Source organism: Thunnus maccoyii, chromosome 4 (genome assembly GCF_910596095.1).
Source record: "Thunnus maccoyii chromosome 4, fThuMac1.1, whole genome shotgun sequence".
Taxonomy (NCBI): domain Eukaryota; kingdom Metazoa; phylum Chordata; class Actinopteri; order Scombriformes; family Scombridae; genus Thunnus; species Thunnus maccoyii.
The window spans coordinates 15,260,352-15,698,494 of NC_056536.1; the positions used below are offsets into that span (position 1 = coordinate 15,260,352).

Consider the following 438,143-nt stretch of genomic DNA (forward strand, 5'->3'; position numbering starts at 1 on the left):
GACCTTAATAAGTCTGCAGTTCATGACATGTTCAACCTACAGGCAACAATTCTCCTTAGCAGCACTGTAAGATTTCCCATCACATCTCCCCAAACACACGCACACATATACACTCCAACCTCGGGCCCACCTACGCTTTCTGGATCTGCAGGATCCCTTTGCTGTCAAGGCCTCGGCTTCTAAAAACTCACACACTCAGCTAACGAATCACCTCCAACCCTGCGCACTTCACTTCACATCTCTGCTCTCTGCTCGCTTCTCTGTGCTGTGCATTTCTCGGTTGCTCCGGTGTCAGCTAACCACGCTTTAACAGTCATGCTTCCCTGCTCTGGTCCCATTCCACAAACCTAATCACCTTATGGCTAACAATGACATTAGTATTTTACTGTAGAGCCATGTTTCTGAACAATGCTACACATGACACGCGTACTGACGGCATGCCTGGCGAGCTTAGCCTCTCGTGAGGGTTTTTGTGGCACAAGCAGGTAGATTGATTCAGTTTATATTGAAGATATAATGTTCAAATTAACAATTCAAACCCACCATTTGAAGCAAGTCGATATAAAAATGATCAGAGGTGATAAAAGCCTGATCGTAAAATTTAGTCTCGACCTTTCTTATTAGTTTTTGAACTTTTCTATGAGCTGAAATCTTTTTTTAATGGGTGTGAATTGGTTTCATCAGTATTCTCTCCTATCAGCCTTGTATGTCAAACTGCAGTGTGTTAATAATTCAATGGTTTTGAGTCTTTCTCACAGCGTGCACCACCCCTGGTTACCAGAAAACAAGAGTTGCCCCAGTTACTATCTGTGTGCCGGACCACACACACACAGGTAAAATACACAGATCATAGTACACACGACACTAAATGATTATCATTTGAGTCACTTGAGTGATTAGTGTATTTGAGTTTTGACAGACCCATGTGACCACAAGTTTTTTTTTTTTTACTGTGGAGCTAATCGGTAACATATTCCGATTATATCTTGACAACGTGGACAGTCTGGGTGTCTTTTCCTGCTTTTCTGTGTGTGGTATATTTACTCTTGTGACGCTTCCTGACTCACACACTGATCCTGCTTCTCCTCTGAAATAAGAAGCCTATTCGAATCAGAACGTGATTGTCATTTTGTGAGCAGCTAACGAGAAAAACGAGGAACTCTGAACTCTTTATCTCATTGTTCTTGGCTTTTCAGGAATGAGAGGTGGCCTGCTGGGTCTCCTGATGGAAACCGGCTGTCATTCTGAACGGAGGAGAAAACAACAACAAACAAACAGCTGGACCCAAAATCTGGTTAGACGATGACCAGTCGAGTCCTTGTGGACTTGTGAAAGGGTGGCGGTGCTCTCTCTGTGTGTGTGGAGGTTACTGTGCCGCTGTGTGGTCGTGCGTCTGGGTGTATCACAGTTATCTGCATTCAGTAACCTTTTGTATAGTTACCATGGCGTCATCTTAGCATCAGGACTCGGCTTGGATGCTTTCACAACACTCAGAGCTTCTCTCATTTCTACATCAATCAACTTACAGGCCCGGTTAAGCAGATATGAGGGCCTCGATGTGACGTGTTTCGATTCCCCCCCACACACTAATTACTCTGAAGTTTTATTCAAAGTAGATGTGTGCTGAATTCCTCTTTGCAATAAAAATGAACCGTCATTCACAGGAGGGCTCAGCTATAATATTATATGTCAGAGGCTTTTATTCACACACACACACACACACACACACACACACAGTTTTGACACTCACCAGGCAATGTGGCAGTAGTGGAGCTCCTCCATCCATGCTCGTCTCCAGCGAGTGCACACTGGTGTTGACATCAACAGGATCTTGTCCATTGTGTGGGTCACTTCACACTGGCAAACTGTTGACCACAAGCCTCTTCTCTCTCTCTCTCTCTCTCTCTCTCTCCCTCTCGCTTTCACTGGCTGTCTCTCTCTGCTTCAGTCAGGCAGCACAACAAGTCAAGGCATGTTCCAACACACCACCAACAGCCGGACGGGTGTATGAGCCTGCTCCTAGACCAGAGGGGGAGGAGCAGAGGATCAGAGAGGGGGGGAAACCCAGAAAGGACCCAGCATGACTCAGCCTGCTGCTTCAATCGGTTAGCATACACAGCCTTCAGTTGGAGCACTTTTACACATGAGTGAGTTATTGTTTAAAGGTACATTAAGATCGATTTATCTGTATGAAAAGGCTACATCGATTTCCTCACTAAAGCAGAGATGATGTGATGGATGACGGCAAACTGACTGAAGCAGTGTTAAAGAGAAGATTTTTTTGAATTGGACTGACATGTCAGATCATAAAACTGGAGTCCAGTTTGCCTGCAGGCGGCGACCCACAGTAGCTTTAGTATGAATTATAAGACTGAGGAAACCTGAGGGAATGCATGTGCAAAGATATGAAACACTGAAATATTAACATTTTCCTGGAGCAGTGATGTTTAATGTCGAATATGAATTTAAAAGCTATTTATTCATACAGCAAAGAAAGAATCTTTTTTTCAGATCAGAGAGATGCTCATATACAAATGTGCCTTGCACGCTATTTAGCTACTGACACATTAAACCGCATTAAATGTGCAGATTCATCACCATCCGTGAGCTGCTAATTATGCAGAGCTGCTCTGATGCTAGCTGGGATTTTTTTTTTTTTTTTTTACTAGAGGAGGGGTGACGCCAGTTCATCACTGCTGTAGTGGAAGTTGATCACTAGGCAGATTCTGGGTGCAGCGGCAGGAACCAGCTCAGCAAAACTCACCTGCTACAATATGGTTTCTGTCTGGCTGCCTGAGCATCTATCTCTAAAACGCCGTACTGTACTGTACATCACTGGTGCCGCTCTCCACTGCATCAGTCAACACACTGATGACCTTATCAGTGAAAGAGCAAAGTCACTATGATGTTACGCCTAGAAAGAACTCAAAGCACTCTTAGCTCTGCTTGGAGGTTTGTCTTTCCCCCCGCTGACAGAAAACAGACAAGCAGAGCAACTTTGTAAAAGAGCAGAACAGACGTATTTGCCTGCAGATTTAATTTATTGGAAGTAGTGATGCGGCACTGCACTGCACAGCAGCGTTTTGACAAAGTGCCAGGAGTAGTTTCACCAACTGAGTAGCTTCTTAATTTATGGAAGCATGAGCTATCTGTTTGCACAAGAGTGAAATATGGACAACCATTGAGCCGGCCCGCTCACAGGAAATTCTCCTTTGCACCTCAGTTAAATCACCACAGAAAAACTGTTAATTTATTCGTCTTCCTACCTTGGACACAAATTGCAGCTGAGGCCTCACACTTGCATCTGTGTCAATCTGGGGGGAGCGGAGGAGGGGGGGGAGAGGAACCCCTAGCCCAGCAAGTTCAAAGCTTGCTGCATTGATTACATCATCGAAACTGGAGTGCTGGAATGGGACAATGCACCATCAGAGGTGGGGGGAGGGGGAGGGTGGGGGGGGGACAACCGGCTAATCTCACCATTGCTTCCCTGTGGAGCTCCATGAGCTGTGTGTGTGTGCGTGTGTGTGTGTGTGTGTGTGTGTGTGTGTGTGTGTGTGTGTGTGTGTGTGTGTGTGTGTCTCTTTCTCTTTCTCTTCTGTCTCTAAACTCAGCTTAGTCCAGTCCACAGCAAGACGGCCTGCTCTCCCTCACATTCAGCACTGCTGTGTCACGTGACTGAAGGACTGTCTGTGTCTGAGGGAGAATGATAGTCTTGATGTGCATCGCTGTGTTTCTGTGTGTGTGTGTGTGTGTGTGTGTGTGCTGTGAGAGGCCAGCACTGCAGGAACTCAGCTGCTGCAGGACACTGCAGGATTGCTGCTCTGCTGCTGGCTCACTGGCTCTTGCTTTCTCTCTCTCTCTCTCTCCTCTCTCTATTCACTCAGGCAAATTGCTCAAGGAGGATGGTAAGAGCATGTGCTGCATACTTTTTCAGCAGGGGAAGGGGGGGAGGGGGGGTGGAGGAGAGAAAGGAGGAGGAGGAGGGGGGGGAATCATAGAGGTGCAAAGCATGCCGGTGAGGCGCTGTGCTGGGCAACTGTACCTCTGAGAGAGACTACAGTAGAGAAATTGGAGACGAGGAAGGAGGAGGAGGAGGAGGGGAGAGATGGGAGGCGGGGGGGAGGGCAGAAGTGAGGTGCAAGGAACATCAGGTGAGTGCGGCAATTTCCTTTGCTGGCAGTGCAGCACCCACCCTCAGGGAAAGTGTGAGCAGAACTGCAGATGTTCCAAGATGATGTCAGGCTCCGGATGTGGCGCGGACCTTTAGTACAGTTTGCTATCACTCTGTTCCCTCTCGCTTCGCCTTCCTGCGGTAGGGAGAAATCCAAAGGCCAGAGCGACGCTCTGGATGTCTGCCTCACAAAGCGCCAGCTGACGACGCAGGGCTGGCTTTTTCAAGGTCTTAGCACAGTTACCTGAGGTGAACTCAGAGCTGACCTCACACAGGCGAACTGACCCGGCTGGATTCATCATCCAGACCTCCCAGAGAAGTTTCAGAGTAAATTTTGAATACTGACTCACCTTCATATGAAGCTCCCAGCCCCCCACCCCCATAAACTATTTTTACATGGCCTTTGAAAAGGCTTGGAGTTGAACATAGACAATGCAATATGGAACAAAAGTAGCAACATTGACTTTTAGAGCAAGAGAGTTGCTGAGATAGTGCTGCCGCAGGGATATTACCAAATGTAAAAGCGATTCTGCTCTGAGAGACCTTTTCTTCTTTCTTGAGACAAATGAAAACATATCTAAATGCATACACAGACTTCTTTTTCTACATATTTCTCTCACACAGTTTGTGCCAAAGTCTCCAAAAAAGAATCTTGCAAGCTGCACTCTGTCCTGGTATCCTCTTTAAAGAGGGCAGAAAAGTCCCAGAAGCTAGTGCACAACTTCATGACTGCACCAAAGCTCCCCTGTCCCATGCAGGCCACTGTAGCCTCATTCTCATTTCCCAGTTTCAGCACTCAGACACTGACAACCCAAAACCACCGATACAATAGATTCTCCTTACCTTGTCCTGCATCCTCTGCAACTAACACATGCTGTTAAATATAAACCCACAACTAACAGAAAAGTAGAGAGCTGGGACTATATATACTCTCCTAAAAAGCAAAGTCAGCAAAGATAAAAGTCTCCTCCGGTGGAGGGAACTCTGTGCATCCTTCTTAGCTTTTTTGTCCTTGTGTCAAATGGCGAGTCCTCTCAACCGGCCGCTATCTGACACGCCGGCTGCTATTTCCAGCCTGTACCATTTGTTAAACATGGATGAGGGAGCAGTGGAGCCTGACTGTTAACTGACTGACTGTCTGGCTGGCTGCTGCCTGGTTATTACTGGTGCAGAGGAGGCTGAAACTGATGAGACAGAAGCAGCCAGGAGCTTCAACACTGCAGGCATGCACACCGACATACATATATCAACTACTGAAAGGCTGATTTAAAGAACTATACTAGTCTTTGCAAAGAAGAAGACATGTAAGTAGACAATATTAAAAGGTAAAGAAGACGAGAGAGGAAAGAAAGGTATACCTACAGACGAGTCTTGGACCGCATCACACGCAGGGAGGTGAGGAGGAAAACTTCTCTGCACTCACTCTGAGCCTCTTGCTTGCTGGTGATGTGCTTTCATGGCGCGGCAAAGTTGACTGCAGCATTGCCTCCTGAACAGAATGACATTGTTTGCACTCTCTCTCTCCCTCACTCCTCCTCCTCCTCCTGTACGCGCTCGCTCCCCCTCCTCTTCTTTGCACGCTTGCTGGCAGCACAAACTGCACAGCTCAGCAGTGTTCCCCCACTGCCGCAGCAGATCCTGCATGAGCTCTGCGTATCTGAGTGGGATGGGACTTTTAAAGGGGAACGCAACCTCCAGGGTCAGTGTGTGTGCACATCCTCAGTCCGCCCTCCTCTCCTCCCTGTCCTCCTCAGCACCTCCCCCCCCCCCCCCCCCCCCTTGCTCTGCTAACACCCCCGAGAATCATCAGTGTAAAGGACTCCTCACAAGAGAGACCCCCACCACGCACACGACTCTCCATCCCCCCCTTTTTTATTCATTTTCACACTACAGCAAAAGCTGCTTTGAGATATGAGTGTGCTCAAACCTCAATGAGGAACAGTTTGCTCCACTGAGAGGCCATCACCTCTGGAGTGCTTTGAAACTCGTCATAATAGTAATTTTCATCTGATAGTGCTTCATAGGAAGTCTCCAGGTATGAGGAGGCGCAGAAAGACATATTTAAGACAATTTAAATAAAAAAATTTACACGCAAGATCAGGAATTGTAACACCGTGTCGAGCTAAATTAAGAAAATCACAAAATTTGTCACCACTTTGAAATCAAAGTGATCATTTGTCACCTGGTGATACAGTAAAAAAGTGGTTGATTTATTATACGGTTAAGCAATTGTTAGAAGATTTCAACCAAGTACATCAATAAAGCACAAAACACAAGGCACAGCACAGGATTATTGCACACAGTGTCACCACATAGCGTGACAAATGAGCAATAATCATGCAATCAGGAAGTGAATGTCACTGTCAAAGAGCTGCCAGCTTCAAAACTCCCTCAAAGTTCAACAGTTCCTGTAGGTGCAAAATCCCCTTCAGTAAAGTAGGATGTCCTTAATCTGCAAACCCTGTTACCTGCCTTTCATTACCCAAGATGCATTGCTGTACTGGTGCTATTCTGCAGTGCGCTAAAAGATAGAAATATCTTGACCAACCAAATTTGTCTTTTACGCGTTGCACAACTCTGTAAGAGTGAGATCATCCATCATTTAGTCAGCCAATAAGGTTGAACTCTGCAATATCTTTACAAGAACGCACTTGGTGGTCCCAGCATTCTTTGTTGACGTTCGCAGTGCGCTGCATGGGCTTTGCATGGATAATGGTGCCTCCATTATAAATTCTGTGTGTTTCAGGCATCAGCGTCTTGGCTGCTATCTGCAGCAGTGCAGCGCTCTCTGCTTCTCACTGCAGGAGCAAGGCGTTTGTTTTTCTGTTTTTTTTTTTTTTTTTTTTTTTACATGACTTTGTTCTGCCCTGGCCCCCAGTTGAACCCTGTGAACCTCCATCCCCTGTAGCAAAACTAGGAGCTGCATGCATCTCATATTAACCCTGCATCCTTCAAGTCAAGGTCTACACTCACCTGCATTGGTATTTTATTATGATATGAAGGCTTTTCTCTCTAATAAGCTCATACCGCTGCCCTTATAAGATACGACGCTGCTGGTACAGATTGCTGAATCAGCGAAACCTGCATAATGGAGCATCTCGGACTATTTGGGGATCAGCTATGTGAGGTTGTCCATATCAATCAGTGTCAGCATGAATCATAGGTACGCATCATGCAAAAAACTGTGCCTCTCATCAGCTGAGAGCGAAGCATCCTTCCCTGCATGCAGTGCTGCTACTGCATCAGTCTGCCGAGCCTCCTCGCAGCATCTGTCCTCTCCTCTGTACTCTGTGACACCAGGGAAAATGCCCCCGCCAGCATATCCCTCACATAGCCCATGCCATTCTCAGTAATGGCATCCCCAGTGATGAATAAGCCATGAAGAGGGGCCCTTTTACATGTCCTATTAGATTACCTCGCTCTGCTTTACCTGGCTACTGTCATCTTGTCGACTCTGGCTCTCCACACTCCTTAATATTCTCTCTTGTTAGCCCAGTCAAGGGCAGAATGTGTAAATGTGTGTAAAGGCTCGTAGATCATATGAGCGTAAAGATTTGGAATTGAGTCATCTCTGCAGTTCAGTGAATGTGTGCATACGTGGCTCTCGCTCATGTTTATGATTCGCATTAATGTCTGGAAGGACTGCGTCACTATTTGCGTTTTTGCTGTTGACAGGAAATGTTTAACCAAGTAGGAGTTTGTTTTTTGGGCCTGGTGTCACAGCAGGCCATCGTCATTGACTTATTTCTTATCAAGCATGAGATGTAACAAAACTAAGGCAATGTTCATCTGAGGGTGGGGGGTTATCTGTCAAGTATGGACAGTCTTGACACGCAGATAATGGAGTCCAGTCTAACCATCAGCTGGTGAGTTTGCGTGTGTCTTTTTTTTTTTTTTCTTTTACTTTTTGCCATTCACAGCCCATTCCTCTCCTACATCGATTTGTCTGGAAAAGATAATAGACACATTGATTCACAAGCTCAGCAGCTTGCTTGGTTTACACATCAATTCAGACTAATTCTCAATAGTCCTCAGTCAAGGAGGAGAATTGCCTTGACTGACGACTGACTCCTGGGTCTTTGAAACTGTAGATTTAAAAGCCATGCTGTGAAGATTTTCTGTCTCTTTTGGGCGAACATAGCACCATTTATTTTTTGAGAATCTGACAGATGTAAAACAAAAACAGTTTTCAGCGAGCATAACCTGACATTTCATGTGAAAAATAGAGTCAGAAGGGAGATAATTGAGGCTAGCCAGCAATAAATTAACTTCACAAAAATCTGTCTTCCCCTCCTCAGTTCAGTCAGTATGGCAAAGAGATAGACTGAGTGATGGGATCCTGACTTTGAAGAAGAAGGTGCGTGGTGTATTTCACTGCACCAGTGCTTCCTTGCTGACCTCATTTTTGTAAAGCTAAGCAGATTTCTCCTAAGGCCAAGTGGAGTGAAAAAGACCCACTGTCAATGACAAAACAGGTCAAATGTGGCTGTGCTGGAGAACACAGAAACACTGTTTTCCATTTTATTTAAGAATCTTTTATGACATTATTAACCGTGATATTAAAGATGCTGCTTTGAAAGGCAGGGCTCGATATGTGAAACATATGAAGCGCGAGCAGTCGTCAGTTTCTCCCTCAGTAGGAGAGAGATCATAGTAAATGGATTATGATGCATTGACATTACGGTGAATGGCTGAACTTCTGACACCTGGCTGCTCGGTTGTGGTGAATGAGCAGCAGCTCTGTCAGCTGTCAGTGTCAGCAGCGGCGGTGTTGTAGCAAAGCATAACGTAATGCACACATCAGCCTGAACGTGAGGAGACTGCAGCCTTAATTAGGCCTTCACAAACCTATAATATCAGTTTCAAGCATTTGTATGTAATATACGAATATAAACAGTAAAATATAGATCTATACATTATGTTTTTGTCTGGATTTCTCTTCAGCATTTTGTGTATTTAAAATATCTGCATTAAATGTGTATAGTCTATAGCCAGTAAAGTACATATTTCCTTGTATAAAGAAAAAACGACTTTAGACTATATGTTTTATCTTATCTGTGGCTGTAGTGTATGTAGATGTCCATTAAAATGTAAACCAGCCAGATGAAAATAGTAGGCTTCACAGTTAAATTGCACTTCTTTACTCAGAACAAATTGAAGGCAGCGGGCAGTTTACACTGAGAAAAATACAAAATGATCATCTTGAAAACACTCAAGGACCTCACTTGGATGAAAAATATGCTTTACAGAGAGCTACCACAGTCCATCACTGTAATGCTGCTCTGTTTTTTTATGAAAACTAACTAATCAAATATTAATATTTGTGTGGTAGAAGGGCAGGTTGAATAGAATATCTGTTTAAAAGGGATTCTAGTCCAGTGAATATAGTCTCCGGTGTTGTTTGTGTGCCATTTTCATCTGCAGAGACGGCAAGCTGCTTGTTATTTTGGTCTTTTTCCCTGTTGCATTGTGTTCTGCATTCCAGGTTCTTGGAGGAGTGTTGGATATCCTCCACAACAACTGGTGTCATCTGGAGATGTGTGTTGACTCCTGGCCTACATTCAGCACTGCCATTTGTTACCGTCAAAACCAGGTATAGCACACAGGGGCATGGATAACTTATAGGCTTCTCTCCAGCGTGTCCTGTTGATGTCTGTGTCTGCCTGTGAAGCATTTCAGCAGCAGCAGCAGCAGCAGCAGCAGCAGCAGCAGCTCGGGGGTGATTCCTGACATGTGCACTGTCTTTACCAGGAACCCGGAAACTCTGAGACGTCTGCAGGTTGATGAGAGAGTCGTAAACTGGAGGAAGGGACTCATATTCAGAGGTGACTTCCTTTTCTTAACAGATGTATTAGAGTATTTGTTCAGATGCACCATGCAGATATTTTACCAGTAATGTGTTGCCTATAATTTCTGATTTTCTCATATTTTTTCTATTTTTTTTTTTTTTACAGTGCATGTCTAATTATATGTCTATTTGTATGAATGTAACTGCCAAGTATCATTTATTATTAGTGCCTGATTATAAGTATTTGGAAATTTAACATCTTTCATTCACTGAAGTGATGAGCAAAATACTTGAACTAAAATGTGGAAAATACTGAATTCTTATATTTAATCATGCATTTTCCAGACATATTTGAGCTTGCTAATGATAGATGTATCGTCACTTATAAAAAACGTCCACGTGCAGACATTTTTTCTAGCCTGTCTGTCCAATAATGGCTTAATTTACTGTATGCGTCAAGTGAATGTAACACATTAGGCATAGTTTTAATATCAGTGCCAATACAATGATATATTCTAAGCAATTATTGTCTACTATAAGTCTTGCACTTGCACTTTTAAGCAACTACAGGATGTCATTTTTGCTATTCAGGCAGTTCTGTAATATGTCATTTTGTTTGCTAATGAAATGTTGCTTTTGTGTCTCTGCAAGGTGTACCAGGCTCACACTGTCATGTCATTAAAGAACTCGCCTCTCTCAGTGGACTCGATATCACAGAATATGGGGGTTATAATACCTTCATCCACCACAGCCCAAAAATGTGGACTGGCATCAGTGAGTTTCTGAAATATATTCACAACTTCAAACCGAAGCAGTTACATTGGTTTTTTTTTTGCAACGTATTAGTCTGATTAGAAAATATAATTTATATTTCATTGATTTATGTTCATAATTGCTGTTCACATTTTCTCTGCTGACCAGGAAGCTGTTACAGCTGCCAATTTCCACTCTGGATGAGTCCCATGCTGAGCTCGTGGACAGACACTTGGCTTACGGAGGAAGCCAGGAGAGCCTCAACCACGTGAGAGCCTGTATCCGCCATCTGCCAAACCACTGTGTGACGGATGAGAAGGGCCGGCCCGTGTCCTGGATGCTGTCTGACGAGCTGTGTGAGCTGAGGATGGCTTACACCCTCCCGGAGTACAGACGGACCGGTCACCTCCTGGCTCTATCACTGGCTCTGATGCGCAGGATGAGCTCCGCGGGTCTGCCCGTCTACTGTCACGTCAACCGTCAGAACCAGGCCACCATCAACTCTGTGACCGCACTCGGCTTCCTTGCTTGTCCCAGTATGGAGAAGATGTCAGTGCTGCTCATATGCAAGGACAAAGTCTGAGTAAGCGAAACTAATGACAATAAAGTATGTTGGATGATTGAAACCACACTGGAAAAATTAAGTTTTATTGTAAAAGTGGAAAATATAACAATTCGTCTCCTCTTTCTATCATTTCTGTTACCTTACATAACTCAGAGGATGCAGCGCTTTAGACGGTTTAGTCCATTTCTGACAGCAAACTGCAAGTAGAACAAACTTAAAAATAACATTTTCTTTGGCTTCAGGGTGGATTTGATGAATATGCTAGTTGGGCTGCTTTGTTTTATTCACAGTGAAAATTGTACAAATGTCCCTCGATGTGAAATAATTATGTAAAGACAACACAAATCTGTCTTCAGTTTAACCCCCTGGCATGTCCTCTTTCTTGAGGAAAAGACCCCTTAATCTGCGGATCACCCAAATAGGCTCTCATCCACCTGGGACCCCTCCCTGGAGGTGTGCTGTTCCACTGCTGATTGCCTCTCTGTGTTTTAGCAGCAATGCACCATTCAAGTCTGCAGGCAACTTGACAAATGAGCAGCGATCTGAGCGGAGGGGATGCTGCACCACACATCCTGTCCCATCCACATCCCCTGTCCCGCAGTGGTGCACCTCTCTTAACTGATGCCCTTTCCTCACTCTAAACCAGCGAGAGCTCTTCCCAAGGTCACACGAGTACAGTACACGCTAAATACACACCTGCTGACACATGTACATACAAAGACAAAAGAGTAAGTGAACTCAACACAAGCCTGTACAATTCTAGTGCAGCTTCTTTTACAGAAACGATGATCTTTATTGTAACTTTAGACCAAGTTGTACAAATTACAGTATTATGGCATTTTAAGGCTTAAAATAATATCTGATTTTATGGGGTTTCATTTAGGGATATTATAAGTTATCACAACTGCATTCCCATAAACTTAGCGGTAATGGTTTCTTAAAAAATACCATCCTGGCAAAAACCCCCAGAAACATTACAAAAATGAAACAGAAATTGAAAACATGGTGTAAAATATTTTCTCACTGGGCCCTGCCAACACTGTGCAGTGCTGTTTTATTATAAATAACTAGCCAGAGGTCCCAGAGTCAATGATTTTCAAAACCAGTGTCCATGCTCTCTACTCTAATAACTGGTAAAGATTATTGTTATCATTCTGAAGGATTACTGCTGTACAAAGCTGGGCTGTATGGGTCTTATATTGCAAGCCATCTACTGAAATATGAGCTGTCTTCTCACCTACAGCGTGAATCTATTTGAGTGCTCAACCTCCGATACAAAGAGGTGTAGGACGATTCAAAAAAAGGCAGGGAGGAGAGTTTTATGGAAGCTGCATCGGTTGCAGATCTTTACTCATCTGCAGGCATGTTTGTGAGTCAGCTCAGAGATGTGAAAACTCAGAACATGAAGTACCTCACGGCTGAACTAGTTCAGTGGATTTTATCAGTGTGTTGCCTGCAACTGCAACCGCCACTTGAGGACAGCATCCACCCACCAGTCCTCCCCAGAAACTGCATCTCGGAGCAAGCGAAGAGCCGGGTGTCTGACGCAGCATGCGATCATTCACCTTGGCTGCGCGTGCTGCTTGGACTTGCCTTGGTGCAGCTGTCCACACATGCCCCCCTTCACCCCCATCTCCCCCACCCCACCCCACCATCCCCCATCCATAGAGGCAGTGCACTCTGCCAGCCATGGAGTGGGACGTACTATCGATCCTGCTGAAATGATGGTTTCTAAAAGGGAGGCAGTAAGCATGTCTGCTCTCCCCTCCTCCATCGTGGAGGGGCCCTGAGATATCACCAAGCTCAGCACATTGCACCATCAGCGCATGGGAAAATGGGATTTTCACTGGGAGACGAGCTGAGGGGAAGGTAATTCAAGTCGCCGAGCTATGTTCCCCACCAAGGATGTAAAATGAGCTGTATTACCTTCAGACGCCTCACACAGTGGACAAATAAGGTCATTTCAAATGTCCTATTAATTCCTGTCCTAATCACAGAGAAACCAAATGCCAAATGTGAAAATATGCTCAAGTGCTGAAGTTAAGAAGCAAGTAAAGAGGAGGAGGATGTTTGTTGCGGCTTTTAGCTCTTGTTCTTTGTGAGCACATGCGCCACAGATGTTGCGTGATTTTTCAAGGGATTACATGGTTTTCTGAAGGAGTGATAAATTAATGAAGTAGAGTTTAATGCAGACCTGACCTAATGTGAAGCTTGAACCTGGAACAGCGGGTGTCTACACCAGAGGAGCCACTAGATGGCAACAGTGTCCTAGTATTTCACAAACTAGTGAAATTTGGTGCATGTGTATGCTCTGACTAAGGCAGAGCTGCAGATTTGGTGGAAAGTCTGAACAGGATTTTAACAAAATAGGGGTTAATAATCATTTACGGGGGTCAAATTGTGGGAAAAACTGCTTTTTCCCCCATTCTTTTTGTGAATAGATGTTACTGTAAAAGAGCTCCTGTTTTTGAAGAAATCTGTCTGAAAGATTGGAAATGACCACCTTAGATGTCCTGCACATGAAGGTCATGTGTGGGGTGCATCATCCTTGTCAGTCCAAATCTCCTGTCAGTGTCCATACTTGACGTTCCCCTGGGGTCAGGGTGTCAGTCAGTGGACTATGATTCTGATTTACTGAGCATCACTGAATGATGTTGAGGATCTCCACCTGTCTTAACGTCATTCTCTGCCTCTTAAAGCGTGTCAGCCAGGGGACTGGGTGGCCTGAGGGTCAAGACGAACAACAAAGTGTGCCAGTGTTTCAGTGTGTGAGCGTTCACGGTTCACCAGTCCTCTTGGTAACACTGTGCTCCTGCTGGAGCTGGTCATATGGGGTGAATGTGTGCTTAACAGGCTGGAGCATGAACGATCAATTATAGTGACTTTCATCATCACACATCACATGCATGCCCTTAGGACAGACCACAATGGCATAATCCCATCCTGACATACATTTTGGCAGGACACAAGTACATAACCAAGAATAATGCTTATTTTTTTTAGCCATTACATAACAAGCATTACAGAGATATAAGCTCAAAGCAGAGTTTCATATGTCCACTATGAATTAACTTCTTGTCTTTATGTCAAACTAACAAGGAAGTGAAAGGCGGTTGTGCGATGTCTTACCTCACTTGAACAGCATATGAGGGTCAGGCTAGTGTAGCCTGCAGTTTAGGCTCCACATTAGGATCCTGGTGGTGATACCCTGGACTGAAGTTAGCTTCATATTGGTTCTTCCTCCTCAATAACCATGTAAACATGTTAAAATCTCAGTCATGGATGAGCTGATGAGTGTTTATTTCAATACGACAATAGAACCACAATGGATATATGATTTTAGCTCTATTTTTTATTTTTATTCTCGACCATTTTAATTGACTGTAAGCGTTAGCATATTTGTATTCAACTTTAATATTGTTAATAATTAAGTCAATCTATATTCATCTAATAGCCTACTTGATATTTCAGTATTTAATTTGATATTTTTATGTTACTATAACTACATCTTCAGAAAGTAATAGGATCTTTTCCACAATGAATTAGAGCTGTGAAACCAAATTTATCTCTCTCCCTCTGATTGATAGAATATCTATAAAATGGCCTTATTCAGGGAAGTACATATTAAAATGTATATTGCAATTTTTTTTAGTAATTCAATGATTAATAATTCATTACAATTATCAACTCTCGTTGCCACTATACGGGGTTTAGCATAATGAATAAAATATTGAAATATACATTGAAAAGAAAAAACACTCTAATCAGAAGTGGCTAAAATATAAAATAAATGAATGTGTAATCATAGTAAAGTTTGTTTGTAAGGGAAGCACAAGAAATGTTGAAGCTATATTTATAGTAAAAATCATTTTCAAAAGGAAATTGTAAAAAGTTTTTTAAAAATTTGTTTGCGTGACTGCACGTGTACATATTTAATGAACACATTTACAACCACAGGCGCTTGAAACCAACGTGAGGCTTGCTTCACTCGGGCTGCAGCTCGTCAGTAGGGAGGTCCTAATCTAACACAGCAGCTGGGAGCATTTTACCACGTGACGCGAGAGATGTTAGAGAGCAGCCATCATCATTTTCACCTAATTCATGTTCAGCCCGAAATGGTAAAAGGTAAGCCGACACGGAAACTGAAAACAGCGATGAAGTAGGCGAAGACTTGGGAGCCTAAACCCGGTCACATCCGCTCAGCTGCTTCACCGCCTCACAACTTCACCCAGGTGTGTTTGATATGTTTTTCATCCCCCCTTGTTTTACTGTTCATATGTTTGCTGCCGAAGCGCTTGTTTCGGTGTCACGTTTACACATCTGTTATCTAAAACAACACTTATTTTAAAGGTTGTCGCTTCCCAAACGTCCGGCTCAACAGGAGCAGAGAGTTGTTGTTGTTGTGTGTCTGTCTTCGCCCCTCATTAACCGACATTAGCCGTGTGTCGCTGCTGCTGCTGCTGCTGGGTGCTAACACGGTTTTGAGCAGCTCGTTGTGTAACAAACGTTTCGAACGCGATCGAGCTTCACGTGAATACAAACAAACTGTCGGGTTCTTGCAGCTTGTTTCACGCGCTGCCTCCCTCTCTGTGTGTGAGGCAGCGCGCGGACGGGTCATCGAGCCCGGGAGCACACGGCCGCCCGGCCCGCCACAGCTTATGTGGAGATTAGGCTGCTTTTACATTAGCTAGCATGACAGGCTATTGTGGGTTAACTGTCCAGTAAGGCCTACACTTCTTTAGCCAGTTTGTTAGGTTCAACTCCCCTGAACTAATGTACTCCAATACAACAGCACAACGTTTTACTTCCATAAACATTACAATAAGTTCAGTTTTTGTTTAAACTGTTATAAAGGGGTGTTGATTTAACTTTGTGGGCATTCTGGGGGATGTAGTTAAAGGTACTATTTACTTGTATTACGTTATACTGAGGTGTGGTTCTAATACTTTATCCTCCCCATTTATATAATGGAGAACAAACCAAAACAGCCCCCTAAATGACAAAGTTTAATCAACTAGAACTCCACATTATCCTTATAGAATTTAATGCAGGGCTGTTGTATTAAACTGCATTATTTTTTAGCTATAGTTGTATCTACAGTAAGTGTAACCTACTGAAATGTACCAACAAAAAAGCAACTGGACAGATAAAACTACAAGAAATGTATACTAAATCCTTGTTCAAGGCTACAACACTGCTTCAGTCTTTACATTCGCTTCAGTTTTTACACGTCATAGACTATTCAGTGACATGTTTCTACATAGTATAGGCTATTCAAGCTTTGTATCCACACACAATGGGTGACTTTGTCTTTGGTAAACCTTGAGCTTTATGTACTCAACAGGTCAACAAACAAGCTAGCGCTTAAGTTTAGGTGGGCCTGGTCTAAATTAGGCCTTACAATTGAGACAAGTGTTTCCTTGGCTCAGCAAATCCAGCGAGCCCGTCCTCTTGCATTTTAATCAGCTTCAAACCAGTCCAGGGGCCCAGGAACCCCCAACCAGCCCAGGCCAGGATCCCAGCCCGAATACATCCCTCCACAAGCCACCTTTTATTCTACTAATGGGGTATGTTTGTTTAGAAGTCCAAGGTAAATGTGGGAAGACCTTTTTATTGTTCTTTTAGTTTTGATTTTGCTTGTGCATGTTGTGTGCGTTGTACAGTGGCCCTTTGCCATGGGGGGAGGGAACGGTAAAGTCCTGGCTCAAAGAGTGTGCAAATTAACATGTTTCGCTCTGCCTGAATGCTGGACAGGCATTGAAAAAGAGATTGTTTACATTCGGATGCGGGCCACCCGCTGCTTGCTTTTTCATCCCTCCTGTTTTCCAATCACTGAAGAGACATGACCCATTTAAATGGTTGTTTACTTGCATTAGAAGAAGAGCCAAGGCACTTCTCAATGAACTCTTGTCTACAATTCAATTAGAGTGGCCTTCCCAGCAGCGCAGTTTCCTACATTACACAATGCTCTCTGCGGCCTCGCTGCAACACAGGCAGAAATACGAAGACCAAAGAGGGCACACCTGCGCCCAAAAATGTCACATTATGTCTTTTAGATATTGATACTTAATTAATGGCTTGATTATTAATCAGAAGTAGGCTTAAGTTGGTATTCAGATGTGTTTAAAGTTTCAAATGTAAAAATCAGGGCTCCTCTGTAATATAAGTGTATAAGTGCCCATCACAGCTGTGGTCTGTTGTAATGGAGTCGGTGAAGCACAGCAGGTATTCATCAGGCTTTTATTGTCAAGTTTCTACATTCCTAAAAGCTGTTCCTGCTGCAGAAGAGCTGTAGTCTAGCAGCGTCTCCCTCAAACACGACAGAAAGGCTTTTTATTTTTTTAAGCCAGACGTTTTATTACTGCTTTTCCTGTTGCCCTCTGACTAGACAACCATATAATAGGAAATGGCTGGAGTTTTTCCCCCCTCTTTTTTTTTTTTTCCCTATTTTTGGAGATTGTGGGAATATTTCACTTTCAGAGTAGCTGAGTAACATGTCAGCCCACAGGCCTGATCCGCTTTTTCTGCTGCCTTGGTGTTGCTTTTGCAGAACCAAAACTCTTGTTTTAAATATCATAATGTCACAGAACTCAAGTTTCCTGTTTTTATTTTATTGTAATTCAGTATTTGAGGCACTTGACCCAATATGTTTAATAATGGTTGTGTGGCAGCATATCAGAAAAATTACATGATTCAGTGTTTTTTGCTGAAGACTCTGAGGCAGCGAAAAGTCCAAAGTTGTCCTCTCTGTAAGGCTGTCGAGCGCTTTGTCCTGCATTTGCCTGATAAGTGGAAGAAATTGGTAAATGTTATCACAAATTCTCGGATTGACTCCACTTTATCAAGAGAAGTTGAAGGAGTAGTGCGTAAAATTGAGGACAACTAGTCGAATCAAATTTTGAATGTCTTTTCATGTTGTTTGTGTGCCATAATTACAAATGAGTCAGAAGTACCACATAATAAAATAGGTGTTTACCAGATATGCACATAAAGCTCTAAACACACAGTGTTTTATCAGCTGTGGAGGAAATGATAAGAATATTAGGATCAAGATGATGCAGGCTGTTCTTCAGTGTATCGCTGGCATGTTTTATGATCTTTTGTAGTCTACAGTTCTCTTGAGATTAGGCTACACAGGAAAAAGTGGTCACAACTATTTTTAGTTGATAACTTCACGTCTTGTGTCTGCAAGTGCATGTTAGAATTTCTAGTCATGCAAATTGAATTTGAATGTGCAAGTCACAGCTAAAAAATCAGATATGACATTTTGATCATTTTCAGGGTAAAGAGTTGGGTGTCTCAAAAACAGAATTAGTCCACATATAATGCTTTAAAGTATAAATTAAGAGTCAAATCTCATCAGTTGCACATTGGATGTTGTCTCAAATCGTGTTTTCTGATATTTTTAGGCCTCTATCAGTGTATATGTAACTTGATATTGCAGTTTTGTTACATGCTACATTTTCAGGAAAATTAGTTGAGAACCTGTTAATGAGTAAAATACCGAGACATGACCTTCTATTTTCTTATTTTCTGGCTAATCTACCAAATTCAATACCTTACAAATCATAGTGCTTCACCACATTGATCCAAAAATGTATATGTAATCCAATATCGCTGAAATCAGTCCTGTTCATTGATATAATATTACCTACAATGGTACAATACAGCCACAGATATTAAAGTGATAGCTACCGTGGTAGCAGTATGGCAAAATCTCTGACGATTGACAAATTAATAAGACATTTTTTAACATACACAGGCAAAGACGGTTCACAGCAACTTGAGCCTGTCGGTTATTAAACTGTTGAACTGCAGCTCTTCAATCTGACATGTAACTAGGTCAGTCTATTCTTTGTAAATAGTCCAATCAGTCATACATATTCTTTTCAATCTAGTAAACACTGTTGATGACTGTTATGTGGCAGAAACTTGTTGGTCTTGTCTTTCTTGGTCGGCTCAACTTAAAGTGAACTGGTTTGGAGAGAACAAGGCCATTCACTCCTGATCTACTGTGACTGCTTCAGACTTTAGATTAGGTTCAGATGGTTGTGGGCAAACACGTCACAATGATAGTAAATCTTTACTATCTTTACTAAGGCTCTAGGAAATAAGGCCACGATCAGTAGACACATGTTTCCTGCTGTTGTGTAATGATAATGTTATCAGTAATAAGTAGTTTTACATCTCAGATTTCTTGGGTTTCTCTGCATTTTCAATGAATATTGTATTACAGCTGATGTACCATTTTTGTCATCAGTAAAAGGCATGATGGCATGATAAGCATGGACTTCGCTTATTCGCACTGCTGACAATGTGCCTTATGTTTAGCTTTCTGTTTCGTAGTATTTGATGCTAATGTTTCCTGATCCAAACAGAAAGGTAGCTAATAAGATTAGTTAATCGTTAACTTGTTTGTCTTTTCTGCTTCCATCTCATTTAATCTCTCCAGGTAGGCTTCAAACAAAACCTTGACTGTGTGCAGCTAGTGACACAGGAGCTCAAACCTGCGTCTTGGATTGCATGAGCACAGTGGAGGACAGGGTCCGAGGCTGATTACTCCCCCCATTAGACTTTGAGGAGGGGGGAGGAGGAGGAGGAGGAGGAGAGGGGGAGGAGGAGGAGGAGGAGGAGGGGGAGGAAGAAGGAGCTGCTCTATAACCGACCAGAGCATGGGGCAAAAGGTCCCAGGTGGCATTAAAACCATTGATATGCGGGATCCGGCGTTCAGCCCCCTGAAGCTGGAGCTACAGGCCCTGAGTCACACCAAGCCGTCTCGGCTGGATCTGCTGCTGGACATGCCACCCGCCAGCCTGGACGTGCAGGTCCAGCACTCGTGGAACAACGACGACCGCTCCCTCAACATCTTCGTCAAGGACGACAACAAGCTGGTGTTTCACAGGCACCCCGTGGCGCAGAGCACGGACGCCATCCGGGGCCGTGTTGGCTACACACGGGGACTGCATGTTTGGGAAATCAGCTGGGCCATGCGTCAGAGGGGTACGCACGCTGTGGTCGGAGTGGCCACAAGCGATGCCCCGCTACATTCAGTGGGCTACACAGCATTGGTAGGAAGCAACGCCGAGTCCTGGGGTTGGGACCTGTGCAGGAGTAAACTCTACCACGATGGCAAGAACCACACAGGAAAAACCTACCCGGCCTTCCTCGAGCCAGATGACACCTTCATAATCCCAGACTCCCTCTTAGTAGTCTTGGACATGGACGAGGGGACTCTGGGTTACATAGTGGATGGACATTATCTAGGAGTGGCGTTTAGAGGACTTAAGGGCAGGAAGCTATACCCGGTGGTGAGCGCCGTGTGGGGACACTGTGAAATACGAATCCGGTACATAAATGGACTCGATCGTAAGTATAAGGTTTGAATTTTAAAAAATACATCTGTTAGTCTTTTCTCTCATGAGCGACATTGTTTCGCCATCTGTGATGATGTCATGAGTACAGCTCTTAAAAAGGCAGTGGCAGAATTTATTGATGCAATAAACATAGGTGTGACAGTGAAGGGTTGGTCACACTGTAGGCAGGACACTCACATTACCACAGATGGGGTTACTGCAGGGCAGAGGTATTGTCTGACTGAGCTCTTATGTAAAGCTGCACATGTGATAACGTGACGTTATTCGTATCCTTGTCGTGAAGTCCAGATTACATATAAATTAACTTAACTGTATCCCTGAATCATCTTCTCTCATGAGAATGTCTTTGTGTCCCGATCTTAGTGAGGATGTAACAGAGTAAAAATATGATGTCATTATAACCTTTTATAAACTGTACTTAGCCTTTTATGTTTTGAAACTAGGCCTCCATTATAGATGTTATTGTATATTGGTCTAAAACATCCGGTGGTCCTTAATGTTCGTGTACAGAAAAGAAACAAGCTGCTTGTTTTTCCCCCCAGACAAATGTAAAATTATGCCAATTGGATTAATCTCAATTATTCCATGGTGAAAGGGTCATGAGCTTTCAATGAGGAAAAACAGGTGCTTATCAAAACGTGTTTGTACTCCCCACATGTCCCAAGTGCTCTGTGCTCATTAGATTTTTATGTTCAGTTCAGATCACTCGGCCTACTTTAGGTCTGTGGAAAAGTAGCGCTGCAGATGCAGTGATATGCATAAAAGCCAGTTTCAGTTTAATGACATTCCTCTTACTGTGCGATGTAGAGAAGGGAAATCACTGATCTTATACGCTGATGTTGAAGGCAGTTAGTCTCACAGTATGCAATGGTTAATGACTGATTTGGATCCAGAATACAGTGTTTTATTATCTTTTTGGAACAGTTTCTACGGCTATAAAAAGTCAAACCTATTGGCAAATACCTTCATGGTTACATATTGAACTTCAGTACTGCTTGATGGCCCATCAGATTGTGTTTGGAACACTTTCAAATAAGGAAATCTGGCATTTAATGTATGGTCAGATTCTTTGTCTTGTATATTTATTCTTTGGCCAGATATTTCCTTACTTAATACCCAATTTAAAGAATTTTAGGCTGCAATTTATTTGAACAAAGTTTGGCTTAGTTTGTTACATTTACCAACAAGGGAGTGTAGGAAAAAAAATGTAAAAGTAAGGTCCCAAAAATACAGAAACTCTGGATAAAAAGATACTCAACCCAAAATGTCTTTTCACATTAAGAGAGTTCAAACTAATGCCTCAAAACTGCGCTTTTTTCTGACAAGCAGTCCAAAAAAACAACCTAAGATATTTTACTTAATAAATGATTAATAGATTATTACAGAGCCTCCAAAGTCCCAAAAGATATTTTTTATCTTTTGCACACTGGGGATCTTTTGCAACGCGATAATATGTTGCAGTACAGACATTGGTTGAATATGAAGTTCTTCCTTGTCCACTCTCAGAATGGGGGAGAGATCCACTGCAGCACCCAGATGTGTTAATACCACCTCTGGGAATGTTCGTCCATTTCATTACCTCAGAGCAGATAAGGTATCAGTTTGAACCTCCTCGTTGAATATCTTCCCTCTGATGGAGCCTGCGTAGACTTCTTTAGGCTGACATCCTGATTTAGATTTTCCATTTCCTATATTCCCATATTTAAAATGATAGAACAGCTCATATTATGAATATTATATTAAATAATGGCAGCAGGACTGGAGGCAAATTTTGTTTTGTGAGTGAATATTTTGCTTAGTTATTATACACAAAAGGGACTCCCTCTATGTGGTCACTTTATGTCAAATCATCACATCTCTGAGAGGAGTCAAGGGTGGAAGTTTATAAGTTTACAGTCTCTTGTAATGAAATTCAGCTATTGTAAACCCCTCACTCACTCCTCTCCCCCTTCTTGTCTCCCTCCAGCTGAACCCCTCTCTCTGATGGACCTGTGTAGGCGTTCGGTGAGAGTGGCGTTAGGAAGAGACCGTCTGAGTGAAATCCATAGACTGCCCCTGCCGGCTTCTCTCAAGAACTACCTGCTCTACCAATGACGGCGCTGACAGTCACAACACACCGTACACACTCCCCGTCTTTCTCATGTTTCTCTGGGATCCGTCTTGGGGTTGAACCCGTTTGACAACATTGCTCAAGCCTCTAAGACTGACTCAGCCTTATGGATGATTCAACAAGTATACTTCTTTGTCAGTGGCTGGACTCTTTTTTTTGAGTTTCTTATCCTGTTTTAATGACTCTTTGCAAATGTATTCTCTAACTTTAAAAAAAAAAAAATCAGGAATCACTGAGCACTATGCACATGCTGATCCGGACGATGCCCTGACAGTCACCATTTTGGTGTACCTCCTCCAGTTTGTAAGATGATGTGGCATAAGTGGTCGGTATCTCTGCTGTGATTATGAATTTCTATCTCTTAGGCTTTTAAATTTAAATGTTGGTCGTACTAAAACAAAACTGTGGAGATTGGACTTTAAGCATAAGTGCAGTTCCACTATCTGACCACAAGGTGGCAGCATATACACATATCGACCAATACGTCCTCTCAAATTGAGAATTATAAAATGAAATCTTACTGTGTTTTTTTTTTTTATTAGAAATTATGATGTTTAAATGGATAATGAATAAAAATTACGGTTTTCACAACACAGGCAGAAGATGCTGACCACTCCAGTGAGTCTGCACTGCAGTGTGAAGCAGCTGATGATCAGCTCTGACCACTCGCAGGCAGCACTATCAGGTTTCTCTTGCTTACCATTGAGGCATCCGACAGGAACATAATCAGCAGAAATTTTAACGAAAGGATAATGTCACTGTGATTATTTGTAGCATGCATCTGCAGGAAAATTTTCTCAATACAATCACGTTTTTTTGTTTTTTTTAAAATAATTTCTGTCACTCCTGCTTTTTGTAGTGCAGTAGTTTTCAACCACATACTGTCGAGGCCCAAGAGTGTTTGTCTCTTAAATTCAACCAATTGCTTCATCAGCTGATTTCACTGGTTTGCACCAGAAAGTGGAAACCAGCCAGTGAAACAGCTGCTGTAATGTGGCAGTTGGTTGGATTGAAAACTCGCCACTCTTTGGTCTCACTGGCACATAGCTGGGAACCATTGATGTTGTGTTTGTGTTTTATGACATGTAAAGGGGGAAAAGGGGTTTGGGAACCAGACTATGTTGGTTAACTACATATTTAAGGCACCATAATGACAAAAAAAAGACAATCCACAAAGTGCTGTACAAATGTGATAGAAGAAAGTCAGACTGCCAACATATTGTCAGATGCCATATCACAGACCTGTACTAGGATTTTTAAATGTGCTGATGTGGTCCTTATTCAGCACTCAGCTGGATGTGGACACACTGTGCCACACCTTACTTTTCCATGCTTGCAGCTTCCATTTTATTTGTATTCCTTGTTGTAGATTTGTTTGTAAGTATATATTAAAGTTTATTTCAAAGTATCTATTGTGTATTGTGCATTGCGTGGGAAACTATTATGAAACTGTTGTGAAACATCAAGCTGCAGGAAATTAACAAAGTAGTCATTGCTGCTTAAGGCATCCAATAAAATGCTGTAAACTGTATATACATAAACATTAGGTGGAGTTAATACAGTATAAGGTGATTGTTACCTCATCCATCCCCTGTAAATCAACTCTGTATATGTATTTTGTTAAGCTACTACTTAAGTCTGTTACAGTATATGTGTATTTATTTATATATATATATACACACACACACACACACACACAGTGGGGTCCAAAAGTTTGAGACCACATTGAAAATCTCTAATTTCACGTAAACCTGGAAATAATCATAGTTTGAGGATTCAGAAATGTTTAAAAACACAGTTATAATATGTAACATGAAGGACTATTTAAGATTCTGCACTATTTCTAGGTTAGCAATCAGGTCAGGTTTCCTTGTGTTGTATCTCTTCCATTGAAGCGTTCAGATGACACTCAGGCGGATTTGATCGACTCATCAGAGGATTTAAGTCACTCAACTTGCAGCCAGTGTTCACCTGTTATAAATATAGCTGTGACTCCAGTTTGCAGCAGATCATCACTTACTAAGTAGCATTGTAGTAGTGGGAAACATGGCATCAAAACTAAGTGAAGTCAAATTGTTATTCTAAACAAAGTCGGGCTTTCTCAGCATCAAATCATGGGTAGACTAAAGGTTTCAAAGTGGGCATGCATGGAAGTCTAAAACACTTTGCAGAAACTGGATCAGTTGCATCCAAAGCACGATCAGGCAGACCAAAAGTGATCACACCATCAGAAGATCAATACATCGAGCTTAGTTCCCTGACAGATAGAAAAGCAACTTAATCACAGATGCATAATTTGCTAGATCAAGAACACAAGACTCCAATCAGCAGAAGAGGGCTGTGTTGTAGAGTCTCAGAGGACGAGCAGCAGTTTCTAAACCACTTCTCAGGAGGGGAAACGAGGCCAAACGCTTGGGGTGGTCTAACATCTGGGACACAGTCTACCTCTACCTGAGCAGCGCGCGTGCGTCGCTAAACTGCTGCGGCTCGCGCGTGCGCGGTGTCCACGCAGACATGCTGCTACAACCCTGTCTTTCTACGTAGAGTCTGACTTTAATAATGGCCATCAATAATAGGATGTTTCATAACATTTTGTTATAAATTTTATTTATATTTAGACAGTAAAAGGTTAAGAAGCGTGTGCTCAATTGTGAAAAATAATAATATGTAGGGTGAAAGTGGATTTCTTTTCTGATGGGCATGATGGGATCTGGTTGGGGCTACTTCTGTGTCAGCCACATATACTCCTCACACAAGACGGGTTTTTTTTTTATTGATTATATTGATTATTCTGGCAGTTAAACCTCCGCGGTCACCGCGGACACTTTCCAAGTGAAGGAAATCCCTCCAGACGACAGCAAACGAGCCAAACACACTCCGACAAACAAACCTCCAAACTATAGGCTAACTGTCAGGAGGGAAACTGACAACAAATAAGGGGCATAACAACACCAAATCTCCGTCTGGAAGCAGGTAAAACAACAAACAGGAGTCCAGGTTTGAACTAATATCACAGAAATCGAGCAGGAAATAAGCTCAATGTGTCACCGACTCTCCGCGCTGGAGTTCCCCGCCAGAGGGGATCCCTGCCCCGGCGTGCACCGCGCAGGCTGACCCGCAGTTGTGACTATATTTTTTTCATGTTTATGACATACTCTACAGATATAGTCAGCAGAAATTTTAACGAAAGGATAATGTCACTGTGATTATTTGTAGCATGCATCTGCAGGAAAATTTTCTCAATACAATCACGTTTTTTTTTTTTTTTTTTTTAATAATTTCTGTCACTCCTGCTTTTTGTAGTGCAGTAGTCACTGAAACTATTGTGGAAAAGGTGTAACGTTGCTGGTATTTTGTCAATATGAATATCAACAGATCATTTTCACTGTCTATTTTTGCTGAGAACCGCGCGCGTGACGCGGAAAAAACTAGACAAGACCCCAAATCTCTAGATGATGCGCGCACAGACCGCATGAGACGCACGTGCGGGTTAGAAGGATACATACCGCAGGAGGTTAATGACCCCAAATACACCTCAAACCATTGCAAGAACTACTTTAAGACCAAAGAAGACCAAGGAGTCCTGACTGCCATGGGCTTTCCTCCACAGTCACCTGACCTCAACCCCAGTGAACATTTATGGGGACACTTGCACAAGACATCACAAGAAGCTCTTTGGAACATTGTCAAGTCATGCTGGGATAACAGGGCTCATCAGGTTTTGCACAAACTTGTGGAGTCCATGCCAGCTCAAGTGCATGCTGCCATTAAAGCAAAAGGGGGACAAACCAAATACTAAGGTATTATTTGTAATGAAAAAAAAACAAAACTCTAGAAACATGCAAAATAGAAGAATCTTAACTAGTGGTCTCAGATTTTTGGACCCCACTTGTATATAAATTTATATAATGACAAGTAAGAAAGATTTCCAGCTGGACACAAACCAGGGATGTTGTGATTCATGGTCCCTTGTTGCTATTCTGAGATGCAAATATTTCATTCCAGTGATTTTAAAGTCATGTCTATGAAAACGAACATGCTCACAGTTCAGAAATAAGTTAGAATTGTCTAAATATTTAACAATATTCTTACAAGGGCTGAATATGAAACAACAGTTTAACACTGAAATATAATATCAAGTGTGTCTTGTGCACTAGAAGTAATTTAATGTATTTAATATATAATATAATGTATTTAAAATTGTTCTGCCTTAATAGACCTTTTCACAGCAGATGTTTTGACTTGTCATAGTAGGGAAAGCAAAGGTGTTACTAATAACATTAATGCCGTCTCTGTTCTATTCAAGGGTCCTAGTGAGTCATGACAGTGTGACAGTGAGCCAGCATGCACGATGGCATTCAGCTGTCGTTATTTATTATCATGTACACCTGTGATTTTCTTACTGTGACATATCAAAATGACTTTCATGAAAAAGGTTCATGGGTGTGTCAAAACTAAGAGCAGAGTGAATGAAATGTAAATAAATCACAACATGTACTTGCATGCAGAGTCCTGAGAAGAAGTCTAATCAAGAAAAATAAATGAAAACACCTGTGTGTGACTCTAACGTTCAGTACATGATGTTTTGTTTCAGCCTGATCAAAGGTCTAATGAGGCAAGATACCTGAAAACACTGGTGTGAATGTGCAGGGCCTTTAACTTCTGAATGGTAAACAGGAATCTACCAGCAGTGGTAGGTTTCACTGCACACAGAAACTGAGACAAAACATTAGGATAGGTAGCGAATTTGCACATAAACACCCAGACAGGCTACATACACAGTATTTACCATGTAAAAGTCTTCAGCCACTCTGAAACTTTGCATTTCATGCCAGTTATCTGAGCAGAATGAGACTATTTAACAAAACCAAGCAAGCAGATTTTATCCACATCACACTAGATTATATGGAACATTAGTTCTAGGAAACTGAATCCTTTGACCCCGAACTTCCTGTCCATAAATAGTACTGAATCCTCTTTTAAATGTTGTTTCCAGAAGGCGACTCCTTCCCTTTGGACATTTTCAGACTGCTGGGAAATGTCCTGTTCCCTATAACATCTCCTGGGAAGTAAAATATGGAAGTGAGTGATGTGACACACACAGTATAGTAACTGTAGTAATATAGTCCATGTTTAGACCTGTTTAGTCTTCTGAAATGTGTAAATTACTTATGTTTCCTTGCAAAATGTTTCCTTCTTACTTGCAGAATCTATTTTATTTGTAGTGGAATTTTTGTGCATATATTCAATTTATTTTTAACCATTTATCATGTCTATTGCATGAAGGAAGGAAATGTAGGGTGGAAAATGTTACCAAACTACAGCTGACAGTTTTAGGTCAATAATAATTAATCAGGGATATTATGGCACATGCTGAATTGTAAGGAAAGAACTTGGTCTCACGAATGAAGAATTTAAGATGATCTCATTTGTGTATTCAAAGATGCAAAAATTTAATTTCAGTGAATGATGCTACTTAAAAAGTAGATTTTGGTGCAAGCTGAATGTTAAACAAGCAGGTTTGCACTGAAATACTATAAAACGTAAGGTAAACAAGTTACTGATATGTGCACTTGAAATAAAGTTCATTAAATGCATGTAGGCCAAGGACTGAGGGAAACCAATATTGAAGCGAGGGAGTGTTGGGAGTGGCAGCAGGGAGGGAGGGAGGGAGGATTTGAGCCTCTCTCACTGTTGCATCAGCCTCCAATTACTTTAACACTGTCACTGATACAGACACTGGGACACTTTAATCCCTGTGATGGTTTAGCTTTTTACATAAGGCACAGGATTAAGTTCAGCAAAGTTTATGTGCACGTACACACACACACACACACACACACACACACACACACACACACACACACACTGTGTACTGGAGCTGATTCAAAGAAACCCCGAGAGATGTTTGAAAGAACCAAACAACCCTAATGGGAACCAAACTGCACCTGCAACTTACTGACATCAATACTGTTACAGTTAAAAACAAGACAACACATGGAAGCTAAAAGAAGTGAGAAGATACAGCTGATGTAGAGAATAAATCATATGATTTCTGTATTTCACTTCTCCCTAGACCACAGGCTAAGCTGGGAGGAACTGTCGCGTCTCAGTACATGACGCTGCTTGTTTCACATTCAGTCACTTGGTGTCAGCATTTCCAACCTCTATATAACCACAAAGACCGGTCATGACAAACTGGTCATGACAATAGTAAAATATTGTAAATAACAGTGTTTTACTTGAAACACCTCAGAGGTCTGTTCATTTAAAAAAAGATAAATTAGACAACTCATGTTGACGAGACTGATACAAAGGAGACACAAACCTTATTATACAATATTTGACATTTAGAAACTTTGAATTAGTGCATACTGTACATGTCAGTATATATGTCAAATATAAGGATATTTCAATATAAAGGACTTGTGTGATTAGATATAAAACATGCAGACAATGCTCAGTTTATCTATTAAACTGTTGGTGAATTGGATAAAAAAAAGCTTCAAATCCACAGGGACAGCTTATACCCACATCTGTGTCAAAGATCAAAATAAGGTGAGACCTGTTTACATGTCATTCACTGAAAAAAATTACACTGACAATACAAAATGACAACAATATTGTTATGATTCCCAAAAGGGCAAAAAGCAAGTGCAGCTGAGGAGACTGAGACTCAACAGCACAGATGTTATTGCACAATGTACACAAAAACAAGGTGTTATCAAGTTGCTGGAATAACCTTTTAGATTTCCATAGGTTTACAGCTTAGATAATATGTTCAGGGTGGCAGCTGGAGTTACGTTCCAACATTTATTGCACACCGCTGATTGGTGGATGGCACATACCATAACATCACATGCTCATTATGGCCACACTGAACGGGCACGGTGTCATATTTCAGCTCCAATTAAAATCAAGGTCTTTAGATGTTGCTGATGAGGAAGATGAAGTTGTTTTTCTTGACGTTTTATCTCTCTATTTCCATTTCTTATCAGAGTAGGACCAGACTAATTACAGGTAAACATATAATTTGATGGAAAGTTTGCAGAAACTTCCATAGCAGGAAGAGATCATAAAGATTAGGTAACTGGGTTGAGATATGCATACAGATCAAAATGTGTCATGGTGACATGTGAGGGTCTCTGCAGAACATTTTATGTTCTGAACATTTTCAGACAGTGTGTGAGCACAGTTTGCACTTACACTCCTCTCATACCAGACCTTGACTGTGAAACCTGAAAAAGCCAGAAAATGGGTCATTTAACAGTAAACATTTTGATTCAGCATACTCTGAAAGTTTGATAGAAAGCAAGAACACATTATTTCAATTAGAACTCCCGTCCACCCTTGATACAATATATAACTCAGTATGACTACATATAAAATATGCAACTGGTTACTGCGCATGCTACATAACAGCAACAGCACGGGTTTGACTCCAGCCAGGGACATTTGTTCCATGTCATGCCCATCTCTCTCTGCATGTTTCCATGTCTGCCACTTCACTGCTGACTGTCCAATAAAGGCAATGATTAAAAAAAAAAAAAAAGCAACTTTATACTTCTACCTCAGAGGAAAACATTGCACCACATTTACCTGCCAGATAAATATTACTGGTTATGTTGCAGATTCAGATTTTACTCACAAGATATAACAAATAAAATATGATGCATTATAATTGATTAAACTATCCAGAATTATAAGTGAATTAAAAGCTCAACATTCAACACAAGTTAAGTAAATTTAAGTACATTGTGCAAATAATGCCTCTCTTTCACTCTTGAATCCAGGACTTTACCGTATATTTTCTGGGTGGTAGTTTTACTTAAGAAAAAGGTTTTGAGTACTTCTTTTACCAACATTCCCATTTAGAGAAACTGTGAAAATAAAGCAAGACAGTTTGCCTGGGGCCCACAAATCACTAAATCCACTCCTGTGCAAGAATATTATAGGAATCATATTTTCACTGCATTTTCAGAAGTCTGTTGGTTCTGTAAATTATACAGAAGTAAAATTTATTTTAAATAATGAAACAAATGAAGGTCAGGAAGGAAAGTTCAAAGTGTTCAAAGTGTTGTCCTGCTGTTGTTTTTGGAGCTTTGTTGCAGGCAAATGATTATGTAACCTCGTAGAAAGGCCAAAAGGCACGAGGTGCTGAGCACGTGTGCCTACGTCATGGACAACACCCCCGTCCGGCCCTCTGACGTAAATGTGAGCAGCTCTTCAGGTCCGCCCGCCGCTCGGCCCTGCTGACAGCTCCGACAAGCCGGTGCACAGACACATAAACCGTCTCTCTGTCCCTTCTCTTTGATTCAAACCCGATTTTATCAGGCACACATAAGAAGAGTATGGTGGCTGTTTGAAAAAGGAACAAAGATGGCACAGAAAGATACGCTGCTACATCTCTTCGCTGGAGGGTAAGACATTAAAGCTGCTGCTTCCAACCGGAGTAACTTATTAATAACTCTCAAACTGTTAACGTTACATGAAGATTTTACTTGAGCTTAGGTACATGTTCTTTGCAGCATAAGCCTGTAAATAACATTTAGTCGCTAATCCAACGCATTTAAGCAGGACAGAGCCGCTAGCCAACTTGCTAACGGATCCATAAACGCAAGCTAACTTAGCTCGTATTAGCACGACTATTTCCAATATAACGTTTCGCTGCTTTCTTCACTAAGTTAGCTTACTCATTTATTATGTTGAATAGCTAGCTGAAAATAATAACTAGCGTCAGTTTTAACTGTATAGTTCTCAGACTAATACTCAAGCTAACGTTGTCGTGGACAATGAACAACCACCGGCAACATCTTTCGTATCTGTGCGGAAGTTTGCTAATTTGTGTTAGCCAGCTAACGATAGTCACGGTTAGTAATTTGTCCCTGGAAGGTTGTATTCTTATTGCGGCTGACAACGTGATGTTTTAGACGATACACTGTGTTAAATCTGAAGCTGTAAATTGTATCTCAAAACAATAAGTTAGTGGTCGGACGTGTCGCAGTCCCGAGAGTCGTTAAGTTAGCCTTTTGCTATAATTATGATGTCCTTTAGTTACTGTTGCGTAACGGAAGCTGTAGTTTGCCAACAACCATAGCTCCATGCTAACCACTGATCAGCATGGAGGAATGTTTTTGGTAAAAATAAGCAGGGTTGTGATATAATAGAGAGCTGGAGTGCACTCACCTGATGTTAAGGTCACATTTTAACAACATTGGCTTAGTAAAAAATGACGCCATTTTACCCTTGAAACGTTCTGACGACCATTTAGGTAACTAAGACATTTTTAGCTCCTCATGTGCGACCACGATTTTAAAATGTAGTGTCGAAGGATAATGTGAGGGTGGTGATGTTGGCCACTTTGTTTTAAGTAAATGTAGCAGGGTTAATTATAACATTACAAGCCAGCTGAGCTTGTATGACACACTGACAGAACATGTTTAACAACCAATTCTCAATGAACAATATGTAATTTAACAGACATTCTTCTCATTTTCAGAGCAACAGACCTGCTTGTCATTTTCCATAGATTTCTTATCTTTGGGATCAGTGGTCATGGCTAGAACAACTCATCCACGCCACATTATCTCAACATGGCTACATGTGTTTGTCACATTAGGTTATGTAATATGGAAAATTTAATCCAGAGCATAATTTCTTTTTTGCATGATTTCTAACAATTGTATAGGGTTGGATAGATGACTAGTGATCAGTGAATGGACAGTTAGGTCAGGTGTTACTGCTGCTAAGGTTTTTGACTCTGTCCTCCAGACATGAGACAGGCTTAGTCTAATCTGTTCCAGACTTTTAAAGCTTGTCCCTGACAAGGTCATAGACATGGGTAATAAACGATGTACCAGTGAGAGTTGTGAAGAACTAAATGAGGGTATTATTCATGCTGAAATTGCAAAAGTGATGTCTAAAAAGTTTTAACTCAAGCAAACCACTCTTCCCAAGTACAATTAGAGCGTCTGAGACAGAAAACCCTGTGCACCACATGTGGTTGGATAACTGAGTATTTCCACTGCAGAGCAAGAGTTTGGTCTTTGACCATAATTGTTCATTGCACTTGGTCAGCAGCTCTTCAGCTGTGTTATGATGGGGGGAAAAACAATCTTTTGTCAAAGCTGATATGATTAACCTTGCAAATAATTGGACCACATTACTCTAAGCAGGTTATTCATTGTATTACAATAATCTGAATGTACACGAATTAAGCAGTGGGGGATTGTCTACTTTGTTTGCAGGATTTGAAACATCTCAAGCTCCGTTACCCTAATTTTCATGCCAATGTCAATTTGCAGATGTAGTGGTACGGTGGGAGCCATCATGACCTGCCCCCTGGAGGTGTTGAAGACACGGTTGCAGTCCTCTGGCCTCACCCTCCGGCCCGTCTTCCAGGTCCAGCTAGGCACCCTGAGCGGCACCGGTGTCATCCGACCGGGGACTGTTACACCTGGGCTGCTGCAGGTCCTGAGGTAAGGTGTTTGTTTATCTCGTTGTTAGGCAAACAGTGCTGCAGAAATACTGGGTGGGACTGTCCCCTGAGGGGTTTGTATTTTTTTACTTGCAAACATCAGGACAAAGTGTTCCCTCTTCACAGCCGGTGCACACTACTGTTTATCAAAGCTGCCATATAAGGACGGGCATAATTGTTAGCTGCTGACTTTTTTAGTTACATGGTGGCGTCCCTGGGAATACCGTTGTTTAGTTATGTCTGATGTGTTGATGAAATGCATTTTTCAAAATAACTGGTTATGTTTGAAATAGTTGTATGAAGTAAAATAGTTTAGAAAGCCTGTCATTTGTTTTCTGCCTTCGTAGTCTTAAAACGAAGGCCACTAATCCTGTCCTACATAAAGGGAGGATTAAGTACGCAGTTTCCTGCTCGTATCTAGTGTCCTTAAACAGCCATTTGGGATGACACAAAACCTGCTTTTCCACCAGGCCTCGAGATAGGTATATAACAAGTTTTTGTGGTTTCAGTCCTATTTATGAGACAGTTGGTTTGGGCAGAGTAGAAACATCCCCAGAGGGCTGACGAGGAGAGGTTTTAACCAGGGCGCTGCATCTGTGTTATATTATAGTCAGAGGACCAAGGTCTGAACTGGTGTCAACTGGAGCTGTAAAAGTGACGATTACAGTTTTATTTCCTTGAGAGAACAAATACTTTCAGTTCAGGTTTTAGACAGGTTTTTCAGTTTACCTTCACTGATCATTCAAATGAATTTTCAGAGCTGGTAGAGTGTTGTCTTTTGCATTTACAGGCTAATGTTTTCATTCTCTACATTGTGTTCAAGGAAAAAAACAAAAACAAAACCATTATCAACCTTAAACCCGTCCTCCAACCATTGAAACCTTCAATTACTGATTGGACACTACTTTGACCTGAAAAGAGGTCGTTATTGTGTTTCTAAACTCATCATTGTTTGAGAAGAGGTGTTGGGTATCAGCGAAAGAGCGATTTAATGTGTGAACACTGCTTGAGAGAGGAGGTGTGCATTACAGAAACCAACACAAATTGCAGTTGTACTCTTCCCCCAGAGGGACAGAGCTGACCGTCATGTAGAGAATGAAGGTCTGAAGGTCACTGCCAACAAACAGTTAAAAAAACTGAGTGGGGATGTGGCCGACGTGACAAGCCGAGCCCTGCAGAGGGGACTGAGTTCAGTATAGTAACTGGGAAACCAGCTCAAGTGAACAGGACTGGTGTAACACTTGGAATGATTTCAGGAGTGAGCTTTGATATTCATTTCCCTAAACAGAGCTGATGTTAATCCTACACAGGCGTAGAGACAGTTTAATATGAACATTGATGTGTATGATTAACACTCTATCATATATTTTAGGGTGCTTGATGGCTCTTTGCTTTTGTTTCAGATCAATTCTAGAAAAAGAGGGACCAAGATCACTCTTCCGTGGTCTGGGGCCAAACCTTGTTGGTGTGGCTCCCTCAAGGTACAGTGAAATCTATGTCTACATTTCACATTGTTTATGTTAAAATGTATTTCCTCATCACGTTTTCTTTAACGATGTCCTGAAACTATGAGGTCATCTCAGTGTTAATCATACTTGCCTGTTGGTTTACAAGTTAGTGATGAAACACAATGTGGTGTCCTTGTATTCAAAAACAATAAACAAAGCAGAGGCAAAGAAGCAGAATGGCAATCTCTCAGCAGTCTGTTGTTTTCGTGTATCGGGAGACCTCAGAGTTTATTATACCGTGGCCACCAACCAAGGAAAACAAAAAGGAAAAGGGCTGTGTTTATATTTTGCACTTTAATGGTTAGAAGCATTAACTGGCCATATAAACAGGAAGCTGTTGTCACGGCAACAACTTCCGAGTCCTCCCAGCCACAGAGAGTTTCGTGAGTTAGCTGTTCTGTTTGTGTAAGGCACAGCATCTGTCTACATGACATTTAAACTTTTCTTAACTCGAGACAAATAAGACCAGGAACAAAAAAACTATGACACAGAGTTTAATAGGTGTGCTAATGGTTTAAAGATACTGATAATAGCTGAGTAATATTTGCTCTTGTTTAAGTTTTTGAGGGACATGTGACTTCAACACTGACAAAAGTTCAGTCTTAAATGGTACACTGTGTTAAGTTTCAGTTACACCCTTTGTTCTATTTTTAGTGTCAACAAATGTTCAGTACTTTGCTCATGGTAATATAACATGGTAATATAACTGTAAAATGTATAATCCTATCAAATTTGCCAAAAAAACATTAACTGGACTTTGAGTCTCTGTTAAGCTGAAAAGGGCCATTGGTTACATATACTCTCCCCATGGTTAATGAATAGCCGCAGCATGATCCTTTGCTCAGTAATTCCAATGGCCAACTTGGACAGGCTCACATTCAGAGCAGCGCTGTGGGCATCTGTGGTGCCCAGTGCTTATTCAGCCCATTCTGGTGCAGTGACGGTCTGTTCCAGAAGCCGAGCAGAGAGCGCAGGCACTGGAGAACAGACTGCTCTGGATACATACTCTCTGTGAAAGACCCACACTGGCCCAAATGGAATCATTTACATAATTGCACAGCAGTCATAAAAACCACATTCACATATTGAAAATGCATTCATATTTAAGCAGTGTGTGTTAATCTTTACAGCTGCGTGTGTGTAGAGTTCTCACCAGTTTGTTCTCTGTGTTTCAGAGCCATTTACTTTGCTGCCTACTCGAAATCTAAAGAGATATTCAATGGGCTGTTCGTTCCTAATAGTGGAGTGGTGCACATGTCCTCTGCTGGTGTTGCAGGTGAGCAGTCTGCATGTTGGCCTTTGTTACATACATGTAATTGACAAAACTACATGAACAGCTGTAAAATATGCAATCCAGTTTTTTTTAGACCTTCTATATTTTTGTCTACTCTGTGGATAAATAACACAAAGCCAATATGAAACTCTTAGCCTGTGAAATGACCATCATAAGCTTTAAAAAGGTCATATTAATTGCCTGACTACATGAGATTTTGCAGATGCTAATGCTGTTGCTATGGTCCCCCGCTTTAATTCCCTTCAATGAGTATGAGTGCAACAAACTTACAGCTTTATTATGATGTCGCTCCACAGGATAAAACTGAATGTGTTTTGTCTATTGTCCTCAGCTTTCGTCACTAATTCTCTGATGAACCCCATCTGGATGGTCAAGACCAGGATGCAGCTGGAGAGAAAGTGTGTATACTCTTAATTTAATTTTCCCTGTGTGCATGTAAAGTCTCAGCTCTGGTCTGACTCTTGTGCTCTGTTTTAGTTCTGTGTAAAACAATCTGACTTATTTTAGGGTCTTTGCAGGTGGGAAGGCAGCGCATATAATGTGACCTTTTAACAGAAATTTTAACAGAGCCTGCCTTCATGGCACTGTCCTTGGGTTATGCAGTGTGTGAGACTGAGCTTGTGACTTCGCTCCATAAATACACAGTGCTGACGTAGTGAACTGCGTGCAGAAGAAGAGTCTATATTTACATTACCAAGTACGGGGCAGTAGTATCATAAGAGTTCACAGGAACAAGTCTGTTCACCCTGTCTTCAAAAAAACACCTGTCCTGCAGCACAAAATGGTGGCCTCATGATTGAGGAAGGAAAAGGATCAAATAACATGAAACAAAGTTCAGTTAAGGTTATTCTAGTCGCTCACTCGACCCAACAAGGAAATCTTAGGATGTCCCAAACTTCCATAAATGGTTAAAAGTTGACTAATCACTTGAAAGATAAATATTATGAATTAATTATTTACTGTCAGACTGTTTTTTGGAGCTATGGTAACTGGTGTGGGGCATTCATCATTTTGGCATTTTGTAGTTTGTATGACTAATGGATTTTTTTTTTAATAGAGAATCATCAAGTAACATCGTTGTTAGTTGCAGTCCTTCTCATACTGTGATTTTGACACTAATGAACATCACTTGTTAAACTTTTCAGAGCCAGAGGAGAAAAGAAGATGAACGCACTGCAGTGCGCCCGCTATGTTTACAGAACGGAAGGGATCCGGGGCTTCTACCGAGGCCTTACCGCATCCTACGCCGGCATCTCGGAGACCATGATCTGCTTCCTCATCTACGAGACACTGAAGAAAAACCTCGCCAAGAGCCAGTTCACCTCTCCGAACAGTGAAAAGGAGAAAGGAGCATCGGACTTCCTGCGTCTGATGATGGCAGCTGCTTTTTCAAAGGGTTGTGCATCCTGCATAGCCTACCCACATGGTAAACACTTGCACCAGTTGTTGTTTTTTTCCTTGCAACACAATAACCGAATGTTGAGGAGAAATAAATTAAAAACTAACTTCAACATTGTTTTGTCTCCACAGAGGTCATTCGGACAAGGCTGCGCGAGGAAGGCAGCAAGTACAAGTATTTCTTCCAGACAGGGAGGTTAATAGCAGTGGAGGAAGGCTACGCAGCTTTTTATAGAGGACTCATTCCACAGCTAATTAGACAAATCCCTAACACAGCCATCGTCCTCTCTACGTATGAACTCATTGTCCATCTGCTGGGAGACTCCAAGTGAAGACATGTTCGAAAGTTGGGTTTTCCTGACAGATGGACGCCACATGAAGCCTGAGGCACGATGGGCAAGAGACTTTTGAAAATGCAACGCATACATTTTTCAGTGTGGTGCTAAAGAGACTTTTATGGTGGAACTGATACAAGTTTTACTGTTATCCAAAGAGCTAAACACATTATTTTACTGAAAGCTTGTCGTTAGGAGTTTATAAAAAATAACGCAAGAAGTCGTGGTTCTTATTAAAACTCCAAACCTGTGAAAAAAGGTCATCTTCTTAGAGGACTAGTGTTAAGTTAACTAAATTATTTTATGTTTTGTTATTTTATGACAGTGTTTGTTTCCTTTTTATCAGTGGTAAATGTACCAAGACACGTGACTCATTTAGTTAATGAAGGGAAGTCATTCAGGTCAAGTGCTAGTGATAGTGCTGTTGCATCGTAATGACCACACAGACCATTTTGAGATTTCTGGTATACTTTCACAAATACCATGTGCTGGTTTTGAAGTTTGAATTACAGAGAAATTTATCATATTTTTCATTAATATATACATAAATATAAATATATATGCACAGGCTTATCTGTATGTTTTCTTTGTGGAAAAGATAGTCACCTTTTACATTAAGATAAGAACTTGGATGCTTATTTGACCAGTGGCTCAACAAAAATGCATCAAGAAAAGACATCAGTTGGTGGTTGACACTGACGTGATGATTCTGTTAATACAGAAAATCTGCCTTTAATGTTATAGGAAGCTTGAGATTAGATAAGGGATGTTGCACTGTACAAACATGGCTAAATAGTTGAGAAATCACATCAGAATATGTCAGTGACTAGTTGACTGGTTCTATTAAGTCCAAATATTCTGATGAATTTGTTTCATTAAGACTTTGTACCTGATGATCCCCTATAGATGTGGCTGAAAATGGACAGCCTTTTTTTTTTTTTTTTTTTTTTTTTAAGGAACTCAAACTCATTATTCTTTTGGGACTATTCTCAATTTCACCATGGAAAGGTGTAAGCTCAGTGCCTGAAATGCACAGTAATCGCTCTCCTTAACTCTCTACATAAGGAAAGTAGAAGATAAGGTAGTGAAGTTCATGTTATGACTGAACGTTGAGATGTGTTGTCTTACCGTTATTTTTCCATGTACTGTAAGTTGCTGTTCGTTTGTTTTTTTTTCAGTAATGTCTGCTTCACCTATAGTCACAGATCTGGAAACGAGTCTTCCACTGTCTCCGTATATCATGGCTATAAAAAGTATTCAACCCTACAGAGTTTTTTTTATGCTTTGTTTTACAACGGTTAATTACAGTTGAGGTAATCAGGATTTTATGACCCTGACGATAAACATGAATAATACCAAAAGGAAAAAAAGCTGCACACGTGAACCTCACTTGAATGCAAATACAAAATGCAAAGTCATTGAGCACAATGAAATCAGTATTTAGTAGAGGAACCATCATAGCCTTGGGTTTTTGTGGGTAATATGTCTGTATAAAACTGATACAGAAGTGTTATCTACAAAAACCTTTCTGGACACAGCAGTATCTCCCCATTTGTCTTTGCAAAACTGCCTGTCAAACTGCATGGGGACCTCAATCCTACCACAAATTGTGGATTTGCATTCTGGAGTGAGGTCTAGACTCTGATTCGGCCTTTTTCAAGTCTCTAACGTTGTTGTTTGGGAGACATTCCTGTGTGGCTTTGGCTTTATGTTTAGGAGTTTTGTATGGAAAAAGAAAAGTCTTCCCAGTCACAGTTCTCTTTCAAACCGAAGCAGGTTTTCAGGATTGTTCTGTATTTTACTGAATTTATCTTACTCACTGCCATCACAAGCCTTCAGGACCAGGGCCTGCTTCAGGGAAGCTTCTCTCTTCATGATGAGTAGTCGTCTACCTTGAACACAAATGAGGCACTATTGTGAGTTTCTATGCAGACATTTGGTTATAAAAAGAAAAAAGCCACCCAGGGTCACAAAAGAGCCCAGTCATCCATGACAGGAAAATAACGAAATGGAAAAAATACCCCGGGGCCATCCATTGGGTAAGTCACTCAGACCAGTATGAAACTATTGTACAGCTCAAGACATGAATCATCAAAAAATGTTTCCTTCCTGTTGTGGTTTGGGTTGACTTATCCGCATTGTGCTCTCTAACTGGGAAAAACAGACTCAACAAAAGGTTTTAAGTGGGAAGACTGCAGCAGGAGTTGTCACATGGAGCAGGGTACAAATTACGAAATACCTCATGTTGATGTTGGGTTTCTGAATGGTGTGGGTATTTGAGTCATGGCTACAATAGTGATGAAAGTCCATGTCATTTTGAAGCTGCTGGTCCCCTATCGATCCTCCATTCCTCCCACTTTCTGTGAAATGTATGTACAGCACCACTTTCTAATACACACCCCTTAAAAAGTGTGTACAAGGTATAAATATGGCTTTATTGATGCTTAATATAAAAAAGCCCTACTGCTTCAAAGATTAATTATAAGTCGATAATAAGGACAAGTTTGGGGTTGTTTGTTTCTCCTCATTAATAAAGTTTAATGGGTCTAATTCTTTTTACTACAATCCAGCAAGACTACAGACTGCAGTTATAAATGTTAATAAGTTGTTAATAAATGTTTACATTCCAGATGTTCTGCAGCTCTTTTCCAGAAGGTCAGAGATCCATTTGTCCAGTGGAGTAGTTTTCTGATAAAGAGCTAAAAGCCCAATTCTGGAAAAGAATAAACACCAGCCAGAGGGATACTTCACAACCTTGCAACCCAATATATACATATGATATCTTAATGGCTTATAACTGATATCTAAAGCAGTGGAAAATGATTTATTAACAATTAATAAAGTCATTAGTTACAACTTATAACTCCTTTATAGAAGGTGATTAGTAAGAAAGTGGTAGCATACACAGTTTTTCTATGCTGGAATAATACCTGGCAACAGATTTGCTGTGTAGCAATTTGATTAATCACACTAATTAAAGTATAGTTAAATGTTCTAATATCACAACATCCACAATAATCAAAGATGCCATTTCTACATTTCTTTAGAAGTTTGTTCGTTGGATACCTATACAGATTTAAAGTATAGGTTCACAATTTTTTCAAGTCTGTTTTAAAACAATAGTCAGATGCCCAAATGAACACTGAAAGAGGTTTTCCTCACTGTAATCATTCCTCCTGTTCATATCGACTATTAAAAGATCTCCTTCAATTGTGTTCTCAATATAAGTGATGGGGTCAAAATCCACATTGTGTCCACACAGACATTTAGTGCAAAAATGTATTTAAAGGTACAGTGTGTGGAATTTAGTGGCATCTACTGAACGGACTGAGAAAAAATGGAATATAATATTCATAAGTATGTTTTAATTAGTGTATAATCACCTGAAAACAAGAATATTTTTTTTCGTTAGCTTAGAATGAGACCTTTATATCTACATAGGGAGCGGGTCATGGTTGTCTTCCATAGAGCCCACCATGTAGCACCGCCATGTTTCTACAGTAGCCCAGGATGGACAAACAATATACTGGCTCTAGAGAGTCCTGTCAAGTGCATTATGAAGGGATCTGCTAATGGCCAGTATTATGGCAAGAAAAAAACCATTTCAGTGTTCATTTGGGCAACTGACTGTTGTTTTAAGACAGACTTTAAAAAAAAAGTGAACTTATCCTTTAAAATACACCACTCTGCCTCTGTGGGGCGCATGATTTTTAAGCTACGCCCCCGCTTACAGTAGAGACCCTCCTCCATAAAGAGAGAGTTTAATGGGTTTAAAACGCAGCGCTGCGGTTTATGGTGACCTCTGCCTGCCGCAGGGAGAACGGCTCAGCACCGAGATAAACTCCCTGGCTGTTGACGTGAGGACGGCGCCCTGACCCAACGTTATCCCGACAGTTTTATCCAGACATCATTTTAACAGTGACAGCCACCTGGACTCACCAGCTGCAGCCTCACCTGAACTCCACTCCCGACTTATCCATGAATTAGCATAACTTAAATCCTCTCGATAATGTCTTTTAACCAACTTACAGCCGCGCCGTCCGGGTCAGTTGGTTAAAGTTGCCTAGCCGTTAGCTCTCAGTTCAGGCAGCCAGCACACAAACTAGCTGATGCGTTGTGCGGTTACTGGCTTTCAACGGCTGTCAGCATCATCACCACGACAACAGCGGAACGTGTGATGGAAGGGTGAAGGGAACGATGCTGAAATTCCTCCATATCCTGTTAACGGGTGAGCTAATAACGGCTGGCTAACGCTAAGCTAGGTAGCTTATGTTTCCCCTCGATTATGCAACGTGACAAGCAATTATTTGAGCTTTAGTTAGCATCATTGCATTGGTTTGTAAGTTACATTGCATTCACCAAAGGAAAACAAAAACTAGGCTCCCTTAATGTAGCATTAATCTCATAATAATGTCTGAACTAGCTAGCTAGAATCTTGTCATTATGACAAACTTGTAGCTAACTGTTAACTGTCTTAAATTAACATCACGAGATCCGTGTTTCTTATTTATGGAGCTGTCGGTTTACTGTAAATATTGCGTAATATCGTGTAATATACACTCAGTTGCCAGTGCATTAGCTAAGATTAAATCAGTCTTAATATAACAACTCTTCAATAAAAACTCCATGAATGTTATCTTCAGTGTTTCTTTTAGAGAGGTGTGGATTCAAATGTACGATCATGTTAAGGGTTTGGAGTATGTGGTGGTGTTTAGCTGTATTGTGTTATACTGAGAGCTGTTATGCTATTTAGTCTATTGATATAGCAAACTGTTAGCTGCATTGATTTTAGGCGTCATGCATCAAGTCCTGTCGGCACTGTAATCAATAGAGCCAGAGTGTAGAAGTGGTGGAGTGTGTCAAATACTCAGGCACCATAATTGACCACAAATTGTTATTTGAGCCAAACAAAATATGTTTTTCAAAAAAAGAAAAAAAAAGAAAAAGCCAGCAGCGTCTTTTGTGTCTGAGGCAGTTGGCCAAGTTTCAGGTTGACAGAACTTTAATGACATTGTAAGTGTCCTGACATTTTCTTGTATGTTAGTTCAGCTCTCTTAATGTTGAACAAACAAAAAAAAAGAAAATCATTAAACTGGTTGATTAAAGTAAGCAGTAAATTCACTAGAGCTCATTTAAGCAATCTGCCTGACCTCCATTAAAGACAATTATTTAAAAAAGCACAGTCCAAGTCCATCCTGTCAGAGAGCTCACCTCCCTTGCATCCAGACCTCTATGTCTTGCCCTCTGGCTCCATTTTCAGACTGCCTCTAGCCAGAATCAACAGATACAAACACTCTTTTCCTACCCTCAGTTATTACTGAGGAAATGATAGTCTCAATACCTTTACATGAATTTCTTGTATTAGCACCTGAACTGTTCTGATTTGTACGAGCTTTTTATGAGCAATAAGCAGTTTCAGCAAACATTGACTAATATAACCCTAATGGAAGGATTTATTGTTGGGCTTTTGTGTTAGACTACATTAGTTTTAGCTAGTGTTAAGTGTAGTTACTAAACTGGCAACTGAGTGTTAATATTTGCCATTTATGAAATTTTGTATGGATTTTAATCTGTGTTTGCCTGACAATAATCCATGTTTTCCTCACAGGTCTGTTAGGTGTTCTGTGGGATAAAGTTACCGCTTTTGGTAAGCCTGGGATTGATATAATCTCGCTCCATCTGTAAAATCTGCAGCCATTCCTGTACCTGCAGTCGCTAAGTCATTTTTTTCTGATCCACAGAGGGGATTAGACTAGTGGGTGGGGAGAGCAAGTGTTCTGGCAGAGTTGAGTTACTCCGCCATAACAAGTGGGGGACGGTTTGCGACCATGGCTGGGACCTCCGTGAGGCTTATGTGGTGTGCCTGGATCTGGGATGTGGCTTAGCTGAAGCTGCCCTTCACAATGCAGCATTTGGTGCAGGCAGTGGAGAGATCTTCCTTCGGCATGTCCAGTGCTCTGGACATGAGTCTAGTCTGACACGCTGTGCTGTCGTCCTCCACAGTAACCCCCACTGCACCCATGAGAATGATGCAGGGGTGAAATGCTCAGGTGAGACTCCTGATTACTGCTGTGTTGATTTATACAGCTGTTATAGCTATTGACCAGTTAAACATACATGTATACTGATGCAAATACTTTTTTCAGGATACTTAATCTTTGAGTTAAGCCCCTTTCACACATACAGTTGATACCTGAAGTGTTCAGGAACATTTCCTGTGTGGGGTCATGTTTGAATGGGGGCAGGTATCGGTACTCGGGGAAATCTGTACTGCCAATTTCCCACCTCAAGACCTAGAACAACCTAGTGTTGTGAAGGAAAGCAGTAACATTGTGAGGAGGGATCGAAGCAATCGCAAGACCCCGCTGACGACGTATTTGAATCTGTGACTTGTTTACGGTTACCTTGCCAATGCTCGCACAGGTAATGTTCACAAACTTGTTGATTATTAAATACATTACAAGAACACTGACACCAAACAGCTCCTCACCCACCATGTTCCTGAAAATGATAAGAAATGCCCCCCCTCCTCCCCAAATCTTCTTCTTCTGTTGAGTTTTATGGAGGTTGGCATCCATAATTGTTTTATTACTGCCATCTGCTGGACTGTCCCTTGCCCCATCTATTCCAGCTTTGCAATGGCACGTGTGAAAAGGTGCGAGATGGAAATGTTCCTGAACGTAGCTTCATGTGTGAATAGTGAAAATCACTAGCGGTGCCTGAAAGGTTAATCTAGTAATTTACCAGGAACTATGTGTGAGAGAGGCTTTAAACACCAAATAACGTAGATACTGTTTATCCAAAACACCTGGGACACTGAGGCATGTAGCTTACAGTGATGAACCTGTCTTTATTCACAGGTACCCTTTTAATGCCCACCCTCACCCTGCTGTCACCTCACACTGTGTTCTCTCCGGGGGAGGCTGTGCGCTTCAGCTGCAGTGTTCTGCTGGGTAACCACCTCAGTGACTTCCACCTGTACAAGCATGGAGTATCCACGCCGCTGGTTACACAGAGGGTAGACCAGAGCCAGATCAGAGTGGAGCTGACACTGTCCGACATAGAGACTTTCCACCAGGGCAGTTACAGCTGTCGGTACAGGATCAAGGGCATTTCTCCTTCTCAGCTGCACAGCTCTCCACCCAGCAACTCCATCAACATCACTGTGGGTGAGTCATGATTGCATTGTGTAATCCATACTGACTCCACCGCCAACCATTCCCATAGCACATTGTTGTGTTGTGCAATCTATACTGGTTTAAGTTTGATTCTCTGCCTGACTGAACCCATTGAGTTTACGCCAATTTGATTTGATTTTAATTTCTGGTAATCGCCTTGCCTGGAATCAAGTTTGGTTGCATTTTATTGAGTCTCAACTCACAGCACGCAAACATCTTTGGTTTTGATATGAAAGTTCCTTCTTATCTTGACTTTTGATGATGAAGTGATGTTTAAAGATCTAAAAAGCTGGTAGAAAAAGCTAGGATCTTTGAGCTTACGTTATTTTGTTACACATTTGTATTTTCACTGCTACTGTGAATTCACTTTTTGTTTCATTGTAGCTGCGTACAATTGGTACTAATTTTGATCCATTTGTTTCAGTTTTGTATATCAATAATTTGTATTGGCAAGTGCACATTTTGCATATAATGGCATTTTTCACCTGATACTCTTTTTAGTTTGTTAATTCCTGATTCTCACTGGTTATTAATTAGCAAAAGTAATCACAGAGTAATCAGAGATGGCTGTAACTCTACTGGCATATTTAATAATATTTTATGATAACATATAAGGATTAGAAGGAAATTTGTAGTAATTCTGTATGACCTTGAATGACCTATTGAATTCTTGTTTTTCGCTGATCACAGTGGAACTCCTGACTCCCCAACACTGGTACAACACGTCCACCGAGGCCCCGGCTGGTTCCGTCATTAAAGGCCACAGTTTTAACATCACCTGCTCCACCCTGCAGCAGTACCCTGGGGGCTCCTTCCAGCTGCGTCTCATCCGCTCCAACGGCACAGTGCGTCAGTCTCTGCCGGCCCTCACCCCGTCTGTCACTTTCACCTTCCCCAGCGCCCAGAGCTCCAACGAGGGCTACTACTACTGCCTGTATCGGGTCCAGCTGGGCGGACGCACTTTTGTCTCCAGAGAAAGCCAGCCCCTGCCTATAGCCATCAGAGGTGAAAATTATAATATACAATATCATACTGTACCAAAATATATTAATTATGTTTTTTTACATCTTTAGTGTTCATGCTTTTTTTGTGCATCTCGCTTTTAACTTACTTGAGCTGCAAAAAAATGCTCATCAGTTAGTCGAAGCAGCGGATGAAGTTCCATCTATGAAAACCCATCCTGTATGTAACTACATATAACTCCTCTCACCCTCAGACCCAGATCCGATACTGAGTCCAATGGTGATCAGCTGGCTTGTGTCTGGCCTGACGTTTGTTGTAGCTGTCATCATCATTATTATCGTGGCCAAAGTGCTGCGTAACAAAGAGAAGAAGCCCTCTGAACTGGAGCGAGAGACCAGAACCTGTAGGTTTTTCTTTTATTTTCCACCAGGAGCCTTAAAGCTTTAGACAAAGACGTGATTTTTAGGAAGCATCCTGTTCATGTACCTGGTGTTACACATGTGTTTCCATCTACAGGTGTGGACAACACTTATGTTGCCTTATCAATTAACAAGCTATGATGGGGTACGCAGGCAACAGATAAGTAAAGGTATGGAAGGTCATGATTCTTGCACACATTACTGTACAATGCCAACAGTGTTTATCCTCTTAAAGGTTTTCATGTTTTATTGTTTTAAAACAATAAATTGAGGGAGTTTCATATTTTTTTGTATCCATCCCCTAAATTGTGCTTTTCAGTCACCTTTTTGCAGAGTCGTTGGAGTGCTCCTTTGTCTCCATGGTTAAGGGTTTGCCACGACACTGACTCACTAAAAGCTGGACCTTCCAGATATATACGTGCATTTATGTTAAAATGAACTGAAATCCCTGAACTACACACAGACATGATATCCATTTAACTAATTATGTCAAGTCAAGTCAAAATTTATTTGTATAGCCAATTTGAAACAACCACAGTTCACAAAGTGCTGAAAACCAAAATAAATAAATATAAATGTAAAAAACAAATAGAATAAAAGGAAAAACAATAAACATAATAATAATAAAAGAATTGTGGCACAATAGGAGAAGAAGTCAAGGTGTCAAGCTCAACTGGAATTGAATGCCAACAAGAATAGGTGGGTCTTCAGCAGCGATTTAAAAGTTTCTAGGTCTGAGTAGTTCTCATGTGAATAAGTAAGCTGTTCCAGAGATTAGGGGCAGCCAACACGAAGGCTTGGTCGCCTCTATTTTTGTGCCTGGATCTCAGAACAACCAAGAGCATCTGGTTGGTTGACCTCTGTGCTCTAACTGGAGTATGATGATGCAAGAGTTCTGCTAGGTAAGGAGGCACCAGCCCATTTAAAACCTTAAAAACAAGCAATAAATTCTTAAAATCAATCCTGAAACAGACAGAAAGCCAGTGGTGAAAGGCCTATACTGGTGTTATGTGAACTGCAGACGATGAATAGACGACTGTTCTACACCGACATACAAAGAATTACAATAGTCTAACCGAGAGGTAATAAAAGCATGAACAACTCTCAAAATCTTTGGGACAGAGATGGGTCTCTACCTTGGCTAAAAGTCTTAACAGAGAAAAGCTAATTTTGACACCTGAACTAATGTATCCTTCAAATTTTAAGGAGCTGTCAAAAATCACACCAAGATTCTTAACAAAAGATCGATTGTAAGAAACTAAAGGGCCAAGAGAACCATCAGTCATCTAATAGGTGAGGTCGGCCAAACATAATGATCTCAATCTTATTTTCATTAAGATTGAAAACATTTAAATCCATCCAAGTTCTGATATCCAGCAGTTCAGCAAGGGCTACGTTCAATCTTTACTTTTTGTTTTTATAGGCAGATAGATTTGTGTATCATCAGCAAAATAATTCAAAGGAATACTACACTACTACTAAAAATGGACCCCAAGGGCAGCAACAATTATGTGACTTCTAAAACCAGTTGGCTGCACCAGTGATGATTTAGGTGTCCTGTTAGAGAAAGAATACATATGCTAACATTTATCATTTAGATCAGTTTGTGTTCTGTCTTAACTTTGACATTATAGGGTCTTCTGTCAATCAGTGTCCAAAAAACAACAAAAAATCACATTAGATCTACTTTGATTCAATGTCATGAAACAATAACACATGAAAACTTCCAAGGTGGGGTGAATACTTTTTAAAGGCACTGTGTAATATTTGACTTTTTATTGTCTGTGTCCATATTCTTCATTGTGGTCGTGGGTAGTGAACTGAAGTGGAGCGTTCTGTGTTGCAGAATTACACGAGTGGACCGTCAGGAGGCTCAGACTGTGTCCTTTGTGGATTCAGGCAGCAGGAGACGTAAAAAAGAACCAGACAGCTCGGTCAGCGATCCACAAACTTGGAGAAGGCAGCAGGAGGAACCAGTTCAGTACAGTCTGGATGTTTTTACTGGACATTAACATAGACCTGTTAAAGACTGCATGGTGTACCAGATTCTGCTGGGAGACGATGGATACTGTACAGTACAGTATATACAGCACAAACAATAGCCTGGTTGAAGTCAGTCTCGGTTCAAGCTAGACTTTAGATTCAGTCAGTCTCGGCTGTGACCCCTGATGTGTGCAGTGGAAAGCTAATACTAAAAGCCTAACTGGGAAACTGTGACATGGGTTCCTCAGGTCTTTGTATATGCTGTATAAAAACACAGTTTTTATTTATTAACAGGTAACAGGAACGACGGGCTCCACTAGCTTATTGTGTACTTGCTTCCACACATCAACAATAGTTAAAGGATTACAGGATGTTTTTGTATTTTAAGTCTAACCCTAACTACTATGCATCTTATGTCATTTACCATATGTACATTACTGCACTTTAAGTGTGTAAATAGAAGCTTTCATTGATTAAAATGCTGCTGTTGTTGGAGCTTCTGGGTTCAGTGAGTTTTATGTGTCAGAAAATTAAGTTTGACGATCTACAGATATTACTGCATGTACTGAAGGTTTATAGCATCATATCAAACTATACAAGAGGAAAAAGCTTCATCATAATGGATAACACGGTTCCTTTGTTCTTGTACCACCAATCATTATTTAAACATTTATGGTTTTTTGCTCCTGAATAAATCACTTGATGCTTAAAAGGTTTACATATACAAGCTCTTTTATATTTTGTATTATGAAACAATGGTACAAAAAAAACACATCACACGGTATGGGATGAAAATGTGGTACAAATGTATGATATCTGGTGGTATGGTATTACAGCCCGTATAAACGGTGCAGTTTCATATTTTTATTCAGGATAAAATTTTTCCTCAACTGCTAACAAAACACTGATTAAACATTAATACATCCCAATTGTTCTACAAAACCACTGAGGCACTTGCGTTACAGTACTAGAATCTAATTATTCCTGACAACCATAGAAAGGAAGCTCTGTTTTCCTCAAAGTTTATATAAAGTACCAGGATTTGGTCAATCATTATATTAACAAATATACATTGAATCATAGATTGTTTGACAACCTTATTAAAAGTTCTACAACACTGAAAAATAGGAAAATTTGGGGATGCTGAAGCAATCTGTTGCAACTATACACACTTCCAAGATATGGATATGAATTCTGTTCAACGTCTTTTTAGTGTTAAAGTTAAAATCCCTTATCACAAATTTGAACAATGAATAAATCGATGATGTCCAATTTTGATGTGAAATTATAGGATATATCCTACTCATGAATTGTATGATATGGGTTAAGAACTGACCTGCGGAGGCTTGGATATAATTGGCTGAAGCTCACCATGTATATAAAACTGAGTTGACTGGTGTTTTTGTGCCAAAAATTAAAACCACAATCAACATCCTAATGTCTCTTTATAAATCTGAGACGATTAATCATGGTAATCCACATAAATTGCCCACATCGAGATCTGTGGATATTTTATATACAACTGTGGTGTTATATTTAAAAAACTGTGCTGTGATGAGCTCGGGACGGTATCTCCAAACCTCAACAGATCAGAGCTGCCCAGGTGAGAGGAAGGAACTCTTCTGTGTGTGTTTTTGACTGAAATATCCTTTTAAAAGTCTTCCATCTATTCTAGTAGTACTGCTGTGCCAAAGGTGGGCGACGATTATGTACTAAATCATAAGGAAGCAAATAAACTGCAAACATAGTGCCCAAATATAAAGCATAAACCACAATTTCAGAATGTCTAAATGAAGTCATTAACCAAAATACATTCCTTCAGTTAAAATGCATAATAAGGTAGAACAGCCCTGTAAACTGAGCCTGAACTTAAAAAGAAATCATTCTATTCCTTTCATGGATTCATTTGACTCCATATTGGAGAAAACTAAGTAGAGGAAAACTGCCACAGCCAGGAAGAACACAAACTGAACCCAGAGCGGGATGAGGCGAGACGACTCGGATGCCTTCACGGCGCCTTGACCAGATTTCGGGGGCGTCGATTTCACATAGGAGTTTCTGTAAGTGGACGGTGTGTCGTACACGTAGGGTCTGAAAAGGTAGAAGAAGAATTATAACGCTGCACCACATGATTAAAACAGTGTCCGTCACAAACTAGCATCAACCAAATGTGACCTTGTCGGGACTTAAAACTCTTTTTTGTTTAAACTAGTATAATGTTGGTTAAGTCACAGTTGGGCGCCACTGTTCATCTGGTCACTTTTATATCACACGTCACAATTAAATATTATTGTGGTGTGACTTGAAAAACATTGTAATGAGGTCGTAAGATGCAGCATCCATCCAAATAAATCCAAATAAAATTGAAATCTGATCTGAGATACTGTGTGTGTGATAGAGGTGATTCTTAAAATCTGAAATTTGCATCATAGTACATTAAAGAAAGAAAGCAAATTTGACCCTTTTACACTTGATTATATTCTTTGACTATAATACACTTACTCGTCAACAAAATCCCTTCCACTGTAATCAGGCTTTGACCTCGAGTAGCTCGAGTAGAACGTCCTGTAGAGAGTGACATAAAAAAAAAAGTACATGTGTGAAGGATTTGTGCTCTACTACCAACTGAGACGACAACAACAGTTTGTATAATTACTGTACAACTTACTCATGATCAAACTCCCTCTCAGAAGACTCCGGTCTTGACCTCATGTAAGTCCCACTAGATAGAAAATAAGAAAAAAGTAATAAATAATTCAGACTGATTTGTATTTGATCAACTGAAAGAAAAAGACTAGTGATGAATTATTAGATGTAACAGTAGAGGATTTGTAAGAGAACTGACCGATCTCCTGAACCGTCACTCCTGAACTGCAAAATAAGAAACAGAGAGGTTATAAGCAATGAAATGTTACAATAATGTTCATTTAAAAAATGTGTACAACTATAGGTCCAACTGCACTTAACATTAGTATGTTTGCATCTCTGGCCTTCTATGAGTTGCCTTCCTTAATAAGAGTATCTATTTGTATGTTGTAGAGATTGTGAAGCACTCTGAGACAAACATGACTAAAATATGTACTGTTTTGTTGTCAGAAATTGGTCATTGAAGATATAAGTTTAGTGGCTAATAGCAAATTTTTTACTGCAGCTCCCCAAGCAGGTGATCAGACTGAGGGAACAACAGTGGACATGAATGACATCACGATGATAGTTATGCACCAATATGGAATTACGGGCTGATTAGTTTTCTCTTTCGCTGCTTAATGCTCCGCTGTGTTCACCAGCTAGTCGCTAACTTCGTGTGTCTGCTGTTTGGTGCTGGGCAGGTAGTGTACAGCAGGTTTTTCAAGTTTTTACACTAAACAGCTGCCTGCTGATGAGAGTAAAACAAAAGGAAAGGAAAGCTCTACATTGGATGATCATTTTCATCATCAGGATATTTGTTGTGGTCAAGTTTTCTTTGTGTGCATCTTTCCACTCAAGTAATGCAGATAAATAGAGCAAAAGCAGTCTGGCAGTGTGTGCAGAGATACTTACAGGTGTCCTGTGAACATAGGTGACTTCCTCCTCTGAAATGAAAGCACAAACATTCAGATAAATACCAAGGCATGTGTACATTTCCATTACAGTCTTTCCTGCAATGGCAGCACAGGAGTTCATTGCCAAGACTGAATTAAACATGACTGTGTTATGTGCTGATAGTCATAGAGCTGAAGAGGTGGCTATGTTGTTGTGTTGTCAACAGGTCAAGACTGTCAGTGACAAACTGGAGCTTGTCCAAGGGTTAGCCAGTGAGCTAACATTGCGTTTATCTTTATTATCTTTAATTCTAAGTTTTTCTGAGTTTGATTCAGAATCCTGTTGTATCATCGTGATGGAAAGTTATCTTCTTTTATCTTATCATGGATGAAAATTGTAGAATGTATTATGTTATAATGGCTCAATATAACAGTCATAAATGTAGATTATTAAATACCTCCCATATATTCCCTGCCTTTAAAGGGATACTCCACAGACTTTGCACATGAAGCTCAAGTCTCATTTTCAGTTTGAGATTTACAGAAATTGAAAGTGGAGGTACTAATGAAAGATGCTATGCATTTCCCAGTGTAGGAATCAGGGAAGTGGGACATTTCTTTCCAAAAAATGACTCGAACAATTCATCGATTATCACAATAGTTGGCGATTAATTTAACAGTTGACAACTAATCAGTTAATCGAATTATCGTTGCAGATACAGTTACATCTGGGCACAGATTTTGACCATCCTTATTTTAATCTGTCTCTCTCAAGAGGCCAACAACCTCCTGAAGTCCAAAACTAAACTCCTAGTTTAGTGTAATGTATAATAAAATGAAGCTACAGTACAGAAACATGATGAAAAGTGTGAAATAAAAGTTACCCTCTTCTCTGTAGAAGGTTTTATCAGGTGATTGTTTAGGTCGTTTTCCTTTAGCCATGGCTTCTTTCAGCTTCCTCTCATACAGACTTCTGGTGGACTCTGAACACAGTGAGGGTCGCACAGTGAACAAAGATGGACACAAAACCACAGAAAAGCAAACACTACTACAGCTGTATAGAGGGAAGGCCCGTGTAGTTAGCTGGCAGGCACGTTGATTCAAAGTTAACAATTCAATCTGTGCGACTCACCGACCACTGGACCATGTTTGATCCCGTATTCGTCGAGCAGGTCGCTTATCTCCTGCGCGGACTTACTGCTCAGCGCGGACATGTTGAAAACTGGATTTATTGGTCGTTTCTATTTATGTGTTTGGCTGTTTTCTAAAGTTCTTGTTTCGGTTGAGTGGTACACAGTTTCAGTTACTGAAAATGATAACAACCATGACTCCTCCTCCTCCGATAAAGACCGGAAGCTCGTTTCGTCGCGCGGGACGATCCTCTGTGGAGTCGAGAGTCGAACGCCGTTTTTTTTTTCCTAAGATAGCGAAGTACGCACCCGCCCTACTCTGCCTCTGATTGGCTTACCCTGATATTCTTATCCTAACTTTAACCAATCTCACTCATCATGCTTAAATCTAGCCAATCCAACCATCGAAGGCCACGAGTATTAGCCAATCAGAGGCAGAGTAGGGCGGGTCATTATTTTGCCATCCTAGGAAAAAAAAGGGTGAACGGTAGCTTGGAAACATGCAGACTGAACCCCGCCCTTGTTTGTTGAACCAACCATAAAGAGCATTCGCACCCTCACTCAAATTATACGTAATTTCCGCTTCCTTTTGACAAAACATTTTATTTTTAAATTTTTTTTTATTGAAAAGGATTCATTTACAAACATGGCATAGAAACCAACTACAATACACTCCTCTTAACATACAGGGCATATTAGATAAGAAAGATAAATTATATAAAATAATAATGTAATAACGTAAATAATAATAGAAAATAAATAAATAAAAAAACTACTCAATAACAATCGTAATAATAATAAATCTGCACTCTTCCTTAGTTTTTCTAAAGGTCATCAGATATTTTCATTGATTGTCTTCAGGGCCCCTTTTAAAAACAGGAGAAAAGGAGTTTCATTTTCCTCCAACTTTTTCCTTTTATGGTTTCTTTCTTTTAATTAGGTTTGTTTCCAGAAGCGACGCAGCGCCTCCAGCAGGCTCATGATAATATTACTTAATGATAGTAAAGTTCATGTAAATGTTAATATTAATACTACTAGTGGTGGAACTTTCTTTTAAAGATGTTATAATATATTTTGAATGTAAAGACCCTGAAATTGTTTTTCATTGTTATGTGATAATTATAATAGGTAAGTTTTTTATTCACAAATGTCGTTTTTCAAAGAAATTACCAATATTTTCTCTGTTCCTTCATGATTTCACATATATTTTGAACTATCTAAAATCTCTTCAAAACAAAAAAAGTATATGTACCATCGATTATTGTAATTACATTTTTGAAAACATATAGAGTTGCCTTTATTTTATTTTAATGTATCTATTTACTGTATTTATCATTATTATTATTATTTTTTATTGTTATTGTCCTTGTTTGTCAATTTTGTATTTCCTGTTATAACACTTGATTTTTAATTAATTATTTAATTTAATTTCAGTTCACAATGGTGAACATTTGGACTTTGATGAAACTGAATGTGTTATGATAAAGTCTAAAAAAAAAATACAAGTAAAAGTTCTTCCTTCAAAATTGCACAAAAGTAAAAGTATTATCAGTTAAATTTACTCACAGTATGAAAAATAAGTAGTCATTATGCAGAATGTCATATTATTATTGACATTACATGATTCTATTATTATTACTGATGCATTAACTTGTAACCAGCATTTAAATGTTGTACCTGGTCAAAGTGGACCTCAGTGTAAACCCTATACATAGCCTACTGTTGCAGTTTTATCTGTAACTTTGCATACATTTATCATATTTTTTTGTATATAAAACCTTTATCTTACATAAAAGTGAGAACATGACTTATGTACAGTTCATACAAAAAAGGCAGCATGATTTTTAACAAAGATAGATATTTATTTAACACAAAATTGCATATTACAGATGTCAGGTCACAACTTTCAGCCTCTATCACTTTACAATGTATTTTTACAATTTAATATTGTCTCTTTTTTTTTCTTTCATCATTTGTAAGCATATAAACAAGTTTTAATGACCAAAAATTAGCTTTAGCCCTCAAAGAAGTCAACTTGGCTGAGCCAGTCGGCCTGGTCTGTGGCCAACCAGAACATCAGCAGTCCCATCAGTATCACCAGACCCATCTTCAGTGTCAGCTTCAGCATGTTGAGACACTGTGGGAACAAAGGACAAGTCAGAGAGGTAAAATAATGAACAAGGTGAATGTTCAGTAACAGTCTGTGAGTACACACCTTGTGTTTTCTGGTGCAAATCTGTGTGTTGCTGAGATCTGGTGCACTCTCTGGTAGCTGAAAGTTTGAGGGATCACAAGCTGGTTCCACTTGCGGGGTGTTGTCAGGCTCCCTCAATTCCTGCGTGGGCAAAGACAAAGCAGCAGGCCCGTTGGTAGGGGGGGTACATCTTGGGTCCCCCTCACCCGTCCCACCACGCATATATGCCATGGATTGGTGCTAGATTGGAGCAGTCAGAGAGATGATTTGCCAAACTCTTGCAAGATTTGTACACTAACCTTAGCTTTTACCTAACCCTAACTTTAAGCCTAAGCACATTTATGTGCCTTCACAGTACAAGCAGCCATTAGCCATCAGCTAACGACCCAGACGGTTGTTCTGCTAGGGAAAAAAATAGCTGTTATGCGCATGTTTTGACAGACCCCTTGTTTCTGTATGTCTCTTAGTTACTTTCTCTTGTCATGGGCGAAATGTATTTCTGTCTCTGTCCACCGTTTTATAAAATGTATAATTTTACTTAAAAGTAGCGCTAACACTAGCTGGCGGCTAATTTAGTTCATCCCACTTGATGGCCCCCGACATCGTGGCATTTTGGTGAAATTAATCAGCTTCACCAACATTCTTGTTTTTGCTCATTAAGTTTGTATTAGAAAATACTTGTGCTACGCTGTGATGTGCTCTGACACAGACATTGAGTGAACCCTTTTTCTGTTAAGAGTCTGTAATTAACAAGTTTGTAATGTGTTGTTGTATTAAAGCAGGGGTTGTTAAGCAGTGGTATTGGTCTGCCGCCCCTCCCTTTTCCATTTGTTCTAGTTACAGACCGCAGTTAAACAATGAAGTGTGTGTGTGTGTGTGTGTTTCCACGTGTGCACATATGTGTCCACATGCAAATGATCCTATTCTTACCTCAGTTGTTTCTGCAGAGTTCAGGTCCTCCTCCCCCTCTGTAGAGCTGCTGAGTGAATCTCTGTCGCTGCTGAGGATGCAGGAAGCAGACGCAGTTTTTTGGTTGTAATTATTATTCAAGAAAATCTATATTAGGAATTCTCCTTACCTTTCAGTTTCATAGTGAATGACTTCAGACAATGGATCTGTACAAAACTGCACTTTTATCTGCCTCCCTAAAAAAATGCACAAATGGAAACAGATGAATTTTGGAATAAAAACACTTTGAGAATTACTCTGTAACCTAATGAAGACTACACCTATCTCATGTACACTCACCCTCTCTTCCATTCTCCCCGTTGCTATCATCGTAAAACCTGTAGAAAGCCTTGATTCTCTCCTGTTCTTGTTCCCAGTTCCTGTCGTCTTCGTACTCGTCATCTCCTAATTGTCCCAGCTCAGAGATCCCAGAGGCTTCAAGTTCAGTGTTGAAGAAGAAGCTGTCATCCAGGGATCCCTGGTTAGAAGGGCTTGTGGTTGTAGCACCCTCTCTCTGAACTGCTGAGTAGTTGCTGACGTCTTCTGCAGGACACTGAGTCAAATCTGAAGACAGTATTTCCGCTCCGTCTGTGTCCTCTTTGGTTAGCAGGTCTTGAAAAAGAGGGGAGTCAGCTGTTAAGACGTTGAGGTCCCAGCTAACGTTGAAAGCTGCTGAATCTGGTCTGTCGTAGTAATGCCTGACGTGATGGTCCTCAGAGACGCTCCACCTGGAGAACTCTGCACTGCTCCCACTGTAAAGACGAGTGTCCTCCAGTTGCTTGTTGTTTTCGGGATCTTGTAGACTCATGTTATATGAGAATTCCTCATCACTTCTCCTCACTCGGACCTCATCGTCACTGGAGCTGTAGGAGTCACTCTCACTCGTCTCACTTCCATCATCACACCCTGTCACCGCTGCATCGCCTATCACGCGCTCCACATACTCTATTTTTTCTCCACTTGCCTCACCCTGGCCCCTGAACCTATCAGCATCCATCTCTAAATCTCTGCTGTACAGATACCCATCTCCCTCCTCATCAGTGTCCTCAGCTTTTTCCGTCCATGTTACATCTGTCACTGCTCTTTCCAGGCCGGTGCTCTGCTTTGCATTTGAACTGAGGCCGGATGCACATGATGAAGCATTTAACTGATAATTTTCTTGATTTTTGTCTCCATCTTCTACATATTCGCATGAAGAAAAGTCTGAGGGATAATCTGCAAAGCTTTCCCCTGCCTCTTGGTGCTCCTCCCCTGAGAAATCTTTCATTTTCTCCACATTTTCTTCAGTGTCAACTTCAGCAATGAGATCCTGCAGATTTTCCACTGATAAATCTGGAAACTCCAAAGTGGTTTTTGCCGGCTCATCTCTGTAAGGATTTTCAACCTCCTGCTCAAAGCACTGAGCAAGAAAATGTTGCTCTTGTTCAATTTTCATGACCTCACACTCAGAATCAGATGAATCTTGCTTCTTTTCCTCTCCCTCTTGCTCATCCTCTTCAATCTCATCACCTTTTATTATCACCTCACTGCCACGTCCAGGGACTCTCTCAAAGTAGGACACCTCCTCATCACTCTCACCTTGCTCCTCGTTTCTAACTTGAGGGTTTTCAGTACTCTCCGGAGCCAGAGGTTGTCCCTCAGCAAAGATCCTGTCCTCTTTATTACCATCATGGAACTCGTCACCACAGTGAACCGACATCAGCAAATCCCCTGGCCTCTCTCCCGTCCCCTTATCCTCTTCTTCATCATCTTCATCCCCTCCAGAGACAGAACCTTCCTCTTCGGATTCCCCATCTGAGCTTGTGTACTCCTCCTCTGGCGTTTTGTCCACGCTCATGACTCCTGCACCTTGAAAATCCTCCTTGGCATCAGACAGCTCTTCATCAACATTTTCAGCCATGCATGTATCTAAAGTTGCTTTGCTTGACAAAACTGTGTCACCAGTTGCTTCCTGGTGCAGAGCTCTGACTTCCTTTGTTGGCAAGTTTTCATGAGAGATGCCTATCTTGTCTTCATCAAACTTTTCATCAAAATTTAAATTCTCAAAGTCCAAATCTCCATCAGGGAACGATGGAACAGATGTCTCTGTAACAACATCATTATTTGCTGATTAAAAACTTATCAATAGTAAAAAAAACAAACACTGCAATTGCATGAAAAAAGAAAAAAAAAATACAGACTACATTTCTTACCTGCAAATGCATCAGAAAGAAGATCAGCAAAACTTTGTTCCATCTTTGCAAATAGACAAAGCAATAGTTCTTAGTTATATCAAGACAAACATTACTGCATTGCCACAGATAATCTCTTCTCTCGGAAAGGAAGAGCGCATGAAGTAAGTCTCATCTGTTACCGCTGCAAGTGGCTTCCTGTCAGACAGACGGCACATAAATCGCACTCTATAAGCAATACATTTGGTGAAATATATGACTCTAAACATCTACTTTATGTAAGCCTACCGTAAAACTGAAGCAGATCAAAAAGGTGATCAGGAAGTCTCTCTGAAAGGTGCAATAACAAAAAGTGATGTTCTGTGTTTTCTGTTGCTGCAGGAACGTACCTTCATGAGCTAAAGTAATGATGTCAGCTTTGATGTGGTTTTGGTTTCAGACGCACAATATAAACTCCAGCAGTCAAACAGGCAGTTCCTCTGTGCTTAAGTAACTCATGTTTTATTGGTGAGAGCAGTGCTACTTTTATGATGAGTTAGAGTCAATATAAAATATTCTGTTAGGCACTTTAATTTATTTTTGCAGCTAAAATCAAGTAAAACTACAGTTGAATCTAAAAAGTCCTTGAAGTCCTGGTGTGTTGTTGATGGTCCTGAGCGGTCTACAGTTCATGGCGGAGGAGGTAGCGGTGGTTGGGCTTCAGGTCGACTTCTACAGGAAAATGATCGCTCACTTCTAGAGCCTGTGGTGCCACCAAAAGAACAAGGTTAATGTCCATGTCACGTATAAACCTGAACTTGTAGTTTCTAAAGAAAGGTACGTTTTTGACATGTTTACCTCCTCCTCCGTGAGATGGAAACTCTCTTTAAAGTTGAACGGTTGAGCTGAACCTGGCACTATACTGGAAATAATCTCCCGTCCATGGACAATGATCCTGTTTTGGGATGAATAAAACCAAACTGTCTCTGTAAGACATAATCCTGTCTGCAGAAAAAAGTCCACATAGGGTGATATCATGTGAAAAATGTGTCATCATTATAACAGAGTATGTATACAACACTCACACTGCACAGGAATAATAAGATTAATCCCAGTAATTCAGTTTTCAGCAGTCACCGACCTGTCATATGCACAGTGTGTCTTTTCACGGACAGTAGTGTCTTGCTCATCTCCAATTAACCAGCGAAATTTAGGGTCACTTCTCAAGCGCACAGCTCTCCAGCCCTTGATGGTGACATAGTTGCAGCCGGCGTTGAGGTCCCCCAGGATCATCACGTTCTGGGTGAATCAAAAGAAGCAAAAAGGGGAAATTCAACAGATTGAAATTACTCACAAATTTCATCATAAATGGAAGAGAGAAACCATTGATGATGGTGATAAGGATGTGGTTCAACCTACATCAGTCTTCCACTTCTTGTAAATTTCTCTGAAGACAGTATAAAGTTCATCCATCTCCTTCATGGCAGTTTTGGGACATGTGTGCTGGCCAATCAGGATGAAATCCTTCACCACTGAGAAACACAAGACAGTTACAAGACATCTTTGGTGAAGACATGCTCTCGAGTGTCCCAGTCTTATCCTGGTTTTGATGCTATTCGGATATGACGTTTGCATTGATCATAAGGACATAATTCAGATATTATCCAGGTTTCTGTCAGCGTAGGTGCAGGTTTCTCCTTTACTCACCTGCACACATGACAGGGAATAATTAGAAACCTGGATAAGATGTTTTATTCCTGTTGGCATATCCAGGTTTCTCAAAATTAGAATAAGGGGTTATTCAGGTTCCTGAAACCAGGATATGATGTTTGCATGCACAGAACATGGATAACCAGGATACTAGATGTCTTTCAGCTCATCTTACATGTTGTGGGGGAGTGAAAGCGAACGATGAAAGGCTCTCTGGAGAAGACATCCGTTTCATTGGTCCCCTCTGCCTCTAGTTTAGGATACTGATACTGCTCTTTGATCTTTAGCACATTGTTCCTGGAGATGATGAGAGAAGATGAAGAGGACGTTGAGGATGACGCTGAACTGACCGTTTACAGAAACGCATTATGTTTGATATGTGTTACCTGTAAATGTAGACATACTGCTCCTTGTAGGTCTTCCTCCCCAGCCTCTCGCTTTCCACATAAGAATATGAGTTTGATTTGTCAAACCTGGTGACAAAAATCATAAATGATGTAACATTACAGTTAAAGTTGTTCATGTTATGGATGCTGTGGATGTGACAGATAATGATAATGATGATAATGACAAAAGCATGTACCTGTTAAGATCTTTAACCAAGGCTCGGATTGCTTCTCCTTTAGAGTCTCGTACCTCCTGAATGAGACACAAGTCACACCGGGAAAGAATCTTGGGAGCAAAACAAACATAAAAAGATTCATCAGCTGTCTAGTTTTTTATGGATGTTGCTGTCATGTATCATTTTGTACACGTACAACTGTGATTCTACCTTTTGTAGAATCCCCATAACCTTCTTATTGTTTGCCTTTGATTCGCCGAAGCTCTGAACATTGAAAGCGCAGATTTTCAAGGAAAGTGTGACGTTCAGCACACACAGCCCCACAACAAACAGCAGAACTGCAGTCCTCATCTTGCACAGGATTACCACTCTGTAAGTAAAAGTTTGGTCAAAAGAGTTTGGCAAGATCCCCTTTGTCATGTTGGGAAACATTGTACAAAAACCTGAAGGCACAGTACATACTTGGCAGCCTCTTACCTTCAGCGCCAGTTTCACCAGGAGACTGACCTCAGTCCAGCAAAGATCCATCTCTTCAATGACCTGCGGTCTATTTGGGGAACATGCAGGTAAACCTGGGTGAAAGACAGGGGCTGCAGATCATGTGTGGTGGATGTGCTGCGTCAGTGCCTGTTGAGAATGGAGCTCTATCTGGAACAGTTAAAACCACTGAATACAATAAACAATGGCTCCATCCCACTCAGAGAGTTCAGCTTTGAGTGTGTTTTGTCTCTAAGTTTGAGTGTAATCAGACAATAGATGACGCCGTGTGTCATGTCTGTCAGTTTCATGAACATTTGTGTAGAATTTACCATAAATCATTCAGTCAGTTTAGCACAGACGTAAACAGCTGGTAGTTACCACACAGTGCCATCACATCACTGACTGTAGAGCAGATGGTTCTCCATCACAGAATGATGCATCTGATATCTGCAGTGAAAATTATTTTAATATATTGATACCCAAATATACAAAACTGTTTTGTTTGTATTCTTGCACTGTATTATGTATAAAGATGATCTCGTATGGGACGACCTGAACAAGTAATATGGTGACAAGTGTGTAGTAATGCTCGTGAAATGTATTGCTTATGCAGTACTGATTAACATATAAATCAGTATTGGCACACTTAATGAAGACAATGTAATGCAAATGTAAAGTTTTTTTCTTGTTTTTGTTCACTTCTGCTTTTGTCATTTATTTTGTTTCTGATCTAAGTTTTATTACTCCAGTCCTTTTAATATCATTACCCTGTATAGTGGACCGAGATACAACTGAAAGTATTTCACTGCCATTATTTACAGAATGTGTTTGTTGCATATGTGACAAATGAAAACAGAGACGATTTATACGTTTATAACTGTACGGAAGTTCTTATATAAAATAGTTGAAGCAGGTCGGACACAGATGTGCTTCAAACCATTTAAACCACATTTCTCTTGAACACATTTCATTAACCAATTTGCAGTATTTTGATATGGAAGCTACACTAATTGGGGACTTGGTGTTATTTTAAACACTGTATTGCTCATCAGGAGTCTAGTGGCATGCAGGTTTATTATGTAACCGTTTAATCAATGAGCAGGATGAGCTCTCACCCAAAGGGCTCTAAATGTTGGTCATTGTTTGTCACTAATAAGTGATACTATTGTAAAAGTGAAACAGGAAATTATGTCTCTTGAGTGTCAGTTTGTGTTTCCTTGTTAAAGATGCAGCATCAAAGATACCATTAAAGAAACTGTCCACTAAAGTATCTGAAATGAAACCTAAACCAGTAAGACTCTTAACTAGTGACACAGTTTGATATAAAAGTTTTCTTCCCTCAACTGAATCTCAACTGGACAAACAGTAACATTTGTTGGTAACAATAGTTTTTATGTCTTTTAATATAAAACTCTAATGGCTCTTTGATTGTTTGCACAGACTCTAAAATAACTGCCTAATGCCTCCCAACAATGCACTAAAGTTAATCCCATCACCACAACAGCTGAAATGATTGCTTCAATGTTTTGTCTTTATTTTAAATAGATTTTTACATTTTTTAATGTCTTTTTTAATAATTCAAGGTGATGCTGTTGACTAAATAAGCAGTTTACAGTACAAAGGAAACAGCTTATTTTCCACTCATCAACTATTCTGTTGATATTATCCACTCACAACATTTTCTTGTCATCTTCAGTGTCATTAAAGTCACACGACTAGTGAGGTGCTTTGCTTTCTGCATGTTTTCATTGTTGAATCACAAACAAACATTACTGCATTTTACACACTTGGAGGTGTTCTCTTGTATTTGAACTTGCAAACATGTACAGTACATCCAGCTCAACACAACATTATCTCACATCAAACTCACTTTGAATTCCAAGTCTAAAATGATAAGAAATACAAAAATATCAACAAACTACACCCTAGCAAAACATCTTTAAAATGTAAAACAAAAGCAACAACAACTAAAAGAATATCCCTGAGCAGTGACACAATCATATTGGTCTAAAACAGCCTGAGTATCGAGGAGAGGCCATTTCCATGAGATAGCTGTCGATGCGTGTCTCTATATCTGAGTAAAGGTCCTCGACTTGTTCCCTGAAAGGTGGATGCCACAGCCACAACATGACAACTCCTGCAACAGCGAGGAGTAGAAGGAAGAACACAAACAGCCTCCACCAGGAGCCACACCGAGCCTAAACAGAGAAGGAAATGTCTGAGTGAAAGGAAATATATACAGTTTTATATAGAAATATACACAATAGTGATAAGAATCTTTATTGCTGATGTTGTGTTGCAGCTGATCAGGTGATCACTGCAGCAAAGATCTCAAAATAGAAATGTCATAAAGTAGAAAAGATAAATTGGTGCAGGAAGTTTACGATGTAAGTGCAAATGAGAGCATTTGAGTATTAGCAAGGACATCAAGTCTCACCTCCCCTTAAGCCCCCCTCCTCACACACACACACACACACACACTCACACACACACACTGCTCACCGGTCTCCTGCGGCGGTGGCTGAGCTGCCGGAGCTCTTCCCTGCACTGCGACAGCCGGGCCTGGCTGGACTGACATTCCTGCTCCATAACATGCAGCTCCGTCTGCAGCTCCTCACACTGTGAACACACACACACACACACACACCATATGGAGGGGAAATGTTTGTACAGTTGATCATATTTGGCCTCAACCCATTTAAAACACATTTACAGTGCCTGAGATTTTTAGAAATGCATTTTTCAACAAGATAAAAATGCCAAATATTTCTGTCTCTGAGACATTTTCCAGGATTGAGAACATGCAATTTTTGAAACATTCTGATTTGATACATACTTGAAATAAATCATTAATTTATTTTTAAAGCATTTTGAAAAAAAACTAGTGAGTGAAGTTAAGTTCAGATTTTTCTAAAAATATCCCTGAAATACAAACTTTTACCAAAATATAACATTTTACATTTTGGATACATTTTGATGATTTCTTGCAAAAAAAAAAAAAAGGATATTATGCATCATTCTTTGCAAAATATCTGATAATGAGAAAGTTTGTCATATTTATGCCTCATCTAGTGTGGATTCATTAATGTCTGATTATCTGTAGCACTTTATTGATTACCAGGACGCTCTGAACCAAATGAGACCATCATGGTTGTGAATGTTACAGTATACATAGGTGTATATATAGGTGTGCCTAGATCTCCTCTTTACCTCTCTCTCCTTTCGTTGGAGTTTCTCCTGAGTGTGACGGAGCTGCTCCTCCACCTGAGAGTCTCTCTTCACCGTCAGTCGTAAAGGCTCTGCTTCCTCTGACGTCAGACTGTCCTGCATCATGAAATCCTGGATCTCATTGCTGCCATCTAGGAAACAGAAAGCATTGCAAATAAATGACCCATGTTGTCTTTGTGGAATTTTAACTGCTACTCAGAGTATGAAGTGTTTCGTTTCAGCATTATTCCCAGATAAAGGACGACAGTGGCTTCACTTTGACCTTCACAAAAGATTCACAGAAAAAAAAGCATGACTAACCTCTAAGGTGCTGGATCTCCTCTCTTAAAACCTGGTTTTCCTCTTCCAGTAGGCCAATGTTGTAATGTAGCTCCTTCTTCTCGTGTCTTAGTGACCTCAGTTCCTTCTCCAGCTCAGCCTCTCTGGTCCTGGACAGCTGCACAAGACACGCATGTTTTTCACAACCATTTATATTAAAACCTCTAACCTGATCCACATTATACCACATAATACTGTACCTCATTTTGGCTGTGCAGCTGTTGCAGCTGTTCATTACTGAGGTGTTGATGCTCCCTGAGTTGTGCAGAGCTCAGCTTCAGCTCCTCATAAAGGCTCTGCCACCTCTTTGCCTCTGCTTTTGCTGTAATTAGCGCATCCTGGTGGCAAAAATACAAAGTATCTTCAAGATTCAGCTTTTTGATATGTCAGTATCACCAGAAAGCTAAAATAAGTCAGTGACAGTGATGTTGTGTCTCTCTCCTGAGTCTCCTTAGTCAAATTGAAAATAAAGTTGCTGTATATCATTTAGATTAAAAGCTAAATGTTTGACCTGCATTGTCTCTGCCTTTGTGAGCGCCTCAGTTTTCTCCTGTGTGACCTTCTGCAGGGCGACCAGAGCTTTCTCTTCATACATCAGTTTCTGCTTTTCCATCTGTAACACCAGTTTCTTCATTCCATCCTTGGGAAACTTCTGTAAGGACACAACACTGCTGAGTTAAACCCACAAATGCTTACGGGGTGAAATGGAAACCCAAACTATGGAGGCACGCTCAGTAGACACTGCTACTATCGCTGCATGACAGAGTGAAAGTGTAGAGGAGTTTGACTGTTTTAGAAAGGAATTAATGTTTTTGAGTTGTTGCAAACAAAGACTACATGATAAAAAAACACTCAGTGGTTGTTTTTTTTTACACCAACAGCTGCTGTTTCTTACCTGCAGGCAGACTTGTAGTTGCGCCTCCAGAGCCTTGATCTTGTTTCTCAGCAGGTCTTCACTGCAGCGAGCCTGTGTGGGTTAGAGAGGAAATGACTGGCTGTCACGCTGTAACCTGCAGATGGAAAATTAATGGTTCATGCACTAAAATCTGTGACAGCGTGCTCTATCACTGTCTGCACGCACTCATGCACAAAGGGAACTTGTAGCATCAGTGAGCCTCAAAAAAGACAGTTATAGTGTGGAAATAACATATACGGTGCCTAATGATAACATACCTGGTATAAAAAAGCAGCTTTTATAGATTTAAAGCATAAACAATTAAAACTAAATAAACTTCTAGATCCTCAAACCGAAATTACAAAAAAACAAAAAGAGGAAATACCAATATTTTCTCTTCATTCAATACAGCTAGCGTAGCTGAAAGAGAGCTAATGAGGATGCATAGCACCTATAATGGTTACTGACTAACACGCCCTTCCTGCATAAGAATGACAGCTTGCACTCGTCCTATGCAGTGTAGGTTAGTGCGGAAGCAGGAAGCTCCAAACCACAGACTGCATAGGCCTTCCTGAGGTAGCAGCAGCCTTCATTTACTGTGAACTCCACTGTGACGAAAACATTTTCAGTCTAATATCAACCAGAGAACTAAAGACAATAAAAACAACAACAACAACAACAACAACAACAACATAACCTTATAAAATGAGAAATATGTGAGAAATATATGCTACTTGGAAACGGTAACAGTAAAACACTGGAGGTGTGTTTGATTTAAGTAAACAGCCAGACAGGCCTGTGCACACAGAAGAAGAGTCTTACTGTCCATATTTTGCTCGAGGAGTTCATGAGGTTTGACGTTCTCTCCTGGAGGGCTGCCAGCTTCTTCTTCACTGTGTCTTCTCTCCAGAGGGCCTCCTGACAGAAAACATAGAGCAGAAGAGAGATAAAGCTACAACAACGTACAAATACTGAATGTATTTAAAAACAGTCAGCATTTTCTGTTCAGGTGTCAACTTGATATGATGCTAATGCTGCTTAATAAGTTATCAGCTCATGTAGTGGGTGAAAGGAGAGCAGTTACTTTTTATTTTTAGCTAAACGAAGCAAATCTATCGAAGTTTTGATGAATAACAGCCACTGTAACCACAAGTGCCAGACAGGTGGTTAAACAACACCAGCAAACAGAAGTCATTAAAGAGTACATAAAAATATAAAAATACTATATAAATAATACAAAAATACAAATACAGTAAAATACACACCATGAGAGGCATCAATCAGTACGTAGTTTGGTGACATCCACTAACACGAGTCACCAAAAGCTACAGGTCAAACCAGACCAAGTAAGACTGCATCAGTAAAACTACTGAGCAACAGTATTAATGCTAATGAATTCAAATATTGATTTGTATGAGGAAACGTGTTGATTTATGTGTCAAAATTACATTATCTCACTATAAACAAGGAACAAAACACAGGATGGACTTTGAAAATAATTGGTTTGTTTACCTGCAAGTAGTCGGCTATCCGCTGAATGTCCTATTATTTCAGAGATGAGAGACAAGAAAATCAGTTCAAGTTGTTAAATATTATTTTGATAATCTGTAATTAAAATCAGCACCATTGAAAAAAAGCCGCTGTTTGAAACTCACAGATTCCTTGACAGTGATAAGTCCAGAGCTGTATGGGGGAAAATATCATTTTCATTAATTCATTCAAACAAAACAATGATGTGAAATTTGACATTTAACGACAGACAATCAAAGGAGATTCAAGTCACACTCACTCTGTCTGCATGCTGGCGTCTCGCAGGATCTTTTTTTGTTGAAACTTTTCAGTTTGAATGAATGATTTGGTGCTCGTCTTTTGGGCTTTGAAAGAAAAGAAAAAAAAAACAGAATTATTTGTATGAAAAATCAAAGATAATTTCACAGTTTCATGTCAAAGCTTTCTGTAATTGGCAAGACTTTTACCATTTATACTATTCTCTCTTTTATCTGTGCTTTTCATCTTGTTCTGGTTTGATTCCCTCGTCACTGTTAGGGAGGCAGATACTTGCTTCCTTGCGTAGCCGTTCTCAGGCCTCAGTGTCACCGGTTCTAACCATAATGAAGCCTGAAGAAATGAGAGAAGAGAAAAGAAGATGCAGAATTATGAAATACAGATCTGGTGATACTCTACTACAAATAGTATCAAAAGATTTCGTATTTACCCATTTACTGGTGCCTGCTCCTTCAGTTACGCTGCTGTTTGATGTTGAAATCATCACTGGATGTCCATTAGCGGTGGGAATATTTTGGATATTTGTATGCAACGTCTCTGATTTGCTGACTGAACTGTAATGCTTCATTGGAAATGTCTTTGAAGGTTTTCTTCTCGAGGAAGAGTTTGTAGACTTTGCAGCATACGGGTCTGGACTCACTGACCTCCTCCTCAGAAATTCCTGATGCCTCTTTTCCTTCAGTTCTTTCTTTATCAGTTTTGTGTTAAATTCTCTCGTGGGGCTCCGACATGAAGTCGCATTGTTACGTCCTCGTAGGTGTTCATGTTTCTCCGCTCTGATCTCCACTTTCTGATCAAAGTCTTTCACAGAGGAGAGTGGTATTCCACTGACAACCAGGGCGTCCATGGCAGCTCATCGGGCTGTTACAGTTCCTCGAGCCTACAATGACAATGTTTCAGGAAATGGAATATGAGACATAGAGCACATAAACAATTGAGGTGGAAAATTGTTATTTGTGCTTAAAAATAGGATTTCTAAGCACTGCGGGTGGCAGAAAGATGGCTCAGATAATACATCTGAAGATAAATTATATAACAATTTTGCTCCGTTGTCTTTTTTAGGTCTCAAAATGTTGATTCATATTTACAGAAAACACTGTAAATGTTTGAAATATTCCTTCATATTTAGCTTGTATAAATAAACATTTCTTAAATACTGTCCTGATATTTTTATCTCAAGAGAATTTTACCTGCTTAAACAAAATAAAAGAAAGAAAATTAGTGAACTGTATCACCAGCTTGTGATCGGAAAGTGTGTGAGCAATATGCATAAAATAACGTAAAATGCAAATCATTGAGGCTCCCTGGTATTGGGGTTGAGGCACCGGCCATGAACTTCAACAACCCCAGTTCAAATCTAGCCGGGCATCTTTGTTGTATGTAATTCCCCGTCTCGATCTCTCCTTCATTTCCTGTCATCTCTCTACTCTCTATCTAATAGACTCGACTTATGACAAATGTAGAGTCTTAACAGTATATAAAGATGCCCCGTGTAGCTCAGAAATACATTTTCTCTGTGAACCATGTGTGTCCATTGCAGTGGAAGAAGCTGCAGTAGTAGTATCTCCAGAAATACTAGTGTAAAAGTACTAGTAGCAGTGGTAATAGTAGGCTATATGTTACACTAAATGTTGCAGTAGTTGCATTGTTGTTGTATTTTGTTAGAACTTTCCTTTAACACAGACTACTATACTTATCAAACACAGACAGACGAGGCCCTGATCACTGTTGATTGAGGCTGTGGAGGGAAAATGTACAAGATAATGCAAAGAAAGAATGTTGCTTAATAAGCAGAAACTGTGATAAAGCTTACCGACTACGCCATTTCATTCAGTGGGGGAAAACTTTTCATGAGGTGGTTAGGCAGTCATCCATTTTCTCACTCTTCTGAAATAGTGTCCGGAGGTTTTGTCTGTGTTTCACATGTAGCTGTTTCTGTTGAGCATAATTTTACAGGAAGTGAAGAGAACCACAGCGTCATATGTTCCTCTATCTCACCAGCCACTCGTACCAAACTGATGCCATACACGGGTGGGCCCCAAGATTACAGACAGACCCGGCCAATTCCCCCTGCATGCAGTCTGGGATAAAACACACCACTTGGGAGAGAGAGAGAGAGAGAGCGAGAGAGAAAGAGAGAGAGAGAAAGAGAGATGTGCAGTTTGTGTGGTTGCCTCTTAGAAATTTTAAGTTGTTTTTTTTAATAGCAGTCTCGTTTCATTATTAAAATGAGTTAATGTTAAAGATATACTAAGTGTATAAGAAACTATACAGAACATCAACAGCTTTATCATTAGCTGGTGGTGCATGTGCATGTTTGTGTGTTATTAGTGGTGGAAGAAGTATTCAGATCCTTTACTTAAGTAAAAGTATCAATACAGCAATGTAAAAATGCTCCATTTACGAAAGTAAAAGTACATAAGTATTGGCAGCAAAATGTACTTAAAGTATTTAAGTAAAAGTAGTAGTTTTGTCCTTCTGACTGATATATTATTATAAATGACATCATTAGATTATTAATACTGAAGCATCAGTGTTAGAGCAGCATGTTGCTGTTGTAGCTGCTGCAGGTGGAGCTAGTTTCAACTACTTTATATACAGTTAGCTAGTTTAGTCCAGTGGTTCCCAACCTAGGGGTTTGGCCCCTCCAAAGGGTCATCAGATAAGTCTGAGGGGTCATGAGATGATTAATGGGAGAGGAAAGAAGAAAAAATAAAGTTCCGATACACAAATCTGTAAATCAGTTTTGGACTTTTTCTCTAATCTTTGATTTTTGGTGAAATATTGGATCATTTGAACATTTATTGAAATGAAACCATGTGAGAAGTTTAGATGGAAAAATCACTATTTAGTAGAGCTGTTAACAACTCATAGAGATCTGAAAAGTGACCCCGACTACACACTGCTTTTTGTAGGATGTCAAAAGCCAAAAAGGTTGGAAACCACTGATTTCATCTTTAACAATGTGTTGTATTTTAAAAGCTTGTTATATTATCCATTCTGTTGAATCTTCATCTGAAAAGTAACTAAAGCTGTCAAATAAATGTAGTGGAGTAGAAAGTACAATATTTCCCTCTGAAATGTAGCAGAGTGGAAGTATAAAGTAGCATCACATGGAAATACTGAAGTAAAGTACAAGTATCTCTAAATTGTACCTAAGTACAGTACTTAAGTAAATGCACTCAGTTACTTTCCATCACTGGTAATTTGACATTCACAACAATTCAACAAGTGTTATTTTTGATGACAGTCTTGTGAATATTCAAGATTAATTAACCAAATCTGGATCTTAGCATAATATATAACCTCAAATGCACCCAATTAACGTGTTAATTATCTCTATTAATCCAAATTCATCATCAGCACAGTGATAAGGTTAATCTTTACGTGCAGCACCATCTAGTGGTCTTATCCTTTAACCCATCTATGACCCAACGACGCTCAAACTATTAAAAAAACTGAGCTGTAAATCTCGCGATATTTCAGGAGGATTTTTCGTGTGTCCGCCACCCTTGCTGTTCTTTGCAGAAGGGCACGAAGAGGCCGAAAGTAGGGTGCCCGCTGTAGCAACAACTTCTTCAAACATGCTGTCCAGGCTCGTCATTGTTTCAGGTAGGCAGTAGTGTAGTTTTTTTGGTGGTTAATAAACCCACTTAGCTCTGGCATTACTGAACTGTCAAGCAAGATACATTAAAGTTTAAAGTGAATGTGAAGCTGAAGGGTAAAGTGAAGGCCACACATTGAATGAGCGACATGCTAACGCTAGCTGTATGTAGCTAGTGTACATGTCTGCTCTGAAATTCATTAGTTTAGTGCATGTATATATTTGTGGCGACAGTTATTGATTGTGTAGCCTCTTCAGACATCATTAGCTAACAGCTAAGTTAGCGTTAGGTGACGATAACTAGCAGACTGAAGCTACATTAGCTAACGTTAGCGCTACACGTCTGCAAATGTCACCTTTTTGACAGCTAACTTAGCATTGACTTTGTGCACATTGTGTTTCTAGTAAGGACAAATAACACTGTCTTCACAATGCTAGTCGACCAAAAGGGTTTTTTTTATTTTAATGCCATCACAGGTAGCTCATTTTAAGCTAGAAATAGGCTATTGCTACCAGACTGGTCATTGATATTACGTTGCCATTAATGAAAAGCCTGTAACTGGGTTTTTGTTTACTTGTGTCTCAGTAAAATGAAACACACCCAGTTACCAGTTAATGAGGTACACGTGAGGAAGGAGGTGTGCAGTTTTTGCTCCCTTCATGAAGGTTATAACCGTCATTTTTTGTTGAATCATGTTTAATCAACAGATTTAAAGGAAAGGTTCACAATTTTTTCAAGTCTGTCTTATAACATCAGTCAAGTGTCCATATGAACACTGAAAGAGGTTTTCCTCGCTGTTATCATTCCTCCTGTTCATACTGGCTATTGAAAGATCCCCTTCAAATGTCCTTTCAATGTAAGTGATGGAGGCCAAAATCCACAGTGTGTCCATACAGTCATTTTGTGCAAAAATGCATTTAAAAGTTTATCTGAGACTTCGGCAGTCTGAGTTAGTCATATCAAGTGGATATCTGCCACATTTACAGTCTTTTTAGCATCAAATTCCCTCTTTGTGTTTCCTCAGACAGTGTTTCCCTGTTGAGCTGTGGTGGAAGTATAGCAACAAAAAGAGGGACTTTGATATTAAAAAGACTAACGTTCATATCAGCTTCAGATACTGTTTCAAATACATTTTTGTACAGAAAGAGGACTGTGGATTTTGTGTTCCATCACTTGTAAGTGCATTATGAAGGGATCTTCTAATGGTCAGTATGAACAGGAGGAATGATTATGCAAGAAAAACATGTTTCACTATTCATTTGAGCACCTTGAAAAGACCTGAAAAATTGTGAACCCATCCTTTTATCAACAGATTAACAAAGAATGAAAATGAGTAGCTGGCTAGTTAGTTGCATTGTGCATCCGTGTTTATGTAATTCTGTGTTCTGTTGTTTGCAGCCAATGCCCTGAAAGGCAGCGGCCCCCTTGGAGCTGGGTAAGTGTCTAGTTGTATTCATTGTATTTGTTACTAGCATAATGACACATTTATATAACAATAATTATACATTATATGACTGCTGTGCCTCTCGGAGCTTTAGCTGACAGTGTTGTCTCCCACAGCCTGGTCCAGGCTTCTCGCTCCCTGCACACATCGTCCCAGAGCCTGGCCCCAGTGCCCCCTCTGCCAGAGAAGGGAGGCAAAGTCCGTCATGGGATCATCCCAGAGGAGCTTTTCCAGCTCCTGTACCCCAAAACTGGAGTCACAGGTCAGTAGGCTTTAACCAGAAGCAAGACTTAATCTAAGTTATTTCATTTCTGTTACAAAAAACAGTCTCCTAAGTAAAGTGCTGAATGTTTGAAAAAAAAACTCTGTTATCCATCACTGACGTAAAATAACAATTTCACCATTACAACATCACCAAAAACAGCTCTTATTCATCCTGGTTAGCGCAAACACAAATTTATAAACAGAGAAAACTTCATATGTTCTTAGTTTAATATCCAGTATGAAGCCACTAAATGTGGCAACTCAGAATTCTTCTTCTTGACTTATGGTTATGGTACAATGAAAAAAAATAAAAAAGGCTTGTTGTTCATTAGACATCAGTCTCTCAACCAAAAGTCGACATGTTCTGTCAAGAGCTTTGTGTGCGACAGTAACACTTTGTGTTTGCAGGCCTGCTGTGCATATTAATGTCTGTAGTAAGTTTAGACATAGAAATAAAGTTACAACTGTATCTTCAGTTACAACTGTGTCTCTGTCATGAATATAAATCCATTATGCTCTTGTTAGAAGCCCAGAGACAGAGCTGAGTGATTTAGGACCAGATCCCACCAGAGTTACTGTTGGTGTGTTTTTTATATGCGTTGTATCTCGCTGTATTTATAAATTGTCATCATTTCCACCAGGACCCTACATGCTGGGCACTGGCCTCCTTGTCTACATGCTTTCCAAGGAAATCTATGTTGTCAACCATGAGACCTTAGCTGCCGCCTCCATTGGCGCTGTCATCATCTATGGTGTCAAGAAATTCGGTCCAAGTGTTGCAGCTTTTGCTGACAAACTGAACGAGGTAGGCTGGTGCTCTGATATGGATTTGATTTTTATCTTTTTATTCTGGCTAATAACAAGATTCTTGAAAAAGATTGCACAGATTGGAGAAAGGTTATTGTTCAGAGTCATAGATGGATGATTTTGTGATCCAGCTGCAAGCTTTCGGTCAAAATTACTGGTCGTCTTTGTGCAAAACCTTTGCAAGCGCCCTATAATCACTGTGTGCGTGTGTGTGTGTGTGTTTACAGGACAAAGTGGCCAAGGCTCAGGAGGTGAAAGACCTGGCCATGTCCAGCCTGACTCAGGCCATCGAGGACGAGAAGAAGGAGCAATGGAGAGCAGAGGGAAGATCAATGCTCTTCGATGCTAAGAGAGTGAGCTGCTATGATATTTTTATTTTCTCATATCTTAACTGTTCATAATGTATTGCTTCATATTTACACAATAAGGCACACTTGAAGCTGATAGTTCCCCTGTAGTCTTCCACGTTCACCTCCAGGATTTGAAGAGGCTTAAAGTAATAAATTATATTTATCGACCTCTGCTGGCCACCAGCAGAAATTGCAACAACATCATGGAGTGACCAAAGAAACCTGCTACGTCAGGGGGAAGCTGTGATACTGGGAGGAAATCTTATCTACATTTAACCACACAGTCAAAATTACTACATGTTCAAGGTTCCAGTTTTATCATTAAAAAGCAGAGTTACAGTTGCTTCTCTATTAAGCTGTCGTCAGTTTGTTCGGAAAATATATATGTCTGAATTAATCCTGGACCTTATTCTGTTTAAAGGTCTTTAATAAGTGGCTTTGTTTGGAGCTGTATGTCTCCCTGGTCACTCAAAGACAAAGTTGAGAGTGTATATAAAATATTGAAAGCACAGGGTTAGGGGTTAATTCGCTGACCTTGAACTGCAACATCCCTGGTTTGCATACATCTCGGGACATTAGTTGCATGTCATTCATTACCTCTCCTGTTGTTGTTGTTGTCCAATAAAGGCATTAAACATCCCAGCATGACTTCAGTTAACTTGTTTATGTTGATTATGAAATAAACTGCTCTCATCCTCACTCAGAACAACGTGGCCATGCTGTTGGAGACCAACTACAGAGAGAGGCTACACATGGTGACCAATGAGGTGAAGAGGCGCTTGGACTACCAGGTCGCCCTGCAGGAGCTCCACCACCGGATGGCTCAGGAGCACATGATCAACTGGGTGGAGAAGAGCGTCGTTGGCAGCATCACTCCTCAGCAGGTCAGTTGTTTTTTTTCTGTCAGACTGTTGGAGCCTCCAGCTAAGTGATGTTTATCAATTTGGGCACCTGTTGACAAATTTGGTGATTTTGTAATTGAAAAGATGTAACACAGCCTCTCTAGGATATGGGACACAAAACACAATATTTTCAGCAAACATTAATGCATAGATACTTTTTATGTCACGAATTGAACAAAATAAAAACATCATTGTGGCATGTACATGTACTTGGTAACACTCCTCTGGCTGATATTTCAGCTTGCAAATTTTTTTTTGTAGCCAGCTAAGTGTCTTTCAGTTCTTGTATTTGGGATTTTCTCCAATTCTTCCTTGCAAAAGTCTTCTAGTTCTGCAATATTCTTGGGCCGTCTTGTATGCACAGCTCTTTTAAGATCCACCCACAGATTTTCAATTATGTTTAAGTCAAAAACCTTCAGCTTGTGTCTCTTGAGGTAGATTTAGTTAAAGGCTGTGATTGGACGTTTCACTGTTACAGCTTGGTATCAAACCTCAATAGTTGTTTGGTAAATGTAATGAGTACTGAAAGTTTGTTCAAATGTCTGGTTAGATGTGATGTTTGATTATTCTGTAGTCAGATAGTTCCCAATTTAAATCAAAACTTTGTTTAGGAAAAGTCGTACGGCTGCTTCTTTTGCTAAGGGGGAAAAATATTTTTGTAGAGAAATATTGTATAACATTAGTACCAAACTCTGAACCTTATTTGTTCAGTTTTTTTTCTTCCAGGAAAGGAAGTATAATTACAAAAAAAACATTTTATCTTTATTGTGGAAATGTTGAAATGACGATTAGGTTTTTTTCTGAGCCACTACTGTTCGTATTGTCTTGTAAGTAAGTCGTCGATGTTTGTGTGTTTGTTGTTTTTCAGGAGAAGGAGAGCATCGCCAAGTGCATCACAGACCTGAAGGCTCTGGCCAAGACCACTCAGGCCAAAGCTACAGCATAAACCGTCAAGTCTTCAGAGAAGGCTCTAGTCCCCAACTCATTCTCCCAAGACGAGACGCCCACTTTTCTTTACAGAATAAACTGTTTCCTCTTTAAAGATCGTCTCTGTCAATATTATGGGTGTGTACAGTATTTACACGTCAGCTGATGGTAAAATAAATGGTTCTCTTATTCAACTTCAACTGGCTGGTTTGTGTTTTTACACTTGAAGCAACGTTTTCTTCATTTCTTTGAACAGCTTGTTTAACCTTTGCCTTTATTTTTCTCAGTGACGTTAGGTTTGAATGTATGTGGAACGTACTTAACGTCACCATTTTTATGACCACGATAGATTACGCTTGCCAAAGTTGCTGAAGAGCCTCTTCTGGAGCACTTGAGACCTTTGATCACTCTAAAGGAGATACTGTGAAGCATTCCTGAACCTTTGGACTCATAATGAGCCAGAGATTTGCTGTTCTCCACCATACCTCAAACACTTATCCTCTAAATGACAAGTCAGACCCACCCTCCTCCTTCGTCACTCCCATCAGATTGTTGCACTTTGATCCTGGTGCTTTCGAGCAGGAAGTCAAGGGAATTTTCTCTGTAAGCTGTGTGAGGAACAGGTGCTTTCTGCTATGACTGGCCTCAGTAGAAAATCTGTTTGAAGGAAAGGAACAATGACACTGAAGCAGAGCTGACAGGTAATGAATAAAGAAACGACTGAGGTTATAATTTAAGGAGGTAAAATAACATCCTGAGTGGTGGAGGCGTTATATCCTGCTTAGATATGGAAATGTGTTTGCTTTTCCAGAAAGGATTGTTGACAGGAAAAGCTCCTCTTATATTCTTCGCTCAATCCAGGAGGTACGTGACAGATTGAAGTTAAGCCTTTAATGTAAAATACATAGAAGTAAAGTTTGTATTCTTTCACATCTTGTTGAATAAGGGCAGGTGTTTGATCAGCTTCAAAACTCCTTTTATACTGACCTAAGTCCAGTCTAGAGGTAAAGCCTCCAAGACGGATTAATAATTAAGTGTTTGTTAATTTAAACCTTGAATTATAATATATTATGTAAGCCATTAACTGAGCATTTCACTTTAAGTGCTTTGTAATGTTCCTCTTGGCATTTGAAGCTGTCTAAATCCTGAATTGGCTAAACTGGGTGAACAAATACTTTGTACATTATGTCAAGAGAGTATCTAAACAATCATCTGTCCTGGTATAATATGAAGAATAAGTAATGAGGTGTTACTTTGCTGAATCATATTCTTACAGGTTGGCGCGAAGTGGCTTCTGAGTGATTCTTGCCAATCCAGAGATTTCATTCTCAGACATTTTGTATTTGGAAAATGTTTGGAAACAGCGCTCCCTTCTCTTATTCCCCAGGGTCAGTCATTTTATTTTCATGTTTAGTCACTCATATCAATATGGTTAAACCTTTCAGCACAAATATAAGATTTTTACAACACTCCACACACGTTGTCAAGATAAAGCTCTATTGTGTTGTGGTAACCGCGCATCTCATTTGAGCTTGACTGTAAATCATTTATCTTAAAACCACTGTTCTGCTGCTGATTATTATATTAACATGTAGTGTCCCAGGCTGGCGACAGCCCATCAATGAGACCCATTTCTCCAGTTTGAGAAGTACTCTTTTATTATACTGCAGGGGTTTCTCACAAGAAGACCTCCCTCAGCAGAGGCGGGGTTTCCAACAGGATGACCTCAAGGGTGCTCCACTGCAGAGAAACAACATGTCCAGGCCCAGTGGCAGATCCATATACAGTATGTTCAGACATTAAAAAAACACCTCCTGTCTGATTATATTTTCATTTTAGTGATAACAACATGTGTTTCTCTCTTTTAATGACATGTTCTTTACATCAGTGCAGAGAAAGGAGTACTCTGAGTCGCTGAACAGAAATTCTGACAACTTTCAAGTCAGAGTGGAGGTAAATGAGTATGAAATCTACATTATGGAGACACACAGTACAACCTATAGCTCTCTTCATTCATGACTCTCCACATTGACCCCACAGCATCTGTTCACCTGTGAGCTGGACGGCCAGGAGATGAGGACGGTGGACGACTGTGTGGCCAAGCTGAAGAGGCTGGATGCCAAAGGTCGTTTGTGGCCCCAGCAGATGATCATGGAGGTTCAGGGAGGATATTTGATGCTCAGTGACATTGAGACCAAAGTTAGTAGTCGTTTCTAGCTAAAACACGTGAAGACAACTTTTAAATTTGGTGCTAGATACTATACCCAAACATGACGACCATATTTGATTGTTCCAGGGACTGTGAGTGAAGCATCATGTGAAAATGCACAACCACAACTGTTTTAACTATGATCTTTTCTAGAAAAGAGTTCTGCTTAGTTGTGTGTATTCACAAAAATATGAGATACTCCAAACATAATGTTCAGTGTATAGATGAAGGGAAAAATCATGAGGGTCCTTACAGAGTTCAATAAGCTTTACAGTATACAAAAAGAGATTAAATTCAAAGCAGTAAGTCTTTTAACTCCTTTATTTTTCATTATATTATCTGCATTCATTTTCATTCAGTACTGAATAAATCTGCAGCACATTTATTCTCAGTTTCATCACCATTTTTTTCAGGCTCCTCGCTCCACTTTTCTATAGACAGTACCAGTCAAAGCACTTTCCTGACTAGTACTGTACGTTGAAGCTTTGCGTATTCATGTTTAACTGTGTGTATTCTCACATTTACTTTCATAAACCCGTTTTTTGTCCCATTCAATGTGATTTTAAAGGCAGAGCTGGAGTTGCTGCCTTTGAGTAGCATCCAAAAAACCAAAGCTGTGTTGGACAGCTGCGCCTACAACTCTCTGCTGACAATAATTGTGCAGGAACGCAGCAAACGCATCCATCAGGTCTTCATGTTCCAGTGTGAGGAGACCGGGGTGAGTCGCATTTCACCAGAAACCTCAGTGATCTCTTAACTTGGACCTGCTACGACTTTCTGAAAGCCTCCAGAGAAAGAGGGGATGTGTTTGTTATATTGAGGTGTAAACTCGAGGGCAGCCTCAGTATTTCATAACAGTGATGTAGCTTTTTGCTGTGGTCATGTGGGAGTTAGATTCAAAGCATGTCTGTTTTTACCAGGCGGAGCTCATCAAGAGCGATCTGGATAAGATCATCAAAAAAGGAGGTGATCATGTGGAACCACGCAGGGAGCAGCCAGACATCAGGTACATACAGCTCAAAACTTACAAATAAAGTCCAAACAGTCATTAGGATGAGCTGAGAAATCAACCAGTAAAATGATTTAACTGCTATCCGTTTGTTTCTGTTGATGTTTACAGGAGTAATCTTGAGAATATCATAGGGCAACATACTTCAGGTTCAAGTTTCCGACAGGCTGGACCTCATCCTATGCAGCAAGAAAGGAACCTGCCACCACCGGACCACCTGGCCCCACAGTGGGGCAACAACAGAGAACCAGGTAAAGCTTGGACTGATCCATTGGAAACATATGAAAAACATCTCTCATCCTAGAAGTGACTGCTACAACAGTTTATGGATGTTTTCTCCACAAATAAGCCGAGTTCAGCAATAAACTCGGTGTTTTATATTGTGTCAACAACAAGTGCAGTCAAATCAGTATTTACATACAAAGTCTTTTCTTGGTTTCCATTTAGAAAATATGCCTCCTCCACGGGTCTTCACCCCACAAGAAGAACTACTGAACTATCCTGATCTTCATGAACTACAGAGTAGCCCAGAGCTCGCTCTGCCACCTGAGCAGACAGACACTGCGAGGAACACGGTCTGTGCTGCAATTAAACTGTCTATATTTGTAATAATTTAATTATCATGAACATTATGTTATTAATTTGTTTATTTGTTCTGAAAGCTCCCATGTGCCACTGAATATGTTTTATTATGTGTATATATAATATGTTTTGTCCCATGCTTTTCACAGGACATTTTAAACCACATTTTAAATGATATGGAGATCTTCATGGACAAAGTGTCGGCTGCATCAAACGCACCTTCACAGCAAGAGGACAAGAGCAAAAACAAAAAGCTGTTTCAGAGGAAAAAATCTAAACGAAATGGTAATATCTTGTTCCAGTTTATCTTCTGTGGGCACATGTAATAGCAGTAATTATCTGCATTATCTGAATAGCCTCCTACAGGACTACAGACATACTGATAACGTAGATTTTCGTGTCTAATTAATATTTGACATTATCTTATCTTTAACAGCTGTTAGTCTGCCACCTTTGGAGGAATATTACGCCTATCTTCAGAAAATCAAATATGGATTCAATCTGCTGGTAAACACTTAAATGTCCCTACATATTTCATATTGACCAGAGTGGTTTGTGCAGTGACTTAAAAACAGTGTTTTTTATATTACAGGGTCAGCTGGATGGGGAACTGACCAATCCCAGTGCTCCTGACTTTGTCCACATCTTCTTTAGTAGTTTAGGCTCGGTGAGCTCTTCTGAACTTATTTTTATTTTTGACTGGCTGAATCTAGATTACAGTTTTTGGCTGCTACACTAAGTGAATTCATATTTTTCAGTTGTGACAGTGAATAATTCCTCCATTTTTTCCCCACAGATCTTGCCTCAGTATCCTGCAGACCTGCCTCCCACTGTGCTCTCTCCCCTGCTGACAGAGATGGCCATGCGGTTGCTGGCTCAGGTCGTTGACCCGAATGAGGACCAAATGTGGAGGTCTCTGGGAGACTGCTGGAACGTCCCCAGGTAGGGCGGCTTTTACAATCCTCACACCTTAATCCTTTTATAAAGCTTTTAACCTTCTGGTATACAGCCCTCCTATTGTAAGTGCACCTGTCACTGTCCTGACACACCCTCACATGGGGAGTAGTGTGTCTGTTTGTTGATATGTAAAGAAAGGTCCGAGTTAATGCATGACATATGGAAAAAAAACATGGAAAACATGTAGAAAAAAATGTAGAATTTTTTTTACTGTTAAATCTGAAATTACCGCTAATTTCAGTTTTAAAATGGTAATTTGTACTTGAGAACTCAAAGTTTGACATTGGAAAACAAGGAAATGCTGTGAATGATATATTCATTTCAAATACTAATAAATAAATCAATATATAAATTTTATTAACTAATGGTTAATGAATTTGCTAATGCTTTATAGAACAGTTATAAACCATTAATAAATCAATTTACAAATATAGCGTTTGGGTTGCCAAGTTGATGTTTATCCTCCTCCAGCAGACACTTGTGAAGTTCTTCAGTGGATCAACAGCTAATTTGTGGGAAGAAGCTGCTGAGAATCTGGACTAGAATCCATTTATTTACATTTACAACTAAAGACTTTTAAAAAAACTCTTTATTAATAACATACTAACAGAAGAGAAACCCATTGATCAATGTACCCCCAACATTTATAGCTACATTAGAGAAAGGATAAACATCAGTCAAAGAATTTTTTTCACAAACCTGGCAACCCAAAAATTATTTAAAAAAAGTTCTTGCTGATCAATACAGAATTAGTAAACTATTTATTAATAATAATTAATAAGCCCTTTAAGAAGTAAGTTTTGGAGAATGCACTTATTCACTTTCTGTCAGTTTAAATATGAAGCTACAGCCAGCAGCTGGTTAGCTTAGCTTAGCAAAAAGACTGAAAACAGGGGGAAACAGCTAGCCTGGCTCTGTCCAAAGGTTAAAAAAGCAATCTGATGACTATCAGGAGGTCATTGCCAGGCAACCAGTGGACTGATTAAGTCATTCTGCCTGATCAGGAAATACTCCAGCATGAAACCCTCTAACACTGTAACATTTTTAAACTTTATTTTTTTTATTTTGATTAAACATCTATAAAAAATAATTAGTCAATCAGTGAGTTTTAGAGGTGTTATCTTTGGACAGGTTAGCTGTTGTCTCCTTGCTTCCAATCTTGTGGTAACATCGTAATGTCTTCTGACTCAGGTTGGTGCTAGATTAGAGCAGCCGGAGGGACAATTTGTGAAACTATTGTGCGATTTGTACGTTAACCCTAACCTTAACCCTCAACCCTAACTGCACTCACGACAGTTCATCCCTCCAGCTGATCCAATCTAGCATTTACCCATAATATTTATCGTCCAGACATGAGAGCGGTATCATCTAACTCTCGCCAGAAAAGTGAATAAGCGTATTTCCCAAAATCTTGAACTATTCATTTATTCCAGTTTCCAAACCTCTTATAAAGGTGCCTTGATAGAAAGTGATATTAAAGGATAAAACAATATTCAGATGTCCAAATAAACTATGAAATAGTGTTTCTTGCTGTAATCATTCCTCCTGTTCATACTGACCATTAGAAGATTCCTTCATAATGCACTTACAATGTCAGTGATGGAAGCCAAAATCCACAGTCCTCCTTCTGTGCAAAAATGTATTTAAAAGTTTGTCTGAAGCTGATATCAGCCATCACAATTAGTCAAATGAAGACGATATCTTTCAAAGTTACTGTATTCCTAGTGCCAAATTTTCCTGTTTTTGTTACAATCCTTCCACTGCAGCTCAACAGGGAAACACAGAGAGGGAATTTGATGCTAAAAAGTCACTGTAAATGTGGAAGATATCCACTTTATTTGACTCACTCAGACGTCTGAAGCTTCATATTAACTTTAGATTTAACATTCAACATTTACATACATGTTTGATCAAAATGAGGACTGTGGATTTTGTCCCCATCACTGAAAACGCATTGGAAGGGGGTCTTCTAATAGTCAGTATGAACAAGAGGAATGATTACTGCGAGGAAAACCTCTTTCAATGTTCATATGGAGAAGTGTGTGTGTGAACAAAATGTCTGTTCCTTTTCTATTTTGACTTACTTGTCAGTTTTCTGCCCTCCTGTCAATTCACAGATCAAGATGGCCAGATGATGATGTCCCACCTTACATTCCCGAGTTCTACGATGGCTGGCAGCCTCCCGCCCCGCCACGCCTGCCCTCCCCGCTCCCTTACCGGAACGGTCCAATGAGCAGGAGCAACAGCCAGCGCTTCCCGCCTGACCGACCCAACGGACAAATAAACGACAGTCAGAGTTACCCGCCCAGAGGGATGCAAGAGGTATAAAACCACGTGACACAATAACTCACCTTTAATTTAGAGATTCAACAAATGGCTGTCATTGCGACAGTAATATGTCTGGTGCTGTATTTATGTTGTAGTAATGAGATTAGAAACCCGTCACAACAACACAGCTGTTAAATTAGTTTCCCCATGTGGTAACTGTCAAGAGTTTGTGATTAAGGATCTTTTAATCGCAGTTATAATCACTGCCACCATCTGGCAATCGGTACCTTTTAATATGCAAGTTTTCAAAGCAACATGAGACAACTAACATCTCCAGTGAGGCCATTATCACAAGCCAGTGATGTATTTATTTAATTATATCATTTTGTCTCCTACAGCCTGTGGGCAACAGTCAGTGGGGGGGTGCACCACCGCTATCCCGGTAAGCATTATTACACTGCAGTGAATGTGGCTTTATGATATTTGTGGCAAACATTTCTTTAATCTGTGCTCGTTGTGTATTTATTCTGGTCATGTGCGTTGTTGTAACTAAACGTGCGTGTGCTGTTTCAGCTCCACTGAGCCACCCCTGCCGATGCGTGTCATTTATGACTTCATGGCCAGGAACAACCGAGAGCTCAGCATCATGAAGGGAGAAGTGGTTGAGGTGAGAAGACAAAAATACAAGTATCATCTTTATATTTGTCCAAGTGAGGGTTGATTGTTACATTAATCTGTTCAGTGCAACAGTACAAGTGCTTGTACTTATAAATATATATGATTTTCAATGGTTCGCTCTCAGATGTTGCACATTGGCATGTCTGGAGCAGTTAATGGTCCAGACTTTAAACCAGTCAAAAGTGAACAGGACCTGAAGTTTCTGTTGGATTCACTTGGATTTGTTCTCGAGACCTTCCCCCTCACTGATAATCTCTGATGTTTCATGATGGTTACCAGACTTTAGTCCTAAAGTCCACTTGACTTAACTGTAATGAACCAATTAGAAAAATGTAAAAGAAGCTTTTCTACTCCAAAAGAAAGAAAAACAGACTACAGATGTTACCCCCATCACAACAGCTGAGTCTTTTCAACCTTTGTAGCCAATGTGTCATTATGTCCACCAGATGTACAATTATAGGCCATAGACCATTACCAATGAAATATACATCACTGAGTGTTAATATTGGTGCTTTCTCCTTAGAGGTTAATTTATTGCCTATAATTTTAAATTTCCAGTAGATAAAGAGTTCAAATTCTGTGACAGGCAGAAAAATACAACAAAACACTAAATCAGGCAGTAAAAACAAGCTGCTTCTGAAATGCTTCCACCTGATGACAGAGTCCAGCCGACATCTGATCCGGGCTTAAATCTTCACGTTGCACTTTACACACTCAGTTTAAACCTGTTTGTATATTTACCACAGTCACAATCATAGCTGTCACACACATTGGAAATGTTGTTACTGTCAGTAGTTGAGATGTTTGCTTCTTTTCCTGGACTTTTTACAGGTGATTCAGAAATCAAAGCAGTGGTGGCTCGTACGTAACACTCGTGGCGAGGAAGGCAACGTTCCTCAGAATGTTCTGGAGCCGATGAACAGCGCAGGGCCCATAAACGATCTGGTGAGCTGTGTGACACAAACTGTAGCTCTGCTGAGAGACGTATTTAACAGATTTTTCAAGTGACATTTTATTCCTTTACCTCCACCTCACAGCGAGACACTCGTGGCCCCGTGACTCTGGACATGGCCTCCACATCCGCAGAGGTCAGAGCCTGGCTGGAGTACAGAGGTTTCTCCAAAATGTGAGTGATATGATCCACAAGGAGACAAGGGACATAAGAGATGTTTGTACTGTAAATGTGTTTGTCATGTACTGGATGATGAGGTAAAATATTGTTTTTCTTGAGCAGCACTGTCACCAGCCTCGGAGTGCTGACTGGTCAGCTGCTTCTGGGGATGACGAAGGATGAAATAAGGACTGTTTGTCCAGAAGAGGGAGGCAAAGTCTTCTTCCAGCTTCAGGCTGTTAAGACGGCCATTGCTGTAAGTATTGTACCATGTGATGTGAGCGCGTGCGCGCGCACACCCACCTGACTGCAACACATTAGTGATCTTTCACCCTGTTCCCTACAGCTTGCCAATGAGCCGCCAGGCCCGTACACCAGCCGCTACTAAAGATCAACGTCACTGCTCAACGCCTTCAGTTTCTTTTCTCTTGAATTTCATCGAGATCAACATTTGGATTTTTTTGTCTTAATTAATTATGTCATAAATTATCTTGTGTTGATGATATAAATGAAACTGCATCAAGTGCTGATTTCTTAGTGAATTACTACTAATTACTATATGTAGTAAAATTTATCACCAGCAGCAAATTGAGTTAGTTAGAAATTAATTTTAACTGTAATATAACTTATAGTTCCTCTAATTATTTCAAGTAAATTGTGTATAGTTTTATGAACTGCAGTTAAATAAAAATGTATGTAGACCTTTGTTCAATCAAACATATTTTCGTTTTTATAACTACATTCTCTCCTGCTGCATTAACTTATATCCTACATTATATTTTCTCTTAATTCATAATTCATTCTTAAATGTCATTTATTGTACAGAAATTGATGTTGAAATTGAGTCCCAAATAGAGATAAACAGTACAGTCAGAACAAGATTTACTTTAATCTGTCAAAAAAAAATGTTTCAAATGTTACAAGTAAATTAAGTGCTTTAAGTCAAATTAAAGTTTCTTCATAATATCAGTACAAACTTGCTACTTTTTTTATACAATTATGATGGAACTAAAACTGGTTTTAGAGTCGGCATGTAAATGTTTTGGGAGTATAACATGATTTAAGGACAAACAACAGTTTATAAAAAGACAAATATGGTACAGGAAAACTTTTCTCTAGTCCTGAATTTACAAGATACTGACTCAGTTGCATTTGTGACTTTTCTATAACTTCTCTAATGTTTTATACGTTGTTCTTTACTCTTTCTTGTTTCCCCATTTGGCCATCTTGTTGTTGACAGGAGTCTTCATGAATCTGTTTGACTTCATGTAGGCAGCAATCTTCTCCAGAGCCTGTGATAATATCATATTATACCAAGTCATTAAAAACAGGAACAACTCCACATACACATCATTTACTCACAGACATCAGACAGTCACAACAACGCAGAGGAAAAAAAACAAGATACTTGAGTGCAGGACTTTTCATTTCCTGTCTATAACTTCTGGTGGTAATTGTAGGATGTCCTGTGTGTCTGACAAACTGTTCTCACCTCAAAACGGTCTAAAAAATCTTTGAGGTTCTTGAAGTCATCCAGACATGTGGGATGAAACATCCTGTGTTGATCCAGCAGCTCGTACATAAGGAAGTCCACAAAAGTGATCTGTTGTAAAGAAACGTTATATAAAACAAATATGTTGAAAGCAAAATAAAAGCTCAAACTAGAACTAATCAATAGTTTTATATTTATGTCAGTCAAATGACATAAATATGTGAGTTGATTAGTCCAATTAATCAGCAATGATTTTGATGATCGAATAATCATTTCAGCAATTTCTGGAGCAAAAATTCACTGGTTTTTATGAGCAACGCTGATCACTGGGAACTTAGAATGGACACTCTTCCTAATTTACAAGCCACAAAAACAATGGATTAATCAAGAAAATAATAGGTATATTAATCGATAATGAAAATAATCATTAGTTGCAACCCTACATGTAATGAAGGGGTCGCTGGTAGCTCGCTGTGGAGGTTTATGACCTGTTTTAGCTCTTTGTTTTGGATTTCTGGCCTGTAAATTCACAGTTTGCTTCAGTCTCAGCTCGTCAGCTAATTAAACACATTTCTAGCAACATCAGGAAGCTGTTTTAAGAAAAAAGCTTTGACAAATCTACTGAACGCTACCTGCCCAGCACCAAACAACTGATGTACAGCGTTAGGGACTAAACATAATGGAGCATTTAGCAGCTAAAGACAGTTATTTTCCGCAAAACACGATTCTAAATGTGAATGCTATTGTTGCTCCTTGTGTAAATGTCTACTAACATGTTTGTCATATCAGCTTTATAAGGCCATAATATGTCAAATGTGTGTAATTTTCAGCTTTAAAAACTTTTAAAAATGGACTGTGTCCAACATGTTTGAGAGGTGAAATACCTTGTCACCAGCAAACCACTTCCTGTCGCCCAAGAAATTTGAGAACTGCTTCAGTACGCCTGGCAGCATCTCAAGGTAGCCTGGCTTTATCCTGTCCTGATGTCAGAGAAACAAGGGTGACATTAGTGGAGTTTAATAGCTTTATGATTTAATTAAAGTTAACAATTAACTTGTTACTCACTAAGTCTGTGTAGCACATCCTCACAAAGCCGTTTCTGAAGTCCATGGCCTGGTTCTCCATGATGTCGACGCGAACCTTCTCGTCCTCGGTCTCTCCGCCTGTGATCAAATGAGATCTATTGAGACTCTCAGGAAATGAAGACTTATGATACTACATCTGAAACCTGGAATTTCTGTATAATTATGGTCCCTTTATTTAAAGGAGACCATAAAACGCAACCACTGATGTTCACATAAAAATACTTAAGTGCATTTTAAAAGTAATATATGCACCATTTATTGAAGAAAAGGAGCAGAATACATTAAAAACACACTATACTTACACATATTGTGCTTACGAGCGATGTATCTCAGGATAGCGTTGCTCTGCACTATCTTTCTGTCTCCATCCTCCAAGTAGGGCAGCTATGGTGAGACATTAATCACAATTAGTTGATGTTTTAAACTTGCCCGCTTTACAATTAAATCAATATTAACATGTTAAACTCACTCACATTGGGAAAGTCCATTCCAAGGTTTGGTTTTTCATCAAACCAGCAGCTCTTATCAAAGTTGGGAGCTGTGTGAGAGAAAAGAGGGTTACATGAATGAAGAGGGTGTGTTATATGGAAGCTTGTGCTTGTTTATCTGTTGATTGAACAAGTGATATTTACCTTCACCACAGACATAAAACTTGTCTTCATACTTGGTGCCAGTGTACTCCATCAGCAGGCGGATTGGCTGAGCAAGCTGAGATAAGAGATGGGAGAGGTTGTTGATTTTACAGCTTTTAAAAAACACATTAAAAAAGGTCCGCAGTGTACATGTGGACATTGCACAGTTGTTTTCCCCTTGTGATGACTTACAGATAACTCATATTAACCCTGAATTTATTTTTTTATGAGGATTTTAAGGACAGATGTACATCATTCCAAAGTTATCATCTTATCAGAGAAATATTCTTTAGAAAACTAATAAAACTGCAACTTAGGACGATGTTCATTTGTCTGACTCTGCCTTCTGAAGCCTTACATTTGCTCTGGTTAAACAGAAGAATGCATTTTTACAAAGAACGAGCACCGCAAATATTTTCATCATCGATTAATCTTTCAGTTATTTTCTCAATAACGACTTAATCATATGACTTAATGAAATGACGATCACTGTTTCTCAAAGCCCGAGGAAACGTCCTCAAAAATGTCTTATTTTGTCCCAGCCAACATCAATAATCGATATTCAGTTTACGATTGATGAAGTTTCACAGCAAAGGGGGTGAATACATATGTACTCAACATTTTTCAGATTTTTTATTTGTAAATAAAAATCCCTCCCCGCTTCAAAATTATGGATTATTTTGTGTTGGTCCATTACCTGATACAACCCCAATGAAATCCATTTTAATTTTAGGTTGCCACATGACAAAATGTGGATAAGACCAGAGGGGGTGTATGGGGGTTTATTATGCAAGGCAGTGTAGTTAACCATTTAAAAGACTTCAACCTTTACCTTCAGTAGTAATTTAACTGTGTGTGTGCAGCGGTCTGTAATGATCGGTGACCGATTGAGAGACGGTGTTAAAATCACCTCTTTCTGCCATTTTACATAATTTGCTACTCAATGAATAAGCACATTTAAAACAGGTATCTCGCTCCTGACTTTACAGCACTTTTACCGTCGCTCATTTTGGGATTGCAGCTAAAACAGTAAAACAGCAGCACACATACGATAACCGCTAACGGTTAACGTTACATTAGCTTTAGTAGCTATATTTGAAGTCGTTACTAGCGTCTCTTTATGATGTTAACAGTTTAAACACGTGCCGCCCGGCTATTTCGCAGTTACATAACATTTCACCGAGCGACGCTCAGTAAACACTACATTTTAAATGATTGTAAAACACATTAACGTTACGCATTAAACACTTAAACACCAGTAACGTTAAGTGGTAAATACAAAGAGTTTTAAAAGCAACGGTCGGTGACTCCAGCAAAACCAGTTAACAGCCGTTAACGTACAGCGCTGCAGAAACACAGGTGCGAGTTTATTTGCAATTAACTTACCCCACGAATATCCCAATAAGCCAGTTTCATTGTCATTTTGAATCACTTTCCGAGAGCAAATGTGGCCGACGACGATTTTCACAGCGGCGACAGAGACTGAGGAGCAAGCAGGGGTCGGCTGCTCTCTTTCTGCAGCCAGTGAGGAGGGCGGTGGAGGTGAAGGGGGCGGTGGAGTTGGGCGGAGTGAACCGGGCGCACAGACACCCTGAGTCGGTTCTTTTGTTTGCACGAACACGGTATTTGACTTTCAATGCATTGCTTTATATACGGTAAAAATGAAAACAATTCACACCCAGTCTGGTCGTGTCACGTTTTTTGCCAGTCATGTTGAGGCTGCAACTTTTCCAGGACGCTGAGAAACAATGAAAGAAAGACACAGTCAGTTAATGAGCAACACTACATGTTGCTACTAGTCACTTTGATCATAAAAGTAACACTACTCTACAGAGTATATAGGCTACTACAATATAGTATAGAATTGAGTATTTATAGATTATAGATTATTATTAATTTATTTTAATAAGTTTATCCATAAGTAACACAGTGACAGAATGTATGACTATTTTGGTCATGGGTTTCATACACTTTCTGTAATAAAACATATAAAAGCAAACATCGGATTAGATGGGGGACCCTGGGGAAAAATCTTATCGGATGGGGGTCTGTGGTCTAATTTGTGTTAGTTTAGGGGTCCTTGACATGAAAAAGTTTAAGAACCACGCATTTATAGTATATAGTTTAGAGAATATTATAGATCTTAGATGAAACTGTCAGAATGGCGGGACTGAGAGAAAAAGGCACAATTACAAATCCGTCTACTATTTGGGCACCACGGACAGTGCCATGGATTTATCAATACACAGCACAGTTAGGCTACTGATATTTCAGAGCCATGGTCAGGGCCATTGATTCTAACTTGCACAAATCTCAGTCAGATAAAGGATCAATGAGTCAGGCAGACTACACTAATATATTCAACTAAACATCCCCTCTGTCCCTTCACTCTCTCTGCTACTAGGGGATCGAGGGCAGGTTAACAAGGGGGATGCATTTCAGTCATTTTGCTAACAAGGGGGATGGCATCCCTCCTCAAATTTCCAACTGGATCCAGTATAGGTTTACTGCAAGAATTACGTAGGGTTTTACTGTATAAATCTTTGACATAAACAAGTTAGGCAACAAAACATCTGAGAAATTTAAAGGAGAGATCATTGTGCAATCGCCTGCTTCCTCAAAAAGTTATAGAGATAAGGCTGAAAGTTCATTTTAACCTTGGAAATGCCAATTTGACAAAACAATACCAACTCAAAGTCCTTTTACTAGTTTTTTCTGGAGCTTTCAAATGTATCAAATGGTCTTCGTCAGCAAATGGAGCTCATTCAGTTGTCAATGGAGATCGATCTGCTAACATTGCTCTTTTTAAAACCATGTGTCGCAGTTGAAAGCTCCGGAAAGAGGTTGTCAAAATACACAAGACATTAAAAAGTACTAGTACAGTATTGAGTAACAGAAAGGCTGTTTTTGATGAAAACAGACATTATTATATGTTAATTGCAAACAAAATATTTTCATTATCAACAATCATTTTTCAATTGTTCTTGTGAGTAACATGTCAAATATAATGACAAAAGTGAGCTAAATTTGTCTACTCAGTCTTATCAATAATGAAAATAAATCTTTGTTATTCACTTTAAAATGATACAATTACAGAAGTGCATAATATTCACATTTTAGTAGCTTTAACCAACAATTAAATTCTGGGCATTTTTAAATGATTTGGAAAATTCAAATAATTATCATCAATTACCTCCTCTTAATCAGTTATTAGACCTCCTGTTTCAGCACTACCACAGACTCTTAATCCCTGCACAAAAACTCAATTCTTTAATTTTAAAAACATGAACTTACTGCTCAGTTTGACCCACATCTGAGAGTAATGAGCTGAATATGGAAACACCACACAATGCCCTCTTTGTTTCACTTCGCTCATATTTCCACAAAGCCCCTACTAATGAGCAACTACTGAACCTCATTATCTTCATAAATTATTAATATTTTGATTTTTTTCTCACTCTTTATGTCTTTATCACTTTTGTAATCTACAGTTTTAAGTTTCAGAAGACATTTCCTTTCTGAGATCTGTAAACTGAAGGGAGGCAAGCACTCCAGTGTGAACAACATTTATTTTTCATAGACACAGATGTCATTAAATAATATTTCACAAACAACACATAGAATCACGAGGGAGCACACACATTGCTTTTGAGTAGCAACAAGTCGTCCTCCTGATAACATCAGGACAAGGCAGGAGTTTCAAAAAGGTTCATCAGTTTAGTTGACTTTAAGTTCTCTGAAAAAATGTTTTACTCATGACTTTGGCACTGGTGGAAGTTTTTTTGTGATTCACGGCACCGGTTGAAGTTGTGCAAGGAGTAAAATTACATAAAACTGGAACAGATCATGCATTATTCACTGTAGTCAGCAATGTACGTATTTCAAATATATACGTGTAAAGGTCAGATGGTATCAGGAGTTAAAGTTCAGACTCAGTAGAAACAATGTCACAAAGTAAGAGTTAGTATAATCAGACGCTACAACTTAGTAGCATTACTGCACACCAGAAACGATAGTGACATGCCTTCATGCAACCCTACTGAATCACTGTAAAGACTGTAAAAGAAAAATAAACAGTAAGAATATCACAAGGAGCAGCTGTAGGAAACATGTAATTAATATAACTGCCAGTAGCAGGAATACTGAAGATCAACCAGTTATACAGCATGAGGTATTGTCCTGTGGTTAATTACAGTTTAAAATGCAAACTAACAGACAAAAACAATTCATGTAGTGTTTCTAATGGGACTAAAATATTCTTTGAAGGTTTTTGCAGTAACATGTTCACAGATTCTGCTGCAAAAGTTGGTGATTTGGTAAATAATCAGGGCCGTAGCCAGGATGTTAGAAATACCGCTGTCACCCCCCCAATACCAAAAAGAAAGTCTCTAAATAAATAATACATTCTCTTTTTATTATTTGGATTATTTATACTTCATATATTCAGTTAGCTGTTCATTTATATTTTCTGCAAGTTTTATTTAAATTGAGGAGTACTTACAAGGAAATTTATCTGGAAATCAACAACTACTAACAACTAACTAATAACTATCTCAGATCTTCCCCCTAAAATGAATACCAGGTTATATAGTTCTGCACAGGAAACTTTCTAGGACCATAAAATAAAGTGTTGCCGTTTTTTCCCCCAAAATGAAGGTCTAAATGTTGTTCTCTACTCTGTGCATTTGTTTATTTATTTTGTAGTCAAATTTAAAGTCGAGATGAAAAATGAACTCTTTGAGATCACATCCTCGGTCATATTGTGCACCTATTTAACAATATATGCCCCAAAAATAATCCATTCCTTTTGTATTCTTATATCAAAATCCAATCATGTTTTCTTCCTGTAAAGCAAAATATGACGTGTGCTTACGTAGGCTTGAACCAACCTATTTCAACCAATAATGTCATGACATCCACCCATCAATCAATCGTCAACTTCATTATGACACGCCAACTTTTCTACATTCAACGTTTCAAATTCCTCCCAATGTTATGTCCAGCCTGTCTATCCTGTTTCACTTGAAAATACGTCACGATGCAGAAGTTAGATAATCTCAAAATTACTGTTTCATCTGGACTTTAAATATGTGGAGTCTATAAAAACTGACTGTTAGATAATGACGCCTCAAAACTACGGTAACAAAACCCTCAAACTGCCAGAAAAGATACCAAGTACATGACCTCAGTGTCCTAAATGTTAGCTACGGCCCTGCAAGCAGTAACAGGCTCTTTACTTTGCAAAATTGTTCCTGATTGTCTTCTTTAATCAGTCACTGTGGGATCCAGTGTGTAAGTTGTATTGATAGGTAACATTTTGAAGGTGAGAATTGTACCAGGCTTTCTACATGAAATACAGACTTTGTACAGAGACATTGACAGAAATCTGGCCACAAACCATGAAAATATAATCATTTAAAAATAAATAGATCAAGAGACATCTTGAAATCACTGCGACAAATTTAACAAAGAATAACTCAAAGAAACTGAAGAAGGAAGTAAACACCTCATGTACACAGATTGTAGGTCCTCTCGCCACAGTGGCGACTCTCATAATCTCTTTGTAACAAAGCTTTTCTCCTTTCACAGGTGTGATATGTTCATATGCAAATCTGTACAAAGTCCCAATGTGAAAACAGGGAATGTAGTGAGAATTTTGTTGTGTTGTGTTGTGCGGCGTGTTCACTTCTCTCCCTGCACAGCCGCCATACACAGACTGCCCTCCTCCTCGATGGTCTCCAGCTCATCTGTGCGGATCGCCTGTGTGATTAAATTCAACTCCTCACACATGGTCTCGTACCGGTACGCCACACGGATGTCAGGAACGTTGGTGCGCCTGATGTCATTGCTCTCCTGTCCCTCCTTGATGTAGTTTGGGCCAAGCCAGTTGCTCTTCACCTGATCCAGAAGAGGAGTAAAGTTAAACTGTTTGCAGAATGCCTGGAACAGGTATCACTGTAGACAGTAAAATTGGATAATGTGTAATGTGTTATAATGATAATTGATAGTTAAGGTAATTGATACCTTATGAGAGAATCCGCTCATCAGCACGCTGTTTCTCGCCAGCTCACACATATCACAGGAGCTCAGCTTCCACACCTGAGCAGCGATGCTGTACTCTTCCATCAACGGCTCCTGAACAGAGCAAAAAGATATATATATAGATTAAACATACACTGCAAGCTGAATGTTTTCTAAGACACCAGAGCATTTCTGATTAAATGTTAAGCAACTAAGATGTAACTTCACTGTAAATATGTTACAGCTAGTAAACAAGGGGATGGTGGAAGTTTAAAGTGACAATTTTTATTGGGGATGTTAAAATTTTGATCATTTTAATTGGCACCAATGACAGACAACATATGTGTCTTGTAACTGAACTGTCTACATGTTTATAACATACAATGTGTCTACCAGACCATTTTTGAATACCTCTTTATAGTTTAAAGATATAAACCATATTATTTCAGTCCTGGTTGATTTGATAATACCCGAAGTTTCTGTTGGTGACAGCAAGTGTGTTTTAATAACAGGTACCGCTGAAATGACATATGCACAAAAGAAATGCAATAGAAGAAGAGTAACCTGTGTAACCTGTATCTGTTTGTGTGTATCTGCACACCCAAACAAAATGCTCCATATTTTGTCTTGACATGTGAATCCCATGTGCATGAATACGCTTTCTGAATCTGAAGTGAGAAAGGGGAAACTGCCAGTAAAAATTAAAACTATCAAACAGAGAAGCAATTATAGACATTGAGCGACTATTGCTGAAAAAATGGGGTTTCATTTAATGAAGGATTACAGCATTAATTCAAAGTCTTAAAGATAGATCCATCTTTATGTCTGTGTAAGTAAATCTTTCATTCTGCAGGTTAATAACAGCTTGCCTCATTATCTAACAGTCAGTGTTATAATCCTTTGTGTTTAAGGACCTTTTAAATGTCAAGCCCCAGTGGGACCCCTGATTAATGCTTAATCAGTCTCAGAACACATCGGCTATCTGTCTGACAACGATTTAGCCTCTGGGGGCAACGGCTAATATTTCAGGGCTTCCGGTTTATCCAGTGGATATCCGGGCCAAGACTTCCTCTTCCGTGCGCCGCCGTTGTTTACAGTCTGATTAGCAACTTGAGATGCTTCAGACGGCATTTCGGCTAATTTCTATAAACAGACATATGTATATGAATGCAGATCAATACATTTAAAAAAAGATAATAAAAAGCTAAATCTGATAGCTGATGGGTTCTGAGATTGCATTTCAGCCAATACGTTCTGCCTCTTTTACTCTCCACACGGACTGTTTACCTGCATGCAACCAAAGACCGCTCCAACGTGATTGATCAATACTATTCGGACTACAAACAGAAACCAGAACACTTCCGGTGCCAAAATCCTGTCCCGTTGCCTAGAGATTCTGCATTTATATGCAGATATCTGTTTATAGAGATTTATCAGAGGCAGGTGTGTAGGAAAGGTCAACCAAGTAAGCCAGTATACTCAAAAACACGTAGATGTAATGCCAGCATTAATTGCAATACAATTACGCAGCATCTGTGTGTACTTCACGCGCCTAATTAAAGCGATTAAGATGTAGGGCATTTCTGATTAGACATGCACCAGGTCTAATGAAATGAAAACAGTCTGTTTCCCACTTCACATGTACATGTAGATTTTCCTTTGTACAACTATTATATGGTTACAGTTATACAATATTCCTTATTTTCACTTCTTAGAGGATTAAGACCTAATTTACAGGAAATCTAAACTCTAAAATGCAGGATGCTACAAATGTTTGACTGGTTGTGTGCACTGACCTTGGTGAAGTGAAACTGCAGTGGGTCATCTGTAGACAGAGAGACCATCAGGCCTCTGGACAGGTACTCTGGTAGAGGGTTGCGATGGTAACTGAGGAACAGGCTGTTATTGCTGAGGGGAGACATGGCGATGCCTATCTGAGCCAAGTAGTACAGATACTGGAGCACAGGAGCCTGGGGGCACACGAGGCATAATGTTGTGTGTTAAAAATAAGCAGTACACCACGAGTGCATTAACACTGCAGCTCTGCTTTGCCATGAGCGTCTAAAGTAACAAAATTATTACTAAAGTACGACTCTAGATGATCAAGATGAGCTGAGGCTGGAACAACTTCTCTTAAATTCATAATTCCTCTCAAACTGTCGGAGGGATAAGCTCTCCTCTCTCTCTCTCCTCTCTGTGTGTAACGTGAAGCATCTGTTGTGATATTGAGGTCACACCTTCCTGAGCAGCAACCCGTGGGAGATGTTCTCCGACAGCATGAAACCAGACACCAGGTGATGGATCGGCCCCGCCTCGCCACAATGAGGACGTAGTACAAGTGTGTGAAACCCCCGCTGCCTGCAACCATAAAGGAGGGTGAAGCTGAATTTCAGCTTTGCTTGGAGGTCAGCAAAGTACATCAATGAACATCTAAAGTAGGTTTCCCAGTAACTCATATAAAACAGGTGACAGATAAAGGCAGAGGATGACTTCATTTGCACAAACTGTACTTGTAATAAAAGTTTTTGTTTTCTGATTTTATGTAATTGAATTCAGGTTGAGTTGGGACAACTGGCTTCAGTAAGTGTTCACAAGTGAGACTTTTTAGTCCTGTGATGACCCTGTTCATGCAATAAGGATATTCAATCCATCCCATACTCTCTAAAACTATTTACATGTCATACATTCTCTCAGTCTCTAATAACTGTTTCTTTCATAATGTATTTGGTCACTTTTTTATTTATTATGTTTTATACAGTAGCTGGTGGCTAAATGTGATGACAACTAGGAACTGAATAAGGAAAAACTGGCATGTCTAAATGTGAGATTGTATTGAAATTGTTCCTAACTGTGTGAGATGCTGAAATTTAAAGTTTTAAAGTTAAACCTTAACAACGTTAACATATTTTAAAAGTGGATTTGTGTCTGTGGGATGAACAGATGTCAATGCTTCTTTGTCATTAAATAATTAACAAAAATCTTGTTGTGCCAATGAAACTCCTCTCTTGGGGCAGCAGGCCTTTGTGTCTTTTGCATCAAGGTTAATACATGTTTAGACTTTTTTGTCATATTACAGAGGTTTAAAAACATGAAAGAGATATCAATTTCTTCACAAAACTTTATGCTTTTCATTGTTTTTTAAGACTATTCATTGAGTCTGAAAAAAATCTAATAAGAGAGTAAAAAGTAGTGCCGGCTAGTTTTAATCTCCCTGAATCACTGCTGCTCTTTCTTTCTGTATTTGCTGTAAACACAAAACATTACAATCAGAGACTGTTGGCAGTAACAAAAAGCAGATTGTGGCATACAGTTGAAGTGAGATGTGGTCACATACCTGCGCAGGTGATTCAGAACAGTCATGTTTGCATACATATAATAGAGGTAGTAGGAGTAGGGCGGGTTGTCCTCCTCGGTCCAGTTGACTGGCAGCGGACTGTCCAGGTTGAAGATATGTTGCTCTGGTTTCGACTCGTCATCCACACTGTCAAACCCCACAACCTGTGTGAGGGAAACGAGAGCAGAATCATTAAACCCTATGAGTGTTGTGGCCACATGTGAATAATCAAACGCATTACTCTGCAGCAAAGACGTCGTACGTGCTGAAGGAAGAGGTGCAACTCTGGATGGCTGCCGGGGTTGACTGTAACTTCAAACAGAGGCATGAAGATGTTCTCCAGCATCTCTTGGAAGTTGGACAGCTGTCTCTTTGTGTGGTAGACATCACTTTGAAAAGAGAACAAATACATATAAAGGGGTCAGTTATGAGATAATTAACAAATGAAAAGTCATCTACTGCTTATTTTACTCACGTATACTCAGTGGTGGAAGAAGTACTCAGATCTTTTACTCAAGAAGAAATACAGCAGTGTAACAATACTCCATTACAAGTAAAAGTCCTACATGAAAAAATATTTTTGTAATGGCACTTTTATATTCTTAATTATACACTGTTTAATGATCCACCTGTTTTATGCTTAGATGTGCATGTGCAGACTAAACCTTTCACTTGCATAAACCTTGTGTGAGAAAGTGCAGAAATATTATCAGAAGCAAACTGTGATTCGACCTGTAACTTTCAGTTCCCAGCAGACTAATGTGGAGGCAGAACTCCTCCAGGAAGAAACACTGATAAGTGATGAACAAAGGACCGACTGTTGTACAATTTAAACTGTCAAGCTTGTGTAGTCGAGGGGTTTATGCTCCAGTACTGTCTGTGGCATGCGTGGCTGTGACTATAAGTGCACATGTTTGACTTCTTTCTTGGTATCTGTCTAATCCAGACTTAGAGTCTCATATGCATACGAATGTGATTCAGGAATAAAGCTCTGAAAGACAATTCCTCTTTGTGAAATCCAGTCACAAGATAGAGGATAGAGGGGTCATGAGATGATAAATGCAAGAGGAAAGAAGAAAAAACAAAGTTCTGATACAAAAATACATAAAAAAATGTTTTCAGTTTTTGGACTTTTTCTCTAATCTTTGGTTTTTGGTGAAATATTGGATCATTTGAACATTTATTGAAATTAAACCATGTGAGAAATTTAGAAGGAAAAATTGCTATTTGGTGGAGCTGTTAACAACTCATGGACATCTGAAATGTGACCCCGACTACACACTGCTTTTTGTAAGACATCAAAAGCCAAAAAGGTTGGAAACCACTGATTTCATCTTTAACAATGTGTTGTATTTTAAAAGCTTGTTATATTATCCATTTTGTCAAATCTTCATCTGAAAAGTAACTAAAGCTGTCAAATAAATGTAGTGGAGTAGAAAGTACAATATTTCCCTCTGAAATGTAGCAGAGTAGTACTATAAAGTAGCATCACATGGAAATACTCAAGCAAAGTACCTCATAACTGTACTCAAGTACAGTACTTAAGTAAATGTACTTAGTTACTTTCCACCACTGTGTATACTACAGATACTTTCATAATGATCAGCAGTTGATGTGGCTGTTTGTAAACCTCAATGAGAGTTACTCACTGTTAGAAGTATTCTGATTCTTTACTAAAGTAAAAGTAGCAACACCACTGTGTAAAAATACCCCAAGTAAAAGTCCAACATTCAAAATTATACTTAAGTAAAAGTACTAAAGTATTATCTGCTAAATATTTAAAAAAACATAAAAGTCATTATGAAGAATGGAAAATTAGGAAAATCTGATTATGTATATTATACTTTTATAATATTATGCATCATTGTTGAATACATTAACATGGATGCAGCATTTTTATGTGACTGGTATAATAACTTAATAGTCAATGAGGTAGTTTATATTTATATAATTTATAACAATGCTGCATATTTTGTAGGTTTTATATCTAAAATTCTAATAAAGAAAGTAACTATTTACTATACTAAATAAATGTTAGCAGAGCAAAAAAATACAATATTTCTCTCTGAAATGACAAAGTATTATGTACTTTGGTATTTTCCACCACTGGAGTTACTCACAAAAGTCGCGGCACTTGCACGAGCCAGCGCACATTGTTTGAGTAGACCTGATGTTTGACAGCCCACTTGGCCAGTTTGTCCCACTCGTCTCTGGAGCGCCCATAGATTGACAGCCTCAGCTCCACGTTCTGGTACTTGCTCTCCTCCAGGTCAGCCATAACCTCCTGAGAAGCAGTGCCACAAACAGTCAGCAGAGGGCGCAGGTGCCTCACACAGTCATTCTGCAGGCATGAATGTGAATGGCAGCATTAAATGTGCAAGTGTGATTGTTTATGCATTCAGTGAGCACCTTAATAATGTGACCAAAGTATTTCCCCTCGATGTGGTTGTCCGTTTTGATGAAGATCTCTCTCAGGATGGACTCGCCAATGGGATTGTATTTGGCATTGAACTTGTCAAAGCGATGGAAAGTGTTACGGTCCTGCAAAGATAAGTTGGAACACTGTGTCACAATCTCTTATTTACTGAGCTGATGTCTAGTTGAATTACTATTTGACTTTTCAGCCTTGAAGGTACATCCAGGGCGCTCTTCACTGATCCTTTAGGGACGTAACTTACTGCATGCATGTCCAGGGTGTCCACACTCAGGTCGAAGGCTGTGAGGTTCATGCTCTCAAACACCTCCATGAGCGTCTGACCCTTTCCTCTTTCCACATGCACAATCTCTGCAGGATATTTCTTCATGGCTCTTTTGATAAAACGCAGAAGATGCTTCTGGTTCATACAGGACGAAGCGTGGATATGTGTGTCGACCTATAAAACAAAAATTAGATGGTGGACTCTGGCTCTGGATTATGGAGAATAATTTTGATCAGGCAAAGTCGGAACGGCTCTCAAGTTACCTTGCGGATATTGTAGAAGTCTCGATGTGGGACTTTCTTCTGCGCTGCCAGTTCTTTCATCTCATTCAGAAGGATGTGCATCTGGAACTTGGAGCTGAGATACTGCAGACGCCGGTAGCAGAAGGATTTTCTGTGGTGACAAGAACCAAAAACAAAAACTTTGTGAGATATTCTGAAAATTAACTTCTCTGTTTTGCTTGCATTTTTTTAACTAGATGCTTCAAACAGGACGCAAGAAACCAACATGACTGGTGTTAGACCATTTGACCTGTCAAATATCGTCATTTCAAGTTAAATCTGAAATGCATATACAGTGTTACAGTGTTCAAACATGAGGAAAACATACACTGGTCCGTTGATAATGAGGGCCATCATGACGTTCATATCAGCGATGTATTCCTGCAGGTCTGGATACGGCAGGTCCAGCTCTGTGCTCCTGTTAGCAACATGAAAACTTCAGCAGAAGACTCTCTGCTGCCAGCGAAATGTGTGAACTGAGTCTAAAAACAGACTTGGCTCAGGCATCCTTCCACATCAAGGACTGGAAGATAAAACATGCTTGCATGCAAGTGATTCATTAAAAATATCTCACTTTTCCATTATGTTCCTCGTCGTGTACACATGCATGACACCGCCCACCATCTTGCAGCCGTAACCCATATCAGGGGGCATGCTGGCAGGGTCCCGGTTCACATAGGGGTGCGTTTTAGAAACAGGTGGGTGCACTGTGGCATCTGAGAGAAGACAGTACGTTGCACTGTGAACAAGGTGGGAACGCACATGCAGCTAAGGTCTCATTTTGACAGCCTGCATGTTGTGACAGCCTGTTCAGGGGTGTGGAACAGATGGATGGTGAAATCTCTGGGTGTGACCTGTTATGTCTTAATGTGGGAGTACCACACATGACACTGGACATGACTTGTTGCCATATTAACATCAGATTATTTATCCTTTTTGAGTAAAGAGATCAATCATTAGATTAATTGATTTAACATTTAGCATATAAAATGCCAGGAAACAGAAACAAATGCCCATCACTAGTTTTCAGAGCTCAAATTCATTGAGCACAAATCAGGATCAGGATCATATTTTGTTGGTTATATATAAATGTTTCTGGTGTGCAGTATATGATTGTAGGCTACTTTGTACGTGTGTGTGTATACCTGCAATTACTGTGGTCTCTGCTGTCTCTGGGAACTCCTCCTCATAGATATCTAAGTCCAGGGGTCTCTCACTGAGCTCCTGCAGGTAACGAGCGGTGGTCCTGCAGAAGCTCTGCAGCGACAGACCCATGTACTTCTGTCTTATGAACAGGGCCTTCACCACACATTTGGCAGCATCCAGCAGATCTGTGAAGGGGACCTTGATAGAAGAACAATAGAACAAAAGGGAATAAGGAAAGAAAAGGAGAGGAGGTGTTATTTAACCATGAGAAACACAAAATAAATCCAGTGAGAAGTGTTTATATTAATAAACACTTGTTCTCGCTTTTCTACCGGTCCTCCCTGCATCACAGCAGCGACCACTCTGACTTACCCCACATTTCTCCTCTCCAGAAATAGTGACCCGTTGGTACTCTCTCTCTGGAACCAGCTCTCTCGGCAGGTCAGGAGTTTGGCTCTGCTCCTTCATGTATCTAACGGCAGATCAGTAAACAAATATTTTTTTCTATTCTGGCAGTTTGAGATAATGAGATCATCATCAGACGTCGCCTAGAGGCAGGGGACACACTCACTCCAGATCTGTGGCACTGTCAGTCTTCATGAACTCCTGTTTGGCTCGCAGCAGGATGTCGGGTTCAAACCTGAGGACAGAGAGGCTGAGCTCACTTTGGGATCATCAGAGCAGAGTCTGACTGAAAACACAGTCACATGTGTGTTAACCAACAACGTCCTTTCTCCTGCTTACTTGACATCCTGGCTGATCTGTCGCTCGAGGCGCTGACGTCTCTCCTCCAGCTGTTCGATGGGGCTGTCCTCTGGAAATTCATAGGGGGCGCTGCGCATCTCACTCTCTGCCAGGCTGCGGGAGAAAAGCTCCTTCACACAGACACACATGCAGTTCAGACAACATTATCAAAGTTTATACATCCGGCCACAAGTATGTTTACAATAAATCTTAAGTTATAATTGTGCACAGTCACTGAGCACTGACCTCGGCAATCTCCTTGTACTTCCCGTCCATGGATGTACGCAGGTCAATGGATTGCTTCAATGAGACGGGGATCCCAGGCAAGGAATGCTGGGAAGTGAGGAGGTGGCGGGCACCACGGAGATCAACTGCAGATAAAGAGGGGGAGGGAAAGCTGTAAAATGAGGGAACAAATTATGCATCTTACCAAGTATTGAGGGATTTCTCTCCTATAATAGGCTAAAACTTTTTTTGAAGAACCACACAGTATCTTCTGACATAATTCCTCATTTCAGAAACCCATTTCAGTTTGAAAAGATGCAACAGTTGTGTCCTATTAACTATTAATGAGCTTATCAACCTCGACAAAAATAGCAAATTTCTCCTCTTTTTAGCCAGCATGGAAAAAGTGGGCTGGACATAAATATGAATCAGCTAAACTGTCTCAGTGAGCTCGCTGTGTGTATTTTCTCTATGATTCTCAATTCCTTTAACATATAACTAACTCACAGCGACCCTAAACAGTCTGCACAGCTTGTTGTTCCTCTGCCATGAAGGCCTTTACACAACAGTGGAGGTCTGAGCTCAGCGGCTGTTTGTGCCTCAAGACACAATGGACCATTCAGGTGGAGAGAGCCCATCAGCAAGTACACTGGCTAATACCCTCCATTGTTGCCATTGCAAGTTTTATACAAACCCAGTTGTCATGGAAAGGCCAGAAGAGAAAACGGGGGGGAAGACGGAAAAAGACAGCTGTGCGTAGACGCTTGGAGAGAAGGTTGTTAACAGCGATAGGGAAAACAAGAGAGGCTCGCCAGTGAGAAACAGAAACAGAGAGGAGAGAGAATACCTTCACTGCTGTGACCCCATCTAGGTGTATATTTAGTAGTGTGTTGCAATGATATTAATCTCTTGAAACGACGCACCTGCCACTGAAATATTCATCATCCTGCTGAATATTTCATCCTGTGTGTGCTGGAGTGACAGCGGCTCTGTTGTCCGTCAGCATTTACCAAACACGCACAGGAAGGTCATAGAGGGTACAGTGTATGATACCTGCTGTCTGACAATAAAACTGTATTGTCTTTGTACTCTTCTGTGCTTCAGTTTTATTAAGAGTCGGATTAATTTAAGGAGATCAGAGAGGCCAATTAAATGAGCCAACAAAAAGCTTCATTTAAGGTATAAAATCAGGGAGAGACGTAAAAGCGAGAAGAGGTGATGGTGTAATCGTTGGCTAGACTACAACCACCACATGTTTATCACCTTCTGCTCAACACCGTCCAATCAACACATCCTACTCAACACGCAGGACAAGTTTGCCTGCAGCACGAGGCAGCAACGTCAAAACATACATGAGTATCTCTGGTATAATTAAAATACTTGAGCAATACTTGATACTTGAGGGGAACACAAACTTCTTAAGTGTATAAATAATCAAGTGTGTTCATGCTTTGACCTTTCGAGGGCTGAATACTCAACTTCTGAGTCTGAGTTCAAATCCAGATAACGCAAAAAATGTAATGATGGAAATGAATGTGTAAGGAGAAGAGCAAAGACCAAATGGGCTTAAATAATGAAAAAAACTTTGGAATATAAAATATCATATTTAGAAAAACATTCATATAAATAGTAATAAGTTTCTAGAATAATGGAGCCAATGTGGAGCAAGAATTTGAACAGTTTGATGAGATAGTAAACCGTTTTTGGAAAAGGAACATGAACGGTATGAAAACTAACGACAGATTGAAGGGTATGAAGACAGTGTTTGTTCACATCATAACATGTCTTTCCAATACATTTAGTCACTTTTTTACTAACATAATCAATTTGTTCTGCCCAACTCAAGTTCTTGTCAACGATGATCTAAAGAAATTTTGTAGCTGCGACTTGAGGCTTTTCATTATTCTCAACTGAGAGCTTTGATTGGTGAAAAAGATTTGAATCGCACCGAACCAATGTTAGAATGCTAGTGACATAATATGATGACAGCTGGTGGGATGTTTGCTTATGTTGTCAATCAAATGTGATCAAACTACAGATACACACAATCCTGATAAAGCAGATTATCTGTTTGTGTTAAATATGCAATATGAATGTAAGAAGCTGGAACCAGAAAAACAGCATTTTGTGCTTAAGAAATGACTCAAAACAACTACTTCTTTATCAAAATAGTCTGTCAATCGACTTGTCAACGAATCAACTAATCATTGAAGCTCTAGTCATCACTATTTAATGTTATAGAAAAACTGGTGCATTGAAATATTTCCTTCTATCTAAAGAAAGCCTGAGTCAATAAAATGAGAACACTGCACATGCTGTGATGCTAAACTCCTCCAATCGGAGCCACAAAGTCTACAAAGTTAAGCCGCAGACATATGCTCCTCTGATGGTAGGAAGGGACACGTCTGTGTAACGTTATGGCCAGCTCAGATGTTATCTCTGCATTGGTTTGCGGTATATCAATTTAATGTAATAACAATGGACAGTGGCGTGGAGGACAGTACGCGACCAGCGGCAAAGACATCCAAGCAGGCTGGGCCATAGTAAAGCCAAGCCTACAGGACCCGGAGCTAATCCCCTAATGGCTGCTATATTTGGATCAGTTGCATCTATGGTTGCGTAACAACTCATCCCCCCACAGTCGGAGAGCGAACCACTCAGAAATTAAGCCATGTTTCACTTCAACATACTGTTTACTACATAATCAGGTCGGCTCAAGCTTTTATTGATCTAAGAGGAGCAGGAGGAAAGCAGCATGAGGGACTCACAACATGAAACAGACTGTAAACTGTCCCCAGGCGCTACAGGGGGTCTAATATAAAAACATGTTGAATCTTCCACAGCTCATTGTTCCTTCCATATTGCCACAAAGCCTGAAAACGAGGTCAAATAGTATCAACTTGCCGATTGGACTTCCACTGCATGCATATTTCAGCAGCAAAGGAAGAGTATGGAGCGTCCCATCCAGTCCGACTCAAACCGGATGATGCGGTGCAAAAGGTCTGCGGCGATGAGATGACAAGTGGAAAGTCATTTGAAGCTTACAGGCCACGGGGGAATGAGAGTTCAGGGGTCAAGAAACATCCTGTGAAACTTCATCCACAGCGCTGTGTATTTTTCTCTCTCACTTTTTTAACTTCTCAGTGAAAACAAAGGATCTCTGGATGAATATACTTAAATATGCAGAGATTTTACCTCTCCCCCCTCCCTCTCTGTCTCTACCATCAAGCGAGCCTTGCATCATCAGCTGCTGTGTACCTGCTCCTGTTGACTATGCAGATTTGGTATTCAGCCCAAAAGAAATGCCAATGACTCACAGTGTCTGTGGCAAATGTCGTATACGCTCACAGCTCACGTGTGTCGGAGCTGCTGAGAAAGCAGGAAAACTGGGGAACGAAGGATATAAACAACGCTGTGTTGTAGGTGCATTTTCATTTTTAGTTTTAGTATGGCTGTGTATAGTTTGAATGTTTTTTCGAAACCTGTGCTGATACGCCAACTTTAGTTTCAGTCCCGATACAAAAACAATACTTTTTTCAGTGTCTTACTTTGAGGGATATGAATATGTTTTCCAACAAAACCACCAAAGAAATCAAAGTTCTGAAATGTAAAAATGGTGTCATACTGCATAAGAATGTTGCCTAAATAAAATAGTCTAAAACTGGCCAAATTTTAATTTAATTGACAAACTATATCAAAGATTAAAGAAACAAGATTACAAATCTTATCAGACATTTCATGCTGACTTTCACTGACTAACAATTTTCTATGCTCTGTGCTTTGGGCACATTTTGATTGATGCCAAAAAACTATCAAGGTTCATTAGGCTACATGTGCCAGAATATTTTTTGGCTTCCACAATTAAAAGATCAATAAAATCATAAGCATAAGTTCTCTTATGCTCTGGTTTTTCACAAGAATGTTTTAGACACACAATGCAGTAAAAATACAATATAACATAAATAATAGTGAGTCTCTTGTCCAAAAGACAAACACATGCATCGCTTGGATAATGCAGCAGGATCTATTGGCCCTCAGTGCTCCTCTAAAGGATGCTGACTCTTCCAGCATCTCTCACTGCCTCTGCATCAAACAGCTGACGTTTCTAAAGATGTGTAATCAAAGTCTTTCTCTGCCCAGAGATGGTTGAGTCTCTGCAGCTGTGTGAACTGTATTCCTGCAGGCTGATGCTTGGATTCTAGCAGAAACTTCCTTCCTGTGTTTCCGTCACTGCTCTCAGCTTTCTTTCTCTCACCATAAAGAAAAACTAAAAATATAAAGGCAGAATGCCCTCTAGCCTTAAAAAAAAAACAAGCATTTCCACCAGATGCCACAGTTTGCAGGTGTAGTCAGCACAATTTATAGATCCTATCCGTGCACAGTTGCATCTTCACGCCATCTCCAAAAGACATGAGAAAGCTAGTTTATGGGGCAATCAATCGACACACATTCTCCTCAGCACACTAAGGACAGCGCTGCTCAGGGCTATTACACAAAGCCGTCAAGGGACAGGCAGATAAGAGTGGCGGTGAGTGTGAAAGAGGGAAAAGGAAAAAGGGAGAGGGGGAGGGTTAGAGGAGAGAGAGGAGAGCGTTATTTGTGCTTTTGCACGGGATGAGGGTATCGGAGCGTACCTGTCTCCTCAGAGCCTGCGTTAACCAGCAGCTAGCAGGGCCGAGAGAGGAGAGAGAGACACAGAGAGAGGAGAGAGAGGCTGTCCTGGCAGGGAGATGGAGCATGCCAAACAGCAAATGGCCCAGGATGGCGTCTGCTGTCCTTTCAAGATGGGTTAAACATGATTGGAGGGAGGGAGAGAGAGAGAGAGAGAGAAGGAAACAAGAAAGAAACACTTCAAACACTCAGTCAAATGACAAAACTAGCAAAAACGCACACACATACTGTTTGCTCTCACGTAAACACACACACACACTCACAGAGTCAAACAGTCATCTCCACTGTTCCCTTAATCTGTCCCTCTCATACATACAAAGAGCTGGTCCAGCAGATCCATGAACTCCCCCTCACATCCCAGTGTGTGACCCCCCTCTGCTCTGTCTGCCTCCTGGTTCAGGCCAGCTGTCGCTGCACTAGCTGCCTCTGGAGCTGATCCTCCTCATTTAAATGCCCCTGACATCTATCTGGAACGTACCACAGGAGAGAGAGGAGGAGGGGGGGGAGACAACGTACATCACCGGCGGATGTGGATCCTCCACAGTGCAGCCTGCTGTGACTCTCTCTTACAGCACCCCCCTCCTGTCTGCTTCACCCTCCTCGCTGTGTTTTGCTGAGGGGACCATGTGTTCGGGATGTTTGTGTCGTCTGTGTGTGTGTGTGTGTGTGTGTGTGTGTGTGACTAAAATGGTGCTGTCTCAGCGGTAAGGTTTGAGATGTCATGGTCTTTTCACAAGCTGAATAGCAGCGGTCTGAGGGAGATGACTGTCTAATAAACGAGAGCTTGCCTCCATCTCCTCTCACATGAGTGAAATTAAAGGGACAGCACGTTGTCCCCATTATGGTTGCAGCAGTAATTTCTGGAACATACTTTCCCATGCTATAAACACAGAACTGTGTGTACGCTCCAAGGATGAAATAACACATTAATAACTCAGTGAACTGAACGATAAGAGTTTGTGAAATCCTTCGTTGTGTGAACATTTCCCTGCAGTCATGTCTCTCTATTATACTGTTGCACTGAATGTAAATTTGCTCTGGATAACAGCAACGGCTGCCTGCTTGAAAAGAATAAAATGTACTGAAAAATGTGAATGTTTCATTGAGGTTTTATTGGGCTGCACTTTACTCTCCGTGCATTTGAATTTTAATGAGACCTAGAAAAAAAAACTTCCATTCCTGGCAGACGATGAGACATTTATCCAATTTATCCACCAAATGAGGATTCTGACCTTTAATTAAGTCAAGAAAGATTTGACAAAATGCCATTAATGGGTGTTCAAATGATCTGAGAAAGTGTTATAAGCTTCATATACAAAGTCATGGTGATTGGATCTGTTGTTACCAAAGATTTAATTTCATTAATTTCCAACCAAAGAGTAAAAGAGGCGTTTAGCTCAATCAACATCAGTGTGTATGAAGTGTTTGTGCTGCCTATCTTATCTTCTCTTGCTCAATACTGTCTAGAGTTCAACTCAAGTTGACTGAATAAGAAATCTTTACCTTTTTGTAAGCATAACACAGAATCTTAGTTAAGTGTACTTTGTGCTGTTTTCTTACCTTTCATTTAAAGGATAAGGCGGGTGATACTCTATATTTTTGTTATTGTCAACAAATCTCATGAAAAGACCAAAACTAACAATGTGCTAGTTTGTTTCTATCTTTAAATATGTGTCATGAGTATAGTTTAATTTCTAAAAAAAAGGCAGAATAACTCCCTAAAACATCTGGGTGCTGTAGGTTTTAGTTAATATTACATTAGTTGTGGACAATTTTCAGGATTTGGTGGCTGTAAGTGAGTATTTACAGCAGCTAGATGATGTATGTTGGATTCATTCAAAAGAAAACACCTTATTTATACAACTGTATGAAAATACAATGCAAACATAAAACAGCAGCTAAAACACCCTGACAGTCAGGACAACATGCTGCATATAAAACATATAAGATTGACTCTTAAACTGAAGCCGTTTGAAAAGCACAGCTGACAAACTGGACAAAGAAACACTCGAGAGAGTCAAATACAATCTGACTACTAACAAATTACCACTCTGCCTCTCAAGGTTAAATTGTTGTGGGGTTTTTTTTTTTTTTTTTTTTATCAAGGCACTCAAAGCCAAAATTGCTTTCAAGAGCACTAATCAAATTATTGTGGTGGCCCCGAGAGGAGCACAACAAACAAGATTACTGTTCATTGATTGGTCAGTGACGCTGCATTTATTCAGACCAGGCTCCCTCTGATGGTCCAAAGCTGTATCACACACAAACACACACACACACACACACACACACACACACACACACACACAAACACATATACACACACACACACACTCACACACACACACACTCACATAAACACACACACACAAACACATATACACACACACACACACACTCACGCATACACACACACACACACACACACACACACACACACACACACACACACACACACACACTCACGCATACACACACACACACACACACACACACACACACACACACACACACACTCACATATACATGCAGCTTCATCAAATCAACAACAGCTCACCATGATGTGAAGCATTACATCAAGGACCGAATGAAACTCTAGAGGCAAGACATTAATCTAACCTGAATTCATTAATGTAATAAAAGTAGCGCTGGAAGAAGCACACAGACCTTTACCGAAGAACAAACAACAACACCTCAATTATAAAAACACTTAAAAGTCCTGCATTCACAAAAGTACAAAAGTATTTCAGCAAAATATATTTAAAGTATCAAAAGTAAAAGTACTCACCAAGCAGAAAGCCCCCTTTCAACTTAATATTATTATAAACACTATATTATATGATTGGATTATTATTGATATATGTTCACAAATAGCATTCTGAGAGATAATTTTATTTAGTATATTTATATGAAATTGTGCATTGTTATCTATAGTAGTGGATCATTTTATAAGATGATCGCGTTTTGTATGAAGCATTTTTATCTGTAAAGTAGCACAAAAAGTACAATAATTCTTTCCAAAGGGACCCAATAAACAAAAACACAACAATATTTCAGCCACTAGATATTTTCTTTAATTTAATAATATGTCAAAACAACAGTCTGAAGCATCATCATAAACTGTACCTTTCAAACAAGATTCTGGCCCTTCACAGGTCGATGTGTTGCAAACAGGCATCAGGTATCACTACAGTATATCTACTGCATCACAGCACCATCAGGTAGGAGCAACAATACAACAAAGAGGTGGTCCCAAACACAGGGCACGAGTCCACGAGACCTCTGACACGAAACTGCAGATACACATGCAGAGTAACTGACTGAAGGTTATCAGATGAAGGTGTGTTAGGCAACTGATGGGTGGGGGTCCTGACGCTCGGTAGATCATTAATTACAAATAGAGATATTACTTGTACAGATTGCGTTACAGTGAGGAGTGACGGGGGCTTAACATTTAACCTACAGGGTCTGTTTCCTGTCATTACTGTATTTGTTCTCCACACAGACCCCGACATGTGCTGACCTGTAATGATCTCAAGGCGTGACACAACCAAAGGAGGCGTGAACAAGATGTGGGCGAAGTACAATGTGTTCAGAGGTCCATCATCAGCCTGCTGTATGTTGAACCACGTTGAAATAGCAACCTAGTAATTTAATCTTTTACAGCATGTTGGTGTAGTATTACTGTACACTTTCATTTCACACATTTTAGAGTGAAATATTGTACTTTTTACTGCACTATCTACGTATGTCTATATTTATCTGCCAACTATAGTAACTTTACATTAAATAACAAGATATAAAGCACTGCTTCAGATTAAACAGTATATGAACTAGTCAAATTAGCTCCATCTCAACCAGCAACAACACTGAAAAGCTTCTTACATATTAATATAATAATAATCAATTGATATAATCTATAATAAGATGACATCAACAGGTACCGTTCTGCTGCATAATGAGTACTTTTTATTATGATATTTTCAGTGCTTTCTTTGATAGTACTTTTGTACTTTTACTTCAGACTTTCACATGTAATAGAGTATTTTCATATTGTGGTATCGCTACTGTACTTTTACTTATATGTTTTTCTACTGTTCCTTCGGTTTGATGTTTGAGCTTCACTGTGCAGAATGATGTACGTGCAGTTTGACACTAGAAAGCTGTTTTCTCTTTGCCCGAGTTAAAGCGGCGGGCCTACAAGGATGATTTGTCCAAACTAGTTGACATCACAGCTAGTTTGGAGCCAATCGAGGGCCAGTATGAAACTTAGACGAGCGTGATGTGGAGACTTGAGGTCACCAGTGCACAAACACTGAGACTTTTCAGTGGAGAAGGAGACATCTTGTGTCCAACTTTTGAAATGAACAGTATTTAGATATTCATAGATTCTGAATTTAGTAACTTTAACTTTATGTCCTCAAAACCTGTCTGGAGTAGATCTAAATAACGCTCAAGTATCAAAGAAACAACATACAGTATATATACAGTATTTTACTCTTGTTAACTATGTTTATCATGTATTTTATGTGCTCTTGTGAGTCTTTGTCTGTTTTCATATAAATATGTTTTTAAAGCTGCTACATAATTATTATAATTATAATTGAGTGTGTGTGTTTTTGCTATTACTGAATATCATAATGTCTGTTTATGTCATTTCAATTCAAAGCTTTAATCACACAGCAAATATCTGCTGCTACATAAAGTTCTTGTATTTTCACTTGTGTTGATTTTAGTGGTTCAACAAGTGAAAAACAGCACGAGGCACAGAACAGGCTAACTGGTGAGTGGGTGGCACACAAATCTCAGAACTACCTTTTTCACAGCTAGAGGAGTGATTCACCCACTGCCTCTCTCCGCCGAGTTCAGTCCACGAACCCTGTAATAATGAGCTAAATATGGACGCTAACGCTACGCCTCAGCTCTTCACACAATAAGCACACAAGAGAGCACAAGGCTGTCTGATAGACACGGAGCAGCGTATTATGTGTATAGCAGGTGCAATACCTTTAAATATGTGACTGATTAGATACTGCTGCAGCTGTCTTTTCTACTCTGCTGTGCTGATTGATTGGCAGAGAGCTTATTAGATTGGATTGATTCTCAGTTTAAACAATCTAATAGACTAAAGCTCCTCCAGCACGCTAAGTGTCAATTTATTTGTTGTTAAGCAGACAATCTATAATGTATGATGTTGTTGTTAGTGACTCCGGCAGATTCAAGAATAACCTTATTAAAGATTCATTGTGCATTTAAAGACGTGACACTGGCAATTATTCAAATAGCCCCTCCAATACAATCATGTATCTGCAGCCTGTTTTCATTGCACGTGTTACTATTTACACGGACTGCACTGTTCAATCTGCCCCCAACTAGATTAGTGCCCTTCACAAAATACAAAAGAAGATGAGTCACCTCATGTAAATGTCATCTTTGCTTACTCAGATGGTTCCCTGGATGCATTAACAACACAAAATGTGACTGTTATCTTATTGTTCGTCTGCAGAGACTTTCTAAGTGAAACCCTGGAGGCTCCAGAACAGAATCTGTGCACAAGCCGCCTTTCCTCTACATCAAGAAGAGAAAAAAAAAAGATCTTGTCGAATATAAAAGCCAAGACCAGCTCTCTTCCTTGCAGAGACTATTTATTTCCTCCATTCTGAGACGCCAGAGTGATTTTCATAATCGCTGCTGTCAGCTTCGAGCAGTAAATGAGGGTCGTCACAGAGAACATGCTGAAGTAAAGGAGAGGTTGGTGAATCACTCAGACTTCCAGCTGTTGTATTTACTGTCGGGGTTAAAAATCTGGCTACCTCGAAAGTCACTGTAACGTCACAGTGTGTCACTGTCAGTCGTACATGTCCCCCAGTGGAGACGTGAAATGGGGTGAGGGAGAGTTTTAAAGATAAATCTACAGATTATTTCAATTATTTCAAGGCGTTGTCTGCAATTCTAATATTATAAACAAATCTGCCAATAGGGGGAGGGTATATGATCTGCTTCCAATACTAATAAACTAACAAGATATCAAGAAACAAACGCACTGATATTTCTCAACAGGTCTTGTTTCTAGATATTAATATTCATGTCTAGGAAAATTCTTGAAAAGAGGGATTTATCTCACCACAGTTTTTGCACATTGAATTATTTTCTTGCTTAATGAAATATATCAACCACAAAGGCTGAATATGACACATGACATGAAGACATTGATGTTTCTGTGCTGCTGTTTAAAAATATCCCCATTTGCACGATATTATGTATGAAACTGATGAAGCAGTTGCACATTTCATAGAAAAACACGACTAGTTTGAGAGATGACACTGAATGAACAGAAGGAGGGGTGTTTTAAATGGCTGGTATTTCGTCATACGGTCATTTTTCATTCTTTGTAGTTTGGATGAAAGGCCAGTGTGTGCATACATGAGAGTGGAGGCTAATCCTCTCATTCAGCAGGGGATCAAGTCCTGAGGTACCAACCTACATATTCTCTCTGGGCCACATAGGCTACAACCATCAGGCTGAATGAAAAACAGGGAAAAGCCAGTACACCACATACACATAAAAAGTCATATTTTCAGGTGTAGCTCGCATTTTTTCACCTTATGCAATATGTGTTGAAAGGTTGTCACAAACCAAAGGGTCATCAGCTCATGTAGGAAACTGAAAACTAACAGAATATGAGTTTTCACCCGACAGCAACGAGTTATGCAACATGGGAATGTTTTCATGCAGCAGAGGCAAATTCATGTCGAAAATAAGGCTGATACAACAGATTTTATGTATGCATGCTGTGTCATTTTTAAAAATAAATCTGAAAACGAGGGATGAAAGTAAAAACTAGAAGCCAGCACGTACAAATGCTCCAGAGAGAGCATCCTCTGCTAATCAACAGGTTTGCATTTCCCCAAACTACTCCAGACAAAAAGTAATTCATCCTTTTCTGTCACTGCTGCTCTGAACACTGAAATAATCAGAAATCAAAAATAAATATTAAATTGTTCCAAAAAAAGAAGTAAGAATTCACACAAAGATACACAGTCCTGAGCCATGAGCTCAGTTTATGTTTCAGGACCAGCACCTCAGATCGACCCCCCTCTCCAGCCCCAGGTTCCCTCCACTCACCTGTGCTGGCTGTGTACTGCAGGCTGCCTCGCTTCCTGAAGGGGGAGAGGGGCTTGTTTTTGCCCCCGGCTGCGGTGGTCCCGGGGGGCAGGTTGGAGGACATGTTTCCGGGTCGAGCGGTTCAGCTTGGCGCGGATGGGAGAAGGAGAGCGGAGTGAGTCAGAGCTGCGGAGGACGGAGCGTCGGAGAGCCGCTACAAGAGTGAGAGAGGAGGAGAAGATGAAGGAGGAGAGGAGGAGGAGGAGGAGGGATGTAGCACAGATGCTTGAGTGTGTGTGTGTGTGTGCTACGTGCCTGTGAGCAGGGATTTCCAGACTGGTTGGTCCAGCGTGGGGCTGCGGAGCATCCCTCTGCAGCGAAACAGGCCCCGCCCCCCCCGAAAGACTCCCGTGCCCGAGCTGCGGCACTGATGGAGGCTGGGGGCCACGCGCAAACACGTGCAGAATACAAAAGATACACACACACACACACACACACACACACACACACACACACACACACACACACACGCACACACACACACAGAGCAGCTCTAGCCTGCGCTGTTGCCGTGACAACCACAAATCTATGTGTAGGCAAACCAATGGGGAGAAAAGTTGTGATTACCGTAGAAATGAAAGTAAAACTAAATGCTGCAAATAAATGTGCCAAAAATGTTTTGAAATAAAAATAAAAATAATGCAGTTTATGCTTTGAATGAAAATCAAGCATGTAAATAAAAAATTGTACGTTTTAAATTAATTTGATGAAAAACAAAACCATCTTCATCATCTTCTATTATCACATAGAAGAGGACAAGTAGCAAATATTAACTGACAAAAGTTGCCTTAATGAAAATGTGAACTTGAAAATGTTATGATACAACTTAAAATCAAGTGACGTTTAGGTTGCAGATTTGTAATTTGTACTTTTTGTTTCGTCTTTAGTGTATATATTACTTTTAGGGCTGCAAATAACAATTATTTTCATTATTGATCAATTGTTTGGTCAATAAAATATCTGTAAATAGTACAAAAAAAAAAAAATCATAGTTTTTCACAATTGCAATTTCCTGAAGCTCAGTGTGACGTCTTCAAATTGTTTGATTTGTCCAAAACACAAAGACATTCAGTTTACTGTCACATAAGACAAAGAAAAGTGACAAATCTTCACATCTGACAATCTGGAACCAGCCAATGTTTGACATTTATAATTTTCTGACGATTGACTGCTTGATGAATCAACTAATCATTTCAGCTGTAATTATTTTCAGTCTGTAATAAAAAAAAAACTCAGTCTAAATGCCAAAATCACCTGACAATCACCTCAGTTTCTGTCCTTTAAATATTTCTGTAGGCCTCATCTTGAATGACGAATGAAGCTTTCTCATGACATTTAATTTTTTATCATTTGATAATTGTGACTTCAACCTCTCATACGTCTGTGAGATGAGAGATAGAGACACAGCAGCCTGCGGTGAGGAGGATTGGACTGGAAAACAACTCGCTGGGTTGCAAAATCTCAGAGGGCAAAGAGGATTAAAGAGAAGAAGAAGAGAGACCAGCAAGACTTCAAATCATTGTGATCATATAAAAGAGTCAGTGAACCAAACATACTGCCAAAACAAATCTTTAGGTATAAACAAAACTAAAAGGGATATTTGTGGTACAATTAAAGGACTCAGTAATAGTCAAGATTTACATGACGTCACTGCAGGATGTGTAAAAATTCATTCATCACTCCAGAGACACACTGCAGCTGAACTATGGGCTTTACATAACAATGTTTTTATGAGCACAGAGAGGAGCTGATGCCACTATGATGGTAACCATCATCATCATCATTATCTATTCAGTCCTGATATAATCACATACAACATAAAAATGTTAGTTTCTCCTCCCGGCTAATAAAACAAAGAAATATGTATAAACACATGCAGTAAAATGAGGAACTGATTAATAATGAAGTACAGAGAGGAGCTTTGCAGCAGTGGTGTGTGGAGCCAGCGCCATCATGTGGTCATTGAGGGGAAGTGAAACTGACTGCAGCACAACAACATACTGCAGTCTGTAAATCAGTCTGTAAATCAGTCTGTAAGAGCGAGTCAAATCATTAAAATAGTAGCATAAAGCTCCCAGGGGTAAATAAAGACGTGTTTACAACAACAAAGACCAAAATCTATAAAATATTATAAACCTTGAAAAGGCACATATGATATGACCTGATAGAATCAACATTTATCCCGATAACAATGTCAGGAATTACTTATTGATTAACGTCCGGAATGATCAAACAAGACCAATAAGATCATTTCTTACCTAAAAGCAACATTAGGACTTGAAATCAGATAAATGGGCAAAATATAATAAAGAAAAAAGAAAAAGGTTTCATAGAAAACTTAAAAGTAAATATTGTTACACCTTTAAAACTCTAACACCTTTTAAAACACCCAAACCATGAAATGTATTAATAAAACAACCAAGACACTAAATGACTACTATAAAACAATCAAAATACAACATAAACACCAAATAAAGTAAAATCCCAGGCCGAGAGGCAAAGCCAGCAGTCCACAAACAAGAAGCATCTCTCTGCAACAGGAACCTGAAGCGTTTAACCCTTCCTTTCCTGGACCAGGTGCACCTCATTGTGGACTGATTAGATGTAGAAGACCTGGGCGGAGCAACAGACAGGAGAGGAAAGGGACAAAAAACCCAGGAAACACATACAGCTGTAACAATATGTATTTCTGAACATTTAACGGAAAATGTGAAAACTGTTTAATTCTGTCTCTAAACAATCTTTGTTATTACAGTATTGCCAAATAATTTCAGTATCTTTGTGCCAAAGACATTCAAGGACACACAAATAAAAAGCACAAATATAAAATAAAAACATACATTCTCACATCCATATGCACGTCCACAACCACACACATGCAAAACATCTATGACTATGTTCACAAACGTCCCAGCATTAGACGACTCAACCAGAAGCCATGAGTGACTGTTAGTCACAGCATTGAAGAAGTTGTACGATCCTGTTTCAAAAATGCTGTAAAGATTGCTGTGAAAATCTTAAAAATACATTCCCGGACCTCTCTATATGCAGACATCCACTTGTTTATTTCCAACAAAATCACATTAAAGGAAAGAAAAAGAAATGGACAGAAAAGGCTGTTTTGTTATGTGATACTGATTCGATGACAGGAAAATCTCTGGGATACATGACTGCCTCTTAATGAGGCTTTAACTACCAAAGAAGAATAATTATCTGTTTTCTCTCCCGCTGGACAGTGGCCAGTATTGATCCAATATATTGTCAAACTGATGTAACAGTGTAATGTTTGTGGAAACCAAAAATATGGTCAGTGAGTGGGACCACAGTAAATACTCGTAGTAAACAACGTTGGGGAATCCAGAGCCTGTTTTGCAGAAGAGATGAAGCTGTCATGCAACAACACCTTCTTTCCTGAGGACATTTTTGGAACAGATGGACGTGTTGGTGAACATACTGGCTGCTCTGAATTTCACTGGAGGGCTGCTGACAGTCAAAATGATGCCGTGTCAGACAGTGATGGAGGAGCGAGCAGATGAATGGAGACTAGCGGAATTTGTATCCGTGAATAAAATCGTCTTAAATCCACCCTGACTTCTTTTCACTTGTTGCCTCTAAAGTTAATCTGTCTGTGGTTAATCCCTGTTACGCTGGTGGAAAATATATGTTGACCTTGGACACACAACTTCCTCCTGTGGCAAAGACACATCTATACATGCAACCATTGATGAGAGTATTAGGAGAATTACGTTGTTTTTTTGCTGTTACAGGAAGGCTGAGTATCCCAGAATGCACTAGGCAGACAGCACAGGTCGCCAATAAATAACAGACACACGCACAGACAAATATTTAAATGAGTTGTTTTTTTGGGTTTGTGGAAGGAACCTGGAGGAAGGCGGCCAGACGAAAACAAGAAGTTGAACCCAGGACTTGACATTGAGACATTGTGAAAAGTGTATGGAAAGCCAGAAGGGCCAAAAACAAAAAGCCATCATGTCACGTCATGTGTTTTGCAGTGTTGTTAATGCTAAATATACATTTTTGCATTTGACATGGTTCAACAGAAAAATGAATATGTTTTCCACCCTAAAACTTGATTACTTTTAACGTAACTTTTGGCTTCTAGTTGCTTTTTATTCCTTTATCTCAGTACTTGTATATTTCGGTTTGTCTCATTGTCATCGACTTCTTATCTTTTTAATTTTGTCTCTTGATTTTAGCTTTAGCATTACTGAGGAAATTCACTCAAATCAAAATCTACAAACATTAATGAGTTAAAAAAAAGGTTCAGTTCATCTGTATGATGCATAACTAAAAGTAAATCACAGAAACAATATAAAGACTTGCTGTTTTCTTTGTTCATGAAAGGTCATTATTTAGATATTTACACACATGGGTTGTTCATAGTTCCTATGTAAGAAAATAAATTGGTGGTTTTATATGATGTAGGTTGGTATATATTTGGAAAATTAAGATAAAATCTTACAAAATAAAGGAAAAGACAGTAAATTATTGTATAAAAAATACCTTTTATGATCTTTGTGAAAGTGACTATGCTTTGTCATCCTGTGTAATTTCACATAGTTAGTTACTATATATGATGGAGGTGCAAGATGCTTGTGCAAGAGGATTACCGGCAAGTATCACAACATCTTGTGTGTAATTGCTACAGTATGGTGTCACCCAGGTTCTCCTTGCGTCATTCGTGGGAGTAAACCTATTTATTCTGCAGACTTGTAGAATAGCTTGTAGACTAAACCGCATGAGCTCATCAGTGGGTGGGAACTTTCTGTAATGGAGCCTGCAGTGAATTTAAAGAGTATCACCACCACACACACACACACACACACACACACACACACACACACACACACACACACACACACACACACACGTGTTGTCATAGGTCACTTTTGGGGACATTAAATAGGCTTACTTTCATTTCCTGGAGACTTACCCAAACCATAACCACTGACCCAAAAATCCATGTTTTACCAATTGGGACTTGACTTTTTTGACAATTGTAAAAGCATTCCCCAATTAACTTGTTTTGAAGTCAGAAATTTGTCCCCGAAAGCAGCCTCTGACAGGCCCACACACACACACACACACACACTGAGGAAAGTAAAAATGATCAAACACGAATGGCCTCTGCTGGTTTGTTCATGTCAGGTGATTGAATTTGAATAGATCTTTATTATCTATCTGCTCTATTATCAGCCTTCCTGTGTACCTGCCTACATAATTTGTTTGTTTATATGCTTCTTCAAGGAGGCTCTACAGTCCAATCGCACTGAAACTCCAGATATAAGCAGGAAAAACTGCTCTTTCTTGTGTATTTGTGACATTAATATGATGAGTTTAGATTCATGATAAAGTGTGTATTTCACTATGATGTGACTGAAGCATCAATAAGACTCCAGCTTGACCTACTTTGACAAATTAACGTGAAGAATCTTGCATCCTCATTCATCCTTTCTGCACCATAAAAACAATATTTAGGCTACACGTTTCCTTGCTCCCTACTGCACCCACTGCCCAAAAAGACGACCATCATGTGTTAAGCCTCCGCCTCACGGGTTGATCTGAGGCTCTGCGGGTAATCTCGTCAACAGATCAGAGACGTAGGGACTGAGCACAAAGCGGAGCTACGCCATCCACAGCCTAATGGGATTGGCCGTCATCAGTAGATGTGCTACTGCAATTAGCTTGCTTGGAAGCGCTGGGGGATTTAGGCCTCAAGCGCCCTGCCCCAGGCAATTAGCACTACATGCTTAGGCAGAGTGACGTGAGCGTGAGGCTCAGTGTCTCAGGTCAGAACTGGGCTCCGACATGATGCTGAGGGTGACACAGTGAGAAAGAGAAAGTGATCTTTGTTTCTTAATGCAGTGACTGTGGATACGGCATGTATGTCTAACTTTGCTTTCAGTTGTTTTTTATGTCTAGGGTCTAAAGTGAAACTGTGTAGATTTAGTTTTCCCCAGATGGGATTGAATTTGCTCCATTTGCACCTTTTAAAACATGACACAAAGATTTTAAATGGATTTGACATCATTTGAAGGCAGTGCTATAATCCTGAAATAGTATTTTTTTCTTTTTTTACAATCTTAACGTCACTAAATTGGATCTGTGACTGTCTGACTAGCTGAAGGATGGACAATTCTGTTAAAAATGCCTTTCAATAAACTCACAGAGAAGGTTATAAACATATGGGACCATTAAAGTAAAGTAAGAATCCAGTTACTGCCATCTTGTTTAGGCTGAACAGTCTGTGTTTATAAGATGTTATTTGATGAAAAAGCTACATGGGGTGAAATAGATACCCACAGCTGCCAGGTGTGTTTCCAAAACTGAAGCCCTATTAACAGATTGTACTACTGTTGATGCACTGCTAAAGTTGAACAAACACACCAGTGATTTCATTACACAGATAATTTGCACCATAATCACGGTGAAACTTCCAACACAAATACAAGAATCAGGATGCCAATTAAACTAATTAATGTCATAAACAGCAGATGTCCTTTGCAGTCACATAACACACAGGTTGTATTAATACCACCTCCATGTATTGAAGCAATAAAGACTTGAAGTAGTATAAATAAAATAAAATCATCCTTATTAATAAGTCAGTTAACGCAGCAGGAGCTGAAAAGCAATCAGTGGAAATCATCACAGCCAAGTGGTGACCTGCTTCTTCTACCATGTTGAAATTAAAGAGGTTTTTAAAGAGTCTGGTTAAGAGAAGGACGACAGCTTCAAAACATCGCAGACAAAAAACATTTCCAGCCCTCAGTACAGTGACAGTCATGCAGTGTAAAACTTCACAGCACCATGACACTTTTCTGAGGCAATTTATGAGCAAACAGATGTGACTCTGGCTTCATTTGTCACCTGACATTTTGCCTCTTTTAAGTCGAGGCCGCTGGTCTAAATTTTGCTATTTATATGTTGTGTTTACTTGTGTCTGATGTTTTATTTAGTATTTTATTTACATCATTTTTTGTGGCTGAAACTTCCCGCTCTGTGAAGCACATTGTGTTTCCACCTGGAATGAATAAAGTTTTGCTTTGCTTTATTATTTTCAACTGTTCTGAGTCTGGTGTTAATAATAGAGTAACATGATCTCACCCTCATTTCTGCATCAAGCACTTTTTCAAGGTCAAGCAGAGTTTAGTTTAGTTTATTTTAGTTTAGTGTATTGCAGCCAATGCTTTTATTTTTAGAAGCCTCTCTGTTCAATCAGCTGATCTGATGATGAACTTTACTGACATCAGCAGCCAAACAAACTTCAACTGTGAACTAGAGCTGAGTATCATTCAAATGTTTCCATACCAGGGCTGTCATTAATGAATTTCTTTATTATAGATTAATCTGTTGGTTATTTTCTTGATTAATCAAAAAGAATGTCAGTGAAAAATGTTGATTATTGGTTCCCAGAGCTCACAGTCACATCTTCAAAAGTCTTGTTTTGTCCAAAACCAAAAGATTCAGTTTACTGTCATAGAAGACTAAAGAAACCAGAAAATATTCACATTTGAGAAGCTGGAATCAGAGAATTTAGACATTTTCTTCTTAAAAATGACTTAAATCAATTATCAAAATATTTGTCGATTAATTTAATAGATAACAAATAATTGATTAATCGACTAATCATTGCTGCTCTACTCACCAGTGATAATACTTCAATAACAGGTTTAATTCCTGACTTTTATTACCACAACAATACTTTTGTCAATACTAAACTATACTGAGCATATACTGAACACATTTTTCTACAAAACCACAAAATAAGCCAAACTTCTGTGTCCTTCCCTCCACTGTTAAGCTCCTCTCTTAATTAAAATTATTTTAAATAACTTTAAATACACATTCATCAAAAATGATCAATCATTTCCTCACATGTGTTTTGTTTTTTCTCACATTGTACTCTTCTCTTTGTACATTATAAGCACTACTGGATGTGTTCTGTGTAGTTTTGTGTACTTTAACTCATGTGTGTACAACGTCTTAATACTGCTGCTGATCTTTCATTCTTAATGTTCACGTTTTTATTGTGTATGTTACATTTTGTGCACACACTGCAAACCAATTTCCATCTGGGTAAATAATAAAGTTAATCTAATATACTGTACCATGATCATAGCAAACATAAAAACATTGTAACATAAAAAACCTAATTACTACTGCGCATGCATGAAAGCCATCTGATACATCTGCTACACGTGCAAAATCAGCTTTCTTATTTTGGGGCCACTGACGTTACCTAATTAAATCAAACAGCACTCTGTAGGCTTCTGACACAATTTGCTGGCCGAAATACAGAGCGGCAACTTATCTTCTGACTGAATTAGTAACCTCAAGTACAGCATCTCATTATAAGTCCTCTAACACGTTGGGCGGGAACCTTACAGTCCTGAAGGCAAGGCCCACTGACCTCCCCGCATCACCCGCATGAGGCTGACTGGTTCACAGATCTACTGCTCCAATCCAACCTCGACTCTGACTGACAGAAAACATGAATAATTTTGAGATGGTTTAAAGTATGTTGAATCCAAATCAAATCGATGCAGGTTATGTAACTTGAGAAACACCTTTAGATCATGTTATTGCCGAGGCCCTGTGATGCAGTGACAGTTGCTTTATTTAGCGGGCACCACACCACCTGGGATTTAAACGTCTTAACTATAAGAAGTTTATGAGACCTTAATTCCTCCCTCCCTGCTCTGTCCATGTGACTGACGGTGTCAAGAGTCAAAAGTCCAGCAGGCAGCAAATACAATACGGAAGAAAAAACCCAGAGTCCAAAAGCACACTTTTATTCAAACTGATTTGAACCCACTCAGGTGTTGTCAAATATTCAAAAATGGTCATAATCATACATACACCGACAGACTGACAGACTCTATGATGACAGGAAATACAGAGTGAACCGTTGTACTAAATGTATCACAGGTGTAGAAGAAGAAACACACAGAGAGTGAGACCACGATATAGTGTTTATCTTCTGCATATTTACACCCCATGTTGTACAATATGAGCACACACTCACCAGACACTTTATCAAAGTCACCTGTGCAGTCTAATGCAATACAGTACAACAGTTATGCCATAAATTCTGCATTTAGTAAGTTTATACATTTTCAGTTTTTGTTGATATTGTCAGAAAGGTGATAATTCTACTTTATGTTTGTTATTGAGGCACCACCACCTACTGGGACCTTAATAATAATAAACATAAAGTGGAATTATCACCTTTTCTGACAATGTCAACAAAAACTGAAAATATAAAAGCTAAAGCTAAAATATACAATTTATGGCAGAACTGTTGTATTGGATTGTGTTAGACTGCACAAGTGTTCCTGTGAATGTATATTTTGTGTATATGTGCAATCAAATCAATAAACCCCATATTGAAGAACTGTTCATATCAGTATCACTGAGATGAAGTATGTGAGTGTGTTCCTTTTTTTCCTTTTCTTTACATCATTCACTATTGCCCTTATTAGGCTAATTGGATTGACTGGCCAATCAGGAAGAGGCACCTCCTAAATCAGGGTTTAAGCAGAGGGAATTAAAGGGTGGATCTCTGCTGGGCAGAGCTGCTGAATTGACTTGATCCTTGAGAGAGTCCCATCTGATCATCTAATCGAAAAGAGGCCAACAAAGCCAGGAAGGGTCAAGCACCTCCCTCCCAATCCCCTTCCGCTTGGAAATCACCTTTCAGCACGATTAGTGCTGCACCCAGATTCTCTGCAGCTGCTCACAGAGAACCGTCAAAATTTCCATCCTTGAGGATCTTGAGTTGCTGGAGGAAGAAAGCATGGGTGCGGGAGCAAGCGCAGAGGACAAAAAGTCCAAGGAGTTGGAAAAACAACTCCAAGAAGATGCTGATAAGGACTCTAAAACAGTCAAGCTATTACTGCTTGGTAAGTGGACTCATAAATAGTCTTGTTGCACAAAGTTTTCCTTTTTGTCTCAGGCTGCAGGTGATGCAAAAGTGCTCAGATGGCAGTATGTAGCTTCAAAAGATTCTGAAATGTATAGATCTAACTTTTAGCTTTCCATCTCTGACTGAACAAAACTTGTGTGGAGGTTCAAGACTGCAGAGTAGAACAAACATCTTATAGTCAACCAACAGACGACAGGTGTAACTGAAGGATAACATGCACAGATAAAAAAAAACAAACAAACATGACTTACTTTTGCTTTAGTCAGCTTTCCTGGAACATAAACAACTGATTCTAAATGTTAGGATGGAAATTAATTTATGTCACAGACTGTGCAACTGAGAAATTCATAACCGTGTAATCATCAGATAATGAAGGACGTCTCATTTTAATTTGTTGCATATTCCTTAAATCTGAGGTGGTGCTAAACTGCTCTGGCACATCTGTTCACTGCTTAGTTAGATGTAAGATATGGCGTGCTGAGAGGATTTACAGGCTGTGCAGGTGACTTGTTTCTAGATAAAACCCTACATTAATTTATTGGAAAGATGGGAGGACTGTTTGAGCTCAGAGCTTAGAGAGTAAAGTAAAGGCAGCAGAGATAAAGCTGCAAGGCGAGCAGTTAACAGAGTAAAGAATTCCTTTCTATAAAATGTGAAAATAAATTTTTAAAAATCAAACAGTAAAACAATAACTTTCTTAATTTGAAAATATATTAAAAACAAAACATTAGTAATAGATTTAACCTGTAAATTAAAGAGTACGGTCTTGACCTGCTCTATTTGAAAAGTGCCCTGAGATAACTTTTGTTATGATTTGGTGCTATATAAATAAAAATTTTAATTTAAATTAAAAAATTGAAATTTAACTGCTTATTAACAAATTGTTTACTACTTGCACAATATAAAATACAGCACAGACATGACCTTGCTCAGCTAAAAGTTGGATTTTTAGCATTATCAGAGCTATTTTCAAGAATTTGCAGAACTTCTATCAATCTCTAAAAGGCTTCAAACATGAAAGCATTGCAAACTTAAAAAAAAAAATTGACACATACATTAATTCAAAAAAGTGGTAGTAAAATGTGTTTATATTATCTTGGCTGCACCTTAAAAATAAGGATGACTTTTCAATTCTTATGGAAGGACATTGGTGCTTAAAAGATCTTTGGTCTAAACAAATCACAGCACAGCAGCGATATGTCAATCCGATTAGCTAACTGGTTTAGTGCAGATCTACTTGGTGAGGTCTCTGTTGATCCCTCGACTTGCACATAAAAGTATAAAATGAGTTTTATTATCACTAACGTTGTCACTAACAGTAATGTGATTGCTAACAGCGACATTTATCATAATACCAGTGAATATTTTGCTTAAAAATCTGGGAGACAATGTTAGACGAAGAGAGGATTAAGAAATAAAGCTACTCGATTGATACTGATTTTATGTAACAGATTATATTTTGTGAAATTATAGATACAAAAATGAAAAAAGAATATTATTGTCAAATGAAAATCAGATGAAAAAAATTAACTACTTTATTTTTACTGTACGTATGGTACTGTGCCCTCTTTGCACTGGAGATACATGTTGGAAATCAAGTATTTAATATATACATAATGTTACCATTTACTTTAAAAACAACACAAAAAACCCTGTAGATTACCTTATGGATGTTTTCCCCCTCACAACACTGCATTATTCTGATCTGTGTAAAACACTTTGAGACTTAACATTTACCTCCGTTAGATTAGACGAACTGACTCAGTAAAGCTGTAGAGGAACAAACCTCTGTAGGTTTTCATCTAATATTTACAGCTGATGTCAGTGATCCTTGTGTGCAGGTGTCTAAAAGGTGTCTAAATGTTTTATGTCTCTTAATAAACCTTTGTACTCTTTGAATATAAATGTAGTCAGCTATAAAGCACTAAAAAACTCTCTGCAAGTCTTCCTCCTGTAGGTCCCAAATCTCTGAAACAACAAAATGAATATTCTCAGTCTGCATTAACTGAGATGGTTCCATAGTTTAAATACATCATATAATTACAAGTGAAAAAAATATTTGTCTGCAAAATTTGCATCATTTCAATTAGTTAAACTCTGTATTTTCATGGGGTTCGTTACTGGGGCTCGTCACAAACACCTTAATCATCTGTTGTAGATCCTGCAAAAACATCAACCAAGTATCGTCCGCAGGATAAACATCAATATAGAGATTTAATGTCGCTGTAAAGCCTACAGGCACATTCAGCTAATGAGCATAAATAAAAATAATAAAGACACTCTTCACTAAAACACAGCTGATGAAAACCAAACTTCATACTGTCACTGTACCTTTATCACCTCACTGCAAATTAGCTAAATAAACCTGTTACTGATTCAGTAAGCGCTGCTGGTTTTTCTGCCTGAGAGAGCTTGATGAGGGCACAGAAGTCAAGGCTTGAAGTCTTAAAACGCTCAAGCAGTAAGTCTGTGAACGCAGCTTAATGTGGCTTCAGAGAGTACAGGACAGGCAGCTTTGGTTGCTCTGTGACGTGATAAATTCCTTCTGGCCTGAGTTAGCTTACAGTGAGCAAGAGACTCGTCCGCCTGCAATACAACATGTTTCTCCTCTTACACAGGTTGCCAGATTGTCAAAGTTTTGTCTGACAGCTTTGTGGTTTGTGAGGTGCTCAATGTACAAAAAAACCTGCTGATAATCTGACATTATTATCTTACAGAAGGTCAACAAGATAAAAAAAAAAAAGCCATGAGTGTTGTGAGTAGATTATGTTCCTATTAGCAGAGCCTTTAGCCAATTTAGAGTTCTCTATTAAAGCATTACAAGGCTTCATATAGAAATGAGAGCCAGATCACTTCAGAGCACGTCATCTTTTCACAGACCAGCTGCAAATGTGGCTCATTAACAGAAATAAATGTTACAATCTCAGCAGTTTTCCTCTCCTCTGCCACAGACAACCCTGTCTTTCTTAACTCTATCAGCTGTTGTCTGTTACAGGCTTCACTGTCACATCTACTGTAACATACTGTATATATTCTGTGTGTGTGCTGTCTAGTATACAGTATCTTTCTGTCTGTTTATGTTTTATGACTGTAAATTGTGCAGTTCCTTGTTTACATGCGTCATTATTATATGTTAAACCAATTTAAATGTGGGCAGGTGCAACAAATGAACACTCAATTCTGTAAAACTCTACATACGTACATTTATGTGGACACATGCACATACATATGAGAGTGTTCACAGTGAGGTTTGTGGATTACATCAGGCAGCAATGTCAGAGGTTTTTTTTTCTTTTCTTTTTAAATGTAACTCATTCCACAAACCAAATTGAGCTTTGCTCCCTTGTGGTGAGGGCAGATGTCTTCAAACAGCAGAAAATCACTGTGAAACTATCCACAGAACAGGCAGCATGATCTTTTCTGTTTTGGCCAGACTGCTCCTTTGACTGCATCATCAAAGCACATTCTTTGGCTGTTTATGGTTTAAAGTTTGTGTCTACTTGATGGCATGTTGGAGAGAAACGCAGGTTTTGGTGCTAGTGCTGAACTTTGTCTTCTCTTCCAGGTGCTGGTGAGTCAGGAAAGAGCACCATCGTAAAACAAATGAAGTAAGTAAACCCACAGGAGTTTAACTTATGGACTAATTAATCTAAAATTAGTGGTAAAATCTTTTTTTTGTGTGTGTGTGTCATTCACACCGTGTCAGTGGCGAGCAATCACAGTGCAACAGAAGGATTCTTTAATCTCATTGGTCAGCATACATGCAGCAGCCTAAACCTCCCCCGTCTTTGTCTGTTTCACTTGCAGTGAAGCCTTTCACAAAGGTCAACAGGGCAAACATCCGCTTACTCTGATTTGTCAGCACTTGTTTTGTGCAGTTAGTTACACTGAGCTGAGTGAGATAAGACTCTCACCACAAGGTGGCACTGTGACTTGATGATTATGTATATATCCAGGTTATTTATATTTATATATAGTGTGAACTGAATTATAGTATTTCTATTTTATTTGTATGGGAGTCAAATAGTTCCAGAAATTACCTACAGTAACTATTTTCTATATGCTATATAAATTACCCACTGGCTCAGCCAAGGAGAGGCTTAATGTAACTAAGTTTGACAAAGCTTTTTTTTAAATTTTAGTCTTTTAACTAAAACACTTTCCTCACTACTCTTTTACTTGTGTACAGGATTCTGCATCAAGGAGGTTACACAAAAGAGGAACAAATGGAGTTTAGAGCAATCATCTATGGCAACATCCTGCAGTCTGCTCTGGCTATCATCAGAGGCATGGAGATGCTGGGCGTTGATTTTGGCTCGCCTAGTGGACAGGTCTCATATTACACCAACATGTTCATTAGTCACATGCCTAATTTGTCATTTTCATCCTACTATTAACAGTTAAGATACTGTGACATTGCTGATGGATCTTTGTTCTGTGTGCATGAAACCACAGGAGGATGCACAGAAGCTGCAGAACTTGTCAGACTCCATTGAGGAAGGCACAATGCCTAATGAGCTGGCTGATGTCATCAAGAAGCTGTGGAAAGACTCTGGTGTGCAGGCCGGCTTTGACAGAGCTGCTGAGTACCAACTCAACGACTCCGCTGGCTAGTGAGTCTGCGTCTCCTACTGGGAGTGATAATGTTGTGGTGTAAAACTAAACAGGCAGCTAGTTTACAGCAGGTGCAGGGAAGAGTCTATTAGTGTTTGTGGATAAAGATGATTTCATATCTGAAGCCTGATTGCTGTACTGTTTGTTCTGACATCATCAGCTACCTCAATGAAATGGACAGAATCTGCAAGCCAGACTACCTCCCCACCGAGCAGGATGTGCTGCGATCTCGAGTCAAAACAACTGGTATCATTGAAGAACAGTTCTCCTGCAAAGAGTTGCACTTCAGGTTAGTGAACAAAAGTCTGTCTTCACTTCTTTCTTCACACTGAAGAAAAACGCCGACTGACTTTGCTCTGACTTTGTGTTGTGAACAGGATGTTCGATGTGGGCGGCCAGAGGTCAGAGAGAAAGAAGTGGATCCATTGTTTCGAGGGTGTGACCTGCATCATCTTCTGCGGAGCTCTCAGCGCATACGACATGGTGCTCGTAGAGGACGATGAAGTGGTGAGTTGGGACCCCCGTTACCTGACTGTAAAGGATTTGAAGACAGACATGTCAGCTACTAACTGACCCGGTTCCTCTCTGACCTTTTCAGAACCGCATGCACGAGTCCCTCCATCTATTCAACAGTATCTGTAACCACAGATTCTTTGCACTGACCTCCATCGTACTTTTCCTCAACAAGAAGGATCTCTTTGAGGAGAAGATCAAGAAAGTTCATCTGAGTATCTGCTTCCCAGACTATGACGGTAAGACCCTGCTTAGACTAAATACACAGTCAGAGCATGACACCACATCTGTCAGGCATGCGGTGACAGTAGATCAGTCAGCTGCCAACAAGTCATAGTTAGGATTCATTTGAAAGCCAACCAATCAGCACTAGAATGAACATAACTACAACATATTTACTTGTGACAAAATAAAAAGACAGTTTGAGCCTCAGTGTTATTCCCCTAAATTAAATTATGTGTTGCAAGTAATTATATTAGAATGTCAGTTTATCGACACAGTGATTCCCATCATGCACAGAGGGATCGATGATGATCCGGGTTTCATGAACCTTCTCATAAATCTGCTCCCATCTCCCTACATTTCATTTCCTTTTAGGCCCCAACACGTACGATGACGCCAGCAACTACATCAAGTTGCAGTTCTTGGAACTGAACATGAAGAAGGGTGTGAAAGAAATCTACTCCCACTTGACCTGTGCCACAGACACAAAGAACGTCGAGATTGTGTTCAACGCTGTGACAGACATCATCATCAAAGAAAACCTTAAAGATTGCGGTCTTTTCTAAGCAGCTCCAGAGTGAAAAGAGGTACGTGGTGACCACATCACATCTCTCCCAGGGACTTTGTTGATACAGAGTAATGGGGTCCAGATGAGGCAGACCTCTTGGCAATTCAATTTAAACCTCACACAGCGAATCATATCTGGCTGTCCTGTGTTGCCAAGCAACAACTTCTGGCCATAAGACGAGCTAACACAAACTCAAGCCACACAGAGAATTTAGTTGCTTTGTTGCTGCTAAGAATGAGGAAGATAATGAGAAGCAAAAAACGTTCCCTGTAGTGACTTGTGATTAAATGTCTCAATCAGTTCCTTTTCAAGCCGCAGGACAAGTTAGAAATAGTTTGAACCTTGCAACCTGCAGATGATGTAGCCCTTAATCTAGCAAAAATGTTAATGTTGATTTCTTATTTTCCTCTACTTTGCAGAACTCCCTTTCCTACCTTAACCCCTCACATATTGGCATTAACTGAGAAGTGTACTGATGGAGCAGAGGATCCTCAGTTTGTTGCGCTCATGCCATCGCTTCCATGCCAAGTCCTGGTCCTTGACTGCTCCTAGCACACCACCATCTTCAACAGTACATCCCTGCAACACAGCGCACGTCCAGCTGGGCTGACACAACCATCAAAGTCACCAGATCATTGTTGTGGACATACAGGTTTCTACAAGTTTTAAGATTCTTCAGATTTCTTGAGTACAGCATTCGTCCCACACCAGAAGCTTCTGGTGCAAAACAATAAATCCGGGAGAAAATATTGATATTTTGAATAGCAACATTGCAACCTTGTTGTTCTTTTTGAGTACAGTAGTCTCTGTGTCTTGATTATAAAAACTGTAAAAAGTTCCTGAGTAAATATCTCAGATATTCCCAGTGCTTGCAGTGTATCCAGATTGCAAACCAAATTGTACATGTATCTAATCTAAATAGTGTTAATGTATTCAACTCACTTAACATTTTAATGTGATGAATAAATTTCTGAAGGTCAAACATGGTAGAGAAACTTTGTACATAAGAGTAGATAATTCAATATATTTTGAAAGATAAATAATTCATAAATCTATATGAAATACAAGAGTGAGGGAAACATTAGAGGGATGATGCTTTATTATGAAAAGGGAATGAAAATCTACTGAGTTTGTCCTTTCTTATGAAATGTAGAGGCATGAAATAAAGATGCATTAACTTCACTTGTGTCTCTGTGTCTTTGCTGCAGAATCACACTCAGTCATTCACTGAATTATGTATATCGAATTAGGGGAAACGGGGCTGTCAACGCTGGGGGATTGCCGTGGGCTGTTTGTTGGAGACAATGTTGCTGTTATATAAGTTCCCTGTTCTTATCAGAGGGGAAATGGAAGCGTATGGAAGTTCATTAACAATAAACCTATTGAGAGAGCAAAACAAATTAAAGCGGTAATTAATCTGCGAGTTGAGATTTAAAGATTGTGAGTGATTCATGAGGCGGCGAGCAAGGACAGAACTAAAAGTGGAATCAGTGTGTGGAGCAGATTTATATCACTAGAGAGGATTTATATTATGAGATTTGAGCGAGAAGTAGAGCTTCCTCTGTTTACATTTTTAAAGTTGCATGTTCTCAGTTTTGGTGATTTCTATCACCAGCGAGTAAACGCCAGGACAAAGTAGAAATCCATTATCATTGTCATTCTGTTCATAACATCAGGCTTCTTCTCAGAGCGGTTCATTAGCCTTTCCATCTGTCAAAATTTTGACTGTGAAAACATGAAGTTTTATCCTTATAAGACCTGTACTTTTGAGCCTTTTATACAGAAAGTACACACATTCTGTTAAATCAGCTGGAGAAAACTGTCAGCGGCCTTTTTCTTACTGTCAACAAGTCCCATGATGAGACCAAAACTAACAATTAATTGATCCTACTAACAAGTATTTCATGTGTAGCCAATGCTTTACTTTACATAGCCTATTCCTCTGTGCCATTCAGCTCCATTGTTGTTTTCCAAAACCTATTAGAAACACATCAGTGAGCCAGCGCTCCTTCATTACGATGAACACAGACGGTGGCGTTTATTTTTCCACATACAACGTCCTGCTGCCTTCAATACGTGCAACCAATCTGCAGCTAAAAATACACACAGTCCCCAAATAGACGACATATTCCTGTTTGAAAGACGTTCGCTAAAAAACATCAGAACCCAGCTGTTTCAGGAAATTACTTACCCTTTTTAAAAGATGAAAGATTTCAATAAACATGCATGAAATGAGGATTTTAGGCTCAAAGGTTTTGTTGCATTTGATAAACTGTCCCCACATGCTCTCATGTTGACTTGTAGATTGATTATAGTTTGAATTAATTTTGTGACGACTCACGTATTTAATAAACTTGCATGGAGTTTTACTACAGAGGCAACATATAAGTCAATAAGGTCATACTGGTGAGCTGGGGCATGCTGGGCCCTCAGCTAAAACATACAGATGTGTCCCTTAAGTCTAAAAAAAATTAGTTTCCCCCATTTAAATTACCTCCTTGTACTGTTTGAGTGAGATGTTTTTATAAATCGTCATAGTGGATTTCAACTGTTCGGTGCTGCCTGTGGTAAGATTTTGGTTTGGCATTTAAAAACAGAACAAAGGGGAGACAGCTTTGTGCCATCATTTAATGACGTTAAAATGAACCAATACAAATGCAGAGATTTAAAGTGGTATGTAAATGTCAGCTACCAGGCCTTCTCCGTGCAGGAAGTGACTGATCTAACCCAAACTGAGCTCCACTACGGTATATACAGTATCCACAACAGACTTCCTCAGCTACGGCCAAAGGACACAAATACAACCTCTGGCTATATCAAACTACTATCCCACTTTGCATGTTTGTGTGTTTTTATTTATTTACTGGTATCCATAGGAATAAAAAAAAATACCTTGAAAAAAAGGGAGGCTTCTATATCGAAAGTGAATAATATTAGTCATATTTAAACTCCTATGGAAAGAAAAACAGAAAAATCAGGAAATCCCTTCACAAATTGATTTGCAGTGATGTCTCTTAAGTATAAAAATATTGTTCAATCAATACAAGGTGGTGTAGTTAAAATTAAAATAACTATGTAGACAGCTGTGTTGCTAAATAATCCCCAGACCCAACAGGTTACGTTATATACATCAAAACTGCTCACACAAAACGTTTTTCTATACATAAGTTACGGCATTCACACATTCAAAAGTGGAAATACTATATAATCGCAACTCAAAAAAATTCAAATAAAATATAACAAATGCAAATATTCAGTAAATGCAATGTGATACAGGCTTACAGCTATGAGAAGATGCAACACAAAACAAAAGTGAACTGGATTTACATGTCAGCTGTTAAACTGTGAAATGCAGAAATGGATTTGATGAACAGCCAGTCTCCTTTGGTCCTTGTGCATATGGCAGACAAATTTTATAAATGTGTCAGCTGGATTTGAGAGATACTGGAGGGGCCTTCACCTGCCGGCCCCTCAGCGATGTAAATCTCAAGATTCCCTCACTAATTATATCCTCCCAGTATGCTCTGCATCGTGAAATCTATTAAGACAAAAGTGATCATGGTAGCAAGTCCCCCAAATTGTGGAATTTATTGGTCCTGCACGCAGCATGGCCACCTGCTCAGTCCTTAGTAACACCTACTTTCCAATTCGCCCTCTGCAGACAAGATGTGCCAGCCCCGAAGTCCCGGTTCTCCTCCTGACACCTGCAAGGAAAATGATCATTAATACTTATGATGACTAACGTTATGTGGAGCTTGAAATCATTTTTAGTATCATAGGAACCCTCTGATTACTTATTTGAAGCCTCTTAGTTCAAAAGAGATCTTCTAATATTGGTGTGACATGAGTCCGCCGCTGCTCTCCATGTTTTTCATGTTTTTGCACTAAACCGCTTCCCAGCCTCGTCTTTTAAGGTCTATTTTTGAGGAATAAACAGTAATGACGCCTGGTCCATAAATACAAATATCTGAGCCACAGTTTATTTTTGTTTGTCCGTTTTCTTTTTTGAATGTGTATTCGTAGGTCTGTGTTTGCAAGAACTTTTAAATGTTTGTGTTCACATGGGAAAAGTCTGTAGGGGACATTGGTTGGGGGGGGTTGGAGGGTAAATGTGTGCTATTATGGTTATTAAAAGGTGGGTTTGGGTTTTGTTTTATTCTCTTCTTTTTACTTTTGTGCTGGGGTTCAAAATGCTCTTCTGAAGTCAGTTCAAAAAACCCTATGGCGACAGGAAATAATTAACTAATAGGAGGCATAGTAAATAAATAAAGAATAAAAAGCCCCTAAAAATGTAATTTATACAATTCATCATACGCTGTTAAAATAAAACGTACATGGACATGCTACAGTGTGTCTCAAAATGCTGTAATGATATTTACGTCATGATTACATACAGAAGCAACAAACATGGCTGAAAGTTAAAATAATGCTACTGTCGACTCTGCTGTGGAGGAGTTAGTTCCTCCAGCAGGAGTAACATTTGTAGCAGTGGTTTGGTTATAAAAGGTCAGATCGACAACAAATCATGACAATATGTAAGAAATGTAAGAAGATGGCAACACAACAAATTTATTTCAACATTTCAAGCATCTCTCAGGTGAAAGTGGATGTGCTGACCTGCAGGGCCTGGAGATTCAGTAGAGCCCGATCTCCCTCAGGTTGATCTTGATGATGACATCAGTGACCGCGTCGAACACAAACTGCACATTCTTGGTGTCTGTGGCACAAGTGAAGTGGGTGTAGATCTCCTTGGTGTCCTTTCGTTTATTTAAGTCTTCAAACTGGCACTGGATATAAGCTGCCGTCTCTTCGTACGAGTCACCGCCTACAGGACATAAAAGCTTAGTTATAGAAAGATGCTGGTTATGATTTACATGATCTCTGGAAAAAAAAGCTCTTTTTATTTTTAACATTGTGGGTTAAACAAAAGATGAGATTAATCTGTGACCACGTTTAGCTGATTTCCTGCTGTTACAAACAAACTTTTTCTCTGTTCTCTGCCAGTAAGTAAACGTGTGTGTGTGTGTGTGTGTGTGTGTGTGTGTGTGTGTGTTTATATTAGCAAGAAATAATCATTAAAAGGACAAATAATAACAACAATAATACTAATTGTGATTATTATCACAATTAAGTTATCAATGGATCTTGTTTTGATGTAAATAAATGATAACAGAATTCAATCATTAAGTAAATCAATATACTTGGCAGGTGTACGAGTAAACAAACAAACAACAACAGCCATCATTTTCTATTTTCATCTGAGTTTCTACTGGTTGTTCTCTTGAGCAGATGAATTTTACTGCAATCATTTCACATTTGGGGATTTCTCTCAGTAAATAGGGGAGTTTCTGAATGTCTGTTTTGGATTCAAAATCATTATATATTTTGTTTATATTTGGGAAATATTTCTCCCTTAAAGCTGTTTAACTTTGGACACGAGGTGAGAAAGTGTAGCTCTGTCTCTACCTGTCGTCTGTCACACTGGGAGTCTCTCCTCCGGCTCTGTCTATGTCGACCCTTTTCTATGTCTAGTCTGTGTTCACTGAGTCTGTATATTGTCAAGAATTTTCTTAATTTAGGAGTTTTTATTGTTTTGAGGTAATTTGTTAGTGTTGTTGTTTCCTTCCAATACGAAATATATTTTCCTTTTTTTTTTCTCTAACAAGTTGAAAATGATGAACGGTGACATAATCCTTTCTGATCTATAAATAGATGCAACTGTCATAATCCATCATGGACATTAGAACAGCTTGGGTTAATAAAACTGACTGGGAAAAAATGCGCTACAGTAAATTGTTTAGACTTTAGACAAAATGCTGGCAAGTTAGGCTGCATCTGGTTTACTGTGCAGAGAATGTATATGATTATAAACATGCTCGCTGTGCTGCAGAAACTAAATCCTATAGTCCTGTCCTATCTGCAAACAATATGAGCCGTAACGATCCTGAAACTCTTAGTTAATTGAAATAAATCAACAACAACAGAAAGAGAAATAATTATAAACTTCAATAAACTGCTGATACACAAACTTCCTCAAAATTTTTAAAAAAGTCTGCACACAGTATGTGACAGGTGCGTCGGAGGAAAGCAAAACTTGAATAAAAATGAGGAAACTCCCACATACTGTCTCACTGCTTGCTAGAATATTTGTTAGTTTACGACATTTTGGTCTGTTCGATAAGTTTGTCTCACCGGAGTACTCGGGGTAGCAGATAGTGAGCGGACTCTTGCTGATCTTCTCCTCAAACAGGTCCTTCTTGTTGAGGAAGAGGATGATGGAGGTGAGCGTGAACCACTTGTTGTTGCAGATGGAGTCGAAAAGCTTCATGCTCTCGTGCATCCGGTTCTGAGGAAAGAGCAGATGACAACTTACCCGTAACTTCAATCCCATTTTTCAACAGAAAAGGGAAAATCTTCTGTCTCTGATATATTTAGATGCACTAAGAGGAACAAAGCTATACTCACCATCTCCTCATCCTCGGCCAAAACGAGGTCGTAGTCGCTAAGCGCTACGCAAAAAATGATAGATGTGACTCCCTCAAAACAATGAATCCACTTCTTCCTCTCCGAGCGCTGACCCCCGACATCAAACATCCTGGAGACAGAGACATAGCAGCAGCATGAATAAATACACAGTCTCATTTTAATGTCATTTTAATTTTAGAGTTTTATGAGGATGAGCTTCCTCTTAAAAATCCAGGGCAAGAGCACAAACACACAAACACACAAACACACACACACACACACACACAGCAGGCTGGTGACCTCACTCTGTAATCTCATGTTTGTGTCTGCTGCCTCTAACTCCACCTGAGGCCCTTTGAGGCAAAATGAATCTATACTGAGCTGTTTAACCGACACACAGATGAAATGACAGAACGCTGTGTGCTTCAACACCAATTCAGTGATTACACATTTCCAGATCCCTGAACGTGTGTTTTTTTTATGGGGTTACAAAGGCAGGCCAGGGAGGCTATTACAGTTAATGTTTCACCAATATTTATAAGTACAGGAGCTAGACAGAATAATGTAAAAGGACTGAAGCAATGTAATTACATTAACTGCTACAGTGGTGGGTCATATTAGGCTGAATGCCAGTCGGCAGCATTTGGCGGTTGCGAAAGAGGTTTGAAAATCAGCACTTTGATGTGCAATTTTTCAAAGCAACATGAGACAACTAACAAAGCTGCACAGAAGTGAAATCTGCTGTGACCCCACTGCAAAAATCAATATGATAACATAAATGATAAACATTATGACAAACAAAATGAGACGAACAACAAGGACATGCACGACCCTTTTTTCTATGTTGAGCTATTGCAGACGAGGGACGGACTGTTCCTTTATATTATATTTCCCAAACAGTTTAGTCTGAAAACATCTCAAAGGCCTGGAGAAGTAAACCTGGTATTTCACAAGACAAAAAACAAACAGGAAAAGAGTAGAAAAAGTCAAAAAAATAAATATTTTGTGCAGCTTAATTTGTTGTTTCTTGTTTCCTACCGCACCTTGCAACCTCTTTGAAGGACCCAGACCCCCAGTTTGGGAAACACTGAGTTAAGTTTATAATGAGGACATCTCACTGTTGACCGATACAATAAACCAGTGCTGGCTGCGACTGCCAGTAAAGCTTAATAAGTTATTTTTATGGCACAAACAGCACACCTGAGGCCAGGGCGCCTTTATGAGGAAGTACAATACAACTATACTAACTTGAAGTAGAGATTTTTGAAGGTGAAGTGAGTTTCCACGATGCCAGTGGTCTTCACACGTGTACGCAGCACGTCCTGCTGAGTCGGGACGTAGTTCGGCTGGCAGATCCGGTCCAAGTCATTCAGGTAGCTGAGAGACAGGAAACACGGGTTTGTGAAAACGATCCCAGATCCAATGTAAATATGACAGTGTGATTTTAATAAATTCCAGGGGATTATCAGGCTTTTAATACATGAAAAAGTCACAACACAGCAAAGCGACATGTTTTTTTGGACACTTTTGTCTTGTGAAGTGGAGGGCTTGTTCTACACACAGACATCCAAGGACTCAACAGAATGATACTAAATATGGGCTCATATTTTGGTGGATGATAAACACTGGCTCCTTGTGGGTTGAGTAAAAACAGACTAACTCCACTGGTTCCTCCCGTCTAGTAGTGTGGACAAAGAGCACCAGGAGCCACGACAGCTCGGCTGTTTTCAAAACAAAGAACATGTCCTTCACACTGAGCTACTTTCTTTCAGGGTGAATGTGATATAAACGCTACAGAAACAGAAAATCAGGGGCTTTATCCGTGTCTGATGGGTAATACAAGCCTGGACTATATTTAGCTCAAATGGCTTTGTTTGCATTTTTTCACTTAACTCCATCAGACAGTTTTATCCAGTGGTTGACTATCATAACAAACTGAAACCATTTTGTCAAATGAAGTGATATCTAAGCAGCTGTAAGTGGATAGAAACATTTTCCAGCTGTCAGTTTCTCCTTCGACTTTCTCCCTTTTCAGGAATGCAATCAGCTTTACAAGCTGACACAAGACCTTGAAGAACAAGACACATCTTGCCCCTCCTTCTGTCCTCCTGTGGAAATATTACAGAAACTCTCTCTAACAGTTGTCATCCTCCCTGTGATGAGGAAAACATGATTACAAAACAATGTCTTACGGAGTACGAGCTCGAAGCCCGATGACGAAATTTCAAATTTCACTACAGGTCGTTAAAGCAGTTTCACTTCTGCCAGGAATTTTCAGAAAATGAGATAAGCAAGTTGAGTTTGAAATCTCTTATTTTTGAAGACAAAATAAACTAAGACGTTTTTTTATCTTGAATCCCTGCTTAAAGAAGAGGTTTAATCCTATTTTATCATAAACCGTGCATTAAAAGAATTACTGGTCGCTCTGATCAGTCTTCCAGTCCATACTGGCTGTAAAAAGATCCTAATGTGACAAAACCCTCAGTCCTCGTTCTGTGTAGAATCTGAAGTTCAGCTGGAGCTAATTTGAGGTTTCAGCAGTCTGAGTCATCTTAGTTACGTTTTTATTATTACAAAATTCCCTCCTTGTGTTTCCCTGGACAGTACTGTGTAGCTGCAACGAAGGGATGGCAACACAAAGGAGGAATTTTTATGAGTATTTGTTTAGTATTTTTTGGTGATTTTATGCCTTTATTAGACAGTTGACGAAGTGTGGAGAGAGAGAAGCGAGGAAAGACGAGAGACTCTTGATGGACGGACCTAAGGAGGGGTTGCTTTGATGAGTTTTTAATTAAAAATGTTACAGCAGCCTTCCTTACAGTCAAGAAGGAGAAACCATCTCATGTTATTCATCTATAAAGCTCTACTATAAAGCTTCCAAACTACCTCACATCTCTTCTCTCATTTAAATCTAGTAACTACAGTAAACGATCCAGTAATTAATTAACCTCAGACATCCTTCATGTACGCACCAATGTTGGCAGAACTGGCTTCAAGAATGAACTGCAAACTGCCCTCAAACTTGAGTCTTACACTCCTCTTAAAGCTTTATTATCTGACGTTTTTTATGATTCTGTAACTGTTTTTATTAATTCCTTGTTCCTTGTTTGTGTAGTTGTGTTGTTACTGTCTGCTGACTGTGTTCTTGTCTTATGAATGTTTCTTGTTCTCAGACTGCCTGATTAAATAAAGATTTTTAAAAAAGTGTTAATAGAACCATAATACATACATTGGAAAGAAATTAGGGAATGCTTAAATCTTCTTAAAGGTCGTTAAATTTCAACTTTAAAGTGAATTTTTTAACAGAATGAGGACTGTGGATCTTCATCACTTGCATTGGCGCAGCACTAGGAAGGGACCATTATGGACAGGAGGCAGCAACCAATAACTCTTTCAATGTACATATGGACATATGAGCATTATTTTAAGACAGATAAATTCACAGTAGTCTGTAGATTGACTCGTGTAATAAGCTTGTAGTCGGCACTTTGTTAAGTTTACGGGTGTCTGTATGTAGAGAAGTCAACAGAAACAGTCAACAAGAAGTCCTCACTATGCAGCAGAGTCGTTGAGCTGATACTCTCGCGATCGATCGAAGCACGCCTGAACTCCGGTATCGCTCCACAACCTCTGAATCACGCTGGTCAGCTCTGCCGACAGCGTCCCTTCCTCCGCCGAGCTCGCCAGGGCAAACAGCTGGCGGGCATCGTCCTGGAAACAAACACAATCATTTCTGTCATTTTGAAGAACTTCCTGTGGTGATTCATTTCTTAAAGCGTACCTAACTACCAGAATGTGGCTCTGTGGAAGTCATGTTTAATTGTGGTTAGCTTACCGCCCGCGCAGCATCTCCAAAATCTATCTTTAACCGTCCCATCGCCCTGATGATGGCCATGATGGACTGGATGGTGTTGCTGTACACCACCACCTTGTACTGTTTGCACTCCTCTTCTGAGTAGCCATCTTCATGAATGATTCTGACACAGAAAACAAAGTCCAAACAGGCTTTTAGAGTTCAGATAAATATGACGGTGTGAACAATTGCTCTCACAAATGTGGGACATATTACAAATTTGAAGATTTTTCATGCAACACTGTCATTAGTGCTGGAATTTGAGCTTCAGTGAGCATGCAGCTTGCCTAATGTGGGAAATGGGGGAGTCTATTCAGGTCCTGCCAGGCTACGACTGGCCTCTGAGGCCTTTGTTTAACATGTTGTGTAAAAGGGAGCTTCCTCCTCTGCCTGAGTGGAGCAAAATGAGGCTCCTACTCTGCTTCTACAGCATTTCCACAAAGATGAACCCTGTTTGTGATTACAGCTCTCACTGCACTATTAACCTCTGACAACAGGGCTGCGGCTGAAAGTGGGAGTGAGCGAGTGGAACTGTGTTTCGTCAAATTAAGACAAAAATAGGGTGAATGTTTCTTACAGGATGTATCGGTTTGATATCATGCCATGTGCACTGTTATCAGAAATGAGTTATAAGCTGTAACTTACTTCATCTGCTTTACTATCGTGCTTTTCCCAGATTCGCCAGCACCTGAAAAAGATGGACAGTAGTTATATGCAACCACATCAGGAATGACAGCAGCCACATAATATCTCACAGTTTCAGAATCCTCTCGACGGCAGATCAATCCAGCTTTTCATAAGGGTTGAACTTAATTTGATCTATTAATCACACATCATACAGTGTGCAGTATGTTTGCGTCAAAAAGCCCAAAAAAAGGAGCCTTGTGATGAATTTCAATGGCAGACATTTAAGTGGAGCCTGAGGGAGTTTGTACGGTCATGAAGCAATGAAGCACTCCCCTGCATACAAGCGTATTATCAGAAGTATGAGAAATAAAACTAATTTCTCATTGCCCATAGGAAGACACATGGACATCAGTGTCATGTGGAGGGATCATATTCTAGCTGCTTGCCCAACACATACAACAGTGTATAAACTACCGCAGCCCGAAGCACAGAGAGCATCGTGGGAAATGGTCTCTTTAGGAAGTGAGAGCTTTGAAATCTTTCTCAACAGTGTGCTTCTGCACAAAAGATGAACTGATGACTGGAACAAATGTTATGAAGGGTATTGCAATAATAAGTGGGAAAATGACTTCACATGAGGAACCTTTACAGTATTTCTACACTAATCAGCCAAACAGGAAACAGTTGTCATGCTTCTGGCTGAGCCAGTGTTTTTCCAGAGACAATCCCAGATATCATGCTGTTCTGGGCGTTAGAGAGCACAGAGGGCATAAAAACACCACAAATGATCCAAAGAGTCTGTCAGCAATCTGAAGCCCCCCCAAAATAACAAACACACCAACTGGCTCGCCGACCCAAACCCAACCAGCACCGAAAGACAACTCTTAGATGTAACATCGACGGCCTTTTTCAGATTTACCGTGTCTTTAAAATATCTGTATTTGTGGTTTTTTGTAGATCTGTATGACAAAAGAACAATTAAAACAACCTTCATGCCCCTCTGTGATTCTTCATCGATCAGAAAGGTTCTTCTCTTTGATATCATGACGAGTCACTACAGCAGCGACACTGGTGTGAACAATTGTGTTTATTGGAATTGAACAGTACATGTACTGTAGGGCTGCAACTAATGTCATTACTATCATTATTGATTGATCTGCAGATTATTTTCTTAATCAATTAATTGTTTTGTAGAAAACATTGAAAAATGCCTGTAAATTTCCTAAAGCCAAAGGTGACATCTTTAGATCGTTTATTTTGTCTCCCCAGTCAGATGAGTCCAAAGCCCAAAGATAATATCTACAGATTAAATAAACAAGATAAAACGTGTCAGTCAGAGAGCTTTAGAGGTGCTGGTGGGCGGATTTTTTTACTTTTGGACAGAGCCAGGCAAGTTGTTTCCCCCCACTTCCAGTCTTTATGCTGAGCTAAGCTAACCGTCTGCTGGTTCAAACAGACAGATATTATTAATTAATTAATTGACCTTGAAAATCCTAATTAACCACCGAACACTGATATGACTTAACTGTGATATTATTAGTAGCAAACAACGCGTTTCACCTGTAGCTTCTTTGGGTTTGCTTTTTTTTTTTTTTTTGAGCAACCCTGAAGAAGCTACAGGCAAAATGCGTTGTTCGCTCCTAATAAAGTCACAATAAAATCATATCAGTGTGCGGTGGTTAATTTTGATTTTCAAAAATATAATATGTTGCATATATATATGCAAACAACCAGCATCTGATTGAAAGTACTGGCTGTGCACGGGGAGTTCTGTTCACTAATTAATTGACCTTGTTTGCTGTTTAAGGTATCCTGTCAACAGATGAGCAGATCTATATCTTTTATAATAACGGCCTGTGGAGAAAATGCTTTTCAGGCTGCAGTATCATTGTTGGTCCCTTGGATAAATTTGCAGCAAGGTTGACTCGCTGTGCTGAATCTAGCTCTCTTAAAGGGGACATATGCACATTTCCAGGTCTATATTTATATTCTTGGGCTCCACTGGAATATGTTTGCATGATATACAGTTCAAAAACTCTTAAACTGAGGGGCTTTATGCAGCCCCTCAGTTCAGCCTCTATCTGAAACGAGCCGTTTTAGCTCCTGTCTCTTTAAGACCTCCTCCTGATGAACCCACTCTGTTCTGATTGGTTAGCTCTCACTTCTTTTTGTCGTTCTTTACTTGAAATGTCAACTTCTCAAATACGTTTGTACATGTTCAAGCCCGAATCCAATCCAAAATATGCCCGTTGACAACCTGAATAAACCATGGAATGACCTTAGCAACAAAGGCTACGGGGCGCACGGCCATTTGCGGGAACAAGCGAACAATCTGATGACGACGAAGTAAAGGTTTTATAGTTTAGGTTGCAGAAGAAGCGTTTAGAGTAGACTGAAGCGGCGGCTTTTACATACATTGACCACAGGTTTTGGACCTTTGAACGTGTTCAACACAGATATCCAACATCATACATTGTAACTGTATAAAAATAACAGAAAGCCACAAAATGCCCCTTTAACAGATCAACGATTGAATACACACTCAAGCCAGATGTATCAGTGCATGGATTTGGACCCAGCTCTCAGTGGTGGCGGGCTCGCTTTGCCCCTTGTGTCGACCATTCCTTCGCCCTGGAGTCAGCAATTTTTCATAGCTGGAGTTTAATTAAACAAGCGTCAAAGCGTGTGTGCACATCAAACATTTGATGTCAAACTCAGACAACCGGTGAGAAATTATTTCCATAAACATCTGGGGTGAGTTTACACTGGCAGTCGAACCTCCTTTTGCTTAATATAATCACAGTAATTATGAACGACCGCAGGATGAAGAAGTTTTACGGCACTGGAATTTGAAATATGGATGGCAGCTTTTTTTCTTAAAACAGCCCAGAATTAAAGTCTTGATGGAGGAATATTTTAAAATAAGGGCAAACTTTGTCTTAATATAGTTGTTCCCCCAAAATGTGGCGAAGCACATTCCCGATGCCAGTTAGGAATCCTTTCAGAACAGATGAATTTTGTCAAGGAGGCTTACAGTTGAGTAATATGTTCGGACGGCCGGCCAACAAGAATTAAATCCATGAATTCTTTGGTTAAGCTGTCACCAGCAAAAGAGATTTACGCCCGCTCACACAGACAGGGAGGAGAGGACAAATTGTGTTGATCCCTCTCCTCAGTTCTGTCAGTCACCAATTGTCTCATTCACGGCATTTTTTGGCTGATTATCAACCGTGGCCTCCCGCCAGCTCACAAACCAACTTTACACAGGCATTCACAGAGTCGTCCAAACCCATGTGGGACTCAGACTCCAAACCAAGCCTCATTTAATAAGAATTTCAAATGCAGATATTTTATAAATCACTATTTGTGGTCAAAAAGGAGACCATTTTCATTGGAAGGGTGCGCTGGCTCTCCAGCTTTGTGGTTCGCTATAAAGAACAGCACCCGAACTCCTCTTTGTTTTTCCCCTATAACTCTCTTGTCCCGGCACAGACAGGGAGTGGAGGGCACTGCCTGGAAAAACTGCTTCCCCTTCGACTCTGCGGTCAGAACTAGAAAATGAGTGTTTCCATACAATGAGATTTTAGCCTGCATTGTAGTTTTGCACCATCACACGAATCAGCCTGAAGTTAATCCTCAGAGATCAGTTAGTCAGTGGTGGGATTCATCTGTGTCCTCGCAACCACTTCTATGTGACTTCATGTGAAATCTATTTAAAGTTTTACTTCTGTCGGCACAATCAGGGCTCAGCTACTTAAAATATCTTGTCTTCCACACAACAATCAATGAACAGATCAGTGGAAACAGACTGATAAAAATCACTACATACTTGTGGTTACTAGCAGCTCTGAAATAGTCTGAAGTAAGCTTACTGGCATGGTTTTGTTCTGTCATATCTTCTAAATCAAGAGAAATCACTGCAAACAGAAAGGAAAACCTGCTAATAGGAAAGCAGCACATCTATTGTAGGAATAATGCCTCCATCAGGAATGTGATCCAGATCACAAACGATAAGGAAAATAAGCAGGAAAGCTGTTAAAGAAGAAATAAATCCATCCCATATCTGGAGATTTGCAAAGCGTGGAAATCATGTTAGTCTTGATCCACAACTGTGAGTCTTAATATACTGAAGTTCCTGTTATAGTGATTCCTGTTGAGATATAAATCAGCTTTAAGTGGGATTTCTGTGGAAGATTAATTTTAAATCTCTCTAGGGAATTTTAAACTTGTGTAAGATTTACAACATGGTAGTCTTCAAGATAACAAAATGTATTTCAGGGGCCTGTAACACTTTACACTCATCCCTCCATATCAAATAAAAGATGTATGACAATAATAATGCTCCTCAGTGCTTACAATCAGCTAAATCATTTCTCCATTTGACATATCATGACTGATTGATTAAATAACAAGAGTTCAGAGGTGATAAAAAACATTCCACTGTGAGGAAATAAGCCTGTCGTGGAGATTTTTCACGATCAATTATGATGATGCAACTTGTTGAGACGCCACCCCCTGCGCATCATATCCCAGCAAACATTGTTCGGACGGTGATGTCATGTCCTTGGCAAAAACAGCAACATGGACATGACACGCAAATCATGACATTCGGGTCAAATTATTATTTAGCGGACTTGTGCACATATTTGGAATACGGATATGAATGCGTAAGTGTCAATTTCTCCTTCTTATCAATATTTGGTCCAATGTTGTTTTTTTTATTCATTAATTGGTTGAGAGCAGTGTGTCTGTGTGACTCAGTGTGTTTGTGTAGAAATGATGCATCTATCTTGTATTAAATAAGATACTTGATGTGTATGATGTGTGTTTGTCTATATATCATTTATTATCAGGATTATCTTGTATGTGACACATTGTTACGATGTATAACAGACATATTTTGACGTTGTTGGGACACAAACAGGAAGGACGTCCAACTGATGACCAGGTCCAACATCTTTCAGGCACAACTTTCATTTTGGAGCTATTTTTAAACCATAACAGGACGTTATGATTGGACATTCAAATGACGGTCATTCAACATCTCAGTGTTTGCTGGGATGCTATCAGTGCATTATGTATTTCACTTCATGGTAATTCCTGAGAATGAATGATTCATTTCATGAAGTTCTTAGTAATGTTTCTGTCTAATCAGATTGTGTGAGATTATGTTACAGAACAAAATGAAAACACCTGAGTGAGGACTCCACATACTTAAAGTCAGTCGATGCACAGTTTATTTTCAACTGTGATTGATTCACCAATCTCTTAAAACTACATACAACATTTCAGCAGCACCAGATGTCTGTTTATCTTCATTATATCATTTTGTATGAAAAAGCAATGCCTCCATCACAAGGTCAAGGGCAGTGAACTTACATGACAAAACTGTATGAGTACAATCAGCTTCTACAGTTCACACTCTATCATTTTGGCTGCAGCAAATAGCTGAAGTTACGCAAGCTGTTTGGGGAATTTTTTATGATTCTTTTTGTAACTTTAACTTGCTTTTTTTTAAGATTACGGGATGAACTAGTCAAACAGTATTTTTAGTCTGTCACTCTTCTTCTGGTAAAAAGGGAGGATTGCAAGGAAGTAGACGTGTTCTTGTAACGTAATGCAACTTCCACCAATAATGGAAATTCTGGTTCCAGTCTTGACAAAATGCTAGCGGCTAGCAGACCACCAGGATTAAATGTCAGTTTTACAACTATAAAAGCTGATATGTGTCCATGAATTCACGGGGTGACAACACGTAAAGGCTGTATTTAAACACAGGGTGCTTTGAGCTAAATACTAACATCAACATGCTAACATGCTGATGCTAAGCAGGTACAATGTTTACCATGTTCACCAGCCAATCAGCACCAAACACAGACTACAGCTGAGGCTGATGGGAATATCATTAATTTTGCAGGTATTTAGTCATAAACCCAAGTAGAGCTGCAATGAAGTTAGTTAATTACTAATGATTAAGTGCCAACTATTTGATAATCGATTAATCGTTCTGAGTCATTTTGGGGCATTTCCAATTCTCTGATTCTCAAATGTGAATATTTTCTGGTTTATTTAATGTTATATGATAGTAAAATAAATATCTTTGGGTTGTGGACTGTTGGTTGGGACTAAAGAAGACATTTGTGTATATAAAGTTGGGCTTTGGGGAATAGTGATCAATATTTTTCACCATTTTCTGACATTTTGTAAACCAAACGACTGATCGATTAATTAAAAAAATAATTCACACATTAATCTATAATGAAAGTACTAATCATTAGTTGCAGCCCTAAACTGAAGTTTTGGACAAATTAAAATATTTACCAGATGATGGTCACCAAAGTTATAACAATTCATCCTGAGGCGACCACACAGTAAGCTTCTATTGCACTATTTATCAATAGTTGTTGACATATTTCAGTCTGGACCAAAGTGGTGGACTGACTGACACTGCCCTCCCTACAGCAGGAAGGAGTCTCACGTACAGTATTGTTGACTTTTTCGTTGATCGTCAGAAAATCACAGACTTTAGGTTATGGCCTCTCGAGATTAGAAGAAGCGTCTTTGTGGTTTACTCTTCGTTAGTGTAGTTTGTGTCCTTAACACAGTGGGGTCTTATAATTTCTTTTTCAGGTGCATCAGCATGCAAAAGTCACCAAATTTTCTAAAGTTTTGATAATTGTTGGTCGTTGTTGGTGCTCTGACACTTGTGATGTCACCTCACAAAGCTCACTCAGCTTTTTCTCACACAGTAGTTCTTCTGAGGATGTTCTCTAACATCACAAACTGGAGCTGGGCCAGACCAGCAGAGTGAACATTTTAATGAGGCTCTGTGGTGTCATGGGATTTTGTTCCAGAAATGTTTCATTTAACTGAACATATTGTGTAAACAAATTGGATTTAGAGTTTAACTTCTTTTAGAAAGCTGGTTCAGGACATTTCTGCTCGAGGATCCTGCTAATGTGCAGAGAGTGTAAAAATGTTGAGTGCTGCTGAACTCGGAGCATTTAATCCCCCTGGCACGTCTGTGCAGTCCACACCCGGAGTGTCAGTACCACTGTGTGTGTCTGTGTGTGTGTCAGTATACAGGTTGGCAATGCATTTACATCAGTCATTGGTCAGTGGTAGCATGAGAAAGTGCTGAAATCTGCACACTTAATGCATGACACTGATCCAAGAAGTCATTAATGTCATTTATCTGATTTAAAATTTGTTCCAGCAAAACTGAACTGCCTTAAATTTAGTTTAACAGCTAAATGCTTCAAATAAAAACACACAAATTCTAAATGTTAAAGTAAATAACTAAAGATGTGGCAGAGCAAGATAAGTGTACCTGAAAACCTGAAAACTCTCAAAAACTTAATTCGCAAAAATTTTGAATGTATTGTCAGTCATTTTTCAAAAATGCTGCTTTTCTTTGACTGATGTGATGACAAATTGTTTTTTCAACTCTTGTTGGTCAGTGAAAACAAGTTATTTGAGGACATCAAGTTGGGCTTTCATGCTATTTTCTGACATTTTAATGATTCATTGACTAAAACAGAAAATAATCATCAGATCAATCAATAATGAAACATCAGTCAGGCTGTATTGTGATGAACAATATGTTGAGGTACAATAAGAACTAGAAATACCACCTTGCAGTTGTACGTCTCCGCCAACCAGTCAAGTTGTAGTTTACTTTCATGTCTGTACAGACTCATAAATTCAGGAATTTAATAAAAGGTATTAAGTGTATTTTCCTTGTATGTGTTCACATGTTTGGCCAATAAAACTGAATCTGATAGAACATAAAGTTGTAGCCGTGACAGTATAAGATGCTTCAGATGTGGATGTTGCTGCAAAGAAACAACAAATTCAAGATGTGGATGCTGCACATACATCTTCAACCAACAAGATCTTTACAATCACCACAGTTTCAAGGTGGGAACCAAGATTAGTGTCACCAATTCATTATCTGACCAAATGTGAAATATGGTCATAATATCTCCTTCTGTGCCTGAGTTATGGTGTTGAATAATGGCCAGAAAATAAGGACATTATGATGTCACAGTGACCTTGCCCTTTGACCTTTGACCACAAAAATCTAATCAGTTCATCCTTGAGTCCAAATGGACGTTTGTGCCAGATGTAATAAAAGTCCTTGCAGGCGTTCCTTTGATACCACGTTCACGAGAATGGGACGGACAACCTGAAAGCATAATGGCTGTCGCCAGCATGGAGGCATAAAAATCACACATGTATGTGTAACAATTAAATATCCCATCAGTTAATATCCTATTGATACTGCCAACTCCAACACGGATACTGTAAAAGCATTTATGTCTATTTTCTTAGTGTTGACCCAGAACAGGGGCAGCATTTCCCTGCTGCTGTAAAGTTTAAACACTGAGGTGAAACAGGCCTGCAGGAGTTACAACGTGCTTGTTGATAAGTGACACTTGTCAACAAACAGTCTCCTCTGAACTGAGGTACTTTCTACCTTTCAACAACTCCTAAGTTGCCTTCTGCATAAGTTGCAGTTGCTTTCTCACCACCAACATCTGGTTTACTTCTGCAAGTTCTGTCAGTGGAGAAATGATGAGCCACAGCTGCATGAAACCAACAGAATGAGGAGGAGGAGGAGTGTTTTAAGACTATGTGTATGAGAAAGTTTAAAGCACACAAATCCTGGTGATGATGAATGAAACTGATTTCATGCATGTAAACAAACAAAAAAAGAGCCAATAACATAATTCCTACCGAGTAAAAGCAGTTTCACTTCTCTGGAGGACTTATCTCTGTCTTCTCGCAGGTTTTTGTCAATCATTTTACTCCTCTCCACCGCAGCTTTGTCCTCGGCGCTGATCGTGCAGCCCATTTTTGCCTTCGAACAACTTTTTTAGTGTCGGATCGAGGTTTCAGCAGCTCATGAGTTGAAGGGAAACGCCGTCAAACAGCTCTTGGGTCGGTGTGAGCTGAAGTTTCCCAGCCGGGGGAGAAGCGGAGAGAGGGGGAAAGGCGTTGGCACCGGAGGCTCGTCTGTCCCACTAAACCCCACAGTCTGATGCTGAACTCACACAGCTCCAGTCCAACACTCCTGCCTGCCCAGGTGATTCACTTCTGGGATTTATACGGAAAAATCTCCCCAAGTAGATGTTTATAAAAATGTATGTTATCTAACTTATCCGCAGTTAGAAGAACAAAAGCGTAAAAAGAAGAAAACAAACAGTTTCTGTATAAAGTTATTTGAAAAACCAGGCGCTTAGTCCAGCGTTTTGAGAGAAAATGCTCAGTAATAATCACCGGATTTTCCCCATGAGACTGGCTGCTGCGCAGTCGCGCGTTCATCCAGCTGATCCAGCTGTAAACCAAGAAAACGGTACTGGAAAAGGAAAATTGATGCGCCGCACAGGCCTGATGGGAAATGTAGTCGACTCTAAACTACCAGATATGTTATTTCTGTCTGTGTAGCTCAAATATTGCTCAAATTTGTGCACAAATCAATATATCCTCCCAAAGCCTCTGTGAACTGAGTTATTATGTAGTTTAAAACGAGATGAAGATACTTGTGCATGTTTGCTCTGCAGTAAACATTCATTTACAGTAGCAGGAGTTTGAGTGGTGTGAGAGCGTCTCCAGTGGACTCACAACACAACTGCAGGTGTGAATAAAATGCATTAAATCTACAGGGCTGTGAATGACAACATACAAAGCCATAAACGACACTTTTCTACAGTCAAGAGGTCAAATTAAATTATATATTATATATATATTATTATATATTTTTGCAGTTTTAACCCCCTTTTTTGTTCCTGCATGGTCGCCTGTAATTACAAACTATAAATTATATCGGATTAGTGGCAGCTTCAAGGTGGGTGAATCATAACTTTCAGTCGATCATAGTATGGAGCCATATGAATAAAATCAATTGCATTTAAAAACAAACAAACAAACATCAAAAACAACAAGAGATTGCTGGATTATTTTCTTTGCTGGCCCACGGTATGGATTAACCTCATCAGTATTTATGTTAGAATATAAACTCTGCAGGTTAAAATGAATGTCGGTGAACATAATTGAACAAATAATGTTAGTTTTTGTTTGGAAAGTTTAGCAGCAGGTAATTCTAGATCAACTTTATTGACTTTGCATTTTAACATTATTGTATTTTCACAAAGTGAATTGTTTCGATGCAGCTTCAACAGGTTTGGTGACCTCCTACACCTGCCAATCATGTTGAAGTAGTTTAGTGTCTTATTTGTACAATTGATACAGCTTTCTGATTGATGATGCAACCAAAGATAATATAAATATAAATCATATTATACATAAGTCATATTTAAATTAGTAATGAGTAATTTAGTACCTAAGTTGTAGATTCAGAGCACCGACTCCATGACCTGGAAAGTTATTTACAACTTGCATTGATATTAATGGCTCATTAATTAATAGTCTATATCAGAAGCCCTTGAAGGTCTCTAGTCCTCACTTTGGCATCTCTGTACTTATAACAGTGATGTATAACTTTATCCTTTTGCCTGAACAGCTCCTGCTCCTCCTGCCAACCAAACTCCTCAGCATTGTTATCAGTGCAGGTTACCAAGGCAACAGCTCAGAGAAGTCAGGATTTGGAAGTAAGTGAGAAATTCATGTGATTTAGTTCATCTCTGATCCAGCGAGTGAGAGTTTCCACCTCAGACAGCCTCCATACTCACAGATAAACATGTTTTCCTAGTTTCTTGGTACCACTGTTGCTGTTCTGGCAACCACAAGCCTCTCAAATGATACACAGCTGTCTGTTTTAGGTGTTTCTTAGGGACTGAATTAATGCAACCAGTGGCCCTCTAAAGTGACATGATCTGTCCTTGAGCACTTTCACTGGGTTTGTTGTAGCCTGTCACAAAGGTCGGGCTGTTTGAACTGTTTCTCTGCGCTGCGGGAGGCGCCCTCCACAGCTCAACATGAAAGCTATGAGTCACTCTGTCCGTTGGGGAGCAGCACAGGAGAGGGTAAGAAAATTAGGATAATCAGGGAATAGAGGATGAGCCTCAGGCGATGATGGAATCTGTGCCTAGATGTTTTTGGTAAATAAAACAAAAAACAAAACAACTGCAACTACAAATACATGTCAAAACTGAAATTTTAGTTCCAAAACACCCTTCAGATGTGCATTACATTGTGGAAATACTAAATATGCAAACAAAGGGGCATTTTCCTGGTATTAATTTGCTCAATTCAAATAGAAATAGTCTTGAAATCCTTCTCTTTGCTCAATTGTCTCAGAGAAAGAAGTACATTTAAGAATTAGATTTGAAGTAATGGCCTGGATTCATCTCTTTAGTGCACTTACTGAGAACAGTCCTCAATGTTTTTGTGCCTTCAGCGTGTGAGTTGGGGTCTTAATTACGTCGGGTCATTGTGAGGTGGGTGTTTGCTTATGGAGCGTAACAGTGTCATACACAACATCCCACCCCGATGACGAGCCTCTGCAGCCTGCCTTCCCTCCAAATGTCACTCCTCTTTGATCCTGTTCTTAGTGCTTCATTTCACCTCTGTGATGCTGCAACCCCACCCACCCCCACCCCCCGATCACACACACACAAACACACACATGTGCAAGGACACACAGAGAAGCAGAAAGAAGGAGGCAGCTAGAGGGCAGGAGAGAGAAAGAGAGAGAGAGATGATTTAGGGGATTGATCATGTCATAGATGTGGTTATTGATCAGAAATGTGTGTAACTACGACAGCAACCACCACACTCGAGTTAATCTTCTTGCTGTCTTTAATCATTTCAACTGATGGGTAACCAATACACAGGGAAATCTTAACAAGGGGAAAAAAAACAATCCAAACAGTCTTTTCAGCTCAAGAACAAAAGAGATACAGAGAGGAAAATGAGAATATTGACTTGTATTGATGATTTACAATGAACAAAAAACTGTAGTGAACAAATGTCCGGGGAATATAATCTGACATTCACCTTCAGAACAGCTTATTTCGTCTTCCTCGTAATCAACAGATGGTGGCAGAAATAGAGCCTGAAGCATTTAATCAGATTGGTCGGGGCAATTTTGCTGCTACGGTAACAGAAATCCAGCTGATTGAATGGTAGATTGATGCACTCTGAAAATAAGGGGCTTTGTAATGACCCCAAACTGTGTGAAATATCACTGAATTTATTACAACGTTGTACCACAAAGAGGAAATGATCAATTGGGCTCCACGAGGAAGATCTCAGATTATCTTGTTCCTGTACGCTAGTGTAATAAATCAAGGCAGTTTTATGTTATTTTGTCACATAAAATTGTAAAATAATGAATCATATGATACTGTATTTTGTAGTTTTCACACTACTGCTAGTAACAAATTATAAATATGTACAAATTGTACAACATTGAGGATCATGGCAGTGATTTTGTCTTGTGCTCACTGTTGTTCTTGGTTTTATTTGGGGCCCTGCCTTACTGCACCATCTTTTGATGCAAAAGACACAAATTTTAAAACAAGACGACATGACGACTCCATCTGAAAAAACAGCCAGCAACAACGTCACTTTACAAGAAAATGAAGAACATTATGTCTCCCCTTGACAAAGGGACCTTTTTTTGTTCTGACTCCCAGCAAAATATGAATCTTCCCCCGTGCGCCTTGTGTTGAGTGTCTTGTGATCATGCCAACAGTCCGGTATGAGGCAGTCCAAAATAGATGAAGGCAGCAAGAGAGAGCGAGTATAAAAAGAGACAAAAAAAATGTTTAGTAAGAGATTTGTGCCTTGTAATTTTCTTTGGAACATTTGTCACTGTTTGTGTGACTTGTGCAAACTGTTTGTATTCCACCTGAGATCAGAGAAAGTATCGCCAGTGTCTTCCATTTGTCTGCTAAATGAGGCCAAAGGCAAAGCTTGCCATGTGTAAGCATTGTCACACCTGTGCGCTGTGTAGCCACAACAAGCCTGGTTGTTTATAGCACAAACACAAGAGCACTCGCACCGCTCCCGTGTTTACCTGTAAGCAGCACAGACATCACAGGATAATGGGGACTGCTTGCAAAGTCTAAATCTATCCATATAGAGCCTTATTCCAACAAAACTGACAGTTTTAATGTGCTGTAGCCGATGTTTTTACAAAGCTTAATCCTTAACACCATCACTGTCATACAATTAAACCAGTCACAATGTTTGTCTTTGAGCAGAAGGGGGTGAAATCACGAGTCTACCAGTGTGAGATGATTTTGGTGAGGAGGTGATAATCACAAGACTAAGAACAGATAAACATGATAATAATGTTCCTGGAAAATGGTTAAAAATACACTGGTGTGTCAGCCTGTTTATTATAAATACCACCAGCGGCACCAGCTGTGAAACGATCCTATTCAACACAATGAATATTTCAAACGGAGAGATTTTTTTTTAATGGCTGTGAAAATGAATTCCTTCTTACTGAAGAAAATAACATTTTTGCATTAATTTCTTGGTTGCATGAGGAGGTGTGAGTGGAATAAATACACTTTGATACGGCTACAGTAACTGACAGGCTTTACTTTTGCCGCCTCCTCAAGTTTTTCTTCCAGCAGGCAGTTCTACATGCTAATAACACTTCGGTGGTGATGAACTAATGAAACATCTGTCTGGCCATAGAGTCAGTTTGAACAACTGATTGTCGAGGGGCTTCTTCAAGTCTTAAATAACAAAAAATGAGGGAACATTTTTCCCAAAACCTGAATCCAGGGAAGGAAAATGCAGATGAAAGTAAAATATGTTCTGAAAATTATCTCCTTATATCCGATGGAGAATATGTCTTCTTCAGTTTCGATTATTTATGATGGCTCATAGTTTTTCATAATCTGTGAAAACTGTATTCCACATAAAGGTTCAGCACATCTTTATGTTTATGTGATTTTTGTCACTTCACAACAACGGTTAAGCGTCCATCTGCTGACATCACACAGAAAACAACCTGACACTGTATGGCTCTCAAAACATGTAACGCTGCAGCATCATGACTGCTGGGGATATGAATGAGATGATGCACACCATATAATCTGCTCTTTTTCTGAAAAGCTACATAACTTAAATTCTTCAAATACCATGTTTTGCAGTTCACTGGATTTTTAGCTTAAAAGCACTGTTGTAGCATGAACAAGGAATGTATTAATTCAACTAATTTTAGAAAATATGAATAAAACTAATATATTACTTGGATTATTAGATGGCAAAAAGAGACAGTACATGAGAGGCGGCTACAGCTCTGGTACAGTTTTGCAGCAGTTCTCTGATACATGTAGCTCATTGTTCAGCTGTTGCCGCTGTATGAACTCTGAGGTTTCCTCAAGGATCTGCCCCGGGATGTGGAAGTCAGCTGGCGTGTTCTGCTGAACAGCTGATTCCTGAAGGCCTTCAGTTTCTGGCTCCTCTGGGCTCGCTCTGCTGTGAGAGTTGCAGGGATCCAGATTGCACCCAGTGCCCTGAAGGAACTGCAAAAAGTTCTCCTCAATTGAGGCCTCACGGCTGGGCAGCTGCTCCCCTTCGCCGGGCCCAGCCCGCTTGAAGAGGCAGGTCAGGTGGCGACCCAACTCCTCACGAATCTGCCGGTTCAGGCAGCCGTAGAAGAAGGGGTTGGAGGTGAAGCAGAAATAGCCAATCCATGTGACCACGTCCTCCAGCTGGGCCAGCGAGGCAGGAGAGGTAGACACCACAGCTGAGTAGAGATGGAAAGAGAAATATGGCAGCCAGCAGCAGAGGAATTGGCCTCCGACTGCCACCAGGACTACTGCGGCCTTCCCGCCGCTGAAGGTCCTCTGAGGGGTGGTGCGGGCACCAGTTCCTCCGAGGCTGGCTGCCATGGTGGAGTGGCTGCTGATGGACTCAGACCGCTGTCGCGGCGTGTCCATCCAAGTGGGAAGGGGGCCGTGCTGCATGGCTGCTACTCGGGCCACCTTGAACATATTGCAATAGACCACCAGAATGATCAACATGGGGCACAGAAAATATATGAATGTAAAGAAGACCATGAAAAGCAGACGTGTGGTCCAGCCTCCCGTCCAATGAAGGGAGCAGTGTCTCTGACCGGGAGTGAGGACTGACGGAGTCCCCAGAGTCTGGTTCCCCTGGAGCAGCCATCCCAGTAGAGGCAGCACTGACATGACAACAGCTTTAATCCAGACTCCCACCAGTACCATCACCACCACGCCCACTGTCATCTTCACCTCATGGCGCATGGGATGGATGATGTAGTAGTAGCGTTCCACGTTGATGGCACATATGGTGAGGATGGCAGCACTCACTAGACACACACTCAAGCAGAGGTAGCTCCGACACAGCGCCTCATCCACCAGGAATCGGTCTGACAGCATCCCCAGAGGCATCAACACCAGCGCTGCTAGCAGGTCCACCAGACAGAGGTGGAACACGAAGGCAAACTTACGCAGCTGCGGCGTTTTGGTGATGACAATCATCACGGCCAAGTTCCCCACCACTGCCAGCATGTCCATGATGAGCATAGCACACAGCGCTAAGGACTGGTTCAGATTGATCCCGCCTCGGATGCTTGTGATCGGCGAGGTCACGTTGGAGGCATTCGAGTGCAGTGAGAGTGGGAATGAGGAGACGCTGGAGAGAGAAGTGTTCCAGGAGGGGCTCGGTGTGACAGGGCGCTCCATGAGAGGATGGGATAAGGAGGAGAGAGTCCGCTGAATTTCACGGGCCCATCACCCATCCTCCCCTGTCGTAGGGTGTCACCGAGAAGCTCAGGCGGTGGTGTCTGCCATGGCAACTGGAGCTGAACAGGCCCTGACCCCGTAGACTTTAGCCTAGAGCTCTGCAGACGATCTCAGGAGGTTTCAGTTCCTTGAAGATAGAGTAACTTTTATCTTGTAGACTCTCCGATGTGACCTTCAACTGGAAAAATCTGAAAGAAATCGAAAGAAATATTTCTGTTTAAAGTAGGCTCCCGTTTTAAAACAGACTTTTTAGTGACTTGTACACTGAGGGAAAGCCTTTGTTTTAGTTTTCACAACATGCTCTTGCGTTTGACTAACACTAACATAGTAGTTTTTTGTAGATTGTAAGTTGTATTATATATGTAGGTCACTAAAATGATTAAACTTTACTAAAGGTAACTCATCAAAAGACAAAGCAAATGAATTCAAAACTGAGGATCTGTAAGCAATGAGATATTTCTCACTTATAAAATCAAAATGATAAAAAATCTTTCAGATGCAGAACTACAGTATGTAAAACATGGCATTATTTCTGTTGCCATGATCCTTTGGCTAGCTATAAAACCGTCAGATTTGATGTAGTCTGCATTCACTTGTAACCAGAGTCATATTTTTGCTACATATTTGACATCTGCATCCTCAGATGTGTGTTTTCAGGGCAGCCAGTGCCCCAGGGAGAAGCTTAAAGCACAGCGTGGACCATATGTCCCCGTTAACAGAGTCAAGAAGCAAACTGGATGATGAGATAAACTGCAAAACTCAGCATTACAGAGCTCCCTGCTGTCTGGAGTGATGGGAAGAAAAGATTGATAAACATTTCGCATATTATTACTCCTCATTACATGAAAAAGTTAAGCTTCCTATGATTATTTTATCAGTTGTAGGAAAATACAATTTGAACATACTGAAGAAATAACACTGAATGATTTGGACTCTGCATTACAATGATTAATATTTTGTTGTTGTAAAAAAAAAACTTCTCACTCTGAATGAAAACCATGAAGCTACATTAAATTATCAGAAAAATAAATGGTGGCAGAGCACAAGTGTTTGTGTGACCAGCGGAGTAATGAAGAGGCCCTGCGCTGTGTTTACTGTCACAACCTCACCTGGACACAACCCCGCACGTTGTAAAAGCCGTGGAACGAGCACCAAGTCTTTGGTACATTTCCATATGCTTCACGCCTACATGTGCAAGTTTTCCATTTCAAAAGTGTGACAAGCTTCATCCCTGCAAGGCGTCTGTTCTTTTCCTGCCCACGTACGCACATCGAGCGCAACAATCACCTGACAGGCGCAGGTTTAGGTAGGTGGCCTTTACTGAATAGGTCAAAGGGTTACAGTCACCTTCAGCCCAATTAAATAATCTATAAACAACGTCTCAACTATGATGTACTGTAGAAACTACCGTGGAGCAACCCTCTGGAGAATCTTAGTCTAATCAGCATTGATTTTTTGTACTTGGTGGTGCTCTGTGGTGCTCTAAAGACCACCAAAATTGAAATTCTTGCTGCAAAAGAAACACATTACTACCATAACCCCTCAGAAGTGAAGCAGTCTAGTCTCTCAATGGGCCTTTTATTTCACATTTAGAAAATCTAATAAAAAAGCATCCAAATTGGTTAATTGTGGCCAGGAAGCTGTTTTAAGATAATAAAACAAGATAATCCTTTATTAGTCCCACAGTGGGGAAATTTGCAATTTTTTGAAAGTGTCATTTTTATTAAATCTAAACCACAAATAGAACGACTCAAATAATATGAGCAGGAAATAGGGACCTAGTGGCTCACATGCAGCATTGCCTCCCATTTAAAGTAATCAAATCAGTAAGAGTTTTACAATATGTGTTTGAACCCTGTCTCTGGCTCTGTGTGAAAAATTCACACAGAGCTAGAATAAATGGTTGCGGCAGAATCTCCCCAGCTGCCGACTGGAAACCATATGACCCTATCATATGCACATGACATGGTGTTTACTGCGAGGAGAAAACTAGCCTGTTGTTCAACTGTGCCTTTCATTACAAAGCACTTTCACTGCTCAGCAGCCGGAGAGCTCGTGTTGAACAACAAACAAGTGACAAGCAAGATTTTGGATTAACACAAGTGAAACGAGGCATCTATTTTGTTCTTTTACATAAATACACAAATATAATCGGATGTGTGATATGATAAAAGAAAACACTGGTCCTAATCTCATCCTCTTGAGTCAGATTTCACCCCTGTCCTACCTTTCCAGCATCTTAACTTTCACCCCACCTCCCCCCACCCCCCCCAAAAAAACACACACACGCAGCTCCCCACACACTCTGTTAACAGAGCAGGTATGTGTGGAGATGTGTGTAATGATAAGTCGGTGACATACCTCAGTCTGGAGAGGGCTGCTTCCTCCTGTGCAGGTTCACAGTCTGCCGAAGGAAAGCCGACCTGTTTCGCTCTCTCTCCCACACACACAGCAAACACACACTGACACACCACACACACACACACCACGTCACACAGAGAGGGAGAGGAGGGGGGGTGGGGGGAGAGAGGAGAGGGACACTCCTGTGTCTCCTCCTCACCTGGCCCCTTTCATCTCGTCATCACCTCCCACCCAACCCTCCCTGTTCACAAGCTGACCGCCCCCTCCCACTACCTCCCTCCCTCCCCATCCCTTCAAACACACAACACACACCTCCCTCCTCTCAGCTCTCCTACAGCCAGGTCTTCGATCCAGGTGGGAGAGGCAGAACAGGAGCAGAAGAGAGAGATGGAGCAAAAAAAACCAAAAAAAAAACAGAGGAGAAGGCTCCTGTCTCGCAGCCTGTGATGCACAAAGGGTGGAAGGCAAACACACACTCTCTTCTACCTCTCACACACTTTCATACACACATGTAGTGGCTCTAGCACGCACCCAGGGCAACTGCAGAGCCGTGCAGAGCAGACAGGCAGGCGGCGGGTGGGCAGGCAGCACCCAGACTCACTGCTCTCCACTGGGTCTTAGTGCCTCACTGCCTCTGGGCTCCTCATGGAAGGATCCTTTTCACCCTTCCAAACTCTCTCCTCCACTAATCTCACCGCAGGTCACTTCAGGTCCTCCTAACAGGCGCTGAAGTACTCAATAATTAGGAAATCACCTTTGCCCCTGGGATCAGCATTTCTCTAATTCTCTGTCTCCTTATGCTCAGCTCACCAAGATCTCCGTCGATGCACAATCCAGCAAAAGCCCTCTCACGAGGCTGGATTACTGATTTGCAGAGAGGAAAAGAATCCCAGTGGTTAATGTTAATGAGCTGAGATTAACATTTACAAAAGCCCAGCCCACACAACATACATATTACACAAAGTCAACTATTTCCTGCCCAGAGGAATGAGTTTGTTTACTACTTGAGTGTGTGAGATGAAGGATCTAATGGATTATGCAATTCACATGTAGGTTTTAACAAAGTCTGAACTCCATTTGAGGATATTTTTAAAATATAGAGTATTCTGTTTTTTAGTATTATTTAATCTGATAATTTGATATCAAGATGTCTTTTTTAAAATACTTGAGAGCAAATAACATTTACAACAAGACAGCAACACAACCAGAATAAGAAATTATAAAGGTGAAGTCAGACCAACCAGAACCAACATGAACAGAGCAGTAGAGCTAATAGGACTTGATGTTTCAGTGTATGTGGTAAAGCAGCACTCTTGATGTTGGCAGTGGGATTGGAGTGGTGAAAGGGAGATTAGGTACATCATTGGGGTCCTCAGGTGGGCACCCTCCCTCTTTGACGTTTCATTGATAAGCCCCGACATCTCCAGAGGGCTCAACGGTGATACCTGGAGCCCTAGGCACACGCCCCTCATTTCCATATCCTCCTATCTTCAATTTGCAGCCCAGTTGTTGTCTTTCCTTTAATCCAAAGCCAATTGCTGCTTTTTCCTGCTGCATTTGACAAGGACTTGATTGCTTGTTGGAGGGAGCAACCCCTCACCCTCATTTTTCTCAATAGATTGTAGATGTAACAACAAATCCCCTGTGTCCCACTTCTACAAGGAAAATCTTGGTCTTCCAGCCATTCTGGGCAGCTTCAATCGCCAGTTCAGAGTATTTTCCTCTCATAAGCTTCTTCAACACCATCTTCCCACGGTACTGTCAGTTCCACAACATATGCCAGCTTGGCTGTTGTGGACCAGGACCATGTCTGGCCAGAGTGTTGTAGCCACAATGTCTGGGGGGAAACACAAGCTTTTTTTCCCAAGTCCACATCCATTTTCCAAACCTGAGCAGCCTGCAGAATGCTTGCATCCTTTGATGTTATATGGTGCTCTGGCAGTTGGTCTGCTGGTACAAATGGTGTGATGTGGACATTTCCTGCCGATGTTTGTGGGAAAGCATTTGTGGTGGTTCGCCCCTGTTCCAAGATCGATGCCAGCTGACTGAGAACTTGGTTATAGAGACAGAGCGCAATTAAGTCCTGCCCATCCCGGAGGGGAAAACAATTCAGCATTCAACTGAAATGCTAACTGTAAAAAGAGCCTAAATGGGAAATTATTGCATGTCTTTGTGTGTGCAAACTGTAGTCACCATATCAGCTGTGAAAAGTGTCATACCAGCCTGTTATGTGGTGGAGTTTGCTATACAGTTGTGCTATCTCTACTGTAGAGTCATGTCAGCCCTTGCATTCATGTATTGCATCTTAGCATATACAATCTAACAAGTTTCAGCATATGCTATAAACTACCTTTTCCTCTCTGGTAGACATATGGTGCTAAAATAATCCTTTGACATGCTGAAATCTAATGTTTCTAGCTAGCTACAGGCATTTTGTTAGTGTTTCAGCCCTTGGTTGCATATTATATTATTGTTTTCCCATCCGGTGGGCGTGGTCTTCAGAGTATGACACATTGTGCTCTGTCTCTATGCTGCCAAGTATAATGCCCATGGGTGAGGCTCACAGTGCATCCTGTTAAAATGTGCCTTAGTGATGCAGGTGCTTGCCAAAGGGAGCAAGTGGGGTCTTCTCCCCACCACTGCTTCAGGTTCTGGGGTGTGGGTAGGAGGTCATAAGTGGCTCTGATGACAAAACTTAGCTGAGATCCCTCCATCTCCCAGATGTCATGCCAGCTGAGTTTCCTCTTTTCCAGGCTCTCCCAGTTAGTCCATTGGCCCTGCTTGGCCATTGAGACAGCCTTGGCATGTCGCTCTGCCTCCTCCTGTCTTCTCACCACGAGCCGTCTCTTCTGCACTGATGTTTGTTGATGTTTGTCCCATTGAGGAGCTGTTGGTAAGACCCGGGACTGGCTCTCCCATGTTGGACTTAGCCAACCACATCCCTGAAGTGAAGAGCAGACTTAGCACACTGCAGGTTTCAGATGGGTTTGTCATGACCAACCTTTCCTTGGTGCATTTGAATTCTTCCACAAGACTTTCAATTGGTAATTCCAATTTGCCGTTCCTGTACAGTCCAACAGGGCTTAAGCAGTGGCTTGGACTTGCTTAAGTCCAAGCCACTGCTTGCATATGTGTGCTGATCACTCTTTCCAGCTTTTACACTTTTTTGATCGGGATTCATACATAGTTAGAGACCACATGAGTCTTTGGAGTATGCTAAATTGGAAGCACTACAGCTTGAGTTTTCCTGGCAGCAAGGTCCTGTTGATGCGAGCTATGTACATGATAGGATCCTTTTTGAGTTGTTCAAACTGCTTGGTGTCCTTGAATTTTGCATCATACCATTAGCCCAAGCTCTTCACTGCCATTTCTGAAACAGTTGGGACAGTTGTTCTGTCAATATGAAATCTTTGATTCGTGACTTGAACTTTGACATTGGAGATGCTTCTGCACTTGCTGGACTTTATCTTCATCCTCGCCCATGTGATGTTTCGATTAAGCTTTCTCAGAAGTCTTTTGGTGCAGGGTATGGTTGTCATCAGTGTTGTTTTATCATCCATATAAGCTTGTATTAGTGGTAACCACTGACCAAACTGTAGCCATCGTCCTCCCAGCAACCCATTTTGAGGCTCTGTTAATGAGTTCCATTGCCATTATCAGAAGGCCAATGGGGAGATGGTGCACTCTGCCATGATGCCTATTTCCAGTTGTTGCCAAGCTGTGGTGAAGTCTGATATTGTGAGACAAAAGGGTTTTAGCAGATTTGTTATTGTTGCAGGCACCTGAAAGAACTCAAAAGCAGTACACAGTAGGGAATGAGGAACTGATCCATCGGTGTTGGCCAGGTCAAGGAACAAGACATGCGGATCCTTTCCTTCTTTCTTAGCAGTCTGGATTTGATGCCATATGACGCTGGTATGTTTAAGGCATCATGAGAAGCCTGCTATGACAGCCTTTTGGATTGTTGTATCAATGAAGTGGTTTTGTTTCACATACTTTGCAAGTCTTTGCTCCAACACATGTTCAGAAGGTTTATTTGGCGAAACTGTTTGATGGTGGACGAATTCTTTTCTTCTGGGATCAGTGTGGGTGGTTCTGAGATGAAAGACTATGTTGATTTATCTATTTTCACAGAAAATTAACCCTCGTCAGTTTTGATAATTGATAATCATCACAGTTGTTTAATCAAGTGAAAATATTTTGTGGTTCCAGCTTCTCAAATGTGATTTACTGCTTGTTTGTGTTTTATATTATTTTACATGGAATATCTTTGTTGAGAAAGAATTACCTTGATTTTAAAGACGTTAACACTTTTTTATTTTGAGTTTTGAGAGACTAAACTATTAATCAAAAAAACAATCAATGTGTTAATCGAAAATGAAAACATTAGTTAGTTGCAGCTGAAGACGAGTCATAAAAACACAATAATGTTTTTAAATGTTTGCAATCATTCCATTAAAACGTGTCTATTGTGATACCTGAATTCAATCTGTTAAGATCTGTGTATATATATGGGAAATCTAATGAAATTAAATTTTTTGAGTAGTTACACAAACAATTTGGAAAAAGATACAATAAAATATGCCGTTACCTTCAACAATACAACACAATAACACAACATAGAAGATTTTCTACAGACTGAAAAGTTGGAGGCTGAAGCTACGGTTTGTTACACCTACCCTTCTTACAATACACAACCTAATTGGCATCAAAAACAGTAGCAGACTAAAATGTCTCAGGTTTAGTAATTATTGGATCGATCCCTGCCCTACCATTTGAATAAGAGTAGAGATATGAGGTAGTTTTACAGTAGAGTGTCATGTGATCCATTCTTGTCGAGGAACAGAAAAGGACTGAGAGTAATTTTGTGTTTTTTCCTTAAAATGTAACATAATATCTCATTCGCTCGAGTATCTCATTTTGGGATTAAAACAGGTTGTAAACAGGTTGGTCCAGTGTTTCTCTTTCTTCTCCGTGAATCATACTGTTAGTGCCAAATGAGATGATTTAATAACAATGTGCTGTGGACATAAGAAGTAACCTTTTGATGCATGGAGGCAGCTGTTGTATTTGTCAATTCATTTTTTTTCATGTTACTATATTTTACTGTGAATATCTTCTTTTTTCAATCTAAATTACATTACATGGGATTTATTTTTGGTTTTCTTGTGTCAACCGGTGCTTTGAAAATTGTTTATTCCTCCCTGAGGATTTGCATGAATGGACACATCAGTATGTGACATCTCTCTTTCATGCAGCCTTACAGTGTATTTCCTGAGGGATTCATTCATCAGTAGAAGAGCAGCTCCTCATGCCTGAGAACAAAAACCCTGATTAGTTCATGAGTCATTGCTTCTTTTTACTGATAAATCAATTGGTAAATTAAGCACATGATCATTTATTGATCCAATTACTGTGTCACTGTTCATATCAACAAAGGCTACCTGACATGAGCCTGCTTTGTCTCTCACACAGTTGTTTTGGGTGCATTTTGTAGCGAGGATAGTTTGATGATCAGGCTGCTGCTGAGAGGCTGCAGTCTCTCATATGATCTGTAGGAAAAAGACGGTATCAGATATTTTCCCTGAAATATGTTTTAGGAGTAAACCATGTTAGGGGGAGTAAGGCACAAAATGATGAATAACACCCTCAGAATTTTATGTATGATAATACAAGATGTGATGTTTGCGATACTATTGAGCCATTTTGAAGAAGGAAATGAATATAGAAGAGTCTTTGTTTGTGTTTGTTAATGCTCTGCTCCTCAGGTTCAATCTGCTCTGTGTGTGTGTGTGTGTGTGTGTGTGTGTGTGTGTGTGTGTGTGTGTGTGTGTGTGTGTGTGTGTGTGTGTGTGTGTGTCCTGTGACTGCACTCGTGTCTGAGGTGTTGAATAATTGTTGGAAATAGCAGATACCAACCTCCACTCCAACCACACCCCCCACCTTCAACCCCCCACCACATCACCATCCCCCCTATACACCCACAGGAGATAACAAAAGTACATCAGCACACACAAATACACACACTCTCATACACACGACACACATTATCAGCCATTACGAGAACTGTTCAGTGTGTTTTGCAACCACAGTGGAATGGTGATTTCTCTCAGTTTCCTTTTCTCCATTTAACTGAACTGAACTGGGCTGATTTATGCTCAATTACAACTGCTGATCTAATATTGCTCTCTGTTGTGGTCTCAGATTTCACCAGTAGGGGGAGCTCTCACATTTAACAAGCCTGAAATCTCAGAAAATATCCTTATTCTGCACATAAAGCCCACTGATTCATGATCACAGGGCAGACATTTAATGACCTTTAGTTATTTATACAGTTGCACAGCTATGTCATCATGATGTTCATTCAATGTCTGTTTCACACTGAAATGTTTGTTCTCATCCAAGTGCATTCACTGCAGGAAACAGAGCTGGAACACTAGAAATGAGTTGATCAATAGTAAAGGGAAAATCCTTCAATTTTTAAGATGAACATGTCTTAGGCAAAAGGCAGAAAAGAAAGATGGAGGTGAGGAGAAAACAACATTTGGATCTGTTTGTCTGTTGGTGCACCTTAGTTTGACGTAGGATGCAGTCAAGCTTTGTGCACACACTCATGCAGGCATATAAAAGTCAATGTTCAAGCAAGAAGAGATCAAGGATAACCTCATCTGAAAACTCCTTTTGCATTATTTCAAACAGAGCTGAATTGTTTCACTCAGACATTTTGTCAGGACTTCACTGACACACTCATGATTGTTCATACCAGCAAGTGAGTATGTATATTATTATCAAAAGCAAATTGATGGCAAAAACGATTAATGTCACATATTGTTAATATTTATATTATTGTTTTTATATATATATTTAGATGTTTGCATCATTATCTGTGATGCTTTGTAGTCAACATGTATAAAACATGTGGGTAGCCAGTATCTGACCAGAGTTAAATCAGCTTTGCTCCAGTTTTATCCTCCCACGGTACCTAAGAGAACAACATCCACCTGGGAGGTCACATCAGACTGATTACTAACACCCAATCGTACATCTCGCCAGACGGGGGAGGGCACGCACACTTATCTGAGCTGATAAAGCCCTCGGAGCAAAGTTGTGCATCCTCACATATTTCAGCTATACTGCTAATCGCAAATTCATTAATTATTATTCATACAGGTGTAGCTGCAAGGAGTTTGTAAAAGGGCAGTGACTCAAAATAGATTTCTTACAGTGTGTTGGAGAGGAGGGGCGGGGGAGGTGGTGAGGGGAGGCAGTCTGTTTAGATCTGCAGAGATGGAGAGAAAGAGTGTGACCAAATGTTGATCTAAATGCTCCACTAACTCCTTCAGAGTTATTAGAGCATGTAACATATTGTAAGAGAAACACTGTGTTCTTTCCTGCCTGGCTTCAAATATTTAGTCTGCAGCACTGATGAAACAACACCTGATCATTTCAGACCCATTAAACACCGAAAAACACATTAAAGATCATTTAAAAAAACAGGTATTCAGATACAGTAAAGATTTGAGTTTGCACAACTGAATCTACCTTTTTTTTTAGAGCTAACTTAAACAATGGGACAGCCCGCCCTCTGTAGGAAGCCACAGAGTACTGATTTCCCAGAGTCGTGCATTGGAGTCCAAACAGGCACAATTAGCACTCCCTGTTGGCTTCAGGTTGGCACTGTCACGCTCTGCACACACTGAGTCACTGATGAGTGCAGACGCTTTCAGGCCACTGTCTGCCTGGGGACACATAACAACACTGAAACTCAAAAAGAGAAGCCAAGACTGTGATAAAAGTATATAAAAAAAATGCTGATGATATGGCCTTTTGCAAACATTTGAGTCTGAGTTCTTGCTGCTGATTTTACAGTATTATTCTTCATGACTAATATAATATGCTATATGTTGTATCTGCATGTTCAGATTTAAGTTATAAGTCACGTCAATCTTTCTATTTCTTAATAACTGACTGGAAAAATACAACGCATCATCGCCTCAAGCCCACAGATGCTCGATGACTCTTTTCAGTGTTACACTTTTTATTGTGAGAACATCATGATTCCCCTTTGAGTTTCTGTTTTTTAGGTTTATCATAAAAACTCCAAACTGAATGACTTATCTGTATATGTAAGAACACCATATCATCATCATACACATAAAAGTAAATAAAGAGTCTCGAATGCTAAAACATTTGGGGACTCTCCAGAGGTGACAGCATCCATGAATAAGAATATTCAGTTAGATTTGAGCATCTAGCAGGCGGTGCAATGAAGTGAGATGTCCATGTTTGTGTCACAGATAGTCTTCAGGGATTTAGCAGTTTTGCATTGCAGCAAGATATGACCTCTTCTGTTAGGACACACAGCTCCAAACCACACAAATCGTCCTGGTGGACCAAAAACAGGTGGGGGACATAGTGACATGATTACCTGTACAGTACAATTCAATTTAATACATCAGCTCCAGCAGAAACACCACCGCTGTGAAATTTGTTGCATAATGTTCTGTTTTTGTTGGAGCTGTATCAGAGAGATTCCTGAGGCTGTAGTTTCCTGTGTTGTGTTGGATTGCATAAGATAAGGTGTTCCTGTTATTTTGTCCACCATGTGTACATACTAATGGGGAGGAATGATTCCTCTGCCTGTAAGAAAACCCTTTAACACACCTACATTTGTTTTCAAAAAATCACCCACACTGTTGTTGGTATAGCCTATTATAAAACAAAATGACACCAGAACAGTGTGGTTCCATTAAATCATTTAAGGTGTGTTACAAACACATTTTGAAAAATGAATCTATGAATCTATGAATCTATGAATAAGTTAAGAAATCCTTTATTTAAAGGATAAAAAAGCTTCCTTTTGTCAATAAATCTCACATTCAGAGCCAAACCACCAATAAACTGAGCTACTTAGAAGTATTGTGTGTATATGTAAGCCTGATGTATCATATTCCTCTGTGCCTTACACCTCCGTTGTTGTCCAAAAACTATTAAAAACATGTCAATAAGCCACACTGGTGCACTGAGCGACATGTTCCTTCATCCCGAAGAGTTTTGGGAACATTAGTCTGCTTAGAAACAGCTTCAAAGACTAATAACAGTGATCACATTTTCAGTCTCAGGAGAGTAATTCTGTGCACGGCAGACGCCACTGAGCATGTGCTGGAACGCTGTTCTGTTTACATAGCTTCATGTGCTTGTTGTGCTATATAACACAACCTCTTTGTACAACATTGTAAATTTCTCACAGAACTTTAGGACAGAGTCAAGAGGTTGTGATATATAGCATAACAAGCTAGCTATGAGATTTGTTGACAATAATAAAAATATAGAAAATCGTCAGCCATGGTCAGAAACCCATATATTTACATTAAAAGCATGTTTTACTTGGGGTGTTCAGAAATTGTCATGTTTTTAAAAAATAGTTTGACATTTTGGGAAATATTTTCTGGCTGGAAGTTATATGTAAAGCTACTGCCAGCCTAAGCTAACCAGCTGTCACTGTCTTGGAGTCACTCCGCATGGCCAAGAAGGCAGGCTGCAAGAAAAAGTCTGGCACATAACCCATGAAAAACCACAATTTATACTTAAGTTTTTATACGGATTGAACAAACAAGATGTAATGTGTTAATTAGTGAGCTTTAGAGGTGATAGTGGGCAGATTTTGTTACCTTTGGACAGAACCAGGCTAGCTGTTTCCCCCTGTTTTCTGTCTTTATGCTAGGCTAAGCTACGCTAATTAGACTTTGACCCAGCAGAGAACTTCTCCTTGTTGTTGTTGTTGTTTTTTTACATTAATGTAAAGTCTTACTGATTGTTTTTCAAGCAGTAATGACAATTCAATATTCGGCTGTTGGTATTTCAGTCTCTTGCTGTAACAACCCCTTGTGTGATGATAGCAAAACTTTGAAGTAATTCAAAATACAAACAGCAAACTCAAGATGTCACACAGCTGCAGTGCAATTTTTCATAGAAACCAGTCAGTCACTTGATTAATGGCTGCATCATCAAGTAGAACCAAGGCCAGGGATCTCAGGAGAGTTAGTCCATGTATCACAGCCCCATCCTGGGTTACTCATCTATCACAGATCTCTTCTCCACTAATGAGAAAGACATATTTGCATTTTCATTTTGGACCATCTTTCCTTGCTCACATCAGTAAGTGAGCTTGAGCTCAGCAGTATTAGATGTAACATTAGTATCCACTATAAATATTAGCACTCAGAGCTTTTCACGGAAGTGCATTTCCTCTCAGTGAGGATCTGCCCTAAATCACAGCACAGTTGAGTCCGCTTGAATCTTCATTTAGTCCACCTTTCAGTTTTTCAGTTCACCCATTTTGATATTATGGGAGTGGGCGTAATCTGCAATTTTTATTTTTCATAAAGAGGATTATTCTCGTCAGAGAAAATGTGTAGTTACATAACAAATGAGCTCATTCCTTTAAAAAAGTCCCCTGAGATTATTTTGACATTTGTGCATACTGTATTTAGTAACATGAAGCACTGTTGGACAAACAGTGGTTGTGCAACCAATGATTAAATCTATTTTAGTTAGCCAATTGATGGAATAATTTAAAATATATTACAGAATATTTACAGAGTTGATATAACATCTGGTCTCTGACCTTCGACCTGCAAACAAACACCAAACCTACAGAGATTGGGAGGTTGGGGAGTGATGATAATAAAAATCTCCCTCTGATGGCTTAAGGCTTCTGGTCATGCCTACATGTGTATATCATGAGCATATAATGTGAGCTGTTACACAGCCTGTAGACAGCTCTTTTGATTAAAATAGAGGCTCATTTGTTGTGTGAAATGGACGACAAAAATGCAGCTGAAAGGCCTTGTGTTTGAAAATTAGCAGTCCAGCAGCATCATAGCAGGGCAGAAAATGTCATGGTTATGTCACAGCCTGACTCTATGTCCCTCCACTAGTCCACCAGATGCCCTCAGGCTCTTCTGCCTAAGACTAGAGTGGGAAGGATAAGAGGTTGCAGGTTATATTTAAGGACCACTTGAGAAACTGTTTTCCTTATTGACTCTCATTGGAAATAAGTACAAAAATTAACTATAACTCAGAGCAACAGTTGTCTGTCAGTCCAATTTATGTTACATGCAGCCTTAATATGCAGACCACTTTATGTTTCTAGTTAAGGTTCCTAGGTTGGTAACGTAATACCAGTTTATTTGCTCAATGTGATATGTGCTTATTCAAGTTATATTTATGTAATTCCAAGACGGTTTAATGAATTACAGTTTAGATATTAAGAGGATTGTGAATGGTTATATTGTGGACTTTGGCTTATGGATTAAGTTCTGTTTTTGATGTGTCCTCAGTCCAGAGCAGCTATTGCCTTTTGTGTTTTTTCTTGTTTTTCTCAGCCTGCTCTTCCTTTCACACTTGCCCTGCTCCCTGTGTCCTCCCCGGCCAATCAGCACCCAGCCTGCCCTTGTGTCTTGCCACCTTTTCCCTGTTGTTTCATTAGTTCAGTTTGTATTTAAGTCCTGGTTTTCAGTTCAGTCTTGTTGGGTCCGCTGTTCAGTCTGTTCTGTTTCTTCAGTCTTGTGCTGTATTCTGTTTTGCTCAGATGAGCCAGCTTTTGTTTTGCCTGCATGGGCTTCAGAGTGAAGTTATACTTCAGCCTTGCTTTACCTACAGTATCCTGCATTTGGGTCCACCAGCTCCTGCTACTCCCAGACAGAAAAGCAGAAAATCTATCTAATATCTATTTAATGTCTAAGAAATTGTGACTAAGTTATATTTTACTCCAGAAACACGATAAAAAAACAACTTCCAGAGAACATGAACAGAAAGATTGGATTAGATGGGATTATTCTTATATTAGCTACACTAAAACAAGACTGAGAGTCTCCAGTCACGCTAGTGGCTCTGAGGCTGTACTGGTACAGCTGTGTGTTAGCATTTAGCTCATGTATTTAGCGGGTGTATTGTTTACCATGTTTGCCATTATAGTTTAGCATGTTAGTGCGCAAACATTTGTTAATTAGCACTAAACTCAAAATACAGCTGAGGAATGATGGGTGACAAAGAGTGATGGCAAATTAAAAATGTTGATCTGATGATGGCCCTGAGGGGGACAGGAACGACAACCCATCCAACAGCTGTTAAGACATTTCACTCAAAACTACTAATGTTAACCTCTTGGTGGCACTAGAAGAAAACTCAGGGGATCACCCAAGTCAGAAGAATTCATCCTCTGGGAACCATTAATGTCTGTGCAAAATTTCATAGCAATCCATCCAATAGTTTTAAAAAAATTTCCGTGTGAATATTTTCATTTCTTTCTGTGAATCATTTCTTTGAGCTTGAGGTTCCCAAGATTATGAAAAAAACAATCTTAACAAATTAATCATCCTAAAATTGACATTTAAAATCTTAAATTTCTGAAAGTAAAGAGAAATTATTTAAATTACTTCCATTGCAGTGATCTACCCTCTCTTAAAATTTAATTTATATGGTAATATCGTTTGATGCAAGGATGTTAAATGAAGTTAATCCATTTTAAAATGGCTAAAAGGCCACAGAGTGATTATTGAGATAGTTATTGTGTGGTAACCTCTCACCGGCTCACACTGTTCAACCCATTCTCTCTAGTTTGACAGCTGATGAAAAAGCATCACTCACACTAACTTTCCAACTGAACATGAGGTGACAGAAATAGTCATGACATACATATTTATAAGAACATTATAAATGCCAGAGGTCTGCAAAAGTGAAACACTGACACAAACAACTTGCTGTGTCTGTAGAACAAGTTGTGAGCTTTTGACCCAGTCAAGTCAAATCAAATCAAAGGCAGCTCAATCAGTGGCTCGGGACACAAAGTGCTGCTTCTGGTCTGTCCAACATAAACCAGCTCCTCTGATGCGTCTGAAATTAACATTATCAGGGCCGGCTGAGGATGATACAGTATGTACGGTATCTTCTTTACTCTTCATCCCTCATCTGAGTCGTTTCTCTCCACTGCAATCTTTTACATTGTCCTCTGTCCTCATTAGAGCCAGAGAGTCTGCAGTCCTGCAGGCGGGACGAGGAGGAGGAGGAAGAGGAGGAGGAGGAGGAGGAGGAGGAGGAGGAGGGGTGATGTTGTTAAATCCAGGAGATGCTGCACGGTTAATAATGCAAGCCAGCTGTCAGCATTCACAAGGGTGACAAACTGAAAATCAGCCAAGCTGCCTTCAAGCTAGTCGGGCATTCAGACTCAAAACACAGTGGTTCAACAAACTGCAACACATTTTGACTTCTGCCACAACAGCAGATGCACAAGATTTACATGTTATTAACTGCTTGTTTCCAGTCTTTGTGCTGAGCTAATCTAACTGGCTGCAAGCTGAAGCCGTATATTTTTACAGACACTCATGAGAGTGGTAATGGTCTTCTCATCTAACGCTCCGCTTGATAGCAAATGAGAGTATTTCACAAAATGTCAAACTCTTTCTTTAGCTCAATGCCGTCCATTTATATAATCAAGCAGGAGGCACACATCCACAAAATCTTTGCAGGTTCTGGGCAACAACAATCTACAGAAAAAGACACATTTCTTGCTCCAAACTCTTATTCTACATGGACACAATGTTTCAACCACAAATGGTCTTCCTCAGGTCATTTATGGAATTAAGAAATATGCTTGTACATATTATGAATTCACAAAAAAACACCAACCATCATCCATTAATAAAAGAAACAAAAAGCATTGAGAAACACTTTTTCCCCTTGTGGTTACAACCTGGAACAAGTGAGACGTATCACCTGTGTAACTACATACATGTTCCTTTTTTCACATGATCAATGACCTTCTTTCTGTCAGAATGATAATGTTATATACAATCGATCATAATGCTGAAATAAAACTGCAATATAATTTTCAATTTTTAATTGGACAGTTATATCCTTCAGGGCAACATGTGCATTATACTGTATTCAGTATTCAGTGTAGTATTTTTAAAAAACAACAAATTATTAAAAATGGAGCTTAACCAAAGACCTTTCAAATGAGATTACAGCCTTGGCATCGACAACAAAGTTAATAACACAATAATATAGTATTCAGGGACTGGAGCATAAATATAGGACGATGTATTCATTAGCAGGAGAGCAGATAAGGGAAAGGACAAATATTTTTGACAACATAAGCAAACTAAGGGACATTTTCTTTCTGTGCTTATGGCTGAAATGGATATAAAAATGAACTCAAGAGGAAATCCACTAATGAGGTTATAAAGGGGACAGATAAGAAACATGATTATTATCATTATTTTTTTTTTTTTACTGTGTGTTTGTGTAAGAGGAAGAGTATTATTTATCCTTGTCAAACAGCACACAGCTCTGTGACACTGACAGCAGAAACGGGATGGAATTGTAATAATGACCCCGCATTAAACCCTGTTTCCCAGAAAACGTCCACACACTACAGAGAGCAGAGGGCTGTGATTAATGGAGGCAACAGCAAGAGAAGCAGAGCCTTTTAAATCCCTTAAAGCTCACCACAAGGCTGTTCCCAAAGCAGAAGATTATTACAGACTGACACAAGCACGATACAAATCTGTTTAATTTACAGTGGTTCTTTCGCTCCCGTGATTCCCCAGAACACTGAGCTTTTTCCTCTTGATTGCGGTTGTTTTGGTTGCGGTGTGTAGGACGCCCCTGGACCCTGGATAGCCATTATCATGACACAGATGTCAGGCACCAAATCTGACGGGACCAGGGTTGTAGTTGCATTGTTGCTTTGCAAATGAGTCACCCGTTGCCTCCGTAGGCCAAAGAAATCTTAATTTAATCAGTGGGAAAAGTACAAAATAGTGGAACAAAAGAGGAATAAATATTCATATAAAAGTAACAACACAACAGTGTTAAAATATTCTGTTGAAAGTCAAAGTCCTGCATTCAAAAATGTACTTAAAGATGCTCTATTTGATATCTTTATATTAACAATGGATCACATGAATACATGTAATGTGAAAGGTGTCGCTGGTAGTGACAAACCCACAGAGAATGATCACCCAACTCCGACTCTGCAGTTAATCTCAGCTCTACAAAGACTTGTACTATTTTTTGACTCTTTGTTTTGGTTTTATGACCTGAAACTACTGTTCTGATTCACTCACTCCACTCTCACCAGCATCGTTTCCAGGTGCAGCAGGCAGTTGTTTTAACTTAAAAGCTCCCTAAAAGCCCACTATACCCGACCTACAAGCACTAAACAAAGTATATTTGCAAGGTGGACAGAAAAACTTCAGATGAATTCTCATGTTGCTGCTGGATGTGTAAATAAGTTCACCATATCAACTGTATAAGATACTAACTGGAACAGGAAAACAATACAGAACCCACAGAATGAGTGGCAATGATTGGTTTACGTAACCTCTGTCTGTCTTTGGTCTTCTGGATAATATCAGCACCTGCGCGCACACACACACACACACACACACACAAGCCAGACATTGTTGGAACTGTACGTACAGCTTATTAAAATATCACAGTATCAATCACACTGAATAAGAAAACATGCATAATGTTAGTATTTAATTTCATTCAACTATATCTCACATATTACCATTTCAGCTTGAATTAAAACACAAGATTACTGTTAGTCTTCTAGAGTTAAGGCCAAAGATGATTCAGTTTGTAAAGATCAATATTCACTAATGTATTTTCCTTAGCTAGAAATAGAAAGGGAGTGTGTGTTTAGTTTCAGCTGAGAATCAATTGGAGAAAAGTCAGGGTTTGAATTTTGTTCGCTTGTCTTTGTTCTTGTTGTCTTGCACACAGGTTCTCTTGAAAAAGAGATCTTAACACTGTTTAAATAAAGGACTAACAGGTTTTTTTCATGGAAGACATTTTTGCATTTCACAGTAGAAAACACAGTTGTAGATAATAAAATGAATGATGGCTGAAATCCATTTAGCTGCTTCAGTTTCGGGGTCCTGGTATTGTGCGTGCTGGCTCACTGTCACACTGTCATGACTTACTGGGACACTTGAACAGAGAAGAGATGTTGTTAATGTTATTAGTAAAACCTGTGCTTTTCCTACATTCACAAGTCAAAATGTCTGCTGGGAAAAAGGCCTATACTGGTTTATTTTTTAAATTCAGCATCACAAACTTGAATCTCTTAAATTTCATGATTTTTTTCTGTCTGTGTAACAATTTCTGACTCTTGAAAATGAACTTTGTGCCACTGGAGGCGTGCTGCACTGCCACACTGGGCTCTTTCACCTCTGATGCTCATTCACAGGCAGCATCTCTGTACCTGCTGAGTGAGTGTCCAGTCTTGGCTAGATAATGGGCACATGGGAGAGCACCTGAGGGCAAACCTGCACCTGAATAATAGATACATCCTCCAGGCCCCAAAGTGACTGACTCATTCATTCCCGCATCATATACTGCCACGGGCATCAGCAGCCTTTATATAACAACTGCAAAGGCCAGTTCCAGCTCAACACAGGTGTGTCTGTCTGTCTGTCTCGCTCTGTCCTGCTGACTTGGCTTTTTGGGCTGACGTCCCACTATTGCATCGTGGGACTGACCAAACCACACGCTGGCAGGATAGAAAAGAAAGAGGGTTGATTAGAAAAGGGGGGAGCAGAAAATCTGTTTCTAAAATCCTCTTACTCATTTTGGAGCCACTGCAGTACATTCATGCGTGAAGCATGTGTCTTATGCAATCCAGGCTGTCAGGTTTTGTTTTGGCTGGCACTGTGAAGGCCAGAGTTCAGGGGAATGAGAGGAAGCGACGAGGGAGATGACCTCATCCCAGTATCTGATAATAGTCAACGAGCTAATGATGGGAATCGAGAAGGTGTGCCCGAGCGCCTTGAGAGTGACGGCTAATTTTAGAAGCAGCAGAGAGCGTCTACGTGTCCGTTAATCGAAGAGGTGTAAATCAATTACAATAACAAAAGCACAAGCGACCAGTCTGGCCAGCGGACACACACATACTGTACGAGCAAAAATAGAGAATTGATTCCCCCTCAGCTGCCGGTGTCTTCACCTCCGCTGAAGAGGAACCTCCCCAGTGCGCTCCATTATTCACAGCCCCGAGCTGAATAAATAAAGGCACATAAAGGCCCCTGATCCAGTGATGCAACAGGACACTTGTCTCAGAAAAGCCACAGGACATTCCGTCCAACTCCTTCTCACTCTGTCACCCTCCCATCAATGAGCTCCCCTTTTAGCCCTGTATCTCCTCTCCTCCCTGCCGTGCTCCCTCAAGGCCTTGCAAACACCACTCCCCATCCTACCCACAATCCATCCATTTGCTTTATGGTTCGGAGAACAGTTCATCAGCATTTCATGCGAGGGTGCAGCAGATTTATGTTTTCAGGCTCCTTAATCTTTTTTGACTCCAGAGGTATAGCACTCAGACTCTCAATTACACTCCCTTCCTATATCATATAGCCCATTCTAATGTAATGTTTCCGTATTTAGCTCTCTGAGGTTTTAGAGAAAATGATCTGCCATTAAGTGGATTGCATTCACGTACATCGGATGAAAGCGTCCATTTTACATTCTGTTATTTGAGCAGTACATTCATAATTCATTGTACTACTGTAGCACATTTCTAATGATAATACTCTGCTTCTGGTTTTTAAAATCAAGACACATTTGCATCTCGATATGGCACCATAATCTTCTGGTAGGAAAAGATATTCAGAAGTGCATCCTGTTACTTCCCATGCATGCTCTCTCCTCTCAGCCTCATTACAGCAATCCACTCCAAAACTCAGATGCAATTTTCTGTCTCCCCTGGAGCACAATCATTGCCGTTTGACTGGAGAGCTGTAGAGAAGACCTCCTCATCCAGGCTTGATGTGCCACTAGTGGCCACAGAAACAGGCACTGAAAAGTGGAAAGTGAGGAGGAAAAAAAAAAGAAAAAGACAAGTGCTCAGTAAACAAGCCCTGCAGGTCAGCATTTTAACCTGTCCACTCTGACTTGATGGGCTCTTAGCAAAGATAACAAGAGGGACTCCGGGTTGTACTCAATCTCAGTCATTTGTGAGGGACGGGAAGTCCTCTCTGCCAAGTAACAGGCTCTGTGTTCACTGCTGCTGCTGCTGCTAATGCCTCGCCTGCCGCACCTCTCTGACACGCTCCCAAAATGGTCCTAGAGTAGGGAGTTATGAGAGACAATGAGTCAAAAACTGAACATGTAGAGAAAACACAGAGGCACATTAGGCTGAGGGCTTTAAAACAAGATGTGTAGGCTAAAAACTGCTGCGGTAATTTTTAACCAGCAGCACATACATCCTTATCATGTTCAACAAGCTAAATACCTTGTTTCTGACACAGCAAGCCAAACATTTTCAAGGCAATGAGTCACCGACTCTGCTTTCTCCAGGGGACCTCATCTTATTGGCCGAGGGCAGGGGCATGGCTCTTATTGCAAAGACAGAGGATTAGCGTTGTTTTCCCACACAGTTAATTAGTAGAGAATCATCTGTTTCCTCCGGGAACAGCCAGCATGCATCAACTCCTTTATCTTTGCCCTGAGGAATGGATTAACAGGTATTAGACATACAGACTGGGAAATGCGTGTCTTCCAATATCTCTCTCTCCATTCAGAATATCAACAAAACAAAATTATATGCTTTGTTTTGTCTGTCTTTACAGCTCAGTTGGAGATTTAATATTTCCCATATATAGCTTTAAATAGATCCGTAATGGGTCCTTGGCTTGACAGTTTCACCTGACAAAGGTAATTATGCCCAGTTATTACAGCAAGGCTTGTAACTGCATTAGTGACAGCTTTAATTAGAGAGTGAAAACAATGTGTGCCCTGCCGCCTGAGTACATCCATTGTTAATGCTCACAGCGCCTCAGTGTAGGCTGACACCTGCAGCCCTTTCTCCATGATTTAGAGTAGTGGTCCCCGCTGTCGAGGCGCACATGGCTGAAGCACGGCCTGTTGCTAAGCAATGGGAGGACAAGACGTGCAAAAGATTAGATTACAAACAGATTTGCTTTTATTGAAGCATGTGCCATCAATGTGGGCTTTTTTTCTCTTAGATATTATTGTTGAGTGACCTTGTCTCATCCCCACATTTCTGATCAAACACAAAACTGAAAGTGTTGCCATGGTAACCAAGAACAGTCCAGATGCAGGCTAAACAAAGATTACAGTGAAATGTGTTTGCTCTTTAGGCCTTTACATTTGCTGTTGGGACCATGTATCCGCATGTCTCAGCCGGAGGGAAGTAAGACTGCAAGAAGGGCAACTTGACCCCTAATGAGCTAAACACCTCACTTAGTCAGTTACTTGCGTCAGACACACTAGTATTTGACTGATATCTTTAGATCAAGAACATTGTTAACAATCTCTTTGGTACAAGCTGTTCTAGTATTTTACCTGGATGATTAACACCACACGTACTGTAAAAACTAAATTACACCTCGGCCTATTAAAGGACAGGTTCACAATATGTCTTAAAACAACAGTCAGGTGCCCATATGAACACTGAGACAGGTTTTTCTTGCTGTAATCATTGTTCCTGTTCATACTGGTTGTTCCTTCTCTAATGTGCTTTCAATGTAAATGATGGGGGACAAAATCTACATTCCTCGTTCGGTGTAGAAATGTATTCCAAAGTTTATCTGAAGCTAATATGAGGTTTCAGTAGTCAAATCAAGTTAATATCTTCCAGAGTAATAGTCTTTTTAGTGAAAATGCCCTCTTTTGTGTTCATATGGGCACCTGACTGTTGTTTTAAGACAGACTTTAAACATTGTAAACCTTTCCTTTAACACCTTCAAGTGAGAGAATGAGCCATAAATTTATCTGGAAGCTGTTTTTAATGAGTAGTTGGAGATTCATCATCATGTGGGCTCACAAACCATTCAGTATTTTACAGTTAATTTAAATTTAAAAAATAATACAATAAGAGAGTAACCACATATGGGCAAAAATAAATCGTTGTGTTCCCAGCTGCAGGTCTAATGTGTGCAGCCGGCATGGAGTCTAGTTGCATCCAATCATGTGTGTGTTGTGTAAACCAGTCAGCTTGGAGACAAGAGTGTGCATGTTTACCATGTCAGCAGAGAAGCCAGGTGAAGCGCAGAAAGAGCCTGCTGAATGTAAACATCATTTACATCAGTCTGATCAGGATTCAAAGATGAAGAGATTGAGCCGATAATCCTCACAGGCAAAGAATGAGGTCGATAGCTTTCAGAGTGCTGAATCTATTGTAACTATACGCTATCATTTGTGAAATATGATCAGGTCATCTCGGGTGAAAGAAATGGCTTCCTGGCTGCTGAAGTGCTTGTTTTAAGAGTCACTTAACAATGCTACCGCCACTTAATGATTTATACATAGTTGGGGATTTATTCCTGCTTTGACTTACAGCTTTGCAGGGAAAGGCACTGTAACATTTTAAAATATTGTAATATATGCTGACAAATGAAGAAATGGGAAAGTACATTTGATAACTGGTGTTGGTCTGTCAGTCCCTGTGCTCATGGAGAGGCACTGATTCTCCAGAAGTCGATTTGCAGAGATGGAGACATTGATCTGTGCTCGAAACCCCATCTGAGCAGGTAGACAGAGAAGAGCAAGAGGAGGCGAGGCCACCTCAGATTTGCCACGGAGCCAAAACAGTCAACGAAAGGCCGCAGGCAGTTGCCAGGCAACACTATCCCTATCACAGCAGGAAGTAGAGTGAACAGAGCATTAATCACTTTCAGCTCCATCTCACAAGAGGCACAGACCTACAATGCTCTGGTCAGACAGAGGTCTCACACTATGTTCAGTCACACTGGTTCCTACCTCAATTTCCTGGCATTTGACTCAAGGCCCAGTAAAAAAGAGACGTCTCCAGCTGGTATATTTACATAATTAATGGAACACATCTCGGAGAATTAATATCATATTAGTCCATTTTTGTCCCACTTTATTTCTTAACTCAAGTCAGAGTCCAACAAATGAGCAAGTTTACAGTTTTTTTTTGTTTTTGTTTTTTTTTACCTTGAAACAAACGAAAGCTCTGTCAGAGAATTTATCTTGTGTCAGGAGAATTTATTTGGCGCTGAATATTGTTAAAACAAATCATGAAGGGATATCTGCCTGCAGTTCAGTCTGCTTCAAATCTGTTTGTTTCACCTGCCAAAGCATATCTTTTTTAAAGCAAATCCATCTCCAACAGAGTTTCTGCAATAATATGCTGAGCTTATCTGTCTCACGCAGGTGGGATCCAGGACTTGCACCATAGAAACCAACAGATGGACTCATTGTCTGCAAAACTGATGAAATCTAAGTGACATTTGAAGTCACGGTAAGTCACAGAAGGTCACAATTTCCCATGTGGTTTGGCATTTTCTCCCAAGCATAAATCTGCTCTTGGTCAAATGAGTTTAAACTTGGTTCAGATCAGCGAAAGAGGAAACATGAATAGACAGTTAAGAGAAGGTGACACAAGATTCAATTTGAAATTCAATATTCCCAGATTCTAATTACAGGGATGCCATAGAGCTCATCACCTGGTGAGATATCTTGGCACATGTCAAATTTCTCAGATGAGAGTTGCATCCATTAATATATCATTTTGTAATCACACAATAATTCAGAAGACATAAAAATGATCTTGTGTCCCTTGTTGCTAATCTTTATTAAATGATTTCTTGTGGCATTCTGAGTAGGAGGCTACATGGGTGCAGCAGCTTATTGGCATTCACAGGCTCTCGCAGCGTTGCCAAAGCCAGGCTCGCTGCAGCAGATCTGTGAATTGAGGAAAACCCAAAAAAAATCTCAAAAAGCAGCATGTGGGTGGATTCACTTGAGTAAAAAATGACAAGGTTTCCCCAGCTCAGTTGGCACTCATAAACAGACCTAATCAAATACATAAACAGAGTCTGCACAGTGAGCAAGAATGGCAAGAGCTGGATGAGGAAGTCGTTGTTGGAAAGCTGGACAGGTTGGGACTGTCTGTACATGTAATCCAGGCTAATCAACTACTTAATACCCAAAGCAATAATATAAGGAGTTGTTTATGTCTCTTCGCCTTTAAAGGCCCTGCACACACAATGATATCACTGTCACACTTGACATTATTTAGAAACCAGAATAATCAAGCTTTCAAATTCTGCATTGTCTGTTTCAGTCACGAGGCCTAAATACATGACAATGAGAGCACAAGCAAAGTCTCCAACGCATCCAAAATCACCAATTTATCAGTCACATAATCTAACAATAAATATGTTACTCGTTCTTGGCACCAGAATAATTAATAAACAAAAGATAATCCACTTTAATGAATAGGAACCTACATGTGTGGTGACAAAATAGGAGTAGTAGCAGCATTCAGAACATGTAGTGATTGTTAACATATTCAGCTGTCAGATGGTACAGTGATGATGGGGTGTAAGAAAGAGAGAAAATGTGTGACAGCTTTGTAGGGCCACATTCAGCCACATGTAAGTGGAATATGCGTCTTAGGAGAGCATATAAGAACATCCACCATGACATGCCAAAAATCTATACATTACACATTCACATAAATTCTGGAAAATAATTTTAACATACGGTTGATTGTGAAACTGCTATGATGAATTGCTATATGCTGTCTTTATATCAGACCAGAAGATGTGCCGGTTCAGGACACATGAGAAGCATTTTAAATCATATTCACCCAAGTTTAGAGAATTACAAGAACTATTGTGTCTGTACGGGTGAGGGTTCAGGATATGAAGATTTATAATTTGACCTACAGTAATGGTGATACTATGGGAAAGGTCATGGGGTCACCTAATGTTTTTCCTCCTGGGAGCATAAAAGTGCACTACACAGTTCGTGTCAATCTGGCTATTAGGATGTTGGATAAGATCAATAACATAATCACTGATCATTGGAAGAGTAGATAATAATAGATTAATAATAATGATGATGATGATTATCTAAACTATGATATTTACTTTTTGATCTTCATCCATACCATTTTATGAACCCTCAAAACGCTTCTGCTTTCTACTATTAAATCTTCTTGGCCGGTCCGACTTTTTCATTTTAGTTTTCATGGGCTCTCTGTGCGTCTCCGCAGCGCATCTTCGGTGTGGTCACTTTCGGTAAACAGCGCCTTCTTGGTGTTTGAGTGCACTACTTCTGCCGAAAAACACGTCAACCACTGCAGCAGCAGCAGCGGCAGCAGCACAGCACGAAGACAGCAGCAGGCCCACCAAGAGCCACAGGGAGGCTTGTCAGCTACAGACTGCTCTTTCTTAATTATCTCCATGGCTGCTGATGAGACCCGACAGCAGCCGGACCTGCTCAAAATGCGCCAATTATCTGCAAAAGACAGATGCGCGGCCGCGTGTGTACAAATGTGCCGTTAAAATCGAAGAGACAGATGATTAAAACAGAGTCGCTTGTCGGTGGTTGCCAGTAGTTTTAAAGGACGTGCGTTGTCTGCTCTTTACGTAATCTTTTTTTGCGTAATTTTGCGCCGGGTATTGGATGCCGCGTGGACCTGGATTATTTTGGCGAGGATATCTGTAGTGCTCTCCCTCCTCCCTGCATCCGCTGTTGTCCTCAACACCAGACACACAGACTCAGTCAGACGGAGACTATCTGTATGCAGCAACGTTGTAAACAGACGAGGAGCTGTTTTAATGAAATCCAACATCGCTGCATCTCGGTTGAAGGTAGGTGGCTCTCTCGTCTCTCCATCTCTCGGCTCACGTTTCCATGTTGTGCTCGTTTGTTGTCGAACAGAATTGGTGCAATGCAACGTTTGCACAGCTCTTCCATAAATGGACAAGGACATCTCAGAATATGGCATAACGTAAATACTGAGATGAATTTACATTTTGAACTTCTCTTTCTTTGCTCTTCTTTATGTTGTGGTGTATTATAATTGTGTTTGTGCGTCTCAGAGAGATAAAAGAGAGCGAGGGAGAAAGAGAGAAGGAAATGGGGAGAGGAAGAAAATCAATGCATGTCTTCCAGGAGTGTGAATGCACATGGGTTAGCGTGAGTACCGGGTGTGTGCGTGTGTATTTGTTTTAAAGAAAGACGCGCATCGTGCAAAGCAGCAGGGGAAAGTTTGTAGCTACTGTACAGGCTTCATGCGTGAGAAACCTGTGAGCAAAACAGAGAGACAATAGCTTCATGTAAGATTGCATGTTTTCATGGGTGGAAAGTAACTAGGGACATTTACTCAAATACTGTACACAATACTGGTACTTTACTTGCGTATTTTAATTCTGAGACTTTATTCTTTTGCTCCACTGCATGTTAAAGGTAATATATTGCAGTCAAATGAGTTCTGCTGTTGTTGCTTCTTTATTTGCATATTAAGTTTTTATTTGGAGAACAAAGTAAAAGCTCATAAAATATTATGGATCTCTAGAGTTCAAACTACTCAACACATGTATAAAATAGTTAAACCATGAACCACTGCATTAAAATACTGGTAAAAAGGGACCCTTCTCCAAATGAATGCCATTACTTTTAATCCTAAAATCCATTGTAGCTTGTATTTGGTGATTTTTGTTTATTCTTGCCAATGCAGGTAGTATATTTAGAAGAATGCGACCTACAGATTAAAAAAATAGCACATCTGTTTATCTCAATGTATTGTAATTGAAACTATAAGAATGTGTTATGCTTGTGTTGATGTAAACAAATATTTAATAGCATCAGAAAGAGCAGCATCAGTTACATAGTGCTAGTCCCTGTGTGAAAAGATCTGTCATTCAATGTGGGAGTGATAGCAAGTTCCTGTTTTGAATTGTGATGGGGCGACCCTTTGTTTACATTTGGATCACAGACTGTCTATAAGTACATTTGCAATGCTTATGGTATTGTTGGGATTTGAATACTTGTCCTCCACTGTGTGAATGAATGTTTTCTGTTTGTTTGTGTTACAAAGCATGGTATTTACTATCTATCTGTCTATCTATCTATCTGTCTATTTATCTATCTATCTGTCTATTTATCTATCTATCTATCTATCTATCTGTACCTACTTAGGTCTGATAATATCTGTTTATCGCCCTTGTTTCTCCTTTTTTTTCAGCCTTCAATCAGCAATGCCTGGGAATCCTCCAGCTGCTCTTCCATGCTGTTTTCTGAGAATGGCATCGTAGTAAACCTCTCTGGGATTTAGATCAACTGCTAGCATGTTGCAGCCTTCCACCAGAACAGGTGACAGCCTGTTGGAAACATTACCTCATTGGAGTAGGCGTCCGAGATGGGCCCTTGGCCTCACTGTCTGCATGGCTCTCCTCTGGTTTCCAGGGGCAGCGGGATCTACCCTAAACTGCCATAAGACTTGCATCTGCGCCTCAAACATAGTGAGCTGTTCCAAGATGAATCTGACCACTGTCCCAACAGGACTGCCGCTCTATACTGCTGTGCTGGATCTCAGCTACAATGAGATAACACGGTTGCGATCAGAGTGGACACCAGTCAAGCTCCTGAAGCTCCATAACCTCCTGCTCAGCCACAATGGTCTCTACTTCCTGTCTTCAGAGGCGTTCATATATGTGAAGCACCTGCGCTACTTGGACCTGTCCTCCAACAATCTTCAGCAGCTGGACGAATTCATCTTTGAGCCTTTGGTCAACCTGGAGGTTCTCTTACTGTACAATAACCAAATTTCCCAGATTGACCGCTCAGCCTTTGTTGGCGTGGTCAACCTTCAGAAGCTCTACCTTAGCCAGAACCAAATCTCCCGCTTCCCCATGGAGCTGGTCAGGGAGAAGTCCCGCCTGGAGAAACTTAGCCTCCTGGATGTGTCCTCCAACAAGGTCAAATTATTGCCCATTGATGAGCTCCAGGTGCTGCCTGCCTGGATTAAAAATGGCCTCTACTTCCACAATAACCCTCTGCTGTGTCACTGTGACCTCTACACACTCCTGGCCCACTGGTACATTCGAAAGCTCAACTCTGTCGTCGACTTCAAAGATAAATACACATGTATTCTACCTGGCCCGCAGAAAACCCAAGTGGGTGTTTTTGATCTCAGCGGTGACATGAACTGCAGCACATTCAAGGAGGCTGATGAAGAGGCTTTTCTGGACCAAACGCTGACCCTTGGCTGTGACACCAAACAGAGAGTCACGTCAAAGACCTGGACGATGCCTGGTAACGTGATGGTGACACCTGGAAGCAACCAGACAGCCAAAGTCTTGCCAGATGGGAGTCTGCAGATTAGTCCGGTGAGGCCCGACGACTCTGGAACCTACACTTGCTTTGCAATGAGTGAGGCCTTCAATGAAACGATCTATGTGGTGCTGAAGGTTCACAACTTCACCATGCACGGGGGCGGGGAGACCCTGAACACAGCGTATACCACCTTGGTGGGTTGCCTGGCCAGTGTGGTGCTAGTGCTGATGTACCTTTACCTGACGCCGTGTCGATGCTTCTGCTGCCCCAACAAGGGTAAGAATCGGGGTGAGGACAGCATCCACTCCTCTATGCTCAGTGTCACACCTACCCATGAGGACCCAGCACTCAAGGCCGAGCTGAACAGGCACGTGGCATTCATAGACTCGAAGGACTTGCAGGGTCAGAATGGCAAGCTGAACCCCAATGGGGATGAGGATGACGATGACCTGGATGCAGAGGCCAGTTCTCTTATGAAGGGAAAGAGGAAGAAGTCAGTAGCAGAGTCCATCAGCTCCGTCTTCTCAGACACTCCAATGGTGGTCTGAAATGGCAAAGACAACGGACGCCACATGACTGGATGTAAATGGTACAACGTGAGCCATGTTTAAGTTAATGTGAACTGTGACCTTGTAGGAGAAAATGAAGGGATGTTCATCTGTAATTGCTGGCAAGTCGAAATAAGGATCTCAAAGGGAGTAAAAAATGAACTGTCTTGTTGTCAACAAGAACAATAAGCAGGACTTTTCCAGCATTTTAATCTGTAGCACTTAATATTCATACTGTGAAGGAATGGCAGTGTACTAGGACAGTGGAAACTACTGAAGTCTTACGAGAGTAAAAGGTAGATGATATGTTATTGATATCAGCACTCAGGAAGTGATACATTAAATTGCTTAAGTGTGGGAAATACATACAATGCACAGATTGAAATTAGATTTGAAAACAAAATACTTCACACGTACTTTTTCTTTTTCTTCTTTCGGCTGTTCCCGTTAGGGGTTGCCACAGCAGATCATCCATTTCCATCTCTTTCTGTCCTCTGCATCTTCCTCTGTAGCGCCAACCACCTGCATGTCTTCCCTCACCATATCCATAAACCTCCTCTTTGGCCTTCCTCTTTCCCTCTTGCCTGGCAGTTCCATCGTCGACATCCTTCTGCCAATATAACCAGCTCCTCTGCACATGTCCAAACCATCTCAATCTCGCCTCTCTCGCTTTGTCTCCAAACCATCCAACCTGAGCTGTCCCTCTAATATACTAATTTCTAATCCTGTCCACCCTCATCACTCCCAACGAAAATCTTAGCATCTTCAACTCTGCCACCTCCAGCTCTGCTTCCTGTCTTCACAGGAGCCACATCACTGGTCTCACTACCGTCTTGTAAACCTTCCCTTTCACTCTTGCTGGTACCCTTCTGTATACTCCACGTTACTTTGAACAGTTGACCCCATGTAACTCATCCACCTTCACCATCTCTACTCCTTGCATCCTCCCCATTCCACTGTCCTCCCTCTCATTCATGCACATGTATTCCATCTTGCATTCCTCTTCTCTCCAGTACATACCTCCACCTCTCCAGACTCTCCTCACCTACTCCCTACACTCAATGCAGATCGCAATGTCATCCGCAAACATCACAGACTCCTGCGTCATCTGGTCTGTTAACCTGTCCATCACTATTGCAAACAAGAAAGTGCTCAAAGCCCAATCCTTGATGTAATCCCACCTCCACTGTGAACCCATCCGTCACTCCAACCGCACACCTCACCGCTGTCACACTACCCTCATACATATCCTGCAGCATAATACTTCATACGTACAGTAGTATATATTGAAGCCATGGCTCATAATTAGATTTATTACAAAGACTAGAATAGATTGCAACTTGCGTAAACATTAGAGCATAAGTACATTTACCCTTCCTCTATCAACACAGGGACAGAGCTTTAGATAGACAGACTGCCGTCACCAGGCTATGAATACATCTGTCATTAACCTTGAGTCATCTATAAAGAAGCAGCATGCCATAAACCCACATTATACGAGATCCCAGACTGATCTGTATGAGTGGGATAAAGGAAATGTGGATTCATCAGTCATTTAGTAATTTATATTGAGAAAGAGATGGCACAAACATTAATTAAGCGGCCATTTCCATTCTAAGTTATAGCTGGTACTTAGTTGCACTCAGATACAGTTAATTAGACTGATTCTTATTCGTATTCATAGTCATGTGTATAGTAATATAAGAGAGAGCTTTGTTTTTCCTTTGCTATCTTAAAGGATCGATTTACATAGATATATGGTATAAAATAGTTGACCAGCTTGAGGCAGATCATTGTTTATAAATGAATAGTGTATCAAAATAGTTGCCTCTTAGTTATGCACATTTACAGAATAACCCAAGAGAAACTTTTGAAACCTTACACAACTAAAAACATGGAACACCTCCAACAGAAATACATTAGATGCCAGGAAGTATTTTGTCTTGACTGACTATCAACATATTGTCTCAGTTCTGTATACAGACAGGTACCATGGTCTTTACAAGGACAAATAGGCTTCTGTTAGTTGTACAAGTCCAATGTGGTGCCACTTACTGCAGATTTTGACTCCTCCTCTTGGCCAAGTTATAGTATTTGTTTTTCTCAGTCACACTACCAGGAAGTTAAATACCAAGCCAAGGCTAAAAGCTGCCAGCTTGAGTTTAATTTATTCTTTCCCGTATATAAAATGTGCACCTGACACAAAATCCTGAAATATTTTGATGTATGTTGTTCAAAAGAACATAAACCTTGGTCAACACATCCTCATAATTAAATGACCACATAGGTCAAATGTACCTGCACTCCAGAACGACCCATAGGAGCGTTTTCAGAGTGACCCACAGGAGTGTAATATGCTGCTTTCCAAAACTGTTACAAATCACTTAAAAAATAATTATGTTTTATGGTGTGACAACACTGTGTTCAGGTCTGGTTAGGTTTAGGCACAAAAACCACTTGGTTAGGGAAAGATCATGGTTTGGGTTAAAATGATCACTTGAAATGTGGTTTCTACTTCTTTAAAGTTACGCAACCTTTGCCATCATGGCAACATTAAACACCACAATAATTGTTACAGTTTTTAAAAAATGTCCGGACTCGCGTTTGGAAACGGAAGTGAACAGCGACCTCCTGCAACTAAATCCACTTTTTGACATCTAACTATCTAGCCATGCGCAAAATACGCCTCCTCCTCCTAACAATGCAAATTGTTACCCTATATTGACGTTACCTGAACTGCCTCATAATTAATACAGCCACTAGATGGTGTGAACATAACTATAGGACGTTTTTGCCAGCTGAATTTTAGACCTATACTTTTGTTTTTCTTGTGAAGAAGTACTGACCTTGGTGTATTCATACATCATAAATTATGTCGTAGATTTAAATATTAGATCTTGCATTTCGCTCAGATGGAAAATTCCCAGTGTCACACTGATTTAATATGTAGCTGTCTTGCCCTGTGGTTGGTTGATATTGATGTTTATTGTATTAGCAGGTAAACAAAGAGTCTGCCACATAATAAAACCTTCAGGCCTCCTCCAGAAGATGAAACTTATGAATAATACTGATGAGGCTCTACATTAGATTACATTACAGGAGAGAGCTGATTTTAGAGTTTGTAGCTGCTGATAGGAAACCTCATGTAACATGGGGGATATTTCAGAAGAAAGTCTCAGCATTTATAACAGAATCTATTGTGAATTGATTTAACCATGCAAGTGTATGCAGACACCTCGTGTGCTGTGCATATTTAATGAACAAGATTTAAAACAGGAGACTGTCTTGCCATAAATAATAAATAAGAAAGAGTGATTTCATTAAACTCTTTGGCATTTGTGTCATTATACAACAAGGTTAGGCCAGCATAAATGCTAATTGCATCTTTTGATGGGATGCAGCTTCCCTTTGCTTTCCATGTCTTTGTCTCTCTGAGCAGGAAAGGATAGGTGTGTTATCATGAGTCACAGCAACACAAAGCCATTCTGTCTGGCTCCCTGTACACTGACAGCCTCAATTCATCCTAGATATGTTTGCTTTGTTTGTGTACCTCTGTCATTATGAGGCTGCCCTTACTTAAGTTCAAAAGCAATCATTCATCCAGGCTATGAATGTGATGCCCTTTAACTAGTCTGTAATTTGTTTATGAGGGAAACACCTGGAGTTTTTATTGAACATTTGCTCTTCCACTGAGTCATATATTTGGAAAGTATAATGGAATAATGATAATAATTTAATGGTCAATATAGTTTAGGTTTCCAGTTCAACAAGTACCACAGTATCTGTAAGAACTGATAGTTGCAATCAAATCAATTAAACGTCAATTTAGCTCTCAAATGTTAAAATGTAATAGGTTTTCTTACGCGAAGTTGGTGAAATCAGTGGAATATTCATGGTTGCTGTGTGCACCACAGCATCTCCTGTGTGGGTGAGAAAAGGAAGTCACACTTATCAGAGAGGTGGTATATGAATCATTCCACTCTCTCACACATAGGAATACCAGGTGGAGAAATAGACAGCAGAAAAAATACCACAAGACACACTTAAATAAAGCCACATTTAGCACTAATGCAGACTGGCTGCAGTTGGCGAAGAATCTGTCCCACGTTAAGGAATCCAAGCTCTAAATTTTGCCCTTCAGAATAGATGTATATGTGCCGTTCCCTGTTTCCTCAAAGTGGGATCAATGTAAAACTCCTCGGGTATCCAGGCTAGTCATTCACAGGATCTCAAATGGCTAAAAACTAAAATCATACACGGATATTATAGCTGTTGAATAGCGCACACTGAACTACCAGACCATCAAGGAAAAGCATGTGCTTGCCCTGCAGTTACGGAGTGTCAGTTAAATCTGCCGTGGCTAACGGGTAGTTTTCTCTGGGTTGTCACTCAAAAGTTGCAGTTCTGTACAGAGAAAAACTAAGTGCTATTGCGAGGGTCCTGACATAGAGGAGAAGAGTGGCTTTGTACTCTCCAAAGCAAATCTGCCTTCCTATATATATCTATATATACAGTATATATATGTATTAAGACTCACTTTTCTGTGTTCAGTAATGATTAGTTGTGTACTGCTATGTTCTACCCGTGTACTGACTGTATTCTTGTATAATCCGATGTTGATCATTTTGCATTTCGTCTGCCGCTGTGCTACTGTTAGTTGTTTCAACATTCAAGTCTTGACATAAATGTTTATTTTTTAAGTGGGGGTGGGGTTTAGTTTTTTATCGAAAGAGGATGTATTTTACACTTGACTCTGCTAAAGAATACGGTTAAACAAACAAATAATAATATTTGAACATGTATCATAAGCTGCACAGGAAGAGTTTTGACATTATTGAACACAATACATCCTAATGGGCAGTGATTATGTAGCCGCCAGTTATTTTCAGTCAGTATTTGACTTTGCTCATAAAGCCATAGGGAATTCAAGGAGAAAGCGCAGCACTTTGTCAGATTGGTGTCTGTGTCAGGTGATGTCAAGATGATTCACGAGTGGTGCTGAGCAAGTTGGCAGTTCAGAATGATAGGAGTTGTAGATACAAGTTCTTCAACAGATTTACAGTCAAAGCAAAGACATTTCTGTCTGTAAGAAAAGTCAAGTATTTTTTTTTATAAAACACTAGGAATGTAGAAAAAAATAGATCTTTCCACCCAAACCACAGAATTCCTGAAAAACAATAAGCTTTGAATGGGTCAAAATACAAAAGGTAACTAAATCTTCTCAGGACTATTTATATTTTAAGTTCTAATGTAATATGTTATGAAAACATAATTGCATTTTAACATTTGCAGCAACAATAACGCCAAAATCTCTGGTTTTGAGATCTGTGCAGTTCACAGGTCCTTTGCTATTTGCAATAATGGCACATTAGCCGTTCCTGCAATGATCAGTCCTTACAGAATATGGAGGGGAGTGGTCTCTCATTGCCCAACATACATCTATCTCCATTCATCTAACTATGTAGTAGCAATTATGGAAACATCCTTGTGGTGGTGGGGCTGAAAGCTCACTACTTCGACAACGTGCTACTACAAGTGTCCACAGAACACGAATGGAGCTTTTAGCAGCATAAAAGCACTAAGTTTATTGACCACTGCTTCAACGATGAGCTGCTCGGTCACTGCCATAAAATCCGAAAGGTCTCGCAGCTAAAGTGGAATGGCTTTGCATGGTACGCTTAAGAGCTTCTCTGACTGCAGGATAGGTGCAACCTTGTAGGCATTAAAGATAAAGAATACAGATATATCATTTGATTTAATAAAAGATCAACATTTACACTTTGCACTGTCTCCGTTTTTATTGCTTTCTCTTGCTTTTTCCTGAAATAATCTTTTACAGAAACATGTTCTTGTCATTATTTGCCTCTAAATCTTTGTGGCTGCTATGGAGTATTGGGAGTATTTTAAGGACAAAGCTGTGACATTTTGCCAAAATTATTATGACTAATGCTCTGAACCGCTAACACTGTAAATATAGCGTCACCATTTCAGGATACTCTAGACAGAATACCATGTATTTCCTTGATTAGTAATGGACTAAATTTGGCTACATTTCATTAAAGAGGCATATGGCAAGTCTAATCTACATACATGGGGGTTGTCATGTACTGTAATGTATAAGCTCCCTGCAGACTATAACAGTTTGACAGGTTAAATAGATTTAAGATACATCTAAGATTTTTAATACCTGTCACATAACCAGAATAGCACAAAGTAGATTGATGTACAATGTGTGCTTATGTAACTTGGGTGAAAATGGCCAAAGGTTCATCATTCCGTTTTTTTCTGAGGAGCAAAGTTGGTGGCTTGATACCATCTAGTGGTAAGATTATGTAGTGTCCTGCTGTATGTAAACATGGACATTTACTGGCCACTTCTCTCATAAACTTATTAATAGATAAATAATAATACATTTTATTTATCGAGCACTTTTCAAGATGCTCAAAGACACTTGGTTATTGAATTAACAGTAAATACAAGAGCTGACAAATTTAAGTTATTAATTATGTTCAATCAATTATGTTTTTCTACAACAGTATGAATAACAAAATTTAAAAAGAGGGTAAAGTTCTTGTTTTTAAATAAATGAAGCTACGCTTGACACAGGAACTTAAGTTAGAAACATGAACATAATATAAATTTGTTTAAATTTTAAGTTTTCAAATAAAATCAATAAAATCACCTGAATGCACGTGTCAGAGGGCACCACATTGTATCACTATAGTGACATAATTCCTGTGGCTTTTTTTTTTTTTTTGATAACTTACCCAGCATTTAGATAAATGTATGATAATGTTGTGAAGCTTGTCCATATAGCAAGACATTGTAAATAAAGCAATAAGGGAGGAAGTTTAAGGGTGTCTCTGGTTGAACAAAACAACACATTCTGTCTCACTCCTTGACTGACCTGATGGCACCATCAAATGATTAAAGCTGGGACAAGCTTTAATCAGGACAAATTAGAGAAAAACCTTCAAATACACTTGTCAATTTCCCTAATTTGCCAGGAATCACATGATCCACAGGAACAATGACAAAAAAAACCCCTGACTGGATGAGTAAACTAAACTGAATAAAATTGCAGTTTTACAATCTTTAACGCTCCTCCAGTATGGACCAACACTCAAATAAGAGAAGACACAGTGGTATAAGATTTCATAAGTTTTTAATGATTTTGCCATTGAATGACTTTTCATTTTAGCAGCATAATGTGTGGATCGAGGTATTTTTATGTTCTTACGCAGGCAATCAACTCAAACATTTAATCGTGTAGAAAAATAGACATTTTGCAATAATACACACATACAGTAATGTGCAGACAAAGACTTATTCCTAATGTCTGTGCGTAAAAATGTGAAGACATAAATAAATGTGAACAAAAACACACACATACACACACACACACACACTCATACTGGCAGCAGCTGTAGTGGGCAGCAGGCCTTTTCTCCAAGTGGTCTTTTTAAGGCTGGCCTCTTGACTGTCTGTGAAGATGAGATGTAAACAACTGTCACTTATAGATGTTTTCATTGTTAAAAAATACAAAAACACACAATCATATTCTAACCAAGAACATGTGCAGTGCAATTCATGTCTGTCTACTATTAAAGGTCTAGATCGGTATAAAATCTATTGCACAGCATAGCTAGATAGTCTACTCACTCTTTAGGAGTCTGATCTTTTCTCCAGACCCCAAGAAAGCACATCCTCGATGCTCTCTCCCTTCAAAGAGAGGAGGTTTGAGCGGGAAGGGGAGGATAAACGTTGACACTTGGAGTTCATGGATAGCGAGGAGTTGAGAGGTGGTGATTCACTGCTGCCTTTGCGCTTCTGGGCAGGGGCCCTGTGGTCATAGCCCACCGCTTTCTGCTGAATCGCTGGGGACCTCCCTTTGCAGCGGGGGGAGCGGTGGGTTGGATGGTGAGGAGCCGGTAAAGGAGAACGCTTCTCCAAAACTGACAAGTGTCTCTCTGAGGGCTGTAGTGGAAGAGGAGGACATGGCTTCTTTCCGTGTGAGAAGGTACCATTGATTGGTCCTTGAGAGGAGGGAACGTGTGGCTGGCCCTTCTCATGGAGGGGGGGATCTCTAATGTATCTGGAGGATTTGTCCTCGCTGCTGTGTGACAGCTTTGTAGCTTTCTGTGCTGCGCTCACATCTTGCATTTGCTCCACCTCCTTTAGCCGAGCCTTCCCGGGTCGCCTAACAGCGTTGCGCTGTCGACTGGGCCCGAGGCTCGCAGAGGTGGTGGAAGAAGGCGGTTTGGTACTGTGAGGGTGGTGCTGATTACTTTTGGTTTCCAGTTGTCCCAGTGAGGTAGACTCAAAGTTGAGGGAGCCAGGGGAGTGGGAGTGTCTAGCTCCAGTCCTGACAGGTGAGGATGGAGATGTGACATGGTGTGACCTGAGACCTGATGATACTTCAGGCATCTTCCTGTAAATTAAAGGAAAAACATGAAGCAGATTAGATTCCTGTATTTCTTCTAAATGAAATGAAAGCAAAACATCCAAGATATTTAACTTATCCTGAAGTGGTTCTAATGGATCAGCTGCAGCTTAATTTTATTATGAGTGGCTCAACCTCACAAATGTTAGCTAACATTTATCATAGCCTGCTGAAGTTCTGAAAATCGACTCCATAAATACAGGCAGGCAAATACACTATGGTGTCTCTTAAATCTGTCGGTTGATGTAGAGTAGTAACTTTTATAAGATTAGAGTATATATTACATATTTTTTTAAAATTGTAAATTCTGTCTTTTTTATATTATTTAGGATTACTTAATTTTATGTATATTTTTGACTGTTATGCACCACAACACCACCAAGGCAAACTCCTTGTATGTGCAAACCTACTTGGCGATAAAGTTGATTCTGATTCTGACGAATATCAGATCAAATCTGACCATCTCTTATGAGATGATTAAAACTTATTTAATTGGTTTGAGAGGCAATGCAAACCAGTACACCACTATACTTCACAGAGCATGCAAAGACAGCAAATGGCAAGAAAACCTAATGTGTTTGCTGTCCAAACAAACTATCACTGAGTAGATTGTACCATGATTGATACATTTTTAAACAATACTTGATATGTAATAACTTATGAATCCCTGCAGGGAAGAAACCAGATCGAGCTGAAGAAAACTTCCCTGGAGTGGATTCAGTGCCTAGTTCAAGGACAGACACTTGCACATATTGGATGTATTCAAGCTCACTGAGCAACTCCTCTCTCTAATAAGTGACTCTAATAAGTGACATTTCTGCTAAGTATAGATCAGTGATACTCACTTCCTAAAGTGTGTGTTGACGTGGTGCTCCAACATGGCACTGAGTGCAAACCGCAGGTGGTGCAAACGCCGGTCGAAGGTGAAGATGCTGCAACCCAGTGTGTGGCATCCAAAAGTGCATAGCTGCAGAGCAGAAACAATTTAATAAATAAAGACAGACTCAGGTGTCCTTTGGAGAAATTTCTAATCCTGACTGAACTTTAAACTGAATTAATAGTCAAATCCAGCCCCCCCTCCCTTTTTTATTGAAAGAAGGAAACTGAAGTAGCCCTTTTATTACATATGAAGTGCTTTTCACTCTAAATTCATACATCACACCTGCTTAAAATGAAATTTTTCCTCTTAAAACAATAGCAATATAAATAGAAAACAATTGTTGAATAGGTCTACTGGCTGCTGCTTTGCTTCTGTCTCTTTCTGCACTCACCCCAAGAGGTTTGGGGTGCCAGGGTGTGGCAGGCAGGTCTGTGGCTTCCTCCTGCTCATCATCTTCATTCTCCTCGCTTGACAGCAGGTTCTGGTTGAAGGGGTATGGATGTTGAACCTCCACTTTCACAGTACTGTCACCTTCTTCCTCCTCTGGAAAGCTTTCTGATGGATTCCTGGACCTGCTTTGAAGGTAAAAGAATACAAAAATTAAGAAAGATGCATTATGCCAGAAAATACTGTAGATGGACACAAAAGGATCTATGTGGGAAAAAAATTACTTGGATAGAAACATCATGTGGATGATAGACTTTGAGGTTACCATTCAGAACATGTATTTTTATGTATGAATGTTTTGTTTTCTGTATGTGTGCACTTGTCCTGATGTTTGCCACTTTCAGCACCACAGTCATCTGTTGTGTCAACTCATTATGATGCAAAGTATATATTTCATACCTGAGAATGTGGCAGTTGTTGTTGAAGTTGGTTTTACTGCCCTGGTTTGCTATTTTCTCTTCAAAAGCTTCTAAATGTTGCTCCTTGTCTTTTGATTTGACAGGAAGCTGCTCAATGTCTCGACCTGCTGATGGGGTTCTCTGCTCCACTGCCAACTGATCGAAGGTTTTAGTCCTACCCAACGCTCCCTGCTGCTGGTGGATGGAATCGTTCTGTATAGAAGGTACAGCACACAAAAAAAAGATTAAATCCTCCACGTTTCTGTATCAAATAACCTGGATTCATATCTCTGTTCATAATGAGCAACTATAAAGATAGTTGTAACAATACTGGATAAAAGATCATGAAAAGGCAGAGAGTTTACATTGCATATAAGCTTCCGGCTGCACAGCTTCTTCCTTTCTTGATCCACAACTCTGCAGTGTTTGTTCAGGTCACATTCTTTCTCTATAGGAAAGAAAAGCAAACACAGTAGTCAGTCAGCAACAGCAAGACACAGACAACATGATCCATGCTGGCTGGAAGGAGATTACAGACCACCATATGATAACTTTTCCAAAAACGATAGGCAACTATTCTGCATCTGATTTAATTCTATAATGCAGATACCCTTGTATACAACATTATATACCTCGGCAAATACACTTCTAGTTCGGAGATGTGTGGCAGAAAAGCAGCAAGGGAAGAAACAACAGAAACAGACTTACTGTTAATGTTTTTGTAAATCCGGCTGTAAGTTCTCGTTCCCCGCAGAGGACTGAGAGACTCACTCGACTGCCCAGCTGTGGGCTTCTGCACAGGGGGTCTCTCTGATGGAGAAGTGGAGGAGGTAGAGGAGGAACAGTGGCCAGGGGGTAGGGGTCCCGTGTGCCATGGAGGAACCCTAGGACGAGGCGTGGAGGCGGAGTGATGCGGCAGGGGAGGGTTCTCCTGAGGGAACTTGTCCACTGAAGGTAAACTGTGGAGGAAGTTAGCGACGTAAATTTCAGAATTAACTTATGAGATTCACGCAATTGAGACCTGCAATTCAGATACAATAAATGTGGCGAAATTCAGGTTTCTGCAAGACCCAAATGACATAAAGTTACTGTTACAGCATAGCAACAAATAAAACAATGATTCAAAGAGGGCAAAGCTCTTCAAGACGAACCAAACATTAAGCTGAGTCTCTCCCAAAGTAAGTTTAAAGTATTCATTCTAAAACAGTACCTTGAAGTGTCCTTCTGGGCCTTGGTAGGCCTGTGCTGGTGGACAGGTAACGCTGCTGAGGAGGGGACACTGACTTCATGACATCTGCCATCCTTCTGCCTCTCTCTAGAGACGGGAAGACTTGTAGGAGTCCGGCCAGGGCGAGGTCGCTGCTGTGGAGCCAAAGTAGATGACTGGCCACACATCTTCATGAGAGGACCATGTCGCCTCTCGCAGTGCTTCTCAAAGGCTTGAGGCTTCACCACCTGGCTACAGTGGCTGCACACCACCAGGTAGAAATCATCATGTGCTGGACAGTGGCCATATATGTGCATATCTGTAGAGCAGAATACAAAATAGAGTCAAAGTGAAATACATTTCCTGATGTGACACTGAACTGAGTTTCATTGGTCGCCACCTTCACCTTCTTTCCTGAGGGTCATGGTCTCACAGTGGTTCCTCCCATACTTGCTGTTGTCTTCAACATTGGACCCAGCTGCATGAAAGGCAAAACAGTCAGCATGAAATATTGATATGGGGCATTCTTGCAGCCTCAGGTTCACTGACATATCTAAATAGCTTTGCATAGATAAAAAACAGAAAAAGCTCTTTCATTTCAGTTCATGCTCCAGATTGGAGAGGCTTCCGCAGGTTTCACTCATACATTTAGGTTAATTTATCCAAGAGAAAAAAAGAAAAAACCCTGCCTCTTGAAACTTCTCCTTCCATTCACATAAACTGCCAGTGGCTTCCTTGTTTTCTGGTCAAGCCACTGCTTGTGTTGGCGAGTCAACTTTGGCGTTAGCAAGCTGGACAAATCCCTCTTAAGCAGTGTTGTTGTTTGTTGTTGACATTAGCTGACAGGCTAACGGTGAATTTACATGACCATTGGTAAGCCGTTGTGTTTATATAAGATAACATAGATAGAGTTTTTAACATCACTAAACGCCTAAGAAACAATGATTTAAATGTTTCTGTTCTGTGCCAGTTGTTGTTATAAACCCAGCCTGCACTAGGACCCGGCGGGTCTTTTGTTTGGGTTGCGCTTTATGCCGCCGCTCTGTCTCTGTGTGTGCGTAACCACAAATAAATCACAGGACATTCACACTATGACGTGATGAAAACCAGGTTTGGGGCAGGGAGTGGCACTCACCGTCAGATGGTAAAATATTCACCCTATCTGCCCAACAACTCCAGTTTAATCCGACAAAATCGTCGAGATTAGGATTTCGCCGATCCAGCGCGGCCATTGCTGCTCTTGCGCGTTCGCGAGGTGGCGCCGCCAGTTCACGCGCATCACATCCGCGTCACAAGGCTCGCGCCCGCGCAATACGGGACATAATGCCTTATTAATGCGAAGTTATCTTTCATACATGCGTGGAGTGAGCTCCCAGTGTAGCAGCAGTCTGAGGACAGACAAAGAGTGAAAATGTCACTAGTTGTCCTTAAATTAAATAAATAAATTAAAAGATTTCCTTAAATCATAATAATAATAAATCATATACGCCCATTCATTTAGTGTTAATGTTACCAAGTTGTCACAGAGGTAGTGTGACCAAATTTAATGGGGGAAAAATGTAGAACTATTTGAAGAGTTAGAGCTTGGAAATAATATCTTTGTTAATTTTTCAAAAGTCTAGAATTGTTGTAAATATTTTATTATCTAAAATCTTCATACAGCCAAGAGTCTGTATGAAGAGTCATACAAATTTTATAGTGAGGATTTGTATGGCGCTCTCTATCCAGAAATACAAAGCCAAAGGCAACTGGATCTGCTGTTTTATAACTAGCAGAATAAATCTAAACACTATAGCTAATAGTGAATGTGAATGTGATTCTTGAGATGTCAGGGGCCATCAGTTGGGGGTTACGCCTTTCCTTGTTCACAGATAGAAACTCAACTGCAGATTTCCTGCTGGATGTTCAGGGTAAACATGCACCATAGAAAGTAATGATTTTTTTTTATTAGCAATTGATCGAACGGTTACTTTTTTGATTAGTCGATTAAGCTATCATATGTTGAAAGAACAGTGCAAAATAAATCACAATTTCACAAAGATGAAGGTGACTTTTTGTCCAACCAACAGGCCCAAACCTAAAAATATTCAGTTTACAATATTAAAAGAGGGAAAAGCAACAAATCTTCACATTTGAAAAGCTGGAAACAGAGAATGATTGAAGTCTTTGCTTTATAAATGACTTAACTGATTAATAGATTCAATATTTTTAATTCTTTTTTGTTAAAAGACTAAACAACTAGTCAACTAATTGTTTCATTTATAGTAAGAAAGACAGTTACAACATCTACAATTTCAACCGAGCTTAAATTAAATATACTGGGCACTTATGCAAGATAAACATTCAGATGTTTGGCGAGTTCAACAATAACAGCCAACTCATGCATAGTTTCTAGATTTTTGCCTGGAGGTTTTTTTGTTTCAGTTTTGGGGAAGTGTTAGCAGAAATGAATCAGCAGGCAGTGATGTTTTCACATCTGACTCACTGACAGACCACAGCATTGTGAGTGTAAATGAAAACTTGACTGGACTGATGAGGGTCAGGAGGTTCATTTGAAGGAGGCCTCTGTGCCTGTGTGTGAGAGATGTTTTCAGTCAGATGCTGACAATGCCTGACAGAGACAGCATGTCTGCCACCTTGTGAGTGTCAAACTGCACTGCATGTTGCCTGGCCTTGCTTTCTGAATGACTAATCAGCACAAATTAATACAACAAACTAATAATAAAACTCATACATCAGGTATTCAAAGCATGAGAGGAAGTGTGGAATGACTAATTAAGAGTCCATTTTGTAAATCCAAAACTCAGTGTGTGAGAGGTGTCAGCTCTGGTTCAGCTGTCTGGTGATCATACGTGAGCTACCAGTGAAACAATCTTGCATAAAAAATCACGCTGACCACAAATCCAGTTCTTCCTTTTAATGATACACAGTATTTCATGTCCACACAGTATATTTCTGTACTGCAGTTTCATCCATGCAACACCTCAACACAGAGGTGAAGTAGAGACTGTGAATCAAGAAAGGCTATATCAAAGTAGGAAATCATAATCATGGCAATAATAAGAAACACATAGCTTGCCTTCCCTTATAACTAAGTGGAGGTAGAAGCCAGGATAAAGCAAGATTTTAAAAAATGCAGGTAATTAGTAACAGGTTAGTTATCAGACAGAAAAATGAGTAGCAACCAACAACTAGCTAAGGCTATACAGTTGATTGTACATTGGTATTGACATACTGCAGGACCTTGCTGGGCAATCATCTTAGAAATTCCTTGATTTAAACATAATAAACATGCAAGACAAAGATAAAAAAAAGTCATATTCTTTAAGAAAAACATCTGCAAATTCTAGCAAATAATTGTAATAGTTTTAAATGTTCATAAAGAACTAACATGCTCCAAACAAATACATCCACTACCTGTGACAAAATATTCAGCTGTTATGCTAAAAAAGTGAGATTAACCTAAGTAATGAGATGAAGAGGTGCAACATAGCAATGAAAAAAAAAGAAAAAAAAAGAAAGAAATTGCTTTCACTCATTAAAGGTAATCTCATATTGGCAACTGAATTGTTTTTCCAAATGGAAATTATTTCAAATTAATTCATTTTAACTAAACTTTCTGATACCTATGTCTTAGGATTGGACTGCAATTTTATTTTGTCTACAGTCTAAACTTGTGATAATAATAATGCACTTCAAGTATTTCATATTAATTAGATATTTTGTCATTTGTACCCTCGATAGCCCTGAGTTTTTAAAATGATGTACGGCACAGAAATACAGTTGGCAGTTAACAGGGAGACTGAAGTGGTGCTGCAGTTTGATATATCACCAACAGAGCTGCACAGTCCACACCTGCAGTACCATCCGAGATAAGGGACACATAGTTTTGGATACCTGAGTTTAAATACGTTAAAAACATGCAAACTCAGTATCGATGACAATTAACATTTTTCACTGCTACAATTTCCTGTATTGATTTGTATCAGTCTGAACAACTCACGTTTTAGTATCTTTCAAAATGTATTCGAGATAATAGTCCTAAATTTTAAAATGTATACTTTGCAAAAAAGGAGCAGTCATATTTGGAAATGTATATACCTTGTAATTTACAGTCATTTTTTTTCAACAATTAGTACCAAAACAACTCATTCAACAACGCTACATGTTAGACAGTTATGAGATGAGGAAGCTGTGCAGTTACGATGGTCTCACTCCTCCCTCCACGTCTGCAGGGGGGTTGGCTGATTTGTGGAAAGGTGTTTCCTTGTAAATGAACCAGCAGTTTCCACCCCACAGGATGAGGTTAAGAAAACCAAAAATCTGCCAAAGAATAAGAGATTAGTCAAAAATGTCATGGATATCAGGCTTGTGCACACAACTTAAAGTGTGTTTGAAAAAGACTAATTGACAAACAGTATAACTTACCACTGAGGCATTTAGTCGGCCCATGTGAGGCATAGCGCCTGCGGTGCACTTGTTGGCGGAGGCCTTGCAAATATCCAGAAGACTCACAATGGTTGAAGGACTGGTGGCCCACTTCACATCGGACAAGCCTTTAGCCCAAGCAGAGGACGATGCCAACCACAGAAATGCAAAGGCCGCAGTCACCAGCAGGTCCTTAAAGCAGCACAGAAATATTATCAGTATAATATCAGTATAAACAGCGTTAGCTTCACAATCGCTCTAGGAGCTTTCTTGGACAATCAGTTGCTTGGGAACCACACCCTTCCCACTGTTTCATTTACACAAGTCTGTTAAATGCACTTTCTTTGACCTCCTGTTGGACTCCAGCATAAAGTGGACTCCTTTAAATTTTTACACACAAAGCACAAAATATAAGTATTGCCTGCATAGATTAAAAGATACGTCCAGTCAGAGAGCACATGCGATACTTCCCTGCTTCAAATACAACTTTTTGATAATAAACACAGTGTTCATTTCATCTCACGTCATTCCTAAGTTATCTATAAATGGAGACTATAGGCACAAGCAAACACCTGAGAAACATGAAGGATGCAGACAAACATACCACAATGGGGCCACGACTTGTTTCTCTGTACAAGTGCTGGTAGCCCAGATAGAGGACCAGTGTGGCAGTGCTGTAGAGAAAGGCAAACACTCCGATGCAGACGTAAAACTGTGCCGAGGATGAGTGGTCTCCAGTCAGGTAGTGAGGAATGGTAGTTTTATTGACTACACAGTCAGGAACATCATAGGGATGCTCCATCAACCTGCATAAACACAGAAAGAATCATTTTAATTGTTATAATCCCAAAGTAAACACACACTTTCTAGTATGCTGATCCCTCACTATAAAGAGGTGTGACACTGTATTTGCTTACAGACACACACACCTGAACGGGTAATTGAATTTTGTGTGTATTTCCTCACTGGTCTTCCCACTACAAGCGACGTTGATGCTGCTTGACCCACTGTAACCTCCAGTCGTAGCGAAGGCAAATATGGAGAACACCTGCAGCCGCGGACACAAGATAAAGAGAGACACGTTGGTTTAAAAGGATGTTCGGGACAGAGCGCTTATCAAACTGTTATTCACACACTTATGAAGACACTTCCCTTATTTTATGAAACACACTCTTGACAGGAAACCATTCTTAATCACAGGATGCCACCACTGTGAGTTATGTGTGTAGAGTTCACAGCAAAAGCATGTTTTTAAGATTAAAAAAACATCACACAGAAGGAGCTAATACTAGTTTACTGAGAATTATGTTTTACCTGAAAGCAGAGGCATAATTCTATTACAATACATATCTGCAGGTAAAAGCTTTGTTATTTTGGCTAGAAATGTCTTCAAGCGTCGTCTCAATCTTTACAGTTAGTAACCAAATGAACTTTTTTCTACATTATAAGGTGTCTATAGCTACATGCAAACACAAAGAATATTAGCTTTCAGTTTCTCTAATGTGTGGAGTCAAGGCTGCTGATGTGACAGATATAGACAGAGAAACACCCCTTGAGATACACTTCATACCATATTTGAAACGGTGTTAGAGCTCAAAGGAGGGCCTGCATAACTTCTCCATGCGTGCAATATGTCACAAGACAAACAGCATAATCCATTTGTAAGGTATTTTTTGCTAGCAAGAATGAACAGCTCATGTAAAACATAGCCCGCCGTAGGCCATATGGTAAAAAAAAAGAAAAGAAAAGAAAAAGATTAGGAAGAACTTACCCATTCTAGCAAACGGATAAATGCCAATGGCTCTTTCAGGGGCCCCAAGTCAAGAGTGAATCCAGAAGTCAGCACTTTCTGGTGAGAAACAAAGATGCAATGTTGAGGGAAAGAGGCAGAAGTCACGCACAAATAGGTGTGTTTGCTGAAAAATGTCCAATCATTATGCGCCATTAAAAGCTTTCTCTCCTCCGCTCAGCGCCGTTACCTGGGCGACGCTTTCCATCGTTTCTCCGGAGGTAAATACCGTGAGTATCGATTATGTGTCTCCTCTGTGGGGGTCTTTGGCCGCTCTTTCGATCCTCTTCGGGCTTGTCAAACTTTTCTCCAACTTCAGCGAGTCGTAGTAGATGACACGTGATCAGTGACGTTGTGGCGTCGCGAGGGGCGCTGCTGAGTGATAAAAGTAGGCAAACGTATTTTTATTAATGTCCGTATCATAAACATACAGTTTATGGTCAGTATAAAGTACATCAGGATCCTGGAAATAAAATGAGGATTATTTTAACACTCAAAGCCAAGGAAGCCAAGGATGTAACACTATGCAATAGAAACAAAAACCAGAAAGTGTTCAATTTATTAATTTTACTGGGAAAATTAAAATTTCACATCCATAAATCGAAGTTCTCCAGGTCATATGACAATATTTAGAAAGTATTTAGAGGCCCATCCAACTTATAACAATAAGAAATGTGCACATACAGTTAGAGTGCTCCAAGGACTTTTTTTTTTTTTTTAAAGAAATCTAATTGTATTGCCCACCTTTTCTGTTTTTCTATCCATTAATTTATTATTATTACTTTTAACCTTTGTCCTGTTGACTGTATCAACAAACTGGAAGTGAAGTCATGCCTGTTACCTTATCTTTATCTCATTATGATGCCTAATTCTGTTATTGTATCAATGTCACACATGTTGTACGTGACACTTTCTATAAATAAAGTGATGGGAAAAGAAAAATAAAGAGCAAGTAGTCTTTATTGCATATCATGTTTACTATTTGTCACATGTAACAACTGGATACTTATATTGTTGTACTGATGCACTGATATTGTAGCTGTAAACATCAGCTACAACTCAAGTAAAAGTCTTACATTCAATGTTTTTTTTTCATTATGCAGAATGGCCCCTGTCCAAGTATAAACAAAAACATGAATGAATAAAGAAATAAATAACAGGCAACTGTTGCATTATCATCAATACATCAATATGCAGAGCTAATTTAACACTGTACATATACTGTACTACATATAATTTATACCTTTAAGGGACTGAAGACTGCCTTCATCATCATAATTTGCCCTTTATAGTTTAGTATTCACAATAATCTCAATATATGCACATTAACCCACTTATACACATTATTACTCATACAGTATTTTTCCATCATTCTTTGCACTGCCATGTGCTTTTGCACTAAGTGTACCACAATCCTGTATATACAATGATAAGAATCTGACCTGTGTATAGTTTGTTGTCCAGCTCCCTCTGGCAGCCTATATTATAGCTGCATGTTTAATTTGTTTAGCTTGATATCTTTGTTGAGCTGTTTGTCTGTATCTGTATTGTCCTGTAAAGTTGTCCTCTGCAGGGTGTTTGAAGTATTAAGAGCTGCTGAAAACATACTTGCTTATATGTTTCAACATACTTGGTCAATAAAGTTGCTTCTGATTCTGATATGTATGTATAAGCTGATGTTACTGTGCAGTATTTGCTGCAGTGTTTATCACATTTAATGGATTTAAAAAAAACAGTTTGAGGTTTGAGCTTCAATGTGTAGAATGATGTACGTGCAAAGTTTGACATGAGAAGGCGGTTTTCACTTTGATTTTCTGAAAGTGGAAACTTTTTCTGTGGTTACGGAAAATGTGAGCATGTATTAAAACATGTACCTAGGTGCATGATTTGTGACATCACAACAATTGTGGAGCCAATCGTGGTCCAGTATACAACTTTCACAAGTGTAATATGGAAACTTGAAGCCTCCAGTGCATATACACTGAAAATCCACTTTTCAGTGGAGTAGGAGACATCTTGTGTACCTCAGTTCAACTTTTGAAAAAGTATTTATGATCCTGGATATTTAAATGAGGGATAAGAAGGTGTCATTTTAAGGATTTTCAAAGAGGAAACTTTTTTCTGGAAAAACCATATTAGACACAATCCAGAATATTTTGTGATGGCTTCAAACATGTCAGAAGAGGATCTTTAAATCCATGATGTGACTCAGTACTATACAAGACTGGATTACCTGTATCGGGGCCCCAAAAGCCCTGGTTTAACTGCAAGTCAATTAACTGCACATAATTTGATTAATTGCTCATTTTTACAAGAATTTGCAACACCAAGGTACAACTAAGTGGAGTCTTGCATTGTTGTCTAATATTGTTGACTTGTCTTTTAGAGGGACCCTATGTCAAAATCTAGTTTTAAGACATTAATTTTTTTAGTTTATATTGTGCTCACATAGTGCATACTCCTAAATAAAATCTTGTTCAATCAAGTTATCGTAAAATGATACACAGCAAACCTGTGGTGAGGTCATATTGAAGCCCAGGAGTACTGGTTGTTTCTGAGTCTCTGGGTAGAAAATGAAACTATGTGTCGTCTTCTGTGAGCATCGTGCTTATGTGGAGCTTTGAGGTAACAGTGAACACAGAGAGACGATCTAGTGTGGTCCAATGTTTTGGTTTTTTGTTGGGGTTTTTTTGTTGTTTTGTTTTACTGTGGGGCCCCAAGACAATTTAATCCGGTCATTGTATTACACATAATTGGCTCACTCAAGACAAAACAGCTGAAAAGAAAAAAACTTCATGCTGCTTCCAAAAGAAGTTCAACCATTTTATTCCAAACTGCAAAAAGCCTTGGTGATGACTCAGTTTACTTATATGACAGCAAAGTGTGTGTAGGAGTATTTTTTTTAATGATATCTGATTTTGTAACAAACTCTAAATATGTAACATCCACCTAGCATTAGCAGTAGCAGTGTGTAAAATGTCCACAAAGACTCTAAGAGCATAGTGAATTCACAGCAATAGTAATTATTTTTCACTAGAGGTCACCGTTTCCACACACATTACATGAGCGTTATTAAATTGACCCCATTTGTCCAAAGCAAGCCGTGCCCTTCCCATGACTCTCATCAGTGTAGCTGAACTCATTCACACACTGCCTGTCCGTGTCCTACCCTTGGTTTGGCTCATTGGAAATGCTCTTTCTTTGGGCCTGGTAAGCAGGGAAATTTTTGTACACTTGGCCCTATCCCCTAATTTGCTTTAATCTCCCTTCAGCACACTGTGCAGCCAAACAGGGAGGTTTGCGTCCCTGTTGAAAGGCACAGTTTTCATCCTTGCAGAACACATCTCGAAGGAATAAGAGTGGCTTTGTTTCCACCTTTTAATAGTTGACTGGGCTGCCGTGGGGGAGGGGCTTCAACTCCATTGTACAGTCCCCTTGTGAAAGAATGCTGCTCTACAGATCAGATTGTTTGGCTTTCTGAGTGAATCTGGGAATTCAAGAAATACACAAGCAAGAAAACACACACACACACACACACAAAGGATATTCCCGCATCCCTAAGGCACATTTGAGTGTAGCCAAATTGTGGGAAAGGTGGATTCAAGTTGAAGGTTTCTGGGATTCTGCAACCAAACTAAAACACATCTAACTTGTTCAACAGCTTTTTATCTATAGCAGTGATGAGATGACTCTTTTTTTTGTTGTTGCAGGCTTGTAAACTTGTCGGGCTCGTCTTGCCAGATCGAAGGTTTAACATGAGAGAAAGACTTAGCATAACTATCTGGTCTCATCTTTGCATCGTTTACCAGCAGACTTTCAGTTATCCTGCTAGTATGACTGGGAAACAATGTCCCGTCCCATCCCATCCAACTAGAAGTTTACAGAAGAGATGACCTGGCACACTGTGAGGGAAATCTGAAGCTGCGTATTAGTTTGTATGAATCAGAATTTGTGATCTGTAGTTTGACCCTGCTCAGTCAGCTACGAGTTTGGGGATTTTTTCCCCTGCAACACATGACCAACAGTCATGGGTTTGTTATGGCCCACTGTCTCATCACATGCACAAATTTAATCAAGAACACAAAATGACTCAGTACTACCAACAAAATGAATAAATATAATTTGAGAATGCAGCCGGCTAGACAAAAACATCTGCCCTAATTCATTTTATAGAAGTTCAGATCACATGATAAAAAGGTTAGCTGTCTTTATTGACCCTGTTCTTCTTGATTGTGACGACATAAATTAACTACTATATTCAATAAACTCTGATAATGTCTATGTAATAAGGGATTTCTTCTAAAAATATATGTACAAGGTCATGTACAAGTACAACCATGCAGATATTAGTTCATGGATAAAAAATATACAGTATATAAGTCAAATTAAACTGAAATAGGGCCATATAGTGACAATGTACAAATTATAATTGTTCAGATTGTGAACAGTCAATACAAACAGAAATTAAAATCAAACAGATTAAGTGGAATTAACAAATTTGTGCCAGACAGTTGTGTAAATGGTCTATAAGATGAATTGGGTGTTTAGAGTTTAGATTGTATTGTTCTGTGGTGAAGAGGGATGTCCATTGGAAGACATCAGCATTCTCAGAGGTCTGTGAGGTCGGTGCTGCAGCAGAGGGGGGATGAATCATAAAGTTTGATGGCCACCAGCAGCTCACAATGACCGCATCGCTCATAAACTCTACACTTCATGGAGGGGTTGAGAAATGTTGTTCAGGATATTCAGATGTTCACCAGCTTGCTCAGCATCCTCTTCTCCACCACCTCAGATGGATTCAAGCAAAAATAGAGCATTTCAAACACTGTGTGGGTTAAGGATTTCAATTCATTAATGGCAAGAATGTCCCACTGGTGGAGAGATTACTCAGATTCAGTGTGATTTAATCTTCTTGTTTGAGCCTCCCAACATCACAACATATCCAGCTGTTTAATCCCCAACAAAGAGAGCTGTGGCAAGTGTGAAGACGTGGATTTACCTGATATGTTGCACATGTTAGTTACACCAGTGATGATTACTGTGTGTATTTAATCTACACACACTCATGAAATGTTCCAAAATGTCATGGGATCAGCCACAGTATCATAGTCATCACCCTTATAAATAAAGGCTAGTGAATTCAAAGCACACAAGCTTTTCAGACACCTGTTGGTTTTCATTTGTGGACATGTCAACTGTTTGACAGTTTCTCCTGTGAATTGTGTGTTTGCATACAGAACTACATTTATCTTTTTGTACTTTGGGGAAATAAATATAGAACTTTGACAAGACAAATCACATTTGGCAAAACACACATGTGCTTATGTTCACATTTCCTCTTCTTCTTTTTATTGATTTATTTCCCTATTAGGCCCATTACTTTTTGACCGGTGGCTTGACTCATGGGGCTCATGAGCAAATTCATCACAAAGCAGCACTAAAACATCAAGGTGTAATTCCACTGTTATTGGGAATATGGCGTAATGTCAACCTAGCATGTCACTTGTATCCAAATAAGATTTTCTACACAAATACAACCGATAGTAGCCGAAAAAAGCATGTTTTTCTCTAATTGAAGTTGTGGCTGGATGGATTTACATGATAGTATTGCTCAACCTACCTTGGCAGCCTCTGACAGCTAATTATGCAGCTCCTGTCTAGAATTCAACCAATCAGAGCAGCGGATTCGTGGACCGAGAGGAGCAGACCGACCAATCAGATCGTCTCATCTGTGCACAGACCGTCAACGACCCGCAGATTCACTCTGAGTGATCGGTACAGTGTATCATGTTGGTCTGAGGAGTTGCAGCGCGAATAATTGGCGTTAAATACCCCGCTCAAATTTGCGAAATTGCGAATTTTTTTGCACCGTTTTAATATTTGTTTTTTTTCCGCTGCTGTGCGCGGAAACAGTCGGAGCTTTGAGGGCGCTCCGTGTTTTCAAAGCCCGAAACAGTCGCTGTCAGGAGGACTACTGTTTAGTTGATGTCATCCGCGGCAGAGCTGTAGCGACCTTCAATTTCTAGGCAAGACTAGGATAAACAAAGACTCGTTTTTGGGGTGTTTTTTCCCCCCTTCTTTGCTTTGTTTTCTGTGCCGGTGACACTAACAGCGAGGATGGGACTTCTGCTGCCTTGTTATCTGCTGTTATCGCTTTTAACTTTCGCAGCCGGTTTAGATTTCCAGCGGGGATCCAAACCCTCCGGACAGCCGGTTTTTGTGAGGGATTCAAACACAGTGGAGAGAGCTGCGAAAATCGTAAAGAGGTCTCTGCCTGCATGGCTGGCTCCATCACCAAACCACAAGATAAAACGAAGAAGCACCGAGCAGGGCGACTCCTGCAAAGCTCTTCAAGGATACGACACCAAGTTAGCTGAAAACACCCACAGTGTAAGTTACCTAAACTGAGGTCCTGTTTCCACTTTGCTCGTCTCACAATTAAATGGGAGCAGAGGAGATGCTGCGCAGGTGCGAACCAGGTGCACTAACAGGCCTAATCAGCTATTCAGTGTACTCAGAAACTAGCCGCTGATGGGCTGTTTTCCATCCAACTGTGAGCTCTGCAGCCCAGAATAACAACTGCATGGAGGCTACTGGCACAGCAGCTATTTCTTTTTTTTTGACTTGTAAAACAAAAACATACAATTAAAACATTATATCCAGTGTATTATCATGAAATTGACACATTTAAAGTGTAGCTTTACCTATATCTCTAATCTTTTTTGGCTGCTAGTTGTGCAGCACCATGATTATGTGTCTTCTTTAATATTTGGTGCAGTGAAATACTGCTATGCAATGTAGTGAAGCAGTAACAACGCCTATTTTCTTCCACTGAATCACCACCCGACCGGTTTACCTCTGAAATGCTCCACTAACTATGACCTATATATCTTATTCTTCTCAAGGAAGCAGCTGTATATTCTGTATTTGAGGATCCCACTTTTCTCTGCCTCACTGGGTGTAAATCTGCCTGATAGCAGACGGGGATCTGGCCCTGGAGAATCCTTGTGACTGGCTGTGCGGTAGTTATTTTGTAGTTAAAAGCTGTGTTTGTGTGGCAGTGAAAGCAGTCGGCACGCAGGGAGTCTATCAGGATACACAGACTACAGTATTTTGTTTTTACTTGCTCTTAATTCCTGGATAGTAAAGAGGGCTAAATGCGGTGTCACCAGATGTGCAATGGATTTCAGAGTTTAAGCACAGAATTTTGCCAGAAAGAGAAAGCGGCCAATATTAACGCAGCTTATGAAATGTCTAGGCAACAATTCAATGCTCTCCTGAAAACAAACAGGAAGCCGACATCATCGGAGTCCTGTGCTGCTTATTTGCCTAGCTCCTCATTGCCATGTGATCAACTTTGCATTGCAGCCTTTGTATACTCGGCCTCAGTAATCTAAAGTCGACAGAATTCCTAAAGGCTCAGCGTCGTCATTCCCCTCGAGGTTACTGCTGCAGGTCCCACCGGTACTAGAGCTGCTTACAGCATGAGCTGCAGAAAGAGATCTGCCTGAAACAGTTTGTGAATGTCCACGTAATTGAAGATTAAAAGGCCACAGAATGAGATTCAGGATTGAAGACCGTTGCATCAGCCAGCAGGACTCTCTCTGACAGTGAAAGCAGAAGTATTTTGGTTGTTTCCACACTGCTAAATTGACTTGATGTGCACAAAATTATTGGCAGAGGGAACATTTGATTCTCGACCTCAGGTTTAATATGGTTTTCAGAAGTCTGTGCTGAGAGCGTTTGGCAAGAAGCCTCGTGCTCGCTGAAATGCTTGTCTGTTCTGATAAGTGGTGCTTCACTTTTTACATGCTTGAACACATGGTAAGGGGAGACACGGTGGCAGTCGAAGCCAAAATACACAGTCTGCAGGCAAAATTCACAAATAGGTGTTCAATACAATTTATTATTGTGTAGTCAGTTTGTCCTTTTCTTTGTCGGCTGGGCTGAAATGGTTTTTCCTCTCATAATGTGGGATCATTCACACATCTGCAGTCACACATCACACAAATAAAACACATGAAAATGATTTTTTTTTTTCTCCTTTTATTTTCCAGTATACCTTCAATGACCTGAGCGGGTCGGTGTCACTGGCCTGGGTTGGAGATGGCACAGGGGTGAGTTCTGCACCTAACAGGCCTCTCATGCAGTGTTAATCCCTGTGTGACATGAGTACACAGTACACTGTATGAAAATGACAGGGAGAGCCTCACATCACATAATGACTTCCTTCACCATCAGGGTCTCATGCGCATTAATAAATGATTCATGTTCCACTTTCCTCAAGCTGAACCTTCTTTCTTGGCAGGTCATCCTGGCTTTGACGACTTTTCAGGTCCCCTTCTTCATGATAAGACTCGGGCAGTCTAAACTTTATCGAAGGTGTGTTTTATTATCTTTGTAGTTTATCTTCTTTGTTTGTATTTGATATAACATGGCTGAAACCACTTGTCTTGCCAGTGAGAACTATGGGAAGTCATTCCAGGATGTGACCAGCCTCATAAACAACACCTTTATCAGATCAGAGTTTGGCATCGCCATCGGCCCCGAGAACTCCGGGAAAGTGAGTCAAGTACTGTAAACAGCCTTTTAACATCTTATCCCCTTACATGGCTTCATCAGTCTGAATTTTGGCTCATAGGTGATCCTGACAGGTGAAGTGTCTGGAACTCTTGGGTCACGAATCTTTGTGTCCGATGACTTCGGAAAGAGTTTCATCCACCTGGACCTGCCCTTCGTCCCCCTGATGCAGATCACATACAACCCTGAGAATTCCAATGCGCTGCTGGTCCTCAGCAACAGTGTAAGAAGTGAATGTTAAAAAGAGATATTCTGTTTGTAAAGTAACCTGTGAGGATGTAAGAATAGTCAGTCTAAACTGAAAAGCTCCAGTTCTGTATGAGGGCATCTCAGATTATTAGTAGTTTGAAATCTGTCATTAATTTAAGAGGGTGAGTGACCTTTTCATGGCCTATTGTAAAACCCAGTAATTGACCTAATTTGAAGGCAATCATCTTCAACTTCCTACTTCCTCATAACAACAATACTCCTGCTGGTCAATCATTCTTTATGTGTTTGCTTAGAGAACATTTATTAACACAGGCTTGGTGTTTATTGGCAGCTCTAGTATATGGAGGCCTGTGTGACCCGTGTAAACAGTGGCACCATTGCAGTTGAACTGTGAGTTCATTTTTTAAGAAAACTTTTTTTTTCTGTCCTCAGAATGAACTGTGGGTGTCGGAAGATTTTGGCAGCAACTGGAAAAAGATCCACGACATGGTGTGTCTGGTGAAATGGTAAGAGGCGAGTCAAACTGAAAATGTTTGCACCTTTGTCAGGTGCTCAGTGAACAAGCATTAGTGTTATTCAATATCCCCTATTGTCTGTGTCTTAGGGAAATATTACTTTTCACTGGGATCATAGAGGAGTAGAAGAACTCCATTCTTATTGGTTTGGAATGTAGAAAAGATTTCATGAAGTGATATGTTATCTGTTAGTCACTTCTTTTAGTTTCAAAATATTTATTACAGGTGGAGCTCCACATTCCTTACTGTGAATGATAAGTGATCAAAACCTAACTATGTTTAACCATGTTTTGGCCTGTTTAAAAGTTATGTTAATTTAATCTCTCTTGCTTATAGTTGTAAAAATATTATTTAGCTTAAGACAAATGTTCACAATTTTTCTTCCTGGACTTGAATAGTTGCTGCACCTTTGTAAAGAAGGCAGTAAAACTGCATTGCAGTCAGTGACTGCTTGACTAGCTCTGTTGTGGCCAAACTCCGCAGTAGTCTTGTTGTTGTTTTGGAGGCACTTCCTTGTACGCATCCCCTAGTAACCTTGGCAGCTGTAAATGTTTTTTTTTTTGTTTGTTTCAGTTTGAAGGCTTTACTTTCAAGGTCACAGTGTCTGAGAGAGCTGCATGTACAAAACAGTCTTGCGACATAACCTTTTATTATTATTCTGAGAGACACTGATGTGAACAGGATGCAGGGAAATGGGTCACGTTCAACTTTGGCAGGAGTCAAACACAATACTCAAAATAAAGTAAATATTTAGGAAGGGCATGGCTGCATGCTGGTTTCATTTGATAAGTCATGTCAAGTGATACTTATTTGAAAAATAAAGCCAAACCTATTATAGGGAAAAGAAAGAGAATGCATAAAAAACCATGTATGAGACATAATTTCCTCCTTCATGCAGCCTGATTTTGTTATTTATTGAGATGTAAGCATACTGAGATCTGTAATATCCGTATTAACAAAGCAGTCTACATCTATTTTGCTTAGATGTCCTTGACTCTGTTGACTCTCTTACATGAAATTCTTGGTATTTCCACTCTGATTCTAGGGGAAGGAAAAATACCATCTTCTTCACAGCCAACCTCAATGGATCCTGCAGTAAGAGCTCTCCTCTTTAAGCAAAAAATAAAATGAAAAATGATCATGTACAACTTCAACCCAGATCTGCTTTGACCTCATCAGTTTTGTTTATGCACATATAGATTGTTGAGGAACAGAACATTGAAAATAATGTATTTTAATTTTTCTGAAGATAGAAAGATAAGTGACTGGGTTTGGGTTGGATTATGAATAAAAAGAATGAAATGACAAACGGTATCATGATGACAGATGAAGCAAAGTATTTATACCTATATCCTTATTTTTATATTTAACCTTTTAATCCTTTAAACACTGCTTGTCGCTATTAGTTACACTTGTAAATTTGCATACAATCGTTGCACTTTCAGCATTTTCATTTCTAAGTTGTCTTCGTTGTTTCAGGTGACCGGGGAATACTGGACCTGAGGAGGACGACAGATTACGGAAAAACTGTCAAAACTGTCGCCAGTAAGATCTACTCCTTCGGCCTGGGTGGACGCTTCCTCTTCGCCTCTGTAATGACAGGCAAGGTCAGTATGCTGAAACATGATCAGGCATCCACAGGCAAAATATTGTTTATTTATACCTCTGTGTTTATAAGAAAAAGCTGCAGTGTCACTTATTGGTAAATATGGGGAAGTGTTGATGGTGTTTTCACAACTGATGGGGAAATGATCATAGAAAACAGCATGATGATGCACATTCGTGTTTCTCCTTCTGTATCAACCAATTTATTGAAACTGTCAGAGTCTATATATAATAATAGTTTGTTAAATATATGCTCCATGTAGATATTGCTGCACTTACTGAGCTCTCAGGACACATATTGTGTGCTTAGTCGTACACATGAATCTGATTCTGATTCATTTCTTTTGCCTGGTTTTATGAATTTAATAAGTACATTTTCATGAAGTAATCACACTTCCTTTCACTCAACACTCCTGTGTTCTACTCTCTCTGCAGGGCACTCTGAGGATGATCCATGTGTCAGTGGACCAGGGTGACACCTGGAACATGGCTCAGTTGCCCCCTGTTGGTCACGAGCAGTTCTACTCCATTCTGGCAGCCAATGACGAAATGGTCTTCATGCACGTCGATGAGCCAGGAGGTCAGTACAGCAACTTTACACATTTAGTCATCATCATCAGTCAAGTGGCAACGATATAGAAGAGTAGGAGACAGACAGTGTGTTTGTCCATGTACAGAATATCATGCAAATGATGGTTACATGTTTTGTCAGATGTGAAAAAAGTTTCACCACAAGTTAAAACTTTTTTCACATTTATTAATATTATAAAACACATTTTAGTAGTTTACTTACCCTTCACACCTGCCCACATACCTCTATGTACTTGGCTGCTTTTCATGGTTTGTGTTAGGCCTCTTATTTCCATTTAAAAGAAACCTTATTGTTATAGCATACAAGGATATTTCAGACAATGTGTCTCCAGCATTGTGTCAACAGTCTGGGGAAGGCCCGCTACTGTTTCAACATGACAGTGCCTCTTTGTACAAAGCCAGCTCCATATGAGAAATGGTTTCTCCGAGTTTGTAGTATGATAATTTGACTGGCCTGCAGAGATCTGTGACCTTAAGCCCTCCAACACCTTTAGGATGAGCTAGAACACCAGGTCTGGTAGCACAACATCAGTGAGCGACCTGACAAACGCTCTTTTTTTGGCTGAATGGGAGCAAATCCCTGCAGTCAGGCTACAAAGTCTTGTAGAAAGCGTTCTGAAACGGCTGAGGCTGTTATGGCAGCATATTAATGCCCATGGTTTTGGAATGAGATGTTCAACTATCACATATTGGTGTAATGTCTCCACATACTTCATTATCATCAATACATTATTTCCTGTCACCAGCTCTGAAACCTCGGACCTGAATTTCATCCGGGGTGTGAACCTGTTTGTGTTTTTTCTCTACGTCCATAGATACAGGATTTGGTACCATTTATGCATCAGATGACCGCGGCACTGTTTACTCCAAGTCACTGGAGCGCCACCTTTACACCACCACGGGGGGCGATACAGACTTCACTAACGTCACCTCCCTGCGAGGAGTTTTCATCACCAGCGTCCTGGCTGAAGGTAGATCTATTCATGTGCCTGTGCTTAGATAAAGGAATAGCAACACACGCCTGTACTCAGATTCCCACAGAAACACAGACACATATGACTTCTCTATTACATGCCAGAGGGAGGGCGTTAGGTAAATATTTAATTAGCTGTTCAGTGTTAGATGTGCTGTCTGTCTGAAGCGGCTGGCTGACACTTGGGCAGAAATACCTCACATAACCAGCTAAATCTTAACTCTATCATGTCTGCTGCTCACTGTATTTAGTTGAAAACCCCTTCTGTCTTTCTCCTTTAATTTAATCTACTGTTTTTCCTACCGCCACTGTTCTACGTGACCATTCTGTGGTTACACGATTGTTGCCAGGGCAGTAACCATGTGACCCTTGCATTGCTCACTCTTACTTGTAATTTTAGGATCATTGACTTTAAGCTTTATTTGCCCACATTGTTTCTGGATGGGACCATCAGCTGAACATCTAAGACTGCCTGTAAATGTCTTTGTCTTGTTGTTTCAGATAACTCCGTGCAGTCTGTGGTGTCCTTTGATCAGGGAGGGGAATGGGTTCCCCTGCGGAAACCTGCCAACAGCAAATGTGATGCTACAGCTAAAGACCCAGACAAGGTAAAGAGAGGAAACTGGTGTCTCTGGAGGAAGTACAAGAATAGAAATTTGAGCAGTCTTGATGAAATCTGTGTATATTTAGAAGTTACAGTGTCTGATAGTACTCCACTGTATGATGAATTGATAAAAAATTACTTTTGGATTGCAGTGCAAACACAATACAGTATCGTTGCAGTGTTTGCACTTATAGTCAGTGACTTTCACAGTGTCGTTGCTATAAACAGCCAGATAGTAATTGCTGGTTGTGTTTGTGTCTACAGTGCAGTCTCCACATCCACGCAGCCTACAGTACTGCTATGAGGCTGAATGTCCCAATGCTGCCTCTGAGTGAACCAAACGCTGTGGGTCTCATCTTAGCTCATGGTAATTCTCAGTTCAGAGCTTTTTTCATATAATTTTTTAATCAATATCAATGTTTTGTGTGAGATAAGCTGGGAATGATTTAATTGGATAAGCTTGAGCTTTTGTCGTATCTGACTATTTCTGTGTATCTCACATATTCCATCAGGGAGTGTTGGTGATGCCATCTCAGTGATGAGACCTGATGTGTATGTTTCTGATGATGGGGGGTACACATGGATAAAGGCCCTCGATGGACCCCATCACTATGCTATTCTGGACTCTGGAGGACTGCTGGTGGCTGTGGAGCACAGTCCCACTCAACCTATCAACAAGATCAGGTGAGTCGGAGGGACTAGTATAAACTGATGGTTGGACAAGTCTGTTTTTATTTTTCTAATTAATTAAATAATTCAATTAAAACTCACTGTAATAGACATTTTTCACAGCAGACATTTAGACTTGTCATAGTAGGAAAAGCACAGGTGTTACGTATAACATCAACGACGGCTCTGTTCCATTCAAGTGTCCAAATAAGTCAAGTCAGTGTGACAGTGAGCCAGTGCGCACAATACCAGGACCCTGAAACTGAAGCAGCTAAATGGAATTCAGCCATCCTTCATTTTATTATTTACACCTGTGCTTTTCCTACTGTCACATGTCTAAATGTCTCACCTGCCAACCTGTACGCATTTTGTGTAGCAGGTACATATTTAGACATCAAAGTACACTGATACGATTTGTCAAACTACGCAAAAATCTGGGGACGCCTGTGAGTTCAATTCATACATCTATGGTTCAATTGTGCACGTGCAGTACTCAAATCTAACAGCAAGAGGCAGCAGCTTGTAGCCTGCCGAAAAGCAACAGAAGAAGAAGAGTTCGACCAATCATAGCACCGGATACATTCCTCCAGCCTTCACCCAAATATCAAGTGGGGATGACAATGATTGACAAATGCGCAATGTCATTTCAAGAGACCGCAAATCGAAAGCATCATGTCACTGATTGTAACCCTCTCGTCCCCCCTTCTCACTCCAGCTGCCTATTTCCTCAAGTGAGGACGCTACTTTTAACTCCTTTGTAAACGTAAACGGACTGGGGTGGATGTGGAAAGTTGAAATTGTGAATTGAGTTAAGTTAACACAGACCTTCCAACTCTGGGAAAATATTTAACGTCAATAACGTTACCCTAACGTTACGTGTGGGTAAAAGGCAGAATGGGCCTGTGGTCTGCTAGGTGTGTGTGTGTGTGTGTGTGTGTGTGTGTGTGTGTGTGTGTGTGTGTGTGTGTGTGTGTGTGTTGGCACTGTAGTCTGTAACTTTGCCTACTCCAGGAAAATTTTCAAGGAACCACCCCCTCACTGCAAATTAGTACAATATGTAAGGTGAGATGTGATGACTTCTACGGTTTCAACAGTCATGTTCATATTCATTAAGTAATAGCCTCCCTGTAATGAGAACTGTTGTATTAACCAGCTCTAAAATATTTATTTCATTGTAGCCACAAAATAGTCTGTTTAGGCTGGTTTGGGTTTTACAACTACATTGTCAATCAAATTAGCTGAAAATCATATTTTCAAAATTCAAACTGGCTTGAAGTTTGATTATTGTGGAGGTTGTAAACAATAGAAACGATATAAATGCTGCAGTAGTGGGAGGTTAGTGTGTAGCCTAAATTAAACTGTGTTCCTTGGTAAGCTGTGTTTAGGCGGGTGAAAGACAAATGGACAAACAGGCATAAAGGATCAACTAACCGTAGTGACATCTGCACAAAATTTTCCCTCAAATGTTTGTCTGTTTGACTGCTGCATCTATGCAAATGATGTACGCATGTAATGCTAATGTTTGCAAATTATGTACAGTAATTCATTGTGCGAACGAAAGTGATTTGCATCCGACATATCTAGGTTGCGGAAGTGGTACTCAAAAAATTCTTCCAGGGTTGGCAGGTCTGATGTCTCATGAAAAGAGCCTTTTGAGTTGTCAACTCACAGACCTCCACAATAACAACAACAAAACAGGAATATTAGGATGGGAACACTGATAAGAGCTGTTTCCAAGGTTCCAGGTGAACCTGGTACAAGAGTCCACTACACAACAAACCTTTCTTGCATCTAATGTTCAGCACAGCACTCAATGAATCACCTCATACATATAAACCAGAGGAATCTGTCAGACATAACAGGCTGTTAGCAACAGTGAAGAATTGTTTTTTCACAGAGGACCAAACTCAATTTACAATTTACAATTTTATTTAGCAGACGCTTTTATCCAATGTGACGTACATCTGAGAGGGATCAGGGATCTAAACCTAGTGCCCCCTGACATTGTTCAGATTAAAGCATGATGTTAAATTAAATGTTGTATAAGAGCAATAACATGCTTGAGGTTAGCCTTGTGCTAGTATTGTACGCTGTACCACTCCCTCTCATGTGTCCTTGCTTTACTTTAAAGTTTCTTTGGTTTATGCTGATGTTTGTTCTTTCTTTGATGTCCTGGCAGATTCTCTACTGATGAGGGACAGTGCTGGGGTACGTACACCTTCACCAAAGAACCCATCTACTTTACTGGTCTGGCATCAGAGCCGGGCGCTCGCTCCATGAATGTCAGTATCTGGGGCTACAGAGACTCCTTCCTCAGCCAGTACTGGATCTCCATCACCATTGACTTCAGGGATCTCCTCACCAGAGACTGTAAGTGGAACGATAATATGTTTGGTACAACAAAATGATTTGAACTTAGGTACATTTAAAAATATTTTGTCATTTGTGTGAGATTATAACAATGTTATGAAATCTGAATCCAAAATATTGATGTTTTTAGGTGATGACAAGGACTATGTGCAGTGGTTGGCCCACTCTGATGACATCAGCGACCCCAATGATGGTTGCATGCTGGGCTACAAAGAGAGGTTCCTGCGTCTGAGGAAGGACTCTGTATGCTGGAACGGACGAGATTACCAGGTCAACACCCAGCCAACTGTGTGTCCATGCACCCTGGATGACTTCCTGTGGTAAGACTTTGAAATGCACACTCAAAATGTTAAATACAACACCTCAGCATCATTATTAAAGTAGATCTCGTTAGATAATAATAGATTTAAACTTACCTTTGTTGTTAATGTACCTGTCCTGGGTGGCTGCTACAGTAATACTGCTAATTGGCTGTCATTTGTTTTTATTGGAAGTAAAATTACTTGTGTAAACATCCACTTACACTAAGTGAAGGTTAAATGTTGCTCATTTAAATGTGATTAACTTCAAAATCTGTTATTGGAGCGCAAACAAATGTGTATCTGTATCTGGATGCAGTTTAAAGGAAGAGTTTGATATTTTGGGAATTATGCTTATTTGCTATCTTGCAAAGAATTGGATGAGAAGATGACGCCACTCTCATGTTGGTCCCTTAAATATGAAGCTGGAGCAAGCAGCTGGTTAGCTTAGCCGTCATTTGTTTCATCTGTACAAAAACCAGAATGTAAAAACAACACTGAGGTTTTCAGGGAGGTTATGTGATGGACTATTTAACTTCCTGGACTCGCCTGGAAACCTCATGGAGAGGTTCCTGGTGCCAGCGTTGTATTTTAAGGATGGATCGTCTAACTCTCATCAAGAAAGTAAAAAAGCAGATTTCCCAAAATGTCAAATTATTCCTTTTAAACATAAAATACAGTAATATGTGGAGGAGTCCACATTTAATATCCCAAACTGGTACCGAACAGCAGAGTAAGAATATCCTGGAGTGGATTTTTCCTTTAAGTACAAATGAATTGTGAATTCAAATGAAGTATTTAGCCAAACAATCGGATAATTACAAAAGCAAGAGTTAATGAGGGTTACGTCTTCTCTCATCCTCCCTTGCTTACTATCCGTGCATCTCCTGCCTCATTGCAGCGACTTTGGATATTACCGTAAAGAGAACAGCTCGGAGTGTGTTGAGCAGCCAGACCTGAAAGGCAAAGTGCTGGAGTTCTGTCTGCACGGAAAAGAGGAGCAACTGCAGACTAGTGGGTAAGACTTGAGCTTCACTCTCTGAATACAACAGATCTCTGCATGTCAATGATTTGGTTTAACATGTTTGTATCATTTAACTTTAGTTAATGAATGAAAAATAATATTATTCCATAAACAGGAAATGCCTCTTTGACAAGATGTATAAGATGAATGTGTTGACCAATTCCTTTAACTGTCAATTACATGACTTGCTTCAACTGATCTGTATTTCTACAGTCAGCCTGATAATCATCTTCATTTATTTTTAAGTGTCTTACTGTAACAGGGATCGTAATAAAAGGTTCATTTTGCGGTAATGGCTCTGTATATTTTTGACTAGATAATTTCTTAATTTACAACATCAACTATATATAGACAAGTGTAGAACATATTTTGTCCCGCTGCATCGCCATGACAGCATTTTATTTTAGAGAGAGTGACCAGAAGTGACCAGAATGAGGAAGTAGTTGTCATGCAGAGAGCAGAGAGGAAGCTGACGAGGGTGAGAGTGAGCAACGTATTTTCAATGAGGAAGAACCAAAAATACAAAGACAGTGCACACAAACTGCCTGAAGATCAACATCATTATACTAGAGGGAAATTAGTCAGCAGTGTGTGCACAAAATGTAACAAATGCAATAAAAACATATGCACTAAGAAAGAAAGAGAAACAATCAGCAGCAGTCCAAGACGTAGTCCACACATGGCAAACATGCTGAGTTAAAGTACACAAAAACTACACAGCACCATCTAACAGTGCTCATGATGCACAAATACTAATATACTTAATAGAAAGTGAATAATTATTCCACAGTAGATGAAAATCCATTTAAATAATTGTGTAGGAAAGCTGATGCAGAATAATCAGTGTGTTTGTACTTGTGATAATAACAACATACAGTTTAAAAAATCTTAAAATAAATTGTATTTGTTATTAAAAGCAATAGAGCTAAAAATGCATCGCATATGTTTACTGTTTTGCCTCTTAAAGCAATGTGAATATGAATCTGCTTATCGGTCAAAGCCATGTGCGAACCTTCAACTAAATATCGTACACATTTGATCGACTGATCCTGAAATCGCTGATGTGCTCTCGGTCCACAGCTACAGGAGAATCCCTGGAGATAAATGTGAGGGAGGACAGATGCCTGAGCGTAAAGAGATTGACCTCAGTAAGAGGTGTGTGAGCGACCTGCTGGGCCCACAACCCCTGGTTAGTACTTCTGCCTACTAATGATATATAGAAATAATATAAAATACAATATAGAATACAGTTTTACGTATGTTGTATGTTTACTTGCAGTATATCTGTTCATGTCCTATTTTTTTGTCTGCTGTTAATTTTACAGGTAGATAGTAGCACATCCAAGTCTGTACCCATTGTGATAACAGTCATCATCATCATGCTGCTGAGCATTGCAGCAGGAGTCGTCTTCGTCAAGAAATATGTCTGCGGTGGCAGGTTAGTGTATCTTTCCACACATAATTACACTCCAAACACAACCAAGACTTATAATATTTCCAGGATAACAAACTGTTTTTTGTCTGAGGTTGAGTTACCACTTTTCTTTTACTGTCCATCATTGTGTTTTATGTGTTTTATGTGTTTTTCTGTATTTTTCAGACGGTTTTGAGTGACCTAACAGCATTTGAATGTTCCCTGCAGGTTCTTGGTTCACAGGTACTCTGTTCTGCAGCAACATGTTGAGGACAATGCTGCTGAGGGGATGGACGACCCGCTGGAGACCAACCACGCTCAAAACGGCAAGATAGAGTTTCATGACGACTCAGATGAGGTACAGTGGATATTCTTCCTCCCTCACACACAAACTAAGATAGAAACCAGGTTTTTCTGTAAACACTGGGCCATTATTTTGCCGGGGAACAAGTGGCATACGTGTGTATCCTTAAAGCTTGATGCCTGCTTGATGTCATGTAGAAATTCAAAGCAGTTAAACATAGAAAACAAAAACTAGAGGTTTATGTTTTGTCAGTCAGTAGCTACTTGGCCACATTATTGTCAAGAGTTTATGTAGGTTAAGTTAACTTAAGGTTGAGTTTTCGCTCATGAGAAATAAATAATGGACCAAAAACAATCTACAATACATCTTGATGTAAAGACAAATAACTTACTGTAGCTTCATAGGCGATAATATTTTTTGCAATAATGAATCATTGTAAAGGATACCAGACAATATTTGCGTCTCTGAACCCAACCCTAGAGACTTTCACATGTTGCTAATTATTGTTTCATATAAGTTCAGATAATATTATGTACTTATTTTGTACAGAAATGCAGCATGGGTTTATCAATGTACAGTAGAAAGAAAACCTTATTTGTCAACCTATTAAACATTAAGGACCCCACCATGAGGACGCTGTGCTGTCACACTGTACAGACAGCAACAGGACAACATAATAACCCACTAATACTAATACTACTAATAATACTAATAATACTAATAATGGATTCTGGAGGCTGATATTTATATTTGAGATTTTCAAACAATAATTATTTACTAGTTAATACTAATATTTTAACAATTTTGATAAGGATTACTAATGTGTTGTTTGAAGAACATATGCACCAAGCGGGACATTTTACAGTTGAAAAAGAAACCTGTCACTTCTCTCTACTATGTAATAGCAACACTGTTTTTAAATTACTACAAACATATCTTTGGTACTGTAATTTTTCTTGTTACTTTTTGGCCACTGATGCCAAAACACCTGCGATAAGCTAATATTTGCTGATACGGTGGCCTGAACAGGCAATGTGGAATCAGGACTGATGGGTGGAGACGGATAAACTTTGCAGCTCCTGTTGGCCACAAATAATTTTCCCAAAACTGAAACAATGTTTAGATACAACAATAACCTGCTCAAGTTATCAGAGAGTCTAGGGCAGAGCCATTTTGAAAAAATATCTGATTGCGATTATTTTGACTGACATTACAATTGTGATATGATTTGCGATATTAGAGGGAATGATCATTTTTACATCATTATTCTCATTTTCATTGAAATACATATTAAAATGATAACAGTGTGATTTTTGCAGGTATCTGTACCAAACAAAGATGTTTTCTTAAGTCTGTAGAATATGATGTGTAGGCCAGTACATCTCTGCAGCACAACAATATTTAATTTAAAATGGTATTTTTTCACACATTTAGCTTTTAACAAATATTTCGCTTCCTGCGATTTGAAAATTGAAGTCGGCCATATTGTGATTTTGAGAAAATTTCAATTAATTTTTCAGTCCTGAGTAAGTCAGACATTCAAGCTGTTTTTCTTTAGAGCCTGATTGTACATTAGTTAAGGCATTAACATTAATTGACCTACAACTAGGTCAGCTGAGTTAGGAGTGTGAGTAAACATAACCATAATGGCTTCTTGTTTGCTCACCTGTGTTGGTTCTGGCTTCACCGGTATGTTATGTTCTTCTCTTTCCACAGGACCTGCTTGAATAACAGGCACAACCTGTCAAACAACAGGTTTCCAGCCCACCCATGTGGCCGGTCGCTGTTCCTATCACTCTTTTGTCTCCAGCTACTTCTTCCTTTCACCCTCTAGTATGAACTTTGGCCTCAGCTACCAGACGAAGAGTCTGTGTCACTCTGCTGTCATCTATGAAGTATAATGAATGTACGGAGGCTTGCTGGGACTCATGCCACAGTTGAGGAGAACTATGAAGGAGGTCTTGTAGTGTTGTGCTTCAGTTATTGATTCTTTTGATTGAGTTTGAATCGAGTTATTTATTTTAGGGTATGAAGAACTGATGCAGTAACTTGAACTGCTGACAGAGCTGGAGTAATGGGTTTCAAAGCAAGGCTAGTTGTATAAATCCACCACCATTGCATTACGGGTCCTGCCTCTCCCATCACCCGGGAGCGCTCCTGGAAATACTTCTCACTTCTGTTGAAGACGTGTGTCCTTTTTTCTCATGCACTTGTACATAAAAACCTGTTTATCTTTGCCATTTTTGACGTGGTATCAATTTGGTAGGTGTTAAAAAGGTTGCTGTTGGTTGCTGGTTAATATCTCCCCCAAACCACTCAAGTCTCTATCCCTGTTTTTGATGAAGTATTTGTTTGTCAGACAGTGTGTCCCAGACGACCAGGAGTATGTAAATTTTCAGTTTTCAGCTTCCTGCTCTCTGGCTCAATGGGCACCGATCTATGAAATCCCCTGTTGGTAGTCTGTACTCTGAATACAAGCCTGCATACTTTTGGTACTCCATGGTATAAAGAACCACGGTTGAAGTAATAACACGCAAGTGGAAACTTCCATTTGCATTAATTTTTTATAGCAATAACATGTTTAGATTCAGTATAGTGTCCATGCATGTTAAATACTTCTATTGGCACAATAATCTAATGTCTCCTGTTTCTCCATTTGATGAATGGAGACATTATTTGTGAAACGCGTTGATGTTAAAGGTGGTAAAGTGTCTGTTTCAAGACAGGATTCTGTTCAAAAATCAATGTCTGCAGTTTTAACTGCCTAAAGCACATAGTCCTTTGTATGCTAAGAGTTTGTAGTTTAACATCTTTCCTAAATGTGACCTAATGATTGAAGACTGTAATAATCACTGTAGTCAGATACGAGTCGTGTTTGTAATTATTTGAGCAGTTTTTGTACTAACAAAACTTTTGAATTTATGTAACAAATGACAAATTGCCATGTGGTTCGAAGATGTTCAGAAATGACAAATAACTATAGTTTGATAGTAAATACCTACAATTATTTTTTACAACAGGTTCAGATGACTCATTGCATCCATATGATTTGGTGGCAGAAACGAAGGAGCAATGTGAAAAAGCAATTCAACGATGTAAATGTTGTATAGTATAATTAAAAGTGTAGCCTATTAGATGAGGTAACAGACATGGTTGTATAAACTGAGACTGTTGGTTTTCTGTTTCGGCATTTGAATTTTAGCAAATTCTCTAAAACAACAGGGTTACTGAAAGTTTCTCATCTGTTTTTGTTGATCCTGAAACTACTGACATGTTGAAGCAAAACTGGATTGGCCGATGCCTCTCAACACACGAGTCTTGTCTATCACGTCAAGTCTTAACAGCTTTTTTTTTTTTTTCTTCTCTCCTTGAAACATTTGCACAAATATTTGTCTGTCTTGTGTTGGATACATTGCTTTCATACAGGTTGTATTTATTTGTGACGAGCAGGTTCAGCGTGCAGTAAATGTGATATAGTTTGGATGTGGTTATACAAGTGCCTGGTGTGAGGATATGATGTGTGGCCAGTGTCTATTTACTGATTATTATTTCTATCAACTCATGTGTAACCAGTTTCATCCAGTATGTCAGTGACACCCCTAAGTTGCAGTTGTCCCCCCCTTCCCCCCACCCCTGAGATGAATCCTTGAGCAGTAAAGGACATGTCTTGTTTTATTTGAGCTCCCGTTGAACTGCATGTTAACTCGCAATATTTAAATCCACAAAGCTTTGTTAAGAAAATAGCCTACAATAATCTGGTTATTCTCTCTTTCATGTCTTGAAATGAGACATAATTGTGACTGTGATACTTTGACAAGAGAATCAACTCAAATAAAAAAAAAATAAAACAGTGGATACAGGGTTATTATGTAGCTGCTAAACACTGGGAGACACTGGACAAGTTCTTATTTAATGAAGGTTTATTGCATTAATTGAAGGTAACACATTTTTCTTACAGTTTAAAACTGCTGTATAATTTAATAAATCATTGTGATGGTTCTGTAAATATACAAGGTTACAACTTTGTATCTGCTGTGTTTCTCTTCTGTATATTTTAGGCAATTTTCTTTGGGTTTGCCAATAAATTCATATGTTCCTCTATCTTTGTCCTGATTATTCTTATTTCTTCCCAACAGCAGAGTAGAAATGTGAGCCTGGAAAGGCGAACCCTGAGCAAAGCTTAAACTGGAATTGCAAAATACTTTGAGGCTGACTCACTGAGGTTACAGTAGTTTCTGTCACAGCTGGTTGGTAAATTTACAAAGGGATCAGTGTACCAAACCACAGTCTGGTTCTCGGATGGCAGGTTAAGATATTTTAAAGATCTCTTCCAGATATATTAACATATAAAAATACTCTGCTAGGAACAATACTGTGTGCCTGATATGTTTTTTCCACACAAAAAAGTATAATTACAAGTTAAAATCCTTAAAATTACATGTCCTCCTTCTCCCTCATTAAAAACTCCAAAACAGATGAATACACAAATATTTTTCATTTCAGACGTTTAACAGCTGGACACAAGACGTCTCCTACTTCACTGTAAAGTTTAATTCTTAGTGTTTGTGCACTGGAGGCTTCAAGTTTTCACAGCACGCTTGTGTAAGTTGAATACTGGACCATGATTGGCTCCAAACAAGTTGTGATGTCACAAAACCTGCTCATTAGGTAAACACTTTAATCTCAGATTTAAGGTGAGCACAGAGAAACTTTCCACTCTCAGCAGATGAAGGTGAAAACAGCCTTCATGTGTCAAACTCTGCACGAACATCACTGCACAGTGAAGCTCAAACATCCAACTGAAGAAAAACATATTTTTGAGTGGAGGGAGACTTTAAGTTTCATCTCCATCCTCTGCCTGACTTCACAAAAGCTTTTTTCCAAGAATTTATTACAGTATTTACCATTTTCTATATCATTTTGTTTACATTTAATGTATTTCAGTTTCTTTTACCTTTACCATATATATTTTTTGCACTTTCAATATTTATGAATTGTATAAATATATAAGAGATCTCTGTATTTATTCCTTTATTCAATCCAGAAATCAAAAAATAGAGAATACAAATTTAAAATGTAGCAAGAAATAAAAATAAAGAGGTGAATAAATAACTACAAAAATACAAAATAATGTTTTTTTTATTTGTTAGACATTTATTCTTCGTTTCTTTGCCTGTTCAATCATGCACAGTAAAAAGCCACTGATTATTATGAAGTGTGATAACGCCGACCTGATCATCCAGTAACACAGGAAGTCCTCAGATTCTATACAAAAAGTTGCCTTCTGCGTCTAAGAAATCGTTCCCAACTTGCACCACAGGAGAAGGATTTTTCATGTCCATTAACTCTTCAAGTTCTTCCTCTGACAGCACCTCTCCATCCCAGCTCTCTTCATCCTCTTTGTCGTCCCCTGCAGGATTTGTGTTGCTATTGCTGTCCTCTCCTTTTATTGTCACTGTGGCGTCTTTACTAATATCTTCTGTGAACTGGGGGGGCGGAACAGCAACAGGTGCGGGACTCTTGGCCACAGATGCTGAACCTTTGCCTCCAATCATCAGAGTCCGGTCAGCCAGAGGAACCAAACCACCTTCTCTACTTCCAGAGGGGAGAGCAGCTGGTACTCGGTTTCCAGGCAGCTTCAGCCTGTCCTGCCTTGTCCCAGCACCTGAGGGCAACACCTGCTGACTGAGTCCAGACATCACATTAGCATCCTGCCTGGCTTTTCTCTCAGGAGCGGGAATAAATTTGCTCCTGAGGACTCTCAGGATGACATTAGGGGTGACGGAGAAGCCCTCAGCCAGACGCTCTACTGTCCACTCCTCCGGTTGCTCTTGCTTCAGATATCTGAAAACGGAGAAACGTTTAATTTTAAGTCTCATTTGAGTGAAATTCTCGGTTCAGTGTCTGGACTGACATGACAAAGCTCCTCACCTGATCTGCTCGATAGCCTCCCAGGTTAGCTTCCTCTCTGGAGCTCCTGATGGTGTCATCTGCCTCCTCAGTATGTGATATTTCACTGTTTTCTGCCTCTTTCTCTCCGCACTGAAAACATATGTGAGAGATGTTTTAAATGGTCACAAATTGTGAAAACAGACATACAGAAAGAATTGTTCATTAAAGGACAGGTTCACGATTTTCAAGTCTGTCTTAACACAACAGTCAGGTGCTCAGATGAACTAGGAAATAAGTTTTTCTTGCCATAATCATTCCTCCTGTTCATACTGACCATTAGATGATCCCTTAATTACAATGGGAGTGATGGGGGACAAAAGTCACAGTCCTCCTTCTGTGCAAAAATCTATTTAAAAGTTTATCTGAAGCTAATATGAAGCTTCCAAATGAGTCAAATCAAGTAGATATCTGTCAGCATTACAGTCTTTTTAGTGCTAAAGTTCCTCTTTTTGTTACTATACGTCCACCGCAGCTCAACAGGGAAACACTGTCTGAGGAAACACAAAGAGGGAATCTGATGCTAAAAAGACTGTAAATGTGTCAGATATCCACTTGATAAGACCAACTCAGACCGTTGAAGCCTCATATAAGCTTCAGATCAACTTTTTAATGCATTTTTGCACCAAATGACTGTGTGGACACACTGTGGATTTTGTCCTCCATCACTTACATTGAAAGTACATTTGAAGAGGATCTTTTAGTCTTCTCAGTGTTCATGTGGGCATCTGACTGTTGTTTTAAGACAGACTTCAAAATGTGTGAACCTGTCCTTCATTTTTATTTATTTTTTACTCTGGAATAATGTTGCTGGCTCTTACTCAACCAAAGCCTGCAGCTTGTCCTCTACATCCTCCAGTCCTCGGTCTTCATCTGACACTTCATCGCTGTATCTCGGAGCTCTGTTTCTGTCTCTGTGCACATGGCTCTGTCCCATCCACGCCTTACCGACGCCTCTGCTAACGAATCGACAGCTGTTAGTAGAGAGTGAAGGGGTCACTGACAGAGCACCGAGCCTGGAGAGCAGAGAGAGGACCTGGAGAGGTCGGGCCATGCTGCAGGATCACAGACAGTGTTGTCAGCTTGGTTTGTCCAGGAGGAGGATCACAGAGTCGGAGACACGTCTGGTAGTCAAACTGTGTACTAACAGACTTTGTTCAGATCGAGTCTGTTTGTTGTGCTCACTGTAACTCGGTTTCCTTATTGTTATTTTACAACAGCGCAGACACCTTCATCTAGACTAGACTCTTCTACAGCCATGGCGCAAACTAGAGGCGTGCGTAAAGCTCGTGCGTACTTCCGCAAACAAACAGGTCCCAAAACATAAAGATGATGTTACTGCCGACTACCGGAGTGGAGGTGCAGCTGTTGGTTGAACCTGAATGAACAAATAGATTCATCTGTAACATGGAGCGCATACTTTATTAAACAAAGCACATATTACAGAACAACAAACAAATTAAAACCAGCGGACACAGATATTGATAACAGATCAACAATATGCATAAGAAAAAAGGACCAAAGGGAGCAGCATCAATAATTAAAAAGCAAAAATATTTGATTTTAAATGAATATGATCAGATGATAAATATGACAGAGCTTTCAGAAGCGTTGTAATTAAAAGCACAGTTTTCATAGCTTTAACATTTTTGGAAGACTTAATAGAGTCAAAGTACCTCTTCAGCTAAATTTTAAAAACAAGCAGGAGGGGTCCAGACTTACTGAATTTACATTTATGAATGTAAAATTCAGTAAAAAAGAAATAAGATTTTTTTTTTTTAATGTATCTTAATTTTCCTTTTGATAATCAAAAACACCAAAGAAAACATCATTAAAAGAAAAAAACAATAGTCACTGAAAAATACATATGAATACAGTTGAGAACCTCAGACAAACATTTCTCAGTGTGGATGCAAAACCAGAACAGATGCTCAGGTGTTTCAGCGCTGGTTTCACAAAAGGCACAGTAGATATAATGTCCTTTTTGTATTCAAGAAGAGATTATTTTGCTTGGCAGAATTTATGGATCAGTCTGAAAGTGGCTTCTCTCACTTTATTAGTAAGAAGATATTTGAAGGATGAAGACCAGACTTTCCTCCAAGGAATATTTTTCACATCACCATCCCAGTATGAGACTGCTGCAGGAAGAGTAAAAATATCACATTGACAAAGAGCTCTGAGCTTCTTGTTGTTGTGATGACAAGCTGAAAAACAGATTTTACCTGCTGCAGTTTCACAAGGGTCAGAAGATACAACAGGGAAATTAAAGTCAATGTCTCATAATCCACTGTATGTTTTTTCTTCTTATTGTCTCAATTTCTTCTTCCACAAAATGATAATATACAAAATATCAAAATATTCATCTTACAGTTTGCAGAAGAAAAGTAAAAAAAAACCAAATAAAATCTGACCCAAGGAGGAGTTACAGTTCATTAAAAGATTAAATATATTCATAGTTTTTACAGCCTTTGGGTTAGAGAAAACTGAATTTAAAGCTTTTTACCTGTAAATGTGCTCCTAGTATTCCACCGTATGTTTGATTCCATTTTTATTCCCAATGATGTGATAAATACATCCATAAAAGAAACTATCAGCAGAACAAACTGTGTTACTGTGTTACACTTCCTGCAGCAAATTCCTTTGGTCTTCTATCATGTGTTACAGTTACAGTGGAAAAAGGCTTGTTGTATGAAAAATAAATACTGCATTAATACTAAAGTTAAAGAAGTATCCTTCAAGATTTTACATCAAATTACCCTGTAAAAGAAGTGTTGGAAAGATTTTGGACTATGCCTGTGTGTTTTGCAATTCACATAGAGAAACAATATTTCATTTGTTTTTTCACTGTGCTCATTCAAATTTCTTTTGGTTAGATATGCAAAACTTTATAACTAGGAAAATGAGTGCTAATGTAGAGACGTATGTATGTGATGTGATATTCTGTGTTCAGTGGGTTGGAGAGCAATATTACCTATAATATATAATATATAATATACAATTCAGCTGCTGATCATTCTTGGTAAATTCCACATATTATTGAACTCAAGCAACATAGCACCTTAACCAAAGATTTATTTATTTTTTAAGTGTATTAACAGCACAGTAATATTACAATACAAACAACAGTACAGGGAGATTTGAAGAAAAAATGAAATAAATTGATCACAAAAACACGAGCAGAAAAAAAATTGTACAATGTAAAATAGGGTGAATTAGAGTAATGTGGGATAATTTCTGCAGTTGGCACTTCAGCAATACATTTTGATATGAAGCAAATACATTATATCTGCACCCAATAACTATCTGAAATCCATTACAAGACTAAGACCCTTGAATAATTATTGGTATTACACATTTAATGTATTTAAATACATACTTCACCACTTTAAGGATATATATGACTGTCCCACTATAGTATCTAAAGTGAGACAATGAAAAATTGACTGAAATAAAACATATAAAACACATTATAGCATATTCTGATGCATGAATATGTCATAAACACAATCTGATAACAATCAGCAACAGTGCTTTGTTTATGACAAATTTATATCCTCAACACTAAATCACAGCAAGTACTACTTATTGGAAGATCGCATTGCCCCAGTCTATGGCATCACATGTGTGAAGTCATGTGATTTCAATTACATGACATTCCAGGATTAATTTGACAGCGGTCCATCCTATCTCAAGAGATGAGATGTCTTTAAAGTTTTTTGGTTTTTAGATACCCCGCAGACAGAATCATAGAAAGTCTGAAGTTCAACCTAAAGCAAGTTTTTGTTTGGAAGAAACTGAAGAAATCTGGCCTTGTGAATATGAAATTCACAAGAAATTCAAGCAATTTTATAAAGTTATTAACTTCATTGTTGTTACACTCTGCATTCAAAAATAAGACCATGCTTTCTGTAACAGGGACCAAGACCTCATGAGTCTCTCAGATTAATAAGAAAATTTGAGTCAAAAAATTACCTTAATGGAAGATGTAAAGAACAAAAAAGCTAAGAAGACTTTCAATACTTTAGAGGAAGTAAATTGTATGGCAATTGTTGTTGTACCTCCTTGTTGTATATAAAGAAAGTTTTCCAAAAAACAAAACAAAACAAACAAAAAAACAAACCGAACAGCAGAACAGTCTAAGTCTCTATGTTGCTGAGATATATAGATTTTAATTTTCCTGTTGTTTCTTCTGACCTTTGTGAAACTGAAGTGGGTAAAATTTGTTTTTCAGCTTGTCGTCCTGCTTGTTTTTAAAACTGAGCTGAAGAGTTACTTTGACTCGATTAAGTCTTTCAAAAATGTTAAAGCTATGAAAACTGTCCTTTTATTTACAACGCTTCTGAAAGATGTGTTAATATATATTTATTTAAAATCTTTTTTTCCCGTACTATTTATATAATTTATGCTGCTCCCTTTGCTCCCTCATGTCATGTCTGTGTCCCTGGTATTAAGTTGGTTGATGTGTGACTTGTTTATTTAATAAAGTCTGGAGGAAAGAAAGAAAGAAAGAAAGAAAGAAGAGCATAAATGCGACCAAATGTCGACATCTGCCGGGCAGCACGTGCAGCTCCCTCCATTACGTGACGCCATCATGTGTGACGCAGATGCGCATGCGCATCTCCTCCCGGGCGCCGTTTTTTTCATTTGCGCCATTTTGTCCGCTCACTTTGTTGATTGGGCTTTAGCGAGCTGTACTGGAGCCAATCAGAGGGAAACCGGACAGCGAAGACACGGTAAGGGAGACCCGATTGAAGGCATTGGTAGTTGTCAGCACGGATTGGTTTGTCATGGACCAACCAAATTACTAACCCTGCTAAATGCAAAAAAACCTCGAGTGACAGCTCGGTTTGGACCGCTGCGTCCCGGACTGTTCAGGCTGCAAATAACTTGTTGTCCCCGGTGTTGAGTTCTGCGAGGAAACATGATCTGTGGTGGTCGACAAGCCTCAGCTAACGTTAGCTAGGTTAGTTAGCTGAAATATCAAACAAAGGAATGGTTGATAACGCCAACATTCACCCACGAGTAAACACCGTCTAGTAATGTATCATCGACTATAAGAAACAACAGCACATAAAGATTGACGTTAACTGTTAATCTGTTGATTTAGCTTCCGTTTTATGCTTATTTGAACACGCTAACTAACGCTAGCTAGGCTTGTTAGCGCTCACGAAAATATCCCGTTAATCAAACAGTCTGAATGCTGACCCATATCACCCAGTATGTGTTCATATATCACCTCTAAACGTCAGAAACAACATTTCACATGCTAGCATGACGAATTGAAATTAAAATGGGCCTCCAATGTGTCTATATTAATATAATGTGTAAGTTGGAAGCACATAATGATGTTAAATAAAGGTTGGAAAGACAAAACAACCCTTCTTTCTGCGTGGATAAGAAGGCTGTGGGCTAAAGTTGGATCTAAAACAGACATGCACATTTTCCATGTAACATTAGCTCATACTGTATGTGTCTTTCTTTTGTCTTAAGAGAGGATTGTGGCAATAAATAAGAAGCTATGGAGCAGTACACCACTGCCACCACTACGACTGGAGAGCAGATAGTTGTGCAGACTGCCAATGGACAGATCCAACAGCAGGTGAGCTGAGAAGTTACTCATTTAATTTGTTTGTTTGTTTTTTATAAAGAAAAGCATGCCCTACCATCCGAGTTCCTTTAAAAATGCACAACAATTTAACCTTTTGCTGTAAGCTCACAGGTAACAGGTACTCAAAATTAAAGCGTTCCAGCGGACTCCAGATCTATTTTCCCAACAAGTATTTACTTTTCTGAGACTGTATTGTCCTGCCTTGCCTGCAGACACAGGGCACAGTGACGGCTGTGCAGCTGCAAACAGAGGCGCCAGTGGTGACGGCCTCAGGCCAGCAGGTGCAGACACTCCAGGTAGTGGTGTCACCGCCGCCCTGTGTCAGTGTCATGACAGTCTTACAGCCTATGAATTTGCATGCTACAACCAGGGCTGTTTATCATGACCCATCTCTGTGCTGTTTGGTTCATCCTCTTCCCCTCCCAGCATGTCTTGCAGCTGCCTGAACTGCATGTTCCTCAGCACAGTGTGTTGTGTGTCAGCCTTGGGTTTCCGCTTATGCTCTCATAGTTGTCAAAGGACTGCTGTTTGTCAGAGTCGTGTTTGTCGCTTGCTTTGAAAAGCAAGTTTTGTAAGTCAGATCTTGTTCTTCAAGATAAGGACAAAAGCCATTTGAAACATGAGTCACATGGATGTATTTTGCTGTTAGCAGAACCTTTTGGGTTTCAGCATTGAATGGCATGGATCCATATTCATTACAAGCTGTCACTTGGTACTCACCATCTAGCTATATTTTTTTCTTACTGTCTTGTTGGAAAATGGCAATGGGTTCCTTCCCTCTGTCATTTTCCCCCATGGCATAACTGCTGCCACATGCTTTCACTTGCCCATAGTGGTCACTCACTCATTTATGGATGCCAGATGAATCATCTGTACATGTCAAGTTGAATATGTGAACACAAGTTAGACTGATGATACCACCTTGTCTAGTCAAGTTTATGATGACATTTAAACACATTGAGTTTAAATTAACTTAATGTAACCTCTTGGTTCAGCAACAGTATTTCAGTAAATATACAACTGCTGAATAAAGAATTGATACACAGTTATAGTCTATGTTATGTTTGACCTCATGGCACAGAATAGCTGAGGATATACTGTGCATAGGCAGTATGGTTTAATGTTTGCATCTCCCAAAACACAAAGACTAATAGTGTATCATCAAATCCTATTTTCCATACTGTGGTATCCAGGATGTTTCTGATTTCATGTCATTTGTGTGCAGTCCTCTAAGTCACCTGTTTATATTGAGGAAGCAAACACAAGAAATTAGATAACTCAGGAAACCAGGTTACACAGGTAGAACATGTTTATTCACTGTAGTTATCATGTTACTGTAAATCAGCAGATACATACACCAGGTCAGTATTCAGATTTCTTTTCTGCCCTTGACCTTATTTTGGAAGCAAGGCTCTCTTGTAATGTATTGGCTGTGCCTGTCTGTGACGTAGCAGACTCACAGCTCAGTGAGAGGCGAAGACAGACAGAAAGAAGCTTTTCTTGCATCGCAAATGTGTTTAAATTAAGCAAATAGTCAAATGTTCAGCAGCGGAAACTGACTTATTCATAATTCTACAGGCTACTTTGTGTTACTTTCAGTTTCAGCCGGACGTTGGATGGAAATATTTTTGATACGAGAATGCGTTGCTCTGTGTAATAGACTTGTAATGACCTGTCCTTTCATCCAGCTGCTCAGCTGTTATTCTCAATGTCTGAAGTCTTTAGAGAGTATATAATACACATACTTCTTCAAGAAATCGGCATTCTCTAGGAGAAATCTAGCAGGGGAAATCAGTTTCCCTAATCACCCCGATTACACAAACCAGTTTTCTTGTTTACATGACATTTAAGAAATCGGCTCAGTGGTGAAAGCTAACCCGGTTACATAAGAGCACGTAATCACACTGACTGGCAGTGCTGCTGTAACAGTTTCCCGAATCTCTCTGCAGGTCCAGGGGCAGCCACTGATGGTCCAGGTGAGCGGTGGCCAGCTCATCACATCATCAGGGCAACCCATCATGGTGCAAGCCATGTCGGGGGGCCAGGGTCAAACCATAATGCAAGTCCCGGTATCTGGAGCTCAGGGACTACAGCAGGTGAGGGATATGGCTCAGTTACTAGATCCGTATTCAAATTTTGCCACATAATCTTGCACAAAGACAAACCGTTTTCTATGAAATAGTATTGGTACATGTAAAGGGTGGGTGTTATTCTGTCTGCATATAGATCCAGCTGGTGCAGCCAGGTCAGATCCAGTTGCAGGGCGGTCAGACCCTTCAGCTCCAGGGCCAGCAGGGTCAGCCTCAGCAGATCATCATCCAGCAGCCCCAGACAGCCATCACAGCTGGACAGAACCAGGTGTGAAATCCTAACCAATAGAGCGGCACATCTCTTTAATCATTGTTATTATAACTAAGTGTCTTTTTTCTCCTCACATGTGGTCCCACAGGGGCAGCAGATCAGCGTGCAGGGCCAACAAGTGGCACAGACAGCTGACGGACAGACCATTGTCTACCAGCCTGTCAATGCTGACGGTACCGTCTTGCAGCAGGGTAAACTCATCTACATTTTGAGTTTTGCTTCTGCTTTATGGACTTTCTAAAGCTCTATTCACTTTTCAATTTGAGAATGAAGAATGCTGATGTTGATCTGTGTTTTGCAGGAATGATCACAATTCCAGCTGCCAGCCTGGCAGGTGCCCAGATTGTACAGGCAGGGGGTGCCAACACCAACACCACTAACAGCGGCCAAGGCACTGTGACCGTCACCCTGCCCGTCTCCGGCAACATGGTCAATGCAGGTGGAATGGTCATGGTAAGACCCTGTGCAGAGGTACCCAACATCTTATTACCTTTTTTGTTTTTATCTAGTCTCACACGAGGGTGTGTGGTGTGGTGGAGGTCATTAAGCTTTAAATAACACCAAATATAATTATCGTTTATCTTTTTTGATATACTGTAGAAATATATTTATCTTTTAATGGAATCATATTGTAATGATAAGATGAATTAATGATTTTGGTGATCTTTAATTCTGTTTTATTTTTACTTGAGTTTATTGAACCATGCAGTTAATATCAACATGTTTATTTAATAATCCACCCACACAGGTGTTTTCAGTTATTATGCTTGGTTAGACGCATTGTCACGTCAGTGTGATCGGCCTCCTGCACCTTTCTGTCAATAAGCCTTATGCCATGTTCATGTCATATCAAAGTAATTACCAGTTTCCGACTTGTAAATAGCCTTCATATTAACAGCTGTGAAAAAAGCCCATTAATTGATGGGGCGGGACAACTTGCACCTTATTTAAATTCATGAAACTTGGTGACCTCACGAAATTCCGAATTCTACAATTCAGTCTGTAGAGGAGTTTAATTAGCGAGAATAACTTAAAACATCTGTGTGAGTTAGCAGGATCTCTAACATGCAACTTAAAATTTAAACCTGTATAGTGATGTATTACTGTATATCAGTATTGAATAATGGCCTAATGATTGATGTGATACTGATTTAACCATTTGCATTGTAACTTCTTGTTTATGTCAGTATATACAGTTTTTATGCTTTTCCCTGGCAGTGGTTCTAAGCACTGTGTGCCTGTTTGTGTCTCCCCCTCCATCAGATGGTGCCTGGAGGTGGCGGAGTTCCCACAATGCAGCGTATCCCCCTGCCAGGGGCTGAGATGCTTGAGGAAGAGCCCCTGTATGTCAATGCTAAGCAGTACCATCGCATCCTGAAGCGAAGACAGGCCCGAGCCAAGCTGGAGGCTGAGGGCAAGATCCCCAAAGAAAGGAGGGTAAGGCACATTTGTCATAATCATGGACCACACACGACTACGCTTTCACCGTACACTGTATAAACAAGTGAGAAAAATATCTAGGTGTCTTTGACTCACCAGCTACAAAAATCATATTCTCTTGCCTACTTCTAGTGGTATCTAGCCATGTAATCTCAGAAAAGATTATCTCCAAACCTTGACAAGTATCTGCATGGCTAGATACCACGAGAGGTAAGAAAATATGCTTTTTGGAGGGATGAAGTAACCAGTACTGGCACAGAGGTGGCACAATAATGTCCTCATAATGTTAAATTGACCATGGTCCGATTCACCTGCTTTCTCTCTCGCAGAAATACCTGCACGAGTCTCGCCACCGTCATGCAATGCAGCGCAAGCGAGGAGATGGAGGCCGTTTCTTTTCACCTAAGGAAAAGGAGGAAATGGCTTTGGCCCTGGCACAGGTAAGGAGATTTGTGCAGAATAACATCACTCTAATAAGAAAAGGATACTGACTCAAGCCTGTGGATACTGTATGTTTTAAATCTGTCAACTAAGCACTTAAATTTATTGGACTTCCCTTAAAATGTATAATTTTTCTAAATTTGTAACTCATAAAGTGACCTCACTGATCCTTTCTCCTCCCCTCACACAGCAACAGCAGGAGGCAGCCCAGGCAGCAGCCGATGAGACGGTGGCTCAGATGATCCGGGTCTCGTAGCACCGTCGCCAGCATCATCACATCTGTCTGTGAACTTTCCCCTGCCTGAGACTCTTCATAACAGCTTACCCATCTGCTGCACCTTCTTCTCTCACTTGTACTCACTCCTTCCCCACCGTCACACACCAAACCACAGTGCCACCACTGGGTTTCTTCTGTTATCTCTTCAACTTCTACGCTGGTCTTCCAGGGAGCGGGCCATGTGGCTGATGAGCCTGTGGACTTTTCTAGTCCTCGTGTCTGAAATGGAGAATGCTTACATACTCAGCTTATCTGGTCAAGCACTTAGGACCAGCTTTTTATTTTCACAGTGATTTGTTTGGACAATAATGAAAGGAAACGGGAACCAGGGCCAGTCACACAGAGGAGATAATAGCTGTGAAGCCATACTCTGTCAAACCCTGGTCCTTTTAAAAAGCTGAGAATTTCTCACCAGTGGATACTTGTTGCTTTAAATATTTTTTGTAAATGGTACAGCCTTTTTTTTTTTTTTCCAGAGACACTCATTACGCATTTATGCTACACTTGTGTCATATCTTTTACGTGATGTCCTGTATTTTGACATTTCATATTTTTTCAACCCATGCTCTGTGGGGAATGGACTCAGCATCTTAAGTCCAACCAACCATCACGGAGCAAAAACTGAAATGTGATACTGATGTGAAAATATTGTACAGAAATTCTTTTCTTCCCCAGTGTGTATTGGATGTACTTACTAATTTGCCCAATTTTGTGGATGCATTTTATACAATTTTATGTTTAAGACTTAGTGTTTGTAGAAAACAATGGCTCTATCCACGTAGTTACTTCATTGGCAGTCCACCTAAGTGTTTGGTTTGTTTCATTGTAGATAGTAGCTTTTTTTACCCATCAGATGCAGCTCTGCAATGCTATTTTTTTTATAATGAAATAAGGTTGGACATTGAATTCATGGAACCTATGTCAATTAAACTGTAATAAGTGACTCAAAGTTATTTGTCGTAATGTCATCACTTTTTCCATGAGCTGTTAGCTTGCCATCAAAGCCTTGTGGGAGCCGCAGTTATTGAATGCTGATAGTTTTATTTGTGGCAAATTGGATTGGATATTTTTGCAGGATATCAACCAAATCATCAAACTATTAACTACTTTTATTGTGTGTCAGAAGTTAAATCTGTCAACCATTGTGGCAGAAGTGACGTATCTTTTGATTAATATTGTTGATGGTTCAAATTATGAATATGTGAAGTTTTCAAGCCCCCTATATTGAGGCTTAAACCAATGATTATTTCTATCATCAATTTGCAGATTTTTCTTGTTTTAATCAATTGTTTGGTTTAGGAACAGTTAGAAAATTGTACAGAATACACATCACCAATTTCCTAAAGCCAAAGGTGATGTCTTCATATTGCTTGTTTTGTCAACAAACAGTCCATATTCAGTTTACTATCACATAAGACAAAGCAACAAATCCTCCAGATTTAGATGGTGGAACCAGGACATGTTAAGCAAAAATGACTTCAACCATTAATTGATTATCAAAATAGGTGATTATTTTGGAAAGGGACAAAATGTATGACGCATAATGTTTCTTTTTTGTACTTTTCTCAATAAAAAATGAATTAGAAAAATAGGTGATTCTTTTTTGGGGGAGATTGACTCGGCGAATAAAAAGTTTCACCTGTACTGCACATTGTATATTACACATATATTAGCAAACTCTGGTAGTCTGCCATCTTGTTCAGTATAATGTTAAAATAATATTATAATAAACTGCAGATAATCTTATTTTATATCGACTTAAATCCTATTGTAACATTAAGATCATAACATGCTCAGTGGAGGGAGAAGTACTCAGTTTCTTCCCCAAAGTAAACAAACTAATATAAAATACTACATCACAAGTAAACGTCCTGCCTTCCAAAACTGAGTTTCAAAAGTAAAAGTGCTCATTATGCATGGGCCCTCTCATAGTATTATATTATTACATGTATTATGTAATTGGATAATTATTACTGGTCCAATAACATAAAAAGAGGCATTTTAATGTGGCTGGTGGAGCTGATTTTATCCACTTTTTATGATGTTGAGTAGTTTAATCAACAGTGCATCATGTTTTATGAAATAATCATGCAAATCTTAATCTACAGTTACTAGTAACTACTGTATAGCTGTCACATCAATGTAGTAGAGTAAAAACACCAACATTTGGCTCTTAAATGTAGTGGTATCAAAGTATAAAGTAGAATAAAACTGAAATACACAAGTACAGTATAAGTACTTCTCTTTCATCCCAAAAGATGAATCTGAGCAAATTGTAATAAATCGGTTATATTAGTTCTGCATATTTAAAGAGTTTCGTCTAATGTAACAAAACAATTGAATGAAGATAATTTAATTTCTTTCTGATATGGGGCGAAATAACATTGGTATTTTGCCCTGAAACCCACCTCCCAGGTTAAACTCTGTCCCAATCAAGCTCTGCCAATCAGTCGCTGTAGATTATAGACGTTGGTGCCACAGTCAGCCAATCATAGCGCAGGAGGCGGGATTTGTACCCCGCTTCCTAGGAGACCTAACGCAGGGCAACAGTGCAACCATGGAAACAACATACCGGTATACGCTTGCAAGTAACGCAAGTAACGAAAGTATCGAGTCAATATAATGTAATTTATTTTAATATGGGGTAACGAGTAACGACCCCCCATCCGTTACCTCCCCCTCTCCACCGGCGCGAACTGGATAATCACCGTCTAACGTTACACACTGCCCACTTGTTCAGGTGACAGGCTCAACACAACCGCCCCCTCCCCTCGGTGATGTTGCTGTCTGTGGATGACAGCAGACCCGGAGGACCGAAACAAGTCTTCGTGCGGCTCTTGTAGAAAGTAGTGAAGACAGATAACAGGTTAATCTCGTTTCAAGTAGGCTACTTATTGCCCCGCGTCGTGCTTCAGCGTCGGTTCGGTCATTTTAAGCCACGATAGCTTAGCCAAGAGAGCAAGAAAGCGACGGACAAAGCTAACGTTAGTCTGAACTCAATTCAGAACCGGCTTTTATTTATTCCTCTCCTCTCTCTCTCCACCCCAGAAACAGCTCAACACCACCTGGATGCAATGACCGACTCGGTTGTGGACAGCAAGGCGGAGGTTAAACAAGCCACGAAATATGTGAAAGAGACCGAAAACGTTGCGGAAAAATATTCCGCGTTGACTGTCAGCAAGAACAGCAGCGATGTGAACATGAACGTCGGGGAAATGCCCTCTGCAGCGTTCACGGCCGTCCCTACTCTGAAATCCGTCAAGAAGGTAAGAAACGTGATCTCCGCCATCAGTCACTGTCACTGGGCTAAAGAGACTGTGTGTACCAGTCTGCAGGCACATGGATAAATCAGCCTCGGTACGCATTGTACTGCAGTGAAGCGCATCACCAAGGCAAGGCAATGCAATGTGATGTAGGGTTATGTCTGTCATGCATTCATAAGGCAGCATCTGCATTTTCAGCCTGAAGTTGACAGCAGATAGAGGCCGATGCAGCTTTAAGGCATGCATGTGATGTGATGCTGCAGTGTCACATGTAACTTAATGTTACAGCCAGGCCCCCCTCTGCTAAGTGAGACATAATCTGATCTTTAATGTATTTAAAATAATCAGAGAAGTTAGGCCACAATGATAAAAACTTGACTTTCTTGTCTCCTATATGGTGTTTGTCTAATCATTGCTGCTACCATGTTATTACTGAGGTGAAAATATATAAGAGCAAAGAAAGGATTATTGTCTAAATCTGCCATGGTGTAGCCTTCCTGTTTATTTAAATCACAATGTCTATATCATGCCAACATCCTGCAGGCAGGAAACAACTAAAAGCCAGGTTGAGCTCTTAAACCTCTGATTTAAGACCTCTGCAAAGTAAAGAAATACACCAGCTGTCATACTGTGCCTTAGCTTAGACAGTCTGAAGTATTAAATAAGGTGTTGGCTGTTCTGAAGAATTTCAATCCACCGTGAATTGCAATCGCACAGCTTTGAATTCGTTGAAGGTTTAGGGTGATGGGAATGTAATTTATAAAAGTTGATAATGTCTGTATGTAGTGACAAGAGAGGCCATGATTGTGTTTGTGATGCCGCTCTTGAATTTGTTCAGGAGTGTTCGGTATGTGTGGGCTTCATCACTGTCAGTTATGGGAACAGCATGATAAAAACGTGTCAACAGCACAAGGTGCACCTGTGAGAAAAAGGCCTTGAATTTCTTGGCTGTTATACAACGGCACAGAAGAATCATCAGACCGAATGACTCCCTTGAGGTGGCTGCTCATATCATTCCCAATCCACCACCGTGTGTAACAGCTGGCAACAGGCAGCGGATAAACACTGAACAGACTAGCGGGCTGAAAGCTTCTTTCTGGTTTCTCAGAACTAACGTGCTCAAATGTTGGAAAGAAAACTCCTGTGACTTTTTTTTGTTTACTTTGCTTAAAGGTTTGGTGGTCCTTAAACTGATTATACTGGTTTAGTGAAAGCTTTTTGCCAAGACTATGTCACAAACTCTGTATTTTGTCAAACATGGCAACTCTATTGTGAAGTATTTCTTTAACACTCAAGGTGACCTTTGACTTTGACACCAGTGCTTACTGGTGCACTTTGTCTGTGTTGTAAAATCAAGACACTAGAGCCTGACACATTCATCAGTGTGCATAGGTTAAAGTAGTAAATATATTGGAACATACAGTACTTCAACAGATATCCAAAAAGAAATATCAGTACATAAGTGCTTAATTAGCTGCATTTTAATAATAAAATGTTTGGTCCTTACTTAATAAATGTTAATATAATTGTATTTTGTACTATAGTCATGCTTTTTATTTATAAATATTTATGATGATTTTATCTCCATCATTTATTACATCATTTAGTGTTATATTTACTATTATTGCAATCTTCCCAGCCTCACTAATTTGACATCTGTTAGGCTCTACATGAGGTATTGAACAATTGCGCAGTATAGGTGACTGATCTACTTCCTATTCTGGCACCTACAGCTGAACTTGATGCTCTGTGTTTGATAAACAATACGTTGATCATGATTTTGTTGCCTCACTACATCATTTGGGATGTTTGTAGCATCTTTCTACTTCTGTAAGCGGGCAGATTTGGCCTTAAAAAACTCACTGTTGAGATGGAGATCACCAGACCTCTGTTTAACACTGACACACTGCCAGCTGGTGCTCAGATTAACATGACTCATTTATCTTGTTAAATTATGAAATGTTGTGAGTGGATGTATCTCAGAAATCATGATAACATGTGCACTAAACAACAAGTGGACCATCACGACACCATCAAAGACACTTAACAAAAATATTAACTTCAGCACCTGTGATAGTCTCAACAAAACCTGAAAATTGTGAGCTAGTATTTACTGGTGGGCTCTTATGTTGTAATGTAGGATTATGTATGTTACTTTGTAGCATTTAAGTGTGTCTGCAAGAGGTGGACAAAATCAGAATTGTAAAAATATCAATTTTCCCAGCAGCGGGGCTCATAGACTTCAGAATATTACCTCCGACCCCCTGTCTGACGAGGCAATAATGTGTGGACTGTGAGCCGCCTCAGGGAGCCTGATTGAAAACATATTGGATGGTAGGAATGTGCAGTGTGCTTATGAAAACAAAGCAGTGTGTTACGAATAAATGTGAGAGCCCAGTGTCAAACTGAGCCAACTGTTTGCATAAAAAAAAAAAGAATTAAGCGAAACAAATACAGCAAATGATTGGAAAAAAATAATTAACCAAATTAATATTGCAGACAGTATCACACATGAGAAATTAGACTTTGGATGTCTTTTGCTTTGTCACATAATCAACCAGAAAGACGCTACGGGCAAAAACAATCACTTCTACAAATGAAAAATGAAATGAATGTGTGTGTGTGTGTGTGTGTGTGTGTGTGTGTGTGGGTGGGAAAGTCAAAGAACGCCACTACTCTGCCTCCTCTCTCTCTTTGAATCTATCCAGCAGTTACACAATACGCCCCCCCGGGAACCGGACTCACTCACTGTGAATTTGTTCATGCATCATCATTTCTATCTGATCCCTGTGGGCTGTTTTACATAAAAGCGCAAAAGCGTTCATACCTTATTTTCACCTTTTCATCTTGTCTGTCACAACGTCGAGTTTCACGAAGGTCAAATGCAGATTTTTTTCCGCCCCTGGCGAGTTTAGATCAAAGTGTGGAAACATACAGTAAATGATCTGACAATGCCGCTGATGGTTGGGTTGTTTAAAAATGAAAACTAGCACAGAGACAGATTCAGAATTTATTTTTAAAGTCCTGTTGTGTAGAATTTGAACATTTCTGTCTTTGGTGCCTCTTGGTGGTCGAATTGAACTTAGATTTTTTTTAATGTTTGGGCTGAAAGCATTACCTAGACTTCACCAATTTTCACCAGCATTGTCACATTTTTCTACAAACAAGAGCTTATGATATAAGAAATATTTGAAAGACTCTGTTTTCGATAGTCTACACAAGCAAAGTACTGTGTTTGTCCCACAGTGTGACCCATATTAACATTGGGGGAGAGTCACCATAAACTGAGAAATATAACACGTCCATACTGACTAGTTTCATCGTTTTCCACTGTGTTCTCAGGTGTGCTTTTGCATCTCTCTCCTTAAACTACAGTATTTGTCTTCAGCATTCTGACTTTCTTAATTCTCATTTTACTTTTTTTTTTTTTTTTGGTTGTTGAATAATTTTTGCATTCCCTTGTTGTTGTTTATGATATGTGATCATGTGTTACCTTGATATTCAAATTCCTCATGATTGAGGTGTATAGTCAGAAGTAGAAGGTATAGTTGGTGCTAAAGGTCACATAGTTCTGGAGGAGGGATTAGCTCACTGTATGTTTTTTTCACAACACTGTGTAATCCGTCATGCATGCGTTGATCTAAACAGGCGCCATTTGCAGACAACAGGAAGTACAGTGATTGTTAGTAAGTACACCTGTGAAGAATTTCACCTCATTGACATTAGCTTTTTTTTTACTGTTAATGCACCATTATAAAAAAATATTTCAGACTTTCTGTCTTTGACTTGTTGAATGGGACTCCTGTCATTAGCCTGTTTTCAGGTCCTGATGTTTATACAAACATCTACAGTATGTGGATCAGACTGTATGTCTTTTCAATCAGATGGCACTGCAGAGCGCTAGTGGTGTCTGGGTAAGTAGGTAATGTCGCCTTCCTTATGCCAGGCCCTCATTGAGCCCTTACACTGCAGACTGACTGTCACACCACAGCTTAAGTCTGTGACCTGGCCTGCTATCTAGGAGAGAAAGGTTATTTTTAGCTGTAGGATGGGACTGGATGGGCCGCTTATTGATGCAGATGAAGGCTAATGGAAACAGGGTTTAATTCCTCCTGTCAATCCCCTTTTATTTAGTCGTCCAAATCAGGAGTAAAGCCTGAAAGTAAAAGCTGCAGCAAATGTGTTTTTTCAATATGCGTGTAATTTTTCTCTGCACCTATTTCTAGTTTGTGCATATGTACATACTTGACCTTTTCTCTCTTTGCAACTTGTCCCTGCATTCGCTCTCTCAGCACTTAAAAGTCAACCATAGAATACAACCTACTGACTTTAGCAGCTGGTTGTCAAGGGCAGAAGCGGAGAGTGAAAGAGAGTGAGAGAGAAGCTCAGTTAGAATCAACCTCCCCTTTCTCTCCAGGCCTCTCTCTCATTCTCTCTCTCTCTCCAGGTTGGCCATTAGAAATCACGATAATAGGTGGGAACCTCCCCCTGGCTCTGCCTGGGAGTGTTCTGGGATAATAGCATCAGGGACACCTAGTACCATCACACAGAGGACACACAGGCAAAGGGAAGTAGGCTGGAAAACTGGAGAGACCAGGCAGTGACAGGCAGCCATGGCACACAAACATGGGCACGGGAGAGAAAGGGTGAGTTGCTACTAATGCATCACCGGAAAGATACTGCATATCCCACACACTCAGATGTGCTGGAGTTGCTTCAGGCATGTCACAAGTTTTCTGTCTTTTTTGTAGTTAGGTAGAATGATTTTTTTTGTCTTATCCAACAGTGCAGTCCACACAGAAAGGTTTTATTTGACCTGCAACAAAGATGTTTCACTGAAATGCAATTACAAGTAAGATCTCCTTCTCAAAAGGCCATGGTTACTCTCACTGCTTACCTCTGAGGTAGTCACTGTGTAAGAGTAGCAGAAACAGAGTGCCGTCTTAAGTAACACTGAGTAATTCATCATTAAGCAGATTAACCTCTTGTTATCCTTGATGCTGTAACCAAAAGAGAGAGATTCTTTAATTTGATGTGTAGAATTGAGGGAAGAACAGTGCAGAAGTTCAAGGGACTGTACAAAAAAACTCTCTGCTGGATCCTCAAGAGTCCGAACTGATGCAAAGCTAACATAAAATTAGTATTTTGCAAGCATGTGAGATAGAGCACACTGTCAATTGTGAAAACAGAGACATGCAGAGATCTGCTCAGCTCACACTGTCTCACAAGCTTCTTGAGTTTCTTCATACTGACACAGTAGACTGTTGAGGCCCAGGTGTCACTGCCCTTGGAAAGAGATTGTGAGATGTAAACACTTAACGGTTTTAGCCATTTCAGCCACAGTTACTGAAATTTTAAATTAATTTCAAATTAAAATTATAGCAGTTATCATGAGACTTTTCAAGTTTTAGATGAAACCATTTAGTCTAAGAAAACCAGTTGCTCAGGGATCATAAATGATGTTGGCGCTAGCTGTATGAACCCCATATATCAGGCTTGGTTTGTCTAAATGTTTGCGTAGCAACTACCAAGCAACTGAATCATTCAAGCCAGTTTCACCCAACTGTGAACTTAAACTCAGAAAACTATCCTCTCAGCAACCTGTTGGACAGTGGAAAATGTTTCTGTTTCTTATTGCTTTAATGTTGTGCCACTAAACAAACAAACACTCTTCAATGTTATTATCAAAATACTAAACTATACCTTAAAGATATAGCTCTAGGTCCGTATGTGCAGTGCACATCACACTCAAATGTTACCCAACTCACTGTTGTTAGTCTGGCATTCATGTGTTCCCGGATTTATCGTCTGTGTGTTGTGTCAACTCTGCTGGCCTGCACGTAAGTTTTTAGTCCAAACACATACTATGGACATCTAAAATAAGAGAACAAGGAAATCACACAGCATTGCCACAATGAATGAAGATATTTGAAAGGATTATCAGTGAGGCAAAGCGAATGTTTCAGGAAGAGAACGAAGCAGTGAAGGACTTCAAGAATAGCCAAAGTGATGATTCTAACTGCTTAGAATTGTCTAACGCTATCGTTAAAGGTGCAGTGTGTAGGATTTAGTGGCACCTAGCGGTGAGGTTGCAGATTGCAGCCAACTGAATACCCCCCTCCCCCCATCATTCAGGGCTACTGTAGAAACATGGCGGTGCAACATGGCGGGCTCCGTGGAAGAGGACCCACTCCCTGTGTAGATATAAAGGGCTCATTCTAAGGTAACAAAAACACAACAATTCTTATTTTCAGGTGATTATACACTAATTAAAACATACTTATGAATATTATATTCCATTTCTGCCAAGTCCGTTCCGTTAGATGCCCCTAAATTCTACACACTGCACCTTTAAAGAAAACGTGCTGTTTAAGTCAAATTACCAAGAATTATAAAGTCTAATCAACAAGGAGGCCTTTGACCATGCTTTACCCATAAAAGCACATCCAGTGAGTCAATTTAAAAACAAAAAAAACCAAAATGTCATGATAAAAAAGGAATGAATGCATAAAGGAAGAAATAAGTCACGAAAAAAATGTCTGAAGGCTTTCCTCTATTGACAATAAGCATAGTGAAAGTCTGCCGCCCTTGACTGCATGCTTTGATATATTGATGATACACAATGTTGTGAGGAAGACATGAGACACATCAAAGTGTGAGCTTGGATATGATCCAACACACTTGCCACTAAGCCACCAAGACACCATTAGGGTTTCTTGGAAAGGCAGAGTTCACAGCAGCTCTCATCGGGCATTTTAACATTTGTCACATGCACAATCATGTTAATACATCCTCTTGCTAAACCTACAGTATACAGTAAGCAATAGTACAACACTGCTTGTTAGGTGTGACATTGAGTCTTTCATGGGAACAGAGCAGTCAAAGTCAAAGCCATAGAGTCTAAAACTTAAGGGCACCATGAGGTTCAGGCCTGATACCCACCTGCAGACGTGCTATTCTAGTAATATGCTGAGATGTAGTATGACTGTGACCTGTCCAGAAACAGTCTCTTTGTTACAGTCCCACTTATTTACAGTGCCAGGTGTAAGCAAAATAGAAACTACAGCCTTAATCCAACAGGGATCTACGCGGGATAGTTCCTGAATTCTCCTGGTCTATATTTAATTATTGTCAGGATCAACGTAGATTGTTCTACTGGACTTTAACTAGTGACTCCTTACTGTTGTAACTGACCCACTTACTAAAGCACCTGAGGGTTTGATCCCTCTAATGTTGACAACTGACTGTTGTGTACTACCAGTGCAGCCAGACACTCGGTGGATTTGTTAGATCCTAAGTCTAATTGTAGCCTGTAAACACTAAATAGAGCCAAATTCACACAAGGCACTGGATTTTTTTTCACAAGCTGTATGATATGATTTTAAAAAATTGGATCAACCTTTGCAGTTAATGCCGAAGATCGGACAGTCGAGACTGAAATATTCTGCTAAAGGCTAATATAAAAAATAGGTGAGCTAGCGGTGTACTGATTCACTTTATGCGCTTCCAGGTCTTTGATCTAGGGCCCTTTGAAGGGTTGGGTTGACATGATGAACCACACCTACAACTGAAGCCTGTGTATTGGAACAAAGCATAAATCACAGAGCAGGAGGGAGCATCTAAAAATAGACGTCAGCTCCCTCTTCCTGATCCACCTGTGATTTACTGTAACAGGCTCAGGTGATTTACCTTTGAAAGGACATTTTAATTGGCTGAAACAGTGAAATGAGTCTAAACTAACGGAGTGTGAACACATTACCAAAAGTGTATAAATGAGAGCATTATCGCTGTTAATGTGTGAGATGGTACTTTTTGTTCCTCACTCTTCCTTGCTCCCCTGATGTCATTGTTGACACTTCATCTGTGCATACAGACAGAAAAAGTCCAAACACAAACTGACTAATGTCCGGATTTTGTTTGCCTTTTATGTTCATGTTGTGCTCCATTTTGTTCCGGTTCTCTACAGATCCAGTTTGCGAACACAGAGGACAAACAGGAATTCAGCAAATACCCCACCAAGGCAGGCCGCCGCTCCCTCTCTCGGTCCATCTCGCAGTCGTCTACAGACAGCTACAGCTCAGGTACCTGAAAGTTTCATTCCACTTCTATGAGACGTTAGAGCACAGACTGTACTCCGACAGACTGATGGAGATTATAAACGATTACTGTTGAGATTTAAGATCACTGTAAGCTCCAAATGGTTGATAATCTATTTTTTTTAAGTGCATACATCATCTTTTGGAATCAAGTATGTACGCTCAGCTTATATAAGCATACATATTTGAACAAAAGTACACACACACGCACACACACAAGTACACTGCAAACAGTTTCACACACACAGGAAACACGTACACAAGCTCCACCTCTCACACAATGGACATGAATATATATTTCATAATTGTCTTTTTTGTATTCTTCTCCACAATAATGACCTTTTGTGTTCTCCATTTGCCAGCTGCATCCTACACCGACAGCTCCGATGATGAAACCTCCCCCCGGGACAAAGCCCAGGTCAACACCCATGGCAGCAGCGACTTCTGTGTGAAGAACATCAAGCAGGCCGAATTTGGCCGTCGCGAAATTGAAATAGCAGAACAAGGTTAGTCTGACCTTACTGGCACATTGTTGGCGTTTCAAAGATTATAGATTTTTTTTTTTCCATTTCTAAATATGAAATAATATAAAGAATCATGGGAGCCTTTTGTATGATTCAGGAATGAATCATACAATCAAAACTGATCAAAATGAATTTATGGAATCTCTGTCTCCTACTCAGAGAGGCAATAGCGTACATGTTGAATCAATATAAAATGTTGGTTTAACAAGTTTTCTGTGATTTTATTGTGATACAGTCGCCTTCAGTAAGAGATTTGATATCATTATCATATGTACAAAGAGAGCTTTGAGCTACCTGTCATGACTGATGACTAATGAATCAGGGAACAACCCTGATAGATATCACATGGCATCTGTTTTGCTGCTTGGACAGTATTTGAGTCAGCGATTAATAAAAGGTCCTTCTCCTGATCTCAAAACAAACTGAGAGCAGGGCTCAGTCTCTCAGTTCATCTCTTGTTACTTTTCTTTCTGAGATTCCTCCTCTACCATCTGAGGCATTTTGTTATTTTTGTATACTCACAAATCACCTCCCTCTCTCTTCTGTCTCTCTGGCTGTTTATATTGCCTGTGTGAGTGATAAGTAGGTGTGAGTGCTTGACAAGTGTTCTTCAGGCTCAAGCCTGGGCAGCAACAGCTGTTGCTGACATTTTTGCTCAATCAGTCTCCATTTTACAGCCGTTTATTGCACACCTAACTTGTAGAAAGGGCTTATTTTGTATTCAAAATGGTACATCATTCTTTCTATCTCCCAAAACAAAACCCAACATTTATGTCCTTTCAGCTCACACTAACTTGTGCACAATGTGTTTACTCCCCAGACATGTCTGCCTTGATCTCCTTGAGGAAGAGAGCCCAGGGGGAGAAGCCACTGGCCGGGGCGAAGATAGTAGGCTGTACTCACATCACTGCTCAGACAGCAGTACGTCCTTTTATCCTTTTCACTGCATATAACTGTAACTGTTATCACCCTCTCTTCTTTACCACGGCTACCTCTTCACGTATTTGTATATTCCATCGTTCCCTGTTAGGTCCTGATTGAGACTCTGGTAGCCTTGGGGGCCCAGTGTCGCTGGACTGCCTGTAACATCTACTCCACTCAGAATGAGGTGGCCGCTGCTCTTGCTGAGATAGGTAAGATCATCTCCTCTCGAAGGTCACTGTTAACATGTAAAACCTTTTGTTGCAACTAGATGCTTTGCAACTGAATCTCATCAGAGTTGCTTTGTCTCAGTTGGATACAAAAACAATCAGCTGATATTTACTACAGTCAGCTTATGACACAAAGCCAAGAAGAGCACATCACCACTATCAAGTCTTATCAAGTTTTGTAATGGTTTGTAGATTAACATTAGATATAAAATGTGTATATTCATAGCAGTGGATGTTATTTTGCATTAGCTTCAATATTAATTACATGATGATTCAACAGGTTCCTGTTTACTAAAAATAACCTGATTATGGGTCTGTACATTAACTATTATGAGTGTCTAAAATGCAGTAAAAATGTTGCTGCATGTAGTTTTGATTATGTTTGAAATATCTTGTTTAACAGTAATGTTAAATGAATCCTGATGCAACTTGTAACAAGGACTGCAACTAATGACTATTGTCATTATTGATTAATCTATCGATTATTTTCTTGATTAATCGATCAGTCATTTGGTCTGTAAAATGTCAGAAAATGGTGAAAAATGTCGATCACTCTTTCCCAAAGTAACATCTTCAAATGTCCTCTTTTTGTCCCGATCATAAACGACCAGTTCATAACCCAAAGATATTTAATTTACCATCATAGGAGATTAAATACACAAGAAAATCATTTGAGAAGCTGGAATCAGAGATTTTGGACATTTTTTCTTAACAAATGACTCAAAATGAATATTTGATTAAAAAATATTATTTGCTGTTGATCGACTAATTGATTCATCGACTAATTGTTGCAGCTCTACTTGTAACTCAGCAGTAACCAATGGCACATGTACTTTCACTGTGTAATGTGCGCTAATGGACCTGTTGCTCATGCAGCCGGCCAGTCCTTTCCTTCTCTGCTTGCTGTCTTTTCCATTAGCTGTCTGTGCTTTGTTTGCTGCAGGGGTGTCTGTGTTTGCATGGAAGGGTGAGTCAGAGGACGACTTCTGGTGGTGCATCGATCGCTGTGTCAACACTGAGGGCTGGCAGGCCAATATGGTATCAACCTAACAATCTCATAATAAACCTAACACCAGTCTTAGTCGATTCTCCTCTGTGTGTTCTCTGCTCTACTGTTCTATCATTGCCTTTATTTCAGAGGTTATCTTTCAAGCTGTTACCTCTGATTTGTTCCTTAGATCTTGGATGATGGTGGAGACTTGACCCACTGGGTTTACAAGAAGTACCCCAGTGTCTTCAAGAAGGTCCGGGGCATCGTAGAGGAGAGTGTTACTGGAGTTCATAGGTGAGACGGGGATTATATTTGATGGGTTTGGGAGTTTTAAAGGAAGTAGAGAATGAAGAAAAAAATATTTTTAGTACAATCCGTGTCTGTTTTTGTAGTTCTTTTCTCTTTTCACTGCTTCATAGTCAGATTTTGGACACAGGGACTGATGATAAAAGTAAGACCCAGGCTGTCAAAAAAGCATTTCTCTCATAGACATCAAGAATTTATAACATTGGCAGGTCTCTGGCACAGTTTTTGACAGCCTAAGGGACTGAAAATAATAAAGATTGTGGTAATATTTCTTTATTCATTGATATTGGTCAAAGGTTTAGAGTTATGGTATGGTAAGTTTATGCTGTGGGATAGCTTTAGAACATGTTTTCATAATTTTTAATATTGCTCCACTTGCCATATAAAACTATTTAGCATAATTTTTCACTGATGCACCTGCTTTTTGGGCAAATATGATTTGGCATCTTTGATGCTCTTTGGAGTGCTGATTGCTAGACTATTTTTATAGCTAACAAACTTTATTATTCAGCCTGATAAGACCCACTATTGTCGCAGTGATGAAGCTGTTTTTAGAGACCTTTCCCATGACGTGTTTACATATTTTTGTTCTCTAGATGGAGCCGAGCTGGAAGCAATCCAAGCTTTCTGTATGTCATACAGTGTCTGCACAAACAGTATCAAAAGCAGTTACATAAGTCATATTAGTATTAATACAGACTGACACTGTAGACTGAAGAGGTCACTGGCCTGATTTGACTGGAGCCTGTTTGAGAAACATGACAGGTCACAGCAGCTGTACATGTGCAACTCTCAATGGGATCAATTAGCCAGATGGTCCGGAAAGTTTCAGGTCACACAGGATTGCAGCTCAGTGTTGTGTGTGGATATGTGCATGTGTGTGCAAATCTGCCTGAACATGCTTCCCACTGTCCACTCTCAGATTGTACCAGCTCTCTAAGGCCGGCAAGCTGAGCGTCCCTGCGATGAATGTGAATGACTCTGTCACCAAGCAGAAGTTTGACAACCTTTACTGCTGCCGTGAATCTATCCTGGATGGGTGAGCAGAACGATTCATCCAATACTTTAAAAAACAGAAATCTAGCTGTTGTTTACAACCTGGATACTGTTTCTCTTTTGTTAAGACTCATTGTATTTGAAAGAGTGTCATTTTGCTTGTCTCTGCCAGCTTGAAGAGGACCACAGATATAATGTTTGGAGGCAAACAAGTCATTGTGTGTGGTTATGGAGAGGTGAGTCATTCTCCATTTTGAAAACATTCTCACTTTAGATGGCATGACTCAGTTTTCAACAGGTGGAGTAGACCCGTTTATGTGTATTTAGCGTGTATGCAAGACTTCTGTTTTATGAAGTATTTTACTGCCCCCTGGTCTGTAGGTGGGGAAAGGCTGCTGCACTGCTCTTAAGGCCCTCGGAGCCATTGTGTGCATCACAGAGATTGACCCTATCTGTGCCCTCCAGGCATGGTGAGTGAATAACTGTTACCATTCAATACTGTTACATCAGTAAATGTTTTTGTAGTGCATCAGAGTAGCTGCGATGCTAGAATGACAACACGTTATCATTTTTAAGTTGCTCTCACTCTGTTTGTGCTGCTTAAACAACATGATCTGTTCATGTATTCGTGCAGCATGGATGGGTTCCGAGTGGTCAAGCTGAGTGAGGTCATCCGGCAGATGGACGTGGTGATAACTTGCACTGGTAATGCGCCCCATGCAGTCACATGCATTACTTCTGCTTTGATAATCTCAGTGTTTCCAGCATATAAATGCACACATGCTTTAAATATCCCAGTTAAGGTCAAAAATAGACTTTTCATCTAAATGTTAAAATATGCTTTTTGGGTCCATGTGCTAGTAATGACAGTAATCACAATCACAATTTACAAGTAGTTATAAGTCTGTTCTTATGACAGAAGCATTTTTAAAATTTGATTTTCATCCTCCACAATCATGAGTAACTTCAACATCAGTGACTTTGTTTATATCATATTGTTGTTGTTGTGTTTTTGTTCAATACAGGCAACAAGAATGTTGTTACCAGAGAACAGCTTGACCGAATGAAGAATGGCTGCATCGTCTGCAATATGGGACATTCCAACACTGAGATTGATGTGGTAATGTGTTTTCAGTTTTTTGTATATACTTTATTCATGTCTTGGAGCTTTTGTTTGTCATTTAGTTGTAGGACTGACCTGTCTTTTATGTCTTCAGGCGAGTCTGCGCAGCCCTGAGCTCACCTGGGAGAGGGTGCGCTCTCAGGTTGACCACATCATCTGGCCTGATGGAAAGAGAGTTGTCCTACTGGCAGAGGTGATTTCCCTCTGCAATACTAGTCTAGTCTCTATACTTAGTCTATCATAAATATCATATATTGACACCACACTTAATCCTAGACACCTTGCATTTATTTAAGGATTTGTAACATTTCACAATTGTGAAATATTGTAGTGTGTAAAATTACAATGATATCTCTGTGTCGTCTTGTAATTGAATCCCGTGGGTCAGTTAAACCTGGTGGAAAATTCAAGAATAATAAGTCCTGTAAGTGTCTCAGTCTGTCACAGCTGTTTGACCCCACAGCTAACAGCTACTGCGGTTCCTGTTATTTCTCAGGGTCGCCTCCTAAATCTGAGCTGCTCCACAGTGCCTACGTTTGTGTTGTCCATCACTGCTACAACTCAGGTTAGTAATTTCATCCTCTCTGTGTAGCCCAGAAGAGAAAATACTTTCTGTAGCTGAAGTAACACGAGTAGGATTTAATGCTCCTCCACTCACACTTCAGGACAGACGCTTGGAGAAGGTTTTCCTTCTCTGCACACCACATTACTATTCTGCAGTGACATGTAGTTGCTTGTGAGTCTTACAGCCGTTGTGTGGTCTGTGTTGTCTGTAGGCCCTGGCCCTGATTGAGTTGTTCAATGCTCCAGAGGGACGTTATAAACAGGATGTGTATCTTCTGCCCAAGAAGATGGGTAAGAGCCAACTCTGTTTCCACAGAAACTATGTTTTAGATCACAGATTTATTAAGAATGATCATAGAAAGAAGAGGAAGAAGCATGCTGTAGCCAAAGCTTTCCTCACTTGTGTTACTCAGTGTTGCCACCTTGTGACTTGACTTAAAAATGGCATCATTCAGCAAAGCAAAAATGTTGCACATTAGAAAGTTTAGACTGCAATCTGTCTCTTTCCTCCAGATGAGTATGTGGCCAGTTTGCACCTTCCAAACTTTGACGCCCACCTGACAGAGCTGTCTGACGAACAGGCCAAGTACATGGGCCTCAACAAGAACGGCCCTTTCAAACCTAATTATTACAGGTAGGTCTCACCCCGCTGTATATCTTTTATTATCCATCCTTCTTAAGATGCAGTTCTATGCAGTTTAAATTCACATGTGAATAGTAACATTGTATTTTGTTCACAGGTATTAATGAGAGCGCCTGTGGTGTGATCTTCGACACAGAGTTGCCCTGGGATAAACAGAGATATCTATTTTATTTTCTAAATTGCTACAAAACGGAGGAATTATTTTACTTATGCTGAATGTAACTTATTAATAGCACTTCAGACATAGTGTTACATATGAAAACTAAGAGTAAGACGTGTAGGAAACATATGACATATAACCAACTAGCATTTTACTTATGTCGTGTCACGTGTTTAAACAAAAGCCTGCTTGCATGCTTTCATGTGTATGTACTTATTTAGTTGCTACTGCTTATGTTATTAGATCACAGTTGTTGATTTGTTTGTTTACCCTATTTACGCACAGTGCCAAATGAAGGCTACAAGAATGGAACAGAAGATAACATTGTTTTTTGTCAATGGCATTTATATTTTATGAGTACATTCCATGCAATTTGGGCTGAGCCAAAACAAACTCTGTGTAACAATGTATATTATTTTAGAGATGTTTTGTTTTATATGCGTTAAATAATCAAATCGAATGGTATCTGCATACATGCCCTAAAAGGTAACATCCAGTCATCCTTTTTTATTACACTGATGATATATCATGCTTGTTATATAAACAATATGACTCAGTGTTGTTAATTTTAATAAATGAGTTTGGGCTGTGAAAGGCTGAGTCCATTTTAAAGACTTGACTCAGAAGAGAAATCTCAGATGGGGCGTGTGGTGTCGGCATTTAACACTGACCCTAAATGAGCAGCACTTCTGCTGAACAAATGGAAAGCAAAGTTTAATATGCTGACAACAGATTAAGATATGTAATGTCTCAAATTATGTTTAAGATAACAGGCTGCTTGTATTCCTAAAAAGGAAGTATGGTTGAGAAGGAGCCAGTAAAACATTTTTTAAACTACATTAACTTTCCTCATTTAATACCAAGTTTCCATTTGCTCACTCAGAATTCCAGAGATCTGTCTCACTGAAGAGCGGCGTGTTTAGCTATAAAGTGTTTGGACTGGATAATACCTTTAAGGCCATGGTATGAGTGTGCCTTTTAAATCATTCATGACAAATAAATATCAGCACTGACCTTAATTAAATGATCATTCCTTTTTTGTAAAACCACATCTATTAGTGGTACATTTAATGTCTTCCTTCCACTGCTTCTGGTATTAATTGTAATGTATGAGCTAAATGTTGAGAAAAACTATTAGATTTTATGTTTGCCATATGATTGTCACTGTCTTAATTTGATCCAATGGGGTCACCTAAAATAATATTCATGTTATCAAAATGCATAAGTGTATACTATGTAAAAGAATGCATTAAATCAGCAATAAAGCAACTTCTTTTAACAGAGAAAACTTTAAACAAACTGTGTTTATACCAAGAAAAATGAAAACAGAGAATGACAGAGAGGTCAGGGGCTGTGTAGCTGCATGTTTTCCATTATTTGGGGGATAAAGCTTACATTCATGACTGCTAACACTTCTACATACCTCCCTGAATGTGCCTTCCTGCTACATTGCTTTCCCTCACAGTCAGCCCTGCTGGCTGAGCGTCAAACTGCTGTCTCTCTCTGGAATATTCACCGGCTCTCTCGCGGACCAGGCCAGCTGCATTAGTTGCTAATATTAACAGTCGAGTCACTGTGCTTGGCCGAGGGGGGCGGGCTGGGATTGTTCTGGAAATCTGGTTGTAACTATAAAAGCAATGGGTTTGAGTCAGTTTGGGCATGAGTTTCAGAAGAACCACACAGGAATCTACTCAGGGAGACTGCTGAGATCCTCCAACACCTTAGGGAGACAACAACAGAGAGATTAAAACTGAAAGTAAGTAGCAATTGATAATCTGATTATGGTTAAATACATTTGAATGGAAACATCAGTGCAGACTTCTTTATGTCATGATGTATATATGATGGTGTAGGCATTATTTAATTCAATCATTCACTGAAAGGTTTAAATCATAAGATTAAAATCTTACAATCTTTAAAATCTTATATTTTCTAAAGCATCAATTCTGCTTGAGCATTTTTATACAACAGTGGCATTAATGCCATGAATGGTATTAACAATTCATTATAGAAACAGTCGGATTTGAGTGCTAAAATTACTTACTTTCTGGTTTGGGTTATTTTCATTATATAAACAAATCTAATTTGGGGAATACAAAAATCAAATGGGTTCAAGTAATCACTCAGTTAATTTTTGTTTTACTTTTGAAGTGAGACTTACATTCAAACAAACTAGTGAAGCAGACATCTCACCAGTATGTAACTAGTGCTAATAGGCATTTTCACTGTTTCCTTAATTGTAACTGTACCTCTAACATATGACTCTAATAATTGGACATTTTTAAACATTTTTATCCATATTACAGACATTAATTATGTAATCATTTTGAATAATTTTAATAGCAGTGATCAGTGTTTTTGCATTGACATCTCCCTATTTTTTCTAGGAACTCTAAAGCAACAAACAAAATGTCCTCAGCTAAGGGAACCTCCATTGGCATCGATCTGGGCACCACCTACTCCTGTGTTGGGGTTTTCCAGCATGGCAAAGTGGAGATTATTGCCAATGATCAGGGCAACAGGACCACTCCCAGCTATGTGGCCTTTACTGACACAGAGAGGCTCATTGGAGATGCTGCCAAGAACCAGGTGGCTATGAACCCAACCAACACAATCTTTGATGCCAAAAGGCTCATCGGAAGAAAGTTTAACGACGCAGTTGTCCAGGCTGACATGAAGCTCTGGCCTTTCAAGGTGATCAGTGATAACGGAAAGCCAAAAGTCCAGGTGGAGTATAAAGGTGAGACCAAGGCCTTCTATCCAGAGGAAATCTCCTCCATGGTCCTGGTTAAAATGAAGGAGATTGCTGAGGCCTACCTGGGACAGAGGGTGTCCAACGCAGTCATCACAGTTCCAGCTTATTTCAATGACTCTCAGAGACAAGCCACCAAGGATGCTGGGGTGATCTCTGGGCTGAATATTCTGAGGATCATCAATGAGCCGACAGCAGCAGCCATCGCTTACGGTTTAGATAAAGGTAAAAGGGGAGAGCGCAATGTACTGATCTTTGACCTCGGCGGAGGCACCTTTGACGTGTCCATCCTGACCATTGAGGATGGCATTTTTGAGGTGAAATCCACCGCAGGAGACACACACCTTGGTGGGGAGGACTTTGACAACAGGATGGTCAAGCACTTCGTAGAGGAATTTAAAAGAAAACACAAGAAGGACATCAGCCAAAATAAGAGAGCAGTGAGGAGGCTGCGCACAGCTTGTGAGAGAGCGAAAAGAACCCTGTCCTCCAGCACCCAGGCCAGCCTTGAGATTGACTCTCTCTTTGAGGGCATCGACTTCTACACCTCCATCACAAGGGCACGCTTTGAGGAGCTCAACTCTGAGCTTTTCAGGGGAACACTGGAGCCAGTTGAGAAGGCCCTGCAAGATGCCAAGCTGGATAAGTCCAAGATCCACGAGATCGTCCTGGTTGGTGGCTCCACAAGAATTCCCAAAATCCAGAAGCTCTTGCAGGACTTCTTTAATGGTAGAGAGCTGAACAAGAGCATCAACCCAGATGAAGCAGTGGCATACGGGGCAGCAGTCCAGGCTGCAATCCTCATGGGTGACACTTCAGAGAATGTCCAGGATCTGCTGCTGCTGGACGTGGCTCCACTGTCTCTGGGTATTGAGACTGCAGGTGGAGTTATGACACCTCTAATCAAACGCAACACCACCATCCCCACCAAGCAGACCCAGATCTTCTCCACATACTCAGATAACCAGCCAGGCGTCCTGATTCAGGTTTTTGAAGGTGAGAGAGCCATGACCAAGGACAACAACCTCCTGGGCAAGTTTGAGCTCTCGGGTATCCCTCCTGCTCCCCGTGGTGTACCACAGGTGGAGGTGACTTTTGACATCGATGCCAATGGCATTCTGAATGTGTCCGCTGTGGACAAAAGCACCGGCAAAGAAAACAAAATCACCATCACCAATGACAAGGGCCGCCTCAGCAAAGAGGAGATAGAGCGGATGGTACAGGACGCTGAAAAGTACAAGGCTGAGGATGACGTGCAGAGGGACAAGATTGCAGCAAAGAACTCACTGGAGTCCTACGCCTACAACATGAAGAGCAGTGTCGAGGACGAGAATATGAAAGGGAAGATTAGCGAGGAAGATAAAAAGATGGTCATTGACAAGTGCAACCAGACTATCTCCTGGCTGGAGAGCAACCAGCTGGCTGAGAAAGATGAGTATGAGCATCAGCAGAAGGAACTAGAGAAAGTGTGCAAACCGATTGTGACCAAGCTGTACCAGGGAGCAGCACCATCAGGAGGCTGCGGCAGCCAGGCAGGAGGCAGCTCAAAGGGCCCAACTATTGAGGAAGTGGACTAAAACAAATAACTTCAAATAATGTCACTGTTTCATGTTTACCAAAATACTTAGACCATATCACTGTTGTTTGGTACCACAAAGGCTGTAATTTCACAAAATGTTCAAACTTGTCATAATAAAAATACTTTAAAAAATATACAACTCTCTTTAGTTTGTTCTTGTAATGCACAACACACGACATTTGGATTTTTAATTTATTAATATGCTATTTTTTGTTTTCACTGCAAAAACTCATCACATTTGCATCACTTAAAAAACAAACTGGTTTTTCAATATGTAAAAAGAGAGCATCTGTGACTCTGGTTTATTTATGAAGCTCTACTAATTAGAGTACCATATTATTTATCTTTGCTTCTCTCAAGGAGATCTGGTACTTTTCTAAAACAGTCTGCAGACTCTCTTCAGCTTCACATTCCAGTAATAAATTCTGGTCTTGGAAAAAAGTGCTTTCAGATATGCTGCTCTAAACACTTGAATGATTTACAGCAGATTGTGATGCTTGATTGGTGTGTTCCCAATATTTCAAACCTTGTGTTTTCATGACTTTGGTGAATGTCTTTGCCTTTGTTAGACTGTAACCTCAGTGTTTCTTTTATGTTTTTGGATATTTTCTAATTTACAAATGTGTTTCTAACATAAAATGACCTTGCAGTACATAAAATAACGTTGCCGTATTGAAATAAAAAACAGTGATACAATTAAAAATAACAAACACATGTGTTGTGAATTTTTGAAATGCACAACATTTTGTGTAGCCCTCATTGGAGAACTGACTGGATTTTTGGAAAATGTTATTTTTGTCATTTTTTCTCCGATGTTAAATTCCTCCAAACAAAGGATTTCCAGTGTGTTTCCACCTAAGGGAAATGTACTGTATGTAAAATATTTTCACCTTTTGCTATTTTAGTGCTCTGAAATTGTGGAAAGGCCCTTAAAATAATTAAGTGTCCTCAAATTTTGCACATGTTGTGTAGCTTTAGAAACACACACACCTCCCTAGCCTGATAATCAGTCTGAATTGCCGTTTTGTTTTACATCATTCAGTCATGAGATGTGGTGGTTCAGAGGATCTGGAACCATCTCCTATCCAAGAATGCAGAAAAGCTCATTATCAAGATGAATAGTTGGGAGCTGTTCTAAAATTTATGAAAATGAGACCCCAGTGTGTGTGTTTTTAGCCTTATTATACACACTGGTGACTTCTTCAGCAAGTTTTTCTTGCTCAAGGCATGCTGGGATTTTAACGGGAATAAACAAGTGTAGAAAAAAGACGGCCTGATAAATAATCACCACTGAATGGCTTTTTACAGATGCTTGTTCAAACACGTTGTTCACCACAGTATCCACTAGATGGCAATATTAGGACGTTCCAGCAACATCATGAATTTTCTAAACACACTAGAGGCCTCACAGCAACCTGTTGGATCCGACTGTCCAGCTGGTCAAACAATCATCTGCGTCTCATGGAAATGACAATAAAATAGAAACTGGATCTCTCAGTTGATCTGTGGAGAACTCTGATGGTGGTTTAGCATAATCCTAATATAACAAGTGATTAAATTGCCCAATTTAGTCTTTGCTTGTCATGAGAGAAAGCATTAGCTGCAAATATTTAGGACAGTTATTTTGGTGCATCTGTGGTTTAGATGCAGCCTATTCGTCTACATATGGTACTATTCCATCAGTCAGTGCATCAAAGTATAGTACATACATTACGTTTTCACATGCAGGAGTAGACACATCATTAACACCTGTGCAGCCTCATACAGTCCCATGCAATAGCCATGCAATAAAAGGAACACCACAATACACAATAGCTCACATATTATGCTCATCGCTGTTTGTTTGTGCTCTTTGCCACATGTCTTCTTTAATTTGCAGCCATGCATTCACAAAGGTTGGTGCCCACAGTGCAGGTCTGCATGTTCTCATGATGACCCAGACATGCATATGCACAATCTGTTGCAGCTTTAAAAGAGATAAATTGAGGGTTGATGAAACAGCTGAGCTATCTCTCTCTCTCTCTCTCACTCACACACACATAGACCATCAGCCCATCCTCTCGGTCTAATTAGAGGGAGTGGTTCAATAATGCGCCAACCTCCGCCAGCAGCCTAAGAGTTAAACTGCCGAGCCTGCTGTTGAACACACCATCCAACCGGGCTGTGTCGCTAAGGGAAGATAGGCTACTTGTGGAGAAGCAACAGATCCTCAGCTGGAAAACAACCCCACATCTGGCACGCGAGCTGAGCGTTTTCAACAGGAAGAACTGGTGGAATATTTCAGTGCCTAATTTAATTTAATGCGCGACTGGATCATTCGCTGCCTCCCTGGTCTGAGTGTATGTGTGTGTGTGTGTGTGGAGAGGAGAAAAGTTGTCAGGAATAGTTGTGGATTGACGTTGCAGAATTTGGAGATTTGTCAAAAAGGGGTGATGAGTGTCACGTTATCTCAGGCTCAGTGGCTCACCCTGTAGGCCCGTACTGCCGTGCGTAATTGGCAAATATTCTTCTTTTGACTGGAAAAGACGCTTTGTTCATGGGAGGGACACAATTGCCAAATCTGGAGGCATCACTGTAAGTCCTATTGTGCAATCTGTTCGACAAAAACATTGAAAAGCGCACACAGTGAGCCTGCCACCTGCGTTTTGTTGCGACACCAGACTGAGTTTTGTAACAGGTGGTTTTTATTGAGCTTCTCACTTTGGCGCTGTCTGGAGCGCTGTTTTTTGGGGGATAAATGAGCCGCACAGGCCATTAGACTGGGGTCTGAAATGAGGGCGCACTTTGCGTTATTTTTTTGATTTTTTGCACGAGTGGACAACATATTGTAAGCGGGAGGCGAAGAGCCAGAAGGTCTCTAAATGATAAGCTCGGTGTGTGTTTCGTCTTACCGAGGGCGCAAGTCAGGCAACAAACCTCCGTCTAAATCATGTCTGAAGGAGGAGATGGCCAGAGGAGAAGACTCGGATAAAATTATCATCAACGTGGGCGGCACGAGACATGAAACCTACAAAAGCACCCTCAGGACCTTGCCGGGGACCCGCCTGGCATGGCTGGCCGACCCGGACACGCAGGTCAGCACCGAATCGGACTCTGCGCCCCCGAGCGCGAACGAGTTCTTCTTCGACAGACACCCGGGCATCTTCGCCTACGTGCTCAACTATTACCGGACCGGTAAGCTGCACTGCCCCGCCGACGTCTGCGGGCCGCTCTTCGAGGAGGAGCTGGCGTTTTGGGGGATCGACGAGACCGACGTGGAGCCGTGCTGCTGGATGACCTACCGACAGCACCGGGACGCGGAAGAGGCCCTGGAGATATTTGAGCCACCGGAACCGGAGGACACCGACGACGACAGAGAGATGCCGAGACGGTTCGGTATCGAGGACTGTCCGGACAGGTCGAGAGGATGCTGCGAAGTTTGGCAGCCGAAGGTCTGGGCCCTGTTTGACGACCCGTACTCATCCAGAGCAGCCAGGGTGAGTTCACCAGGTGTTTCTGCTCTCAGCGCTTTAGTGGCCATATGTCAGTCTGAGACCATAAAGCCCGCAAGTGATTTTCCATTTAGGAAAAAAAAGGCGCACATTTTCCTAATCAACAGGTGTCCCCACGTGGTTCAACCAATCAGGCTACAGGTGCATCTTCAAGTCTGCAAGCTGTGCTGTGTGAGAGCTACTTGTCAAGTCAAGATTTTTATTATTTTCTCCTCATAATATGAATTTCTCTAAGCCATACCCAATGATTTCGTCCAATAGCCTGCCTCCGCTCCGGTCTGAAGAGTCAGCAACCCCATTCAACGACTGTTTACTTTATTTCAGAAGGATAAATCATAAAAATGCTGCTCACTGAGTCCTGTCAAGTGTTGGCTACTGGTATCCAGATTTCAGTTCCTCCTGAAATTGTGATGTTTTGCTGTTTGGTAGCAAAATCAACCAGAAAATATAGACTCAATATGATCAACTGAGTGATCAACGTCTTTCAGTCAGAGTTGTGAGTAATGCCACTTGTACTGCGTTCACATTCATATCTGCAGTGTTTGTTTCTGGCAAGCCTCCTATGTGAAGTGGGCACTGCAGGGGAAAGTCTATGTTTTAATCAGGTAACTTCCCCCCAGAACTGGTATCAATCGAGTGTTCGTGAGATAAACATAATCAGTAAAACCAAACCATAGTAAAACCAAAGAAATGATCATATACAGTAAACACTACATTTCAGACCTACATCAACCCCTGACAATCATAGAGCACCCTGATGAAAAGGTTAGTTGTTTTAATACGTAGGAACTTATATAGATAGCCACCTTAATTTGATAGATAACACAGATTATGTTTTTAAAAATGCAGAGGTTATACCAACTCAGAAAGCTTATTGACTTCGGCGTGAGCCAGAATATTCTTGAAATGGTGTACAAGAATCTGTTGGAAAGCATCTTGTCTTCTAACATGGTCATGTGGTACGGACACTTGGATGTCAAATGTAAAAGGAAACTGTCGAGAGTGGTTGATACAGCCAGTAAAATCATAGTGAAACCACAGCTGCAACTAAAGCAGCAGGCATGTACTGAATACCAAAAAGAAAGCTCTTAACATAACAAGTGATCCGTCTCATCCATCGTACCCACAATGTGAATTGCTTCCCTCAGGAAGGTGCTTTAGACCACCACGAACCACCCGAAATGTCTACAAGAAATCATTTGTCCCAAGTGTAGTTAAACTGTTAAATTATTAAATATATAGTCAGTCGTACAGGGCCACTCCCTTACCTCAGTCCTCGCTGAATTTATACATTTGTCTTATGTTTGTGAAATTTGGCACTGTGTACTTTTTGTAAAAGGCCTATTGAACTGTATTTGAATTGCCTATGACTGAACACCAGGCTCTCCTAATATACTGTTTTTTAATGCCACATTCCCTCTTCTTGTTTCGATCCTTTCACTGCAGCTCAACAAGAAAACACTGCCCGTCGAAACAAGAAGAGGTAAATTTTAACTGAAAAATTTGTAACTGTGGAAGATATCCACTTTATTTGACCAACTCAGGCAGCTGAAGCCTCATATTATCTTCATAGAAACTTTTTTTTGTTGATCAAAACGAGGACTGCGGATTTTGTCCCCTATCACTTATGTTGTAAATGCATTTAGAGGCATCTTCTAATGGTCAGTTTGAACAGGAGGATGATTACAGTGAGAAAAACCTGTTTCAATGTTCATTTGGGCTCCTTATTATTGTTTTAAGACAGTTTTGACATATTGTAAACCCATCCTTTAACACCGGATTTCTTGGAGTTTGAAACTAGCGTGGGAGGTTTTTTAGCAAGTTGAGTCAAGGATTTGTGCTTCTTTGTGTGGAAAGAGGTTTTTTTTAGGACACGTCTGCTTTCTGGCCAAAGTTCGTATCTTCACATCTGTTTCATTGACTGTGTTTCCAGGAACAGACGTAGAGTTGCCCGTGCACTAACCAGGGATTGAACTTGAACATCCTTAAAGGAGAAGCACAGTGAACATCCTTCATATCACTTTAGCTTGCACACTTTTTAGACAACAGTTTAAAAGAAAAATCTTACAAACACTATTCCGACATACAGCTTTGTGGTCATTTGTGATCATTTCTTTGAATCGGTTAATATTGTGAAATCAGATCAGTCAGTTTCTGTTTTTAATTGTAAGACGTGGCCAATAAAAACACAAATGACGGATGAGTGTAACTACTGACCTGGAATAAGTGACGAAACAACTGAAACAAAGGGAACTGAACATGAACAAACAAAAACAACACTGAGCAAAACGATAAAAAACAAACTGTTGCTTTCACTTTGCCCCATAAAAAGAGATCTATCCCTTGAAAATAACTCAATGTGCAGCCAACACATTTGTTTTTGAACACAATTGTGGAGCTATTAAAAACCCACATATACTACAAGGCCAAAAGTATGTGGACAGCCATGTTCACATGTTTGTGTAATTTTGGTCTAGAGCTGTTTACAGCTGCAATGCAAATTATTTTGATTATCGATTAATTGTTTTGAGTCATTTTTTAAGAAGAAATGCTTCTTAAATGTGAATATTTTCTGATTTCTTTAGTCTTCTATGATAGTAAACTGAATATGTTTTGGTTGTGGACGGTTGGTTGGGACAGATTGGGACATTTTAGGTTGCATCTTGGGCTTTGGGTGACATTTTTCACAATTTTCACAATTAATTGATAATGAAAATAATTGTTAGTTGCAGCCTAAGAGTTGTTTTTCATGGTTTGGACAAAGGCAATCTTCATGCTAAAGCAAACAACTGTACTATGAATAAGTCCAACTTTGTGGCGACAGTTTGGAAAGGGTCATTTTCTGTTTTTTTGTGCCCACAAGCCCAAAGTGAAGTCCATATAGAAATGTTTTTCCCTGTTTGGTATTGAAGATTTCTGACCTCCTCGGACCCCAACACCTTTGGAATGAACTGGCACACTAACTGTGAACCTGGACTTATGCCTTTTGGCTGAATGAGAGCAAATCCCTGCAGCCAGAGTCTCAAATCTTGTGGAAAGTTTTCCCAGAAGAGTGGATTAGCAGCATATTAATGTTGTTGGGTGTTTGGGTGTCCATATACTTTTGGCCATGTAGTATATCTTTGCAGTCAGTTCAACATCTAACTTGTCAATCCACTTGTTTAGTTGGTAATATAACACATTTGTCAAACTCCACAGGTAAATTGTTTCCTTTTTTTCTTACAATGCATTTCTCCCGACAAGCGAATGTTCCTTTCAATGCATTAAACAGTTTTTTTTTCTGTTAACTATAAGTTATGAAATTGTACAAAAATGCTGAAAAAAGAGAAACTGCTGTTTCATGACAGAGATGCTGTGCTGCTGAAGTGTTCCCACACATCCTGTTCATGGTTTGCACTTGAAGGTCCTCAAAGCACAAGTGTTTGAAAGGCTGCAGGAGTGTATGTCCATGAACAGTAAATCAGACCGTATATTACACAGAGGAATGTGGATCTAAATGCATATAGAGTTGCAAGAAAAAAACAAAATGATCATTTATTCGTTACATATATGAATACACACGATTGCATGTCACCCAATCTCTTAGTATCAAGAGAGTTTCAGTAGATTTCCCTTCATTTTTGAAGAATCAACAGCATGTCACTGCTAACTTTTCTTTTTTTATTCTGACTTATTCAAATCCCTCCCATATTTAGTCATCTCAGTGTCTCATTTTATCATACAAGATACACTCATATTTAAATAAAATAAATGTCGCTGTATTGTAAATTAAAATCAATTTGCTCTCATTACTTCCACGGGGGATGTCATCCAGCTGTAAGCTTTTGAAAGTATGCTGTGCCTAATGACTTAGCAACAAAAGCAGCAGAGTGCTTCATGAAGTAAACGTGAAAGCAAGTATCAAGTGTCACTACAGCAGGAGTTGTCAGTAAAAAGGCCGGGAGGAGCTTTCATTACTAGTCAAAAAGAAAAATACATTTAGTCCAGAAAGAGGAAGGCTGATGCTCACCCTATTTTCTCTCTGCCTGTTTTTGGAATTGAATGGTCTATTCAGAGCCTCTCGCAGTGTCGCACAAGTATAATGTTCTTACTGCATGCCAGTCACAATACAAATAGTGTTTATTTTAGCTTCTTGTCCAGGTGGCATTTGCAGGCTGTCACTGTAGAACAGCTGACATCACTGAGTCACAGCTGCCGCCGCGTGGTGCCGTCTGAAGATGACCCACGCCATGCCTGCCAGTTAAACACGTCTGTCTCTCACCACTGAATATTTGTAAATGAATTAATTATGATTTGAGAAGTTCTATAAAAGACAGGCAGGTGGATGTGAATGTTTCTGGAAGAATGTGATGAGAATGAGTAAAGGGCGGCATATTGACTCAGTCATCAATGTCCTTTTCCCATTTCCTCATGTACGTATGTTTGCTCTGTGTGCATTCTGAAAGCATACAGAGTGCATTTTGAGAGACTCACGTTACATTTATGGCCGTTTCATTTAAAAGAGCCTCTGAGCTCATCTCAGGTAATGTAATTCTTAAAAGCCGGAAGGGAAGTTAATCTGTCCATCATTTAAACCACATCCTTCATCCAGTATCTACCAAGACTGGAGGTGCAGCTCTGTGAAAGTCAGCACATAAAACCTCCGTGCTAATGATGGCACCACTCACAAATTAAAGAAATGAGAGGATCATATACATATATCATATATAGTGCTGACTCTGAGCTTCAATTTGAGGGTGTTTACATTCACCTCGGAGGAACTTTGTATGAATTTTAGCCTTGTTAAGTTATGCTAGCTGCACAGCTCAAGACTCATCGGTCTGTTGCTCCAGACTGAAATATTTAACTAACTATGTGGTGGATTGTTATGCAATTTTGTACATTCATGGTCCACAGAGGATGAATCCCACTGACTCTGGTAAACTTCAGACTTTTCCTTTAGTACCACCATGAGATTGACATTTTTGGTTTTCAAAAATGCCTCAACTGTACTTTATGTTTGGTGTTATTTAACAAATGTTAACATGCTGACACATAGTCACCTTTCAAGCAAAAATACCAAACATTTGGTGTTTCTAGCTTCTCACATATGAGAATTTCTTGTTTTTTTCACTATTTTCTGACATTTTACAGACAAATTGACTCAGGGATAAATAGAGAAAATAGAGAGATGAGTCAATAATCAAAATAATTACCAGTTGCAGCCCTTGTCAGCATTGTCATTTTGAGTATTTTAGCATCTTGATGTTAGTGTTTAGGTCAAAGCACCGTTGTGCCTAAGTACAGCCCCCAATTCTAGGGGACAGAAAGTGATTGGACACGTTATAATAACCTTAATATTAAGTCATCATCGTTAATATTTATAGTCATTGACTGGCAGAAGTTTATAACTTATAAATAACAGGAGCTCTGGTGATGCTTATCTATGGGGCTTTTTGCCTTCAGTGTGGTCCCCAGAGAGTGAAACAAATGTTCAGTTGTTTTATACAACTTTTATACATCAAGGACCCCTAAACTGACAGAAATTAGACCACGGACCCCCATTTGATAAGATTTTTGCTTTAAGATGTTCTATTACAGAAAATGTATGAAACCCATAACCAGAATAGTCATACGTTCTGTCATTATGTTACTTATGGATTGAATTATAGTGAAAATAAATTATTCCCTTTTTTAAGCGGACCCTCTGGAACAACCTCAAAGACCCCTGGAGGTCCCCGGACCCCTTTTTAGAACCACTAGGATAGAGGTCAGGTGACTGACTCAGTTAAGAACGTTTCTGGTCCTAAAAAAAACTCTTTGGCTGCCTTTTCTGCATATTTAGGATGGATTGTCCTAAAATTTGGGGGCGAAGTATTATTATACAATATATATAATAGAATACCTACACTGTTTACCAAATATGGATATGAATGCTCTCAAACACTCGTAAAACTGAAAGTCAGAACATTAACCTCATAGTGATTGTTTCACTGTTAACAACATTTGTTCGAGTTCAGCACCAAAGCTATGAAAAACATATAATTGTTTCAATAGTAATGCTGACATGAAAAACATGCAATAATTAGAATGAACACCTGACAGTTTAATATTCCAGTTTAAACACATGGAGAGCTTCGTGTCACTAATTGTACTCCAGGCTTTATAATCTCAGTTTTATTACATATGACAACCAGACTAAGTTCAGACCAGATAACTGTGTACAATCTTCCTTAATGCAATGTTTGATTAAATCCCCTGCTGCCTATAATTAATCACTGCTGTGGTAATAGGCTGCAACTTGTTATCAGTGGTGAGCAATTAAAACTAACTCTCCCACAGAAAAGAGCAACATATTTTCTCTCACATAGAGCAAGAAATCGATTTGTTTTTGTTATGAGAACCAGAGATGGACTGATGTGGGATACTTTAGGTCTGATGGGCATTATTTAGAATCTAAGTTTACAATAACTAATCTATTTAGATATATAAAATGCTGTTTTCAGCACTTTCAGATTGCAAATATTCATGCCTTGATCCGTTGTTGTTTATGAAATATTGTGAAAAATTAATATTCAGTGGAAAGTCTAAACCTGATAAAAGCTGAATAATGATATTAGAGAATCATATCAATGTATTCACTTCTGAAATATTGCAGGTCGCACCACCACATCTTCATCAAGACTTAATTTCTCTTTGGGAATCCTGCGCTGAGAAGCACAAGTAACACTAATTGAAAAAAGAACGTTTTGATCAATATCTTTCAATAAATTGCTTTGCTCACTGGTAATCATGAAACTTATTCTCACACCGCACATTTGTCTCAGTGTGACACCCAGATGATAAATAATAAAGGAGTGTTTTGAGCAGAAGCTCTTATTCCTCTGGGCCTGGCTTTCACAGGGCTGACACCTTCCTCTGCTGCTCTGTGAATGGAACGCAAGATTTGATTTTTCACACATCATCAAAGCCGCACAGCCTTGTTAAGGAGACTTTTATAACACTGAATTCTCAGCAAAAGAGGGATGTAATCCTGTGTGATTATGTTGGTTGTTTATTCTGCTCGCTTCTAAGCTGTTTGCTGAAAATAGATTTACTGTCTTGCTACGAGGTCCGTGGGTTCATCATGAAGAGTTGCAGACTTTGCAAACTTTTTTTTTTTCAAACAAATAAAAACAAAATCAGCAACCAATTACTGAAAATATCATCTTATTTCCACATAAATGAAAGAGCAATTATCAGTGGTGTTTGAGCTGGAACTCACATTTGTCTGTGTGATTTTCCCTTTTTTTTAAAAGCCGTTTTGTTAAAAGAAGTTTTCCCTGATTAAAGAATTTGATAGGGATCACTCTACTGAACTTACACTGAAGCCAGGCTCAGACTACAGGACTTTTAAAATACTAAGTGATTTTGAAATTGGGTTGCATCAAGCACATAAGGAGAAACTTCACAGACGTTCTTCTCTCTAATCTCAAATATGCACACACAAGATTAGAAAATGATGGTGCATCACACACTACAGGATATTATTAAGATTATCGTGCCAGAGAGAGCAACACACCACCTCATGTGATCTCATGTGATCTCATGGGAAAGCAGATGTAAACAAAATGGAGACTGACATGGTACAACAACTTGCTTTAGCAAAGCTCTTTGTCCATATGGTTATGATACGTCTTGGAAGACACATTATAATAAATATCAAACATGTTTGAAATTATGGAGGCAGCCCCAATGAGTCTGTGAGCAGTTCTTGAGGTTTAAGATTGGATCTGTAAACCCCTCACATTACCAGATAATCTGGGCTGAACATCGGTACTGAACAAGGTCTCAGACCAAATTTCTCCTCGGATTGTCAGGAGGATGAACCGGGGATAAATCGGCCCAAAACTCTGGTAGTCTGAGCCCGGCTTTAGGGACATCCTGATCCAATCTCAAAGATCAGGGCCAATCAAGGCGTTTTTTAACTGATCGGTATCGGCTATATTGAGCAAGAACCTTAGCCCAATCCTTTGTTTTACGTCAGCTGTCACACAGGTGTCGTAAACGGCGAGCACAATATGTGGCAGGACAAGAAGCGTACTCTGGCTGGCATACCTGCAGCTAAAATGTCTGCAGCGTGGAAATATTTTAAATTGGAAAACCAAAACAGTCTAACATTTGCCTGTAATGTCTGCATTGCAAGCATTTTGTGAGGTGATAGTAACAGAGCTGCGTTCAATACATGGACTTGATACAGTGAGTTCACTCAGGTAACTCCAGCGAAGGCTGCTCCGAAGCACCAAACACTGGAGGATACTAAATTTCCTTGAGACACCAACAAGGCCAAAAAGATTACAGAGAGGGTAAATGAATACATTGCTTTGGATGACCAGTCCATCGCTGTGGTAGAGAATTCAGGTTTTCGCTATCCTCTGGAGCTTTTGGAGTCACAGTACGCCCCTCTGTACCATCTCAACACTACATTGACAGGATGCAGGCAATTGTTTACTTAATGCATCACAGGGCTATTCAATTGAGCATATACATTGAATCGATTTTAATAACTTAATGTACTTGAAGTGTGCATTATGCAGCTGCATTAACTGGGAAAATAGGTGTCACGTTGGGACTCGGCAACACATCTTGATCGGGACATCCCTTCAAACAATAGTGAAATAATCAGTGGAGATAATTGGCCAAACAGATTAAATTGTGTTTTCATCTTTAAACCTTGATTGCAGAAAGTGTTTAAATTCCAGAGGGAGTGGAAAACAAAAAGCTCTGTGGTCCCCTCTTTTAACTTAATCCATCTGGATCAGTGTTTTTACTGGCCCTCTATTTGAAGAGGTTTGATTGATAGTCAGTACTGAATATCCAAATATTATTTTTTACATGTTGAGATTTCTGGCTCAACTTTTCAGCCCGTACTCTGTTTTGAGAGGAAACACCAGACCGTAACCTCTTCAGTGGATGCTTTTGGTATTTGACAAAATTAAGTTCATTTTCTAGCTTTTTTCCCCCTCAGAGTTTTTCAACCACATCTCTCAGAGTCTGCTCAGTTGTCGTGGAGATGGCTCGGTTGTCATCCTCAGTATGGAGCCTTGTTCATATAGCAACAGGTGGTCGTGGTCTGTTCAAGGATGTTTTTTCGCATCTTATGTGTTTATCCTACTTGATCTTTCTCTGGCCGTCCACTGACTCCCGGTCACTGACCTTTGACCTCTTACAAGTTGATGCAGTGATGGGTTTTGGTCTGATGTTCACAGACAGCTGATGTTGTCTGTTTCTGGTTTTCTTTCAGTCTCTTGTCCAGGGTCCTTTGCCACTTCACTGATGTTTTCCCCACAGCAGTCGCATGTGATGTCATGATGATGTCACACACCACTCCAGTCTTTCTCTCGGGGATCTCTTGGGGGTTTTTGGATTTGCCAGAGTCCTGTCGGTGGTGCAGTTTGTTGATTGATGATGAAGGGAATGACTTAATGCCCCTCAATAGCAGGGAGTTAAGAGTTAGAACTGTCTTGATTCATCATTGACCACTTTTTTTTTTTTGGTGACGTCTCTGCCTCCATGAAATATAAACTGATAATGAAAGACTTCTCTACAGATTCCCTGGAGAAACGCAGCTGACAGTCTGAGGAGTGGACAGGTCTCCTCCGTCGTCAGTTGTACAGACTCTCAGACGTGAGTCAGTGTGACATGAATTCTAAGAAAACATCGGTAGCGGCTGAGCTCGTTGGCTTTGCAGCTGCTGACTGCTCAGAAGGCTCATTGTTGATGTTGCATATAGCGTGTTCGTGTTAGTAACAGAGCGTGATGCTGAACAGCTGGAGGTGATGGCTGTGATGGGTCTCCCCAGCTGCTGCACACTGACGCACAGCCTGCTGCCTGTCGTGTGTCCTGCCTCCCACCCTGATTTTCCCAGCTGGGACTGGTTGGCCGTCCCCTCAGGGGGACCTCGGCTCTGTCTGCACACTGACACCTGATGACCTTGGATTGATGTCTTTTTGGCACCAGTGTTTGGCATTTCATATCCTCAAAGGCTTCACTACTCTTCAGATTTAGGTATTTGTTTTATCAGTAACATTATTGGATATTTTTCTTGAAAACAAAAAGAACAGAAAAATGCCAGATAAAAAGTTGAATCGCACTCAGTTATTGTACAGTTCGTAGGCATCATAAATGATTCTTGCCAACATGGAAACATTCTGTGGTAGCAATTATTAGCAGTGTTGGAAGAATTTTTCAGATCTAGTACTTATGAGAAAACTTATGAGAAAATTGTAAAGTCTTTTATCTCTTGCAGACTGGACTACTGCAACGGTCTGTTTACAGGTCTGCCAAAGAAATCAATCCGACAGCTTCAGTTGACCCAGAGTGCAGCTGTTAGGGTTGTAACAAGAACCAAAAAAGCTCAGCACATATGTCCAGTTCTCAGATCACTTCACTGGCTACCACTTTCTGAAAGAATTAATTTCAAAATACTATTACTTGTTCATAAATCATTAAACAGCATTAAAATCAATAATCTGAGCGGTCTGGAGGGTTCATAGTGGTTCAGAAGTTCAGATAAGTATTTTGTTTAGTGTCTTGGGACCAGTGTTTTCACTTTAACATGTTATCCATTGGATTTTGTTTTGTGTCTGTTAAATGAATAATATCATGTCATGTAGTGGTCAATCAAATGTAGTAGAGTAAAAAATAAATATATTCACTGGACATGTAGTGAAGCAGCATTAAATAGAAACACATAAATAATGTACAAGTACCTTAAACATCTCACAAAAGAACAGTAAATGTACTACAATAAAGGTAAGATATAACTTAAGTGATCCTCAGGAAGAAAAATTGTCATTACAGACGCATAAGAAACAGACTGAAGAAGAGGCAGGAGCAAGACAGTAGAAGTAAAAAAGATAAACAATGTACAAATAATAAATGAATTACATAAATGATATAAATAATGTTAGTATCAGCTTTAACCCTCAGTAGGAATTGAGTAATAATAATATTTACATACCCAGGAAATGGAAAATAAAAAGCTTCATGTAAACATTCGGTTATTGTACAATCCATTCGGCCTTATAATGATTGTTGTTTGTACAACATCGGTGAGCTCAGCAGACTGACATGGAAACGCTCTGTAGCAGCAAAGAGACGTTATGGCAATCACGCCAATACAGTGGCTGTGTTTAAAATTTCCAGTGCTGAGCTGTAAATGTGATAATGTGGTCTTCCTTTGTGCCAGACTTCAAATAAACTATAAAGACATATTTTAGATGCTGCAAGGTTTATTGACAGACATGGAGGTCTGCTGAAGAGTCACAAACAAACTGATAAATACAAACAACCAGAGAGACAAACATGCAAACCCAGAGAAAGACTTTCAGACTCATACGCACAGGTGTGAGGTCTTATTATTAGACTTTCAGATGGAGCCTTTTATAAGGAGAGCAAATTGTCATCATGTGTGCCAGGACTTCCAGCACCTTCCCTGCAGAGGTGCCTCCAGCTGCAGATACCCAGCTCTGTTTAGTTCTGGGATAAACAGTTTGGCATTTGAGTAAACTGAACGCTGTCAGGGCCTGTTAGGCTCATCACAGGCGTCCGAACAACAGCAGGATTCACAGTTTTTATTTGGTTGCTGCAGGTTTGTTGTCACAACAGAGATATTCAGGACAGTATAGCTTTGACTATGTCAAGAAGGTCGGTGGTTAGATCCCCGTCTCTTCCAGTGGGCAAGATACTGAACCCAAAGTTGCTCCTGATGGCTGAGCCATCGGTGTGTTAGTGTGTTTGTGGACGGGTGAGCATAGCATAGAAACATTGTGTGGCGCTTTGAGCAGGATGCGCTTTATTGCTCCTGATTAGCAGGTACATGCATGGCAGCCTCTGCCATCAGTGTATGAACATGTGAATGGATGAATGTTGGCGTGTAGTGTAAAGCGCTTTGAGTGGTCGATGAGACCAGAAAAGCGCTTTATAAATGCAGTCCATTAACCATTTTGAACGTGTTATCTGTAGTTTAGTTAATTCAGTTTGTTTTATACTCTCACAACTCACAAGAAAACATTGAACTAATTAGTTAATTTCAGTTCACCTAACACATTTTTCAGACAGCAGGGCAGCTTATGTTTCCAGCTTTAAACTATCTTAAAATGTATTACAGTGTATATAAAAGTAAAACATTTTGTTTTCTCTTTTTAACAGTTTCCAGGGATAACGCACTGGAAACATTTATTAACCCTTACATACTGTTCATATTCTGACCCTTCATAGTACGGAGTGGGTCATTTTTGACCCGGCTCAATTATTCCTTTATAATTAGTCCCTATACCGAATTTTTAGCCACAAATGTATTTTGCGTCCATATATATCTTATCAGTCATAACTAAATGGGTGATTAATCCTTCATTAATGTTTCAGAGAGCAGAGAGTGTTTTATTTAAGTTTGACACTATTCGTTTATAGAGAAAATACTTTTGCAACCACTCTATATTATGATCTCATGTTATCTTAAACAAGAGAACATAACAGCCAGAATTATTTCTATGAATTTTATTGAAAGTGAAGGATGCAACATTTTTGAATGGCAGGTCTCATCATAACCATTAAACCATCAATCAACACTGACTGTAAACCACATGCTTTCCTTGTCCATCAGTTGTACACAATCAACTCTGCACTGAGTGCATTAGTCATAAAACAAAACAACAAACTGGTTTGCATTTCAATCTAAACAAACATTACTTTTGCAGTCTTTTTTTTGTCATGCAGAAGTTGCATCTCCCTCTCTTTTGTCTTCTTGTTGCAACTGACTGTGAGACTGCAGACTGATCAGGGCAAAGTTCGGACCACTGTGCTGCTACTACAGGGAGACTATGTTGGGCGACCACGATGTTGGTTACCTGGTAACTGATGGACTTGATTTGTTACTTTGTATAGGCTTGTTTGCAGGTGCAGATGCTCATCTGGGTGGAAACCCTGGCAAATGTAGCAATATGTTGGGGACGTGATCAGTTCACAGTGTCAAGGTGCCCATTGAACTCTGTCTCCAATGACAGAAATACACACATGACAATCTGTAGTTTCACTGTTTCAAGATTCCCCGTAACCACCCTTTACCTTGATTTAACCCCCTCTGGAGACTTTAAAATCCCTTTGAATACATACGGGTCAAATTTGACCCAGAACACCTTCTATGTGCAAAAATTTATACTAGCTGCACCAAAAATAAATAATTTTGAAATATTTCCATTTTTGTGTATTTTGGGCCACTTCAGGAAAAGTCATAAAATTTCAGGCTTGAAAAATGTCATTTAGGGAGTTTTACTGCTTTCAAATGTCAAAATGGGTCAAATTTGACCTGCACGGTATGTAAGGGTTAAAGGTTTTGTGTAAACTGAGCCTTCTTTATGATCCATCACTGAAGAAACCAGCTAGTAGAAGTTGATTCTCACACAGGAACACACAAGTGATAATTCCAGGTTGTCTCCACTTGGATTCAGACAGAACAGATTTTCCAAAATGTAGCCAACATTTGGTTTTGTCCCCACACTTGGTGGCTTCAGATACGCTGGAAAACTAATCATCAATGCAACAATATATGTTTTGGTGTTGAAAATCTCTTTGAGTCTTATAGGGTAGCAAATAATTTAACATATTCGAATGCCAAGTGTTTATAGGTTTTCATTAGCATCAAGATTATAGATTAATCTGCCTTTAGTGCTACAATTAATCATTAAGTAATTCATTGTCAGTGTATTAATCTGTTCTAGTGTCATTTTCTAACCTGACTGAAGCGGGAAAGGCTCCCAGTCATCGTTAGCACGACAAAAATATTACATTCTTCTGTGAAGATCAGTACAGAAGGGAGGAGTGTATTTGTTTGAGTGTTTAGTTCAAATATCAACAGTCTTTCTCCAGAATGACTGACTCCAGCTTTAATGATTATTTGGTCAAGATCTGGCTCCGCTTTCTTATTTAAAGTGCCTAATGTTTGCTCGATCAAGGCCATCGCCTGTTATCATCAGGTCTGGTTACTTTTTGAATGAAGTTGTGTTTTGTAAATCTGATCAAAAGCCATATAAAATGTTCTGCAACTTGGCACCAAATGGTTGTCAGATTTTTGTACAACAGTTTGTGATAAGACATAAGGACACGGAGGAGTGCAGGACACACCGCTGCAGAGACTCAGTTACTCGGTAACTCCAGTTGTCTGTTTTCATATGTAACTGACAAGGCTTCACCTCACTGGCTGGCTGGTCAAGGTTGTGAGGTGAAACTGTGATGATATCATGACCATCCCACATGTCACACCCTCTAGGTGTGGGTCATTGGTGGCAAGTGAGAAGAAGTGGCTGATGGCATCAGTGTGTCACAGAGCTAATATAATAAGAATAAGAAGTAATAAGCAATAAGAAGGACTGCAATGTGTGGGGGATTGTGCTTTACAAATTGGGAGAAAGCAATGTGGGAAAATCTGCAAAATTAAATATATTTTTAATAAACACATTAATGAAGTTGATTAAGTTGTCTACTTTTATTAAATGAGAAAAAAGTGGTGTTGTTTCCAGCTGAGGAAGATATCAAACAAATCTTGGTGTCATCATCGTCAATCATATCGGCATCAGATGTATCAGAATTTTCAAAGCCTTTGTTATTCAGTCAGTAATTGTCTGACAGGTAATCTGTTTCTACACAAGCTCCTTCTTTTGCAGCTCTTCTTATGGTGTTTACACTGGGCTCCACTGTTGTAGTTATTGTCCAGGTCTGTCGTGCAACAAGTGAAGAACCCACAGTGGGACTTGGAAGTCCAGAGAGAGATAACGAAACGCTGGGGTAATATTTTATTAATTGACTTTGAACATTTTTATAATGAGGTGCTGCATCAGAGACCGGTCCCTCTTGTTTGGTATAGACCACCTTAATTATCTGGCACCGGCTGCATATCTGACTCTATTGTCTGGATAGCTTTCCAATAGGAAATCATGGATGAGAGGACACACTGCAAACATGTTGTGTTTGTGTGTGTGTGTGTGTGTGTGGAAAAACTGCAAGTACATATTCTGATGTAAATTAGTATTTAATAATATTCAGTAAATACACGCAGTTCAAACTAATTGACTGTTTCTGAAACACATTAAAATTTCAGATGAAAGCATGAAAAAAATCTGCAGTCTGCCTCTCAGTGGAACCAAAAAAACTAAATAAAATGTTGTTAATCATTTGCTTTTACATTTTCCAATATGCATGTGTATGAAAGAAATATGAAAATTAATTATTGACTAGCAGTTGCATTTCCTGTCGGAGTTCCACTAGTGAAAAATGATTTTGTTGATGTCACATGATAAAAAGGAGTCACTGAATGCCTTTTACATGGTTACAATCAGCTTCAGCCTCTGTAATGTACTAAATTAGTCACCAATCAAACCGTGTGCTTAAGTTTCTGTTAGTTTCTATTTAGTTTGTATGCTGCTTGGTTTGCTGTGATGCACCTCGTGACTATGTGACTCACACGCACACACGCTGTACACAGTTAGCTTTGGTGATGTTCAGGGAAACCGTGTCCATGCAACAGGGGGGACTCGGAGCTCCTCCTGGGGCAGCGGCAAGTTGTCCCGCGGCTCAGTCGTCGTCTTCTAGGGGGATCATGTGAACGCTTCAGAGCTCTGCAGGGACAAAGCTGAGGAAGGTTGTCATGGTGCAGAGCTGCACATTATCTGGGTGCACAATAGAGATACGAACAGACATGTATATATACACACACGTGCAATATCTCAGTTTTTGCCTATTCTTTTCACTCAGTGAATGCCATAAACTGTCCAATCTGTCTTAGTTATTTTGTTTGTTCCACAGTGAATTAGTATCCCCCATTGGACATTACATGCTTTATTTGTTTTTTTTTCTAATCACAGACCCAAACACTATAAAGACAGATTGATATGTGAGAGGCCCCAGCAGGAGAAAATGGCTGAGTGCATGCAAGGCACAGGTACATATTTATCCAGCTGGAAGAGTAGAAAGGTTGGAGAGGCATTACAATTTGTCCAGACTTTAGTAAACAATAAAGACAGTTAGCACACAATGTTAAAACAAACAGAGACAGACATGGTCATTGTGCTGGATCAGGTTAATTTCAGCCACATTGTTTGATTCGCCTCCCATGAATTGTGAAAGTAGTTTGAATCCAACCCTATTTGGTTTGTATTTGTAAGCCAGATTATTTGTATTATATTGTTGTAATGTTTTAAATGATTTGTGTGACAGTGACAGCAGAAAAGATGTTTCACTGACTGAAACATGTCTGAAAAACCTGACAGCAGTGCAGGTGACTGTTAAGTGTTTCATGACTCAGCTCATTGTTCGTTTATCCCCTGCTGTTTAGCGCCAGAAGGCTCTGCTCATCTTTTCACTTCCCTCTCTTCCCTCATTGTAACACTCTGGTTGGAGACCCCTAACGCTACTTGCTGTTACCAGATTAACCTGCTTTATCCGGACAAAATGAGACTATTCTCTCCATGATATATCTGAGAGACAACTCACACAGTAGCCCCATCATGGTTGGTTTAGTAAATCAGTGCACACAGCGTTGGCACCATGTGAGCACCCCCTGCTGTCTGCGACTGGCAGGGAACCATGTTAATGGAATCACGTTTTCTCTCAGCATGATTCAGTCTCTGTGTTCATGGGAGTAATTGGTTTGAAATTGGTCTGTTCGCTCTGAGAACATTGTCCGGGCTCTCATGTGGACAAAAAGCATTTTCAAATATATAAAAAAAAGGAATTTTCAGCCACTAATCTTCAAACAACAGTGGTAGCGGACAATCACCACAAGGAATGATTTCCTGACGATAATGAGATGTCATGAGGAAGCGCGAACAAGAAACGAGAAAAAAGTAGATATTTTTTAATGTTTTTTGGTTTCACTGAGCTCAGTCGTCAGTGACCCTCATTTGCATTGGTGTCAGTGAACAGTAGGGTGTTTTTGAATCTTAATATTTATTTTTGGAAGATGTCTTTTTTAATGTTTACTGTGTTGATCCAATTGTAAAAATCTCTTATCTGTGTTAAACCAAACTATTTCCAACTGGCTAAAGACCAATTTTTCAGAGCAACAGCTGCATTTTTATATACAGCCTACAGCATACTGAAATATTTTCCTCTCAAACATTGTGCATAACCCACTTTGCTTGTTACTGCATTTATCTAATGTTGGTCAAATTAAAGTAGCTCTCACTCTCTCCGCTCTTATAGTGTTGTTTTCAGTTGCAGCAGGCAGCTGTTTTCAGAGAAAAAGCTCTAAAAACCCCACTGTACCCAGCACCAAACCGCAAACAGACACAGTTAGCAACTAGCTGTCGAACATAGTGGAGCATTTAGCAGCTAAAGAGCCACGTATTTCCCTTAGGAGTGGATAGAGACCAAAAACAGAGCTAAAAGAGAGTGAATATTGGACTGAGATTCACCAGGTGGACAGGAACACGACTTCAAATGATTATGTTGCTCTGTAAATGCTGGATGTGTAATGAAGCAACTGTTTGCTAACAACTTCAGCATATCCACTTAAAAAGTGATGATTTGTCAGTGTTGTGTTCATGACTTGTTTCCACTGCCCACAAGTGTCCAAAAAATCAGTTAACGAACGTTTAAGGTTTATATTTTTCATTTCCACTGGGGCCTCCTGCTGCTCCAATTTTAAGAAAAACACAGTATCTTTTAAGGTATGTCATAGTGGTCTGGCTCGTCCTTCTCCTTTGTATTATTCCTGCTGGTCTCTGCACACAGTCAGCCTAGTTGGACATTTCAAGGCTCGTTTTCTCCCCTTCAGATGAAGCTTTTTACTGCCATTCATTCTTGTACTTCACAAACACAAATCCATCACAAAAAACTTACATTCTTACTTTGATGTTGTCAAATATTGTGTCTTATCATATTTCTTTGTGCCTGAGTTAAGTGTTCTCTTATCAGTGTTCATTATTTTAGTCTTTGCTAACTGTCAATCAAATGACATTCACTGCTTCCGCCAGAAATGAATCCCTCAAAACGTGCCGCTTTACAGACTTGATTGGCACATCCACGTCTTTTTATTTGTGGTATTTTGACACTGTTAAGTTTGCGGATAAAAATAAATCTTATAATATAAATTATACATGGCATGGATGGAAAAATGGTTCACAGGAGGCACATTTGATGTAAGCAAAGACTTTAATGGAAGCTCTTGCACAAAGCAACAGTATTGATTGCTTATTAATTGTGGGTAGCCATAAAATTGTGATGATTAATTGTTTGGTCTGTCTCGTCCAGGGAGTGGCACTCGCCTCCCTCTTTTTCATCCTGGTGTCCATCACCACCTTCTGCCTGGAGACCCACGAAGCCTTCAACGAACTGCAGAACCGGACAGAGCTGGTTGTCATGGGCAACGTCACAAAAGAATTTGAGAGGAAGGAGATGGTGACAAAGCCCATCCTCACCATGGTGGAGGGCGTCTGTGTGATCTGGTTCACATTTGAGTTCCTGGTGCGTATCGTCTGCTGCCCAGACAAGGTGGTCTTCATCAAGAACTCACTCAACATTATTGACTTTGTGGCCATTCTGCCATTCTACCTGGAAATGGGCCTGAGCAGCCTGTCATCCAAAGCTGCCAGTGACGTGCTGGGTTTCCTCCGTGTGGTGCGGTTTGTTCGAATCCTCCGGATCTTCAAGCTGACGCGGCACTTTGTAGGCCTGCGCGTGCTGGGACACACGCTGAAGGCCAGCGTCAATGAGTTCCTCCTGCTCATCATCTTCTTGGCACTGGGTGTACTCATCTTCGCCACCATGATATACTACGCTGAGCGCATCGGAGCCAGTCCAGACGACCCCACAGGCTCCAACCACACACACTTCAAGAACATCCCCATCAGCTTCTGGTGGGCGGTGGTCACCATGACAACGCTAGGCTACGGAGACATGTACCCACAGACGTGGCTGGGCATGATGGTGGGGGCGCTGTGTGCTCTGGCCGGGGTCCTGACCATCGCCATGCCGGTGCCTGTCATCGTCAATAACTTTGGGATGTACTACTCGCTGGCTATGGCCAAACAGAAGCTGCCGAAAAAGAAGAAGAAGCACAACCCGAACCCAGATGCTCCGACTGACTCAGCCTCGTTTGGGAAGTCAGATACAAACTCACACAGAGACAGCACTCAGAGCGACACGTGCCCGCTGGCTGCTGAGGAGAGTGTCGCCAGGAACCGCTCAGGTCAGGCTGCCATTCATTATTAAAGGGTCATTTCACCCAAATTACATAAAGACATTGTATCATTTACCTTTTGTGGTATCTAGCCATGCAGATAGTTTGGCTTTTATTTGCTTAAGTTTTAATTGCTGCTAATCCAATACAGTGGAGGTGAATGGGGGTTTGTTTGTGCTGCTCAAAGCATTGAAAAAAATTCAGTTTTTCATTACAGTGTATCAGTTATTCTGAATAATACACAGAACTCACTGTGAGCTACTTTGTACCAAATAATTGTTCCTAATGAAAACTGTTAGCATGTTCTGTGAATTATCAGAGTAAAAGGGGGGTTATATATGATATATGATAAGATTTATATCACAAAAAAAAATAAATTAATACTATCTGCATGGCTAAATAACACTATAGGTGTGCAGGAAAATGCTTTTTTCCCCAGTTTGGGTGAACTGACTACTGACACTAATGTTACAGTTTATTATATTTATTCATTAGTTTTTTTTTAAATTTAGAAAGATTGTTTTGTTTAATTACTGCATTTAATCGGTGCATTCATTCTTTTTAGGACACACATGATAAATATTAGAGTGGCTTTGAGCCAAATGATAACATAAACAGCCATTCTATTTCTAGTCTTATACGTAGTTCTTGAGGCTTTTCAGTTTGCCTGACAGATGAACCGCGCACAGTCATAAAGACAGTAACACACCGGGATTAAATTACTCATCATAACATCTCTGTTAAATTGGATTTTATCACAGAAAAATACCGATTTTATGCAATATACATCTGGCTTTGTCTGGGCCCTCAGGGGAGTCTCAGTAAAAGCTTTGGCATTTACGTTTCTGTGTGTTTTTCTCTTCCTGTCAGACTCCAAACAGAACGGAGATGCAAATGTGGCCCTTTCAGAGGAGGAAGGCTGCAGCCTGACCCAGCCGCTGTCCCCCAGTGAAAAGTGGTCCCTGCGGTGCTCCCGAGGGCGAGACAAGACTAAGAAAGAGGCCACCTGCTTCCTCCTAACCTCTGGAGACCCTAACGTTCATACTGGTAGGTCACATAGATACCAGCACGTAATTGAATGTACGCTTTTACTGCTGGTAGCGTTGCACATTTCACTGTATGTTTGCTGTGTTGTAGCCGTACTGTGGTTTCAGCTCTCTGACATATTCAACTTTGGTTAAAATTTAGTCGTCAGGTATCGTGTTTCCTCCATTTGTGCTCTCTGGGAATTCAACAGTGTTTTAAAGAAAATCCTACAAATCAAGACCACGTTTGAGTCCCTCATCCAACAGGTTCCTGAGAGTTATTATCATTTTATGACAGTTTTATGAGAAGATCAATACCACTTCATGCATGCTAAATAAGAAGCTATCTGGTTACTAGCTGGATACAATGACTGGAAGTCAGGGGAAGTGAGATGAGAAGATTGATGCGTCCCTCACGACCGGGAGACAGTTAGCTTAGCTTAGCATAAAGACTGGAATCAGCTAGCCTGGCTCTGTCAGTCTGCCTCCAGCACCTTCAAACCTCACATATTATCAGATCTCCTGGCTGTAGTTTCATATTTAGCGTACAGACATGGGAGTAGTATCAATCATTGAACTAGGGCTGCAGCTAATGATTATTTTCATTATCGATTCATCTGACAATTATTTTCTCAATTAATCGATTAGTTGTTTGGTCCATAAAATGTCAGAAAATGGTGAAAGCTGTAGATCACTGTTTCCCAGAGCCCAAGGTGACGTCCTTAAATGTCTTGTTTTTTCCACAACCCAAAGATATTCAGTTTACTGTCATAGAAGAAACCAAAATATCAACGTTTGAGAAGCAGGTATCAGAGTATTTGGACTTTTTTTCTGAAAAAATAACTCCAAACAATTAATCGATTATGAAAATAGTTGATGATTAATGTGATAGTTGGCAACTAATCTATTAATTGTTGCAGCTCTACATTGAACCTGGCAAGAAAGTGAATAAGCATATGTCCCAAAATGTCCAACTACTCCTTGAACTAAAGCTCTCGTCACGTCTCTGATGGAGGATTTAATAGTTACAGTGCACAGGTGATTCGTCACAGTGAGGATTTTACTTTTATAAATACTGTATGAAGAACCTTGGACTTCATACAGTATTTATAATTTTGTTCCATTTTCAGCTGTCAGGTGGCTTAACATGACTAAAAGTCCACAGCCAGGCTTGCAGCCCACGCTGTAATTGCACACCAGAAAACAGAGTTGATGGATGGTTGAAAAATTGAGAGAAAATTTAGCTATTCTTAGATCCTTACCGGTAATGGGGCAAGAAATGAAGGTTTGGCCGCAGGGTCGTGAAATGACAGAGGAAATATCATGTTGTTAGCTAGATGCTGTTAGCAGCTGTTATCATGAACAAAAGTTACAGGTAGAAATTTTGATGACAGCACTAAATGAGAAGTTAAAAAGATTAGTTTCATGGGGACCATGAAGAGGCGTCAGAGTGTTGATAAAATGGATTTCAGGAGTGTTTAATTTTACAGCATACCCACTCAACTTCAGAAACAAAATTTAAACAAGAAATGCTACATTTTGTTTTGTATGGTGGAGTTGTGTAAATAGACTTGACTTTGTTCATTAAAAAGTGGGAAAAACTCCAGTATATACCCACTTCCATTCTTAAGCTCTATCATCTTTCTTGCAGCGTCCAACTGGCCAAAGGCAGATTTCAGTCATTATTCACCAGAGAGTTCAAAAGAAAATCAATGGAAGCGCTTTGTAGTACTAATTGCATCATCTATCTGTCTGTGTGCGCTTAGTGAAAGAGCCTTTCTTGAATAATCGCCTTCACAGAGCGTAGGGTTGCTAGAAACACAATGTACCAAACAACCTGTTGTGTCTAAATATGTAAGGAATGCTCCACACACTCAAGTACATAAGTTCAGGTTCAAGTGCAAGCATTTGCAACGTAATTGGATTCAATCGATCATCTTGTGAGACCCAGATTGCATCAATACACCTTTAACCGACAGACTGTCTCAGTGATTACTTACTTCAGCTGCACATTTTCAACGTGCAACACCAATATTCTGTAATTTTGACTTTTCTAGGAGTTGTCTGAAATTGATAACATGGCTGCAGAGGAGAGGGAGATGTTCCTGTTATTCACTGAATTGACATCCGCTGTCAGCTTGCCATCTCTCTCTGCTTGAATGGCTGCTGGATCTCATGTCTGAGCTTTCCAAACTACCCGAAAGCCCCTTGTGAGAAGAGGCTCTATATTTGGCAGCCATGGATCCAGTCCTGACATCCTGAACACACATCCCAGCCAGTCAACATCCTGACTTGTCTCCAAACAGCCCGACGACATTGAAGGTGTTTTCCTGCAAAACTGCACTTTGCAGAGACACATTTTTCTTCAAAAGCTCATTAGCACATCACTGCAGAGGAAAAAACAACACACAAATGGGGCACTTACTGTAGTTTAGCTCCTATGAGAGTATATACACCCGCTTTTTTCGACAGCCTATTACAGGTAAATTGTATTTGAACATGTTTCCTGAAAGCCTCTTTAATCCCTGAATGTGTTGAGTGTTGGAGATTGGTGTAGGTCCATGGCATATTGTCACATGCAAAAAATTATATGTCAGATAAATGAGAAGAAGGGATGTTTGTGGACATGTAGTGATGCTCTGGGGAATAAATCATCTATCAATAGAAGATTTACAGCCTTACAATCACAGTGGGAAATACATAAACACAGAAAAAACACAACTCGTCCCCAGCTTGCTTTCACGCAGATTTCTCTAATAACACGCTAAATGATCTGGTCAGCTCATTAAATTGTTGAGCGAGCCTTCTTCTGATCGCAGAAAAAAAAACAATGGAAAGCTGAGCAAAGCCAGAACACCTCAAAACTAATCTTTGAAAGAGAGAGGAGGGGGGTAATTCAATCCCGAGCTCTGTGTCTGGTGAGTATGTGGATAATGACATCCCAGTCTATTACAGGCAAATATCACACATACACAACACATTTTAGTGCACATTACCTGCAAAAAGGGTTCAAGTGGACTTTCACTGTTTCCTAACCATGTTAAAAATAATCGTGCCGGGATTCAAAATCAGAAACCCTTGTTTTTGTCCAACATGCAAAAAGCTACAGCCATTTGGAGTTGGTTAGATGGAGACAGATTATGTCAGAGCGGATCTGCTCTTCAGAGTGATGCCCATAGGGGATGGTGCTAGGTTAATTCCAGGGTTACAGGATATAAGGTATGGATAATATTTCACCAGAGCAGTATGGCAGGAAACGGACAGATGGATGCAGCAGGTCTGAAGATGCTCAGATGGTTATCGGTGACAGGAAATGGTCATCCGCCCTGCAGTTGGAACAAAATGCTGCTGGATTTGAAGCGATTAAGGTCGTCACAGGGAGTGTGTGACAGTGTTTGCACTCGCTGTCACAGTTTATACATACAAAAGCAAACACCGTCCTGGTTGAAAGCACATTGTGTCTGCGATGTGACAACTGCCAGCTTGTTTCCTTACAATGAGCACATAATGGTGTGGCAAAAAACCGTTGCAGCGCTGCTAAGACAGAGCAGCAGGCGGAGCAGCAAGATGAACAGAGAAAAGGCTTCTCAGCTCGGATGAGGCTTCATATTCCCAAATGACTCCTCTGGACGATTGCCACTAATAGGTTTCCATTAACAGCATGGGTGGTCATAGTGAAATCCTCCTGCTGGCATCTGAGGTTCAAATCTGTGGAGTACAGCTGAAATATTAGTTGATCAACAGGAAATGATCAACAATTTTGATAAACAATGAATCATTTAAGTCATTTTATCAAGCAAAAATGTCAAATGTGCACTAGTTACAGCTTATCAAATTTTTGGATTTTCAGTTTTTCTTTTTTTTATATTATTGTAAATTTGACATCTTTGTGAAACTTGCAATTGACATTTTTCACATTGTAGTCTAATATTCAACAGAGAATATTAGACTACATTAAAAATAACTTCACTCCCAGTTTATTTTCTAGGTGTTTCATGCTCATATCTTAAGTCACAGTGTGTCATTGTGTTTCTGTCCTTTATGTTTGCTAACAGAGAGCTGTAAAGACATCCTCGCTGCCACTGGAAACTACGCTCAGCCAGAGGTCACCACTCTGACCTGATGCTGATTGGCTACGAAAAGAGGAAAGAGCATGAACTGGCGGCGGAGTACATGCTGTGCGGAGCTGCGGCTCTGGTCCCTGCTTTTCCTTCCTGAATGAACTGTAGACGGGATTCCTTTTTATTCAGGATGAGATTGTTTTTGTTGTTGTCTCTGTCACACATCTAAAACCCTGTGGTAGAATATCAGATGTATTGCAGATTTCCCATATGTGCACTCATTAACATGTTACGAAGCATTTTATATGTACTGCATGATCTAGCATTGTATGATGTACCTTGAAAACGGACTACAGTTATTATGCTCATTTAGTGGACATGTCATAGCTTGTCTTAATCTGAAGTGACTGTTATAATGACATAGCGACAATTTTGCTCATCAGATATAACATTTGTTAGCCTGATTCTGTTTTTCTTTTTTCCATGTTTGGAGTAATATGTACAGAAACAGTCTGTTATAGTTCTTTTTGGGACTCAAAAGACACTTCATCGTCATTTGGATAAACGTCTTGTGTCCATGAATGTTGTTGAGTAAGAACACCCAAAACACTTGTGAATATGGGATTGTACAGCCTAACTGTTACTGTGAACTAGGATTAGATGAAAACTTGAAAATCATAGTTTGATCCTCAACAAAACAGACCCAGAGTTCTTTGTTCTTCATCCGGTCTCTGCCTTCTGTCGTGCCACTGCTTTTTAACACTGACCACAGGGACAACATGCAGATACTTTGTCAAGACACAGCGTGGTATGAATGCTGCTCAGGCAACACACTGTTTGTAAATCCTTGTACAATAAGAGAATTTAACAAAAGAGAGAAAAAAAAAAAATCAATGGAGCAGTATTGTCTGTCTGTTACATTAGCCGTATACAATTGATGCATCATTACTGGTTGAGTCAGGATCAACTCTATTAGATTACGTGGTAGACTTTCATTACCATCATTCGTAAAGAATACGTACAGTACAATGCCATTAGTTCCACTTGTGCCTCACGTTGAGTAATGGAGCTTAAATATGTGCAGTGATGTAATTAGATTTGTTCCTTAACACTTCTGGTTGTGTCGGTTCTGTAGAAACCCCCGTTACATGTTTCCACAGAGCGAGGAGGAAGAGGAGTGCGGTTTCTTTCACTTGTGACTTATGATATATTCCTCATGGTCTACCATAGTGGCCTTATGTTTAATAAACAAAAGGGAAGGTTCATTTCATCTTCATTAGCCTCCAGCTCATTTCTATGCTGACCCGGAGGTGTGTAATTATGTATAAGCACAGTTGTACGTACAGTATGTAGCACAGTACAATATTCTGGATCATTCCTTCCTCTCTCCTGTGTATATGACATGCTTATGCATCATGAAATAGCTGTTAACCAATAATGAAAGATTATTATTTTGATAATTCACCTTTTTAGCCTCATTTACTGTTTTTCCTTGTTGTATATACTCAAATGTGACAGAGAAGCACATCAGTTTCATATTTTCCCATTAGAGATCGTCTACTGTAGGTGACTGTGATGGATTGTAACCCCTGTCGGATGTCATATGGTGTGTGTGTGTGTGTGTGTGTGTGTGTGTGTGTGTGCGTGCGTGCGTGTGTGTATGTATGTGTGTGCGTGCATGTGTGATGTTATGTCATGTAGGCATGTGTTTCTATGCAGAAATACAAATAAAAATCCATTTCCCCCCTCTGGTGTTGAAGATAAAATCTTGTCATTTATATGCATTCTGTTTTTATTTTCATTCACAGCTTGCAGCATTTTTTTCCATTAGCTGCACAGTTTGCGGCCGTAAAGCGTTGCTGCTGTTTTATCTACTGTACCGCTATTTATAGTGGTGACAACAAGTGTAGTCTGGTTGATCTTGTGTTTGCTCAAAGTGGTGTAACGGCAGTCACAGCCGTGCCTCCTGCTCTCCTGTGCCTCCATGATTATGTACCGAAGGTGTAGATGGCATACAGAACACATCTCCATGGAGATTTGGGATGACAGGCGACACTAATTACTGCTCGGCTGCCTCCATCTCCCCCTCCCCTCTGTCTTTCACACGCAAAGAGACACTACTCTCTCACTCTCTCTCACTCACTCACTCACACACACACACACACACCTCAGCTCAGTGTGATCATCATTATTGTTGTTGTTCACGAGGAACGTTTTGATGTTCAGGGATGTATTGTGGAGCACACTGTGGCGATGAAGGGCAAGGGGGTGAGGCTGCATGAATATGAAAGCAGACGCCATGTGTTCATACAAAAGCAGACACACTCTCCTACCAAAGCTGAATGTGGGAGACTGATTGGTCAGATAAAAGCAGGGTGACAAGATGACAAGAAGATGCTCTTATTCTGTCTCTCAAATGTCTCACAAACGCAGTATTGATATTAACTGTTGACTTGAGGAAAGATTTACTGGTTATGAAATTTACAGAGAAATGTTCAGATCGTTTCCACGTCAAAAATTTAATCCCACAAAATGGCAACAAAAGTTATTGGACCACATTGAATATTTGTGTGACAGGTGGGTTTTACAGTTTGATGACTTTTCACTTCACTAGATGCATTAAAGCTTTTAAATATTTAAAGAGATAGTTCACCCATTTTCTCATTTCCCCCTTAAAGGTACAGACAAGCGGACAGTTTTGGATTCATATTATTTATTCGTCTTTCCAGATATAGGACCTTATTACTCACAATAATCTATAGAACAGATTTCATAGTTTAGTTTGTGGTTAATAACAGTATTTCTCAATTGTAATCTGTTGCTTTTTACTACTTTGCATAGCTGCATACTGAATAGTGTGATTTTGTTTATTTCTTAACAGGTCACGTCATCAGTAGTAGTGGAGTGCAGCTGCAGTTAAAAATTACCTGGGTGATTAACACTGGAACATTTAAACACTGATATATATTAAATACAGAAATGAAATCTCATTTGTCAATGCTGTTAGCACCTTCATCATGTTGAGATGAATGCAGAAATCTAATAGACTGATATATTAAGATATTGTCAAGCAAAACCAAAACATATCTCCATGCCTAGATACCACTAGAGGTAAGTGAGGGAATATGTTTTTTTGCAATTTGGATAAACTGGCTTTTTATTTGAGTAACAAGGATTTTGCAGGTTGAGGGTTTTTACATTTGCTCAATACATTAAATCTTATGATTCTATTTTAATGTTTGCATCAAGTCTGCATTGATTTCATACTATTTCATGCTGTCATTAGATAAACAATCAAAAAGCATCATATTTTCAGGACACTTGTTAGATGTGTTGTGGTTCAAGTTTCTATATTTTACTTGCCTCCAACGCATCTGCAAGAAATATGCTGCAGTCAAATGTTTGATACAGAGGATGTTGTGTGGTGATCGATGAATGAATTATACATGTGTTTTATAGCTCAGTACATCATATATGTAGGCAAACTGCCTGTTTATGTCAGTCATATTTGCTTCATCACTATTTGAATGTCATGCTCATACATCACAGGTATCGTCATATTCACCTGGTTTTAACTGCTGCAGCAGCCGCAGGTAACGCATAACACAAATTATCTCACTAACTCCAGAGGGAAAGACCACTGTAACAGTCCTCTTTAAACTTGTGTACGTCTCTGTGCTCAGAGGTGATAATTGCCCAGCTGGAGCCTTTGATTTGGTTGAATGCCACATTTTGATGACTCTATCAACACAAAGCAGCCATCGTTGGTAGTAGCTGATAGTTTCCACACCTGAATAACTCCATTAGTGAAGCAGCATCTCCTGCTCACGGGGGCCGGGGAGGAAAGATGAATGACAGATTTGATTCATGAAAAAAGATGAGCTCGGGCAGAGGAGAAAGAGCTGGAGCTGGAAGTTGAGAGAGAGAATCTGTTGGGGCTTGTCCTGTCATCCTTGATTACTCCCTTTTATTGTCTCCCCTCGTTTCTTGTTTTATTTTTTTTCCTCTCCGTTGAAGGTTGTCATGACAATACCGGTTTCCATGGAGAAAGGCTCAGCCCGAGCCATTTCACCATTTCATTCATTGGTGTGGAAAAGGGGCCATCTTGACTTCTTATCTTGCTTACTGGAATAACAAACTTTCATTTATTTATGGATTTATGAGGATGTAATTCAGATGATGGCCTACGATGACTTTCCACTACACATTGGAGATAAGCAGCTTCCATGTAATATATGAATTATGCATCATCATGATGCGGCCTGCAAATTCTGAGGGCATTTGGATGATGAACATATGTGCAAAATGAGATTTGGATCAATTTACTGAATGCTTTGTGCAAGTCATTCCTTTTAGAATAAAAGACTTGCAATTAATCTGCTCACAACACATGGGTGGTTTTTCTATTTGGAATGACAATATGTTTTCAAACGATATGACTTTGGCTTTTACTTGTCTCTTCATTTTAATATTTCAAATACAAAGTTGTAATTATTGTTTGACTGCTTTTGAGAAGCAAATACAATCTACAAAATCATCCTTTGAAGCAGGATTCAGCAGCATTAAACGCTGATGCACAAATCACAATCCAGCAACAATAAATGATGATGATGTCATATCAAATATGTGCGACTCCTGAGCAGTTCTGACCCTGTCTGTCGCTTTTCACAGGCTTTCCACCGGCCTCTTATGAACGGAGGGAGAAAACAGAAACACAATGTGGTTGCTATGCAGATGGAGCTTGGGGCTTTCTTTTTTTCTCCTTTGGTCTCTCCACTTTCCAAGTTCAAAGGTCATCCCCATTTGAAGAGCGAACCTCGATTAACCTCCAGAATTTGAGTGGATGTGATCTATCTATCTATCTATCTATCTAGAATTAAAGGTTTATTACAACTTATTTACATCTTTTTGTCCATAATTCCTATAACATTGTACTCAACAAGTTAATTGCAGACGAGCAGACAGAGAGAACAAAAGCATCATAATTATAATCAGTTTACAGTCAGAAATCTGGGTTCAACTTTGACCTACTGTGCATGCAAACAGTTCTCCTGTGCAATGAGCGATTATTATGGAAATTTTGGCTGCTCTCACTTTGTTTTACTTCCAAATAAAGTGCTTTTTAGATAATCTGATTACACTGTTACAACATGTCCGATCAATTTCTTTGTGTTCCTGGATCTCAGCAATTCAAATGGTGATACAAAGTTAGCTGATATAAACAATTCAGCCAAAACCATCAAAATGAGAGCCAAGCTTTAATAAACCAGAATTTAACCAGAATTAAAATAACTGTGTAATGTCACCGGGGCACCAAATATCAACCTTTTTCACCCAACTGATTCCCTCATGATCATGACTGTCCTAAAGTGAAAAACCCACTGACCATAACCAGTAAACCCAAAATAATAAGTGAAACCAATCCAACCCTGTGAGAGAGGATGGAGACGTAATGATCTGTGAAGAGCACAAGAATTATTTCTCAGTCAACTATCCTAAAGGGAGTTGTCCCCCCACCACAGAAGCATTATGTGTTCAGCAGAAGACCGGTCTCTTGTGGGCCACTAATGGACAGCACTCCTTGTTCTCCTGTGCCCCTGTTTGTGCGTGTGTGTGTGTGTGTGTGTGTGTGTGTGTGTGTGTGTGTGTGTGTGTGAGAGAGAGAGAGAGAGAGAGAGAGAGAGAGAGAGAGAGAGAGAGAGAGAGACAAAGGGGTAAAATGTGGGAAACTAAATGTCCAGGAGTGAAAGAACATTGATATTGCCCTTTGAGTCTACGGCTCCATCAGCGTTGACCCTGGTGGACAATGCATCACGCCAGCTCCCCCGCTCCCGCCACCTCTCTCTTCCTCAGCAACCTTCACATAATGATCAGCGCCAACAACACACCAGCTGACCACCACAACCAGAGTTAACACACAATCAAAAACTACATCACATTCATCTGAATTCTCACTTTAATCCCTGTTGATCCTCTCTAGTCTAAACTTATCTTAAACTGAACGTGGACATGATGTTTGATGACTGGCCACTAGACACTGAAAAGTACTGATGAAGTTTACCATATGCGGCACCAAGTGGAGGCTGAGAACAGTCATCAGGACACATGGGAAACAGCTGAGTCAGTCACTAACAGATTGTGACTGAAATAATACAAGAAAGGTTTGATCAGTGATGTTTTATTGCTGCTGAATGCTTCCACATAAAGCAAAGAAATCATGACAATAATAAAACATTTGCATGAAGACCAGAAACTAATTTCATGCGTTTTTTTGTTTTTATTATTGAATATAAATGCCTGCAATTGCAAATAATTGGCTGTTTCCGTCAGCTGTCCAGAAGACTCCAGAAGAAGATGTTGTGCTCCTACATCTTAATGAGTGATTGCGGTACAGCTTGCGAGCCAATGGGAAGGCCAGGCAGCAGAGACGCTTCATTATAAGCTAATTTGACCTGGACTGGATTTGTAATGAGGAATCTAGTTCATACAGCTGTGCTTCCAAAGTACATTTGTATGGATCCTGATGCTGTGTTCATGTTATGTTGCATGGATGGGAAGGAGTGGAAAGATTCACCTTTTTAAGGACGGTTGTATGATAACTGAGTTGGTCGTATCACAGTATCATCCATCCATCAGCGTCCATGTTTGCTTGATTTTTAGGCACTTACATGCCAAGTCAGATATAATGGAGCTTTCAGAAACATTTTTCCAGCTTCCCAGTTGTAATTGACATGGAGGTTGATGTGAACACTATTTACAAGTTGGAAACTCGTAATTACGGTGACTCCAATGTGACATGAATGCAGCATTCTGTCAAAACTCAATTGCAAAAAAATATCTATATTTAAATAAATAGTTTGACATTTGGGGAAACACACTCATCAGTTTTTTGCAGAGTGTTAGATAGAAATAGAAATGATTGATACCACTCTCATGTCTGGGAGTGGTATCACTCTTCTCGTCTAACTCTTGGCAAAAAAAGTGAACAAGCATAATTCCCAAGATGGTGAGCTATTTCTTTAACAGGTCATTTAGTTTATCTAGAGTCTTTACAGTTTGTATTTCCTAAAAGAAAGAAAAGCAGAATGTTGGCAATTCTTCCTGTAATTCAAAATATGATAAAGTCACTATAAATGTGAAACAACTCATAATTCTCACACAACTGTCAGAGATTTACACATATAAGAAGAACATATTTTAACATATTTTGTTTGTGAAATGGTGATCTACATATAAAATAATAATAATATGCATTAGTATTTCACACAGCAGAAAAGTATGAACAATATATAATCTGAAGCATTTGTCCTCCAAACTTTTACCTCTCAAGTTTCCTGATTGTTGAACATTTTGGTCGTGTTCCTGCTCTGTGAGAGGACAATGTCTCAACAATCAACCTTCACCAAGTGACCCAGCTGATTGGATTCCAGCCAACTGGTGACAAAACCCCCCCTCCCCAAAAAACTGCTGCTTCTTTAAGCTTTTCTGAGAAGTCAGCCCTTCATACTCAGATATCTCCCAGGTGGATTGTGAGTGTAAACAGTTGGACAATTGTGTGCTGCTTTTCCAAGAAGCACTTATATATTCTGAACTAACTTATAAACAATATCATCAATCAAACTGACACGTAACTAGCTGAGTGATTTGTTTTTGGTGACATTTCCGCTGTGGCTGTGTACAATATCTTTCTTTTTGAATGTGAAGTCAAGTGAACAGCAGGGAAATTTATAAACTGAGTGTTGTCTGCCTCACAGCCTCTCCTAAAGCTTTTTACTACCATTTAGTAAAGCCATGTTACTGAGGACGGAGACGGAGAGATGTCTTGTGCAAGAGCTTTGCCATTATGTCTAAAGACAGACGGGAAATAACACAGCCATTAGCATGTGCATTTGCCTCTTCACTATGCCCTCTCAAGTCTGAAATACTGGGTCCATTTAGATACTTCCCCACGCAGTCGCTTCCTGACACTTTGAAAGGAAATAATTAAAACATGGATAATAGAAGTGAGCAGTAGGATCTCATGAATATTAATCTTTCCTGTGGCATCCCTCAAAAAACATTTCCTCACATACCGTAAAGGCTTCAGTAATATAATCTGATCTTCTCTTTACAGTAACAAACTTTTGATCATCATTTCTCATATGTTATAATGTCTTTACATCTTTCTCAAATCAATGTGGAGTTCGGGAATGAGTATAGGGCTTTCTTCTCTGCGGCGGTCTAATCAGTGCCCACTGCTCTTCAGCTATCATTATGGACAGGGCGTTTCAGAGCTGCACTCCAACAGAATGGTTGAATGGGTGCAATCATCCCTTTTGACTGGGCCAGCACACACTAAATGGCTAATGCATTAGTGATGAAGCCTCCCACAGGTGGGTGGGAAATCATTAAGGCGCCAACGTCGAGGAATTATTGTGCTACCTTCAACTGCTCTGTACACAACATACAAGTTGTTAAATATTTGATATTGCTGTCTATTTACTAATTGCAGCCCTGTCAAGTAACCTGCTTTGATTGCATGTGGGTGGATTATCTGGCTGGGTTTGAGGAAGTTCCTGTAGCATTTGGTAAACTGAAAAAAAGAGCTGTAAGCCTTAGACTTGTATGAAAAGGATCTGAACAAAAAATCATATTTTCTTAATTACATTACATGCATATATTTGTGCAGATTTCAGCTTCTACAACAATACAGTGGAGGTAAATAGAATTTCAGTTGTGGATTAAAAAACAAGGACACTGCGTCCAGAAACAGCTTCCTTGTTAATCTGGACACCTCACAGTCACTGCCTATAGTTTCATGGAAATTAAAGAACAAAATAGGTTGTTGATCAACCCACTCCAGAATGACGTACAGCAAAATTAAAGTAACATGACACTGGAATATTCCATGTAAAAATACTTACTTACATGTTGTGTGAACAAAACGTAACAAGCTATAACAAGCTAAAATCACTTCTTTGAAATCCCATATGAATGCACAGGTAAACCGGGTGTCTGAGTTTTCCACCCGCGCTTAAACACATCATGCATTTGTGGATCAGATGCTGTGAAAAAGAGTCTCAAAATATCACACACAGATGTAACCTGATCCACATGTGTCAGGGGACATTCAACAATCTGTAAATAAATGCAAGAAAAACTCACAAATAATTTTTGACACTTATACGCACAAGAAGATTTTCAAAGGCAAATATTAGACTACTAGATTAATGAACTTGAAGTTGGAAATATATTGTATATGTAGAATACTGACATTTACTCAGGTTGTGTATATTTGTTCAAATTTGTTGGTATTTGTTTATGGGTTTGAAAATGCATTCGTGAATAACACAAATCACTCATAAATGACTTTGAGACAAAGACTTTCAGTTCTCATGTTGTGACCTGATAATGTCCCAGAACAATAAAAAACAATTACAACAGCAGCACCAGGCAGGCGTTGTTTCCTTCACATTTTTAACTAGACCTATAAAAGAACTTAGTCTCAGCTATGTCAAAAAACTCTATTAAAACACAAGAAACAGGACTACTAGTATAACTAGTGTATGGCTGGACTGTGTATGAAATGTTTGAAGATATCTGCTTAGATCTGTTTGTTTAAATGTAATATAAGATGGTAACTTTTCCAAGAATTTCATTTTATGAATGTAAAATTTGGCTAAAATAATGAGCATATTAATGACACATTGTTCATTGCTGGAGAAATTAGGATTGTTGGATATTAATAACAAATCATGTTCTTTAAGTAAAATCTCCCCACCAAAATATATTTTAAACTCCAACTGAAAATCAGCCCAAAACATTGTCACATGTACACACTGATTAAACACGTTCTGGTGTTTCCACCATATAATTACAAAAACAGCATTTATCTTCTACATTAGGATAAAACGTGATAAGCAACATGATAAGCATTTAATGCCAGTTGACAGCATGTGAATTACAGTACTGTGCTCATTTTGGGAAACAGGAACACTATATTTCTCTATAAAATCTTCATATGAATACAGAAGCCCTTCACAGTTAAATAGCTGTTTTACAAGCAAAATGTTGTTAAACCGATTTTCAAAAAATAATGATTTGTTTCTGTTTGTGATATTGACATTATTCCATAAAAAACATCTGTGAGGAGAATAGTTGTGCTTATATAGAAGAGACCAACACATGAGAGCTTGCCTATGAAAGATGGAGAGTTTGACAGGAAGTTCACCGACAAGGGCACATTGATCACCTACTGTTTTAAACAGAAAGATTGAGATAATATTCAATGTCCTATCTGGATCTTTTAAAAATCATTTGATCCAGATGATTTTGATGTTTTTTACCTTGTGTGGCTTATTTTTCCAAATAAAGTTAAAAATCTTGTTTAAACAAGAGGTTTTACATTTGGTGACATCAAGGGAGGAAAAAACATAAGAGGCTCTTGTTTTTGTATAATGGGTATAATGGTTTTTATATAATGAGTTGCTCAAACGGCCCACATAACGACTGCCCTGGTTCTCGATGGCCAGTCTGACTCTGCTCCAGGATGACAACGGACGTTGACCAGCCGCTCATCTCAGGAGTCGGGCTGCTGGCAGCTGAGATGACCGGCTGGCACTCGGCCAGTGTCTCCTCATATCTCCGAAAACATCAGTGCGAATTTCCAAATAGGCGTTATTTAGATAAACTGGCCACATATTGGGAATCTAAATGGTTACTTTCTCGCCTGAAAAATATTAAAACTTAACAAAGTGATATATTAACAGTCCTACAGCAAAATTTACAATAGTTTTTGGCCTGGCTCACTATCGCCGCCATTTAGTGCGAAATGCATCCTGGGATACTTGGCTGACCAAAGCTTCGGACAACGACTTTGGCTGACCAATGGTGTTCTTCATCAGTCAGCCAGTCTGTTGCGGTCCAGCCAAAAAGTTCAAATGCTGACAGACTCACTGCTTTTACTATCGCTGCTAAATCTGTCTTGATACCATGAAGCTATAAAAAACTAGACACGCAGGTTTACCTGCAACATCATCCTTGTGCTGTATTAGTCACCACAGTCTGGGTTATTTCTTCATAGGTGGTGATTTCCCTTGTTTCATTCACACCAACCTGTCTGGTGTGAGCAAAAGTGTCTGTGAGGCACCATCAACAGACAGATTTACCGTAGACCTGAAACCATAGCAACCAATGGAGCAGCTTCAATCAATGCGGTGATCAATGAAACAAATCAGCCTCCAGATCATAATCCTCCAGTCTCTGGTGATCATTTGTAACGGAAATGGAGAACAGTATATTCTATATGGATGGTTCATTTTTGACATACCTGAAGCATGATCCATTATTCAGTTGCATCATCATCTGTCCATCAGTGTTTTACTGCACATCCGCAAACCTGTTTCTTGCATTAAATGCAATTTTGTCACATTTGTGAAGAGATCTACAGGAAATTACACGCACAGATCATTCAAATGGGAAATACAGTATGTCTGCCTTGAAACTGGTATTCAACCATGTGATAGGATGTTGTGTTTCTGGTTATGATGCCTGATTAGTGAGATAATTATCACAATATCGACTTAACCAGATTCCTGCCAAGCGCTGCTGGAGCAGAATCTCAAAAGAATGAACTGATTCCAAACATTTCCAGAGATCCTGTCGCCTGCTGCCAATTTTCTCCCTGCACTCGTCCCAGGAAGCCATGTTGATATTTCCATCTGCTCATGGGTCTGGCCTCTGCTTTGCAAGAATAATATTTTGTATTTGGTAGAATATTTTTGGAATTTTGGAGATTTTAATTGACAAGAGTTTCTAATAGTGACACCAGAAATAAAGTCCTTTTTTATGTATTTATTTGCTTTAAATTGTAGTGGGGATCCCAAAGCTTCTTATAATATGCTGAATATGTCAGGTTGAATTTTGGGGAAATTTGGTGGATTTAATGCTGCAGCGATAGAAAACACGGAGTCTTGGGTCTCAGTTTAAACGTCATACAGATTCAATGAAGACATGCAGAATATTGGGTTTGTACAAAAATGTTTCTTTAACCTCTCTTTTTCACCATAATTAAGATACGTACATAAATCGAATTATACTGATGTGTCAGTTAGATGTTAGTGCAAGTTAACTGTTAGTTAACCAATTAGCCAAACTAAATGTTAACTGTCAACTGGAAATCTTGAGCTCCCTGTAACATTAACGTTTAAATTTAAATAAACTAAGTAAGATACTGTGATATGCATTCGATATAGATGCCTTCTCTTAGCTTTTATGAAATATATTTTATTTCATGAGAGTAGCTACCAGTAATCCAGCAATCCTGGATGCTGTTTGGGTTATCGCCCACTAATCAGAAGACCAGTGGTTCGATCCTCTGCTGTCTGCATCTCGAAGTGTCCTTGGGCAAGATACTGAACCCCAAATTACTCCTGATGGTTGTGGCAACACCCTGCACGGTAGCCTGCCGCCATTGGTGTGTGTGTGTGTGTGTGAATATAAGTGTGAATGAGTGAATGAGCAGCAGAAACACTGTAAAGCACTTTGGATAAAAGCGTTATAAAAATGTAGCCATGTAACAAACATTACATGTGTAATATGCATTATGTATGCATATATATATATATTATTAAAATGAGCTGTATTTGGCTAATGTTGCTTAAAAACTATTGATTATGAAATTAGCCTGTACATATTGTGTACATAAAGACCTGGCTATAGTGATAAGTCAGAGGCTGACAACAGTAACTTTTTAGTTGGCTAATAAATTTGACTCAGTTTTAGCCTAAATGCCTTTTCTCCCGTACAGTTGTGTACTTGTTTCTTAGATCACCAGATTTCTTGGATTAATCTCAGCTTTACAGAGCTTTATAGCAAGTGTCAGCACCTGTCCAGCCTTAGTGAAAAAGCTGTAAAAGCCCATTGTACACTAGCTGCTCAGTATCAAATGGCAAACAGACACATAGTCAAGCATTTAGCATTGAGCCAGATATTTCTATCAGTAGTTAAAGGAAACCAAAAATAGAGCTAAAAGAGACTGAATATTGGACTCCAAATGAATGATAATGTTCCTCCGTAACTGCTGGCTGTGTAAATAATTAATGGTTTGTGAACAATTTCACAAAATCGATTTAAAATGTGATGATATGTCTATGTTTCACAATTTCTTTCCACTGCCCCCAAGTGACCTTGTTATTGCAGGTTAAGTTACTGCAGTTGATTTTAAAACATTATAAATACAGTAGCTTGAACTACATTCATGGACAGATCTGTAATACTTTTGTCTATTTATACTACGACAGCTTGCATTTATCATTTTATCATCAATGAAAATCACATGTAGGTCTAAAAAACTTTACATGGATGCAGAGTGAAAAATGTTCTCTCACACAAATCATTTCTCTTTTCAATCACTATTAACTGTCTGATTGCTTCTGTTTCACAACAAATGTTTCCCAGTCAGACTCCCATAATACCATGAAAGTCAGATGGCAGTCTTTGTGTATGGGCTTGTTTGTTTATACTGTATAACCCGGGATGGATCTTGTGACCTCTGCGCTACCCTTCTCTCTTCCTGGTGCTTTTAAAACATCTTCCTGTTTACCTGTGACCCTTCCACCCCACAGATACAGATAGCTTTTATGTGAAGACGAATGGAGCTACTTTGTATGTGTAAACAAACATTATCGCTAAAGAAGAAAATATTCTCTGTAATTGGTTTTTAACTTCAAATGTTCACATTCTGCAGGTCAGGCAAACATTTTCTATCTTTATAGGCCAGTCAGACCTGCTTTGGTTTTGTGCAGGCTAAAATGCTCACATTGAAAACACAATCTTCTGTCGTTATTTTATTATCTGCCGTTATCCAGAGATATTTCTGGCTCTTCTTTAATACAGCACAAGCTCCGGTGCAAGCGAAACATGAAAGGTTCTCCTCTTCATGGTTCCCGGAGACGCTGCAGTTATTAAAGGTAACTGGTTGTCAGAGGGTGTCTGGGGCCGCGTTCGCCTCAGCCGTCTAATTGGGATCCAGGAGGACAAAGTGCATTGTGGTCCAGCAAGGCCAGGGTGTGGAGATAATTGCTGCTGTCCGTGTTCCTCTGTGTTGATGTTTTTCTGTGAGATGGTTTGTGCAGAAGGATTATTTCATCAACTAGATCTTTATATTACTGTGTACTCTAATGTACTTATCAATGTTTTCAAAAAAATAAAGATCTTTATTTTTGTCTCTCTATAGTCTTCTGATTATATTTAACTAAAGACAAATGTTCCAATTAGGGTGTTTTGTAAACTTGTCTCATTGCTTCCTGCTTCCCTCCACTCTGCGTCAGACAACTGACCTCTCCAGCTCGCACAGCAACACAGAAAGCCTCGCCCTCAACTTGTTGCTCATCCAACAGGAAAAAACAAATGGAGCGGAAACAGCCGCCTCTTGTGACCTGCTCTACCTGTTTCTCTCTGTGTCTGAATTATCTCCCTGCCAATTGTGACTGCTATCCACATCCCTCACCACTTCACCCACTCACTATTCTAACTAATAGTATCATGCAATAACTTCCCATGTACACATTTAAACCTCAGCTTTCAGCTATGCAGTAAAGAGGTTTGCAAGTGCCTCCCTCAAGGTTCAACACTGTCCTTGTTACACCTGCAGCACACTCTGAAACTCTATTTCTGCCTTAGTGTTAATGGATCAAAAATAGTTTCTGTCTAATGGTAGGCATGTCCAAATGTACTCAGTGGTTCAGCATCAACATATTTCTCAGACATCACTAAGAAAATACAACTTGAATTACAATACATTAACTTACCATCCACCGAAAAATGAACTTCCATGGCCCCATTTCCACTTGCAAAGTCATGAATACCACAAGACTCTCATGGTAAACACGACTACATTTGAAGGCAGCATATTAACAGCGATAAGATTCTCAGCCTCAGCAGTTCCTTGTATGGCAGACACCACTGTGCATGAGCGGGAACGCGATTCAGTTTACAGAGCTTCGCTAGCTTGTTGTGCTACATATCACAACCTCTTGACTTTGTACTGAAGTTCTTTGAGAAATTTACAATGAAGCACAAAGTCAGGACGTTTTGATATGTAGCACACATCAGGGCAGAGCAACACCTAGTGCAACGATTTGTCTCATTGATGTGTTTTAATAGTCTTTGGACAACAATGTATGTCTGCAACACAGAAGAATAAGATATATCAGGCTTTGGATCCACACAAAATACTTATAAGTAGGATGTAAGCATGTAAGAAAAAAACCCATCCATCTCCAAAAAAAGAAATCTCTGTCTGTCTTGTTACTGAGCAACATGTGGCCCCCTTCACTGAAAATGCTTTTAAAGCTCTGCAGTGTTTGCAGTGACACTAGCTGGTCAAACAGTAATGAGCTGTCACGGCTGTTGGGTCAGTCCTCTGAACAGGGCTCACAGAGGACCATCTGGACTCTGCCGTGGAAGCTGACAGCAGCTGAAAGAGCCATGCGAGAATATGACTGATGGCTCTCAGCCCACGCAATCCCTTCTGCCAGGAAAATGCTTCTCAAAGTGTGAAAAATGTCCTCCGACACAGTCTTTTCCTGGCTCAGGTGGCGGGGCAGTGGGAAAATGGGAAGTGGCCTCTTGGCTTTGTATGCTGTTCTTAGATAAACATCTGTAAGGGAACCTGCAGGCGCACAGGTGGGAATCCCATTAACGTGTGTGCATATACACTCTGTGTGTGTATCAAGTCACCTCAGCCCATTGGTGTATCTCATGTGTTACTCTGTGGTGGGAATTGATTTGTTTACAGGATACAGAATAGTGAGATGTTCTTCAAAGAGCACCGGACAGCCGAGTCAGGAAAGGAAGTGTTACTGGCAGCCTGGAAGACAAATAGCTTGACATTCCCGCACACAACCAGTGTGACCCAAACTAAAACAGCAGCGGCATCTGTACTTCCTTTATTGGAACTCGAAGTGCGTCCATTCCAATATCAATTAAAGCAATATAACTCTGTAGACTCCAAGATGGCCTGTAGGGAGTGGAGTATTTTATTAAATCCACTACTCAGCAGAAGTGAGAGTACAATTAGACTGGAAGACTCATCTCAGTCATTTTTCAAGTTGAAGTACATGAGGGCACCAGGAGCCATGTATTCAGAAATAAGAACAAGGATCTTTTCGCACCAATGTGTCTGATGTGTCCCTCGCATGACCCTGATGTAAATCTGTACCATCTGACTGCACTTGTGTAAACTATGAGCCACCATGAGCAGCTATAAAGAGCCAGCAGGTGATGAACCTAGCAGCTCAAAGGGCAGATGATGTGTTTCTGTCGACAGTCCATAATAAGTCTGCGTTGCAATGGATGTATGAGCGTGTTCAGCCTTTGCTCTGGCAGCAGGCCCACTTTGTGTCAACGTTGGAATATTAGAGCCGGCTGAGCCTGGACCAGTTCTTCGCAGCACTGCACAAGCTTCAGTTTAGCTCATGGTGGTTTGGTAGGCTAAACTACACATGGTGCAAACCACTGTGGGTTACCAGACCCAAATTGCTGCATCCATTTCCAACCAAATGTCTGCCACAGCGGGACATGAGCCAAGCTATTTAGTCAATTTAGTTGTGGGAAGAGGCTTAAAAGAAGCTGGATGAAGCTCCCTTCAGACAGGGAGAAGGAGCAGTAGGGGTTCAGTTGTGCAATTAACAAAACTTCTTCTTATGTTATTGAAAATCAATACCACAAACAAGTATCACTTTATCTTTATGAGTGAGCTAGCAAACCAACTACATCATCTCATGGCTGTAGTGGTCACTTTACAGATTCAAATTTTCCATTATGATCTGATAAAATCACTGTTATCAGGTAACAGATAGAAATCTAACCTGTAAATACATTTCAGGATCTCTTGATTAGCCTTGTTAAAGCATGTGGACATGTTTTCAACATTTTGTGTGTTAAAGAATTTAACTGATCTGAAACCATCACATTTTTAATATCTTAACATTATGACAGGGACCTTTCCTCAAAATGAGAATAGACTTGAGAAGATTTGACGTCTAAACCTTGTTTACTTTTATGTAAGTCTGATTTTTACTTGAAAGAGTTTCAAATGTTGGTATTTCAAGAAGTACTTCTTCCTTCATTGTGTATCACAAGCACCAACACATGACACACAAATGCTCTTAAAAATGTGTTTCAAGTTTCTTTTTCATGTCTCTTTCAAATAGTCATACTGTATCTTCTTACTGTCCACCGGTAGGCAGCCATTTATTGTAATGATCATAACAAATTTTGTGATAATAATTTGTTATAGGCTTTTAAATAATCCCCAGAGGGATTTCACCTTTCCAACCTTGTTAAGGGCCCCAAAAAGGTTTGGGCTGGCCCTGGAAACACTGTAACTATTAGCAACTCATGCTAAAATGAGGTATCTGTTGCCTGCTGTAGAGATATTTTAAATGTTGTGGCTGCTAAAAATATATTTTGTAGGAGAAATATAAAGACACAAACTTGAAACTATGTCAGTGTAAACAAAACTTAATCCTGAAAAACACATATTTGCATTGGAACTTGCATTTATATTTAGAATAAATGAGACACACAACATGGTCTGTTTAATAAAAGTGGTCATTTTAATTTCCTGTTCGCTCCATCATGTTTGTACATTTCATCACTCTCTTCAACCATAAAAACTTAAGTGTCTGTTACAGTCAAACATTTTTATATTTTTGTTTATGTTGCCAGTTTTGTGCTGGAAGCCACTGCAGTTCCAGTGAGAAACTTAAAGGAGATTGCTTACATTAGTGGTCCCAGTTCACTGTAACAACCAGATTTTATCTACTGGATTAGATCAGCAGCACAAAACACTGAGAGAGGAGAAAAAAACAAACACAGTTAAACACCAAAAAACCTAATTATACTTTTACTTCACACACATACACACACATACACGCACACACACACACGCACCCATATGCACACATCCACACACACACACACACACACACAGTCACAGTCATTCAACTATTTTGATTGAGAACAACCACACACTAACACCAGAAACCAACAGACACCAAAGTTACATTACCTACAGTACAAAAATCAAAAAATATTTCAAAATATACAATTATTATTTACAGCTCAAGTATACACTCTGTCACTCTTACTATAGATACTCATTGTGAATTTATCAGAATGTACATCAATATGTACAGATTAAATACATTGTCTATACTATAAATATAACTATGGTTTGGTCACATAAAGACTATTTGCACAGTTAAATAAATACACCGTTACTCTACTTTTGATGTGTTAATCTCGGTAATTTAACCGAGTTAACCTCTAGAAGTGCAGTACATTTGCAACACAATCAACACATGGACAAGACAAAGAGACCCTGGAGTTATTTCAATGATAAATATAAAATATCAATAGGAAATGCCAATACCTTATCACTGGGTAAATTTGGTCCAATAAGAGAAGACTTACTCAGACTGTGCAGAGTATTACAGCAGTGCTCAGAGGTTTTTTTCAATATTAAAGTGAAGACCTGCTGTGCCCGGGGTGGAAAAATGGGAATTTTTTGGTGAAATTTGTCAAACTGTGCATCATGTATTAAAAATTTTAACATGAGGTTGCTGTTTCCAGAAAGACTCTTTCATCTCATGTGTTGCAATTGTGCTCTCTGTGTGCAGGATCCTCCACATCCACTCATCTATTTATTGTGCAGATGAGTCTGTGGCTGCAGGTTCAGAACAAACTAATGGTCCAGTTTAACTTCCTGTGACGATGGCAGTGCATTTCAGTGTGCAGCCTGATCCTCCAGTGAGGATGATCTACCGTCATGATCTGCAAGTTTCTGCACCTAGTTTATCTACACTGACTGACAGTATCTTTAGCTCACTGACTGGTTGCTCACTAACACATGTAGCTCCTTTGTGCTCACTTTCCTGTGCTTTCCAAACTGTGCTTGAACTCTACACCAAAGCTGCAGTTTTCATACAGGTGAGTACCTTCACCTGAGGTTGTGTGCCATTTGTATCGCAAGCCAAATGGCCAAAACAATCTTCTTCCTTGTTGTAAGATCTGTATGTCTTTACACACTAAATTTCCGCAATGGAACAGGTTACAATTTGACGTCTTCGGCTGTTAAAAAGGTTTATATATTTACATGTTCTTTTGTAGCGTCTTATCATGTCTCCTCCATAATTTAGAGGGAGATCAGTGTGGCAAGATCACTTTTTCTTTCTGTTGCTTGTTCTAATCCACAGTGGTTTACTTCCTATAGTGAAATCTTGGTATTAATGACGAATACATAATTGCCAATAGAGTGTTACAGTATAACAGTAAGGATTATAGTTTTTAATCACTTTAGTGCATAAAAACTAGTGATGCAGATTCATCAGCATTAGTAGTAAAACTAGCATGGACTGTTCACGGCAATAGATCAGAGAAATTGTTGTTACTCGCCAAGTGACAGAAATAACAGACGTAACTTAATTGAGCGGACACAAGAGCCATTTAAGAGGCCACATGACAGGAACATACGCACTTATTTTCAAAAAGGGCGGTCCTAGCAGTGCCAGCCTAACCAACATGGCTGTGATGGGGTTAGTTAAAATTCAGCATAAAACACAAACAAACTAATGTCTTAAAACACCAAATTATAACCTGCCAAGATGCTGAAATTTATCATGTATGTAAAGATCTTCCATAACAACACAAGATGTTTTGATGGCTCACGATACATTTGTGTCTTGTGCCTTTCATAGACATTAAACTTTCTCTCTCTATATATTAATTCTGCTAATCAGTACAAATTCTGTGACATTATCCTTATGATTAATGTTTAAAATGTACAAAGCTCTCATCAGATTTGTGGTTAACAAACAACTCCAGGGTCTCCACCTAATTAAAGTGCTCCAGTGAATCAGACGAGACATTGGTCCAAAACTACACAATCAAGAACTGTTCAACAGAATGACAAAAGCATAAGGCAAACAGACAACAGAGATGCTGTTCAGGCACCAAACAATGTGACTGACTGTGCTTCGCACTACATCTGTTCAGTCTCCAGTATTGGTGTTGTCTCAGGGAGGGGCCACAAGACTGGAGAGCTGCCGCTGGCTCCTCCACTGGCCGGCAGAGACACCCGGTGGTGAAAACCGAGTATTAGCCTACCACTTCAACACATTTACTGTATATCACGGTACATTATACCCCTAAACATACACTGTCATACAAGATAATACATTAAAAATAAAAAAGGCTTTATTTTTCACACCTTAGCACACAAAAAGACATCAAAGTGTAGACTGTAGTGCTTATGAAATGTCCGTAGTGGTCACAATTTGAGGAATGTACAGCAATTAAACCTAAATATCATCCTGTCAGGGATGAAGTATGATTAATCCACAGCGTGGCATGGCAGTGAACCTCGTACTCAATGCACGTTAACAACATTAGAGATCTCTGTATTGCTGAATGAACAGCTGTGCAGGTGGAGCAGACAAAGCAAGGTGTCCGCTCTCCTCTTTCTCCATCTCCACATCAGAAGAGTATCTGTATCTATGGTGCGTTGCCACGGCTTCCCCTGGGTAACGCAGCTCTATTTTTAAACCGGCAGGGTCACCAGGAGCTCTCATTCAGCGGCAGACAACGGGGGCACACACACTGTTGCACAGACACTTGCACATGCACATCTGCACGTACACAAAGACAAAACTCACGCTCCTGATTCCTTCTCTGTCTGTCTCTGTAAAACACAGATAGACAAGCAGTAGTGAAGCTGCCCCAGCCGATCAAACACAAGCCTCTCTGCTTATCTCTGCTCATATACTGCCACCTCTGCCCTTCTAAGGCATTGATTAAAATGGGAGCGCTTGATTAAAATGATTGATTAAAATGGAAAAGCTTTGTCTAGGCCAGCTGTGACTGGAACAGCACAGAGACGGGCGCAGCGCTGTTGGCAACGACTCCAGAGCCTTATTTGTCAAGTAGGAAGATTGTTTAAAAGAAAAGTGCTGCTCTGTGTTGAGACTCAGAGATGCTCTAACGATAGCCAGCGTCTGTGCTTCGGTGTTCATGGAGAGGAGATGAGGAGGTGAAACTTTTCCCCTGTTTTGCACTACTGGGGTGTATATACACGGTTAACGGTGACATCTGAGACTATTGCACAACACACATGTACAGTATTCTACATCAGTGGGGAGAACGGGGGATAGAAGGAGATCCACAGTTTTAAAAGGACCCTACTCTGACTGGTTTTTATTGCTGATGTATGATAGGCACAGTTAACTTAAACTTTAAGATACAATGTGCTTGTAAAACTGCTAACACTATCAGAATCACTTGTTACATACTGTTATGGAGTAATCTTTTTTTTTTCTAGATGAGATCAGATCAAGACAAGATGAGTGTTTTTTTTTTTCAGAATTTCCTTCCATCCTATCCCCACAAATAACAATCATCTACAACTAAACCAGAATCAGATCATGATCTTCTAGAGCTGGGAACGACCCACTGTCTTGAAAATAACATTCTCCAAACACATGGGATTACAGTTCAGTACAACGTAAAGCCTTTTAGCGTTGCACACACCTTAACCTCAACCAGAGCTTATTACAAACCAAAGCCTGTATCTAAGCCCTCCATGGACCTTCCTCTCGCTGTGTCGCTGTCTCTGTCCCTCTTTCTCTGCCCCTCTGATACCTTGACTGATGGGAAAAGGTCGTCATATCTGGTGAGACTCGCTTTCCCATGATCCCTTCATCACAGCTGGGATTGACAGTCAATTAGCAGCACAGATCCGACGACAGGGAAGAAGCACAGGCAAAGAGCGATGGAGCAGAAAAAGGGGGGTAGAAGGATTCGGCTCTGGGGGTTAAGGTGTGATGAACGCTGCAACAACCGGCAGTGGATTTTCTCTCCCTCTTGACTTCTCTTTCTTCCTCTGTTCCTCCCTTTCTTCTTCTGTCTCCCTCTCTCTAAGCAGGGCTGGGGTTTAATGGACGGGAAGATCTATGAGCTCAGCAGATCATAGCTCAGACTCGGGGGAGCCGATGTTCTGGTAGCCTGTCTTGGTGCTGGTGCCATAGTTGGTGTTGGTCATCTCCTGGGTGCCGCCGGGGCCCAGGTAAGCGCGGTGGGCAGGCATGGGGGAGGGAGTTTCACTGGGGTTCTTGCCGAGGATGAAGCGTTGCTCGTCCTGCTCTTCCAGGTTGGAGATATCCTTCATCATGCCTTTGCGGTAGGAGACAGACAGCTTGTTGGAGCCGTCTGAGATCAGGTTGAAGTGGCGTGCCAAGAAGACGATGGGTAAAGGCAGCATGGCCACCACGATGAGGGAATAGGCCATGCCTAAAGCCCAGGGAGGGTAGCTGCGGAAATGCTCTGAGCCCTAGCAGTGGGAGGATGATGGAGAAAAAGAAAAAAAAGAAGGAAGAGATGAGATGGGAGGGGAGACAATAAGTTAGGAGAGAAAGTGAGTTAAATGCAAGCAGTTGGATGAGAGCCATATTTGAAAGGCAGGAAGATTCATGAATGATATACTGATATTTTGATGACAAGATGGAGAAACATGAGGTTGGCCTGCATTTATGGAATATTCATGCAAGTCTGGTGGTGCTTTCACTCTTTCTTTCTTTCTGTATCGTACAAAGACACACACAGCCAGGAGGACCTGAACACTGACCTCGGCCTCCACCCAGGCGTTGTATCCTGCAGGACTGACGGCCATTTCGATGACGGTGGCAAAGATGAGCACCACCAAGACAGCTGGCGACACATACCTCCACATGTAGAAATAGAAGGAGTACGGCCTGAAACCAAGCATGTCCTCCAGGTCCTGCATGAACCTGTGAAGAGGAGGAGGAGAGAGAGAGAGAAAGACAGAAGGCATTTACATTTCAGTCCCATCATAATGTCTCTCTGTAGACCTTTTTCACAGAAGATATTTTGACACAGGTGTAAATAATAAAATTAATGAGAGCTGAATTCTATTTAGCTGCTTCAGTTTCAGGTTCCCGGTAAATGGTTGAAATGAAGAACATGGACTACAGAGTTGGACATAGACAGAGCCACAACAACAATGTCATTCAATATTTGGAAAGATGAGTTTTTCAAATACAGTCTTTGACACAGTTTTAACACTGCAAGCCAAATGCCATAGAGCAGACATGAGCCACACCCAGTATCTTCTCATCAGCACACCGAAATTAAACACACTCTAGGTAAGAGGACATAAAGTATTTTGATTTTTGGTGAACCTTTCTTCTAGAACAAAGGACACAGTGATATGATGCATGGATTATGTCAGGCCTCCTGGTTAGTTTCGAGACAGACCACAGAGCCTTCTTTACTAATTGATCGGACATTGCAAATGTTACTACTGGTAACAGCCAAAAATTAATTTATATCCAAATATGGCTTCAGTCTGAATATCCGGTCGAGTTACCTCTTGGTGCCGTATATCCAGGCTACAGAGATGTTCTCCAGGATCACCACCACAGTGAGAGGCAACCCAGCTGAGTAGTCGTCAAACATGGTGACAAAGTAGTTCCCAGAACGCTGCACAAACAGCAGGCCTAACAGGAAGGCTATGACACAGCAACCCACTAACGGAGGGAAGAACAAACAGATCAGAAAAACTTTGATTTCATCAAGTACATTAAATTTGACTTGCAAAGCCAGTATTGAAACAGTTAGCTCACCACACAGGATCTCTTTGCGTATCTTGAAAGTGTCCAGTATGGGTGTGGTGATACCGGTCATGGTGCCGATCATGCTTCCAAGGCCCAAATTAATCAGCATGAAAAAGAACATGACGGACCAGAAGGGACTGGCAGGGAAGTGAGTCATGGCCTCCGTGAAGGCGATGAATGCCAGGCCAGTGCCCTGAACCGCCTGCAAGATGGAGAGAAGGAGGTTAAGAGGGTCAAATCGGTGGATAATGTGTTTCTTTTGATCTTGACGGAGATGTGGAAAATCATCACTGATTCATAAATTATAATGCAGCCATTTAAGGTTATGAGCTCATCTAGAAATACTTTAAATGGGTGTGATAGTAGACTAACATTAAAATTCCAGCAACACAAAAAAACAAGTATGAATAACAACCTCAGTGTCCTGACAATATTTCTATGATCTCTGGATGATGTTTGTAACAAGAAGTGCGCAGAAAGACAATAACATGAAAAGCTCAACAGAGGAGGACAGGCTTTTTTACTTCAATGGGATCATTATCTAGTGAGAAAAGGGTGGCATCAGTTACAACCACCAGACTAAATCTCACAACTTAAGATGTTAGTTTGGAAACCATCCACTGATGACTGATTGACCCTGGATTGGGTGAACTATGGGTAGTGGTTTAATTGATGACAACAAGGAGCATCAATGCATTTTCAATCAAGGAAAATATGAATTGGAAATGACTGACCTCATCACCTGCAAAATAGTTTTACTTTGTACTCACAGATGAAGCTTTTAAACAAAGAAATGGCCTGATGAGCTTTACTTCAGATTGCAAGGAGCAAAGTTACAGGCAAACAAGCACTTCTTGTTCCTTTATCACAGACAGCAGAGAGATGACAGGAAATGGGAGAGAGAGATGCAACAAAGTTCCCCGCTTCAACCCCGCCTCAAACTGGGGATGTTGCAGTTCATGGTCATCTTAACCCATAAGCTATGGTGCAATCCCAAGTTACAGGTAAGCATTACCAGGCTTTATAACAAGACCACTGAAAATACCAATTTCTAATTAGATGGCAGAATAGATTAATGACTAAAAGTGTGTGTACACACAAAGTCAGACATATGCATATGCACTCTTTTTGTCAGATTTATAGAGCCATTCATATATATATATGACTTTGTTTTATAATTTCAATCATTAAGGAACTAGGCACATGTGCATAAGCCTAATTTCCACTCCCACAATTAGCCATAAACGGATGTTGACACACCCTTAATCAACATTTGTTTATCAATATGGTGCCTGCTCCACCAGTCAATGAAATGGCAAATATATAGCTAAATTTCATCAATTGTGTTGCATCGTTGATGTTCTCCAACAATGCCAGAGAGCCATTTATACATCTGACCTCTGGTCAACAATTTAATCACCATTCTAAATCAATGTGCAAGAAATATTACTGCAAACTGCAGCAACAGTAACATTGTTTCAGGCTTCTGGTGAAACTAATTTAACTTTGGGTTGGGTGCAATAATACCCTAAGAAATGTTGCGCTATAGAAAATAACTCACTCTGCAGAGGAAACGTAACTTTGCTTTCTGTCATAGTGTTTTTCGCTTCCCCTTTCTCTGTTATTTGTTATATATTGGGACCAGTTGTGTATTACACAAAAGCTGCATGTTGATGTCCAATCAAATTTCTGACTATACAAAATTTTTCCATAATCATATTCTCATTACAGCATTTGAAGGTGTAACCCACTGACCTTGTTGAGTTCGTCCTCCAGCACACAGGGGTCCAGGCCCAGCTGATCAAAGCTGTCCTCCTTCACCGTCTTAATGACGCTGTACATCTCTGCGTAGTCCTGGGAACTCAGGTGGGAGAAGTTGATGTGAGGAGGGATGAGCTCTTTGCTCAACACACCAGTGTTTAAGTAGCCCAGGATCTTCTCAGCATTCCTGCACACAAAAAATTTTAGACATGGAGAAGATATTTATAGTAAAAACAGCCTACAAAGAATGATTGGTCATGAAGCATTTGTTCCAGTATGACATACTCACTCAACAACACACTTCTCGTTCATGACGTTCGCCTTGAACCCCAGGACGGCAAACACAACTAAAGTGGCCAGGATAGAGGTCACAAAGTTGATGATGGAGACCAGTGCTGCATCAAAGTGGCAGTTATTGTCTCGCTTGTTGTAACTGGAGAAAGCGATGACTCCTCCAAAGCCGAGACCGAGGGCAAAGAAGACCTGGGTGGCGGCTTCTCTCCACACTTGCGGCTCCAACATCTTTTCCAGCTAGGGAAGAATGAAGGCAATAAATGTTAAAGAGTAGTGACAAATTGTGTTTTATTTGATGTCATTTATCCTCTTAAAAACCCCCTGAACTCTGATATTTTCCCATCAATTAGCTTAAAAAAATTCCACTCTGTACGACAGTAATTGTGTGTCTGTTTCTGATTGAATATTCAAACTGACGGCGATGTTTTTCACAACTGGCCCAATAAAACAAATTGAAAAGGATGTTTTGTGCGTCATTTTATATTCCATCCCTGCGTAATTCAGCATATTAGGTAACTTTGGAAACTTTAGGATTGGGAACAGAATTAAAAATAAAGTTCTGTGGGTTTGAACCATGGTCGGCCATTCATACAATAGACATAAATATGTGTATGTGTGTATGTCTGTGTGGGTAATAAATATTGAAAAGGGAAATATGCAGCATTTGGCACCTGTTATGAAGGCATTTGATGTCTGCAGCTGAAACCTGACTACAAAATGATTCACATTGCATGTTCAAATGATGAGGTAATTGAAAATCTTTCACAGTATGATGTAGTATTTGTCCATTTTTTATGTAATCATACCCATTCACCACTAGGGGGAGACATCAACTCAACACATATTGTTGCTATTAATGACATTTTCCTTTGAGTGGATGCGAATGGCCTTGGTGGTGAAGCATCTGAAACCGCTCACGTCTGAACACCTTGCATAGACAAAGTGTCACTTATGTTACATATCTGTCTGGCCAGCAGTCTGTGAATGAATAATCAGCACCAAGACAGCAGCGAGCTTGAAACTACATTTTCCTCTGCAGCACACTACAGCTACATTTTGGAGAACCAGAGCAAACTGACACCTTTTATTATTATACTAAGAATTTCTGACAATCCTGCGGAGGCAGCAAATGTAACCTGGTTTTAGAGTTTCTCCTTTTATCGCTTCTTTTTTTGGTCAGAATCATCAGTTTCTCTCTCACCTTCGGGGTGAACATGTGAGCGATGCCGTCCACTGCTCCTTTCATCATCAAACCTCTTACCAGGAAACAGAAAAGCACCACGTACGGGAAGAGAGAGCTGAAGTACATCACCTAAGAGAAAGAGAGAGAGAGAGAGAGAGAAAAAGTCAAGTACATTACACGGTGTTGCCATGGACACGCTTTTCTGAAGCCTCACACATGGAGGACGACCAAACTGCTTTTTGTTCGCTTTGCACTGAATCTGGAGAGGAGTCCTTGAGGTTTGGAGAGATGAGTCAAAAATCCCTCCTACAGCATTTCGGGGAATCATTGCACTGCTGACTATGATAATTGGATTACTACGTTTAGTGTTTAAAAAACCATGTCAGACCTTGGCGATCCACTCTCTGTTGTGTATTTTCCTATTGAAACTGTGGGCTGGATGTTGCGCTGTGGTATATGACTCACTTTCTGGATCGAGATTACAGGATGTTGTTGCAGTTGTTGCCAAACGGAGCATTTTCCATCTGCATCCTGAACCGGTCTGTGCTTGGTTCAGCTTAAGCTTATTAATGTTGCATGTCTTTCTCTTCCATAATATAGATGAGATCCAAAAATAGACTAGTGCTGATGACAGGCTTTAGCATCGTACCTTTGACTGAAAAGCATTAGCAAAGTGAATAAAACACTTGCTGATTAAGATGAATCACTGACTAAAAATAGAATTTTAAAGCTTTTGTTTTGATGATTTATTGTGTAGCATCTTCATAAAGAGCCTGTGTTGTTTAAAAGGCACACAGATAATCTACAGTTTGCAGGCTTGGCCCCTGTTGTGAAGACGTGGAGACCCTGTACCTTCCCAGAGGACTGGATGCCCTTGATGACAGCCAAGCAGACCATGATCCAAGCCACCAACAGGGACAGGGTCATCTTCCAGTTCAGCCCACCGGTGTCGTCGATGCTGCTGGTAATGTTGAGAGTCTGGCGGTACCAGAAGTAAGTGGTGGCCGAGCTCTTCTCACACTCTGGCTCCACAACTACAACAGCAATGAGGAAAAAGGAGGGAAATGTCATAAACAGTGAGGACAGTGGAGTCTGTACATATACAAAAATAAATTGTATATAAAATAGTATATTCATTTGATTATTATTATTGATGTATTCATGTATAAGCAGCATTTTAATGTTGTAGCTGGTGGAGGTGGAGCTAATTAAACTATGTACACTGTTTGGTGCTTAAATTGTACCAATAAATCATATTCATAAATCTGCCAGTGCAGTGAGATTATTTCAAGCCATTTCCGTAACTCTTTCAAATGCAATTTTTCTTGATTCAGTGCAGCAAAATACATTATTCTGTCTTCTTTCAAGATACTGACACTCATATAGAAAAACTTGGTTGGTTTTGGAGTTGAAATTATCTAACTGCACTGGCAGTTATGAATGTAAAATCTTAACCTGCAAAGTAGTTCTCAGATAAATGCAGAGGAGTAAAAAGGACATTAGTACAAAAGAAAATAAAATGGAAACACTCAAGTAAAGTAGGAGTACTTCATAATTGTGCTTAAGTAAGTGACGTATAGTTATTGTACTTTCCGCCTCTGCAAATAGCTAAACTAAATCCCACTGGACGCTCTACAGCCTCCCCGCTGCAAACATAATCATAAGCAGAGTCGACATCCTGGCCTCGAATGCTAATGAAAGCTGATGCCCTTTACTCTGCCACAACCTGCATGTGCCTGCACCACAGGGCACCAGCTGCCAGCCACTCTACGTACTGTAGTTGTTGGTCGGGTCATACCATCTGACAGGCCCTTGCCAACAGAACTGCTCTGTAGGAGGAGGAGCAGGTTGTCTCAGCTGCAGAGGCAGCACAAACACTTTTCTATAAGCCTGCAGAGACACTGCTGTTTGACTGCAGAGCCACACTGAGGCAAGCTGCTTCAATGCAAAGGCAGGTTCTGCAGCTTTAAGCACCCCCCTGTGTACTGTTGGGCTGCCTGTGTGTCTGCATCTACTGAGATACTTGGCTGAATATGAATGTGTCTTCCAGGACTCCGCAGTATTCAATTTTTGGTGTTGAGGGCTTTACAATAAAACGCTCATTGTCATAGTTTCAGCTGTATTGTTCAGCGTGTTGTGTTGCGGACTCACTGGCTTGGCTTCCATTTCTGGTGATGGGGCATTCAGCCCAAGGCAGTGGATACTGGAAAGACTGGAAGAAATAGAAGATGCTCCAGCCGATAATCACATTATAATAGAGGCCAACAAAACCGCAAACCTGAGGGGAAATGAGAGACAACAGCAGTTCTTATCACTCCAAGAAACAATCACTGTCTCGCCACAGAAAACACAAACACAAACAGCACAGAGGACAAACAAGCTTGCAATTTGTTGAGGTCAACATCACTTCTTGAGTCACGGCACCGACGCTGAGCACACAGCTTAAGTCAGAGTGTGTATGAATTATTGAGCTGTTTGCTCTCAGCAGCTAATGCTGGGGTCCTCTATGAAGGGGTATTTATAGATGCTGAATCTCCCTCTGCCACATCCGAGCTACCACACGCCTCACTGCCTCAGGCCAGGCCTCTCCCTCCTTTTTTTACACTAGATTGATGAAATCGCTCTCAGAATGACTGACAAACAGAAAGACTGACAGAGTACATCGCTGACTGACCGACTCAGCGGCTGTATGACTAGGCTTTAGGCTGATGACACTGATGGGATGGGGACATGATGGGTCACTACTCCTTCTGATGATGGGGACAGATTATGACAGTGATCTGCACTGGTCTTTGCATGACACTTGTTGTAAAACATCAGCAGGAGCTAACATGAGCAGGCAGAGGGAGTCCTGTAGACTCAGTTTCACGGCACGTTTCTTGTCTCTGCACATGTCTGACACTGAGTCACAAAGTGAAAGTGAGATATTACCATGTGAGATCCAACACCAATCCTGTAACGTGGTGTTGGTGTTAATACACATTGCATTTCCTCAAAGGCTGCTGTAATCATGATGTGCAATAATTACTGTACCACATTACTGTATGGCATTTTAATGCTTTACAGAGCAGTAATGCACCATTAAAAACAAATAAAATGTATTCTCATTTTGTGAGTCCACAAAAGGTCCCTTTGGGTGGTGTGTATCTGTAATTGTAGCTTGGTTTGTAGATGGCTTACTGCAAAGTGAAAAAAAATGTGTCACAGGTTTTTACACTAATGAAAAGACATATATTAATAAGTCATTAATAGATGCTTTTCTCCAGAGGGCAGGACAGGCTCCTTCACTGGTAAATTAAAGAGACAGGTGAGTAGAGAACTGCTGTGTTTAACTTAAATTCATTCATTTTGGGGAGATTATCTCGAAAATGCCCCTAGAAGCTTCTCAAACCATTCCTGCAGCAAAATCCACCTTAATGCCGGAGCTTTTCATGTGTGAAAACCACTGGATTACGCTGCAGTTGACATGATTTGTGACCTTTTAAAATCAAACAGTTTTACAGCCACCATTTGAGCCTACATGGCATGAAATTGTTTATCAGGTTTATTAGGTTTTTGACTGCACAAAGTAGTAAAACACGCTTGAATAAAATGTTATTGTATTTATTTACAGAGGAAATTCAGTAATAAAGGTGTGCTATTGACGGAGAGAGCTATCCATCCCTCTTTATTTGTGGTTGGTGGATGTAAATTGCTTTATTGATCATTTCATTCTCTATTAGGTGATAATATTTATGCAAGTAGAGCCATCTATTGAACAAGACAGGTTTTTGAGATATTGTGTTGTTTTGTCTCAGTGTTTATCATTAATATTGTTGAGTATATTGTGAATATTGATGTCAGATGTTAAGTGTATCATTTTCATTGTAGTATTATGCAATAAATATCTTTTTTGTGGATTTTGTTGTTGTCACAGTAGCTAATGAAGCAAGCAAGCAAACAAAGGTTTGAGTGTTTAAGAATTACTTTACATGTGGGGTCACAATCTGGCCACCAAATTGTTTTTATTATGAACATCCTCTTACTGACCTGTATATCACTGATATGTGACTTTTAAACATTTCTTCAGATGTTATTGACAACCTGTAAACCCTATAAAATCATGATGTTTTGTAAAGCCACCAGTATGATGAACTACGGTCCTGTTAACAAGGTCATGTCTGCACTCACCATTAGGCTGGAAACCCCGATGCCTCCCAGCTGTGGGTAGACATAGTTCCAGACCCCGATGCTGCCACGCCTGATCCTCTGGCCCACCGCCAGCTCCAGGAAGAACAAGGGGATGCCGATGAGGAGGAGGAGAATGAAGTAGGGCACTAGGTATGCACCTGAGACAGAGGAGGGACAGAAGGAAGAAGAGTTACTGCAGAATATACAGCTTACTTTGGTTATCTGAGTATGTTTTGAAATCCATGTTGGTGAAGGACAAAAGCTCGTTGTAAAACAGCAGAAGGGACATTGTCAGATTCTCTGTGTCATGTTCTATTTTTGGAGTCTATTCTCTTTATCCCTCGCTGCTCTATCTTCACAGCTTTCACTACCTCTTTCTTTTCCCTCTCACTCTCGGCTTTATCTTTCCTTCCTTCTTTTCATCTTCAAGTTCGATTCAACACTTTCTCAGATAATGATATCTCTTTTTTTGCAGAACAATGTAGGGAGAGCAGCAGGCACTTAAAAAACAACATTTCACATCCAGTCCTGCCTACGTCAAGACATGAAGAGGCACCATGAGAGGAAGGGAGAGGAAGGGCTCATACTGATGGACAGCTGGAGGGAGCAGCCTGTTGTCAGACCAAAAACAAATGACTGTGACGTTTGACTTGATCAAAAGTACTGATAACGTTGTGAGTGGCTATTAGAGATAGCAGCAGACAAAGGAAACAAAGACAGGAACACAGTCTTGTGTTACACAGCGGTATTATTATCTGGACTGTTAGAAGTGACTTCTGTGTTGCTGCCTGCTTTCATGGATCTTTGATGTCTATTCTGAGCTGCAGGCACACATAGCAGAGGCCAATAAAACATGTTAGCGGGAAGGTAACTAAACTGTATTGTTTTTCCCTTCACATATTACAATTAAGCCACACTGGTGGAGAATCTCTACATTAATGCCCCCACTCAAGTTTTTGCCCAGCAGGCCTACAAGATGGTGGACTTTTATCATTAGGAATTATAATGATTACGATGACACTTTGACCTTTCCGCTAGAACCCTCATCAACTGGATATTAATGGCTGGATTTCAATAAAATTTCCTGTGATCATTCCTGATCCTCAGAGGCTAAATCCTCATGTTTTTGGTGGCTCCACCAAAGAAATCAACCAGAGAAATCCCACTGAATTTCAGTACCAATGCCTTCACCCTTTGGCCATCACAACTTCATAAAGACCAAAATGGCCACTAAAGGCTGCTAGTAGTTCTAGTGGTGTTGCTAGTTGTTCCATTATTTTTCTTGAAAAAAGATTTACTTGGAACTTTTGCCTTGTCTGGGCTGCTGTAGTCTGCAGTGATGACAAATGTTAACATACTGTGTGCAAAATAATAGAAATATATTACTTAAAGTCCCCCTCCACTGTTTTTCTTCTTGTTCCTTCAGTTGGATGTTTGCATGATGTATGTGCAGAGTTTGACAGTGGAAAGCTGTTTTCACATTCATCTGCTAAAAGTGGAAAGTTTCTCTGTGCTCGATGAAAGTTTGATTTTCAGAGGTGGGCTTATGAGCAGGATTTATGACAGCACAACTAGTTTGGAAGCCAATTCTGGTCCAATATTCAACCTACACAAGTGTGATGTGGAAATGTGGAGTCCCCAGTGCACATACACTGATAATGGACTTCACAGTGAAGTAGGAGACATCTCGTATCCAGCAGTTAAACTTTTGAAATTAACAATATTTGCATATTTATATATCCTGGAATTTTTTATGAGGGAGAAGGAGTGAATGCCATCTTAAAGATTTTAATGTGGTAATTCTTTTGGTGAAAAAACATATTAAACACACATTATTGTTCCAAGCACAGTATTTTTAGATGTCTTAATACGGGAGGGGATCTTTAAATTATTTATTTGTAATACAGGATCATTTAGAGTAATTTGTCAATGCATGCAACTGCTTCACTAAGGTAGGTGAGGTAAACAAGTAAGCAAGTCTTCTCTTTTGTGTCTTGCAATTTGCATGTTTCTTATTTTGCTACAGACTTAATTGCATTATTCAGTTTTGTGACAGATTTGTTTAATTGGTCTCGTTTTCTTTGAGATGTGCCTTTATGGGGACAGGTGATATAAATAAGCCTGATTTCATTTGACAAAACAAAAAAAGGGTGTCTCCCTTTTTTTGTTTTGTCAAAAAGAGGAAGTAATGGACAGAGACTGTTTGTCAAACCCAGACAGCACAATGCAGCACCCATCACTGAGTCAAGATTCGCCAGGGGATGCAGACTCATCACTGCGCACACTCTGATTAAACTGTGCAAATACACACATGTTCAGCTTTGTTTTCTTATGTATTTCAAATGCCATCTTTACACACACATCCCACACAGGTAGAATCAATAAATGTCTGAAAGCCCAGGAAATCAGTGTTTACTCTTCCTCTTAGTCATCACCACCCTCTCATCTCATCACAAATATAATAGCAAAAAGATAAGGGTGCAAGAAAAGCAAATAAAAAACTAAACTGGAGGATCTCACAGTATTATACCAGACCTCTCAGCGTTCCCTCATTTTGCTGAAGAGAAGTGCCTCATCTGACAGCACAAGCTCACTACGTCTGAGAAATGCTGAAGAGACTACCCCTCTGACTTGCACGATTAGGTGGCTAATTGGTTGACAGGACCTAATTTATCAAGGAGGAGGAGGCTGCGGCCCCGTCGACAGGCAAACTGAGTGGGACTTTAATATGAGAATAGTGAGCACAGAATATCAAATGTACTGGAAATGGTTATACACTGAAATCAAAATTAGGACTTGGAGACAAATGTGTACAAAATTGCATGTAAAATAATTACATTTGTGTACAATACATATACAGTAATGTTTTTGACAAAAATCCTCACATGTAAAACAAAAACTCTTATAACCAATTCTGCTTTTAATCACCATTGGAATCATTAATTTATTACATCATGTTTAATCCGTACAAAAATCAAACATAAAAACATGGCTGTTTCCCCCCTTTTTTCCAGTCTTTGTGCTAAACTAAACTAACTGGCTGCTAACTTGTGTATAGAGTGGTATTGATTTAATCTCATGGTATCAATCAAAAACTCATCTACCTCTCAACAAGACAGTGAATAAGTGTATTTCCCAAAATGTCAAACTATTCTTTTATTCAAAGTGAAGGTAGATGGAGGCAGAAAATAGCCATATGTACACAAATGTTATCAATTAAATCGTGGTGAAGCAAAATCACAGAACACCATTGTCAAGGATGAAACCCAGTATTTACATGATATAGTGAACAAACCTAACAGCAAACTGTATGATTTTCTTTGTCACATTGTGGATTATTTTAGAAAAGCCATTATGTAGTGTGTAAGCATTTTCTTTTCAATACACAATCCTCTAACTGTCTAAAAAGCAGAGAGTAGGTTAAATGGTTCAGATGTGGAAAGTGCACCTGCACAGTGCTGAGATGTGGCAGTTTGGACAGGTGCAACATTAGGTGGTTGAAACTGTCAACAAACTGGTTTGTCCCTGGGTGAAATGTTTATATGCTGGGAAGAGTAACTGGGTTAGTGTTGTCTCTGTGTGTCAGGTGCAACTCCGGACGGAAAATAACAGAACAGCACTTATTTACTTTATCTGGTTCTGAGGAAATAAGAGCTCAATTAATACCCCTGAAGTATTTCTTTCTGTGATGCGATGCAAATTAAGATTTTATGAGATAGAGCAATACAGCATTAAATTTCATGCCAATCATCATGACCAGCGGACATTCTCAATCAAATCATGTCTCAACAAATAGTTGCCAGGCACAGAGGAGCATTCTGGATGTGACTGCGGACAGGAACGTGCTCAAACCAAGCAGGTAGCTCCTCGTCTGAGAAGTGAAGCCAATGTGGAAGGGACTTAAACCTGCGTTCTCTCTAATGGCCATCAGGGGGCGACTCCACTGGCTCGAAAAAGAAGTCCGATTGTATGGAAGTCTATGAGAGAATGACTCTACTTCTCACTTGATTTATTACCTCAGTAAACAGTTTCCTAATGAGTTTATGGTCTCACTCGTTAGTTTCAAGTCCTCTTCAATACACCATTTAAATTATGGTCCCATTTAAAGTAAAATAGATGATAAAGCAGGGTATGATTTAGGGTGTGGCTACGTTGTGATTGACAAGTCACTACTACCACAACAACATTGGTTAGGTAACGTAACCATGGCGTAACCCCAGATTCACAGAGTATAGGTGTAGCCGTAGCTATCTCAGTGTGTTTTCAGTTCATAAACGTTTATTGCAACATTTTGCTTGCCTAAAAAGTTCAATGTTTGGTTGTACTAAAAGACCCTCTAAGGAGTCAGACGTTCAGTTTTTCCAGTAAGTACATGTTTTAATGGTTTTAAGACTGTTTTTTGATAGCGAATATTAGCATTAGCATTATCACAGTTAACTATAGACTGTAAATGCACCGTGCTAACCAAGTAAGCAGCTAGCATTAGAATCAGCTCCACCCTCCTGTCCAAATATGGTTCACTTCTGGCTCCAGAAATCCAAGATGGCGACAATCAAAATGCCAAACTCGAGCACTTTACATGTGATGACATCACAGATTATGAAATCACTTCTCGGCTCAAGGAAAGTTTTACAAATATCCTTCTACTTCCATTGAACCTGAAATTCATAATAGAAAGAGTCATAATTGACCTTGTTTGCAGTTGGAGCTGCTCTGTCAACAGTTTTACAAACATCTCTTTTACAATGGTGGTCTATGGGGAAAATGCTTTTTGGGCCACAGGGGGATTTTTCGCTGCAATACCGCGAGTGACCTCTGGGAAAAATTGGCTGCAAGGGTGAGCGGCGGCGCCCTATCTAGCTCTTATGATATATCCATGCTTGAGGCTTCCAAATGGTCACTACAGGATCTGAGTCAACCAGGGATGTGAGTTGCACTTGTGCATGTGGGTCTGCCATCTTGGACAGCTAGGTACAGCAACACCACGTGTTGTCACTACAGGATTTCACCAGACAATCTAAGCAGTGAAATTTATGCACATTTTTCACAGCATATGAGTTATTACATGAACATGTTTGGTTCATGTAGGGAGTAATTCACTCAGTAACCACCTCCATTACATTTCAGAGGAAAGTTTGTATACTTTTATTTTTTTAACACTACTTTTATAACTTTCAGGGCCAAAGAATTGAATCAACATGAACCAAACAGTTTTACCAACATAAACAATATACTAACAACTATAGGATTTAAGTAAAAAGAAAAAAGTCCCAGTGTCCCAAAAAGTCCCAATTTTATCAAATTAATGTCAAAGGTGAAAGAAATAAAACAGAGCTCAGACAAACACATTCAAGTACTTTACTGATGAGTACAGTTTTGCATTTTGCCAAAGAATTTGAACATGGACCAAACATGTTCATGTAATAACTCATATACTGTGAAAAATGTGCATAAAATCCACAGCTGACACTCAGATCATGTAGTGACAGACTCAAATCCTGTAATGACAACATGCGGTTTGTCCTAGTAGTGTTGCCATAATTAGTTGTCCAAGATGGCCGACCCACTCACGCATGCGTGACTCTCTTCCCCAGTTGACTCAGATCCTGTAGTGACAGAGTTCACAAGCCAATAGGTGATGTCATAGTGGCTACGTCCATTACTTTTTACAGTCTGCGCTTTAAGTTAACTGTTCCCATATGGCCACTTATTTCATTGAGGATTTTACAGAACTAATAAAAAATTTAACATGAACAACCTTGACTCAGCAAAACATTACTTGTTGTTAACAATTACTCAGCACCCTGAAGGGACATATGTTTACCATGGGTGGCCCAATTAGGAACTGACTTCAAAATCCGAGAAGTGTTACTACGCTTTACACACAAAGGTTGTAAAAGTTTCTCTGATTCAATCACACATTGAGCAGTTAAAATAGACCAAAACCATGTACAGACATCCATCCACCTACCTCCTCCATTCTTCTGGCACAGATAGGGAAACCTCCAGACGTTACCCAGGCCCACAGAGAAGCCCACCTGGGCCAGGATATACTCCAGCTTGTTGTTCCAAGCTGGTCGGCCGTCCTCGGCGTCTGGGTCAGGAGAGGGTAGCAGCGCCCTTACTGGAGCAGTGGAGCCAGGACTCAGACCCATACTCATCTGACTGCTCTTATAGTCCATGGGGTGCTCCAGAGACAGCAGGTCAGCCACCGACTCAGTGACCGGCTCATTGCTGTGCTCCCGCTGGGTCACCTTGGTGTTCTTTGGCATGACTGCAACGCAGGAGCTCCTTCAGAGGGGTGAAGGTGGTGAAGGCAAAGAGAGGAGAGCTGGAAAAGTGCCGGGGAAAGACAGCTGTGCTTTTTTTTCTTAGATCTGTGAAGAGGAATGGTTGGAGACAGACAGGAAATGTAAGTGCTTAGCAATAACTTTAGTATGTTTTCAGCCTAAACCAATTTGTTATGTTATTATAACAACACCAAGCATTTCTGTAACTGTTCCTCCTTTACTGTCTCCCTAATTTGGCAAGTTTGACCTTTAGGAAACAATCCACATCAAAAACTGGGAGGGATGTAACTGACTGAAAATTCAAGTAATGTATCTAGTATGTATTCCAGCTTTAACATTGTAGGAAGGTCACAGAAAATTCATCAACATGCTACTTGTGTTTGACAGTCAGAAAATACCCTAAACTACTTTATCTCACAATGAAAACTGGCCAAAAAGCTTAAAGATGATGTGAGTTCGGGAGCCGGATCTGTGACAACCATGTGCACTACTTTTCCAGTTTGCTAGTTAGTACATATAGTAGAGTATTTTTAAGAGTGGTTGTAAAACTGCAGCACTTTGGAGCCATAAGTGAGGTATTTCAGTAATCCACTTCATTATGGCAAATGAGAAGCAAAGATTGAATTACAATCCGTTTCACAGCAGAACACATTATACCAAAGTTGAGTCATGTGAATAGCAGTGAACAGCCGGTCTGTGTGACTACTGGTCTCAGGAGAATGTGCGGCAATAAAACTAGAGCCTCTTAGCGCAGATTTCAACAGTTTAGTGTCTGTGTTTTTTTCTCATCACACAGCTTCAACATCTTGTCTGCAGGTTGTTTTAAAATTTTCAATTCTTGTGATGAATAAGTAGCAAAGTCCAGAGCTCCTGAATTAACTGGTTCTTTTTCCTGAAGAGAAAACCTGTCTGGAAAGTTCGAGTTTTCTGGCATGTGTAACTTTCAGAGGCTCTCTGCAAAATCCACTAATAATCCTACAATCCAGTGAGCCGTGCCTCCCTCGAAGGGAACTGGTAACAACACAGTATGAGAGCTACTGTATCAGAAACTGTAGAAGTCTGAATTTCCTGCATAAATGAGGATTTTACGGCTATTGTTAAGACAAGGATGGTAAGCCACCCACATCTTGTGCCCTAAAAAGCAGACTCACGCATATAATATATGGTATTTGCTATATGACATCACCTCTGCTCTTTTTCCCTGAATTTCAATGTATTATTCATAAAACTGAACCAATTTTTTTTCCATGTTAGCGGAGGTGGTCTTTATTTCAGGGGGAGGTCACACAAATCCAGTTATAGTAGATTATGCAGTTCACCACTATCTGGTTAAACCCATTAGAAAATGCTGTCCCACTTAAAAACACAAGATGTTTGTCACTGAAGTTCTGAATGCTTCATTTATCGCTGCCACACGGTTAGCACACACTTTCAGTTGTAGTTTGACATGTGAAAAAGCTACTAGTATAAAATAATTATCTAACCTGCTATCAATATATACATATACAAGCACAAATATAACAATAAACCTGTTGGAAATACTATAATCTATGCTGCATCCACCACCATCCATCCACTGTGTTATCATATGAACACTTAACCTTTCCACAATCAATACTGCCCTCTAAAACACGATGAGAAACCTTGTAAAAGTTGGACATCGAATACAAGCCAGGGGTGTTTGATCTGGAGACAAGACCTCTAATCTGAAAACAGATGCAGCCCACTGAAATCCGAGCTGGCCTTTAATTCACAGAGACTTCTCGAGAACGGTTGCCAGCCGACTCGACTCTAAGCCCACCCAGAGGCCGCAGCAGCAGCACGCACATCACATTCCTCAACAGTAGCGATGAGCCCCTGCAGTCACGACACGCAGCAGCTCCAAGGCTCAGAGCTCGACACAGATCCCAGAGCAGCAGCAGCAGTGACCTTTCCCACAACCGTCTACAACTACACAACACTGAATCATCATCGAGCGCTCTCTGGTGTGAAGTTCAGGTGTTTTGGGGATTTTAAGCTGTGTAGATGGTTTTCTAACCATAAACAGTTAAAGTTTTTGATGTTGGCCAGCAACTTTCAGAATTTCACAGTATATGCTGACACAGATGGCACATTACACAGACAGCAGCACTTCACATACAGTGCAAGACACTGTAATAGAATATGAGTCAGTACACGGTCTCTATCTGAGAGAAGCATAGTAAATGGCCAGAAGTGTTTGTTTTTTTCTTCCAGAGTACTATGACAAACTGCTCAAGAACTGTACAAGAGAATAAATGATCGGACATTCATGCAAAGAAAAAGGTGCTGCAGACTGTGAAATACGTATTTACTTTTCAAAGAAATGGGAGTCGTGGTAATAGACCCCTGTAAATATGTCCAAAGCCCCCCGGGGAGGCAGATGTGTGTCCCAGGAACTTTACATTCCTAATCCTCTATGGACAGTTTGGTGTTGATGATGTAACAGCACAGGTTCACTGTTTCCCCTACAAAGATACGCTCCACTTTTATCTAGTCTGGTTGCTAAGCAATGGCTCTTCCTGCAAAATTGAAATCCCATCCCTGCAGCATCAGTGGTCGCCTATCTCTCCTCTCACCATCTCAAGCGGACAGACGTGATATCCCCTGAAGGATGGCTGCAAATAACATGGAGCTGCTGTGACAGGGCCGAGGGGGGAGTATAGATTGTGGCAAAGCTGGAGTCAGTTGTGGGATCTGTTGCGGTGTCAATCAGGCGGCCATCAAAGAAAAGACTAATTCATTTCTTGCTTTTAGATTTAAGCCATTTCTGGAGAGAAAAATGGTGTCACTGTAAAACACAAGATGTGGACAGAAGCCACTCAGCAGTGATGAATTACTTTGCCGCCCACTGGGATTTGATCCTGAACGACCGTGATTGTGACAGGTGCAAAACGGCGCGTGGATGGCCATGTTCAGACATCCTTCAGAAACGGTGCACACAGGCCCATAAACCACAGATTGACTCTCTACGTGGATATAACCTCTGACGCCTTGTCAAGGTCAAATGAATCACCTATTAATAGCAATGTGGAGATGCAAACAGCATCACTGTAAGACAGCAGGTGATCTCTCCGCAGAAAATGCATAAATGAGTCAAATATGGACACATGCGGCGCGACATCGTCAGACAGGGAGGATGAATGAACGACGATCACCGTCAATGTTGCGGCGAAATCACACTTTGACAGATGATGAGGTGAAAGCTCATTTCTAACGAGTGCCTTCAGGTAGATTTTGCTCGGGAAACTGTCGCTGATAAGTCAAGCGATTCACGACAACAAGAAACAATGAATATGTAACAGAGAAATCTATGTAAATCGATCAAATGGTGAAAATGGAAGAATATTATACCTACCTTACACAGTGTGCGGAATGAGTTATAACGTCCGAGTCCGCGTGATAGTATGAATCCAAAGTGTGTGTGCTGTATCTTCATTCAGACAATGTCTTCATATGCAACATCTCTGCGCGCAAAGAGATGCGAAATCACAGCTTCCAGTCACACAAGACGCGCGGTGCGTAAAGTCTGACGCAGGAGCTCAGCGCCTGCCTCAAGTTTGGTCACTAAAGGCTAATTAATCACATTAACTTCTGCAGGTGATGGCGTATTGCAACCGCTCCAGGGCTCTAACGATGCTCTGCAGCTCTGCAAAGACTTGCTCGCACCTCTGGTTTCCACGTGGTTATGGTTGTGTTTGTGGGATAAATCAGCCCCCCCATAGGATGGAGAGATTACTATGGCGAGTCACGACGAAGTCTGACGCAGGTTTGACTCACCCGCTCGTGCTCACGTCAGCAGTGGATCTAAAAGACAAAAAAAAGCAACAAAAAACCCCCCAAAAAACATCTGCAGTGTTCCCAGGACGATAATCAGTGCATCACACAGGCAGCCTTCAATCAGGCACGAGCTGATTAAATATGATGCTTGTGCAAAAGGTGATTAAAACTCCTGCATTTGTAGTATATAGATTGGTTAAACTTCTTTCCCAGCTGCTCATAGTTGAATAAAAAACAAAATATTATTATGATGATTATCATTTTAATAGTATTTGTAGAAGTAGTAGTAGCATAAGAAATCCACATACTGACCTTTAAACTTCACCAACACTATGAGCTTTACATTGATGGAACACTTCACCTCCTTTATACAAATGGTATTTCACATTAATACCTAATAGACATGTCATGATTTGCTTTTGTGCCCACAATGATGTAGACTAAAATAGGTGTGAAAGACAGTGTTTCCTAATGGCTGTTTCTCAAGTGTAGATAATTTGTGGCACAGTCATTTTTCTCTCTGACATCAGCAATTTATTAAGCCCCTAGCTCTGTCTGTCACCGCTCCACACTCCATATATTTCTCTCCTGGCTCACTGGGTGGCTATTTTAAACAACAGACAGGTTTGGATGACCTTTCTTTTTTTTTTTGCTATTTTGCATGTAATTGTTTACCTAAATAATAACAAGGATGTGGCTCATTATCCAGACACCTCAGAGGTGGGTGGCTTGTCATGTTACAAAGTGTCAGTGAGATGTGAGGAGGTGCAGCCTTGGTTTCACCCTTCCAGTTGAAATATTACGTCCTTGGACCACGGTGTTTCAGAGAGTAGCTCATGGCAACATTCTCCCTCTGTTAAGCAGAGTGAAATTGAGGCTGTCTGAAGGTGTGAGTCAAACAAGGACGGGGATGCTGTTTGGATTATAGTATTTAGTGCTGGAATGTGCTACTAGACTGCTTTCCCACTGATAAACCTCTTGACTATCACAGAGTAGAATATTAGCTAAAAGTTAGTGAGTTTCACACTATGTCAGGTTTTCATGGTGAAGGTGATTTCTTTCAAACTGCTTCTCCCCCCCTCTGAATGAAAACTATTCCCACTGCACATCATGTTCCACTCTATGATTTGGAATAAATGTAGAAGGCATCCTAAACTGGGGCAGTTCTTTGCTTCCATCACAAGACACCTCCAAAACACACACACACCCCTCCTCTGGCTCTCACAAACACACACACACATACACACAAGTACTGCATCAACTGACAACATGTATGCACAGTATGCTTCCTGTCTCCTTCAATTCACTCATGTGACTCACTTTCTAAGGGCTGACTGCTGGGATCAGTTGCCATGGCAACCACCGATCATATGATGGTTACTCACCCTGTGAGCGTTTTTTCTCTCTTTTCATTTTTTCCCCCCCTCTGGCGTTCTGCAGTCCGGCTGTGAATGGGCCACTGAGGTAACAGTACAACATCCCTCTCCTACACACACACAACTTATCACAGGCTGGTTTTCCTGCCTGTGGTTTATCATTTTTGATGTGTGACTCGACTCGTAAAATGTACAGTTTATCACACCTTTAAATTATGCAACAGGAGACACAATGTTGTCTGTCGCCAGAATTCTGCCGCAGTATTACTCACCTTAAAGCTTCATGCATAACCACAGGTCATAATTCTCAGGGTGATGGTGCGGATCACTGAGCCGGGCACTGTGGATGGAAACAGCATTTTATAAGAAAAAAACTCACATTTCATATCTGTTAAATGGTCCCACGGGTGAAATTCCACTCACAGTGAAACATCAACACCACTCTCCATCAATACAGCTCTGACCTGAAACATCTTGACCTTGAGCTGGGTGATTTTATTTTTATCCGTCTTCACACAGCAGAGAGAGCGTGCTGAGATAGAAGCTGCAGTAAGGCCCTTAATATTTCACAGTGTTAAATTAGAGTACAGAATGGAGGGGTAATGAGCCACCAGACTGGACTGTGATTTACGGAGCCTTTTAAGACCATCTATAAGGGTTTAGTTCTGTGGAGGCAGACTAAAGACCCAGTAAATAGAGAGGAGACAGACAGCATCCTGAGACTGATTGCAGTCTCACTCATCTGCAATAATATAATGCAAGTGTGCATTAACAAATATTTATTTTGCTCTTAATGTGATAACTGGGATTGGAACAGGTGAGAGATAACATGTTTCCCCACCACAGTTTTCAATGGGATGCAATGTTATTCTTTATCTTGAGAGCAAATTGTGAATGTTGATGATGTTTATATATCTGATAATGTTGTAAGAACTCCTATTCACTGTCAGTGGAGCACCAGCCTTTTTTCTCCCCTCTCAGGAGAGTCAGGTTGCCAGGTCACAAATTAAACATGCTGACGAACACTGGTGGACAAAACCTGATCCATGTCTCAGGGGGTGTTTCTGTACAGCTGAGCCTCGCTGGCACTGACGATTCAACTCTCTCTTTCTGCTCCACACCCCTTTGCCTGCTATTAATGGTGCAGTCCTAACTCGTCAGTGTACTGACACCTTGCCTACGCCCCTCTGGGTGTGAGAGTACAGCTGTTGGAAAGAGATGGACAAATGAGGAAGGAGGAGGGACTGACTACCTGCTGCTTTTCTGTCCATGAATAAGGAGAAAGAAAAGGGCCACAGGGCAACTACCATGCTGGCTCAGGTGCAACAACAACAGAGCACACTGACCTAAAGCTCTAACTGCTCTCTTTCACATTTTGTCATAAAAAGTAAAAAACCTTTAGATATTCCTCGATATCATCTGCTGTTTGCATCTTATAGTGTTCTAGGAGAGATGACTCATTAAGTATTCCTCCCTTGCTCTTTGCCTGTTTCCGTTTAATTGTCCGTCCCTGCTGTTCAAGTGACAGGAGGCTCATTAACACTGTGGTAAAGCTCCACTCCTCTTCACTGGATAAAGAAATATACACAAGAGTCACGACCACAAGAGGACAAGCATGACTATTGACACCTGTGATGAATGTGCAGCGGTAAAATCGATGGCGGAGATTTTGTCTCGAGGCATCTAATAAACACAAAAATAGGCTGCAAAACTGACTATTATCTGCACTCCTTTACTAATTCCTATTATAACCCCAGTAAAGTCTGGAAAATAGTCAAATCTACCTCTAACAATTCTAACACTTCTCTACCTGCTAATGGCCTCACTCAGATAACTGATAGCCATGAAATTTGTGCTGCTTTTAATGATCATTTTGTTGCATCTTGTAAGTTATTTGACAGTGTTGGTCCCAACAGTTATGTGGAAAAAACATAAGTCATCTTTCCTTTACACCACTGCTGAAGTAAACTAAATGGTAAATGGACTGCACTTATATATCCGACCACTCCCTCAGCCTATCTCCTGTCTCCAATAGGATGGTAGCTGATGCCTTATGCAATATTGATGCACGAATATCAGGAGGTGATGACAAACTGGAACCATTTGCATTGACATCTTCAGCACAGTTAATTTCTGAATATATAATTCATATTTCAATCTTAACATAACCTCTGGCAGTATTCCTACCATTTGGAAGACTGCCTGTTTTCTTCCTCTCTATAAAGGTGGTAGCAAACCTGAATTAAATAATTATCGTCCAATCACAAAACTGTGTTGTCTTGCATAAATACTTGAGTCAATTGTTAATGAACATTTGAAATCATTTTTATACACCCATTCCCATCCCACCCATACCTTTCTACTACCTTTATTTCAGTCTGGCTTCAGGTCTAAGCATAGCACTATTTCTGCTACTTCCTCAGTTATTAACAACATAGTCTCAGCATTAGATAAAAAACACTGTGCTGCTTTTTTATTGATTTAATGAAAGCTTTTGACACAGTTGAACACTCTCTGTTTTTACAACTTTTTTCTTTGGGTTTTAACAATGCTAGCTGCCTGTGGTTTCAGAATTATCTTATTAGTAGGTCACAGTGTGTCCAGATAGGTAATATCCAGTCTTCTTTACTCCTCATCACAAAGGGAGTTCCCCAAGGTTCTATCCTTGGACCAGTTTTATTCACCATTTATATAAAGAGTATTACCTCTTCATTGTACAGTTGTTACTTCCATCTATACACAGACGACACAGTCATTTACTCTTGTACAGATTCATTCATGCTGCAACTTCAAATCTACAGCGATCATTTAACCTCCTTCAAAACACCTTCATAACTTGAAACTGGTCCTAATCTGTGCAAAGACAAAATAGATGTTGTTTTTGAATACAAGAAATATTGACTATGGTAGTTTTGAAATTTGTTCTGTTAATAACACCATAATAGAGAGAGTCCAACACTATATATATCTAGGTATTTGGGTTGATGGAAAAGCTTAAAGTCCATATTGACATGTTGTTATCAAAGCTGAGATTGAAATTGTGCTTTCTTTTTAGAAATGAATCTTGTTTTCCTTTATTTATGAAAAAAAAGAATTGTTGAAGCAGTTTTCCTCTGTGTACTGGACTATGGGTATGTTATTTATGGGTGGGTGGCCAGTTGCACTCTCAAACCTTTTAGATGCAGTATATAAATGACATAAGATTCATCACTAGAGATAGTTATAGACACACCATTGCCTACTATATCAAAAAACTGGAGTGCCTGCTCTGTCATTGAGGAGGGATCAGCATTTGTTTTTATTTATTTATAAAGCTATTTTAAAAAAGCCCCTAATATCTCTCAACCCTGCTTTCTTGAAATGTTGTACCCTCTCACAGACATGACTCACCCTGCAGGTGCCAAAAATTCATACAGAGTTAAGAGGATCTGCTTTCTGTTACCCCACATACTTGGAATATGCTTAAAAAAATTTAAAGTTGACCTCATTAATACCATTGAGTCAATTCGAAGGTTTAATTGCTAATTTTATTGATTGTAATGGTTATTGCTTTTAATCTTTTAATGGTTCTCATTGTTTCATTTATTTATTTATTTGTCTCATTGTCAATTTCTGCACTTTTACCTTTTAACACTAACAATTTCACCTTGTTTTTAATTGATGTAGCCATGTATTCTTCTTTTACTGCAACCTCCTGGCTTTCTTTGATGATTTTAGTTGTGTCTGTACCTTGGCACCATTGTAAGTGAGGGTTCTCCCTCAATGTGTTTTCCGGGGTTTAAATAAATAAAATAATTTTAAAAAAGCTGGTGACGCATGATAGTTGTGATGCAGACACCATCAAGAGTTTCTGCAGAGACAAAAGACCGCATTTAAGTTCGGTCCAATAGCATCTGAATATCACAGGGCTGCATGACGAGAGGCTGTGATTTTCTTGGAGCAATATAAAAAGTCTGGCCTGCTCCCAGGAGAATAGACAATAAACTAGCAGATAAAAAAAAGATTCCACAGGGAGAGTGAATTTACTACTTAGGCAGTTTTTATGAGCTCCAATAGGTGACGAGCTGGCCTGTTATCACCAGAAGTAAAAATAGAAGTTTTCATCATTCAGCATCTCAAAAGTCAGCAGAAACCTTACCTATGGAGAAGTCTGTCATTTGTCCATCACTTCAAATTTCTTCATGTTTTCCTGTTTTTTCATATTAATCTAAAATGTGTCACAATATAGAGATCATTTTATATCAGTTGAGATATTTACAGTGATTAATAACATTATGAGTGCTTGTTGGCTTACTGGTGGAAATGGAGAATAAACACTGCACTGCCAACCACTAATGCTAAATTCCTCCATTAGTGCCTTGTGCCCTGTGGTTGCTTATATAGCATGTGTGTGGGTGTGTGAGGAGAGGGGGCTGCTGGAAACAGATCAGACAGCTTATCATGTCAGCAGAATTACCACATCACTGATCGTGAATTCTCTGAAGAATATGCGATGCAAGTATTGTGCGGCGTGTTGGGAGCCATCAGTATTTTAACAGCGTACTTGTGAAATAGCTTTGTGTATTCATGAAGGAAGACACAAATCTGAATGTTCATTTTCTGGGAGCAAAATTAATAAAGTGTGAAATGAAACAAATGTCACAATTCCTGTTTTTAGTTTGCAGTGTTTCCGCCAGCTGCTTGGACAAATTATGTGGATAATTGTTTCTTTTTCATACAGTGCAGTAAGATGTCAAGGTCATAGTTAAGATCGAGGGTTAAAGTCTCATCCCTGTGGATTTTGGTGATAGTGCGTGTGAACACTGGTCCTCTGCGTCCTGCCCTCTAGTTTACCAGATGGCTGCTCAGAGGCATGCTGTTCAGAGCTGTACAGTAAAAGAAATATGCAAACAGTAAAGGCTTCCCGCTAGTTCACAGATCAATGAGCATTCATCCTTATCATGCATAATGAAAACTCATTGGGCATGTTGGTATTAATGGGCATAAGCCGGTTTACCCTGATAGAAACAACAAAACAATTAAGTGGTAGCTGTTGTTCCTCAGGTTTAGCAAATACTTAATGCAAAACTGAAAAGTATAAGTAAATCACTTATAGTTGTGGTTCTGTTTCAGCTTTCTCAATCTGGCTATATACTGAATATCTCAGCTGTGCAGTGATTTGTACCTTTGTGACCAGAGGACTGCTTCTGAACAGAGAGACATGATACACCAAAACCCCACAGACCCAGTCAGTGGCCTGTGAAAAGTCCACCTCAGACTGTGTAGCCTAAGCGACACTTCTCTGCCACCTCACGATGACTAATCCGCAGAGACTGGTGCCAGAGGGGCAGCACAGTGCTTAAAGAAGCAGAGCATGCACCGTCTTTTGTGTAACGACATAAAAGACCGTGAACAAAATGTTTGTACGCTGGCTGTTGTGACCCTGTCAGCTGTATTCTTGTCGAAAATGTGCGCTGCCTGGGGAATGATGGGGATGTGTTCATGTGCATTGTGTTGTGGGTGTGCATTTGTGTGTGTGTGTGTCAGCTGTATTAACCCAAACTCCCTGTGTTTCTATCATTTTCATCTCTTGGTTAACCAGCCTCGACCACGGCAGATGCTGCAGAGCAAATTAAGAACAAATTTTGGTTTTTATTTGTCATATTTCTCTAAAATCCACGTTGCACCCAAAGCAGTTCCACTTTAGATCATGTTAGTCCAATTTCCATAATCACCCCCATTGTTACTGAAATTTAAATAACACAACATGCCATATCTATTTTTGGAATCCAGGTTTCGACAACAATATTTCACCCAACTCCTGTGCCTATAGAAGAACTATGCAGTGAGGCTTATTTATTCATGGTCGAACATCTAATGGACCTACTGCATGCGATTTAAAGGCCACTGCTCACAAACAGACCACAGGGTGACTCATGTTTCACTGCCTCCAATACCTCGGCCAGCAGTCTGCAGGGACTTCAGTGCTGAAACTGAGCTGCCCTGCATAAGGAAAAGTAAAACTCTGCTAAAAATGAGATTTCGTCATATTTTTTCAATGCTAAGTTTTTGCAGATGAGGATAAATAAACTTTTGCCTTGTAATTCAGCAAGCATCACTGCATCTTATAAAGTCTTCACAGTCTTATGGTTGTAAATTTTAAAATCCTTTAGTTTATTTTTATCAGTTTCTCAATCTGTGTTTTTATGTTTGTAAATGCAGTTTGGTCTTTGCAGAAGTTCACTGATCACACAGAAAGCTATACCAAGGGTTGAGCTTCAAAGCTGACGCAGCCTTGAAGTAACATGACAAAAATGTAAATATTCTACATACAGTACATTCTACTCCAGACTGTCACTTAGACTATACTGTGCATACATTTGCTGTCTAGTCTGTGCATTATTTATGTAACTCTATACTACCTACAAGAGATTAATGACAGTTATGATGCTGGAAGATTGTGATATTGTTGTGCCCTCTACTGGTTAGATTTTTGGCAGCACCGCATAATTTGAGTTAAAAATTTCTGGTGATAATTTCAACACATTTGGTATCTTCTATATGTCTGCAGTGTGAAATGAGAATGTGGAAGTGGTCAGAGAAAACCTGCACACACTGATGCTGTATTATAAAAAGGTGTTTACCTTGTAATGCTGCTCGCTAAGATCAGAAATGACAAATATTGATTTGCCATTATCCACAGGTTTGCACAATCAGTTTCATGTCTCAGAACGATTAGCATAGTAATCTTCTCTCCTCCCTTCCATCTCCTCTCCGGCTGTCAAGGCAGGCTGCTGAGACCTCTGCTGCGGAGGGAGGGCTTCACTGCCATCTGGGCTGCAGCAGGGAGTGGCAACCAAGACACCAGCACCAGATACACATTCGACCTTCGGCAAGACACATGGATGAAATCTGCAGAGCTTACAGTTGAGTATAACAAGAGAGGACAAGAAAAAAATACAATCATTCCATCAAAATAACAAAGATGGCATGTAAGTGTTGTTAAATCAAAGGCATCATCACTGAAAACATTCAGTTCAAGCCACATTGAAGCTTAATAAGTTAGCTGAAACAGTACCTAGCTTCAAGGTCTGTTGTGAATTATCTCTGGATGACAGCACACTATCTAAAAACAGCTCTATGTTTACTTTAGGAGCCTCCGGCTAAAAGCTATTCCTCAGAATCTGAAAAGCTTGGACCTGTGTTTTAGAAGTTAAGTGTTAGTTTATTAGGAAAAACTCAATGAATAAACAACAGTAAATGATGATCTCTTCTTACAGAGAAGACAACACGGTAGTGTGCATCGTAAAAATCATCAGTTATGAATCAGAGTGACGGCGAGCATATGAGCATACATGTGTGCATATAAACCAAACAGACGGATAATAGAGTACAGTAAGACTCATGGATGTGGATTTATTGACTCAAATGTTTTAGTTTGTCACTGAATGCCAGGTCTGGGCGTTTTCAGCTTAGACCACGGCTGATATACCTGCCCTGCTCTCCAGCCTGATTCCTTCTCCATGTTCAGATTCATGTCTTCATTGGTAACAAGGCCAGCAGTCACTGTGATAAATTCTGCTGTTGTTCAGACGCCCTCATATAGAGCCTGGCCAGCCGCCAGCTCCATCAGCAGACAGCTCTGTCTGTATACCACCTCTTCGCTCTCTCTCTCTCTCTCTCTCTCTCTCTCTCTCTCTCTCTCTCTCTCTCCTGGAGACAAATGACCTCGTCTCTGCCATCGCTCTGTGGCCCTCATCGATTATCACTGCTCGCTGTCTCATTCCCTCCTCACCGCACCCTCCTCTTCTGGGTCTCTCTCATTTATTTTCTTGTTTTCTTCACACCCTGTTTCGTTATCGATTAGAATAGAAGGTGACAAGAGCCTGATGTCTCTTTTGCATTGTGCTCTTTCACAACAATAGCAAAGCGTTCCTGCGGGCCAAAAACAAAGATTGCGAGAGCCATTCGATATATTTTAACATGCATTTCACAAGCTGCTGGTTTGACAGGATGGTTCAAATGATTAAGCAAGAGTGTCATTCTTGCTGTAAAGATGCTTAACTTTGGGTTCGGCAGCATGTTGGCTGAGTTAAAATCAGCCATTGCAGCCATGAAAGCTGGCAACAGTCTGCCATTAAAACCATAAACAACAGAGTAAAGGGTGAAATAACCTGGTCATAAAATCTGGCTAGTCTCAAGGTTTTATGTACAGTTCTGGGCTCTATAAAAACTGCCTTTGCTCTAAGCTCCACAGCCATTAGTGGGAATGATTATCGTCATATATTTCAACCTGTAGTCGCCTACTGAAGTTTTAGGTAATAGTAACTCCAAGGTCTTGCTCGTGACAGTAGGGAAACAAATGATTATTATAAAAGGGTAAAGGTAATTGGCCATAATTCACAAGGCCCACGAAAGAATTTCTGGCCATAATCAAAGCTGGTTTCCATACATTGAAGGTGCCTGTTTGACAGGCCGTTTGTCTGGCTGCATGAAGTTTTTACACTCCCTGCTCCCAATATATGTGCTTAAGAGGAAAATGATTTTAAATTGCATGATTTCGACGGTATCACCATCACCATGGTTTCACCAGTCACCACACTATGTAAAAAGTGTATTCAGGCTTCAGGATGTTTATCAGTTACATGACCTTGTTCTACACATTTACAGGATATAGAAATGAAATGTTCAAAGTTGAATATCTGATTAACTTTTCCATTGCAAATCAGCATTCCTTCTAATAATATACTTATTCGCACCCTTCATATATGATCACATAGGCCTTTTATTTGTATTTAATGCTCATAAATCAATAACAGTGGATACAAATGCCAGTGTACATTTCAGTTGATATATCTGTTGATCACCACTAGATGGTATCATTAACGTCACTGTGCTTCAGGATGTGACATAATGAGGATGTTGATCAAAGGGCTTTAAGTCCATCCACAGTACAAAAAAATCCCAAAATATGAATATGTTGCTCTTCACTCAGGACAGTTCACTCTGGGAGGGGCCGGCTTACTCCGAAACAGAAAGTTTCCATCTTAAACGTTATACTTGTGTCAACGTACTGTGAGGTTCGTTGTGAATATCTGGCTGTTTGTATAGAGACAGTTTGTGTTTCATTACACAGCTAGAGACAGAAATAGATATTACATTCTGAATGGGTGATCATACTAATACAGTATCTGATATCACTGATATATACAAGTGCTACTCCAGCACTGACGTTAGTGGGCCAGACAAAACAAACATGAGTTTCTGGCTGTAACTATAGATTCCTTAAAATTAATTTAAGCATCAGAAGTTGTATTACTTGTTTGTGCAGGATTATAAATATATACTTTATGAAATTATCTTTTATATTATATACAGATATGTTCTGGCTTCCTAACAGAGCAACAAGAAAATTACTGCACAAAGCAAGTAGCTAAATCCGTAAGTCTTAAAAGTAAGGCGATAAAAAGCAATAGTGTCTTTAAAAAATAACACTTACTTTGTCAAAACACATGGACACACACTGACTTCAATAAGGACAGTTGCCTGTTTGATACACAAAGGCCACTGCTTTCTAGTCTTTTTCCTTGGGGGGTCAAAGGTAAAGCCCTGACCTGGTGAGGCCAACATGCCCTTGTTAATAAAACAATAAACAGCAGTCTTCTCTCAATAACCCCCCAGTAAGCACCCTCGCCAGCAGGGTTAGCTTTCTGAGACTCACACTTTCATCTCCTTACTCTGAACTCAAATTACAACTAACATACGTGCATGTGTACGTGAAAGGGGGCGTGCACATGCATCCTTTTGTTCATGCATCATCATTCCAACCACAAGAATATGAGGCTTATGATCAAAATTATTCTAAATCCTGTTTACACATGAGCGCTAAAAGGGAGTTTCATAAGACTTTATTTACTCTTTGCCCACCATATGTGATGGTCCTGAGTGTTTGAAATCTAAGATCAGTCACAGAGGGGGGCCCTGTGGCTCCCAGGACACCTAATACTCTGCGTGCTCCGGGGCCAGTGAGAAGAAAAAGAGCACAATTGGATTAGATATCAAAATAGGGTCAGTGTTTGTTTTAATCAGTCTGGTGACACAGGGAGCTCTTGAAAGCATCGGGTAAAAAGAGCCTGGAGAGAGAGAAAACGAGAAAGAGGGAAGAGGAAGGGAGAGAGATAGTGAGGGAGACAGATAGTGAAAGAGAAGGAGAAAGGGGAAAAAGGGAGACAGAGAGGGCAGTCGGGGTGATTGGTCCCCAGGCTATGGCTGGATAATGGAGACTGGAGGCCGGAGGGGAAGCTGTCTGGGGGGTGGCTGGCCTTCCAGAGTTCATTGTCAGGTCTTCAAACCAAGGGGACGCTGGTCACTTCCACTATGCAGCATTCGTCAAAATGAGCTTTGACAAATATGTGGTGTAGCTGGTTTGTTTTACTCACAACACCAACAAATTATCTGACAAAGAGCTCCTCTGAAGAAACGAGTGTCCATGAAATTGATGATTTATTTGTTAAAGATGATTCAGATCAACAACAACCGTTGCTTTGTTGGTTTTGTGTTGACACGGTTTCAAATAAAGTCCACTGTCTTGTCTTAGTGTGGGCTATCTGATCTGACCAAATGTTTTTCTAATCTTAGGCCCACTGGATATGATTGAGAACGATAGCGTTCACTATCAGCCAGAGAAAGATCTAGTGTAAGTGCTAGGATTTGGCTTTTTTTCCCATGTAGGTGGTTGCAAGATTACATTCCCTCGCCAAGCCAGTGAATAGTGGCTCTTGGGGAACGTATTGTGGTCGCAGCTGACTAGACTTTCCATGGCAGGGCTTAAACTTCTTACTCGAATACACCAGTGAATTTCAGATGTCAAAAATTATTTTCCTATGTCCCAGGACAAATTCAGCCTGTATTCGGGGAACATTTACCATTGTTTCCTACGGACAGAAACATAAAGAGTGGTATGCTTGCTCTTAATCAGTGATGTCACATCACAGCTCCCTGATGAATTACCAGGAAAAGATAAAAAGGTCAGAGGATTCTTGATCAAATAGATGTATTTGCAGGTTCATAACAGACCTCAAAGTCAGTCTTCAATTTATGGTCAGTGGAGTAGCTCCAGACTGTGGATCTAAGTACTATTACAGATTAATGTTTTAGCTGTCTGGCTCTGCGAGTTACTTGGTTATTTCGTTCCACAATACCTATTGAGCCATGACATATAAAAATACTTTAAATGAGTGCTATTTCCCTTTCAATGCCACCCATCTACAGTCCACTGACCTAATAGTTTATTACACATACAGTAGGAATAGTAAAAACAAGGGCCCTTAGAAGGAGGATCTTTCAATCATAATCCCTGTGTAAAGTTGCACAGAGTGAGCTGTAGCATCATATCTTTCAGTCTAGTATGCAATTTTACTGCTGTGTGAGCATGTGCATGTTTGTGTGCATGTCTCTATAAATAAACAGTGTATTTGTGTTTGCCAGAAAGAGCGAGCGAAAGGTGAGAGAGCAAGAGCGAGTGTCTGTCCTAACTCCTGCATATCCATCAGCCTTCTCCGTGGTGTTTGGTAATGGTATCCCCTGGTCGGAAGTGCAAATCCAGCTGCTGCGAAGTGGCCATAAATTAGATTTTCTGAAACTTGGTGCAGACATAGTCTCCTGTGTGTCGTTTGTTGGAGCGCTCAAGCCCCACAAGCCCACTGCAGTTTTCATTATCATTACCTAAATCCCTTAAACTTTACTGATCAACTGTCACATCCCCCAAATGCACATCATCTTTTTTTGTCTGCTGCACTGCTGCTCCCCTACCATTCAATGCAAGAAGTTTAAGTTTAGTTTAAAACTCCAGCTGCACAATTTATCTCTTTTAAAAAGCAGAGACATGTTGAAAACATTACCACTCATGCTTTTGCACTCTGAGCCTAGAGGTTAGTGTGATGTGCCCGCTGAAAGCTTTTCCATATCACAAAGAAATCAACTGAGTAAGTTCAGATTTTTGCAGCTGCTTTCTATTCCTCAATGTGCAGAGTAATTCCAAACAGTTTATTTTCTATCCAGCCACTTCAGCCCCCAAGGTCGTTGGCTTTTTCTCTTTCTAAACAGGCAGAAATCTCACATGTCCTTTCTTGGTGGAACTCCACACAGTCTAATTCGCTATGCTGCTCTGTTCTTCCCCAGCAGAGTTGTGACAGTCTCATTCAGATGTGTAAGAGGTCCTTTAATTTACAGACCTCATCTTCTGCCTCTCATAACAACATACTTAGACCACTTTTTGGCAGCAAGCATGAAGCCGTTCACTCCCTCACAGTTAACAGTTGAACATTCAGTGTGTCGACTGAAAAGATGCACTCCGTGTCTTTTACTAGCTACAGTTCAGAAAAAGATGAGTCAAAGCCGAAACAAAACACTAGCCACCATGCTAGCGAGCGGGAAGCTGTGGGTGAACGGGGGCATTATAGCCAGTGTCTGGGTGGCTGTTTGGGGGGTCATGCTCTGTGCCCAGGCCCTCGGGGCACCAGTAGCAGGATGGGCCCGAGCATCCGCTGGGAGGATGACCCCAGCTATCCCTGTGGAGTTTGGCTTGTACAGCTGTATCTGATTGGACAGGAACAAAGAGCTGCACTGCACCGGGGGGTTTGGCATTCAGAAGATATAAGAACTGATCCTCAAAGACTAGAGTCACTTAGACTTTCACTGATGTTTTCCGATTATGCTGATCTGTATTTCCTACACTGAGAGTGATGGGAAACATGTTTTAAGGAAGATGGGTTTCAGTAAGCAAAATTACTTATTTTGTGGTTCACCAGTGCAGAAATACATGACGGCCATTAGAAGTTCAAATAATTTTGATAATTTACTAGAGAATACAAATGTTAGTGCATATTTTCAGGCTTTTCTGAATATTGTTGTTTGTTTTGTAGCCCTGTAAGCAGGAATTTCTTGAAAAAGACAACACGCTCTTAGTGTGAGTCCTTGTGTAGTTCAAATGAAAGAATAAATTAATAAAAATCATTATAAGGAATTGGTTTTGTGATTTGTGTGTGTATTGAACTCTCTGTCTCTCTCTTTCTCCTGCTCCGCAGAAATGTTTTTAAATTGAAATGTTCGCCAAACTTTTAGTATCACAAGCTTTTTTTGACATTATTTGGTTCTGCTGAACATTTGGACAAAATAATTTCTCTCTGAGATAAAAATGAGATGAGAAATATGATCACACACATCTATCTATCTGGGCTAACTCTGCAGTAGGCTTATAGGCCTGGAAAGTCCACTGAGGAGGAATATCCAGGCGGACATCTCACACCTTGACTCATTTTTAAGACCTATTAGGTATCACAGTCCAACAAATCCTTCTGCCACCACTGATAGCAACAGAGAAATACGAGCGCGTAAAATTGGTTATAATTTTCGCAACTGTCATCCCTCCCCTCAGCTGAACTCGCAAAAACTGACTGATTTACTGTGAGGCTTTCCGACAAACTCGTGTTGTTCTTCCGTGGACCTTCATAAGTATTTATCCAGAATATAGCTGACAGGTTTCTTCCAAAAATGCGAGAAAGCTGGTGGGCTACCGGAGACCTCCTGTGCGTCAAGAGTTTTCTCATTTGATGCGCTGGAGACGGAGGCCGCTGCCAAAGCCGCAGGTCCTGTCTGGAGCCTCAGGATTACAGACCTGTGCGTGTGTTTGAGTTTGTGTCACGATGCCAGAGCAATCATACAGACTGTCACACGAATGTTGGAGCGCATCAACTGCAGTCTTTATAAAGAAAAAGACAATAACCGCCATTATCTCAACAAATGTCAGTTGTGGCCTCGTTTGTATAGTGGTGAATATAAAATTTAGATTGAGGTGAACAATTGTTACCAGAAAATCATTGGGATATAATTTTTTATTTAAATAAAAAAGTGAGGGAAAAAAAGGGTTTTCCCCTGAACTTTCTGAGTATAAGACGGCAGGTTATTGATTGCGATGTTGTAAACTAAGAGACTGATTTCACTTCTTTTGTATTTCATGTTATTTCTGTTTCTGTCCTGTTTGTATTTCTGTTATTTATTTTCCCAATTTATTTCAGATTTTTTATTTGTCTCACTTCAGGCAACGTCTAAACATGTCAGGGCTGCTCTCCTCGAATCTTCGTCGGCCAAAAATAATCTTATTTTTCCATCTGTGAAAATTTAAAACCCGTTCAGATAATGAGAGTCTATCCAGAATATTGAGTTAATCCTTCGTTCGTTTTCTTGCTTTTATACATTATTATGCAATAAAAAGATTTGACAGAAAATTGTCAAAATATTTGGGGTTTCCCCATCCTGCAATCAAAAAATTAGAAAAGAATCTCGTTCCCTTCACTTAACATAAAATAATGCCAAAATTAATCCATAAGCAATTGGAGATAAAATCAATGAAAGCTTTGTCTAAACACCTGAAAAAATGCAGCAAATTCCGCTCTTAATCATGAGATAGAAACAATTGAAAAAAACAAAACAAAACAAAACAAAACTTAACAAAACAAGAAATGGGTCAATAATTATTGTAAAAATCTTTTTGACAAATTGGTTACAGAGACCAATATTTTAGTTTTACGTACAGTATAAACTGTTTAAGTATATACAGTATAAATTTATGTGTAATCCAACTTAGTTACAAACCAAATGTAAAGGTCTATATTCATTATTAAACCAGCATTTTCACTGTAATGTCACACTGAACAGCCGGATTTTACATCAAAAATATTTGAAGTTTTTGAGCGACAAACGTGCCTAAATTGTCCAAATGATATAGTTTAATTCTATTTGGATATACAGATTAATTTCTAAATGCTACAACCGCTAATTAAAATGATCCATCGTTGTTTCATCATCAATTGATTTTCCTATTCTATCTTTGATTGTTTTTTATTTTCATACATTTTTTGAGAGCTCGAGTGTCAATAATAAACCACGAGGACATCAGATTCGTGCATCCCCTCCCAGGTTGAACATGCAGGTGCTACATATCTTGATCCCACGTGAGGACACTCACCGGAAACCCGCAGTGGCTGCAGGACAGGAGGATCTGAGGAGGTTCCTGTCCTCTGGCTCCAGATAATGAAAATCCCATGAAAATCCCATGATCTTCAATCCGTGTTGTTTATCGATGTCCCGACCACCTCTAATTCAATCCAAGACCCCGGGTCACAGCCGAGGTTTGGCTCTTTATGTAAACAAAACAAAAACATCAACTAGATTATAGCTATTAGCCTCCTCGCCGCTAATGTGAGCGCACAGTTCTCATAAACTAACTCCTTACATTAGCCCATTTCCCTCAAAAACAGTAAAAAACAGGCTAATTCATTACCTCCATAGCCTTTGTTGAGGCTGTATGTTTCCAAAGAAATATAGGCTATGCTTCCACCTCAAGGAAATAGCCTTTATTGACCATTTCTAATCCAATGCTGGGTTATTTTAACCTGCGTCACAGAAGGATTACTTGCTATTTTATATTTGACATCAATATTTTAGGGTACCTAAATTAGACTGGGTGAGATAAAGGGTAAAAATGAGGATTTATAGGCCTATATAGATATGAATTTAAATAATAAAAACTAAATTTGACATGTAGCTACTGTACATGCTGACAGACGCAACGGCCTTTATTTGCTTTAACGGAAATTGCTGGGTATTTTTCGGTCTTCCCCGTTACGCATGCGTCACCGCCCAACAGGAACTGTTCGCCAACCGTCCGCCCTAAAAAACATTTAGGGATTATTTATTTTTAGCTCTGGCGTGTGTCCGCTGTATCGGGGCCTGGCTGATACATCCAGATGGTTTTGCTAAGGTGCATGTTTACGGATTCCTGGAGATTGTGAGTAAGGAGCAAAGCTGTACCGGTCTGTCCTTCATTAAGAGCCAGTCAGGGCAGAGAGGCATTTATCACGACAGACTGAGCTTTCATAACACACACACACACACACACACACACACACACACACACACCATTTCTCTTTCTGAGCTACTGTGTCGAGCAAGGCTCCTCATTCAGCTCCCTGTAACCAATATAAGAGAGGTTAATTGCTCATATTAAACTGCTAAAATATCAGAGCGTAATTAGATAGCACCTGTATGAGTCCTTCGGCGTGTTGCTATGACAACGCAGTCAGTGCAACAAGCACTTACTATAGAAAATATATATTTTTGTTTTTTTTTTGTGTGTGTCTCACGTAATAACTGCATCTATGTTTATGCTGAAACAGTAAATTAGAATTAGATCTTTTACTGTAGGTTATCGGTTTTGGGCCTTATGAGCCTTTGTGGTAGTTCTTTCTTGGATTTGAAGTAAATTCCACCAATTTCTAAAACTACAGGGAGAGAGCAACACCCAGCATGTGTGGCGGCAGCAAATCGTTCATGATAAATCAACGGCAGAAGACTATTTCCAAATTTTGATTCACAAAGGCTTCACGGTTTTGTCAATCGCTAGTGTGTCTACACATCAAGGCCCTATTGGTTTGAAGGTCACCAGGAGGGTAATTGACTAACTTAATATGTCACAATCTTTCCTTTCCAGCAGTAAAAAGAATGGAAAAAAACTTTTCCTTTTTAAAGTTTTTTGCTCTTGAGAGCGGTGTGGAGATTAATATTTTCATACAGTACAATTCTCAGCAAGACACCACCATCTACAGTCTATTCTGAAGGACTTTTGTCTTTGTCCCTTTATTACAGACGCAGCTCATCTCCAGTGTGTTGTGGCTGTGACTTTCTGCTAACACTCACTGGGCTCCACTGTGCTCCATGACGCCTCATACGAGGTCAGACAGAGGACAGCAACCCCACTTCCCATTCCCCTTTCGTAAAACCTCAACCCCCATTGCTACAGCAGACCAGCTCAACGTTCCCAGAATGCACCTCTCCAGCCGGCTGACCCCGGGGGTCGGCAGCTGTCAATCATGGCCTCAGCTGGCTCTGCAGCTTCTGGACATAGACTGGAGGATGTGAGGGAGGCCTCTGAGAGGAACCCTGGCTCTGCATATGGGATCATCTCTGTGCATTCATGGCGGGTAATTAAATTAGCTATCCTTCTCCTATTCTAATGCAAACCTCAGGTTGAATCGCCACCCTGTACGTGAGAGGAAAGGCCCCAGGCGGTGATAGCCAGACAAAGACAGCCAGCTTGTATGAAGTATAGAGTTGTACTTCAGTCTCGCTGGCTGTGTTGGTGTTCATCTGGCAGGTCGGTCCTAAAAACTTCTCCATCTACATGCTGTTGGGAGATCACACAGATTGTTACTGGAAAAGGTCAGATCTTTGTTTACCCTCTACACACATGACAGACATTATTATCTATTATAGCACTGACAAATTATTATCTAAAATTTTAAAGGTCTTTATGGAGTAAATCCCCAATTACTTAAAGCATTTGACTGTGTCTGCGTGTACACATGCAAGTCTGTGTGTGTGTGTGCATGTGCCATTAGGTTGTGTGTGTAAGAGAGAGGATGTAAGGTGTAACAGAGTGCGTCAAGACCCTGCAGACTGACAGCCAGGCTGAGAGGATGTAGCGGAGGGAGGGGTGGACGCGGCTCTTTAGCCCAGAGGGCCGCAGGGTGCGCATAGTGCAGGGTCACCTTTATCCACGCTGACTGTGCCTAGAGCTGGGAGGCGGCGAGGGGGGAGACCTGGGACTCCCAACAGGCTGAATTGATTTCCTGTGCAGGGTCATGCCCAGGACAGGCTCGGAGGACAAGGGTTTAGGACCACAGGGAGCAGAGAGGGGAGCTGATCGCTTTGTGGACAGTGAGTTGATGCTGTTTTCTTCAATTTCCCTGCTTTTAACCACCGCTTTTTTCCCTGTGAGTGGGAGATAAATTGCACACATCCCTGGTTGAGGTATAATTTCATATAATGTGCTTATTTTATAATGGACATGTGCTTTGTTTTGTTTGATGTGGCCCGAGATTTCTGTGTCTATTTTATCCTGAAAGTTGGACCTTTCAGCACATGAATGAATGGACCCCCCTCTCATGTGTAATTAAACAAGCCACAGCACACAGATGTCTACACAGACTCATAGGAGACTCTGATTCCTCAGCAAATAACATACCCATAATCCTCTACGTCTTATACCCTCTTGATGCAATATTCATATAAACAGTTACCTGCGGCGGCTCCGAGATCATAGCGCAGACGTTCTTCCTCTTGCCCACATTTCTGGAATGCATTTACTCAGTTGGGTTCGTCAATTCGAGAGTGTTCTGCCGCCTCAGGCTACAGAGGACATGTTTGTCACGAGATTTGAGAAACATATCCGCGTCCCCCCCCCATGTGTACATCTTAAAACATACACTCTCCTCTAACAGAATTATGCGGTTTTTAACGGTGGTCAGTCAGACAGTTTGATAAATGCTGGCAAGTATAGCAAGGCCTGAAGTTTTCAGGGAGGAGTACACTCAGTGTGGGAGGGTAAAAGGTGGCACTGTGGTTGTGATTAACATGACAGCGTAGCCTTTTTTAGCCTCTACGCTCTACTGACCCAAACATGTTAATCTAAGTCATGTTACACATAAATGTCATTAGGCCTTATATGTAAGGACACTAATCATTTTAAACTGAAAGGAGCTCTTCCTTTCCATGCAAGCAGCCATGTCTTTGCAATTTGTGTCCATGCAAATGAAGACTGGAATTTTAATTTTGTTCATGACTTAACTTTTATGAGTCTCCTGCTAAAGACAAGAATCTAGTTTGAGAGTATTATCTGCATATTAGAGACTGTAATTCGCCAAAAAAAGAGTTTTCCTGTTGATTTTTATCAATGTCTGCTTTTTTTTTGACAAGAACAGTTGCTATGTTTCTCAGCTTTTCTGTGTTTGTTATTGAAATTCTGATGTAAGTTAGACTTTGTACAAATAACACTTCAAGCAAGAATCTGAGCTCACTTGGAGCCATCATTCACATGCCATGTTAACTGCATGTTTCTTGTTGCACACAGCTTTTTTCTTTCCTCCACTTGGATCTGTAACGTGCACTGTGGACACTTTGATATTTCAGAGCTCAAGATGGAATCAAATGGGGCTTATGAGGCCTCTCAGCCCAAATGGACCCCATGTTTACACACTTGTCCATCAGCTGAGCAGCGTGCAGCCTCAGGTATCCAGAGAGATGGTGAGATGTCCCCAAAAGCAACCGTGCCGTGTCTGAACCCGGTAAGTGCACCGTGTTTAGACGAAGTTTGTCTAGATTGGAGATAATATGTCAGTATCAATACCCTTTTATCCTACTGCGCAGCCTAACTCATTCTGAGGATATTTAGTCAGTCTCGGGGCGGCATGGTAAGAATTAATAACACATCTTGTGCTCTGTGCCATGGTCAAAGCATATTTTTCTGCTTTTAATTTAGATTTTGTTTTTGTTTTTATATTCAAAGAGTCTCATCAAAACAAAATGTCAGCTGAGCTTAAGTAAAACCCCCCCACAAAGATTTAAGAGTAGCTAATATTACATTAATTAAAACTATTTTTTCAGTGTAAACAGAAAATAATGTTTCCTTCTTGAGTATTGTGTTGCTGTTTCATCATCTCTGAAAGGCATTCAGTACAACAGCAGAAACCCACACAGGAAACCAGCCCATTCAGACCTGAACAACAAGGAAAATAAGCAGTGAGCTGCTTTATATATCAGACAGTAATGCAAAGTAACACAAGAAACATTTTGCCTCTAATCATTCTGCTGTCATGTTATGATAACCTCACGGTCGTGCCGTTGTTTTTCTGGTATGTTTAATCTGAAGTTGCGTTATTCTTAAAATTGTACGATCGAATAAGAATTTAGTTTAAAATCACAACTGGAGCTGAAATCTTAGTTTGAAATTAATATTATTTTTTATTATTACTGATTACAATTTATGTCAGAAAATTCTAAAATGAACTATAGATGTGTATGAAAGTATTTTTTTCCTCCATGACTGCCGTGATTTTTTTTTCAGTGAAATTTTAAGTTTCAGTAAAAATGACTGTCTTAACGTTATTTGCGCAAAAGCAAAGCCGACATTTTTTTTTTTTTTTTACCGCAGTGAATTAATGCCAAAATAAATGTAGGGTTTTTTCCTGTTTTTGAATAACATGTTTTATTTATGTTAATTATCATATTTAATCAAATAAACTGTGATTAAACGCGTCGGGATTTGGAAACTAATTTATTCTCTACATTTGTTTAACGTATTTTGAGCAAATTTCCTCATAATCTGTAATTAGAAAAGTCTTTTTCGTCTAATGGTCAGACATTTGTTAAAGACTATCCCACAACAGTAAAGGTCATTTTATATCAATTAATTCCCTTCTGTCGTTTATCGGAAGAAGACCGCGGTATAAAAACATATACACATCGAAATCTAACGCCCGAAACAATTATATGACTAATGAAACTGGTTGCAAGGTTGAACACAAAGGAAGTTTCAGTCTCAGACTGCTAAGAATGAAAAGAAAACATTTGGGCCTAGTAGTTATGCCCGGCTTTAGGCTATAAAATAAAGTAGCCTAAAGTTAATTGGATTCTATTAAATGGCAACATGAAAAAACAATTATAAAAAACATCCCAACATAACATTCAGTGTTATCGTGGCCTTCAGTTAAAATGTGTGTTTTTTCAGTCAGTTTTCCGTGTGTGTGTGTGTGTGTGTGTGTGTGTGTGTGTGTGTGTGTGTGTGTGTGTGTGTGTGTGTGTGTGTGTGTGTGTGTGTGTGTGTGTGTGCTGTCTGCTTCTCCTGTCCTGCTTGATTTGCTGATTAGGCCCATAACAATATATGAAATAGGAATTAAATGGTTAATTGGAGGGACAGAAACCACACGTGATTGAATTTTTGGCGGATTATATCAGACTGCTGCATGCTGTAAGAGACACCACACACACACAAACACACGTACCCACGCCCACACGTGCACACACACGCACGCACGCTCTCTCTCTCTCTCTCTCTCTCTCTCTTCCTCTTTCTCGCACAAACACACACACACACACACACACACACACACACACACACACACACTCCACTCCCGGTTTCACGGGTCTTTGTTTCTGATCTTTAAATCCCACCCACTTGACATGAACAGAGAAGAGAAAAAAATCTCTCACTCAGGCGCCCACACCATCAGCGCCCAGTCGCTGTTGTCTATACTGCCTGCTGGACCCGTAAGATGGAGACGGAGAGTTGTTTGCCTTTCTCTTCGCAGACCAGCAGGAGGACGCCGCCAGAAAACTCCCCGGGACTGGAGCACGGCGGCACCGGCTCCTTTCTCTCCTGCGATGAGCTGCACAAACCCTCGCACCTTCCTCCTCTTCCTCACCGCCTCAGCCTGCGCGGGGATGTATACGCCGCCTCCATGGGGAGGTTTGGTGATGCTGCGGCGGACTTTACGCACGGCGCTGCCCCGGCAAACCCATCCGCCTCACCGTCCAAACACAGCAAGTTCTTGGACAGTATAAACCAGGATCAAAAGGGGACAGCGATTAGCGGGAAACCGGCGTTTTACGAGAACAACTCAGAGGGTAAGTTAGAGAGAATGAATGGGTTAAAAAAGAAAAGAAATAAGATCAACTGATCTGTGAGTAAAAGCAGTAAGAACAACTACAAGATCTTTACAACTATCACTAATAATAACGATGGTTTAACTTGTTTTTATATTCTTTGTCTTCACTTAAAACAAAGCACAATTACTTGACAGTAGACTGTAAGTTTTATATTTAAGAGTCAAAGTATCAAAGTAGTTTATGTAAATTTCTCAATCCTTGCCTTTTTTCCCAATTGTTTCCAATTTCACAAATTAAATATTGGCCATCCTGCACAGAATAAGCGGGTGTAAAAATAAACGGATGAGTGGACAAATAAAATATGAGAATAATCTTTATCCTTCTGCCGTGCCTTGTTAAATTTTATAACAAATGAAAAGACATAAATCCGATGGATCCGTTCCAAATTTTTATCAGTGAGACAGGTTTTTTCATTTTGCAGGGTCTATAAATGTCTGTTCAACTTATAATCACACAAAAGTGTTACTTTAATTTTAACCAGCTATTTCAAAGGAAATCACAGTTGTGATAAAAATGTCAACAAGTTTTCTTTCACCTGACAGTCCTTGATGTAAAGTGAAAGAGGTTAAAGGTCATCCTGGCAGCAAGTTGGGTGTGTCATTAGGCTGCAGGTCAGCTATCAGGCTTTTAGGCCAACATTCAACTTGATAAATCTCTTTATTAGTTATTACACTCTTTCTTTCAGTTGTTTCCTTTCCTTCTCACATGCATATTTCTGTTATGAAAAACACAACAGAAATGACTTTTGACTGAATTTTGCAAGCAGGCGAGCGCACAAAGGCTGTCAGACATAATAGCCCGCAAATGTCCATCTTGGGAAGAAAAGTAATGAGTGTATATGTTGAACTGAAGCCTTAGGAAATTATGTGGTCTTTCACTGTATTTATTGGTGTTGATGATTCTGCAAAGCAACAAAGGATATGAGCGCTGATAAGGTCTTTGTGATATCTGTCCAGAATAATATACAACAGCTTGATTCATGTTGCTGCCAAAGACAGCCAATAGATTTTTTTTTCACAATTAGTTATGATAATGATATCAGTTATCCTGTTGGAAAATGGACTTTTATTACTTTTCTTAAAAAATCTGTTTAAATAAGAGAAAGCATGTATGGTTTTCAATTTCCTCTGTCTGTCTGTCTCACGTACAAGGTTCATGCACACACACACACACACACACACGCTTGTGCACTGACAATTGCTCAGTGTTAGTTTAATTAAATCTGTAATTTACTGGGTATATTACTGCAAGTGCGCGGGACTTTGCATATATGTATGTGCAGAATAGATACTGTGTGTGTGTATCTACTCACGCTACTCTTCACTTGTGTATTTTTGAGTTTGGGCTCGCGCACCTTCAAAGGTAAACACGTCTTCCTGTTTTGTCTGCAGTGGGAGGAAAGTTTAGTGACGGTTGGACAGACCGACACATGAAAAACCCGTCGGCCATCTTTGCACTTATTATTTTAGGGCGTAACATTAATTTGCAGTTTCTCGTGATTGTAATACAGAATTTCCCTTTTTTTAATTAATGGGTGCGTTGATTTTTTTAAAAATTGTTTCACACGCATTTGCTTGAATTTTTATCATGCAAACTCACATTTTTTCAACAAAAAGAAGTTCAAGGTTTCTTTCTATTATTTATAAATGAAATTAGGTCAATATATAAAAAATAATCCTTGTCTTGCATTTACTCATTGGGGAGTTTTAACACTTAAATATCTTTATTAAGACTTTTCATACTATATTTGCTATATTGCAAAACTGGGTAATATGTATGTTGTTCCCATTGGGAAGTTAGTTTTTTGTCTCTATATGTGCGGTATATAGCCGCTACAGTATATTCAAGACAAAATCCATTCACAAGGATGATAAAGCTCTTAATTCATATTTTCTGATACAGACATTTGCTACACACACACACACACACACACAAATACATCTTATGTCTCCATAGAAATAAAATAGAGTAAAACAATCCCTTATTATTTAACTATCTACTATTTAAGAACTTTTGTGAACTTGGCATCATAAACTCAAGTTAAAATGTTGTAAGTTCCCATTTAGAGGCCGAGATCGATTAATTAATTGGTCTTTATGGAGAAAATCACCATATCAGATAAAATTTTAAATCGGTGAATATTGAATATCCATTGAAGAGACCGGATGAAACATATGTTTTAAGGATTGAAGAACCAGTACAAATAGGTTTCCACAAAGTGAAAACCTATTTGTACTTAGCAAGAGACTTGGAAAAGAAGCAGCTTAAATTTCTACCACGACAATTTTCAGCGTAGTAGAGTTGATCCCCGTACTCCCAACATATTCTTACCTATACATTTAAATTTTATCCTCTTATTTGCCTTTTCCCGCATTTCATGTAGCTCTCCAGTTACACTGGAGTGGAGGCAGAGCGGATGTGGGTGTTTGACGGGGTAAAAGCTATACAATGGCCCGCGGCCCCAGTTTGCAATCTTGACAGAGAATATTTTCGGCATGAACTTGGTTAGTGTGAGGTTGGATCTAATGGACACGAGGAAATTAATGTTACAATGAAAAGTGCTCTCTGTTGGGTCCAATATTGAATTAAGGGAATAGCAAAGTAGTGTTTCAGCTGCCCCGGTGAGTGCCTGCAGATAGATGAAGAGTGATTTTGTTTTGGAGCTCAGGGTTAAACATAATGAACATGGACAACAACATCCAAACACTGCGGGAGGGAGCAGCCCTTTTCCATGGTCTGTTAACAGGAAGAGAGGGGTAATGTGTTCAGATTTCCCCTCACTGCTGAATGTGAAGGGCAGAATGTATATTATTGATTCAAACAATCGCGTGCTTTAACAGATATAAATTTGTCAGATATTTCAGTGCTGCATCTTAATATGAATATTTTGACTTGTGCACTGCAGTAGGTTTCCTATAAAACTGATTGATATATCTGTCTAGAGGGTGACCTTTAACATTTTTTTTTTAATATTTCCAAATAAAACAAATCAAATCTTGTTTTCTACTTGTTGCCTTGTGGGTTTAATTCAAACCAACTCACAGAGAGTGCACTGCCTACTGTAAATACGGTGTGTCTGGGCTAATCATATTAAAACACTGCTTGGCTGAATTAGTGTTGTGTGTGTGTGTGTGTGTGTGTGTGTGTGTGTTGCTCTTCTCAGGCGCCTCATAGTTCAGCTTTATTTGGCAGTTTAAGTCTGGGAATCAAATTGAGAAGCATAAAAACAAACGAGAGATTAATGGTTTTCAGTTGTTTGATGTGATAGCCTGTTTAATTTGATTTTGTACCAATGCGTAGAATTTATGATGTATTGCTTTTAAAGTCTGACTACTGTGTGCCAGTACTATTATCCAGATAAAAGTGTGCTGGTTAAAAAAGGACTTAAAATGATTACTCTGGTAGTGAAAAAGGGAGTGGTTGATCATTCAGTTGTTTGCACTGGTGCCTCACATGCAAAGACCCAGCACTGACTTTTTCTGTATAAATGTTTGTTGGGGTGTCTACCGGATGCTCCGACAGCTGCAGACATAAAAAGGCATTTATGTTGGCTATAGGTATGAATGTTTGTGTGTGTTAAAAGCCTGCTGATTTGTCTGTGGTGTTTCACTTATTCAATCTCTCTGCATACAATAGAAATTAACCTGTTGTGACAAAAAAAGTTTTTATTTGAAATTTTATTTAACCAAAAATATATTTTACAAAGTTGGATTACACAAAATATTTGACAATCAGGCTTCAACAATGTTGAAAATCTAAATGAGAAGTTAAGGTTGCAAAAAGTAAAGTCGGCAATAAGAATTGTACAAAAGATTACAACCTCAAAACAACCTGCAGTGGCACCTTGAAGACAGTCTGGCAGTGTAAACCATCAAACAATGAAAAAAAAAGCCAGAATTTTCCTTTGAATGATTTCTCATTATTTGAAATATAACTTTGCGTGTTTCTGTGTGCCCTGCATGCCTCAGTCAGAGAGAAAGGAGCTCCAAAAACCATGGGCTATCCTGGGATTGGCACAGACTGTTGTGGAAAGCTGAAAGAGCCAAGCGGCGGTTTACAGGGAGACTCTATCGCTGACTCCATCGACTTATCGGGCAAGAACAAGAAGCGCCGCAACCGCACCACCTTCAGCACCTTTCAGCTGGAGGAGCTGGAGAAAGTCTTTCAGAAGACACACTACCCTGACGTGTATGCCCGTGAGCAGCTGGCCCTGAGGACCGAGCTCACTGAAGCTCGGGTCCAGGTGTGTGTCAGGGCAACTATTTCATATCAGCGCTATTATTTTACACCTTTTAATTTTATGAATATAAGCAAAGGGGACTCTATGGCCTGAACAAGACTTCTTCTCTTCTGAAATTTTTCCAATATGTTCTATATTTTTGTATTTGATAGGTTTGGTTCCAGAATCGTAGAGCCAAGTGGAGGAAACGGGAACGATACGGGAAGATTCAGGAGGTCCGCAACCACTTTGCTGCTACGTATGATATCTCTCTTCTCCCTCGCCATGATACATACCAGGTAGGTCACTTTTTCATTGGTGCAAAGCAGAACAAGCTCAATCCGACATTTGCTGATATTGTATCATGATTTGTGATCATAGCAAAGTATAATATATTTCTGTGTTCATTCAATTAAACTCCAAATGTGTCTAATCCTAAAACCTTCGTGTCCAGATGCAGGGCAACCTGTGGCCAGGGGCGGTTTCAGGGGGAGGAGGCGGTGGTTCAGGTGCTGGTTGTGTCCTAGGAGACTCCATCCCCTCGTCCTGCATGAGTCCATACCCTCACCCCCACAGCAACCTGCAGGGCTTCATGGGCATGCCTACGTCCCCCAGCCACCCACACCACCACCACCCGCCTCACCATCCGGGCATCAACGGTCTCTACTCGCTCCACAGCTTCCCAGGAGGCCTCGGTTCCCCCTCCATCGAGGGGCCTGAGACCGAATACAAGCCAACGGGCCTGGTCGCGCTGCGGATGAAAGCCAAAGAGCCAGGCAGCATCCTCTCCTGGCCTACATGACCACAACAGTGCCAGCTCCCCCATTATGCACTGACTGAGCCAAAGCATATTACATTCCTGACCCATACACAATCCCAGATGTAGGCTACAAACCCACCTCAGCATATGACTCAAATATTTCCTCTTAACATTTATCTAAGCCAACTTGGAGATTTTTCAAAATTCAGAAGATCTTGGAATAGGAAATTCATGAACATTGAGGGCAATTTGAGCCTCTTGCACGAAAACCCAGTGTATTCATGGGAACTTTCCATGTTTTAGTTTGATATCGCATTGCTGAGACCAAAGAGGAAAAATTATTTAAGCATGTAAAAAATGTAATTATCGTATTAATCATTGTTTTATGTCTGTTGTGCTTTTTAGTGTGACCAGTAATAAAGGCCTCCATCTATATCATCTGTCTTGTTTAGTTGGAAGCTATTTTTGGAGATTTAGAAAATGCAACAAAAACAATGTCAGCCGGAATTATTTTAGCCTTGTCATGACTCTTTTAGAAGACGATAACCAAAAGAGCTAACCAAAAGTCTGTCACATATTTAACTGGGAATGTGGTTGTGAGGCAAAAATGCTTTGCAGGCTGTGGTTGCCATAAACACAAAAGTTTCTGGTGTGCGGGAAGTGAACTTTTTTGTATTCGAGAAGTGAACAGACAGACCGTACATGTGCAGTCTACTTGGCTTCACTTCAAGAGGCCTTCAGGTGGCACCTCATGCATCAGGAGCGAGTGGCAGGTTCATTAATGAAAAGCTAACTGAGGGACCACACTTCACTATTAATGATAAAGTAGAGAGCCTCCCACAGACGGCTGGCTTCACATTAAGGCAGGCATTTCTCATTCACATCTGGCATCAGTGGTAAACCCGACCAACTGAGTAATGAGTTACAGTTTAATAGAAGAAATTGGGGTTACCAGGGCCCAGAGTGTATTTTTTCGGTTATGTTATTCACTGAATCCAGGTCATCTGTCCTTGACATAAATATGTATCTGGGGCATATTCTCACGTGTATTCTGAAAATGCATTCCTAATAATGACTGTCAGGAAATCTCCTTGTTGTGCTTTACCCAAAACAATTTACTTGTCAAGGAAACACTGAATTGCATGGTACCATCCCATCTGGTGCAAATTACTAAATACCAACATATTCATGTCAGATGTGCAAACATTTCAATCTGTGTGAGATTGAAAATGCAACTTGAATTGAGAAAAAAGAATGTTCCACTAGTGGACAAAGCCCTTCCAAGCTCCACTTACTCCCCGGGAGTGTACATAGCTTACGGGGGGAATAGATTGGCTCTCCTTTCCCTTCGCTTGCTTCACCATGACAGCCATGCCGGGGCAGATTAGCTGCCATTCCCTTAGTCTGTGCCGGGGTTTTGTGTGAGCCACTAACATGTGGTTCCAATAGAAGAATGCACAAACCCATCAGAAACACTTTCCACACCCACAGCTTCAAATTCCAGCCAGGCCCTGGGAGACGGCAGCTCTTACTGCAGTTACATAGTCCCCCTGATTAAATCCCAGATTAAGTGGAGAAGATAAGAAGACCTGTCAGTAGGGATAAGGGATTGAGGAGATGGCCATCTTTAGGAAAGCTGAAGAAATAACAGATGGTGGATCGGTGCTCAATTTTAATATTTACTTTTACATGGGAGCAGGTTAAACAAATCTATTTTCCCATAAACAAAAGTAAACTCAGTGGCTTACTTGAACTTGATATATTAACTGTCAGGACAGTTACAATAGAGTAACTCACAATATTGTACATGCAGTATGGTTTATTCCACCTAAAAATAGGAGCAGAAAATGATTACCTCATATTAAAATACATGACAGTTTTGACTAAGTTTTCCTTGACATTACAATTACGCTTTGATCTGTATAGACTCAATATATCAGGCTTCAAAGGCCTTATATGATTTGTCCGAAGTAAATGAAAAATGTTGAGTCAAGACTGCACAATGCTGGGGGCAGTTATTAACTAAGCATCACTCCGTGTGTCAGGGTCACTGGGTGAAGACTGTCACTAGAGTCTGGAAATTACTATACCCTCAGCCTCATTAATGGACGAAAAATATGATTTAATGCTCATTAAAATCTGTAAAGCTGCCTGCTGGCCACTGTTCTGAGCTTTGATCTCCACAAGATTTATCTTGGCCTTGAAGTGCAGCTATTGTGACCTGACAGATCCTTGTATTTGAAGTAGTTGAACCACATTAACATGTCCCAATAAGCTAAACAATGTGGTAGCACAGTGCGGCCAACTCAGTAAAACTGTGTCAAACAGTGGAGTGAGGCAATTTCAGTACAATCTGTCATGAAGTATTTGGCGGCTTCAAGGCATTTAGAAGTGGAACTTCATTTGGCAGTTAATCATCTACAGGGAAAAAAATAAAGTTTAGTCGCTGCCACAGTTTTCAACTTGCAATGTGTGATATGGACAAAATCTTTCCACAAATATCTAGAAGTTCAACAAGTAGTTGATAGAAACAGTGAACTCAGCCGAGTATTTTTCTTTATCTGCATTCAAGTCAAAGTTTGACATGGAAGTAGGGGAAATAGCAGTATAGTATTTGTTTTTCATTTTGCTTACACTTGAACCTTCAAAAATTAAGCTCTTGTATCTAAAGGTAACCTAAGTGTGGAAATCGATTAAAAGGCATTAACAAATATAGTTGACCATAATCTATCCTTTTAAGCTACAGTAACCAAGCTAATTGATAACTTATTAATTTAAAAAAGCTGTAAATTGCATTTCTCATCCTTAGAAAAGTCATACAATCATGACTGTAACTTGGCCTCTGTGTTTACCACATACCAACGGAGAAAGGCCCTGTGTCTCTCCAAGGTCATTTTTAAGGATTAGTGGTTTATGTGTTACTGTTCCTTTGAGTTACTGTTCAAATACTGCCACCTTGTGGGTATTAGGTTGACTTGTGTTATTGGGATGAGAGAGGAAGATTTCTTATCCCTCCCAACAACATCATCATTTAGTTTCCCATTCTGTGAAATTTTACATGAACTTGTAGTGTCTCAAAATCAGGTAATTGTAGCCATGTGTTTTGTGGGTATACAGCCTATTTGGTAAAGTCAAATATACAAGGGATGGATAAAATAACAGAAGTGTCTCACAATGGGATACACTCAAATGAAAACAGCCCTGCAGTTAATAGATCTTAAATAAATGCTGCCTTTTTGAGCTCATAATGTATGTAAAATATTGGTTATCAGAGAGATGAAACGTTGGTTTTTTGTTTGTGTTTGTTGGTGTTTTGTTTAAGATTGCACAAGGCTATGACTTGTTCCCGTTATTTTGTCCAGGCCCTTTTCTTCAATATAAAATGTGAAAAACATATAAATAAACCTTTTGATTTAAATGACTCAGTGGATGATTGACATGCGCTTTAAAGTTTTCCACCCACTTTTTCAACCAATCAGGTCGAAGGGGCGGGTCCTCGCACTAATCTTTACAAAATGGCGACTGTTGTTGTTTTGCCGCAGGGTCAGTGAATAAATCCGTTTTTCATTTCAATTATTTTCTGCACTAATTTGCAGAAACAGCCCTAAAAAAACACCCAGGCGTCCCGAGGGTGGCTCTGTGTGGACTGAAATGAAAGGTAAAGAGCGGTCGCCGATTAAAAAACGCTCCCGGGCCTTGGACGATATTCGAGACCGGGGAGGATGCCACCCGACCAGCAAGAAAATGGGGGCTCTTTCCGTCTCCAGTGGGAGTAATAATGGAAATAGCTCGACCAAAAGCGACGGCGGCTCAACGAGAAGGAGTCTGCTCGGTGAGAAAAGAGACAGAGATTTCGACGGTCACAGCCGGACTGGAAATAATCACAGCTGTCAGTCTGCAGCCGCCAGCTCCGTCGGTAAAAACCACAACCTGAGCCTGACGCTGGATTTAGCCGCACCGAGGAGCACTTCACGTGGGGAGCAGCAGCGGGTTCAGCCACCCAGCACCGAGAGTGAGTACAAAACACTCAAAATAAGCGACCTCGGCACCCAGCTGAGCGATGAAGACATAGAGGATGGACTGTTTCATGAATTTAAGAAGTTCGGAGATGTGAGCGTCAAGATCAGCCGCAGCAACGACGAGCGGATAGCCTTCGTGAATTTCAGAAAGCCTGAGGACGCCAGAGCTGCGAAGCACGCCAGGGGACGACTGGTGCTGTACGACCGGCCCCTGAAAATCGAAACAGTGTACATTAACAGGAGGAGAAGCCGCTCCCCCGTCGAGAGAGACGTGTATGGTGCAGCTCAAAGCCACAGACATTTGCAGAGACCCCTCTCACCTACCGGGCTTGGATACAGAGACTATCGGCTACAGCAGCTGGCCCTGGGGAGGCTCCCTCCTCCCCCGCCGCCCCCTTTGCCCAGAGAGCTGGAGCGGGACAGGGAGTTTGCTCTGTTTGAAGCCAGGGCACGTCCAGCCTTCATTGCAGAGCGAGCTGCTTTTCGTGAGGAGGATTTTATATCTCCAGAAGATGACCAAAGAGCCAACAGGACGTTGTTTTTAGGCAACCTGGACATAACTGTTACCGAGGCAGACCTGAGGAGAGCATTTGACAGGTTTGGTGTCATAACGGAAGTGGACATTAAGAGACCCACACGGGGACAAACCAGCACATATGGATTTCTGAAATTTGAGAACCTTGACATGGCTCACCGTGCTAAGCTTAGTATGTCTGGCAAAATAGTGGGCCGCAACCCCATAAAGATAGGCTATGGGAAAGCAACTCCCACCACACGCCTGTGGGTGGGTGGACTTGGGCCCTGGGTCCCCTTAGCTGCCCTGGCAAGAGAGTTTGATCGCTTTGGCACTATAAGGACCATTGACTACAGAAAGGGGGACACATGGGCCTACATTCAGTATGAAAGTTTGGATGCTGCACAAGCGGCATGCACACACATGCGAGGCTTCCCACTGGGAGGTCCAGAGAGAAGACTTAGAGTGGACTTTGCTGACGCTGAGCATCGTTACCAGCAGCAGTTCCTGCAGCCTCTCCCAATACCGCCGTTTGACATGGTGGCTGAGTCATTTGTCCACCGTGCCACACCTGAACCTCTGAGGGTCAGGGAACGGACTCCACCGCCGCTTCACTTCAGGGAAAGAGAGCTCTTTCCTGGAACTGAATGGCCCAACCCTGCTATTCGTGAACGGGTGCGTGCATCACCCTTTGAGCCTCTGGAGCACTTGGAACGTGAGCGGCGGGCACGTGAGCCCTGGTCTTTGGAACGAGAGCTGCAGGGACGAGAGCCTGCACGCAAGCGGCGCGTAATGGAGGATGGACGCCATATAGATCACTCCCCTGATAGCACTGAGAGGACAGTAAGACGTAGGCGTGTCTCTCCGGATGGCAGTCCTGGAGGTAGCAGCAGAGATGGAGGGCGCTTCAGTGACTCAGAGCGCCCTCTGCGGGGTGAGAGGCCCTCTCCAGCGCGAGAACGTCACAGCAGCCTGGAACGAGGTGGGACTGAACGGAGACTCAAAAATCAGAGTCTCTCTGACAAGGGACCCTCAGGCGGCAGCATTTCAGCAATTGGAGAGCGTAAGCGCAAAGCAGGCGATGGTAGCAAAGGGCCGGCCAAGAGAGAACGCTCTGAGAGCAGTTCCAAGGGGGGTCAGCAGTCCAAGCTGGACGGCACCAAACTCAGTTTGGCCTGGCAAGGTATGCTGCTGCTGAAGAACAGCAACTTCCCAGCCAACATGCACCTGCTGGAGGGCGACCACAACGTAGCCAGCGACCTGCTTGTTGAGGGCACAACAGGGAGGCAGGTGAGCGAGCTAAAGATCACCCAGCGCCTCCGTCTGGACCAGCCCAAGCTTGACGAGGTCTCCCGGCGCATCAAAGTGGCGGGCCCTGGCGGCTACGCCATCCTGCTGGCAGTTCCTGGGACCACAGAGGATACATCTTCGTCTGACCCTGCAGCCTCAACTCAGCGGCCGCTTCGCAACCTGGTGTCCTACCTCAACCAAAAACAAGCAGCTGGAGTCATCAGCCTGCCTGTGGGAGGGAGCAGAGATAAAGACAACACAGGGGTTCTTCATGCTTTCCCTCCCTGTGATTTCTCCCAGCAGTTCCTAGATTCCTCTGCCAAAGCTCTGGCTAAAAGTGAAGAGGACTATCTGGTCATGATTGTGGTTCGTGGAGCATCTTAAAAAATCAGAACACACTAAGTTCAAGTGGTGTTTAAAAAAAAAAAAAATCTGCTGTATGTCAGTAACTATTGCATGCTGTGTGTTCTGCATTATGGGGTACACTAGTATGGTTCTTGAGTGTTTGTATGTTGCCATGTAATCCACTAAAATGACAAACGGTGCCCTCCTACAAAACTAAAAGGGTGTGTTTTTTTGAAATCTTTTTTTAAAGAGTATATTAATTGCTCACAAAGTCATAAACTGGCAGTAATTCATTCAGAATACTGTGAAACAGTTAAATATGAGGAATACATTTCTGTGTCATGTAAGAAGAGAAGAGAAGAGTCATATAGAAGACACCTTTTTTGGTTAATTTACAGGTTTATAATCTTAACTATTCAACTCAATTACAAGGAAAAGAACTAGTAATATTAGAAATGCAAGGAGTGGACACAATAACACCTCCGCTACAATTAAACAACAAATAATAGCCTCATAAATGACTATAGTGTTGAACCCACATCTCCCTGACACAGTGTTAACAAAACCTGAAAATTACAAGCCTATCAAAGGTCATTTTTGTTTTTGGGCTATTATATTGTATTGCATTGCTCAGGTGTTGTTATTGTGTCTACCACATATACTGGTATATACACGAGGGGAGTCAGAAGACGCCCTTTTTCAAAGCTTTGAATTACATTGCAATAATATTTCTGCTATAATCACTTTTTGATGAATGGATACAAAGGTGAGCATGACATCTTTGAAGTTAAAGTTTCCTGTAAAGGTGTAGTGAATGATTTGGAACAGCAGTTACAAAGTTAATCTCTTCGGAGAAAGAAACCCCGCATTTTTAAGGTCAAAACACGTTGCACACAACGCTCTATTTACCAAACGTTCACCAAACACCCTGATGATGGCAAGATAGTGTGGTGCGCTGCAGATGAGTTGTGCAGCCTGTTTTAATCTTGATAGACTTGTATTGAAACTCATACTAGCCTGAACCTCACTGTGTGTGCAGTCTCAAAGTTAAAAAACATTTCAAAGGTCACCATTTGAAAAGTCTCTGGATAACAGCACATACATTTCAGTTATGTTGTAAATTCTGTTTTTTTTTTTTTAAAAAAAATGGTGTTCAGGATCATGGTTTGGATTTGAGTGTATCTTTTATCAAAGTGTTTCTCAGTACTGGGACACCAAATTGCAAAACAAGACAATGAACTCAGTGTATGTCCACTGGTAAATCTAAATTGTCCTGTCAACTCTATGTGGAATGCTGAATACTAACAGATGTGAGATTTTTTTGCCCAGGGAACATCCCATAACACAATACGCATAGCATAGTAAAGCAGATACTAACATGTTTTTCATATTTTTTACTTCACATCTTATTTTGTGCATCCCTACCTTTTTAGAAATGGTTGTGTAATGTGATCTATGAAAAACTACAGTAGTAATGGATAAAAAGCTTAGAGAAGTTTGCGTTGATATTTGACAGTCTGTTTCTTTTTTTTTCTTTTTTTTTTGCTCTGAAAACCAGTAGGTCATGAAAGAATACTAATAATAATTCAGTAAAAACAGAAAACCTGCTATTTGTTCAGTAAGTAGGTCTGTGTCATTTTAAAGTTTTAAAAATACCTTAACAGTTAATGTTTGAATTTAAATTTTAGGTCTAAATTTGACAATATTGTTACTCATGCCTGCCAACATGTTCCCAAGGCCTACTTACTGAATTTTGTTGATGCCATTGTATGTTTGTCATGCAATAGTAACCCACCCTGAATTATTATTTGCTAAGTTTGGTTTAATATGTATTGGAAAGCATTAATATGTGGGGAAATTGTTATACATGTGAACATCACACCCACTGCAACGTTGGACTCCTGAGGAGACGAGCGCAGAGCTCAAACACTCTGCAGAGAAGGCAACCTAGTGTTTGTGAGTCCTCACTGATGAGGCAGCTTTTAAGTTGTGTAGCCCATCTGCACCTGTGATGACTTCTGTTTTAAATGGAAAAATTGAGCAATGTACACTTTGATGTCATGGGAAAGGAAAATCCATAGAGCCCATGCGAAGCTGTTCACATACCTGCAAGTGCGTTTGGGCACTTAATGTGACCGATTATCAATAAATTGTTCATTTGAAGGGAAACATGTTTCTTCGATGGAAGTGAATTGAAGAAACGAGCTGCCAATGCCTTATTGTGTTTCGAAGGAGTTGTCACTTCACTTGAAATTTTGTTTCTGCACACGAAAAGGGAGACAATTTGCAGTTTGTTAGCACCAGTGAAGAGAGACCCCCGTTTTCGTGTGAGGATCGCTGTTTGCATACAGGCCTGTTCTGACCTCCTAAGTTGCCCATCATAAAATTATCCCCTCCCCATGATCCCCTGTTCATACCCTCAACTGTTCCTGTTGGCATGTGATCACCTGAGCAGCATCGAGGAGCCTCCGCTGCCTCTTGTTTGCAGCCAGTTTGCAGTGTGAAACACAGGGGCAGATGCAGACAGCGGTGCAGTTCGGGAGGCGAGGGCCGGAGCAAACAACAGCACGTGCCAGTATCCTGTTGTCTTCTCCTGGTCATTACTCGAAAGCTTTCATGTGCATTGTTCCTGGTTCTGAATAGGAGCTGAGGGAATCTCATCACCGGCCGTCACACACTCCACTCGGGAGATTGTGGGTGACACCTCTCTGAAATTTCCATAGCATCCACAGTTCAAGCTGTCTCACTGCAGAGGCCAAGCTGAACCACTGGGCTGATTTGTCTTTATCACACTTTGCCCAGTTATGATTTGATTTGACTTAATGTTTGGCTCAGGGAAGAGGATTGGCCCAAACCTCAGCTAGGAATATTGTTTCCCCCCGTCTTTGTGTTTTGCGTCGGTGTGTTCTCCTCTGATTGAACCCTCTCCGAGGAGACGAGTGAAGACGTGTGTTTGCTGTGCTGAAGCTGTGTTCAACCATCATCTGAGGTCTGCTGCAGCATGGAAATGAAATATGAACAGGCCAAATTGTTTACCCCTTTTTGACACCGCTGGAAGGAATCCACACCGCGGACCCCTCCCCTCCCCCAAATTCTTCTAGGAGACCTGTTTATTTTGCCAACAGCCTTTCATAAATTTAAGGCCACTTAATGCAGGAAAGATATTTTTCCATTTCCTATTACCATCCATCTTAGTCATATTAGCGTGAAAAGAAATGCTGTGTTCTGTGCTGAGAAGGACCCCTTACTTCACTAGAGAAACATTGCCATCTTGAGGACCACGGAGCGCAGTCGACTACCAGACACATCACACTCATGCACACCAGACACCCGGAACAGAACTGGTATCGCCGCACAACTGCTGTATAGAAACGCCACAGCGGTGAGTAAGGAGAGCAAGTGCTACCTGCCAGGTCTGTATCGGTGGCTTAGGTAGCAGTGGTAAGTATAAAGTGTCAACACCATGTGTTTTACAATAACAAATGCAGAATGGCACACTCTAGTTTTCAGCCAAAGTCATTACCAAGGTTATTTCCACTGATGGCAATTTGCATAAATCCCAAACCCCAATGTAAGATAATTATTTACAGCCCACAAAAGTGCTTCTTTGATCTCCAGAACAAAAAATATAATCTGACTCCAATAGTGAACATTCTCACACTGAAATTTTATATATATATATTTGTTAATAGGCTTATGTAGAGGCTTTTGTTAAAATTAGGCACATGTTCACATATGCTGTGAAAATGCTGTTATGTAAAAGGCTGAAGTGTTTAAAGAAGACTAAAGATTAACATTAGGTGAGTTTTCACAGTAAGGCCACTGCAGCTGGTGAACTTCCTGGTCCAATCAGATACATTTAACAACATACTGCACATTTGGTCGTTTTTGCAGCCTCTCTAGAGATGTAAATTCTTTTTAATTAAAATTATGTCACTGATGGTAAGAATAGCTAGAAACTACAGGCAAGGTTAATATGACGCGGTCTGTAAGAAAACTGGTATCAGTTAGAAAGGCCTGATTGTTTCATGACTGACAGCTTCAAGTCACTGTTCTTTTCTAAGCCTCAAATTCATTTATACTGAACACTGTCAGTAAGCCATTTTTAATTCATAGATGATTAATCCTACTAAAAGAAACCCTTCTTAGATTATTTTTAGTTAAAGCCTCGAGCATTATTATCATTATGCCAAGTGACATCATCCAGGGAAATGTAATTTAAAGGGAAATATAATAACATAATAAAAGGCTCCTGGTTCAAAATTGTGTTTCGCATTAGATGATGTTGGTGACGGGCTACAGATGATAACGTCCAGTTAATTAAATGTGAATGTGTGATTTAAAGAAGGCCTTGTTGTAGACTGTAAATCCATCACATGCCACTAATTAGCAACCAAACGTAGCCTGTGAAAACAGCGAATCACTGGCCAAGACTTCACTGTTTAATCTGGCAGCCAGCACCTCACTGACAGCAGTGTGCTTTTTACTCTGCTCCCAGTGTCTTCAAACTGTATGAGCAGCTACTTGTGCTTTTAGTCACAGTTGACGTTAATCTAAAGCAGAGAGACATGAAAACTCATCAATTTATCAATGAGGCCTGACTCATCAAACACTACTGGAGCAGCCATGTGACGCTTGGTTACATCAGAGATTCCCATTTTAAGGGGAAAAAAGGTACATAGAAAGAAATTTAAAGGATTATTTTAGTCCTCGATTTACAAGCTACATTCTGTGTGTAGGTTCAATTTTATCTTGATACACTGCGTCAAGGAAATAGGCTTACTTTCAACTTTCTTAAAATAATGAATTTTAAAATGTAACAAATTTGAAAGGTTACTTTCACTTACTGTGAAATCAATTTACCAAATTCAGTAGAAACTAAAACAATACATGACGTTCATTACTAAAATATTTTCACTCCAGTCACCAGTCTTTCAAACAAAAACCGTTACCTATAATCATTTATAAACGTGCTGTATTATAATTTTGTGCCATCATTATTAGTAAGACAAATAGTTATCTGCCTCTGGTGTACAATACGGCATCATACAACCTCAGGTCATCACACATCTTGTGTCATAATATATTTTCTAAGACCATAGACCAACGGTAAGCTATTAAATGTGTCCATTAGAATTTCACACTTGAATTCGTGCTGATTTCAGTGCGGCTCACTGTAGTATAAACCAGTCACTTGGATATAGTTTTAACACTTCAGCATTTTCACTTCTAGTTGCACTTACAGGATTTTATTCTGCTCACACATTCAAAGCCTTCAACACTGTTACCTGCTGTCAAGATTAAAACATGTTTATGTTTCCTTTACAGAGATCCGCTGGACAGCAGCTGGTGCATCAGTTTGTTTCCAGGACAATAGATATGCCATCAGGTGTCGTCTGCTGTAAGTAACCTGTTTGCTTTGATCAACAGTCCATTGACAATCTGTAATTGAACACATTAAATGTGAGCAACATTTGTTGTGTCTAAACCTCCAAAACAAAAATGAATGTAATAATACGGATGAATCATTTTGTTTATTCACATCAGTATTTCTAAATGACGTGTAAATAAAATATGTTAAAAATAATGCAACTTGTGAGTGTTTTGTTTTTTTCGGTGCAGGTATTGCTCTGAATCACACAAGAACAGACTGAGTCACACGTCAGTTTATTACAGCTGACTGCGCACTGTTACAAGGCTTAAAAATGAACTCTAAGGTCTTGGAACAAGATATCTATGATTGGTTAAGCATATTTTCTAAACTCGATCAGTTAACAAATCCATGAGCCAGAGTAGTGACAAAACAGTGCTTCACCCATAAATGCATTTGCTTCAACAAAACTATAAGATCCGACGCCATCAAACAGAACTTATCAGAGGAGTTTGAGACTTGACCAAAAGGGACATAAAAATTTGTTCAATACATCGCTTAAACATACAACCCCTTCAAATATCCAAATTACTAACAAGTAAAATAAAATCCCAACCAAAATCTACTTTTAAAGCATCAAATACTTTTCATAAAAGATTTATGGTACAAAATATTAAGTGGCCCTCAGTCACAGAAGCAAACTGGTGGTGAATGCAACTCGTGAGCCAAAAGAGCTTTTGTGCATGACTGTCATTATTGAAACAATACAAAGAGCCTTGCTCAGTATTGTGAAAGTGAGTTGAGGGGGAATAATTTGGTACTAATTGAGACAGCATTCTTTGAGTAGAAACTTCCTCTGCCACAAGAGGGCAGCGCAACAAAACACATGTCCTTCACTGGATGTTGGGCTGTCCTCAATGGAGACTTGGAGATGACTGTGTGTAACGGGTGGTCATAGTGGTTTAAGTTATATACATTGTCCAAACTAGTAATAAGCTTCAAGTTGTAGGTAGGTTTCTAATGTGTCTTTGGCTGACATCACAGGAAGTTAGTATAAGATACAATACAGTACCTTGTAAGGCAAACAGCGGTGAAAAACAAGAAATACACTGACAACACAACTTCTACTGCATAAAAAATAAGATTCAACAAGCAATAAGACTCTCATATATAAACACAATGTAATCTAAGTTGCATTGCCACTAATCGGCTGCCTGCAGGCACTGTAAAGGCTGGGCAACAGTTTTCTACCAGTCCAGTTGGGGCACCGTTCAATGGGTGTTCATTTATATGAGCAACATCAGCAAAACATCTTTGTAACACAGTTGGTCAGAGAGTTACAGACATAAGGTTGACAATATGCACTTAATCACACACAAATATTCACACCGTTCAGCGGAGCTCTTCAGCTGCTAATGTGATCAAAATATTTCGGAAACGTACTTAAACCTCAACCCAACAGGCTTTTTCTTTCAGGAGCTGGTATCTTTGCTGCAGTCAAAGTGTGTGCAAGTGAGCCGTAAATCAAATGAAAATCTCTGTGCACTTGCATAGAACAGCCCAGGTGTGATGAACTTGGCATGACAAGATCATTGGCATGTTAAACTATTTAAATGTTACTGAACCATAAAAGGAGAACGGCAGTTTCTGGTGTGTTGTAGTATTAAAAAAAGGTCAATTTGATATCAAGTTTTAATTAAAAAAGAAAAGAAAAATTAGAAGAAACTGAAGAAAATTAAACTGTGCACTATTATGCTCAAAATTGCAGGTGCAAACACTGTAAACAGGTCAAAATGTGAATTTGCATGTCAAATATTGTGGGAGTTGCAGTTTAAAGGACAAGTTCACAGGTTCAAAGGTTTTAAGTCTGTCTTAAAACAACAGGTTGAACAGGAACATTTCAATAGGTTTTTCTTGCCATAATCGTTCCTCCTGTTCATACTGGACATTAGAAGATCAATTTGTTACAATGGGAGTGACGGGGGACAAAATCCACAAGCCTCTGTCTGTATCTGAAGCTAATATGAAGTCCATATAAAGTCCCTCTTTTTGTTACTTTACTTCCACCTGCAGCTCAACGGGGAAACACTGTTTGAGGAAACACAAACAGGGAATTTGATGCTAAAAAGACTGTAAATGTGGCAGATATCCACTTGATATGACTAACTCAGACTGCTGAAGCCTCATATAAGCTTCAGATCAACTTATAAATGCAGTTTTGCACAAAATGACTGTGTGGACACTGGATTTTGGCCCCCATCACTTACATTGAAAGCACATTTGAAGAGGATCTTTAAACAGCCAGTATGAACAGAAGGAATGATTACAGCGAGGAAAACCTGTTTCACCTCACTGTTGTTTTAAGACAGACTTAAAAAACTGTGAACCTGTCCTCTAAGTTAAAGGATTTCAAGTGTCAGTTGAAAATGAAGCACTGAAATAGTTTGAATCGTCAGTTTAGTGTGTAATGGATGAAAGCAGTTGAACAGTCAGGTGAAGTGTAAGAGAAGAAAGCAGCTGGAATGTCCGTTGAAAATTCAACTGAAGTGGAAATGTTGGAGACAGTTCAAGTAAGCAGCTGAAGTATCAGTTGGCATGTAAGCACTGAGACTGAAAGTAGATACACTGTCAGATGTCTCTGCCAGTTGACAAGTATAAGATTTAAAAAGGGTTACTTATCAGTGTCAAAGTTCACTGGGTCAATCTATGTGCAGGCGCTGAAAACAGCTTCAATTTCAGTTGAAGTACACGATATTTCCCACTGCCCTTGAATGTTCTGGTGGCAGAAGTCAACGTGGTCACCAGCACAATACACCCATTATAAATTTTGAAAAGCTTTTAAAAAAAAAAAGCATAAAACCTGCAGTTGCAGAAAAAATATGAGAGGTTTGAAGAGGCGGAATTAATGCGACAAGGTACAGAGGGTGGGGAAGGTCTGAAGTTTAAATGAAGTATCTAGATATGAAGAAGAAGCTGAAAATGTTCCACTCATAGATGAACATTCATTTTCATGGGACAAAAAAGTTGAATGCTTTTAAAATGATAAAAAGATGTCTTACATAAGCTACATATATTGAGGTTTGATTCATGTGTCTATGTGAAAGTATGTTGAAGTAGTTGAGGGATGTAAAAACGTCCAGAATATTAATAAAGATATAAATACGAGAATATCAGTGTGCATCGCTGAAATAGAGCACACCTAAATGCTACTAAAACATGCCATACATTCTACCCCTGTGCCTACAATAATGCTGCCAGGACAAGAGATACATTTTTTTTTCTCTGTTTAACTACTGAAGCAGTTATTGTTTTTTTTGGCTTCATAGAGCAGATTACATATTGTGTCATAGAAGCGGTCTACGATTAAGTGGTTGCTCAGTATCTTACCTATCTGGCAGTAAAAGGTCAGAGGAAATGTCATGCAGCATAATCACAACTTGGCCCAAAGTGCATATGTGTGAGTACAGGTTTACTGATAACAGGTAAAGGCTTCCAAAGAGATCAGGTGAAAAATATTTCCTCGAGGATATGTGCTTCCAATAAAGTCATCACAGAAAAAAACTAGTTGAAGACAGGATTTCAAGCTCAGTTGCATAGCTTGTTTCCAGCAATATTATGTGCAAAGAAAAGAAAACAGGATTAGATTATGTTCTAATAAGTTATGGTTGCAAAGCTGCTGATATTAAAATGTGCTGGCTGTTGTACGTAAAGTGTTATCTTCGGTTTTGATGCTTGTACCTCTGATCAGAACAAGAACAGGGGATAAAATATTTTGCAGAACACTAAAATTTTGGCTTTCAAATGTTCAACATATTAATCTATTCACCAACGTCCCGACTACTGTATGTTCTTGGACATCATGTTACTGTGGTCATAAACGTCTTTTCCTCGGCCCGTGTTACACTCCTGCAGAAATGAAGGGTCACTTAGGTCCCGACTTGAAGTTGGAGTCACGTTCAGGCCCGAGGTATGCAGGCCCACTGCAAGTCATGAGCATGCTGGTTCAAGATCGAAGGCCTTCCCTGGGTTTTCATTCATCTACACAGCGCCGTTCTGCAGGCGGTCGGGGGTGAAGCAGCCGTTGGTCTTGCAGCTGCTTTCTGCTCTCTTGGCCTGGGTCTGTTTCCTCCTTCCCTTCCAGCGCTGAGCCAGCGGCTCCATGAACAGGGAGAGGGAGGAGAGCAGATAGCAGAGGCCAGCCAGGTAGAAAGAACAGTCGTAAGTCTGAGTGTAGTCGTACAGGAACCCTACAAGACAACAACAACACAGGAAATGGAAAAATTTGGTCCCACCTTCTAATTAAACAGTCTTTTTAAAGCATTTGTGTGTTGTGATTAATGGCTGGTAATGATGCTTAATGATGAATCATAAATATAATAAGAACAACTTCTGGGTTGGCAGGTTGTGACAAATACCACTGGTTGGTGTTCATCATCCGCTGCACCGGGTGACATGTTCCTTTGCCAAGAAGATTGCAGTTATGTTAGTTTGATTAGAAATAACCTCAAAGAACAATAGCAGTAATCATGATTTCAGTCTCTGGAGAGTTGTTCTGTGTAAGGCAGATGCCGCTGCGCTTGCACAGGAATGCGGTTCTGAGGTTGTGATATGTAGCACAACAAGCTAGCAAGGCACTGTAAACAGAACTGCGTTCCCTCACATATAAGGACAGTTGTGTTTTTCAAATATTGTACAATGAATTTAAGGTAGTGTTTTTTTCCATAATGGATATTCCATTTTGAAAGTAAATCCTTTATGTTTCCCATTTGATACTTTTACATCCTTCATACGTCACTTTACAGCAGGGTGAGGGTTCACTTTTTTAGCATGTACGACCCCTGTGTAGACTATCATAACTTCCTGTGTTTTATGTCCTTATTTGTTTTCCTTAAATGAGCCATGTTGACATTTTACTTCAAAAAAGATAACTGCTGTGAGACAAGTGGACCAGATGAAAAGCAGGACCGACAACACTAAAACTGCTGCTGAGACACTTAACAGACAGCTATCCTGAGGGGAGGGATTAGTCAACAGGAATGTTGTTACAACCTGTGGCCTGAGGGAGTTTCAAGTTAGAAACTGACGTTAGGCGTTAGTTTGCCTAATGTCAGTTTCTTACATGAGCTGCAGGGATGGTAAACAGAGCTGCATGCTATTTCCGTACCACCCTAAAGGGGGTCATTAGTCACGTTTCAACCCTGAACTCCATAAGCTCCTCTGAGGGGATTGCCGAACACACTGGGCAGGGACCATGTCAGTAGGTTCAAGGGAACACCCCACTTTAACTGAGGCCAAATGTTACCAATAAGAGCAAGAAGAGTTTTTTTTTCTTGGAAGTACCTCACATATTCACAGGAAAAATGCTGGGTGGGTGTGTGAATATACTATATGTGTCAGGATGAGACAAACTGTAGTTGTTCTGCAAGTTTTGGTGCCCTATATATCAAAGATGTTCATGTGTTAAGCAGATGATTGATGTTGCTGGTATTTTTTTAGCTGCCCTAGAAAAGGCACAGTTCATTAGAGGGAATCTGCAACAACCTGGGACTTTGAAAACACTGGAACGAAAAACTGATCCCAGATTAAAAACAGCTCTCTAAAACTAACAAAGGCAATCTGCCATCACTTAAACAATGTGAGTCAAACCCAGCCATGAACACAGCACTGTTATTCTAAGAGTTTGACTCGACTTGCTTGTAGGCAGAATGAAATTTGACCCAGTAACCTCTGTATGCATTTTCGTCAAAACAACCCCAAAATCCCAGTCTGCGTTGAGGGCGGTGCTAACTATAGGTTGTTTTTCTCTGTGTTTCAGTTTGCACACTGTATAAGTGACTGCACACCCCCAAGCAGACACACACTCGAAGGCACTGCAAGGAATTCAGGGCCCCATGAAAATATGTGCTGCAGCACCCGCAAAAAATATATGTTCATAACAAAGGCTTATCAACCTTCTCACTGATCCTTCTACTCAATTATTCCCTGTTTGAAACTCTTATGGATATGCACACACACACGAGAACACACAGAAACATGTGCACAAACTTCAACTTGCCCTCTGTGACACAAATCATCTTAAAAAAGTAACATCATGGCTGCAATCCCATGCACATGCACTACATATGTATGCATTTGTTATTGTGTGCATGTGGAAAAGTTGGCGTATGTGTGACTCCTGAAGGTTTTCCATGACGTGATCCACTCACCTGCCAAAGGAGGCCCTGTGAGGCAACCCAGGCCGACAAAGAACATGGAGAAGCCCATGGAGTTGTTGAGTTTCTCCGACCCCACAAGATCTACCTGCAGGGCAGAACAGCACATTCAACCTGGAGTTCCTTACACATTGAGCAACTTTTAACTGCCATGTTTTTCCTTTTGTTTTGAAATGAAGAAAAATGTAAAGATACCAGAGTTTTGCATGTTTGAGCTCACTAAAAACCATGTACACTCAGGCAAACACATAAAAAACTAAAAAGGAAAATCAAGTGTTGACTTGATTGTCTCCATGTAATGGCCCAATCCTGAGTTTTCTTAATTAATAATATAAATTTGAGCTAAATTCACAGATAATTGAATTGATTTTTTTCTTACTGATTCATAACAAGCATTGTGTCTTTGTAAACCTGTCTGAACTGAAAATGAAGGTACATTTTACTTCTTCTTTTCAAACATTATTGATGTAAGTAAACCTTTAAACATCAGTAACTCAGATTTAGCTGCTGTGTAGTGTTAGGCCCTGAACTGAAAGACCTGTCAATCAATTTAGAAGTGATGGCAGGTTCCAGTCCTGTGTGTTGAATTTTGGTGGTGGGTTGATCCCTTTGTTTACATTTTAATGCACAGGTCTCATCACAGCAACCCTTGCTTGTCAATTCAAATTAGGTGTGTTGACAGCATGTTTTATAAGATATAAACAAACACCTGACCTTCTTTTCAAACTGGTCTGCTTTACATCAGTCAAGAAAATCAGAAGTTTTAATCTGATTAAAACTGGTTTGACTGGTTCTTCTATTCACTTGAAAAAGAAAAAAAAGTCACACATGTCATCATTTAGGCCCAGAGGCCTGTCCTGGCCTTTGAGATGGCACCACCTCCAAGTGAAATCACACCACGTATGACCTGATGTTTTTGTTTTCAGGTGTGATATGACCTGGAGATATTGGATACTCGCTGACTTAATATGTTGTTCCATCCGTGACGGCGGTTGGGAAACATGATGATGTGACACAATGATGTAGCTAACAAAGCTACTTCACCTTTATATGGTAAAAAAAGTCCCCCGACACAAATACACTTATTGTAAATTGACCAGATTAGGGAGTTTGATACTGTAGGGTCTTACATGGTAAATGAACAGACTGATACTATATTGAAAACTAACACTGGTGGGATTGTGTGCCACCACACTGTGCCACACTGTGGTACCTTTATATCTAAATTCTGCAACATTTAACTGCCTTCACTATCTTTATTGATTTTCTAAAAGCCAGTTTCCACTTGAAATTTCTTCAGTATTACTTTCGGTCTCTGCCTCATGCGATGTGATAAAGAATGTGAAACTGCTTAGTGCCTGGTTGAGACATTTCTAAGAACTTTGAATTTCTAGATGAAAATGTGCATTTTCAGGTCTGTAATTTCCTGATGATTTAAGTTCCCTGGGAAGAATTATGTAATTTTTGTAACAGTTACAGGGAAAACAGATAGTTATTTGATTTGAGTCAGTTGTGACGAGCATTTTTAGATGAATTTCTTTGGAACAACTGCTCCATTTATTCTCAAGTAAATATTCATTTTCATTAGCGTTTTGGTTCTTGGGATGGTGGCGCCTGTCTGTCAGTTGCTCCAGACTGAAATATCTCCACAACTATTAGATGAACTGCCATTATATGTTTTGTGCTGACAATTCATAACCCCCAGACAACCTACCAAATAACTTTGGTAATGCCCTGATTTTATTCATGTGGTGCCACCATGAGATTCACCTTTGTGGTTTTGAGTGAAATATCTCAACAAGTGTTGAATGGATTGGAATTTCATTGGCATGAAATTTGGTACAGACATTTATGTCTGCCTCAAGATTAAAATAGAGGATTAGATTAGCATGCTCACACGCTAAATGGAGAAGGTGAACATAGTTAACATTACACCTGCTAAAAAACAATATGTTATTGATGCCATTGTGAGCATTTTAGCATGCTGACGTTAGCATTTAGCTCAAAGCGCTGCTGTGCCCAAATACAGGTCTAAAGGTTACACTAACAGTTAATTGGAATTTATTATATGGATGTCTCCATTTTCCCTGTAATAAGTACCAAATTAGCCAATTTTGTCCATTTCAGGAAACATCCTATGAATTTACAATTATGTCAGTTCTCTTCTGATTCTCTACTATGGGGCCTGTAATATAAAACATTACTGAAAATTACAACCCTGGGGAACAAGTGATAGAAATTAATTTGTTTTAAAAGATACGAAAAGTCATGTTCATGTTGGGTGGTCTCCTTACTAGAACTGGCAGCAGCAGGGCCATGTAGCCGCCGCAGAAGATGGCAAAGAAGACAGCATAAACCATCAACAGGATGTAGGAGGTTGCCAGTGGGGAGAGCAGGTTGACCAGGCCACAGAGGATCAGGTAGGCTTTGTGGTAGTGGTACTTATGGAAAAGGTTCCTGTCTGTCACCCAGCCTGAGGCCAGCTGGGCAATCGTCTCTGTGATACCTGTAACAGAGGCAAACAGGTGAGGCGGATGGACAGTTGAATGAAACTGGGACTGAGTGAAGTGGGAGAAGTTCAATTTGAAAAACAAAGATTTTGAAACATTGGTGGGAAAATAATTTTACTCAAAGTAAAACTGTAAGATGAAAATGGTGAAAAATAAGGTATGTAAATATATGTATATATATGTATATAGTTTGTTTTTAAATGTACTGCATGTACCCAGGACTCCCTGGAAAGCAGTGCTGACACTGAGTGGATTACCCTGGTTAAATACAGTAAAGCAAGATGTTCCCAACAGTTTCTTAAAGGAAGGAATATGAGAAGAGAGGCAGGCTGGGGAATGTATTCAATAAAATATTCAGGTAGTAACAGGAAGCTGCTCTTTGTTAATGGAGTTTTTGATGGTATCCAAAAAACAAGAGCACACTGCTCTCTTCAAACTTAAATAAAGATGCCTTCAATAATCATGAAGCTTCACATTTGGAAAACAGATCCAGTCCGGCAACAGATGTCCAGTTACCAGAGTAATTAAATACTTGAATAAAGCCGACTGAATATTAAACAATAATGTGCAGAGATTAAAATGTCAAAACATGTCAGTGTATGTAATTAGCAAATGTTGCATGCCAACACACTAAACTAAGATGGTGAACATGGGATGCCTAGTATTATAACTGCTAAACATCAGCATGTTAGCTTTGCCATTGTGAGCTTGCTGATCTTAGCTTTTGCCTCCAAGCACTGCTGTGTCTAAACACAGCCTGACAGACCTGCTAATGTGGCTGTAGACTCTTAGTCTTGTTGTAATTTGGGTGAACCAGTTCTTCCACAATGCATTGAGCTCCTCGTCTCCTCATTTCCCTCTCCATCTGTATACATTCATGTACCATTAATGCATGTTACTAACTTGGCATCTTCCCCGTAGTTTTATGCTTTCTCGTCTTGCAGGAGACCTTCGGCTGCAGACTGCCTGCTGTCCCTGTGGTCCGGCTAGACGCCCACCACTACCGCTATTATTATTAGTCATATTTCTATTATTGTTTTTGTTATTATGCTTCTCTGTGTCTCTCTCCCCCTTTCCCTTCCTCTCTCAATCCAACCGGTCAAGACAGATGGCTGCACACCTACAGGCCAGTTCAACTCGAGATTTCTTCCCGTTAAAGGGGAGTTTTTCTTTGTTGCTGTCGCCAAGTGCTTCTTGCTCATGGGGGAATTGTTGGGTCTCTGTAAATTAAAGAGTACGGTCTAGACCTGCTCTTTGTAAAAAGTGCCCTAAGATAACTTCTGTTGTGATTTGGCGCTATATAAATGAAATTGACTTGACTTTAAATTCTTCATAAACCTTCATAAATGATGCAGTGTGTCATCGCTCCACTTCCTCTCCATTCACCTGCAAGTCACCTGCTCCCCTCCTGTCACTAAGAGAATTACACGCAGACATTGTTTCCTGAACTGTGACACTGATGTCATAAAACAGTAAATACATTTGATCTTTGGTGTTGAGATAATCCTGGTAGGACCTGCATTTTTAACTGATGCTCAGCTGCACAGAAAGAGGTAACTGTCAAAGTCTGCAGAGTGTAGTGCAGCTAAAGTAATCGGTGCAGGGACCTGTAAACGCATCACGTCTTGTTCCTTTAATGCAGTTATTTTATGCAGAATAAAAACAAAGCCAAGAGGAGTGCAAGCATGCATCTATACATAGCTATATGTGTATATATATATGTATATATATATGTGTGTGTGTGTGTGTGTGTGTGTGTGTGTGGATAGGGTAAAGAAAGAATGTGAGGGAGGAAGGACTATACATGTCTGGATTACTCTATAAGTCTATTTCAAGTAAAAACATGAGTATGTTCCCAAGAAACAGTGGATGTCAACATATCCATCTGTCAACATCTGTGTTACGCTTGCAATACCCCGGAAAACTACCTATTATGCATTCAATTCCATCTGATTGATTGTTTGCTCCGGTCGGGTATGATGACTACGCAGATATGCGCTGCTCTCTGCTGAGGTCAACTGGAACGCGATAGGTGGTGCGGAAACTGCAGTGGTGTATTGACCGTCGCAGGAATAGCTACAAGCAAGCAGTGCTGAGCCATTGATCAATGAAACAAATTGGTTCTATGCAGATCAGAGTTACCCATCATTTGGCTCTGCACCACAGCTGCACAGGCTGTAGCCATTACTGCTCAGCTTGAACCCAAAATAGATTAAATTTCTGCTGAAGTTAATATGGATGAGTTTGCATACAGTGTGTACTATTATTTTTAAAAGTACAAATATTTACAATATATGTGAATAAAGGTTACATTAATCAACATAAATTAATATGTGGCCGGTGATTAATGATGATCAGCTACATTTTCACTCTTCAAGGCTCCAAATGAATAAAAAATGAAATGCCGTGCCAGTGAACACCTCTGCTTTTCTTACATAACAGAATCTAGAGAGTTTGTCTCTGCAGAGGTTAGATAGATGACATGAGGCAGCTGTGCTGTGTTTATGTGTCCTCCTGTAGCGACCCAAGACAATGTCCTGGGGTGTCCCCTGCTTGCATACAGACAAGTTGTGAGTTTGTTTGTGTGTTTTAATCACAGCAGGTTTGTCCAGGCCTGCAGCTGTTCCCGTTCAAACTCAGCACAATGCAGTTTAAATATGGCCTCTCCAAGTAGCACCTTACGCCAACTTGCATAAGCAGCATTATTAGTTCTGTCCCTTTCTCTCTGGAGTGCTGACAGGTAAAAGAGGCATATTTGCATACCTCTGGGTATTAACAGACTATGGAGCGTTGCAAGGTGTGAAGAGATGCCATTCCTTTGCTTTAAAGCAGGACATTGAGTCATTAGATTAAAGCAAAGGATTATAAAAGGCATGTTGGTTTTCCCAGCTTCTCTGAGGTTGCAGTTGGCTTGTCTTGCCTCCTCTTTTGTACATATTGCCGCCTCAGTGCTCCTCTGCAAAGTATCAGTCACTTTAGAACTGGGCTCAAACAAAGTTGGGAGCCCCTCTTGTCACTACGCCAGCAACTTTACTCGGTTAGCTGTTGCTTAGCGACTCCAGTTAGCTCCAGTGTTAGTGGCTGAGGGTTGTCGAATAGACTGACCCGGACGATAGCGGCCTCCCTCCCTCAGTCGAGTCAATGGGCCTCTATGACAAGCGCTGGGTCGGGGGAAAGAGGGACAGCGGGACACTGGGATGGTGGCTTTGTGGTGTGTGTGGCACCCCGTCTTCCTAGCTCTGTCGCTCTCTTTCTCTCTCAGTACAGCGCACATGACCAGAGAATGTGACAGAACAAACGTGTCTAAGTCAAAAGAATCTGTCAGTCTTGCTGCTCACTGGCACTGATCGCTGGCATGCAGCTCAGCTGAGTAAACCTGCAAACTCTGGGGGAAAATTCAGACATTATATCCTCTGGTATTTGTTACACCGACATAGCAACATTGTAGAGATTGCTTCTACATTGCCTCTGGTTAAGGGCCGTTAACCATAGAGTGGCCCTTAACCAGGGGCCACTCTCTGTGTCATTTCTCACTGCAGAGATGCAATGTAAGAAATGTATGAAATGTCAGCACTGAAGTCTCTCACATCTTCTACCTTTATTACATCCTTGAGCCTACAATAACAGATGTTTCAGAGCATTTAGCTGTCATTATTCTCGTCTGAACACACCCTGATACACCTTTCAACAAAGGCAACATCATCTCTGTCTCTGTCTGCTGAGGACTGATTACCGAGGGATAGATTACAAAACGGAAGCATGTAACTTATAAACACACAACCCCATCTGTAGCACTTCAATTATTCACAAAGCCTGACCATGCACTCCTAAAGAATTACATGCACATGTGGTTGGTGGTCAAAATGTTAATTCTGTTTTCAGCTCATATGGAGTGGCCTCATCAATGGCATACTGCTGAACCCACCCGCCCTGGCTAGTGGACCAAAGTTCAGCTTTTATGTAAGCACATTCATTACATAATACTGCAGAGTCTGAGCAGCTCACAAATAATTAATGCCTAGAAGTTGACTGAGGACTTTTTTGCATCACTTCTTAAGCCCAGTCTTAAAGAAACCTGGACCTGCCTTCTTCACAGTCACAGTGAGTTCCCTGCTGCTGTCACGTTTACTCTTTGGCTCCTTTTGAGTTGATGCGTGACTGATGCCTAATCTAGAAGATTTGAATGACCCTTTTTGTGATGAGAACAACTTTATTGATAAAACCCACCAGTTTTGTCTTCTATAAGGTTCATCAAACACCCAAGTGCGTTTAAATAGGAGAAGTGTGACAACAATTAATACCACAGAGAACATGGCACGCTGTAACTCAAATGTGGACATGACTGACTTTGGTACACGATCATGTGGTTTTCAAACTGCTGAGCTGGCAGTCAGGTGAGGGGTTGTACTAGAACTGGATGTAAGGGGACACTGTATTTGGTCCACAGTCAGGAGAAGTAATGTTCCTCTGGCAGAGTTAACAGAGAGGGAGGTCTTTTTAAATTACAAGATGTCTCTAAATATGTGATATATTATAAAAATTCATTGCAAAATTGAAAATATTTCTATAAATACCATAAAAGAACACTATAAAAACTCACTGAGAGATTGAGAATGTGATAAATGAATCCACTCATTAAAGTGTCCTGTGATTCACTTTAAAGGAGATGTTTCACCAATTACAACATGGCCACTGTGTAGTATAAGCAACATTTTTTGCTTTGCATGTTATAAAAGCCCTTAATTTAATATTCTTCACATTCATAGGCTGATTAAGAGATGCAACATTTTGTTATTCAGGCTGTGTGCCGTTTTCTACACTTGAAATTACCATTGAGAAGTTCAGCTATGAGGTCGCTATTTATAACTTATTTTATAAAGGGCATGCTGGATATTAACAACTCTGTTATTGACTGATGTGTGTGATATATTTTTTGTGTGACTGGCTGTTTTTTCATACTTCTGTTTAAATTATGACCTTAATGAAGGCATTTAAGGACAGGACACAATTTTTCAAGTCTGTCTTAAAGCAATACTGAGGTTCCCAAATGAACATTGAACAGGTTTTGCTCGTTGTAATCACTCTTTCTGTTCATACTGACCATTAGAAGATCTCTTCCAAACGTACTTTCAATGTAGGTTGTGGGCGACAAAATCCACAGAGAAGATAATATGAGGCTTCAGCTGTCTGAGTTAGTCAAATAAAGTGGATATCTTCTACAGTTACAGTCTTTTTAGTAATTTCCTCTTTGTGTCTCCATGGACAGTGTTTTACTGTTGAACTGTGGAAGAAGGATCATAACAAAAAAGGGAATCTGGCACTAAAAGACAGTAAAAATATAGAATTGATTTGACTAATTTGGACAGCTGAAACTTCATATTAGCGTCAAATAAACCTTTAAATACGTTTTTGCACAGGAAGACTGCGGATTTTGTCCCCCATCACTTACATTGAAAGTGCATTATGAAGGGATCTCTTAATTGTCAGTATGAACAAGAGGAATGATTATAGCAAGAAAAACATGTGTCAGTGTTTGTTTGGACACCTGACTGTTGTTTTAGGACAGACTTGAAAAATTGTGAACCCATCCTTTAAAGCTTAAAATGTAGGTTTCTCCAAGGTCGATTGGTACCATATGTAGGAACCATTATCAGGGTTTCACTGTCAAAATCAATATTATTTTGATGACAAACGATAATTTGCTTTATTAAGGTGGATCATAACAACACAGTACAAACTACTGACAAATGTATGCCTCACCTGCAACAGAGATGATAAAGGAGGCGTCCATGGCGTCGATGCCCAGAGTTCTGGCTCGGGCAGACAGGTGGAAATAGGGGATGAAGTAGGCCAGCTGGCTGAAGACCAAAGACCAAGTGTAGATGCAAAAGAATGGGTCCTTTAGCAAGGAGAAATCCAGTACTTTGGTTTTTCTGCTGGTCACCTCACTCGGTGTGCTGGCATGTGAGGCAACAATGGTGGAGCCATTCATGCTGCTGTTGAGCTCCATGGAAGTGTCTGGGGTGGTGGGTTTACCCTGACCCAAGTCATTGTGGGGCTCATGGCCATTCACTCCATTGAGGACCAGTCTGGTCAGTTCAGGGTTCACTGACTGGTCCTGGAGTCCCTGAGTACACTGCCCCTCCGGGTCTTCTGTGTCCCTGTGTGGAGGAGGGGGAGGAGGGGATGGAAATGAGTCTGATTTGGAGATGCCATTGGATAAGTGAGAGGAGCCATTCAAGCAGCTCTTAGTGTATTCCTTCTCTGAGGAGCTCTTGAGGGAGACAGCAGGGCTCTTTTGGGTGGGAGAAGAGGTAGGGTTTGACACAGAGGCGGGCTTCACATTGATGGGTCGCAGAAGCAGCCCAGAGGCGACCAGATTCAGCATGAGACCGCCAAGAATCAGCATCGCCCCTGTGAGGGACGAAGACAGCTTATATGCGCTGTATTTCTACCACCACTCACACACAAAAAAAGGAAAAATACTAGAACTTCCTGTTCATTAACAGATTTCTCCCGCCTACCTTGCCATGCATACTGGTCCAGGAGCAGCTGAGTGAATGGTGCGAGGGCAAAGGTCAAACCCATCCCAGAACGCCCGATCGCATACGCCGTTGCTAACCTCTTTCGGAAGTACAGCGCTGTGACCACGGAGAAGGATTGGTATAGTAGTGCAAAACCCATTCCTAAATGGAGTAAAGAAAGTTATCAAACACCTTGTAAGTAAGAGGGATTTTTGACAGACAAGAGGCAAACTCAACCTCACAACCTCAAATAGATGTCCTTACAAAGAAGATGTCCTTGGGTTGAATCCCATTGACATATTTCTACTCACCAACTATCACTCCCATGCTGATGTAGAGGAACACCACGCTGTTGGCAAAAATACTCATGAGGAAGCCTCCGCTAACCAGCACTGCCCCGGCGATGGAGGTCACCCTGGTTCCTAGCTTAGCACAGGCCACGGAGGCGAGGGGTGCTACAGAAGTGACAGGAGAGGAAGCATGAAGATACAGGATCTCAAAAAGTTTCATCATTTTCTGCTGGTAATGGTAAAAGCTTTGCCCTCTTCTTTCAACTCTTTTGGGAGAACTTGAAGGAGAGAGGACACAATTATATGAGAATCTTTAGGAACTCCACAGAGCTGTGAAGGTGATTCAGAAAGACTTTTTCGACTCGAACCTCCAGAGAGACGCAGACTTGACATGATGGAACCGATCCAGCTGATGCTCTCTGATGAGCCTCCAAACTCGTCTTGGAACGCCACAAAGAAGATCCCAAAGCTCTTCAGTGTTCCCATCACAAGGACATTTACCTGCAGTCGTTCAATGAAACACACACACACAAACGTGCAGAAATGGAAACGAGATCAGTGCTACTGTAGTATGTGAGGTCAATATATTGAATTTCTTCAGGCTTGATTAGCATTCTTGTTTCAGACTGAACTCTAAGTAACACACATATGGAGATTTAGGAAAAAGAAACACAAATATTGGGACTAGTATTTATATTCCTGGTTTTGTTTTTTTCTTGCTGTCCTTCTATTGGAAACTTTAATAAAAGACCAGAAACCACACCATTGCAAAAAAAAATCATCACTTATGTTTATGAAGTTAACATTATATAAAATATTTTAAAACCATCTTGTTAATTACATAAAATAATAAATTCAATACAGGGATGAGGGATTATTAGACATACCAGGAAGCAATGCAGCACCACCATCCAGCCCCAACCTCCATCTGGAGGGTCCTCATACTGGATCTCTTTCTCTTTCTCCTTCTTAGTGGTCATGGCATCCTTTCTGAACAGGTTCATGGCTGCCTTGGTTTCACTGGGAGAGGAAAAAAAAAGAAAAACATAAATAACCTCAAAGTCACATGTAGTAGGTTGCCTAAGAGAGAGGATTTATTCTGATCACAGGCTATAAATACAGTGTACAATGCATGACGTATCTGCACAGGTATGGCTAGTATAGACTCAACATTTATTTAACATTCATTTAAAAAAATATTTGCAACAAAAGGGATGGAATGAGGTCATCTTTCAAAGAAAAAATTGCTTTAAGCAACTTAACAGAAAACTGTAGACCAAAACATCAATCAAATCATTTTGACGTGTTCAAGGAAACAACTGACAGTTAACATTTTTTAATCATTGTGTCAAGGTACAGAACGATCCTTTAAGGGTAACTGACAGTAGACAGAAAGCTGTAATACAGTCACTGAGGTGAATCAGGTCAGTTACAGTACAGCTGAAGCTGGTTACTCTTCCACCTCTTTTGCTCTTATTACAGCTACTGCACTGGACTGAATGTCTCAGCAGTGTTTACATGAAGTATGACTGTTAATCAGTGTTGGAATAACTAATTGTAAAATGTAATTGTAAAAGTTACTGTAATTCCACTACTTTTGGCACTAACTAATAATGTAACTTTTTCAATTTAAATAACTTAATTACGTCTACTTAAAATTTGAATGGGCTCATTACTCGTTACTTTTGTCTTGCGTGGAAATAGTGGACAGTTGCAGAGGATAGCAGACACAACACAAACACATCATCTGACCTTACCGTGTCTCAGAGCCGCGCTGAAAAGTCACGTCATTGTAGCCAACTTGTCTCTGGATTTATAATGTTTTATATTGTAAATAATACCTGTTACTAAACTGCTGCTGCTATTTCTGGTTTGAGTTGTGGATCTGCGGTAAAACCTGGAGCGGACTTTTGAGTTGTCTTTCTTTTATGTTTGTGGATTGAACTAAACTGATTTGTGGCTGTGAGGAATTCTTTACGGAGTGGATTGAACTATGAGATTTTGGGATGAGTTACACTTGTGCGTTAAAAGTAACAAAAAAGTTACTTTCCTTAGCAACTAATCACTCTTAATATGCTATAATTGGAAAAGTAATTCAATTACTTTTTGAGAGAAGTAACAAGTAACTGTAACTAATTACTCATTTTCAGTAACTTGCCCAACACTGCTGTTAATTTTGAGAATCTTGAAGCTGCCTGTCGGCACGTAACTGCATGATAGTTTGCTTTGATGATAATGTTTTAAATTCAGTGATATTTTAAACATAATAGCTTTTATTTAAAGGTATCCTATGCAGGATTTTCTTAAAAAACAATGTAAAGACTCATATAGAAGTAATCCCTCTCATCATGATTTAGTGACAAAAATCCTTAAATATAAAATTGGTCAATTTGGCCTTTGTTTTATTTTCGTGATGAAATACAAGATCTATATTTTCAGCCATAACACCTTTCATATTTTAGCCAACAAATTAATGAATTTTAAACTGCACAACACAACTATTGCTTGGGTCTTAGATTATCTCTTGTCTCGACCTCAGTTTGTCAGGCTTGATAAGAAACAGTCTGATGTTATCTTAACTAAAACAGGAGCTCCACAGGGCTCAGTTTTATCCCCCTTTTTATTCACACTCGATACCGCTGACTATAGGCATAGTCAGATGTCTTGTCAAATCCAAAAGTTTTCAGATGACACTGTCCTAGTGGATGTACTTAATCAAGGCAATGACCTATAAAAGAGAGGTCGAATTATTTGTGAGATGCAAATTTTATTGAACGTTGGGGAGACCAAAGAATCAATTCCTGATTTCAGAAGGAAGGAGGAGGAAGTCTTCCCAGTGATAATAAAGGGTCATCAGATAGAAATTGTCCAGTCTTACAAATATCTTGTGTCTACCTGGACAGTAAATTAAACTGTAAAAAGAACAGTGAGGTTGTATTCAAGAAGGCTCGGTCGAGACTATTTTTCTTCTTGAGGAAGGTTAGATCCTTTGATATCAGCAAGAAGCTTCTTCAAGTTTTTTTTTAAATCAGGGAATCTTAGCTACTGTCCTCTTTTATGCTGTGCTCTGCTGGGGGGGGGGGGGGCGGCATCACTGTGGATGATAAAGACAGGATCAATAAGATGATCAGAAAGGCTGGCTCAGTGATTGGCCTTACCCCAGACTCACTTGAGGTTACTGTAGAAAAGAGAACAAGGACCAAACTAACGGTTCCGCATTATGGAGGCCATCCATTACACAGTGACTCAGAAGCTCAGTGAGCGACTAGTGATGCCTCAGTGTTGTACTGAATGACTCAGAAGGTCTTTTGTTCCAGCAGCAATCAGATTTTTTAATGAACACTTTTAGATGTGGTCTGGCCACTATCTCTGTTGTGTGTGAAGGGGGGGGGACTCCATGAAGACACGCGCAATCTCAGTTGCATAAAATAACACAAATAACATAACAGCTCAGACAACTACACAATGCAAAAACAATGACTCAAACATGTAAACTACGTGCTTTCACTAAAAATCCATGGCAGCGTCTATAGCAACCACCATAGCAACTATAGAAAGACCTGAAATAATCTTCATAATAACTAATGAACTAAACATCATATACATTCACTGAATGTATATGACACACACACACACACACAAAAACACACACACACACACACACACACTCTATTTCTCTCTGGCCCTCACTTGTTTAGCAGAAATTAAGATTATATCAAGTGCTGGCAAGTTGGCAGACGCCTTTGAAAAGCTGCTGATAGCTGCAGAGGCTATTGATCTTCACTGTGAGCCGGGCAATCAGAGCCATACATCTCTCCGGATTGTCTGGAGATTGCAGCAATTAGTTCTGCGAATTAAAAATGACACCTCTCAAAAATGGTAGGGCCTGCAGAGAAGGCCCTGATGGCCCTGACTGACCTCCTCTGCCTGATAACCAGTAGGCCTTCTGCGCCTACTGGGCTCCACCAACATTGGCTTACTGAAATAAATGGGTGATAACAGCCTCCTGAACCTACTAGTAAGTTTAGTAGGCCATTACTAGCCCATTTAGTTGGGACATATGCGTGATGATAATGCATATTCAATAGGCTGATAACAGTCAAATCGGCTGTCATGCCTGTGTCGTGAGCCGACCGTACTGCAGTTTGACTTGGCACCCCAACATGCAACGTGCAACCTTGAATTACTTTGAGCCCTTCTTGGAACACATTTCCAAAGGATCCTCCTCTCGAGACTTTGATTTGCGTCAGCAGATTTTAAATGAGCCTTGTTAAACAGAAACATACAAGACTGTGTGTATTCATACGTGAGCTACGACGGTGTCAAACTCACAAATTAAGACTTGGAAATCTTTTTATGATCAAACAGGACTTCCAGACAAGTACAAGTCAATATTAAGATTTTTACTAGAATTAAGTCAAAATTAAAATAAATAAAACAGCTGGATGTAGGGGCGATGGTGGGGTAAAGCAGAGATAATGCAGAGGGGCAACCAGCAGCAGAGACTTTGACATCTTTAACAGATTGGCCCACTGTCGATGGCAACAAGCAAACTCAGCTATATACTGTACATACAGGACATATGTCTTGTGTCCCAATTGATAGCTACTGATTTAAAGTCAAGCGCCTGCTCTGAATCACAGAGGAATGTGCAAGTTGCAACAGAGTAGTGATGCACCACGGCTGATTTCATCATACACAGGCTTCCAGACCACAGTGTAAAAATCTTGCTCTAACACCAGGCCACCGTCACCGACAATCATCATGTCAGCAGTTCTCTGGCACAATAAAACCACTAATTACACTTTCTGTTGGGAGAAAAAAGCTCCATCAGTCACTCACCCTGTGTTGATCCAGTAGCTCACTGTACTCTCAGTTTGTTATCAGAAATGTTGTTTCTATACAGGGTCTGTTTATTGGAGCTAGAATGCTGCAGCAGCCTTTAAAGGGTCAGTTCACCCAAACCACAACGTAATTCAGCATAAATTTTCCCCACTTGTCTCAGATGCAGATACGCCTGGTTTTATTTGACAACTTGCCTCACATATATAGTACATGCATAATAATATGCATCATATTTAAGCTGTGCGTATGATCACACCCACCCACAGTTAAGAATTGCTGAACTCTTTGTTTTCCTAGGAATGACATTACACTGTAAATCAGAGGGCAGGCTCAGGCTTGCTTAGAACGTGACATATACCCAACCCCAGATGCTGAAAAGCAAAGTAGGAGTAGAGGACGTAGTAAACCTGTGTGCATTCACCAGTCTTTTGTAGCTTGCATCACTAAGTCACTCTGACTTAGACATGTATAAGAAGCAGAGACCAAATTAGGCAGAAAGCACAGAGCGGATTAAAAGGGGAATGAATTGGGCCAGTGTATTGCGAGGAAGTATTTCCCTCCCATGTGCTGTTCACAAGTTGTCCTCAGAGTGTGCTTGAGTGCATGTTTGTGAATGTGCTGAGGGTCTGAGGGTTTGAGCGATGGGGGATTGGAGATCAGCCCCTTTGTAGTGAGGTATTAACACCACGTTGCTGCACACTTCCACTAGGACATTCTCTCTAACTTTTACACAGTGTGTCTAGTAAAATATTAGATTTCAGAAAGGTTACTTGGTGAATAAGACTCTCCAAAATCTGTCCCTATTTGACCTACCATTTATACAAGTTATATATTACAAAATATTTCCTGCAGAGAAAAAGGATCGTAACAACCGATGAGATGCTATGAACAGATCTTTTCACCTTTTTCAGTCCAAATCTGTACCTTGAGTCTAGATTGACCAAACTGAAAACAGAAGTTTGGGCCTGAACAAAAAATGGCCAGAGGAGGACTTTAAGATCATATTTGAACACGTGTCTGTTGTATCTGTACATCCTGAAGCTGGAGCGTGTGTGGTTTCTACAGTTTTCTATTATGTGTTCACAGTAGCCACAGAGCTAGTACTGTTGGTGCTTAAAATAGTGACAAGCCAACAGGTAACACTTTTGTCAGTTAGCCCAAAGCCATATGCCAAGCATGTTTTAACACTGACCCACTCTCGCACACACACACACACACACACACGCAGAAACACTGAGAACTTGATCAGTTACAGTCCAATAAAAATGTCTGCGCAAGAGTACAATAAACCTATGGTGTCTTGTGCTATATTAATCGAGTATTTGCCATGATTAAGTAACTAGTGATGTAATTAGAAATGTGCACATGTATTAGATGTGTAGTTTCAGGTACAATTTGAGTGCAATAGAGTGGAGACAAAGTCTCATTATCATTTTTTACATTTCAACTGTCACCACTAAGTGTGGGCCCAAATAAAGAGATCTCTACAATTTGAGTAAAAGGAAACATGGCTGAAAATTGGGATACAATTTGTCTATAAAGAGTGAAAATCATTCCCTATTTCCTGTATAGTGGTTGACATTTACTGTCTGCCACTTTGAGTGTCTGAATTTTTAGTGTAATATGATGAAGCATAAAAAATAGTGTCCATGGCATGTTCACAACTTTCTGCTAATAATCTCCCAATGTGGTGCGTTGCATTCTATAGATGTGAAAACTGCAGTTGTGCAACACCACATTTGATGTTCATTCATTAGCTTCATTAGCTGCTCACTATAAAGAAACCTACTGTCTCTTATAGAAGTGAATGAGGGGGTGACTTTGGACACAGAAAAAGTAACAGCCGCGTCCTTTCACCTTCCAGCAGTGGACTTCACTGAGAGGACGTAAGGAATGCAGAGGTTCATGCTATCCACCCCAAGATCCCAACCCCTCCATGCCTCGACCAGCAGCAGGAGTTGCAAGTGCAATGACAAGGACATGATCCCTCACAGGCTTCTCACCTGCAAAAACTGCAAGTTGTGTTTGTTGGAAAGCACCAACGCTGCTTGAAGTTGCGGCGGGGCGAGCGTTTTGCACCTGCACCCCCTGTGAACTGTAAATTATACTAGCGTGTAATAAAAGGGTTTGATTACAAGTAAGTCAGTGTTTAGTCAGTGTGTGTTGGTCCCAGCACCCAGCACTCCTGCTCAGGCAGATTTATGCCAGTATTGGGCAAGATCACTTTTGAATACTGAATCCTGCACAGGACTGTATCAAATGATGAGAAATTCAAAGGAGAGAAAGAGGCAAAGCCACATGAAAGCAAGTTAGACAGCAGGCAGGTTTGCTGCCAAATTTGCCCAAATGTCATTCAAATACCCAAGATGTTAAACAGAAGCTATACAACAGGAAACAAAGCCTCTAGTCTCTGCTATGACACCAGTATTAAACTAATTTCTTCACACCAGAAAGTATCTTGGAGCAGACTAATGTAACAGCAAAACATTAATGGCCATTATTCAGACAGGCACAAACAAGCCCAACCTGCACTTAAACTACTGCATCTTTATTTTCTAGCAACTCTAGAAAAACAAGTCCAACTTGGCTCAAGCTATGTGTGGACATAGCAACCTGCTAGAGGGCAAGAAGTGGAATGTTGTCCGCCTGTCTGCCTGCCATTATTTAAATTTTCATTATTTAAATATTTTCATTATTTATTTAAATAATTTTCATTATTTAAATAATAATTTTCATTATTTAAATAAAACGCAATTTCCATTTCATTTTACTTTGACACAAGCTAAAATAATTCAAATTTAAAAGACCAGTTTGCAATTGTATTTCAAATTTCTACCAGGTTCACCCTGGTAGCCTACTAGTTAAGACACATGCCACATTATTGCAAAGTGTATATTTGAAAATGTTAGACAAAATCCATTTCAAATTCAATTTCTTTATAATTATGGCAGGACTATATATTGGAGTCCATAACATTCAATGTTTACATGAATTATGCATTTTCAAACATGAAAATTGTTTTTTAATTTAATTTTGTTGTACAGCATTCAAAAAAAATTGCAAATAAAATTTGAGCTTGAACAGGTAATGTCATTTTTTCAGTCTTGTACTTCCATAAACAATGGAAGTACAAGACTTTTATACTTTAAGACCCTAAACTTTAAAAGGCAGATGGACTGACAGGCCTTAAAGGATGGGTTCATATTTTTTCAATTCTATCTTAAAATACTAGGTATTCACATGCCTGTATGTACGTAGAACCAGTCTAAAAAATCTGTAACTTTGGAAGAAACCCACTTGACTTGCTGAAGCTTCTGCTGAAGTTTAGGTTGCTCCACAAAAGGAGGACTGTGCATTTTGTCAACCATCTTTTAATTTACAATCAAAGGGATTTCATTATGGCCAGTATGGGTAGGAGGAACAATTACAGGTAATATTCACTTCCAGTGTAGTGAACTCAAAGCCTGTCTCTCTTCAGAATCCATGTCACACTACAGTCAAGGTTGAACTCATTTGTGTCTCATTTGTGCTCTGTGGTTGCCATTTCCTCTGACCCCAATATGCACCAAACACACTTCAGTTGTGAAAACAGCACTGAGCTTTGGAGATCAGAGTCAGCGTATTACAGATTTCAGCCAGCAAATCTGAGATGTAGATGGTGTCCTTCTGTGAGTTACTATGATCAATTTTTGCACCTATGAGAAATGTAAAGAATATTTTACCAAAAGTAAACCTTTGTGATTGTTGTCCCTGCAGGCAAGAATGCTGAATGATAATGTTTGAACTTAATGGAGAACAAAGTGTCATAACAAAGACCAATATTTTTTTTCAATATTAACAATAGTATAACAAAACATCAATAAAAATATCTCCTAATTTCTTATGCATATATATATAGTAACATAAAGAGAGATATTCTGATGAAACCAGCTTGTTGATTTACCTGTTAATCTGTTTTGGTGGTATTCCTGAAGGCTCTGGAGGTGAAGAGTAAACTCAGAAGTCTTACTCTCTGAGTGTCATTCTCGGCTTGGTCGAAGGGCACTTGAAACTATGGCTGCATCAACATTCACTTTACACCTACAACAAGAAGAGGACAATGATACATTAAGTAACAAATATCACAAGATCATGAGAAAAAGATTTAGAAAAAAAAACACAGGTGCTTGTCTGAAACCTGATAGCAGAAACATAAGTAGCACTCACCAAACAACAATGTTGATATTTGATAAGTATTTTCTGTATTGAGAATATTCTAAATATGGCAGGTTTTGCCACAAAAAACAAAAATGCTGCACAGCACATCACTGTCCACATGTGCTGCACAGAACCAAACAAATTGTACATTCGGCTTCTCTTGGAAGGTCTTAAACTTGCAAATTAACAAGACGAAGAGTTTGCGGCCATGCATGGTTCTGTGAGGGTGTATCATGGTGGACAACAGGAACAACAGTGCTTTGAGCTAAATTCTGGCATCAGATTGCTAACATGTGATGTTTACGTATGTTTACCATGTTCACCATCATAGTTTAGCGTGTTAGCATGAAAACTTTCGCTACCTAACACTAAACATAAAGTACAATTGAGGCTGATGTGAATGTCATTAGTTTTTCAAGTATTTTATAAGAAACCAAAGTAATTTGTCAAACTGATAATTTGACCTGAAGGTGGCGCTAGAGGAAAAATTAAGGGATTACCAAAGTTATTACAATTCATCTTGAGGGGGCAATGAATCCTTGTATCAAATTTCATGACAATCCATCCAATAGCTGTTGAGACATTTCGCTCTAAACCAAAAATGTCAACCTCACGATGGTTGGAGAGGAAAGGTCATTCGTCATTAGGATTCATCGTCTGGGAACCATGAACATCTGTATAAAATGTCAGAGCATACAGTCAATAGTTGTTCAGATATTTCAGTCTGGAACAAAGTGGTGGAGCAACTGACCAAACAACATCCCTAAATCCTTGAAGCTAGCTCAAACTGACTAAAACATTGTCCATGTTTTTAACAGGAAATTGCTCTCAAATTGCAAACAAAGTGTTTCCTACACCTGAGTTTAACTCTTGTATTTCTATAATACCCTGTGATTATCAACATCTACAAAGTTTCTGCCTGACTTCCTTTTTTTCTGCCCCATTGCTTTTTTATTATGAGCACTATTTATAAGTGACTGATGACACAAGTTGTTAACATATTTGGTCTACAGATGCACACTTCAAAGAATGTGGCCCCTGAACTTGGATGCAGTAAAAATGCTTCAGTCAGTTGTTTGACTCAACAGATGTGTATCGCTGACAGGAATGTTGCATTTTGCTTGTTTGCTGTGTTTCATGTTGGTAATTAGTCACATGGACACGCTCTGCACTATATTCAACAAGTCAGAGGTCAAACCTTATTAAGTAAATTATACATTGCATGTAATATAGTGCGCATTATTGGCATAGCACATGGTGATAAAAGCACTTAAGAGTTTAAAAAATTAGGTTGTGCTTCAATTTTTATGTGTGTTTCAGCAGCGGTGGCAGAAGCTCAATCACAGCAATCAGGCTCCTTTGGCTCTTTGCTTTGTTATGATCTGCATCATTGCAGGAAAGTAGGTTTTTGCGCAAATAAGAAGATCCAAATTATAACAGCTACTCCAAATAATTCTTTCCAGGCTCAGGGTGCCCCTTCACACCCCCAAAATTTCATTAAGGAGTGGATCTCAAACTTTATTATCATCAACATCAGTAACATTATTATCAACAGACAAATTAAGCATCTTAAAGTTTACCCTGAAGACTAGCAAAAACATTAAATGCCTCTCTTGATGAGAAATCCCCAGCTGTGCAGATGTCTCTTAAATACCAGGAAAGTAAAAATAAAAAGCACAAATCTAGTTAGCCAGATGTCCCTCTGTTGCTGACTTCTTAGCTCTCACCACATCCTCACTGAAGAGGAAAGTGTCCACACCTGTGGAAAACAGGAGAAACCCCCTATCTCACTCCAGCTTTGTTCTTTAAATGATCCATCGACAGAGGTTTAGAGCTAAGACATGAAAATCAGATTCATAGTAAAGCAGAAGAATTGCACAAAAAGTGGGTCAAATAAAGATCTTGTTTCCTAATTGTTACATATTTCACTCCGACGCTGCAGAACATTGAATTTTTCATTGTAAACCCAAGAAAATGAATACATCACATCTGCTGACGTCGAGGTAATAGTAGACCCATTACATACAGCGCATGACTGTAAAGCAATACTTGGTAAAATTATACTTCTCCCAGTGCAGCATTATTGTCATCAATTCTTACCACGCTAGCAGAAAGTAAAACTACTCACACAGAGATGATTGGAGATTAAAAATCTTGTTCAGACTCTTCGGCTGATCAGCAGAGGTGAACGAGTGTGTATTTTTCACCCTAACACGACGGGTTTTGTGAAGTGTTACTCAGGTCAGAGTATAAGTACTCCAGTGAAAGTTCAAAGGCTCACCAAAAGATACTCATTTACTCACAAAGAAGAAATACCTGAATTTTGGGCAGGTTCCAACTGTGTTAGTAGCTTTTTTTGTGCAGATTATGCATTGATAGCTGAACTGTTTTGTCCCTGTATAATTACTTTGATAGATGGTCTACTTTTTTTAAGAATTGGCATTTTTTTACATTGTTTTTCCATGTATCTTTCTCTTTTATGCTATTTCTTTTATGGCCTGTCTATTTCATCCATTAAGATACCCCACATTCACAACCTGGAGTCTCTTTATGACCACAGCCTCGCTCTGCATTGAGTCCTGAGCAAAGCCAGGCATCAGTCTTGAGGAATTGAGAGATTATGTAGGTAAATGCAGGGTGTTTAGTTGAAAGCTTTTGGCTTAGTCCACGAAGAGCATAGCATACACACACAAAACCGTATTACTGTGGGGAGAAAACAGGGAGGTCTCACCGTGTGTAGCTGTGAGCCAGTTGTTATCTTCACTTCACAGGCCTGTTGCATTGTGCCCCTCACTCAAACTCAGCACTGCTGGGAAGGCAAGAAAAGGGTCGTTCAAGCAGATGCGAAACTTCAGGCGCACTGACACTTTAGCGGTGAATTTCAAGAAGATGTCATCTGGGTGCCATCTGAGAAAAAGAGGCACAAACCTGCACTGACGCAATCTGGGTGAAAAGTTTTAAACCCATAAATAACTTTCGAGGGTCACAGAGGATGTGCTGTCTGAGGGATAACTTTGGTGGGAAGTTTGGTGCAACAAAAACGGCTAAACAATAAGAAAAATAAATAATTCAATACAAATATGATTGTTTTTTGTTAGTCTCCTCATATTAAAAACGATTCATTTGCTGACAACTACAAACACTGCTTTAAATTTGCAAAAAAATAACCCCATACCTGCAATCTCCTCCGGTTCTCGACGCGTTTCTGTCTCTATTTAAATTAGTTTAATTTGACGCGTAATTTTGGGGTTTCTCGATCCGGGGTTGTGCGTCCCAGAAAGACGTGCGCGTCACCAGTGAGGCAGGATGCCGTGCGGGGACTTTTAGCAGAGAGAAATTGCTGCGGGACCTTTTTCTCCGAGGATGACCGTGCCATAACTTTGCCTCTATGAGCGAATCCCTCTGAGTTGCATCTCACATCTCAGCCTCAACATCGCTGGCTGAGCGGAGGAGCCGCAGAAAGCAAAGCCTTCACTGAGGGGAGCCACGTGACTGAGACGTAGCAGTGATCCTCATCTGAGGGCTTCAAGAGGGGAGAGAGAAGGAAAAAAAAACCTTGCGGTAAAAACACCAGAACCACCGCAGACTTTACTGAGGGCTTGGTCTAAGACGGTGCACCACCAGTAGGATACATGGGTTTCTCAAATATACACTCTCGGATTATCATTCCTCCATCTAGAGAGGACTGAAATCACCCCTCAGTGTATGAAACCCAGAATTCAGTTACCTGTCCCCACATGCTCCTACACTCTGTATTTGAAATCTTAATGCCAAATACGACTTCAGGCCTAAAATGTAAAAGTAGTGAAGCGAAACTTTTTTGTCCCATTTCTGGGATGGATGTCATGCACCTGGCAAAGAAAATTACTTGGTCAACCATGAAACATTGAGCAAAGGAGAAAATAATGAATCCTTAACACGAAAGAGGGCAACACGGAGTCAAGTTAAAGTTTATTAAGGGTTGTTATCCTGTGAATGAGTGGCTTGGATTAAAGGATATGGATGTCAACAAAAAGTCACACACACACACTCTCTCTCTCTCTCTCCCACACACACACACACACACACACCATCAACATTACTGTAAACCACATGATACAGGGCCTATTCTGTACACGACATCAATAAAATAGCGTTACTGACAAATTGATGTATATTAATTTAAAAAAAGCAAGAAATCACACTTCATGTATTAGAAAATTAGCAAGCAGTCTGGTATAAATATGGGAGCTGAATATACTAGAGACTCATCTTACTCTTTGACCTGAAGACCTTTGTCTAAATACATCATGTTTATGTGATCATACGTTGGTGTGTTTACATGTACTTTTTTTTCTTTTTTACAATAAACATTCCTGGGTGAGTCTTTAAGATGCGATCTTGTGAACAGCTACTGTGATGGTGCCATGACTCCTCACCAGGATGTTTCTGCAAAACAAACACAATGAAGAGTCAAACATTCACCTGATGAACAATAATTGTACAGACAAGTGAGCGAGATCGGTCAGGTTGACAACGTTTGAAAAAACGCATTGTTTTATCTGATAAATCACATCATAACTTGTCATTCATCCCTCATATTATGTACCATGAATGACTAGTTATTATATGACTGATCAACATGACACTCTGATCAAATTCCCAGAACAAGCATTTGCTATTATTCATGATGTAACAACTATAACATCTATTTTCAGAGTCTCCTTCATCATCATCATCATCATCATCATCGGTTATATTTTCCCAAAGTGCAAATGCTGTTCAGTCTATGTTTTGTTGATTGGTTGTTGTTTTTTTTTTTTGCATAAATGTGCAATTTAAAGACAAGAAATATCTTCACATGACATTTGATATTCAGCTTTAAACTCTGATTTTGTTCAAATCCACAATGACAATAATTTGGCTTCTTATTGATGTATTTCTAAAAGCTTTTCATCACTAATAAAGAGAACTGAGGAGTCACCTCACCAGCTGAGGATTGATGGTCTACATACATTTACAGTTATATTTTGTTTTGTAATGTAATATCTGTCTGAGTCATCATGTCATTGATTTACACCATGTTGACACACACTGTAATCCTGCTGTACCCATAAAGCTACCAACATGTCGCAGTGACATGGCAGAGGCATCTATAGTATGTATACAATCTCTGTCAGGTCTAACAGCTCATTATGACTTATTTCTAATATCTGATACCGATGCTCCAGATAATATTCTGCACTTTCCAGAAGGTGGCAGCACAGCCACGCAAATGAAAATAAACTCCTTTGCCAAGACTTGGAACACAAGAGGTTCACATAATAAATGTTCAATCTTTGACACTCGAGCTCTTTCAACAGTTTTTCCTAGATTTATTGATCTCCCCACGAATTAATCAAAACCACTACACACAAACCTCTTAAATTCACAGAGATGGAGACAAGGCAGTCAGGCAAAAAAGACAAAAGGTTTGCGTCAGTGCTCACCCGGAGTCAGACTCCAGACACACAGTCGGAGAGTCTGTTGGGTCTCTGGTGAGAGCTGCGGCTTGTTTGGCCAAAACAGAAACAACACCGCCATGTTCATCAGACAGGGAACCGCGGCCTGGTGGACGTCAGATATTAAAGAGTATCACTGTACAGTAATGATGAAACACTGAAGCATTTAAGTCAAATCAACATCTTTTTTACCTTTTCACATAATGAATTATATTATGACAGCCTTGTATTTCATATTAAAAAATAATTTCCAACGAGCAAATGTAAAATCTCATCACTACTTTTAGTAATATTTTTCCAGAAAGAGTGTTACTTAACAAGCTTGTTAATCGTCTCTCTCAAATCTCTAACAATCCATATTTGACCAGGACATCAGTGTCAGAGCTGCCTGCTGACTCCTGTTTTGGATGAGCAGCCTGTGAAATGTTCAGTGTTGTATTTCTATGTATGTAGCACTTTGGTTTACAGTATGTGACCAAATGCATCTCTGTTGTGTTATTGGTAGTTAGAGCTTCAATGCACTTTGGGTGCAGTCTCAGTTTTAGTGTCTCGTGTTTTTCCTCATTTTAAATGTGATCAGATCCTTCAGGAGAGATAATTAAAAGTCCTAAAATGATACAAGGTAAGTAAAATAAATGTATTTGGTAGTATTCAGTACTGCACAGCAGGCAGTGAGACATTACTTGACCTTACTTTGTTATTTATTTATCAGCAAGATTACTGAACATTTTGCTTGACCGTGTTATTTAGCGCTATTTCTCCATGAGTAATTCCCAGTAACATGTAATTATTAACTTTGTGAATATGATTAACATCAGACTGATAGAAGTTGACCCAATAAGATGGGTGGCAAGTTGTTTGCCTTACACAAATTCAAAAACATGCATCTTCCATTTGAAGCATTTTTACTTATTTTGGAGGTTTAGGGTGATTTTAACGGAGCTGACAATAGTTTACATACAGTTTTCTCAGTCAAGACACTGTGAAATTCTAAAGTATATGCATTTGTTGTAGCTTTTAACACAGAATTCAAACGTGTAAGTATTTTCAACCCAGTGATGCATTGAGTAGTTTTCTGTTGAACTGTGTTACTCCCAGACATGTTCACAAACAGTATATTAAACTAAATTGTAGAATATTATACTTTCAATTTTCATGCAGCGTATCACATGCTACCAATTGTAGCTTTCTGGTGCAACTCATCAGCTATCATTTCTCAAATACTTTTAATTCTAAACTTTGCACACAGAGGGCGAGTTTCATCTTGGTGCCACAGTTACATCACAGATGGACAACAGACCTCTCATACAGAGTAAAAATATATAAAAGTAAACTGTATGTGATGTGTTTGGTCAGAGGGAGAGGAGGACACTGAGGAAAAGACAGACGATGTCTGTGAAGACGTTACAGCAGAGACATGAAGAAGAGGGCTGCACCATGCCAAAGATGTTCTTGTGTATTATAGGGGCAAATATGAGATTTTAAAAATGCTGTGATCAGATAGAGAGGAGAGGTTGGAATACCATTAAGTGTTGAAGAGAATTTACATTTTGTTGTTAATTTTCAAATATTACCTATTGTACATGTATTTGTTGTATTGAGATATTTGTGTTACTGTATTTCCATTTTTTGTATTTTCTGTTTTACATCATATATAAATTGCTTCATGTGAATAGGGGACATACCAGAAAAATGATCACTGACAGTTGAGAAACTTGTGAATGAACTGTTGAAACTGGTGTTTGTATTCAGTTGAGAAGATTTGACTTTATTATTGGGTCACTGTATGTAAGTCTCAATGAGAAATGACCTAAGGAAACAATTCTAATGTCTTATGTCAAACTGACACAGTTCATTTGATGTTTGGCTGTCTTGATTTAAACAATCATAAAGGGACATTTCATTTTGGTGGCAGTGATGCACTTTTTGATTAGATTATTTGCTTTCGACACAAGTTAAATGTTTGAGTGAGTGAAAACCTTTCACAGGACAAATTGCTGCTCAGTATAAACTGATGTGGTGATTAGTTTCACTGTTTTTCAAGTGTCTTGAAACAACAGTCAGGAACCCAAATGAACACTGAAAGAGGTTTTCCTTGCTGTAATCATTCCTCCTATTCATACTGGCTGCTAAAAGATCTCCTTCAAATGTGCTTTCAATGTAACTGATGGAGGCCAAAATCCACAGTGTGTCTACACAGTCATTTTGGGCAAAAATGCATTTAAAGTTTATCTGAAGCTTACATGAGGTTTCATCAGTCTGAGTTAGTCATATCAAGTGGATATCTGCCACATTCAGTCTTTTTAGCATCAAATTCCCTCTTTGTGTTTCCTCAGACAGTGTTTCCCTGTTGAGACGTGGTGGAAGTAAAGTAACAAAAAGAGAGACTTTGGCACTAAAAAGACTGTAACGCTGAAGGATATCTACTTGATTTGACTCATTTAGATGGATGAAGCTTCATATTAGCTTCAGATACACTTTTAAACACATTTTTGCACTTACATTGCAAGTGCATTATGAAGAGATCTTCTAATGGTCAATATGAACAGCAGGAATGATTACAGCAAGAAAAACATGTTTCAATGTTCATTTGGGCTCTGATTATTGTTTTAAGACAGACTTGAAAAACCGTGAACCTGTCCTTTAATGTTTTGTGACTTAAGAGTGTTTAAACAGTTGAGAAACTTACTTATGGTTGCATAAAACAACAGTGGAAGAATAATCAGCTAGTCGATTATATTATTCAGTTATTCATGTATATATAGAAGCATTAGTACTTGGGTTTGGGGTGTTTTTAAAAGTAATTTTTCTGACAGATACTTTTACTCTGCCCTCGGTAAAAAAAAAAAAAAAAAAGAAATTAAAAAAGCAAGTTTGATGTGAATACATTTGAAAAGCATCTTCCTTTAAACCTCAGACAGAACAAGTAAGTCAGTGTTTTCTTACAGCCCAGGTTGTGTCCTTGTTGATCCGTACAAAGCACTCCGACAACTGCTGGATTCTTCATTCTGCCACAAACAGACAAAGAGCGAAAACTCGTCTTTTAACGTCCAAACATTTAAAATACAAACTGAAACACGACCTGTTATTAACTTACGTATCATCAAGATGCTGCTCTAGGGTCGACTCCATGATTAACTATCCCAATAACTGTAAAATTCAAGTTTGAAGGTTTGTTGTTGTGGTTGTCTGCTTTCTCAGAGCTTCCGGGTGGAGTCAGCTGACCGTCACGTGCACTAAGAGTCCCTGTGAGGACCAAATGGCATGAAAAGCGATTACAAAAAACTATCACACCAAAAAAGTGATGCAAAAAGTGGAGCTGTGTGTGACATATATAATAATGTGTTATTATTCATCTAAGTTGTGCACATGATAGATAAATGTTCTTCTTAAAGTTTATATCAATTTTTTTTTAAAGCTATAGGCATATATTGCTAACTGGATGGCCTAGTGTTTATGTGTCTGACAGAGATTTCATACTCTGCTTTCTGCATTTGATGTATTAGCTTAATATACTGTAGATGTAATTATTATTCCTGGCTCTTTCGACATGGCTAGGTCCTCATTCACTGAAATCATTCCCAAAACTGGATCAGTTACATAATGAAACCCTGCAACTCTCACATTTCATCATTCATATGTCATGTTCTTCAACCCAGCCCCATTGAGAAATTGATTTGGATATTATAGAGTTGCATAAATATAAAATGAGATTACTGGAGTTATTTTTTCCTCCTATTTGTATAATCTTTATTGATAACCCAGTTCCTACTCTGTTCTCAAAGATTGCACAATCAGATGAGCTGAGGTTGCCTAAAACAGCTCCAGTGTCACATGCTCCTCAGTCATAAAACAGTCTGGAGACACATGAAGTCCTTGTTCAACACTCATATCGCTGACAATTGAATATCATCTCTAGAAAATAAAATCATCTCCACCATCCCAGTTAACATCTGATCAATCATAACAGGGTGGTACAGACATTATTCACAATGGCAGCATGATTAACACTTTAAACATGTATCAACATACAAACAAGCTAAAGATAACAAACGTCCAAATACTGTCCTTTATTGAGCATGAAATATTGTATTAATATTATGAGTACAAGCCAGGTACCTTGTTTTTCTGCAGCACTTTGTTGGTGTAATTTGTTAATCTGTTTTCTTTAAAAGTTAGCTGGAGGCCACTGCCTGGGCTCACCTCCCTGCATGATTTCTGCTGCCAGTCCCAAGACGGGGAAGGTTCAGTGCTCCTGCTGACAGGGCAGAAACGGGTGAATGTAATTATGTGGCCGACGCATTGGAGGAATCCATCACCTGCACAGCAGCAGGGTAATGTCCTGCTGACTAACCCATGGGGTACACTCCCCCTCCTCCCCTATGATTCTTCTATCTTTACCTCTGCTCTTCTCTCACTCATATTTCTCTTTGTACAGCTTAAATCAGAGCCCGGCCGCTTCCGCTGACAACCTGCTGCCCATCACTGTCCAAGCATGCACGTAGGCAAACACACATACAAGTTTATGCATGCAGAATCATTTACAATATCCACTTACATGTGATATCTTTATTCCCTCGTCACACACACATGCAAGGAATATTCAATCTTGTTCCAAGGTCAGTTGGTATTAACACTAGATCCCATCATTTGCAGCATATGGCCACTTTACAACCACAGTAAATCTGCAAATGAGCTGAATTCAAAATAGAGGTCTGACTCATAGTGCACTGTATCATCATCCTGACATATACTGTATAATAGGCAATATAATTCAGGGGTACTGCAATTATTTATATAATTTAGCACAAATAAGACTCAATATTTATACTCTGGTGGCATAGTTCAATAAGCAATATCAGTGAGGTATAGAAGGAATTTCTCCAAATTAAATTTGTTCACAATTTTAGCATTATGGTTAATTTGTTCTCAAATGAACCAGGAATAATTAAAGGGGCAAAATTTATGAACCAAGTTATTCCTTCACTCAAAAAGTCCACATCTGACACTGAACAGGATTAACATTTTACAGTCAAAACTCATATTTGACACCTTAAGATCATATACCTCACATAGATTATGGAGTAGGTTATGTGACAATCCAGATTAGTTTTTAAACGTATAGACCTTTTTCTCTCAGTGTGGATAAACAGTACATCACATCATGGCACACACATCCCACATTAAAATAAGGAATATAACTTTCCAGCTCATAAATTCTAAACATAAAGCCCAGCCCATGAGTCAGCCCATGCTAATATCAGTAAACTCATTATATGGCTTTGATGTTAATTTGTCTTTTCCTGGCTGCCTCAGACAGAACAATAACTCAGGATGTCTTGGCACCTGTGGCCTTTTTCTCATGAAGAGGTGTCAGATTCATTTTTAGTTTATATGAATGTCATCAGCCGTTGAGCAGTTTTCCATTTGCTCTCTTAGTTTGAATCACTCGGGTCATGAAAACTCTGTTAGCAGCTGCATTAGAGCAGATGTATGGTTAAACCCTACAAGAGGCAAAGATCTACAAGTAGAGGGGACTAATGTGAGCCTCCATCAGCCGTCATTTGGATGAATAAGATGACGAAGATTCTGAGGAGACAGGCGTGGAGAGCACTGGGTGGGGGTTGGAGGTGGATAAAGAGAGGGAGAGTGTGTGGCTCCCCCCTCTGAGGAGTTCTGGGAACCTTCATGACCGTCTGGAACGCCGGGGATCCAGTGCAAGGTAGCAGAGGGACCGATAACAGCTGCTGTCCAGTGTTGAGGGTGTTGAGAGAGTCCAGTTCTCCTGTTGCTGTCATGGGCTTCAGGGTGGTGCTGCTGTCCTTTCTCCTGGTGTCTCTGAGCTGGTCCAGAGGAGCCGTCATCACAGGGGTGAGAGAGAGGTTTCTGTTATTTCATCAGATTTTAGATTATGTTCATTATCAAATCATTTGAATTATTCTGTAACATGTAAAATTCTGTAAAAATGCTCATCACAAGTTCTCTGAGCACAAGGTGACATCTTGAAATGGCTTTTTTTGAAAACCCAAAGATATTAAACAATATTACAACAATATAAAACAGGAGGGAAAAGCAGAAAACCCTCAGATTTCTGAGCCAGTTCCAACAAATGTTTGCTGGTTTTGCTTGAAAAATGACTTCAACAAGTAAATATTATTATAATTTAAAATTGTTGGCAATTAATTTTCTTTTGATCAACTGATTGATTAATTAATTGTCTAATTGTTTGAACGCTGCTTCTGTGTATGCAATGGAAAGAATGCTCAAACTTCAATATGCAGTTTCATTGCTACTATCCCTTGAGTTTTGATTTTTGGTCAGATTTCCTCATTTCCAAAGTATATATGAATATACAAAAACTATACATATGCAAAGACCACACGCTTTTCTGGCTAATTTTGTAAAATTTGATTACACATGACTGATTGGAGACCACATCCTCATCCGCTTCAAGTCCACTGGAAAAAGAGAGGAAATTATCCCAGTCCTCTGACTGATATTCATTTGTAAATGGATTAGGAAAATGACAGGCAATGGATAAAATGGTGTTCACTGCACAAACATAAGAGGCCATCTCTAATACAATAAGTAATGTGAAATAGATTTGGACATAAAAGGGTATCCCTATTAGCATAAATAAAAATAAAAACAATGCAATGGCATCAAAAGCACTCTCCTGCATGTTTGTCTGCTTCTTTTATTATTTACTGTCTGTGTCTCTCTCACCTCGTCTCTCTATCTTCCCTCCAGGCCTGTGAGAGAGATGTGCAGTGTGGTTTGGGTCTGTGCTGTGCCGTCAGTCTATGGCTGAGGGGTCTGAGGATGTGTGTCCCAAGAGGTGCGGAAGGGGATGAATGCCACCCCTTTAGCCACAAGGTGGGCAGAAATGTGATGTCACTTATCTTCCTGCATCACACTCTCCGACACACACACACACACACATACACACACACACACACACACACACTCTTTTTTCTCTCTGGCCCACACTTGTTTAGCGGAAATTAAGATTATATCAAGTGCTGGCAGGTTGGCAGAAGCCTTTGAAAAGCTGCTGATAACTGCAGAGGCTATTGATCTTCTTCACTGTGAGCTTGGCAATCAGAGCCATACATCTCTCTGGATCGTTTAGAGATGGCAAAATCAGTTCTGTTAACACCACGTTCATCTCTGAATTCAGACTTTTAAACAGCAGCTTTTTAAAACCTGCGGCTCCACTTGTCAGCCGTGTCAATAAAGGATTTAAAATGTCAGATTATCCCTCCCTCCCTTTCTTTCCCTCTTCCAGATGCCCTACCCAGGGAAAAGACAACATCACACCTGCCCATGTCTGCCCCACTTGGTGTGCACCAGGTATGCTGATAGCAAGTACAGATGTACTGATGACTTCAAATACATGGACTTTTAATGGATGCCCAGACATTCAAATGAAGAAGAGCACAGCAGAAACAACATTTCACAGTGAAGACTTGAACAGGTTGTGGATGATGAAACACATATTTCCTCTTCACTGACTGTATTCTTCATTTGTGTACCGTATGCACTATAATACATAGTTTTGATTCTATAAATGCACACAACAGGGACAGAAAAAGAAATGCTAACACAGTGTAACCTACTATCCAGAGCCACAGTAGGCATCAGACACTTTTTACTTGATAAAAACAATGTTCCTCGGGAAGCTATTTGTGAACCATTAAAACATTTGCTGTTTTGTTTTCATGCTCGTTTTATGTTAATTTATCAAGATAAATGTATTATTATATATTGTTGCCAATAAAAGTATAACAACATTGTCATTGGATGCGTGTGAAGTGAAGGTTGTTTTCCCCCCATGTTCAGTTAATGTTGTTTGATTAAACATATTATGGGATGGAGGTATCAAGTGGTTTTAATCAGTCTGATAAACTGAAGGTCATAATCAGAGTTTCACTGCCTTTTTGCTTTTTGTGCAAATTCATGACTTTGCAAAATAAGTGAACTAACGACTGAAGGCATCTGACTCTTGCCAAACATCTGATTACTGCAGATGTCACACAAAGGGCAAATCCACAAGAACATTTCCAACAGATTTTAGATGTTTTTATCGTTTTGGCTTTTTTAAAGAGACTTTTCACTGGAGCATAACAAGCTATAACAGCTATATATTTTATCATAAAATGAATAAGTCAGCAATGTGACATCATATTTCTGTGCACAAGATGGTTTGAAAGAAAACAGAATCTTTGTGACTTAGCTTCACAGACATTTTCTGCTACCATTGCAGATTATACATATTTTTCTATCATGTTATAGATGTCATTTTTAAGTGAAAACAAGGCAGTTATGATAAGAGGCTGCTTTAGTGTCTTTGTGTAAGATATTGAATCCCTTGCCTTCTGTTTTACAGTAAGCAAAAACCAAGCTGCTCAAACTGATATGATAAAAATGTTCCTTACACAAATAAAAAGTAAAGGAATCCTTAGTGAATCCTCAGTTCACTTTGCTATAAATCATATATTATTATTATTATTATTATTATTATTATTATTATTATTATTATTATTACTAGAAGTATTAGCATTACTTAAAAGTATTTGTATTATTACAAAAGAAGTTAAAGAAGTTGACAAACAACAAAAAAATCCAAAAATAAGCCATTTCCCTGTCTTTATTTTGTGTATTATATCGTTATCAGATGACCTGGCCCTGTGTAATCTCAGTTCACACCTTGGAAAACCTGTGGAACATTTCCATATCAATGTCAAACAAAAAATATGGACATCAAATCTCCAGATAAGTATTTAAATGAATAATCAGATAATAAAGGTCAGTTGCTTTAAACGACTTTTTGAGCTAAGGAAAATATATCACATATACAGTGCTGCTTGAAAGTTTGTGAATTTTCTCTATTTCTGCATGAATATGACCAAAAACATTATCAGTCCTAAAACTAGATGAAGGGAACCCAGTTAAACAAATGAGACAAAAACATTAAACTTAATCATTTATTTATTGAAGAAATGTATCCAATTTTACATATTTGTGTGAGGCAAAAGTTTGTGAACCCTTGCTTTCGGTAACTGGTGTGACCCCCTTTTGCAGCAATAACTTCAACCAAACATTTCCAGTAACTGTTTATCAGCCCTGCACATCGGCTTGGAGGAATTTTAGCCCATTCCTCCTTACAGAACAGTCTCAACTCAGGGATGTTGTGGGCTTCTTTGCATGAATTACATGCTTCAGGTCCTTCCACAGCATTTCTATAGGATTAAGGTTAGGACTTTGACTCGGCCATTCCAAAACATTACATTTCTTCTACTTTAACCATTCTTTGGTAGAACGACTTGTATGTTTAGTGTTGTTGTCTCACTGCATGACCCACTTTCTGTTGAGCTTCAGTTCACAGACGGATACCTTTACATTTTCCTATAGAATTTACTGGTACAACTCAGAAGTCATAGCTCCTTCAATGATTCCAAGCTGTCCTGGTTCAGAGGCAGCAAAGCAGCCCAAACCATGATACTACCACCACCATGTTTCACAGATGGATTAAGGTTCTTATGCTAGAATGCAGTGTTTGCTCATCACCAAACATATTGCTTCTCATTCAAGCCGAAAAGTTTGATTTTGGTCTCATCCATCCACAGAACATTTTTCCAATCACTTTCTGGCTTATCCATGTGGTCTTGAGCAAACCGAAGACGGCAGCATTGTTCTTTTTGGAGAGCAGTGGGTTTCTCCTTGCAATTCTGCCATGCACACCTTCTCCTGATGGTGGACTCATTAATATTGACTGTAACCACTGCAAGAGAGACCTTTAGTTTCCTAGATGTTACCCTGGGGTCTGTTGTGGCCTCCTAGACTATTACACGCCTGCTCTTGGTGTGATCTTTGTTGTTCAACCACTCCTGGGGAAGGTAACAATGGTGTTGAATGTCTTCAATTTGTACACGATCTGCCTGACAGTCGTCTGGTGGAGTCCAAACTCTTTGAAAAATGGTTTTGTAACCGTTTCCAGCTTGGTGAGCATCAATAACTCTTCTTCTAAGGTCCTCAGAAATCTCCTTTGTTTGAGCCATGTCACACTTCCACAAACCTGTGTTGTGAAGCTCAGACTTTGATAGTGAGGAGTCAGATTTCTCTTCTTTAAATAAGGCAGGGCCTCCCTGACTCACACTTGATTGTCATCCAATTGATTGAAACTTCCGCCTCTAATTTCCCCTTCAAATGAATTGATAATCCCAGAGGTTCACATACTTTGCCACAAACAAATATGTAACATTGGATCATTTTTCTCAATAAATAAACAAACAAGTGTAAGGTTTTTGTCTCATTTGTTTAATTGAAGTGTTTTTATCTAGTTTTAGGACTTGCATGGAAATCTTATCACATTTTAGGTCATATTTATGCAGAAATAGAGCAAATGCTAGAGTGTTCACAAATTTTCAAGCAGCACTGTATAATATACTATATATTAGCATTGTTACACCTGTTTGCATGAAGGATTTTCTTTTAAACAGTAGAAACAGTAAAACACAAATACAGTAGAAACAGTAAAACACAAATCTTTCAGAGAATGATTTCTACACAGTGTCAAGCATAATTTTCTAAATTGTAATTACTTTCACAATATACTGTAAAAACAACTAATAAAATATTGGTTCCACTTTATAAATTGCATCTGGATCCATGTTGTTGCTACAAAAGAGTTTGATAATTCTGCAAAAGTTTTCATTGTTCAATTGTTTAATTGAATATTTGCTCTTAGATAAGAGGCACTTTATCACCTTATCGCATTTTTCCTATCTAAAGCTGATGCATGATATCAAGATATGTGGAAGGGCATTTTGGCGAGACGACCTTGATATTTTGTATATAAGGGCTGGACCCTGCCACTGGAACTTCACTCATCGAGTCCAACAGTCAAGTAACTAACATGATGAAGTGGCTTGTCGTTCTCTCAGCCCTCGTGGCTTTCTCCGAGTGCTTCCATAAGTAAGTCTGGCCTGGCTGCTTGGAAAGCAACCGGCCTTTTCTTTGACATTTTTATCCTGAATAGACTGAATAGTTGAAAGACAATCTCTCCATTTGGTCTTCCTGAGGGAAAAAGGCCATCTCGTTGCACATTGCATTGTGCTATTACACCTTTTAAACTTGCAAAAAAAAGCTGAAAGAAGGTTACTTTCTGATTTTTCTAGCTGTAAAATGCTGAATGTTTGCACTTTGCTGATTTGCTATTCTCATTGCTGTGTGCAGGCTGCCCCTGATCAAGGGCAAGACTGCCAGGGAGGAACTGCAGGAGAGAGGATTGTGGGAGGACTACAGGAAGCAGTATCCTTACCACCCAATGGCCAAGTTTTACCAGGATGGTACTGAGCCAATGACCAATGATGCTGACGTAAGTCCAGATCAGAGAGACTTGGTTAATAATTATTATTCTGAAGGACATACATATACCTGTATATCACATAATGCAACAAACAGCAGGTAGTTGATTTTATGATGTAAAGACACTTATATTCACTCACAACACAAAATAGATCCACATATTTTTTGTTATATTTCAGTCAGATTTAACCTGTCTCTGTGTTGCTTCCCTCTAGCTGTCCTACTATGGTGTGGTCTCCATCGGCACCCCTCCTCAGTCCTTCAAGGTCATCTTTGACACTGGCTCCTCTAACCTGTGGGTCCCCTCAGTCTACTGCTCCAGCCAGGCCTGCCGTGAGTAGCACTGACATATTGCTTCCAACATTTGGATTGTAATTTACACTGTGGTGGAAAGTAATTCACTATATTCACTCAAGTACTGTATACAAACTTGAAGTTTAATTGAGTATTTCCTTTTCACGCTACTTCATTCTTCTTTTTACTTCACTACATTTATCTGACAGTTATAATTTAACTAAAACATTATCTTGTGAAATATAAAGCACAGATCAAATAAAATGCATATCTTTTTATTGATTAAACTACCCAACTGTATACAAACTAAAGTAATAGTAACTCCACTTTGACCAGCTACAACATTTAAGTGTTTCTTACATATTAATGCATCAGTGATAAAATAATACTGACATGGGGCCATTCTGCACAATGAGTAAACTTACCTTTGATACTAAAGTACATTTTACTGCTAATGATTCTGTACTTATGCTTAGCTAAAATTGTTATGTAATTTGATTGCAGGACCTTTACTTGGTGGTATTACAACTTTTTATTTATCTAAATACTTACAGCCTATAACAGTTTATTACATCTAGTGGCGGGACAACATTAAGTGCAGTTACTCCATGAGGGGGGTCCAAGTTTCTTGACATAGTCGTAAAATGCACATGTGAAAGAGATGTTGTTCCTCTGCAGAGAACCACAAGAAATTCAACCCTCAGCAGTCCTCCACCTTCAAGTGGGGCGACCAGCCTCTGTCCATCCAGTACGGTACTGGCAGTATGACCGGTCGTCTGGCCAGTGACATTGTTGAGGTAACCAAAACTCTCTGGAACGACATGCATAGTCTGTTTCTTCAAACAAGCATGTCTCCATGGTCTATTGAGCTGTGACTGACAGCTGTCTTGTGTTTCCAGGTGGGTGGCATCTCTGTGAACAACCAGGTGTTCGGAATTAGCCAGTCAGAGGCTCCCTTCATGGCTTACATGAAGGCTGATGGTATCCTGGGACTGGCCTTCCAGTCCATTGCCTCCGACAACGTTGTGCCTGTCTTTGACAACATGGTCAGCCAGGGACTGGTTTCCCAGCCTCTGTTCTCCGTCTACCTGAGCAGGTACAGAAACAGGATAGAAATCTGCTGGGTGTGAGTGTGTGTGTCGTTTTCCATGACTTCTTTTTACATGTGACATTTGTTTGTTTTCTCTCTCTTAGCAACAGTCAGCAGGGCAGTGAGGTGGTCTTCGGCGGTATTGACAGCAGCCACTACACTGGACAAATCACCTGGATCCCTCTGACCTCTGCTACCTACTGGCAGATCCAAATGGACAGGTACTGAAAAATGCATCCGAAATAAACAAAATAACACACAAACCACAAACATAAGTTGCACAAAGCCTCCTGGCTTGACTGTAATTCACCTTCTGCTACTCCTCCTCACAGTGTTACCATCAATGGACAGACTGTGGCTTGCTCTGGTGGCTGCCAGGCCATCATTGACACTGGCACCTCCCTGATCGTTGGCCCATCCAGAGACATCTACAACATGAATGCCTGGGTTGGAGCTTCAACCACCCAGAATGGAGATGTAAGTCATGCCAAAGCATCTGACGTAGATTTTCCCCGTTTTCCATGCCCAGAGTAAACAGAACTTTAAAGCTCTGACGTCAATTTGTCTCAAATAAAAACAATTAAGTAGGACTTGGTTACTTACTTTAGCTGGAAACCTGTAAAATACCAATAAATACATGCTGCTACACCGTCTGTGTGTGATGTTCTTCTCACAGGCTACAGTGAACTGCCAGAACATCCAGAGCATGCCCGAGGTCACCTTCACTCTGAACGGACACGCCTTCACCATCCCTGCATCTGCCTACGTCTCTCAGGTCAGTTTGACCCCTACAACCCACTGCAACAGAACATTATCTGTATATTTTAAACATACATCATGAAGATTTGGTGGGAAAATAAATCTACTTTCTCTTGTCTCTCCACAGAGCTACTATGGTTGCAGAACTGGCTTTGGCGGAGAGGGCAATCAGCAGCTCTGGATCCTGGGAGATGTCTTCATCAGGCAGTACTACTCCATCTTCGATACCCAGGGCCAGAGAATTGGTCTGGCTCAGGCTGTGTAATCAAATGAAACACCTGATGGATAATCTATAAATGTATATTTCCTGTAGGTGCTTGTCTGATTGATAACTGAAAAATTGTGCAAATGGGAGAAAATGTACATCTGAACATGCTTCAACTGCCTTTGCATTAAAAAAAAGATCATAGCAACTAAAAGCATTCTGTGTACTTTTTTCTGCATGTGTCAGTCTGACTGTGGTGACTACAGCCAAGATTATATATCACTAAAAATCTTTAGAAACATCTTAAGTTTAGTGTTACAGTGTTGCACTGAAATGTCACAGGAATAAGAATCAGTGTTCATTCATTCACTCTTAAGAGAAACTTGACCCTTTACAGAGGATACAAAAGGGATCACCACCAGCTTTTTTGTGAACAGACCAAGAATAGGTTATCGAGCGACTCTTAGAATAGCAGAGGACCTCTGAGGCTGTAATAGAGAAGCAGCTGATAAGGACAAACACTGTTATAACAAAAGATGACATGATCTGACAACTCTGCTGCTGCTATCTCAACCTGCGAATAGGACTGGCTGGTTGAAAGGTCTTAAACTGTAGAAAACGAAAACCAACACAAATGTTATAATTAGCATGAAAGAGTTCATTTATTTAATTTTTTATTTCATTAATCATTTTCACAAACAACATGTTATATACACTTAAAGGGGTTCATCAGAGATTTTACATTACATGTCCATAAAATGTGGGCACGAACAAGAGACTAAATAATAGTTCAAATCAAAGCAGCAGTGAACAATATATTCTAATATTCAGTCTCTAGTATGAGTCAGGCTCCAAAAATAGTAAACTGACTTTCATGTGTAAAATCAATGGAGTTCCCTTTAAAAGGATGAAATGGGTTCTAAATTAAATTCAGAAACTAATTACACTTTCATTGGTGGATTGCCAGTGTGGAGTACTCCACCATCCCAGCATCCTCTGCGCTCCAGGCCAAGTCGGCAGCTCCTGCTTGTGTTTTGTACATCCTCAGGTTTGCATACAGGTCTGAAGGATTCTGCTGAGCTGTGAAGTCCACTGTTGTGTAGAGTACACCACTCGCTTCCTGGGGGAGACAAACTTTATCATGAAACAGTCTTGTAGAGGAAGTTTGAAGCATAAACATGTCTCCCATTCAACATGCTTTTAAAAACAAGTGACAGTGAGTCACAGAGGCTACATGTTCCCAGTTTAGCACCTACCAGGGCCTCCTGTTTCAGTGACTCACACAGAGTTTCTCCATATTTGTCTACAAAGAAAAACAATATGGCATTGGTTCTGTTTAGCCATTCTCAAAACTCCAGAAGAAATGAATAAATGATTGGTGGACACTCAGATCTTTGTGATCATCATCTAAAGGAATCTACTTACCCAATTGTTTACGTTTTGCCTGCACTCTGCAGCAAATGACACCAATCACTGAAGTGATGAAAATCATCACTGTGATGGATACAATGGCAGCTAGTGGAAGGCCAAAGCTCCAGGTAATGCTGAAAACGAGACGCAGAGTTCAGATGAACCATTATTTTTCTCATCAGAAAGCACTATTAGACCAGGGACCTACAGAACCAATGAATACCTGGGACTGTCACTGTGGTCCTGTGCCAGAGAAGGTCCAGTGGAGTCTGGGACTGTTATGGATGTGATGGGGGCTTTGATTGTTGTTGTCAGTGGAAGCTGAGACTCACTGTGGTGACTTGAAGCTTCTCTGTGGTGACCTGAAGCTTCTGCAAAATGCAAGAATGTCAAATATGCTTCCTAAATTTACAGCTAGAATTAAAGTTGAATTGTTCCTTTACACGCTAAGAAAAAAACTACAATGAATGTGTTGCAAGTAAACATGATCATCTTACAAAGTTTTGCTCAAGCATCCTGTACTATTGCATAATAAATGTCACATCGATGAAAATCATGACTGCTTACCAAACACCTCAACATAGTAGTCTTTGTAGATGTGGTTTTGAGCTCCCAGCACAATACATCTGTAGTAGCCTCCATCCACAATCTGCACATTTGATATTTTGAATTCAATCCAGCCGTCTCTCTCAGTTTTCGTCACTCTTCCTCTCAGTAAATCACAGGTGTACCCTGTACTGTCCAGCAGCTCGTAACATCCTCCTGGATAGAGTTTACAGCAGGACTTGCTGTAACTATTGTAAACTGAAGGAAAGGCGAGTCTCAGCAAAATGTGCTCAAACTCCTCAATCCTCTGCTGCCCTTTTAAATGAGGGATATCTGAAACATAAACATTACTCATCAACATGTCAACACAGGCACTGGAAAATGAAAATCATTAAATTTGGCACAATTTTTTTCACCCTACCTAATAAAAGAAGAAAGACAAGGGAAAACTTCATCTTCAGTCAGTGTAATAACCGCTGAGGCTCAGCACTTTTTGATGGTTTTGAAATTTTTTTAAAGGTTTTTAAGGCCCCTCCTTGCTGAGCAAAGGAGGAAGTTGTCAGTACATCAGCTGGAGGCGCAGACAGGCGTGTTCCTCACGAGGCTGCCGGCCTTTTGAGGATTGTTGCGGCACACTTCAGATACACAATTTCCTTTTCAACATCTTTTTTTAGTTCCTTTGACATTTCATGTGCAAGTTATGCAGACATGCAGGCGCTGAGAAGTGACAGAGAAGCTTATACAATGTATTCCAACTTACACCAATAACCCTGCTGTAGATACAGTATTATCATTATATTAATAATGTTTCAACTCTATGGCCATTTTTAAGTTTGCAGTTTGTGGTGTAGCTGTATATACATTAATTTATAATGCAATTTAACACCACAATTTATGGTCTCCAAACAACCATATTGTATTATAATGGCTTTGGTTTTTTTAAATTATTAATATTTTAAAGCACATTGATACTGTTTAGAACGACATCCATCAGTGTAAATTTATAAAAATAAAAATATTTCTGGACACATCAGAGAATGTACACAAAGTATAGACAAAGTGATTTATTTGGTGTCAGCTTTCAGCTTATTAAACACTTCATATTCACCAAATCAAAACGTATCTTCCATCATGGAACAGAAGACAAATGCAAAAGGTATGTACATATTAATATTCAGTAAACACAATGTTGTGGCATTCTAACAATTAACATATCTTATTACAGATCAAAAATAAACACTCCCTTTTCATTTCACTCCATTCAGCCACTAAAATGTTCATGTGGACGCTCTGTATATTCTCTAAAACATGATATGAGCCAATTCATTTTCTTTGATAACATTGTCTTGCAAATCAAAGCAGTTGAGGCACGTAAACACGAATCAGTTTCAATAAGTACAGAACAGACCCACCTTGCTTAAATTAACTCGTTGATGCACAGCCCCTATGATTGAAGTTAGAAGCAATGGGTGCAATAATCTGAATTTTAAAAAGACTGTTGATCTTGAATGCTTAAATAAGATGCTCGTCAGCTCATAGTGGTTTTTGTTGGTCCTGCTTTGTGCAGGTTTGTACCCCGGTGGCTTTGAGAAGCCATCTATTCATCGGTGAAGGTAATGACATCATAGTGGATGCCCTGCTGCTGCAGCTGCTCCAGCTGTTCAGGTGTAGCTTCAGTGTAGACTGTCTGGGTCTGCGCCATCGCTGCATCTGCTACTGCTACAAGAACAAAGATCATCCAGTTTGATTTGCTGTCAGGTTGCTGTAGCTACTATTAGTTTTCATAATGGTAATTTTATAGTTAATGTTATGGATAAGATCATGAGCTGGTTGCTTAAAGGATCATATCTGTTGTTTTGCATGTCCATGACAGCCCGTTATCTGTAAATGGGGTATACCCACCACATAAAGGTTTAGATTAATTTCCTATTAATTTTATTATTTCCTTTCTCTTTGCTTAAGTGTGAAAATCAGCCAGCATCTAAACTGTTCTTGTCTCCTTGATGGTGCATCAGCCTTTTCAGAGTCAGCTGCCAAACAGGAACCTTTTAATTCAAATTTACATCAAAATAACTTCAGTTTTACCTGTACATAAACATTATTTGTTGTCCATTTGTTGTATCTATATGTATATATCTATTTCTGCACCTACTTAATTGTACATAACAGTGACATGTTCACATTTAATTATCTTTGTTCAGCCCTTGTTGTATGTTCATGTGTATCTTCCTGAACATTGTAATCTGTGAGTACTAGAAAGAGTCAAATTCCTTGTATGTGTAAACGTATTTAGCCAATAAAACTGATTCTGAAATGAAAAGAAATACTTTTTGGAAGGCGACTCTAAAATTTACACTCGGGAGCATTCTGAAACACACCACCAAGGAACATTTTCTCAACTGTGTAAGCATGCTATACTGATGCAAGTTTGACAAAAACTAAATGATACATTTGTTCAATTTATAAAATCTGTACAAGCTTATTTTCATATGATAGATTTTCATAGTAAAGTGAAAGCAAACTAACAGCTAAAAGGTTGTTTATTACTGTATTAAAAATCTTGTGGTACGCCTTAGAAAAAGCTTGTGCAAAATCACAAGAATGGTCTTTGGTGAATGGTGACTTTGGCAAATAGATTATAAATAACAGTGTAGCTGAGAATTGCAAATAAAACTAGTGAAGTGCAATCGTAAAAGAGCGAACCTGTGACAGCAGAGTGTGCAGCAGCCTCCAGATCTTCAGGATTCACTATCTGTTGCTCCGAGCTGACAGGCAGGTACTGGATCTGACCGTCATGGCTTACAGCAATCTAAACACAAAAATAACAAAAGCAATGAGCTTTTTCAAAACCAGCCCATTCTCTAACTGTTGAGTGTTTTAGGTTATCTGCCTCACCTGCTGCTCCTGCAAAAAGGCCCCTTCATGCTCATACTGGATGATTTGTCCATCTGGCATCTGACAAACAGTTAGAATAATTACATTATCACCTTCAAATTCTGCATGTATCCATCAGTTATTCTTATGAGGAGATACACTTACCTGTATGTGGTTGCCATCAGCTACGACCACATACTCCTGAGGGATTAAGTGCTGCACTCCGTCCTGTGAGATGATATACTGGACCTGAAACAGGACATGTGACAAGTGGTTTGAGATGACAGCTGAGAAAGAATAAAAGAAGCTGACTGCGTGTTTATTTTTATCTCTGATATTCTATTTTCACCATGTACATGAAAAAGCAAAGTGGTAAAATCTACAAAATGGCTCATACCTCGGTCACCTGATTGTCTCCTGTCATCAGGTGCTGAACCGTCTGTCCATCTATGGTGGTTATCTGCTGGATGTATGTTCCCTCCTCCTGACGGATGTACAAATTAATGCATTAATGTAGTTATGTAACACACAGCGGCAACAAACTGTATGTAAAAACAACTGATGAGAGATCATAAATGTTCTTGTAGAAGTGTTGTCTAGTCTAGCATGAGGGCTCGTACCTGGTCTGATAGTGCTTGTTCTTGTGCTACTATGATGTGCTCCTGTCCCAGGGCCTGCAACCGCTCTGGAGTGATGACTGTCTGATGCGCCTGCAGGGCTGTTACACACACACAGACATACACAAAGTTTTAGATCATTTTCTGATTTAGCTTTACACTTAATTTGGCATCTGTTCATCACCTAAAATAGGGCTGTGAGATATGACGATATATATCGTGTGACGAGAGAAAAATGTCTATCGTTTCATATTTTGCTCTATCGTCATTTGGAGTCTGTTCATCCTTTACGCAGATTACATTGATAAGTTATTTTTCTTGGCTTTTTACTCGGAAATCTTTTATTGCACTTACAGTAACATTACGAGTTTAGTTGTCGTCACTGCTGCGGGGCTGAGAAAGAGCAGAGAGGGAGCGAGACGGGGACCATAAATGAAAGCAAAACACGGTAGAGACTGTCTTTATTTGTGTTATTTACCAAATTTATGTGCACACTTTTAATTTAAGCTAAGTGTGTGAGAGTCTCTGCTGCGTTTTGCTGTCATTTATGGTCACGCTACTCTCCTCCGCTCTCTGTAGCCCCTTAGCTCGTATTCAGACCATCAGGTGGTGCGGAGTACAGCCGCAGGGTTAAACGGAGGTGTGTGGGGGTGTGGACATGTTTGTGCTTTAGAACGTAACCGCTGTGAAACAATCAGAAAACGTTTTATTGATCTGATTCACCGGCTTTCTCACTACCAGCGCTCCCTCTCTTCATTCACTCTCTAGCTCACTTGACCACAGCTGCTCTCTCTCTCTTTTTCTCTCGTCTTTTTCTCCCCCATGGCAGAGTTTACAGCTCTGATATGTCTCATTTCTGTCACGCCTCTGAATCCAGAACACCTGCATGCTGTAAAAGCACACATGGAGGCGGCTTTACGCCGACAGGGGGAGACGGAGGGCACGGACCAACTGTTTATTCATTAATTAAAGTGTGCTATATCGGGATATGTATCGTTACCGGGATATGAAATGGCCTATATCAGGATATGAGATTTTGGTCATATCACCCAGCCCTAACCTTAAACATGTTTTGACCCATTAATCTTCATTTTTTCAGCACAAACTCAGCTCAGAGTCTTGTGTGTGTGTTATGTTGTGTTCCTTACACTGTAGTGTAGCCAGAGCTTCCTCATCACTGTTGACTATGATGGTCTGCTGGGGCGTTGCAGCAGTACGGCTCTTGCGAGTGGGGTGATCCTGATTGTGGAGGCGCTCCATGTGGAACTTCAGATGGCCGTTACGATTAAACCTGAGATATTGGACAGAAAACCATCAACACTGGTAGTTCAATACCACTTTGTGGCCCAATGCACACATATATATTGCATAAAGGTGCTTAGTTATAAGTAATGACAAGTTTTGTGTGATTCAAATACTTTTTCTGACCTTTGTCCACAAAGTTTGCAAGAAAAGGGCTTTTCATTAGTGTGGGTCATCATGTGTCGACGCAGGTCTTTCTTGTTCTTGGAGGCAAAGCTGCAGTTGGGACACTTGTGAGGGCGCAGGTAGGAATGTAGCCCCATGTGAGCCTAAAACAATACAGGATACCAATCAGGGTCAGAAGGAAGAGCTCGAATAGAAATGGACTTAGAAATACATAAAAATGCCACTAAAATTACGTATGTAAAACAGCATCTTTAAGTGTTATTTGTGGGCTGTTAAATATGCATGTCATTACTGCCCCCTGCAGGAAACCTTTCATTTATAGGAACCTATAACTACAGAACTACAGTGTTTGTAGAATATTTTTGCCTTGCAAGGCAACTGGATTTGTGAGATCACGCAATCACACGATCAGGCATCTTGTCAGGCTTCAAGTTCTGCGCTTGTGGCTGAACCAACAGTGGTTCAGACCAATCAGCGCCCTAGAACTACTGGCAGCTACAGGTGTAGTTTAGGTGTGACAACAGCAAGAAGTGATAGCCCCTGATAGACAGATGGTGCATCCAATCACCTGCCAAGTACTTTTTTGAAAGTGCCCACCCTTTTCCAAACAGCTTCTAAAGATGACTTCTTCGATGGTTCTTAGACCATCTGGCGCATCAGGTTAAGAACATTTATCTACAAACACTGTTGAGTACACAGCTGAAGAGAGACTCACCTTGACCTCGGGCCAGGAGGTGGAGGTGAAGTCACAATCGGGACACTTGAAGGTGTTGGGATCCAAGTGCGCCCTCTTGTGGTTCTCCATGTCAGAGCGTCCGTGGAAAGACTCCATGCATATTCGGCAGGAGAACCTCTTGGTGCTGAGACTGGGAGAGCTCACTGCAGAGGGAGAAGCTGGAGCTTCACTGCTCAGCTGATGGAAAATAAACAACACTGTCAGAGAAGAGGGACACTCAGTGTGGACAGATCTTCACATGCCAACAACAAATCTCTCACAGTTACCTCCACCTGCTGCAAAACCCCATCAGGCAGTGCTGAAGTAAGATAGTACTTGTCACTTTTCAGGTTCTCTGATCCGGAGACTTCTACAGCCTGAGAAGGACTGCTCTCATCATTACTGCAGAAACAGATGTTTTATAACATTAGATACTGTTGAGACATCATAAAGGCCATAAAAAATCCTACATTCAATCTCATTCTAACTGAAGTAGTCATGTGACCGTTTCCCAGTGTGACATACTCCTAATTTGAGAAAATTTAAGTGTGTGCTACCTGTATCCAGGACTATGGATCTCTTCAGCGGCCTGCTCCACCACACTGAATTCCCCTTCACCCTCGTAGGTTTCAATGGCGATCTGGGTGAGCTCTCCCGTTTCAGAGGTGGCTGCCTCGTAGGCCTCTTGTAACACCGTCTCTCCATTCTCAGACACGTGAAAGGTCACGACCTTTTGGGCCTGGCCTGGTGCTGCGGTCACTGCACTCCACGTACCGTTTTCCAGAGCTTTGACTTCAGCACTTCCACCTGATTTCAGCACTGCAACCTGAGGAGCAGAAATGAGCTACTTATATACCAATTTGTTTCCACAATGACAGCACACTTAACATATACATGTCATCTCTGGCTGCTTTTTATGTACAGTGAAATTTTATGGTGAGCAATAGCACAAACCTGTAAAGAGTTTCCAACCAATTCCCGAGCATTGCTCATATTGAGCAGCAGGTCCAGGGCATTCTGGGCGGATAGATCACCAGATTCAGCTGAGGAGCACATGCAGGAAACTTCAGTTGACAGATCATACCAAAAATATTAAAAATGTCTCTTGTGGAATTGTCACTGACCTTGTTCGTAGATGATGGTAGTGTTTCCCAATGCATCCTGGGACACTGAGGCATTTTCCATGCCCTGCATGGCTTGTAGTGTCGCAGAATCCACTGCAACCTAACGAAGGAGGGTGGAAAAAACAGTTCCATCATTAAATCATTTCTAAATGCCAGAAAATATAACACAAGTTAAAATTAAATCCAAACTGGGCCTGAAATAAATAACTCCTAAAACACATGCAATAATCCTTTAACACACTCACAATGGTGTTCTGCAAGTCCTGCGTGTTTTCATTTTGTTGTTTGAGCTCCTCAATCTGCTGCAGGGTGAAGAAGGGTCTGCGTCGTCTCCTGATGGGCTCCTCGGGGTGAGTGACAGACCACTCTTCAAATGCCTCAGGATGGCGACACTGCACGTGTAGACGCAGGTTCTTCCTGTGCTTCGTCATGAAGTGACACATATCACAGGAGAAAGGTTTCTCTCCTGTAGAGAACACACATTTATAACAGTGTTAATAGATATTATACACCATTACATTAATAAGGTGAACATGAAAATGTGATAAGAAAGCCTTCCTGCCACACTGACCTGTGTGTTTGATGGCGAGATGGGACACCAGGAATTCCTCTTTAGAAGTGGAGTATTTACAGTAGTCACACTTGAAGGGCCGATCGTTGGTGTGGGACAGCTGATGGTTGAGCAGCAGCTTCTTGTTGTCACAAGTGTAATCACAAAACTCACACTTGAACCTGGCACACACACACCCCAGAGTTATTCATTATGATGATGTCATCATTACTAACACCAAACCAAATGAACAATGTTGATTCATTAACACATATTGTAGCTCAAATCGCTAACCAGACTATTCTGTTTTATCCATGTTTTTAAAATACATACTGTGCTGATAGCCACATGAAAGCAAACCAAAATGAGAGGTGGAATAAAAGTTTTTAATACTGACTTGCTTTCTCCAAGACTCTGGATGTGGGTGAGTAGGTGCATTTTGAATGTGTACCGCTTCTTGAAGGATTTGCCACACTGCAAAGACAGAAAAGCATCATCAGTAAGATTTTGTGACGACATAAAAGTGGATTTAAAAGTCCATAAAAACATGTTTTTTTCTTGGCAAATTATGCATTCAAAGAAAGAAGGGGAAATAAAAGAAGCATGCAACATGCATCCTTTATTTTAATAAACAACAACCATGCCACAAAATCATTATGACAGTTGACCTTTAAAGAGCTTTCAAAAGGAAATCTATATCATCTCCCCATTGGTTGTCACTTCTCAAACGCAGTGGTAGGTCACTTGTAATTGTTATTAAATATTATGTGCTATAATATTCAAATGTTCTCTCATATTTGAAATGATGCTGTTGAAATGTAAAATCTTTGTTTTCTGACCTTATCACACATATGTGGTTTCTCTGAGCTGTGCGTCTTCATGTGCTGAGTCAGTCTCTTCTGCATGGGGTAAACTCTGTGACACACAGGGCAAGGGAACTCTGACACCTTTGGTACCTGCAGGAATCAGCAAGAAAGTCACATAGTTGACTGATCAAGAGGCCCAAAAACAGAGCAAAAACAGAAACATTATTATGGCATGCTAATTAGATTTTTATCTGGCATTAAATTATGGAAAAATTTAAAATCTTACCAACTCTATCTTTCTTTTCCTGGTGGATCAAAAAGAAAAAAAAAATCAGTGACAATATCTGCAACCCTGCAAAACGTGTTGTGTATTAGGAATCACTTATTGTGTTGGTATGTTGTCTGAGGGACTTACTTCTCTTTGCTGTGGACCGCTGAATGGCGAATAACATCCTTCCTGTAGACACTTGTGTAATCACACTCTTCACACTTGAAAGGCTTAGTGCCCTCATGATTGAACATGTGTTCCTGAAACAGCCCGCAAGAGTTTTAGGACACTGTGCAGACATGCATGTAAACTGAGGTTAACCTGAGTGATGTGACCTTTTATATTGTAACTGACCTTGAGAGATGACCAGCGCTTGCAGCGATAGTTGCACTGGAGGCACTTGAAGAGCTCTGGGTCATTGCCTTCATGAGAGTCTACATGGAAGCGCAAATCTTCTTGCGTGAGGAAGCGTGAGCCACAGATCCAGCAATTGTGAGGTCTCAGAAGCGGTTTGAGGGATTTATAGTACCGGCTGGCAGATGATGAAAAGAAAGAAGCAATGAGCTTGTTGTGAGAACTACGTAATACTATCTGTCACACAACTTTATTTATTAAATTTGATACTTACTTTCGATTTATATACTTCTTATACTTCTTGCGAAGGAAGCGTTTGGAGGGTCGGCCTCGTTTTCTTGGGAAGAACTCCTCCTCTGGCTGTGAATTGGACGAGGGGTCTTTGTTCTCAGAGTCTGATTGGCTTATTGCTGCCTCTGCTGTGTCTCCATCAGTCACCATAGCAGGACCGTTTCCTAACCCAGAGGAGCTTGCCTCTTCAGGTGCACTTGCATCCGCACTAACCCTGGGCTTCTTAGCTATACTCTCTGCTTCTGTAACAAACAAAGAAGAAGAATGAAAACAGCAATCTAAAGTGTAAGGTTTGTAGCGTGTGCTTATTAGTCTTATTTTTGTTTTGCTCTGTCAAAACTGAAAACTTACCTTTGTTGCTGTAGCCTTCTTCCAAAAGGCTGTACTTCCTCGGACGCCCAACCTTACGCCGAGGACGTCCATGAGAGGAGGAGGAGGAGATAGGAGGAGTGGGTTTTTTCAGAAGGGCTGGTGGTCTTCCTTTGCAATCCTCTTCTGTCGGGTTGTAGTCACTATCCTCTGGGGATAAAACATAAGAGCGGCACCAGGGATGAGTGAACATGATTCTTATCCTGTGACTAAGGAAATGATCAGCTGATTTAGTAACTCAAAAAAGTTTGAATGTTCATGAATTAACTACTTGTGGGTTCAATGAAAACACCACACTGACCTTCAGGATCATCAATAGCACCAGCATCCACAATATCGTCCTCCTCCTCTTCTGCTTGCTGGGGCTCAGCAGCCTTCACCTTTGCTGCCTTCTTCTTTTCAGCTTCCTCCCTCTCTGCCTGGCGACGTGCCAGCGTCTCACTTTTAGGAGGCCGTCCACGTTTACGCTTCTTTGGCATATCCCCTGAACAACCAACATCAAGAAGAAAAATGTTAGACAATTAACAGGCCAAGTGATAAATCTCTGCAATGCACAATTGACCATCGCACTCACCTGCAGGTTTGAAGTGTTTGTCTCTCATGTGGTTAATGAGTGTGTCTTTGGAGGCACTCTTATATGGACACATCTTACACTTGAACTGCTGTACAATCACTACTTCCATCATCTCCTCCAACTCAGCAAGGTTTGGTGGTCGGTCTCCAGAGCCTTCTGCCACTGTTGATGTCTCCATCTCCCTGACCAAACCAGCTTCATCCTGAGGCCCCTGGGAGCCCTGCGGCTCCTCTTGGCTGGGTGAGCACTGTGGGGCCAACTCAGGCTCTGGATTGGAGGTGTATGTCCCACTGCTGCTGATGTAGGGCCCAGGCTGGCTCTCGCTGCACTCCAGTGCCTCAGGAAGCCCACCTGAGCCTGCCGTGTCTGCCAGAGGGTGGTCTGATGAGGAGCTGTCATCGGCATAGAGAGAAGCCTCTGGGCCATTGCTGCTCTCCATGTAACAGGAGTGCTGGGGTTGCTGTTGAGAGTGCTGCGGCTGATCTGGATCCTGGTTCTGCTCGTCGTCATCCTCATCATCGTCCCTTGCTTGGTACTGAGAACAACCTGGTTGTTCAGAGTCTGCAGCTGCTACACAATCCCCACCATACTCGGCCACATACTGCCGACTTGTCTGGGTCCTGTGATCTGCACTACTGTCAATGTAACTGCGTGAATGATGCGGCTGCTCTCCATCGTCCACAGCGCACTCCAGATACCCAGCGCTGCACTCCACCACATAGTGACCTCGGCTGATCGGGTTTGAATCTGCCCCGCTGCATTCCACGTATCCAGGCAGGTCCTGGTCACTGTTATCCCCGCTGTAGTCGGGGAAGCCTGACTGGGAACGTGTCTGGTCGGGTTCCTCGCCTGAACACTCCACATACGAAGATGAGGACTCCCCTGTTTGGTCTGGGCCATCTGCACTGCAATCCATGTACTGGGAGGGGTGGGAGTGCTGGGGCTGGTCAGGCTGACTGCTGCTGTCCTCTGGGTAACCCGAGTGTCCAGGCTGATCGTCGGGTTGGTCAGGCTCCAGGTTGCCTTGCAGGTCTCCCTGGTCTAGACACGTCGATGTGGGGCCCTCAGCAAGAGCTTCTATGGCTATACGATCGGACAGGGCTGAAGATGACATCTGGGCTACCATAGGAGCACCTATAGTGGAAAAATACATATAGATGGATTATACACATAGATTATACACAATTTATGTAAAAATAAGGAGACAAGAATGAAGCTGGTGCTGTATATATTTCTATCAAGTTTACATATAGTTTAAATCTTTTATCTGTTATGAAATAATGTCACACCAGAGTATTCAGTATACTGTTTCTGTTGTATGTAAACGTACATAAATCTCATTAAATGTAATAATGTATCAAAACAGGTTAAAGAATTAATGTGTTAGCAGTAAAAATAGCACACTTACCATCATCTGGTCCTTGTAATATCAGATACTGGGTTGTTTCTGCCCCCCCATCTTCTGCACTGGTCACAGCTATGCAACCTAATAGAAGAGCAGTAAACAGGATCAGATATCTGCTACTTCATTTTACTTTATTGCTACTTTAACTTATAACCTATGACATAACAGAGAGTGGAGTATCAATGGAGATACCATTCATGATGTCAGGGCCGATGGTGGACTCAATGATCTTGTCTATGGCAGACCCCAGGTCTGACGAGGTAGAGGCAGTTGAGTCAGAAACCATCATGGCTCCTTCAGACACAGCGCTGGAGTGGACCAGCACTTGGGCTGACTCAGACACCAGCACTGACTGAGTCACTGTGGAGACGCTGGACACGCTGGTGGACTGGGCCACTGAGGAGGAGTCTGGGAGGTGGACTGATGAAACTCTGACGTCTGTACTGGAGCTGGTTTCTGGGATGAACACCTTGCCAGGGAAAAGAACATTATGGTGATATTAAGATTTTTTTTAATGAAAAAAGCCTAATTACTATATCAGTTTTTGTTGCTTTCCATATATCTCCATTTTCTCCTGCACATGTACATCGTACATATGATCATTTAAAAAAAAAAAAACTTACCACAAGTCCCTCTGAACTCTGTCCCACATGGCAGTCAGACTCTGGGGCCTGTGCATGAGAGGCTGCAGCATCACTGCTGTCTGCAGACATGGCCTCTGATGACTCCATACCCATGCCACTTTCAGACGGCTCCTCCATCCCTGCGGGCCCAGCATCACTGCTGCTCTCCACCTCATTCTCCTCCGAATCCATAACTGTCCACAACAAAAATGTGAAACATGCCACTCAATATAAACTCTGACTTTTGTGCCAATGCCTTGAACATAACTGTAGTTTAACACAGATTGCTCTCCTAGGGTTCTTGCTTGCTATCTCTGTTTGTCAGCAATGTCAGAGTGTTTGCAAGATTTAAGATATTTTATAGTCCTGGCTAAGTTGTCGCTAAATAAACAACAAAGTATGGAATAACTTAAGATTTAAGAGCTTCATGGCCTAAAGATACCCTGGACAGAAAGACAGAAACAGTTTGTCCAACCACTGCAACTGTGATAAAGTATACAGCCTACAGGTGTTGGTGTTCTTTTAATAGAACTAATCTAGAGAAGCCTTGCTACGTACAGTAGTATTATTTTTCTTAAGGCTATTGAGGTGTAGAAAATATTGTATCTTGCCTATTATCGGTTTCTTCCTGTCTGCAGCTGGCCTCATCAACAAGGCCTGGGATCCCCACTGACACAGACTCGATCCCAACCAAGGACTTTACATGTAATATTAACATAAAATCTCATTATCTAATAATTGCACATCTGTGATCTTTGATCTAACATAGTGTGTTACATTAAAACAACTTGTATTACTGTTAACTACATACTGCATTTACTGTTTACACTATGAACATTTGCACATTCCTGGTCAATATTTTGTACATTTCATTATCTTCAATTTAGAAAATTTAAACCTGTAGCAGCTTGTCACTTCGAATATATTTTACATAGTTTTGTGGTGAATTTCTTTCTTTTTTATACTATGTATATTTTTGACTGTTATGCACCACAACACCAGTAGAAATTCCTTGTATGTGTAAATATACTTGGCAATAAACCTGGCTCTGATTCTGATCTGTCATCAATGCTTGACAGATGGGCAACAAACTGGCAAATCACTTTTGAGTTTTTCAGCTCTGATTTCCCTGTTTTCAAGGTCACACAGTTTATATTTAGTGTGTATCCTTATGAAGTCTTATATATAGATTATGTTGTAAGGATAATGGGTTTGTAGGAGTGTAAACTCCTTCATACAAAAGGAAGAGGACATGGACACAATGTTTGAAAAAGCTTGCAGAGCAGTGTCACTGTCCAGAAGTGTAAAGTAATAAAGTTAATCTACTAAGGTACACTTGAACCTTAGTTTTAGGAAGCTGACACTTTAAACTTTCTTCATCTGATCGCTGAGCGAGTTCATTCGTGAAATGTCTAGCGTTGGGCTTTAAATGCAGGTCTTTTGCTCTAAAGGATTTTATACATTTAACCGTACCGATTTCAGAAAACAATGTTGATTAGTGATTTGTGGTCATTTCAAGAACATTGTTTATTTCAGGAAAACTTGGACGCTACTCGTTTTGTTAGGTTTTAACCAATGGCTTTCATGTCTGTCTACATTAAATGTTTTTCTCTCAAGGACGTTAACATTAGTGTGAATTCAGTGTCACTGTTCTGGGGGGACACGCAGCTCACGTTTTGCCCCCGACATTACTTGCAAACTAACAACAGCTCTGCTCAGCACTGGAGTTATTGAGAAACTTGATGCCAGCTGGTGCTAACGTTAGCTGCTGCTAGCAGGCTAATCAGCGTTACTATGGTGTTTGACGAGGCTGTAAAACACATTTAAATGTCTATAATTCACAGATGTTAGTTTGCGTGGTTGAGTAGACTAACGCTATTGACTGAAGAAGTGCGATCGGTCAAACAAAGTCGACATGTCGAGTGTTGTTGCAGCCTCCAGCTCAACATACGTTAATGGTTTTAAGGGGCCTAGCTGCCCTTAATCCTGCCTGCTCCGCGGCGCCATTTTCCGCCAGGCGTCTTTTACAATCAGGCACTCTGAGAGCTCTACTGGGGACCTCGAGGGCCTGAGCTGCCGCAGACCGCCCAAATGCTCTCCCTGAAGAAAATGAAAATGTTTTCCTCCTCCGCCACTAGAATCACCGCTATTTTTTCTTACCGTATATTAGCGAGTCGAAAGGTATCCTTTAACGTAGAGGCGCTAAACAGCTCAGAAATTAGTAACGGATAATTGTTGCTTCTTTCTAGTCGGGCGCCATGAGTATCTCCTTTGCTTCCTGTCCGAGCAACCGGATCTTATTTATTATTTTTTGTTAAAAGCTGGATCGTTATGCATATTATTGATACATTTAATGATTTAAACAGTTTGTGTTTAATGATATGTTTGGTCATTTTATGTTGCACCAGATTTCGCTAAATGCGATGTTTATAAACACTTAGTGGACTATTGTTTTTAGAGGAAGGCGTATTACGTATTTTGATGCGGATTGATACGCAGCTACTTAGAGCCCTTGTAAAAAGGCCGATGGAGAATATCAAACAAATATTATTTTATCAGTAAAATGAAAGCGGTATTATTTAACATTTTACACAGAATATATCCTGTAAAGCAGGGTCTGGAACAGTTTAAACTGAATGTTAATTATTCATGTGATTTCCGTGGTCTTATTTTTCCGTTATATGTATTGCAATTTCTTTTAAATGATATGCAAAAGTGTATGGATAAATCAGGATGAAAAGCCCTATAGAGGGCCTCTATATGTAACAGTCAGAAATTAAGTGCTGTTATTGGTGCCCTTTCAGTTGAACAAAATGTGATAGTATCCTGTAAAGTGCCCCCGCAAGTGAGAAAACATGATATGCCCTTTAAATTAAGAGGATGTAATGTACTGCCTTATGAGTTGCTGTTATAATGGGGTGAACTGGAGGATCTGTGTGGGTGCCCTTGTAGTGAGAAAACAAAATAAAAAAGGTAAAAGTGCCATTTAGGGTGCCCCCAAGTCTAACATACTGAGGTGAAGAATTGGTTGCCCTGTCAATGAAAAAAAAGCCAAACACAATTAAGTGCCCTCTAGGGTGCCCCCACGTGTGAGAAAACATGATGCCATAATGAGTGCCCTTTTAATGAACAAAAAACAGTGTCCTAAAGGTGCCCTATAGGGTGCAATGTATGGTGCATGAAGAGTATATTCTGAATTACCCTATAAAATGTTAAACCTGCAGTGCGGAACTTTTATACATAAATGAACGTCCATTACATTCAAGCCCTTGCTAAACAAGTTCACACAAAACTGATTTAAGCCTATCACCGCCAGATAAATATCTCTGTTTTTCACAGTTTTTAATCTCATGTCTGGCACGACATTCCCGCACTGGCCATTTGGTCGTTAATTGTGCAGCTCTTCTAGACTTTTCAAATGTTATCGGACCAAATGGATCAAATTCTGATAATGAAATGAGTCTTTTCACGGGGGTTGTGTCACGCTCAAAACAATTTAACCACCGTTTTACAGCTGCAGCAGTAGGTTACAGCCAGTGGTGTACGGGCATACTGGGACAAATCCTGGTGGGCCGGTGGTCTGTCAGAAAAATATGTTTTTGGGTTGGTGGATCATCAAAACACATCCGTTTTTACCGGCCCCCTCTGAGTGCAAGTCATTCTGGGTGCACATGAGAGCGTGCTGCATGCCTGTGTCAGGCAATCACAGCCAAACGTCTCCCTTTACTCTCACTGCCAGAGGGGGGAGACAAAAGTCCTGCACTCCAGCTATAATCTCAGTTAAGGATGTAGCGTTCGTACCAAACATGCATCATTGTTCTCTGCAGATGGGGCCCATTGAATGTATGAGGTGCCCTTTATATTTTTTCATCCCTGCGCCTCAGACAGTCTGAGTCCGTCACTGGTAGTGATATTTTAATTCATTTTGAAAACTCAATGGACAAGAATGTCGGCTTTTTAATCCAACTGTTTATAATTTTCTGGCAAATTCCATATACATAAAATGAAGTGGACCAATAGAAAACCAAACTTTATCTTATTTCTAATTGATGTTATGCTCTATTACAATTCTCTAGTCAAGCTGAAAAATAGAAAAGCAACAAAGACCCAAACAATATTTGAAACGTGAAATTATAGACTAATGTTACTTAATTATTAATCTGTACCCATTTATTTATTATTTCCTCCTGCTATTATTTTGCTTTTATTCAATGTAAAAAGCTTCTTGCACAATCCCTTCATGAATGTTTTTTTAAATTTGATTTTTTTTAATGTCTATATAACTGAATTCCCTGGCAGGTTGTTCCCTCTTTTTGTTCTTCATACTTGTTAATGTCTTACTGTTGTTTGAGTCAATAAAGTTGAAAAAGAAAACAAACCAACAAAAAACATTGTTTCATGAAACTGAGGTCAGTTTCAGATTTAGATCATCTGTACAGTAATAGGCTGGTGCTTATAGTATGTTTTTGCTGCTGTGGGAACATGGATTCAAATGTTGAATGGTAGAGGGTGCAGGCTTGATAGTACTGTCAGAAAGTCATTGTGTATGTCACATTAACAAATATTAAGTAAATGATTGAGACAGTTGGCGGTTGTAGGTCATTTTCACAGAATGTTTATTGCATTGAAAGTTAAAACTTTAATACTAAACATAAGTTTCATAAATAATTTCAGTGAGGAGACATGCATTGTCGTCCAGTGCAAGTAATTGGCTTTGAAGCCATTTTCAGAAATACACACATATACAAAACAAACAAGCTTAAGAACACAAAAATAATATTAGATATTGCTATAAATACCAAAATAATCCAATACTGTTAAAAGTCTGAACCTGTCAGACATATAGAAACTATTCAGCAAATCTGGATTCTGATCCAGACAGCTTTTAAGAGAAAATATTTAAATTGTGGTTAGGGTCTCAAATTTTAGGCCACCTTAACCTATATTTTCACAGATTATCAGAGTGAGGGCAGGGCAGTGCCAAAGTCCACAATTTGCTTTCCTGTACTGGGTCTTTGAATTATTTTTATGTTACATCAATGATGACCAAGTATTGACATCCCGGAAAGCACACACATCATACAACAGGCGGTATACACAAATACTGATCGACAATCCCTGACACTTGCGCAGGAGAGAGAAAGGTGTCCCCACGTTACAGACGACTTCCGGCTCATCATTGCATGCTCATCTCCTTAGTAGCGCACCCTTGAGGAATCTGAGCAGTTGAGGAGATCGTATTTCACATAACCAACACGATCCACCTGTCTGCGGGAATTCATACGCCAGTAGAAGCGGTCCCGGCAGAAGTAAATGTGACCTGAAGCAGAAAATGTTGAAATTAAAACAATAGAATGCAAAATGAGGATCGATTTTGTTTATGATACTTTAAAGAATATTTGTAATTGACAAGTGTATTTACCTTTGTACTGGAATACATCATGACTATCGGTGGGGACGCCACCAAAGACCACATCTATGTATCGAGGGTACCCATTGTCGATTTTCTGGGCCTTCACATCAAGCCTGTTTTGATCAGACACAAAAAGAGTTTATTTTAACAGTCAGGTTAACTGACAACAGTGGAGACTGGGGTTAATGGCATTGCTCAAGTTGAAAGTATAATTTTAACTCACCTCCAGAAGTTCTCCCCACTGAAGAGCAGCACTTTGCCTTTCCCCCTCTGCAGTGCTCCCTCCACCCTCTGAATGTTGCTGGGGAGGCCGAGCTTTTCTACGCTGCGGGGACCCAGAACACTCTGTCCTGTGTACACCCAGAATCGGGACCCTGTAGAAAGACAATGAAAACTCGTCAGGTCGTCAGCACTTTTGGCTTTTGTGTTGCTGGTCCCTTATACACTGTGTTAAGCTTCATTACCTGAGAAGAAGTACAGTTTTTTGGTCAGAATGTCTTCAAAGGCAGAGTCAATGACAGCTGGCAGAGCTGGCCACCTCGCAGAAACAGAGAACGGTCCCTTGAGATCTCCACTGCTGCTGGACATCTTCCAGAAATGTCTGATGACCAAAATATATCATTAACACATGAACACTGCTGCTTGTTGTTTATGTTGTCATTCTTACTTCTGTTACAAAAAACATAGACTAATTTGCTCACCCGTCCTTGAAGAAATGTAGTTCGTTGTTAATCTCAGTGATGGTGTCGAATTTGGTCAACTTGCAGGCATCTTTGCTTGGATCCACAGGCACTGGGGTGTCTTCAGTGGGTTCAGGTTCCTCTGTAGGGTCAGTCTCATCAGGGTCTGGGTAGGGGGTAGTGGTAGGGATGTTGGGCTGAGGGGGTGTGGGATCAGGGCCTGTTTTGGGTCCTGCAGAAAATACATTGTTGGTAGAGAGAAATTGTTGAGCAGCTGGAAATTTAAACATTTTGCATGATGGAGTTACTAGTAAACAGCAGTAGGTAGTTTTGTCTTGGCCATACCATAGAGATACTGAATGCCTTCAATGTCATCTGGATGCAGGGAGAGGTTTTCCACATAGGAGTACATGGGGTACATGAGAGCCTCTCTGATGTTGGAGTGATCCAGGCCGAGGGCATGTCCAAACTCATGGGCAGCCACCAGGAAGAGGCTGTAACCTGCAACATGTATAGAATATTAATTAATGATAAGGGTAAATACAAATTTATAGCATTTTCCCTGCTCTACCTATTCTAGTTGTTCTCTTATTACCCACCCTGGTCAGGACAGAAGCCCCATTTCTTGTTCTTATCGTAGTTGTCGGTGGTACTGCACCACAACTTGCCATCTCCTCGTCCCTCACTAGTGCAGGAGTCATACTCTTTACCCAGGAACACGAAAGGGAAATGGCAGGGCTCTCCCTCTGAATTTCCACCGGTTACAGCAGTGTCTGCCAAAACAAAGACATAACAAAAACAGTAAGAAAACAAGCTATTGCAGCAACACTCCACATTGTTTATGCATTGCAGTTCCTGCCACTCACCACGACTGGGACAGAATCCATATTTCACATCCTTGTCAAAGTTACTTGTGGTGGCACACCAGCGGTAGCCGTCAGTGCGGCCCTCAGTGGTACAGCTGTCATATTCCTCCCCCTGGAAGATGAAGGGGAAGACGCACTCAGCTCCGTTGGCGTTTCCTCCAAATGTGTACAGAACTGTCAGGGTGAGAATTAGGGGCAAGGATGAGCGAGTGGAGCAAGTCAGCATGTCACAAAAGCAGATGCCCTCCTCTGGCTGACCTCTGATCTATAATATGCTTTGGAGAATAAATTGTCAGGCTTACGTTCACTTGGGCAGAAGCCGAATTTCTTGTCTCTGCTGTAGTCAGCTGTGGTGGCGCACCATGGCAGGTTGTCCTCACGGCCGTCTGTGGTACAGGTAGTGTAGGATTTGCCCTCGAAAGTGAAGGGGAAGTGGCACAATGCACCATCCGCATTCCCATAGCGAGTCTTCACAGCTTCAGAGACAGGAAAATATAAACATCATTTACTGCAATTTATAAAGAGAGCACTAGGGGGGGACAACTATACATGAATTGTTGATGGTGGAAGTTCAAATTACCTGATCCTCTTCCCAGAGTCCAGTGTTCATCATCATCAAAGTGGGCGTCTCCCTGCACACCCTCACCAGGGGGATAAGCATGGGCCAGAAGGCCGTCCTTACCATCAAATGGATATGGGTCTCCGTGGTCTGAATAGAAAATGAATTTTTACATCAGTCTTCTATTTTAGATTTGAGTTTAGTGCAAAATTACCTTTCAAGTATGTAATATTAATATGATCACACTGGATAAAATGACACATACCAGCTCTTCCAAATGAAATCATGATGTCAGCTGTCCCTTCAAAGAGGCGGGTGAAGGTTAAAGGGGTCACTTCATTCCACACCTTGAAGGCTCTGGCAAAGGCGTCATCAATCAGAGAGCTCTCCATGTCTGGAGAATAGTTAATGATCCTGTGGAGAAGAGCAGAGCGATATTCTGCTTTAAGACAAATAACTGACAACGTCAGCAAAGATACTTTCTTTACAAAGCACAATCATTTTAATATCCTCAACTCCTGTACTCAATTCTTTCTCTCTACTCACCTATAAGTGATATCGTTATGGTCCCATTTAAGGTCTCCATCAAATGTTTTGTAGTTGCCTACATCAGGAACCCCACAGCGAGGTCGTTTCATGGCCTCCAGGGTAGACTTATCCAACTCTCCAGTCTCTTCCAACCCCATCTGCCTCTGCATCCTCTTCAGAGCTTTGGCAGTGGATACCATAGACTGGAAGCCACTGCGCTGCAATGTTTCCATGTAGCCAAACCTCTTCAGATAATTCTGGAGGAGAACAAGACAAATTACAGGAATGAGTCCAGGTAGATTATAATATCATGCAATGAGCATGGTAGAGTGGGTGTTAGTGCTCGGTAAATCCGAAAAAGTAAACTTTTGTTTGGACAATAAATACAATTCTGTCCTGATGATTTTGTGACAGCCTCATTTAGCTTAATTTGAGATGTAAATATTTTTCTTTTCATCAACATCATGATAGGGATCTCTGTTCAGGTAATTACTTCCCCGCACAGCTTGATAGCGCACTGTTTTGGGAATTTCAGTCTATCAAGACAAAATGAACCATCTGCTACTCACTTCTGCCAGCTCCGTATCAGTCAGGTTTTTGAGGATGTCTCCTGGGAAGATAACCGAGATGGACTTAACGGGAGCACTCCATCCATCCTGCACGCTTATCCCCAAAACTAAACACACAACTAAAGCACAGTATCTCATGATGAGACCTAGGTTGCTGGAAAGTGCAACAAAAAAAAATACTAAGATCTTTGCAATGAACAAGAGCTCAGTTAGACAAAAAAAAAAAGTAAAACGTTTCTCTGGGGAAAATCAACAGTGTTTCTCTTTCAGAGTTGGCTTCCCTCGTTGTTTTGACTGGTAGGTCTTGTTGTCTCTCTGCTCTGTGCCCTCGGTGGAGCATGTATTTATGCAATGTAACGTCTTAGTCACTTAACCTCGTCCTGCCTACTACTAACCTCAACCCTCCCACTTACGTCTTAACAGAGTGCATTGGTTCTATGTATGTGGGGAATTTCCAAAATATCCACATTTAGCTTTATATAAGAACTAATGAGTAATTAACTAATTGGTTTTTTGGGGGGATTTTTTGGAGATATTTCAAGTTGCATAGGTGTGGTATTGGGTGAACCATGGCAGTGGTGGATAAGACTAATTACAGCAAATTATTATGGTTGTATTCACATTATGTTATTAAAGTAACACATGCTACCTGAAGCAAATTACATTGAAAGCTCTTGAAGCTTCTATTATAGAAAAATTCACATATAAAACTGATATAAAAATGTTAAGGAAAAAACAAAAAAGCGCAGAATCACAATCGTTAGATGCTCGGTGTACATTGTCATTGTCCTGATAATAATTCTGGACTCACTCAGCCTTTTAATAAACAGGAAAAGCTCTTCTTGACATGTTTTTGTATCTTTATCTGATTACAACAGACTCATCATGGGACCCAGCCAGACTCTTCTATGCTCAAAGTGGTGTTTCAGTTTGGTTCCACTTTTTTTATTAATAGAAATCTTTTTCCTCTTAGCTAAAGTTGGATACTGATTAACATGTCAAACTAGGTCAAACCAAAACATTCTTATAGAAAAGTAGGAAAAACTTTAAGGATGGCAGAGGGTTAAGTTGATTAAGAATTTCCCACACATTTGATTTATTGTAATATTACAACACACTTGGTCAGATTTTGGGGAACTACGTGCTGCATCATCACTTCACACAGTTGCAGATGCAACATCTCAAGTGGCTTCATCCTCAAATGACCTATTTTATTGGCAATCATTTGTATGTCTCATTTGGTAATGAGTATTGCACCATCACTGTTTCTGTTTTTTTCCTACAGAGGATCTTACTCCTCGATCTCTCTTGCACATGTCAGTTACATCAACAGACAGGTTGAGCCATGTGTAAAAAAAAACAACAAAAACCAAAACAACAAAGAAGTCTTTACTTTTAATTCTAAAGAACAACATGTGTGTTGGCTAATCTGTAATCTTGAGAGCTCCAACTATGTGCACTAGCACGAGTATGCCTTGTATATGTTGATATATTGGGTTATGTGACTATCAAGGTATTATGGGGAAGGATGTGTCTCAGCCAGCATATCATGACTCACTGTGTTCCCATGTGAACCGCTAAAGCTGCAGATGAGGGGCTTTTCAGTGGGCACTGCTGACATGCTTTTCTTCCTGTGCAAACAAAATAGTTGCTTTGCCATATTTTCAGATGCAGGAAAATAAACAACGCAACAAGTCAAAATACTCCATGTAGAGAGGAAAGTGCTTGTCCAACTTCCAAGCTCCTTTAACGAAGATCTATAGTGTCATTATTTTTCAGATCATATCATGTGGCTACAAGGCCGGTAATTTGTAACAATGGCAGAAAATCAGACAGACCTTGCACATCCTCTGTAAGATGGTCAATCAACTTGCCTTATTTGGTAAGGACTATTTGAAGCACCTGCAACTTATAATTACCTAATGAAGAGGAAGAAATTCTGCCTCATAATTAAATCTGTGGTTTCCTGGTGCGGTCAATGCTTCATTCATTTTGACACCAACGTCATTCATCATCACCACTCATCTTTTCTAACTTATTGTTGACGTGCATGAGAAATGTTGTCAAATAGTCCTTATTGAGAACTTCTTCTTTATTCTCATGCCATTCCCATTTGCTATGATTTTGCTACAGAAAACAGCCACCATGACAACACATGTCTTTTGCAAGGTTATATCAGTATGTCTGCACAGATGCCATAAAATTTTAATCTATTTTTAGGTCCTTAACACACATACCTCTCTAGATTTTGACAATGATACTGACAAGCAATAACACATTTGGTGTAGAGAGGGATTCAAAATGTTAATTTCCTTCATTTAATGATGCTTGTTGCCCTTTGCTGACTTTAATTTTATATGCTCATTATTCACACAATATTTATAGCAGCAAACCCGAGTGATGTTATTCCCCTTGGACTGAAAAATGTGTTTTTCAGTGGGTATAAACATTTATACCTCTCAGACAACTGGTAAACATACAAAAAGAAAAACAGCCAGAGTGCTGTTACATTACACAGATTCATTTTGTGTATATATTTTTGGTCACATGGATTATGTTTCATTCAGACTAAAGCAACTGAATTCAGCTTCAAATAGAGCACTCAGCACCAGCTCTCTTTCATTTGATGCAGTTTTTTATGCTCATTTACACACAATCATAAGGTTATTTCTGTTTATATGTGGCTCCTCGGAGGATCCCCAGGCCTTCTTTGAAAACATCTGCCACTGATTTTGCATGGCGTCAAAGGCTTAATGAATACGGCTCCATGCATTTTAACAAATGCCACATTTCATTTGGTTTCGCCACTTTGCCCCCAAAAAGACGTCTGGCACAGAACCTTCAAAAATACACATTTTTGCGTGGCTTGCGTTCTTCTGAAAATTGGCCTCAATCACAACACAGCCTGTTGGCACACATCATGTTAACCATATGAGGTGGCTAACTGCGTCATCAGAGAGCTGGATAATATCATGGTGGAGCAGAAAGACCCTTACAACTCATGTGAGTGGGATCCAATTAGGTTAACCATGCAATGACAGAGATGAAATGTTAAAAAGTTGTC

At 40.2% G+C, this 438,143-nt stretch overlaps 32 protein-coding genes and 5 long non-coding RNA genes across 71 annotated transcripts; 17 read left to right on the forward strand and 20 right to left on the reverse strand.

Moving 5' to 3' along the window:
* Window positions 1–15,276: 15,276 nt before the first annotated feature.
* On the forward strand, window positions 15,277–24,169 carry spsb1 (splA/ryanodine receptor domain and SOCS box containing 1). 2 transcript variants are annotated; one of them, XM_042408766.1, is made up of 3 exons: window positions 15,277–15,509; window positions 19,730–20,643; window positions 22,618–24,169. In XM_042408766.1, the coding sequence occupies exons 2-3, from the start codon at window positions 19,950–19,952 to the stop codon at window positions 22,743–22,745; spliced, it is 822 nt and encodes a 273-aa protein (XP_042264700.1). In that variant the 5' UTR covers window positions 15,277–15,509; window positions 19,730–19,949; the 3' UTR covers window positions 22,746–24,169. The 2 variants fall into 2 exon arrangements, with proteins under 2 accessions (XP_042264700.1, XP_042264701.1); XM_042408767.1 differs by having other exon boundaries at window positions 19,734–20,643.
* Window positions 24,170–26,144: 1,975 nt separating this feature from the next.
* Window positions 26,145–28,391, forward strand: LOC121895531. The gene is made up of 3 exons (XR_006095793.1): window positions 26,145–26,561; window positions 27,356–27,454; window positions 27,758–28,391. It is a non-coding gene; the product is annotated as an uncharacterized LOC121895531 (long non-coding RNA).
* Window positions 28,392–30,956: 2,565 nt separating this feature from the next.
* On the forward strand, window positions 30,957–39,039 carry slc25a33 (solute carrier family 25 member 33). Its single transcript, XM_042408765.1, has 7 exons — window positions 30,957–31,181; window positions 33,066–33,239; window positions 34,642–34,719; window positions 35,922–36,022; window positions 36,372–36,438; window positions 37,186–37,466; window positions 37,571–39,039. Exons 1-7 carry the CDS (start codon window positions 31,141–31,143, stop codon window positions 37,768–37,770), a joined length of 942 nt encoding a protein of 313 aa, XP_042264699.1. The 5' UTR covers window positions 30,957–31,140; the 3' UTR covers window positions 37,771–39,039.
* Window positions 39,040–41,512: 2,473 nt separating this feature from the next.
* si:ch211-150o23.3 lies at window positions 41,513–48,811 on the forward strand. The gene is made up of 8 exons (XM_042409734.1): window positions 41,513–42,001; window positions 43,382–43,420; window positions 43,515–43,823; window positions 44,634–44,942; window positions 45,642–45,956; window positions 46,168–46,317; window positions 46,431–46,503; window positions 48,180–48,811. The coding sequence occupies exons 1-7, from the start codon at window positions 41,971–41,973 to the stop codon at window positions 46,472–46,474; spliced, it is 1,197 nt and encodes a 398-aa protein (XP_042265668.1). The 5' UTR covers window positions 41,513–41,970; the 3' UTR covers window positions 46,475–46,503; window positions 48,180–48,811.
* A 5,994-nt stretch (window positions 48,812–54,805) lies between these two features.
* LOC121895840 (uncharacterized protein DDB_G0283697-like) lies at window positions 54,806–58,688 on the reverse strand. 4 transcript variants are annotated; one of them, XM_042409328.1, is made up of 7 exons: window positions 58,670–58,688; window positions 58,302–58,344; window positions 56,410–58,194; window positions 56,240–56,306; window positions 56,092–56,161; window positions 55,183–55,302; window positions 54,806–55,104 (listed from the first exon to the last, which is right to left on the reverse strand). In XM_042409328.1, exons 1-7 carry the CDS (start codon window positions 58,673–58,675, stop codon window positions 54,982–54,984), a joined length of 2,214 nt encoding a protein of 737 aa, XP_042265262.1. In that variant the 5' UTR covers window positions 58,676–58,688; the 3' UTR covers window positions 54,806–54,981. The 4 variants fall into 4 exon arrangements, with proteins under 4 accessions (XP_042265262.1, XP_042265259.1, XP_042265261.1 ...); XM_042409325.1 differs by having other exon boundaries at window positions 55,183–55,401; XM_042409327.1 differs by having other exon boundaries at window positions 55,183–55,401; window positions 58,569–58,683.
* Window positions 58,689–58,941: 253 nt separating this feature from the next.
* Window positions 58,942–60,882, reverse strand: dnase1l1l (deoxyribonuclease I-like 1-like). Its single transcript, XM_042409217.1, has 8 exons — window positions 60,742–60,882; window positions 60,553–60,641; window positions 60,356–60,442; window positions 60,145–60,266; window positions 59,679–59,791; window positions 59,401–59,558; window positions 59,118–59,214; window positions 58,942–59,022 (listed from the first exon to the last, which is right to left on the reverse strand). The coding sequence occupies exons 1-8, from the start codon at window positions 60,880–60,882 to the stop codon at window positions 58,942–58,944; spliced, it is 888 nt and encodes a 295-aa protein (XP_042265151.1).
* A 1,633-nt stretch (window positions 60,883–62,515) lies between these two features.
* LOC121895776 (TRAF3-interacting JNK-activating modulator) lies at window positions 62,516–69,331 on the reverse strand. Its single transcript, XM_042409216.1, has 14 exons — window positions 69,051–69,331; window positions 67,668–68,117; window positions 67,429–67,570; window positions 67,242–67,326; window positions 67,108–67,135; window positions 66,965–66,994; window positions 66,275–66,370; window positions 65,453–65,524; window positions 65,069–65,209; window positions 64,758–64,895; window positions 64,540–64,675; window positions 64,222–64,370; window positions 63,514–63,630; window positions 62,516–63,209 (listed from the first exon to the last, which is right to left on the reverse strand). Exons 2-14 carry the CDS (start codon window positions 68,082–68,084, stop codon window positions 63,009–63,011), a joined length of 1,752 nt encoding a protein of 583 aa, XP_042265150.1. The 5' UTR covers window positions 68,085–68,117; window positions 69,051–69,331; the 3' UTR covers window positions 62,516–63,008.
* Window positions 69,332–70,733: 1,402 nt separating this feature from the next.
* atp5pb (ATP synthase peripheral stalk-membrane subunit b) lies at window positions 70,734–75,736 on the forward strand. The gene is made up of 7 exons (XM_042409273.1): window positions 70,734–70,849; window positions 72,241–72,277; window positions 72,403–72,548; window positions 73,192–73,355; window positions 73,585–73,710; window positions 74,412–74,591; window positions 75,478–75,736. Exons 1-7 carry the CDS (start codon window positions 70,822–70,824, stop codon window positions 75,553–75,555), a joined length of 759 nt encoding a protein of 252 aa, XP_042265207.1. The 5' UTR covers window positions 70,734–70,821; the 3' UTR covers window positions 75,556–75,736.
* A 1,150-nt stretch (window positions 75,737–76,886) lies between these two features.
* On the forward strand, window positions 76,887–85,127 carry eps8l3b (EPS8-like 3b). The gene is made up of 19 exons (XM_042408386.1): window positions 76,887–76,924; window positions 77,207–77,322; window positions 77,425–77,489; window positions 77,577–77,735; window positions 78,314–78,463; window positions 78,666–78,751; window positions 78,866–79,005; window positions 79,202–79,329; window positions 79,486–79,621; window positions 79,773–79,843; window positions 79,929–80,003; window positions 80,133–80,278; window positions 82,411–82,615; window positions 82,960–83,003; window positions 83,135–83,228; window positions 84,071–84,184; window positions 84,277–84,365; window positions 84,474–84,606; window positions 84,697–85,127. Exons 1-19 carry the CDS (start codon window positions 76,887–76,889, stop codon window positions 84,736–84,738), a joined length of 2,031 nt encoding a protein of 676 aa, XP_042264320.1. The 3' UTR covers window positions 84,739–85,127.
* Window positions 85,128–85,215: 88 nt separating this feature from the next.
* Window positions 85,216–89,071, reverse strand: LOC121895502 (glutathione S-transferase Mu 4-like). Its single transcript, XM_042408682.1, has 8 exons — window positions 88,946–89,071; window positions 87,560–87,635; window positions 87,401–87,465; window positions 87,230–87,311; window positions 86,908–87,005; window positions 86,727–86,822; window positions 85,843–85,953; window positions 85,216–85,642 (listed from the first exon to the last, which is right to left on the reverse strand). The coding sequence occupies exons 1-8, from the start codon at window positions 88,979–88,981 to the stop codon at window positions 85,547–85,549; spliced, it is 660 nt and encodes a 219-aa protein (XP_042264616.1). The 5' UTR covers window positions 88,982–89,071; the 3' UTR covers window positions 85,216–85,546.
* Window positions 89,072–89,199: 128 nt separating this feature from the next.
* ampd2b (adenosine monophosphate deaminase 2b) lies at window positions 89,200–113,996 on the reverse strand. 3 transcript variants are annotated; one of them, XM_042408680.1, is made up of 19 exons: window positions 113,806–113,996; window positions 102,031–102,155; window positions 101,785–101,915; window positions 101,612–101,680; window positions 101,413–101,512; window positions 101,040–101,238; window positions 100,469–100,610; window positions 100,223–100,312; window positions 99,877–100,006; window positions 99,593–99,787; window positions 99,324–99,455; window positions 99,035–99,198; window positions 97,177–97,303; window positions 96,915–97,078; window positions 95,818–95,938; window positions 95,377–95,550; window positions 93,584–93,694; window positions 93,360–93,457; window positions 89,200–89,297 (listed from the first exon to the last, which is right to left on the reverse strand). In XM_042408680.1, the coding sequence occupies exons 1-19, from the start codon at window positions 113,906–113,908 to the stop codon at window positions 89,252–89,254; spliced, it is 2,421 nt and encodes an 806-aa protein (XP_042264614.1). In that variant the 5' UTR covers window positions 113,909–113,996; the 3' UTR covers window positions 89,200–89,251. The 3 variants fall into 3 exon arrangements, with proteins under 3 accessions (XP_042264614.1, XP_042264615.1, XP_042264613.1); XM_042408681.1 differs by lacking the exon at window positions 89,200–89,297 and adding an exon at window positions 106,644–106,780 and having other exon boundaries at window positions 91,110–93,457; window positions 113,806–113,877; XM_042408679.1 differs by lacking the exon at window positions 89,200–89,297 and having other exon boundaries at window positions 91,110–93,457.
* A 1,355-nt stretch (window positions 113,997–115,351) lies between these two features.
* Window positions 115,352–116,378, reverse strand: LOC121895503. The gene is made up of 2 exons (XR_006095788.1): window positions 116,103–116,378; window positions 115,352–115,875 (listed from the first exon to the last, which is right to left on the reverse strand). It is a non-coding gene; the product is annotated as an uncharacterized LOC121895503 (long non-coding RNA).
* Window positions 116,379–123,165: 6,787 nt separating this feature from the next.
* On the forward strand, window positions 123,166–133,055 carry gnat2 (guanine nucleotide binding protein (G protein), alpha transducing activity polypeptide 2). The gene is made up of 9 exons (XM_042408211.1): window positions 123,166–123,770; window positions 127,359–127,401; window positions 127,983–128,124; window positions 128,249–128,406; window positions 128,568–128,696; window positions 128,785–128,914; window positions 129,006–129,159; window positions 129,518–129,729; window positions 130,130–133,055. Exons 1-8 carry the CDS (start codon window positions 123,665–123,667, stop codon window positions 129,706–129,708), a joined length of 1,053 nt encoding a protein of 350 aa, XP_042264145.1. The 5' UTR covers window positions 123,166–123,664; the 3' UTR covers window positions 129,709–129,729; window positions 130,130–133,055.
* Window positions 132,321–150,160, reverse strand: gnai3 (guanine nucleotide binding protein (G protein), alpha inhibiting activity polypeptide 3). Its single transcript, XM_042408210.1, has 9 exons — window positions 149,395–150,160; window positions 140,674–140,716; window positions 140,011–140,152; window positions 139,729–139,886; window positions 137,424–137,552; window positions 136,176–136,305; window positions 135,903–136,056; window positions 134,328–134,535; window positions 132,321–133,414 (listed from the first exon to the last, which is right to left on the reverse strand). The coding sequence occupies exons 1-8, from the start codon at window positions 149,510–149,512 to the stop codon at window positions 134,345–134,347; spliced, it is 1,065 nt and encodes a 354-aa protein (XP_042264144.1). The 5' UTR covers window positions 149,513–150,160; the 3' UTR covers window positions 132,321–133,414; window positions 134,328–134,344.
* Window positions 150,161–151,185: 1,025 nt separating this feature from the next.
* amigo1 (adhesion molecule with Ig-like domain 1) lies at window positions 151,186–187,813 on the forward strand. Of its 3 annotated transcripts, XM_042409493.1 has the most exons (3): window positions 151,186–151,268; window positions 179,922–180,009; window positions 183,748–187,813. In XM_042409493.1, the coding sequence occupies exon 3, from the start codon at window positions 183,851–183,853 to the stop codon at window positions 185,384–185,386; it is 1,536 nt and encodes a 511-aa protein (XP_042265427.1). In that variant the 5' UTR covers window positions 151,186–151,268; window positions 179,922–180,009; window positions 183,748–183,850; the 3' UTR covers window positions 185,387–187,813. The 3 variants fall into 3 exon arrangements, with proteins under 3 accessions (XP_042265427.1, XP_042265426.1, XP_042265428.1); XM_042409492.1 differs by lacking the exons at window positions 151,186–151,268; window positions 179,922–180,009 and adding an exon at window positions 181,728–182,371; XM_042409494.1 differs by lacking the exons at window positions 151,186–151,268; window positions 179,922–180,009 and adding an exon at window positions 182,425–182,511.
* Window positions 152,459–158,918, reverse strand: gpr61 (G protein-coupled receptor 61). The gene is made up of 2 exons (XM_042409495.1): window positions 158,715–158,918; window positions 152,459–156,541 (listed from the first exon to the last, which is right to left on the reverse strand). Exon 2 carries the CDS (start codon window positions 156,291–156,293, stop codon window positions 154,875–154,877), a length of 1,419 nt encoding a protein of 472 aa, XP_042265429.1. The 5' UTR covers window positions 156,294–156,541; window positions 158,715–158,918; the 3' UTR covers window positions 152,459–154,874.
* On the reverse strand, window positions 163,093–165,995 carry LOC121895935. The gene is made up of 3 exons (XR_006095873.1): window positions 165,938–165,995; window positions 164,159–164,266; window positions 163,093–164,029 (listed from the first exon to the last, which is right to left on the reverse strand). It is a non-coding gene; the product is annotated as an uncharacterized LOC121895935 (long non-coding RNA).
* A 4,721-nt stretch (window positions 187,814–192,534) lies between the features above and the next one.
* atxn7l2b (ataxin 7-like 2b) lies at window positions 192,535–198,043 on the reverse strand. Of its 2 annotated transcripts, none has more exons than XM_042408167.1 (10): window positions 197,897–198,043; window positions 197,168–197,239; window positions 196,765–197,080; window positions 196,263–196,513; window positions 195,920–196,002; window positions 195,556–195,767; window positions 195,101–195,281; window positions 194,675–194,796; window positions 193,049–193,817; window positions 192,535–192,870 (listed from the first exon to the last, which is right to left on the reverse strand). In XM_042408167.1, exons 1-9 carry the CDS (start codon window positions 197,991–197,993, stop codon window positions 193,052–193,054), a joined length of 2,100 nt encoding a protein of 699 aa, XP_042264101.1. In that variant the 5' UTR covers window positions 197,994–198,043; the 3' UTR covers window positions 192,535–192,870; window positions 193,049–193,051. The 2 variants fall into 2 exon arrangements, with proteins under 2 accessions (XP_042264101.1, XP_042264103.1); XM_042408169.1 differs by lacking the exon at window positions 197,897–198,043 and adding an exon at window positions 197,451–197,752 and having other exon boundaries at window positions 195,101–195,284.
* A 1,620-nt stretch (window positions 198,044–199,663) lies between these two features.
* sypl2b (synaptophysin-like 2b) lies at window positions 199,664–203,353 on the reverse strand. Its single transcript, XM_042408170.1, has 6 exons — window positions 203,169–203,353; window positions 202,961–203,038; window positions 202,119–202,237; window positions 201,794–201,995; window positions 201,190–201,381; window positions 199,664–201,084 (listed from the first exon to the last, which is right to left on the reverse strand). The coding sequence occupies exons 1-6, from the start codon at window positions 203,184–203,186 to the stop codon at window positions 200,962–200,964; spliced, it is 732 nt and encodes a 243-aa protein (XP_042264104.1). The 5' UTR covers window positions 203,187–203,353; the 3' UTR covers window positions 199,664–200,961.
* Window positions 203,354–207,168: 3,815 nt separating this feature from the next.
* On the reverse strand, window positions 207,169–209,818 carry LOC121895212. Its single transcript, XR_006095710.1, has 2 exons — window positions 209,378–209,818; window positions 207,169–207,765 (listed from the first exon to the last, which is right to left on the reverse strand). It is a non-coding gene; the product is annotated as an uncharacterized LOC121895212 (long non-coding RNA).
* Window positions 208,599–226,237, forward strand: sort1b (sortilin 1b). The gene is made up of 20 exons (XM_042408166.1): window positions 208,599–209,368; window positions 211,036–211,095; window positions 211,287–211,360; window positions 211,439–211,541; window positions 211,620–211,781; window positions 212,201–212,274; window positions 213,329–213,378; window positions 213,763–213,890; window positions 214,324–214,468; window positions 215,295–215,450; window positions 215,954–216,060; window positions 216,321–216,423; window positions 216,569–216,740; window positions 218,905–219,095; window positions 219,226–219,415; window positions 220,296–220,412; window positions 221,499–221,607; window positions 221,744–221,856; window positions 222,061–222,190; window positions 223,853–226,237. Exons 1-20 carry the CDS (start codon window positions 209,096–209,098, stop codon window positions 223,865–223,867), a joined length of 2,472 nt encoding a protein of 823 aa, XP_042264100.1. The 5' UTR covers window positions 208,599–209,095; the 3' UTR covers window positions 223,868–226,237.
* A 1,020-nt stretch (window positions 226,238–227,257) lies between these two features.
* On the reverse strand, window positions 227,258–229,384 carry ngrn (neugrin, neurite outgrowth associated). The gene is made up of 3 exons (XM_042409467.1): window positions 228,907–229,384; window positions 228,068–228,178; window positions 227,258–227,980 (listed from the first exon to the last, which is right to left on the reverse strand). Exons 1-3 carry the CDS (start codon window positions 229,137–229,139, stop codon window positions 227,395–227,397), a joined length of 930 nt encoding a protein of 309 aa, XP_042265401.1. The 5' UTR covers window positions 229,140–229,384; the 3' UTR covers window positions 227,258–227,394.
* A 3,313-nt stretch (window positions 229,385–232,697) lies between these two features.
* On the forward strand, window positions 232,698–239,165 carry nfyal (nuclear transcription factor Y, alpha, like). 5 transcript variants are annotated; one of them, XM_042410015.1, is made up of 10 exons: window positions 232,825–233,048; window positions 233,576–233,684; window positions 233,906–233,992; window positions 235,643–235,789; window positions 235,920–236,051; window positions 236,143–236,245; window positions 236,356–236,507; window positions 237,318–237,491; window positions 237,824–237,934; window positions 238,126–239,165. In XM_042410015.1, the coding sequence occupies exons 2-10, from the start codon at window positions 233,604–233,606 to the stop codon at window positions 238,189–238,191; spliced, it is 1,053 nt and encodes a 350-aa protein (XP_042265949.1). In that variant the 5' UTR covers window positions 232,825–233,048; window positions 233,576–233,603; the 3' UTR covers window positions 238,192–239,165. The 5 variants fall into 5 exon arrangements, with proteins under 5 accessions (XP_042265945.1, XP_042265949.1, XP_042265948.1 ...); XM_042410011.1 differs by lacking the exons at window positions 232,825–233,048; window positions 233,906–233,992 and adding an exon at window positions 232,698–232,818 and having other exon boundaries at window positions 236,356–236,525; XM_042410014.1 differs by lacking the exon at window positions 233,906–233,992 and having other exon boundaries at window positions 236,143–236,227; window positions 236,356–236,525.
* A 1,465-nt stretch (window positions 239,166–240,630) lies between these two features.
* ahcyl1 (adenosylhomocysteinase-like 1) lies at window positions 240,631–257,048 on the forward strand. 4 transcript variants are annotated; one of them, XM_042407832.1, is made up of 18 exons: window positions 240,631–240,786; window positions 241,261–241,478; window positions 249,442–249,556; window positions 249,934–250,077; window positions 250,916–251,016; window positions 251,126–251,228; window positions 252,190–252,284; window positions 252,425–252,531; window positions 253,466–253,582; window positions 253,712–253,775; window positions 253,921–254,009; window positions 254,174–254,244; window positions 254,565–254,659; window positions 254,757–254,855; window positions 255,159–255,227; window positions 255,439–255,517; window positions 255,740–255,860; window positions 255,967–257,048. In XM_042407832.1, the coding sequence occupies exons 2-18, from the start codon at window positions 241,287–241,289 to the stop codon at window positions 255,971–255,973; spliced, it is 1,668 nt and encodes a 555-aa protein (XP_042263766.1). In that variant the 5' UTR covers window positions 240,631–240,786; window positions 241,261–241,286; the 3' UTR covers window positions 255,974–257,048. The 4 variants fall into 4 exon arrangements, with proteins under 4 accessions (XP_042263766.1, XP_042263765.1, XP_042263767.1 ...); XM_042407831.1 differs by lacking the exon at window positions 240,631–240,786 and adding an exon at window positions 240,793–241,078; XM_042407834.1 differs by lacking the exon at window positions 240,631–240,786 and adding an exon at window positions 245,923–246,121 and having other exon boundaries at window positions 241,420–241,478.
* Window positions 257,049–257,421: 373 nt separating this feature from the next.
* On the reverse strand, window positions 257,422–263,722 carry LOC121895037. The gene is made up of 3 exons (XR_006095665.1): window positions 263,642–263,722; window positions 262,181–262,326; window positions 257,422–257,749 (listed from the first exon to the last, which is right to left on the reverse strand). It is a non-coding gene; the product is annotated as an uncharacterized LOC121895037 (long non-coding RNA).
* Window positions 257,698–260,466, forward strand: hspa1b (heat shock protein family A (Hsp70) member 1B). The gene is made up of 2 exons (XM_042407829.1): window positions 257,698–257,785; window positions 258,417–260,466. The coding sequence occupies exon 2, from the start codon at window positions 258,439–258,441 to the stop codon at window positions 260,356–260,358; it is 1,920 nt and encodes a 639-aa protein (XP_042263763.1). The 5' UTR covers window positions 257,698–257,785; window positions 258,417–258,438; the 3' UTR covers window positions 260,359–260,466.
* On the forward strand, window positions 262,372–289,785 carry kcnc4 (potassium voltage-gated channel, Shaw-related subfamily, member 4). The gene is made up of 4 exons (XM_042407830.1): window positions 262,372–263,836; window positions 282,119–283,055; window positions 283,917–284,093; window positions 288,127–289,785. The coding sequence occupies exons 1-4, from the start codon at window positions 263,222–263,224 to the stop codon at window positions 288,192–288,194; spliced, it is 1,797 nt and encodes a 598-aa protein (XP_042263764.1). The 5' UTR covers window positions 262,372–263,221; the 3' UTR covers window positions 288,195–289,785.
* A 15,947-nt stretch (window positions 289,786–305,732) lies between these two features.
* Window positions 305,733–345,767, reverse strand: slc6a17 (solute carrier family 6 member 17). Of its 3 annotated transcripts, none has more exons than XM_042408738.1 (14): window positions 345,681–345,767; window positions 337,300–337,575; window positions 330,949–331,016; window positions 325,184–325,589; window positions 319,213–319,370; window positions 317,194–317,320; window positions 315,895–316,076; window positions 315,061–315,171; window positions 313,855–314,096; window positions 313,560–313,752; window positions 311,814–312,006; window positions 311,558–311,717; window positions 310,796–310,958; window positions 305,733–310,501 (listed from the first exon to the last, which is right to left on the reverse strand). In XM_042408738.1, exons 4-14 carry the CDS (start codon window positions 325,482–325,484, stop codon window positions 310,139–310,141), a joined length of 2,193 nt encoding a protein of 730 aa, XP_042264672.1. In that variant the 5' UTR covers window positions 325,485–325,589; window positions 330,949–331,016; window positions 337,300–337,575; window positions 345,681–345,767; the 3' UTR covers window positions 305,733–310,138. The 3 variants fall into 3 exon arrangements, with proteins under 3 accessions (XP_042264672.1, XP_042264673.1, XP_042264674.1); XM_042408739.1 differs by having other exon boundaries at window positions 337,300–337,567; window positions 345,681–345,737; XM_042408740.1 differs by lacking the exons at window positions 330,949–331,016; window positions 337,300–337,575; window positions 345,681–345,767 and adding an exon at window positions 328,879–329,199.
* Window positions 345,758–357,630, forward strand: alx3 (ALX homeobox 3). 8 transcript variants are annotated; one of them, XM_042408745.1, is made up of 9 exons: window positions 346,367–346,502; window positions 347,002–347,163; window positions 347,360–347,694; window positions 348,351–348,430; window positions 349,682–349,836; window positions 351,859–352,174; window positions 356,185–356,459; window positions 356,609–356,734; window positions 356,890–357,630. In XM_042408745.1, the coding sequence occupies exons 3-9, from the start codon at window positions 347,666–347,668 to the stop codon at window positions 357,235–357,237; spliced, it is 1,329 nt and encodes a 442-aa protein (XP_042264679.1). In that variant the 5' UTR covers window positions 346,367–346,502; window positions 347,002–347,163; window positions 347,360–347,665; the 3' UTR covers window positions 357,238–357,630. The 8 variants fall into 8 exon arrangements, with proteins under 8 accessions (XP_042264678.1, XP_042264679.1, XP_042264680.1 ...); XM_042408746.1 differs by having other exon boundaries at window positions 347,366–347,694; XM_042408744.1 differs by lacking the exons at window positions 346,367–346,502; window positions 347,002–347,163 and adding an exon at window positions 345,758–345,843.
* A 3,066-nt stretch (window positions 357,631–360,696) lies between these two features.
* rbm15 (RNA binding motif protein 15) lies at window positions 360,697–364,497 on the forward strand. Its single transcript, XM_042409110.1, has one exon. The coding sequence runs from the start codon at window positions 360,847–360,849 to the stop codon at window positions 363,400–363,402; it is 2,556 nt and encodes an 851-aa protein (XP_042265044.1). The 5' UTR covers window positions 360,697–360,846; the 3' UTR covers window positions 363,403–364,497.
* A 7,685-nt stretch (window positions 364,498–372,182) lies between these two features.
* On the reverse strand, window positions 372,183–397,159 carry slc16a4 (solute carrier family 16 member 4). Of its 5 annotated transcripts, none has more exons than XM_042410297.1 (12): window positions 396,488–397,159; window positions 396,241–396,356; window positions 396,044–396,118; window positions 393,059–393,195; window positions 385,158–385,290; window positions 384,639–384,771; window positions 384,292–384,435; window positions 383,981–384,142; window positions 383,217–383,870; window positions 377,241–377,452; window positions 374,941–375,034; window positions 372,183–372,981 (listed from the first exon to the last, which is right to left on the reverse strand). In XM_042410297.1, exons 5-12 carry the CDS (start codon window positions 385,272–385,274, stop codon window positions 372,773–372,775), a joined length of 1,725 nt encoding a protein of 574 aa, XP_042266231.1. In that variant the 5' UTR covers window positions 385,275–385,290; window positions 393,059–393,195; window positions 396,044–396,118; window positions 396,241–396,356; window positions 396,488–397,159; the 3' UTR covers window positions 372,183–372,772. The 5 variants fall into 5 exon arrangements, with proteins under 5 accessions (XP_042266231.1, XP_042266229.1, XP_042266232.1 ...); XM_042410295.1 differs by having other exon boundaries at window positions 396,044–396,121; XM_042410298.1 differs by lacking the exon at window positions 396,241–396,356.
* A 92-nt stretch (window positions 397,160–397,251) lies between these two features.
* On the reverse strand, window positions 397,252–402,035 carry lamtor5 (late endosomal/lysosomal adaptor, MAPK and MTOR activator 5). Its single transcript, XM_042410299.1, has 4 exons — window positions 401,890–402,035; window positions 401,739–401,800; window positions 398,781–398,898; window positions 397,252–397,740 (listed from the first exon to the last, which is right to left on the reverse strand). Exons 1-4 carry the CDS (start codon window positions 401,922–401,924, stop codon window positions 397,680–397,682), a joined length of 276 nt encoding a protein of 91 aa, XP_042266233.1. The 5' UTR covers window positions 401,925–402,035; the 3' UTR covers window positions 397,252–397,679.
* A 2,028-nt stretch (window positions 402,036–404,063) lies between these two features.
* On the forward strand, window positions 404,064–406,438 carry prok1 (prokineticin 1). Its single transcript, XM_042409963.1, has 3 exons — window positions 404,064–404,663; window positions 405,543–405,668; window positions 406,081–406,438. Exons 1-3 carry the CDS (start codon window positions 404,481–404,483, stop codon window positions 406,198–406,200), a joined length of 429 nt encoding a protein of 142 aa, XP_042265897.1. The 5' UTR covers window positions 404,064–404,480; the 3' UTR covers window positions 406,201–406,438.
* Window positions 406,439–409,697: 3,259 nt separating this feature from the next.
* On the forward strand, window positions 409,698–412,710 carry LOC121895849 (pepsin A-like). Its single transcript, XM_042409340.1, has 9 exons — window positions 409,698–409,769; window positions 410,031–410,172; window positions 410,378–410,495; window positions 411,135–411,253; window positions 411,356–411,552; window positions 411,651–411,767; window positions 411,879–412,023; window positions 412,223–412,321; window positions 412,433–412,710. The coding sequence occupies exons 1-9, from the start codon at window positions 409,711–409,713 to the stop codon at window positions 412,568–412,570; spliced, it is 1,134 nt and encodes a 377-aa protein (XP_042265274.1). The 5' UTR covers window positions 409,698–409,710; the 3' UTR covers window positions 412,571–412,710.
* Window positions 412,711–414,124: 1,414 nt separating this feature from the next.
* LOC121895705 lies at window positions 414,125–414,941 on the reverse strand. The gene is made up of 3 exons (XM_042409127.1): window positions 414,888–414,941; window positions 414,488–414,799; window positions 414,125–414,291 (listed from the first exon to the last, which is right to left on the reverse strand). The coding sequence occupies exons 1-3, from the start codon at window positions 414,919–414,921 to the stop codon at window positions 414,125–414,127; spliced, it is 513 nt and encodes a 170-aa protein (XP_042265061.1). The 5' UTR covers window positions 414,922–414,941.
* Window positions 414,942–415,515: 574 nt separating this feature from the next.
* LOC121896117 (zinc finger protein 335-like) lies at window positions 415,516–429,698 on the reverse strand. Of its 4 annotated transcripts, XM_042409787.1 has the most exons (29): window positions 428,339–428,424; window positions 427,076–427,161; window positions 426,465–426,658; window positions 426,034–426,310; window positions 425,845–425,922; window positions 424,437–425,570; window positions 424,164–424,346; window positions 423,845–424,012; window positions 423,477–423,735; window positions 423,203–423,380; window positions 422,996–423,108; window positions 422,867–422,885; window positions 422,614–422,730; window positions 422,172–422,248; window positions 421,796–421,956; window positions 421,470–421,690; window positions 421,225–421,324; window positions 421,055–421,143; window positions 420,658–420,926; window positions 420,388–420,502; window positions 420,101–420,298; window positions 419,386–419,528; window positions 419,106–419,248; window positions 417,961–418,058; window positions 417,738–417,824; window positions 417,506–417,589; window positions 417,362–417,421; window positions 417,170–417,275; window positions 415,516–416,185 (listed from the first exon to the last, which is right to left on the reverse strand). In XM_042409787.1, the coding sequence occupies exons 2-29, from the start codon at window positions 427,110–427,112 to the stop codon at window positions 416,064–416,066; spliced, it is 4,830 nt and encodes a 1,609-aa protein (XP_042265721.1). In that variant the 5' UTR covers window positions 427,113–427,161; window positions 428,339–428,424; the 3' UTR covers window positions 415,516–416,063. The 4 variants fall into 4 exon arrangements, with proteins under 4 accessions (XP_042265721.1, XP_042265722.1, XP_042265725.1 ...); XM_042409788.1 differs by lacking the exons at window positions 427,076–427,161; window positions 428,339–428,424 and adding an exon at window positions 428,625–429,698; XM_042409791.1 differs by lacking the exon at window positions 427,076–427,161 and having other exon boundaries at window positions 428,416–428,517.
* A 1,370-nt stretch (window positions 429,699–431,068) lies between these two features.
* On the reverse strand, window positions 431,069–436,749 carry mmp9 (matrix metallopeptidase 9). 3 transcript variants are annotated; one of them, XM_042409053.1, is made up of 14 exons: window positions 436,638–436,749; window positions 435,080–435,198; window positions 434,529–434,767; window positions 434,248–434,396; window positions 434,004–434,132; window positions 433,726–433,899; window positions 433,424–433,597; window positions 433,157–433,330; window positions 432,903–433,058; window positions 432,579–432,789; window positions 432,342–432,478; window positions 432,101–432,251; window positions 431,887–431,990; window positions 431,069–431,784 (listed from the first exon to the last, which is right to left on the reverse strand). In XM_042409053.1, the coding sequence occupies exons 3-14, from the start codon at window positions 434,741–434,743 to the stop codon at window positions 431,660–431,662; spliced, it is 1,899 nt and encodes a 632-aa protein (XP_042264987.1). In that variant the 5' UTR covers window positions 434,744–434,767; window positions 435,080–435,198; window positions 436,638–436,749; the 3' UTR covers window positions 431,069–431,659. The 3 variants fall into 3 exon arrangements, with proteins under 3 accessions (XP_042264987.1, XP_042264986.1, XP_042264985.1); XM_042409052.1 differs by lacking the exon at window positions 436,638–436,749 and having other exon boundaries at window positions 435,080–435,407; XM_042409051.1 differs by lacking the exon at window positions 436,638–436,749 and having other exon boundaries at window positions 433,157–433,597; window positions 435,080–435,407.
* Window positions 436,750–438,143: the final 1,394 nt, after the last annotated feature.

Coding starts and splice junctions, on each gene's coding strand:
- nfyal (XM_042410015.1), top strand. CDS start 233,604: ATGGAGCAGTACACCACTGCCACCACTACGACTGGAGAGCAGATAGTT. Junction 233,685..233,905: donor ATGGACAGATCCAACAGCAG/GTGAGCTGAGAA, acceptor CCTTGCCTGCAG/ACACAGGGCACAGTGACGGC. Junction 236,246..236,355: donor CGGTACCGTCTTGCAGCAGG/GTAAACTCATCT, acceptor TGTGTTTTGCAG/GAATGATCACAATTCCAGCT.
- LOC121895705 (XM_042409127.1), bottom strand. CDS start 414,921: ATGAAGTTTTCCCTTGTCTTTCTTCTTTTATTAG. Junction 414,800..414,887: donor TGTCTTTCTTCTTTTATTAG/GTAGGGTGAAAA, acceptor TTTATGTTTCAG/ATATCCCTCATTTAAAAGGG. Junction 414,292..414,487: donor CTACTATGTTGAGGTGTTTG/GTAAGCAGTCAT, acceptor TGCATTTTGCAG/AAGCTTCAGGTCACCACAGA.
- dnase1l1l (XM_042409217.1), bottom strand. CDS start 60,882: ATGAGGACTGCAGTTCTGCTGTTTGTTGTGGGGCTGTGTGTGCTGAAC. Junction 59,215..59,400: donor ACACACTGTGCATATGACAG/GTCGGTGACTGC, acceptor ATCCCAAAACAG/GATCATTGTCCATGGACGGG. Junction 59,023..59,117: donor TCCATCTCACGGAGGAGGAG/GTAAACATGTCA, acceptor GTGGCACCACAG/GCTCTAGAAGTGAGCGATCA.
- gnai3 (XM_042408210.1), bottom strand. CDS start 149,512: ATGGGCTGCACGATCAGCGCCGAGGACAAAGCTGCGGTGGAGAGGAGT. Junction 139,887..140,010: donor TTGGAGATGCTGCGCGGGCG/GTAAGCTAACCA, acceptor GTTTGTTTCCAG/GACGATGCCCGCCAGCTGTT. Junction 137,553..139,728: donor CTCAACGACTCTGCTGCATA/GTGAGGACTTCT, acceptor CCTGTCTCTCAG/CTACCTGAATGACTTGGACC.
- LOC121895776 (XM_042409216.1), bottom strand. CDS start 68,084: ATGGACGCCCTGGTTGTCAGTGGAATACCACTCTCCTCTGTGAAAGAC. Junction 66,371..66,964: donor GGATAGCCGACTACTTGCAG/GTAAACAAACCA, acceptor GTTTTCTGTCAG/GAGGCCCTCTGGAGAGAAGA. Junction 65,210..65,452: donor AACTACAAGTCTGCCTGCAG/GTAAGAAACAGC, acceptor GTGTCCTTACAG/AAGTTTCCCAAGGATGGAAT.
- ngrn (XM_042409467.1), bottom strand. CDS start 229,139: ATGGCCCGACCTCTCCAGGTCCTCTCTCTGCTCTCCAGGCTCGGTGCT. Junction 228,179..228,906: donor AAGCTGCAGGCTTTGGTTGA/GTAAGAGCCAGC, acceptor ATATGTTTTCAG/TGCGGAGAGAAAGAGGCAGA. Junction 227,981..228,067: donor GAGGCTATCGAGCAGATCAG/GTGAGGAGCTTT, acceptor CTCCGTTTTCAG/ATATCTGAAGCAAGAGCAAC.
- rbm15 (XM_042409110.1), top strand. CDS start 360,847: ATGAAAGGTAAAGAGCGGTCGCCGATTAAAAAACGCTCCCGGGCCTTG.
- eps8l3b (XM_042408386.1), top strand. CDS start 76,887: ATGTTTGGAAACAGCGCTCCCTTCTCTTATTCCCCAGG. Junction 79,622..79,772: donor GAAAAAATCTAAACGAAATG/GTAATATCTTGT, acceptor TATCTTTAACAG/CTGTTAGTCTGCCACCTTTG. Junction 79,844..79,928: donor AATATGGATTCAATCTGCTG/GTAAACACTTAA, acceptor TTTATATTACAG/GGTCAGCTGGATGGGGAACT.
- gnat2 (XM_042408211.1), top strand. CDS start 123,665: ATGGGTGCGGGAGCAAGCGCAGAGGACAAAAAGTCCAAGGAGTTGGAA. Junction 128,697..128,784: donor TGCAAAGAGTTGCACTTCAG/GTTAGTGAACAA, acceptor TGTTGTGAACAG/GATGTTCGATGTGGGCGGCC. Junction 128,915..129,005: donor TCGTAGAGGACGATGAAGTG/GTGAGTTGGGAC, acceptor TGACCTTTTCAG/AACCGCATGCACGAGTCCCT.
- slc16a4 (XM_042410298.1), bottom strand. CDS start 385,274: ATGAACCTGTTCAGAAAGGATGCCATGACCACTAAGAAGGAGAAAGAG. Junction 384,772..385,157: donor TGGTGCTGCATTGCTTCCTG/GTATGTCTAATA, acceptor GAACGACTGCAG/GTAAATGTCCTTGTGATGGG. Junction 383,871..383,980: donor GGACCAGTATGCATGGCAAG/GTAGGCGGGAGA, acceptor CGTCCCTCACAG/GGGCGATGCTGATTCTTGGC.
- spsb1 (XM_042408766.1), top strand. CDS start 19,950: ATGGGGCAAAAGGTCCCAGGTGGCATTAAAACCATTGATATGCGGGAT. Junction 20,644..22,617: donor GTACATAAATGGACTCGATC/GTAAGTATAAGG, acceptor GTCTCCCTCCAG/CTGAACCCCTCTCTCTGATG.
- amigo1 (XM_042409493.1), top strand. CDS start 183,851: ATGTTGCAGCCTTCCACCAGAACAGGTGACAGCCTGTTGGAAACATTA.
- lamtor5 (XM_042410299.1), bottom strand. CDS start 401,924: ATGGAGTCGACCCTAGAGCAGCATCTTGATGATAC. Junction 401,801..401,889: donor GAGCAGCATCTTGATGATAC/GTAAGTTAATAA, acceptor TGTTTGTGGCAG/AATGAAGAATCCAGCAGTTG. Junction 398,899..401,738: donor ACAAGGACACAACCTGGGCT/GTAAGAAAACAC, acceptor GACGTCCACCAG/GCCGCGGTTCCCTGTCTGAT.
- hspa1b (XM_042407829.1), top strand. CDS start 258,439: ATGTCCTCAGCTAAGGGAACCTCCATTGGCATCGATCTGGGCACCACC.
- prok1 (XM_042409963.1), top strand. CDS start 404,481: ATGACCGTCTGGAACGCCGGGGATCCAGTGCAAGGTAGCAGAGGGACC. Junction 404,664..405,542: donor GAGGAGCCGTCATCACAGGG/GTGAGAGAGAGG, acceptor TCTTCCCTCCAG/GCCTGTGAGAGAGATGTGCA. Junction 405,669..406,080: donor GCCACCCCTTTAGCCACAAG/GTGGGCAGAAAT, acceptor TCCCTCTTCCAG/ATGCCCTACCCAGGGAAAAG.
- atxn7l2b (XM_042408167.1), bottom strand. CDS start 197,993: ATGGCCGCGCTGGATCGGCGAAATCCTAATCTCGACGATTTTGTCGGA. Junction 197,081..197,167: donor CATGACCCTCAGGAAAGAAG/GTGAAGGTGGCG, acceptor TCTGCTCTACAG/ATATGCACATATATGGCCAC. Junction 194,797..195,100: donor GGCACCCCAAACCTCTTGGG/GTGAGTGCAGAA, acceptor TCTGCTCTGCAG/CTATGCACTTTTGGATGCCA.
- gpr61 (XM_042409495.1), bottom strand. CDS start 156,293: ATGGAGCGCCCTGTCACACCGAGCCCCTCCTGGAACACTTCTCTCTCC.
- sypl2b (XM_042408170.1), bottom strand. Junction 201,382..201,793: donor CAAGTCGTGGCCCCATTGTG/GTATGTTTGTCT, acceptor TGCTGCTTTAAG/GACCTGCTGGTGACTGCGGC. Junction 201,085..201,189: donor GCCGACTAAATGCCTCAGTG/GTAAGTTATACT, acceptor ATTCTTTGGCAG/ATTTTTGGTTTTCTTAACCT.
- slc25a33 (XM_042408765.1), top strand. CDS start 31,141: ATGGCACAGAAAGATACGCTGCTACATCTCTTCGCTGGAGG. Junction 33,240..34,641: donor GGGCTGCTGCAGGTCCTGAG/GTAAGGTGTTTG, acceptor CTTTTGTTTCAG/ATCAATTCTAGAAAAAGAGG. Junction 36,023..36,371: donor GTCCTCTGCTGGTGTTGCAG/GTGAGCAGTCTG, acceptor TATTGTCCTCAG/CTTTCGTCACTAATTCTCTG.
- ahcyl1 (XM_042407832.1), top strand. CDS start 241,287: ATGACCGACTCGGTTGTGGACAGCAAGGCGGAGGTTAAACAAGCCACG. Junction 241,479..249,441: donor CTCTGAAATCCGTCAAGAAG/GTAAGAAACGTG, acceptor GGTTCTCTACAG/ATCCAGTTTGCGAACACAGA. Junction 255,228..255,438: donor CCATCACTGCTACAACTCAG/GTTAGTAATTTC, acceptor TGTTGTCTGTAG/GCCCTGGCCCTGATTGAGTT.
- LOC121895840 (XM_042409325.1), bottom strand. Junction 58,195..58,301: donor TCTTTCTGATGCATTTGCAG/GTAAGAAATGTA, acceptor ATGTTGTTACAG/AGACATCTGTTCCATCGTTC. Junction 56,162..56,239: donor ATTCACTATGAAACTGAAAG/GTAAGGAGAATT, acceptor CTGCATCCTCAG/CAGCGACAGAGATTCACTCA.
- mmp9 (XM_042409051.1), bottom strand. CDS start 435,217: ATGAGATACTGTGCTTTAGTTGTGTGTTTAGTTTTGGGGATAAGCGTG. Junction 433,598..433,725: donor CGGCTTCTGCCCAAGTGAAC/GTAAGCCTGACA, acceptor TCACCCTGACAG/TTCTGTACACATTTGGAGGA. Junction 432,479..432,578: donor CTACATTTCTTCAAGGACGG/GTGAGCAAATTA, acceptor TTTGGTCATCAG/ACATTTCTGGAAGATGTCCA.
- ampd2b (XM_042408679.1), bottom strand. CDS start 113,908: ATGTCCTCCAACCTGCCCCCCGGGACCACCGCAGCCGGGGGCAAAAAC. Junction 95,939..96,914: donor GTTCTGAATCACCTGCGCAG/GTATGTGACCAC, acceptor TTATGGTTGCAG/GCAGCGGGGGTTTCACACAC. Junction 95,551..95,817: donor ACGGGTTGCTGCTCAGGAAG/GTGTGACCTCAA, acceptor GTGTGCCCCCAG/GCTCCTGTGCTCCAGTATCT.
- LOC121895502 (XM_042408682.1), bottom strand. CDS start 88,981: ATGACAATGAAACTGGCTTATTGGGATATTCGTGGG. Junction 86,823..86,907: donor GGATGTGCTACACAGACTTA/GTGAGTAACAAG, acceptor CTCTGACATCAG/GACAGGATAAAGCCAGGCTA. Junction 85,954..86,726: donor AGTGGTTTGCTGGTGACAAG/GTATTTCACCTC, acceptor TCTTTACAACAG/ATCACTTTTGTGGACTTCCT.
- alx3 (XM_042408741.1), top strand. CDS start 347,895: ATGCTGTTGGGAGATCACACAGATTGTTACTGGAAAAG. Junction 349,837..351,858: donor CCGTGCCGTGTCTGAACCCG/GTAAGTGCACCG, acceptor TTCTCTTCGCAG/ACCAGCAGGAGGACGCCGCC. Junction 356,460..356,608: donor TCACTGAAGCTCGGGTCCAG/GTGTGTGTCAGG, acceptor TGTATTTGATAG/GTTTGGTTCCAGAATCGTAG.
- kcnc4 (XM_042407830.1), top strand. CDS start 263,222: ATGATAAGCTCGGTGTGTGTTTCGTCTTACCGAGGGCGCAAGTCAGGC. Junction 263,837..282,118: donor ACTCATCCAGAGCAGCCAGG/GTGAGTTCACCA, acceptor TGTCTCGTCCAG/GGAGTGGCACTCGCCTCCCT. Junction 284,094..288,126: donor AGACCCTAACGTTCATACTG/GTAGGTCACATA, acceptor GTTTGCTAACAG/AGAGCTGTAAAGACATCCTC.
- atp5pb (XM_042409273.1), top strand. CDS start 70,822: ATGCTGTCCAGGCTCGTCATTGTTTCAG. Junction 73,711..74,411: donor TGCTCTTCGATGCTAAGAGA/GTGAGCTGCTAT, acceptor ATCCTCACTCAG/AACAACGTGGCCATGCTGTT. Junction 74,592..75,477: donor GCAGCATCACTCCTCAGCAG/GTCAGTTGTTTT, acceptor GTTGTTTTTCAG/GAGAAGGAGAGCATCGCCAA.
- sort1b (XM_042408166.1), top strand. CDS start 209,096: ATGGGACTTCTGCTGCCTTGTTATCTGCTGTTATCGCTTTTAACTTTC. Junction 216,061..216,320: donor CAGCTAAAGACCCAGACAAG/GTAAAGAGAGGA, acceptor TTGTGTCTACAG/TGCAGTCTCCACATCCACGC. Junction 219,096..219,225: donor GGATCTCCTCACCAGAGACT/GTAAGTGGAACG, acceptor TGATGTTTTTAG/GTGATGACAAGGACTATGTG.
- LOC121896117 (XM_042409787.1), bottom strand. CDS start 427,112: ATGAGGCCAGCTGCAGACAGGAAGAAACCGATAATAG. Junction 426,311..426,464: donor AGAGTTCAGAGGGACTTGTG/GTAAGTTTTTTT, acceptor TTCCCTGGCAAG/GTGTTCATCCCAGAAACCAG. Junction 423,109..423,202: donor AGCGCTGGTCATCTCTCAAG/GTCAGTTACAAT, acceptor GGGCTGTTTCAG/GAACACATGTTCAATCATGA.
- slc6a17 (XM_042408738.1), bottom strand. CDS start 325,484: ATGCCAAAGAACACCAAGGTGACCCAGCGGGAGCACAGCAATGAGCCG. Junction 317,321..319,212: donor TCGGGGTTTCCAGCCTAATG/GTGAGTGCAGAC, acceptor ATTTCCCCTCAG/GTTTGCGGTTTTGTTGGCCT. Junction 311,718..311,813: donor ACGCAAAGAGATCCTGTGTG/GTGAGCTAACTG, acceptor TCCCTCCGTTAG/TGGGTTGCTGTGTCATAGCC.
- LOC121895849 (XM_042409340.1), top strand. CDS start 409,711: ATGATGAAGTGGCTTGTCGTTCTCTCAGCCCTCGTGGCTTTCTCCGAG. Junction 409,770..410,030: donor TTCTCCGAGTGCTTCCATAA/GTAAGTCTGGCC, acceptor TGCTGTGTGCAG/GCTGCCCCTGATCAAGGGCA. Junction 411,553..411,650: donor TTCTCCGTCTACCTGAGCAG/GTACAGAAACAG, acceptor TCTCTCTCTTAG/CAACAGTCAGCAGGGCAGTG.
- si:ch211-150o23.3 (XM_042409734.1), top strand. CDS start 41,971: ATGCTGAAATTCCTCCATATCCTGTTAACGG. Junction 43,824..44,633: donor TGCAGGGGTGAAATGCTCAG/GTGAGACTCCTG, acceptor CTTTATTCACAG/GTACCCTTTTAATGCCCACC. Junction 45,957..46,167: donor CCTGCCTATAGCCATCAGAG/GTGAAAATTATA, acceptor TCTCACCCTCAG/ACCCAGATCCGATACTGAGT.